Raw genomic sequence first — 559,294 nt, forward strand, 5'->3', positions numbered from 1 at the left:
GTGTCAAAGGGACCTTTTTCAAAACAGGGCCTCAAAACTAGGTCCCACCTTGAGGCCCTAATCATCATGATTTGATCCTGTGCTTCAGCTATGCAGATGATTATATTCCTTGACAAAAAATACCTCAAACTATCAGCCACTCAGTAACTTTTAAATGCAGCCTTGTGCACACTGTTGCAGACACTACACACTGATTACTGTCATTATGCTCCTCACTAAAAATATCATCCTTAGTCCTTCATGCTTAGTATATATTGGCACATTTTACGCTCATATTCCCAAAACTGTCATTTTTACAGAAGTATGCCACAAAGTGTTATGTTATTGTTTGGTTGAAATATAAGTCCAAAAAGCAGATATAAGGAAGTGTGAGCATAGCAAATTTAAACATGATTGTGCTGAAAACACTTAACAGGTTAAAATGTCACTGACCTGTGTGGCTGAGTGTCCCTTTAGAGAGCTGGTTGGTTGACCCTCATTACAGACACAAGCTCAATGATTCCCCAAGCTGCAAATCTGGGACAAATCAGATGGGTTCCTGGACAGCTAACATTAATTCTTTTGAAAATATTTTACCATTTTGTTCTCATGTCATATTTTCAGTTTATTCGCTGATCTTTTGTCTTCTTGCTGCAGTCAGAACAGATAAAACCAGACTTCATGAGGGGTATTTAAACAAATGCATGCGAACCACTAAGTTACTGGGACGCCCCAATTTAAGTGGTCTCAGTGGGCCAATTAGTTAGCAACAATCAACACTGCTCAATGCCTATGTGAGGTGACCTCGATTCGAGCTTTTGAGTGTCAGAAGGAGTTTTACACAACTGTAGACTACTGAAGCATGTTGCATCGGTTAGATATAATTTGTTATATAAAATTCCAAATACGATTATGTATCATTAACTGTATATACTATCGTATGTATGGTTACCCGACCACCACATGGCAGCGACACTAGCCACATTACTGCTTTTTTTTTCTTTTGGAGTGGGCGGAACCATTGTAAGCTGAACTTGTACCACGGGGGGCACTTAATAGACGCGCACAGGTCGCATTTGTCATTCTGTCATCGCTGTTTCGCCAGCGTTACTTAAAGTATTACAGACAAGCCGTATTGTTGTTTTTTCAGACCAAGGTGCTTTTATTGACTTGTGTATTTTTGCAGGAGAGATATCAAGGTAAAATAAAATAAAATAAATAAATAAATGAAAGACCCTTTTTTGTTAGTCAGCATGAGAATTATGAGATTTAGAGAGTTGACTCCTCAAAGCTGCAGTCCAGGTAATTCCCACGCCCCTACAGTCCTAACATCTGCTCTGTTCTTCACAATATCATGAAAATGAAAAAAATATTAAAATCTGAAAAAAGCACTTTAACACCGATTTAAACCTTTATGTTAGAGAAGTAAAAGAAGAAATTTCCAGATGTAGATGTGAAAAATCTGCCCATCCAAACTTTAAAGATTTTCCAAACACACGCTTGTGCAATGGTGGCTTAGAGGAAAAGAATAAATTGACCGTGATAAGACAGGTGTATTAACAAATATACACAACAATTTTAAGAGCATAACATATGCTACTGCATCCTAAAATATTATCCAACACTGTTGTAATGATAGTGAGACTGATTCTCCCACCAGTACAAGTGTCTTGGCTATTTATTAATTTATTAAATGTGTAATGTAACTGTGATTGCATTAATCTTGGCATTATATAAGAAATCCCAGAAACTCAGTGCTTCTTTTCTGTTTTGGCTCAAAACTGCATGTATTTGAACAAGTAGATGCATACAGAAAGACATGTCTGCAGGGTCACCCAGAGAACTGCATGTGTGACACAAAGGTGGCATGCAGACTTGTTGCTTGCTGCCCCGTAATAAATCGACTATACTATCATGTGTCTTTTATGAGTGACAAGACAGCAGTTTATTGGTTGACCGAGCTATTTGGTGACGCAAGTCGTCTCTTTGACGTTCTTCAGTCCTCAAACAGTGATTCATGCTTAAAGTACAGGATGAACCTCACTGTGAAAAGCTCTGGAAAGACGCTGCCAACAATGCAATGCTGAGTGAGAACCAAGAACAAAAATACAAAGACGACAGAGCACAAGAGTAGAAGGACGTAGTGTACTGTAATATCTCTACTACAAGCTGCTTTGCATTAGACCTCTAAAATAATGAACAAAGACATGGAACCCTTACATTCACAAATGTTCTGGTCTGAGTGGATTGTACAAAATAGCAGTAAATACTCTGAAACTGAGACAGAATGCTGGAAATGAACTGATGGCAGGATAAGCAACTTGGGTGGTTTAAGTGCGGAGTCTGGAATAGAATTGGCCCAGGACATGGTGTTATTGTGTGAATAAATTTTTGCTATCAACCATATTTACCATAGAGTACAGGTCATGTAAGACTTGCATCTGTGTACACCTCATTGTTTGTTGTGCATGACTATGAAAAGCCGCTGGCTTCTCCCCTGAATAAGATGACTGTACAATGCTGAAAAAATAAGTATGTCTGGTTCTTTGCTCACTTTAATGTTTCACTGAAGGAACAGACAGAAAAGAGACTTTCCAACACCGTTATTCTGACCTGGTGGTGGACTGGTGCTTTGATTCTTGTTTGATGTCTTGTATTGCTAGAAGAATTGGCTGTTTTATGACTAAATTAAAAAGCCATGAATGTTTTGGGCAGATCTGCTTATCTAATTTTACTGAGACTTTTGTTCTTGTAGCGTGTGGCTGTTTCCCAATGTAGGAAGAAAAGCAGAGCAGTGGAGAGACGTGATTTGTGGTTGACTCAGTGTTACAGGTGGAGCACGACATGTGACCCACTAAGAAAAAAAGCTGGAACAGTTTCAGGTAGGCTTTGTACACAGGAAGCCCTACAAAGTAGATCAACACTTTGAGCCAAACTTAATCTGTATATGATATTTTTATGTGCAGTGTAAGGTCCCAACATTTGAATCAACATATTGCTCAACCTATGGTTTGTATTCGCAGTCCAGCTGAAACCGGGACAATCACTTACAAGCAGGTGAATACATATTAATGACCACAGCTAGGCAGACTTAATTCTACTCTAACTGCACTTAGCTTAATGCAATGTAGTCCACACAGTACAGCCTCCAAAGTGACCTTAAGCTTGAATCAGTGCCACTCGAGCAGCAACAAATCTGAACATCACAACCCACATAAAGCTTTTTATTTGTTTTTAACAAGGGTTGGTGTCTGTCTATCATTTTCAGTTAGGTGTACATAAAACTAGCCGAGGAATTTCCTTTTTTTTTTTTTTAACTTTCATCTATCTAATCGTATCTATTTCTATTGGGGAAACACAGCACTTTTTGTATTTATATTTTGCGAATATATCGTTGGATTAATGGATAAAATTGTAATTGTAATAATTGCTTATCAACTCAACTCAGCTATCTATAACAGTAAAATCCTGCTTTCGCATTAGTGCATGAGCAATAACTGTCAGACTTGTCCATATCCATGTTTTATTTGTTGTTTGTTTTTTGCTCAGGAGACAATCCAGGTGTGTAGATTTCCAACATGTGCACTTTATTCTACTGCTAGTTAGTGAGCTATCAGCTTTATGCATTTTATTATTAGTTATGTCTTAAATGTTATGGTCTCTATACAATGTAAAAGTTTGCAATAAGTTCCCGTGGGGTTTAGGCCTCTCTTTAAATTGTCCATAACAAAGGGCAGGGCTTTCAACAAGGTACATTGCTCACTTTTAATGCTCAAATTGCATTTTCCGAATTACATTTGAATGGGCACTTTTGCTAAAGTCACGGTGTACCTTCGCACTGTGGCAGAAGTACTTCAGTGCAGGTGGAACACTTCCTCCACCACTGATTACAGTACTGTATATCAGAGAGACCACGTTAGCAGCATAACAGCCCCAGAACTGACTGTGCAGTTGAATTAACACCTCTCTGTCGCAATAAAAATAGAACATAATGACCTTCACAATTTACTGCAGTGCTATTTGGTTGCACGCTGCTGTGCGCATATAGCGAGTCCACTGCAGCCACTGTGCAACAAACCCAGTGCATGTGGTCATCACGACGATATAATAAGCACAGATTTTTTTTCTTCTTCTAAAAATATGTCTATATACTGCTTTCCATTAACATTAACTGACGGGACACAGCCGTGATTAAAGCGCGGTTGCATGTGGAGATAATGGACTCAACATGTCCATTCATACGCATTTGCTATTCCACAGGTTGGGGTTTAAATACTTGTGTGGCGCTTGTTTGACGTGACACTCCCCCCCTAGTCGATGGGAGGCCGACGTCACCCTGCCAGCGGAGGAGTGGATGGCCTCTGTAATAAAAATACATGAAGAGAATTGAGGAAAAGGAGAAGATTGGTCCGGGGGAAGAAGGCAGCAGCGCGCCGTCTCTCCCTATCTCCTCATCCAGGAGCCGAGCCGCGGACGTGTGCGCCCTGCGAGCCAAACCGGGATCCACGTCTCCCCCTGCCGTGTCCAGAGCCCCGTCTGAACTGTTATGTGCGGCTTTCTTGGTTTTTCGAGCAGACAGAGAGAGATAACTGTACTGTATCCCAGCCTAGCGGATTGGAGTGAAAGTCCGCCATATTCTGCCTTACCACGCCCGGGAGCCGAGCCATTGGAAAACAAACGGACAGGCTTTATTCATGAGTTGTTTTGCGGTCGCCCCCTTCGCCCGCAGACTGCAAACTTGAACGCGAGGATTTTATTTTAATTTTTTTAATTTTTTGACTGTTAGATATCAACGTTGAGGACTTTACGGAGAGGGTGGCCGGCCACGGATGACAATGCTTTAACGAGATCACACACAGGAGCAGCACGGAGGATGTGTCTTAAAAGGATCTGTTGATCATATTGAGACGCAAAAGCAGATTACGCCAATTAAGACTGCACGGATATCCAAACGAAACCGCTTTGGACGCCGTCGGGAGGCTGTCGGGAGGCGCAGAGAGCGAACCGAAACGGGGGGAGGGGGGGTCAATAATTTCTCAAATATCTCATTTTCCTTTCCACCACAATCTGTGCGCTGTACAGGCTCATTACAAGGGCGTCCACGCGTTATTTCACCCCCACGTAGGCCTGTATGAGGACGCTATTTGGCATTCACACAGGCCTCCACTTCTGCTGCCGCTGCTGTTGTTGTTGTTGTTGTTTTAAACCCCTGGCGAAAATCTGAAATCTGGATGAATCAGTGAGAGGAGTGGGGCGAAATTGCGGAAAAGTGCGCGTTTTCCTTAAAAACAGATAAATAAAAAAAGAGAAAAGGAGAGAGAGGATGACCCTGGAGTCCATAATGGCGTGTTGCCTCAGCGAGGAGGCGAAAGAAGCCAGGCGGATCAACGACGAGATCGAAAGGCAGCTCCGCCGGGATAAGAGGGACGCACGCCGGGAGCTGAAACTGTTGCTTCTCGGTAAGCTCGGCAGGGACAAAAACACGGGAAGGGAGAGGAGTGGGGAGTGAGTGAGACTGCACAGCCCAAATTCCTCTCTCACTAAAGTAAAAAGAAAAAAGAAAGAAAAAGAAAAAGCACTTTTTGGGGATATGGTGAGGGTCTGATGTGGCACCTGAGTGAAGTTGGGGAGTGGGTGGTTGAAATATGTCAGTGTTGGGAGTGCACTGCACAGATTGGCAGGTCAGCACAGGGAAGAGATGCTATCCAGCAAAGGCCAGTGTAAAGAGAGAGAGAAAAAAATCCACCTGATTTGAATAACTGTGTCTGGTTAGTGTCTAGGAAACAAATGCTTACAAGGCACCACAGCCTTTACTTTTTTTATTTTTTTTTTTTACCTCTGCACTATCCTTACAGCGACAGGCCTTTGGGCCCCTGTCCAGGTGGTGTGCATATACGAGTGTGTTAAATGCTGGTTGGGCCAAAGTCTGCACTTTATTGGGCGTAATCAAGACAGTTTTGCAGCTACACCTAATCCTGGCAATGATTATATCGCAGGTGTCAGTGTATAGGGAGCTTGCTGTTCTATAATATGTAGGAACACGTGTGATGATGCACTCATGTTTCCTTTAATATATGCATCCTTTTTAATCGTAATCAAACTAACTAATGCCTAACTCGCCAGCGATGCAGTGTGTAGAAAAAAATATTAAATTGATTTTCCTTTTGTAATTTTCCATTGTGTCAAAACCTAATCACAGTTCCCTGATGTTCAGTAATAATGTTGGAACCTGTGCATTTTAGTGTGGGGCTGTGAAGAAGGGCAGAGGGGGGGTGGGCAGTCTTGCGGAGAAGTATTAGTCACTCTGAAGAAATGTGAGGAAAACAAGTCATCTACTTACCATCCCGTTTTTAATTAGATTTTCACAGAAAAGCCCATTAGACGTGATGACTGTGGTCCCGGAGAGTGGTTGCCAGAAACCGTGATCTCCTCACTCTGGTTGAGATGTAAAGAGAGGCGAACGTTTAGATCCAAGTTTTGTCTCCTGAAAGCATGTTTTGAGAGGGGGTAGAGTGAAGAATTGCTCCCTTCTGTTAGCACCGAATGATTAAATGAATCACCCATAACAGGATTTGAAGGAGCTGAGTAGTGCCGCACACCCTTGTTAAATATGGACAAATAACTGTGTTGTTGTTGGCCCTTAATCTCGCTAAATACCCAACAATTTGCTCATTATGCGAACACAAAAGCAGCCATTGACCTATATTTCTCAGTTGACCGTATGTTCATCAGATTATTAGCCGTCATTCTCTTGTGATTCACACTGAAGGGCCATAACATTATGACCACTGACAGGTGAAGTAAATAACGTTGATTGTCCTGTGAGAATACAGTGTTCCGCTGGGAAACCTTTGGACCTGACATTAATGTTAGTTAGACATGCACCTCCTACCTAGACCAGACCAAGCTCTCCCACCCCATAGCAATGGTACTCCTTAACAGCAGCAGCCATCCCCAGCAGGACGCCTGACGCAATAACGGTGTGGCAGCAACTCAAAAAATATGAAGAACATCTCAAGGTGTTGACCTGGCCTCCAGACGTCTTAGTTCTCAAACTGGTCAAGTTTCTGTGGGATCCACTGGAAGAAGCCTGATCCACAGAGACCTTTCCCCTCAAACCATAGAACCCAAAGGCCCCCACTAACAACATCCTGTTTCCACACACCACAGGACACTCTCAGAAGGCCCATGTCCATTCCCTGATGAGTCACAACTGTAGTGGAGACGCAGTATTAGGAAGGTGGTTTTAATGTTATGTCTGATCAGTCTTGCAGTTTGATAATGACAGGATCCTAGAAAACACACGTTTGGATCCAGTAAGTACAATGTTTTCTGGGATGGTACACCATACGTGTGATTTCTCTTTAACACCAACGAGAAAAGTTACAGGGCGTGTAGACTTTGGTCGGTGGTATGAACTGTTTCCTGCTGTGTCGTGCTGTCATGCGTTGTAAGAAAGATTTAAGGCCTGGCAAAGAGAGTCTAAGTGGAGTATAAATAGGAAATGTAATATGGTCAAGGCTAAACCGGGACAATAGACCTTATTAATCCTCGTGGAAAGTTGAGGCATTCTAACATACAATAGGCTGGCACACGTCTGAGCTTCTAAAACAATTAGGCCTAAATGAACCTGAACCTGTTTGTTTTACGGCACAGATCTGTATTCACAGTGAAATCCTGTGTTTCTGTTTGGGCTTATCATTACACATGGACACCGCCAATGCTTCTCCTGCCAATGGTCGAGTTAACCAGAGGAAGTGGTGTGTGCTCCCCATGGCTCCAGTAACCCATATTCTCAGTGTATTGCGGGTTTTCAAACTTACTAATTGCTTGGCGTCCTCTGGGACTTGAACACAAAATGCTCTTGTCAAGTTTAGAAGTTCATCAAGGTTTTTTATTTCTGCAGAATGTCTTGGCTTTTATACTTCAGCGATAAGCTTTCAAAGCCACTAATTGTTTTGGAGGAATGGGGATTGTGTTCGTAGAAATATATATGTAATATAACTAATGAGAACATCCCGAGCACTTACATCCAATCCATCCATCCATGTTGCGTGTTCCACAAACACGAAGAGGTTTTAAACTAATAATGGGGAAAGATTGAAATGAACACCCGTCCGATGTTAGACGGAGGAGCAAAAATACCGCACATTGCTAGTGTAGCAGAACTGATGTAGCAGGAGAGGACATAAAGTTGAAAGCTAAAAAGTTGGCAGTACTAAAGAGTTCGTTAAGGTGCGCAAACACCTCGGGCAAAGTTGGCCTAAATATGAATTAGCTGAGGTTTCAGGTTAATTAATATGCATTTAAAATTGGTCTCTTTTTTTTTTTAGCCCAAAAAGAGGGCGTGTCAGTCTTCTTTGTTTGCTGAGCCTGACCAGACAGGATGAGCCAGATTTTAGTGATAGTTTCTGTGTCAGCTGTTCCATCTGTCCATCGCAGGGGAATATGACAATTCTATAAATGATCGGATTATGTTAAATATTAATAGCCGTTTTGAATGTTAGCCAGCGCTCCATTACCTGCACAATTACATCCGGGAAGACATAAAAAGCGGTTCCTTATTGCATTGACATATTGTAGTACTTCTTCCTCAAGTCTTAACCAGAAGTTACGAAGTTAAATTAGCTTTATTACAGTTATAACAACATAACATCAAAAGTGAATGCTTCCTCAACATTTGTGCGGAAGCTTGGTACTGGAGCTTTGAGTTTAGAGGTTATTTAAACTCTTCTCTGATGACAAGTTGGCAGTTAGTCACAGAGAGGGAACTTTGTGATAGACGTTCTTGGTTCTTTGTGTCGTATTCAGTTTTTTTTAATGTTTGTGTGGATTGAATACAACACTACTTTCGCCTCATTGAAATGTATTTACTGTAAATACAAACTCCACTAAACTGAAAATACACGTTTGCATTGTTGGAGTCTCACAGGAAGGTGGTAGGTCTTACCTACTAGCTTATTGTAATAACTATAATATCAGGTTATTCAGAGTGGACATAGTGGTCAACAAAGATTTTCACCAATTAATAAAAGTTTATTATGTAAGCTTAAACAATTAATTGATAATCAGTCCAAAGAAAGGTGATTCCTAACTATTTTCAATGAAAGTACCAAATGTTTGTTGGTTTAACTTGCTCGATTGTGACTGGTTGAAGTTGGATTATCTGGATATTTTGTTTTGGACTGCTGGTCAGGCAAAAAGTTTTGGCTAATCTGGATGTAGATTTGTCACAGTTTTCTGGCTGCATACTGCACACACCAGACCTGTTGAATTAGCACCGATGTCTGGGACACCTTCAAGCAAATGGGTTAATCATGAATAATTATCAGACTTGTCTGCGTCCCCTAAATTAAGTTAAAGTCAATCAATTACAGAAGTGGCACAGACCCACTCCAATCCTTCAGAGACCATTGGATCTAGTTTATGACGCCTGTCCCGCAGGCACAGTCACATACACAGACAAAATCACAGAGAACTGAGATGATGGGGCCAACAAAACGGGGACTCTCAAGTTGTACATGAAAACATTAGCTAAAGTGTTGATCTACCCAATCACTGTCAGCTGCTGTTATCAGCCAAATGAAAGCTGTGGGAAGATTGTCAAGGCTGCGGCTGAACAAAGTCCACCTCAGCTTTTAACAAGCCTTTAACAAACACATGGTTGTAATTGTGAGAGGAAACACTGAAGGTGTCGTCTGATTCCTGTATGAATACAGCCAAGTTAACGGTGAAGCAAAACAGAAAATGCTGAGTTTGGGAAAGAGACACAGAGCATTTTTTTGGTTATTTTCTATCGGATTCAATTTTACTACCAGGGTCCTATCAGATTGCAGCGATAGCGCGTTAATACTTAACACCTTATCAGCATATACTCCAATATAGATTGGTCCTTGGCAGCGGCGGGATCGACGGATATAGATGGCATGTGTTTCAAACATTTCTGCCATCTTATGAAATATATTAACACCATGAAGAACATAGACTATTGGATACGCTGAATACATCTGACACCCAAGGGAGTGAGTCTCTTTAAGAAAGTAAAAATGCAAAGCAACACCTCAGATTAATTCCACTTACTCCACTCAAGGAGTTTAACATTGTTAAACCTCTGGTCTGCTACTGTACTTCCACTCCCACCTCCCCTTGATCTCTAACTTCGGTAATAATTCATATTGTGCACTTTCGTTTTACTGTAGTATTCAGCATGGCAGCCGTCTTTATTTGCTTACGTAGTTAAAAACGAATACAGAAACTCGTGCAGACAAGCACAATGTGTGATTATGAACTTCAGGTTCCTCTATCGGGGTCAAATCTAAACAGAGAAACGTGGTGCAGTTTAGGAGAAGGCGTTAGTAAAAATGAAAGTGGTGCACTGCTCTGTCTTAACCCCCTACCAGAGGCTTTTCCTTAGATCTCGGTGGCGGATTCTTCAAATAGTTTTAAATTGTTCAGATGCATGTCTGCACTAGTGTATTTAAATCTGTTGAAACGCAACACGTCAGTGGACAACAGCCCTTTCAAATGACCCTTTTAATCGCCTTTGTGCTTATTGTTTGCTTTGGGTGTGAATAGTGGGGGTTTAAGTGTCAAATGTTCAGACGTGGTGTGGTTTTCTTTTTTTCTTTTCTCGTTTTCAGCCTGTCCAAGTCTGACCGTTGTTCACCGGGTCCTAGGGCTCACCTCAGATGTGACGCTGCTTCACGCACACTAACCTCAAACACAGGTTAATCCTCGGTTAATGCATTGATTTGAGAGGTGACTCAGCGGCCACTAATGGCCAGCGCACGCTCATACCTCGCGTATTCCCCGCGTCTCTATCTTTTCCTCGTAACAAAGAAAACCCATTAAGACCCAGATGTGGGCAAGCAATCCTGAATCACTTTGGAGAAATCGTTGTACGATACTGTTTGACCATCAGGGCTTTCTTTTCTTGTCGTCATGTAAGAGACTACCTCACCTTTACCTCTGTTTGAACAGCCGGGAGATCAGAATACAAGAGCTACGTGTGTCCTTTGTGCTTGTGCAAACCTAAAGCCATTGGCACATTTAAGTTTTTTTTTTTTTTTTTAGATTACTCGCTGTTCCACTTAAAAAAAAAAATAGAAAGTTTCTATTTTCAGAGCGGATGTCTTAAGGCGTTCACGCTTGTTAACGCTATTTTCAGGCTGCAACAAATCCTACTTGCTGTTGAGGTTAATGTTTAAATGTTTAATCAGCTTTATTGGCCAAGTATGCATTTTAACCCATCCATTAGTACACACCCAAAGAGCTGTGAGCACACTTGGAGCATGTGTGCCGCCCGGGCAGCGGTTTTGGGGGGGTGGGTGGAGCTGGGTGCCTTGCTCAAGGGCACTTTAAGCGTGCATGCAGAGGAGATTCGACACTGTTAATAGTATGAAATAGTTAATAATAAAACTCCCTCTCACCCACTGGCCCAAGGTGAATATGTCAAAGTGACCCAAGGGTAGTGCGAGTGTGTTTTTTGGAGCTTTAGCACGGAATAACTAAAAAGTCTACTTTCATGAAGTAGATGGTACACGACGGTAACATTGAGTTTTATTCCATCACATAAATCAGCCACATGAAAACCTCAACCAAACCATATGAGGACAACGAAAGCAATACGATGATGAATATATTCCGATGCTTCTGTGTGCGTATTAGCTTTTACTTATTGGCTCTTGTTAATAATTTGTAAGCAAGATTTTAGGGGTCAAGTGAACGGTTCAAGAGCACTTCATGGCCAGGATTCTCATTTCTATTCTGGCACGTCTGCAATAGAAAAACAGTTTGTCTTTGTATGTCAGCACTACTTTGGTTCGTATCTTCGCTTTGTAAGGTGCTCAGGCGGTGAGATTTTGGTTGAAGTTTATGTTATAAGGTGAAGTTTATTAGCGAGGCTGTTGGCACACCAGCTCTTGGCCGCCGACATGCAAAACACACACACACATTCAAGGGTTAGCAGCGGCGTGGAGTGAGACTGCTCGGCGGGTCTGCCAACATTCTCAATGAACCAAAGAGAAACTACACCCCCGGTTCTTCACACCCAAATAGTTCCTGTCACCACTGAGAGGAGAGCGATGTTGTTCTTGGTCTGTCACCAGATCAAGCAAACAGGCTGAGGGGAGAGAAGCCAGCACATAATTGAGAGTGTGAGTGACTAAGTGAGTGAGTGTGTGCAGGTTTCTAAGAAGACAGGATGTCGTTGAAGAGGAAAAAAAAAACAAAAAAAAAACAACACAATTAACCTTTTCTCCCTCGGGAAGAATCTCCATACACATTTATGTTTTTAATAAGATAAGATAATCCTTTAATTTACCCCACAATGGGATTCACTGGGTCTTCTGTTCTAGGCCTTACTTTACTGCACTGCATTGATCACTGATCATGTTCCCGTATTGGGTCAAATGACTATATACGTCAATCATCAGGCATAACATTATGACCACCTTCCTAATATTGTGGAGGTTTCACAGTTGTGACTCATCAGAGAATGGACATGGACCTACTGAGGGTGTTCAGTAGTGTCTGGCAACAAGATGTTGTTAGTTCGGGGTCCTGTGGGTTGAGGGGGGAGTCTCTGTGGATCAGGCTTGTTCCAGTGGATCCCACTGGATCAGTTTAAGATCTAGGAACTTTGGAGACCGCGACACCTTGTGCTCTTCTTCATGTTTTTTGAGTTGTTCCTGAACTGTTGGTGTGTATGTCTGATTGCATCCTGTTGGGGATGGCTTCTGCCATCAAGGAGTGTCATTGCTGTGGGGTGGGGGTACCCGATCTGGTCTTGGTGGGAGGTACATGTCTAACTAACATCCAAATTAATGCCAGCTCCAAAGGTTTCCCAGCAGAACATTGAATTGTCACAAGATGGTCAATGTTATTTACTTCTCCTGTCAGTGGTCATAATGTTATGACCAATGGATGATCCAGGCTCTGGTTGCCTTGGTAACCCTCTTATATATTTCCCGCTCCAAATGCAGAATATAAAGATATTGGCGAGAGTATGGATGGAGCTAGCTCTTCTTCTTCGTCTCTTCTTCTTCCCATCACTATTTTTAAATTAATTACAGTCGACTGCACCACCGCTCCAAGCCTGCTATCAACAAGGGAGGGAATTTAGTGTCAGGAACCAAAGTGGCAGCTCTCTTGCAGTAAACTTTAGGGGTCTTGTGTTTGGTGTCAATTAACTGTGTCGGTCGCTCCCATTGGTCGTAGCCAAGTTTAGTTCAACGTATGTCAGCAAAGGGGTTATTTTTTTTGTCTACCATCGCTGCATTTCAAGGGTCTCTTGACGCCACGTTGCCGCTAGTCTCTTCATGGCCCGCCCTTTAAGTGACTAGCGGCAGGGATACGCATAAGAATCAGCAAGTGCAGTGTCAAAAATAACTCCAGGGCCATGATGTTTATTATTAGTCATTGTCATTGTTCACTAAGTGCTTGTTGTTTTATTGTTTGTTGTACTGTTACTTAAGCTTGCGCCCATAAAGCTTAAGGTAGATTTTAAATGGCTGAATGCCCATGTCGAGAGCATATACGCTGACACGGGAGATTAAATGCTGTCTCCCTTGTCAGGCACTGGAGAAAGCGGGAAGAGCACATTCATCAAACAGATGAGGGTTATCCACGGCGCCGGCTACACCGACGAGGACAAAAGGGGCTTCACCAAACTGGTCTATCAGAACATCTTCACGTCCATGCAGGCCATGATCCGAGCCATGGAGACGCTCAAGATCCCCTACAAATACGAGCACAACAGGGTAAGTGAGGCGCCTTCGGTCGAGCGTGAGATGACAATGGCAATCAACCCTGACAAATACTTTGAGAAAAGACATGCTTTTGTATTTTTAGAGCGCAGACTATCTTATTTGGAACAGCCATCCATAATCATTTCCTGTCCTTTTTTTTTTGCACATCCTGTGTCCTCAAAGCACTCCAGCGCTCCGTCACACCCTGTTTATATACACAACCAATACACACATACAAATAGCCTACGGAGACCTGCCCTACTGCTCAATTAGATTTTACTTCACTTTCCATAGCTATCACCTCAGCTTCCCTTGTAGTCATAGCCGTTAACGTGACCTCTGACTGGTGGTTTATTCCCCGTGAGAGTGACAGACTGGATGGATGGAAGTGGAGTGTAGCCATTGTTTACTTAAAGATTTTGGTGATTTGGAGATTCTGGTTTGGAGGTTTCATAAAATATTTAGCAAAATTTTAGTCTGACATCCTCAGATAATAATTTTGATTGTGTGGATCAGCATTCTTGTTACACAACATTAACTGTCAAGGTGATATGAATGTACCAAGTATTTGGGATATTTTAGTGGTTTGTTTTTTTTGTTTGTTTTTTGGTCAGTCACGTTTTATTGACTCTGTCTTGTCCTTAAACACGGCAGAATGTAGTTTGGACAGAAGTACATAAAGTTCTGTTCTGGTTGAAGCATTGGGGTTTATATATTTCTGAATGTGACGTAACGTTTAGGGCATTAACCGTTTGTCGAGCATTGCACTGATGATTTTAAGCCATTTAAACGTGTTCTATGTTGGGACACTTTTGCACTGAGTCAAAAGTGGGAACCAAATTATTATGACTGGATCGCAGACCACAACAAAGCAGGAAGACGCACTTCAGACTTGACCTAAAAAAATAATTCTTTCAGTAAATGGGGAAAATGAAGCATGACGTGTGAAGATCAGTGTCAGTAGTGTAAAGACATGGATGGCTGTGTAAGATTGTGATAAGATTTAATGCAACATGGGTCTGAGCTGGACATGGCGCTCTACCTCTGCTGTTGTGGCGGACCATTTTGTTTGCTTGTTGCCACAATAATAAATCTAATTAATTCAATCCAGCTGAATTCATTATCTATCTGTGGCAATCTGAATTATTACTCTAAAACCATAAAACAAAATGACTGAGTTCCTTTCAAACGTTGTGGCCGACGTCCCTCTGCTCTCATGCACACACCCTAAGTGTAAAATGGGAAGTGTTTTATGTTTGACAAAGGCTTTCACTGACATCACAGGAAGTGAAAATGAAACCCGTTGACCATGCTTATACTTTCCTTCCCTGCATTTATAGTAAATGTCTCCGCGAATCTCTTCAAATTCAGAGGAAAAAACCTTTGGCGAAGCTGCGTCTCCAGACTTCATCCTAGGCCACACGATGCACAGTGAATCCACGTCTTGTCTGCTGAGGCGCTGAGTTTTAGGGTTAACAACGTTACCGGTGATTTTTCGCTCTGATTGTTCCAGCTTAGGCAACCAGCGCGCAAGGAAAGAAAGGGAAGTGGCGAGCGACGTGATCATCTGGAACGCATAAACTTTTAAACCAGCTAATAGCTTCATTACCTTAATTCAGGAGAGGCAAAGTTTACTTGTTTTATTTTGCTTTGATTGCATTTTCGACTGTCTGCCAGTGTTTGTGCAAGTATCCAGTGTAGCTGGGTGAGAAGTTGGTGGTAGAGTGCTAGATAATGACTGTGTGGATGACTTTCATGTATTATAAATGTGAATAAATCCATATGTGGATGCATTGTTATCGTAGCAGCTTCATAACAGCCTGTCAGAATCCAACGCTGCTCCATTGCAACGCATCTCCTGCTGCACATGGGAGAGTTTTTCAAGCTGAGGTGAAAATTGGATTTGGCATCAGTTCCAAATGTGTTACGTTGACGTGCTCTGAAGATTCAGTTAGCTGTAAATGGTTAGAAAACGTTCCTGCCCTGTGCCTACACAGTGCCTTTAGTATCGTAAAGCATGCGGACGCTGTAGTGTGTGTGAAATCATGTTGATCTCTCTCATGAGACTGTTAATGGGAATCTGGGGCGTTACAACTTTTTCCTTTACAGGCCCAGCGGGATTAGGCCTTCAAATATTAGGTCCATGCTGAGCCGGAGGCTGCGCGAAAAAAAAATCTAGATATGAAATATGTGAGTTAATGAGAAAATAAACCACTGTTAATTAGTGCAACCTGTACAGGGATTGTTTTTTTTGCATCATGAAGTTTTGATGAATTAAGTTGTGTTCTTGTTTTCTGGGTTTAAATAGAGACACAAGTCAGTGTAACTCATAGAGCTTTCTCTCGTTATGTTTCCTTCCAGGGTAACGCCAACATTGTGAGGGAGGTGGACGTAGAAAAGGTCTCCATGTTCGAGAATCCCTACGTAGACGCAATCAAAAGCTTATGGAATGACCCAGGCATCCAGGAGTGTTACGACCGGAGGAGGGAGTACCAGCTCTCAGACTCCACTAAATAGTGAGGAGAATGGAAAGTTCTTGTAGTGCTACTGTGTTTTAGATGCCTGCGTGATGACCAGTCCTGGACTGTTTTTATTTTCTACCCTTTCAGTTACCTGAACGCGTTGGACCGGATCGCTGAGCGGTCCTATCTTCCCACCCAGCAGGATGTGTTGAGGGTTCGAGTCCCAACCACGGGGATTATTGAGTACCCATTTGACCTGCAGAGCGTCATATTCAGGTGAGATTAGATCTGAGAGCCAGAGTTTTTGTGAATATTTATGGTTTAGAATAGTTTCTTTCTACACGGTCCCTAATATAAGCAAAAACATTCAGACATTGTTTAGCCCTATGTGGTAACATAATACTAATCTTCAGCTGTAACTACTAACTTCATGGGAAAGAGAACAGAGTCAAGACAACCACTGCATTTACATGCACTCTATAATTACATATTATTAAGACATTTAGGATTTAGGACATTCTTATTGGTCGGATTTCAGGTGAATTCATTAGACGCATCTCAATTACGGATTATACTCTAGTTTGGGACGCGCATCTGTGCACTGTACACGTGACAGCAGTTTACAGGGGTTGGCATGCATGCACAAAAAGAAAAGTTCTTAGTACACGACTGCTTTAGCTCATATTGAAAAATAATATCACAGTTACTGAATATTCACTTTCAGTTGCCATGTAAAGAGCTTAGGGAGGACGTTGACTCAGAATGAGGCCAAACAAGTTTAAACAAGTGGTTTTACTCAATTATGCGTTATTAGTATGTGACCCGGTGTCATGTCACAAATTTTACTTCCAACTCAAATACTGTTATCTGGTGGCAGTACTTACAATTTATGTAATATTTTATAATTAGGGAGCCTGATAAGTTGATGAAATAAAACATGACCCTTTGTTTATGAGGTGAACTGAACTAAATATGTTATGGAGCAGTTTTTACTTTTTTATTATTATTATTTCCTCAAATAGTGACTGTGTCCTTTCTTTACTTTAAGCAGGTTGGTCCTGGAGGCACGTCCTTATTTCTAAGTGTTTCCCAACCTGCTGATAAAACTTGTGCACTACGTTGTTCATACAACACTTCCTGTTTCAAACTTTTCAAATTAAAAGCCCACTGGCGTTTCAGTGCACGCTCAACAGGCATTTAGACTGAAAAAGCATGCAGTTATGCAATATGCAGCGAGATTTAAGATAATTGATCCAGAACATTAAACTGTAAAAAGCACAATTTAATAGTTGACATATTTATTGTACACTGTGTTTAACTGAGGTGCATATTATACACCGATGCATCCACACTTTTATCCCAGTCGTGTCTTTCTTCGTACCGACCGCGTCCCAAGCCATGATCACTTCACTTTTAACAGTGTTTCTCAACCCAAGACGCTTTATTGAGACACTGGAAGTGCACCAGCCTGAATGTAGGGTTTCACTTTTGATTCTCAAGTAGGCCCCAGCAAATTCCCCTTTATGACACATCGCTTAGCAGCAGCTCGTGATCGTAACTGTTCTGCTTTAAATCAGCTGAAGATTCGGTTCGCTTAAAGTTTTTTCGCCCACATGTTCGAACAGCATCATCAGGCGCTACGTTTTGTCTGTTATGTAACGCCCTGATCTGTGGATCAAGACGAGATCCGAACAGATACTTTCAGGGCTGTCAAACAGTGACTGTTTTCTCTCCCCTTTGATGCTCTTGCCGCAACAGGATGGTGGATGTTGGAGGCCAGAGGTCGGAGAGGAGGAAGTGGATCCACTGCTTCGAGAATGTCACGTCCATCATGTTCCTGGTAGCGCTCAGCGAGTACGACCAAGTTTTGGTGGAATCAGATAGCGAGGTGACTCATGTTCATTTGTGAGAAAATAAACGTAATACAAACACTTGACTAAGGGATTCCATCAGTTATCTTATTATTTAAACAGTGTTAAAGATGAAAAGCTTTTTTTAGTTTAAACAATGGAAATCAGATTCTCATCCTGCCGGGCAGTGCTCCACCTCTTTTTCCCTTGGAAAGCATTTGTAAATGATCAGCCAGCTGGTTTGAATACCGCCCCAGGCCACATCTACTCCTTGAGAGGATATAGCATGCGTGTCGATTCGCTAAAGTGTATTAATGAGCAGGTGTGCGTTCGTATGCGAGTCCTCCGTGTTTTCCTTCTTTTGTTGCCTGCACATTTGAAAGAGAAGACGCCGGCCAGCTGCGTGTCCTCCGTGTGCTGATAGTTTTTTTTTTTACAATACACAGAAGACATTGTGTTTAACAGAGTGCAGCAGCGATGTGTGAGGCTTGCTTTCAGTACGGTTGTTTCCTTCAGTTAAACACTGAAGTGCGAGTGCGAGGGAGAAATTAAAGACACGGCCGCTCTTCTCTCTCTCTTGTCTCCGCTGCTCTCCCTCTGGTGCGTTAAAGTCTTTATTAAAATGTGTGGTTAATAAGCATGAAAGACTGAGGTTTAATTAAGTGATTAACTGTCATCCTCTCCCCCTGTCTCTCTCTCTCTCTCTCTCTCTTCCCTTGTGTCCCTCCCTCCCTCGCTGCGCCGCGCGTTCACGCGCGCTCTCTTTGTAGAACCGGATGGAGGAGAGCAAAGCTCTGTTTAGGACAATAATCACATACCCCTGGTTCCAAAACTCCTCGGTCATTCTGTTCCTCAACAAGAAGGACCTGCTGGAGGAAAAGATCATGTACTCGCATCTGGTCGACTACTTCCCCGAGTATGATGGTGAGTGTCGACATTTGAACCAAGCACTGTGATCCCTATGAATACCGCATACAAACCGATCAGCCACAACATTAAAACCACTGACAGTAGAAGTAAACAATGCTGACCATCTTCTGGCAATGTAATTTCGCGCTGGGAAACTTTTAGACCTGGCATTTGTGTGGAGGTTAGACATGTAGTACCCACCTAGGCCAGACCAGGCACCCCCACCCCATAGCAATGACACTCCTTGATGGCACCAGCCATCCTCACTCAAAGGCCCCTGAGAAGACCCATGTCCATTCTCTGAAGAGTCACAACTGCTCTGGAGACACAAGGGAGACCTACACAATATTAGGAAGTTGGTCATAATGTGATTCCTGATCCGTGTTTCAAATCGTGTGACATCTTTTTTTTTATACCACTACTAATGGGAGTGCTTTACAGATGGCAACTCCCTCAGGTTAAATAATGGAATCAAAGGCTCTGGTAAAAGCGTCGCTCAGCATTTGTGTTTACAGACGTCAGCCCCTCAATTCTCATCCTCTTGCAGAAGTTTTATTGTCTAACGCTGACAGTTTTTTGTCCGTCGAAGACCAGAAAACACACGCTGCAAAAACACAAAATGAATTGTCGTCTACGTTTCCAACAGATCAGACTTGCGTACTGACGGAGCGTTATTTTCCCACCTCTCCAGGTCCGCAGAGGGACGCCCAAGCGGGGCGAGAGTTCATCCTCAAGATGTTTGTGGACCTGAACCCGGACAGCGACAAGATCATCTACTCCCACTTCACCTGTGCCACCGACACAGAGAACATCCGTTTCGTCTTCGCCGCCGTCAAGGACGCCATCCTGCAGCTCAACCTGAAGGAGTACAACCTGGTGTAGAGCGGCGGCAGGCGGTGGCTTCCAACCCCGGGCCCCTCGACACACACTGACTGACGCAATCTGTGAAAAGATAGATCTCTCTCTCTCTCACACACACACACACGCTTAACAAAAAAAACAAAAAAAAAAGGTTGCATAACAGTAATTTATTTGTCATTTGATCTCTTGGTCCCCGAGGGGTGTGCAAAGTCAAGGTTGTCTTGCTATTTAAGGAGGAGCTGATGAAAAATAGGGAGGATATATGGGGAATGAATGCAGTGTGCGCCATGCCTCCTGCTTTTTCTTTTTTTTCTTTTTTTACATATATAAACAAGAAAAACGGTTGTCATTTCTTTATTTCTCTCCTTCCTCGCCTACCAATACATTCTGGATCTTCTTCACAGGCGTCTACCTGTCGACCGACAGGAAACGGTGTCATGGATCTCTGATTGACAGCTTCCTCTTTTCCTTTATTAGACTGATTTGGCAGGTCTCTTCTTAAGTAGGCATAAACTGTGATTTTTAAATTATTTCCAATTGATTTCACATTGATGGACCGAAATCGTGATTATTATTTGCATTGACTTTGGTACCGGTCAGTGAGTAGAGCACGTGTGACTGTTTAAGTGCATTCCCCATATTTATTGGGGGCGGGGGAGGGGGATTAAACAGTCAGAGTCGTATGCAGAGCGAAGGTAATCAACAGGACCACAGCCTTCAGAAATGTGAGATAAATTGTCTTTAAACTCACGTTCTGAGCTTTGAGCCATGCACAGGGATCTGCTCTGATGGCGGCGTTCACTTTAACGCAGACTGAAGGGAACCTGAGGAGGTATTAATTTATGAGGTGACATTATTCAGTGATTCTGTTCAACTGTGCCACATTAACGCTTTTTACTACGGTGATACACGTATATTTATTGCCAAATGCCAAAAAACAAAACTAGCACCAGACTCCACTTTGCCACTTAAATTAAAGAGAGTGTTGAGGACAGATCAGGGCTGAAGAGACCGGCTGAGTTTTTTTTTGAAGTATTCAACAAGGCCAGCGTTACTCTTCCCTCCTGACACCGACCCAGTCAGCACGGACTGACTCGTAGCTGCAGTCAGTGAGCAGGTCGACAGAGAGGAGGCAGCCGCCCGGCGCTTTGAACTGCTTGAACTGTCCAATCACAGCCTCGCGCACGGCTACTTACCCCTCCCTGTGTGGCCTGCACACGGCCCAGTCATTTTTTAGCCGTATCTTCTTTGCATTCGTCCAATCACGGCCCAGCTGTCTTAACTGTTGTAGTTAAATAGCAGTGGAGATAAATTTGGCTAGTTCCTGCAGTATGAACCAGGGCCGAGTGTTGATGTTCAGTTTGTACCAAAGTAAAGCTCTTTGTATCTGATTGGCACCTCAGATTTGCAATTCCTAATTCCCAAGTATTTTTTCTATTATTATTTGTAATGGTTCCCAGAACATAAGCCTGTAATTTACATTTATTGAGGCATAGTGCAATTATGAATGCTATAATCATTGTACATATGATATCTCTCTCTCTCTGTCTGTCTACACATATATATATGCCATATATATATATATTTATATATGCCATATATGTATATATATACATGGCAGCATCTTTGTTGGCTTTGTAATCAATACTTTTTTGGCAGATTGAATGTGTGGTATTGATAATATGTATCTATGTAATTGTATTGTATGTCCTATGGCTAATTAATTTTTGGAAGAAAAAAAAATATTATTTACACGTTTGTTTTTGGTTCCTTGTTTTTTTAAGAGGAGAATGTATTTTTTTTTAACTTTATTTCTCAGCGGAGAAACATTGTTCAGCTTCAGAACTGCGCAAAGAGGAATATTATTAACCGGCAACTGATCTAATAGTATGCCAGTTTTGTTAAATTGACTTTTATATTTAAAAAAAAAAAAAAAAAAATGCAGACTGAATCTAATCTACAGGGCTAATTGTGATAGTTTAGTTCATAAACGGCTTCAGGAACAGAGCACTTGTCATATATGTATAATTACATCACTCATTGATTCTTATTTTATATATATATGTGTGTGTGTGTGTATGTATGTATATATATATATGTATATATACACACATTTGATCTCATAACACAGCTTCTCCATGAGTATTGATTAACTTCCTGCACTCCTTGTGATCCTGAACGCACCTCACCACGACCACCTTTATAAGGCAAGGTGTTTTATATCTCAAATACTGCTAAGCCTGTGTGGGTGGCAGGCATGTAAAGTGTTGCTTTGGCTATGATTGTGGATGATCTCAATCTTAATCTTATTAAGGAGCTGTAATTATCTTTCTGCTAACGGATGGGAATGCCGTCGCCCTTTGCACCCTCCCAAATACTGAGTGAAACTCGGTATTGTGAAGTGCGCACAAATGTGCAAAAAAGACCCAACCATTTGGTCTAATTAGGACATTTACAGGTGCTTTTTTTTTTTTTTTAACTTTTCCTTTTTTTAATTCATTGCCACCATCAGAATGTACAGTATTATTTCAGACTTTATTTATGAAACGACAGCGCAAGAGAGAAACACAGAACAGTTCACATGTATATATATTGCCTTATTGAATAAGCTGTGCCTCCGGAATCCCACGCGAGGTGTCTGTGTTTTTACGAGAAGTGGAGCTAGTGCAGCCAATAATGTCCCCGTTGTGCAGCTGGAGGATTGTTTTTGGTCTTGGCTCGGTGGTCTCTCTCGCTCTCTCCCTCCTTGTTTGTAACTCTGTGCTATAAGAAGCCCTGGGATCAGCTTCGACTTGTAGCTCATTTGGCTAAAATGGCATAATTACAGGACATTATAAGCACATCACGAGTGAAATGTAATCGTAGAGCGTACTCTCCAATGATCTCATAATGTTGTCACTTCAGATCCATGTCTTAAAACTCGTACCGCGGTGCATTATGATGCGCTGGGCTGTCTGATGTGGCTCTGGTTAGACGACGGCTCTGGACTCTGTCACAGTCTGGACTCGGAACCGCCAGCGGCCGCCTGCTGAGTGTTTTGGCGTCTACCAGATGCTCTGGCAGGTAACCAGGCCTCGCTCGGAGGCCCTGTTGTTTTCAGATATTCCAGCTGGCAGGTGAAACTGCACACAAGCATAGTTGATTTTGACAGTCAACAAGCATAGCAGCGAGTTCATTACAAGTCCGATTCGCTGTGCACTGGAAGAAAATCAAGACCTTAGAGTAACCACTCAGCAGCAGCAGCAGCAGCAGCAGGGCCTCGCCGCACATTTTTACCAAATGTTAAAGTGGTGCTAACGCGATTCTGCTCGTTCGCCAGGGAAGATGTTTTGAAGCTGGACTATAGTTTCATCTTATCTGTGCCGATGATTGCTCGTTGTAGACTTGCAGTAATCAGTAACCTGTGTCCCTGCTGTTGTGAAGTGGCTATTAACACTGTCTCTGTCACTTAAAGGGGAAATCCTGGCTGAAACGGTTCACAGAGAGCCTCACGGCCACAGGTGTGATGGCGGTAGGCTACAAAAAAAAATTAAAAAGACTTAAAATTACAATTGGATTTAATCTGAAGCAGTATTCGGTGAGTGCTTGCGGATGGATTTTCCTTTTAGGGGAGCAAAGACTCCAGCTGATGTTGGCGACCTCTGCTGCTGTTCAGGTTTCACATAGCACATCTAAGAGCGGTTCAGGTGTTGCCTACTGAAAACTGCAGGCTTGGATAATGGACTTCCTGCAAACTCGTCAGACACATCACCTGATTGCTTTCAGCCGGCTCACTTTTGGGTTTCTCTGCCTCCGAAATCCTGGAGAAGGAAATTATTTGAATCATTTTTTTTTTTTTTTCAAGTTTTCTTGAATCATTTTTGGAAAATAGTGTTGCAATGATCTCCAATCATAATTGTATAAAATGTTTCTTGTATCCATAAACTCGCACTCCTTCAACATGTTTCTGAATGAAGCAACATGTTTCTTGTCGACTCCTGATTTTCACTTTCATTTTAGTGAAGCAGATTATTAAAAAAAAAAAAAAAAAACAACTGAAAAAGCCTGAGGTGTGCAAACACAAACTGCGTAAAACACTGATAGCCAAAATCAAGTTATTTTTGTCTTACGTTTTACTTCCACACCAAAACGTCCTCAAAAAGAGGAAAAGCTGGCTAGTTTGCAGCGTAGTCGAACACTTTGAACTAAATCTGTTTAAATGTAAGACATTACTCTTAATCAAAACCAATAAAGCCCTCGAATCAAGAAGGGAAAAACAGCCTTAATGCACAAACTCTGTGTAAATGGGAGTTTTGTACTTGAATCTAGACGAGTCTGCAAATGAACACAGCTGTCAGCAGAAGTCCTTCCGCGCTGACTCAATACAACGAAGTCAAATGTTTGTGCTTAAACTGTGTTCGGGATGCAAATCAATGAGTGATGCAGAGTAGACTGGACGTCACTGGACAGATTGACAATGTTGTGGGTAAACAGAGAGGGGATTGCACAAAAACCCTGTAGGTTAATACTGGTTACCTTAAATTTTATTAATGAATAGCTGGTTAATGACTGGTGCAGGTACATGTTCACATTTATTGCATCATCCCCACATTCTCAGTGAGTTTTTTTTATGTCTAGAAACGAGCAGTTACTTAGATGCTTAAACTTCAACCTAATTGTTCCTTAAAAACACCATTAGAAGAGGCTTCCTTTTAAACTAAATAATATTAGTGTTTCATAGTATTTGTAAAACGAAGCTGCAACTGAGGCGTCTGGACTTGCCTGAATTTTCTTGAAGACATTTCAATACTCGTTGGTAACAATAGAAAAAACAAACAGGCCCTACAGGCCCATGGTATATGGTATAGCATAACATACTTTCCTCTATTGCAATCTTTCATTTGACATCTATATTTAACTATAAAATCAGCCTCTGATGGATGAGCACTGATCACCAAAACTCAAGTGAATCATCCTGTTACTTTCAGTCTCATTCAAAAATAAAAACCTCTCAACAAGACCAAAAGTGTAAAAGATACATAAAAGTTTCAGCCAGGATGTAATTCAAATATGAACATTCACTCACAGTTGGCCTTCCTGCCCCCTAGCGGTAGAAAGGAGTCAGTGTCAGAAGCTGAAGCAGGATGCTTCCCTTCCACTCTCCATTTATATTCCCAAGCTGTGAAGTGTGTTTCCTGTCCTGAACTTTGTGTAATATGACGTAGAAACTTACAACTGGTAACCAGGTACCAACCAAGCCTATTTCATATACGGACAATTATTTTTTTTTATACCATTTTAGTTCTATTTGTGATTAAAACCTGCCACTAGCACTACTTAAATTCCCAATTCCCCCTCCTGCGTGCCACAGGTTGTGGGTTGAAGTGAGAACTCCGCAGGCTGCGGAGGCTGACTTCCCATTTTATCCTCCTCTATTTGTAGCCGGCCGGTGCCACGCCCTGCGATTCACCAGGATAAAGTTCAACAAGTGTCCTCCAGGTTTAGACTAACCGCAGCACCTTGTGCAAAAAGGCTCTGGTTCCTGAAGAAGAGCTGTGGACTTTAATCCGCAAACCACTGACACTCTCTTTCTGCCTCTGAGCACTTCAGCCACCTCCTTCAGCAAATTGCTTTTCTCCTTCGGACTTGAGAAGACCTTGGGTCTGAAGATGCTCTGCGCGTTTTCCGTCTAAACTTGTGAACTGCGAGAGGAAGGAGAAGAAAGCGGCTGACTCGACAGTGTTTCATATTTCCTTAGTAAACACTGCGGCATTTTGACCTGGTCAGCGGAGGGCTTGTTGGAGAGCGAGTTGTTCGGTGGGAATTATGGCTGGATGTTGTGTGTCGGCGGAGGAGAAGGAGAACCAGAGGATCAACGAGGAGATCGAGAAGCAGCTGCGGAGAGACAAGAAGGACTCTCGCAGGGAGCTGAAGCTGCTGCTGTTAGGTGAGCATCACCGAACAGTGAACTGGAGGGAGACTCTTACCTCAGAATAATCTATTTGTAGATTCTATTGGTAAATGGTACTGTTGAATATATAAGGGTGCGTCTTTCACTCACAGCTTATCTCTTCTGTTGCTTCCCTGTGAATGTCACAAAGACAATCGTTCAGATCTCTTAACCTAATGGAATAATTCATACGTGTGATTTTGCTATTTGGGTTAATCCGGTGAGCCAAGCGTAGCTTTCAATTTGCCATTACTTCCCTGCTTCCTGACCACACCTGGGCACGCATGTATCATGGCAGGATGGACAGAACTCTGAAACCTAAGCTGCATTTGAATATAAATTAACATTTTCATAACCTGACAAGAATAAAAACTTTATGGAGGGAAAGGACCTTATCCCCGCTTTGTATCTTAGGAAGTTTGAAACGCTGAAAACGAGGCTTTTAATCAAAGGATTTAAATCTTACAGGAGTAGTGTGAGGGGGTTTTGTTCTCTCCATTTGATTTCCTTTCATTTATATTTCTTATGTCTTAAGTAATGCTTGGGGTGCAGTGCTCACTCGCTTTCCAGGAACATATCCAGGTCGTGCGCATCTGTTCGCCGCCGTTGTACCATTGATTTTTACGCACTGTGAACAGTTTGAATTCATTTGCGAGCTTGACTTATTTAGCAGCCGCCTGGCACAGAAATACCGATAAACTGGATAACTTAAAATGACATTCATCCATTCATAAACCGACACTGGTTGCTGGCGGCACATGGATTTCCTGTTAAACAATTTCAGGCCGCTGGAGGACTTGGGCGTTTTCTAGTCTGGGATAACCAGTGTCAAGTGTCAATTGGGCATAACTCGGCCATCACTAGAGACATGGATGAGAAAATATATCAACGTGTTTGTCAAGAGGCTCCTTAGTTTAATTTAACATAGCTTCGTTTTGACTACACGGATCTTTTTCCTGGTGTGTTTGAGCACTTCAGGCACGCGAGTCAACGCCTCGGTCAGTGGTGGCCATAACTAGCTGCTGCGGGCGCGCCTCATGCAAAAGTCATGCAAATCCATCACCTTGCAGAACATGAGCCACAGGTTTGCACCAGTGGTTTGCACCCAGTGTGGCAGCCTTAACGCTGGGTGCACCAGTGGTTTGTACCCAGCGTTAAGGCTGCCACACTCTTACAAAGAGCTTGGCGGCCCACAACAGCTTAATCATATTCAATATAAATCCCATTAGATTTGCTTCTTTCCTCTGACCATTGTATGGTAGATCACCAACACAGCATGGATGGGTTGCTACAGTCTATGCTGCCCCAGTTCAAAGCTCCACATTCATTCTGAGTCAAAATGAGGAGTGACAACTCACAGACACACTAATATTTTCAGAATCGTGTTTAACAATAAAACACTCCAAACTATACAGTGTCTTATCATTCAGACGTGATCATTCTGCAGGTAGCTCAGAATAATGCTAGCAATTAGACACTGAGTAATCCGGAAAGCATTTTATCAATAACATTTATTCACCCGGTCAGAGTCACTCAGTCCTCAGTGGATTTCATTAGGACGGCCACAGTCAGGTCTACAGAGAGAACGAGTGGGAGTGAGTCAGAGAAAAAGATCAACACGTCCACACTCTGCTTCTCTTCAGAGCCCTCAAACCTAAAGCCTGAGTTTATTGTGCGAGTATGTGTTACGATTTAAAGTTATCACAATCAGAATTACTCTATTGATCCCAGGGGGATATTGGTTACAATGTGACTGCAGGTTCAGGAGACACAGGGGAAAAAGAAACATGGAAGAAAAGATTTAGATGAGTGAGTGGACAGAATGTAAATCATGAAAGAAACGAGCCGCACGGGAGTACACATTTCCATAGTTGTTGTATCAGTATTAAAATTACTAGGCACAAAACACAAGAACTGAACATTTTGTAAGAACACGAGGAACAACTGGAATGACTTTTTTTTTGTTTTTTTGCATAAGACATCAATAAGCTGTTCAATATTCAGTCTTTGTGCGATGGTTCATACATTACAAACTCCGTTTTTGCTCCGTATTTGCCTACATGGTCCCACCTGACAAGTAAGTGTGACAGGTGGTAGTAGTTCTTATCTCAGCAACATCAACACCACATTCATTCATTCATACATACAGCCGCATCGCAGCACCGGGCTCCCCCATCGAGGAAGTGTGTGTAGGTGTGAAGTTGTGTCTGCAGTACAGAGAGCGCGTGCGCACGCTTGTGTGTGTGAGTGTGTGTGTGAGTGTGTGTATGAATGTCTCACGTCGTCCGCGTGTCTGTGCCAGCAGAGGCATCTGTGGTCAGTATTCATTACCCACAAGGAAACTGTGAAACACAGCACTACAACACACGACCGTGTCGATGTGCACAAAGACACACACACACACACACAGACACACATAGGCAAATAAACATGTTTTCATTCAGCGGTATCTCATTTACCGAAGCAGTGTATATTATTCTATTCATTTTTTTTTTAAAAGGAATCGATCGCTGTTCAACAGGTGTGCTAAGCTACAGCGACAAAAATGAAACCATCAGTCAGTTTTATAATTCTCAGTCTTTTTTCATAACAGGTGCAGTACGCTGAGTGATAACAGCACGCTTTATCTGATCAAGACTTATTTTATCATCAGGTTATCTGAATAATCAGTGATGATAAGACTCTTCTGGTTTTGATACCAGTGAACAACGCAGACCTAAAAAACAGATCTGAACAATATTTTTTTATACTCATTACCTTGTATCTAAACAATATGGATCCGATCAGGGCATCTAGGTCTTAGTTGGGACTGTGATTTGCAAAAGAGCCAAGGCCGACCTTCCACAGTGAGGCCCCTGAGCTCATTAGAGGTCGACTCCCATGTGATTTGCCTCCGGTCGTCGTGTTTACCTGCGCGTCTTGGCCAAACCCGCCTCGTCTCCAAGAAAACTTGACTTGTAAACAAGGTACATTCAAATGCGGACAATTTGTGTAAGGCTCGTTTGTTAAGATGTAAAGACGCCCATGCAAAACAGCCGGGGAACCAGAGAATCGCTGGCACCACCGAGGCCGGTCCGAGCACGGGGAGGAGGTGCAGTGAGTGTGGGCGCTCGCGCACGTGACGCAAGCCGCCACGCACGGCTCACGCTGCAAACTCCGACATTCATACATTCTGGCCTGTTAACAAACACATTTGTTTAACAAATATGCTCAGTATCGTTTGGTCAGGGTGAGGAAAAAATGAAACCTGTGATGTAGGAATTTGAGAGCAATGTGGCAGACAGAAAACATGAGCGTGTGTGTGTGTGTAAAGACAATTGTAGGTTTTTGTACAGGTAACAGGCATAAGAGATTTAGTGAACAAGCCTTGAAGTTAGTGGACAAACCTTTTAGGTTGAATTATTTCTATGCAGTGTCAGATCACGCAGACTTGAGCTCTGAGAGACCTATATATTGATCTGTTATTAAAGAACTAGAGATGTCTCAGTGAAAAACTCCATTCTTTGTTGGTAAATCTGTTTGTGAGATATAATAATCATGTACAAGTAAAACACCTTAAGTAAGCTAATGAATAAAAAGAAAAATAAAGATGAGTTGGTTCAATATTTTGCTCTGGAGGACAGTATTTTTTAGATTAATTTGGCTAAGGCCCTATGTTTTACTAAAAGCATCACACCAAACCATAGCTGTGAAAGACACTGGCAGTTACTTGAAATTCTCAAGTCATTCTGGCGGCCGAGTCTGGCGTAAAAGCAAAATGCAGCCCGGGTGATGTCAGTCCCTCACCTCCCTCGCCCAGATATTGACAGGTGTCCTTTTGGCAGTCAAATACTCATTCAAATAGTTCAGTTTGCCTGTGTGTCCTTGCGTGGTCAAGTTGGCAATCAAGAGTTGTCATAGCAATTGTACTTGTTTGTTGCGTATTTACCTTGCTCCCAGGAACAAGCTGTGCAGAAACAGACAGAGGAGCCTTTTAATGAAACTGTCAGCTCAAATATGTTTCGAGGTGCACTGTCGGGATCTTTTTGTTTTCTGGCACAGCCTTCTTATATGTTTGAAAGAGGCTGATCGATCGGTCAAGACTAAATCACATTGTCACAATAATTTCATGGGAAGATGTTACAAATATTTTATTCCAACTTTATGGACGTATTTAACGTATTTCACTTGCACATTTTACACGGTAGTCCACATTTGAAATGATCGATTCAAGTGCTTTTACATTACGTCGTGGAAGAGTTCAACAAGTGCGAGTGGCTGAGAAGTTAGTAATGGTTCAGACTCACTTTTGTTGCGTTTTATTTGCAAATATTCTGCACAGAAGGAGACACGCAAACAGAGTGAAACCCTGAGAGCACGTCTCACCGGTGGAAATGTACTTTTCCCCTTCTTTCATCTTACTTCTGCACAGAAAGAAGGTGAGAAGGTCAAGAGGAAGTGTAAGTGAAGTCAAGCGAGACAGTCTGCACATAGAAGACGTGACGTAATGTCGCAACTTCTACTGTACTTGTTTTGACTTGACATGAACTCATGTGGACCAAAAGGTCTCATAAGCAAACGCAGGACAGCATCAGTTTGCATGTTTAAGATTTAACATATCATTTTATGTTCTCAAATGCTTTTAACACTGTAACATACTTGCCAGTTCATTAGGTACACTAGTGAATACAAACATGTTCTAATGCAGCATGCGTTCATTAAATCTTAGCTTCATGAAGGCTGTGGTATTCAGCATTTGTTTAAAATAACCGAGAGATACTACATCCTCTGATCATCCGGCCCAATGACTTCCTTTCTGATGTCATTTCAACAGCAACTAAACATTCAACGACGGTCATGAAGGGGGATTCAGAGCTTACTGACACATTTGAATGTGCTAGTTTTCATTGTGTATGTAATAAAGTGAAGGACACCAACCTTTTTACACTCGGCTGATAATACGTGCGTATGTTCCTGATAGTCACGCGATACTGAACACTGCAATACTCTGAGATAGTGTTTTTTTTTTTTTTTAATTGTGGTGTTGATGCTTTTTATTTTGAATATTTACAGATTCACAGTGTAGCTGGATCTTATGTATGACAGCGTGTTGTCTGCTTCACAATCAAGGCAGCAGTACAGGGTCGTTAAGACAATATTTTATTAACCACCTGAAATTTATTTAGAAAAATAACTGCTACTACTCTGAATAAAACAGTGGACAGATTAGGAACAGCACAAACTTTTGCTGAGAAATAGCAGTTAAAGTCTTCTGTGTAATTTTCTGACTTTGTAAATTCATGCTGAGAACCACAATGGGACACTCTCTTGGGTTAATTCACTCAGTTACACCCCCACAACTGTTCAAAGTGACCTTGAGCTCTAATGACACTTAGGAAACATTTAAGATACAAAACATCCTCATCTTCATTACTTATTCAGAGTGAAACTTCAGCAAAAATAGAAATTATTACCGTTTCCTTTTTGAGGCTGTGGAGAGAGAGTCAGCCCTTTAACATGGAGCCACTAAACATCTGCATCACTGAACGCGTTTAAAACATTTCTACCTGCAACTTTAACGGATCTGAATCAACAAAAACAAGTCACAATGAATGCTGCAGTGGTGCTGTGAATCTGCAGCAAAAACAAATGCTGCTGGTGCTGGTTATACTCTGGAGGTACATTGTCTCCTCACACGCCTAATTTTGTTAAGATTCAACGATACTAAAAAAAATAAATAAAAAATGATTGAAATATTGAAATACTGACCTTAACCCTGACTGTTTGTCTACCAGGCACTGGAGAGAGTGGGAAGAGCACCTTTATCAAACAAATGAGGATTATCCACGGAGGAGGATACACAGATGAGGACAAGAAGAGCTACGCCAAACTGGTCTTCCAGAACATCTACACATCAATGCAGACCATGATAAGAGCCATGGAGACGCTCAATATAGCTTTCGCCAATTCAGCGAACACGGTACAGGCAAACAAACTGGCTCTGCTCCAGTTAGTACAGAGGCAAATTAAATTAAATTAAATTAAATTATTATTTCCTTTTGATTTGGATACATTTTTATGATTATCTATTATTATTTTTATTGTTTTTTTGCACTTTTCAACCCCTTCTTTCTTCACATGCAAGTTATTTTATTTAATATTTATAATTTAATTAATAATTTATTTATTTATTGAAGTTACATACTTTACATACTTTTTTTACTTTTTACATACTTTTATTTAACATAACATACTTTGTTTGATTTTGTTTCAAGTGAGACGATTAGTAAGAAATCCAACGTACAGAAAAACGACACTATCATCTGCAAAGAAAAGATTAACATTACATTATATTTAAATAGAAATGTCTTGTGTCATGTTGTGGACATGGAGGAATCAAAACGTCTGTGTTCTTAACATGGAAACCTAAACCTGTGTCCTTGTGTGCATTTCTGCCCTTGTTTTTTTTACTTTCTGCTTCCACGTCTCTGGCGCTACTTCACCACAGTTGTCTAACAGTCTCCATGTCCCTCTGTGTGTCCACAGAGCAAGGCCAACTCGGTCCTGGACGTGGAGGTGGATAAGGTGGAGGAGCTAGATTCAAGCCTCGCGACGGACATCAAGGATCTGTGGACTGATGCGGGAATGCAAGAGTGCTATGAGCGACGCAGAGAGTACCAGCTGTCTGACTCCACCAAATAGTGAGAATCACACACGCACAGACACACACACACAAACACACACAGCTTTTATGTTGCTCTCTTCACCGCTGACAGTCACCATGACCATGTAAACAAGTAGCTGGAATTAGCATCAATCAACCCTCGCTTTTGGCTACTGGGGGTCACGATAAAAAGAAAAGGTGGATATTTTTAGCTGTCTGTCTTTCTGCTATTTTGGGAAATTCAAATTTGGACTGAATTAACATATGTAGCTCTGCACTGTAGCTTCTCTAAAAGTGTCATTGACGCCACAGAATGTGAATTCGATATTTATCAGGGCTGGAATCAGACTTCTTAGAAGAAAGAAAGAAAGAAAGAAAGAAAGAAAGAAAGAAAGAAAGAAAGAAAGAAGTGACAGAGTTACATAAACCAGGCTAGTAAACAAAGTACAGGGGCTCAAGGAATGTACAAACACTGGCGAGATTCAAAAAGCAAGTAAAGACGAGACAGAAACTCCACAAAGGCAGCAGCACCGGGCTGAAAGACGGTCTAGTAGTGGAGAGCATATGTGTGGCCTCCAGTGGAGATGATTGACTGAAAGGCAACAGGTCAAATAACCAGACCACGTGAACCAAGACAATAGTGAGTTTTCTACCTCTATATAAAGTAACAAAAAAAAAAACAACAACTTAGTTTTCCTTTCTTTCTCCTCTTTCTCCTCTTCGTCTGATTCAGTGCAAAGAATTAGAACATAATACGGTCTGATTCTGACTTTCTCCTGTTTGTATGTTTGGTGTTTCCCTCTGCCTGAGCCTGTTATTCCCCATTTATTTATTTGGTGCAATTATAATGACTTCTGTTTTAACTAAAGTCACTACTTTTACTACCATTATCTATCTATCTATATATATTTTTTTTCCATTTTCATCTCTATATTCCTATCTCACATAAGTTATTCTGTTGTATTTGTTTATTATTGTTAGGACATTGTGAGGTCATTTTAAAAGCCTTTTGGTTTTCTGACGTCAAAAATATTCTCCTCATATATATTTCAGTTATCTCACAGACCTGGATCGTATTTCTCAGCCCGGTTATTTACCCGACCTTCAGGACATCCTCAGAGTCCGGGTGCCGACCACGGGCATCATCGAGTATCCCTTCGACATGGAGAACGTCATTTTCAGGTGGGATGAACTAAAGTGAAGCAGAACAAGTTGCTACTAGGCGTCACAGAGACTTAAGTGCGCGTCATTTCTTTTCTGTCGCCGGGCAGGATGGTTGATGTCGGGGGTCAGAGGTCAGAGAGGAGGAAGTGGATCCACTGCTTCGAGAACGTCACCTCCATCATCTTCTTGGTGGCGCTCAGCGAGTACGACCAGGTCCTCGCCGAATGCGACAATGAGGTGAGGACTCAGCCGAAGAGAAGCTCAGGCTTTAACGCTCCTGGAGCATGGAGGCGTGAGTTTGAGCTCTTATGATGTGCTGCAAAATTTATTTCAGAACCGTATGGAGGAGAGCAAGGCCCTGTTCAAAACCATCATCACCTACCCCTGGTTCCAGCGCTCCTCCGTCATACTGTTCCTCAACAAGACCGACATCCTGCAGGAGAAGATCACGTACTCTCACCTAGCCACCTACTTCCCTGAATTCACAGGTGAGTTAGCTGATTACTCATATCGGATCCAGATTCACGAAACTGGTTTAAACTGTCTATTAGATGAAGGTTCAAAACGTGTGTGCACACACTTAGGAACATGTCCTCCTCCTCCACACTAGGTGGCGATATGTGTCTTGTCTTGTCTTCACCTATTACGTCATATAATAAACAAGAGTCGTTCATGCGGCAGACCGGCATTTCAAACATCGTGCTACTTATGGTGCAGATAAGATGGCGCTATCCCTCAGGTGGTTCTTCTGCCGGCTCTGTTTACCTTCTTCTTCTTCTGCGACCGGCTTTCTTGGATGTTTTTGTTCCGTGGTCATACGCCAGGGAAGTGATTGTGGAGCACACGTCTTGTCTAGTTAAAAGTCAGATTAAGCATTATCTGGGTGTCTTAATCGGTTAAGGAGAACTCCATAACCTGTTTACATGCACTTAAAAGGTCCAGTTAAAGTCGGATTAAGGCAATAATTTGTTTGTTTTTTTCACATGCATGTTAACGTACTGAATGCGACTAAAATTTGGAGTTCTCCTTCTTGCCACATGAACGATTCTTGTTTATTACATGACTCCCGGAAAGGGAGCCTTATTAGCCCGTTGACATATCGCCACCTAGTGTGGAGGAGGAGAAAGTGTTCCTGTCAGTTATTCGTTTTTCTCCGTTTCTTGTAAACTGGGACACTGAGAGTTTGGGGTTTGGAGCCAGATCTGATCTTGCTCATTTGGATCTAAATATATTGTGTCTTTCAAGTTGTTCATTTAAACAATCAAGAAGCATAAACAGTAGGTGTCATGCATTGATGTTGTGGATGTTGTTATGAGATTGAAAACGTGAATGTAGACAGAAACAATCTCTAGATCAGTATATGTGGAATTAAAATCTGCAAACAACGAAGGACGCGCTGAGATAACATGAACCCTGAATTGCAGGACCTCAGAAGGATCCTGTAGCAGCTCAAGAGTTCATCCTGAAAATGTACCAAGAACAAAACCCAGACAAGGACAAGACGCTCTACCCCCACTTCACCTGCGCCACGGACACGGAAAACATCCGCTTCGTCTTCGTGGCCGTCAAAGACACCATCCTCAGGCACAACCTCAAGGAGTTCAACCTGGTGTAAGAAAGAGGGAAACGAAGGGGAAGAATGCCAAAATTGATAAGTCGTCTAATTATTAACGATAAAGCAAGTGCGAGATCTCATGAGCCTGTACAGCCGAAGAGATTATGAACATGTAACAAAATACTGTGTCGGTCGACGTTTTTAAAATGCAACTTTGTATAGGTTTTCATTCTAGTCTTCACTGTATAGAGAGAAATGTGCTGTAAATTATGACAGAAACAAGAGTGAGAGAATGTTAGTAACTGTGTGAACCGCTTATTCTGAGAATCCACATACGTATGACCTGAGTGCTTTAACTTATATAAAACTTGTTCTCATGAAATAGTTGATAAGAGTTAGTCCTGATTTCAGAATGTATAGAGCTGGTTGTTTTAATACTCACCTGCAAGTGCCTTATTTACTTGATTGGAAATTATATTTATGGTAATTTTCAATAATAAAAAGAAAAAATCTCTATATATATAGTTATTTAATGAAAAGGCAAACGGGTGTGTTAGTGATGGTTTTTTTAGCACAAGAAATAAACACAGTGAAATTTGAAACATGTATTTTATTTTATTATTTTTTTCTCAAAACAGCATGAACAAAAGAATTCAAGCTCTGAACATTTTGTTCCCCCCCAGATACTAAGTGACAAACATTAATGGCATATTTATTATTTTTAGTCATATTAAAGTGTTTTGTACCCCCAAACCAAACCTTTAAAATATACATTAACAGCAGCTCGTCATAATTATAACATTCCTCTTTTTTTTCTTAAACATTCTCTTCTTTGCACAGTCCGTCTCGACATGGTTGGCATTGCATATGTGTGGTATAAAAACCTAAAAATCACAAGGTGACAATCAAGGTGAGGATGGATATATATATGTACATACAGGATATCAGGTCACTATACAGCAGATTGATACATGTGGGTACAGTATAAAAATAGCATGCGTCTCTAAATGACACTGAACAGTCTTTATCTTGCAGAAATGTATAAAAAGGAGGAAAAATAGAGTAAAAGAAATCAGGGGATCTGAGGATGCACATTTTAATACAAAGCCATACCAATTTCAATGTGTTTCCCTTTTACATTAAGCAGTAAAATAAACAGTGTACAGTATTAAATGTGCTACAGCAGCCCTGGTTAATTTGGCCTCTGTGTTATTCAAGTGGTTTTCTACCAGTAGCTGTTGTAGTGACTTCTCTGCAGCCAAGTTGAATCATGATCAATGGAAATTAAATTAGTAATGTGTGTGTAACAAGCAGAACCATGGCAACTTAAAGGCTCGGGAAACGGAAAGTCCTCCGATTTCACCAGCATTTTGAGACTCGGATGTCACAACACGTTTGTAAACTCAAGACTTTTTTTTTTTTTCATAAAAGAAATCATTAAAACTCCAGATGTGTGCAAAAGGACGCAGAGCAGGTTCAAAGCGAAGCGGTCAGTGTCAAACGAAGTGGATTTAAGTCGGCGTCTGTTTGCATGCACGCGTACAAACTACTGGCTGGAGTCTTTCGCGCCCCCCCCTCGGCGCGCACAGTTGACATACGACATCGCTTGTGCGCTACTCACTCGTGGAGGGAAATCAGACGAACATGCACTAAGAGAACAAAGGCACTGACACACATGGACCTTGTGTGTGTTTATTTGCGTTGGAGTCAGTATTTGGGTAAACTCTCTCTGGCATCCTCCAATTTAGCAAGAACCCACTGAAAATAAATAAGAGGTTAGAGCAAGTTATTTTCTCTACTATAATGTACTGCACGTCGGCATACAAGATGCAAGGAGCCGTGAGTTTGAGTAAAACAAGGAGGCTCAATTTGACTATGTGTATTAATTCTGAATACATGAAATCCAAATAGTGAGCTTACCTTGGCTATTTCAGGAGTTTTGAAGTTTATGATCTTTCCAAACTCTTTAGCATGGAAGACTGACTTCACTCTCTCCTGCAATAGCAACAATAAAAAGGGGTCAATTCAAATCTTTAATCATCTTTAATCATTTTTAATCATTCTGGTTTATAGTAACACTGGTACAAGTCTGCACCTTGGCCTCAATGCGAAGTCGCCGGTTCTCTACAATCATTGGATCCTTGGTGAACTCTTCAAACAGATACTGCCACTCACAGGTCAACTGGCCAAATGTGCCTTTGGTCACAAAAAATATTCCCCTGGAAGAGAGAACGGAAAGAGGGTTTAAAAAACATGATGTGACACAAAGGTAGCGACATTTTGGACCGCGGTACAGCGGCATCAACATCATTCAAAAATAATTTTGTTTATTAAAACCATACGGCGCATATATTATTCAAAGTAAAAACAAGTAAAAACTATTTCAAATGTGCATTATTGAACATTTGTTTTAAGAGCACAACTAGAGGACAATAACTGGAGAAGGTCTGGAGACATGCTGATCGTTATCAGTAAGATAAAGGTTCATATCAGGCTGCGTGTCCAGAGATCTGTTGTTGTTGTTGAGTGAAACAAAACAAAACAAAACAAAAAAAAAAAAGCCTTCTCCAGCTGCAACGCAATCTTCCCTCATCTTTCTTTGTGTAAACGAGACAATTTGACGTAGGCAGAAATATTTGGGCCTCTGTGGTTTCACAGTCAGGACAAACTCAAACAAACTGAGGCTGTTTGACAGTGTCAATGGGTGCAATGTGTTTTCCTTCTGTAATTTCCTTCCATCGGTGCCCTGTCTCGTCCTCCGGGGGGAGATATCGCTCGCATATCAAAAACCCCACTCACCTCTTTGTGATCATGAGGAAGTCGGAGTCATTGACCTTGGCGTGAGCAAAGTATCTGTACTTGGCAAATCGCCCGTTCTCAATTTTCTGGAAGGAGAAAGTAAGAAAAACAGCGGTAGAACGGCGACAGTTCAAAGGAGCTCAATTTCTGAATTAAACTGAAGCTACAAAGTTGCAAAAAGTCTGAATAAGAAGGATTGCTTACTGCACGTATGCATGATGGAAAAAGAGTGACTGAATATGTGCAGAAAACATGGGAACAAATGGAAAATGCTGAGGGGCGATGAGGAAAGATGGGAAGAAACAAAGACGATGGCAGGTACAGGTTTAAAATGTAAAGATTTTATTGAGAACATAATGGCAGTGAATGCTAAATGAAAGAACTATGAAACAAACATTATTGAATAAAACAAAGCTCCTCAAGGTTATGAGTTTTTGGGGGGAAATGAATGAAATTCTTATGGAGAACATAAAAAATGGGAAATCAAAAGAAAGGAGAGTAAAAACAAACACAGAAAAAAAAAATACTTGAAAATAAACAGAATAAATTAACAACTTTAAAACACAATTCTTCAAATACTCCAACGCCTTTCTTTGGTTTGATTAAATCTTCCAAAACTCTCCAGCACGAACTACACACCAAACACCCACGCTACGCTACAGCGGCCACGTCTAGCTGCTAGCCGCGTTACTCATCACCCTCATCCTCTGAGCCAGTTCTACTCCATTCAATGTAAGCCAATCGCCTCTGTGGACATGACAAGAGAGGAGAGTCACAGTCAGAGCGGAGACAACCGGACCTGCTACCGAGACAGCGGCTGTGGTGAGAGAAGATTTTGTCAGCTACGTGGAGTGAACAAAGATTCATCTTTTACTGCATGAGCCAATGACCGTTATTTTAGTTTACATGTAGTAAACTTTAGTTTACATGTCTTACTCTAATTTTCCAAATGTGCACACAGAAGGAATATGTTGTCTGTGTATTAATAATTCATCCAAGTGAGGAGTGGGCAGGCGTGTGAGGAGCCCCCTGTTTTGAAGCGTGGACACATCCATTTATACACACAGAGTAGAAACGTGGAGCAGTGGGCGTCTGTACAAGGCACCTCAGCCCTGGATGAACTGCATCTGTCTTGAAACTGCTCCACTTAATAAAATTTATTAAACTTTTACAACCTCTCGGCACCGCTCCTAAAGTCGTGCTCGTGTAAATGGGACTGGTGGACTGGTTGAAAAGACCAGTCCAAAAGAAAAAACACAAAGCATTCACTTACAATGTGGCATCTATTGTGAATCACTAGTTGTATTTTTCTCTATTTGTCCTCAGACCTAATTCAGGGACTGGCCATCAAAACTAAAACTAGCTCTAAAGGTGGTGAAGCAGACAGGTGACAAACTGAAGGAAAACAAATCAATAAAATTAGTAAAACGTGCAAATGCTTCTTTGTTTTTCTAATGAATGAAAATGGTAACAATGTGATTTTTACTCTTGAGATGTTCTAAAATCTCTAAGTAGCCGAATAACCTTTAATTTGTCACCTGGCTACAGAAAATCTAACGCACAGGATCTTCACTATCGCCAAAGAACGAAGCTCTGACCTGAGTCTCGTGAGCAGAAACTTCCACCCACTCCGTCCAATCAGACAGCTAGATAACGTCACAGCGAAAGGAGCTTAAGTGAAACAGAACTAAAACACACAAACTGCAAATGTGCGACGCCTCGGAGACCGACACGCTGGCTCAGAGACACCTTCGGGTCAATGTGTATGAAGAAGTGCACAGCCACTCCTGCGTCAGCTAAACCCTTAGTGCAGCTCATTTGGAGCAAAATGAGGATTTATATTTTTTACTGTTCAGTGCCCAGCAGACATGCAGTTTTATCTGAACGCTTTTTATCTTCTCCTTCAATTTCCTAATCGCTTATCAGGCAGTGGGAAGTGTGAACTTGTAGAGCTTTGATATCTTTCTGTGATGATTAAGCTGAGCGGTGATTAGCTTCCTTCTCACATTATTTGTCAGTATTTAAGAGGAGGCTTATTCAGCGCTGTCACGACGCTTGACAATTGATCAAACTGTGCAAAGAAACTAAAGCCTAAGAAATTAACGTAGCAGGAGGGCGGCCCTTTTAATTATTACTTCCTTTCATGTCAAAAATCAACACCGCACAAGCCTTTTTATTCAAATGCATATTCATTTCTGCTAAAAACTCAAGCACCACACAGGTAACGATAATCAACGTGACCCTTCACAAGGCACTAAGCTACTCATCCTGTCTGAGTAAATCAGCAGTGTAGCTACACTGTGAGAAAACATGGAGAACTGAGCCGAAAAACACTAAAATAAGTAAAAGTTTTGAAGAAAAGTGGAGAAATGTAGCAGACTGAATGGATGGTTACTTGGAGTAAAGTGTTAACTAAGTGAAAAAAAAGGAACATTAACCCAAATCCGACAATGAAGCGAGGTTTCCATCCTACCTGGAGCATCTGACTGCCGAAGCCCTCCCTCTCCTTGTACGGTCGGATGACACCATCCTCGTGTATGAAGCGAGGAGGACGGAGGGACTCGACGTCCTGTGAAGTCTCCGCCGCCCTGAGAATAAGACGAGAAACAGACACGTGAGGTTGCGTGAGGACACAAACTCTCAAAACAACTTCCAGCCCCGTCAGCCCGTGAACTGGAAACACTAAAAGGAAATGCGTCCTAACTTGTGTGCGGGGACGCTACACTGCACAATACTCAGTGCTATATACTGCATTTACATACATTCACATGCTGCACACAAATATTTGTACGCACGTGAGGACACAGACAAACAAAAAAGGTAATGGTGAAGATGTCATTCCATAATGAAACCAGTCAACGGTCACATAGCGCAGACAGAAATAACCGTACCTCTTGATGCCCTGGAAAGCGCTGCTGGCCATGTCAATAATGCCTCCGGTAGGTCTGGCTACAGCACCAACCAAACCTTTACCGACACCTTTAAAGAAGCCTGCTGCACCGTCCTTCTGGGCTCCTGCCAACACACACACAAAAAAAAAAAAAACCATCACATTTATGGAAATTGATGTGAACATTTCCATAGATCGTCCACGCCTCTGTAAACCCGACAGGATTCTTTGTACAGTGAATTATGCAAAGCTTCTCTAGGGGAGTCCCAGAATAAATGTACAGAGTTGGAAAGGAGCATAATAGGTCTCCTTTAAAAGTTTTTATAATATTATTTGATTGACTCAACGTACCTTTAACAGGTTTGGTAACGATCCCTGTGATCCCACTGACAAATCCCTGAAAAAAAATATCATATTAAGAAATAAATGACTAATTAAATCAGTTTTTTCACTCAGACACTCACAGTCTGTAACAAATGTGTGAGTTTTTTTTTGTTTTTTGCTGATAAACACATAGAACAGTTATAAAAAAATGTTGGAAAGAGTAAATGTTTTACTCACGGACACTAATCCTTTCCCACCCCTGGTCAGACCCTCTCTCAGACCACTGGGTTGTCTGTTCATCGCTTCTCGTCTCTTCTGCTGATATTCCTCATCCATTGTTATTGCAGCGACGCCTTTCGCCATGGCGCCCGTTATTCTGGATGCTGCACCTGCCAGACCCCCTGCACGACAATTACAAATCTTTATGAAGCACTTAACGGCACGAAATTATTTTTTTTCTCAAGGCAAATTCATAGAATTTATATATATATTAATTTATATATATAGTATATATAAATTTATTAATATATATATATATATATATATATATATATTTATTTGTGCTAGAGAAGTGTCACATTCACATGATTTTTGGAGCTGCATTAGGTGCACTTACATCAGTAAGTGCCCTGTTAAAGGCAACTTATAATATTTAAACATTATATTCTGAAATGTCAAACATCCGTTTTAACTGGTGATCAATCACAGTATTAGCTCACAATACACTTCTGTACAGCAGCCATGCAACTCAACCATCAGATGTTACAGATGTGATCCGAGATGGAGATTTAAATTCAATTTGTTGGTCGTAGTGTTAAAAAATATATACGGTTAGTTAGCACTTCCCACCAAAATGTTGTTGTTCACAAGCTAGGGCCTCAGATTGTCCCACACTCTGAACAGTGTTTCGTCCTTACCTACTGCTCCTCCCACCAGAGCCTTCACTCCAAGAGTCACTCCCTCAACAAACTCCTCAGGACCCTGGATGGCTCCCTGTGAACCCCAGATACAAGTTTAACGCGAAGAGGATAAAAAAAAGACACCATCTAAGCAGCTATATAAACCCTAAAGTTGTTGTTAATCCTCCAAAACTGAGACAATACTTTAACGGTAATTCCTACCTTATAGGGCTCATAGAAGAAAGCCTCCACCCCCTCTGACAATCCTCTGATCAGCCCATAAGGGTTTCCAAGCACATCCAGGCCCAGCACAAGCACATACATCTGTTTAATAGCCTGAAATATACAGACACAAGAACATGAACCAGCACCTCAAGTGGTTTCACATTTAAAGCAGGAATGAAAAACATGAATCATATGAAAAAATAAATAAATAAATGAAAACTACTGGCTAGTTCTGTGGTGTGTGTGTTACTGTCACTGTGAACGTGTGCACTACCTGCTTAGAATAATGCCTGATGACTTCCCATTGTAGCTGCTGAGTGGTACAAAACTGGAAGAAAAACTCGAAGTAGGCCAGTCTGAAATAAACAACATAAACAAAAGTCAAGAGACAAGGATTCCTCTAGTGAGAAGTTAGTTACACATCCGACAATAAACACGTGCTGCTGTGTGTGTGTGTGATCTGTGTGCTGCCCAGTCGGGTCGTCCGGCGCCATCATACTTAAAGACGACGTCCTGCACATCAGTGAGAGTCGCCCCGATGCTCTTCAGTAACAGGTTGAGGGACTGGACGGGGATGAGCTCCGTGTCTCTTTTCTCCTTCAGGCCATCTTTTCCTCCCGTGCTCAGAGAGAAACTCAGGTGAAGCTGCAAACACAAACTACGGGTCAGAAATACGTGCCCTAGCTTGTGTCTTGAAAACCGATACTGATGTTTAAATCATGAGTTATTTTAATTAGACAGAAAATTCACGCAAGATCTAATTTTCGAGATCCACCTCTGCTTTATGGGTGTTGATGTAGGAGCGATGCAGCGTTCGCCTCACCTTTCTTGCTTATATTTGATCATTATTGCACTCACGCACCTTGATGGGTGAGATGTGGAAGTACTCATAGAGGCTGATGGGTGACGTGTCAGCAGCAGAGACATGGTTTAGTGCAGTCTTTATATACTCTACGTCCTTCTCGAACAGTTCCACCTGGAACAGAAAGACAAACGTAGGAACACAAAGCACCACCACTGATGGCGGTATAGATTGTGTTAACTGCTCGTGAATGTGTGTATCTGACCTCCTGCTCGGAGCTCGTGATGCTGGCTCCCTCGGGGGTGAACAGGTCCAGGATGGCGTACAGGAAGCCCAGATCCAGCTTCAGATCCATCTCTTGAATCAACACCTTGAAGTACCTGAGGTCAACAAACGTTTTAATGAGCGAAAACGTGAAAAAAAATAAATTAAGTTCAACATTAGAAAAACAAAGAGGTAGAACAATTACCTGATGCGAGAGATGTCAGAATGCCCCGCCGCTCTGGTAATGATGCTAATATCGGTTAGAGGTTTGGGCTCTGTAAGAAGATAGGAAACTAAAATGATCCTACGGAAAAAAAAAATAAGATGCAGAAAACAGAAGACAATGTAGAAGCTGGATGAAGAGACCTGAGTCCATGACGACAGACTTTGGCAGTTTTACGGGGTAAAAAACGTAGGGGAAGATGGCGCCCGGCAGCTGATTCTGGATCTGCAGAAGGTCAAGATGCATGTGTAAAACTGGCGTACAGACAGAAGACGTATCCCAGAGAGGCCCTTTGGCTGACAGGCATTCGTCAAAATAGAAGTGTCTGCTTTCAAACTGCACTTGTTTTCACCTGTATGCGGTGGATTTGGACGCGGTAGGCTCTCTGCCGTGGTGAGACGCTGTACTCCAGCTTCACCCCGGGCAGGTAGTGCCTCCGGAGAGCAGCCTCACATGGCTGCATCATCTGCATGTCCATGGCGTTGGGAGTAAAGGTCACCTGCGAGACAATTACCAACACCGCATAATTGAACAATACGGCCTGCAACTGACGAGCATTTTCATCTTGAAATAACTAAGTCGGGTGCAACACTAAAAAGTTTGTTTTAATAATGAACATAAAGCCTACGTGGCTACTATGAAACTGTCAGCTTTCATTTGTATTTGATTTGCACGTAATGGGAAATGAAATTAATTACACATAAAAAAAAATTTTTAGACTGAAACCTGGAAGTTGTGTTCCAGGTCGACAATTAAAATGTCCGTAGGCCCTGATTCAATGTATTCTTTAAACGCGTCCTCCAACATCTCAGTTTCTTTAGTTTTCAGAGTCTTCCACCGATTCTTCTTCTTGGGCTTGTATTCCCACACCACATCAGAGCTGGGACGAGAACAGACACACAACAGAGTGTCAAATGAATCGACCGATCACATGACTCATACATGGACAGTTCAGGAAACGTGTAGCCATGCACCTTTTTTGGTACAAGCGGACGAATGCTCACGTCTAATTAAATTCTGTTTTTGTTACTCCGCATATCTTTTTAAAGTCCTTAATTTTATGAGCCAGGCTGTTTTCTTACGTGACGATCTCCGCTGCAACACAGAGTTTGTTGTTTACCTTGTGATGCCGATAAAGGAGACCTCTTGGCTGCTGCTGTTGTTGACCAGAGACACGCCCACGTTCTTTAGCGACAGGACGATTTCCTGTTCGGCTAGCTGCGCCTTCTCATTCTCACAGAGCAGCCTATAGGTCTGTGGATCCTCGGTGAACAACACAACGCGCTGCAGACCTTTGGATCACGAATGAACAAAAATCACACTACAGCACTGGGCAAGAGATTAGACATACGTTTGTTACTATACAGTTCTAGAAATTGTTCTTTACGCGTGGTAATATTTATTCACTGGCTAGAAATAAAGATGATTTTAAATGAGTATAAAATAATAGAAATTAAGTGATTCGGAAAGTAAATTCTTAGTCCTTGTGCTTTACCTTCATAAAAGGAGATGACAAAAAGTTTTCCTTCATCGTTCATGTCTTTACGCTGGTCCTAAAGATGCAAAGAACAAACAGATACACAGTTTAGACAACCTCTTAACATCGTGAATATATAATACGTTTAAGTTCACAACTTAAAACATTGGTTAAACTTTAAAAACAATACAACTTTATTTCCACAAATCCACAAATTTTGCATTTAAAGAGAAGAAACTATGGCACCAAATTTCTTATAACACAGGGATAAAATGTGGCCCAGTGAATTCAGTCTTTTGGGGAAATGCAGTTACTAAAGGAGATCGATACTATTAGTTGTTTAGCTACTGTGGCCTAACAGCACAGCCTTTTTCATACATCAGGGACTGAGCATAATTACACTAATCCAATATCTTGGAGGAAAAGTCGATGTGAAAGGTAACAATTACGGCTTTAAAGTATGAAATTTAAGTGCGTTTAGAGAAAAATTACATAAGATTGTTTTTCAGGCGTAAAGAACAAAAATGCTGACGCAGACACAGTACCTCCTCATTCTTCAGCGTCCCGCTATATTCTCCACACTTCCAGCAAAGCTCCCGGGACCCCGTGGGCTCAGTCCAGGTGTAGTGCACAGCTTTCCCTGCCTCCAGCTCCTCCTGCTCCGTCTCCTTCTGAGAGCTGCATGGACATTAAAACCACCACGACACGCATGCACAATGAGTTTATCATCAACCATAGGTGCAAACTTCTATAAAAATGGAGAAAACGTCTACTGATTTGACATGAAAGTGAGCAAATAACTAAAGATGGCGGTAAAGTGTAACAGAAGACGACGAAGCAGCGCCCATCCACCAAAAATCCACCACAATGCCAACAATCCACTCCAAAGGACCTGCTTTTAGAGTTCATACAGCAATTAGTTCAACAGGAAAATAAAAGCAAATGACAGCAATATCAAACAAAAAAAAAGGTAAAACTGAGGAAAGAAAAACATCCACAGGTCTCCTGGAAAGGTTAGGTTTGGGTATGCATGTTCATTCAAGTACCACTCTCGATTCGGACGAAACAAAGCGGAGACGAGAAAAGGAAGAAGAAGTGGGGAAGCAACAATCTACGCATGGAGAGAAAAAGTCAGAGAATACTAGTCGATGCAAGAGAACTACTGGAAGAAGGAGGAGGAGCGATTCCTTTGGCAGAAACAAATACTAGTACTTCTACGGGTAGAGATGAAAAGGCTTGAGCGAAGGTCAAAGAAACATTTAGTGGCTTTAGACGTCTAACCTGCTGCTTTTTCTTTATTCCGGTTATCAATAAAAACAGGTAAGTGGGTAATTTAGTAGATCTTTTCCATAAAAAAAGACTTCATCATATATGTGTCATGGTTGATGTCACTGTCTTTGTATTTAAAGTACAGCGATTACCGCACAATAATGTTATATAATTTCCAATAAGGGAGCAGATTACACAGACAAACCAGAATCAGAGCTGAAGGAGTTTTCTTCTTCTTCGTATCTTTACCTGAACTCTTCATCTGACCACACTCTGCACTCAGAATGTGTCAACACATCAAAGCGTGTGCGTCACATTAGCTCTATAATTTTATAGAGCTTTTGTGTCTTGTACATTTTTAAATAATGCTTTATTGTCGTGTTCATGCTAAACTGGATTCTTCCACCAGGTGTCATCCACAGCCTTTCTATGACTTTGTGTGAGGGGCGCACACATTAGCGTTACTCTTTGTTGTTCTTTTCCCTGTCTGACTCCATCTTGAGTCCAGAGTGTGTCAAAAGAATCTCCTCTTTGCATATATTTCTACCTGTCCTCCTCTTCCCCTGAGAAGGAGAGGTCGAGCAGCTCGTCAGCCACCCACGAGGTCTCTTTCCGGACGCTGCATGACCCACAACAAACAGACATAAATCGCTATCAGCAAAAACAAATACTGTCAGTTATCATTCACCAAAACGTTTAGGGCATCTGCAACAGGAGGACAGCGTTATCGTTCAACATTCAAATGCAAAATACACATCAATAACGTTGATAAGTGAGAATTGCGACGGATGAAGAAATTCAACTCCGATGGTAAAATTAAAACCTGTTATTCACGAGATAAGTAATGTGAAAAGACATCATTCAGACATTGTAAAGATAGAAATGACACATGAGACATAAACAGAAGTAATACACAGAAATACTAAAAATTTAAATAATACATGGAATAATAAGAGATCAAGAGAATAATTGTTCTCTTAGTTAGGTATGAAACAGCTGAAAAAACATTAATTTTGAAGGATTTTTAGGTGAATGTGGCACATCCATGACACAACTCAATTAAAAAAAAGCACTTTAAGAACATTTACTGATAACATATTAAAAATTATTTAGTAGGAAATGTAACACAAGGACATTTTCGACCAGCAAAACACCAGATATCAGGTCTTAGTTTAACAGTTACGGACACACTAAAAGTATTTTACCCTTCACAAAGTACAAAACTGCACGTGTTGATATTGTTTACTATTTTACTTCTCTTACCTCTGTTGAAACTGAACAGTCTGGTCTTTTGTGTGGTTGATGATGAGGAAAGGGGCAGCGCCATCATGGTACTCAGAGAATCGGATGGTGGCCGAATGCTCTGACAGATTCACATCTACGATGATCCCACCCATCTGTAAAAAACAGAAAACAAAACAACATAAATGATGAAATAAATGAAAAATTGTCTTTTTAAATAAAACCCTAATGTGATTTTAGCAGGACTAGGCCTATCAATCAAACCAGCTTCCACAACAGTGGAATTAAAGCCATTATACAGCATGTAAATGTGCACAAACAAACAGTACCCCAGTGTGTGTCTGTGTGTGTGTGTGTGTGTGTGTGTGTGTGTGTGTGTGTCGACTTACAGAGTTGTCCAGATGCAGCAACAGGCAGTTTTCTGGTCGAGTAAAGTCAATAGTCTGAGGAACAGATAAACATCCTTCTACTTTGATCCTCAGCTGCTTGGCGTCGTTCTCAGGCCAGAAGGGAATGGCTGACTGTATGTAGAAGAAAAAAAAAACTGAAATAAATAATGCAAGTGCAGGAAAAAACAAGCGAAAATAACACTTGGTTTGGGTCTAACCTGAAGGGGCTTCGCCTCAGTCCAGTTTTCTTGCCCTTCCTGGCATATGAAGACACTGTGCTTTGTGCTGTTGACCAGCATGTAAAAGGGCACAAAGGTCACCATGCGGGTCAGGCTGAAACTGCTCGCCTCAATCTTCACACCAACCTGAGGTCAGACGGACAAACGATCAAATACATCCAAACACACCTGGGTCTTTACACAAAGGAGCTAATGTCTGAAAGCCGGCATCTTACCAGATAGTCCTTGAACCTGCCTTTACATTTCACATCTCCATGGCTACCAACTGTGTCCAGGGAAAACTCGTCCGACAGTTCGCTGTCTGAGATCATAAGACGTATCTGCAGGGCAACGAGAAGGAAACCACACACGAAAAATAAATTATTATTGACAGGGCCTAACACAAACCTAAATATTAAGCAAAGAAACTACACAGGCAGTTCAACAAATGAAAGAGAACCTGGGGCACCTGGAAAATGTGCAGAAAAAAATAACTTTAAACTGACTGCACAAACATTTTATTTTCCCTTACTTTATTGTTTCGCAGAAAGTAGCGAGGCTTGAAGGAGAAGAGCAGGGGCATGTCATAATTCAGGGGGTGTTTACGGTGGATGTCGTCAGCCTTGTACTGCAGCAGCCTGCCCGTTTTATTCACCATCCAGTATGGTGAGTGAATAGCAATCACCGTCTGTCCCAGATCATATTTAACATGCACGGCTATATCCAACTCAGCCCTCTTCCTCTCTGGCCCTTCTCCGTCGTCTTCTTCATCCTCTCGTTGAGACTGGAACACGATGAAGGTGATCTCTTCCTGGTCACTGCAGAGGCTGCACAACACGATTACTTGCTTATTCCAGTGAGAAGTAAGGACACAATAACTTTTTTTTCCCAAGTATCATAGTAAAATAGTCCCAAAAGGAGACTAAAGCCAAACCTGTATTCAGCAGACCAATCCTGAGCCAAGTAGTCCAGCAGGCGGAGATCGAGGCTTGACTGGTTGATGACTGCGGTGTGAAGTTGGGCCGAGTGTCCTGGGTCCAGAGTAGCCTCGGGGACAGAGACTCCACTGTTCTGTTGAGCAGCAGGTCAAAGTAACACAACAGTGAATATGAGAAAAGTATGAAATGCTAGTAGGTCTACAGCATCTGCGCACACTTTGTAAAGGAAGAGCTATAATAATTAAATAATTTAGCTGAAAACCAAACACATGACTACTGACCATTTTAAAATGTTGACATATTTTTTAACCTTTAAAGTGTTTACATTCATTCTTCTAGTTTATTCCACCTTCATTATACAACCATCTAGAGTGTAACATGACTGCCGCACAGAAATGCAGCTCTGACCAGCAATCCCATGATGAATAAACATCTATTATCTGACAGACGTCTTATGAAAAGCACTCACGAACAAGCTTAAATGCCAATAAATTTGATGGCGGAATGAATTACAAATAAAAACTAACTTTAAAGATTTTTAAGTCACCTTGTTCTGAGTCCTGTTTAGCAGATCATCTACATGCGTGTGTACCTAATGATTTGGCCAGTGACTGTAGCATAGTGTATGGACTAGTATGTTTTATTTCCATCCAGTATTGCAGACCCTGCGACTGACTACAATCCACTTCCTACCTTCAGTTTGTAGGCGATGGGGTAAGGCAGCAGGTTGCGTATCAGAACTGAAGGCCACAGGTGAAGCACAAAGGGGACATCAAAGTTCTCCCCGGCATCTCCAGTGTGTTTGAATGTCACCGCATCCTTTAATGGAACGATGTTGACCGTCATCACACCGCCCTGATCTCCACGGCGACGGCACGTCTGGTGGAGTGGTGTTTCTGGTTGCTCTTTGCTGATGTCCTCATAGCTGAAGCCCTCTGAGCACTCGAACTGGTCTCCCTGATCGTCTGCTTCGTCCCCTGTTATTGGCTGAAGGCTCAGCTCAGACCTAAAGAGGGGGGGGGCGCAAAGAGCAGATGATGGCGAAGATAGGCAATAGAGGCAAAGGGAAAAGGTTACAATTATGATCTGTACATAAATGAGCGGGACTGCGTTTGCCCTCACCTATATGAGTCCAGAGGCACACAGAACTCCTCAGTGGGGAGAGCTGTGCCCAGACATGTTGACCCTTCAAAAACTTTGAATGGTATCGAGAAATGATTGATGATCTGCATAAAAAAAAAAAGAAAATCAATTAATTTCAGCCTGGTCTGATTGCTATTCTGTTCTGCTACATAACAGGCTAATTTGACAAACCTGCCACACTGTGACATGATTGAATTCTACAAATGTACCTGGAACGGAGAGCGGATCTTGACGTACTTGCTGCCCTCCACTGAGTAAATCTGACAGACCAGGAAACGAGTGACTCCCGACTGCTTGTGCATTACGCTGTACATCCCCCTGCCCACTTTGATCAGGGGGATCACACTGGCGGAAGTGTGGCCCACCGGAGCTGGAAAGAGCAGAGGAAATTAAAAAAAAGCTCTTTTTAAGTCTTCATTTTTGTTACATTAATGAGGAAAGACGGGAGAAATAAGCAGGATGATCCGGGTGTTGTGCTTTCTTAAAACTCTCATGTAATTGGGTAATTGGCGGTAGAGCAAATCACTGAGATTTAAAAGCATTAGATGTGTGTTGAGAGGATAGAACACAAATTAATTATTAATTAAACAACGTTAACTGAAATCACACTGCAACTGTGAACATTATTTTAAATTGTAGTTGTACAGCAACAACCACCAACTGCCTGTTCTCTATGTTCATCATACTCGTTAGTGTAAAGTGCCACTTACTGGGCTCTATGTAGTAGTCCTTTCCACTCAGTGAGGTCATAGCTGAGAACTGATCAGAGTTTGTCGTGGTTAAATAGTCCATCCCGAGGGTTTCACCGTTCTCCAGCATCACACGGTGGTCGGTGCTCTGCTTTCCGATGGGACAGAACATGTCACTGTGGCGGACCGATATCGCCAGGCCCAGACGGTTTTTCACTACAAACGGAGCTTCATCCTTTTGGAAACACTCTGCCGTCTGTTTGGCAGCTTCAGCAAACGCCTGGGAAAAAGAAAAAAAAAACAACACATTTTACATGTAGCCTTTTACGATCTTTAGGTAGTTTCTGTAAAAAAATCTCGTCTCTCACCGTGCCCAGGTTACTCAGCATGGCCAGTCCACATTTGGAGAGGGTGATGTTGAGCTGGTCTTTACTGCTGATCACAATTACTGTCTTATAATCCGGGACATTACAATCCACTTCATCTGACACACCTGTGAACTTCACTGGCTTCTTCTTCATCTGGTTACAAGACAATAAAATGTAAGAAGCACACCATATGCATTCATGTGTACATGTGTAATTCCTTTATGTGTGTGTATGAGCACTTATCACTACCTTCAGTCCCAGTCTCCAGGATCTGAAACCATCTCTGGTCTCATCTTCTAAAGGCTCCAGCAGTGGCTCCCAAACACCCATCACCTCATTGTAATAGTGAACCTTAAGGCAAAGCACATGACAAAATACAGCATCTAGTTACCTCCACATCTCTAGTAACCAAGATCTAACACCAAGATCAACTTTTTGAATTACTATTGCATCCTTCCACACAACCGCGCTTCATCCTGTTGTTTACCCACAAAATAGGCGCTAATGACCCAAAATGCATTGCGGTTTTGCGAGTGTGACGTCTCCTGACAAAGGCCGATATCGATGAAACTAGTCTGATGTTGTGGCAGATTACTACTATGACAGTCTGTGCTTGTGTGTGTGTGTTACCTCCAGTTTGAGCTCACTGTGGAGGTTAATGAGCGTGGTCCAGTCTGTCACATCTCCATGGAAGGAGGACTTGGCCAGAAGCATGGGGACGGTTCGGTGTCCCACTCCAGCCTCCAGAGTCAGACAGATGGAGTTGATGTTCACCTGGAGTAACGGGGAGGCAATGAAATGACGCAATACTTTTTATTTTGTGTATGAAATAGAAGACAGATGGAGGATTTACAAGTTAAAAAGTAAAAATGGAGTAAAATGCAGCCAAATACCTTTAAGGATTCTCCCTTTGGTATCAACGGGATCAGTGACTTTATGTCTTCATCTCTGTCGTCTTCTAGGAACCAGAATTTGAATTCCTTCCAGCCCCGTTTCTCCCACAAATCCACAGCGACGGGGCTGTCCAGCACCTCTGGGGTCTCAGCCAGGGAGGGAGTCAGCGCGGACTGGATGGTTATCACTGTGTTGATGATGATTGGAGATACCTGGGCAGAGAATCAGAGAACAGGGCCATAAAGTTTTCTTAGATCTATTCCACATGTCAAAGTAAAACGTGAGGACCCGTTTCTTTGTTTAAACATATGCTTTCACTTGATGAGAGTTTTTTTTATTTAATTACCACAATGAATCCAAATGGAAATACCTTCAGTGAGAGAGAACTGATGACGACCTCCATAGCCTGAGGGGAGTTTGTGGACTGAGTGCTCTTGAAGGACACCTCACACGGCTGCAGCACTGTGGTCACATTGTTTTTCCTCTTCTCTCTTAAGAAGGGACATGCCACTACCTACAATGACCACAATTATGATTATATAATTCATTTTCTTTAATGGGTATATATCAGTAGCTTCCTACACAATTTCTACATTAGTCAGTTATTTGAAAATCTATTTTTTACTGTTAAAATGCTGGTTAAAATACAAACCTTGAGGTCCTTAATAACAGCCGTCATCTTTGATCGCTCTGCCCCGCTTTCCATGGACAGTTCACACTGTGTGGTCATGACCAGAGCCGGGGCGTCAGCACGCGTCAGGTCAGCCACAAACACAATCTCCGGGTTAAGCACCACAACATTCATCACTGTCTTTGACACCACGGGGGGAGCTGTGGCTGAGAGCGGTAGAGATTATCAGAGAAAGACATCAGTCAAATCATGCCTACGTCTCATTGTAGTAAACATAAACAGCGCTTGTACAAATCTAAATTAAACTCACACTGAAAATCTAACATAAAAATACAAAAGCAAAACAATTTGATTGTTTAACTGTAATGTATTGTTGTAATGTAGTGTTGAGAAAATGATTTAAAAATGTTGAGGCTGACTCACTGGACTCTTTGGATGTGACAGAGGAGTTAATGTTCTTTTTATCTCCTGCACCGGAGTTCTTGTGCTGTGGCACCTGATTGAATCCCTGCTGGCTGGCCTTGAGGAAGATATCTGCCACCGTGAGCAGAAACTCCATGCTGGCACACAGGTACACATCCTGCACCACAGTGTCTAAAGTGGTACCATCACGGCCCTGTCGATAGTTCACCTCCACCATCATGTTCTGCTCTGCACCGGGACGCATCGCCATCATCCTGGGAAAGCACAAAACAGCTGGGAGTGAAGAACGAGTGGTGGATATTGATATAAATACTATATATAAACACTTTGATAATAATTAGTTATATGGGATCATTATTACGTTACATGGTGGTACATATGAGCCACTTCTCTGTGGTAAGAGTCTACACGTGTATCTTGTACCTCGGAGTGACCATTTTGATTTTTGGCCTCTTGTCGTCCAGAAGGCATGTAGCGAGACAGACGGAGGCTTTCATGGAGCTGTCGGAGAACATGTGGACGGAGGTGGAGATGGTGCCCAGAGTGAACTCTGCCAGCTTCAGCTGCTCATCATGGGGGTCTAACTGCTGTGTCTATTAAACAACATAAAACAGCCCCTGTTCACTACGCACACTTCATATAATAAAGGCTGTTTTTACTTGTACTCGACTGTGTAGGTGTATTTGTATGTACTATAGTCTATGGTTATGCATTACCTCATTCTCATTTGGGCTGTAGAGGACCAGCGTCATGGAGTCAAACTTGAAGTCTAATTTGAGCTTGCTCTTTAGCTTGCCGCTTTGCTGGGTCTCCACAACAGCAGCCGTCACCACTGTGTTACCTGCAACAACATTATCAGGATCTAAATAACAGAAAGGCAAAAAGGTGTAATGGGGCTTGGTTACAATGGACTAAAACAGGGGTTTTCAATGTTTTTCAGGCCAAGGACCCCCAAACTGATGGAGAGATTAAGTAGGGACCCCCTACCTACTGTATATGGTCTATATTTAACTTGGCCTAGTGCTATTTAAAATGTACATTATTATTATAATTTTGCATTAAATATTACGTTATCCCTTAACCCTTTATTAAAATATGTTGAATTTATGTTAATGTGTATTTAAAGAAATTAGTAATAAAGAAATTTGTGGGGGGAAATAAAAAAAATGTCTAATCAACCAAAGATTTTGCGGCCCCCCTGCAGTACCTCCGCGGACCCCCTAGGGGTCGCGTACCGCCTGTTGAAGACTTACAGACTAAGACGTTTCCAGTCAAGAAGAATACTTTTAAAGATTCATGAAAAGTTTTAGATAAAATTTATGGACACACTGCACATATGTACAAAAACATGTACGACCACAGCTCTTACCGCTGCCTGGTCCAGTGGTTCCAGAGCCTTGAGACTCTTTGATGGACACAGAGTCCGAGGAGCGGTCTGTGGAGGGCAGAGCAGCTCGAGGCGGAACAGCGTCAGACGTCTCCGACAGGTTTTCACTCAGAATCCTCAGCACCACAGTCATGTCTTCCTGGCACAGGATAAGCTGTTGGTAACAGATGCAGAACACATTTAGACTCACACTACCACTGCAAGAACTGCAATTTCCTGATTTCAAATACCAAAAGGAAAATGGGGAAGAAACTTTCAGCTACTAACAGAAAAAAAAAAAAAAATGAATTGAACAAAGTTCAAATGAATCTGAAGAATGAATTCAATCTCATGCTGCCATACATCATACTTACACTTATGGGCTTTAGATGAGCAGTGATCTCTATGTCAGGTATGATGTGGTACCAGTTAGATGAAAGATTTCTCTGGATTTCCAGGTCGAGGCTGACTGGCATCAACAGTTGCGTCTCTCCCTGAAAACTTTCATTTACATACGTGGTTCTGGAAGAGACAATGCAACAGATAAAAAAAAAGTTTATGATGGAATATCAGATGACTGTAAATCCAAATTAGGTGAAAACGTATTCATGACTCATAGTGAAGGATGATCGCTGACCTGTACATCTTGAGGTCAGTGAGTCTCACGGTCATTATATCCACAACAGGAGGGATCTTGGCATCGCCTTTAAAAGGCTGCTTGGAAAAACGGTTTTTGACAGACAGCCGACCAAGGTCAGCGACGATGACGTTTGAGGAAGAGGAGGACTGAGGAAGGAAAATGACGGGTGCATTGAAGTGGACGTTAAGAGCGATCCGAGTGCTCCTCTCTGCCAGTTCCTTCACGCCCGAAGCTGCTTTTTCTGCCGCCTGGACTGTGACTTCAGCCAGCGCCTCTTTAGCCTCTTGGAAGTTATTGATAAATTCCTGGGAGGAATAGAAATGCAGTGATAACAAGGAACAAGGAAAAGTTAAATAATCTTTTTTCTGGCTGGTGATTTTATCATAACCTTATCTAAGAAGCCAAGATAGCAGGGGCAACACATGTGAACAAAAGCAGCTGGATTGCGACAGGATGTGTGATTCTTACCAGTATGGAGGAGACGAACTTGTTGAGGAAGACGAACTGAATGCATCCCACTGTCAGTGAGACACAGGTGTCAACGTTAGACATGTCCAGATAGGCGTCTCCTTCTGTTGCATCTGTGTAGTTAACCATGCGGAACGCAAACACTTCCTTATCTGCTATAGAAACAGCCTGAGAGAGGAATGAGAGACACAAACACAGGAAAAAGAGTCAAAAAAAGAACAGAGCTGTATCAACAGTGAGCTAACAACGCCACACCTGGGAGCAAATATGGATTTTGTTTTGACTAAAATGTAAATGCACAAAATTATTCATGTCAGTTATTCACGTTGTCATACAAATACTGGAAACCGCTACCAACACATTGAGTATAATTAAAAATCACCACATCTTATTTGTACCATCAATGTTACTTCCACTTTCAATTTAAATGCACATGAGCACACCAACATCAGACTAACTTCTCAGCCCATTATCTTAAGTCACTCTCAGTCGGTACCTTCTTGTAAAAAGCGTCTTTGTTGCAGTCCAGGATCACAATGTTCTTTAAATTGGCCAGAATTTCCGTCTCCTTCTTCCTCATCAGGACCTCAGAAACCAGACCTGGACAGTTGACAAAGTCACACACTGAGACCTTAACGCAAATCATCGCTGTAAATACGAGCGGCAACAAACGTGTGAGCCATACCTTCAATACTGATCTCTGAGATCCTGGCTTTCTGCCCCCGAATGAAAACTTTCAGGCAGCGGAGATCAGCTCTGATGTGCAGATTAACCACGTCTGCATACTTCGATTTTTTTGTAGCTGTGAACATAAGGTGAGGGCGGATGAGAAGGGGGACGTGCAAAGACAAATAATGAAGGTGCAGATACACCAGAGCCATGCCTTTGTAGTGTAATACTAAATGTGCTAAATTTCACAAATCCTAAAAACATTAGTTTTAAAAAGTGTGAGATAATAACAGAATTAAATGATAACATCAGTCACATTTTTTTCTGGTCACAGTGGTTTCCTCCTTCTTTTCTTCCTCCCTCTCTCCCTCATCCTCCTCGGGGATGGTGGGGAGCTCGTCCTGCCCTCCTTCCTTCTTAGTCGACGGAGGCTGGAGGTTGTTGAGGAAGTTCATGGCGTTGAGGAGGGCCTCCGTGTGGAGATGAACATCCAGGGATGAGAAGGTCACCTGATGAGTTTGTATTGTAAATTACATATGTACAAAACTATTTACACCATTCTTACGTCTATTATTAATGATTTGACGAAATAAAAGACAAAAATAAGTTCAGGTTTTTATATTTTCAAAAACTGTAAATGCAACATTTCCCTCACCTTGATGAGCTGCTCTGTATTGTTGTGTTGAGACCTGAACTCAGGACCGTTCTTATCAGCCTAGAAAGGACACCCAATACTTAATAACAAGGCCATTTCCTCAAAATGTAAAAAATAATTACTGGAATTAATATGAAATAAGCATGAGTTTGGTGGCAAGTACTTTGATGTACTCCAGAGTGAGCAGGTCAACCTCTGTGTTGTCTAGAGTGGTGATGAGCTGAACTTGCTTGTCTTCAGAATCTACGCAACGAGGAAACATGTTAAATAAAAACTGCAGCCAAGAAAAATACTGAACGTTAAAGACGATCTCATGAATCAACTGAAATAAAGGTGAGGTATCCGCTCTACTGACCCATGTATTCTGGACACTTGAGGCAGATCTCTCGCAGGTAGGTGTTGGATGTCATGTCAAAGGTGCGTATTTTAAGCTCAGTGCCCAGGCCCTCTATGTCCAAGTGGAGCACTGTGACTTCCTTCTGTCCAGAGAGACGACACAACTGAACAGAAAACTGGACGAACAAAGACAACACGGAGAGAGTCAAAAGAGAAATGTACGTTAGGATGGCAGGAAATACAAGGAGATGGAGGAATTAAAACCAGAACACAAAACTGATAAATTACAGTTTGAGATGAAGAAACGGATTTGTTAAACTGTATGTAATAAAATTTGTATCAATGAAACATTTTCCTTGTATGCATAGTTTATTATTCTGCATTTCTACACAATGATCATGGATGATATAGAGTATTAAACGTGAAGAACAAAGCGAGGCTGTGACAGTCCAGCGAACGCACCTCACTTATCTCAAACTTCATGATGAACTCAGTCATGTTCTTCTTAGCGTCTTCCTTGAAGAAACTTTTTCTTTTGCTCAAATCTGCGTAGCGCAGCAGCATGGGATTGTCTGGGAAGAACGGCTTGTCGCCAATGGGAGAGCTGGGGGCGTCGTAGAACAGATCTTCCTCTGACCCTGAGATAACGACCACAGGAATACACACATTAAGTACACTGAGCAGTAGGGAGGCAGAGTCGTACGCTGCACTTGTGCACACAACTGCGTCTCACCCAGTGAGGTGATGCTGATGGTCTCACATGACTCGAACATGAGAGAGGAGCGCTGGTCAGCTAAGTTCAGAGGTCTTCTGGGGGTGAGCTGAGGGGTGAACGACTGTTTTCCCTATGACGAAAAATCATTAACACATGACACTGGAATGACCAAAATCTGCCTGTATTGTTGATGCCCACTGGTTAATAAGTTAAGTGTGTATTTTACACACTATTTTATAACATCTTATAGGAATAAATAAAGAAACTGCAGAACAAACGTCCCTTTCTTCCTGGACTTTGCCCCAAAACATTTTATTATTCCTAGAATACTTTTTCTAGATAATTGCTCTGATCCTCACAAACTGTGAAGAGGTCGGTCTAGGCACATCCTTCTATTCTTACCTTTCCAGAGGACTGGCCTCGTGCAGCAGGTCTGCTCTCAGGCAGGGGGATACTATCTACCAGCTCCAAAACACTTCGAAGTTTATTATCGGAAATGCGAAGGGACAACAGAGGAAGCTCTCCAGACATCTTATACCTAAAACACAAACACACCAACATATGACCTTTAACTATAATCTGCTTAGCATGCTTAAAATAGGTGCTACTCTACTGGATTGTTGTGTGCTGGTATTGATTTTTTCTTTTTTTTCCAAAGGAAATGGCAAAATATAATTGCAGTAATTTCATTTAATTTATATTAAGTTACAAATTATATCCCATATGTGCAGACCGATATAACTCATGATAAACTAATATGAGAAAATGTTTCTTGAGTTGTGGCAAAAAAATAAAAAGTCTCTCTAGTCCTTCCTGATATATTGCCATTTGTCATCACCACGGAGCTATAAAGACTGTACACTCACTTTGCCATGCGGGAGTCTGAGACAACCATCGCCCTGCTGAAAACCACTTTTAGATCCACTGGTTCAAGGATGTGGAGTGGTGACAGTTTCTGTTTCCGGGCCTTCTTCCAGTCATGATCTATCAAACACAGATAATGTTTAACATTTCTAATGACTCACCAAAAAAAAAAAACACCCTTAAAGTTTTGATTGATCTTTTGAAGTCAGTTTTATTATGTTCTTGGCTGAGACACAGCAAGGTAAGATAAGATAAGATAAAACCTCATTGATCCCCATTGGGGGAAATTCTAATGCTACAGCAGCACAAGCCAAGAAAAAATACAACAGTCACCAAAGAAGAAATTAAATAGGACACAGAGAGCCGGCAAACAAAAAGACATTAAATAGGACAAACACAACAGTCAACAAAAACACTACACACGAACAATGTGACAACAGCAGCAACACATGCTAACCTCTACATTAAAGGCATTTCCTCTAAGCTGTCTGTATAATTTGTGCAAAAAAATCCTTTCATCTTCAAAAGTTTGAACTGATTTTCAAACCTGAACCAAGTCAAATAGCTGGAAGCAGCACGTTGTTGTCTTTCAGTTTCTACACAAACCCAGTAAAGAACCTTTGACATGTGACACATTTTAACTTGTGTGTGTGTTTACCTGGTTTACTGTAAAGGAACTGCAGGCTGCTAAGATGTATGTCATAGCTGTCGTAAGCTCTGGACATGATGTCTTCGATGTTGCTGGTGCACACGGACAGCTGAGGCAGATGCTTCCTGCTTTGACTGGACATCTGAAAAGACAGCAGCGTGAGGGTTTCAAGCTTTGGTTGTAAACGTGATGTCATCAAATGGTTAGAAAAGGTTTAAGTTTAAGGTTAGGTTTAAGGTTTTGCACACTTAACACTTTCTGACCTGGAAATGACCAAGATCCAGCAACATGATGTTCTGAGTGCCATTGTAGAAGCCACTCTGTGGAATGATGACGTAGGAGGCCATCAGGTCCACCTTCAGGTCGAGAACTTTCTGTGTTTCAATCACATACATTAAACCTGAAAAACATAACGTTGTACAGTTAGGTATAATAACAGATTCAAATTATAGCATATTGCATAATCTCTGCAATACTCTTGAAAATATTACCAACTATATACTAGACATTTATTACTTGTGCTTTTTTAAATTTGTAAGTCTACACATGTCATCTCAGGGGGAAGAATAACTTGCAGAACAGTTTTCTTGGTACATGTTGTGTTATTTCTACTTCTGCTCTCACCTTATTCTAACTGCACTTCCAGATGATCATAGATCTATAACAACTACCACTAATACTAGTTTAATTAAGCAATGTAGGAATGTGTGTCGTTACGTAAATTGCTTTTTTAATAGTGGGTCTAGTGAACTCTGATATGTCATTATGTTATTAACTAAAGTATAATTTAAGTATTCAGTGCACCCAAATGAGCCATTATGAAATCATGCCAGCATGAGAAGGAAGGAGCTTGAAACTGCAGCAAACAACCCATGGAAACAATCAGAGGAAACAGGAACACTGTAATCAACCTGCCTGGTTGGATAAGGAATGACAGAGGAATGTAAACATTTTCGCCAGCAGAGAGCTGAACAGATCCTGGAGCTCAACCCCCGATGGTGAACGTCTGTACAAGTTTGCGCACGTATGTAAGTGCAACTAACCAGTGGCTGTGCGGTCTCTAAACTGCTCCAGTTTCATCAGGGTCGCATTGGTGAGCTCATCCAGCTGCAGGTCGTCAGGAGGCATGAAGAATGCTGACATGCTGTTCACCGTTAGCTGCACAGACACGCAAACAGAGAACGCATGTGACACGTACGCCTTTTGCACGCGGCGCTCTCATAAATGCACGCCGGCGGCCTCACTCACAGCATCGTAGATGATCTCCAAGGGTTGCGATTCAACGTGAAGCCGCTGGTTAGCACTCTCATCCAGCGGGTTGGTCTCAAACAGGATGCAAAGCAGCGGGGTCCCCGTTCCTGTGGCTGCCTTTCTTGATGAAAGGACGGTCGGTGCTGGTCGGTTGCTGGCCTGCCCGGTGACCTCGAACAGACTGAGCTGGGCTGTGACCCTGACGAAAAGAGGAAACAGATTCACTGCCGGCATCCTAAGAAGATTATTAACTGTAGGTAAGGGAAGCCAGGAGGTTGACTCAGTGACCCAGATCAGACATGGTTTTAACGTCAATTAATCCGATAACAGGTGTCCAGCTTTAAGTATCTGTGTTCACGCCGGGCATTAAAATGTTTCCACATGCAACTTGAGCCAGGATATGAGATGCTATCTAAGCTTTGCACTCTGTATGCAAATAAACACAGACATCACTTGGAGCATTGCAGAATACTCTAATTGAAGCAGTATTTTTAATACTGGCTGTGTTTTTAACAAATGAGACAAATAGCAGTTGATTAGTGAGCCCTTAATGTGACCCAGGACTCACTGTGTCCCTCCTTCAAATGTGGTCTGAGTGGTGGAATTCCCAGCGCAACCTACATCATTTCATACCTGTACTTTAAGATGGCCATTGAAATTGAAATTTTCAGGACTGATATTAATGTAGGGTCTGAACAGGGCCTGTGTTTCTAAGGATCCAGGGTTGTCACTTGGGAGTAGACACAAGTAACACTAATATCTGCTCTAACTGGTTCCAGTGATTTTGAAACGTTTCAGCCATGTTGATGGTTCCACATGAAACTGAAAAATCTTTTATTTGTGAAACATAGAGTACAAATATTAGCAAAGACATGGGTGACAAAATATAAAGCATTAGGACAAACTTGATGGCTTGCGCTCCCGGTCTCTGCGTGAGCGTGGACTTGAGCTCTCCCACAGTCAGCTTGATGATCTCATTTTTGTCCTTGTTGTCTTTAATGGACACAGACAGCCTCTCCATGTGAAAATTCACCTTCATGTCCTCAAACTAGGAACAAATGACAACAAAGAATATTGCAGCTTTATAATATTGATTCAGCGGGATGGAGAGGAAGTATATTATTAGTTAGTTATTAGTACATGTCGAAAAAAGGTGGTGACTCACGTTCTTTGGCAGGTTGGGATTTACAGCAGTGTCGCTGTATCCAATGGCAGTGTAGAGTTTGGCTTTCTCAGCAGGGGTTAACAGCTCATCAAAACCTGACACAAAAACAAATTATGAGATTTAAGAAGGTATAAGCATGAAGTAGGTTGTTTTTTCAGATCATACTTTATTATTTTTCTACATATTATTTTGTATTCCCTACCTCCGGTCTTGGCCTCTTTTGTTTGTGCTTCTGGCTCTCCTCCCCAGTTCCACATCCAGCTCAACCAACCCTGAGACTCCTCTTCCTCCATTTTTAGCCCTGGACGGTAAATGCGTAGACCTGCCTTGCTTGCCTGGGAAAGAAAAAACAAATGTTTAAGGAACCGACGACTTCACTAATGAAAAAAAAAATTGACAAAATGCTCCTGTTCGTAGATTTCTTAAATCTGGGGCATCAATTTATTTTTTTAAGAGATTAAAGAACTATGGTGAGTTAAACAAGGTTTTATACAATTCATACCACAGAAACAAGGTGAGTGAAGACGTAAAGTGTGAAACAAAATGCTTACCTCCACCTCAGCCTGCTGTCTTGCCAGTGTGATGTTAAAAATATCCAAGGTCTTCTCAGTTTTCTGAGAGTGAACACCAGACAAATTGATTAGTGCTTCTAGTTCTTCCTACTCCCTGCAGGAGCACGGCAATTACTAAAGGTGCATTTGAGGAATGAAGAGGAACAGACACTAAAATGGCTAATGCACCTTTTAGTTTAAATGATTTCTTTGAGCCTTCATCTACGATGCACTATGTAATGTATATGCATATGTAAATATATGTAAAGAAATTAAGCTTATGGCATTTGATGTTGGGTGATTTTAGTAACTCTATGTCAAGTAAGAGCTTGCCATTGTGCAATAAAAAACGTAAAAGTATTTGCACTAGCACTGAACTGGATTTCCATTTAGAAATTAAAGATATCACATCCTATCACAGCATAAATCCAAATTTTCTTAACTCAAGATACTGAGATGGATGAATATTTAGAGTAATCAAAGACTCTTTTTCTATTATCATCTTAAGCCACCTATTGTTCATATATTTAGATCGTTTAGATATTTAGATGCATAAAAGTTGCAAAGTAAACTTTCTCCAAAACAGCAATGCAGGACTCGTGACTCCCTTTTCCCCCCTCTGCCTTTTCAGTTTGGTTCAGTCCCGTCCCACCTCTAGCTGCTTGAGAAGCTCATCGCTGGGTTTCTTGCTGGTGATCTTTGTCTTGTAGAGCTCTCTGTAGCATTTCACCATATCCCGGTGCCTGCGGATGTGCTGCCATGACCACATGTGGAGCCGTGGCTTCACATCTACCTCCAGGACGCCTGTGATCACGTACTTCCACCTGGAATTCAGAAGGATACACGCTTATGATCAACTTTGCAATCTGCGATGGGATATGCAACTGTCATGTGGCGCTTTCTGACCATAGGCGGGCATTCTTGTGAACTTGGACCATGGGTCTGTATTTCCTGTATGGCAGGTTCCTTGACATCATATCCACGGAGCCCAGCAGCTCCAAGATGCTAATGTACTAGAGGAATACAGGAAGTTCGCAATTAGTGGAGTGCAATTATCATCTCACAATGTTTATCTTTAACTTGTCTGTTTATCTTTTCCTCTCACAGCAAACACATTACAAACAGGCTCTTAGACATGCAGCATAAACACGTACCTGGGATCTGTTGAGTTCAATGGCCACCTCCCTGAGATTGACCATCAGGTCCACTTTAGGAGAGGAGAAATCGACATCTGATCTGGGATTCATCCGCAGTTTAGCATCGGCTGAGATGGGACGAAAAACTGTGGACCGGACGCAGAATATTTAAAAACTGCAAAGATGAGAAGCATTTTTTGGGGAGTACGTGGTTTTATGTTTGTATCGACGAAACACTGACATGTATTTCTGATCATATGAAAATTGTTAATATGTTTTTAATCTTTAGCAGTATTAACAATTAATAATGTATCCACAACTGAGACTCAAAACAAAACCTGCTCAGATGTACTGAAAATCTGTTCGAATGTGTTGGTGGTGGTGATTCACTGTGTGTGATTCACACTTTTGTTTTTCCTGGCACTGCAGCGTCGGTGCAATTCACAACATATCAAGCACCAATTCATTTTACTTGCAAAACGCTTCTTCGTGCATGTAAAGGAACACATGGTTTTCGGTGGGTTTCACAAGGTGGTTTGGACAAAAATGTGAATAAAGGATGAAAGTGAGACACTCACTGAAGTCGTGGCTGACAAGATGATTACGGTTTATTTCCATGCTGCTCTGGAGACATCGCTACGAAAAAAAGAATAGAAGGAGAATATTTCATTTCTTTACTCAATATTTTCGTTGTTACTGTTTTAACAACATGCCCGGAAGAAAACCATTCATTCCTTTTAAAGGCTTTACAAAAAAGGTCTTTTCATAGTGAAACTGTTCTGATGCTAGAAAGTGATTACTGTCTCTTTAAGATCTTCTGTGTGCCCACAATATTGAGGTTACTTCTTCAAATCCAAGCAGGTACTATAGAGCAATCATAGCGTGACTCACCAGGGCCTCATCTGGGCTGTGATTGGAGAAGAGCACTGAGCTGACATTCCAGTAGGCGAACAAGTTGTCTAGTTTTACCAACTGAAGAGGGAAAACAGAGCAATTATGATGTTAGCAGGAGCTAATATTGTACAATGATCTCTTACATTTGAATCAGGGCCCAAAGTTAGGCGGAAATTAACAGCTGACAAAAACATTTCGTAGAACTGAACCGACTGGTTAAACTCCAAGAAAAACTTTCACAGAATGTGGCTTACGATTCTGTTTAATTGAGGGAACAAATGCGGTACTGAAACAAAGCAGTGTTACACAGGATAACGTATATCTATAGGCTGTACGTTGCAGCCACAGCTCTCAGATTAGTCGGTCCTTACCTTGAAGAAAAGCCTGGAATTTTCATCCAAAAGACTGGGTTTCCAGTTCTCATCAGCTGTCTGAAAGGTCAAACAAGGAGTAGAGTAGGGGGCGTTTATTAAATAAACTGACACATTTTCATATATATAGATGTGTTGAAGTATTAAATAATTAATTACACGTTAAGAACAGATTACATGCTGTACAATATAATCTGACATTAGAACACATTACCTGAAGGCTGAGGTTTTTAAGTGAGACTCCAAATGACAAAGGGCAGCTTGGATTGGTGACCTGTGGAAGACAAATAAAAAAGCTATATTTATAGATATGCAAATCTAATTCATGATTTTACCCTTGTTTATCAATTACTTTAGAAAAATAACCATGAGTTTATTCTGGTAGTATACATACATCACTCAGGTAGCTCGATACTTCAATACTTACAACATCTTCATAGCGCACGTGGATGTTCGAGATCTTCACTTGCAGGTTTTTGATGACCTGAGTAACAAGCTTTTCCATAAATGTGTCCTGCTTCTCTTGCTTGGGGTTCTCTGTCGAGCACAAGCAAATGCATATATGAGACACAAACTTGTCATGGAGCCTTTTCTTTTTCAGAACAAGGATTTAATGTCTTGCTCCTTGACATCAAAGTGAGCTTCTGAAGGACGTTCCACAACCACTTACAGCAGCCATATGTTATAATTATATGTAATGTTCAGTTGATATTTGCTACAGCAGTTAGTTATGATTGGGGTAACTATTGCACCTGCAAGCAGCTGATAAGGTGTCATTGAGCTCTAACTGCCAGAACAATTTGCATCTCACAAGCTGAATGTTTTGAGCACGACTTAAACAGGTGCATTAGTCCAATATCAAGGAATATAGATTAAATGTTATTCAGAGCATTCACACTTGCCAGTTCATTATGTACACTGTTGAGAAGTAACGCATTCAAATACAAGCACTAAATTTTAGCACTAAATCTTGGCTGCATGAAGGTTACGGCATAGAGACTAAATAACATAAATACTTACTAGTATTTAATTCAAGTCCACTTTAATGACACTATTTCTTTTTTGTTTGTTTGTTTACTATTGTACTGGTGTATAGTTATAGAGACACACAATAGCTGTTCCTAAATAGTACACCACAGCACTATTTCTGACCAGACGGGGAAAAGTATACTTATATAGAGGGTGTGAAAAATGCGGGCTGCGCAGGAAATGCAACCAGACCAAACCACAACCACACGGTGTCAAATCCTTTCTGCTTGTACTCCACACTTTATGCTTTTGCAGTGTTACTACTCCACAGCATTACTGCCCATTCTCTCTTACAGCTCTTACAGAATGTCTCTGAAACCTGTTAAAGTGGTAGTTACACAGAATATTTGCTGGTTACACGTTTACACAAACACACAGTTGCCTCAAAATAAAAGCTGACCTCGCTCAGCGGCCTTCAGCTTTGTCTCCTCTATCCGCTGTAGCTCCCTCTGACGAGCCTCCTGGAGCTGCTTCTCCTCTTTTTCTGCATCATACTTTATACCTGGGAACAAATATGAAAATGAAAACAATGAACCATACACGTTTTTATATAATTTGTCTTATTTACTTATCAGTTCTCAAGGGCCATGAATAATTGAGAGACGTCCTTTGTCCAACTACAGTGCTACACTATGCTAGGTCTGCCCTTTAGAGGGGTTATTGATACTACCAGCATTTTAAATGTTTTAAGACTATAGATCACATTTTACAGTAAAAGACAATAGAATTAAAATAAAGGTTGAATGTATTTTGGAATTTAAATGCCAAACATAAAATGCCTAGTCATCTTATCACGTGACATGAAACAGGTAATTGCTGTCACTCTATGGTGGGATTCAATAGCATACACAGAAACGTCTATGAATGTAATTTTATTAAAATAGATGCTGTTCTTACTTGCTGTGGGAACTATAAGCAGATAGACACCATCCAGCGTGGCCTCCACTGACTGGTTGTAGAGGTTCTTCCATGGGATCTTTAGCTCCAGGCGTCCTATTGACAAAAAACAAACACATTATAAATGAATATAAATATTCATAAGATACCAAACAGTGTTAAATGTGGTCAACAATCTTACCTATATGACCAGCTCTCACTTTAAAGGGAATGTCTAACTGGCTCTGCAACAAATGAATAAATCATGTGATGAATGTCAGAATGTAATAATAGATCAATACCACTTACTCACACGTTTAACTACAACTTACCAAAGCATTTTCCTTTATTTCCAGATTTCTAAGAACAGCATCACCTGCAATGAAAGGAATATTTACTTACCAATCACCTTGCAATGACAATCATAAACCTCCTAAAACCAATGAAGGCTCTAATGTGCATCAACTATACTCTGCTCACGCTACCTTGAGGTACAGATTTCACTTGTACGGGGGATAGCACACATGTCATGGCCTGGGAGAACCTAGCTTTGCTGTTGATTGTTACTATTCTATATCTAGAAGCTGATAAACCAATGGATTACCATTGTGTTGAGATCATAGATCATAGCAACACAACCTAATTTAAAGCTGTAGTCTTTTGGCTTAAAGGACAACACTGTGAACACATCATCATCTGGTGATCAGATACTAGGATAATATAGGTTTAATAAAAAAAACTGTGATGTGATTTAGATACTTTTACAACTGCTTTTCTACTTAAATTATCTCCTCTCCACACACCTTTTAATAAAGGCGGCTTAACAGAGGTCATAAACTGGGTGTGACCCTGAACTGATCGCCTCTGTGGAACTCCCGTGGCTGCACAAGTCAAACAGAGTGACAGCAGCAAATAAGGGACCAAGCGATAACTGTAGCGATCTGAAACTAACTACGTGTCTTTATCGGCCTACAAACTACAGTTTCCCTGCACTGTCCTGTTCACGCTGGATAGCTATACATCGTTTCGGGGAAAGATAAACTGACACTGACAGCTGAGGAGCTCCTCTCACACGCCTGGCGACTAACGTCTATTAGCATTTAGCTAGCTGCTCCAACGAGCGAGCTTGTCAACTAAAGAGACGAACTCAAGTTCAGTTACCTCCCCATATGCCAAGCTTTAGTTGTGAGCTGTCAAGGTTGACCACGTAGTCCCCTAGAAATCGGTTGAGGACGTCTACCACCACGCTTTCGAAGACCATTTTGGCGTTTCTCTCATCTCTCTTTCACCATGTTTACATCGAACTCGTTTGACTCGACGTCAGATTAGGACGTCCTTCGATGGGCGGAGCTTGACGTCAGAACGTACACGCACTACTATTAATTACTTCCGGGAAAGGGTCCGCAAGTGTAAGTATTGTTAAGTAAAAAGAAATAAGTGCAGAGCTTAGGGCATTTCATAGATAGATATTTGTAAATTCATTATGAATAATGACGTCTATGCCTTCAATCATTCCATTGTTTCAAAACATTTTTAATTAGACAATATTGACACAGTTCACAAATTAAATATGCTTTGTTTACATTTCATGTAAGGTACTAATCCTGTTTCCAGGAGAGAATAAATATAAGACAAGAGAGATATACTCTGATAAGACCAATCTGTTTCTAAAGCATGTGATCTTGTGAATAATAGTCCATAGTCACAAATTATTGAAAACAACAAAGATTCTTTAGTAACCTCTATGACATATTCATCAGCACTACAAAAGCATTACAAGGACATGACTTCATCATACACTACAAGTACAATAATAATAAAATGACAATAAAATGTCTGTGTAATTGTAAACATTGATTTTATTTTTCTTGTTTGGCCTGTTGGATCCCAGTGATGAGTACAGTAACAGTTGACATTATCTCCAGTGTACACTATTTATTGTAGAGTCATGTTTCTGGATAACCTGCCCAATGTCCAATATTTACACATCAGAGAACAATATCAGGTCTGAGATACTGGTTGTTGACGTTATTGTCACATGTGCATATCACTTGCTGTGGTCATCCTACTTAAAACTACCACTCAAATAATAAACAAAACCCCTATTCTTCTCTTTGTTTGTTAAAAGGGAGCAATTGAGATAGGGGTTTAGTGATCATTCCAATCACAGCCCCTCTCCTCAGTGCTCCAGCAGCAGGTTTATTCACAACTTTTAATCTGAGGTGCAACTCCAACAGATCCTTGCGACTCAGCTCTGTGAAAAAGAAATCTTCATTGAACACAGGGCTGCGACAGTTCCTGATGGTGGCGCTCTCCTGTTGCTGCAGCTTCCCGGGTGTCAGACACAGATTCACGACACAGTTCAGGGTCTGCCGGTCAGTGGCGTCCCACAGGCCTTCGACAGACACCACACGCACTCTGACTGTGGAGAAGGGTGACGACGTATCGGTGGAGACTGTGGAGTGCTCAGCGGAGATGCGCACTCGGCCCCGGCCCTGCAAGGGGATGACATGCTCACGCTGAAGTCTCTCCTGGCACTGCAGGACGTCCATTGGGAAGAGGACAGGTGGGGCTAGGGTGTGTGAGTTTTCTTCTAAACTGGGAGAGGTTGTTAAACTCAAACCCCCTCGCTTCCATCGCCCTCTGTCCTCCTTGCTGTCAATTAACGAAGGGCATGACACTGCCCCTTTAAGGCGGCCACTTCTTGTTGGGACACAGAGGGATGACTTGCCACTGTAAGAAGAACTGAGGGGAGAGGAGTCACTGGAAGAAAGTGTTTCACTTTCTGTGCTTCCTGCCTCTGTCAGACTCTTGTGTGAAAACAGTGGGAGAAACCCAGAAGTGCTTTTCTTGGGCAGTTTTGTCTCCTTTGACTGCCTGGGTGCTCTGGTGGGAAGGCTTCTATCAAACACGTACACGGGGCGCTTTGAGTGGAACAAAGACTCTTTCCTTCGAGTGTTGGGGCTCTCATACATCCCCGCCAGGCCATAACTCTCCGCAGAGAACGGCATCGGTTTCTTCGTAGCCTTCCAAACCACAGATGCGTCACAGTTCTTTGTCTTCGCATCTTTTGTCTTTACATGTATAGCATTTGAAGATGGACCACTCTTAGGTATCTGGTTGTCATCTTGCGGGTGCTGTAGAGGTTTCTCATTTTCTGGCAATGGGCTTCCCTTGCAAAGCCGTGGGGGCAGGCAGAACTCCGGGATCTTTTCTGGGGTGAGGATGTTGATGTGCAGATTCTGGGTGAGGGTGGTCTTAAAAGGTGAAAAGATGTCCTCCTCACTCTTTCCCATGTAGCGACTCAGCTCCAGAGGAATGTTCTCCATGCTCTCCTTGATCTTCTCAAGCACCCACATAGTTATTGTTCGTTGTCTTTGCTGATAAAATCTATTTTTGTCCCTGTGAAAACAAGAATAAAATCTGTTATTTAGGAAAATCGACATGAATAAACCCTGGACAGAAAAACGCACATTTCACAAACCGTTTAAGTTCTTCCAAATGATGAAAGGACAAATATTTTGCTCTCACCTGTGAGGCTGGGATGTGCTCTTCTCTGAAGATGGACCGGCATGTGAGTGACGGATGAGTGAGTGACAGACTTTAAAGGTGTGCGAAGGCTCTGCGTCACGACTCTGCCGCTCGTGACTGCATCAGTAATTACACATACGCAAGAATACACACAGCCACACCACAAAGAGCAACGTAGCGTTTCTCGGAAACCGGGTAGGTAGTAAATCAGACTCGGGTGCACTGAAGTGAATGTAATTTTGCTACAGTGCTGTGCTGTGAGCTTTGCAAAAGCAATTGACGTCAGTACTTGACCTGATGTTTTGCCGTACTGTGACTGAAAAGAGCCATAATCAGTGATAAAAAAAAAAGTCATGTTTTAAATTATAAATATAAAAGTAATAATTTGACATTTCATTTACTACATTAAATGTCTCAGGTAGGATAATAATTTCGGATATCTTCATTTTTAAATTTTGTACTCTACTGTAAGGAGAAGAATGACTCTACGCCAAATCTATCAGTAGCAAATTGTTATTTAGAAAGAAGTTCAGATACATTTAAACCTCTAAAAAGTGTTGACGTGTATGATGCTGTGGTGATCTGATATCTGCTTTTGAGCTGACCTCTGATTCAAAGGAGCTCTGCAGGCCTACAGACAGCACCCACCACCTCAAAGACTCTGACCTTTAAACAACCAGACACACAACTGACCTGCTGACAGCTTTATGTCGGTATTGTAGGTCACGCTTAAATAACTGCCATATGAAAAACAAGGGAATACTGGAAATGATAATTAAAATGTGAATCGCAGATCAACACACACAAAAAAAAATAACAATCCCACATCACATTATCTTCAGCGGGACATTTTGTAATTTGCGTCAATCATTAAACTGAAAAGTTATACCCATATGAATGAGATCAGTAGATATATTTCAGCAAACGTCACATTTATGATTTCATAACATGCAGACTTGACTTCTCTGCACACGGCTGAAACGACAAAAGGTGAAATTGGGGCCCTTCATTTTATTCAATTCTCTTTTCCACAATAACATAAACTTCCTCTCCTAAGTTAATATAAAAAAAAAAACTGTTTAGATTACTATCACAACTTGTGTCCACCGACTAGCACAGCAATCATTATGCATTAACAAGCATAATCGAATCTGATTTATCCACAAGGCAATTTTGTTCTATCTGACAGTGCTGCTCCTGTAGGGATCGATACCATGTCATTAAACACCAGGATCTTATACACAGATAAGGCTTGGATGCCAAACGGGAAGGCCGGTTGTTCAGCTTTTCCACCACAAGAGGGCACACATGGGTCACATTTATTGTTGTTCCACGTTAAACTTCTGCTTGTCTGTGTTAAGATATCAGTGTGATAGTTAATATTTTAGTATTGCCTCATTAGCATCATAACGTCTATAGCAAAAAGTGATTACAGAAGAAATGCGAACCCAAAGGTTAGTCAGACAGACACACAAAATAACATGCCCACCAACACTTGGACAACATTTATCCTTTGCGCGAATAAAATGTGCCTGTCTCTGTTCATTTAGTGTGTGTGTGTGTGTGTGCGTGTGTGTGTGTGAGACAAGGAATGGAATATCAAGATGATGAATGAATCAGTCCGGTGCCTTCAGAGCATTGAGAGGTCAGGAGGCTTTTTGTGGTAGTGAAGATCAACTTTATTACACCAATAAAAACCCAGAGTGCTCTGTGTAATGGAGAGATAAATGATTGGGAGTCAGAGGAGGACCTTGCCTTTAACTGCTGTCACAGCTGCAATTAACGCTAACGAGAGAACAGTACATTGTTGCCAAAACACTCTACCATTGTCAAGTGCATTAGTGTTAAAACCTTTTTTATTCAGGAGTTACACGTTTTTTTAAAAAAAAATAATAATAATAATTCATGCATTTTTATTTTGTGGCTTTCATTTTGTTAATTCGCTGTGTGAAAAAAGTTAACTAACAGCCAAAAATGTTTTAAAGCTCTTAGTAAAATTATTTTTTTAATTTTATTCAGTACAACTTTCAGTGTGAAGGCTTTCTCCTTCCATTGAGACGTGCTCTTTTCTGTTCGCAGCTTTTGAAAACACATTAACAGTTTCTGAAGAAGAGTGAATCTGTGTGAAGTGCTCTGTAATTCAACACCCACTCGATCACTGCGTAATTTCCCATGTTCATGCTGCAAACAAACCTGTGTGTTGTTTTGGTTTAAGGCGTTGCACATACACAAGACGCCTTGGGAAAACATTTATTCAAAGATAAATGTGCAGTCTTGTCTTAACCAAAGAGCGAGTGTGACTCGTGGCTGTTGGTTAATACCAACTAACAAGAATGAACCAGTACTAGCGAGAAGAAAGCTGTCATTACATTTCCTAGTAAACTTTAACTGACTCAATGCACATCACCGTTCACTGAAACTTCATCCTCCCGACCAAAGGCCCAAGGCTGAAAGCGACCCTTTAGCCTTCCTTTTTCACAGGGAAGGAACAATGGAAACTTCAGCTCTGTTTTAATGGAAGTTGACTCTTTCAAACTTGTGCAGTAAGAAAAATGACTCTCAACTGCTCTTTGCTGATTCAGTTCAGTTGCTCAATGTGGCAGAAAAGACTTCTGGTGCTCCATGATCAAAGATCAATCAAACAAGCCTTTGTGTGCTCCGTGGTTGCTCTTTCTTCAAAGCAAGCCAGTTTCAAAGAATTAATCATTTTCATGCTTATTGTTGCTGAATTGGTTTATTATTTTTTAAATCTCATGTAAATAATAAGGTCCTGAATAGAATAGCATACAGCATATGAGTAACAGGTTAAAGACGAGTCGGTACAAGACAAATCAAACTCCAGTGCTTTTGTGGCTTTAACATACATAAGCTTATGCGACAAATCAGAAACACATTTCTTTCGAGTGTGTTAAGTCGTCCATCAGCCTCCTCTGTCTCCCTTTTATGTCTTAAAATGCAGTCATCCTTTAACAGCACGAGGCCTGTCTAGATGCAGGACAGTTTGCGTAAGTCAAACCTCTGTTATACGCTTTTCTCTCTAACGCTGCCAGTTATTATGTTTTGACATTGTGTGACAAGATTAAAAATCTCAAGTACAAACTCAGCAGGAAGCGATGACACACTCGTTCATTTCCATTTTTAATCTCTATTATTGAAGATTCAAATGAGCCTCATTCTCTCAGAAAGCACTTAACCTCGGATAAAAGTGCTGATAAAAGTTTTTTGGCCGCGGAACTTCTTTCGCCCGAACTCCTCCGAGAAATTGTGGAAGTGGGGAAGTCGGAGAGGAGAGGAGAAAGGAGTGGGAAGGAGGCCAGAACGGCTGACCCGTTGACCCGTCTTGAATTGATAATAAAGTTTAATAATGGCTAATAAGGTGTAATAATTCGGAGCAATAAAGATAGGTGGCAGATTGAATATGATATGAGCTGCGTCAGAGGACCTTACACTGAGGACGGAGCAGAGACAATACACTTCAGCCTCGGGGCTGGGCAAAGTTTGACCCCTGATCAGTGAATCATTGTGTAATTATTTGGGAGGAAGAAAGGAAGGTGGATGGGTGAATGAGAGAGAGCGGTGAGACTATTTTGGAGAGGGTGAAAGACTGGAAGAAAATAAAATTATGAGCTTGAAGAGCAGAAAAACAGACAAGTCCTATGTGACCGTAAGATATTTTTAAGAGACAAAGGAGGCTGATAGAAGAATCAGAGTGACACAGAGTGAATTATGGAGTGAATTCAAAAAAAGGAAGAGTTAGAATAATGTGCGGTGGTCCAGAGTGACCTGTCGTTAGGATTCACTCCCCTGACAGCTTCTCTCTGTCTCCAGGCCTGACGCCAGCGCGTTAATTCCCCTCAGATGGTCTTTTCATTGGTCGTTGCTGACTTCATTCGACACGTGCCAGATGACCGCCCCCTCCCCTGACCACGGCAGTGAATATGGCAGCGCGACCGTTACTTAAAGGTGAGAGCAGAGAAAGCCGTATGCCGGCCGCCTGCTCGCACTGAATCACACTTAATGTTACAATAAGTTACACTGTGGACCATTCAGGCCTTAGAGTGAATGGAATTCAGAGCATACGTTGTGTTTGTACGTATGGTGTAAGGATGGGTGTTCCGGTGACAATTTAATTATAGAGAGGAGCTTCAACGTGAGACAAAAAAAGAAAAAAAAATCCCTGTCAACAACATTAGAAATAGTGCTTTTTTTTTAATTAATACAAAAATAAAGGAAATGAGAAAATCAATATACACGATTAGATTTATGGTTAATTTTATCTGCACTGGAATCACATCTTAATACAAAAGAAAAAACACAAAGGGAGAGTTTTCTGGTTATAACTCTGTATAAACTATAACTGTTTTTTTTATGTGTTTGTTATAAGTTAGAAGCTCACAGTGATTGTGTAAGGTTTGGACATATTTTTATTTAAAATGTGTACAGACTGAATTTGGTGTTTGGCCATGAAAAAGACAAAAAAAAAGTGTGTAATTGCTGGATAAATAGCTGACTGATAACACAAAATAAATAAATAAATTAAAAAAAATCATTAATCATTTAATTTAATGACACAGAACATGTTGAACATTTACATGTAGCTGGTTAAATGTAGCATTACTCAGATGGCACACACCAACTTCATTAAGAGACACTGTAAGAATCTAGTGTGTATATTTACCTAGTCACTCTTACAGTATGCATTTCCACACTGAATGTATTTAAATTGAAAAAGAAACCCCTTTTTGAATTGGCGCAGGAAGAAACCTTTAATCACAATATCGTCATGCTCCTAGTGTCTTTTCCTCCCCTGCTTCTTTTCATGACCTTTACGTCTCCATGTGTCATCAGTGAAGTGAGAGGGTTTGAGACGCCTACCGTCCGCCGGATTTTTTCTAACGTGTTGTCCGACCCTGCAAATATGAAACAATTTGACGCCTGTTAACTTTAAATAATGAGGTCGTCGTTTTCTTCGTCTCTCCGTGGTAGAACTGCTTAACAAAGTGCTGTAATGTAGCTTTACGCCTCCATCTATAGTTGGAGTGCTGATATATTTAATGATCTGTGAAGCTGTGACTGAACAGGGAATCCTTGTATGGCAATTATAGGTTTAAAGAAATTAGAACAAATTTCTGATGTTCCCAATATACTGAATAAAAGACCACTGTCTGGAACAAAGAATAATATTTAAGGTTGGTGTGTGTGTGTGTGTGTGTGTGTGTGTGTGTGTGTGTGTGTGTGTGTGTGTGTGTGTGTGTGTGTGGTAGATCAGATCAGATGAATTAAGCTGCTCATCATGATGGCCTGCACTTGCTGATCATTAAGAGAAACGCATGTAGAATTTGCCACCCTGGCCCCTATGAAGTGTGGGTAATTACCACTAATGTATCATCATCTATTCAAGACCGCCACGTTACGTTTCAGAGGGCTGACAGTGAAACACCTCTGACCTAAATGTTTTATTCATCCATACGACTCCTATTATTCATTTTAAAGTCTCATTTCACATGATGAACTGTTTTTTACATGAATTATGAGTTCTCTCGTGTCAGTGGCAGGTGCACTCATATCGGTGCCAAAAGTATTTCGCGCATTGCAAAGTTGTATGTACATATTGCTCAAACGTTAAATAATTAAATACACATCAGCGGTCAGCAAAAACCTGTGTTGTTGTTGCAGGGGTCAACTTTGGAACAGTTCATGAGCTTTATCGTGGGGTTACTTGTTCAAATTGCCATCAGTATCCAGTGTTTGAGAAACACGGCAGCTTCTAATAAGTTGTTGCTTTTAAGCACCAAAGGGGAAATTCTCTCACATTTACGGATCTTAAATTTCTACGAGAGACGAGTCACCTTAAAATCATCCCATAAAAATGGTGGATTTTATTTTTCTCTGTTTTTTTTCTTTTTTCTGGTTAGTCCATGCCATTTTAAATTAAGTTGTCTATCACGTTGTCGTTATCAGCATAAAATCAGATGAAAGTGCAGCCGACAGACCACAGAACAGATGTTTTCTTTGGTTTTCATTTTGGAGTCAGACATTAAAATAAACCTGGTCGTTTTTCCCTTATTTACAATAATTGCTCTAAAATGCAGTTTGAAGACATTCAGCTCCTGGTTCAATATTTAATATATATTCATATATATATATAAATATATATATTTTGACTTTTTTTTTCGAAAAATTAACCGGAAAGGTTTAATTAATCCAGCAGTCATGTTTCTTATCACTTCATTTCAAACAAATACACACAACCAAGTGTAGCCTGTGATCTAAAATGAACCCCCTAAGCCAACTGTCCTACAAAAATAATAGCGTCTAAGATTTGTATCTCTACTTTACAACTTGTTTTTGAGACTGACAGTCATTTAGCATACCCTCTTAATTGCTCTGACACAATCAGCCCAGTTTCCACCCTTCGAAAATTAAACTGCACACACACCTCCTATTATCATGCACATAAACACATGTGCGCATTAGGAGACTTTGTGTGATATTATAATTCTTGAGGCATCTAACTCTGATGTTGTGAAGACAGAGGATCATGGAGGGTAGTAATGGCTGCATTATTACTCCTCTTATTGTGTCTTAATTAGTGGCATTTAATTATGCACTAATGCAGTGAGGGCTATTAAAGACATTGAGGCCTGCTGATCAGGGAATTAAAGCAACACACACACACGCGCGCGCACACACACACACACACACACACACACAGACACCTACAGGCACAGACACGGGCACAGTTTTCACACTGACACTTTTGTCGTGCGGTAGAAATCTCAGTTCCCTTTAACTAGGAATTACAGACACCCTGCAGAGAAAGCATGTGTATGTGTGCGTGTGTACAGATGAGACATAAAGTATAGACGAGGTGTTGTTGAAGAGGAAACTACAGAGAACCACCAAAAGAGGGAAAATGGATAAAGACAAAACACAGAATAAAGAGACGACAGGATGAGGAAGAAAAAGAGGTAATCACTATTATGTGTATTCTGCTCGTTTGCAATGACACCCAAATAGGTTTTAATTTTTCACTCCCACGCCTCTCCTCCACTGGTGCATCTCAATTATTTGTTCAGAGGCTGGTGTGACAATAGTGTCGGCTGTGGGAGCCTTTGGGATGCTAAACAGGGGATGGGAGGTTAAATATAAGTCATTTTCAGTGGGCTGAACCTGGCGCTTTGTGCTGCTGGAGAGGAGAAGCTTCAAAGCTTCATTTAAACAGAGCAAACAAAAGAGCAAACTTGATCCGATCTCCCTGCCCGCTTTTGAAGTTGGGAAGCTGCAGTCGCGAGCGCTGACTGCTCATATCCATCTTGCGGAGATCACACAGACCTCTCCAGGACGCAGCCTGTGCACATACAGTGCGCCATTCCAGATGTGATTCCTGTTGTAATGCCCACACTTGCATGAATGTGCGCACGCAAATAGGCCACATTTAAGGTGACAGCAAGACTCTAATCTGACTGAATAAAGTGCAGCTACAGAAGGTTTATTTTTAAAAATCCTTTTACAATTCTCATTTTTTATTCACTTGAAGAATGCGTACTCAAATTGTGAGCTTGAAAATTTTACCATCTGTATCATCATCTGCTGAGTTATTTCATTTTGAGTGTGGACTTGTGAAAAGGCAAAATTATGTATTCTAGCTGGATTTTAAATATTGTTTTGTAGAGCACGCAAAAAGCTCATATTACATTTATGTCGTTGTGTTTTTATCCTGTAAAAATGCCCCAGATACTGCACGATGAGACGTTTCACGTTGCTGCAGTTAAAATCAATGTGAAAAAAATTAAAATTAGGCATCTGTTGCATCTGCAGCGACCGTCTGTAAAAATGAAGTGAATACATAATTCATAAATGATACATTTATTAGAGCAACTGGTGGTTGCATGTAAAGTAAATTGCCCTGTTATAGTGGGTTGTATGTGTTTAGGAAAGTAATCATTCCACAGCCTAAAATCAGGACAATTTAATTTTAAAAGTGAGGATACTCAAGAACTAACTGCATGTCACAATAATTTGCACTAATGTAAAAAAAGAATGCCCAGCGTCCATCGCATAATTTATCTTATTTTTATCCTTCACCTATTGCGCACAAAGTAATCCACAGGCACATTGGGAAATGTAATTAGAATAAGTACAACACCAAAGATTAGGTTTTAAGTTCTTTATAAATATCTTAAGATAAATAGTGTTATAATACAAGCATGACATTTTCAATGCACGGATAAGTAATACAGAAAAAAGTGCAACAGGCCTAATTAAAAAAAAATATATATCATGTAGGCCTTCTTGACTTTAGCTGATAGGCCTGACGTAGATGGAAGTGAAATAAGTAGAATAACAGCAAAAGAAACATTAACAGTTTGCCTTTGTAAAGAATTTTAGACAGTCTCCTAAATCAGAGCCTTCTTTGGGTTCATCTTGTCTGATTGTATTTATCTGTGCCACATTACATTATGTGGTAAATGCCCTCACAAAGTGTGCAAATAAATTATGATTTCAATGAACATGGGTCTAATGAAAATTTCAGTAAACGGCACAATGTTAACCATAGTTTTTACAACCCTCTTATAGCTTCACTTAACTTAAACTATGATGGCTCTGATGGGCCTGTTTTGTCTTGTTTCATGTAACCACAATGTCTCTCTCTTTTGTAGAACTTTATCAAAAAAACAAAAACAAAACAAAACAAAATTACCCGGTTAGGACAGGAGGAGGGCCGGGTGTAGAGGGTTTCCTTTCCCCTCCAGCAGATCGCTTTTCTCCATCGCTGTGGACGGTGAGCAGAGCTGGGCCGGGCCGGACTGCAGCCCCGTCAATCCCGGCACTGGACCCAGGGACGGGGTGGGTTTTATTGGCACGGGGACGGCAGGCAGGGTTTGCCCGTTGGCGTTGTGGTACATGCCTTTTGCTGATACGCTGAACGGCGCGTACTCAGATGATGCTGGCATAGACACGCCACCCATGGACTCTGACAGCATGCCGACGTGCGGCCACATAGAATTGACCACGCTGCTCAGCTGTGGGGGAACCGGGTAACCCAGGTGGTGCATGACTGAGGTGAGGGGAAGCCCGCTGGCCACCACGCCCTTATAATCCCTTCCTATGATGTTCTCGATGGCGAATGGGTGTTTAAACCCGCCAGGCTGTGCGCAAGCGATGCCCCCGTAACCCTGAAAGTGAGGGAGCCGACCCACGCTTGGCGGAGCGGCTGAGTGGTCGTGGTGGCCGGATGCCGTGCCCAGCTTGCTGCCGGGGTGGTGGTGGTGATGGTGGAAGTAGTGCATCATCGGGGAGCTTTTGCAGGCCAGTTCAGCACGCAGCACCTTGAAGCGCTTCCTTCTCCTCAGGAAGCTGCCGTTCTCAAACATGTCACCGCAGTCTGGGTGCAGAGCCCAGAAGCTGCCTTTTCCAGGCTGATCAGGCCGTCGGGGGATCTTAATGAAGCAGTCGTTAAACGAGAGGTTGTGTCGTAGGGAATTCTGCCATCGCTGGGTATTCTCTCGATAGTATGGAAAGCGATCCATGATGAACTTATAAATGTCACTCAGAGGCAGCATCTTCTCGGCTGAGTTCTGGATAGCCATCGCTGTCAGTGATATGTAAGAGTATGGAGGCTTCTGGTCGCTGTAAGAGTTCTTTCCTGGACGTGGCATAGCTGGTCGCCTTTTCTCTTTAAAGTTTCAATTGTTAAATAATAAAAAATAAATAACAAAAAGTTATATTCTTAATGCTATCTTTTACGGAGTTAATGTAACAGGCTTCCCATCAGTCTCCATTTGACTGATCTGTTCCAAAGTTCTGAGCCATCAGATTTTTACCTGCCTTTTATCAGTTAATACAACCAAAGGCCCACTGCTGTCAGGTACGGTCCTTGAGAGGCTCTTGCGTCGGAATAAAGTTGCTTCGTCTGTCTCTTCGCCAGATAAAAGTCTTGAAGTTGTGCGTAAAAGTCGGTGTCCGCGCGTAAAAGTTGACAGGTCCTGTGAGTTCCCCTTGTTTCCGCGGCGGATGAAAGATGTGAGGGGGCCGGTTTGCTTCGCTGTCTGTCTGTGTGCGCTGTGCTCCTCTCCTCTTTAAGATGCTCCCACTCGCCGACCGCCGTTTTTGTAAGACCCCCGCAGGTCGTCGGCTCTATTATCTGTTATCCAGACACTTGGGGGACACGTCAGGAGACAGCAGAGTGGTGTGTGTGTGTGTGTGTGTGTGTGTGTGTGTGTGTGTGTGTGTGTGAGAGAGAGAGAGAGAGAGAGAGAGAGAGAGAGAGAGAGATGAGATGAGATGGGAGTAAAGAAATGAATAAAAATTAGGGGAGGTGCGTTAACGCGCGCATTTGCTTCTAATCGTCTGTTTGCCAATCAAAGAGTCCCGCGTAAAGTGAAGAGGTGCAGAGTGAATGATATCAACCAGTAATCTGTGTTTAAAGGGACAGTGCTGTGAAATGTTAGGAGACTGCTCCTCCGTAGATGACCCTGACCTTTGACCTCTCTCAAAAAAAAAAAAGTTTGAATTCGACATGCTGTAATGTTGGGGTGCTATGGGTCCAATTGCTTTGCAGAACCGTTTTTTTAAACATCCAAGTGCACATGACTAAAATCACCGTGACATAGAAGATGCGTCTGAATTCCAACTCATTTCACTTGAGGAAATAAACAGAAGAATGGGATGTATAAAAACAACCTCTTTGTTAAATGTGCTCGATTGCACTTTCAGACTTTGCCAACAATAAATCATGTCTTCCTTCGCGCACCATCATCAGCGCGTTACTCCTCTGCTCTCAATTACACACGTGCAGCCCGCACACAGACACACGAAAACACACAGAGGGAGCGAGCGAGAGAGCTGGCGAGAGAGAGAGGAGCTGTTGTTGATTAATTGCTGAGAGGGGAGTCCGGCGGCTGTCTGTCTGTTCAAACACTCTCTGGTGAATCCTACAAGGATGTAAACAAACTTCATCCCCTGCTCTGAATTCTGTTCAGCGGAGAACAACAAAAGCTGCTCCCCTTCCCTCCATCTTTTCTCTCTGGCCAGGTGTCATGACTGGGTCCTTGACGGCTCCTGTCTTCCTCGGTGCCCCGGTGGGCCCTCGAATACATTACAATAATTAAGCCTTCCGTGATTTAGCCTCCTAGGAGAGAAGTCCAACAATGTAATTAAGGGCAAGCTCACTGTATTAGGTATGAATATTCAAAACTGTGTCAATTAATTAGCCAGTGTATCTCTTCCGTTACGTCTAGGTCCTTCAAGCCCACTCAAAAGGTCAACCGTGTCAACGGAGAGCATATTTTAAAGGCATCGTGTAATTGCAAGGAAAATTACTTTTTTAGTGCCACTTCGCCTGACGAACGGCGAACATTTATATATTCACCACTAAATAAAGGCGATCGTCGTCGTTGTTGCTCGTGTTTTTGTTTTCCTTGCGCAACTGTTTTCCGGGCACCTGAAAAATGAGGTTTGAAACTCCGAGGCCCTCAGAGGCCAACGCGGGTAAAAAGCATCCTCTTAAAACGCCCGGGAAAGATCAATATTAAATCTGTTTTCACAAAGGGGGCCGTTAAATAGACACCGTGGCTGATCTGCATAACAAAATTAATTAGGTAGTCTACAGCAGTCTTCGCCTGCACCCAACTCCTGGACAAATAACTAGTTGTAAAGCACACCTTCTGGGCATACGGAACATATGCTGGAATTATCCTTAATTGACTAATTACATAAATTACTCATTAAGTTTACAGCACATCAATTATAAAAGATGTATCAATTAATTTTGCATAAATTACAAGCGGCACGCTGCACGAAGAGGGCGGCGGAGGGAATGAGGGTCGCCAGGAGGGGGTCTGCTCCAAGGTGGAGGCTTTACGTGTGTGTACGTGTGTGCGTGCGTGCAGGCGCGTGTGTGAGTGACGGTCGTCTGTTTGTTTCCAGTCTCTAATAATTATTTGTTCAGCTTAAGGGCAAAGATATTCTTTCTCTGTCTCCCATTCGCAAAGGGAAAGTGTGGGGGTAATGGCAATTATACTAATAATAATAATCTTAAAGACCTCTCTCCAAGTCATAAGGGGCGCATCGTCGCGGAGAGAGCCATTAAAATCAATTAGCGAGGCCTATTGTTTTCAATGGAAAATTAAACCAGCGTAGGACTGCAGTGCAGACGCTGTGAGGCTCACTTGTGTAATGGGGAATTATTCAGAGGCAAAATACGACAGATCTTTCAGTTTGCCCATAAAAGAGCGAGCAAGCGAGGACATTAGCGGATCAAAGCTGCAGTGTGTCTGCCTGTTGCCTTCAAGAGCGATCTCAGTCAACTCAGGTAAAACTATCCTCATCCCTCAACACAGTGGCAAACAAAAATAAAACTTTGGAGCGTTTTTTTCCCCCTCAGCTCAAACTTCCAAAGCAGAAGAAAAAAATTATGTTTTTAACCTGCAAATCAGTATCTGTAATTTTCAATATAATTTTAAACTATCAGATGTTATAAATGTTGCACTTGGGATGACAAAGAATATAGTTCAAATAGTTTTAGAGTTTTTATGTTTTTCTTTTTTTAGACCTTTTGTGTTCTGTTCTGTCAATCTTCACTGTATCGTAACATCATTTAGTTGAACCAGACTGAGTTTAATTTGATATTATTATTTTCATAATTACTTTCATATTGTAGTAAGGTACCAACTCACAGCATTTATGTCCATTAGTTTTGATGGGCTTAGTGTTTACCATCTTAAATTAAAAAATAAATAAATTAAAAAATTAATAAAAAATTACATAAAACACATAATGGCATCTTAAATCTCAAAATCTCTTGTTGCTTATTATAAAGGGAACCCTTAAAGAAGAAATGATGGTACATTTAATTTTCTCATCTTGATTTTGTAATAATATCTGCTGCATCGGCGACACTGTGCTTTGAACTGCAATTTTATATTTTTGCCCTGCTGTCCCTCCTCTGTCTCTGTCTTGTGCACATTCACATACACTACCAGTCCAAAATTTGGACACATCTTCTCACTGAATTTTAGCTTTTGACTAGTGTGAATACATGTATACACTAACTAGAGTATACATGCAAGTAACTTGAGGAACTAAATGTGCCGCGCTGGAAGTGACATTTACTATTAAATCTCTTGTACAGTTCATAAGTCACTCATTCATGCTTCCTTTGTGAGCACTGCTTCTATTTGATTTACATTTGTTTTAAATCGTAAAGACTTCAGTGGATGTTTTGTGCCCTCCTCAGCTGTAAATCTTTGACACTGCTTGTGCAAATACAGCCATGGCTAATTTGAAGACTCTGTAGCCTATAATGTGTTAAACTGAACTTCACTGAGCTGACCTTTGTCATAAATTCATACTGAGGCAGTCACCTCACATTCTTTCTGCGACTACCAGGGTATTTGTCACGTCCCATTAAAAGTATCCCCTGAATTCCATGGTGGTGACCGCTCTGAGGTCTACTCCTACTCATATCACTGTCAGTCAAATTTCATACGCTCTGTTCATACCCTAAAACCTAATTTCAGAACTCAAAGGAAAATCTTAAACAGCGGAGCTGCTCCATTGGCAGGGGCTCTAAAAGAGTTATTCTACCATGGACTGCAGCCAAAGTGATTTTGTACTAAAAGCCACATACACAAGGGCACACATGTTCACCCAATTATGAAAAAAAAAAACAAAAAAAAAACTATGATCCCATTTCTGTTTTCAGCAGGTAGATTAGACGTTAATCTAGCATGATTTCATTTTGGTAGTCCAGGCCTACTTGTTATCAGACAGTTTAGATCCAAAACAGAACTGTGTTTATTAGATAGATAGATAGATAGATAGATAGATAGATAGATAGATAGATAGATAGATAGATAGATAGATAGATAGATAGATAGATAGATAGATATAGGCTATTTGTCTGTGTGCCCTCCGTGCTAGACAAAAGGTTAGGGGTTAGGGTCAGGCTATCCATTATTTTATTCTGTATGTCAATGGAAGGTGCTCACAAAGATAGAAACACGACGTGTGTGTGTGTGTGTCTGAGAGAGAGATAGAGAGAGAGAGTCCGTCTCTCAGGACCATTATTCAGATTAATTAAAGTGCTTCCACACCAGATAGGTACGGCCCTGCTCCTTAATTATACTGCGGCATTTCTTTCAGTGCATCGGTGTCAAGGTGCCGGAACCAACACAAACGCCACTGGCTATGAAAAAAAAAAAAAGGTTTAGTAGCGACGTGATGCGGGCGCGCTACCGTTCATCATTCGCCACATTCAGTGTACGTTACCGCTGGTAGCCACTGCGACTGTGTACACGATGGGATATGGATGTGTAATGTGTAATGGGGGAGGGAGGGTGGAGGTGGGGAGGGTGGATGTAGTGGGGAGGGGGGCTTCCTACAGCGGCGAGCGCGGTTGAATCACGGAGCGCGCCTCCGTCGGATCTCCTCTTCCTACCGTCACACCCACTGCTCGGTGTTGTGGGTTCACCCCGTTGAGAAAGGGGAGGACCGACGGCTCGCAGCAGCAAGCAGCAGAGAGTGCTGCAGTGTACGAGCGCAGCGGGGGGACTCGGAAGGCGAAGACAGGGGAAAAAAAAAAAAAAACACCCACATATCAGCAACCTTTACTGCCGAAACTTGGTCTATGGAGAGATCTGCAGCAGCGCCGTAGCGACGCAGGCCGACATGGAAGAGTATCTGCGGAGGGTCCAGGGCAGACTCGGGGTGAGTTAAAGCGCCGTCAGCGGCGTTAACACCAGGTTGTGGGGATAATGAATGAGACCATGACGGGGAAAGCTGCTACCGCTGTGCTACAGGCTGCGTTCCTGTTGCTGAAAAAAAGCGCACGACGAAAAGCCTCTCACGTCCCTTCGGTCCCCAAAGCACCTGTAGATCGCCAATACGACAGCACAGGGGAGAGAAAGGCGTGTTTTGTCCCATACAATAAGCACGTTGTGATGACAGGAACATCAGTGTGTGGATTTGAATGGGAGCTGATTTCTAATGAGGGGGAGGCGTGACATCAACAAGTTTAGCCAGAGGCTGTCCTTCCCTGCTATCTGACTGCTCTGCAGATACTGACTCACAATTTGCATCTGATCCAGGTCTGGGTATCTGTCCACACATTCAGAAGAGCCTCATGCAAATACTCACGAGCCTAATTCATAAAGACTAGGTGAGAGGAAAGTCACAGCGGAACAGTCTCTTCACACCATATTCCTTTTGCATTTTTGTGTACTAACTGTACATTTTTCACTTGTGTATACATTTGGCAGTGCAACCCTTGCACAAACGTTCACACGAGGGAGCCTTTCATGGGCTGTGCACATGCCTCGAGGTCATGGGCCCCTGTAAGCTGCTCTTTCTACATGTGCTTCTTAAACGACACGAACACATTTGTAGTGCGTGACATTGTCCCTGGAAGGGTGTCAACATAGACCTTACCCCCAGCACACGTGTTTGTTTCCAGTTAATATGAGCTCTGCTGCATTTTTATTTTTTTTAGGCTGCATTCTGAGCTCAACAACATGTTGCGTGAGAAACCATAAACACGTACACGCGAAGAGACAATGAACATGTATTCACTTAGGCATAGTACAAGTACGCCCAGTAATCGGAGAGTCCTTTTAAACTCGTATGCGTGTGTCTGGGGTGGGCTGACATTTGATACTGTTCATCTTTGTAAATGTTTACAGCATAGGAGAAGCTAGTCGATTTAAAGAAAAGTCTAAATTGGCTTCAGTTTCAACATATTCTAAGCAGTTTTGCTTAGAAAATTAAGGTTGGCTTGAAAATTGTAGTCACCTAAAACATGACTACACATAAGTTTTATAATAATTTAGCTTTTTTTCTCTTCTTGTTGAAAGGTAACAAGCTAACTTATACTATATCGCATTTAGTAGCTGTTGATCAAATCAAACGATTTTCATTAGCATATAAAAATGTTGTATTTGTCATTTTTGTAAAAATCACACAAATATTCACATATTGTCTTCACAAGAGGTCAAACCTGCACAGTTCCCAACCATTTAGATACTTACAGTTGTTGCATTATTGATACAACCCAACGTGCAGGCTTGCATTATACTTGGCTTGCAATATTTGGCTTATTTATGGAAAATATGTCTGTCAATACAGCACAGTACAAACCTGCATTTGAACGGCCTATGAAATTTTAAAGAGATGATGAGCTTTTGTCTGGGACGTACTTCACATAAACATAGGGAAAGCTTAGAAGAAGAAGAAAAGATCTGAGGGGGAAATCTGCAGATCAGAGCACAGCGGGGTAATTAAGTGATAAGGGGGTCAACTGATGAGTGTCATGGAGGTTTCAGATAAAGTGTGACACATGTCATGATTAACAACCATTTCCCACTCATGCACACACACGCACGCACATGCACACTTTGTCTTTCTCCCAGCTTTCCAATATACACTTTGATGATTCTCTCTTTTGCTGACCACTCTCTGTCATTCTCCTTGTCTCTCTCATTCCCTCCCTACTCTCTGGATGGCTTCGATCCAGAACACCCATACCTCTAATTGGCCTGGCTCTAAGTACTTACTGAACCCATCTTTCCTTCTCACTCAGTTTCCTCTGGATAGCTCCACAGCTCTGCTCCTTCACTCTTGGGTTTTTTTTGGCATACAGCTGAAGCAATCTGCTTAGTGCGCTTCCAGTATCTGACCTTCCCAGTCCGCGCACTAACACACACATATAGAGCCTTAAAGTTGAGTTTTAAGACTACTTGGAGAGCCTTTTTAAACTCTATATGTGTGTCTAGGGTGCGCTAACATTTGTTACAGTTCGTTTTTATAAATTTATACAGCATCGCATAATTGGTGAGATGGAAAAACATTGGCTTCGATGTTTTCTGGGCACTGATTCAAAAACGGAGTTTGGCTTTGAATGTGCAATCACTTAAAACGCGTTTGTTCTTTTAAATAACCAGACTAAAATGGAAATTGAAAACTTTGCAGCTTGTTTCAGCATGTAGCATCTTTAAACATATTATGTTTCATCTCACAAAAACATTTGTACTTTTTCTTTTTCTGAATAACAAAACTCTGAGTTGGATTGTGGTCCAAGACACACTGCCACTAAAAGATCCATTCGTATGTACACATTTGTGTAAATAATAGCTTTGTGGTGCGGTCACAAGGACCACACAAGCAAGAAGACACTGCATCCCATTCCCAGCCCAGCCCTTCAATCTGTATTAGGACGGATTCCCCAGGGTTTCGGTTTCCTCCACGGACATGTATTTAAGGTGACAGCCCAGTAAAGGATCAGTTGCGCCGATCTCTGCGGAACCATAAGTACAAACCTTTGCTGTTTCAGAATACATTAAATGGCTGTGTTTAATTGTTCCACACCTTTTATGGAAGGAGCTTCTACCGGGCTTATAAATATGCTAATTTCAGGGCGATGATGAGCTAAAAGACATTTCTACATTATTTTCCAAACCATAACGGCCAAAATGAGGGGAGTCTAATATGACACGGAGACAGGGCTGAGGGAGGGGGGGCTGAGTGCACATTGAAAGATATCAGATGGCCTATATGTGCACGTGCACACACGCGCACACACACACACACACACATGCACAAACACACACCAGTGTTCTCCCGTTGCATTGGCACAGACACTGCCCTTTTCTCCTGCTAATGCATCGCTTCCTTTTCTCTGGCTATTGATTTATTCTCCCCCCCTCTTCTCTCCCTCCTATGAAGGAACTGGCTGGAGAACTCGCTGTCCTACCCTTCTTTCTCTCACAGTCCCTGTCCTCCGTTCATTCCTCGCTTCAGTTCATCTTCGTGGCGTCCCCCTTCTTCTCAGTGTCACTTTTTTTTTCCCCCCACACACCTTTTCTATATGTCTGACACGCCGAGTATATTTCAGCCCCACCTTCTTATAAGCCTCTTTAGACTCCTTGGTTTCCTTCCTCCAGTCTCACCACACTCCTCCTTTCCCATTCCCCATCTAATCAACAGCCTCTAACCTTTTTTTCCTGCCCTCCCTCTCTGCGCTTTGGTCTTTCACTTCTTCACCCCTCATTTCATTTATCCATCTGGGCCTCCATGGCGAGGCTGCACGAACAGCAACAAGACGCTGGCTCCTTTCCTTATGCATTATCACCAGTGCTTAGTTAATCTAACTGTGGCATTAAGCTCCATTAAATTGACTCCGTTATATATTTGATATGTCAACAAATTTGCTAAGTGTTGTCCAGGGTGATGTTAAAGAAAGCAGGAGCATGGAGTTACATTAAAGTGAAAAAAAAAAATCATTAAGCAATGGGTAGTGCAACACAGTGCTTTGAACGTTAAAGCCCATTAACTACACACTTACATTATGCTGATTTTCTGAGGCCCGTGCACTAATGTGCCAGTTTCAGTGCGGCCGCCGACTCTCGCTATGAAGCCGACTCAAAAATACAGCTTCTACCCAGGTTTGAGATGGAGAGGAAGCAGGTGTGAAGCTTAAAGTGCTTCGCGTTACGCGGTAGATTCAGCCGTGGAACACGAATAAACAAGTCCTCCCGCAAGTCGTTGGTGCTGCAAAGCTGCTTTTCCCTTCTTGCTCCATTCCCTCCCATCAAACAAGCCCATTAAGATGAGCTACTGATAGACGTGATATTCATTGTATCCACATATTGCCTTGTGATTAATGGAGCAGGCTGCAGGCCGGCCTTGTACTGGTGGTGATTCAGCTCATCTGTTTTAGATAAAATATTTGAGATTGGCAGAGAGAGGACACCCAGGCTGTGGATTGCTGCGAGTGTCTGCGAGTGCAGATTTAAAGGACAACCAGACCGTTACGCTATGCACGTTATATAATTTCACTAATTGCAATTATTAGACAAAAAGATCACTGTGGAAGCATTTTATAGCTTTTTTAATGATTCATTTATTGTTATTATTTTATTTTATTTTTTTTACATTACCACAAAAATAAATTGAATGTCCATGCCGGAATCAGGTTATGATTTTCAGGAAGGGTTTCATTAAATGACTATTATATTACAATTTATTACCGAGAGGTTGCAGCCAACAAATGAAGGGAGAAACACAATTTTATGCCTTTTTTCACCCGGAGATAGATGTTTAATCTCTGTAATGGAGCTGTCATTAATGTCCACTTAACCTAAATGAGCAGTGTTTGTCCTCATTGTTTACTGAAATTAATGGAAGTCATCACTCCTCCAGTAAACGGCGCTAGAAGTGAAAAAGTTTCTCCCGGATTGTTGCTTTTGTTGCTGCAACCGGTTTTGGCACGAGGAGAAGTGCGTAGTGCATTATTTTTACGAGCTAAACCTTGCAGCAACATGATTTCATTATTAATGCATACTGCCGGTTTCAAAATGCTGCAGTCATCTAACGCAGTCACGCTGGCTCAGTGGGGCTGTACTGATACATTACTTATCGCATATCAGCTACCAGATCAAACATTAAATCTTCAGTTCTATTAGATCTGTGCTCAATGCTAGAAAACAGAGGCCAAGCATCACGCGACGATGTCGCCTCCACGCACGTCTAGAAATGAAAACCTTGCCCGTTTGTGTGTGCATTTGCAGGCAGATGTATCGGAGGGTCCCGTTCATGCCGTCCTAGGTGGACCAGAGCCAGATGTTGACACTGTGGCCGCAACACTGTGCTTGGCACTTCACCTCAGCCAGGTAACGTGATTTGTGCATGTTTGTGTAAATATTGATGTCATGCATCATTCACCAATCTTCCAAATGGACTTCAAAATATCAAAATATCTTTCCTTAAAAGCATTATTTAGTCTGCAAATTGTGTGTTTTGAGTATACTTTTTATGATTGTCAGGTTAACGAGCAAAACGTAGTTATTGTAGTTTGATTTGTGTTATTGTGTCTGTGTATGGACATAATATGTGTGGATTTTGTTCTTTTCATGCTCAGACTCCACCATTGTCTAGAAGGATGTTATCAACTTTTATGGTTGTTTTAAAGAAATACTCAAAAATAAAAAGCTTAAATAAACCAAAGGGCTAAATTTGGACGAGCAATGCACACAAAGTTTCTTATATGTACAACAAAATTCAACAAAGGGGCTAAAATTGTCTAAAATGCCTTTCAATTTCATAAATTTTACATTTTTATCTGATTATTTGTATCATAAAAATGCACTTTCAATTTTCAAATGGGTTTCATGTGCTGCGTGGGCCTCTGTGTGCTCCAGAAGGAGCCGTCAGGTGGAGTGTGTGTGCCGGTGCTGTGCGGCCAACGATGTGGCACCGTGTTACCTGAGGAGACCGTGGAGTATCTGCGGAGTGTAAAAATCTGTGAGAGCCTGCTCCTTTGGATGGAAGATGTGGATCTCGTGAAGCTCCATCACGCTGGAAGGCTCTCGCTCACGCTGCTGAGAGACGGCCTGCTAGACAGGTGAACACACTCGCATTATACAAATCACGTCCAGACCACGGGACCCAGGTCAATTTGCGGAAAACTTCAGCTAATGTTTAAGTTCTTCGTAGATGAGACATCGGGGAAGTTATTAAAATGTTACCTAAAAGTGCTGTGTACAGACAACACTTAAGTGCACACACATACGCACATGCAAACCACAAATATATACAGGCGCTCTGGGTTCTGACTGGGAAGACTTATTTGTTGATGTGAAAATGAGATTGTTTGGCTGTATATCTCAGGCCTGTGTGTGTTCATCCCTTATGACCCAAAGGAGAGTTGTATTTATGCAAATGCCTCCTTCCCCAGCAGCCCTCCACATCTCCTTTACCCCATCTTCTCCCTCCCTCTCCTAGCTCTGAGTACCACACTTTGGAGTCCAGCGTACTGCAAGTGGTCCATCACGATGGGCAGCGGGACGCGGGGGATGATGGGGCATTGTCCGCCGTGACGACAGTCACCAAAGAGATTCTTCAAGAGGCAGCGGAGCACATCAGAGCAGCGCTGGGGGAGATTCTTGGAGGTGAGGGAGGCGCAGGCGCCCCCCCAGGGGGAGTAATGGGGCGATGAAGGAGGACACACACAAATCCCCTGACATGACTCGCTTAACACCCACCAGGAGAGATGGAGAAAGAGAGAGATGAGGGGTGGTGAATGTGAGTAAGGAAGAGCTCAGAAAGACACACAAAGTCCCATAATGTGACTTTTGTTTTTATTAATTTGAGTTAGTGTGTTTCTCCATTAGCCAGAGAGGTGTATTTTTCCTCTAAAGTGAAAAAAGCAAGAATTTGGAGACAAATTAGTGTTTTTTTTTTTTTAAAGTAGCACCAGGAAGGTCTAATAATAATAATATAATACAATAATACTAAAAATGATAAAAGGGTAGATGGCAAAACAAGCAAAACTGTGTAACCTATATGTGTGTGCTGTGTGTGTTAGATGTAAAACTACCTTGCCACACCACAGAATACTTTTGCGCAGGTATTGGAACAGCTCACCCCAATCAGCTTTACTTTAAAAGCTTCGACATAAAACACATGTGCTGTATGCGTGTGCATGATTCAACCATTCAGATTTGATTGCAGAAGTGTCTCAACAATCTGTTCAGCAGTGCTCTGCTGCTTTCTTCCTCTTTCGCTCTTACACTGCGATTTAAAGACTAAATAGAGAGACAGAGGGAAAGTGAATTAAGGTCAATGGAGATAAAAAGTAAAGTGAGAGGAGAAAAGCAAAGTGCAGAGACGGAAAGGAAAGGAACAGAGCAGGAGAACGATGCACTGTGCTGTGAGCAGCCCACTTCTCATATTTCTGTGTGAGAGTTCTTTGGACGGTGCGTTTTCAAGTTCATTGATTCCTGAACAGGCGACTAGATCAATTCTATTTCTAAACCGTAGCGGGTCTGGCCAAAGAGCAATGTTACAGAGGTTATAGAGAACTGTACCCATTAGCTATTTACGACTAACATGTCTAACATAATTACATTTGGCCTGTAAATACTGTATTTCCATTATTTAGGGACCAAGAAGTCACAAAATTTCTACATTTTTTTTTTAACAAAAATATCTATGTTTGGAGACCAATGGGAAGTATTTGGATCCATTTATTTGTATAAATATTGACAAAGTCATAGTCCTAGAATGTCACTATTGCCTTTCATTAGAAGTGAATGATTCACCAGCTACTTTGGTGCCTCTGTGACAGGCACACAACCATGTGTTCAATGATAAAAAATAATTTAAAGGGTGACAACAGACAGTGACCGTCTAGTTTAATTAAGTCCAGCTCATTGACTGTAATTAATGGCTTTTATTGATCAGTATTGGCAGGTTTCAGGTGTTTTCAAGGATAACTCCCTGAAAGAGCTGAGCTTGGCTTCAAGTGAACATGACTAAAAAGCTACCATTTCACGATGAAAAGGCAAAAACAAAATTGGAGATGTGGTGCTTTATCTTGAGACAATATATTAGTGCAAGTGGCTCTCCTTGGCATGAGACCACAGTGAGTTGTAGTGCTGATTATTTTCTCTATACGAGAAGGTCAGGCTTGTAAGCTGGTTTGTGAAAGGCAGAAATTCAAACCAAAAATTGCCATGTTGTGCTTTCAACTGAAACTGAATAGAGGACTGAAGAGCCACGATGTATATATTGATGGCAACTCTGTGTGTGTGTGTTTTCTTTTTTTTTTGTATGTACAGAGGCCTTGCGGTTGCAAAGGGATGCTTTCTGGGTGAAACATGGCCGCCGGTCAGCACAGCTGGAGGAGCTTGTGAGATCCATGGAGCAATGGAGTGATGTCACTGTTGGTCAACAGGGTGAATCAAAGCTACAAGGTGTGTATTAGGCAGTTGTATTAGTTTGGCGGTTGTACAGTTTTGCGTGGTGTTTTTGTAGAGTGAACCAGACTGAGAACGCACCAGCGTAGGCTACGTGCGTCTATGTCCTGCAGTACCTTGAGCCTTTACTCTCCAACTTACATGGACTAGCAAGCTGACATTAGTTTTACCAATCAGTTCATCTAACATTGTAATAAATATACCTGAGATTTAAGTGTTTACGAGCAAGTTTGTGTGTTTTTATTTCACTATATGTAAAACCTCCATTTAGTAATAGGCAAAGTGTGAAGAGACCCTATAATGGAGCCGTTATTTGTGTTATTAATTCCCTCTGGTATGACACGGCAGAAATATACCCAGCCCATAGGGGAGCATTGTTAACCCACGCTGGAAGTTATACGATGTCATGCAACTTAAAAACTAGTAACAATTAAATGTCTGTAAATAATCTTGCAACAAAGCTAACAGCAGGGGAGGGAGCTGTCAATCAACACAGTTTGTGTATGAAATATGAATAAAAAGGTCTAATTAGACCAAAAGGGACTTTAATAAGAAAAGGGGACACATTTACCACAATTGTTTAATATCTGTTTTTTTTTTTTTTTTTTTTTTTTTTGTATTTCTTGCAGTAAAAGTAAATTAGAAACCGTAAAACTCAGTCTAATCCCTTTGTACCAAAAGTAATATTCCTTTCAGTTACCGCTTTCTTCTGTAGAGGGCATTCACGCTTGTGTTTTTCTTCTGTCTGTTGTGAAATTGTTTTGTATCCCTTTGTGTGTTTCATATAACTGTCAGTCTGTTTGTGTGTGCTGACTGGATGTAGACTTGATGCAGCGGCTGACTGTGGAGCTGAAGGAGTTTTCTGATGGAGAGATGACCATAGCACTCACTTCACTGACCACAGATAAAGAGGTAGAGTTTCATCCATTTCACCATCTTCAGTGGGTCTGTTTTATGCAACCACTAAACGGAATAGAACGTATTTATTTTACCCAGCAAATAATATGCAATGGTTTGCATTTTTTTGCACGTTTGTCTCACCTAAATGTTTCAGATCATCAAACAAATTTACATATTTGTCAAAGATAGCACAAGTAAACACAAAGGTTTTCATTATTATGGGAAAACAAAATTCAAACCTACATGGCCCTGTGTTTAAAAAATGATTGTCCCCTAAACGTTTTGACCCACTCACCTTTACAGAATTGTTGTAATTCAGCCACATTAGATGGTTTTTGAGTATGCATCACCTTTTTAAGCTCACATCATCTGAATATGCCTGAGGTCAGGACTTTGACTAGGCCACTCCAAAGTCTTCATTTTGTTTTTCTTCAGCCACTCAGAGGTGGTCAGACTTGCTGGTGTGTTTTTGATCATTGTCCTGCTGCAGAACCCAAGTTCACTTTAGCTTGAGGTCACGAACAGATGGTCGGACGTTCTCCTTCAGGATTTTTCAGAATTCATGGTTCCATTTATCACAGCAAGTCTTCCAGATCCTGAAGCAGCAAAACAGCCCCAACTATTACATTACCACCACTAGGTTTTACTGTTGGTACTGTTTTTCTGAAATGCTGTATTACTTTTACACCAGATGTAATGGGATACACACCTTCCAAATCTTTCGTCTCATCAGCCTTGGGGATCATCAAGATGTTTTCTGATAAAACTTAGAGGAGGCTTGATGTTCTTTTTGCTCAGCAGTGGTTTTCGTCTTTGAACTCTGCCATGAGATCATTTTTTGGCCAGCCTCTTTCTTATGGTGGAGTCATGATCACTGACCTTAACTGAGGCAAGTGTTGGATGTTATTTGGATGTTGTTGTGGGGACTTCTGTGACCTCTTGGATCAGTCGTCGCTGTGCTCTTCACTCCTGGGAAGGGTCACCACTGTTCTATGATTTCACCATTTGGGGATAATAGCTCTCACTGTGGTTCACTGGAGTCCCAAAGCTTCAGAAATGACTTTATAACCTTCTCCAGACTGATAGATCTCGATTACTTTCTTTCTCATTGGTTCCTGAACTTCTTTGGATCTCAGCATGATGTCTAGCTTTTGAGGATCTTTAGGTCTACTTCACTCTGTCAGGCAGGTCCTAGTTCAGTGATTTGTAATTGAGAACAGGTGTGGTGGTAATCAGGTGTGGGTGTGGCTAGAGAAATCGAACTTTTAGCTGCAGTTAAGTCATAATTTAACACAAGGGGGAAACACTTTTTAGCACAGGGCCATATAGGTTTGAATTTTTTCCCCTTAATAATAAAAACCTTCATTAAAAAACTGCATTTTGTGTTTACTTGTAATATTTTTTTCTTATATTTAAATTTGTCTGATGATCTGAAACATTTAGGTGTGACAAGCATGCAAAAATCAGGAAAGGGAGCCCACACTTTTTGACACCAGTGTGTGTGTGTGTGTGTGTGTGTGTGTGTGTGTGTGTGTGTATGTGTGTGTGTGTATATATATATATATAAAAATATAAATAATAATGTGTGTATTATAATCTTCAGAATCCAAAGTTCATACTTATTTAATGGATGTGATATGTTAAGTGTAAAACCCAAGAAATATTGGTTTATTAAAGCTCTTCTTACTTCCATTAACTTGACTGCATCACGTCGCTTATACTGGGATGTAATGATGTCCACTTGTCTGTTAAAAGACAGATGGAAGAGAGGAAACACTTTTGCGAACGACATTTTTTAAAAAGTTACTTCTGACGGCTTTAATATTCCCTATACATCAAACCTGCGCTGTGTCAAGTTGCGTAGTAAGGGAACCCCTCCGATGTTCTGCATTTGGATGAGATGTAGATGGAGACACGAGAGCCTCACACACAATCATGTATCACCTGCCTTCCCCACTGATATCCAAAAACCTGACACGCACACATTTGTGTATCATGTTGGGGCTGACTTCTCTTTCCGTCTCTGTCATTCTCCTCCTCTTCTTCTTCATTGTCTTCACATTTGCACATGCACACACAAACAGGGTGCTTTAAGCCTTTAAGTATACCCCTTCCGTTCTTTCCCTGCTAAAATCTCTAATGTCTTCACCCCACCCAACCCAAAACCACCCCCTCCTCCTCCCAAAAAAATCATTCATTATTTCTTTTATATCTCCTTCTCACTCCCAAAGCCCATTTTTCTCAGCGGCTGCCTAGCGTGCGGTATTAGGCTATGTGTAAAATAAATGATGTCTGTAGCCGTAGGGGTATGGCTCTGCCTCCCCCAGAAAACTACCTAACGTCCAAGGAACATTAAACACCCAGATCCTCGTTTAGCGAATAAATAACCATTCATTTGAATGGCTTTGTCTGTGTGTGCGCACTGGACTTTCTGTGCATATTTTACCAGCGCTGTGCCTGCATGCTGTGTGTCAGGAGTGAGTGAGAGAGAGAGATTTAGAAAGAGAGAGAGAGGAAGAGAGAGAGGGCCCATTAAAGACTTAATATAGAATAAATGGCCAGGGGCCTGCATGTCGCCAGCGGACCCCAACTCCACAGCGTCATGGTGGGTTACTAATGACCTGAGATCGGGCTCCAAAATGAACTCCTTATATGCATGTCATTTGCAGTGTGTATATATTTATATATTATTTTTTAATTGTGTTTGAAAAGAGAGTAAAACGGTATGAGAGTCATTTATTGAGGGGTCTTAGGGAAGTTCTGCCTTAAATGATTCTTTCCAGAAAACTAAATAAATTAGATTCAATTAGTCTATAATGGTTTATGTGCTATGTGCTTGTCAAAGTGTGTCTCTTTGTGTATGTGTGTGTGTGTGTGTGTGCGCTTGGCAGCAGATAAAGCGTAAAGAGTTCGATTTTGGGGTAAAAAAAAAACGTCAGTGATTGCCTAGTTAGCAGAAGAAAAAGCTTGTGGGGTGTGGTGTAACGATATGGACACATTATATAGACTGACTAATGTATTTCTTTGTATACTGTACAAACATACATTAGTCAGTCTGGGTGCTCCTCTACTATGCAAGTGCAAATAAAACGAGTTTCCTTCCTCTGCAGTTGAAACCGTGTCTCGAACAGTATTCCTGTGCCAGAACAGCACAAAATAGAACTGTAACTATCACGAAGAAAGTGTCTAATTATGCACAAGAGCAAAAAAATTACATGAATATTCATGTGACGCTATGTAATGTTTTTGGTAATTCACCATATTAAAACAGATTTACTCAAAGTGTCATATTACATATAATTGGCACAGTGGAGATAAAGCTGTAAAAGCAGTGAGCGACATATTTGATGTGTAGTCGTGTCAGCTTTGCCTTATTGGTTATTGCAGATACGGCTGTGTTCAGTATATCTGTTGTTTGCACCATAAGCATGGCTGCAGCAGTAGCGTGTTTAAGATCATACTGTAATGTTTATCACTTCCTATCGGCCCTATCGGTCTGTTTTATTTAAATCCTGCTTCTGCTGCTACAGCTGCACCGAACATGTTCCTTTGCATGTGGTGTCATCGACTTTGCCGAGGTTCTGTGTGCTGTGTTTTGTTGTATGAATACTTTCACTATTACTGCAGCTTATGAACAGTGCAGAACTGTATATGCGCTCCTTACGAGCTGCAGCGGTCACATTTATTATTAAAAACATGCATGTGCTGCAGTAGCAGCATTGTGTCAGCTTGTGCAGGAGCCAACATGGGTCGAGCGCCCAGAGACCTGCAGTTCAGCGTCACCTGTAGAAGGTAAAGGCATGAGAGCTAGGTGCTAAATTGGCACAAGCGCGCTTTTCTTGCTCATAGGAAAGATTTTGTGTCGAATGCAAATTGGTAAACGACATATTCATGCCAGTGAGTGTGTGTTTCGGTTTTTCACAGCTCAGAAAATTAGCGCTGGCAGATGAAGCTTCGGTCGAATGAAGCGTTGTCATGCTGTGGAGTTGATGAACTGTGGGAAGGACAGGAGCCCACAGCCACACACACACACACAGCCCTGAATATGTGAATAATATGTTTTTAGCTTGTGTTAATATGGACATCTAAGTACTACAATATGTTTTAAGGTTCTTTGTGTGTTGTCCTCTTCAAACCATTTCCTCTGCTGTTTGTACTCGAGACAGGGGTGAGGAGCAAAGATTGTATTTTGACCTCTCCTATAAACACACACTGATCCAGTGTTCCAACAAGACGATAATAATTTTAATGATCTTTGTTTTATTGTGTTGTAAACAAGATCAGTCATCTTTTGGTCTGTGTGAGCATGGCCGACTGTGTGTGTTTTTGCATGTCTCGGTATATCCATCCATCCAGTTTCTCCCACTTACACTCAACCGGGTTCCAGTGGCGGCAGGTTAAGCAAGTTTAAGGGATCCCAAGGTGGTCCTAATCCAGAAGGGGTATATATGTGTCCCACATCCCGTTATATGTCTCATTATAGGCAAATGTGCCTGTGAAAACCTGGAAAACCTCCAAAGCATCTGACCCCTTTAGGCGCAAAGTAGATTCGGCTGCACTCTGTTGTCCCTAAAGATGCTTGACCTCCTTATCCTGTTTCAGAGGGTAAAGAGCCCCAACAGAGGGAGCGTATTTAGGCTGCTAGTGTTAACAAACTCATTCTTTCGGTCACCACCCGAAGCTCATGGCCACAGATGAGTGCCGGAAAATAACTTTATCTTTCGGCACAGTTCTACTTTCAGTGCATTACTGCTGATGCTTCAACTATCCATCTGTTAATCTCATGCTCCATTTTCACGAGGAAGACCTTCGTTTGGGGTGCAGGCTCACTCACAACACTGAAGGACGCAATCCGCCGTCTGTCAACAGACTTAGAAGTGATGTCTCTCGTCCCAGCTGCATCACACTTGGCTGTAATCCCTCTGGGTGCGTCCTGAAAGCTGCGTTCTGATGACGGTAACAGAAACACACCATCCACAAAGAGCAGAGAAGCAATGTCACCTAGAACTGGACATTCTCCTGCTCCAGCTGCACCTTGAGGTGTGGGACAACCCCAAAAATCATGCATACCAGCTAACGTTATTTTGGATATTTTCTTTTTTTTTCTGCTTTTTTCTCTTTTCTCCGATTTGAAGCTTTGTGCTGTTGAGGCAGATTCATTTTTGGTCTTTTCATTCAAAATCTTCTTGTGTCCATCACTCCATCTGAATTGTGCTTTAGGTTTCATTTTTGCGACGTTGATTGTCTCTAATGCGTTGTTTGTTCACAGTCCTCTGGCCCTTCTGTTTGTTTATGCAGGGCCAGTTTTGCCCTACGCCACTTGCACAAATAATTATGCTTGCTAATGAAGGGGCCCGCAGCCACGGCACTCAGTAAATGCCTTTCTGATGAGAGGCACTAGGAGACAGCAGGTGCAGGGTGGGCCTCCCAGGGACTAAGATTGAAGACCAGGAAGCCTGGGTGCCCCCCTCCCCTTCATCCCTCCTTTTTTATTACTCTCTGAGTTTCTGCTTCTATCTTTCCGCTTCTTTCATATAGCACATGCTGCCGTGGACACGTAAAACTGTGTATTATTATTATTAATAAATATCCCAATGCTACATTATAGTCTATTTACAGTTGCCTGGGATTCGCTGATGCTGTTTTCTAACCCCGTGTTACGTTGAGGCTTCGCACGTAGTACACTCATGGTACATTTCCAGGATTCTGATATCGTCTTTATCTGGCCCATGAAATATTTAGATTTAATTTTGTTTGGCTGCAACGCACACGATGTTGTTTGTTTCATCTACAAATGTTTATGGCATTCATTTAAACAAGTTGGAAAAACTGATGCACAAGGCAGCCATTATCTCCATCTTCAGCATCCTGCACTTTCTCATCATCTTTTCTGAAGAAAGAACCTTTTGATTCTCTCTTTTTCTCCATTTCCATCCTCCCCCTGTGGCTTCCTTGGGCTTTGAGGGCAAACAAATAAACAAAACAAAACATTTATAGACTCAGTGCTTGCATCTCGGGCCCCCAAATCCCTGCACTTAGAGCTGAGTGAATGAAGCATGTGGAGAAGGTCCAAATGAGATAGACGGAAAGAAAGACATTTGGGTTTCTTTCTCCGCAAACTTTTTATACCACCCTCCCCTTTCCCCTCTGTCTCTCTCAAAACTTTGTAAGCACTAATACTCTTGTGTACATGTGTGTGAGCAGGAGTGTGTGAACAAGAGCGAATGGCTGTTAGTATGTGAGCACATGCATGCGTGTGTGTGGTGTGTGTGTGTGTGTGAGTTCAGCAGTGCATGTGTATATGTTGCACATGTGTGCGTGCATTTGCATGTGTGTGTTTGAGCAGGGTGGTGTCAGCTCGCTCCTTGCCACCCCATTTACTGTAGCTGTACCGCTGTGATCACAGACAGATGTATAAATCAAACCTCGCTTGATGGATTCATCAGGGTGGCGAAACGATCGCCTGAGAAGAACTCGCAACTCTCTTAGCATTCTGTGTTCTGACGGAAAGGGTATGCAAAGAGCCTAAATGGATGAACGCTTGATTAATTCTTTGCCGGAGATGTTGGCGACAGCAGGAAATGTGTTTTTGCTTTGACTGTGTTTGCACGGGAATTTACGCACGCGGGGCGTGAGTTATGAGGCCTGAGTTTTATACCTAAGGCTATTGTGCATAATGACGGCAGGTTGGGAGAACTGCAAGCAGCCGCTAAAGACTTGCTACCTGTGGAGCAAAGACAACCAATGAGAGAGGGAGGGAGTGTGTGTGTGTGTGTGCGTGTGCTTGTGTGTGAGGGAGGAGTGTGGATTGGGACCTAGTGTGGGAGAAAGATGAAACTGCAAACTGTGAGAACAAGATATGAAGAGGCAAAGTGTGACCCGAAAACATGGAGGCAGGTGAGGGAGAGAACACAGAAGATTTGGATAAAGGCAGCATTAAAAAGTTTGTGTAAGAATGATGGCAGCATTATACTGAAAAGATACTGTTCACTATTAAGTTTATATCTGGTCCTCAAAGATCTTGGTCAGCAGCTGTAGCCACAATAATTAAACAAGACTTGCACTTGCCATTAAAAACAGTCCTTGCACTTGCACATAAAGAACAGCTTTGCAAAACTTAATAATAATAATAAAAAAAGTAAGTGCAACAGAGGTCTGTCATTTCTTTGCTTGGAAAATAAGTGAAAATCACATCAAACTTCTGAACAGTATCTTCAGATCATCATATTGCATCATAACGCTTCCAAGTTCGTTAATCCATTGTCCTAAGTAAGTTCAGGAATCTAATGTTAGACAATAAGGCTAGCACAGTTTTTAGAGAAGCCTAGTGTTTTAGCACTTGCGCTATCATTTTGTTTATGCCTGTTTTCCAGAGTGATTCTATGAACCTGATTTGTTGAAGCTTAAGAAAGCATGGCCCAAATACAAGCAAACTAGGAAAGCACCGACCAAATGATGCTGCAAAATAAGAAAGTGCAACCATGTACAGTAAATATATAGGAAATGACATCTAACAATGATTCATTTATTGAGCGGCACATTTCAGCTACTTTTCCAACACCGACATTTGGTAACTTCATGTTTATCACTTTTCACTGCCTGCCAGCTTTTCTTTAATTGTCTGTGTTTTCTCCATTTGCAGTGGTGCATAGGGATGCTGTGTATGCTTTGTCACACTGGTGGCGTTTTGGTTTGCATGTGTGAGCTGAGCTACCACGGCTATTATGGTCACTATAGTTACGTTAGATGCTAAAAAATATTACTTTTGTGCACACAAACTGACTGAATCTTGTGCGTTAAAAAGTGGCATCAATGCCCATAAAGAAATTGGATAATATTCAATGTATCCACAATAACAGAAAAAAAAATTATGACTGAGATTCCAAATAAAAAGCTAAAAAAGTAACTGAAGTTTGATGGCAATATCTCAGCTAGCCAGAAGTTCACTAAATGAGATACAGGTTTGTGTGTCCAGATTCTGAGGTTCATGGAGACAGTTAGCAAGTGGATTTTATGTCTAACATGTTGATAATTTATAATAAAAGGCAATCTGTGTATCTGGGGGTGGCAGAGGGAGAAAGAGGAGGGGCAGGCAATATGAGTAGTAATTTACTCAGTTAAGAGCCAAATGGCAGACAGACTGTCGCCCTGCGTGTTATCACAGAGATTTGCACTCTGCTCGTTTTCTGACTATATTTCCCTGCCCGTATGTGTGTAGTTTTGTGTGCACATGCACACAGTTGGGTAGTAGCTTTATAGTACCAGCATCATCTAAACATTGTTGTGTATATTGTACTGTAAATTATGAAGTCTTTATTACCTTCTGAGATCTCACATGTGTACATACTGGTACGTGTTTGCTCATAAAGTGGGATTATAGCAGCTGACTGCAGGTGGGTTTATGTGTGTATCTGCAGAGTTAGAGATACAAGTGCCCTTACTTGTGTGTTTGTACTCATGTGAGTGAATATGTGTGTTTTAACAAATCTTGGGAGGCTTCATTGCACTCATCAGGATATCAGTGTTGAGAAATGGCAGTGCCAGTGAAGTGACAGTTGTGTGTGTGTGTGAGGATTGATGGGCCCGAGTCTGACAGCAGCCATATTGTGGAGAGAGAGCAGAATGGAGGGATGGAGGGAAGAACAGAGGGAGGGGTAGTGTAGCCCCCTCATCCTCACAGGTTAATATTGACAGAGCCTGGGCAGATACAACGCCTGAAGTGCTCATCAATCACTTTCACTGGACCCATACAAATGTACTTACACACACACTCACATTCTAGCAGTACGAAGGACCACACACAAACAGTATAAGAACGCTACAAAGCTGCAAACACGTGCTCAAACATCCATTGGACTATTTGGGAAAGTCGGGCAACATGAATATAAATGATGTCACGAATGCCACACATAATGTCAAACCTCCTCTATTAGTTTTACTTTAAATATCTCTTTAGTTTAGAAGTTCTACTTAAATAAGCACAACAACAATTTTGAGAACTTCCAAAAACAAACAGTTGTACAACAAATCGAGATTAATCAAGCAAATATGTTTTCAAAAGTATCACTTTGCACATTTTATGTGTAACCCTGCGTAGCAAATTATGGTTGCCATAACATTGTTGTTAATCATTTCAGAGAGAAAGAAAAAGCAAGTTCCCTTGACAAACAAAACAATTAATTAATGCAACTTTCCATCCATCAATCATTGTGTGTGTCACTGAATTACCATAATCTGTGCATGGTGGCTGTTTTAAGAGCAAACAGTTAATTTCCAAACAATAAATCACAAAGTGTCTCTCTACCCCTCTGTGCGCTTTGACAGCTTCGTCTCTCATTGCTACAGATGAAGACTTACTTGAAACCACTTCAGCTTTACTAAATAAAAATAAATCAAATGTGCAATAAAAGGCAAGGTCCAACAAAGTTTCCTGTACAGCTGTAACCAAAATGTTGATTGTCAAGTTTGGGGGTAAAATTTAAATTTTTTTTGCTTTTTTCTCACTTTCAGGACTGGCATGGTTATGTGGATGGGCTGAAATCGTTCAGCCATTGCCATGGCTACGATGGTCTTGTGGTTCTCTTGTCCATCAATGATTCAGTTCATCATCCCCGCCAGCAGGTGGCTGTCTACTCAAACAATACAGATTTCCTAAACCAGGTAAAATCAGCTGAATCACCACCAGCCAACTCTGTCATGAGTGAAACATGAGTATTTCTCTCTACAGGTCTATATCAGTGATAAATTATCAATGGCAGCAGGTTTGTACTGGAACATACCTGAAGGGGTCAAAGCTCTGTAGCAATGCTCCGTAATAGGTGATGCTTAGAAACTAGACAAGGCAAACTGCTTAAAATTAACCTTTCAAAAAAAATACATGGTTAAAAAAAGATATGTTGTGAAAAGAACAATATTAAACTGAAATGTCTCTTATTGCAGATCTGCTCTGAGCTGGAGGAGTCTTCCAGCTGGTCTCTTTCTGGCGAACTGGAGACTAGAGAGAGTCTCCAAGTGTACCACATTCCTTTAAACACATCCGCATCCTCTGGTACCTCTCCGCTGCTCGAAGAAGAGATCCGGGGCCTCCTCAAGGATTTTGTCGATCAACGAAGTTCTGTATTAGCCTGCCACCCCAGCAGTAGGACATCTTCCACAGAGGGAGTAGCAGGCAGCGTGGAGTACTCCCAGGGATCATCTGGTATCAATGACATGGATGGTTCTGATATAGAGAGAACCGACGGAGGCAATGGAGATGTGGTAGCAATAGCAAGGTAAAAAAAACAAACAAAAAAACAGTTATTCACTGTCAGTGATTATTTATTTTAAACATAATGACAGTGTAATTTTATCTCTAATAGGGTGATTGCAGATGGTGAGGAGGACACAGGAGTCATCACTGGAGGGGAGCTAGTTAGCCCCGACAGTGGTATGACCACCATTCGTAGCAGCCGGTCATCCAAAGAGAGTTCAGTGTTCCTTAGTGATGACAGTCCAGTCGGTGAGGTCATTGCAGCTGGAGGTCCAGCAGTGGGACCTGGAGGGCTCCTGAGAGGCCTCTCTCCACTGGGGTTGTTATCACTCTCACCTCCTGTGCCACCTGAGAGGAGGAAGCACCGCTCCCACAGAAATAGGAGTGACAACTTTGACCTATTTAGTTTCGACCCACTACATAGCAGTGAGCACTCTGTGTCAGCAGGAGGGGAATTGGCAACTTCTGGAGAGAGAGGAGATGAAGGCAAAAGTAGGGCAGGGAGTTCTAGCTTATCCGAAATTGACGAACTCAGCTTACTGGATTTCTCTACTCCCAATTCACTGGGAGGGATTGAAAGTGGAAATTTGTCCATGGACCAGCATGGTCAAATCCATGGAAATGAGATGATTGACACTGTGGTTCCTCCAACCCCAGTCAATAGCTTGGTAGGCAGCCGCCCACCCAGCAGTTGTGGAGTCAGGTTCTTCCCAGAAGATGTCGTTGAAAGAATCAATGGCCTGCAGCACAAAGACAGCGTGTCATCATCCTTGTCAGAGACCTGGGATGAGCTCGGCTTTGAGACACACGGAGGATTCTCCTCCAGTGATATAAATAATGTCTGGAGTAGAGCCAAAGACTCTGAAAGCCCACCGAATATTGTGGAAGTAGTTAGAGGTAAAGACTCAGATGGTGACATGACAGAAAAGGAAAGCAGGGAAGAAATCTTAAAGTCAGATAATGCCCACCACAGGGCAAAGTGTATTGAACCCCAGCTCAGTCTGATTACTGAACAAACTGAATCATATGACAATTGGAATACAGAGGCTGTACTTCGCGATCAGTGGAACCCAGTTACCTTTGCTGATCTTCAGTTGACACCACCAGAGGATGAAGTAAACGTAAAATCCAAAGCTGATGTCAGTAGATCAAAAGAAAGAATGTCATCTTTGTCAAAAAAGAAAACAATCCTCAGTACTTTAACACCAGACACATCTAAAGAAGACGATGAAGGGGTCCAAGTGAAAAAAGGAGATCAACGGACAGAGGTATTGGACTTTTGGACATACTCAGCCCAGAAGGGATTTCTCAAATCTGATAGCGGAACCACCACATCTTATCCTGAATCACTAGATATGTGGAATATGACAATACGGGATGACAGTCTATCGCCTCTCACAACCCCTGACAACTTGTCTGATAACTCAGGTTCCTTCTGTGGACTAAACCCCAATATTAGGAGTGGCACGTCTGTAGAAAGTCCGGTAGGATACTCTGATGGTGGAATGGAGATGTGGAACACCACTATACGGGAAGATAGCTCTTCCACAATTGCAAGCCCAGAAGGTCCTGATAATGGAAAAGACTTAAGTCACATGGGATCACAGGATGTCAGTGATCCTCATGAGACACACGCAAGCAAAGAGGCAGGAGAAGAGGAAGTGGTTACGTGGCAGTGGGAAGTGCCAGAGAGTACTATGCAAGAAGTACTTATTGAGACATCAGAAGAAGCTGGATGGATAGGTAATGAACACAATGTGAAAATTGTCATAGAGGCGGCAGAAGGTACACAAAGTGAAGAAACAGGGGACGATGATATGCAGGGTGTTCAGAGCAAACCATCTTTCTTGCAGGACTCAGCATCAAAATGCCTAGAGGATGATGCTTCCCCTTACCAAGACACTGACAGCTGGGATTTATCTGTCCATGGCATGGTCACCTCCACCTCTGAATATGACAATGTAGGAGCTGGAGAATGGAGTTTGACATCCTCACCAGACACCCACAGCAGCCCTGTCGTAGACATGATCCAGCTAGAGGGGCAGTCTAGCCCTTTTATAGCTGTGTCCAAACCTGTTCAGGTAGTTGAGAGAAACAATCATAACCAGGGGGTAGAGAGTCTGAGTAAGACTGAACACAGAGCAGAGATTTCAGATGAAGAACAGCCAGCCAACCAGGTATTCCTGTTTGAGGAAACTGCTGAGTTGGGTCGTATGACAAGGAGTTGGGAAAGTTTGTTGGAGAGCAAGTATGAAAACAAAAGAAGAGAAGGATCAGGATCAGAGGAGGCTGAGTGGATAGAGCAGCACAGTGATCATTCCCCATTTCTTCTGGTAGACTGCTCCACTGCCATGCAACAAATTTCCAAAAGTCCAGAAGAAGCTGCCGAAACTCAAATCAAAAGTAACCAGCTATTATCACCAAGCTGTGTGAGCTGGGACGGTCAGTCAGCTTCATCATCACACGGTGTATCAATAAAAATGTCAGACAAAGAAGATGAGCCTGCTGTTGAAAGCCAAAGGGAAGTTAATAACAAGAGCAATGGAAGTATGGATCATAAAGTAACAGAAGCTACATCCCTGAGCTCCAGTCCTGGGGTGGAGAAAGAAACATTGAATAGCCCTGACAGCCTTTGCACAGGCAGTCAGGATAAATTAGGGTCTAGTTCTGATTCATTCTCAGGTCCAGAAATGGAATACATAATTGTATCTGGAACAGTAAAAGAAGCCAAAAGAGAGTGGAATGATAGGCCTAAACCGAGTGACAGGCCATCGAAAGGAACCAAACGGACCATAGAGACATTTGGTATGCTGGCCTATGCTGCTAAAGTACTGCAAACTCAGGTCCAGAGTGGGCATCAAGATCACAAGGACACGCCGCAAAGCAGGCCAACCCAAATCAGAGGAATTGAGAATGTACTTAGAGCAGATTCAGAACAAAATCAAGCTCCGTCGTCCACTCATTACCAAGCAAGCCTTGATAATGCCAATGAGTATCACATGGTGCCAGAAGTGATCAGTGACAACATATCAAAAAATAACTCTGAAGCTTTGCATCAGTCCGATTCAAAGCCAACAGGTTGCAATCAAACACAGGTTGAAGACAATGATAGTGAATCAAGTATCGTGACCCGAAGCGCATCACCATCACTGAGATATCCATCAGATCACTTCCTGAAAACCAGAGAGGAAGTGTATGTTCACTCACAGATCTCGATGGAAGATTCAGATGAGGGTGGGCAGTCACCAACTGTACCTCCGCCATGTCCTACTTCGTTGGGTGACTTTCATATTTGGGGCAACCAGTTAGTGCAACAGGAGACTTCTCAAACCACATCTGAACCACAATCCCCTGGCCTCACCAACAGTTCAGCCTCCCACACCAGCTCTCTGATTGGCACGCCAGTCAGTGAAGGGTGTATTTCTACTGACAAAGGGCTTGCATTACCATTTTCTGGAGACTTAATGGAAGAGGAGAATGGTGAGGAAGAACAAGATGAGGAAACTGATAGCTTCCCAATACAGTCAAGACCAATTGATCTGCTGAGTTTTACGGACGACCTGATTGGGGCTTCTCCATGTCAGCAAACAGATTCACAAACACTTGAGCCAAAAAGGGATGAGCATATACAGGAAAGAGTGGATTACTGTGATTTACAACAAATGGGGATTGATAGCCGTGATGGACATGATAACTGGACTAGTGAACAACTGACTGGAGACCATGAACTAAGTAGTTATTCACCTGCTCTAAGGTAAGCAACGCATACACTCTCTACACATAGAGGCATTTTGGGGACATTAACACACTCCTGCCTACACACGCATACACATGTATGTTGAACCCTACATATATTTTGGAGACATGCATAAAGCGTAAATTCCAACTTGCATACCATTTGGGGACATACACACTCACCTACTAAAGTACATTGTGGGGACAAACACATGTTCCTTTATACATATAATGGGAACATGTATGTACAGCACACAAATAAATTCTCGGTCCATATTTACAAATGTACTGTACATGGAAAAATGAATAGATGCATAAATAATCTGTAAATACAGCATATCTGTACATACATACTCAGTACATATTTATATGCTTGTGGATGGACATACACACACAAACAGTCTGTCAGAGGAATATTAGCATTGCTGAACAATCAAGCTAGAGGGCCCTCTAGAGGAACTGAGTCTGGTTCTGAGTCTGGTGATCCTGTCTATGTATACATGTTGGATGGATGAGTGACTGATGGAAAAGATGACAGAATGAATGAATATAAATGTGTGTGTGACAGGAAATGAAGATTTTGTGCAGATGTTGCTGGATGTGTAAATATGATACAAATTGTGAATGTGTTTGTGCGTGTTTTTGTGTATTCAGCAGCAAGATTTGATCTGTAACTCTCTCTGTGTGTGTATGCGGGTGTGTGTGTATGCGTGTGTGTGTGTTTATAAATCTGTTTATGCCTCATTAAATATGCATTACCTGCCTCATTACGGCTCAAGCCCCACCACAGCTAATGGAAGCAGCTCCCCTAGCTCTCTTACAAGGTGTTATGTGTGTATGTATATACAACTCTGTGTGAGAGTGTATGCATACATAATAGCCAGGGAACGTAGTATAAAAGTGATCCATGTAGTCTGTAGTTGTTTTTGGTATTTGGTTTATATATACTATATATATTGCACACAATAATTAAGCGGCCTTCAGTGTTGAGCTGTAATATAGAATTTTTATTTCATTATCTTTTTGGAATTTAAAAATCCTGTAGAGTTTTTACTTTGATAAACAAACTTATGTTTCCCAAAAAAACAAAGTGAATGGTTTGTAGTGGATGTTGCTTAACGCCCACCACTTCCCTTTTTTCTGGTGGATTTCTGTGTTTTTGGTACATTACTGCCATCTCTGAATTGGTAGAATAGTTGTAATATATATATATACATATATACTACAACTATTCTGCCAATCTATATATCGTCACTTCTCAAATATATTCTTGTTATGTCATTGGTCGTAATCTAATGAGCAAAATAAGATGAGGCGACACCCGGTCAATATAGATGCTCGGAACTCATGGTCAGTAGGTACAATTACTGACCCTCTCCACTAGGGGGCAGTATATACAGCTCTTTTACTAGCATATTTTTGATTGTTCTTACTGCTTGTTCTACTTCCCCATTACCCCCATGACTCTCCGACTTAAAGTGATGTTCTGAAATGACTATTGTTTTGCAAACTGACAAAAAAAGATCAGACGCCAGGTTCGTGAGCTGGGCGCTTAGCCCTGGCTACCAGACCAACTGTCTGACTCACTCTTGGCACTTGACTATGCCGAGATGGTATGTAGTTTCTCTAATATGTCTTCCTGCAGTACTTTAGGTAGTACAAGTCTTTTATTTCTCAGTAGCAGACCCTTTTCTACTGTGCATACTTATGGATTCTTGTATCTCTTCTAAATCTGTCAGGCCATTCACAACAGTACTTTTTCACTTCTTTTATTATCTCGCGTCTGTCCTGGTCTTTTATTTCCTGTAGTCCTTTCTCTGTGGCTCGAAAACTGGACAGAATCATGTTGACATACAGATTCAGCTGTATTTCTAAGTCAGTGTCGGGCTCTCTCTTTTGGGGAGCTCTTGCCAGGACGTCTGTAGTGGCTATGTATTTCCCAGGCACATGGGCTATTGTGTATTAGTATCGCATCAGTCTCATGCGCAGTCATTGGATTCTTGCTGGAAGTTCTTCCAGGTCTTTTGAACCTAAGAGGGGTACAAGAGGTTTGTGTTCGGTCTCTATGTCGAAGTCTATGTCCACTGGAAAGTCTGAGAAACGCTCACATGCCCATGTGATTGCTTGGGCCTCTTTCTCAATCTGGAGATATCTCCTTTCAGTGCTGAATAACTGTGGAAATTGTTCTTTTATCTTATTTTGAATGTAGGCAGCATTGATGCCCACTACTGTGTCTACAAGTCCCAGTTCAACACCCGCAGTGCGGCTAATTAGTCCTAACTTTACCCCTGATACAAGGTAAACGTTCTGCTCACTGCTGTTGTTAAAGCTGGTGCTCTTTAGTGTGGCTGTGAATTTTCCTTTAGCAGGGAGACGGTTCATTCTGGGGGACTTTGTCAGACCTCTACAACGGTGGGAAATATTTACATGCATTATACTCTGATTCAGGGAGAACTGTTGCGTCTGCACACTCTGGTGTAATGACCTCCCTCTGAAGTTTTCATCGCGAGCAGCCCATTGCTGTTTACCTTTGCACCTCTTGCAACACCTCTTGTCCAATTGATACTTCGCTGCATTTATTCTCTTCCTGGATTCCACTTGCACTTTACCTTTGTTCTCAGCGTAGCTTTTCTGCTTAAAACCAACGCTGACATTTATATTTGTGTCTGGTTTGAAATTACTTTTCATGAGTCCTCATTCACTCTTATACTCTGTTGTGCACGGGTGACAGCTCTTTCTAGAGTGAGCTCTGCATCTATTTGAAGCTGCCCCAATGGTGTTTTATCACAAAGTCCGCATGATGCGTCTATCTCTTATCATCTCATCGTGCAAGGCACCGTAGCCACAGTGCTCTGCCAAACAGTAAAGTGCAGTGATAAATCTATCAACAGTCTACCCCTTTTCCTGGTATCTCAGGTAAAATTTCGCATGTTCAAAAATCACATACCCTTTCACCACAAAGTAGCTTTCTCCCTTTCTGACACACGTGTTTTATTCTTTTAGTTGTGCTTCGGTAAGTTGGAGTGTCATCACTACATCCTCAGCATTCTGTCCCATAGTCTATATTAAGGCATTTACCTGTTTTTCACCTGGCTGCTTGTGTAGCGCAGATGCTATCCCGTCTCTTTCAAATCTTTTCTTCTATTTGGGCCATTACTCCAGTTACGACACGTCAAATTTCAGACATGGTAGAATCATCGAATGCTAGCTACTTTCCGTGCTAGTCTTACACAGGACACTTCATTGGTTGTAACCTAATGACCAAAATAAGATAAGGTGACACAGGGTCAATATAGATGCTCAGAATGTTACTGAAACGTGCACACGGCTGACCCCCTCCACTAGGGGTCAGTATATACAGTATTCCAACACCCAGGTGGCAACATGGTCTTAGCAATGAAGCCCATGCCACTGGAAAGCAAATTCCCACAGACCCCAATGTTAAAAACCCCAACTTTACAGCGATATTAGACATGTTTGCAGCCTGGTACAGAAAAAAAAGAGGTTGCATAGCTTATTTCTCTATTCATAACAACTGTAATGGGATTTGTTTTTCTAGTTCATTCATTTATCTTTTATTAAGGTTTAAAATTCTTCTTAATTAGCTGCTAGCCTTGAGCCCTGAGCTAATGACAACTTTTGGCTGAGTTTGAGGGTTTGGTCCATTTTGTATCATTTTAAATACAAATAATACCTAACTGCTTTGCTTCAACCCCCACGAGAACATCAGGTAAGTGAATTTGTAGTATTATTTATATGGTCATATATAGCTAGCCTGGTAGCTGAAGTTAACTATCTAAACTGGAGTAGGGCTCCAGTATAAAGTTAACGAGACTGTCAATCAAACACTGACTGCACTGAAGTTAAAACGTAATTAATCATTTTTTAAATAATGTTTGTCACTTTGGGAAACATTAGTCCACAACATAAAGTAGTAAACATTTATATATTGTTGATGTCAAATGTTTCATATCGTCAATGTTACAGTAACAACGTTAATGAAAGACTTGGAAGCTTCTCCCTGTGTCTGCGTGGGTTTTCCCCAGGTACCCTGGTTTCTTCCCACCCTCCAGAGACACGCTTGTTAGGTTAATTGGTGATTCTAAATTGACCGTAGGTGTCAGTGTGAATGGTTGTTTCGTTATGTGTTAGCCCTGCGATGGACTGGTGACCTGTCCAGGGTGTATCCCACCTCTCGCCCGATAGTGCTGATAGTCTCCAGCAACCCCTGCGACCTAATGAAGATAAGCAGTAGGGGAGAGATAAGATGAGATGTTATATTATCACATGGACCCTGACATAATGTTAGTCTAGATGTTGAAACAAGGTCATATGTTAGTTGCTGAAGTTAGATGGTAATGTAAATTTAGACGATCAAGGAACCAAACTTTGACTGTACACATAGACATTATGTATGTTATCATATGTACATAAAACGCATTATTTCACATGACTATGTCAATAGTTACATCTATTTGTCTGTGTTTCCAGTGGAGCAGTGATGTTCTACATGAGGTGAAGAACTGGATTAACTGGACTTCTCATCAGGGCAGAGAACACGTCATCATCACTTCATCACGATTCCTTCTTACAACTCTGATGTGTTAACCTTAGTGTTAATGTCTTGATTATTTTGACTTTAATTTGTCAAATTATTATGATTAATGATAAATGTGTATGTATTAGTATAGTATTTGCTTGTTACAGTCAGCACAAAAGTCCTAACAAGTGCAAATGCAATACAATTTATTGAAATGTGATCCATAACTTTTTAACGGAACTCTAAGATTTTTGTTAATTAAATACATTAAACACTAACTGATGACTGTGTTTAATATATTTTTATATTTTAGGGTTAGGGTTAGCCTAGCTTGCTAGTCTGAGCCAGCACTGTAGCGGAGAGTTTGGTGGGTGGGTATCAACGTCCAGGTTGCCTTAGCTCCGCCCCAACACAACCTCCATGCCTATATTTGGGATATCCAAATGTGGGCGGGGCAAAGCACATCCAACATGACAACTGCAAGCTCTGCAAACTTCGGGCTTCAGTTTCAAGTTTCCGAATCCAATGGGTGACGTCACGATGGGTTTGTCCACATTAATAATGATGTTCGATACCACGATTCCAATACTTTATGCAAATACACCTAATGTGTCTGGTAAATCTAAAGTTTTGAGGTGGTGGCCTCATTTACTATATAGACGAGTTAATACAACAACAGAAAAAACAAACAGACGACACAGTCATACAAAATATTTGAAAATTGTGTTTCAACCACTAAAAGAATAAGTAAAATAAGAAGTAAAATAGTAAGACCACCCGCCGCATCATAAATGCCTCGTATTCTGTGTGTCGCGGTCTAACCTGAGGTGTATCACAAGGTTGGTTGTGTTGCCGTGACTAGTAGTAGTAGTAGCAGTAGTGGTTTAGTTACTTTCCACTGTTCATGATACACATTACCTCAAATGACTGAAGTATCAAAAGTACTGATGAGAATCGATTTTAGATCATAAAGATCTGGAGAGGAGAATAAACGAAACGGTGGCTTGTAAAACGAGTAGTTAAAAACTCCACTAGGTGCCTTTAATGTTAGCCTGATTTAAAAATACCAGTGACGTAAACAAGCTGGTATGAAATGAAAATACTTGTCATGCATATAACTAAATGTTTTTAATGTATACCTACTGGCCTACATTTGACAGAGTTTTAATATATGTTTAATGTATAGATTAATGTGGGGCCCAGAAATGCATTTATCCATGTACATGTACTAGTATTGCTGTACTCCATGTTTATTTAATGCTTTCTACCTATTTCCATCTCTCTGTGCTGGTCACCAATCCTGCATTCCCATGAAAGAAGACACCAAGACGTGATATCACAGCTGTCACCCCAGCCAACCAACGAAAATGCTGCATACCAGTGGACAGGAAGTCAGAACACACCTCAGGGTCAAACCCAGTACGGTTACAACTACCACCACATTGACCAAAGAACTGAAAACCAGTGTGCATACCCAGCCTGCGCAGATGCCAAATCCAGTGGTCAGCAGACTCACACAGATGTCTATGCTGAATTTACAACTGATGCCACAGCTATACAGTATAGATCCGAGCAGTCAGAGGACTACTTTGAAGCCGGAGTTAATGCAAAGTACAGCTTGGATGATGCAGGCTTCAGTCGTCAGTATGTAGCTGACGGCCACTATGTAGGTGACCCCAGTTCTGTATGTACCTCTGAACTCCAGTACTCTCAGTATCAAACTGACGGTCAGAGTCCATATGAGTGCGACCGCGGTCAATCTCAGTTTGCCGGACAGCCATTCTACCAATCAGATGTCCATTCTGAGACTGAAGATCATGCACGATATGTGACCGAGGGATATGTTAACTTCCTCCTGTCAAGGTGAGCTTTCACTCATGTACACTCAATGTTGCACCTCAGTAGAGTCAGGCGCTTCATTGCTGTGTAACACTTTGATTGCAACTCTTGTATGTGATGTAATAATATGATGTATCAGCTAAAAATATATCACCTGTGTAAGCTGCCCTTTGTGCGACGTTATAATAGATAAGGGTCATTTTTCACTGTCCTTTCCAAAAAGATAAAACATGATGATAGGAGTTCTCTGTCCATGAGAAATAGTGAGATATAAAAAGTTGAAGTGAAGAGTTGCAAAACAAGGAATGCAATGTAATGATTAGTCTCTTATCTATTTCATTGCTTGAGACAGTATTCATATACCCAGATTTAATTTTATCTTGCCCCCCCCATCCCCCCGGACAAAATCCAAAGTCCTTGTTCCAGTTTGCAGGTGTGTAGCTAGAAACAAAGGCATTCATCATAATGTCAAACATCCTAAACTGATGTAATTTCCTGCAATTATTTTCTCCATGATCATGTGGCGTACGTGTGTGTGTGTGTGTGTGTGTGTGTGTGTGTGTGTGTGTGTGTGTGTGTGTGAGTACTGTAGTATAATTGTTCCTGCTAGCAGTTGCATCACGGTGCTTGTTTTGCCCTACTTTGTAATTCTGATGCCCTGCCTCCTCTTTGGGATACACGACCCTCCCCTGTATTCCCCAGTCATACACAACAGATCTTTCCATAATTAAGTGGTCATGTGACTTCATTGTGGAAAGAGCGGTTTAGTCGCTCATGCTGAGCAAAGACAGGATGAGGGAAAGGTAGGTAGGCCCTCTGACAGAGATTTTTTAAAAAAGGAAAAACATTGTGTGTCTACGAGTCTTCGTGTCTATAACCATGTGTACTAGATTCTTTGTACTGCTTCTCTCTATTGTTAGCGGGCCTTATGCTAATCAGAGTCTGTTAGAGGGGCTTTGGTTGGGGGGAGGTGGCAACACTGCTCAGTATTGTTTCCTCAGCCCACACGTGCAGCCTGGGAATGAAGCAGTGAGTGCGCTTCTTTCTGTCTGCTTTGTCACTACTGTAGACTTTTACGTCCAGAGTCAAATTGAAAACGTCTTTCTGCCTAAATGACTTGGTGCAAGTTAGATTCTTCTACCTTGTAGATGATTGTGTTTGGCTTGTTTGGCCCAGTACTATTTGTGGTTGTGCCTCTGGTGGTATTTGCTATAGCAATGATCATTTATGTAGTAGATCACTATTGTATTTCTGTGCCTTTGAGCAGACATTCCCAACAAGGAGGGATGATGCTGAAGATGGCCTCCAGTGAGGAAGCTGCTGAGGAGATGGAAGGCAGAGAAGGTAAGTAAACAGAAAGATAAACTAAAAGTGTTTGAAACTTTAGTTTGAAACTAAACTTTTGAACACTGACTGCACAAGATAATAGTAAGATGGATATCATTTTATAGTTTTGTTGTGTTTGTTGCTTAGGAAGGTAAAGAGAATTTGTCTTTGGAGGATAATTGCACTGGCCAAGATGAAGAGAAATATGGCCGTATTCCTGTTTTTCATGTAAAAACTACACAGTTTTGGGCTCTGTTTTCTTCTCTTCGTGTTTTTAATCTGAACACTAAAGGAAATTAAACTTTCTGTGGACAGACCAACTCTCCTCAGCAGATGCATCAGGCGGCTCTAATCAGAGGAGGAAGTTGGCGGCTCCACCACTGGACGTTTCACTGGACCGCAGTGAGGGGTCTCTCCTCTCAGAAGATGCCCTGGATACAGAGGACGAGGCCTTGGACACTGGGGATGACCTGGATGTCAACATAGATGACTTGGACACTCCGGATGAGGCTGATTCCCTGGATTTCAACAGACATGGTGAGACACACGGCTGCAGATACAATGCAAATATGTCCAAATGCAAAAGACAACAGACGGGTACAGAACGCGCCAGTAAATTCATATGTTTTTGCAGTAGTTGTTGCAGCATCCATGATCCATCAGCAGACTTACAGTGTACGAGAAAAAGTAAAAGGGAAAAGACGGCAGACAGATGGTGGTCTTTTTGCACCAACCTTTTTATTGTTTTGTTTTGCTGCTGTGTCATCAAACAGGGGACTCAGATGAGTCTAATTTAGGTGCAGGAGCGGCGTCGAGTGCCACAGGCCACAGAGCAGCTGAGGAGAGCAGGGACAGCAGGCTGTGGAGGAGCGTGGTGATTGGAGAGCAGGAGCATCGCATCGACATGAAGTGCATTGAGCCGTACAGAAGAGTCATTTCTCACGGAGGTGTGCAAACACGCGTTTCGAATCAGTGTCCCCTTTATGTTTTTTAGCTTCTGTTTATTTGAAATCCGCTGGTGCCCTCTTTCTTCTCCCCGCTCAGTTGTGTGTTATTTTGTTTTGTTTAGTGTAATCCTACATTTAGTTAATGAAAGCGTATTCTTTTAAGATCAAGCACTATTTTACTTTTTGTGTGGTTTAATTTAATGAATATTTCTTTATCTTCCTGAACACTGCTGAGCCATCTGTGTCTTTATACACTGATGATTTGATTGAAATTTAAATTGTGAAGCTGTTAATCATTGGGAATCACAGGATCAAAAAACTGCAGTAAAAGGGGGTGGATGTTTTATGGAGGAATGACTGGAACAGTTCTTGTCTTAATGTTTTAAAAAAAATTTAAGAAAAACACAGGCAGGTCAGATATGGACTGTTTGCAAATTTGAGACGTGCACAGGTTTTTGTGCAATGAGTGTCCCAAACTGACTGTCCTCTTTGTGTCTGTGTTTTACATTTTCAGGTTATTATGCTGAGAAGAATGCCATCATAGTGTTTGCAGCATGTTTCTTACCAGACAGCGACTGTGACAATTACAATTATGTCATGGAAAACCTTTTTCTGTGAGTAACATATCAGTGCATGCTCAAATGCATGTGGACATGCTGAACAAAATGTGTCTACTCCTGATTGTCACACTCACATCTCATTTCAATAATATAGGCATCCAGTCAACAATCTTTATTCGTTTACTATTTTAGGGAGAAATTTCTAAGATTTTGAAGCCGCTTGATTAAAACCGGTTGTATATTTTATTGCAGTCATTATGGATAAACATACACCAGTCTTAACACAGTATTTTCTGTTGTCTCTGTGTGTGTAGGTATGTAATAAGTACCTTGGAACTAATGGTAGCAGAGGATTACATGATTGTTTACCTGAATGGGGCCACACCTCGCAGGAGGATGCCAGGATTTACTTGGATGAAGAGGTGCTACCAAATGATAGACAGAAGGTAACATTTACACATATTTAATATTTAATATCCTCCTACAGTTCAATTTGTGTCCACTGATTATTTGTTTTGACTTGATATCACATGAATGTTGAATATTATTGGCATTATATCTAAAATCAATGTTGTTATTAATCACCGACATATCGACATATATAAGACTAAGACAAGACTGCAATAATCCCCCTAAGAAAACTTTTTGAAAATATTCCTTTTTTTGTTTCATTTTTTTGTTGACAGTTAATTTAAAGATTTATGTAAAAATGGTGATGGGATTTATGTTTGAGATATCACATTTTTTTAACAAAATTGTGAAAGAAGATGAATAAGACCAAAGGCAGTAATCCAGCTGTAATTGGTTCCAGTAGAATCTGGAACGTGTAACTTAGATATAACTCCTTTGAAAAAGTAAGTGAACGTGCAAATTAACCTCAGGTAACTGCAAAGGTGGAAGAATCTTTGTTGTGATTGAAAAAGGAACAGTGGTAAATGGTTTCAACAGTTTTGATTTCAACAGCAGCGTTTACCATTAATTCTACAGTATCTGGCCGTCAACTGAGCTGCCAGATCCATTTTTTAACAGGTCCAACCAGGAAGTATAGTGAAAGCTATTAGTTGAGTTACCACCTCTACCTCTCCTCTTTTATCGCAGACTGAAGAAAAACCTGAAGATGTTCATCATTGTTCACCCTTCCTGGTTCATACGGACTTTACTCGGAATCACCAGACCCTTCATAAGGTCTCGTTGTCATTTATTTTATTTATTAACAATGTACTCTAAATCTCTGATGTCATTCACACTGCTTATTATGTATGAACTTTTTTTTTTTTTATTTTATGTCTACGCTGCCATTATCTGGGTAGCAAGTGGCACTTTCCCAGTTCAAGACCTGATATCTTTATAGCTCATTCCTGGATATCTAGGAGACAATTTCCCAGTTTCTGTTATCAGCTCATTTTACACTCCTATTATCCTCATTGTTGAGGAAGTTGACCCTCCCTTTACTGTTATTTTTTTGAATGATGAATATTTATTGGGGTCAAATTGACCTCGAGGATAATAGGAGGATTAAATGAAAACGCTGAAAAAATAACGTTATGGTTTCTGTTTTCTACAGCTCCAAGTTCAGCAGTAAAATCAAGTATGTGAACAGTCTGCGAGAGCTTGGAGAAATTATCCCAATGGAGTACGTCCACATTCCACCCAGCATCATCAAGTGAGTGAGACTATATCAGAATTTAATGTCTGTAGCTGCACCTTTTTGGCCCTTTCATGGTGGAAATATAGAAATACCTGCAATGCCGCATTTTCATCTTGTGCTTTCCTTATTTGATTATAAATGAACCCTGTTACCAAATGAATTCACCGTGCCCTCCTTTACCCCACTGCAGTTCTGTTAATCATTACTCCAGCATTGCCCGTTTAAATTGAATATTAAAAACAGGTGGTTGATATGTAATCTTTAATTATATGATACAGTGTACCAACTATGTTTCTATGTGGTGTGTTTTTGTTCTGTGTTGACTTTGTCTTTGATAAAGGCCATGGTAAAATGTAAATGCTGTAATTCGTGCTGAAGACATGCACTAGAAAGAGGAAACAGGGACCAAAACCTTTAGTCCATTTGCCCTAATTAGGCATGTTTACACATCTCCCACTCTGCTCCAAGGTATGACGAGGAGAGGGGTATACACAAATTTGCATGTCTGAGGTAAACTCCCTAACCTTGGTTATGTTGTTCAGTGCTTCCTTCAACGCTGCCAGGAATGTTCACATGCTGGGACTAACCTTTGACTGACCTGTGGCTGTCTTTGTGTAAAACATAAAGCAAGACCGATATATTGATTTCCTGATTGAGTCTGTGATGCGGCCTTTTCTGTAACTTGGTTCATTTTTTTATGTGTAACATTTAAAGTTAATTTAAAGATAATCAACGTATAGTAAATGGATTGTTGTATCTTGCACTAACAACCTGATTGTAACTGCACCTGACTAACTCACTAATAGATAACAGCAATTAGCATGAGGCATTTTTGCAACATGCTCTGCCCCGTAACCATTAATACTAAAACGAAGTCATTGGCAGTCAGTGAGGTACTTTATTGACACTACGGCCACATTGTAACAAGTCTTTTTTACGCATACTGGTTTTAAAGTGCAGTATATTGTAATTACTGAATGTTGTGATAAGAAAACAACATTCACCTGAAAGTTCCACACTTTCTGGTACAGATTCACACCACTTGTTACCAGTGAAGTGGTGTCTGTTGAAAATACAGTAATATGCAAGATACACAGGATTTTATGTATGATTGGTTAAATCGGGATCTACGTTTCATTGAGGTTAAATGGTCTGCTTGCAGCTCACTTACAACTGAGCATGTATAGAGGCTGAAAACCACAGACTAACTCGTACCCAGTGCTTCTGACATCTAAAAAAGTCTAACAAGCAAATGTTAAATGGTCAAATATTGACTATTTGAGGAAAATTGTTGAACCTTATGCATTGCAGTGCACTCCTTTGAACCTGAACCCTCTTACCAATGCTTGTTGTCCTCAGCTTCTTTTTGTCTTTCAGTGACAGTGCTGGTAAAGACTATAAATCCCCCGTAAATGCATGACAAACAGTTGCCCGATCACTTCACAATGTCCCTTACTAACAGTTGCTCTCTGCCCTCTAACCCAATGCTAAACCAGACTGGATACAGACTTGCAGGACACAGCAGCTAAGTAAGTGGTAAGCCACCGTCCTCTGTAATTGACGATAACAGAGATAAACCGCTGGCATCCCCAAGTGTTCATTGGATAGGGAAGATATTGCCAACATAAAGTCTATGCTATCTTGTAGCAACTTTTTATCTGGTCAACTAATCTCAGTGACAAATTATCGATACATACAGGGATTGGAACTAGTTTAGTGTTGATACTGAAAAGTTTTTTATGTCTCCTTTTAGTCAGATGCGAACTGATCTGTTTAACGAGGGAAGTAGAATTATTATTCCAAGAATTCACCTTTGTACAGTTGAGATAGGCTTCAGCAACCACCGTAACCTTAGTGAAGATAAGTGGTAGTAGAAGATGAGATCCAATGTTCACCTTTGTGTTCTTATTTTTAACTGCTACAACTTTATCTATATAGCACCTTTCGTACAAATGAACTGCAGCCCAAGGTGCTTCACACATAGAACAAATATATAAAAACAAGCCCACAGAAGCCTCCCACTTCCACCCCCACGCACACACACACACACACACACACACACAATATTATATGACTGTAATTTGAGCTGTGCTCTGGCCACTGTTTTTGATTCTCACATTCCATTTATTTTTGTTATTATCATATTATTAATATTAATATTATATGAAGTCAAGTGCATTGCAGTAATTTCTATTCTTTCTCATCTACTTTCTCACTCAGAGTCGACAAGGGGAACTCGGCTGTTTGACAAGATCCCTGGCTGATGCCTGTCTTCTCCATGCATATTGCTGTACTCTACTACAGCATGTCTGAATATGAAAGTCAGCGTGCAGCATGGCACGTACAGCAAATAGTTGTTAGGGCAACAACTAGCAGTGGGTCAGGCAACTTCTCTTTCATGAAGGAAAATGAAAATGTGAGGGTGCTATATAGACAGTACTCTTGTTTGTATTGCAGAGACCGCCACTGTGCTGAAAGGAGGGTGCTCTTACATTAGGTTTAGTTTCTTTTGCCTTTCATTTGAGCTATTAATATTAATATGTAACAGATTTTATGGGTATCGTTGAATTTCCTCACTGACTTATTGCATTTATGTATTCATAAAATGAATGTATTAATAATTAACCCATCATATTGCTAAATATTAAGTTTGTAAAGGCAATGTAAGGTGCATCATGCATTTAACATATAACCAAATACAAGCCAACGGAAGACATATTCAACTGCGTGTTCTCGCAAGTTAACATTTGTGGACGATACTGTAATGTAGCTCTGTCAATAGACTGTAATGTTGAGTGAATCTCTATTTAGACTACAATTTAAGGTCATCAAGGTTTACAACACTTTATTCCATACACAAAATGATACAAACATCTTTGTACTTTACAAGCCTTACTGTACAGGCAGGACACAGTGGCCGAGCTATTTGTGAAGAGTTTACAAAGGTGCAGACGCCACCTGTCACAGTGAGGTTTAACATTGTGTCACAATATCGTTCAGTGCCTCGTCCAATCTTTTTAAAAGAAAAAAAAGCTGTCAGTAGTCCTTATGTGTCACTGTGAAAATAAAGCAACTTGATATAAGTTAGCAAAAAAAGCTGATATCAGCAGCTGCAGTAATATGTTGCATGCTTTCAGTTGTTGAAGTGTACTCAGATCTAATTACTCACCCTAACGCAGAATAGTGCGCTGTTATAATAATATTTAAAGATGGTTCATCTGAATTGTGTGTGAGAAAAAGAGAGGCTGTTTGGAAGTGGAGAGGAAATAAGGCGATAGTGTATGTTACAATGACAGGGCACGGGCTAGAAGGTGTCCACCTCGCAGTTTTGGGCACGTCTGTTTTTGTTTCTTTATATTTGTACATGTTTGTTCGTGGCTGGCATAGTATTTATTTGCTGTAAAATATGTAAAATGATTCACTTCATTAAAATGTGTTCCTCCCAACTAGTCTTTTCCTTCTTTTTGTAAAATAGAACGAATTTGTCAGAAATCTACAGTGGCCCTGAAGGTCAAAACACAGCGACATTTCAGAAAATGCATTAACATTTCAGAAAACGCAACAACATTGCATTATTATTATTATGTGTTTTTGTAATGTCGTTGTGTTTTCTCAAATGTCATGTTTTTGTGAAATGTTGTTGTTTTGACCTTAAGGGCCACCGTAGATTTCAATTTAGCCTTGCAACCGGCATAAACATAGCAGATATACATACACCTAACTGGTATGTATAAATAATTGACAGATTCAAGTTTTCAACTTTAAACATAACTAAATGTAGTAGGGACAGTGAATCATTTTGGCCTCAATAAATGGCTGATGGGGGCGAGTGGCACTGTTAGCTGGTTGGCTTCGCTTCCGCTAATATTCTCGTCTCATCCCATTTTCTGTACCGCTTAATCCTCACTTGGGTTGCTGGAGCCTATCCCAGCTGGCATCGGGCCAGCACCCTGGACACGTCGCCAGCCTATCGCAGGGCTAACACAGCACACGCACGCCTAGGGTCAATTTAGAGTCACCAACCACACTAGCATGTCTTTGGAGGTTGGAGGAAACCGGAGTACCCGGAGAAAACCCACGCAGACACAGGGAGAATCTGGGATTTCACCTGGGGACTGACTAAGCTCTCAGCCAATTGCAGGTGACCTGACAGAGTCAGTGTGTAATATGTGGCCCCATGATTGGCTCAGCAGCAATAGGGGCGTGGCCTAAAGTGTACAGGAGGCTTAGATTGACTGTTGAGACAGGTCCTGTATCACCTGAATGAGTGAAATACTGACTGAAAGATAAAGTCTCCTGCCTCCATTTATCCCTTTACTGAGATATGTTGGATTCACGTTAATGTGTATTTAAAGAAATTTAAATTTGTGGGAGATAACTCATCTCATCTCATCTTCCATGCCGCTTAACCTCACTAGGGTCATGGGGGTTGCTGGAGCCAATGCAGCTGTCATCAGGCGAGAGACGGGGTACACTCTGGACAGGTCGCCAGTCAACCAACAATTTCGACTCCCCATAGGTCTTCAACAGGGGAAACGTTGGGCCCGTGTTGAAGACCTATACTCTAAATTATCTGTAGGAATACATATAAAATGGCAAAATTTTGTTTTGATTCAGGAAAACCTCCACCTAATGCACCTGAGCCTGCGCCTTTTGTCTCAGATATCTCTCCAAGCAGTAGACAGCAATGGGATCTGTGTCTATGTCAAACTTATTGGCAAAGAGATGATGCTGCTGAAGCAGCCATTGCAGGTCTCCAGCACTGTTCACACATATTGACCTGACATGGTCGCCCTGACACGGTGGGTACACTGCTTCCAGTGAATCCTGTGACCCCTCGTGCCACGGCCACCTCACCAGCCGCGCAATTGAACTCATATCTGTTGTGTCGTATTTAGGGTGGGGCCTCCTTGACCCAGGAACACCAGGCATCCGCTGAATGGTTGCCCAGAGGAACTCATCAGGACTGTAGGTGTCTTTGGCCCATTCGATCAGCGCATGTATCCGTTTGTCTTCCAACACACTCTGAATGTAGCCTCGGTTAGCCACAAAGTAGGCATTTCCTGACAGAATGGGCAAGTTGAAGGGAGGCGGCTCCTTTTTCTTTCCTGTACCCTGAGACAGTTGAAAATATAAATTAATATGATGGTGATGGTCAGAACTCTTTTGAAATGGCAAAGTCACTTAATTAAATTTTGTTATGTAATAGGTTATAAAAAAAAAATGCATATATCAATATCCAAAATATGCACCTGGATTGTCCCGTTAACTATCTGGTGAGCTTGTGTTACCCTCCACCTCTTCCCCTCGACCATGGTTTCTGACTCCATACTGTTACCACCTTTCAGGAACCGCAGTATTCTTACAATCTCCAAGTTTGTTTTAAGGGGGAAGTCCTGGCCACAGAGGTTGAGGAAATATTTCCATTTTGTACTGCTGTTATAGAGGTCGGCCATGCAGTTAAGGTCAGCCTGGACGCGCGGCCAGGCAGCATAGACCACGCTCACAGGCTCGCTGACCATGAAGACATTTGGAAAACAGGACGTAATGGCTGTGATGGCAGAAATGACTGAGGCCTCAGATTTTTTGTCCACATGGACACAATAAATATTTTGGGGAGCATAAATCGCTCGTAGTAGGTGCTCAAAGTTCTGCACCTAAAAGCACACACACACAAAAAAAGAGATTTCAATTCTTGCCCTGTATGTTTCATACACTCACTGTTTTTTTATAACTACTAACTACTATGACAGTAGTGTGCCCCTGTGAGTGAGTTTTTTGTTGTTGTTGTTGTTGTTGTTTTAGACCGTGCATACCTTGTGATGTACAACAATAGAGTAAGCCAGAGGGAAGTCCTCTTCTTCTTTGCTTAACGGCGATGTTACGTATTTTCTACTTGACTTGAAGTTCCTGTTTATAAATGCACAATTGTGAACAAACAATTTATGTACATTTAAATTATGGTTTAGAGTTACACATTAACTGAAATCTGTGGGTCTGAGCAACGCACCTGCAGTTTTGGGTGGCATTTATATAATAAGCATCAGGGATCTTAGTGCTCCTGCGGAACTCTTTAGAGATGGAGAGTAGTTTGGCTTCATCCAGTGCTTCCCTCTCTCCTTTCAGTATTGCTGGACAGTTGTACGTTTGCTTTACAGCTCTATGTTCATGCCTGAGCGTGTGAGCAGGACTCTGGTCTGTTTTCGGCCGACAGAGTAGCAACAGCATCAACAGGAGTCCCAGTACACAAGTGAGCTTCAATAGCAGCCTCCTTTGTTTCAGTGAACGCATCATTTGAGAGCAGTTCAACTACAAATCAATCTACAATCCTAGCTGAGGATGACTAATCAAGGTTTGCTTTATGAATTTTATAGCTAAAATACAAGCTACGTACTGTTGTTATGTTCTGCTTCACTGTCCTAAGTTTTAAGTGCATGAAGTAATGTTTGACAATGTGTTGCAAAATTCCTCTTATTATGAAGCCAGCCAGATTAGTCCATCCCCTCCTGGAAACAAAATAAGACAAACAATATGAACACCTCACATGAGTAGCCATAACTCAGGTAAGCATATACCAAAACCTTATGCTTCCATATACAGTAGATCAGAGGTCTTCAACGTTTTTCAGGCCAAGGGCCCCCAGGAGACCCCCTACCCATTATATGTGTTCTATATTAAGCTAAATGACCAATGATATGTATATATATATATATATATATTATTGTTATCATTTTGCATTCAGTATTAAGCAATTCAAATAATACACAGCTTCAAATATTCATTTGTTTCTTTTTTTAAAATGTGTAACAGTAAAGTGACTGTAACATCTCCTGCCTTCATTTATCCCTTTACTAAAATATGTTGAATACATGTTATGTGTATTTAAAGAGGATATTAACAAAAAAAAAAGATTTTTCCATTTTTTCCATGCCACCATTGCTTTCAGATGCTGCCATCAGACAAACGTCACAAGGTTCCACTGGCCTTGTAACCATTTTTAAACAATCTTTCATGCAGTCTGCAATAGCCACCAAGAACAAACAGAAATAGACACATGCTGCTGTTAACAGCTTCCTCCTTTTTGTCAAACACTGACTTTTTTTTTGTCTGTTTTGTAATGTTGTCCTTTTTTTATGGCCGGTCAAAGATCTCTTTTGAAAGAATGAATTTCTATCACCCGTGACAGATAATAAAGTTTAGTCTAATCTAATCTCAGGTGTGGTAAAGCACACAAAAAATTCAGCTACCAAAATGAATACAAGTTAAAATTGTGCTAAATAACTAAAAAGAATAACAAAACAGATTGAATATAATTATTCAACAAATAAATGAAGTCACTCTAAATGTAAATCAAACAACAATAACCAACAATAGTCTCAGAAATACATCTTACAAATGATAAATCTATACAGTTACTTGCCAAGTACTTAGGAATTTATGTTTGTCATCCGGTTGATAAACTATGTGTGTTGGTAAGGTTGTTCAAACTGTGAGATAGATTAAAGGACTTATCTTATTACTTATCTTAACCTAAAACCTTTAACTCCTAGTTATTTTTGTGAGATGTGTAATAATGTGTCTCAGAAGGTGGAGTTTAATAAATAATAATAAAAAAAGAAAACTGGGGTGGGGGCTACCCTCCATGCATTTTAATATACAAATATAAAGTTGAAATTTCAGTGTCTAATTCAATTCAGTTCAGTTTTATTTATATAGCTTCAATAACAATACACATTGTCTCAAGACGCTTTACAAAAACCAGGCTGCAACCTGTCCTGGCAACCTTGCCAACAGTGGCAAGGAAAAACTCTCTTTTAACAGGAAGAAACCTTGAGCAGAACCCAGCTCATATCGAGGGACCCATCTGCCGAGTGCAGAAAGTGTTAACAGCTAATATGTAAGAAGAGTAACAAAAAAAGTCTGAAACAGGTAGAACTGGACTTGAAGACCATACTCATTAAAGCAGTTTCTTCTATTCTACTTAGATGAGCGGTGACGTGTTTTCAAGAAACACACTATGATCTGGATGACTGAGAACGATCACAGGCATGTAATAAGACAGTTTTTATTTTATTGTTGAAAATAAATAAGAATGAATTGAAATAAGAATTGCCATTTTGCTGAAATAACAAGCAAATAAAAATGCTTCTTACCTGAGGTTTTACAGACAGACGATCTGATGCAAGTCTCCTTTCTTAGTCTCTGTCTCTGTCCCTCCCAGCTGTCTGATAACTCAGACCTGGTGTTTGCACAGTCATCTACTCGCTCACTAACCGTTTCAGGTGCTAATGGGTGTAACTTTTTCAAAGTGAAACATTAATTATGCACCTGTGGAAAATTGCAAAATTGTGTGTAGACATAAGAACTGAACAAATCGCTAATGTTTCAACAAATTCTTTCCATATTCATACAAACTACTAAAAATTTGTGCATAATTTGCGTGATAACCCCTACCTTTATACTTGGTGTGTGGCTGCTACACAGCAAAAATTGGAGAGTTAAATTTTCAGGATTAAACATCTGGGAGTTCCCAACGTGTAAATTTAACACATTTGGATTTAAATCGTGTCCAGAGTCAGAGTTATTTCACAGAGTTGATCAGATCAGTGTTAGTTTAGCTCTGCAAAGACGTCATTAAGCTCCGCCTTTTCTCCTGCACTTCACGTCTTCAGTTTGCGCCACTTCTTCAGTCAGTACTATTTTCCTCCTCTCGCATGTCAAACACGGTAAGTGAAATTTAGTGAAAACTTACTAAAACAATTATGAATTGATGGTGTGAACTGCAGTATGTACATCAATACGTCGAATATATACTCTTCAAAGCCTTGTTTGTTGCCAGGACTGAACAGTAAATTTGTCCACGTGTGGTGAGCTAGCAAGATAACGTTAGCTTAATTAGTTAACCGCTAGTTACTAAAAATGTCTGTAATTATCAATGACATGTTAACAACAAGCTGCTGTTATCTTTTTTACTGTTTAAAGGCTTGTTTGAGGCTGGAGCGACCACGAAGGGCGCAGCTAAAAGCTAAGCGCGGCTAATGCTAAACGTTAGCTTAATTAGCTAGTTCGGCGGCTAACTCGGCTGCTAACTGGCTGACTGTAGACGGGATCATCCCTATGTAGGACATGTTTTTAGCAGCGCTTAAAACTAAGCACAACAGACAGCAGAAGTATGTGAAGTTGGCCGAGGTAGAAGGACACTTTGACTTTCTTCAATTCCACGAAAATGGTAAGTTATTTTTCTTTAGCTTAAAGACTTTGAAAAACAAGTTTAATAATACACACATACTGTTTTATAACCTCTTTCTGCCATCCTCACATATCTTGAAAATATTATTCACTTTTAAGGAGCTGAAATTTCCTTTTTTCTCAAAAATTTATGTTTATCAATATAGTTAATACATTTAATAGTCTTATCTTACATTTTTTTTTCCAGTTCTTGAGAGATTTGCCTGCCACCAGATGCACAAGTCATTTACAAGGACGCAACAGGTACAGAAGTTGATGAAGAAATATTCAGCGACCTGGTTGGACAAGGCAATGTGGTGCTGACAGTTTTCTCAAATGATGGTGAGATATAAAGGCAAATATAATCAGGCGCTCTACAGAATAAGATGACTTACTTCTTTTTAAATTCCTTTAGAGTTTTCTGATTGGTCCCTGTCTTCAGCTTCTGAGTCGGACTCAAGCTTCAGCTCAAATGCATCGACTGTAAACATGGATGAGGTCCCAAGGAAGAGACAACGATTTGCAGATGCAAATGCAGCGTCTGCTAAACAGGTTCACTTGATTCTCATGAGTTTAACATTTTTGCATTTTTCAGTCTCCAGAAAAGTTGTTAATAACCATGTTTGACATTCTTGTGGTTTTGTTTTTTTATTAGTTGATAGAAGCTGTGCTTAGAGGCAAGTCCGGTGGTGAAGAGGTACTACAGGAGTACCGAAGAACAGAAACATTAACAGATGCTGCAAGACGGCACATGGTGAACATACTGGTGGCTCACATGATTGATAACCATGGGTTTGTATGTTTTATATTCTTTTTGTTTTTGCTAAACAACTGTATGGCCATTGCATACATTTGGGTTACTAATTTATTATCCCCTCTCAGCACCTCCCCATTAAAGCGATCAGAGAAGAGTATGCTCTTGGTATCGTGATGCTGTTCCCTTCCCTCAAGGATCCATATTCCAAGAAAGGCTATGTAAGTCATTATTATTGTTTTCATGACACTTGCATGTTGTGATGCAAAGTCGTGTATTTGACACTGACATTTGAATTCTCAGATTTGTCATGAGCCAAGTATGACAATGCTTTTTTTTTCTCAGGAACACACTCAGAAAACAGTCCAAATGCAGATTCGTCGAGGGTCTGCAATGCCACCGAGTAGCTCCATTGGCTTTTCTCCAGGAGGGCCAACTTTGCAAAGGATGTTAATGTTGAAGGACAGTGTGGTGTATAAAGCTGGACTTGTTGTATGCTGTACAGTGGAAGAAGACATGCCAGTCTTTTGTGAAATAAGTGATGTTCTTTTGGTTGATAATCACATTTTTTTTTCTGACAAACAAGCTATTCAGAGAATTTTGATGGCCATCATCATGCATTCAGAGTATTGCGAAGTGAGGGAAGGTGTGTCATAAAAATGTCAAAGCTTAAATGTTATAAACTGTTTGATATTCAAAGCTCATAGTGTCTCAGATGAAACTTGTACATTATACCTTCATTTGTGATGTTTTGAATGACTGCAAGGGAGGAAAAATAAATGCAAGTTTAAAAAATGATGATATTGATTGGAATTATTTTAAAATACATATTCATTTTAATACTGTTTCAGTGTTGATAGCTTAACACTTTAGGGAGTTAAATGGACCCTACCAAATAGTAAAAATTTAACTGAGCAGTGTTACTCGTCCAATCCCTTAGTGTTAATTTAACTCTGATTTGGGAGTTAAAGAAGGAACGCTGGCAAAGTGTTAAATGTTTAACTATTTTGAAAGTGTTAATTTAACTCTGGAGAGTGTGGAGCAATATAAACCCTCAAAAAGTGTTGAAATCAACTCTGGGAGTTAATACAACACTGGACTTTTTGCTGTGTATGGTGCTGGTGTCCGGCCAGCTGGTATTTTGAACTTTTTATTATTTTATCATTATTATTGTTCAAGATCCAAGATCACTTTATTGATCCCTGCCGGGAAATTGTTTAGTCCAAGTCTCAAGCAAACAGAGAACAGAAATGTGACCAGACATAGAAAAAATAGTCCGGATCCAAAGTGTTTCAGTGTTTGTTAAATAAAGTTGTTGTTATTGTTGTCATTTGTACCAGGGATTAAATGCCTTTTATTTCTGTCTGAATTATTGTCCAAAAATATTGCTGGATAATAAAAACGAGATTACTACATTTGAAATTCATTTTTAACTTTGGTCTCAAAGGTCGGTGGTTTAGTGAACGATTAGCCTCATGCCGCCCTCTTGTGGTTTGTTTTATCACACGCCGAAATAAGTTACAAACCGGACTGACCATTAAATGTTTTTCATGAATTAAAAACTGCCGAGCTCCCTGATGGGGACAGGATTATGGATTATCAAAATTGTGATTTGTTTTTTTTGTTTTGTTTTTTTGTTGTTGTCTTTTTTTTTCCACAGAAACAGACAAGAAAAAAACATGTTAAAAAGGAAGAACAACTACAACTACAATGTATGTTATGGATTATTATGTAGTGTAGTATAATATTCCCGTTTTTGTACATGGCATGTGTAGAATATGTCCGACTCTTCGATTTTCAAAGTATCAAAAAAATAATAATAAAATAAAATTTTTTGTCTGAAAGACAGCCAGCTGTTACCGGGACACTAGTCATGAAGAGTCTTCCCTACTTCTGCCGCGGAGAGGTCATTCGAGGATTTGGAAGAGGAAGCAAAGAACTCGGTATTCCCACAGGTACAGGTGTCATTAACTTGTCTAAATGTATCAGTAGGTTCCCCTAGTACTTCATTGATCTCCATTGGGGATATAAACCAGTGTATGTAAATACCAGCAATGCCTGTCATATTAACCCATTAGATTGCATTGTAACATATAAAGATATCCTTTACACGACCTTCGACTTATCTTAGATGATGTTTTAAAATATTTGATCGCACCGTCCATACCAAATGTCCCTTTACCGCCTGGTATTGAACAGCACCGATAACGACACTTTTTTACGCAACGAGCGCTCCGTTTACGGACTGCCGTAAATGGAGTTATTATGTCACCATGGCTGCTTCTAGAAATGTGCAGTAACGTCGTATCCAAATGAATGTGAACGATAAAAGTAATTAAAAATACGTATATATCAAATGTTTACTCTTTGTTTTCTCAATTTATTCTCATTTTTACACGGTCACTTATCTGTTTATTAATTCTTAGGTGGAACTGTGAGACTTTCTAAAAAAAGTGTGATGTCTTTTCAAAGCTGGCTCACTTATGTTTTTTTTTTTTTTTTTATTCTGGCTTTAAAATTGTACTGGGGCATTGCGTGCGTTAAAAAAAATCACAAAGGCACCGTGGAAGGGAACAATTCAAAACCATATGTTTAGTTTTCAAAACACACTTCTTAAAATTATTGCATACCATACTTAAGTGTTAGTGTTGAGCATAAGCACATGCTGAACATGAGTTTATAAAACCTAAAGAACATACAAATAAGTGTATGTTGTTTTTTAATAATAAATGGAATCTATGAGCAGTGGAAAGGTGTTTCTAAAGTTATAGTCCTCAAGTTTTATAATGTCTTCCTATTTTGCAAGCCTCTATTTTCTTGGATGGCAACCTGTCTTTTCCTTTTCCTGACATTTCCCTCTGATCTGATCTCCAGCCAACTTCCCAGACTCAGTGGTGGACAACCTTCCAGCAGATATCAGCACGGGGATCTACTATGGCTGGGCCTGCGTTGGTAATGGTGATGTGTATAAAATGGTGATGAGCATTGGCTGGAACCCTTACTACAAAAACACCAAGAAACACTATCTGTGCGGTGTTCAGGTGAACCAACAAGTGGCTACATTGCAGGTCTACTCATAGGGCGGTCTTCAACAATCAAGGGGTTTCAATCTATTTACGGTCACAAGGCCACTTCTCCCTCAACAGCAAGTCTGATTTCCATGGCCTGTTGAACAGTAATTGCGCAGCTGACTTCTAACACTGCCGTGGGCCTGTGTGCCTCAATGAATGAACTGAAGTTATTTTTCTACTGTCGCTCTTCAGTCAAAGGGCCAGAAAGATATTGGAACAAATTAAATTAAAGAGAGCTGATAATAGTTGTCACTCTTGTGATAAAAGAAATAAAAAAATGCATTAATCTGATCAGAAGTGGTAGAAAAAATTCCAAGCGTTATTGTTTTCTTGTTTTATTTCGATACATTTTTTGGACCCAATGAAAACTGGTGGGCCTTAGACTGTAGTGAGTCTGGACACTAGTCCCACTTTGAATTTTGATTGGAGAGCAGGAGTATCGCATTGACATGAAGTGCATTGAGCCGTACAGAAGAGTCATTTCTCACGGAGGTGTGCAAACACGCGTTTCAAATCAGTGTCCCCTTCATGTTTTTTAGCTTCTGTTTATTTGAAATCCGCTGGTGCCCTCTTTCTTCTCCCCGCTCAGTTGTGTGTTATTTTGTTTTGTTTAGTGTAATCCTCCATTTAGTTAATGCAAGCGTATTCTTTTAAGATCAAGCACTGTTTTACTTTTTGTGTGGTTTAATTTAATGAATATTTCTTTATCTTCCTGAACACTGCTGAGCCATCTGTGTCTTTATACACTGATGATTTTATTGAAATTTAAATTGCGATGCTGTTAATCATTGGGAATCACAGGATCAAAAAACTGCAGTAAAAGGGGGTGGATGTTTTACGGAGGAATGACTGGAACAGTTCTTGTCTTAATGAGTTATAATTGATCTTGTTGTTTTTATAATGGACAAATCAATCCTAGGGGTTTTTATTTCAGAAAATAAAAAAAATAAAAAACGCAGGCAGGATATGGATATGGACTGTTTGCAAATTTGAGATGTCCACAGGTTTTTGTGCAATGAGAGTCCCAAACTGACTGTCCTCTTTGTGTCTGTGTACATTTTCAGGTTATTATGCTGAGAAGAATGCCATCATAGTGTTTGCAGCATGTTTCTTACCAGACAGCGACAGTGACAATTACAATTATGTCATGGAAAACCTTTTTCTGTGAGTAACATATCAGTGCATGCTCAAATGCATGTGGACATGCTGAACAAAATGTGTCTACTCCTGATTGTCACACTCACATCTCATTTCAATAATATAGGCATCCAGTCAACAATCTTTATTCGTTTACTATTTTAGGGAGAAATTTCTAAGATTTTGAAGCCGCTTGATTAAAACCGGTTGTATATTTTATTGCAGTCATTATGGATAAACATACACCAGTCTTAACACAGTATTTTCTGTTGTCTCTGTGTGTGTAGGTATGTAATAAGTACCTTGGAACTGATGGTAGCAGAGGATTACATGATTGTTTACCTGAATGGGGCCACACCTCGGAGGAGGATGCCGGGATTTACTTGGATGAAGAGGTGCTACCAAATGATAGACAGAAGGTAACATTTACACATATTTAATATTTAATATCCTCCTACAGTTCAATTTGTGTCCACTGATTATTTATTTTGACTTGATATCACACGAATGTTGAATATTATTGACATTATATCTATCAAAATCAATGTTGTTATTAATCACCGACATATCGAAATATATAAGACTAAGACAAGACTGCAATAATCCCCCTAAGAAAACTTTTTGAAAATATTCCTTTTTTTGTTTCATTATTTGTTTTTTGTTTTTCTGTTGACAGTTAATTTAAAGATTTATGTGAAAAATGATCCAATTCAATTTTATTTATAAAGCACATTTCATGCACAAGGCAGACTCAATGTGCTTTACAAGAGGTATACATAGTTACAATACAAACATTTACATAAAAATCAGTTTGGAATCAATTGAAAGGTATAGGTGCAAGTAAACAATCATATGTATGCCATTTTTACCACATACACACTTAAACTCACACAACCACACAAGCGCACACACACAGCTCAGCAGTATACACTAAAAGCGGCCTCCCCTTCTTTGGATCTGGTACGAGGGATGAGTAAATTGCCACTGCCTGTTGACCAAAGTGTTCTTGCTGGGGTGTAAGTGATGAGCATATCTGTGATGTACTGAGGTGCAAGACCATGTAGTGCTTTATAAACCAGGAGCAGTATTTTGAAATTGATTCTTGTTCTAACAGGTAACCAGTGCAAAGATTTAAGAACAGGTGTGATGTGTTTATATTCTTTGGTACCAGTCAGAATACGTGCAGCTGCATTTTGAATTAGTTGTAACCTCTGAATACTTGAATTCAGGAGTCCAGTGAATAAACCATTACAATAATCTAATTTACTTGTTATAAATGCATGGATTAAATTTTCCGAATCTGATTTTGACAAAAAGCCCCTCAATTTGGAGATATTTTAGAGATGATAAAAAGATGATCTTGTAATGTGATTAATATGACTTCTGAAATTTAGATTGCTGTCGATAATTACGCCCAGATTCCTTGCTTCAGTTTTGCTATGAAGAGAGAGAGAGTTGGGATGTTTTACGATTTTTAGTCTCTGAGCCTGTGCACCAAAGATGATTATTTCTGTTTTGTCTTTGTTTAGTTGTAAAAAGTTTTCTGACATCCATTGATTAATATCTTTGATACACTGAGTAAGGGATATTATGGGTGATAGGTCATCTGGGTGTAGTGAAATGTAAAGTTGCGAATCATCTGCATAATTATGGTAACTAAGATTATGTTTGCGTATGACATGAGACAGCATGTAGCGATTGAATAGCAGTGGTCCAAGAATTGACCCTTGAGGTACCCCACATGTAATGTTCATTTTGTTTGAATTGAATTCACCAATGGAGAAATAAAACTGCCGATCATAAAGGTAGGTTCTGAACCAATTTAGAACTGGGCCAGACAAGCCAACCCACCTTTCAAGCCTTTCCAATAAAATTTTGTGGTCAACGGTGTCAAACGCAGAACTAAGATCAAGTAGAACAAGAATCTATATTTTTTTGGAGTCTGTGTTTATACGTAGATCATTCTAAATTCTAATAATGGGTGGGATTTATGGGATTTATGTTTGAGATATCACATTTTTTTAACAAAATTGTGAAAGAAGATGAATAAGACCAAAGGCAGTAATCCAGCTGTAATTGGTTCCAGTAAAATCTGAAACGTGTAATTTAGATATAACTCCTTTGAAAAAGTAAGTGAACGTGCAAATTAACTTCAGTTAACTGCAAAGTTGGAAGAATAACAGATCTTTGTTGTGATTGAAAAAGGAAATGGTTCATTTCAACAGCAGCATTTACCATTAATTTTACAGTATCTGGCCGTCAACTGAGCTCCCAGATCCATTTTTTAAACAGGTCCAACCAGGAAGTATAGTGAAAGCTATTAGTTGAGTTACCACCTCTACCTCTCCTCTTTTCACGCAGACTGAAGAAAAACCTGAAGATGTTCATCATTGTTCACTCTTCCTGGTTCATACGGACTTTACTCGGAATCACCAAACCCTTCATAAGGTCTCGTTGTCATTTACGACAACATACTCTAAATCTCTGACGTCATTCAGACCGCTCATTATGTATGAACTTTTTTTTTTTTTTTTTTTTATTATGTCCACACTGCCATTATCAGGGTAGCACGTGACATTGGCACAGTTCAAGACCTGATATCTTTATAGCTCATTCCTGGATATCTAGGAGACAATTTCCCGATTTCTGTTATCAGCTCATTTTGCACTCCTATTATCCTCATTGTTGAGGAAGTTGACATTCCCTTTACTGTTATTTTTTTGAATGATGAATATTGATTGGGGTCAAATTGACCCCGAGGATAATAGGAGGATTAAATGAAAACGCTGAAAAAATAACGTTATGGTTTCTGTTTTCTACAGCTCCAAGTTCAGCAGTAAAATCAAGTATGTGAATAGTCTGCGAGAGCTTGGAGAAATTATCCCAATGGAGTACGTCCACATTCCACCCAGCATCGTCAAGTGAGTGAGACTATATCAGAATTTAATGTCTGTAGCTGCACCTTTTTGGCCCTTTCAAGGTGGAAATATAGAAATACCTGCAATGCCGCATTTTCATCTTGTGCTTTCCTTGTTGGATTATCTTGAAACATACAGTATGAAAATGAACCCTGTTACCAAATGAATTCACCCTGTCCTCCTTTACCCCACTGCAGTTCTGTTAATCATTACTCCAGCATTGCCCGTTTAAATTGAATATTAAAAACAGGTGGTTGATATGTAATCTTTAATTACATACATATACAGTGTACCAACTATGTTTCTATGTGGTGTGTTTTTGTTCTGTGTTGACTTTGTCTTTGATAAAAGCCATGGTAAAAGTTAAATGCTGTAATTCGTGCTGAAGAAATGCACTAGAAAGAGGAAACAGGGACCAAAACCTTTAGTCCATTTGCCCTAATTAGGCATGTTTACACATCTCTCACTCTGCTCCAAGGTATGACGAGGAGAGGGGTATACACAAATTTGCATGTCTGAGGTAAACTCCCTAACCTTGGTTATGTTGTTCAATGCTTCCTTCAACGCTGCCAGGAATGTTCACATGCTGGGACTAACCTTTGACTGACCTGTGGCTGTCTTTGCGTAAAACATAAAGCAAGACCGATATATTGATTTCCTGATTGAGTCTGTGATGCGGCCTTTTCTGTAACTTGGTTCATTTTTTTATGTGTAACATTTAAAGTTAATTTAAAGATAATCAACGTATAGTAAATGGATTGTTGTATCTTGCACTAACAACCTGATTGTAACTGCACCTGACTAACTCACTAATAGATAACAGCAATTAGCATGAGGCATTTTTGCAACATGCTCTGCCCCGTAACCATTAATACTAAAACGAAGTCATTGGCAGTCAGTGAGGTACTTTATTGACACTACGGCCACATTGTAACAAGTCTTTTTTACGCATACTGGTTTTAAAGTGCAGTATATTGTAGTTACTGAATGTTGTGATAAGAAAAGACATTCACCTGAAAGTTCCACACTTTTTGGTACAGATTCACACCACTTGTTACCAGTGAAGTGGTGTCCGTTGAAAATACAGTAATATGCAAGATACACAGGATTTTATGTATGATTAGTTAAATCGGGATCTACGTTTCATTGGGGTTAAATGGTCTGCTTGCAGCTCACTTACAACTGAGCATGTATAGAGGCTGAAAACCACAGACTAACTCGTACCCAGTGCTTCTGACATCTAAAAAAGTCTAACAAGCAAATGTTAAATGGTCAAATATTGACTATTTGAGGAAAATTGTTGAACCTTATGCATTGCAGTGCACTCCTTTGAACCTGAACCCTCTTACCAATGCTTGTTGTCCTCAGCTTCTTTTGTCTTTCAGTGACAGTGCTGGTAAAGACTATAAATCCCCCGTAAATGCATGACAAACAGTTGCCCGATCACTTCACAATGTCCCTTACTAACAGTTGCTCTCTGCCCTCTAACCCAATGCTAAACCAGACTGGATACAGACTTGCAGGACACAGCAGCTAAGTAAGTGGTAAGCCACCGTCCTCTGTAATTGACGATAACAGAGATAAACCGCTGGCATCCCCAAGTGTTCATTGGATAGGGAAGATATTGCCAACATAAAGTCTATGCTATCTTGTAGCAACTTTTTATCTGGTCAACTAATCTCAGTGACAAATTATCGATACATACAGGGATTGGAACTAGTTTAGTGTTGATACTGAAAAGTTTTTTATGTCTCCTTTTAGTCAGATGCGAACTGATCTGTTTAACGAGGGAAGTAGAATTATTATTCCAAGAATTCACCTTTGTACAGTTGAGATAGGCTTCAGCAACCACCGTAACCTTAGTGAAGATAAGTGGTAGTAGAAGATGAGATCCAATGTTCACCTTTGTGTTCTTATTTTTAACTGCTACAACTTTATCTATATAGCACCTTTCGTACAAATGAACTGCAGCCCAAGGTGCTTCACACATAGAACAAATATATAAAAACAAGCCCACAGAAGCCTCCCACTTCCACCCCCACGCACACACACACACACACACACACACACACACAATATTATATGACTGTAATTTGAGCTGTGCTCTGGCCACTGTTTTTGATTCTCACATTCCATTTATTTTTGTTATTATCATATTATTAATATTAATATTATATGAAGTCAAGTGCATTGCAGTAATTTCTATTCTTTTTCATCTCCTTTCTCACTCAGAGTCGACAAGGGGAACTCGGCTGTTTGACAAGATCCCTGGCTGATGCCTGTCTTCTCCATGCATATTGCTGTACTCTACTACAGCATGTCTGAATATGAAAGTCAGCGTGCAGCATGGCACGTACAGCAAATAGTTGTTAGGGCAACAACTAGCAGTGGGTCAGGCAACTTCTCTTTCATGAAGGAAAATGAAAATGTGAGGGTGCTATATAGACAGTACTCTAGTTTGTATTGCAGAGACCGCCACTGTGCTGAAAGGAGGGTGCTCTTACATTAGGTTTAGTTTCTTTTGCCTTTCATTTGAGCTATTAATATTAATATGTAACAGATTTTATGGGTATCGTTGAATTTCCTCACTGACTTATTGCATTTATGTATTCATAAAATGAATGTATTAATAATTAACCCATCATGTTGCTAAATATTAAGTTTGTAAAGGCAATGTGAGGTGCATCATGCATTTAACATATAACCAAATACAAGCCAACAGAAGACATATTCAACTGCGTGTTCTCGCAAGTTAACATTTGTGGACGATACTGTAATGTAGCTCTGTCAATAGACTGTAATGTTGAGTGAATCTCTATTTAGACTACAATTTAAGGTCATCAAGGTTTACAACACTTTATTCCATACACAAAATGATACAAACATCTTTGTACTTTACAAGCCTTACTGTACAGGCAGGACACAGTGGCCGAGCTATTTGTGAAGAGTTTACAAAGGTGCAGACGCCACCTGTCACAGTGAGGTTTAACATTGTGTCACAATATCGTTCAGTGCCTCGTCAAATCTTTTTAAAAGAAAAAAAAAAGCTGTCAGTAGCCCTTATGTGTCACTGTGAAAATAAAGCAACTTGATATAAGTAAGCAAAAAAAGCTGATATCAGCAGCTGCAGTAATATGTTGCATGCTTTCAGTTGTTGAAGTGTACTCAGATCTAATTACTCACCCTAACGCAGAATAGTGCGCTGTTATAATAATATTTAAAGATGGTTCATCTGAGTTGTGTGTGAGAAAAAGAGAGGCTGTTTGGAAGTGGAGAGGAAATAAGGCGATAGTGTATGTTACAATGACAGGGCACGGGCTAGAAGGTGTCCACCTCGCAGTTTTGGGCACGTCTGTTTTTGTTTCTTTATATTTGTACATGTTTGTTCGTGGCTGGCATAGTATTTATTTGCTGTAAAATATGTAAAATGATTCACTTCATTAAAATGTGTTCCTCCCAACTAGTCTTTTCCTTCTTTTTGTAAAATAGAACGAATTTGTCAAAAATCTACAGTGGCCCTGAAGGTCAAAACACAGCGACATTTCAGAAAATGCATTAACATTTCAGAAAACGCAACAACATTGCATTATTATTATTATGTGTTTTTGTAATGTCGTTGTGTTTTCTCAAATGTCATGTTTTTGTGAAATGTTGTTGTTTTGACCTTAAGGGCCACCGTAGATTTCAATTTAGCCTTGCAACCGGCATAAACATAGCGGATATACATACACCTAACTGGTATGTATAAATAATTGACAGATTCAAGTTTTCAACTTTAAACATAACTAAATGTAGTAGGGACAGTGAATCATTTTGGCCTCAATAAATGGCTGATGGGGGCGAGTGGCACTGTTAGCTGGTTAGCTTCTCTTCCGCTAATATTCTCGTCTCATCCCATTTTCTGTACCGCTTAATCCTCACTTGGGTTGCTGGAGCCTATCCCAGCTGGCATCGGGCCAGCACCCTGGACACGTCGCCAGTCTATCGCAGGGCTAACACAGCACACGCACGCCTAGGGTCAATTTAGAGTCACCAATCACACTAGCATGTCTTTGGAGGTTGGAGGAAACCGGAGTACCCGGAGAAAACCCACGCAGACACAGGGAGAATCTGGGATTTCACCTGGGGACCGACTAAGCTCTCAGCCAATTGCAGGTGACCTGACAGAGTCAGTGTGTAATATGTGGCCCCATGATTGGCTCAGCAGCAATAGGGGCGTGGCCTAAAGTGTACAGGAGGCTTAGATTGACTGTTGAGACAGGTCCTGTATCACCTGAATGAGTGAAATACTGACTGAAAGATAAAGTCTCCTGCCTCCATTTATCCCTTTACTGAGATATGTTGGATTCACGTTAATGTGTATTTAAAGACATTTAAATTTGTGGGGGATAACTCATCTCATCTCATCTTCCATGCCGCTTAACCTCACTAGGGTCATGGGGGTTGCTGGAGCCAATGCAGCTGTCATCAGGCGAGAGACGGGGTACACTCTGGACACGTCGCCAGTCAACCAACAATTTCGACCCCACATAGGTCTTCAACAGGGGACACGTTGGGGGTCCGCGGATCCAGTGTTGAAGACCTATACTCTAAATTATCTGTAGGAATACATATAAAATGGCAAAATTTTGTTTTGATTCAGGAAAACCTCCACCTAATGCACCTCAGCCAGCGCCTTTTGTCTCAGATATCTCTCCAAGCAGTAGACAGCAATGGGATCTGTGTCTATGTCAAACTTATTGGCAAAGAGGTGATACTGCTGAAGCAGCCATTGCAGGTCTCCAGCACTGTTCACACATATTGACCTGACATGGTCGCCCTGACATGGTGGGTACACTGCTTCCAGTGAATCCTGTGACCCCTCGTGCCACGGCCACCTCACCAGCCGCGCAATTGAACTCATATCTGTTGTGTCGTATTTAGAGTGGGGCCTCCTTGACCCAGGAACACCAGGCATCCGCTGAATGGTTGCCCAGAGGAACTCATCAGGACTGTAGGTGTCTTTGGCCCATTCGATCAGCGCATGTATCCGTTTGTCTTCCAACACACTCTGAATGTAGCCTTGGTTAGCCACAAAGTAGGCATTTCCTGAGAGAATGGGCAAGTTGAAGGGAGGCGGCTCCTTTTTCTTTCCTGTACCCTGAGACAGTTGAAAATTAATTATATGATGGTGACGGTAAGAACTCTTTTGAAATGGCAAAGTCACTTAATTAAATTTTGTTATGTAATAGGTTATAAAAAAAAAAATGCATATATCAATATCCAAAATATGCACCTGGATTGTCCCGTTAACTATCTGGTGAACTTGTGTTACCCTCCACCTCTTCCCCTCGACCATGGTTTCTGACTCCATACTGTTACCACCTTTCAGGAACCGCAGTATTCTTACAATCTCCAAGTTTGTTTTCAGGGGGAAGTCCTGGCCACAGAGGTTGAGGAAATATTTCCATTTTGTACTGCTGTTATAGAGGTCGGCCATGCAGTTAAGGTCAGCCTGGACGCGCGGCCAGGCAGCATAGACCACGCTCACAGGCTCGCTGACCATGAAGACATTTGGAAAACAGGACACAATGGCTGTGATGGCAGAAATGACTGAGGCCTCTGATTTTTTGTCCACATGGACACAATAAATATTTTGGGGAGCATAAATCGCTCGTAGTAGGTGCTCAAAGTTCTGCACCTAAAAGCACACACACACAAAAAAAGAGATTTCAATTCTTGCCCTGTATGTTTCATACACTCACTGTTTTTTTATAACTACTAACTACTATGACAGTAGTGTGCCCCTGTGAGTGAGTTTTTTGTTGTTGTTGTTGTTTTAGACCGTGCATACCTTGTGATGTACAACAATAGAGTAAGCCAGAGGGAAGTCCTCTTCTTCTTTGCTTAACGGCGATGTTACGTATTTTCTACTTGACTTGAAGTTCCTGTTTATAAATGCACAATTGTGAACAAACAATTTATGTACATTTAAATTATGGTTTAGAGTTACACATTAACTGAAATCTGTGGGTCTGAGCAACGCACCTGCAGTTTTGGGTGGCATTTATATAATAAGCATCAGGGATCTTAGTGCTCCTGCGGAACTCTTTAGAGATGGAGAGTAGTTTGGCTTCATCCAGTGCTTCCCTCTCTCCTTTCAGTATTGCTGGACAGTTGTACGTTTGCTTTACAGCTCTATGTTCATGCCTGAGCGTGTGAGCAGGACTCTGGTCTGTTTTCGGCCGACAGAGTAGCAACAGCATCAACAGGAGTCCCAGTACACAAGTGAGCTTCAATAGCAGCCTCCTTTGTTTCAGTGAACGCATCATTTGAGAGCAGTTCAACTACAAATCAATCTACAATCCTAGCTGAGGATGACTAATCAAGGTTTGCTTTATGAATTTTATAGCTAAAATACAAGCTACGTACTGTTGTTATGTTCTGCTTCACTGTCCTAAGTTTTAAGTGCATGAAGTAATGTTTGACAATGTGTTGAAAAATTCCTCTTATTATGAAGCCAGCCAGATTAGTCCATCCCCTCCTGGAAACAAAATAAGACAAACAATATGAACACCTCACATTAGTAGCCATAACTCAGGTAAGCATATACCAAAACCTTATGCTTCCATATACAGTAGATCAGAGGTCTTCAACGTTTTTCAGGCCAAGGGCCCCCAGGAGACCCCCTACCCATTATATGTGTTCTATATTAAGCTAAATGACCAATGATATATATATATATATATATATATATATTATTGTTATCATTTTGCATTCAGTATTAAGCAATTCAAATAATACACAGCTTCAAATATTCATTTGTTTCTTTTTTTTAAATGTGTAACAGTAAAGTGACTGTAACATCTCCTGCCTTCATTTATCCCTTTACTAAAATATGTTGAATACATGTTATGTGTATTTAAAGAGGATATTAACAAAAAAAAAAAGATTTTTCAATTTTTCCATGCCACCATTGCTTTCAGATGCTGCCATCAGACAAACGTCACAAGGTTCCACTGGCCTTGTAACCATTTTTAAACAATCTTTCATGCAGTCTGCAATAGCCACCAAGAACAAACAGAAATAGACACATGCTGCTGTTAACAGCTTCCTCCTTTTTGTCAAACACTGACTTTTTTTTTTGTCTGTTTTATAATGTTGTTCTTTTTTATGGCCGGTCAAAGATCTCTTTTGAAAGAATGAATTTCTATCACCCGTACAGATAATAAAGTTTAGTCTAATCTAATCTCAGGTGTGGTAAAGCACACAAAAAATTCAGCTACGAAAATGAATACAAGTTAAAATTGTGCTAAATAACTAAAAAGAATAACAAAACAGATTGAATATAATTATTCAACAAATAAATGAAGTCACTCTAAATGTAAATCAAACAACAATAACCAACAATAGTCTCAGAAATACAGCTTACAAATGATAAATCTATACAGTACTTGCCAAGTACTTAAGAATTTATGTTTGTCATCCGGTTGATAAGTTATGTGTGTTGGTAAGGTTGTTCAAACTGTGAGATAAATTAAAGGACTTATCTTATTACTTATCTTAACCTAAAATTTTAACTCGCAGTTATTTTTGTGAGATGTGTAATAATGTGTCTCAGAAGGTGGAGTTTAATAAATAATAATAAAAAAAGAAAACTGGGGTGGGGGCTACCCTCCATGCATTTTAATATACAAATATAAAGTTGAAATTTCAGTGTCTAATTCATTTCAGTTCAGTTTTATTTATATAGCGTCAATAACAATACACATTGTCTCAAGACGCTTTACAAAAACCAGGCTGCAACGTCTAGAGCAAGCCTGAGGGCGACAGTGGCAAGGAAAAACTCTCTTTTAACAGGAAGAAACCTTAAGCAGAACCCAGCTCATATCGAGGGACCCATCTGCCGAGTGCAGAAAGTGTTAACAGCTAATATGTAAGAAGAGTAAAAAAAAAAAGTCTGAAACAGGTAGAACTGGACTTGAAGACCATACTCATTAAAGCAGTTTCTTCTATTCTACTTAGATGAGTGGTGACGTGTTTTCAAGAAACACACTATGATCTGGATGACTGAGAACGATCACAGGCATGTAATAAGACAGTTTTTATTTTATTGTTGAAAATAAATAAGAATGAATTGAAATAAGAATTGCCATTTTGCTGAAATAACAAGCAAATAAAAATGCTTCTTACCTGAGGTTTTACAGACAGACGATCTGATGCAAGTCTCCTTTCTTAGTCTCTGTCTCTGTCTCTGTCCCTCCCAGCTGTCTGATAACTCAGACCTGGTGTTTGCACAATCATCTACTCGCTCACTAACCGTTTCAGGTGCTAATGGGTGTAACTTTTTCAAAGTGAAACATTAATTATGCACCTGTGGAAAATTGCAAAATTGTGTGTAGACATAAGAACTGAACAAATTGCTAATGTTTCAACAAATTCTTTCCATATTCATACAAACTGTTGACATAATCTGCTAAAAAATTGTGCATAACTTGCGTGATAACCCCTACCTTTATACTTGGTGTGTGGCTGCTGTTGTGTCAGGTCAGCAGGTATTTTGAACTTTTTATTATTTTATTATTAATATTATTATTGTTCAAGATCCAAGATCACTTTATTGATCCCTGCCGGGAAATTGTTTAGTCCAAGTCTCAAGCAAACAGAGAACATAATTGTGACCAGACATAGAAAAAATAGAATAAGATAAAAATAAATAATAGTGTAGTGTAAGAATGAGGTGGTAATTACAAGAAAATATTCTGAAAATATACAGACATATACAGACATGATATATATATATATATATATAGATAGATAGATAGATAGATAGATAGATAGATAGATAGATAGATAGATAGATATTAAAGTGTCTTAGTCCAAATCCAAAGTGTTTCAGTGTTTGTTAAATAAAGTTGTTGTTATTGTTGTCATTATTGTCCAAAAATATTGCTGGATAATAAAAATGAGATTACTACATTTGAAATTAATTTTTAATTTTGGTCTGAAAGGTCGGTGGTTTAGTGAACGATTGGCCTCATGCCGCCCTCTTGTGGTTTTCTTTATCAATGGCCGAAATAAGTTACAAACCGGACTGACCATTAAATCGGTGAGTTTTTCATGAATTAAAAACTGCCGAGCTCCCTGATGGGGACAAGATTATGGATTATCACAATTGTGATTTTTTTTTTTTTCCAGAGAAACAGACAAGAAAAAAAGACATGTTAAAAAGGAAGAACAACTACAACTACAATGTATGTTATGTATTATTATGTAGTGTAGTATAATATTCACGTTTTTGTACATGGCATGTGTAGAATATGGCCGACTCTTCGATTTTCAAAGTATCAAAATAATAATAATAAAATTAAAAAATAGCGTCATTCTCTTACATATACATAGAGTCGTGAATGTCTCATTGGTTAACCTGATATTTCTTGCATCACCTGAAGGCAACATGTGATTCCCATTATATTACGTAGTTCGTGACATCAGTCGGAGTGTTACGGACGCAGATGTTTCAGGGTTCAACACACATGTAACATCATTCAGCATCCGGTCTTCATTTTTCATCATCATACTGAAAGTGGACCTGACCGTCGTCATATTGCCGGAGCTGCACACACGGCACCTCCAGATTAAAACGCTCCAGGAACTGTGCGCCTTTAAGGAAGCTAGGTGTAGTTAGCATTGCTAGCATAGCCGGTGAACTTTCACCACCGCCGCTGACTGAGTGGGCGAAGACGCAACTTATCAAATTCGAGTGAGCAAACCGGAGCAGGCAGGTGGACCTAACGTCATAGCCTGGACGAACTTTGAACTCAACAAAGTCGAGATTCGAGCTTTCGGAAGACGACACATTAGCTGTGTGAGCAGTCAGTCCACTTCCTTGTGTCGTTCGAGGTCAATCTGTAGCGTTTGTCTGAAAGACAGCCAGCTGTTACCGGGACACTAGTCATGAAGAGTCTTCCCTACTTCTGCCGCGGAGAGGTCATTCGAGGATTTGGAAGAGGAAGCAAAGAACTCGGTATTCCCACAGGTACGGGTGTCATTAACTTTTCTAAACGTATCAGTAGGTTCCCCTATAAGATAAGATAGTACTTTATTGATCCCCATTGGGGATATAAACCAGTGTATGTAAATACCAGCAATGCCTGTTATATTAACCCATTAGATTGCATTGTAACATATAAAGATATCCTTTACACGACCTTCGACTTTTCTCAGATGATGTTTTAAAATATTTGATTGCACCGTCCATACCAAATGTCCCTTTACCGCCTGGTATTGAACAGCACCGATAACGACACTTTTTTACGCAACGAGCGCTCCGTTTACGGACTGCCGTAAATGGAGTTATTATGTCACCATGGCTGCTTCTAGAACTATGTAGTAACGTCGTATCAAAATTAATGTGAACGATAAAAATATGTATATATCAAAAGTTTACTCTTTGTTTTCTCAATTTATTCTCCTTTTTACACGGTCACTTATCTGTTTATTAATTCTTAGGTGGAACTGTGAGACTTTTTAAAAAACAGTGCTGTCTTTTCAAAGCTGGCTTACTTATTATTTTTTTTAAATTATTATTTTATTCTGGCTTTAAAATTGTACTGGGGCATTGTGTGCATTAAAAAAAATCACAAAGGCACCGTGGAAGGGAACAATTCAAAACCATATGTTTAGTTTTCAAAACACACTTCTTAAAATTATTGCATACCATACTTAGGTGTTAGTGTTGAGCATAAGCACATGCTGAACATGAGTTTATAAAACCTAAAGAACATACAAATAAATGTATGTTTTTTGTTTTTTAATAATAAATGGAATCTATGAGCAGTGGAAAGGTGTTTCTAAAGTGATAGTCCTCTAGTTTTATAATGTCTTCCTATTTTGCAAGCCTCTATTTTCTTGGATGGCAACCTGTCTTTTCCTTTTCCTGACATTTCCCTCTGATCTGATCTCCAGCCAACTTCCCAGACTCAGTGGTGGACAACCTTCCAGCAGATATCAGCACGGGGATCTACTATGGCTGGGCCTGCGTTGGTAATGGTGATGTGTATAAAATGGTGATGAGCATTGGCTGGAACCCTTACTACAAAAACACCAAGAAATCCATGGTGAGTACAGGATAAGTGGCATTCACTGCTATCTGTGCGGTGTTCAGGTGAACCAACAAGTGGCTACGTTGCAGATCTACTCATAGGGCGGTCTTCAACATTTCAATCTATTGACGGTCACAAGGCCACTTCTCCCTCCACAGCAAATCTGATTTCCATGGCCTGTTGAACAGTAATTGCGCAGCTGACTTCTAACACTGCCGTGGGCCTGTGTGCCTCAATGAATGAACTGAAGTTATTTTTGTACTGTCGCTCTTCAGTCAAAGGGCCAGAAAGATATTGGAACAAATTAAATTGAACAGAGCTGATAATAGTTGTCACTCTTGTGATAAAAGAAAAAAAAAACGGCATTAATCTAATCAGAAGTGGTAGCAAAAATTCCAAGTGTTATTGTTTTCTTGTTTTATTTCGATACATTTTTTGGACCCAATGAAAACTGGTGGGCCTTAGACTGTAGTGAGTCTGGACAGTCCCACAACATATTTGCTGCATTAAATTATTTTTGAGGTAATGTTTAAGACGCAGTGGCTCTCTTCAACAGTTGGTTAGTTTTTGCTCTTATTCCAAGTGAGACAATATTCCCACTAAGCTGTTTATTTGGCTAATTAAAGTGACTTATGATAGACCACTAATCTTCCCGTTTACCTGCAGCAGGATTTATTTGGTGGTGATTTGCTGGTCTGTGCAAATACAACCTCCTTCTTTCATTTTTCCGTAGAAAGTACAGTAACTGTATTTGCATAGGTTTTGTACACAGCTACTCAGGACGTTAATGTGCATATAAGTACACGGCACATATAACTCCTTAATTAAACGCATTTTAGATGCAGCAGTGGGCTGAATGCAGCCCATTCTAATGAAGTCTGGTCTGACGAAGCCGTGGATGTTGGCATTTGCTCACGTGATGAGTAAATGTAAATGTTTTTGTGGTTCTAGGAAACTCATGTGATTCACAAATTCAAAGAGGACTTTTATGGGGAGATTCTCAGCGTCGTCATGGTGGGCTACATCCGTCCAGAGAGAACCTTCGACTCGCTTGGTAGGCCTTCCTCCCACGCAAAAAATTTTGGGCTGCAGTGTCCGTAGCCTGGTCTAAGAGACATGTCATGGGCGAAATGTTTTCGTCGGGTCTCCATATTTTACTTCCCTCTCTACTGCTCACTTCATGTCTGCGCGTCTGCGTCTCTGTCCCAACAGAAGCCCTCATCGCGGCCATCAACAGCGACATCGAGGAGGCCAAGGTGAAGCTGGAGCTCCCGGAGCATCTCAAACTGAGAGGCGACAACTTCTTCACTAGCACGGCCGGCTCCTCTTCAGTCTCGCCCACCACAGCGTCCGCGTCACACACCATTATGAACGGTCACTGACAGCTGGCTGGGACAGCAGTTCTTTGCTCATGCACTCACATAGACCAGGATGACAGTTTGTGTATACATAGAGGTTTGTGTAAACAATGCACAATTTCTTTTCTTATGTCTCCACGGCTGAGCACGGACTGGATCCTAAATAACCCATCACTTTTATTATTTTTCTTTTACTTTGTCATTGTTTCTGTCTTATGCTTTTGTTGCAGACCACCAATCACTGAATAGATCATGTTTATTTGTATATAATCGCACCAGATTGCCTCTTTGGGCTCTTGCTGGTCAGACTGTATATTTGATATCTTGAACAAGATAAAGGGAGTCCGGGATGATGGTGACTACAAATACAAGTGGTTTTGTAATCTAGTACATAAAGAACATAAAGTCAACTCCATCCAGCTAAGGTGAATGAGATGTGGCATACCTAGTTCTTTTCTGTTGAGGTTTGTTTCTGCCTCAGATGGTTACAGAGGGAGTCTGGGCATTATCATCTGTAACGAAAACGCAGGTCACTCTTGGACGACATTATGCAACTATGGGGCAACTTGCAAGGCATCGGTGTTGAAAGAACTCGTGAAATTCTGTCCCCCACCCAGTCAGTGTAACACTAGCCTCGATAATCACTGCCCCGTTCACTGCGTGAACTTCTTACATTGTAGAGATTTGATTTGGATTCATTATGCAGAAAAAAACAGATGAATACTGAAGTGTATTTAAAAGCCTACAAAATAGTCATTTATTTAATTAACGAAAGGATAACGAGTCCTTCACCATCTGGTCTTTTTCAGTCAGGAGAAAATTGTAGAAGAACACTAACACTAAATACAAAAGCAAGGCCTTATGCAGGATTGAGCATTTGCTCTGTGAGTTTGTTACAGATATTATAACACTGATATAAAAAGTTTTTACATTAGCAGGAAGTTTAAAAGTGTGTGGACACCAATTGCCGCCATCAAACTGTGAGAAGCAGAAGTCTGAACAGGAATAAACCTACTGTACGGCCTCGTTTCCATATATCTGTATTTCTTCTTTTCCTTTATCTTTCAAAATGTTAAAAAAAAAAAACTCTTAAAACTGTTGCCAGGACCCCGAAAGAGCGGCGTCTCTTTACAGTTTTATACGCCTCTCTGTAAAACTGTCACATAACTACAAATATCGACAATTATTTGTATCCCTGTAAAAATAGTTTTAAAGGAAGAAATGTGTAAGTCTACTTATGTGATTTTTTTTTTTTTTTTATTTTAAGTCAGAATTATATTTCATAGTTTATTTCATGTTTGTTTATTCTTGTGTTACTTTGATAGTCCTATAAGATATAGGTGCATTTCATGACTGTTGTCATTTATCATGCAACAGTTGTTATGATCCCGTCACAAGAAGCACTTCTTGATGTTTTTCGCCAGCACCTTTGTTTCAATGTTCTATATTTTGTTTTGGGACTGAAGTTATTAAACGTGCTGCTTCGTCAAACCTCTCAAAGATTTTAAGAAGGAAGATTTCATTACGCCCCTTTTTGACCCGGCTGTGTTACTGCAGTAACGTTTTCCAGTCTCTTTTGTTGCAGTTTATTTATTCTAGTTTACACAGGGACCAGGGTTATTGCAGCTGAAGGTTCAACAACTCTTTTACGTTTTCATTCATGTGTTTTATATAATTTAATCGAATAAACAATCTGAGCAAAATGTATCTGGCTGTTTTGTTTTGTTTTTTTTGATAGGTTAAGTTACTAAAAACATGAAAAGTAAGATTTACGTTTGAAAATCACAAAAAAAAATCTGAATGAATCATGAACTTGTCATCACTGATGCTGAATAATAATGATAATACTGATAGTTAAATAAATTCCACTAATCTCACAGATCAGGAAACAAATTAAATTAAATTTGCTTTACTTATTTATTTTTTAATTCTCTTACATAAGCTTAACTGTCTCTGTAAGTTACTAAACTCAAGCTGGTTAAAAACAGATCAAACTCCATTATAAAATAATCATTAACAGCAGATTTTATTTCAACCAAGTGCCAGAAAACAAATTATTCACACACTTTTCAGCGACAGTGAAGCAGACGTGTTGTGAGAACCAAATCAAAACATTAAGGCTGAGCAGTAGTAGACTTTTCTTCTTTTAAGTGCATGTTTGAGTAAAAATCCCTTGTGCGGCAGTATGCTCTGAACACAAGCATAGACGCACAACATCTCGCTGTAGTCTAAACACCAGCCTGAGAAGATCGAAACTGTGCCACTTCACAGTCGCAAATCAGACTGTGGGAACTCCTTCAGTGCAACAGAGACACAACACAGCAGTACACAACTCTGATTAATACATGCTTTCAACCGCATGGCAAACAAATATAAGAAGTGTACAGAGAATATCATTCTGTCCAGCCATAGAGTCCCACGTGATTTGATAATGAATGTGTAACTTCCAAACTATGATGCATACCTGCAAACATGACTGTGTTAATATGGAAGATCTTATAATTAGACAATAGTTACTGTATCATTTGATGATGTAAAAAAAAATCAAGCTCTTCTTAAAATATAATTAGACCAATCTAAGGATAAAACTGTATAATTCATCAACTAACCAACATTCTTGATTTTCAGGCAGAAGATCAGTCGTTCACGTCCGACTCAAACCTGACAACTGGCTAAATTAGCAAAGTGAATCAAGGTGACACCAGGGGTTTAATCAGACTGAATTTACAGATGTGGCCGAATATGTCACAAGTGTGAGAGCTGTGATACCCCTTTTTTTTTTACTTTTGTTTGACTTTTGCAGCCATTCACGCACAAAGGTGCAAATAATCCTATCAACGGTCCTGGGCAGCCAAAGCTTACTATAAGACACAAAGTCAAACACAAAACAGTGAGATTAATGCCGAAATGGCCAATCTTTCATGTGCACGTGTGGTTAGAGGACAGCTGCAAGAAAAAAAAAACAAAAAATAAAAAAAATCATGAGCCCATGACAACGAGGTTTCAGATACCAAGGACAAGATGTTTGTTATACCCACAATGTATCATGAATATGAACACGTGACCCTGCTAACGTAATCTGGAGGGACTTTCCAAACAAAAGACACATCTCACAACATATTTAGACTGCAGTGACACACAGTGTATTTGTCCACCGCGCGCGTTTGTTTCTATTTGTACGAGAAGCTCTCGTCATCATACTCGAGCTCCATCTCCTCGTCGTCCACCAGCCCGTACTTGAACTTCCGATACACGGTTCCATCTTGCGCCATGTACACGATGTCGTCGTCCTCCTCTTCGTTGTCTTGGGGATCCAGCATCCGGAGGCCGCACTCCTCGGCTGAGGCGGCGGTGGACTGCGTTGCCACGGACCCATTGGTGTCCAGTTTCTCGTAGCCTCCGGCTTTGCCCGTGAGGGCCGCGACGCCGGGCGAGTTCGACCGAACGTAGAGGAAGATGAAGACCAAACCTCCCACGCAGAGGATGAGCAGGACGCAAACAGTGGTAAGGACTTTGGCCGTGCTTCCTTGAGCCTCTGCATCGTCCCCTGACCTCACCACGAAGTTGACGCTCAGGACGCACTCCACTGAGATAAAGGAAAGGGGGCAAGTGTTAAGTTCCAGCGAAATGCTGCGTTGTCTATGGAGCTAAAGGCCGGGAAAGTTTGAGGAAATTCCTTGTAATTTTGAGTCATTCTAAAACAGTGGTTCGGTGGGATTAGATAAATTATACAGAACAACCATTGCAAATGGCAGATGCCCAGAAATAAGACGTATGACTCACACGCACATAAATACAATTTTCCACAAACAAGTAAAAACACAGCATCTATTCACAAATCAAGGAGGGGAATATTCACTGACATCAGGGGGAGGATGGGTATGTTAGCATGCGTGCGTTTCGCCCCAAGTCTTGGGTTCCACGGTGTGTCATTGTTTACCATGTGACGACTTGCAGTCACAACACTCCCGGGGCATTGCTTCACCGTTGTGGAGGGTGTCGTTTCCACAGCACCTCAAGCAGCGACCATCCTCAGACAGGATACGGGCTGGGGGGCACACAGTGCACTCCCAGGTGCTGGGGCCTCGGCAGGCCAAGCAGGACGGGTGGCACGCTTTGCAGTTTACTTTGTGGCTCTCTGACCCCGAGTCCTGGAGCAAGAAAACAGTCACGTGTTTGAGCCCTCCTATAGCTTTTACATGTTGCAGATTTTTTGCATGATGCAAATGTGAAAGGTTAGTTGAATATAAACAAAAAAAAAAAGCCCTGTGTGTCACCTGTGGAGCAGCGTAGGTGCCTATGAGACACTGGGATTGACAGAGGCCGTGCATATACGTGTAGCCCTCGTAACAGGACAGACAGGAAAGACCGCTATCACCTGGAAGGAGAGACATATCACATTCATAATCACATCCGATCTGGAATTTCCAAGTGAAAAAGGTCGTACTTATTTTGTTTAATGTTTAGAATTGACATTAGTACTACCAAAAACTGAATGCCAAAACCGGCTTCCTGTACCACTGCAGGTCTTGCAGGTAGGGTGACATTTGTGACAAATTGAGGACCGCTCGTCTTTGAAGTAGCCATCCGGACACTTCTGCAGGCACTGTCCCCAATGCGTCATGTAGACATAATCCGTCCTGCAGCTCAGACAATTTAAGTTCCCACGGCCCGAACACCGGCTACAAGAGGGGTCGCAGTGATCGCAAACCATGGTGGTCTTGTTGCCAAAATGACTGGAGAAGAAGAGAGAAAGAGACCCGTTCAGACGGCGGCGTCGTTTCAGAAGAGAGCAGAGGGCGGAGGAGACGATATTCCGCTGCTGACCTCTCTGAGCACGTCTCGACGCAGCTGCCCCCCTGCTTGAAGAGTCCGGGCTTGCATTCCACGCAGTGTCCACTGTGGTGGCCACTGCAGGACTTACAGCTGAGGTGGCAGGGCACACACTCCCGCTTATCCGTGTCCTCGGGATAGTAACCCTCAGGACACTCCTGCACGCATGTGGTGTCTAACCAAACAGGGGACAACACACAATGGGAGAACTTTTCAAGGAGCGGATTCACATAATTTGCAACTCATCGACTCGAAGCTTCGAAGCGATGAGAGGCACTTGTATCTGGAACTCACTCAGTAGAAAGAGTGGCTCGTTGCAGCTGAGGCAGTTGTCCTTCCCTGGCCCCGAGCAGACGTGGCAGCGTTTGTGGCAGTGCTGGCACTCGCCATCGCCATCCAAGTATGAGTGCATGGGGCACTGGCTGTACCACACACAGTGCCCGTTGGTATCTAGACGCCAGCTCTCCTCGCAGCTGAGGCAGGATGCGGGCCCATGACCAGAGCAGGTCAGACACGAGGCGTCACAATCTGGAAAAATAAGAAGCCCGGCTTAGAAAATGAGGTTAAAGCAGATCCTGTGGTATTTCTGCAAGATCACGTTAAGTTTCCATTTTTTTTTCTCCCCGCCTTGGCATTCATTGTTAGTCGTGTCATGGAAAGTGCTGGTGGGACATTCCTCCAGACACTGTCCTTCGTAGCGAACAGCTCCGGAGTTGTGACACAGGATGCAGTCGTCGGTGCCTGGTCCGTCACATGTGGCACATTGAGCATGGCACTGCATGCACTCCTGCTGCTCCTTACTGGGGAAGTAGCCTTCAGGACAATCATCCACACACTTGTCGGCGTGGAGGAAGTAGTATTCACTACACTCTGGGTGAGAGGAGGACAAATGACGTAAGGTTAGGCAGCACATCCTCGGATTATTTCCTATTATTCTGTATTTCCTGGCTGTCCAGTTCCAACAGTGTGATTTATTAATTTAAGGATTTACATTACTGTCCCAAACAGAGTTTTCAAAAATCATTCAGAGACTAGAACAAAAACTCTTCTGTTCTGTGTCTTAGGTTCCATCACTTCAGCTATGCTGGTTGTATATTTCCCCATCTCATTTTCTCCGTAATGTCTTCTGGATTCATCTTTTATTCTTGTCATCTGTTTTTTTTTTTGTTTGTTTGTTTATTTTGTTTTGTTTTTCTGGTCCACACTTCCTTTCTCCCTGCAGCTATTGAATTTAGGCTTAATGGCTGAACAATTTGCAGTCCAGACAGCAGAAAGGGAGCACTCCGCATTTTCCTGTCCACCCCTCCTCATGCACCTTCTCCACCTCTATTTAGCTAATTCGACATCAAATTATCCACCGAGCACTCACTCTCACACAGGCCTTCCCGATTGCACTCCAGACAGTGAGTCGGACATTGACGGCATTCTTTCTCGTGAACGTAGTAGGTCTGTGGGCAAAAGGTTCTGCAGGAGTGGTCCAGCAGCAAGAACTCGCTGTCACAGCTCAGGCAGCGCGTGGGACTTTCTTCGCATGTTTCACACTCTGGAGCACACGGGTGGCAAACGCCATCTCGCGGAAACCCCCTGGGCGGGAGTCAGAGAGAGAGGAGGGAACAAGTGCGTTACGACGGCGCATGTTAACGTGTAAGTCAGGGATTGAGAAAAGACGGAGACGCACTTGTGACACTCCTTCACGCACACGCCTTCTTGAAGGTTAAGTCCGGTGTGACACAGCTCGCACTTTTCGGCGCTGTGGCATACGAAACATCCCTCGCTGCAGTTCTCACACTGGTGAGATGTGGTGTTGACGAAAGTCCCAGATGGACAGTGAGCCACGCAGGTGTTCTGAGAGGTTAAAACTTTATCTGAAGGTAAAAAGACACAAATAAACAAATAAAACAGGTGAACGACGCATCGGTCAGCGCAGGTCAACGTCTTGCTATCCAGTTGTGTGTATACAAAGCATGTCATGGCAGCCATTCTTTATCACACATAGCGCATAGACAGAACATGTTCACCTGGGGAGCAGCTCATGCACTCATCCTTCCTTGTACCAGAGCACGTCAGACAGGAGGTGTGACACAGCTTGTCTTTGTCCTGACCTGATGACAAAAAGAAAGCAGACAAATGAGATAAAGCGATAAAGAGCCGACCCACAGCACGTCATTTTAAAAGCAGCGGCGTGCGACGGCTGATTTAACACGCGTCTCTTTACTTGAGGCATGGGACAGGTCATGCTGATAACATTTAACACTGTGGTAAAATTGCCGTACTGCTCCTGATGTGTTTCTTGGGGGGGTGCGCGAGCTGTCCGGCCTCTAGACACTCTCTGCCGTTCAGCACAAACCCGTCCTCGCAGGAGTCACAGTCGCCATGTCGCGGTCCTTCACAGGTACGACAGTTGGGGTGGCACGGCTCGCACTCACTGCTCTTCTTGTCCAAAAAGAAACCGTCCCCACAGCGATCCACACACTCTCCGTCTAGACACACACACATCCCAAGTGAATACTTCTTTCCCCCTTTGTACCATAACATGTATTATTTCTTTTGTGAAATTAAACAGCTTGACCCTCATGCTTTAATGAGTGTGAACATTTTAGTGTGTATCTCTTAAAAAAAAAACATTAAAAGTCGTGCAGTGACAGTGAAACTTCTGGTGAAGTGTCCATGTAGCTTATCATCTCATATTTACACCACAACCTAGCCCCGAATTCCAAATGGTTCAAATGTTACCAAAGACATAAGCTCCCTCTTGACACAAGTAGCACTGGAACTGGTCGCAGATTTCACATCGCTTGTCTTCACACGGAGCGCACACCATGGCGTCTTCCACGCCGTACGTCCGATCCGGACAGGCCTGATGACATTCAGAACCTAACCTGGAAGGGAGAAGGACCACGGTTATGATGAGCTGGTGGGAATGTGGAGCTGTGACTCAATGAAACGTTCATCTGAAGGTACTCACTGGTAGTAACCAATTCTACATTGCAGGCAAACAGTTTCCTGCGTCTGATCTCCTGAGTCACCTGGGATTAAAGAGAAAAAATTAAATTGTTTTTGTTCTTGTATTATATAATGCACCAATCAGCTACGCGATTAAAACCAACAACAGGAGAAGGGAATAACATTGACCATGTTGTGACAATTCAATGTTCTGCTGGAAAACGTGTGGACCTGTCATTCATGTGGATGTTACTTAGTCATCTACCGCCCATCTAGACCAGAGACCCCCAAAACTACAAAAACCATCACAAGTTGTTGACCTGGCCTCCAAATTCACTAGATCCCAAAATGTTCAAGTATCTGAGGGATGATCCACTGAGGACCCTCCCCTCGACCTATAGGACCAAACATCCTGTTGCCAGACAAACCTACGCAATATTAGGATGGTAGTCATAATGTTATGCCTGATCGGTGTATAGCACTTTTAAACTGTATTGATGTGAGACATTTAACCGCTATCATCAACAGATTTCAAACATCTCTCTACAGTGAAATGGGAATACATACATATAAAGACAATACTGACGTGGGGACTGTTCTTGTAATGAACATCTGCTGGTTCCAGTTTCCTTTAGGACCAGTAGGAGGCACTCTGACAACACACATTGGACGTGTTCAGTGCACCGTAGGATAAAACGACGCAGTCAGATCATCAGCCGAGGGTTATCAGTGTCGAAGCAAGAGACAAATCTGACCCAGAAACAAACTAATGCAAAAGTCACTCTCCGACTAAAGTTGCCTAATGTTGGTTTTTAGTATCACATGCATGTTTTAGTCACATGCACAAAGCAGCACTACGCGCATACGTTTGAGCGTGCACAGCGTTCACTGCAGGTGTACTTGCAAGAGTAACGTGAGTGAGAGGTTATGTATTTAGTTTGGTTTCGCTTCTTTATTTTTGTGGCTGTGTGTCGTGAGACAAGGGAAAATGTACGGAGCGTACACTGGTAAGTGACTCGGTTGAGGGTGAGAGACTGTATTCGTGCACACACGCCAAAGGAGAGCTCAAACTAATTCCCGCCGTCAATCAAAACCCTCCGGCTGTTAACTGAGGAAGAGCCACGCTGCCATCCCTTAGTCCAAGGCAATGTCAAAACATTTCCAAGGACAGATGGGGCGAGAAGATTAGCAAACAAACAAAAAGGAAGAAAATGATCAGACAGGAGAAAAAGAACCGGACAAAGGGTAAAGGATGGCGGTGACTACTTAAAAAGACGATCCTCTAGACGTCCCCTTGGGACATTCATCCTCTCCAGGAAAGCCCACATCTACCCCCACACCCCATTCCTCTCGCTGTCTCCTTCCAGCACCCACAACTTAGTGCTGCACTGGTTTGCACTTCAATGCAGTCGACAAGCCACTACCTGTGAAAGCAATTACTCATACAGAGAGAGGCTGGGAGAAAGGGAGGGCGGGAGGGACAGAGGTATAGAATAAGAGAGAGCAAGTGAGGAGCCGGAAATCATGCCTCCAGGCTGTGTCTATGTGAGAGGGAAAATAGCGCCCGCATAAATATTAACTGTGCAAGCCAGGGAAGGGGAGGGGGGGGGGATTTCAACAGAATTTAAACTGGTGTACACATCCTGAAGTATTCACTTGTGGAATGTGCAAGCACTCACACATTTGCAGCGTGCATGCACCCACAAGCTGCATAATGTGCTGGGATCAAGCACACATATGACATGCGCGCGCGCAATCACAGATTCCGGCTAGTGAAAGATGAGGCAAAGTTAAATGGGGTCAAAAGCGGCGACGGAGAGTTTTACTCTGGCCTCGAACCCTCTGACGAGAAACCCTCGAGAAGCATAACGCCGATACGGAAAAGGAAAACAGATGTGCGAGTATCGGGGATCGGAGCATTTAAGTGGAAGGCAGCCTTTTTCCTGAAGCACAGAAATGAGCTGCAGTGCATCAAAACAGCTGAACGCTGGAGGTTGGACGGGCTTTAGCAATGCGAGCAGCCTCCGAGCAGCGAGAGCGCGGCGCAGGAAGCTACAGTATCGCTGTGTTTATCAAGGACAGTCCAACTTGACAAGATCAATAGCAGCTAGATATTTTAGACGGGCACACAAATCACGGCGCATCCCGTGGTTTGTGTAATCTTGAACCAAACAAGCCGACGCTCATGAGTTTAGTAAGGCTCCCCGGTGGCACGAAAAAAACCATCTGGAGATGCGGTGAGTGATGAACACAAAGTTCAGAGCCTTTTGTTGTTGTTGTCGGAAGAAATACTTCAAAGTGCTCCGGCTGACTAGAGAAATGTCAGCAGCGGTGCCCCGAGAAAGTCTATGTGCCGGAGAGGAGCGAGATAAAAGTATTTCGTGCAGGTATAAGTCAACATGTCTCCAGCGTGAGGGAGCTCTTATCATCGGGCCGCATGTGCGCCAGAAATTAGAACCAAAAATGTGACTAATCCAATTTAATAATGTTTTCAAATGTCTAGACAGTGACTCAATAGCGATGTATGACGGGAGGATTAAAGGCCATTAAAGTGATGATGAGTCAGGGAGAAGTGTTCGATGGGAAGATAGGCCGTAGAGGGGTGGGGGGGCCGCATCTTATCACGGACCGTCAGGTTAGCGAAGTCGGTGGTAGATCTCATAGAAGCAGCTCACCTATCACGCGCAACACAACTCCAATCTCACGGGTAAACGAAACAAAACCCAACGCCACGTGCAAAAACAGTGGCTTCAGAATATATTTCTGGTTGTTTTCTGAGCCGTTTTTAACATCAGCGCTTTCACAGATATTAACATAACGACATTATTATTTTAAAAGGCGGCTGCGTCAATCCAAACTTATTTATTCCTGAATCGGAATGACACCTAAATCCTGGACCACCTTCACAGAAAAAGTTGACAACAACCAAAAAAAACACCAAATTTTCTCCACACTGAACTGCCTTTCACGAGCTTGCAGACGGAGGATGACACCTAGCACAGGTATGCACGCACACACACACGTATCAGATGCCAGCATCAACCGCTAACGCCGTTTCATCTTCGCTGCAGCCCGTAGCCTCGCGTCGGAGGGCCAATCAACTTGAATCTCTAATCTCCTGACCGAGACTGTTTAGCTCGCAGAATTGTGATTACTTAGAGCGGCTGGGTCGCATTGGGAGGCTGCGGCGGGACCAAGAGCGAGACGAGATATTCCACCCCCGAATGCATAATGACATAATAACACTCCATCTCCACCTCAGACTAGTTTCTCTTCACAATAACAACTTCTTTCGGCGGTATGATCATCTCTGGGAGGTCTCTTTTTGTCTTTATGTGACTTGTGCTGACAGGATGAGGAGTTACGAGCACAGGCAACAGGGTTTAGGGAAGTTTCCTGTACGGTTAACTAGCATTTCACATCGCGGAAGAGACGGAAAATCAAACAGAATTTAGAAATGTGTGTTTTTTAGTGCTTTTAGCGTTTGCTGCATACAACTAAATGTTCACAAATAGCAGCAATAGGCAGAGAGAGGCTTTATTGTGCAACAAAAACCTATGAAACTATACCGCCACACACACATTTAGCACGGCAAACCTTATCTGAAAGCTAAAGTTTCCCCGTTGTGTGTCACTTCACAGGTGAAACACTGAGCAGTGCTGATTCACGGCTTTGTGGTGCAGTTACGTGACCTCTGCCCCTTCCGAGGCCGTAGCACACATTGGTTTTGCTTGTACGGTTTGCCCGATGCTTACTGCGTTCACATTGCTCGCATCCTTCACCACACAGGAGACAACCCTCTGCATCCGAATCTTCACCTGGTGAACAGAGCAGATAGAAAACAAAAGGTTTTAATTAAAAAATAAATAGACAAGGACAACCATGAAAAGCAGAAAAAAAGGGAAAATAATTGGATTTGATTTAAAACTCTTAAGTCAATGTTAATTGGTAAGCACTGACTGAGCAGAACAAAAATGTTAAATAATTACATGTGAAGGTATTTTCAGATCTGAACATGTTTATACTGTTATGTTATATTTATTGGAGTACAAAATGTGCATAAATTTGCATCGCAGTGCAGCCTTTTTATCGTCAGTCAACAAGAAAGCGCTGCTTAAACACAGCTTGTCACATCTTAGAAATGCATATTTAATAATCATTTTTATTGTCTTTCCTTCCAAGACTATTGTATTTTTTTTGTATTTATGTTAAACAACGGACTGTGACTAAGAGAAGAGAAGAGTCAAATCCATCCACACATTTCAGGTCGTCTGTGGGGCCTGTTGAACCGTTAACTCCCAGCTCGGTAAAAATGCAACTCCCCCACTCACAGACTTTAATTCCTCACATCCAAACTGCCGTCGTTCCTCTTGACCTTCGTCTCATGCTCACTGACATTGTTGTAACTCCAGCTCCGCTCCTTATCTCAAACATCCCCCCCCAAAAAAAAACAACAAAAAAACAAAAGAACTCATAACATCAACTTTCATCTCTTTCTCAATCCCGCTTTGGCTGGCATTCACGGAGGATGAGATAAAGTCTTTCCCAGTATCCTGGAGGATAAACACTTTCAGCCCAATGCTCTTGAGCTGAACAGACTTAGAGTAGAAGAGGGAGAGGCATCAGCAGCAGCGGGCAGGTGGAGGACCGCGTTTGTCTGGTGCTCGAACGGCGCTTTTGTGTTTCTGTTCTGATCTTTTATCGTTTCCACGAATCTCTAAAGCAATCACCTGAAGCACCTCGCTGACATGTCACCGTTACATAATGAACCTTAAGATCCTTTATTTGTGAAATGTATCACAGTGATCTTTGGAGGCTTGGTGTGCTAGTTCAACGAACACAGGAAATTATATTATAAAAGGTTTTGTATTGCAGCTTGAAGCCCCTGAGTTGGCGTCTTGAATAACTTTAATACTTGTTTCAAAATGAGGTTGCTGTACTACATCCATATTTAATAATATATACAAGATGTATTTGTTATTCCTGTATATTTAAAATAAATACATAATCTCTGCAGAAATCAACTGTTCACCTGTTCACAAAACGCCTCTACCAGCATCTCTCACCTGCGCTGCACTCCAGCGGGACGCAGCGGTCGTTTCTGAGCTCGTGCCCTGGGCTGCAGTGGAGGCAGCGGTCTGCTCCAGTACACGCGACGCACTTGGCAGGGCAGGGTTCACACAGGCTCCCTGAGGACTGGAAGAAGCCCCCTGGACACGCATCCACGCACTGACCCTCAAAGAAGTACCTGGGCACACCAAACCTATCTGAGAGGAGCAAGAGAAGAAACGAAGAATGAGCGCTGATGTAGGCAGGGATGGTCACACGCATTTACCACTGGATAGTTATAATATTATACAATTGATACATTGAATTATGTGCGGGGGCTCTTTTAACTTAAGAATTGAAACTTCTGTACTTTTTCTTGCACTTTATTTATTTTCTTATTATAATTTTTATCTGCGTTCTTCCTCAAACCGTCCAATAACATGTTCGAGTATTCTTTTCTTTATATTGTTCAGGGCATCCACGACACTCGAGTCCATTTTTTTACTCCCATTCCGACTCATCTTGAACATTTACATCTGCGCAAAACGATTTCGATTTTGAATTTTTGCGTCTGAAATGCTGTCTCAGTTTCACCTGAGACACGTGACTTTCAAACTTAAATATCTGGATGCCAGAAATTCAGTGGAATTTATATTTCAACATTAACACTTCATTAGTGGTTACACTTGACAGTTTGGCGCTCGGCTTCTCATGAGATTCAAACCCTGGGGCTCGTCTGTGGAATGAAACAAAAATGTCTGTATTAATGAGTGGAGTTTCGCACCAGGCCCGGGCTTGTGTGTGCATCAGCATTTTTTTTTTCTTTTTTTCCTCATATTTTTGGTTGTCATTTTCTGCTTTCCCTCTCTCATGCTCCCTTCTCCTTCTTCTCCAGCTGCTTCGTTGTCCCCTCGCTCTTGTCACCGCAGGGGTGCAAAGCATTACCATCAAAGGCCAAAGGTGTCGAGAACCGTCCACTCAGTCCGCAGCAGTGTGTGCGCGCGTGCGAAGCGGTTCTGAGAGAGAAATGACGTGAAGAGAGACAGATAGAGGGTCTGTTCATGCTATTATTGTTATGTCTCATTGAGCCTCAGACAGACCTGCAATTAAATGGAACCACATTTGCAAACACAGTCTCACAAACCTGCCGGCTAATTGAGAAAGTGTGTGCGCGCAGATGTGAAGGTGGCACAACATGTGTGTGTGTGTGTGTGTGTGTGTGTGTGAAGGGGAAATCTGGTGTTAATCTTCTCTTCCCCTGTCTGGTATCTCAAAGTGTGGCTGTAGGCATGTGTGTGGGTAACAGAATCTCCCCAGTGTAAATACATTCACTGTGGCAGCCATAATACCGTCTGTAACACGGTGATAAATACACTTGTTACTACCAGCCTCAGGTTGATATTTCTTCAGCTGTGATCCTCCAAACGATGACATTGGGTATCAGGTATAACGTCAGAAAAGAGCTCACGGACTTTGAATTAGCTGGTATACTGAGGCGAAGCTGGACACTGAGCTGAAGACCTGAGGGAGGTGAAGTGACCCCTGCATGAGGACACACACACACACACACAACGCCGCTTTGATTAGATTCATTTAGAGGATTGATTGGTGGAGCCCGGGACAGACGAGCCTTCCCTTGATCTGTGGGATGTTACGAAAAAGCACGCGCTTGCTGACATTTCAGCCACAGCTAGAGAGAGATGGGCTTTTAAGTCAACACCGGTGAACATCTGGAGAAAAAAAACCTACTCGCGTCAGTTTAAAGACCCAGAGCGTGTGTGAGCATTTTATCCACACTAAGTGGTGCAGGGTTTTTTTTTCTTCTGTCAGTTAAAGTGACGTGAAGTCTGGATTTAACTCCTATAAAAAAAAAAAAAACTTGAATGTGTGTGTGTGTTTTTTTTTTTTAATGAGTGTTGTGAAACCCTGAGATAAGTGTACCTCTGCCACAGCCGGTGCAGCTGTCAGGTCCCTCACTGGTGCACTCCTGGCAGGTGTAGTGGCAGGGGTGGCATTGTCTCCCCGCAGTGTAACGCCCCGTCTGGCAGCGGGTGTCACAGCGTCCCTCATCAAAGAACCTGGGTGTGGTTCACAGTGATGATGCAAAATGAGTCTCAGCCACTTCTTATAACGTAAAAACATATTTACAGAGAAAAAAAAAAAAAAAGCTGTTGAACTTGCACAGTAGGGTTGGGTTATTAAATACATCTTAAGCAAACATTTTTGACAACATGCAGGCTGGATTATACACCACTATAGTAGTATTACTTCACATCTTTTGGACATAGGTGGTCGTCACCTTGTCGCAGGGCAGCTGGTGCAGTCCTCCGTCTTCGGACCAGTGCAGTGCAGACAGGTAGAATGACACTGGAGACACTCTCCACGTTCACTCATGTACTCTCCTGCAGGCAGAGACCAACATTACCTCACAACTGCTGTCTAGTCCCTCACTCTGCCCCGTCTTCACTAATCGCATGGTTTCAGTTGCTCCGTGTTTCCATGTATTCACCCCGCACTACTTGCGCCTCTTGATATGATGCTGTGACGTTTCCTGGCTGCACAAATTATAACCAAGAGTCAGTTGCAGCTGTTTACCTTTCCCTGGAAGTCCAGCTCGTTATCCCGCTGCTTCTGACATCTCCCCGCGCAATAACCACTGCGGCTCTTCTTCTCCCGGTCTTGTTTTCTTTCACACCGCGCGCAAATATACATTTCAAAGATCTAAAAACATCTTAGCGAAGGTTTGCCAACGCCACTCTTGGGCGTACTTGCCGAGTGCTGTTACAGTAAACGGAGATAGGAGTTGGAGCTGGGAATTTGACTCTGGCTTGGCCCGTCGTTGGGGACGAGGAGAATTCCCTGAACAGGGATATAGGCTTTCTTTTAAACAAATACAGATTAACATTGCTTCACCAAAGGAAACAAACAACAGAAAAACATTCTAGGGTAAATACCAGTCAACTTTACGACTGTTAATAACCTCTACGCTCTGTGTTGTGTGGTTTCCTGACATCGTCCATGTTGCTCTTCAAATAGTCACGTTACACATTACAGCTTTTTTTTTTTTATTGATCACTGGAGCCTTTTCAGAGTTTGTTCAGGACAAGGCGATAATAGACGTTTTGAAAATACTTATATAAATATATATGTCTAAATGAACTTGTAAAATTGAGTGGTGACAGAATCATCTACAACTGCACATCATAAATATCCTTCCTGCAGGCCCACGGCCACATCCTCCTCTGTTGAAAATGCTGAAAATGTGCGTAGGTTTCAGAGGCCCGGAAAGTTTTTTAGTAGCAAAACAGAGCACAGACTGGAAATCGAGTCCTACGAGCCAGAAATCTCAACACCTGGCAAAATAATTGTTGGGTCACTGGCATTAATCGAGCACATTGTCATGCTCCTTGTAGATATGTTATTTAACCTTGTGTAGCGTTGAACCTCGTGCACGTCGGACTGAAGACGACTTTTAGCAAGGTACGTTTGAAAAACCAAAAAAAAAAAACTTCACCCTAAGCCGCACTGAGAAGAGCCGTAACAAAAGAGGCATAAACATCGCCTCCTATCCCGTTTTTCTTTCTTGCATCAGACAAAGGTGACAGACACTGGTTCAGGCTAAGGATGGAGGCTGTGTGTTTGTGCGAGTGTGAGAGCATCCTTCAAGGCAGCGGCGGTGAGGCTTGTCTGTGCTCTCTGGGCTGTCTGTGAAAAGCCCAATTGTTCCCTTCAAAACAAAAGGGCTTCTTTGTGTACAAACACAACAGGCGGTGGCATCCCATTCAGCGGGGCTCTGCTGAAACCTCCCCGTCTTTCTGCCCGTCTCCCCCTCACTCACGATCACAAACAAACGGGGAGCCAAGTTCTCAAGGGACGGAGAGGACGGAATTAGCCGCGCAGCTCCGCTCGGCTAAAAGCCGACACTCTGGACTCCCGCTGCACGACGGGAGAAGAATGGGGGGAGAGGAGAAAGAGAGCGCCTGTCACTCAGGGGAGTAAAACTTTTCCTCTGTGACGAACTCGGCTGACCTTGTTAGGACATTGACAGTCTACTCTGTTGGGAGAAAGAGCTCTGTTGGCAGGTATCACACTGACATCTGCCACACCTGGTCCTGAATCCCAATTCCCTCGCTCTTCCACCTCCTAATATCTGCAGATTCTTGCTCCAGGGAAGCAGAAAAATATATATTTACAAGGGGCTGGAAGGTGGCCGAGAGAATATTAACCACACTGTCAATTTGACGTTGTGTATTTATTATGACAGGATATGACAGCGCTATGTCTTCTAGACCGGAGTTAATTTATACACTTTTAATCCCTTGAGTAAATCTGTCATGAGTGTTTTACCTATCCTAACTATTTATTAAGCCAAAGCCTTGTTCAAGGTCAGGAACATTGACGAATATCAAGGTTTTTTTTTTTTTTTTTTTTGCGGTGGAGAAGGAGCTACAGAGAAAATACACACAATGAGAATCACTAAGTCATAAGGATGTTGCCAGACTCCGCTCTGACCACAGCAGGAGAAAGGACATTTGTCAAGAATAAAGCGTGAATCTGCAGGAGCTTTAATGTTGTTTTCTGATTTAAAAACAAAACAAAAAACTGTAAGATGACTGCAGACGAACATGTCACCCAGTTTATATTTATGACACTTACACAAAGTAGGTCAGAAACAAAACTGCGGTCAGGGTCACAACTGTATTCTGTACTGCTAGACGGTTGGTCACATTTGAAACCGAGCACCCTCACCGCTGTATACTTTTTGAATAACCCGTCCTAAACCGCTCCCGCCAACGGTGCAAGCGAGTTTTGAAATAAGTGGGGAGCTGGTGAAAAGAACGATTGTGGCAAAATTCGATCAGTCAGACTCCTGCTGTAACACAGCTGCCAGCGTTATGAATAATACATGAGTCCTACAACATGAACGGGAATAAAATAAATAAATAAATAAAAGTTTCATGAGGATGAGTGGGAGGTTGGCTGCAGTTACTGATAATATAACATCTATATCTCCTATAGGTTCCAAGGCTGTAAAGACAAAACGCTGGCACGGAAACTCTGATAACTGAAGGCTGAATGAACACTGCTTAAGATTATTTACACTACCGTTTCATTCAACTTGGATAATCAAGATATAGGTTGTGTGTCTCTTCAAACAGAATTAATTTAAACGCAGATCAGGCATAACATTATGACCACCCTCCTAATATTGTGTAGGTCTCCCTTGTGTCTGTTGATCAGAGAATGGACATGGGTCTTCTGAGAGTGTCCCGTGGTGTCAGGTAACAGGATGTAGTTAGTGGGGGGGGGGGGGAGGCTTTGGGTCCTACAGGTTGAGAGGAGGGGCCTCTGTGGATCAGGCTTGTTCCAGTGCACCCCACAGATTCGTTTTAGAACTAGGGAATTTGGAGGCCGTGCTGTTCTTCATGTTTTTTTGTTTTTGTTTGCTGTTCCTAAACCTGCCATTGAAGAGCGTCATTCCTATGGGGTGGGGGTGCCTGGTTTGGTCAAAGTGGGTAGTACAGGTCTACGTAACAATGAACGCCAGGTCTTTAAGTTCCCCAGGAGAACATTGTACTGTCACAAGATCAAGATGTCAATACTTCTCCTGTCTGTGGTTTTAATGTTGTGGCTGATCGGCGTATGTTCTTGTCATATAGGTTGGAGTTGTGCGGGAATAAAATAAGAGTGAATTGAAAGTACAGTTTACATTCATCATGTCTAACTTGACCTGCATCCCGGTTTGTCACACAGCACTATCTATCCGAGTCAGTGGACCTGGAAACAGTTTGAAGAGGCCCTCCCTTTAAAAACAAACACACAAAAACAAAAAAAAAAACAACAATCTGTCAATCACAAACTAAATGTTTCTTGCTAGGAGTTACCATTGTCGCACCTAAAACATGCCCACCGCTACAAAGCACCGCAGCACTCTTCAGATCAACCACAATCGCAGGGCCTCAAGTCCAGTTTGTAATCTCATGAATCTACCAGGAATCAGGCTGCCTCACAAGGTGGCATCATACCACTCTCATGAATGCAAAGCAGCTCAGACTCGATCCACAGTTGCACTTATAAAAACCTGGCAATCTTGAATTCCTGGTCCGTGTTGTACCTTCCAGCTAATTGCCATTGAGTGCACATATCTTCCTTTAAGTGCCCTGCCCGGGAGTACGAACCCCTCACTTAATCAATGCGACCGCGTGCTGAAAAATTAGAAGTTTCTGCAAACGAGGATCTGAATTTCAACTACGTTACTGCCTCGGATAAAGCTGTAAAAAACACAAACTGGATGCTTTGGAATGGATGACTGGATGAAATAATCATCAATCTGTGAAGACGAGAACTGAAAAGAAAAGAAAACGTGAACAGATTAAACATTTTAATAAGAACACTTAAGTAAAAAAAAAAAAAAAAAAAAAAAAAAAAAAAGATTTTCAAAACTAGGACTTTGAGTAACATTAATAATGCATTGTCACAGATATGTCACAGGTACACAATAAAAACAGCTTTATATGAGGGGGCGTGCGTGTGTGCATGCGTGTGTGTGTTTGCGTCTACTAGCACACACACACACAAGTCATCTTAAACAATGACCCGGATTAAGATTTTGTTAACCAAAACAGGGGATTCATCAATCTTTATTACAAATCATCATAACCAGTTGACATTACAACAATTCATCTAATACTGTAAATGCTCAAGCTGCAGGTGTGAAAACCCACACAAAATAAGAATCTTAAACATTATTATCTTTATTTTTTTGTTTTTATTTTTTATTTTTTTGCTGTTCTTTATTGGAAACCAGCACCTCCAGATTAACCTTTGAGTTCCACCAGGTAAAGTTCAGAGACAGACAGCAGGAGGAAACCAGACGTCTGAAGTCTGCTGGCCTCATCTCTCTCTCTCACACACACACACACACACACACACACACACACACACACACACACACACACACACACACACACACACACACACACTCATTCTCTCACTCTCTCACACACACATACGCACACACACACAGACACACACACACACACATTCTCTCACTCTCTCTCACACACATACGCACACACACACAGACACACACACACACATAGTTTGGGCTCAACACGACTTCTATTTCTGCCGCAAACTCCTGGTTTTGCAGTATTGTTTTTGTTCACTTTCAGTTTTAGTGATATAAATGGCAAAACAAAAAATAAAATGAAAAATGAAAAAAATAACATAATAAACTGCCTCACTGTGTTTGTTTTCCACCACAAGCACCTCTACAGAAATGTGGGGGAATTCTGGGAAAAAAAAAAAAAAAATCCCTTTTTCTGAAGGAACCGAAAGCAAAAAAAAATTGTCACAGCACTGATTTGTTCGCCGTCCCGTCTGCCTGTCAGAGACCTTTACCTGCAGAGGAAATGTGACAACGGAATATTTGTCTGCACCAAATCACCGACCTCCTGTGTTCAAAGTGTAGAGCAGTACTTCAGTTGATATGCATTGCCATTACGGTGGAATGACAGAAGAGTAGAAACTTCTAAAACTCTATTTTATTTGAGAACAGTAACATGTAGGGATGCACCGATACAGATAAAATATTGGTACTGGACAAAAATTCCCTTTAGCGTTCAGCGTTATATATGGCATGTAAAGAATAATTTCAGATCCCTGTAACAAGTATGAGTTACATTTCAATTGCTCTCGTCCAACGACGGCAAAAAAAATAATGGATGAGCTTTAAATTATTTAGTCACAGCACTGGATGGAATCGATACTCAAGTTTTGGGGCGAGGGATCTCGGAGCTTCATCACGAGTGAAAAATTGGCATCGGTACATCCCTAGTACCACAAACTCATTATGACCCACTGCAGTGTTTCCTTCCCTGCAAAAAAGCTCTGGAATGAACGGCAATCGACTCATCTTGTAGTACCTCTTGAATGAATCAATGCTGTCTGGGCTTACATCAAGAATTAATGGCATTCTCTGAGACACACCAATATAGACAAACACACAGTATTCAGAGGGCAGGTTTTCGTTTTTTAAATAAAAATGGAATGAGGTGATTTTGGTCAGTAATGTGCATCAGTCTTACGCGGTGACACTGTAGCATCTGTAACTTCAAGTGGTAGCTGATTTATGTGTCTGGCTGCGTCGGTGTTTATACGTGTGTGTGTGTGTGTGTGTGTGTGTGTGTGGTATATATGTGCATGTGTGTATATAACCGAGCGTGAATTTGTCTTCCCCCACCCTAAACAGCCAGCCCAGACACACATTATTTTCACATTACTGAGCGAGCTTCTTTTTTTTTTTCTTCTTCTTCTTTTTTTTTCTCTTTTTTCTCCTTTGACGTATATTTACAGGCAGAAAACCGCGGCCTTTCCTACTGTATGTTCACTTTCCATCTGTTTATCGTTAACACTGGAAAGAGAGGAGGAAGAGGAGCCAAAATAAAAAAAAAATGCGCACAGACGTTTTCGGAGATTCACAGGCTGAGTGGCTCCTGTTTTTAGATACACTTCCTACACTGGCGACAACAAAAAAAAAAAAGAAAAAAAGAAAAAAGAAAAAAAAAGAAGGTTCAATTATTTTGGCATCAATGCTTTGGTCACAAAATACCGACACTTTTATTCTTTTGTATGTTTTCACTTTTGTTTTCGTTTTGCTCATTTGTTCTTGAAGTAAGTCCCAGTCATTTTACACCCTGACCACGTGTGTGTGTCCCAGTACAGAAGAAAGGTAGGTTTGTTGTAGTCCTGTCATCGCACCTCCGATGCAGTCCCTTTGAGAGGCACAGATTCTCTTATAAATTATGTGACTGTGAATGAGTGGGCAGGGGGTTTGAGAAGGAGGGGGTGCCCCCACATCCCCCCTGCGCTCCCTTTACGCCCAGTGACCGTGTCCCGTCACCCCTTTTGCGAGCACGTTCTGCAGCACAGTTGCTGCAGCACTTTCCTCTGGCAAAGATTGTTCTTTTTAACAAGCACGCAGAAGCTGCCTTCCGCCCAAGATTCTTCATTTGCTTTCCACAGATCAGGAAGAAGAGATACAAGGGAAGTGTGGAAGGAGGGGAGGGACACGCGCACAAACACACACACACGCACACAAACCAGGCAGAACCATTAGAAACGGTTGAATGACAGGCAGAGCCATGTGATTGGCCAGGAGAGGGTTCAGGTAACAGGAACAGTTTGTTTGTTTGTGTTTTGTTTTTTTTTTTGATCCAATCACAGGTGGCGTTCATCGAGGTGGAAAATGATTGTAGTCCAGTGGAGTGATTGGATCCATGGCAGGAGGAAGGGAAAACAGATACAGAAAGAGAGAGAGAGAGAAAAACAAAAAACAAACGTCACACAATTAGAAAAATAAAGATTTTTTTTGAAATTCACAACTTGGCGTCATTTTGCAATGACAATAATCTTGAAGTGGACAACCAGCCTGCAAAACCTCTACGACGAGTCTTTGTGTAACTCAGTGCAATTAAACATTAACTCGCTTTTAAGCTGCCAGTCAAAATATCACCGTTATTAAAGCTTTGGTTTAGGGAGGTAGAGCAGACTGGGTGTGCACTTTAAGCAAAGTCCTCATCAACACAAAGGTCACGCGGCGAAGATCTATTTCGCCTCAGAGCTTCATCTCGTCACAAGGGAGACTTTGTGGCCGCGGTTCATTTTAATTAGGAGGCGAAGGTGAGAGCAGCTAATCACAGGCTCATAATCAGACCATCGGCGATCTGGTTAGCAAGAAACGGGCTTCTTTGGATGCAAAGATCGACAAGCGGAGCATGCACGACATGAAACCGTGAAGCAGGAAAGAGAGAATGAGAGGGAGTTCAACGAAGAAAAGCGTTTCAGAAGAGAAGATTATATGGAAAACTTGAGAAAAGAAAGTGAGTGCAAGTAGATGGTAAAGACTTCTTTCAGCCCATGTGGTGTTATTAAAAATAAAATAAAAATAAAAAAACAATAAGTGAAATCCCTGAAAGATTTATTATTAGTGATGTGCACCTAGATAAAAAGTACAAAAGCCAAAAGCAAGGGCAGACTGCCTCGCTGCTTTGAAGCCACATCAGTGAGCAGTTTGGTTCAGAGTGTTAGTACAAAGCTCGAAATACTTTAAAAAGAAAAGGCCACAAGTGAATCCGTTGCTTTGCTTAATAAAGATACCCTTTGCATTTGTTTATTTTCCGCCCTCTAGGATACATAACAGAATTTAATTCATCTGGAGATGCAAAACAGTCTGAGCATCTCGGAGGGAGACGATATGTAAATCTGCACCTCTGAGAGTTTTGATGCATTTGAATTGTTCAGGCCGCGGTTTGTTTATATTCTGAAACATGTTTTCTTCTGATGTCCAATTCGATCGTCTAAGCAGGCTAACGCTCTGGAGGAGCTTCGGCGCAGACCGCATTAGCATGCATTACTACCACACGGCGCAACAAGTAGGCAGTGCACACATCAAGACCATGTGAAGATAAGAAAGCTGACAACTCACCATCTTTGCAGATGGTGCTGACCACGCAGGCTCCTGCCTCCTGATTGTAACCACTGATGCAGCTGCTGCAGTTTCTGTCCCCCGGCCCCGAGCACTCGTAGCAGCTATTGTCACACCTGTCGAAGGTTGCATGAAGAATTATGCACAAGTCTGGGCTGCACAAAACTATGCTTCACGCAAAGCCTCCTACAAAATGAAAGTTGATCTTCACGGTAATAAGAATGGTAATCTATTCTGAAAAAGCTCCAAGATGTCTCATATTCAAGATTTCACATTTGCACTTTACTACTCCCCACCAGACATATATATATATATATATATATATATATATATATATATATATGTATTCATTCATATCTTCTTCTTTCTCTTGCATATATTCAACCCAAGAACAAAACAGAAAGTATTTGCTCTAGTTCTACAGTTTACTTATTCTTCAGTGAAATCAGAAAATTCTTCGCTACAAAAACTAAAAGAGAAAATATCTATACTTTGGAAGCAGAAAGGCCAGTATGGGACTACATGAAGCCACATTTACCATCCCGCAAGTGTGACAATGGGGCTAAACATTTTGAATTCACCCGATCAGCTTCTTAGACAAGTCACTGAGTCAAGCTCATCACAAGGAGTGATAAGAAGAGCAGACAAGAAGTCCGAGTTAAGACTGTGTGTGGGATCAAACCATCATCAAGTATATGAAAATGATCTTTCCCTTACTCGTCTCCTCTGAGGAAAAGTGTACACAACTTTAAGACTGTGACAGCACCAAAAAGCAGGTGAGACTGGCTTGTTAGAGCATCAAATCTAAACCAAACTAAACTGAGACACTCGTGCTTTGACTCCACTCTACATCCGATTGGATCGTCTAACTTTCTACAACTTAAACGATAAATGAATCCCCAACCGAATCAGAAATAAGACCCCGGCACCGGAAAAAGGGACTGGGAACTGCAGAGAGCACAAGCAGCGCTAGAAAAGCCTGAACTGCATTTAAAGTTAGAAACAGAATTTGCAGGGATTTGCACTTCACTCGCTCGAGCAAAGTAGATTTTCTTGTTTATCTCTGCAGACTGAAACCTTTTTTTTTTTTTTTTTTTTTTTTTTCCCCCGTGTGACTGTGGTGTAGAGGTGTTGGCAGGTCCGCTGACTCACTTCTTACAGGACCTCTGCGTCTGCCCGTTGTCTGAGGTCTGCTCTGACAGGTAGTAGCCGGCGCTGCATGTCGACACACACCGCCAGTCCTCGAGCAGGTAGCCGTCTGCACACTTGCTGCATGCCTCTATACCCGTGCCTGAAAAAACGAACGGACATTTTTCCAATCTGACGAGAAACAAATGGCTATTTTGTTGTTAGTGATTGTAATGCTCGCGTAGATAATGATACTCTTATGACTTCCTACCCGCGCAGGTGGCACAGGCCCGATGACAGGGCTCACAAGTCCTTCTGTGGCCGTTGTAATAAGTCCCTGGATCACAAGTCATCTGACACTTGTTGGCTTGAAGGCTGGAGAGTGAAAGAGAAATAAAATATACATTCACAACATCATAATAAATATGAGAAAAAAACATAGATACAATCCAAAGTCCATATCAGAGAAAACTGTCAGAAAACAACCGCTGCTGTAACGCAACGTCCCAACCAAGACGTGAGAAGCAAAAAAACAACAACTTCAACAACACTTATATTGTTTCCTCTTCTTCTCTTGTGTCGGTCCATCTTTAAAAACGCAGTCAACTGTATTTGTTGCTTTGACCGGCACACGATACGACTGATTTTGAGGTGCCAGATGTAGCGGCAGAGCGCAGTTAGGAAGCAGGTCTGGAGGTTATAAAATCGGTTCTGTGAAGTCACAGTGAGGACAGGTTGTTGAGCTCGCAACGCTGAGCTGAAAAACAGCTGGTCTGTGTTAGCTAAAGTTTCCCAGAAATGATCTCGTCTGGTCCCCTCTTCCTCCGCAGCTCATAACTGAACATTAATGGCGAACTTAATGGAGACGGGTGGTTTTGTGTGTGTCTGTGTGTGTGTGTGTGTGTATGCATGTGCGTACAAGTGTGTGAGATCCCACTGCCGTTTAGAGGAAATTATGGCCTACAAGTGTCCCCACCTCCACCTCTGGCTACGCCGAGGACTTACAGTTGGATTTAAGACCGCAAGTCGTTTTAAACACTTCACAAGTGTTGCCTTCATGACCCATCAGGAATTTTAGCACTTTGAATGCCCTGCTCTCTGTCACGTCGAGTGTAGTCGAGCCGTTTCGAAGAGGCGGATTTGGAAGTGGCCAAAAAATGAACTGGAATATGTGTCTATACAGTAAACTAAATGGTTGAGATCAGAGGTTTTCCAAAGTAAGAATTACAACCTAAAACAGATCCCGCTTCTTGCGGGTCCCCACATGACGCGAGTATATGTGGGTTTTTATAAGCCCGTGTCACTGGGTGAATCTCAGTTTCCTTAGTTTATGTCCCCAGAGCGAAACTGTTAGGAAACCGTGTTCTCACTGGTTCACGCTACAAACCCAAACCACAGTGTAATACGAAGTGCAGGTTCAAATTAGCGGCGCTGTCTTCTTGCAGAGAGCATGAACACCAAAGATTGTTATCCACCGACATTCAACGCAAACGGGAATGCTGCAAGGCTTTTTGAAGCACAGAGCCCAGCGGTCACATGGGCACCGTGTTTAAGAGTTAATTAAAAGGGCTAATTAGATCATATATTCTGATGAGTTGTATGCGAGTGATCTAAACTTGGTGAACATCAAGGTTGGCCGCGGCTCAGATGTAAAAGCGAGTCGTCCAATAATCACAGGGTTGGCAGTTCAAACCCCGTCTCTTTCCAAGTGACATTGGGCAACACACTGAACTGTGTGTGTGATGAGAGGCATATTGTACACATAAGTGCTCTGGAGGCACTCTTTAAACAAACGGCTCTGTGCGACTTGTTGGATCACGTGTAAAGAAAATCATAAATTTAGAGCTTCTACGCAGCAACACTTTAAAAAAGAAGGACAGAAGGACAACTACTTCATTAGAAAGTAAGCTCAGCCCCGCTGGCTTTCTCGGCTCCATGCAGATGGCCGATTGCTGCATGAATTCTCCCTAATATATTGTCGCTGTTGGAGAGGAAACATCACAACACAGCAAGGCTGAAATCGCTCGCTACCCGGACAATGAAACGCCGAATAGTTTAAATTCTGATCAGTGACTCTGGTTGGACAACGGGGCTCCCAGCTTACCTCATCCCTGGTTTACATTCTGTGCAGATATTGGAGGTTGTACACTTCTTACAGTTCTCTAGACATCTCCTGCAAATGTTGGAATCTGAAAGACACAGAGTGAGGCGGTCAAACCCGACGCCGAACGGGAACAGCAGCCTGGCCGCATCTGAGAGGAGAATGCAGCGATGTAGGGGAGGAAAACAGGTAACATGAGGGAGGAAGACACTCAAGAGTGAGTGAAGTTGAGAAAACTCAGAAAATAAGTAAAAGAAACACATTATGAGCTGAACAGGAGGACGAGATGGCGAGACCGCGGTGCTGGTGAAGGAAGATGTGGATGAATATTTCACTAGGCAGACTGACACGACGCACGTGGACACTCCTGCCCTCATCAGCAATGACGATTTCTAAAAAAGATATGTGAAGAACGTGTTTTGGCATTCCCGAGAAGCCACAGAGTCGACCGTTGCTATACAGCAAAGGTCTTATTTACACATTTCTGAAAAGCTTTGCTTATATATGACACAACCTTTGTGGTTTTGCGCGGGGTGAGTGACCGGACCAACGCTGAGAGGAGAGGAGAGGAGAGGAGAGGAAAGGAGAGGAGAGGAGAGGAGAGGAGAGGAGAGGAGAGGAAGTGAGGAGTGCTGGTTGGATTTTTAGGAATCTGAAAACCATTAAAGCGTTGATGCAGGATATAAACAAGCTGACAAAAGGGCGTCATCTTCCCCAGTTTAATCTGAGAACTGGAGGTTTAAATTAAAGTTTAATTTAACTGACACATTAATGATTTGAGAATAATATGCAGTGATCAGGCATAACATTATGACCTAATATTGTGTAGGTCTCCCTTGTGCCTCAAAAGCAGTTGTGACTGATCAGAGAATGGACATGTGTCTTCTGGGGGTGTCCTCTGGTAACAGGATGTCGTTAGCTCTATGGGTTGAGGGGCGGGGCCTCTGTGGATCAGACTTGTTCCAGTGCATCCCACAGATAATTGATCCGTTTGGGATCTGGAGAATTTGGAGGCCAGGTTCAAAGCTATGTGCAGTTCTTCATGTTTTTTGTGCATGTGTGTGCATCTGTGCTGCCATCAAGGATGCCTGGAAGGGTGCCTGGTCTGGTCTGGGTAAGTGGTACATGTCTAAGTGACGTCCACGTGAATAAATGCCAGGTCCAGAAATGTCCCAGCAGAAACACAACATTGCATTATCACACAATGGTTACTGTGTGTTCATCCTGTCAGTGGTTTTAATGTTGTGGCTCATCTGATTCAGCCCATATTCATGACTTTCGTTCGCTTTTTATCTTTGTTTATGAGGTTGGCATCTCTCAAAAATGCATTACAACCAGTAATAAAATCATGACCACACACTGACAAAGGCAGGCACCTCACTCTGCTGTCAGGATGATTTAAAGAAGAAACGCTCTGGTTTGCTCAATTAAAACAACACAATGCTCAACTGTGCTGATATTTCAAAGGGAAATAGTATCCACTACATCTTGGCCTGTTGAAATGTTATGATTGAACTTGGATCAGATCACATCAGATCCGCTGCCAAAGACTCTCAGAGGTGCCAGGGCTTACACTATCTTGGCTGCAAATATATAGACTTAATTATAAGACACACAGAATTTCAGCCTCTCATTCCATATTTTCTTTCATCCGGACTGGCTTGAACACACAGCGAGCACACACGTATAGTTAGTGTGCTATTTGTTTCATGTCGCTGCACAAGAGGGAGCTCATCAGAGAGTAAATGAGACAAATTACATTTAAAATAATCCGAAAAACGATCCTCCTGCAAGTCTGTTTTATTTCATGTTTTATTCCTATTTAAGCTGGTGAAGAGAACATGCGTACCAGCGCACATTTATAAATCCCGTTCAGTTCAGCAGGTGCACAAAGATAAACAAGTGGCTAGACGCACTGGCATCAAGTTCATTTCTTTTTTTGTGATGCATGTGGAAAACAGATGTTTTTTCTTTACGTGCAGTTTGCTTTCTATTCGTTAACCTTCTCCGCGCGGCAGTGCGTCTTAAATCCAATTTAAGGGACACCAGGCCGCGATAATCTGATCAATAGGCCGCAGTTTAACAATGGACTTCCCGGGACAATCGGGCTGATCGTTGAAATTAGCTCGGTACACAGTAGTCATTGCTGTCGTTTGTGTTAATGGGCTTCTCCGGAACCGTTCGGTTTAATTAAGAAAGTTGTTTGCCACATTTCGAACACAAGCAAATGGAGCCAAAAGGGAAACACTAAATAACCCAGAGGAAGTTTTTAGAATCCGAGTGAAACTTCGAGCATTATGCGGTGGCTGTTGTGTGTGCATTCTTTAATTAAGAGGCGGTTTGCATGTAAAAAACAAACAAAATAAAAAAAAACGTACCGTTATCGAGGTAGTGACCGTCGGCACAATTGGCAACGCACGTGTGTGTGCCCTCGTTGAGGTGGAAGCCGGCTCTGCACGTGGTGCACTGGTCGCTACGGCTACCAACGCAGGTCTCGCACAAGGAGGAGCACTTCTTGCAGCGCTTCCGATCGTCACGGAAAAAGCCACTGGGGCACTCGGACACGCACATCCTGAGGAGAGAGGTGATTGATGGGAGAAGAAAGAGAGAGGGACCAGGTGAAATATAGCATCACTAACGGGAAAAAAATGTCGGGAATATTAACGGGTTTCCGCGCTTTGCTTCAACAAATGTAAATCATATGTGTTATAGAAATAAATACCGAATATAAGCTCGTGTAAAATATAATTCAACAGAGCTAAAGCAGAGGTAGATTTAGGATAAAGATTTAAGACAAGCAGATACGGTGTGGGAGAGGGACCGAATTGCGTGTGCAGTTCCAACATCTGCTAGATAACTTCACAGCCCCTCGTCACCCCCTCATTTCACCCAGAGGCTCCCTTCCTAAAGACCTCCGAAATCCTCAAGAGTGCAAAACACACACTCAGACATGCACACCCTTTAAGCCTCATTCGCACACCACAGTTTTTCTGCCAAGAACCACATATGGCACGTGTGAAACGCATAATCCACGTGTGCACACTGCTGCGCGCTCGTCCTCCACCTTCAGCAGCGTCCCGGGCTGTGCTGAAATGATTAGCGAATCAATAAACCGCACGCATAGAAAAATACTTGCGGAGTAACACCTTCGTCAAGGACGCTGGGAGATTTCGCCGTCGACGCAAGCTTGCGGTAAAAAGGTGTTTAAATTAAATGTCTCCACGGCAGAGCTTTATTTATGTGAATGAGACGGACAGACGCACTGGAAAGGTCAGCTTCCATACATGCAAACAGCATCGAATCATAAATTAATGAAATACATCCCTCGGCACAAACATCTCCCCTTCTAAAATTAAATTAAATTGAATTAGTGAAAGTATTTCTCTCATAATAGTGTATTCCCAGTGATATAACCGTCTCTCAGTCATCCAGGTCGTGGTGTATCCCATTAAAGAAACACAACTGGACTTTCTTTAACACTTTTCGTCAAAGTTTTTTTTTTTTAAGTTTGCACACACGCACCTTTTTTGTGGGTGTAGACCATCAAACACATATGTAGGGATGTAATTATCCGAGCATTAAACGCCACCGCCACAGCTGCCACCCCTTCCCCTTCCTTCCACCACTTCCCCCCAATCTTCATTCATCAATTGCTCCCTGTGGTGGCAGCAAAGGGCAGCACACCTTTAAAGTGGGCTAATGATAAGGCAGCGCCCTAAGCTCGCACATTCTCATGCACCTGCATCGGCCTGCCTTTTATTAGTGCCGAGACAAGTCGACACAAAGGCAATTACCACAGACTTTGATCTTAATGGGATCCTATTGGCACACACGAATGTGTACACACACACAAGCGCATTTACCGCCACACGCCGACTTAACAATTAACGGGGCGATGGGACAAACGGAGCCTAATACGAAAGAGCATCTCTTTTATCAGACGGACAAGGTGAAATTGATCAGGTCGTCACCTGCATAGTTTCTCGGGCTAAACAAATCACAGAGACCTTATGAAGCAGCACAGAGCGCTGTGAAGTCAGGCCAACGCCAACCAAGGTCACCTCAGCTTTAACACTTAAAACAAATAACTCTGAAACTGTTTGCCGCGCTGATCTCGACACAATACACACCTCAGTCAGATTTGTCCTTTTTACTTTTTTAAATTGCCCCTGCAAAAAAAAAAAAAAAAGCCACAAGCTGGATTGGCTCGTTTATTACATTCATTCAGGCTTGGACAGTAAATTTCTTCACACAGGTCGATTATGAAGTTCAGTAACGTTAGTAAGCCGGTTGGAAAACAGATGTTTCTCTGACACGCGTAAACACAGTCCAAGTTTTGCCTTCAGCTGATTAAATCCACATATCGAGACATTGGTATGCAACAACATTCACTTCATTTTTGTAGCAGTGTCTCGTTGAGGCCCAGTCTGCTATTATTGATCCCTCCCTTCCTTGGATCTAAAGCAATCAAACATTTGCAGAAATAACACATGAGCCAGCCGTACACTGCGCCTGTCTGTACCTCGGACAGAATAACAACAGTTCCACAGAACGGGATTACATCTTCATACCGACATGCTCCGAGCGTCTACAACCTTAACCTTCGAGTCGATTTAACACGTAACTCCCTCATTTAGAAAATAACTCACTTTGGTTTTCTTATTTCACCTCCTCGCATTATTTGTGTGTTGTTTGTTGGCACTGAATCGTTTTTGAACAATCCCCACTTTAAAAGCACCACGGTTCAAAGGAACTATAACTGATAACAAACGTGCTCTCGCCGGCTGTCAGACTAGTAGGGATGGGCGATATGGGATAAAAAAAAAAAAAAAAAAGATAATAATTATCTTGGTGAGTTTTGCCTTTCTGACAATAGCGATAAAAGTCATGATAAAAAATTATTATAATTCAAATCCGTGTTTTTGTCTTGAGAGCCCCACAATCCCTTCAGTTCTATCTTTCCATCTCTTGCTTTGCTCACACAGAACGGACGGTTTGAACGCATTGGTGATGTTTTTTTTATTATTAATTTACTGGAGGATGTGGCTGCTTTCTTCTGACTCATTTGCTGGCTCTCCGGCTCGTCTCCGGTTGTCCTTTACTTGGTGGAATAAATTTGTTGTGTTGCTATCCTTAGCCATTATATAAATATATTTTTTTTAGCAAACCTTGCATATGGGACAAGTTTGTTCCACATCCACCTTATGACATTCAAACCAGTTCCACGTTGTTGATGAGGAGCCTCGTTTAGCCGCGGTCGAGCTACGGCTGCGAGGATGTCGCACACGGTTACGTCATCAGCTTTGTGTTTATGTTAATAATGACAATACAAGGCAGTCTGACCTGGTGTTGTTTTTGAACTTGAGGAAGAAGTGGAGGCAGTTGATGCAGTGGTGGGGTCCAGGGCCCTCGCAGCCATTCTCGTTACATTCAGCGTCACAGGGGCCTGAGGACACACGCAGAACGAAACATGTCAGTGGTGACGGCCCAAACAAGAGGCTCTGCACTCCGACAGCCTCGATAAACTGATAAACTTTTTCCCAGCACTCTTAAATATTATTTCTATCTTCCACAGTGACAGGGAGATAAAAAATAATATATAAAAAATGAAGTTGCTTTGCCAAGGTGCAACTGTGACTAACCTGTCTGGGTGAGGCTGTGGGTTTATCACTCACCGTTGTACTCCTCGGTGAACTCCTCTTCAGGGGTCGTCATTATGTGAGGCTTTTCTATGTGCAGAGATGAGTAAGGATGGACAGAGGTACCGTACAGCACCAGCGACCACTCCTTCAGCTTGCCTGAAAAAAAAAAAAAGAAAAACACCTCATAAGAATCATTTTATACAGAGAAATACTTTTCAGTCCGTCCTCATGTTGCTGGTGGGAAAAAAAAAACCTCCCTGACCTTGTGACCCAATTCCATTATGCACTACTACTGCACACCAACAACCGCAGCAGAGACTAAACTAAACTAGTGGGTAATTTCAGTGGACGAAGTCACTGCCTCCAACATGTGTTTGTGCAGCAGCAACTGCTCAGTTTCTGTTTTTCTTCAAATGCAAATTCAAGTAAATGTAAAAAAAACTAAAACAACAACAAACGGAAGAAAAAAAAATGAACATATGGAGGCTCTCGATGCCATTTTAATTACTTAAATGATCAACGGTGTCATACCAGGTACTTTCTGGCTGCGGAGCTGAGAAGGTGAGTCATAGATCTCTAGGACCCAGTCGCCTGCTGCCTTCTCGCCCCAACAGTGGGTGGTCATAAACTCCCAGTTTTTAAAACCCTCCATGGAGTGATCAAACAACCTGGGGAATCAACAACACAGACGCCATTTAGGAAAACACACACAGGCAAATCACATTAGGTGGAGATAAAACTCAAGTTCAATAGTAGAAGACACAAGCACTCAAGAAATTACAATCACAGATTCTAATAAACTGCAGATAAACAGTTTTTGTTGAGTTTATGAACTCTCTGACATCTGACTGGTTGGAAGGTGAATCACTCACTCATAGTTTCTAAATATTACCACTGCAACAGCAACGTCCAAAATTAGGCTACACAATTCAGGCAGGCATGTTCCTTCAGGTGTGATAACTAAACTAATGACTCAGCTTCGTACCTGTTGGCAAGCAGCTGAGACTTGGTCCCTGAGGGTGAGGTCAGGTTGATTGACAGGTCCCCACGGCGAGGGTGTGTAATCGTAATACGCACGACTACGTGCTCCAGGTAGATCACGTGGTGGTTGGGGTTGTCGGTGCAGCCTGTGGCCTTGTACACCGAGCGGACAGCGTGCTCTGGACGGATCGTTCTGGAGGACGGGGCGGAAGACGAGAAGGAGGTGAATGTTAGGAGACGTGACGTGTTCAAAGGCAATTTAACCACGGTTCATGGTTGGTTTTGGCAGCATGAAAACTTGACACTGATGACACTTTACAAGAGTAAATGTGGAAATTGTCGCATTAAGCTAAAGTTAATTTATTAGAGATGCTTGAGATATGAGGTCTAGGTGCAGTGACCAGTAACTTGGGTTAAGATCAGCCACTGGAAACATTACAGTTCATATGAAAATTACATTGTGTATTTGTGGTTTCAGGGGTGGGGAGCCGGCCTCGTCCACAGCTGAAAGGAATTAGCTGCTGGAGATCAGATCAGTGGGACCTCAGCCAAACTTCACCTGTACCAGTTGTGTGTTTATTCTTTCAAGGAACGGCACCGTGGACCGCGCGGCTGCCTCGCTATACACAGTGAAGCCGTGCCAAAAATGCTGCTGCATGCGCAAAAGCCTTTATTAAGATTTAAACCTCAACCTGCCAAAGGAACCAAGAGCACGATAAGAAAGACAAAGAACATTATTTGCTCTGTCTGTTATGCATGGCTCAGCAGCAGAGAGATCTTTGAACGGCCAACACAAACATCTGAAGGCCCCCTTGAATAACATCTGGGGTATGAGCTAATGTAGCAGCACTACAGACACGGACAGGTCCAGGAGAGGGGACAATGAGCGCCGTTGTTTGCCAGCGCGAGACTTTAGAGGAAAACGGTCGCGTGTCGCCCCTGCACAGCGGTCGAGCACCTGAGCCAACGCAACACGTGAACTCTCTGCAGAAACTGGATAACACGCAGGGTTTACTCACTGTAAACAAAAACAGAGCCGGTGAGTTACACTTGCTGGCAAAAACATATATATAAAACGATTACAATAGCTACTTTCTCCAGGGTGGTGGGTGGAAAGATAATTACTGCCAGCGAGTTGGGCAGTTTTATCTTGCATTGGAGAACATTTTATTAAATCCCCTGTTGTCAGGGTTACAATCACAGCAATGACATTTTTTTTTTTTAAACTTGCCAAGTGATGTGAGCACAGATGTTTATCTCTGAGCGGAAAATTACCCCCGAGCCAATTATCAGCTGGTATAGATCATCTTCAGTTTTGTGAAAGATGTTTTTTGGAACGGCACACTTGTCAAACTTGGCTCAAGGATTAATTGAGACAAAGTGCAACAGAGTGGTTTATTCGATTAGTAAAAAATGTTCCCTTTTGCCATTCAGGCTGCGTGATCCTGGTCCGTGGATCATTAATTGCTGCGATAAATATAATTTTGTTGTGTGAAAGGGGTAATTTGGCCATCAAGGTGAACCTAACAATTTTCACTGAGAACCGCAGCTCAAATTAACAACATTAGGGAATTAAATGAATCTTCCTCATATCAATTAGATCAGCGAATTAGCACGACCGGCGCGATAGTGTGTTATTTGTCAAAGCGGCACGTTTTGCTCTCGCATCTTCGCCTAGGGTCATTTCCATTTCGCAAAGCTGCTGACCAGCTAAAATATGGTCAATATAAACAATTTACATTAAAACTACAAGAAAGAAAAAAAAGCTGTATGAGCTCAAGCAGAACTGGCTGAATATGTATTGGAGAGAAAACATGTATCGTCAGCGGTAATGTCTGGAGAGCAGATATAAGAGCTCTGGCTGTTCTCTATGACACTCCACAGATAACTGGACCGTACACATGGGACCAGGCACAGCAGATGCACCGCTCATTACCACCAGCCTCACAAGCGCGCACATCACGCAGTTTTCCTGGTGCATACTTCAAGCGGAGTGCGGAGATCAGACTGCAGCCAGACATTACCAAACGTAGTCCGAGAGGCCAGCCAGAGGGTGTGTGGGAGCGCAGCGCGGAGGTGATGACTGAACTTATGTAAAAACCTACACTAGACGCACGACACATGACGCAAACGGTGAACACCCTCGGACGCGCGGACCAGCGAAGCAAAAGACGCACGCACGCAGAATACCTGCTTCCAAAACACATGTCTGCGAAAACACCGGGGGCACACGTCTTCTCCTCTGATTGGTTTACTCCCCTCGTCTTACAGTCACAAGCACATTCATCACGCATGACACTATACACAAACTCGCTCAGTATTTGGTTTGCAGAGGAGACCGTTTCAGGCTTTTTTTGGGGGGCGGTCTGAAAACTCAATTAAGAATTGTGTTGCACACGGACCTTTCGCGACTGTTTTGACTTCGTTCCCAAAGCAAAACAAATCAAAGCCTTTTGTTTCCCGACGGCTGCGTTTTGCTTTCGTTCGGCTGTAATTCTGTTTGAGGACAACGCTGTAAAGCCATTTACATATCTTTTTAAATCAGGGGGGAGACGGAGGATAAAATTATTACGTTATAGTTATTTGTGTCATGCAACAGCAGAGGTCATTTCTCCATTAGCCAACACGCACTACAAGAGCACGGAGGCCTCAGCGGGACAGCCTCCGAGACAAGCTAGACTTCAGCCTCATATGGACCGACTTGTGCGCTGGAGCAGAACAGACAGAATGACACTGATAATGCTGCAGTCGCTGGCCACTGAGCCTTCGACTGAAAGCATACCAGTTCAGGGCCCAAGTTCAGGCAGCCAGCCTAACACAGAACAGCGCTCAGGCTTCCAGCTGCATCAAGAATAACAAGCTGTGAAGCCCTGGCTCTCTCTATGTAAGTAAGTGTGTGTGTGTGTGTGTGTGTTCGTGTGTGTGTGTGTGTGTGTGTGCGCGCACATAGTAAAGGTCTTATGTGAGAACCACCCTGCCAGAACTAATGCTTGGCCCCTATCAAGGTACAGCTTGCACAACCGCACTCTCAAACACATGCCAGTGCAAAACACCAGGGACCGAAAAAAAAAAAAAAAAAAAGTAAGAAAAGAAAAGAAAAGACAGTACAACTGAAAGAAAGAGCAAAACAGACTGAGGCGGACAGAGAGGCTCTAAGGGAGGCACACAAAACCAACCTATTCTATAGTTACAATCCAGCCGCATTTTTGCCACACTTAACGGTCAAACCTTAACTGTGTGTACTTTATAGACGGATGTCATAATGTCACGTTAAAGAAAGCTACTAAATGGCCAGCGCTATAGCGACAGACTTTCAGAATTATTTCACGTGGACGTACCAGTCTGCATGCCTTTAGTTTTTCAGTTTAAATAAGGTGGAAGGCTCAACTTCGCGCAACAACGTGCGTCCAGCTTCGTAGCAGCTGTTCGGGGAGGGTCATTTCCTTGTGGACAAAGAGAGGACCGCGGAGTGATTTTTACAAATTTGGTTGGAAGCAACTTCAAGGGCCCCGCTCAGTCCCGCGTCCTGACCTCAGCTTCATCATAAAACCCTCGGGGGTGAACGAGGATAAAACAAGTCTCATCGCCCAAGAGGCAGATTTCAACGTTCGCGTTGCTCAATGGGAGCATGTTCCCATGGCCGGCGTCCAAACTCAAAGTGTTCCTCAAGACTGCTCAGCGTTTCCACATACTTTTTCATGTTTAAGTTCTACCGCAAACAGAGAAGCAGAGAGATTTACAGTTCGCATCATGTCAGAGGGACCGTTAGCATTTCTATGCTCGCGCTCTACCTGATTTGTCGGTCTGCACTCTCCACGCAGACGTGCTGGTTGGGGACTTGTTTCCACCTCTCCGCCTCCTTCACCATAGCCTCCGCGTCCATCAGGCCAAAGCCATACAAGTGGCTGACTGCAGGAAACAGTAAAAAAAAAAGTCACAGCTGATGAGAAAACTACTTGCCAGCAAAGCTTTGTCAAAAAAAAAAAAAAAGGGATTGTACGTTAAAGGAATCTAGTAACGCGGTTTATTACTCTTCTGTAGCGACATTTCTATCGCATATATTATGAAAACGCAGATGTAGTTGTCTAAAAATGACTACTAGAGTCGGGAAACCACTCAGCTTTTGGTGTCAGCTAATCAAATATGAATTCCTTTCATACTTCCCCAACCCCCACCCCTTCCCTGTTCTGTCACTTGGAAAATCTCCAGGCACACTGGGCCTGCAGCCTGGCTGACCCTTAGTTCTCACTCTCTTGGTTTCTCTCCAACACACACACACACACACACACACACACACACACACACACACACACACACACACACACACACACAACACACACACACACACACACACACACACACACACACACACACACACACACAACACACACACAGAAACACACAGGTACGCATTTAACAAACACGCAAAGTAACAAAATAGCACCCACCACATGGACCCTGACAGATGGCAGCTGGCGGCGCAGTACTTAAGCAAGCAAGAAGGAAACACTTTTGGAAAACTGCTCATCGACCCTCTTCTGATTTTAGAAACCAATCAGCAGTGAAAGCGCTGCATGTTGATGCCTCTGTAACGGTTTTGTTTTGCCAAACAGCCTAAAAATCCCACCAGGAATAGTAAATGCAACTCTCTCGCTTAATTGGTGCGTTGAGACAATGTCTGCCGAAGACATTAAAAAAAGAAAAAAAAGGAAAATCGTACACCAGATTTAAGTTTAAGTAGCTATTTTAATTGCCAACGACAATTACTGTGAGCACCGGCTGTGTGTGTGTGTGTTTGTGCGAGTACCGTTGTAACCGGCAGCATTGGTTTTCCAGTCGGGGGCGCTGAGATGTCCGGCTCTAGAGGTCTTCACAATGATGTGCTGCACATCTCTCCAAGTTAGAAGAGGACTGCGAGAGGGAACACATACACATGCATTCATTTATTTATCAAAATCAAAGTAATTGTGAAGGAATTAAGTAAATTGGTGACATTTAAGGAATGGCGAGGGGCTGAAGGTTACTGGGTAATTTATTGTAGTGACCAGAACATTGAGACCTACACGAAACGCCCAAACAGCACGGTAGATGAAAGAGGAACTTAAAAAGTTCAGAGTGAAGGGGGGTTAAATAAACACGGCACAATGAGGAGGAAAGAAGGCTGAATGTATAACGAGAGAGAAAATTACAGAGGACGCGGATGGAGATGGATGGCATGGAAGCGTGTTCGTCCGTCCTTAGTTTCTCAGATCTCACGTGAGATCCATTACAAGATGGCAGCCATGTGTCTCGACTCCTTTGATGTCCAAACGCTACATTAAAAGGAAAAACCGGGAAGAAGTGGGTCACCAAGTTTCCTGGGATTCCCTTCCATCTCATATGCCGGCCAGATGCTCAGCTCCCTCATGTCACTCCCTCAACATCTGAAACCTCCAGAATTCGCAGTACTCCAAAGCTTTTGACCCAAAACTGATATTTCAGGTTTGCAACCCAACATTTGGGCTTGAGAGCCGAAGAAGACACGCGGCTATGATATAAGAGCGAGACCGATTGCAACAGGCCTTTGGCTGGAGAGACGCTTGCATAAGAGCAGGTTCTTTCAAAGCTTTCTGCGATCTATTAAACCAAAAAAAAAAAAAAAAACGTTTAGAACATCTGGGGGAGACTCTGTGTCTCACGTGTAGCTGACGACTTTAACAGATTATGGGCAAAATCCGAGTTTAACGTTCCAGTCATCGTCTTTTGAGCTACAGGATCAAATTCAGATAAGCCAAGATTAAAAAATGTCTGACAAACTTCTGCCCACTTCTGTGTTCAGCGACGGTCCTGGTTCGTCCACACGACCGTTTCAAAAACAATTCCTCACAGAGAATCACAGTTTGTGTTTTTAAATTCCTGGTTAGATTAACGACATCTGGTATGAAAGCTAAACCCTTTAATACCGGCTGTAATAATCAAACTGTCTTAATCTGCTTTCCAGTAAACCTTTTCTCAGGATCGTGTTCTAGACGCACGATTTTCAGGATGTGACCGAGATTAAGGGAGATTTTAAAGCGACCAGAGTCGTGTCAGTAGTGTGGAGTCGCACATGTCCACAATTCCCTGACGCGACTAATTCATTTCATCAAATCAAACCGTACAATACGGAGTAAATGGCTAAAAAGTAAAGTAACAAAATAATTAAAAGGATGGCAGCACAGATAAATCCCATGAAAGTCGGAATAATTAATGGTCAGATCAATATTAATAGGCTTAGCTGCCACTTTGTAATTATGGCTCCATAAATGTTTTATGGTCATTAATTAAAAGTGACTTTGGCATCATTATCTAGGCCATGACTGCCTCTCCATAAACAAGCCAATACTAATTAATGGAGCAGCGCGCATACTGGGGAAAACCAGCAGCAAATCAGAGTCTCATATAGGTTTCATGGTGCTTCTCTCCGGTGTAATTATGGATGAAGACACACAGTCTGAGAGGAGAAAGCGAAGGCAGAAAGTCAAACATTTCAACATCTACATTTAACCTCAGTTCATTCCATAGATGGAGAGTTACCCAATAAAGTGCGACACATAAATATACATTTTCTCCGCCTCTACGGGATGAAACAGAGCAGATAAATAGAGGAACGGTTTTAATTTTCACAGATTCGCCCCTGTATTGGTTTCTGAAAACCTCATGCGTCTCGTGCGGAAGGTCGTCCATGATTGTTCCTTTATAATCCCTCACTTCCCTCTCATCTTTCGCCCTCTCTAGTTTCTCCGTCAAGACTAAAGAAAGTAACAGTCAGTTGGACGCTCTGCAAAGCTGCCGCCTGAACTTCTGAAGACAACAGCGCACGAGAGGTTTCTGAAGTGCCATGTGCACACTGGCACCAGGGGAAAATGCCTCACAACAAAGACTTCAGGGAACGTTAGCGTAATGGCATCTTGACATGTTTATCGCAGAAATTTGCACGCCCTCGTTCACCAGATAAGAGCAGATATCATCAGTTCAGGACGGAGTTTGTCTAAACTGTTTCCCTTTTAGCCCTTTCATCCTGTCCTCCATTTGAGTGCATGTGCATGCTTGCAAGAAACTCATTGAACAGACAGGGAAAAAAAAAAAAGAAACGAAAGAATAGTATTTGCCTCGGAGGGGTCCAAAAAAAGAAAAAAGAAAAAAAGACCATCATGAAATCAGTGGAGGCGCAGTGAGTACGGCGGAGAGGAAGTGAGAGCTAGAAGAAGAAGAAGAAAGCAGACAGGCAAGAAAGCGTGTGTGATAATCTTGTTGAGGAAACAGGCTTATGTGCCCGGCGCTGCCTGGAAACCGCGAATATTTTCTACAGGGAGGATTTGGATTGGATTATCCAGGTTAAACGAAGTGACCTCGGCTAACTGAGCTGCTCAACATGTGATGATGGGCCTAATTCAGAGTCTCTGCACCTGCACCGCACTGTATTCAACTCATGAATTAAACACAAATTAAGCCCCTCAACAGGTTTCAAAGAGGAGCAGAGCAGCGTCTGCTCTGACTCACGGCAGGACACTGAAACCGACTGGGGGGGAAAAATGGTTTTCGGCGTCTGATTTTTTTGACTTTTTTGATCGTCCTTTCATGTCGGCAGCGTCTTCTAACAGAAACGTACAGCGCGTTACAAAAAAAGACTCAGGAAATCCTCCCTGCTTTAAATCAAGCAAATCTGTACTAGTGCAACAATCTTCTCCTTGAATCCATATGTATGCGTTCGAAGCAGAAAAGCGGAATGTAAATGTTTGCTAGTACGGACGCAGTCATCACTCACCCACATTCTACCGATATTACCTACGGCCTAACGTCTTATTGACAAGCTGTGCTGGAACACTGTGTACCAGGGAAGAAAAGATTTTTTATTCTTAGCACCCACAGCTACACAAACACATGTGATCACCTGAACTTAAACAGCCTCAAAAAGGCCGCCACAAAGCAGAAGAGCTCAGGGTCGAGACGTCTCCAGACGGAGAAGAACCGGCCACGTTCGCCTCCAGCTCCAGGTACGGTTACGACCGTGACACGTGTTCCGATGTATTTATAATTTGGCATAAGTGAATTTCTGGTTAAAGGTGACAGTGTGCATAGACCGCGGCTTCACATGTATGCGGGTTTAATCCGGGTGAGGTTCAAGTACAGTTCACGGCCAATTAGATCACACACACACACAACGGTGCCGATTATCGAAGAAGACGTCAAGCAGAACATCTTTACGCCAAAATGTTCCCAAACCATTGGGAAATTAACCTGTTGGTTGGTAATCCACACACTGTCATTGTCAGTCAAAATAACAGGTAATTATCAGCAGTGGATAACATAGAGTTTTCCATTTAAATGTTATTTAAAATAGCTATTAACCCTCATGTAGCTATAAACCTTTGACACAAGTGGATTAAAAGGACACAAGTTATTACATGGACACCAAAATTATGCTAAATGCATCGTCACCCCGAACTTGACAATGGAAGAACGGAAACGCGTCACGTGTTGTTGAGCTCTGGCCTCAATGGTCTATAAGGAGGAGGCTTTGGAAGGTAAGCATAGGGCAAAGGTATGAGGTTAAGTGGATCTTACTTTGCCTCCAGGGCCAGAGCAATAATGGCAGCGGCCATAGGAGCGGAGGCGGATGTCCCCGTGTGACTGTCTGTACACCGATGTCTCAGGTCTGTTGTGATCTGTAGACAGAGGAGAAGGGCAGAGGGTTAGAGGGAGACGTGGAGGAGATACAGGAATTATATAAAAAAGAGAGAGGAGAGTGGAGAGACGGCAGAGGTGGAGTCAACATCCAAAATGAAAGCGGAGAGATAAGAAAGCCACGAGCAAACAGATGAGGCGGAGAGACAGGGGAGAGGAGCCAGCAGCGATGGCAGGATGACAGGGAGAAAAGAGACAAGACAGTGATTGAAGTCACAAGGACCGGGAGGATTTGGACGCACCTGAAACTGCTCAAACTCGCATTCCAGCTTTGATGCGCGGCAACGCACGGGTGACACACAAATCACCAATTTCCCCCCGTGGATTCAATTCAGCGCACGGGGAGAGGAAAAATGATGCAGTGTAACGCGCAATAAGAGGTGGTAAAACACGTTATTGAGGGGCTGTATGTGCGCTTTGATTGTATGAACTTTAATCAGCCAACTCGTCAGGCAGCTTGACAGTCAGTCGGCCAAGGAAAAGCTTGGCTGACTTCCAGTTTGAGCCCTCATCAAAGGACCTTTTCCCGGACCAAAAAGTTTGAGGGATTATCTGAAGACACACGCACACACACACAGAGAATTTGAAGTGGTTCAGTGGCAAGCGAAAGAGGACTTTGCTGCGGAGTAGAGGGGATGTGTATGTGCTGCAGATTCAGATATATGAGGCTCAACTGTTAAAGAGCCGTGGGGTAAACTATGAGTGTGTGTGTGCTCTTTGTGAGTTTTACACCATCGGAGCGAGGACGCTTTGGCCTGTGCTCACTTCTCTGTAGGGGTAATGGTCACGATTAGGTCAGGATTATGTTAAGGGACGAGGGAATTATTTCGACGAATGTCCTCGCAAAGATAGCCATGCAAGCGTGTGCGTGCGTCCATCTGTAGAGCCAGTGTGAGGAATGTAGCGGGACCCTGCCAGACAAGCTAGTTCAAAGTGGCCAACTGCCACTGTCCATCTCAGCGGGTCACGGGAGCGATTCGGTCGATTTGAGTCGGACGAGGTCACGCCAGCAGACCCGCGATCGCGCTCGCAGAAGGCCAAGCAAAAAGCCGAGCTGCACTACGTTGCGCTCTAGACTATTATTGACTTGGTCGTGCATGTTTACAGAAACGCACATTTGCAAATCTCCCCTTAAAGCTGGAAAACCTAAATCTTGTCTGGGCTTTATCTGTAGTGTCTTAAATTAAATCAGTCTGGAAGGCACAACATAGCATTCAGGCTCCGGAGTAAAACGAGGCCACATGAGAGAGAGACAGACAGAGCGTTAAGTGACCGCTCTGGAAATCCAGCACACACACACACACACACACACACTTACAATCTTTCGGTCGTAGCTCTCCCCGCTGCTGTAGGTGGTGGTCAGTGTGGACGAGCACTCCTCCAGGTACCAGGGCTTGCGTCCGCTCTCGGCCGTGCTGGAGATGGAGATGGTGTAGATGGAGTTGGTGTATCCGTCGCAGGAGCAGTGGTCTCTGCTGCGACCGCCGTTGCCCGAAGCCCAGACGAAGATGGAGCCGCGGCCCTTCCTCCCCTGACAGGAGAAGATGCACAGAGGTTAGAATAAGAGGCTTAATGTTTGTCTTTGTACTTAGAGGTAATTACAGCTCACTAGTCTTAGGGTTTGGCTTAATTTCTGAACGAGCACTTAATTCCTGTCAATGCGGAGGTTGATTCTAGGTTCTGTGAGCAGAAATAAGTCCTCAGCAGTCCTGTGAGGGTCTGGCAACACATCTGGGCTCAGTAATCATAATGTTTTAAAAATGGCATTTGGCATCGCTCGAGCCATGCTGTGCTAGTAAGTAGTTGGTTGTTTTTTTTTTTTTGTTTGTTTTTTTTTAAATGCACTGGACCGAGTGAGGTGAATTTCTGTCTCTGCGGCAAATGAGGTGAGCTCACTGACTGGCTGACAGGCTTAAAACGATCACTGGAACCAAACACATGTATTCATTTCAAATCTCAATATGTCCATTGAGAGACCTCACTTAAAAATGTGGACATGTTCAGCTCATTTTACAGCATCAAACACAATCAAATACGGCTTTATAGGGTTGAATCTAATTTTCAACTGACTTTCATCTGAAATAATATATTTTTTTGATTTAACCTTTATAATCCTTTAGCATTTATTTATACTCAAATGACAAAAAAAACATTGAAAAGAACAGAAGAACAGAGATTTGAGGTTATCTCATTGTAAAAACGGAGCAAAACTATATATTTTAAACGCACAAATATAGCAAATAAATCACTTTAGGAGTGAGCTGAGTGAGTCAGAGTGAGTCAGAGTGAGCTTCACATCAACTTCAGGTGTGACCAAACTTTACTGCAAACTATTTCCAATAGAAACCGCTGAGTTAAATATGATGTAAACCTCGGTCCTGGTGGAGAAACACAGAGGGTGTCACAGCGGCAGTGATGACGAGCTATGAAGGCAGAGTTCAGCCAGGAGTCAGCGAAAAAAAAAAAGATATCTGACAAACTGACACTGCAATCCTCACTGTCAAGACACACACACGCACACAAAAAAAAGACTGTGCGCACACACACACACAGGAATAAAAGGTACAATGGAGTTCTTCAATAGAGGGCTTCTGTCAGGCAGCGATAAGCAGTGAAGCCCCTCTGAGTGCGAGAAGGGGACCAGACAAGAGCAAACGCTGAAAAGTCGAGAGCGATGGAGAGGGCTGTGAAGAGCAGTTAATAAAATAAAGAAAAGGACAAAGAACAAACGGTCAGCTATCATCAGCGAGAGATCACAAAAAGGGCTACGGAAAAGCACCACATTCAAGTCGAGTGCCAGTTTAATTCACAACAATTTCTAAAAAGACTTTCTTTTTATGATGCAGAGCTGCAGACACAAACTAATTCATAAAAGTTTGCGTTATAAAAAAAAACAAAAAAAAAAACACAGAGGCACATATTTTCTCTTTCATCCATATGTGTAAAGCTAATTAAAAACATGTCGCACGTCGGGTAACGCCTGTCTGTCAAACACACGGCAACACAAGCCAGAGAATAAACTGCCTCCACAGCTGTCAGTGTTATCTCCAACACCTCGGCTCTCTGTGATAAACCGCCTCTTCAAGGTGTCACCCAGGTACATGTTACACTCACAAGCATGCCATCTCCACTCAGCTTCTCACACACACACACGCACGCACAACAGCGGGTGGGCATGCAAGCACATACTCAGACAGATATCTCCCTCACCTCTGTCATCTTGAAAGGGCCGCCTGTCAGGAGCTACAGCGACAACAGCCTGTCGCTTTTACTTATTTATATATTTACTTCTGCCTCTTTTCTCCTTTTTCGTAACACGGCTTCCAGTTCTCAGTCGGCACATTTACAGGCGGTTTAAGGTTCTGGATCAGCTTGGTGCCGTAGCTATGGCGACAGTCCAGACCACAAGCACACCCTAACGTCGTGGCCTGACGTGCACATCCACAGAAATTTGAAAGCTGTAATTGGTCCGTTTGGTAGTAACGTAATTCCAGCCACTACGCCATCTCCGCACCAGAGTCCTTCCACTACCTGAATTTCATCTCCATCTACCGTAAATTTCTCTCGTTTACCTCCTGAGACCCAAGCATTCGGCTGGAATGCATCTTGATTTCTTTAAAATAAGATAAAGATTGTTAGGTATTTGGGATTATGAGGACTTAAGAAGTATAAAAAATAAGCATCATCTTTGAACTGGAAGTAGTTTTTGAAATAAAATATGTGGACACATGGATTATTTCGCTGTATTATACAATTTAAGTCAACAATGCGCACCAAAATATAAAACTGTTTGCAAAAGCAGAATTGGAAATGACGAAATCCCAACGTCCTCAAGCGTGTACTTGTGTGCACTGTTAAAATTTGTACGTTATGTCAAACTGGAAAAGTTAATAAGCACAAATAAACAAGTTTATTGACCCTTCGCTACCAGTACACGGCAGACAGAAAGTGTTTCCTTGCGAGGACAGCGGGTCTGAAGCATAATGTCCCCACATGAGGACGCCGGGTCTCAGGAGGTTAAGCAAACAGCAGTGAGTCAGCTGTAGCAAGCTTTGTGAATGTGTAGATACAGTATACGCGTTTGGGAGATGCGACCAGTAAATGACTTCCTCTTAACCTCGGTTATAGCCTTCAATTCAGTTAACAACACGGCACCAGATACTTAACTCAAGCTATGAATATGTAAATTAATATACTGTATGCTAATAGACCAGAGGGGCCCCTCTCTCTGCAGGAGCGTGACAGGTACAGATAGGTGCTTATAGATAGGTATAAGTGTCTGGAATATGAGCATAAGAAGCACATCTGCTTGGAGTGTATATATTTTCTTGCCATTTGAATACTAATGTCTAATCAGTGAAGCACATGTTTATTTGTGCATGTTTCTGCTCGTAAATGTGAATGCTCGCATGCGTGCGCCCACCATGCGGATGCCGTTCTCGAAGGCCTGCCTGGCCAGAGATGCCGGCCCGTCCACAGTCTTCCCGTCGTCATCAGGCCCCCAGCTGGCACTGTAGATGTCGATGTGCTGCGGGTGGAGGCTCAGAGACCGGGCCTCCACCATGTCCGTGACGTCTCCGTCCAGCATTCGCACACCTGACGCACAAACACAAAAAGTAACGCACACACGGATTGAGAGGAATCGCTCTCTTCAGTGTTCACACAGAAACAGGCGAACAGGTGACACTATCAAGCAGATAAACCCGGTTCATCTTAAAATAAGATCAGACAAATATTTAGCAGCTCTGAGTGTTTCCAGCATGTATTCTACTCATGAACCATCAATCACGTGCAAACATATGAATGGTTATTAACAATATTGATAAACTGTTAAATACAAATATTCACCTCCTATTCTGGCATTGTAGGCAATTCCCACAATGCAGTGCGAGTTGTTTGCAGCTGCAGCAACTTCACCTGCACACCGTGTACCGTGTCTGAGGAAAGAGGGGGAATCAACAGCTTAATACACAAATCTAAACTCTCACACTCTCACACACACACACACACACACCATGTACTGGAACCGGAGAAGGCTAACACAAGGACATGTACTGTATATACACACACAGTATATACATGCACACAGCCTCCACCGTAAACACGCAGCTTTTGAAGTGGAATGAACGGACACTTACACATAAACACATTTTCCTTTCACAAATATGTACATTCCAGATGACGTCACGGTAAACAAGGTGGCTGAAGTGTAATAAGTGTTACAAATGAAGCAAACTTCATAAATATTTCTGCAATGCTTGATTTTTTTTTTTTTCTCCTTACATGCGGATGAAAAGAGGGGCATGTCAACATTTATACGGTCTGCTGCACACATATATACAAAGGTAGCACAGTTTTGGTGCTTTTTTTGAGGGCAGCGCACACAGAACAACAACAGAGGAAATGACATCTAAGTCGGGCTACTAACACTTAAAGAATTAAAAACACACACGCACAAACACACGCACAAACACACACACACACAACAGGGTAACATTCCACCAGTAACTACAGTGGTGACAATCGGCCCAGGTCAGGAAGCAGCGTAAACAAACATAGTGTGTTTGTGTCCGCCGCCGCACACTCAACAACACCCCTTTCTGGATCGGCACTAACACACTCACACGCACAAACCTCCTGCAGAGAACATCTGCATCACTACACCCCCGGAAACAGCTTTGACCGCTGCCATGGAAACCCAGCATCTAGCTATAGAAACCACAGAGGGAAGGGGGCTGTGTTTAAACGATAAATAAAAATAAAAAAAGATTTTCATATGAAATATCTAACACCAAACTCCTTGGATTGACTTGGATTTAAATACGTGCCATTTCCCGCATCCTCTCGTCTGAAATCTCACTGTGGCCACACCAAGACAGTACAGAAGCTACAACTATAACAACTGAATCTTATTGACCTTGTGAATCAGTAATAATAACCAGTCTTTATGTTAACCTGCTCAATAAGATGGTTAATGGGTTCTTTTTGCCCGATAGTAGCAAAATAAATAAAAAATACTCATAAACAGGAACTCTGCTGTGTGTTACTTAAGTAACTTTTTCCATTCCAGGGCTTTTCTCCTCCATTGTCACCTACAGAGCAACAATAAAAAGCAAAAGACCAGTAGACTGTGTCACATGCATCTCCAGTTTTTGACCATTTAGCTTCTATTTGCTTTTTTTCTTTTCTGCAAAGCATTGGATCCGTAGTTTTATTCAGTTTAGAGTGAGCTCATAATCTGACTAATGAAACCATGCGGGTTAAAGTATCACATATTAAATGACGGCAAATCAGTAATAGGTCCCTTCATCAGAGTTAATGAGCCAAACCGCTGGCTCCCCGTTTGAAAACGCTTCAACAGCCTCCAGTCAGTCCACTCCACTCCAGTAATCCATAAAATAGTCTGTCTGGCCATCTTTCCAGCCTTTGTCTGTACTTGCCTGTATTTTCCATTTTCTACACATCTGTGGCACAGTCACTCCAGGACCTCTCCGTTCAACCAGAACTATACAACCTTTGAGCAATGAATAACAGTCAGTGCAGACACAAATACTTTTGGATTTTCTTAAGGTTTCAAAGGACACTTTCAGATTTGTTTAAATAGATTTCCAGTTAGGTTTTTTTTTTTTTTGTACAGTTTTCAGTGTGTATGTCTGCTAGCTTCTTTCCCCACTCAGGTATTAACAGGGAGAGGCTCCGGGGATTATTTATGGCTGCTCAGATCTATCTGGAAGCCATCAGTAAAAAAATAAATATATATTCTCTAACATTCACTTAATGTTACATAAGAGCATGCGGTAATGAAAATCTATGTGCAAAAAATATTTCTCCTGGTTTCGTAGGACACCTACAGCATGCATATTCTAGTTTTTACGTAGCAGACGAACTGAAGTCAGTCCAACAACACAAAGCCGCCTTTTCAACTGAATCGCATCTGAGTGAAGAGAGTTCGAGCTCAAAGAGGTCCAATTACCTGTGGATACGATATTTAAAATTCAGCAACCACAGGAAAGTTGGCTTTTAAAGAAACAGATGACGGACCAGCCAGTTGAGTTACAACTATATAGTGGATGATGATAATAATATACTTGCTCTTTTCCTTCTTAAATGTAAAGCGCCGCTTATACACACAGACAACAGATTTAAATCCACAGGACTTACATTGTTTTCGTTGCTATACAACACAGAGGCAACAATCTGCAGTCTGACAGATACAACTAAAGTTAGCTTATTACTCACAAATCTCTTTGATCATTTCATAATTTGCCAGCCGCCTCATACCAACTCCTCACATGTATTCAGCTGCCACGGAGGATGACCTCCACCCTTAGAATAAACTAAAATGATCTCAAGTTTGTAAATGCCAGGAATGCTATTTTAAACAAAAAAGAAATGTGAAAAGTGGAAAAGTGCACCAGATTTCTGTCCGCACACAATAACGTCATAGTCGACCATGAATTCAACCTTAAAAGCTGCATCTGTGGCCCTCATGTCTCTTTAAGACAATGCATCAGCAGGGACCGAGCCACTGCCACGGCTCTTTGGCTGCTGCAGCCAAACACACACACACACACACACACCCAACAATCACTCGCTAAACCCGAGCCAAACTGGCACAAGACAAGTGCATAGATGAGCAACTTTTTTTTTTTTTTTTTTTTTTCTGTTCTTCCAAACAGAAAAACCGCAGCCAACCCACAAATGTCACAATCAAATACACTAATGTAACTCATCAGACCCACAACAAAGTCGGCACTCAGCAAATATAAACATACCGAAGCGCAGAGCTTCTGGTAAAAATCAATCGGAAAAACACAGAATGTGAAAAGTGTTTGTCTATTTTAGCAACAAAACACCGAAGCCGCATGCTTATTTTACATGAGCCCCAAATGAACAGTTGAATTGACATTTCTGTCTCTCAGTTGTGGGTTGTATTTTTTATTTATTTTTATTTCATTTTTTTTTTTTTTTTTCATTCTTACTTGTTCTCGTTGGTTGCGTCATATCGGGGCATGGGATCCACATCGTTGCTGTTGACATCATAGCTCGCTTGAGGGTCCTGGAGAGGAAAAACGGGAGGTCAAAACAACTACATCAAACACCAGAAGGACCCGCTGCAACGACGACCAGGGGAGAGAAAGTATCACCGTGTAAATTCATTAGAAAAGTAGATGTGTGCACGGGTCGGGGGAAAAAAAAAAAAGCTTCTCTAACCCAATCAAACAGTTCGCATTAGCGTCACTCTCAACAGTTCTGTAAATCGAAGGCAATCAGAGCTAACCCAATCTGGCGCGCCACTCGCCCTTCGGCATAAACAAATCCTGGCATTAAACGTAGCTAATGACAGCAGTGCAGGCGCTGTCAAAGAGGGCGTGAATCATTTCATCCGCACAATTGATTGATGGCCTCACCTGCCGCCTCAAACCGAGAACTTACTCTCTGACTCTATCTGGCCTCGGTCCGAGGTCGACATACCTCGGCGCGCACATCAATTACACAGCCACAAACAAATAAACACGTACACACAGCAAACCAACACGCCCTTCGATGTGTAACTTGTGACGCACAACTACGACCAGTCATCGTCATCCAGTCGATCGCGCTGCGTGAGAAAATAAACGACGGTTACCACCCAGTTCCAAAGGAAAATCTATGTCGTAACCCCGACTACAATGTATTTCCCACATAAGACATCATCACATATATTTGTAATCAGATTACGGTGACTTTCTTTGGGCCTCTAAACACACACACACTTGCAGGCACCTACATTTGACTGAAATAAATTAATCGTTTAATTTCGCCGATGACTCGACACCCAACAAGCACACACCACCACACAAGGCCCCTCATAGCCGCCCCACACACGCATACATACACACTCACGTAGTTCTGAAAGAGGTCCGGGTGGTTCCGCTCGATGCCGTCGTCCAGTATGGTCACCACCACGTCTTTGCCCGTGTAGCCCCTCTTCCACGCCCCCATGATGTTCATGTCCGACTGACAGTTGTGGACGTCGTCGTTGCAGTGCTGGGGAGGCGGAGGGCGGATGGCGGGCGAGCGGCGAGAGCACGTGGAGGAAAAAAGGAAAACATACGACGCGGGGGGTTAAGATTTCCACTTAACTTACATCAAGGCTTCTGGTAAAGAGACGTGAGCTACATAAACAAATCCAAACAAGCCCAAACAAGTTAAAGGCCTGTTTGAGAGGTTAACTGTAACACGGCCTGGTTCAAGCCATCACAAGAAGAAAAAAAAAAAAAAAAAAAAACTTGCATAACGTCATTGTGAATATGACCCATTAGTGTGAGTGATGTTGGCTGTCGTGCGTTGAGAAAGATGATGTCGGTCTTCAGGTCTCGCAAAGCGAAAGACAGTCAGGACGTCATGTACCACCTGTCACCTGTTGTTAGTTATTTTCAATCTCGTGGCGTCTGAGTCAGTGTTACTCCACTATTCACATTAAACAAATTATGCTGTTGAACGCAGCACTGATTGCAAAATGCACAACACGAACAAACAAAAAGGTTCCTAAGCACTGATCTATAAACTTAATCAGCTAGCTCTCAGAGCAGTGACTAAACCGTTTATGATGTGGGCTGCTTGAAGAGAAAGTTGAAAACCTTGTGAGGAACCTGGTAACATCTCCGATCACCAAAACCAAAACAGATCAGAGAGATTCAGCGACTAAGGATGAACTCATCAAAGCAGCATGTTTCATTAGTTTTGGGGGAGAAACTGTGCACACACTTCTTCCAGGCTTGGGCTGCAGTGCAATAATGTGCAGTGTTCTCACACGCAGCTGTGTCATTTAAGTCATTTACCTTTATTGGCAGTTCAACATGTTCCATCATTCAAATGCGCCACAAGTCTTCATAAATCTGTCAAAGTAGCACTTAGGTGCATAAATTCAATGTGAGCTGCAAGTCACGTCGTCATCAGACTCGTGTCTGACAATTTATAAGTGGATATCTGTTCTCTTCAATTAGCCTCTCTATTTTAGATTGGATACTAAAAAAAATACAACAGAACTGCTCTGTTGTTTCAATCAGAGGCTACGTCGGGTGAATTTGTTAGAAATGACCGGAGGAGACACTTCTTTTTCTAGGCAATCCTGAAAACACACGGCGAGTTGAAAGAGTCCATTCCTAAAGGTTTGAAAAATAGAAAAACTTCTGGTCAAAGTATCAGGAGTTATCTGTGGCGAGTTACCTATTGACAGAGCCGAGGACACTCAGCAGCACACACACACACAAACGTACGACTAAAAGAGCAATGATCTGAGGGTGTATGCAAACAGCTGTGATAAGCCCGCAAACGTCTGCAATGCAAATTTGAGAGCCGTGCGTGCGCCGTGTAAACAAGTTCAAGCACTTCGCTGCAGAGAAATGATTTTCAAATACAGGAAAAACACTTCTGCGGGGACATTCCTGTGACAAAATATTCACAAATAATTACAGAACATATCACCTTGACCCTGAACTGTCTCATTTCAAATTGAGGAAAGGCAAAGGTTTCATCGGGGCGGCCGCTCTAATCTTTTATTCTGCAAAACGTGGCCACATAAATCCCTCTGCTCCACTGACCCTGCAGTAATCAGGACTACGCCGTCACCTCAGCTGACCTATGACCCACAAACTGGATAAATGTGGGCGAAGCACAGCATGCGATCATCTGAGCACAAACTCAGCACATTAACTCTGGTTACGTCAGTAATTGTAACGCTCATGCTTTGACATCCACACATAAAGGAAGACGACTATACAGCGTACTCACAATGTACCACATACTGCTCCATTTGGCGTCATTATAGAACATGTTGTTTTGGGCTGGGCTGCTGTGGGCGGGGCTCGACAGGGAAAGGGGCGGGGCCGGTTTGTAATCCCTCTTGATTCTCCTCTTCACCACCTGCTGCTGTATCCACTCCACCTGAAAAGCACAAATGCAGACGGGAAATGGCACAAGATGAGTCGGCTTCCAGCTGTAACAGTGGCAGGAGTACTTACTTGTTGGTGTTGAAGGCAACGCAATATAAATGAGGTGCTTCGTCTTTAATGGAGGAAAATCTCCTCACTTCCCTAATGTGATTAAACTCACACACAAAGAACAAAGGTACCAACTATCTTCCGGAGAATGCATGTGGGTAATAAGCCGTGGCACCCAAAAGGCCGGAGACGGAATTACATTTTTGTTGAGGGTGAGCCATGGATCTAGATGACATTTATTGACTGTAGAAGGGGACGTCGTTCAAAAGCAAGGCTCCTCTCTCCTAAGGGGGACTGGGAGAGGGCTCAATCGAAAGCAGTCTCAGCCCTATGTACCGTCTGTAAATAAGTGTGGCTTTATTTTTGGTCAGGGCGAACAAAGGCACACGAGGAGCGAACGCATCGAGAAGCATCGAGGCGACCTTATCTTGCTTAGGTTATATAAACGTTACAATCCACGCACAGGTTTTTGCTCTCGACTAATCAGCTCATTTCTCCATCTGCGGAGCGGACCGACTAACACACACACACACACACACATACACGCACGCACCAAAGACTGAAAGGTCTCTCAGGTAACATCAATCTCTCAAATGTTATGGGCTCGCTTCAAGGCGCGAGGCATTCCTTGGCAGCGGTCTCGCTCCACTTTCAGGCGGAATTTTCCGATTTCAAAATCAGTATCGTTGGATCTGAACGAGGCGGCTGGACTCACGAGCTTGGCCCTGGTCAACTCTTTGCGAAACCATAAAGCCTCGTGTTTAGTCTAGCAGACCTCATCTGTCTGAAAAGACATCAGAAGTTTGCGCGCACCAGTGAGGACAATGCAGGGGGTGAAATGCGGTACGGACGCGGGGGCAGCTTACGCCGACTTTGTTGGGCCGCTTCAGGAATAACGTGCGCTCACATGAGCCGTTGCGGAGCTGCTGCTTATTTATACTGTATTTTCAAATGCTTGCCGCGCCATCTTCTGTAAAATAAAGGGCACTCTATGTATGCATGATGTGCAGCCACAGAAACTCATACTGGATAATCAATAGAATAATTTTCAAACTGCAAAAGCGCTTCTCTTATGTTGCTCGGTTTGCCAGTTTGCAGAAATCTTTAGCGAACAATGTCCGGCTGTAAAGACAAAGCATTTCTCCACATCAATACAGATGCAGCAGACAGAGAGGGGAGGAGAAGAGAGAGAGACTGAGAGAAAAAGAGGAGAAAAGCTGACATAATGACTGCGGAGTGATTATCTGGTCTCATGCACTGAAACAATCTGCCAGGCTCTCCGGAGAGAGTTTGAGAGCGAGGCAACAAGACAAGATAAGACGAGAGAAGGAGAGGCGATAAAGAGCTGAAGAGAACGAGTCCCGGGAGAGTCAATAAAAAAAAAAAAAAAAAAAAAATTAAAAAACGAGCCAGAGAGCAAAAGACAGCAAGCGAAGGGAGCAGCACAAATGATTTTATAAATAACACCGATTCAATAACTCAAGTATGAAGCTCTCGTAGGTTGCGGAGGAGGGAGGGGGACGGGGGGACAATTATGGAGGTGACGTAATGTGATGACCTCCTCCTTAAGAAAACAAGGTAAGGAAGACCAAGAAATCGTAAGCTACGACACAGAGGCGGATGAGGAATAAGAAAAAAACCAAACAAACAATGAGATATTTTATTTTAGCCGGATGCTCCACCCATCTGCTAAAGTCTCAGCTCATTTCACTGCAACTTCAGGAGGACAATCAGTAAGAAAGCAAGCGTTTACATACGCCATTAGCCTCAAAACAACACCATCATCAGGAATTGTGTGCGAGTGGGTCTGCGCTTAACCACTGGTGTGTCATTACAATTTGCATACATTAGCATAGCATCCACCACAATCTGATCAGCAAAGTAAAGCAAATGTGTTGTTGTTCACAACTTGGTTGTTCCAAGGAGAGTGGGGGCGACGAATGAATCATGTCACCACAAATAACTTTATTCAAGGGCCTTTGATCAAGACCTTACCACCTGAGACAGCTGCTGCTCTGTAGCTGACAAATACCTCCATAGATTATTAGATTTACTGTCATCTATACTGCCTGGGCGAAAAAAAAAAAAAAAAAAGTCACTGCCTGGACTTAACTAAGCAAATAGGTACGAGTCTCCTGTTGGATAATTACTGCGTGGGAGATTATCCTTCAGTTTGCATCAAGTTATTTAACCAACTGATACAATGAGTAGCTTCTCATTTCTAAACTATGTGGAAAGACACATCCCGCGGTCGTGGAAAAGATGTTAGTCTGTTTGAGAAGGCTCAAATCATGCATCAAGCAAAGAAAACGTCTGAGGAGATTGAAGCAGAAACTACCAAAATTGGGTTAAGAATTGTCCAACGCGTTATTAAAAACTGCAAGGATAGTGGGAAACTGGGGTCTTTCAGGAAAAAAATAACTGATTGATCATGATCAGTGAAATCGGTGAAATCAAACTGAAGAAAATCAACACTAGAACTCAAGGTTATGTAATAAGTATTTCCACAGCTGTGTAGCCTTAAGAAAACCACTAATCAGTGAGACTAACCGGAAAAAAAGGTTTCAATTTACTAGGGAGCATAAAGATTGGACTCTGGAGCAATGGAAGAAGGTCATGTGGTCTGATGAGACCGGATGAGTGACCATTTTGGAAAAGGTCGCCCATTTTATCATTTATATTTTCAATTGAAAACATAACTGACTGTGGCCGGAATCGTATCAGTATTTTAATCATTTGTATGATTTTGGTATGGGACATGTTTCAACCAATGCGGAGAAAGAAGACTCTCTCTGCATGCAGTTGTTTAGTCCTACAACCTATCAGAGCTGTTGTTGTAGACAAATCCACGGTACTCAGGTGACATATATGGATACATCGCAGCTACTATTCAGTCACAGCATAGAGTCAGTCCCAAACACTCAGAGCACAATCAACACCCAACGGAGCAACCCCAGACCAACATAAACCCACAAAACCTTTGTGTGTGGGGAAAGTTCAGGCTTCAGGGTTAGTAAAAAGCTTAACTCAGGCATTTTCTAAAGTGGTTATATTCAAAAATGCACTTAAAACTCCACTAATATTGTTTATATATCAAATATTAACAGCAACACTAACACCTGCTAATATGGCTAATAATTGCAGAGAGTTTAGTTGAACCTAATGACTACACAGGAAACACTGTATGTCTAGAATATATACATACTTAACATATATCTCCTTATGAGTGGATGCACTAAAACAGAATGGACAAAGGGCTATAATGTGCATGTGTTTACTGTTCCTATGTTAATATTCACATCTAAACTGGTGCCCTACTTGTCATCTTCATGCTGCTAGCGGTTACACAGTTGGCGATGAATTCATCCACCTGGATTCATTCTTTCAAGAAAAATCAAATTAATAGCGTAGAGATTTTCTAAAGCTACCGAGGAGCAGCGTCATTCTTTGTGCCTTTTGTCTGCTAAGACTCACTCCCTGATAACAGCCTGCAGTTACCCACATCAATTGTGTCCCATACGCCAGTCGCCATCCAAACAAAGTCCATATCGGCCTCTATTATTGCTTCTAAAACACGGTCATGTATCACCGCCGTTGTTGTTTCGTTGCCAATTCACTGGCCGGCTCCGAGGCATAACAATCTTCTCTATTCATTTGACTCCGACCCATCGGAGCAGAGAAATGATCGGCTAGCACCTGTACATCTGCATCACCCCACTTTTTTTTTTTTTTTTTTTTTTGCCCTCTTCATTCCAGCTCTCGCTTTCCTCCTCCCTCATCTGCTTCGGTGTCGCCGTCTCCCCTTCGCTGCATTTCTGGTCTTCTCCTTCGCAGATGCCCATTTCTCTCTCAGATGGCCTGCCTTTCTCTCTCTCATTCCCACTCAAAACCCTTCCTCCCGCCCTCTCTCCCTCGTTCCCTCTCTGTGTAAGGGTTTGCAGGTGGCTCTTGCTGGCTGGGTCAGTAACCAGGGGAAACTGGGGAAGAGTTCACTTCAATAGAACAAATGGGAACAAATTGATCCACTTTCCCTGCTGTTTGTGTGACTATGTTTGAGCTGCAGGCAAAAAAAATAAAAAAAAGTGAGCTGGGAAATAAATAAATAAAATAAATAAATAAAAAAAACAAGGCCAAAGGCTGGTAAGCAGAATACCCACAGTAACCTTTGGACTGATACAAGAAGTCAGTTCTCATTTTCTCTTCTTTCGTGCAGTTCCTAAACTCCAACACAGTCACATAGAGTTTTACAATGTAACGTGTGCTGCTGGCCAGATGTAGGCGCTCATCAGACAGAGTTCACTCTTTAATGAAAGTTCATCTGTTAAACAAATCCAATGCAAAAACAAATTGAGGACTTTTTGGTTTAATATCACACAAACATCTTTGTTTCATGGAAATCTTTACCCAGTGTCTCAAAATTCGCCCTACACGCAGTTCGTGTTGTCTCTCTGATGCTACGAGCGTCCTCCTCTCCCACATATGCATGAGTACGGTGAGCTCTACAGGCAGTTGGGTGACGAAACGTTCCTGTGAGCCATTAAGGGATAAATACCGAGCACATTTCATCCATTTAATAATTGGATCTGAACTCGTGTTACCTCGTTTAAGTGGTTTCACTGTGTGGTAATTGTCCCTATGTGGCTTTACTTCCAGAAGCCTGCTGAAATTTCATTTTGTCGTCTCAACCATTTTGCGTTTTAGTCAATCCCGGCGAGGATTCAGCTGCAAACCACACCTGGCTCTCGGTTTTCCCTGCACATGGCTGGATAAATGGCTTCAAGTAAACAAGACTCTGCTTAAATGAAACCGTCTGGAAACATCATGTCGTCGTGCAGCGAAACGCCGCGGACGGCGAAGACGGCCAAGGCAACGGGCTTGTTTCCCTCTACTAATCCTAGGATAGACTTCAGAGGGACGTCATAAAAAAAGGAGAAACAACCACTGTAGTGCCGTAATTGTTGTTTACAGTAAACTTGAAATAGATTTCAGACAAAGCTGACTAAGTATACTCGGACGCATTTCACAACAAACACTAATAACAGTGTAGAGCTACAACTGTGGCCGTCCGAGTCCTCTTGAAACTCCCTTTGAATGAGTTAAGAGCGTACGCCAGCAGAGCAAGGTGCAGACTGGGCGCTGCTTAAGACACAACAGGTACGTACGCGCAGATTTAATCGGTGGACATTTACGCACTTTCTCAAATCGATTAACAGTATCGTCTGTACGCGGTAGGAAAACAAGTCAAGAAAACATGTTTAGGTTGCAGTACAGAAACACTAAAATACCTTAGTCCTGTAATTCATGCTTGATGGAATGTAAAGGCAGCATTAAAATTGTATTTTACTGCTATAGTGCTTTAAGAAATGTTAATCACCTCCAGCAGCTTTGTAAATAAGCGTAAGCGTTTTTACACAGCCTTCTCATTTGCTGATTTTTTTTTTAGGCCGACAATGATTAGTGAGGTATTAAAACTCCGTTCGGGACCTTATGTCAACATCAACCTGGGCAATCCGATCACAAGTGGCCAGCTTTAGATAAGCGAGTCCACACCTGGCATTTAAATATATCTCCACTTCACCTCTCTGTTCTGCGCTCTGGAAATAAACAGCAACGTCATCTGGGGCACAGAAGAGTAATTAGCGCCGTTTCAGAACCATGAACAGCGGCGTTTTTTTCGTGTGTGCGTCATGACTCTGGCGCGCAGATCAAGTTATTATTTATGGATCTCCATCCTGACGTTTGACCAAACTCTGATTATAACTCAAACCCTGGAAGCTTCTACATGCTCCGTAATCTCCAGTAAAAACTGTAAACAAAGACACCGGTGATTGAGGAATCGCTTGACCACCCACTGGTCTTTATACATCAACATGACTGCATTAATAATTAACTGCATGCTGATATGTTAATTAATAACAGAGTCACAAACAGTGCACTGATATTCAATCATATAATATAATAGCGGCTGAACGAGACAAACTCTGTTGATGAAAGAGTAGCTCTGCTGAGCGGGCGCTCATTAACGTGAGTCAGGACGCATTGTGAGTTCACGCTAACCAAATAATGCAGATGAATGCAACCTGGACCACCTCCAAGTGCGATCAGATATCGAATCAAAATCAAAATGCGCCTTGGGTGTGTTCACGCATGTAGGTTAAGTTGGTCACGTGTGATTCCCCAGGATGGACGTTAGCGCCAGGTCTGAACAGGAACAAACAATTCGTCATGTGATCACAAAGTACAACGGGAGCTGAGTACAACCGCTAACATCCGAATTAAAGAAAAAAAAAAACTTTTTGGAGTGGTCTTAGCAGCTGAAAGTTGTGCATGGTGAAGGCATAGTTTGCCAAGAAATTTTAAATGCAGCTTAAAATTCGCATTGTATTGAGTCAAAAAACAATATTGACAACAATTTATTGCACTTACACGGAAAAAATGGTGGCGCAGGTTTGGAAGTCATTCATGATTGGCCCAAAACACGATATTTTCTTTTAAAATCAAAATTCAAAACACATTAAAAATCAATATATTGCCATATCGATTGTTTTCCCCACCCCTAATATGTATGCAAACACAAGAGAAAAACACTAATCCTCAGAGCCACACTATCCCTTTTTTTTTTCCCAGGAAATTCACCAAGTTACAAACAAGTTACAAAATCAGAAGGTCAAAGTGAGGAGACGTCGTCTCAGAGTCAATGCCCCCATCTCCGGTCTGGAAAATTAAACGGTGTTTGACCTGAGAGACATGCGACACTGCAGTTAGGCGGATGCCATAAAGCGGTAATCTGTGCTGTGCTGCGTCACCATGGTAACACGCGTGCCAGTGAGCGCTGTGGATGGCAGGGCGCGCCTTTCATGGCATCGCTACACCCCTCTGACTCACTCACACACAAAACACACACGGCTGTCATTATTACAAAACCTGATTGCAAAACATCATTAGCGGTACGCCAGACTGTACCGGTGCCAAACTGTCGTCATGTTGATCCAAAAAAACCCAGACAGGTCCACAGATTCCACTGGAAGGATAACAGTGACAGCTCCATTTCTCCGCGCTATTCTTGTCCCCTTTATTTAGTTGCTATGTTTCCCCTCTTCCCTACAACCTCCTTCCAGTGTAATAGCTCATTTTCCCCTTTAACCTCTTTTCTCTGATCTGATTTAGTCCTCCGAAATCTCTCAGTCTCTCGGCCAGCTGGCACCGCGACACAAACGTTCCTCCGTCATGGCACAGTGTCAGCCCCGAGAGGGCAAGGGAACCAAAGACAGAAGGAGGCGGAGGAGCACACCGAAGGCAACGGCGAGGAAAGAAGATGAGAGGAGTCAGAGTAAGTGAAATGAAAAGGGATGACGGGTAAGGCCGGCGGAGGGGTCCGGGAAAAGAGTCAAAGAAATAATTCTTCCTATTTCCCTCACTCTCCGCTTCCTTTCTCTTCCTTTTTTACGACGCATAATTATCATTCCTGCGCATGCACCGATAAACAACCGTATCGCGTTTACACTGGAATCCACAGTATAAAACATGCGCACGAGGCCATTGCTGCTGTGTGAGAATCCCACATCTCCAAAAGGTGTCTCTGTCATTTCAACATCAAGTCCCAGCCTGTTTGATGAAAATGACCTGTTACATCAAACAGGAAGACAACAACAAGTTTGAGTCAGAGTTGATGAAAAAATATATATATATATATACATACACACATACATACCCAGTATATATGTTACAGGTAAGAAGCACAGTTTTCACATTTCTAAAAGGAGTCACTGCCACTAACCAGCCTCGTCCTTAGAACCCACATGAAGCCGTCGTCTTTAGCTCTTTGAAGATACGAATCTAAACATGATGAAAACGGATACGTGAGGTTGTTCACGCCAGGTTGCACTGAGTGACTCCTTGAGTGTGTTTGACGAAACTTACAGTGTTGTGAGATTCAGGCCTCAATAACGATGCAGCCAGAGAGTTTGACGACTTGGCGAAGGATTACTGAGGCCACATCCACACGAATACGATTTTTTGGGCGAAACCACATAAGTCATGTTTAGGCCGACTGTCACGATGGATCCAGATTTTTTCTGGATTGGAACCCCACCTTTTTGACTTGAGGTCCCAGGGTGAAAAAGACAAATACGGAGCGTGTGTGGTTCCTTTTTTTTTTCCCCATTCGTGTGGACGCCTGACATGAACCCCTCGACCCTCTAGCCCCTGGCGGCTCATGACAACAACGTCAATGGCGGACGACAGGTGCTGCATCAGATACTGACCCTTGTTGGGCGGCTAGGGTAATGTATACTGTTGCTTCCCCACTACGATGAACTAAAAGATTATCGTTTATATACAGCGCGCCAGGTTGATGTGAATGCTAGATGCAGTTTTGCAATGGATTGACCTTGACGGCAAAATTGTCAAAATGACCGCAAGGAAAATCGGCGAAAAAAAACAAAAACATTGTTTTGGTACATGTGGACGTGGCCTGAGAGCACAAACGGGACAAGAGTCTGAGTTTACCTTGAGTCAAACTTTTGACTGAGAGGCCCAAATAAAAAAAAAACAAAAAAAAAAAAACAAGAAAATATATATATCCTTGTAGCTGGCTTGGATACAAACCTGGGATTTATACATAATGAATGAATGTGTGACTTTAACGTCATTAAACTAGTACAATGAAACACAGTTTGGCAACTCTCTAATCCCCAACAAAAAAATAACACAACTAGATGAAGAAAAGTAAGTAAACCCAAATAAACAAGTGAATCTGAAAAGCAGATTCAAGGAAAATGAGCCAATATTACATATAAAAGTAAGAGGATGAGATTTCAGACCAACAAAGATCCAGAAGTAAGATGCATTATCGTCAGAGAGGTCACGCCCAGGGTGACTTATAAGAAACTAAAGGCCTGTCTCACACTGTGTAAAGAATCCACCATTAGAAGAACAGTGAACAACCACAATAAAGCCACTGCTCTCCAAAAAAACAACATTTCTGCCCATCTGCTGTTTGCTAAACATCATGTGGAAAAGCTAAAAGACTTTTGGGGAAAATGTTTTGTGGACAGATGAGGCCGAAGCAGAATTGTTTGATTAAAACACTCGTGCTCGTGTTTGGGGATGAAAAATCTACTCCAGCATCATCTCGTCCGTGAAACACAGGGGTGGTGCTGTTCTTGTTTGGAGCTGTTTGAATTGTGTTCTGAATTATTGTAATAATACCGCACCAGAAAATTCTAACAGAAAATGTCAGGACATCTGTCCCGTGAGCTGAATCTTAGCAGAAACTGGGTCATGCAAGCAAGACAACAGGCCCAAGCACACAGGTCGATTTAGAGAAGAATGGTTAAAGAAGAACAGAACGAATGCTGTGGATGGACCTGAAGCGAACTGTTTGTGAGGAAACCCACCAACATCTCATTACTGAGGCGGTTCTGAGGAATGGGCTAAAATTCCTCCACGCTGCTGCGGATGATGGATGAGCAGTTACTGGAAACGTTTAGTTGCCATTATTGCTGCAAAAAGGATGTTTTATTTGTTCAATTAGGTTTCCTTTGCCTACATTCAAGACCATTAAAATCCGCCGGTGTTTTGAGTCATTTTCATGCAAAAATGTAGAAAACTCTGAAGGAAAAAAAAAAAAAAAAAAAAAAAGTAAATGACACTGTTGTGCAGTGAACGCTGTTTCTTCTGGCCGGAGGTTTGCGAGTTGCCAGTTTTGCCGACAGGTGAAAAGTTCAATTGTGTGTCACCGTCTGGTAGCTCAGGTTAAATGAACCTGTCAAAATGCTGAAAGTGAATCAGCTGTCAAGGTTATGGACACGAGCTTACTGCAAACTTTTCCTTCAGGAACTCAGCTTTACAGTGAGCCGTTTACTCAGAAAGAAGAATTTTCTGGGACATCCCTTTGTCCTCTAAGTTGGCTTATGGACTTTGGATGGGTTAAAAATAAATGTTTAACTTCTCTATACAGTGGGGGAAATAAGTATTTGATCCCCTGCTGAATTTGTAAGTTTGCCCACTTCCATAGAAATGATCAGACTCTGGTTTTTATGGTTGTTTACTGGTTATGGGTATAGACAGAATATCAGTCGAAAATGCATAAAAAAACACACAATCTAAAAGTTATAAATTGTTATGTATTTTATTAAGGGAAATAAGTATTTGATCCCCAAGCACAACACAAGTCAGTACTTTGTAGAGAAACCTTTGTTGGCAAGCACAGCGATGAGACGTTTCTTGTAGTTGGTCACCAGGTTTGCACACAGCGCAGGAGGGATTTTGGCCCATTCATCTTTACAGACAGTCTCTAAATCCTTCAAGTTTCTTGGCTGCCTCTTGGAAACTCGGAGCTTCAGCTCCCTCCACAGGTTTTCGATCGGTTAAGGTCTGGAGACTGACTAGGCCACTCCATGACCTTAATATGCTTCTTCTTGAGCCACTCCTTTGTTGTCCTGGCAGTATGTTTTGGGTCATTGTCATGTTGGAAAACCCACCCACGAGGCATCTTCAGTGTTCTTGCTGAGGAAAGAAGGTTTTTGTCCAAGATGTTACAGTACATGGCTGCATTCATTGGCCCCATAATGCGGTGAAGTTGCCCTGTACCCTTTGCTGAAAAACAGCCCCAAAACATGATGTTTCCACCTCCATGCTTAACCGTGGGTATGGTGTTCTTTGGGTCATACTCACGTTTTTTCATCCTCCAAACACGGCGGGTCGAGTTAATGCCAAATAGCTCAACTTTGGTTTCGTCAGACCACAGCACTTTCTCCCAAGCCTTCTCTGAGTCATTTAGATGTTCACTGGCAAACTTAAGGCGGGCCTGTACATGTGCCTTCTTGAGCAGGGGACCTTGCGGGCACTGCAAGAGTTCAATCCATAACGGCGCAGTGTGTTGCCAACTGTTTTCTTGGTGACGGAGGTCCCAACTGCTTCCAGATCATTAACAAGCTCCTGCCGTGTTGTTTTAGGCTGCTTCCTCACCTTTCTCATCATCATCCTCACTCCATGAGGCGAGATTTTGCGGGGAGCTCCAGACCGAGGACAGTTGATGGTCCTTTTATGGGTCTTCCACTTGCGAATAATGGCACCAATAGTTGTCACCTTCTCACCAAGCCTTTTGCTGATGGTTTTGTAACCTATACCAGCCTTGTGCAGGTCTACAATCTTGTCCCTGACATCTTTTGACAGCTCTTTGGTCTTGCCCATGGTGCTGTAGAAGTTGGAATGTAAGAAACTGATTCTTAGAGCAGGTGTGCTTTATATACATGACGAGTTAAGATCAGGAGTATTGGTAATTAGTTGACTGAGCACAGCTGTGTGCCACATGCACACAGCCAATCTGTAGGAGCCTGAATTCTAAGTGAATTGTTGGGGATCAAATACTTATTTCCCTTAATAAAATACATAACAATTTATAACTTTTAGATTGTGTGTTTTTTATGCATTTTCGATTGATATTCTGTCTATATCCATAACCAGTAAACAACCATAAAAACCAGAGTCTGATCATTTCTATGGAAGTGGGCAAACTTACAAATTCAGCAGGGGATCAAATACTTATTTCCCCCACTGTATATTTTGACTGAATTCTGTTTTCTATTACACTCAAGTCGTTCATGTGGGAGTGCGAGCGGCTCAAGCGCAGCCCACATCAAAAACTTTATATTCAACATTATGTTGTTTGTTTTGCGCAACATGTTCCTATTGTGGCATTTATAAACTACTGGGTTAGGGTTTGGGTTTGTGGATCGCAAACATAGCAGAACAAGCCTCATTTATCATTATTCAGCTATCTGGGGACGGCGCATCACGACATGACAGGAAACCTGGGACTTTTCCTGCAATGTAGCAGTTCCTGTCCTCGTGAACACTGTGTCCCTGCAATAACCCATTTGTGTGCAGGTCTCGTCTGCGAGAACAAGGGGCAGGAAAGCCGAGTCAAATGAACCGGTGCGTGAAGCATATTCCACACACTGTCCATGCCCGGTACACGCCGTTGATTCGATTACAGTAAGTAGTAATATCTTGATTAAACAATATCAGTCAGCCACGTCTCTGCACGTCGCCAGAAACAGTTTTTCTTTACATATGCAGATGTTTGTCTAGACAGTTAAACAGAGCATTTATTAAAATGCACCTTCTGGTACACAGATTGGGTCTTAACTCCGCTTGCCTTCTCAGCAGACACTTGCGATTTTCGTGAGATGTTGTTTGCTAGGAATGGAGATTTGATCACGTATTATCGTCATATTCAGGTGATGAAATCTAAGGCACCTACGACTTTTTACCAAACCATCTACCTTCTCATTTAAAAGCAAGTAAACTACTTTGACTCTTGGCCTATAATTCATTAAACAGTGCTATGGCCTTACCTTGGGCTCCATGGAGATGAAACTATGGCGACCACGACTGGACAACGTCGACCTCTTGATAGTCCGACTATGGAAGAAGTGATAGTGGTCTTTGAGATCCCCAATCTGTAAAACACATTGACAGACTTAACAGGGCAGTTGTTGACAATGTATCTGCTGCTAGGGAGGTTGTTCTAGGCAATTTTCAGAGCTTGATACAGTGGTTTTAGTATAAATCAAAGTCTTCTGTCTCCTAACAGATCCCAGAGTGAATCCATGGCATTGAGATCAGGGCTCTGTGGAGACCAAGCCATCTGCGAGTGGTACTTATCCTTCACATAACTGAAGATGCATCTTTCTTACTTTACAGTCACATGTTTGTTGTCGTGCTGCAGAGTGACTTTGGGACACGGCAGTTTTTTTCCTGATGGTATTGAGTGATATACAAGTATCTAACCATCCAAACTAAAAAAAAAAAAAATCACAGTACTGCACACACAGCATTAGAGTTTAATGGATGAATAGGGCAAACTCGAAGAGGACCTGACGTGGAAGTGCTGGTTTCAGATCCCCAAATGGCCCCTTGAGACTGGCTCCAAAAGCAAGTCAGCTCCAAGAAATCCCAAAGTTAAAGTGTCCAATGTAAACATGCTTTCTGCAGCTCATATTACCGTACATGACAAACTCTACCGTAGCGTGGGGAGGTTTAAATGTGGCAGGTGGATTGGTGGCGTCTCAGTTCATTAGACGTTTGCCTCATCGTCACCCTGACCACAAACACCTCCACTCATCACCCCTTTGCCTATTTTTAAATTAGCCACGAGTTAGTGGAAGTCAGGCAGCGGCAAGATGGAGGTGTGGGTACTAACCACATCTGTCCGTTTGTATATACTGTGTACTTTGCTTCTATTAAAGTAGTAAATAAATGTTTTTCTTAAGTCTTTATATATCACACATAAGGTTTTGTTGTGCCCTTAAACGGGGCATGGACTAAAAGATCAAGTCAAACAAAAATAGACAAAGCGGCACAAAAACAACAGAGAAGCAGACTGAAAGTCAGACAATTATACACACACAGACACACACACACACACAGACACACACAGACAAAGACTCTGAGTGACAGCGACAGGACAGAGGATCCACAGGCAGACAATGATAGACAGAAGGCAAGCTGCTGGACGGTGATTAGTTTTAATAATTAATAAAGACCACACAATCCCCTCAGATGATCAAACTGTCATGGCTGCCAAGGGTCCTGTGGTGCATCACTGATCCGTGGCCGGGATCCACAGCCACAGAGGCGCTTGGATCAGCTTTCAGCTCATGTACATGTGCAGATTCTCCAACCGACACAATAAGAAACAAGGTATGTGCCAATAAACTCCCATTCACAACATTTGGAGCTTTAAGACTTCTTCGGGTTGAAGAGAATCTCACTTCAGTCGTCTCATTCTTTCTCTCTCGACATATCTTTGGGTGTAAATTTGGGTGTGAAGTGTTACTGTAGACATGATATCATGGACACAGGGTCAAAGATTCAATATCTATACAGTGAATCACATCAGTAGAACCTCTGGTTACTGGAAATTATGATGCAGCTAAACGGAGAAGAAAAGCCACGTGATTTGTGAGATGTTGCTGCACTTTCTTCCCCCATAGGAGTAGTCACAGATGAATCAAACCTCCAAACTATTTGTTCAAACTTCTTTCCAAGTGTAGCTAAGCTAAGTGCTTTCTGTCTACATTAAACAACACAACAAAGACAGGAGTCGCATAGGACGAGAGAACACAAACACAGCGCAGGTGTGAAGGCTACAGTTTTATCACAGGCCACTGGTAGAAGTGGCATCAAAGACAATGCTAATAAAATATTTCTGATGCTTATTTGTATTTTTCATGCACGAGTGGCCTCGCGTTTCTTCGTTCTGTTCGGTGTTCGGCCATGTCACCCTGCAACAAAGTCTCATCCGCATAACTAACACACCCACAGGGAAAGAAAAATAATTTAAAATCAACCGTGACCCAAGCTAAACCAACAAAGTATGAAACTAAATTATTATTATTATTATTTTATCATCATCATTATCATCACACACCGGATGAAGGGCCCATTACTCTACTGTACTCTCTGCACAGCAAACTCTCCAGCAACAACACCCTGTTGGACTGATGCCTTCAACAAGCATCAGGTCGCACTGTAGAAATAATCTCAGGAATTGTTATTGATGCGGCCGCCTCCTGTCCACGTCTGGCTTCAGATTATGACCCTCCCTCTGTTCTCTGGAAGCTCTCGGCAGCTCCAAGTCCTCTCCCATCCCTTCAAATCGCCAGTTTGAGCAGATATCCACGTCTGGGGCCTTGTCAGCTGATTTAGACTCAATTTGGGCCAGTGTCTTAGTCTGGGAAGGGGGCTCCACGGTTAAGAGGATTACCCAGAATTCCCCAACGAGGTGCTCTCTCACTCCATGCCAACTCTTTTCATCCATCCGTCCATCTATCGTCCCTTCTTTCACTCCCTCCTTCTTCCATCTCCCAGTGTGTGGTTATCTTTGTCTGTTCTCCTCTCTCCACCCCTGTCAAGAAGACTATATTGTCCCTCTGCCACATTTTTTTTTCTACCCATCCCCCCTTTTTTTCTCCTCGCTCTTTAAACGCCTTGCTTCCCCTCGCAACTTAAAAACCTCCTCTCGTGTAGCAGTCGCACGCCGCGACCGTTAACCGTCAACGCTCCAATCGCAGCGGGCGCAATTAACTTTAAAGATGGGTGCACCTTGAGCATCATCACACGTCGCGGCAAACCGCTTCACGCTGCCTCACTCGATTCGAGCTATTTCCGTCCTCCACGCGCACACGAGCGGCGTAGGAAGGAGGGGGCCGAGATAACGGGGATGTCAGAGTTCACATTAGGCAACCAGAGTGTGCTGTTATCGCTCCCATGGGAGCGGCTTTCAGCTGACCCCAAAAACCAGGAAGTGAAGTAAAACTCTTGTCTATGAGGTGTCAAAGTCCAATGAGCGTTCCATATTGAGATGGAAATTAGGGCGAGCGGTGGGGGTTGGGGGCGACACTGCACTCCACAGGGGAATTCCTATGGGGGGGTGGTATGGAAAAGGGGGGTTGGAGGGGGGGGGGACTCCACACATTAGTTCCCGTCAAAGAGAGGGGATAAACGAGGCCATTAAGGCTTGCTCTCTGGGGAGTATAGTGGGTGGGCGGGCTGGATAAGGTGGAGAGGGAAGGGGACGGGGGGGGGGGGGGGTTCAATAGCTGTTGACTAGGCTACCCCACAACAACCTGTCAGAATGCCCCCCTCTGTTTCATGCTGTCCTCCCGTCGAGTGCTGGCAAGTGCAGGCTTGCATGTATTTCGGCCGTATTCTAGGATGTGTGGGGTCTATATTTACGCGGCGTGTTCCTTCAGTGTGCAAAGAACACACGGCGGCTCTTTAAACTTTGTCAAAACACACGTCCAAGTGACCAGACAAACTCCCCCTCCAGCTACTGTGTGTGTGTAGATTACAGGAGGCGACTGGACTGGACGTGATTTTAAGACAAGGAGCGACGGCCTCTTTGTTTTAGCCCGAGATGTCAAGTCTAATAAACATGGTAGGGCCTCGGGCTGCGGACGCACGGATGCGCTTGAAGAAACACAAGTTATAAAAAGTCTTTATTTCCTTTCATTTTCCCCCTTTTCAGCGCCGCTCAACAGATTCATTCAAACAAAGTGTCAAATACACGGTGGCACCTTCCAAATAACTCAGCCCGGGCTGAGCTCTGTGGCCCTGTTTGCTGCAGCTGGCCTGAGAAAAAAATCCTTGGAAGACAAGCAGGGAAGCGCAAAACTAAAATCCTCACTTCCTTCCAAATAAGGTTAAAAAAAACACTGCTGTGTTTTTCCGGTTAAAAAGTTAATGCAGGGGGACATCTGTTAAGGGAGGTCCTGTGAGTCAAACGTTCAGGGCAGAGATGCAATAACGAAACGAAGGACCCGCGTCCATTAAGCACACAAGAAACAGTGTGAAGTGGACACTTTCTGTTTGAAGGTGGACTTTTATAGATGTCACTTCCAAGATCATCACCCACCAAACAAAAAAACAAAAATATCACCAGCTGTGTCATTGCGTGTCAGACCCACTGTTGGCCGTGAGGCTCCACAGTGAATCTGAAGCCCCTCTGGAAACGCAGTGAGGAGGCACCTGTTGTGCCATCCTGCTCCTCTTTCTTTGTTCACTGCAGCTTCTCTCTGCTCGTCTTGAGAGTCAAAGATCTACAGGAGGGAGTTGAGAAGGGGTTCGTGGGGCAGGTTTGGGTTTTAGACCTTTGCTCGCAAAGAGGCAGAAAATCGCAAAGGTTTGTCACACTTTTCTAAGAGTTGACGAAAACACAAAGGCACACACATAAGAGTCAACTCTGACTGGAAGCAATCGGCGACCTACCTGTCCCATGTTCCTATAGCCATATTTTTCCGCTATCCGCTCGGCCACCTCGGGTCCCCCGGCTATCCTGACTGCCCAGTGGTTGGTGTAAATCCGAGCTTTGCACGGCGGGGACGCAAAGCCGAGAACGAGCGCCAGGACGCATAGCAAGCTTCTTCTCCAAGCGGCGTTGAGGACCATCTTCCCCAACTTTAAACCGGACTCTTCTTCTTCTTCTCCTCCTCCTCCTCCTCAGCCGACCAGGCAAAAACAACCAAACTTCTCTTGTCGCCGAGCAAGACTCTCATAGAAACACAAATATCCGGCCAAACACACTGAGACGGAGAGAGGGGGGGAGGAACGGAGCCCCGAAGAGGGAAAAAAAAAAATACACCTTATCTTCAAACCTCTGCTTCCCACATGGGAGAGTTGGAAGTTTGCTCTTCGTGTGTCCTCTCCCTCTTTTCGCGGCGGGTGAGGAGGAAGTGTGCTCCGTGCGTCTTTGCGCGCAAGTTCGTGTACGCGTGTGGGTGCGCGCGGAGCTCCTCAAAGCTGATTTCTCCTCTCCACGAGCAACTCGGATGTTGGTCGTTCAGCTCATCGGGCTTTCATGTGGCGAAATGGCTATAGCGCCTCCCCACAAATAACTAGCTGACACTCTGGAGAGTAGAAACAACTAAAGCCGCGGGGTTTCCCTGCCGAGCTCCGCTGGGTCTTAAAGACACTCTGCTTGGATTCAACGCTGACCGCCTGTCTGGCAGACCCAGCCAAGGGAGGGGTCACACTAGGGACCAGAGAGCATCTCGGGGGCCAGATAGATGGGATTCTTCCAAGAGGACTCCCGGGAAATTAAAAATCACTAACTTCGAGGCTGGCTGCATGTTAACCTAGATATGCGATATTTCACATAAGTTATTATTTTGTCAAAACTCTTGCTGGACCTACAAAAGTACAGAAACCCAAAACAGTGAGTATCTGTAGTTTATATACATAGTTATATCAGCCAAACATTATGACCACCGACAGGAGACGTAAATAACACGGACCATCTTGTGACAATGCAATGTTCCGCTGGGAAACTGGCATCCGTGTGGATGTTACTTTAGACTTGCACCACCCACCCAGACCAGACCAGTCACCTCCTGCCCGACAGCAATAACACTCCTTGATGACAGCAGCCATCCCCAGCAGGATGCAGCCTGACGCACACACACACACAAAAGGTTTAAGGTTGACTCAGAAGACATGGAAAAACAGCATAAGGTGTTGACCTGGCCTCCAAATTCACTAGATCCCAAACTGATCAAGTATCTGTGGGATGCACTGATCCACAGAGACCCCCTCCCCTCAACCCACAGAAAAGAGACAAACTAGATCCATCAGGAACAGCAGGCGTTTTTTTTTTTTTGTTTTTTGTTTTTGTTTCACCCCAAAACGCTCACCAGTCAACAAGTAGATGCATTACATTTTGGATACTCCTCCACCTCCCCACACCTTGAAAACTGCTGTTGAATGCAAGCTTTGTCAGTCTCCTGCCCAATATTGACACAGACATACCACCGTAAAAGTAGAGTAAACTATGACCTCCACCTCAGTCATCATCCAATGAAAAAAAAAAAAAAAAACACCTACAGACGTAAACATTCGTGGCCTATATCCAGAAAAACACAGGGAGAAAAAAAAACAGGGAAATCAGCGTGATGATTCTTTTTGTCACGGTTTATAGTTTAAAAATCAGATTGAAAACCCACAGACATGAACTGAACTCAGATCTGTTTGACGCCGTCGTGCTGCGCAGATAATTTTACTGTACGTCTGGCCCATGCGCCAACCGCTGCCAGTCAGACGTTTTGCGCTTCATCCTGGCTTTGCTGCGTATTTCCCATTAATCAGTGGGGCTCTAGATGTCATGCCCCCCATCGCAAAGCAGGTCACAGCTGACTAAACGCTGTCATTATGGAATGTGCCTGGTATTATCTGCAGTTGAGCCTTTCATTCAAGGCCTTTGTTGATTGATGGGTTTTTGTTTTGCAGCAATTTCCCGGGGATGTCTCTGCGCACAGCGAAAACTCTGTTCTGCATGGGACACAAGTGAAAATCAGCATAATTGCACTAATTGCAGCCAATTTCTTGCTGAATGGACCGCGCTGTCACATCTCACAACAAGCGGGGGGACAAGAACATCTCATGGTCCCCCAGATGGAGATGAAAGGGAGTAAAGGGGGGGAGGAAAAAAAACACCCAGTGATCGGTCTCTATTCAACTGGATGGAAGGGTTTGTAATTTAAAGAGAAAAACAGGACAGGAGATGATGCACGGCAGAAATTTTGAGCATCAAATCAAGCACACAGGTCACGAGGCCGCCTTGAGCACCGGGGGCCCCCGATTTCCATTCAGGTCTCAACTGTTGTGATATCTTGTGTGACAGCTTCACAGCTCCCAGAGTTTGTCCAGGGAGTGAACCGAGTGAACCCCAACAAAATGTCTTTGTCAACATCTGAGAGCGGAGCGGTCACGAGTGACAACAAACACTCCGAGGGGCATTCCTGTGTGCATTCCTGTGCCCCTTCAATGAAATAACGCCGTGAATTGTGTGTTTAGGCCAAACGCAACTTGGGAAAAACTCCACACAACCTCCGTGATACCTTACAATGGAGGGCCCCAGTGGGAAACTGTGGCCAAGTAGCTTCATTCACAGAGGATGCAGCTAATTTATTAATTCAGCATCGAGACGGACTCTTCCCGAGAGAATGATTTCCTTGTCCCATCAAGACAGGTGTGTTATGAAACGTGTGAGCTGCTTTTCAAATGCTTGTTTTCCTTTCCAGGTGTTCTGCTGTTTTGTCTTGATTTTGCAATCAATGTGGACCTCTTTCTTTCTTTCTGGTACCTTGCTGTACTCTTTCCATTGCTAGGACCCATCACTCTCTTTGGCCCACCATATCCATAGCTCTCTCTGGGTGGGCTTCCAGGGAGCCATGGTTGGCCTTTCAACTTCACTTTGACCTTTGACCTTGTTGCCGTAGGCTCCTGCACTTAGGCCACAATAGCACCTGCCACTCACCGACTTTCTGTCCTCCCTGCATCCCACCCTCCCATAACCATCCTTCTCCTCTCCTCTTCACCCTCTCCTTTGTCAACCACATTCCAGGGTTATATAGGCTCTTCTCGGAGGTTCACACACTCTCTACACGGAGCGGAGACAAACAGAAGAAGGAGGGACGGGGAAGGAGAGCGCTACAGCCAAATTAAACCTTGGCCATCCCTAATCCATAAGGCACAAGGCAAGGCAGACGGTTATTAGGATTAATCAAAATTCAAATATAAATATTAATTATCTTAAATTTAGGCATTCTCACACAGAGGTTAACACAAACTGGTTTGACGGGATGATTGTCCTTCACTTTAGAGTTTAACGGCCAGCGCTTTTTGTGTCCTAAATGAGAGCTATGAATGAGAAGTAGTGTCTATGTCAATGTGTCAAAAACAGGTTACACTATGGGCCTAATCAATAACTTCATGAGCCATGGTCACATACTGCCACCTGGTGGCTACTGATGACATTACAAATAGGAAACACATTCAGGTCTGTTACACTTTTGTTAGGAAATTAAACGCATCATAGGAGTTACATAATTTGTCTTTATTTTCCTACACTATGATTAGATCTTTCCACTTTTACAGACATTCAAACTCCCTTGAGATAAATTATATATTTTGGTATTGTTGGGAATGCTTGTGATGTCCTGAATCTGAGAAATGATTCCTCCATTAACCAACACCTTATGTTCAGAATTTATATATATATTATTTATATATATTTATTTAATTTATATAAAGCACCTGCAGTACTGCTTCTTTAAATGGGGCTTTTACACCCAAAATGGAGAGACATAGTTCAATCTGTCTGACCCAAATTCATATAAAAGGCTATTTCACAGAGATTCATAAACTATTATATAGTTCTATAATGCTGTAACTATAGTATTTTGTATGAGTTTTGATCAATTTCATCACAGAATGTGTATTTCATGAGAGGAGGCGGTCTTATGATGGAGCCACCTGTGTCTTATTCAAGCTGGGCCACCATATGGCCAACTGGCTTAAAGACTATTCCGGTGGACAGAGAGGGGTCTGCCAGCACGTTTACAGAAAATGTTAATTTCAGTGTTTAAAATCTCAAGAAGAGACATTCTAAATGTTTACGCAGCATGAGGTAACTGTTGTGTATGTTTACTTGATAATTATATGTCCTTTCAGCTGAGATTACTCTTAGAGTTCACGGTTGACGTTACCATCGCACATACCAAGAAAACTGTAAAGGCAATGTTTCACCGCAGACCGCTACTGCGCTTATATCCACTACATGTTGTTCATATATTGTTGGATAGATCAGTTTACATTAAACATTCAGAAAACTATTTGATACCCACGTCTGGAAATTAACTGGCACACACGGACACAACAAAAAGACTGCGACATGTCAAGACTTCCAACTGCTCAGAACTTTATTTTGAGAGAAATGAGGGTTAAAATTAAATTAAAATATAAAAATTTAGATAGGCAGGTCTGTCGTTAAAAGGGGTAAATGTTGACGGGGAGACGAGGCAGCCCTCCAGAAGATGCGATGAGAGAGGTGGGAGGGGAAAGACAGGAAGCTACAAAATGAAGATTAAGGGGGGGAATGAGCCTGGTCACTCAGGAAGTCATGTATAAAAAGAAAAGAAGAAAAAAAAAAAGAGGAGACAGATGCAGTTAGTCATTATAAACCCCACCCCCATCTTAAGTGTCCTCATATGCAATCAGTGCTTTAGCTCTCTTTTTCCTTTTTCTGATTTCTTCCAAGTTTGTGATCGTTTATCTTTTCCACTTTCTCACCATCATGTCATTCTGTCTTAATGTAACATCGTTTCCTGCAGTTTTGAAAAAAGTAAACAAAAAGTCCTTCAAAAATAAAATGCAGCAACCACATTTCATGTTCTACTATTACATATACAGTATATATATATTTATATATATAAATACATACATAAATATCTTACATGTACAACCAATTTTGAAAAGGGGGGGAAGAGAGAACCCAAAAGACTTATGAGGACTTGTGGAGGTGGGGGAGAGCAGGGCGACGGGGCCCAAGGTTGCTCATTGTGAGGGTAGTGTGTCTTTCCATTTGCTTTTTTGTTTTAGCTTTACACACACGCACACACAGCCTTTTGGGGGAGGGAGGGGGGGAGAATGGGATTCATTCCTCAGTTTGCCCAGTATGGGGAGCTGCCGTAGCTGGACTTGCTGCCTTGGGTTTTTTGCTGCATGCCGCTGGACTGACTGCGCTGACCAGGACCACCCTGCAGAGAAATAAAGTCCTCTCAGTGAACATGTTTAAAATCAAGTCTATTATTTATTCATTTTATCCTCTCCGACATATAGGACGGACACAATCTTGGTCCATGAATCCCAGAAAACAAACATTTTTCACAATGAAGCCAACCTACAATTATCATTTTATCCTATCGAAATTTGTGATATGTGGCACTATTTCTACTAATTTAATAGACCAGACTCTGATCAGCTAATTCACTAAGTGAAGGTTTGGAGGAATCCAAATATTGGGTGCCATTTGAAGGCATATATAAAATAATGTAAACATCACCACGCTGAATTTAAGAAAAAACTCATGGATAAAGAAAGGATGTGACATCCACATAGGAACTATTGCAGTTTACCTGTCCGTCCTGTGTGAGATGATGGTGCATCAGCTGGGAGTGGGGCTGTTGGTGTGGAGGCAGGATGTGCAGGAACTGAGCAGGGGCATAGCCGGGTGCACCCCCAGGGTTCAGGGGGCCCGTTCCTCCCAGAGCTGAAGGCAGACTGAAGGGAGGTGGTGTCCCCGTGTGGAAGCCCTGTTTGTCAAATGACTGAGGAGGCAAAACCCAGATTATAATTAGTGCATGCGTGTAGAGAACATTTAGTCATTTTGATTAGCTAACTCAAGACTACCACCATCATACAAGCAGAAACATTACGCCTCGATACAGCACAGGCACAAACATGTCACGCACCTGTGTTTTGCTGTAGATCGAACCTCCCATCTCAGGTACTCCACCACTCGTACCCGATCCTGACAATCCTGGCGCTGAGGGAAGAATGAAGTGAGGGGGGAAGGACAGAAGTAAAGAAAAACGTTGGAAGAGGAAAGGGAGGACATGAAATCAAGAGGTTAAATCGGTAGAAAAACTTAGTTACTGATGATGAGTGTGTCTGTTTTCACCGTTAGTAGGATGGGGGCAGCCAGTAGGAAGAAGCATATTAAATGAGGAGGTGCAGAGGCATGTGTCTCACTTTTCTACACCGCCCTTTGGTATGTACCCAACTATGTGCACATAAAAAGTGCAATCACACACACGTGCATATACACACCTTTCTCCAGAACACTCTTGACGCAGACTGCAATTGTGAGTATACTCGCTTTTTCCCACTGGGCGATGCCCTCTGACTTTGTGTGTTGTTAGAGTGTGCACATGTGGTGTGTGTACCTTTCCCTGGGCCGCTGCCTGCTGACTTGGCCTGAGATTGAGCAGAGCCTCCGTACCCTGCCTTACTGTATTCCCCACCGTGGGCTTGAGACAGGTCATCAAAGGCTGAAGGAGGAGGAGGAGGAGGAGGAGGGAGAGTAGAGAGGAGAGAACGCAGGATGAGCAAGAGAGAGGGAGAGAGTAGGAAGACAAAGCAGATGAAGAAAAAGATTTTGTGAAGGAAAGGAGTGAAACAGAAAGAAGAGAGAAGGGGGCAGGGGAGAGAGAGGCAGTAAGGTAACCTGACTAAAATGGCAGCTGTGTCTATAATGAGCTGTGTCCAACTTCAGCAGGGGGTTTGAGCTATGCATGCAGCACAAGCAAAAACACACCGACCCAACTCCACACACATGCAGAAATCGTGTACGCGTATAAAATATCGGAGGACATTTCTGTTTCGCCGTCCTTTCGTCTCACATGATTTCAACACGGTCAATGTAAAGTTCGTCTTAATGCTAAAAGTGTCGTTGAGGCATCCGACTCCAAGAAAACATGCAGTGTTAACCTTTCAAAAACACAACGAGTCAGTGCCTTGTTTTTTTTTTTGTCTTTGTTTTACCTGTGCCGTACGCATGCTGTCCATAATTGGGCTGATGCTGTTGGTGGTACTGGTTGGAGGGGTTGGCCAGGCCCATCGCTGGCTGCTTGGCTGAAGCAGGAGGGACGAACACGGGGCCGTACTGGAAGGCTGAGGGAACCCCGGGCATACCGGCGTAGTACGGCAGACCTGTGGAGCGAACGTGAAAGAAGACTGCTGAGCAACCATTTCTAAATATGGTATTAATTAATGCAATTTACAAACTCGGTGTGCATTACCAGTTATGTAAGAACATTTAAACTTCCATTTATAGGAAAAGTATTTTCTCCTGAATTACTCCTCTCTAAACAAGGGCTCAGGGCTCAACTAACTTAAATCAAACAAACAGGCCAAGAAGCATTTAAACCAAGGCAGACGGTAGCTTGCTGTACTTTGGACTAGGTGTTTAGTGGAAGTCAACATCTTCTTTGCTTTTTCTTACCAGTGTATCCATAGCCAGGAGGGAGAGGAGGGTTGAGGAAGGCCTGGTTCTGCGTCTGCTGCCCCTGGCTCTGCCCCTGCCCCTGGCCTTGTGTTCCAGTCTGAGGCGTTTGCTGGGGCTGTGACTGCACCCCAGCTGCAGACAGGCTTGTTGGGGGAGCTGGAGACGAAGAGTCGTTCCTGCCAAACTTTGTTGCCTCACCTGGACAGAAACCAAGTAAGGGTCAAAAGTTAAAAAATATTTGCAAATTACTTGTAGGAACATGAACTGAGATATCCACTTCGACTCAGCATAAAAATTGACTTGCCGGAATATGGATTATTGGCCAAGGCATCTCTTCCAGGCATAGGAGCAGTAGTACCAGGGAATGTTACACCATAGTAGTCCTGTAAGTGAAGAAGTAATAGTTAAAAGAAAAGTTGTGCATTAATTCAATCAATTCTATCAATTATATAAAGTTACTTTTAAGTTAAGGCAAGAATGTAATAAAGGGAAACAATTGTTTCTCCGTTTCATTGACAATGAACTAGAAATATTTGAATGACAACACTCACCAAAGGAAGGCGCGACTGTAGCATCTGCAAGTCCTCGTATCCATAGATTTGCTGTTGCAGTAAAGATAAATTAAGATTTATTTTCATGTTGAAGTCTCTAAAACCACAAGCCTATTCTCCTTTGACCCAAACATGTTTTACTGTAGCTTCTACTAAGCTTTAGTCAGTGTTTCAGTGCGTTCCATAGAAGTCATGTTTGATCAGAACCTACTAAAACACAGTCATCATCAACACTGAAAAAGCTCTGTAGAATAATAACACATTTTATCCCATCATTGATCAACATATCCACTCATGGAAACTGCAGGGCTCTCATATTGTACATATGTTCACTCTTACTACAGTGTACGTAAGACACCAACATCCACCTATTATTAGCAGTTCCAGCCATCTTTATCTTTAAAAAGTTATGAGACAAATAAATACACAATGATAAAGAAAGCATATTGTTACCGGGTAAGCAGGAAGCAAGCCACCAGGGCCCATAATGTACTGGTTGGCCAGGAGAGGAGGTACTCCTTGGGCCAAGTTGGGAGGAGCTTTACCTGGGGGAAAAGGGGGAACATAATCGGTATTTTAAAACAATTTAATCAATGGAAGTTGTAAAGATTGTGTGTTCAGATCAAATTTACCGGAGGTGGTGGTGAGCAGAGGCGCTGTGCGACTGCCCGCAGCTGAGAGTGTGGCATTCGTGCCATTAGGAGTTAGTCCTGGTGCTCCAGCTGGGTGCAGACCATTGGTGGCTGAGCTACTGATAACTGGAGGAACTGAAGGACTGGGATTGACAACTTGGCTGGATGACGAAGATGAAAAAGCATGAAGGTTGCCGCTGCTGCTGTCATCATTACTTAACTGTTTGGAAGAGGAATCAAACAGAGAATTTTAGAAAACAACCAGGACTTTGTCAAAAGAAAAAGTAAAACAGACTGCTCAGAGTTTTACATCTGTGTGTTTTCTCACCGTCAGGGAGGAGCTTGTGGGGAGGGCTGAACCAGATGAGTGATTACTGCTCACGTGACTACAAAGATACAGAAGTGATTGTTTAAATCTGGTGGTGGCAAAAATGCACTTTAAATAGGAAGCATGACGAGCAAATGTGAGATTCAGGGTGAAATATTTCCACAAAACAGGATTAGGATATGTGCTTGTAAGCATCATTATCTCCTGACAGACATGCAGCGCTCAAAATATCACAGTGTGTCCGAACCATCCCATACCTGTTGAGGGAGGGGACTGGTGTTGTATGAGATGGTGTAACTGCAGGGGAAGGGATGTGGTGGCCGGGGCCACTGTCACTCGTCATAACGGGAGACTCCGTTTTGACTGTTCTGGGTGATGATGTAGCTGATTTAGAAAGAAAACAAACAACAGATCAATACATATATAGTAAAGAGAGATTAATACATATATAATAAAATAATAATTCTATTAAAAATACAAGAATGAAAGTAAACTATCATAATGTAAAGACGGGTTGGCTCTGGTCTTAAACCTCATCAACTTTCACTGAGAGCCTTCTTTCCACATCCTACTAAATGCATTCAGCAATCAATACTCATTTTATTAGTCTCTGCCATTGCAGTGCAGTTCATGAGAACAGAAAATGCTCAAAGTACTTACTGTCCTGTGTGCTTGGCATCTTCATGCCACCGTAGCCATTCTATGAGAAGAGGAAGTGGTCATAGAAAAAAGTGTTATCATTCAGCTTTGGTCAGACATTGACTGTTCAGCGAATCATTACTGTCATTTCATGGAAAGCGAGAGAGAATAATCTTTATGCTCACCGTCAGTGGTCCACCAGCAGCTGATGGGATGTCTTTGCTCTGAGAGAAGCCAAGATGAGGCGGCAGGGTCCTTGAGCCACTGCTTTCCACAAGGTTGGCTGTGGTCGGGGCTGCAGAAGAAGGTGGAGCACCTGCACTGGGAAGACCAAGGGAGGGCGATTGCGTGGCACTTGGTAGACCCAAAGATGGTGAAGGGAAGTTGGAATCTGAAACGGCTGACGGTAAGGTGGGTATGCTGCTCATGTGTTCACTGTTCATGGGACGAAGAGAGGAAGACGTATAAGACACACACAATGAGAATATAATTGCATTACTCAAGTCCAAGCCTTGTGCAGAGAGACACTGACATCTAATAATAGTGTTAAAGGCCGAGCCTTTTCTCTTCTTTGTAACAGCATAGGCTTTAGACCAATGTTATGGTTAAACATTGTTGTTTATTAAATAATCACACTGACCGAGAGCAGTCATTCCTTCATCAACCACATGCACATATACAGTATTTCTAATCGAGCTATTGAAATTAAAGTTTGTTTTACTGGACAAATCTGAGACAAAATCAATCTAAACACCTGATTGGCAAGAAATAATGTTGGTGGAATCTCTGTTAGGAACTAAAAGCTCTTCTGACATTCGGCTTCAGATATTATGCAGCCAGTCTCTCACATAAACGAACCTCATACACAGATTGAAACCAGTCACTCATGCACACACACCTCACAGGTCCTGGCTTGGAGAACAGGCTGCTCTGTGGCTGCTGCGTGGGAACAGCAGTAGGAACAGACATGGTTCCCGGGGCCTGAGTCGTGGTGCGTTCTCTGGCCGACTCAGTCTGCGCCATGTCTACTGCCCCACTACCAGCCTCAGACCCGAAGTCAAGAGCTCCGAACTGAACGTTGAGACCAGGTATATCTGCTGAGCCCGGCATCTCCACTGCTGACGATGGAATCTGAGGTAGACAGTGAAGGAATTTTGTAATAATTACACAACAAACACATTTTATTTCAATACTCAAAATTGAAATTGAAAAAACTCTAACTCAGAACTCTAAACCAAGCTGTAAAAAGACATTATGTCAGTGGAACTTGAACAAACTGCTAATTGAACATGTTATAGTATAAACAGTTAGCTTGTTAGCAGCCACCGCTAGCAAGATACATTTCCAATTTCCACCTCATCCTGCAAGTACTACGGGTCTCGTCTTATCTCTGTATCAAGGTAATTAAACTCTCAGTCTCATAAAAGGCCAGAGAACAGAACAGCTTACTTTTGAAGGAGGAGGTGCTTTGCGTCGCTGTGTCTTTAGTTGCCGTTGAGGGGGCTCTGTAATCGGAGGATCCAGTCCGGGCAGCTTCACCCCCGGAGAGGCTCCATCTCTTACTGGAGGGACAGAGGACTCGTGACCTGAACGAGGACGAAGGGTGCCAATTTCACAATTTCATTAAATGTCAAAGCCCTGGGATCAAAACAACGGTATCTGGAACGGATTATGAAGACAGCGATAGCCTTACCTGGCGGTGTGGGGACCTGTGGAGCATGTGACTGAGAGAGGCCCTGAGGCTCTGTGGTGGAAAGGATGGAGGACTGCTGTTGCCTCTGGGCCAGCTGGCTGAGCACCGCTGATGGCTCTGGCTGAAGCTTTATTTCCACTGAAGGAAATGGGAATTAGAATTTAATAGTCACATATTAGATTTCAACATTGATTTTCTTTTTTTCTACTCGAGGTTAAACGTACAGTGCTGGGCAGTGACGGGGCCATTGTCCATTCTCTGAACCTTAAGTTCTGCAGAGGGAGACGGGGCAGGTGCAGGACTTTGCATTGGAGGTTGCCCAGCATCTTTGGAAACAGTGTTGTTGGTAGTGGTGGCCAACATCTGACTGGCTCTCTGACCCAGCCGAGGGCCGTTGAGTTGCTCTGATGTCCGAATGTCAGGATTAATTGTTTGCTTAGGTGCATTCAGGGACCCAAAACCAGAACCTAGGACTGAAGACTGAAGACGACACAAGCAAAAGAAGAACTTAGTACGATGACGCCATGTATGTATCATTGTGTTGGCATAAGATATGCGTTAATGTAAAAGCTGGGTCTTGTAGGTGTGTATGTACCAGTGCAGCATGCGCGTAGGTGGTACTAGCAGAGGCAGCATGGGCGTAGCTGTTGGCTGTGGCATGCGCATAGCTGTGTGTTGCAGTGCGTCCATTGTGGTGGGAATTGGTAAACACCAAGCTTGGGCCCAAATCCTCTGCTGAGGGGCCATCGACTATCGCCCCCAAGTCAGAGTCCATAGAAGCCACTCCTGTCTTCGGCAGTAGGCTTGCCAAATCCACACTGATGAAAGACAGAAGATAAGAGGAAGAAGAAAATAAGGAGTGAATAACAGGGAGGAAACGGTAGTGTAGCGACATGGATTAAATCGAGTAAATTCTCCAATACGATCCATTTGATGGGGTGTTTTAGGTTTACTGGAACTTTTGAGCACGATAGCTTACCTGTGTCCAGGTGTGACATGATTTGTTGGAGCAGAAGAGGCAGTGAATACTTTGGTCTCAGACAACTGTGTGTAAGAATAGAGGGAAAATACGGTCAACCACCAGATTAATACCAGAAATATGTTCTGTATCCCATATTAACCTCCGTTTATCACTACACTAATATTGTTAACTCACATGAAATCAGTATTTAGCAAGTTGTCATTAGTAAATATCACTAGACAATCAGGTTATCCAACACATATTTAAAGCATTGCCAACTCATCTCAGATGATTCATAAGAGCTGCCTTACATCCTCATTCCAGTCTTCTGAAGCCCAGTCTTCCATGTTGCCTCCCCAGTTTCCTAAGAAACGCATAAGAGCAGTCAAGTTAGCTTAGCAGCTAGCTTAGCTTTACTCATGTATATCAATGTTCCCATTTTGTGTAAATTTTACTTTTGTGTGTACAGAGTCAGAAATACGATATTTGTACTGCTAAAGAGAATATTGATACTAGCCGACAATCAAGTCATTTCGTAAAGAAAGAGCAGGGTAGGACATTTTCCTTACCAGTTCTCTCAGCAGGTTCGTTACCATCCCCTTCCCATGCCTCCTGGCGAGCTCCAGAGTTAGCAGTGTAGTCAGCAGGATTGAAGGTGCTGAAAGAATTAGAAGGGGGGAAGGGGGGGCACATTAAGAGTGAGAGACATGTAGGGCAGGTGAGCCAGTGTATGTAACATGGTTGCTCATAACAGAACAATGGTAAGTCTAACTTTTTCAATAAGGAGGTTCAGAAATTTTGTTTTTCCACACATTTGATTTTAAGATATGTGCTTGTAATCACCATCACCACCTCCTCATCTCAATCCAGCATTAACATTTATACATGGCACATATTCTTACCCCATTCCCTGCGAAGAGAACCTGTTACCAGCAGCTGCTCGTCCTCTGCCACGACCTCCTGCCCCTGGGGATACAAACAGCCAGATGACCACATATGACGAGTCTCATGCAGCCTCGACTCTTTTAGTGTATCAAACTGCATTGCAGCACCAAATCAGTAATAGATTTACGAAGAACGTAATGACATCACAGAAAAACATGCCTGGAATACATTCAATCCAGGGCCAAGGAGGCCACAAGCATTTATTTTAAGTCTAAATAGCTCAAAAGATATGTTGTTGACAACAGAAATACATAATATATGATTAAAGAAAACCTTGCCACCTCTTCAGTGTTGAGATAGAGTCAAGAAAAATGAAGACAGTCTTTACTCCTTTCCAACAATAACAAGCAGTTGTTAGGGCTGAGTGAATTCTAAATATGTTCAGAGTTGCGAGGATCTTAAAGTGAAAATGAAGATGTTACCGGCTCTTAAACCCTGCAATATCACAGAAATACAAATAAACCTATTTAATTAAAAAAAATAATAATAATAATTCTAATGGTTACCTCTGCCCCGTCCCCGACGTCCACGGTCTCCCCCTCTCTCTCCAGGAGCCACTTCAAATCCATTCTCTTCTGGCCGACCTACAGCAAAACAAAATTAAAACTCATACATAATCAAAGGGACCAAATCCTAAAAAATATCTTCTAAATGAGAAAACCCAGGTTCTTCATTCCTTAAACAAGACAAAGGTACATTTTTGTCTTTCCTTACCTTCACGCCCTCGGCTGATGCCTCTGCCCCTCCTGTTGGATCCCCCACGTCCACGACTGGCCTCCCTCTCTCCTCCTTTCTTCTCCCTACTCTCCTTTATCTCAGAGGGTCCTTCTTTGCCAAGGCTACGCTTCTTCCCCACAGTCTCCCAGGAGTTCTGCTAGAGATTAACAGAGGAGTAAGGAGTACAAACTGCAGTTATATGTCTGTTTTAATAAATGGCATGCTTGATTGTGCCTGAAGTCAAAACAGAATATGACCCACATGTGTAAACTCTCTTACCGTGTCAGAGGTGCTCTCCAGCAGAAAATTGATGGCTCTGTTTACATCTTCGTTGCAGTCATGGAGGGCTACCATGCACTCATCTTGGGTCTTTCCAGTTACCTCGATCAACTGCAAGCGTGGCGAACAGAAAAAGAAAGTGATAAGTCAGAACATGATGTTACACAATGAAGGAGCTCGTATTAATTTCCAGGAAACCACGCAGGTGATCGAGAGGATGGATTTTAACATGTTACCTGTTTGACCTTATCTTCAAAGTCAGCATCACTTTTGTCGTAGATCACTTGGGCTAAACGAATCTGTTCTGCTGTGGCCTGGTTTAAAAAATGTAAAAAAAAAAAATGACATAAGACACAAGGCAAAAGCAACATATGTTGCAGTACAATCTAGAAACTCTTTATAGCTGCGAAAATTTTACATTCCCTACATATTTCTTTTTCAATGTCAGTGCAACCAATGTTACATCATCAGTTAAATCAAGGCAGCCAAGAATGGAAGGCCTCCTAAACTAATCTTTTGTTGAACTAAAAATAACCATGTTTTGATTGAGGAGGGCATTTTCTTGGTAATGATGAAACCCACCTGTATCTGTTTCTGTGGCTGTGTTGTTTGTGTGGTAGTGGGCAGTGGTCTGTCCCGAGTCCCCCGGGCTTGATTGCTGACCACTGAAGTCATCATATACAGTATATACAAAACAATGTATGTACAAAATAGAAAAATCTGGAGAGCAAGAAAGAGAAAAAGAAGCAAAGTGAGATGGTATGTTAGATCATGGTAACATTCCCATCTCAAGATACACTGCTGAATTAATATGCAATGCAATAAAGAAAAGTGAATATAAGCAGACTGAGACGCACTGTTGTCAAGTATACCATGTAAGACTATAACCCCCATCTGTCGCCCCCCACATCCCCAGTTAAATATAGCTAGCCAAGAGGGGACTGTCCGGGTGTCAACTTACAACCCTCCCCTCTTTCGGTTTCCCCACATAAACACCGTCGAACACTTATTTGTAGTTTGAATACTTTTTTTTCCTACAGCGTGTGAGAACTACAGAAACTGAAATTTGATTAAAGGCAATAAGTGACGATTAAACGGCATGCGCTTAGCGGCAGATGACGTATATATAAAGTATAAAAATAGCTTAAGTTGAATTATATCCCACACCTTAAGAGGGTGTAAAATGAGTAACAATGATCAACAAACAATGTGTCAGCGTCCTATTCTTTGGGAGAAACGTTAGAAAACCGTTGACGTTAGACAACGACGCACCATTAAACTGTTAAACGCATTAAGTAAGTGCTGTTATTGGCGTGTTTTCCTTTTATTTAACGTAAGTAATATCAGAACCGTAACTTTATTTGGCCGAATGTTTTAGAAGACGCTCGACGGAAATATAAGCCACACTGGCTAACGCTCACGTTAGCCGTATCCGTTGCTAACCGCTCCTCTTTGTTCCGTGCTCACAAACCGTTCCTACGGTTAAAATGTCTAATTTCTACTTTAAAGACATTACGGGCGTTAATAAACGATCTGCCAATCCGTCCCCACAAAGCCCCGCAGAAAGATTAACAAAAAAATAAACAAATGTGACAAGTTCGATGTCGAAGCCTTTTGTGTAGACCTAAGGAAAAGCTAACGTTAAACATAAAGTGGCAAACCTAGCTAATGTTAGCTAATGTACGCTAACAACTGAAACGAAACGAAAAGCGATCCCTGTTTTATTAACGCCGTCACAACGGCGAGTGTCCCAAATTTAGCGTTTAAGAACTCGATGTGGGGGATTAAGACGTCGAAATACGTGTGGCCCATTAAGCCGCGACAGATATCAGCAGCATGCTAAGTGGCCGGCATGTGAACGGCCCGTCCGCATACAATGCACCACTAACAGTACGGTACCAAAACTGGCTAGCTGGCTAGCGGAGTTAGTTAGCTAATCACCGAAAAGGACGAAATGGGTTTCTAAATTCGCTCATCGGCTTTTTTCAAACTAAATGAAACACATACGACAAGATTATTGAACTGTTAAAAGAGTTTATAAACACCATCGACACAACAAATGTATAGTCTTCCTTTTACCTGCTAACACGCTTCGCTCAGCCAGCAGCAGCAGATGCTGTCACGTGACCCACCGCGCCGTTGTTCAACGTTGTGACGTCGATGCAGCCAATCAAAAGCAACCTGGCAGGTCACGTGGTCATAGGACGCGCCTTGACGTGCGCGTTCCCGGCAAGGAGCGCGTGTTTCCAGTCAGACAGACAACAGGTGGAAATTTCCTTTATGAAGTGTCGCCTATGCTGTGATTTCCACTTGATGTGGTACTGTGTGTCGCCATATCTACATCCTGAAAGTAGGTCTGACATAAAAATGATGGGTTACGCTTCAAATTATGTGCGTACGATGGAGACAAACTGTATTATGTTTGGGTTTGGTGCCTTAACAGGTTTGGCAAGTTTCCTTGCTGTTGGATTTTCTTTTGCAATATCCTACAACCTAATTCTTAAAATATATATTTCACAACACAGACTACATTATTTGATCATCCAGCAAGTTTAATTGATTAGAACAAAAAACGAGTTTCAATTCATCAATTACTTAGGTAGGCTAAAAATGAGCTTACAAATATAGCATAAAAAAAACTCTGATCCTAAAATCTACACAAGAAAACGGTTTACCACTTGTTAAGTAAACAGCTGAGTCACAACCTGAGTTCAGTTTTGAAGTAGGTTCACAAAATATATTACTTGGATCTTTGGTTCAGTGTGTTTTAATACCAGAATCAAGTATTTAATAAAGCCCACAGTCTGATAAAAGACTAACAGTCTGAATGGTATTTGTACAGACAGAGTCGGTGTTAATATGGATAAAGCACAAAGTAAGACAAGCTCGAGAAACCCTGGATTGACTCCAATATCAATTATGAGCAGCAAAACTAAACATGTATGAATTTAATGATAAATTATGTAAACAAAGCACACAGCACACACATAACAATTTGCAAAAATACATACAAACGTACATAATTCTTCCTTCAGGTTCCAATTCTTTAGCGTATTATTCTGATCATGTAAAAACACGTAGGCAATCATTTATATTATTTACGTTGGTGGATCATCTTCTCATTGGGGGTGCAGGTGGTTAGAGTGGGTGGGCTTCAAATATGGCTGTAGCTGAGCTCTCATATTTCGTACACTCTGAGCCTTTCTCTCCATGATCTCCTCCAGTCTGTTGATGTATTCTCCAAATGCCTATAAGACAGAGAAAAAAAATACTATCAGTGTTTTAATATGTATAATTTGTAAAGGTAAAAGGACAATGATTTTATTGACAAAAAATTGCAAGTTTTATATATTCTGACCATATCAGGTTGCTGACACAATAGCTTCCCCTCTTTATGACATAAAGTTTCCATCTCTTTTAGCTGCTCCAAGTGGGCCTCAACGATACACCACCTAAAGATAGATTGGGTTAGAAAAAAATATCAACATATTTCATTCAAAATACGACCCTCCAGTTTATGATTACTTGATAGATACTGTTATTTCTCTAATTTACTTTTAATTTACATTAACAAAACCGTGAAACATTTGGTACTTACTTGGCTTCTTCCAAGTCATCCCCTGTGAACAAATGGACTGTGGGTCTTATTTGCTGATTGCTAGTGCTTCCTTGACCATTTAACTGTGCAGGGTTGTTCCTTTGGAGTGACATGTGTGAGTTGCTGGAATGTTTTGAATGCCCTGTGTGACATTGGCTTTGCATAGTGTTGAAGTGGCCAGAGACGCTTTCTGACTGTGGTGTTGTAACGCAAGATGATTTGTGCTCATTAGGTGCATATACAATTTGTGTGGCATTTGATACTGGATTGTGTAAACTGGGTGAACTCATGTTTCCATGGTGCTGGACCGAAGGTGACATGAAAGACGTTGGCATAGCAGCACTTGTTGAGGGTTTGAGTGTAGAAGCTTTGTTGCCAAGATTTGGTGTTGTCTCAGGTTTCTGATTGTTCTCCAGTATAACCTCAGCAGTCAAGGGTTTGTTCCTCCCTGTACAAAATAAATAGTTGTTCATACATAACAGTTCTAAGTACAGACATGTACACACACAAATGTCACATTTACCTTTTCCACAGATTTTGAGTTGGACGTCTTTTCTTTGCTCAGTTTGATTGGTAGCTCTCACAGTTTCAGACGTGGTTGCGTGTTGGGTTGCTGCTTGTGGCAGCTCCAAATGAGACAGGTAAAACGTTATGTCTTCACTCTCAGTGACTTTCCCCACAATCTTCACACATGGGAGAGAATTTTTGTTCACTCTTCTTCTGTTATCTTCCCCATTCTGATCCTGAAGCAGACAGAGTGAGGTGTTGTCCCCTTGGAGGAACGAGGCGGTGGCGGCCTTTTGGTCCACTTGAAGCAGGGAGATAGTGAGAGGGTCCATGATGTGGCCAAGAGAATCTGAGTAAGTTTCACCAGGTGACATTTTGGCTTTGACGTCTGGTTGGCTTCGTACCTGACTGTAAGCTGGATTTTCTGATAGTTTAAGTGTGTCAGCGGCTGTTTTTGATCCGCTGTGCATAATGGCAGTAGTGAGAGGTGATGTAGTAGACTGAGCATGTGAAATTTGTGTTTTACTTGAATTCACCCCAAACCATGGTTGCTTTTGTCTACGGCGGTTTGACGGCCCCACCTCTGAGGTGTTTCGCAATGGTACAGGCAGGATGTTTGTGTTGTATTTAGAATACTCTGCTGGGGTCAGGAATGCATTGGCACGTTCCCAGGCTGGCGAGAGGGGTCGTTCTGCAGGAGCTCGCTGACTGGGTGACTCAAAAGGAGGGTGGCTAAAGAGGCTGTTGCTGTCATCGTTGATGTAGCTGTCAGCTGCTCCTCCCTGTTCAGCACTCCACACTCCATCAGCTCCGACATCCGAGGCATTCAGTTCTTCCACACCCAATTCCCTTCTGTCGTCTGAATCACAGCTGTAAGAAAATCGTTCTTCAGCATGTGTTGGAATTGCACCTGCCGTCTTGTCGGATGCTTCTCTCTCCGTTGTTGCCACCCAAGCGCACCTCCTCTTTGCCTCTTCCACAGCAGAGGGCTTCATATCTTCCTTCCTTATGCTTGCTTCACCTGTTGCTTCCACCGATCTCTTCTTCTCAGTTTTACATCTGTTCTGTCCAATTCCTGCCTCCACCCCTTCCCAAGATACCCTCAAGCCTTCATGAACGCCATCACGGTCGCCGTCATCATTACTGTGACTGCAGACTGTCGAGGTTTCAGTTTGTGAGTGAATCTCACCACTGGGAGAATGTCCTCTCTTAGCATCAACCCTAACCTCAACCCTTGCTGCGTATGCATCTAAAATCTCTTCCAAACCTCGATGCATATGGGAAGAAACTGAGAGATGGGAGGGGTGTTGGAGAGAAGATGGAGAATCAGGGTAAGGGAGAGATCCCTTAGCAGAGGAATCGGTAGATGGACACGTAGAAGGTGAGAAGAGATGGGACGAAGTAGATGAGGCCATAAACTGTTGGAGCTGCTCGTGATACCTCTTTAGATGCCTCTCCCTCTCCCTTTCCCTTTCATCAGCCTTTTGTGACCCTGTTTCTCTTGGACTTCCTACTTTGCTCCTCTCCACTTGTCTTCTTAGTTCTATCCATTTTTTCCCCTCCTCCACTCTTCCACCTTGTTGTTGCTCTTTCTCCTTTTCACTGTGGCAGAACCTTAATTCTCTTTCAGTTAAAGATAAATTACCCTCATCAGCTACTCCCTCCTTAAGCTGCACCCATGGAGGCGGCTGCTCGTCTATTGGCTGCCCCTGCACCATCCCTGCCCTGGAGCTTTGCGCATTAGCAGAGTGATTGCCAATACTTACATTTTTTATCCTACTGCTTTCCCTTTCGTCTGCTCCCCTACCCCCCTCATGACGTTTATCACCCATTGCCAGCCAACCTCTAACTGGTGTAATATTTTCAAGCCCAATCCCCTTTCTGGTCCCTGCGCTTGGTTCCTTTTTATGTTTGTTGTTCTTGGGTGTGGAGCAGAGAATCACATCCTCTACTCGTGACTGTCTGGTAGGTGTGGCAGGACCAAATGCCTCACTCTGTCTTCCCAACTTGGGCTTTTTAGGAGGACTTTTTCCACGGGTGCTAACACTGCTAGTGCTGCTGCTGCTGTTCTTGGACTGGTTATGTTTTGGGGAAGGTACTGTCTTGCCTCTTCTTCCTTTTAGTCCTCCTTGTCCCCTCAACTCCTTCACCCTATAAAAGTCCATACGGCTCTCAATTAATAGCTGGTGGTTATTGCCACTTATAGCAACAGATTTAATCAAATGGGAGCAAGATTGAAACAAAATTCATGTTTTTTAGAACAGACGGAAAAATATCCAGTAGTGGTGAAGACTGAATTCAGTGACTATTTAAACAAACCGACTCACACACTCACAAACACTTACCGATCTGCATATCTAAGTGTATTAAGAGTGTGTTCTGCTGCCGTGTGACCGGGTGAAATGTTGGCAATCATGCATGTCATTGAGTCACCAACAAACGAGTCTTTCAAAACCTAGAACAGAATGGATCAATTGAGTACAAAAGCGCAGACAGTTAATGATCCAAGTGGAGGAACAAGAAAATCAGCCGTAATATTTATGTATGCATGTTTCATTAGCTGCATGTGTCTCATTACTGTACCTGAGTAAGTTTGCTTTGTCTGAAAGGGGTGTGTGATTGCTCTCTATCCAGCGACCTGATGCATTCTTTAAGCTGAAAATAAAAACAAAACAGAAATGAGAAAAGAAACATACTTGAGCATATATATTTGACTTTATGTTGGATTTATATGGAGTGTGTGTCTGTATAGCGCACAGCCAAAAGACTCTGGTTGATCTCAGCTCCCTCCATTCGACTCTGCTTGTCTGGTTCTTTGGTATCTGATGCCCTCTCACTTCCTGCCAGGTCCACAAACCAAATTCTACAGGCACACACGAGAACATTTCTTAGGTCAGTCAATTTACACCAATGCTATCAGCTTTGTGTGATATAATTATCAACATAAAACTAACTAACTAACTCTCAGTCACAACCTTAACAATCTATTAAATATATCAGGCGTCACTTACCTGCCAGCTATCCGCTGGTTTGGCTCTCTGAGTTGGATCTGAAGCAAGGCATGAGAGCGAGAGGAAAGCGGATTGACGCCGCTCGTGCCCTGTGTGCGTTCTTCTGTACCCTTTGAAATCACCTTTTTGAGAGCAACAAAGAATCCATGAGAAGTGGAGTGAGAGAGACTAGAATTTCAAAAGATGTTCACATAGAAAGCAGTAGTAGCAGTCATGACAACAAACATATTAAAGTCCTGGTATTTCTTCTTGCTAGATAATATTTCATATGTTTAGAGAGTAAGGATGCAACACAAAATTAGTGGAGCAAGATAGGAGTGATGTTGGACTTTAAAGAATGTATATTTTTTTGCACTCCACCGAGTATCCTTAAAGTACCATAGTGCGTTTCTTCACAAAAAAGAAATGTCCTGCAATTTATCATTCAGTCATAGCAGTAGGAAACTTTAAGGTGAATACATCTACAGTTTAATTAAAGCTGTTCTGAAAAGATGTTTTTGTCATATGCCCTAAATTTGGCAATAGAAGGTTGACTGCTAAATGATAGATCTCAGACTTTCAAAGACAGAATTAAAGTCTTTGTGTTAACATGTTCAGGTGCTGCTCAGACCACCAGCTCAAGGCAGCACAGCATGATGCAATATTTAAAGAAAGGGACAAACCTCTAGCAGAGAGTGCACCGAGTCCACTCTGACATCACGCAGCCCTGAAATGTGAACCACTTTCTGTCTGTCCTCCCTGGCAAATAACCTCCAGAAGGAAGGGGAAACAAAGGAAAACAAATTTTAACCAAACTACATATATGAAGAAACATTAGAAAGTGTGATCAAGAAAACACGTTTTATAGACAGCTGTAATGGTGTCTGACAGTGACGCAAACATGCCGTGGATTAAGTACTGAAAAATATTTGGAGCAAGCTCCCAAACAAAATTCTTAAACACTTTACCACAGACCTTTTCCTGTGGTCCAACAGGTCATACAGCTGACCACAGTAGATCTCAAAGAAACTGACATGCACCCGCAGGGACGAGTACGCGTTTGTGGTGGACAGGTGATTAAAAATGTCCCGCGCCGCCATAGCATACAACCCTGGCCTCCCAGGAGATGAGCCCAGCATCGTGTACGTCTTCCCTGCGCCGGTCTGACCATATGCAAAGCAGGTCGCTTTGCCTCTGTTAACAAAATAAATGCAAATATAGATGGAAAGGTTCACAGACATAAATGCAAAAAAAAGGCATTATATACAGCACTATTGACACTGTTGCATTAATGCTAACCCACCCACTGAGCATGTGCTGCACCAAAGGATATGCTGTTCTCTGATACACCTCCTCATTGGAGCTTTCCTCCTCAAAAACCTGGTCAAAGTAGAACTTGTGCTGTAAGGACGAAAGAGCAAGCAAACAAAACAAAATTACAGAACAATATATTAGTCTCAATAAAAATCCACCCTCAGATAGATTTGTCTTTATCTTTTCAACCTGTAGTATGTATTGGGTGAGATCCACGGCTTCCTTGCTTTCGTGGACAATAACACACTCTCCACCTGGAGTTGTCACAACATCTGCCTCCCCTCTTCTGCTCTCTGAGCGGGTCAGGGGTCTTTTCCTCACGCACACGCTAATCCTCTGCTCCCCCATTGGCCTGACGGACACACAAATCACAATCAAAATAGGGATGATTAAGTTTAAAAGAAACAATGCTCAAAGTGTTCAAACATCATCATATGAAGAGATGGAGACAATAGAGAGACACAGTCATAAAGAGCATGTAAATAAATGCCTCCTCAAAGCAGCTGGACACTTTCTATTTATTTTCTACGTGTCCTTTGTATCCAATAAATTTAGATGACATGCTACTGTCATAACTGATGCAGATAGGAGGCTAACATTCAAGACAACAATCAACCACTGCCACTCACTTTTTGTTTGTTTTGCTTGCAGCAGGAGGGGAGCTCAGCGGTAGTCCGTAGTTGTAGCCAGCTGCTCTCTTTGCTTCATAAACAGGTGTTGGCTTAGCCATGTTTCCAAACGTCCCATCCATTTCTGTATAGAAGTGTTGTGTCCTAGAGGTTGCTCTTCTGTGTTTGTGTCCACATAGCTTGTTGGTGAATGTATTTGATGCAGGACTGGGTGTTGGTTCGTGAAATGATTCATACTTTGACGATAAATGGGTGTCAGAATTGTACATGAATATCTCTCCAGTGATGCCTGGCTTGATGTTTTCTCCCCTGTCACGATTCGATGGAAGGCTGCAGACATCCACTTTGTGGTTGTGGTTCACTTGGCAGCCACACGCTATAGTACATCCATTGTCAAGGTCGGGTTTCACAGGTATAGCAGACCCATTTCCCCGGGCTGGTTCATCAATTCTATTGCAACTTACGTGGACATGAAAGGTACCTACAGGACAAGCACATTCCTTCCGATGATAATCAGTGCTTTCATTACTGAAATCAAGGCGTCGGCGAACACCTGATGGTCTGGCATATGTGGTAACATTTTTACTTAGACCAGCTCCATTTTCATACTCGTCATCACTTACATCTTCATCAAGTTTTCCACAGTAAACATGATTAAAGCTACTATCTGCAGCGAAGTCTGCATCGCCTACATCAACATTGTAATCGGAATTATCCTCAGCGTCAACAACGTCACATCCAAGGTTCTCCAGGTCAAGAGTTTTGGCCAGTTGGACTAAGTGGAAGAGCCGAGTCCTGTCCTCCATAGTGTGGACTCCCAGGAGAGGGTAGTCCTCCATGGTAAGCACTGAAAGCTGGGCTGCATGACAAACACCCACTGAGGTAAACCTAAAAGATAGAAGACAAAGGGAAGTAAGTATTCTAGGAAAATAACATGCAAGTGTGAGTTTGGGTGTTTTCTGGGTGAGTGTGTTTACCTGGCATAGTGATGCTGTAGCCCCGCCGCTGTCATACACTCATACAGGCTAAATGCCATTTCCTCTTCATCCGTCTCTCCACCAGCCCTGGGAGAGACAGACATCTCAAATGTGTACCAAAAATTCAAATTTGACGGCTGAAGTTCTGCAGAAAACAACTTCTGCAGCCACGCCACGCTTTCTAAGGTGTCCTTCCCATTTTCCTTCCCTCAGTAATTTCTGTTAAAGAACTGTGTCCAATAGATGAACACTGTGTCATTACTACTACACTGCTCTATTGCTGGTGAGCAAAGCATGGGACACCGATACGATGCTGAAATCTGACACTGGCTAAAGATGGAGCCAGGGCGACACAGTGCCTTCGTCGCACACATTTCTGTATAGTAGCAAATATGACAAATATAGCAGACACTGGCAAGCAACTGTTTGCTTCTACAGTAGATTGGCTAGCAGCTGCAACTGTCCTGACACATGGTACATGTGAGATCCTCTTCATGTGCATACGTAAAGTGAGTGTTGTTCATTCCTGTGCTTGGGAAACAGTACACTGTTTTAAGTTGAGCCACAGTTCCTCCCTACAGTGAATCTGTGTACGGACTCCAAGCCCTGCCTCAGTTAACTCACTGGTAATCCTGCAAACATATTAAGCCATGTTCACACCAGCTATTAAGTGTCCTGGGTGATTCAGTCACAAGTGGGTATTTCAAAATGAAGGCATGAACACATCAAAAGACACATGGGTAACACACTGAGATATGATTGGTCAGACCACTGTTGGAAGTGGTCAGGATCGCATATGACCACACTTTTAACAATAATAATTAACCCTTTATTAATAACTCATGGGGAAATCCATTCTCGGCATTTGGCCCATCCATTCTTTCACACAGTAGTGTGTACACATAGAGCACTAGGCTGCCACTTGTGTCGCACCCGGGGCGCTTGCTCAGGGCACCTCAGCCATGGACAAGAGGGGGTGAAAACCTGTGACCCTTCATCCCAAGGCTTCCTCTTTAACCACTACAACCACTTCCAAATGAACTCCCACTCACGTTGTAGGACAGCCTGCTCAAAATGGTAAAGTTTTCAGTCATTCACTTTGCAGTAAGTACTGGAGTACTTGGAATGATTACAGAACAAATTATCACGAAACAAAAGAGTCGTTAGTGCCATGTGCAAAGTAATGGGGCACCTAAAGAGAAAATACACATACAATATTCTGGATGATGGACTACTAGAAAGAGATATTGTATTATTATTTATTTTTTCATATAAGTTGTCTTTGCACATGTTATTGAACTAAAGTAAATAAATAAATAAAAGCTTGTATTAATGGCTGCAGAGTATAAACTAAAGAAGTAGTATGACGTAGACACCTGTCAAAGTGTGCTGTCGTGACAAACCCACCCTCAAAAAAAGGGCATTTTCAGTGTTTTAAATTCTCCAAATTAATTGACAAAAACACTAGATAATAGTGAGCTTAGTTAGCAAATAAATTTATGTGTGTAGAAAAAACTGTAAAAGCATCGTTATAAAATGTAAACACTCACCAGACTCACTCCAGGCTTTAGTTTAACAGGTAGTTCACTCTACACGAGCAAACCGCAGCGATAATGTGCATTAATCTTTCATAAAGTTGTCGGTTTGAGGAGCATCACTATTTCCGTACACATGGTGGTCTCCATGGCGACGGAAACGGTCCACGAAGAGCGAGCGCGGGTCCTGACCAGGCCGTCCTCCAGTAAATCAAGTTTCACAAGGAAAAACACGTAATACTGTAACATACGCTCGGTTCAACGCGACAGAGAGAGATGGAGATTATCCTACAGAGGGATTAATGCCCACCAACAAACCCACTAAGACAAAAAGCCTTCTCAGACTAAACCATTAAGACATTTACCCCACTGGCTTTACAAAATAGAGGAGACAACTAGTACTAACAAACATACATAGCTATTGTTTTTGCCGTATAACACGGTATAGTTATAGATAGACAGATATATGACTCCATTCTATTTTATTTATTTATTTATTTTTATTTTATTTTAACATTTATTTATATATTTACAGTGAACCCATACAATAAATTGTGTGTAGGAGAAAATTGTTATCGTCTTTCTGTGTTTCACCGGGGACGACATTGGATGTAACACACAACATTTTCTCTTCCTCAAACCTGCCGACTTGCTTAAAAACTTCAAAGTTTACTTCACATTACGTAATTTGATACACATCCAACTTATTTTTAAGACCTGTTTGTAAAAGATAACGTACTAGCGCACTCGTGTGTGTATGTGTGTGTGTGTGTCTGTGTGTGCGTGTGTCGGCTTCGTGTGATAAGTGTCATGTCCCGCCCAGGACATGCAGCCTCATTATAGCATCTTCAGCAGCCAGGTGCCACTTGGAGACAACCACCGGTGTCCCATGAGAAGGACCGACATGACAACCAGCGGCAGGACTTAGAGGTGGCATTCAGAGTCACAACCAGACTACATAAAAGGTAGGTTAAAAAGAAAAAAAGAGGAAAAGGGAGAGGAACTTTGGGACATTATTGACTGGCGGTGTGTGTCTGGCTTTGTTGTGAGATTGAGGAGTATTATTTATTTAAAATTTGTATTCATTTTAAGTCAAGTTTTACAGGAGAAGTGACTGAGGACAGAAAATCAGGAGGTAACAGGACTAATATAATAGATAATAGTGAGACAGTGTTTTAGCAGCATGAAACTGATTATGATGGAGTTACAAAAGTTTTCATTTCATCTCTGTCACCCTATTTGTTTTTGTTTTGTTTTTTGTTTTGTTTTTGTAGGTGTAAAAAAAACATCTGGCATTTAAAGTTTAATCATTTTAAGTTGGTTACAGAGCCTGGTCCAGAAAAAGAGTTGCATTGGAAAGTTTAGCAAATATTCTACAGAGTAACTGAGTCTCCTTTTTAAGATATTTTCATCACATTATTTTCTTTCCTTTCATTCTTTCTTAGTCCATTTAATAATAGATTGAAGTCTAAAAAGAACACTCGTAATGATGGGAAAACACAGTGCTTTTCATTACTGTCACTACTGTCCATTTTGCTGTTGGTCATGTTATCAAAAAACAAAACTGCTTTTAAAATATACTGATATTCACTTCCAGGAAATCTGCTGTGAGAGGTGACCAGTATGTCATCTGGCGAAGAGACTTCTCAAACTTCCACTTCCTCCTCATCTACCTCTCACTTCATCGGAAAGAAGGAGGACATTGTCAAAGCTGGGCGTGTGACAAAACTGGTGAACGGATGCAGAGATGTGCTGGTCTTGTACCACCAGGGACAGTTTCATGCAATGGACATGAGGTGCTACCGTAAGTGTGAAGCTGTAATTGGATATTTTTTATTTATTTATTTATTTATTTTATGGCTTATCACGTGTTTCTCTCTGACAGATTCGGGCGGTGCATTACAATATGGAGATATTGAGGTGAGTTTTCTACTGAATATTGAAATAAGTGAAATAAAATATGTCAGGCACAAGCAATAATCGCTATCTACAAGTCAAATACTTAGAAGCATGTGTCTTGTTCAAGCTTTCCTTCGTATGAAATCATAAATGTTTACAGCTGTGGTTACAGCCTTTGCTGTAATACCTTATTTTTCTAACAACTTCCATGTTGTGCCACTATTAGGAGTTTAATGGACGGCTGTGCATTGTGTGTCCATGGCACAAGTACAAGATCACACTTGCAGAGGGGGAAGGGCTGTACCAAGCTGTGGAAGATCCTAAGGCCAAACCCCTGAAGACGTACTGGTCCTCCAAGGGTGTCAAACAGAGAATTCATCAGGTCACTGAGATCAATGGGGATGTATATGTAACGCTGAACGACTCCAGTGAGACCATCGAGTCAGACGCTTATCAGACTGAGAAATACAGGACTACCGCACTCAAAGCCGAGAAAAAAACTCAAGCCAAGAAATAGTTACATACTCAAGGATTCTTTGATTAAACAATAAAAACTACTTAAATGCTTCAGGGATATTTCAGGTTTTAATACTATATTTCCAAATAATACCTGAGATAAAAATGTGAATATATGAATAAATGTTTTGATTATATGAATTTGTTTTTCTGTGGACTATTTGGGTTTCTAGTTTCTTCTTAAATAATCTGACAACTACACTGATAGTAAATATTTTAAAATATCACAACTGATGGCTTTTCTCTGGTTTGTGTCACTGTAAAATTGTATCTCAGATAATTGGACAGTTTTCATGATCATATAAAAAATGTTATGTTTGCCATTCTGTAGATAAAATAATTAATTTGTGAATTGGGAAAAAAATTACTGACAGAAAACTGGATAATGAAAGTTGCAGTTAGTTGCAGCTACAATCAAAGATGTCAAACCACAACATCTTCTAAAATATGAGCCATGCTTGTTTGCTAAACTACTTTCATTACAAAGGAGTCGAATAAGTTCCTCTCATACAGCTATATCAGCCTAACTTCTTTCACATTACTACATTAGAAACTATAATGCAGCAGCATAGAGTAACTTACACAGTGTTTTTTCTGCATGAAATGCTTAATTTAAAGTATATTTTCTTGATAATGCTTACTAAGATATCAAATGCACATCGTTTATTCGTCATTGAGTATTTTACGTAGTTGTTTTGTTACTTATACTTCCGTAAAAGGTTTTAATACCGTACTTCGTTTTACGCTTGTGTTGATAAACCATGTTGTGTGGATCTGAGCTACATGAGAATAGACGCTAGGTGGCAGCAGAGCAGCAGATAGTCTGTTAGGGAAAAGGGGAAAAGCAGAAAAAGACGCAGCTTGTCGCACCCTGATGACGCAGAAGCGTTTCAGGGAGTGCGACTGATGTGGAAGAAACAGTGAGAGAGTGGTTGTGTTTCTTTATTTTGATCAGACTCTTCAGCGCCTGGATGTTTGGACCATAAAAGTCTCCCAAATTTTTGGATTTACTGTAAATACTGCAAACACATTGCAGTGATGGCGGCAGGTATGTGCGGGTTAGCTTGTCTAAACACTTCTGCAGTTTGTTTTCTTGGAGGAAGGTGGTTGGCATCCGCTGTATTTCTTCTGAAATGTTTCCAAATGTTCTGCAGAGGATGAAATCAATCTGCTCGTCGTCGTCGTGGATGTGAACCCCATATGGTGGGGCCAGCAAGCTCAGCGTGAGCCAGGGGTATGACTGATATTATTCACACTCTTTAATGGCTGTGTAATGTAGTTAAGCTATTAATTGGTTATTAATTCTAAACAACACTGTCCTCTGGCTTCCACCCAGTTCACCCTCTCCAAGTGTATGGATGCTGTCATGGTGGTGGGAAACTCCCACATGGCCATGAGCAGGACTAACAAACTGGCTGTCATCGCCAGCCACTGTCAAGACAGGTAACAGGGGTTTAAATAAAAAAACCTGGTGACAGTTATTAGTTTCAAATAAGATTTTAAATTAAAAGCATATAAAACCAGATGAGGGTCTTAGATTTTCATTTAAATGCTAGTTGGTGGCTTAAAGGTGTATAATTAAGTTAAAATAGTTTGCTTGACCGTTTAGTTGTGAGCCCCTGGACTACAGTCCTTAGCAGGTAGTTATTTAATCTACCTCCACTTTGATACACTTTAACTTTATTTGAAATCAATGTATCACTTTTTTAATGCTATAGTAGAATTTCAGGATGTGAATCATTACTCATGTGCACATCTCTTCACTTTCTTTATTTCAGTTACTTCCTCTACCCCAGTAAAAGCTGGAGAGCCGGTGACAGTGGTGGGGAAGACGCGTCGTCCAGTGGAGACGGAAAGTACGAACTCCTGGCGGTGGCCAATAACCTTATTGCTGAAGAGATCAAGAATGTTATGGCAAACGGTGAGTACATGTACACATGCTGACAGCAAAAACAGTTGCTATCTTTGCTACACGTGGATTGTATTTACTTTTTTTCAGCTGCCAAATGTTGGAGACTGATTTGTGTCATTTGTGATTCCAGCTGAAGTGAAGGGAAATTCAACAGATACTCTGTTGGCTGGGTCTCTCGCCAAAGCTCTCTGCTGTATCCTTTTATGACACGTCGTGGCTTTTTATTGAGATAATCTAACATTCATGATCGACTTCAGGTAAAGAAGTGTAAAGAGGAGCTGCACAGAGATAATATATTAGATATATTTTAAGCATTTCTGAAAGAGTACAGAGATTACGTGTACAAATTAATTTCAATCTATTTCCTGTAATGACTTACAGGGTGCAGAAACGTTTGTCTTGGGAGAGTGATCTAATTGAACAGTTCATATTTTTTCCCCGTATGGAACAGAAGGAATGAGTGTGGCTGAGATGTTTTTCAAGTTTCTCTTTAACCTTTGAAACCCAGACATTAACAGGGTCTCAAAGGATCTGGAAGGTAAGCATTTTTCACAAAGCCTTGATTTAATCCCTTTGTGAATTCAAGGTTTTAGCACTCTGTAATGCGTGTTATTTCTCTTTTAGTCGGACAGGAGATTAAATCGAGAATATTGGTAAGAGCAACCTAACTTCAAGTGCGTTCGTTTTCTTCACCTGACGTTTTTAACACAAGCTCTGTGTTCTGGATAGGTGATAAAAGCAGCTGAGGACTGCGCCCGTCAGTACATGAACTTCATGAATGTGATATTCGCTGCCCAAAAGCAGGTAAAGTCATACTTCTGTTGCCTCCTGTAAGTGCATTTGTTTATTTGTATTTGTTTTTTAAAAAACACCATATTTTATGTTTAAAACAGAGCATCCTGATAGATGCTTGTGTGTTGGACTCAGAGTCAGGTCTACTTCAGCAGGTATGTTTTTATAGCTTTGAAAGCAGTATTACAGTTTTACAGCATGACATCATCGAAGATATGATACCAAGAGCTAAACCACTGATGTGTGGATGTTAAATAGAACATTAGAATACTTTATTAATATCATTTGTGTAAGCCAGGAGTGTTATTTTTGTTTTTTAGGCTTGTGATATAACTGGAGGATTGTACCTGAAGATACCACAGAAAGCAGCCCTGGCACAGTACCTTTTGGTGAGCGCACAACACAGTGCGAAACATTCCTGAGAACACGGTTTTACTTCTTTGAACATGAAGGCGGTTGTGTTTTTGTGCTGATGATGATGACGTTTTATCAAACAGTGGGTGTTCCTGCCTGACTCCGAGCAGCGTTCACAGCTGGTGCTGCCACCGCCTGCACACGTGGACTACAGAGCTGCGTGTTTCTGCCACCGTAACCTCATTGAAATCGGTTATGTTTGCTCAGTTTGTCTCTCAAGTAAGTTCCACTTAGAAGAAGTATTTAAATGACTGTGATACCCAGGTCAGAGTTACTACTACTACTGCTATTTTTTGGTGACTCCTTTTTCTTGTCTTTTTTTGCAGTTTTCTGCAACTTCAGCCCCATTTGTACAACGTGCGAGTAAGTATTTGTTTTATTATTGAAAGATTTATACCATACCTTGAAACGAAAACTATTTTGTGTATGTAGTACATCCGACACCTGTACCATGTGACTTCATCTTTATTTCATCTCCATTAATATCAAATGTGTCTCTCTTTAGGACTGCCTTCAAAATCCAACTACCACAGATGGTCAAGCCCAAAAAGAAGAAACTCAAGCAAGCCATGTGAATTTAGTTTGTATTTAAATTAAGAATAGACTATTTTGTTGGTTTAGATTTGTAAGAATATTAAGAGAGGTCCTAGAAACCTCTCTGAGGCAGTGGAGCCTCATGAACATGTTGAGTTGACCAACATTGACTCTTGAGATATGGATGGGCGCCGGTACTTCACTCAAAGTTTTTCAAATAGTATCTTATAGTCAATTATAAAACATGCACTCAAACATGTGGCCCATGTTTACATTTCTACTCAAGTCTTAATTATTTTGTTCATATAGCTAGAAATTGACAAAGTCTGCATGTAAATAGAGGAGTTGTTGCTTTTGAAAGAAAAAAACTTTTTATAATAAAGGCAGATTTTGTTCTTGTGAATGTTTGTCACAGCTTTTTGAAACAGCCATGTGTGTGAATAACGTATGTAACAGTTCAGACTCAGACTCAGCTTTATTGGTCATTAAGATGTGGTGAAGTGGAAATATTTAACAGTGTCCAAAAATGTTTCAGCTTTCAAATAAGCGTAATGGGTATTAAACACAGAACAATAGTCAAATTCAATGAAAACAATGAATAACGTGGAAAAAAACTTTTTTTCTAAAGTGAACCAATTCTGCTCAATCATTATTATCATTGCTTTTCACTGCCTGTGCATCTCTTCCAGTTACTACAATATGCCAATTATTTTTATCATGAATGTTCTTGATTAACTCTGACAAATTAAAACAAAAATTATGAATAGAGATGAATGAAACAGGCCAATTACAATGTTAGTGCACCTATTCTCCAGAGAGGAAGAACTCTTTGAATACAAAGCTGCAACGTTTACTCAGCTCTGAAGCCACGTGACTCCCTGGAAATAAGTATTTTGACTGATTTATTTTCTTGTAACTGAAGACCGTGCGAAAGGAATGGTCCCAAATCTTTATGAAGATGTTGAAAATTTTAATCCGATTGAAGTTCTGCAGTATGTACAAAGTCAGCGGGAAACCACTCATTGGGCAACATAAGTGGAGAAAATTTAAATAAATTCTGCACAACGTCACGGCAATTATCGCTGGACAGGAACAATGTTGCATCTGGAAGAAAAAAAAAGAACAGGTTTATGTGACACGGACAACTAAATAGCTGCTACTTAAACCAACTTATGTTTTGAGTATTTTGGTATAACACTAAAAACATTTCCATGTTGTACTAGAAATTTATCAGCATTTTTTTCTTGTGGGTTTTCTATTATTAGTGTCTTTACCAGCATCTCAGACATGTAGTTACTGTGACAGTGCCTCACTCACCCCAGCAGACCTCTGCCTGACCATCGCTGTGGAGTTAAGCTCATCTGAACTTTCTGGTCAACCCGGATAACGACAACACGCAATGGTTTCTGTAGGAGGACATAGTACTGCAGTTTTAGATAAAATACTCAGCAAAACGTCACCAATAGTCACTGGCAAAGCCAAGTATGGTTGGAAAACAAAAAAAGATCTAACAGTTACGGGGAGACCTTTGTCTTAGCAAAACAAATCTATCTAGTTAGTTAGTTATAGAAATGATACTGTCAGGAAATCAAAAAAAAAAAAGTTTTCAGCTCGACATGTATTTCTACAATTATTTTATCTGTGTATTTTTTCTTTCAAAATAAAATGCATAACAAAACATTGATTGACTAAACTAAACTGATTACTGCCCATAAAGGCTTCTGCGCGTTACATCTTACCCCTTCACTGTGTTGTACCACGGAAGCAATATTCTGGAGGTTCTGAAAGTTCTGCGAGTTCACAGAGCCAAACTCGATGACCTCATCACCGACTCTGAGTCCCTTTGAAAGAAAAACACCAATCACTACATTCACAGGGACAAAAACACATTCATTTCACTGCAAGTCTCAGATCTCAGATAATCTCGGCGTGCGTCACTCACAGCCGCACAAGCAGGTGAGCCGTCAGTCACAGCGTCCACCCGGGCAAAGGGAGGGGGCAGGGAAACCTGCTGCTCCATCGCCTCCCCCTGGGCCTCTGCCTCGTCCTGTGACCGCTTGGCTTTCTCGCGGGCGTGCAGCTTGTGCAGGGCTTCTTCGATCTCTACCATGATGGCCTTGTGATCGTTCTGCAGGCCTGAAAGACACAACCAAGTCTTCATCATTACAATGACATGTTTACGTTTATAAACAGATAGACTTACAGATGCAGAAGTGAGTCTGCTATTTAATTAATCAAAGCTTCAAGCAAGTAACCTTATGTTATCATAAAACAAATTATAAGTTTTGTACCATTTGGCACGCTGGCCAAGGGTTACATCGATTGATGAAAAAAAAGGTTAATTAAAAGTTAAACTAACACCCTGCATTGATATAGTGACATGTTGACATGAAGTATCGACTCTCAGCTGGTATCCTGTGTAAAGCATCTGCTCAGCTCTGTCGTGTGTCTTTACATAAAATGTAGCAAAAAGAACCATGCATTATATGTTGGAAAAGTTATTTGACATATTTTATCACATTATAGGCATATGTATAAAACGTTGAGACAATCAACTCATCACTTTAGGTTAAACACGACTCCATTATCTGAACGACCGTATCAGACTTTTGTTCCCTGCTGTCGTAGAAAAGCCCAGAAACAAACACACAGTGGTGCTGCTGCTTACATGATATGTTGTGCCTGGCTGTCCTGATCTGGTACACATTAACATCTGCTCGGGGGTACCCCTCGTCGTCAACCAGAGGCCCCTCCACTCCGACACCTTGCTGTAAACAACAAAGTAAACAAACACATATTCAGCTAACTACATATAGCGTTGAGTTAGCTTAGTGTCTAATTTGTGACAACACACTTACGTCCTCTAAAACGTCGTAATAAGCCTTTATCTGTTCTTCAATGTTGTCTTTCTTTTTCATAAGGTTTTTTACATCTTCCATAGTTATTTCCGAGTTTCCAGAACTGTTTTCTGTTGTCATCTTCATGGCTGCTGCTGCTGCGTGAGTTAGCTTCAACTACAAAGATGCTACTTCCGGTTGACTTCTTCTTCTTCTTCTGTCTTTAGGAGCGCCGCCTCTTTACTGCCGCCACCGGTTAAAACAGAAATTGCACGAAATCTTATATAATCCGTAATTTTGTAAATCTTTCATTTAAAATGTTCTTTGACAAAACTTAATACATACTCTAAGTTTAAAGATAGATAGATAGATAGATAGATAGATAGATAGATAGATAGATAGATAGATAGATAGATAGATAGATAGATAGATAGATAGATAGACAGATATTTTTTTTCTGTCCAACCAAATGTTTCTTTTACACCTTAATCAGTTATTTGCATCTAACATTAGAAACACATTTACTTGGGGAACATCCTCACAGCTATAAACAAGCATGTTCTCAAAATGTATACGAAATATTCACAGAAGGAAAATACAATGTATTTAATCACACCTTTAATATTAATATGTATACAATCACTGATCATAATATAAACTACTCAATTTCCTTCAGAAACTTTTCAACAGTTGTAAACAATGAGTCTGCACTCATTAACACAGATGGAACATTAAATCTTAGAAATGTTTTTGCGCCAGACTGTGGAGGCAACATGTTGAAAACAGTTACACAGCACATAAATACAACCCCAGACTTGTAGTGGTTGACAAGTGGCATCAAACATTTTTTTTTCCTGGATCACATTTAGGAATTTCACAGCAGCCTACAACGTGGATAGGCACAGTTGTATTCACTATCAGAAAAAAAACACAGGCACCTTTAAAGTGTTATGTAATAAGAGATGTGCAACCTGAGTGATCAATGTCCATCCAAGGCTATAAACCGGTTTTATACTTCAAACAGAATGCAAGTGCAATTAGTTTTTTTTAATCAAGTCATTCAACAACCTCCGTGTACTCTGTGATACCATACGTAAAAAGGTTCCTTCACTGTTGTTCATCTTCAGCTAGCATACAAACCCCCTCTTTGTGCAAATGTGACATTGGAATATAAATCTTATTGGTCCTACATTTGTTAGTGCTGGTGATTAAAAAGAGTCAAGTACCAGATTAAGAGTTTCTGTTTCAAAAACTAACAGTCTGTAACTTTTAACAGCTCCGTGTCATCTCTTTGCAGTGATGCATCCAGAGTTGATAAAGAAATGGCCGGTGGGAGCTCGGCCTGAGCGGTTATCTCCTTCTGTACCAGAGCAAACTGGGTTGTTGCCTCATCCAGTTGTGAATGAACTGCTTGGACCCACTTCTGTAGTTGAACATTGAGAGTACCCACTCCTTGGTCCAGCTTCTCCTGCCTGCCTTTAAGCTCTTCTAACAGGTGCTGTGTGTTACTGGCAACCTGCTGCCTCTTCTTTAACGCAGTAGGAGCCCGGTGACCCAGCATGTAGCCCTCAAACTCTTCTGGGCTGAGGCTGAGTGCAGGTCCATCCAGCTTTTCAATGAAGGCCACCGCACAAGACTAAATAAGAACAGAAGGACACAGGGCCTGTCAGAAACCTGACCTGTAGAGTGTGATGCATGAGCAACTTCGCAATAAACTTACCAAATTAGTGAAATAGTAGCCGCTCTCTCCTGCCATGATACTGTGAGGGAGACCGAAACGTATCACATACTGCATGTTGGAGTGCAGGCGAGGCGGATTGGCCTTTAGCACCACATAAACAAGGCCTGACAAGAAGTCATCAGCATTAGCAGGTTCACTGTTCCAGGCGGAGAGGGCTTCGAAGACGTGCTGGCTGCACTTGGACACACATGCAAGTTTGTCTTGAGGCGCTCGTTTGGCGTCCATTTCTATTATGGCTGTTGGAAAGAAATCCAGGACAGGAACCGTTTAGAAATTTCATTTGTGGCATGTGTGAAATATATGTGTGAAATATACTGCTTCCTCAAAATTTTAATTAATCATTTTGGAGAAATCGACATATGGATTTCTCTCTGTCAAATACACGTATACAGTTAGCTTGTCTTATAGTAAAGCTTGAAAATTTCTATGAAGTCACTAATGGTATTCACAAGAAAGAAAACGAGCATTTCCCAAAAAACATCAAACTACTCCATTAAGTAACAAGGTTTTAAGTCACCTGTTATTGCAGGCAGAAAGGGGTCCCCTGTGACTGAGGTCTTTTTATCCGGGTAAGGTACGTTCAACATCTGTGGTGTAACCCAGTTTAAGGACCTGCAAAATAAAGACATCAGTGACAGACAGGATTTTAGGATCCAAATCCTGACCAAGGCTTTATCTGAGGCTTTAACCAAGACATAGGTGACTAATACTGTGAACAAAAGTTACCGTATCCTTTTCTGGAGAGCCAGGTCCTTCTGTTCATCATCACAGCTATCGTGGCAGAAAACCCACTTATGCAAACGTGTCATTATTAACTTCTCTACATGCTCCATTATCTGAGTAACCTGGGCCTCGGGTAAACCTGAGAACGAAAGAGACAGCGCTAAAGTCATGAAGCTTTCTCATGTCCTCAGAGATGTGCTCAACCCATTTGTACTCACTGCTAAAATATTCAGCAAAAGACTGGTAGAAATCTTGCACGAGGTCTGACTGCTTCTGTATCGGCAGATCCTTGTAAAGAATGCGAATCTGTGATCAGCGCTGACATGTAAAAGAGGAGTTATGCAAAGTTGAATGTTCAGATCATCTTACATGATAAGCCTCCACTGTGTTGAGGAAAGCTGTACAGCGGGACTGCAGACGCTGGGAAGAAGGACTCCGGAGAATCTTCAGGAAACCTGTGAAGTCCCCGGGCTCAAGGCTTTGGTAGGCCTTTAACAAAGCTGCTTGTCTTTCAGAGGGCTCTAGAAAAAACAAAAAAACAGTTTAAGTTGCATCAGATGAACTAAACACAGAGAAAAGATGAAATGATGAAAAACGGTATGTCCTTCCCTAATTTCCTAATTCGATGTGCCTGTGTCACGTGACCTTTTCCCAGAAGAAAACAAGTCAGAAATCAACAGTCTACGCTAAGAGTGGTTGTTTATGATGTGACGTTGGCCAACATGTGCAGGAGGAAAGCTATTTATTAATTTATGGAGTATGGGAATGCACATACTCATGCCAAGATGCTCTTAGAGACAGAACAAACTTTTGGGAGAAATAACCTCTGGCCTGATTTAACAAATATGTAAGTGTTTGTCCATAACGACCACTGTTATATCTGAAAGAGGAAGAGGGAGGCTTGCAGGCTGAAGTGCACAGTCCCCAGCTGTGAAGCACTGGGGTGGCAGCATTAGGCTGTGGGGGGGCGCTTTGCTGCAGGAGGAAGAACTGGTGCACTTCAGAAAATAGGTGGCAGATTATGTTGACATAATAAAGCAACGTCTCAAGACACCAGCCAGACGACCAGCTCCGACCTCAGTTTAATGGGAAATTTCTGAACTGAAGAAGTGTGAGCGAGCAAGGAGGCTTACATATCTTAGTCCACCAGTTACATCAGCACCATCACGTGGAACGGCTTAAATTTCCTGCACATTATTGTTAGATGCTTGTGAAAGGCTGAAACTTTTATATATGATTAACTGGGAATTAATAAAGAAATAAAGGCTAAAATAAATATTTCTCTCTTCTATTGTTTTGGAATTTTGCATTATTAAAATAAAGTAGATATCCACATTGTTTTAAGCCTGCAAATGTTTACTACGATGTCACGAATTGTGGAAAAAGTGAGTTCAAAAGTGTCTGGCTAAGCTTTGTGAAAACTTTGGACTTCCACTATGGCAGCTATTTAAGCTTTATGGCCTCAGGACAGTCTTAAAGTTTTTATGCAAATGGAAAAAAACGCAGACTCTCTGGAAGGTCAGCCAGTCAGAGTTTACCCTTTGACCTCGACACATTTTATATAATCATGAGACAGAGTTGGGCGCAGCTGAACATCTCTATGCTGACTTTGCTTTTTATGCAGTTACCAGTTATCTTCGTTGCGTTGCAGATTGTAAGACTTTTTATCACATTGGGGCTTTTGTTGGCTTCCCTCAAACAAGATTTTGGCAACACATGATAGAGATGATAAGAGCAAGGATGTAAAAAAACAGACACAGCTAAAAGAATTACCTTGAGGTTTTGGGGGAGATGGGCTGCCCCAGAAGAGTCTCCTCATGGTGTTAATCCGACGAGCTTTCTCAATGTTTTTCTTCTCCTCAAACTTGGAGAATGTGGGGGGTGTGCCATCATTGCTCGGCCTGCAAGGAATGACAGTATTAGACATCCTAACAGTAGCTGACAGAAAACATATATATATATGGACAGGTTAGAAGATAGATCTGTCAGCATTAAGGTTAATGTGCCACCCTTACATGTTCAGACGTGATGATATTAAGGACATTATATTATCAATACTTCTCTAGTCAGGTAATGATCAATGGTGCAAGTGTCTTTCATGCTTTTTAAGATGTGGGATAAATCCATTGACACCCTTATTGTCCAGTACCATACAGTGAAATTAAAGCTGACCGTGTGTCCTGTCTGGGAGCTGCAGCCGGACGCGCTCTTTCTCTCCAGCACTTGGAGCAGAAGCCTTGCCACGCCGGGTTTCCATAGTATCCGCAGGCGTTCTTGCAGAGCAGTTTCTCCTGAGAAACTCTGATTCCTCTTTGCTTGTCAGTCCACATTGTAGATTCGCTCTCTCTCATATATCCCTACCTGTTGCACATCAACACATTAACATATCAATAAGTTCCATCAGACATTGTAGGAAAAAGCTAATCCGTCTGAAAACATACAGTTTGTGTTCAATGTCTGAGACTGGGTCTAAATCTCACAGCGTCAGTGTTCACAATTAACTTATTGTGCAAAGCTTGACACATAACCTCAAGCAGTTTAATCTTTATTTGCCTGGTTTGTAGGTCACATGGAGACACAGGACACAGCACGGGAAATCAAAACCCAGTCGCTCCAAAGAATTCCTAGATGTGTTGCCGAGTTATGCACCACATAAAGTAAAACTCAAAGTCTATTCGCTAAATACCCCGATAGGAGTACAATCAAACATCGTTTATGAGAGTTGGGCGCTAGCTGTTAGCTAATAGTCTAAAAGCTGGAGCGGCTGACTGTCAGCTGAGATAACGCCGGCTAAGGCTAAAGTTAAAGCTAGCTGAGCCTTAAGTGACCATTCAAACTGCTCACCTGTCCGCTGCTGAAATCATAACAAGCCTTTAGTCGCCTTCTTATCGGTACGTCTCTTCACTTTCTGGCGTCCTGACACTCCTAAACTCAGCCTGTAGAGTGAGAACAACAATGGCTCTAACCTCGGCCAGTCACGCGTATAAACTAAAAATGTGAAGGAGAATTAACGGAAACGTACGGCGAGGAAGAAAAAAAAAAAAAAGGGAAAAAAAAAGATTTATTGCACAAGAACGCAACCAAAAATAGAATCTACGTCCAACAAGTCAGGAAGTGTAGGAGGAAACAGAAAAGTTTTAATAACATCTACTTTGACATCGTGTCGAGATTTCAAAATAAGAGGAGTATCCTCAGGTAAATGTACCAATCCCCAGCTTCAAAACGCCCCAATCGCCTTATAAATCACATTTAATAAACAAACGAGATACAGTCACGACAGATTGGCTTATATTCTCCAAAATTTGGGTATCAACTAGTATTCAGATTGTCCCTAATATTTTATTCTGAAATAACCGGAGATTGTGCAATGTTTTTCAATCTAAGCGTAGTCTTTCGAATTAACAGATAAAATAAAAGTCATGGGTACATTTATCTTGGCTTCACTTGATACATCAATAGTAAAAGTAAAAAGCTAAAATGAATGATTTACCATATACGGGCGGTTTTTGTGTTTTTTAAGACTCACACGTTCACAAACAGGGGGTTTACTTCCCCTTAGTGGTCATGTTTAAGAACTGCAAAACAATATTAGAGAATAGATTTCATTGCCGTTTGCACAGGTACAAGACAGTTCATAAACATTGTTTGAGCAAGCAAAAACAAAGACAAAATAAGAGTATAAAAAGGAAAGAATATAATATATATAATAATAATATATAATATAATATAGAATATAACTATAAAAGTACACATTAGGGTTATTGCAATTATGGTGAGAGAAAAGTTTTTAAATTTCATGTGCACCTCCACTTCATGATGTAAATGAGGTGGGGTATGTGGTAATCCTTCAGTCTTCATGCCCTTGGTTATCATCCTGATAGCGGCTGGAAAGAAACTGTTATAGAAGCGAAACCTGTGAGCATTGATGTTCTCTTGTCTGTGGTGTCTCAGACCAGGTCCACATGTACCAAAGCAATCTTTTTATCTTTGGTGGTGGTTCCAAACCACAACATGATGATAGTGAGAATGCTTTCAGCGAGAGAGTCTTTCTTTAGAAAGTACTGCCACTACTTTGCCTCCTTCACTATAGCCCTGGATATGTGTAGCGGCAAATAAGTTTCATCATTATTAAGTTACATTACAATATTAGTATTACATTCAAAACACTCAAGTACTACAGTAATCAAATTATCTACTACACCAAACTTTAAGTAGTACAGTTATCAAATTGTTCTGAAAAAAGAACAAAATGAGTAATAATTGTCCTTCACCGTTAACATTTTTGAGAGTACAGTTCAACATTTCTCAGTGTGAATAACACAACTTTCATTATTTTTTTATAAAAGCACTAAGTCATGTTTGTAGCCAACCATATCTATATCAGCAATTAATTATAATAAGACGTTAACATTATTAGCCAAGGTCTTAGAATGACTTTAATGATCCACAAGGGAAATTACTTGGTCACTGTAGCTGCACATAAAAGAAATACTCTTAAGAACCACAGTTTAAAGAAAAAGATAAACTAAAATAAGATTAAAATAAAATATAAGTAATATCTAGTAAACTACAATAAAAAATAGTGTAAGCAAAAAAAAAAAAAAAAAAAATTACAGAATTACCATATGAACAAATGTACAACAAATAAGATATAACCAATATAACAAAATTAAATGAAACATATCACATAATAAGAATAATAATCCTGGTGTTTAGAGTTAGAAAGAAACATTATTCATGAAGTTGTTTTGAATCTATGCGCTTTTAATTTTAAAGTCTCGACCGGAAAACCTGTGTTTTGGTTTTGGTAACTAGGCAACGAGACGCTTCATACCGGAGGAATCGTGTTTTTTTCCCCAGAGTTTTTCGTATGTTTATAAACTAAATAAATATTTAGCTTTAGGATCTGGTCCTAAACCCGTTATTAAAGGAGCTGACATTGTGGTAATGTGTGTTGGTTAATCGAGTTGCATTTTTTTTTTTTTTTTCATTCCTCACTCGTTTGCTAATTCAGCTATAAACTAAGTTTCCCGTTGGCGGTAATTTAGCGTCTGGCTAAACCGGCGAGAAAGCTTTCTGAACAAGTCAAAACCAGGATTAAACATCATGTCAGATGCTGGAGGTAAGGAGCAAGGGCCTTCCACAAGCGACCAATTTAAAAGTCATCATGGCGGTCGACCTGCAGGTCAAGATGAAGAAGAGAAGCAGAGAAAAAGATGCGACGAATCACCGGCGAGGGCAAGTGAAGGGAAAGGTGAAACGAAGCCTGGCATACTTAAGATGACTGGACAGTCTCAAGTCTACACTGCAACCAAAGACACGCTTTTCCAGAAGAAGGACACTCAGGCTGCAAGACATGCATTGGTAAGAATGTTGTTTAATGTTTATACTTATGCAACAACAACACTGTGAACTTTGACAGGTTAATGACATTTCTTAAAATTTACCCCCTGTCCAGTCACTTGAATGGGTCTACGGGATGAATCCTGTTCTTCCTGTCATCACGCTGCAAGACCATGACCAGTTGGTGGTCCTCTACGCTGGAGCTCACACCGGGATCATATACAATCACACCACAAACTCACAGCACTTACTTGAGGTAGAAATAAAAAGAAAACAAAAACAATTCTTCAACTTTATCACTGTTTGTTAAATCCACTGAGGAGATTAAGTCAGCGCTATGAGTAACCCGTCTACAGCTGTATATACAGTTCACTCACCACAATCAGTCATGTGAATCTGGGAATAATTAGAAAATATAAGGATTTGGAAGTTCAATACCCCAAGCTATGTTCACTGAAAAAAAAAAAAACGTAATCACAGATTCTGAATTTTGGAAATATAACCAATCAGCCAGCAAAACTGTAAAGATGACTGTGCAGTCGTATAGTCGTGTCTCAGAGGATGAGTATAATCAGTTCTCTCTCTCTCAGTTCTCAGCAGGAGAAACATGAGGTCAAACACATGGGGTGGGCTAATGAAACATTACAGAATCTGCAGGTTACAGATTGAGTCTTTTTCTCCAGGGTCACGCCAACCCCATCTCATGTATGTGTGTGAGTGAAGACAGACGCTGGATTGCGACAGCAGATCAGGGGTCAAACAGCCTGGTGATGATATGGGACTCCTACTCTGGGTATATCTTCATTCTACGCATGTTGCCTCATGTCTACGCGTTAGCTTTGCTCTTGATACTAATCCTGCGTGTGATAAATGTTCCAGTATTCCTGTACTCACATTATTTGATTGCCACACTGACTGGGGCGTTGCTGCAATGGCATTTTCAAGCGACACAAAACATCTGGTGACTCTCGGGGCTGAACAAGTTCAAGTGAGTATAATGAAAGTGACATATTCAGCAAAACAAAATTGTCTTTCTAAAATCAAATTCACCATATGATGATCTTTTCAGTGTGTGCGTATTTGGGATTGGACCAATGAAACACAAATGCCTCTGTGGTTTACTGAACTCAACCCTGCACATGGTTTTATGGTAAGTGAGCTTTGTTTCCTGTTAATATTTAAATATCCCATAACTTCATGGAAACTGAGGAGCTCACATTTTAAAATGTTCCATTGCATTTCAGGATAACATCAAGTTTAGACCAGACGAAAGCTCACAGCTGCTCAGCAGCAGCAAAACACATGTGTTATTCCTCAACACCGTAGGTCCAGCTGTTCTTTCTTATTGAAAAGTGAAATACAGCTGTTTTGTGTTTGTGAATTGCAGTAATTGGTGTGTCGTTTTCAGGCACAGGGGAGTCTGCAGTACACTGTCCTACAGCTCAAGAAAGTAAAAACCAACACCATCAAAATTTAGTAGAAAATGTTTGCAATTTGTCAGAGATGTTTCATTTCACCACAGCACTGAGTATTTGTTTTTGTGTTTGATCTGACCACCATTACAGTTCATTGAAGCTGCCCGTAGAAGGGATGCTGCTGAATTATTTGACTCTCGTCCTGATCCTGATCCCGCTGAAACTCAAAACCTGGCAAAGGTGTCTCTGAATCGGTCTGTGTTTCACCCAAGAAACCCTCAGATCCTGACAGGCGCTGGAAGCAGCCTTGTGGTGTGGGATGTAACGAGAAATCTAGCTACAGATAAGTGCGCACTAATTCCTCTCCAGCGACACTCGATCACTGCCATCACCGTAACTGACAGGTAACCACAGACAGAAATATCTGTTGTTGTTGTTGTCTGTTGAAAGATACACATATATTTACTGCATAAACGCTCTTTGTCTGTGTCATTTGATGTTGCAGCTTTATCATTACTGGTGATATTCGAGGCCAAATCCACTTTTATGACGAAGACTTCAAGTTTCTCACTTTGTACAATACATTCAACCTGGATGCTATTGTTTCCATTTCCTTTTCCAAAGAGCATACAGAAGGGTTCCTGAAAGACTGTGTTTTGAAGGACAAACCCTCAATTATCAGGTATAAAAAATGCTATTGATTTTATTGCAAGTCTAAACTGTAGTGTGCAGCAAAATTAAAATCCCAGGATAGTTTAAAAACCGACCTTTCTTTTTCCACAGGAACTTCGTTGTGTCCACAGCCAGCTCCTTAGTCGTACATGTGAATATAGAGACCCTCCGTTCTCACATCCTGCTGCATGAGTATCACGAGTCTCTAGATGCAGTCGCTTGCCATCCCAGTCAACCGGCTGTGGCCATGGGCAACCGCAGGGGCATTTTAAAAGTGTGGGACTATAACAACAAAGTTATCATTGGCAGGAGGGTCTTTGAGACTGAGAAGCAGATTCAGTGTGTCACTTTTGACCCCCAAGGTGAGCCAGTCCGTTTGCTAAAGGTCTTGAATGTGGAAAAACAAGAGCTATTAGACGTGAGAGTTTGCCTTTCGTCTCCAAACAGGATTGTACCTCGCAGTTGGCTTCGGCAGTGGAGCAGTTCACATACTGAATCCTACCTCTTTAAAGAGTGATCCCGAGGAATGCTTCCATCACACTAAAGACAGCATCCAGCACATCACCTTTTCCTCAGATACAAAGTATCTTGCCACTGCTGTGAGTTTTTTCCTTTCGGTTAAATCCAGTATTTTGGCTGTGATTAAGGACGGCAAATGAATAACTTCATGAAGGTTTTATGTCTATGTTCACTGTTAGGATGCCGGAGAAGCGGTGACCGTGTTCCGCTTACGTACTAGTAAAGGCTCTTTGCCTCGTTGGACGTATCTGGGCAGATACTTCTCTCACTACAAGCCCATCAAAGACCTTCTTTTTGGGGTTCACCTGGACAGCACCCAACCCAGACTGCTCTCTTTGGGAAAGGATCGCAGACTGGTTAGTCCATATTATCAGCTAATGTCTAATTAGTTAGTTGATACTGTTTTAATTGCATTTTTTAGTGCATTCAATCTCTCTCTGCAACTGTGGAACTAAAAAAAACAGGTGGAGTACGACCTGGAAAACAGCGATGTGAACCAGCTCATCATCTCGAGCTTGGACCGCATTGAACAAAGTGCTGTGCCAACGTGCATGACGTGGTATCCTCCCCTCACACCAGAGCAGTTTCTTCTCACTGCATCAGACCAATACAAGATGAAGCTCTTCAACAGCACCACAAAGATGTGCAGGTCTGTGAAAGAACGGGAAAAAAAATCAACAATTTTCTGTCGCCACAAATTACTGGAGAACATCATCGCATGTGTGTGTTACATGTTCTACCTAAACAGTAAGACTCTTCGTGGCCCGACATATGGCTCTCCCATCAAGCGAATGGTGGTTCTTCCCAAGTCTAAAGAACATGAGAAGAACTCTTACTACATGGTTTACATCACAGAGGACAAGGTCAGGGCTGGAACGTGTTTACAGGGTTTTATTAAGTTATTGCTTTTAATTCATTTGCGGTGTTTTATCAAATAACCTGCTTTACAATATGAAAACAAGCCCAGTGTCTAAACATTTTAAAGAAACCTATTGTGCCTTTTTTAATTGCATCATCTTGCAGATCCCAGCCTTGGAGTAGTTTATCTGTATAGTATTATTAACTCTTTTTCTTTATTAGCCTGCTGTGAGCTGAAAGTAAAGTCCTCCTCACGGTTCATATTACCACTGAGAATGTATTCCTTGTCCTCTAGGTGGGTCTCCAGATGCTGCCTCTGGATGGGAACCCCTTCAGGTCCAGTGCTCGGATCTGCCACCCAACAGGAGTGTCCACTTTTGCGTGTTCCTACGATGGCAAATTTGTTTTTACTGCAGGGGGTCCTGACTGCACCGTCCTTTCATGGGAAATAAACACCAAGTAAGGTTTAGAAATACCAAGCTGGGAGCTACAGAAAACGCTCTTTAACTATCTGTCTGCAATTGGTCCTCTCTCTTCTTGTGAACACAGTGTGTTGGAAGGTGCTGCTGCATTGGGTGGAAAGGACATGGAGCCTTTTTACAGTCTTTTAAGCGGAGGAAGAGACGGCAAGTTCTACAGAGTGAGTTAAAACGTGCTTCGCAATTGCCGAGCGTTAATTATGAATTACATCTATTATTTAAAGGATAAATCATGTGATCCCATTCAGTCGCCAGTATACTGGGAGAATGTGGGTTTTCTACAGAGTTTAATCTTAATGGTTGTCATGTGGATCTTGTGAGCACTCACGTGTAGATGGACGTCCAAGACTGACCTCTATACACGTTCCTCACTGTTCCATACAGTCAAGAGTCAAGTTTCTATTTCAATATTTAACAAAGAAGTTTGTGTTTACTTAAGTCATCCTACAGTTTTCCTTAAGGCTTCTCTAACAGAGAGAGCAAACACGAGAACTCTCTTATCTTTGCTGCCTTCACGGATGCCGATGAGGAACCACTTCTTACTTATAAACAACTTGTGTGTGGCCCTAGGAAGCATTACCCAAATAAGAAAATGACCTTCACGTGTTTATAACAACACCAGGTTTAAACTGTCATTTTTTTGTTTCTTTTCATAGTGACTATGACATATTGACACCATTTTTATTACTGTGACCACGCTAATTTTTTTTTTTATTAAAGTTTCACTTTCCTGTGTCCTTGAATAACATTAACCCTCAAAAGAATATAAAACCCTATAGACAATTGGAAAGGTGGTTCACGCTATTATTTTTGATGCTGGTTGCTTTTGAGAAGAAATGCAACCTCAAAGAGAGGCACACTATTATATAATAATACAACATATTAGCTTTTATTTAAAGTTGCATTGTCCTTTTGCAGTACATAATTTAAGCGAGACATTTAGGATGCTATTTGTCAGTGATCCAAGACTTTGTGTCTTTAGGTAATGGAGGACTTCTTTTACTTTTGCCAAATCTGTCATCATGGCACTGACTTGATGAAGAAAAATGTGTCCAACAAAATCCCCTTGTCAGAGGTTCCCTTTCTAGTGCGGGCTTTGGGCTACTTCCCTTCTGAACAAGAGGTACAGCACATCAAACACAGAAGCACTTTAACTCACAAAAACTTTAATGGCTGTTCGCTGTGTTATTTTCACCAGATAGAAAACATGCAAAATGAGGTCAAGTTCAGCAAGTATGCCACAAGTGGAAAATATGTGACCGAGATTAACTTGGAGGAGTTTATCAGGCTGTATGTAAACCACCGGCCAGCCTTCGGCATGTCCTGCACTGAGCTTGTTCAGGCTTTTCGTATCCTTGGTGAAGATGACGGCACAGGACATCCTGTTCTGCAGAGACATAAGCTCCTGGAGCTTCTGCAGGTTCGAGGTATGCTGCCTGCTTTGAACTGTGTCACTGTTGTCATGTTGCAGAGAGAAATCTTGATCCTGCTTCTTTATCAGAGAATCCTATTTAATATGTGCATAATTCGATTTCATTGACAGGAGAACAAATGACGGAGGAAGAGGTGGCAGAGTGTTTCACAACGCTTTTGGGTCTCAGTGAAGAAGAGGAAGAGGGAGACAAATCTGACAGTATGTTAAAAAAATAAAACATATGTACAAATTACAAACTCTTGTTTTTCACATAATCGCTGAGGATAAATTGTCCGTTTTTGATATGAGTGTGTACAGGTGGAGATCCAGAATGTTTACTGGAGTGTGCCATCCCGAATGAGATATCTCTGGAGACATTTACACACGACATCCTGGGCCTCCCGTCCACAGTCGAGCAAAGTGACAGGTCTTCCCCTCCAGAGTGATGGGAGCAGTAACCTGTCTGCTATGAAATGCAGTGTTGACTACAAGGCTTTAACCCTCTGCATGAGATCCTATTTAGTGTTAAAATGTGAATATGTATCTATGTTAACATGGAACATGTTTTGTTTGGGGGAAAAAACAGGTAAACACATTAATCAATAAGTGCTTTAACTTTTAATGCTCATTGACGTTAAGTAAGGTACTTTTTATTTAGATATTTCTGTTCAGTTATGTCATTTTCAAATGTATTTTCCAAATAAAGGCATTTCAAATCAGTGGTCATTTCCTCAGGAGACACAAACAATAGATAGATAGATAGATAGATAGATAGATAGATAGATAGATAGATAGATAGATAGATAGATAGATAGATAGATAGATAGATAGATAGATAGATAGATAGATAGATATTTGTCCTTCCTCACCTAGAAACAGATATGAAAGATATTTTAGTTATAGTATAATATATGTACATACAATACTGTGTAAGCAGTTTACATTAGTATGGTGGAAGTTGGGTGGAAATGTCTCATAGGTGCTTAATACATTGGTTCTGCATTGGTTACTTCAGGTTCCTCCAGCTGTTGAGGTTTATGCTGTTCCCAGGAAGCCAGTCATTACCACTTGTTTTGGGCCTGTCTAAAAATAACTTTTTTTGCTGGCAGAAGATCGAGAAGAACTAGTGACTATATTTGGAACAGACATTAAGTTTAACTGGGATGAACTTCTTTTTCGGGTTGTGTACTCAACTGTAAGTATTAAAACTAAATATTTATTTGGAATGCTAAGTTTATCTGCAAGGGTCAAAATGAGTAGTGAAGATGTTTGTATACAACATTGTTGACACGTGACTCCTAATAAAAATAAAATGGAAAAAAAAAATTACATGTTGATCATTTTGACTAACGTCCACTTGACAAAATATTAGACTAGTGAAAACGAATTGACTGTAATATAACAATCCCGCATGATGAACTGTTCAAATGTATGATTACTTTGGATGTAGTTTAATAAACTGAACTAAATGAACTCTAAAGTGTTTCTGCTGTTTAAAGAAACGTTGTCGATATAATAGAAACATGTACCGATATAATATCAGTACAGCTCAATAACTCTACAGAGGACAGCGTCCGTATTGAAGCCTTATATGACAAATAAACTGGTAATTGAGCGTACATCGAGTTCAATTTGTAGTCTGCTACATAAACATGCGTGGCCTGGGGGCGACCTTGAGTGGTCGGGTGGGCGGGGCTCTGACTCGGACCAATCAGAGACGCCTCTACACAGGAACTTCCGGCTCCGGACACAGAGGAGTGTTTCTTCTTGTCAGCTGGCCGCTGCGACTCGTAGCTACGTCAACTGTCTAGCGAGACAACAAGTTTACTTGGACCATTAAACAGCGTCCGTGGGCTTCAAAATGAGTCAAGCCAGAGCTGCGACTCCACGGCAGGAAGTTTGCACACTTTAACAGTCAAGCCCACGTTTTCCAGCGGCGTTCACGAGCCTAATGAGATGACAGTCGTATTGTCCTAGCTTGTTGGCTAACGTTAGCTATTTGTCTGGTGGTGAGTTTACCGACATGTCTGCTATTGAGATGTCTCTGAGGCAGAAATACCGTCGCCCACCGGCGACTATAAAGCAGGAGCAGGACGACGACTCGGACGCGGAGGAGACTCACCTGGGGCTGAGGAGGGTGGACGGGCTGGAGTCCCAAATCATCCACAGCGGACACTTCATGGTGTCCTCGCCCCACATCGAGCACCCCCCGAAGAAAGGCTACGACTTCGACACTGTAAACAAACAGACCTGTCAGACGTATCACTTCGGCAAGGCGAGCACGTCGCACCTCTCCATAGACGCGTCACTGACTAAACTGTTCGAGTGTATGACCCTTGCCTATAGGTGAGTTATCACACACCTCACCTGTGCACTCACTTACACTTTCACCCAGCTCACTGGGCTCTGTCAACGTGTAGTCACGAGTCCCCTCTTTGTGTAACTTCCTGCTTGACCACTCTTGATCTGTGGGGGGTTTAGTGCAGCAGTGAAAGTAGCACTGGTAAAAAAAATAATAAGTTCCTTATAAGGTAAGGTAAGGTAAGGGATATATTATGGTATGTGTCATTATCAGATAGTGCTTTGGCACTCTTTTATCTGTGTAGCTGATCAAGGTGGAACCCATTTAAACATACACTCATTTGCCAGTTCATTAGGTAAACTAGTGAACATCTAATATAGCTTCACGGAGGTTACGGTACTCGGCACTTGTTTAAAATAACCAAAGAGCTGTTAATTTACGTGTTTGTCACAGAGGATGTGGTCTGTCGTATTGAACTGGTGGTGAACTGTGTTGTTTTGTGCTGTTTCCATTGCTTTGACAAATCCATTTTAGTCAGTGGGCTAAGCTGAAAAACAGAAACACTTTTGTGTTTTAATTCACAAATGAGTTCGTTAAATTACCACTTTTCTTGCACATTTTCGACATAAAGTCACGAAGGAGGTTTTTAGAGCAGATGATCTACTTGTTTTCACTAGCGTTTTGGTGAGGGAGTATATTTTGCAATGGTGCATTCACGAAAAAGAAAAAAAGTCCCTTTTGATAATTGTGTAAATCAAACCGTTCAAAACAACAGTCAGAGAAATTTTGGTTTTGGTCCAAGATAAGCTGCCTGGAGAACTGAGCAAGGAGTGACATAATCTTTCTTTTATGAGAGGAGAAGAAATAATTGATAGATGTTAGCAAACACTGGCAGGTACAGTTCCTCCCTTGTGGGATCAAGGGTGGAAATGCACCAAGAGAGTCATCACGGCTTATAAATTGCGCAATGTTCCTGCCGAGCTGCTGATATGCAGTTAAATACTTCTTTTGATGCCTCAGGGAAAGTTTTCTGCAACGTTATCCTGGGGTCTAAGGTCTTATAATGATAATATGATATAATAATAAACTTAATTTGACATGTACCATGCAGCTCAAACCACTTCACAATAATATGCATTAAAAGAGTTGCATTCACAAATATATACCATCAGCCATAACATTATGGCCACCTGAATGCTGCCCGGTTATCATGGCCTGTCAGTGGATATATTAGACAGTAAGTGAACATTATTTCCTTAAGGAGGGAAAGAACCAGGAAAAATGTGCAGATTTGGACGACTTTAACCAGGACTAGACTGGGTCCTTGCTGCCGATAGTGGGCATGTGAACTTCAAAAGTGGACCATGGGGAGCAGTGAAAGAGTAGAGCCTGGTCTGATGCATCACATTGTTGTTTAAAATCATGTAAATGGCCAAATGCAACACTAATCTGGGGAACTCAAGGCACCAGGATGGGGAGAAGACACGCGAGTGGAGGCAGAGTGATGCTGTGGGCAATATGTGCTCCGAGACCTCCTGCTGTTCTATGTGGATGTTACTTATTCCTTATTCCTATATTTCTGCATGATTATAAAATTATTCAATCTGCAAATTATGTGAAACATGGAAAAGCAAGCACCAATTTACACCCATTAAAACTGTACACACAAACACACTGTGTTTGGTGGACTTGGTTCCTCGAGGCTGATGTTTTAGGATTACACGTGTCCTTAAAATTGACAGAACCGTTATAGGCGCCTCAGCTCTCATCTAATGTCACAAACTGTAATTTTTAATGGATTATTTGTTAATCCTAAATCAGGAGAGTTTTTTTCCACATCACTTTAGAACTAGATAGTCTGATTATTTAATGCCATTGATACGATTGTCCTATCACTGATAGTTTAATAGATGTGATCAAAATGCAGCACATGATTCTAAAAAGACAAACTAAAACCAGGATTGTTTACATGGCAGTTTTAAAGCAGGTCCACATGAAAGTCAAATTTTAATGTACCTGAGTAGAACCGCGTTACTTGTTTTTTTTTGTTTTTTCTGTCGATTGTTTGTAGCGTTGCTGCCAGCTGCTCCTCTGACTTTGCGAATGGCCCTAAATTGGAAGACTATTTATAGAGCTCCTAGTGTTCTGTTGTTGTCATTCATTCTATAAAGAGACGTAAGGGATATGTTACGCAAAAGAGCCTCGGCAGCGGCGGGGGTGGGGGGGTGTTTTTCAGGAATCACTATCTCATAAAATATAAAAGAGTTACTGCCGTCACAAATTTAAGATGATTAACAGTTAACAGTTTAAGATGATTAACAACTTAATGCTCATGCATTTAAAAGTAAATCACTGTTTTCTCCATTTATTAACTTAAAATGAACACCTCTATGGCAATGAGACACAGGCTACTACAGGAATGAGGTTGAATATATATTTTAAATTTTTATTATATATTATATTTACCTTTTTTTTTAAATTCAGAACGAGAACAATGGTGGATCTGAAGTTTTGCCTCTGTTCAATGCTCTCACTTACAGTGACGTACTCATTGTGACACTCAAGACTCATACAGTAAGCACTCAATGTAATGATGACAGGACAAAAAAAAAAAGGCCTGACGGAAAGACGGGCTGTAAAAGAAGCAAGACAGGAAGGATGGAACGAAGGAAACTGTCAGCTAATCCGTTTGGGTTTTGAAAAACATTGTTTGACAGTGGATCTCCAGCAGCCTGCTTTGAGTCGGCTCTGCTATTTATTATTGCCTGTTTGACTCTCCAGGGTATAAAAATATTTGGTGATGCTCACTGATACTGAACAGACTCTTTCTCCAACGTCTTGTAGTTGTAACACAGTTGTGTGATGTTCCTTCTTGGTTCCTGTGAGTCCTCGTGTCCATATTAGAGTGGTAACTGCTGATACGTCTACTGTTTGCTTTGCTTGTTTTGTTTCTTGATGTGCTCGTCAAGGTGACTTGTACCTTTTTAAATGTTGGACTGTAGTTTGTCTGCTGGTTATGTTACAGGTAAAGTGTGTGTATACTTTGTTTTAATGCTTTCACATGTTTAATTGACACCTTCATGCTCTGCTTTCTGACATTTTATTGAATGATGGACACTGACTCAGTGGCACAGGCATCACTGTTTGGTATTTTGAGGCTTGGGGACATGATCAAATCTCAGTATTTAGTCCAAAACTGTTTATAAAGTGACATTTCTTCCTGCTGGTGTCAAAGGTTTAAAGCTGCGCGGAACAGATTTACGATCAAACAAAAGTCCGTTGTGAGAGTAACACAAACTATAGCCAAGGGATCGTTTGATTGTTGCTGAGACGACGGGGATTTGCTTATACAAGTTAAACTTGTATTTGTTAAGCAGAACTTGATAAATGTCTCATCTTTGCAGCGGTAAGTTGGTGTCTCCCAAATGGAAGAACTTCAAAGGTCTAAAGCTGCTTTGGAGAGACAAGATCCGACTCAACAACGCCATATGGAGAGCCTGGTATATGCAATGTAAGAGCGCTGCGTTGTCTTTCCTTTGGTTTCCATTATTTGGTATTTAGTAAAGTGAGTTGAATTTAATGAAGGCGTGTCCTTGAAACTTTATCTGTAAAATCATAAACTATTGCAAACGGGGTCAAGCTTTGTACGAGGAGTGACCATTGAGTTCAGTCTGTGTTTCGTGTTTTCAGGACCTGGTGAAGCTACAGTTTGCATAATGTTCAGTTTTATAAATTACTGTAAATGTAATTTGATGGGGGAAAAAATAGGATTTGTGTAACTTCAGTTGTGTGTTGTTGTTTTTTTACACACAGATGTGGAAAGAAGGGAGAATCCTGTTTGTCATTTTGTGACACCCCTGGATGGAAGCATGGAGCTGGATGTCCATCGTCCTGCAGAGGTGACGATCATTGTGAGAAGTAACCGACAGTAACAGGGACTTTGTTGTTGTTTTGTCCCGTTGTCTCTCTAACACTTGTCCTTTAGTTTCGTGTTTCCTTTGCCATTTCCTTCCTTTGTGCGGTGTACTTTTAGTTCAGTTCCCGTCTCACTCTTTCTTCTGCAGGCCGTTGCCACAGAGGGGAAATGCTGGAAAAGAAGAATTGAAATTGTCATACGAGAATATCACAAGTGGAGGACATATTTTAAGAAAAGGGTACAGTTTTTCCAATTGTTATAGACACAATCCTGTTCCCTACGTAGCTCACACTATTTTTTTTTTTTTTTTTATAGCTACAAAAGCACAAGGATGACGACCTTTCAAGCTTACTTACGGTATGCAAGTATAAGCTTAAGTTTGAACATGATTATTACTGTGAACATCTGATTGAGCAGAAGTTAATACTCATGAAAATAACACATGCTAACCCTGTCACATTCAGAATAAGTCTTTGCTTTTTAATTAATTATTTTCACTGTGCACACTAAGTACTTCTGTCCACTTACATCTAATCTTGTAAGTGGACAAAAGTCGGGATGACTCTTAAGTGCCAGCTTGTAATTGTACATTATATACACACAGTACTGTGCAAACGTTTCCTGCACTATGGACAAAGCCAGAAGAATAAGAATAGAATTTGTCAAACCCTGCATGAGCAAACTTATGAAACTGCACCAGTTTTTCTTTGTACCACTGCACAGTTTTATTTTTTTTCTCCAAGCATCTCAAAGGACGTACTACAGTTTCTCTGTGGATGTCCTCTGTCTCTTTATATAACCCCAGGCTGAGTGGGTGATGTTGAGATCAGGGCTCTGTCTGTTGCAGGACAGTAGCTGTGTGTCTTGAGTCGTTGCTCAATGCTGCAGAGTTCTCAAAACGTTTGTGCAGTACTGTGCACGTAAATAAAGAATCATTTCAAGACCTAGTGCATGACTTACATTAGAGTCATCCTTTGTGGGCTGTACACAGCACTGCATGCGTTTGTCATTAACTGGCTTGCTGGTTACATTTTGGATACTCAAAGGGGCCAGCGGAGCAGTTTTCGCTGTTTGGGGAAGTCTCTCCAGACATGCTCCGTGTCTCCTTTTATCAGGATGAAGAGAGTGCGGCGCGCCGCGGGCCTCGTAGGCATTATGAAGCGCCCGCCCCCATGGAGATGGACCCGCTCTTCGACATGGACGTTCTGATGTCTGAGTTTTCAGACACATTGTTCTCTACGTTGGCCTCGCACCAGCCCATAGCCTGGCCCAATCCAAGGGAAATTGGTGAGAAAAGAGATATTTTATGAAGACAGCAGGGTCTTCCCAATCTTCCCACCGTTATATTTTTATTTAATAGTTCATTTTAGCTAAACTGTTTACTATTTGTTCACAAACTACTTTAAATTATGCAGCATCCCTGTGTAATGTCTGCTTGAGACTATAAGCAATTATGCAATTAATACTGTCACGTCGTCCCCTCTGCTCCCTCTACACGTGTTTCCATCTTCAACAGCTCATGCAGGGAATGCAGACATGATCCAACCAGGACTCATCCCCTTACAGCCCAACCTAGACTTCATGGACTCCTTTGATCCACTACAAGGTAGCAGCAAGGCATCACCCATAGCGGCAGAAGCGTTATACACAAACTAATAGTTCACACTGTGCAGGAAATCAAGCGCACATGTTCTAGTAACTCTACTACAGCAGTTGGCTTAGCTTAAAACGTAGTGTGGTTTTACTAACCTCCAGCTAACATAGAGACTCTTGTTCCAGACTTATTTCACAGCCTCCGTCAGCCCGTCTTCCCCTCTGTTTCTCCCACTCCATCATCTGTCACCCCACTACCCAGCAGCAGTACTCAGTCACAGGTAAACACCGACTCAAGGCTCAGTCCCTAACACACACCACTATCAAGAGAGGGTTTTTTTTTTTTTTTTTGTGACAGTTTTCACCACATCCTCTGCCACCTTTCTTTCCTGATGTAGTTCCACAAAATATGTAACCTAATAATATTACTAAACTTGATTTATGGAGAATTTTTCGTTCACGACTCGCACAAAGTGATTAACATTAAATGTATATTCCTGTGGCGGACGCCAGTGGCGGAGGACACAGAAACTTGGCGGCGGAAACTTTCTCCGAACACAAGTTATACGACTGTATCTACGAACCTCCTCGGTTAACCTTTCCTGTCTCGATGTGTTTTATCTTTATTGATCCAAAACAATCAACTTGTCTCTTGCGGCGCATAGTTAGATTTCTGGGGAGGTGCACTTCAGCTACAGCAAAGTCTTAATAATGATCAATGACCAACAATAATTATTTGAATTTTGGGTCATCACCCAATTTAATTACAAGAAGTAGTAAATTGCACACACCTCTGTAAACCACTGGATAAATGAGGCAATTTACAGAAATGAGACATTAAATGTTTATGTGCCTCTGAAGGCAGTAACACTTAAAATATATTAATATTGTGTCAGGTGAATTAAAAAGTATAAATAGAGCTGTTCTGAGACAGATTTGTTTTAGTCATCTGTGTTGCACTTTCGTTTAATAATGAGAAACATGCTGACGTGTAAAGAAAACATTAAAAGCTGTAGAACATTGGTCTTCAACAGGTGGTCTGCAACCTCTAGGGGGTCTGCAGAGGTACTGCAAGGGGGTCCATAATCTTTAGTTGATTAGACTCTTTTATATTTATTGTATTTTTGTAATTTCTTTAAATACCTATTAATACTGAATGCAAAATTATAATAATGTATATTTATAAATAGCAGTAGGCCGAGTTTAATATAGAACACATATAGTAGCCTTGTGAATCTCTCCATCGGTTTGGGGTCCTTGACCTGAAAAACGTTGAAGGCCCCTGATGTAAAATATCTAGTATGACAGCTCGTTTTGTCAGATTGAAAAGTTCCTGCTGTCATGTGTCTGTTCTTTATCATACTGCATTATAAGACATAACTAAGTGTATTTGTTTCCAACCTTTTGTCGTCCCTTGCCAGGCTCAGTTAATGCCCTCCATGCAGCTCTCAAGCAACCACATCACTCCCTCTGGCCCCCTTCCCATCCCCTCTCAAATGGCCAGTCAGACCAGTCCAACAGGTGGCGGCGGTGATGCTTCCTATGTACAGAACTATATGCCCCTGTTTCCCGGACAGGTGGCGACCGGCGATCAAGCAGCAGTAGTTTCCTCTCAGCCGCTATCGCACGACCCTCTGGTGCAGTGCCTTCCAGGTCAGGACATGGTCTCTGCAGGATCCATGGTTCCCTCTCCCTTAGACAACAGCTCAGCTCTGGATGAGGCTGTTTCACCGTCCGTGATCACACACACGGCCTCCTCCACCGTCAACGACACGGTCACCACCTTCAGCCACAGCTCAGACTATAGCTCCATATCCCCCCAACCGCCACCGCCTCTTCCTTCCCAACTTCAACCCCTGGCTCCGTTACCCTCCATGCCTGTCCAGCACCCTCAGACCTTTGCCCTGCCTCGCCCTTTTCCGTCATCCGGTCCCAACAAATCCCGGCCCATGCAAAGGATTGCTCCTGCGAACCCCCTTCCCTCCTCCCACCTCATCCTCACAGGTCGGTGATTTTTTTGATTTTTTTTTAAACTCAACATCTCGGTTTATTTATTATAGAAGAAAATGTTGAGAGTGTCATTTGATTACCACACGATAGCGCTCAAGTCTTACTAGTTCAGTCATGCTGACTGACGATCATAATGATCTGAACCACTGTAGCCTCAACACCACTCGTAATGAAGTCATTTGCAGTAGTGCTATACCCTGCTAAATCTTTTTGAATAAATGACCAGATGTCAAAAATGATGAACTTATTTCTGAGCGTACGTGCGCATAAATCTTCGCAGCCCCTTTCCCAGGTCATGCCAATGCTGTGATAGTCACACCGACACCCCTGAAAGCAGACGTCTCTAACACTAGTATGGTCATCGCACCTTCTCATCTTGCAGCGGTATGTTTTCAGCGTCCTCCTCACTAATGTTTTGTTTTGTTAAGTGTGCAGGGAAATACGTTTCATTTCATTTTACATGTCGTCTTCACTGTCTTTCCTCAGGCTTCTGGATTTCACGTTTTGCCTCAGACGCAGAAATCTCCCCAGTCGATCAAAGAAAAGTCGTACTCTTCCAGCCGCAAAAATCAGAAAGCTTCCTCTACAGTTGGTGAGAATTCACCCTAATCAGAAAGCATGTCAAACTACAAAGCCCGTCATGTCTTAAAAAAAAAAATAACATAAAATAAAATGTGTCTTTTCAGTTCACAGTCAACCAGGATCTGGACAAGGATCCCCATGTGGGTTAGATCAAGTTCCTAGTCCCCAGTCAATAATCAGCAGCACAGCTCTTATAAAGAATGAGCACAATCAGGTTAGTGTGTGATAATGTTTTGTTTTTTTTAACACTCATTAAAGGATTATCTTCTATATGTCACTATTGAAGTAGAGCTTTCTCTCTCTCTCTCTTTTTTTTTTATTAATATACATCTGTGTCATATTTTCACTCATTGCAGGGCCGAAGGACAACTCACATATCTGCTGAGCAGAAGAGACGCTCAAACATCAACATTGGCTTTAAGACGCTCTGTAACCTGGTTCCCACCCTAAAGGCACAATCAAATGTAAGTGTGTGTATCCATAATTAGACCTGGGTATGTTTGTGCAAAGTGTGATTGTGAATCTGATTACATGTACTGTATTTTGTGCGTTTAGATCAGTAATGCAGTCACATTACAGAAGACAGTGGAGCACATTGGAAAGCTCCAGCAGGAGAGGCAGCAGATTCAGGAAGAGGTCAAGAGACTACGGGAGGAGATAGAGGACCTCAACACTTCCATCAAGTATGATAAAACGCACACACACACACACACACACACACACACATATATTATTATTGCTTTTATAAATGAAATCACGTTGTTTAGTGTTTTTTTTTTTTTTTTATTAACAAAAAACAAAAAACAACTATTTCATGTCCAAGTGAAAACTGATTTTTACAAAGTGATATCAGTTAATTAAAACTTATAATGAAGAAAATATGATTGCATAAATATTCACCCCCTTTAAAGTGATAGACCTAATTCAGCTGACGCCCGGTTCACGAATGCTGGTAGTCTGCTGGAGATCACCCAAGTGCAGTGAGTGTGTCTTAAGTGGCTGTAGTAGCAACTCAGGGAGAAGATTATTGAAAAGTGGAAGTCGGGGGATGGCTACAAAAAAATTAGCAACTCACTGAACATTCCCTGTTCAGTTCAGTTAAATCCATCATAAAGAAATGGAAAGAGTACGGCACCTGTGTAAATCTGCCTAGAGCTGGACGTCCTCCCAAACTGAGTGACCGGGCAAAAAGGAGACCGGTGAGGGAGGCCACCAAGACACCTGCGACCACTCTGAAGGAGTTAAAAGCTTCAGTGGTTGAGGTGCCACAACTGTTGCCCAAGTTCTTCACCAGTCAAAGCTGTATGGGAGAGTGGCAAAAAAAACAAAAAAAACAACTGTTGAAAAAGGCTCATATCAAAGCCCGACTCAAGTTCAGCCAAAAGCACGTGAGAGGCTCCACGGTCAACTAGAGGAATGTTCTTTGGTACAAAAATGAGACAAAAATTGAGCTTTTTGGCTGTCAGACTAGGCAACCGACCAGCCCCTCCACACCACCATAAACACACCATCCCCACTGTAAAGCATGGTGGTGGCAGCATCACGCTGCAGGGATGCGTCTCAGCAGCAGGTCCTGGAAGGCTTGTTAAGGTAGAGGGGAAAATGAATGCAGCATCATATTAGCCAAATCCTGGAAGACAATCTGATTCTGTCTACAACAGAGCTCCATCTTGGGAGAAGATATGTTTTCCAACAAGACAACGACCCAAAGCATACGGCAAAAACTACACAAAAACTGTTTGAAGATCACCATGTGGATGTTCTGGAGTGGCCGAGTCAAAGCCCACACCTCAGTCCGATAGAGAATTTGTGGCAGGACTTGAAAAGATCTGTTCACGCCTGATCTCAGAGCAACCTGACTCGCTTGCTTGAGCAGTTTTGCAAGAAAAAATACAAACCTGATTGACAAGTATCCACACAGACTCAATGCTGCGGTTGCAGCCTAAGGCGCATCTACTAAATATTAACTTGAAGAGGGTGAATATTTATGCAATCATGTATTTTGCACTATTAGTTTTAATTAATGGACGTTACTTTATAAAAATCAGTTTTCAGTTTCGACATTAAGGAGTTTTTATTTATTTATTTATTGTCTAAAAAGTCAAATTGTGTTGGGTCATGATTTTATTTGTAAAAGCAATAAAAGGAGAAAACATCAGGTGAATACTTTTTATAGGCCGTGTATGTACATATACACATATGTATTTGTGACTCCTCTCATTATATACACACAATTTGTGTTCTCTCTCTCCTCATCCAAAGCTTTTGTCAGGAGCAGCTGCCTGCGACAGGAGTGCCCGTGAGGCGGCATCGCGTCGACCACATGCAAGAGAAGTTCAGTGAATACGTGAAGAACCGCACTCTTCAGGACTGGAAGTTCTGGATTGTATCCTTCAATGTGTTCGCGCTAACACCATTAGCTGCTTATAGAGCGTATGAACGTGACATCACAGCGAGCGGAAGTTTCCGTGGTTACAACCGCTGAGTGGCATAAAGTGACAGTTGAACATGGAGATTAGCAGCATTATTTTGAATCAAAGGCTTTAATAGCTTCTAAATTGTAAAGTTAATTTAAAAAAATGGGGAAGAGCTGTTGTGCGATGGACTGTACCAACAGATTTGAAAAGCAGTCAGAGATACCAGCCAAAGAAAAGAGATGTAAGTGGATCGCTGGCACCCAGGCACTGAAATCTGGTGTTGTGGTTCACATTTAGTGTCAGGTGATGTTAATTTATACCGTATTTTTTTGATGAAGTCTTACCTTAAGTTACTTCTGAAGTCACGTTCTGGAGAGCTGCCAGATACGTTTGTCGATGTTGTTGTTTTAGCTTAGTTAAGGTCGACGGTAACTATTTCAGTTTTAAGAATAAGCAAAAATAAAACAATAAATGGAATATTTGTGATCACTCCTCATCATCCTTTTCATGTCCGTTCAGACGCTACAGTCTTATACGGCTAACGTTAAGCTAACGTAAAGCTCTTAGAGGTAGCATCTTTTATTTAGCTTCATTTATCATATTGAAATGTCATGAAACCAACTGAAACCGAGGCTAATCCGCTCGTTGTCGAGTCCAGTTTTCCCTTCATTTGATCGATAATCCACATTTTCCAAGTCTCGCTGTTACATGTCACTGTGTTTTTTGCCACTCAGGGGGACGTGGTCCCAGGCGGCTGTGATGTCAGCGCATACCCTCAGTTACAAAACACATGTATGGTCGACAAAGTGTGGTTTGTCCAGACCTGCACTACAGCAAATGTGGACATAATATAGAAAAGCTCACACAACTGAATCATAGCGAACTGAGACCCAAACAGGCGGGGCCGTCTGTTCCTCTACGGGCCACTGGTGATGGAGAGATCAAGTGGGAATGCAGAATGTACATTTATTGTTTAAACACAAGTATTTTGGCGGTTAAATTCAGAGGAGCAACGGTATCATGGGGGCGAAGGAAAGTGGAGACAGGGGTCCAGGAATACAGATGCTGTTGGTGGTGGAGGAAGAAGGACTACCAGTGGAGACGGGGAGGAGGAGGGTTGCATGATAAATAGCCTCAAAGCAGAGAGACGGATTTACAATGAATTTAAAGCAACTTATGGTGAAAATGTGGGAAAGTGAAAGAGATGAGGAAATGAGAAGGGTTCCTTTGTGAACTTCTTGTCTTACGCCTCTTACGCCAAAACAATGCAGGGATTCATTTAGTTCTCATACTTTTACATAAGTTTTAATGCGTTTGTCTCACTTTGTATCGACTTTGTATCGATCCTTGACCGTGCTGCATTGTAGTTCAGCATCATCATCAAACCGCTCTTCGAGTCATTCAACGGGATGGTGTCGACGGCGAGCAGAGCAGAGCTGTGTCAAACCACTCTTCAATGGCTTGATCGTCATTGCTCCCTTCCGGCGCTCAGACCGAGTAAGCAAAACGCTGCTTTTCTTGCAAACACACACGCGGGGGTTCACGCGCAAATCAAAAGGGATTGTACATGAACACTCCACTTACTCTGCAGTTTTGGATTTTTTTGCAGTCCCCATTGGGCTTCCTTCCAACTGCAGGCAGTTATCAGTATTTCATTTACTCATCATTTTCTGCTTTTTATCTGTCACTATCTGTGTTTTTTTGCCTTTTTCCTGTTTCAGCCTTGCCACCACAGGAAATTCAACAATGCTTCTAATGTTTTTAATAATACACACTCTCACTCCAGCAGTAATGATCACACTTTCCGCTAATAATATTTTTTCACCTCCCACTGGGTCGGAGCAGTAGGTCTTCCCTCCAAAGTCTGAATTAAGCGATTTGTGGATCTGATAGTGTAAAGTGACGTCAAAAGATTGCTATCATTCAGTCACAGTTTAAGCTTGATGGAGGGCGGGCCCGTGCCTCTGTAGAAAACCGTGAAAAATAAAGGTTATCACTCCAGTTTTTTATTCCATGTGTAGTGGGACTCTCCCCTCAAATTCACTGAGTCAAATCTGTGTCCGGCAGGGAAATCTTTTGCATACATTGGCATATTTACAAAAAAAATTTTTTTAAAAATCCCCAATCGTCAACATAACATACAGAGTCCTTGCAGTTTGTGGTAAATGCAGCAGATATGGAAAAGTTAAATAGAAAACTAGCTTCTTTTTACACAATAGCACTGAAATCATCCAAAACTTTCTTTTGCGATGCCAAGGGACAAACTCACTAAGGACGAGACTGAAGACTGCGCAGAGTCCATCACACGTCCCACAGCTTTGGTTCTTTAATCCTTGTAATCAACCCCACGTTTAGATAAATAAAGATAAAATACTACAAAACAGCCACCACCAGGAAAATGACTCCACACGCTTAGAAAAACATACGTTCATATAGAAAAAAAAAACATTAAGCAACAAAACTGATATCAACAAACGCTGAAAAAAAATGTTTTCACCAGAGTTCTCTTTATTTATTTATTTATTTTGTCGGTGGTCAGCAGACCAGTCGGAACGCCACCATACAAAGGGTCACCTCCCTGTTGTGCAGGTTTGACGCAGGTTTAAAGCAATGCAAATCAAGCAGTTAATATATGATCCTTGGCGAGACCGTGGGCTTTAGTGTACCGTGTTGTGTTACAGTCTGGTTATGCTCATTCACGTGTTTTTTTTGTTTTTTGTTTTTTCCAGTGGTGCTTAGTACCCTTCGCCAGCTGAGCACAACCACGTCCATTCTCAGTGATCCATCCCTGCTTCCTGAAGAAGCCATCCAGTCCGTCACACACACAGATCTTTAGCCTCGCCCTCATCAGCGGCTGAGGTCACCCAACGAACCCAATGAACTTTTTTATCAGGGGCAAAAAAAAAACAACAACAACATATCACTAGTTTTCCTTAAAGCCTCTCAGAGAGATCACCAAGTCTTCCACGGGTGCACAAATTGAAGATCGATGCAGACTAGGGCACGTGTGCGTTTGCTCTTTTGTACATTGATTCTTCGCAGGGAGCGCTCGCCGAGCCCAGCGGTGGTGCAAAAACGGCTTTCATCGTTGGATTAACTACTGCTACTACCCTCATCTCCTTCAGGTGACAATCTTCTAATACCTTTCGGAAGCCGGTACTTGTGGTTTATCTCTTGAACAACAATATATATTTAGATGTAAATGATGTAAATGATGCAAAGTCACAACATTGTGTCAAAAAGGGAAATATTGAGTGAATGTTAATTGTGTGTCCTCTCCTGGATGTGTAAAGTGCGTGGATATGACTTTTTTGTTTTGTTTTGTTTGTTTTTCGACCGGGGGGTTGGGGGGCAGAAAGGTCTCCTACCAGGGTGCAAGGGATCGCCTGAAACATGTTGAACACTCGTGTCTAATCAATGCCAGAAGGATGTGAGCTATTTTCTTCATTTACTCAGGTGAATGTTTTTTTTTTTCTGTTTTTGCCAGTTAACTATAGTTGTTTCCTGGTGTTTTTTTGTTTTTATCCGTCCATGTTGATCCTCTGCCTAACTGCAAATCACACTCATCTTAGATCTGTTACACAAAATGAGTTTCTACGGAGCAGATCACAGCGCGGTGGAGCGATATTACTTCATAGCCCTCATAGGGAGCATACCTGAAATATTAGTACAGATTATACATATTATATATACGATATTCACATGTACAGTGTTAAAAGATCAACAGGGGTCTGTTCTGTTCTGTTCTGTGTTAGTCGCTCAGGGCTAATTATCTTAAACTCATTTGTGAACAAATCAAGCCGGGTTCCTTCTCAGCAGTAAAGACGTGTTCGTAAGGGTACAGGTTACACTAATTCAGGAGGAAGACACAGAAACACACGAAAAGCCATGGCGTAGACTAGTTCATCCAGCTGTACACCTTATTAGTTGTGTTACTGACATAATGTTGGACGGACCACTCCGATCTGTTGGCAACTTGAGAATGAGATACCATGCAGGTGGTGGTTGGCTTGTTTGGCACACGTCAGCCTTAAGGTCAAAGTGTCCTTACCTGTGATCATGGCAGGCTGATTTGTCTTTTGTTATATTGTTATTGTTGTTGTTGTTGTTGTTATTATTATTTGAGGTTCAGCACTCCTCAGGCAGAATTTTGCTTCCTTTTTTTTGTAGAACGGCTGAGTTTACGTAACAATGCACAATTTTTATTTGACAAATGTGCATCCTTTTTTGGGGAGGGAGGGGCGGGTGCGCAGTTTTTATTGTGAATTGCAAGTTTCTTTAATGGGAGACTTTCCTTTTCTACATTGTGATTTACCTGTCAGTGTATAGGCTGCTCAAAATACCATGAGACAGAAAAAACTGTCATTAAAAAAAAAAACAAAAACAACAAAATAACTCTTTTACAATTCCACAACCTTATGTTGTGTTGCAAATCAAAGTTCAGTGCACCTCTGAGTGCAGCTGTGGCTTTAACCGCTTCAAAGCTTGACAGCATGACAAAAGCAACAGTGTTCTGCTGCAGTTTAGCATCTGACGTTTCATAATTTCATTGTTTTTTCCCCCCACTCTCATCCATTGATTTCACCGTGTTTGTCACACCAGAGCTGAGAGATTTATACCGTTTCTGTGAGTGTGGTTTTAGCCAGATGATGTCTGACAGCAGCAAGTCTATATCAGATCTGCCTTTGTTGATTCTCCCCGCGTTAAGGATTTTGTTTGTTTTAAGAAGAAAATATATTTTCATATGCTGCATATGAGTTTTTTTTGTGTTTATTTTTTTTTTGTGTTCTCTTCATAAGTTCCCAAATGTCTACATGAAACATGTAGGCTAATATTTTAAAAAATGCCTTAACTGATTCTGAATCACAATAAACGCAACAAAGACGAACTTTTCAGTGTCTTTTCACTTTTATTTAATATTAAATAAATAACAGGTTCTCAACCATATAAAATATATAAATAAATAACTTAAGTGTGCTTTAAATAAATAAGTATGTTAAACAGGAGTTTCCTTGAGTCGTATTTGCACACGCTGGAGCAGGCACTTGGCGGCCAGGGCGCGCTCGGACATTTTTTTAAACTCAGGTAGACTACAGTTCGTTTCTGGAGTGTATGTTCCTGGAAGTTCACCGGCTAAGTCTTCAGCGTACTGGCTGGCCTCCATCAGGTCTTCGCTCAGCGCAGGGATCCAGCGGGAGATTTGCTTCATAACGCAGACGTAGGAGGAGAGGTCCTTGCCGGCGGGCTGGTGTGGCCAGAGCGCCTCCGTCGCATTCAGGTACGCACAGGAAATGTTGACAGGTAGAATGGGTGAATCCTGCAGGATAAAGAAAAATACGATTAGTAGCTGTCAGTAGGTAAGTGAAAGCCTACTATTTCGGTGTTACACAAGTTATAACCAGCTTTGCAAGACTGAACTAAACAACTTTTTTTTTTTTTGCGCTTGAAATGACAAAAAGTTTTATTAAATTCTTAATCCTGCTTCGCTGCATGACCTGTGGATGTAACATCCCTAATGCCAGTGAAAGCACTCTTAAAAGCCGACAAAAAAAAAACGTAACCTAGTCATAAAAAGCTGTGTTTCTTATGAGTGTCGGGCTACTTACGAAATATTTCAGTGCATCCACGATGATCTCGTCTATGTCCTGCAGCACCCTCTGTTTTGGTCCCTCTGCAGGTCGGCAGTCTGATCGGGCAGTGAGCAGGCACAGGTAGACGACGATAGAAACTGGAAATTGAAAATGGATTAGACTGAAGCACAAGCACAAGCGCAGAGGACTGAGCTGCAATCTTTACTAGCGGGTTTCAGTGTTGCGCAACTTCTGAGTATCTGATATCTGACATGTGGTGGGACCGGTTGTTTGAATAACAGAAGCGGGATCGTGAGCCGTACCCTACCACAGCCCCTATCAAAAATAACATGCACCCATTAATAGCCTGCATTACTGTAATGCCACAATAATAATTAATTACGTTTGGTAATTTGAGCCTTTGTAAAACGTGATTGATAATCGACTATCACCCTGCATCCTCTCTCTGGTTTGGCTATCTTCCTCTCGATCTTCCTGCCACAAACTTTGTGTTCTGTCAGCTTTGGTTTGTTTTCTCGGATGTACCAAATACTGGTTGACTGAGAAGCTCAGCGACGTAAGAACCAAAACACACAGAGTCTACCTCCCAGTAAGAGGCATGCACTGATCCATTTAACAGTTTAAACTGAATATTGGACCAGTGCGGACCCCTGACATAAGAGGTTTCATATAAAGTATTTTTTTTTTTTAAAAAAACTCTCGCAACGACCCAGCGCATCTTTCTGCATTGCTGCTGGCCTGCACCGGGAAAGAGATTGGTTTTTAAATAGGGACGGCCACACCGTCCTCTCTACTGAAAGCAACGAGACTAATTGACAAGACCCACGTGTGCGCACCATGCGTCAGGTAACGCGTTTAAACTTGCAAAGTTTTAAATGGTTTAAATAAAACGCACTAAGATCATGTCCGAAAATCGTAATAAATGCACTGTTATTAGTAGTAGTAGCATAGTTCTTAATAATAATTAATGTTAGTGTACATTAAATGTTTGGGGTGCTCGAGGATCTCTAAAAAAAAAAAAAAAAAGCATCTAAAATCGCTTCTACTTACCAGCGCGGAGATCCATTACTGTGGCAGACTTTAGTCACAAGCAGACTGTGGTGTGATACTATTCTGATCCATAGTAGCTGGGTCACTTTTATTCGGATATTTCTTAGATAAAGATCAACTTGTCAATATTTTCCTCAGAGCGTGGTAGTCACAGAAAAGAGGTTTCTGGGGGTTCCCTCTTAGGAATATCTGGTCTAGAAAAACCTACACGTACCGTAACATGCCTACAGCAGACTAGATTAGATCTGAATTAAGTGACTAGTTTTACTCAAGTAGATGCAAAAGGCTGATTGAAGGCAGATTGTAAACTCTCCCTCTTTTTATTGCTCTGTATGGTATATGTTTCAATTATCAACAAAATGCAAACGCTAACACAGACATGAAGATGATCACGTGAAATAATGGAAATAGTGACATATTAATTAAAAGTGCCACTACTCCTTCATTAAATAATCTTTAATGTTGTCAGACATTGCTACTTCAAGGCAAACACATTGCATAATTGTATAATTTTATACTGGATTGGATGTGAAATGTCATGTTTGACCTGCTATTGGTGTACCTTTCAAAATAAATAAAGAAATGAATAAAAATTAAACCACTTTCTTTCTGGTGTGAGTTTATATACAGAACACACGTGTGGGGTTTGCTTCACTCTCAGTGGATCCTCATAATTTCATATCCCTGTTAAAAGGCCAGCATTTGGTCTTAAATCCAGGATTAAGGTTTTGGGATTAGGTAGCAGTGTGAAGGACTTAACGGGCCCCTAACATTTAACTGATGCTTCACCTGACATATTACATGTAAAATAAATTATGACTGAATAAAGAGGCCATGTTAAGCTTAAAACACACCACTGTACATCAAACTTTCCAGATACTTTGTTCTTAAACATCAGGTAAAATGAGAGAGAATGAGTCCTGTAGCTCCAACAGCAGGTGGTGAACTGTCTCCGGCCTCCACACAAGATTGACCTCCAGGTCACAGCAGAATTCCTGCTTATAGAAACACAGTATGTCTACACTCAACAGAGTTTCTCCTACATAAGCAGCGTTTTGCCTCATTCATTCACTAACATCAGGGGTGGAGATCAATAAATATTAAGTTGTGAGTGCGTGGCCAAGTCATGACGCACACACATAAAACAGAGCTGTTCTTGGTTCTGGAGCAGCAGTAGAGATCAGGTAGAGACAACAGATGTTAAAATATTCTACTGGACCCCAGATGATGTCTGGTGTCAGGGCACGAAACTGAGATGAAATCAGGGGGAGCATTTGGAGACGCATGTTAATATCAGGTCTGACCACACCTAAAGATGGTCACATGTGATCCAATAGAACTGATCAAATCTTAATGCAAGAAGAAGATGTAAAGTCTGAAGAGGCCCTAGGGAGCGCATGATATTATGGAGGTCATGACCAAGTGGGGCTGGAAAACCCAGACAGACACAGACAGAACGTGTCTATTATTATAGTATAAAAGTACTATAAGGGCCAATAATGGCCTTCCACTGGATTGGCTGGGGGCTTCACCGTAAGCATGAGACACCAAGCTCATGCTTACGGTGAAGCCCCCAGCCAGTCCAGGTCTCTACTCTACGTCATGACCTTCATAATATCATGCAGAGTTTGCATTCAAATCTAATCTGGACTATGGGGTCACATGTGACACATGCGTCATGCGTCTTCAAATGCTTCCCCTGATTTTATCTCAGTTTCGTGCCCAGACACCTGACATCATCTGGGGTCCAGTAGAATATTTTAACATCTGTTGTCTCTAACTGATCTCTACTGCTGCTCCAGAACCGAGAACAGCTCTGTTTTATGTGTGTGCGTCATGACTTGGCCACACACGCACAACTTAATATTTATTGATCTTCACCCTGATGTTAGTGAATGAATGAGGCAAAACGCTGCTTATGTAGAGTGTGGACGGTCTTTAATGCAAATCAGGATTCATTCAGTACGTTTACATGCACATCTTAATCGAGCTATGCTCTAAATTCATCATCAGCTGTAACAACTGTAAAAGCCTACTTATGACTTAGCATTTACTGACTTTAGTATGGCTGAAGAAATCAAATGTTAGCGTTAGCATTGGTGTTCTGATACAGGACTGTACGAGACATGAGAACAGTCAATATCAACATCAAACATAATATAATTAACTCTACTCTTGCTAAAATTTTGTCACCACCAGAATGCATGTATGGACTATATTTACAAATAGAAATCTATGTCATATATACAGGTGAGTGAGCAAAATATGCACAATGATGGATTGAGTTACTATGAACATGTTATACAGATGGATTTGTGCTTTAAATGTATAAATGGGGACTATATCATAATTTATAATAAAGGAAATGGGCAGATGATAAATGAGGGATCACAAAGGGATATTTACTCTAAAAAACAGTTTTGTAAAGAAATTAACTTTAAGTTTATTTCATTTATATAGCACCTGAAAAGCAAAGAGCATTTGCAAGTGCTTCAACATGTCATATAAACATATAAATTACAGATCAACATCACCTTGTCAACAAATGAAAAGCTATTAACACCAAAGATCAACAGATCAAATGCCATTGAAAGCCAAGGAACAGAGATGGGTTCTTCTTAATAGCCTCAGCAGAGTCAGAGCTCCTAATAGCTTTCCTGCAGGCTGCTCCAGAGCCGAGGGGCTGCAACTGAAAAGGCCCGGTCTCCAGCCGGTCTCAAGGCTTTTTTTCCCCCCCAAATGTGGCATAGCCAGGGACGGACTGGGACTAAAGAATGGCCACAGACTTTGACTAGGCCCAGCCCAAAGCAATCGGTGCGTGGAAACTCATGAGTGTCACAATGCTTTAACTGTGGCTCATGATACTACCATCCAAATTATAGCAATAGCACTGATTTTGACTGGATGTTGTGTTAAGAGCATAGTATTCTAGTTTAACTTGAATACTCACATAGACATGAAGGTAACATCACACTGCAGTCCCTCTGGCTGACCCAATACAAAACAGGTATCTAAACACACAACACATAGTACTGTATGAGTAATGATTAATCACAATGTAAAGAGGCCGTAAATATACTGTTTAACCTCAACCTGAATAAACAAATAATGGAACGGATTTAAAAAATAATCTATTATATAATCTATTCCATGCAATCTTAAAATGAATTTATTACTTAATAATCGTAATTAGGGTATGCAGTAATTAATCTTACCGCACAAATAATAATACCACATTTTAATGAAAATACACCATTACAAAAATGGTGTCTTCTGTCTTCAAAGTTTTATAAGCATCAACTGTAACATTACCAAATTTTTAAAAAGTGAAAGCACAACATATTTTCTAATATTAGCTACTACTGCATATGGCATTTAACAGCTAAAATGTTTAAGTTTAGCTGACCATATTGTTTCAATGGTCATTGGTCAATATGCTTGAACGTCTTTGCTGCTCTTCTCCTTAATTGGCGGGCACAGCCGGGCCGCTGGCATCCAACTTAAAGGTGCACTGCTGCCACCTACAGTACTGGAGTGTGAAACAGCAGATTAGCAGGTGAAAAAAACAACAACAACAAAAAAAACTGTGTAGTGTGCGGTTAGCCGCCGGCCGTCCTGGAGTTCTGATTGTCCAGATCACACAGATGGCCAGTCCGCCCCTGGGCATAGCCAACACACCACAGTCTGAGGATCTGGGGGTTCTGGTGATGGTGCAAGGGCTGAGAAGCTCAGAGATACATGAAGGGGCGAGACCATGGAGGGATTTTTAAGCAAGCAGAGGAACTTTGAAGTGTGTCCTAAAATTAATGGGGAGCCAGTGTAATGATGATGTAAGAATGGGAGTGATGTGGTCTCGCTTCTTTGACCTCGACGGGAGATGGTGGTCTGGGTAATACCGGAGCAGAGGGAGTTGCAGTAGTCCAGCCTGGATGATATGAATGCATGAATAACTGTTTCTAGGTTGGAGGGCGATAAAAAGTGTCTGATTTTTGAGATGGTTCTGAGCTGAAGGAAACTGGACCTGACAACAGAATTTACATGCCTGTTGAAACTTGAGTTATTGTCCAATAAGACAAAGAGTTTCTTCACACGTGTGTGATATAGAGGTGGTACAGGTGGTCAAGGTTTTGGGCACTAGCAGTAGTATGATGTGTCCTCATGTATCTGAAGGAAGTTTTGAGCCAAACAGCACTTGATGTCAACAGAACAGATTTTTATTATTTATTATTTATAGACTTTGAGAAGTGAGGGGGAGGTAGATCTGTGTGTCATCAGCGTAGCAATCAAAGCAGATGTTGTGTCTTTGGATAGTGGGATCCTAGTGGGAGCATGTATAGACAGAAGAGAAGTTTTCCTAAAACTGAGCCCTGAGGAACCCCACATGTAATATTTGCAGGTGTGGAGGAGGAGGAGCTACCAATGGAAATAGTGAATTGTCTGTTTGAGATGTAGGACCAGAACCAATCAAAGGCAGGACCAGTGATGCCAACCCAGTGTGACAGGCGATGGAGAGGAGGAGGAGGAGAATTTTGTGATCCACAGCATCGATCTTACATTTCATTTCCTCTGACCCACTCACATATACAGTATATTAAAAACAATGTGTTGTGAAGATCAGACCAGATTTGGAGCACTGAACGACACTTGAGTCCAATAACATTGATTGGAAACAGTTCCAAATTCAAGTTCCTATTTTGGCCTGGAAATGACCTTGTAATCCTAGTGGTGTACATGCTTCTGTGCCTCACAGATGTGTTGTCTTGGGTCATTTTCTTGAATGAACAAATGCAAAAACACAGTATTTCAGTTTATTTTCTTTAATTGGGTTCTTGGTGTGTAAATTGTCTGGTGTTTTGAGTCACTTTTAATGGGAAGCTAATACTTATAAGCAGCACTGCACAGTGATTGTTACATCTCTGCAGTAAACGTAGACGTGTTACCTTTACTAAAGCAAACGATTATAAAAACAAACTCCATAGTTACTGATATATGTCCCATTTCTTTTAGGCACAGGCTTTGATTTTTAAGCCATGATGGATGTTCTTGTGTCCCCATAAGGACGAGACACCTTAAATTGTCTTCTTGTGATATCAAAGATGACACAAATTTATTACAAAAGATATATCATTTGAGATGAACATTTCATTATTGCAGATACACATTTCTGTAGTTAGTCCACAGTGTCCACTCAGAACAGAGCAACACAAAGGTGACATGAAAAAAATCCCTGGGACATCATTCAGTAGGAATAAATAAAATACACACTGTCTGTTGAACATTAATAAATATGGAATACCTAAATACCTGTGATATAAATATATAAATAAACAAATAAATAAACAAATAAATACACTGTTGTCCAAAGTGTTACCTTCCACAGGCATATGCGGCATTCTTTGTGAAGTTTTCCACCCAGATCCGGGAAAAGTAAATGATCCTGAGGCCAATTTCTTTGAGTTCGTAAGTGTCTGAAGTCAAGTTTGTCAAATTTGTGGGGCATGAGGTGACATTACTTGTAAATCTCTCAGTGACTAGGGTGAATTGAGTAAGAAAATATGTAGTCTGGTTCTTGAGGTACTCCTGGTGTTTCACCGGGACCACTGTCTCGATGATATTCGGCAGACGCTTTTCGAGGTAATCAGTGATGGCGCACATGGAGCACTTCATCTCTTCTGTGGTGTTTCCTACTGGAATTGTAATTCCCCCAAGGTGCTCCAACGTCCTTAAATTGTATTTTCGGTGAAATAAACGATAGACCTAGAGAAGAAGTCAAACATAGTCAATGTCACATGATTTAAAATTTTTCTCCTTGTACACAGAGGCGGTCACATGATTTCATGTTGTGGTACATGAATTAGCTTTTTCTGTTAAATACAAGTAAAGTATATTGTCTGATTCACTTTCCATGTACTTTATATTTCATACACTTTAAGTATATACTCACATAGTCATTTTCTACATTCTTCAGATGACCTAAAGGTAAACGTAGGCACTTTAAGCTGCTCCGAATCGCCGTTAATTGAACTTGTTCTTGATTGCCAGCCATGAAGGAGATGTGTATCACCACGATGAACGACAGGAGGAGCTCTGCAAGTAGTAATGTACAAACCAACATGATGATGTCGTCTGCATAGCAGGTCAACAGGAAGCTTACTCAGGTCTAACTGGAATCAGCATCACAGAGACAAAACTCAAGACTACACAGAGACATTGTTGCAGAAAGGCTCATTTCAGCCTCTAAGCAGCCGGGCCTCAGACTTGTCAGTCCTCAGTAATCACATTTGTGTTGTTTTCCTCAACAGAGTCATTAAAATATAGTTGTTCTCCTGAAGTCACCAAGCAATTACCAATAGTAACTCTAAATCATTGCTACACAGAGATCCTGAAGAAACTTTAACCAGTTTAATTTTCTTCAAATCTGCAGAAAAAAAAAATACTCCTAAATAAACTGAACCATAATTTAAAACAGCTTACCTTTACCCAGACACATGGTGTAATTTGTTTCGCTGTTGAGCTGTTGCCTCTAAACTGACACACGCATTGCTTATATATCAGAGCGTGGGATTTTTTTTTTTTTTTTTTTTTTTTTTTTTTTGGTATGCCAGTCATGGCATGACGCCTTTTTTGTATTATCGTCCAGAATAATCTTTTAAATGTTTCTAGTTTGCAGTTGTAGGGCACCATTTGCCACCGTTCTTTATTGTGGTCAGGCAGTGCAAACTGCCACCATGTTATCTGATTCCTACTGATTGAACGGTTAGCTGACTGTAAAGGCTTAACTCTTGTTTACCATAGAATTGTAATATAAGAACATCAGTAGAGATTTCGGCTAAAATTCCATAAAGATGTATAGTGTAATGCAGTATGTGTCTTATCTTCGGGGTTTCTGCATCATTTTTGCAGCATTGCTTCCCTTGTTCCTTTATCAAATATTCTGTGAATCTGTGAATTAATAGTAATCTTCATGTTTAGATGGTGGACCGGGAGCCTGGAGTCAGAACAACTTGATATTTTCTACCAGGCCCAAGTAAGACCCATGAAGGCGCGCACGCACACACACACACAAACACACACACACACACGCACACACACACACACACACACACACACACACACACACACACACACACACACACACACACACACACACAGGAAGCTGGTTTTTAAAGAGGTAAACCAAAACCAAGCCAAATGACAAAATGCTTGGGAAGATGTGTAGTTTTTAATTCCATATAGAGTAAGATAATGACACCTCATCATCCCCGGGATGACATATTATGTATGTCTAAAAATTTCCCCCAACTGCTATTTAGTCATCATCAGCGTTGTGATGCAACGTGCGGACACATGTCTGCAACAGAAACTTAAAGTTCATTCAGAGTTGAAGTCTTTGAATACTCGAGTATATGTGAAATACACTGAACAAAATACGATACATGATACAAGATACATTTTCAAGGAAAGAAATAAATAATATACTAAAACGCTAAAATATATTATGGACCACTATTCTTAATGTATCATATCCAGGAATATCACTAAATATAAATATACATATAGATATTAGACATATAGAACTTACCATGACCATTGTATCTATTACTATGAACTTAATAAGCATTAATCTCACAATCCACAACAATAATTCCTCTTTGGTTTCCTCTCCTCTTCTGGAAGTTGCAGTCTTGTGAAGTCAGGAGCTTTTTTAGGATATATGCCAAAAGTCATGACCGTGCACTCAAGGAAATGATCGGGAGTGACAAACACGTTGCTATTATTTTGGCAACCCCATTTTAGTCAGTGGCCAAAGCTAATAGGTGGTTTAGGCTTCTGAGTTAATTTGACGCCAACAGCGCAGACAATAACGTCGTAGCTGATGTGCACCTCCCCAGACGTGTAACTATAGGCACTACAGAGACACAGACCACAAGAGCTGTGATTGGTCCGCTAGGCTGTATCCTATTTCCGCTTTAGGCTGCTACTCCATCTCCACAGTTTTTGAATTGCATCCAGGTTAACTGAGGAGTTACTTCTTTTTTGGTGAAATCATGGCGAAAGTTTCTGTCGCCATTGTTGAAACTGAAGCAGGAAGTAGAAACAAAAATGTACCCTTCTGGCAAAAAAAGACACATAAAGCGACCCAGACTGACAAGCACACACTTATAACTGGCTCGAATCAGCATGGGCCATGTGTGTAGGTTACTTGTCCCACAGTACTCTAAAAGATCATCACATGACAGAAATCATTTTGTGTTTAGTTCAGTCCAGTTTAACAGCACCACAAACTACATCCTCCAAAAGTATTATCCAGACAAGGTTTCAAGCAAAGCCGTAGTGCTGGGCTGTTATAACTGAATGCATTTGGTTTGTAGACATTCATTTTCATCTCTGGGAAGTAAAGATAAAAAACAAACAAAAAAAAACTGCAGTTACTGCATATCGCCATAGGTGTCGCTAAAGATCACTAAACGCAGATCTCTGAGACCTCCATAAAAAAAAAAAGAATTTCTACAAATCTCATATCTCCTCAATTTTTATTTGATGTTTACCAAATACCATTGCTAAACGCTATCAATAAACCGTGTAAAACAAGCCCCTGAAGTTTTATCTGCTTCACCGACACAGAAATCCTGACTAGTCTGAGACTCGGCCGTTGCCAGGCAACCAACAAACACCAGAGGCCTTTTCCTTGACAGAGCAAAGACAGGATGACAGAGGATTCACTGACTCACACACAATGGCCATTTTTTGCTCTGTTTTAATAGAGCTACAGTATGTGCTAAACTCATAGAGCAACTGTTGCTTTCAGCCATGAGCTCAAATACACTTTCTGCTGTGTTAGAGAGGCAGATTCAACGCTTGTGTCTGAACGATTTTCCCTGTGGAAATGGCCAGTGGGTGAGTTTTATTTCAGCTGCAAATAGACTGAAATGTTCATCTAGAGTCGCAGTTGTTGCGGAGTAGTTTACAGAAGATTTGTCAGTATTGCAGCAGCTTGCTTTTTTGAATGAAATACTAACAAACGATGAACTTCTCGCTCAGAGGCAGATGGAGTCGACTGATGTGCTCCTGGACCTGCTGAACTGCCCACAGTCTCCATGGTGGAAAGACGAATCATGGAGCGCTCAGACATCGTCCCTAAGACAGCTGGCTGTGCTCACACCTGAACGGCTCAACCCAGACTTCATTCACAGTTACTTTACTTCTCTTCGTATTGTGGACAAGGATGTGAGTACAGGGATTTTCTGTCAGAAAACACGTAGTTTAACAGGATTTGATGCCAGTTATGTTCTAATTCTTCCATTTAAAAGGTGAAAACTGGTGTAATTCTTACTGCCTAAGTGTAATTCTGGCGCAGCCCAGCCGTAAATAATAAAATGTTAGACAATAATAGAGCACTCATGACTGAAACATGCAGAACGTGCAACATAAACCTGTTGGTTTCCATGATACCTGCCCTGGACACTACAGTTCGCTAATTTGTTACAATACAATGAAACAGTAAAAGTTAAGCTTCAACTTGTCACAGCACTTGAAATGTGTGCACAGTGGTACAACTTGTGCGTGTATTTCTTGGTGTCGTGTTCAGGTGTCATCTATTGACGACGGGCTGTTGAAGTTCTCAAAGTTGAAGGAACTCGTGCTGAGTGGCAACGTCATCTCGGAAATCCACACAGAGCACCTCCCCAAGACGCTAAAGGCAAGCCCCGCACCAGCTTGAAGTCACTCATCAAATTTCCATTGCAGATAAGTTCAACAACTTTCAAAGAAAGTAAAAAAGGAATGAGTCAGTAAAGGATGGTTTATGTTATCTGTGTCAAAATCTGTTGTGCTTTTCCATCCTGTCGAAAGTGAAACACTTGCAACACATCTGAAAGTTCGAACTCAGACAGCCAAGAGGCGAGTATGTCGCAGTGATTACTAAGCCCTCTTGCAAATGTGTTTTTTCAAAGAATTTGGATCTACGTGCGAACCGGCTTTCTTCTCTAAACACTCTCACCAACCGTCCGCCCCATGACCTACAGTACCTCGCCCTCAGTTCTAACAGCCTGGGCTCCCACCAAGACATTTCTCATCTGACAGGAAAACACTGGTTAGTCTAACACACACACGCACACACACACACACACACACACACACACACACACACATGCGCATACATGTGAAGTTTGGTAAACCAAAACCAGGTCAAATGAAAATGCAAAGATGATAACTGAATGGACTTCAACGTTTTTCAGGCCAAGGACCCACAAACTGTTGAAGAGATAACTTCACCCTACCTACTGTATCTGTACTATATTGAACTCAGCCTAGTGCTATTTATAAATATACATTATTATCATGTTTCATTCAGTATTACGCTATTTAGAGTAGGTTTCAAATATTCATATATATATATATACAGTGGGGGAAATAAGTATTTGATCCCCTGCTGAATTTGTAAGTTTGCCCACTTCCATAGAAATGATCAGACTCTGGTTTTTATGGTTGTTTACTGGTTATGGGTATAGACAGAATATCAGTCGAAAATGCATAAAAAACACACAATCTAAAAGTTATAAATTGTTATGTATTTTATTAAGGGAAATAAGTATTTGATCCCCAACAATTCACTTAGAATTCAGGCTCCTACAGATTGGCTGATGTGCATGTGGCACACAGCTGTGCTCAGTCAACTAATTACCAATACTCCTGATCTTAACTCGTCATGTATATAAAGCACACCTGCTCTAAGAATCAGTTTCTTACATTCCAACTTCTACAGCACCATGGGCAAGACCAAAGAGCTGTGAAAAGATGTCAGGGACAAGATTGTAGACCTGCACAAGGCTGGTATAGGTTACAAAACCATCAGCAAAAGGCTTGGTGAGAAGGTGACAACTATTGGTGCCATTATTCGCAAGTGGAAGACCCATAAAAGGACCATCAACTGTCCTCGGTCTGGAGCTCCCCGCAAAATCTCGCCTCATGGAGTGAGGATGATGATGAGAAAGGTGAGGGAGCAGCCTAAAACAACACGGCAGGAGCTTGTTAATGATCTGGAAGCAGTTGGGACCTCCGTCACCAAGAAAACAGTTGGCAACACACTGCGCCGTTATGGATTGAACTCTTGCAGTGCCCGCAAGGTCCCCCTGCTCAAGAAGGCACATGTACAGGCTCGCCTTAAGTTTGCCAGTGACAATCTAAATGACTCAGAGAAGGCTTGGGAGAAAGTGCTGTGGTATGACGAAACCAAAGTTGAGCTATTTGGCATTAACTCGACCCGCCGTGTTTGGAGGATGAAAAAACGTGAGTGTGACCCAAAGAACACCATACCCACGGTTAAGCATGGAGGTGGAAACATCATGTTTTGGGGCTGTTTTTCAGCAAAGGGTACAGGGCAACTTCACCGCATTATGGGGCCAATGAATGCAGCCATGTACTGTAACATCTTGGACAAAAACCTTCTTTCCTCAGCAAGAACACTGAAGATGCCTCGTGGGTGGGTTTTCCAACATGACAATGACCCAAAACATACTGCCAGGACAACAAAGGAGTGGCTCAAGAAGAAGCATATTAAGGTCATGGAGTGGCCTAGTCAGTCTCCAGACCTTAACCCGATCGAAAACCTGTGGAGGGAGCTGAAGCTCCGAGTTTCCAAGAGGCAGCCAAGAAACTTGAAGGATTTAGAGACTGTCTGTAAAGATGAATGGGCCAAAATCCCTCCTGCGCTGTGTGCAAACCTGGTGACCAACTACAAGAAACGTCTCATCGCTGTGCTTGCCAACAAAGGTTTCTCTACAAAGTACTGACTTGTGTTGTGCTTGGGGATCAAATACTTATTTCCCTTAATAAAATACATAACAATTTATAACTTTTAGATTGTGTGTTTTTTATGCATTTTTGACTGATATTCTGTCTATACCCATAACCAGTAAACAACCATAAAAACCAGAGTCTGATCATTTCTATGGAAGTGGGCAAACTTACAAATTCAGCAGGGGATCAAATACTTATTTCCCCCACTGTATATATACACATATAAAATGTCTAATCACCCCCCACCAAAAAAAAAGAAAAATAAATAAAAAGCACTTTCAAGGTGATAAATAAATATAATATTTTATTAATTATCCTGTGCATGAACATGTAGCCACACACCACACATGCCATCTAACCCCTGTCATTGTAATATTACACTAAAACACTAAAATTGTATTATTGAACACTTCCATATGATACAGGTATGTAATTTTACTGTTTTTAATTGCTCTTAAAGTTATTTTTTTTTTGTTTGTTTTTTAATATCATGTGTTGTTTTTATGCTTGATCATCCCTTTTAGTATTATTCATATTTTACTCCAGTGTTTTTCTCTGCTTGGGGAGTGGGCATGTGTGTAGAGGCACTTTCTTTTGCATTTTTTTCACGTATAAAAAGTGTTGCGTAAATCAAGTTTGATTTGATTCGTTTACCAAATCTACATATTTGTTTTATAGGAATCACTATTATCACTGTATAAAAGTCCTGGTTAGCATTAATAGCATTAATATTACAATCCACAATATAACAACTCCTTTTTCTTTTTCTCATTCCCATACACACACACCACCTACAACTCCTAGTAACTACTTGACGCCTCATCTGTCTCACGATCTGTGTTTCCCCATGCGTCATGTAAAACTAATGATAACTGTCTGACCTGAGGCCACAGCTGGTGTCCCTGGACCTCGGTGACTGTGAGTTTCACGACCAGAAGACCCTGCTGAAGGCCTTGAGCTCCCTCCCCTGCCTTAAAACGTTGGTGCTAGAGGGAAACCCTTTCACGCTTTCGCCCTCCTATCCGGGCTTCACCGTGGACAGCCTCCCACAACTCATTTGCCTGGATGCCTCATGGGTTTCCACTGAGAAAAGAAAAAGTTTCAGGGGGATGGCGAAAATGAAAGGTGAGGCTGCGAACGTGGGCTCCTGTTTCCCCTCTTAATCTTCTAAGAAATCAACAGTCATAATTGGTCATAATATCAAGAATGTCAAGAATGTAATCACAGGTTATAATATCAGGATTCTTCTTCTTGTTTTCCCAGGACTGATTGTAGATATGGCAACAGCCACAGTGAGTGTGGGCAGGATCAGGGGAATCCCAGACCCGATGACGATGGATGAAAATGCCTATTTTGTCATATACGAGTTCCCCAGTCATCAAAAACCTGTTAACCTGGTGTTGTATCCTCCCTACTACTCTTGTTACATCATCCATTCAAAAAAAATTTATGTTGAACGACTTGATTTTTACCATAATAATTCACATTTTTATTCGGAGAAAAATACTCTCTCACGTGTAAAATACGAAAAAAAAAAAGTATATATACTTTTCAATACTTTCCAATGTACAAACACACGTATAGGCATTTTTACAGTTACTGTCCCTGCTGCCACTGGCCACCAAGAGATCTATTTCCTTATTAACATTTCAATATGAAACTTGAACCACACTTTCAACGAAAGAAAGGAAATAAAAAATGACATATTAGGGACTCAGATATCTGATGCGTCATAACAGCTGTGGCTGAATGTCGACACTTTTTAGTGACATCTAAAGAAAGGATGTCTTTACAGATAGCGCGCAGAGGAATTAAAAATGTCAGTGAACGTTAAATTGTACATTAATACATGTGCCATACACCTCTATCAAAAATAACTGTCACACAATCTACACCTAAAAAATATGAAAGTATGAAGTATTTTGCCAGATACACTAAATGTATGTAATTAGATCAATCTTTGTCCCTGGAACAAAATCCACTGTTGTTACTTGTTGTATGTGCACATTTGCGTTGAAACCTTCTTTTACAAAGACATAAAAAAAATAAAAAAAACGTCACATGGTGTATAATGTGAAAAATGTTGAGTTTAATACGATATGAATATGAATTAATATGTCGGAGAAATAGCACAAGTGCACAGAAACAGGCGTGTCTTCTCCACGTTTAAAACTTTTGTCGTTCGCAGGTACTCGACAGTGAGTCTGAATCTGATGCAGCGCCTGCAGCACACGTGGCCGAACACAGCTCAAGTGATGCCGACCTACAGTCGAGCGAGGCCCGTGAGAGCGAGGCGACAAAACCCAAAGCTGAAGTATCAACTGCAGTTGATACTGAGGAACCATTTCGTGATGTTGCGCGAGGTAACGAATCTCATTTAATCTGCACGAGGGCCGTGGCAACGAGCACCAACGCTGGTACAGCTGATGAAGCAGTGGTTTATACAGGGAAATCAAAAACCATCTTTGGCTTTCATTGAGTCAGTGAGCGTGGAAATAATGGTAGTATGATGTTGGGACAAATGGTGATGTATCATGGATCATTTTCTGTAGAATTTGTGTTCAGATAATCTCACAGTCAGAACAGCCAGTGGGGACTAGCTCACTGAAACCGGATGACGGCTGATCCCTTATCAGGCCATTATCAGTGTCTAACACTTTCCTTAACATGACGCTTTATCTGTTTGTGTATGTTCATTCAGCTCATTGTGAGCACACAAACAGTGGACGTCTAAAAACAGGTTTTTGTATGTGCAGTTGCACGTCTTGTTTTTGTTTGTTTTTACAGTGTCCAAACACAGCACGGCAAAAGTGACGTGGTCGGAGTGCATGGACATCAGTGACACACAGACTCACACTGTCAGTTCCCTGGGATGCTTCAAGAAATTCCTCAACCAAGGACTTTGTCTTTGGCTGGAGGAGGAACAGGTGCAGAAATCAGGGTCTGAGGGAGGGTGCACGGTTAGATGCGAAATGTCTGTCCCAATTCAAATTGTGCCGTTGGGCATTACAGGTCGTCCCGGGGGCTGCAGCCTCTGAAGACGTGTCGGGGGCCAAACCCGGCCGGACTGTGAAAGAGAAGAAAGGCGGGAAGAAGAGTGAAGTGAGTTCATCGTTTAATTCTCACTGACACTTTGAGGACCAGTGGTGTTCACAGTAAGCAGGTCTGTTACTACGGCAACTGTTTTACCAATTACCAGATTACGTTCTGGTTCCACGCCAGTTTCAATTAAAGCATCTTGGCAACGATCCGGCAACGTAAGGAAAAATGAAACAAACTTATTTGTCTTTCAAAAGTAACTGAAAATATGCTGTAAAAATACTGAGGGGGAGGATGAACAGGAACAATTTAACTAAACAAGGCCGTGCTAATTAAGAGTTGAGTTGAGAGTTGTGCACACCAGTCAATATAACAGTACACGCTCCATTAAGATATTAAAGCAGGGTACAAAGTTATGTGAACGTTGTAGGGAAAGTTGTGTTGTCTTTTGTGTTTTTTTTTTTTTTTTTAGAGAAAGGTGACATATTATTGGTATCTTTTTCAGGCTGCAGCCAAATCTGGTACCACCAAAGACAAGACTAAGGACAAAAAGACTAAATCTGCACCAACGCCGGTCCAAGACGCTCCCATCAGAAGAATCCTCGGCTCCATACACGTCCCCCTGCAGAGTCTGGTCAGAGGAGGCCGGAGGGTCGACATCGTCTGCGACTTTGGTGTCCTGCACACAGACTCTGAGGTGGATGCTACGCTTCAAGTTTACGTGATACATAGGAGTTTACACACCCAGATATTAGGATCATTGTCTAGTCTACTTACCTACGTACCAACGGGAACAGGCAGCGCGTTAATACAAAGTGACATGTGCGCTTATTTGACATATTTAGGATCTTGGAAAGAAAATCAAGGAGGACAAAAAGGAGGAGTCAAAAGAGACAAGAGGCAGCAGTCGAGGACAGAAGAACACAGCACCTTCAAAAGGTTCTCCAGAAAATCATCTATCATAGGTCTTCAACAGGGGGTACTTCAGTTGATGAGAAATTTTTAAAGAATTCATTTCTTTAAATACACATTAATTTGAATCCAACATATTTCAGCTAAGGCAGATGTTATCCTCCATTCATCGATACAGGACCTGTCTAAACAGCGCACCACTTCACACAGAGTGCCACACTAGCCAAGACCTGTCAATCTAAGATTCCTGTAGACAGGAGGCCCCGCCCCCTATTGCTGCTGAGCCAATCACGAGTCTGCATGTTACATGCAGACTCTGTCATGTTCCCTGCAATCAGAGCCTCTTCAGTCCCCAGGTGAAATATTAGCAGAAGAGAAGCTAACAGCTAACTCACTCTCATCAGCTAAACTACTGAGGCCAAAGTGACTGGTGTCCCAAATACATTTAGCCATAAATTAGCTATGTTTAGCTGTGTTTTGTACGTATGTTCATGTTTCCAGCAGTTGCACGGCCACCCTACTGGTGCACATGTTTGAAATACAAAGAATGAATATTTTAACCTGTACATTACTCTAAATAGCTTAATATTGATGATATATTACTTAATCTCTTCATCAGTTTGTGGATCATTGGCCTTAAAAACACTGAAGCTGAAACACTGTGATTTACTTTATAAATCGTTTATTCATGACTGAGTGAACTCTTCGTTTCTGTCCCAAATCCTGACTGATGCTGTGCTCTGCAGGCAAAGGAAAGGGAAAGAAGGAGCCCGAGGTTGATGCCCACGCAGACAAGTCGCCGTCTGTCCACCTGGAACCAGTGACTGTGGAGTTGAGCGTGGAGCTGGAGAAATGGCAGTCTGCGTCCGAAGCTCACGAGCTGCAGCTACCGCACCGAACCCCTTAAAGCAAACCCAAGCCCGGGTCTGGTTAACATCCAGACTGAACCAGTGACACAACACACGCAATAAACAATGAAGCATGACACTGGCCTGCATTTTCTCTCCACCTGCTGGCTATGGACTTGACTACAGTTTGACCTCGTTTTCAGTTATTGCCTCTTTAAGTGGGGATCATTATCAAGCTGGAACGTTTGCACCATATTAGCATATGAACTTCACTTCACATATGATGCAAATACAAATTTTTAAAAAAAAAGGGGACATGTGAAGTCTGGCTACGAGGGCGTTGTTAGCATTGTTAAGTAAAACCCAATCAGCCAGAACATTAAAACCACTGACACGTTGTTCTCCTGTTACAACGCAATAGCGATTGCGCGATACTCACAGTATTCTGTGCACATTACAGTGTGGTTATAGTGCAGTACAAATTCAGAGAGGCTTAAAATGATTCGAAGCGATTTGTGCGCGAGTTGAAAATGTTAATGTCAAACGTGATGAATGGACAAATGTTGCAGTACCACAAATGCTACAAACTCAACTGTTGCAGGCTCAATCTTTAGATAAAAGCCAAACAGCAGTAAAGGACGAGCAAATATCTCATACACACGTCCTTGAATATGTAAACAGTATTTAAAGGCATAGAAACTATGAAAGTAATTACCTCAGAATGACACATAAAACCTAAAGGAGGCTGAGGAAGTACTGGAGAACCTCATTGTTCATGTTGATGAAGATGCCATATTCTGCATATTGTAGTCATTGTATTCAAAGCAGGACAAACACAGACTGTTGTGAGAACATCAGCAACACAACTCAATTTTACTTAATCCATAAATTTAATTTATTTTTTATACAGATAATCAAAACATGTTTGAAGAAAGGCGTCTTTAATGGTTCCAAAGAGAAATTACCTTTAAATTGCTAAGAAACTTTCTGGAAAGGCCATTTGACTGGAACTGAGGGTAAACAGTCAGTGTGAAGTGCTTTAACTGCTTCTGTCTTACCCCATCGTCCAGCTGTCCCTTCATGTAGACCATAAAAAAGTTCCTATTAAAGCCAAACAACACCAGGTTTCATTGCTCCACTCCAGACGAGACACAATTACACACATACTATCAAACCTTTAAAGAGTACTTAGTATTTCCAGGCATAAAAAAATAAACTATAGCTCACCAATTTTTGCGCAAACTGATATTTTTTTTTTTTTGTAATTTACAGTTGCAAATAAACACCTTTTTTGTTTGTTTTTTTAAATCACACTATATAATCTTTGTAACCCCTTGACAAGCTGTGCAAACATCGTTGGGATATTGATAAATTAAAGGATCCGAAGAAGATCACCGATACATCCACCTATAGTACCCTCTCACTCTCACAAACCCCATTAACATTTTTCCAGCAAACTCGTTCACAATTACAAATAAAATCAGTTTTCTCCTGTATGGACGTTTTCTGGATGTCTGAATTTTTTTTTTTTGTTGCGAGGAGACTCCCGAGGATGCCGTTCTCCGATAAGAGCGCTTAAGGGATGGCGTGAGCGAAAGAGATGCTTGGCAAAAACAAGCACACAAAATGCACACACACATACTAAGGACCCCAAAAAGCACAGAACAATCTAACGTAATGTGCAAATATAGTGATTGTGCGAACGAGGGTTGAAAAAGGCTTTAAAAGGTCTGGTCGTCATTGCAGGAGTCAGTCCAGTGGCCAAAGACCTCACAGATGTCACAGTAGGGCCGCTCTTCGCCCTTATTGCCGTGGTAGGTGGAGTGCGGGGGGGAGTCGGGCATCTGCATCTGTGTGGGACAGTCCTCGGTGTCATGGAGGTCGAAGCAGTCACAGATGTCACAGAACAGCCTCGGGGGAGGCTTCTTCTTCGCGGGCTGCTTGTCATCGCTGTAGAGGAAAAATAAAGCAGCTCCTGTCATTGTCCGGCGACGTCAAACCTGAGCTGCACAAACTTATGCCGGAGCTCTAAGAGGGTCGGCCATTCAGGGGACTTACCCGTCATAATTATCCAGCTCGCTGGGATTGTTCCCATTGAGAGCAGAATCGGCCATCTTCTCCAGTTTGTCCTTGAGGTCCTCGTTTTTCCTTTGTAGGTCGACAATGACTGAATTCAGGAACTCAATCTGTAAAGGAAATGAGTCATATCAGCCTCAGTGCTATCCATCCACAGATTTCCTTAGTAGTAGTTATTTAAATATTACAATGTGGTCACCCAGATGTGAATTCGTATAAAATGATTATGCAATTTTGATTAATGACGGTGAACTGACACTGATATTTGTTGTCAGCCAAAGATAAACCAAAACTTGGAATGAGTCAGTAAAATACCAAATAACTAGTAAGACAAACAAATCTGATGTATAAAAAGTGTAATTTTCCCTGGGAGTTTTGGTAGCGGCCCACTTAATGCTAAAAAGTATTGATACGTCCAGCTTGATTCATCTTTGGAGGAAAGTTTGTAGTTATCACACCGACTTCAATGTGATTCAAACCCAATGAAACAAAAGAGTCACGGTGACGAACATGCACAAGTGAAGCTGATGAAAAACATTCACAAACCGCTGCCTGATGGTGGTGGAGCATTGCCAACATCAGAGACAGGGCAGAGGAGTTGGAATTTAAGAAAGAGAAGGGGAAGGGAAAAAAAAATATGAAATTTAAATTAGGCCCCATCTATCGGCAGACAGCACAATCAAGTCATCACAGACACAGATAATACAGTATAACATTTTAGAACAAACAGAGGATGGACGTAAGAGTCGTGACGCTGATGACACCTTATCTTTCCACTACTGTGGTTGAGGCGCTCACAGCGGTGGAATGATAAAACTGTGATACCAACGGGTACCACGGGTACTTATCAATCGTCCCTGTGGAGTTCAGATGACGCCAGATGCTCCATGTGCTCCGAAAATAAATAAATCAATTTAAACCTCTGTAAAACATTATACTGTAACACGCCTCAAGATTCAGAATCGACTGCTATTAAGAAGTAACACTGTTATCAACAGGTAGGCAGCAGAGTTTCACATTCAGGAAGACTGTTTCCATGCACCTGCCCCGAGCGATAGTGAAATGTAAATGAAGTGAGTCAAATCAGAAGACTCTATGGGCAGGGCAGGAAAGCATCATTACACTGAATGTGTAAATGGTAAAAAAAAAAAAAAAGAAAAGAAAAAAAAAAAACCAGAAACATAACCTGGAACTATCCATGCCTAAGATTAGTTTCACTCCTTATGAGTGCATGAATACACACCTGACTCTCTGCAGTATCCTTATCCTCTCTTATTTGGTCCAAAACTGCATCACCTGGAAAACAGGAAGGAACGCATTGATCTTTATTGATCCATCACAAACGTTATCTGTGGTCTCATGTTAAGTCCAGTGTTACCTGAGGACACGTTAATGGCGTCGGGGCCTGTGGCCAGGTCCTTCTCCAGTCTATGAACACGCTCCTGTAGTTTAGCTTTGTCCTGCTTCAAGGCTTCAACTGTAGCCTGCAGTGTCTTAACAGAGGCACTTTCCCCACGCAGCACAGTCAGCTAATAAACACAACAAAAATGTGTCTTTTATTCTTTTTATAATATGTCACTCACTTTAAATGGTTAAAACACGAATAGATAAATTGTGAACCCGTTTAAACATAATGAGATCATAACATGTTTGATATCCTGACAGAGAAATGGATCCCCTACACCTGCCACAATAGGTTTCTTCATCACACAACTTCAAAGTTGCACTTCGCGGTCAGGCCAATTCTGAGCTCATTTGTACGCACATTCACATTTGAACGCACATTTTGACCTAGAAGTGACATCCTGTCACAAATGCGACGTGAGTAATGTGTCTGGATGTTTCATCTTAAGTCTTGGTTTGTTTAGCAATTTTAAAAAGGATATGACGCTAAAAGTTGTGAGCACCAAGGCAACGAGCAACCCCATGATAAAGTCATCGCTCAACACTGCAGAGTCAGCTCTTCAGGTTGCGACTCAGCAGTCTGCATACACCTACACTCCTTCCCAAAAAGATTTATACCCGTTGACACCTTGAGTCATGAGTCTGTAGCCATTAATGGATCATACGACTAACGGAAAAAAAAATCAGGACGTCATCAAGGTTCCTATTAACTTCCAATAATATAATTTCAGTCATTAAATATCCTAGTAACGTTTAATTCTCAAGTGCACACCACCCACAGACGTTCTTAATAAGCACCTTAATTAAGATAATAATATTAGTGTCTTACCTCACTCTTCAGGTTTTCCAGCTGCTGGTCCTTTTCTGAGATTAAGGCACTGTTTTTATGGACTGATTGCTGAAGGGTCGCCTTCTCCTTGTCCAGCTTCTCCTTCAAAGCGCCCTCACTATTAAACAAACAATACCAACTAAATCTCAGAGGTACAGTTTTTCATTACTCTAGGGAAAATCTTTTTTTTTTTGTTGTTAAAATAACAATGCATTTAATGATACAATGACATCAGAGATACAAAATGACAAAAAAGCAAAGCACAAAACTCAAAATTACATAATGGCACTGTGTCTCTAAATATTTGTCTGCATACTGTACATCAGTGTCTCTTTTAATGTAACATGATGATGACTGACAGGATGTAATATTAAAAGGCGTGAAGTACCTGAGGGCATTATTTGGCAGGCTTTGAAGAAAAAGAACAGCATGATGTGGCATACATTTAATCATAAATGCACTGCATGTAAACTAGTGTCAAGCAGGTGAAACCACGTGTGCCAGTTCTTTAAAACCACTTGCACGATACTGGTGATTATCCAGATTTCAGAGAAAGTGCCTGAATCACACATTGTCTTACCTTTGCTTTAATTCTTCCAACCGTTTCTTGAGCTTTGAGTGCTCATCCTTGAGCTGAGAAAATAAAAACGGTTGAAATTCAAACATGGTCAATGGGTAAAAACAGCAAACAATATTTAATTTGTTCCGATTCTTGCAGGTTTATGTTGGACTGCACCTTCGACAGGTCGCCCTGGCCTTTGTGTTTGTTATCAAGCTCCTGAGTCAGCCTGTTGTTCTCTTCTTGCAGCGTCGTCAGCGACTGCGACTTTGCAGAAACGGCTTCTTTGAGCTCCTCACTGAATAAACATAAATGTTATTAATCTGACAAGAAATTCTGACAGCTCATATGAACCACACATTGGCTGGAAGATATGTCCTTGTCCAATACCTGTTGATTTATTAAACATACTGACTGAATGTATCTATTGGGCTGATGATGTCATAGTGAGGGTTGAGGAAGTACTCACATTTCCTGGCTCAGACTCTTGGTCCTTTGAGTTTCTGTGCAAAGCTGCTCTTTGGATACATTCAGATCTTCTTGATACTTGGAGTTCTCTGTCTTCAGTGTTTCCAGCTAAAACATTAATGGCATGTGAATTGAAAACTAGTCATTTTATCACTTTATTTCTTCATTGCTGGATGACAAAAATGGTTTCTTCTACCTTGGTTTCCATTTCCTTCTTGGAGCTCTGGAGCTCTTCCAGCAAAGACTGGGCCTTGTTCTTCTCCTGCATCAAAGCAGCTTTCTCTTTCGTCAGCTGTTCGAGAGCCTCCGCAGACTTGCCAGAAGCCTCGGCATCCTAAACGGTGCGTGATAAGTTTGGAATGAAGAGCAGCGAGTGGTTGGGCAACATCAACGTCTACTGACCTCAACCAACCAGAATTTGACATTTAGATTTGCAGGCCATTTGATGACTCTAAACACATACGCACAAATTGACGACCAATTACCAAAGTTTAATATTGTTTCATTAATTAACCACATGCTTGATGAGTTATCTATTTTAATTTGTTTAAGAAACAATGCAAATCTCTGTTCATTTTGATTGTGGAGTGCATTCTGGTTGACTTGACAACATGAATATTACACTAAGAGGAAAATAATTAGTATATACTCTAAAATATTGGCTCTAAAACCTGTGGCCTCAGAACGGACAGCGACAACCAATTAGATTGTGTAATATATCAGAGGATTTAGTTTTGTTTTACAGTAGTTCAACTTGAACTCAGTAGGACTTTAGAAACTTTAGAAGCAAAACCAAATGGTTGAGTGAAGAAGATTAACTCACACCTAAATAATCATGTAACCCAGAAGAATTTTGCCTAACACGAGAGCACGTTATAAGCCCACAGGCAAAGGCTGGAAGCTAAGGGTCATAAACAGCGGTTAGTAAACGGAAGATGAAAATTAGACAAAAACGAAGGGAGAGGGAGACAAACCAGCAAGCATGCAGTGAGAAGGTGACATAGCTCCAGCCGTTCTAAGGTTTGTGAATCAGTGCTTAACTACCGGAGGAGAAATACCTCAAGCTGCTTAGATATGGCATTTTTTAGTTGCGACTTGAGCTCCCTGATTTGCTCAGTGGCTTCGTCTCTCTCCGTCTGCAGGGCATCCTTCTGAGCCGTTAGATGCGTGATGCTCGAGGAAATTTCTTCTTTCACGACGGCAGACGCAGACACCTCTGAAACAGCATCCTTGTACTGCTTTTCCAAAGACTCTTTATCGGCCTGCAGGGCCTTGATGTCAACCTCTAGTTGTTTCTGACTAGTCTGCAAACGCTCCAACTCTTCAAGTAGCTTTGAACGTTCTGCGAGCCAATTTTCTTTGTTTGTGTGAAGGGAAGAAATCTCTTGCTCAAATTTAGACTGGCTAGCTGTAAGGTCTTCCTTCTCAGTGGTCAGAAGGGTCATCTGTTTGCTCATCTCCTCAAGCTTCGATAAAAGTTGTCCTTTGTCTTCTGTCAGCTGACTATTTTCTTGCTCTTGCTGCCTTAATTGTGTTTTCACAGATTCCAAATCAACCATGAAGGACTTCTTCTCCTCATCACTATTCTTAAGGTTAGAGGAAATCTCATTATTTTCTTGCGTGACTTTGGACAATGTTTCCTGCAGTTCTTCGATTCGTTTGGAAAGACCATCCTTCTCAGATGTTGTTTTATTCCGTTCACTGGACTCAATCTGTAGCTGGGTCTCAAGAAGTTGCTTGGCCTCTGACAAAGATTTAAACTGTGCTTTTAACTCCTGGATCTCCTGAATCAACCCCTGATTCTCTTTCTGCAGTGATTGTGTATTTTTGTCTGTATCCGTTTGCAGCGACTGGACCTGCTGATAGTCTTTCGTAAGGTTATCCACTTTTTGGGAAAGCTCTAAATTAGCCTTCTCAAAATCCATTTTTAGCTTACCATGCTTTTCAACAAGTTCAATTTTGTCCTTTTCAAGAATTTCTATAGCAGAGGAGTTTTTCTGCAGTTCATTTTGAAGGTCGGCCTTTTCCCGTTTCAAAGAGTTCACCTCCGCTTCAACCTCCTCTTTTTGGCGTTTGGTTTCCTCCAGCATTGCTGTTAGCTGAGTCTTCTCTTGAACGAGGTCAACATTAGCTCTGGAATAACTATCCAGTTGGTCCTTATTTGTACGGATATCACTAGCTAACTTATCACGTTCGAGAGAAAGAGCATTTTTCTCAGATATGGCCTTCGTGTGCTTCTCCTCCAATTCTCCCTTCTCACCTGCCAAACGCTCATAATCCATTTTCTGTTGCTCCACTGCTGAATCAAGGCTCATCTTTTCTTTTCGTAAAGCGTGCAGAGCCATCTCGGTTTCAGAATTCTGAAGGAGAAAAGTTTGCTTCTCTTGCTCAAAAGACGATAATGCGTCTTTTAGTTTGTCACTGGACTGAGACAGCTGCTCCGTTGAGGCCTGAAGCTTCTCCTTTAATTCTTTTATCTCTCTGAGGAGCTCTTCCTTCTCATTAGACACTTTTCTTTGGACTGCAAGTAAATCTTCTTTCTCTTGCAGAAGGTGAAGCCTCTCAGAATCGGTCACCTGACTGCTCGTCTTGAACTCTTCCAGCATCTGGGACAAGCTCAGTTTTGAGGCTTTAAGTTCTTCACATTCACGGATGTAGCTCTCCAAGTCTTTCTTCGTAACACTGAGCTTATCCTGCAGCTCCTCCTTCACAGTCTCAAGGCTCTTGTTGTCTGACACAGCAGCACTGATTTCAGAAGAGAGGTCCACTTTCTCTTTCGTCAGTGTTTCTGCTAAGGCCTGGAGCTGGGTGTTCTTCATCGTAATATCTTCTTTTTCTAAGTTCAGGGATTTAAGTTTTGCCTGCAACTCTGCATTCTTAGCATCAAGGGATTTTCTGGCATTTCTAGCAGCATCTCTCTCTAATACTAGATTGTCCATCTCAAAGGTAAGCTTGGACTTACTGTCCTTGAGGTCCTCCTCAAGTCGGTCCCTCTCTTTGCAGACATTTTCATAATCCTGAAGTAGTTGCTTATTTTTAACCTCAATTTGCTGGATGTCCTGCTGATGCTTCAGGATCAAGTCACTCGACTCTGCATTTGTACGTTTAAGCTCTTCAATTTGGGCCAAACATTCATCTTTGCCACGCTTCAGTTCTTTGTTTTCATCCTGTGCTTCATGAATAAGGTGTTTGAGCTTCTCCAGTTCCACGTTCATTGAAATCTTCTCTTCATCAGAACGCTTGTTGATGGCAAGGAGCTCCTCTTGATGTTTGGAAAGTTTTTCTCTGGCTATTTGGAGTTCTTCATGCTGGGCTGAAAGTTCCTGGTGACTCATCTCAAGAGCAGAAAGCTTAGTCACCACGTCTGAAAGCTGTTCCTCCAGTTTTCCCTTTTCAACTCTAAAGTCCTCACTTTCCTTACACTTTTTTTCCAGATCTACACTCTGATTTTCCAGTTTTTTGGACAAATGTTCAACATCATGCTTGTAGGTGTCAAGCTGAGAGGAAAGGCACTGGGAAAACAAAGATGAAAGAAAAAAAAGGAGGGGAATATATATACAGGGAAACGTATGAATGAATCCAAAATAAACCCAGCAGATATGCACATAAGTAATAAATGCAAATGGAAATGTTAAGCTGCAAAAGCATAAAAAAAGGGCAAAAGATCACACCAGAGGTTCAACTGCAATGATAAAAAAAAATACAAGCTGGAACATTTTCACTTCAGTCCTTATTATTTTTAAATAAATGTAGAAGTTATATTATGATTGATAAATTAGCCTGGCCTATAAGTGAAGAGTGGGTGCTGGTCTTCATCACGGGGAGCATCAGTAAAGAGGATCATCTTATGTACAAGAATTATTCCAGGCCTCCCTGTTGCACAATTTTTTATATTTGATTTGAATTTTGCCTTTTCTTGTAAATTAAGTAAATTCTTGTTTAAGCCAGTGTTGACAGTGAATTCCTAGGATAACACATAACAAAAACACAACAAATTCAAACTTCAAAAGGGCTGAAAGTGAAAATGCTCCACTGAAAAAGCAGGTTGATGAAAAATGATAGGGGAGGTACAGTACACTGTTAAGGAAGTTATCACTTTATGTAATTTAAAGAAAAACTTAATAGCTTTTTGTCTGGTGGATTCAGAATACATCCAGACTACGTTAACTTTTCCAGGACATTTTGTTGTAGGTTTAATTCCAAGTTGATAAAAAAATGTCCCTATTATAAAGTCGATTAATTAATCACTGTTGATGTCGTAGTTCTCAACGCAGGCTGCCAATCTCCTAACATATCTTAATGGCCCCCTTCAAACATAGAAAGCTTTAGAAATGGTTTTGTCCTTTCTATGGCTTGCCACATTTTTAATCAGAGAGCTCAACAAATTCCCTGGACTTCATGGTTTGTCCTTTGTCTTAGCATTCAGTGCACATCAATACCTTCAATACCTTCAATACCTGTAAAAGTACAAACAAGTGTGTAGACTGTTCATATTTAGAAACATCTTCAAATGCGGTTGTGAATAAAATACTGATGTTCCCAATGTCCTCATCTTTTTGTTGCACCTTGCACACATAAAGTTACCCAGTCTTGTTCTTCTAACAACTTATGGCCAATGCTACTATTTGATTTGATTGCCAAGAATTTTGAGTAGATGTCTTTTCATGTTGTAACCACAAGTTTATGAGTTCAGCTTGAAGGTAAAATATGTCCAAGCAAATACATGAGCCGCACAATTTCCATCCATGTAGAATCCAGATGTCCACAGTCTAGAATTTTTGAGTATAGTTTGCTTAAAACCTAAATTTTATCTTTCATTTATGAAATGTGCAAAACGGAGAGGCGGTCTGAATTTTCTGAATCCATGTCAAAGTTTAATTCAGCAGAAAGTGAATCTCACTGCCACCTAGTGAATGATTATCGTTACAGCAGCCAGAATAATTTTTTTTTTTTTTAAACCGTCAGTGATTTCTTTGGTGTTACCAGGTGTGACCCTACAAGCATATACAATTGTATCATCCAATGCAGTGCTAGTTATTAGCCATAGTGTGAAGGGAAAATAGCAACTTATCACAAATAAGCTAAATGATAGTAATTAAGAGTAAATATATTGATAATAAATTAAATATGTGCGCAAACTAAGTATAATAAGCTGATTCAGCCGGCAGGATTGTGAGATGGTTCTTACCTGAGCCTGGTCCTTGTATGGCTGCAGCTCTGACACCGTCTGCTCCAGCTCTTGGATTTTGTCCTTGGAGGTGGAGAGCTCTTGCTTCATAGTCTCAGTCTGACTCTTCAGTGCCTCAAGTTCCTTCGCATGAAGCTCCGAGGCCTGAGAGAGGGACTTCTCTTGCGAGACCTTTAGCTCCTCAACCAGGGTCTCCTTCTCTTTAACAGTCTTCTCCTGGAAAATGAGGGGACAAAAGCAATCAATGACTTTTCTAACGAGCAGTAAACAGTATATTACACTTTTTAATGCATATAAAACTAAGTTTACATATATAATAGCTGTGACTACCCTGTAGTACTAACCAAGGTGGAAATCTTCTCCTGAAGGCAGCTTATTTCAGTCTGATGTGTGTCTCTGCTCTCTTTCAGCTCCTGCTCCTTGTGGGACTGTTCCTGCTGCATTTGTTCATTCAAGTGTGCCACCTTTTCCTTCTCCTCCGCTAGTTGATTCTGCAATTCCTCAAGTCTCCTGTGTGATGACAAAAACGAAGGATGTGCCGCAATAGGTTAGATAACAGAAAAATAAATTTGCAACTATGTATGGGATCAAACGAAACCCAGAGTTCTGCACACAACTTGTATAATAAAGTGTGGTACCTTTCTTTCTGCATGAGATCCTCATTCATTTTAGTCAGCTGCACTGAACTATCACCAGATGCCTTCATCATGTCTGAAATGTCATTTTCCAGCTTGCTTTTGTCCTTCGAAAGCTGCTCGAGCTTTTCATCAGCAGTCTTCAGCTTCCTCTCGACGCCTGATTAAAAACAAGGTGTTTATTCATCAAGTCTAGAGATTTTTATTCAACAAGAAAGGAAAGAATATGGTGTCATGCGTCTAAAGCATTAATGGATGTTTCTAACAAAATATTAAACACACAACAAAACAGCTGTAATGTGCTCACCGGCAAGTTGACTTCTTAGAGACTCCGATTCTGTGGCCAAGGATGTGCACTGTTCCTCTTTCTTACTGAGCTTCTCAAGTGTTTCTGCAAAAAAATTAATGGAAAAAAGGTAAGAAATGCCAAATGGTAGTGGATGATAGGAAAAGGTGTGAGAAAATACATTTGATTAACTGAAGAGACTGATTACTAGATTTACCTTGCATAGTTTTTGTCGATTTAGTCTGCTCCTCTGTGCCTTCAGACAACTTTTGTTTCTGTAGGTAGACAATAGACAGGAGTATTTTAACCAGCTGATAGCTGTACCCAGTATTAAGAATGAACGCAAATGCAGCTGAGAAATAAGATTAAAGAAGTTAAAAGATCACTGGACAGCAGCTTAAACAGTGAGAGGGGAATATATCGAATATATCGACATCCAAAAAGCCATAAGCCTCACCAGGCCTACAAGCTCTTGCTCCAGATTGTCTTTCTCCTGCTGTACAGTAGTCAGACTCTGCTGTAAAGAGAGGACTTCCTGCTTCAGACCCTCCAACTGAGAGCTCATATCACTAACCTGCAGCACAGGGCAGTGAGACAAAATAACAAGTGGTGAATAAATAATGCAAAACAAAATAAATATAGATAAAGAAATGTGAGACAAGAGCAAACTAGTCTAATAAATAATGACAACTCTTGGCTAAAACATGGCACACACTGAAAAGGGAGTATTAAAGTGGTAATGAGAAGAACAAACCTTGGCACCCTGGTTGCTTTCTTGGCTCTGCGCCTCCTCTAATTGCCTCTTCAGGGCCTCGAGCTCCTGGTTACCTTGTGCTACCTGGCTGCGCAGAGCAACCACTTCGGCCATCTGCTCTTTGGTTTCTCTATCCTTGTCTTGGGCCTGCTGTTCGTGCGCTGCTTCTTTCTCCTCAAGCTCCTTTACCCTAACTTCGGCGGCATGCAGCTTTCCAAGGACATCCTCCATCTCCACAAGGTGCTGCTCCTCTGCTTTTTCGACACTGCATCGTAGCGAATCCTCCAGCCGCTCCTTGTCCTCAGTCAAAGACGACAGCTGTTTCTTCAGCGCCTGCATCTCCTGACTCCAAGCTGAGGCGTCAGCTTCATGCTTGGCTCCAGCCTCCTCTAGAGCCAGTGTGTGCTCCAACTTCAGCCTCTCTAGTGCACTTTTGGTTTCTATAAGCTCTTCTGTCTGGGCTCCTGCACCTTTGCTGAAGGAGACCTTTAGCTCCTCCATGGCTTGCTGGTGAGAGGCCATGGCAGACTGCAGCTTGGACTGCCACTGTTCAACAGTGTCGGCATTCTCCTTCTCAGCCTGGCTCAAACGCATCTGCAACTCTTCTTTGTCACCAGAGAGCCTTACAGATGTAGCCTGAAGCTGGGCAACTGCTTCAGTGTGGGTTTTTTCTTGAGCTTCTAGCTTCTCCTTGTACTTCTTAAGCTCTTCTTGCTGATTAGATTCTTGGGTAGCCAACTGGTCCCTCAGAGAATTGATCTCTTCCATAAGAGGAGAAATAGTAGCGTCAGAATCCTCAGAGCCCGGCTGGTTCCCGAGACGCAGCCGCAGGTCAGCCACCTCTCTAGTCCTCAGTGAAAGGTCCCGCTCGAGCTCCATAATACGGGATCTTTCTGACACAGTAGCAACCTTTAAAAGCAGACATCTTGCATTTTATAGTTTGTCCTGATCAAACATGCTCAGGAACTGACAAAGGCACGTTAATATGAAATGTTATCATATTTTAGTTAACTGAACTGAACTGACTCGCTAAGTCAAATAATACACAAAGCAGACACATAATACTAAAACTAGAAAAGAATATCACAGGATCACAAGAATAAGGCGTTATACTGACCTCTTGTGGTTATAAAAGGTATGGTCCAAATAATGGAAGTGAACACTGAAAGCATGTATGGAGCTACCACAGTGTGCATGTCATTTTCTACCATTCCTTTATTTACAACAAATTGTGATGATTTTTATATTAATCCAGCTACATTACAAACTTATTGTACATTTAATCTCTCGAGATGAATCTCTTCTTACTGTTGCAACATAATACTGGTTAAGACCGTTAAATTTTCTTAAAATCTGAAAATGTGGTCGTCATCCTAATAAAACTACATGGACTGAAGTTACACTTCTATTCCTTATGACTATAATACTTAAGGGGGGCACCAGGATGCATAGTCTGGGAGGTGGAGCAGGTTTTAGACTAGCAAAACGCAGGGACACCAAATAAGCAGGACAAATGGATGCCGGGAAGGACTGGGGAAGTAGAACATAGGATAACTGAGAGAATGATTAGCCGGGGACAAAGGGGGGAGTTGTCTGTCTGGTTAAGCAGTGATACAAATCAAGAAAGAGAGTTCAGGTTTGGGTTGGGTAACTTATTGGAAAATGGTAGCGGTAAAAAGGCTTTTCACTTTAGACAGCTGAAAGAATATTCAAATCTAAATAAGGACTAAATAAATTAAGCATAAGAAAACATTTGTATTAGTTTATTATTTGATTCTATTTATTTGTTTCAAGAGCAGTAGTGTTATTTTTCTAACGTGAAAGCTGAAATAAATGCATTTGTAAGCAGCGTTTGTAAGGTACGTTCACCACAAGCCCATACAAAGCAAAACTGTGGTAACTGCTTAGAAATCTCTCTGTAAACCCTTGCAAATATTACTTTGGCCACTGTCCTTGGCCCATGCCCTCTTTCCCAACGCAGCACATTGCAGAGCAGAATTCATTACCCTAGTGTCTTCTAACTCTCTTTGGAGTTTCTCAGCTTTGGTCTTTTCAAAGAGCAGGCTCTGTTCAAGCTCCTTAATGTGGGCATGCTCCAGTCTGGTCTGCGTCTGTTAGTAAACAAGGGGGAGAGGAAGAAAACACACCAGTGCCACCATCACATGCCAGCCCAACGCAGACAGAGAAGGGAGGGAGACAGGAGAGAGGATGGAGGGGGTTTGGACGATGACAGTTGTGCGTGTCTTTGAACGTTTGAGGGGTTGTGTTCGGGGAACTGGGCAGGAGTGGAGAGAGGTGGATGACTGGAAATGAGAAGACGCCCCCATGCAAATAGGGATTTGGGTGAAGGAATGGTGGGAAATACAAGACAAGCAGCAACGTGTATTATGGGTGTGCAGGATGAGTACGTTGATGGAGGCAGTTTAGAAGTAACCATGCATCATTGACACCTGGTGAACAAAGCACACCAACTGTTACGATTCACAGAAAGTTTGATAATATGTGTCAGTAATGACTTCACCACAACACAGAGAGAGAACGAAATGGAAGTAGTTTCCTGAACAATAAGGTCAATGCAATAGATTCTATATCAAACAAAGACGTCTGAAGAAGTGGAACATTGATTCAATAACAGAAAGTTTTTTTTTTTTTCAGGTGTTGCCTTGGTTTTATTCAGGTAAAATGATAAGGTTATAGTATTTTCTCTCTCATGCTCTCTCTGTGGTGACAAAGTCATTGTCCACACTATATATAGTAAGTATTGCATAAGAGACCACCTGTGCAAGACTTGAGATCAACTTTGACAGAAATAAATCGGTAACAGAGAAAGGAAAGGTCCTGATTTGACTTTTGGTTGTTCTGTTTTATGATTGAGAACATTATGGCAGCTTAATGAAGCCTTGCCACAATTTTGTACCTCTAGTCTCACATTATACCCAGTGTTAAACTCCAGGATTCACTTTGAAAAGGGGAATAGCACCAGTTTAAAAGAAGCTATCGTGGTTGTCTGTTCCAGGCCTTCCATACTACCTAACTGATCAATGGTAAGGAAGCAGGAGGGATGCGATTGTGCATCTATCTCAGCATCCTCTGCTCATTGTTTTACATTTAAATTCCTAAGGTGGGTGTTATTCCCCTTTGGCTGCAGTGGGCAGACTGAATACAGGTCTGTGACCGGGCAGTGGAATGACAAGGGAGCATCTCCAGTGGTACCATGCTGAGCACTGGACCAACACGAAAGACGAGGACGAGAAGGAAGAAGAAGCAATAAGATCACATCATTGAACAGGGAGGCACTGCAAGTTACAGCTCAACATTAGTACACCTTCAACAGCTTAAAGTTAAAGCTTTTTTTTTGTTTTAGTTTGACCTGTTGAAAGAGTTTTTTTGTCGGAGTGTTTCAAGCCGCATGCAGTTTTAAAAATTATTTATGCAGCGGTGAGTGAGTAATAAACTGTTAGTACACACACTTTAAATAGAAGATAAAGGGGTTTTCTAACCCTGTAGGCCTCATTTTAAAACATCTATTCTGAGCCTGGATGCCTTCAGGGTAACTGAGGTGGTGCCCTGTGCAGCACTGTGGAATAAATAACAAATGCTTTGATCAGATATGAATACAAATACCTCTCTGGGCACCAGCTCGCTGGATATCAAAACTTGGGATGACAAAATGACTTATTTAAGGAACGGACAATGAGCTATGAGAGTCTGTTAAACAAAATATGGAGGAAAAAACTAAATGTCAGGTGTCTTACAGTTCCATTAGCTTTGGTAATTAAGTCTCAGACTTAATGCTTATCAAGTCCAGTCAAGTTTTTATATATATTCGTGGTTTGGGCATAGACTGGCATTGTCACTGAAGTCAGAGACTTGCTGCACCACCAGGTGCATTTGACAGCGTATCATCTAATGCAGCTGATGTCACTATCTAACTGTTCATGCAAATACTGTTACTGAGACTGAACAGTGGGTAGTTCCTACCGCTAACCCAAACAAGAAGTAATGCAAATGGACCTGACTGCAGCTCTGTGGCCGACGATAGTAGCTAATCTTGAGGAATCTTAAAGTGCATTGGACCTGAACTACAAGGAGACATTTGATATTAAAAATAAATATATATTTAGACAAGTTTATTATCATGGGTGACTGCTTCTGAATTCACTTCACAAAATGTAGTTTTTAAAGTGTTTTCATTCTATAAAAATACCACATATATACACTTAGAAAGTCGGTTTTGAAACATGAACTCAATTAAATATGTCATTTGCAGTGATGTGGATCTGCCTTGTGTATTTACCTCCAGATCCCCTTTGGTAATGCAAGCTTCTTCTACCCGAAACTGAAGGTCTTCCACCTTCCTATTTAACAGAAGAAAAAAAAAGGCCAAAAAAACATAAGAGCACTGACAAGCTAAACTAGTGATTAACAGCGAGGCTAAGCCATGTCAGGCACACCACTTTCCTCATGACTTCATAAGATTATAAAAGTACAAGAGCATTTAGAGCTTAGCTGTAACGTTATCTAAAAAAGTACCAGATGATATTAACACAGCAGATCCTGACCCGTGGTCACATATTACTGTGTCTTTGTCTGTCTTCTTACCTACGCTCCTCCTCCAGCTGATTGAGCAGCTCCACCTTGTCTTTGTCTGCAGCTTCCACCAAGGCACGCAACTGATCCATCTTTGACTCCATCTTTTTTTTAAAAACCAAAAGAAAAAGTTGGATACTGTTGACACAACATTTAAAAGATACTCTGATCACAACCATAATTTAGGGACCAGCGAGTGGGCTGACCTGCTCGTGATCATCCCTAAGCAGACTAATTTCTTGCTCCATTTCTCCAACATGGCTAGTGGCCTTGGCAACTTCAGCTCTTTCCATGTCCCTCTCAGCCATCAACTGTTCAATGTGTTGTTGCTTTTCCTTCAGTGCCTCCTGCAAGGCTGTGGTGCCTGAAATCTTCCGATTATACCTCGAAGAAGTCTCAGTTAGCTGTAGAAACACAAAAAAACATAGAATCATAATACTGTTAATTAAGGCAAATATTAAGTGTGACCCCTTAATATTGTTGTTACTGAGTGTGGCCATGTCTCACCAGGCCGGTGCGGCTGGGCTTTGCGCTAACAGAGGAGGCCACAGAGCTCATGGTGCTGATGGATGAGGCACTAGGGCTTCTCTTCAGGCCAGACGGTGTGGCCACTACTTTCCTCACTGTCGTTTTTGCTTTGGCTGGCGTCGTTGAAGGGAAACCGATGCGTGTGACTTTGTGAACTGGAGCGAACAAGCCATACTTGGGTTGGCACTGAAAGTATCTGTGGACAGATCGTCGGAGTCAATAAATATGTGTGGTTGGTGCATGTAATAACACGTCTTTCAGGATTTACAGATGCTATGGCAATAGTACCTCGTGCCCGCCACTGCTCCGTCATTTTTTCCAAGGGGCTCATCTAATTCCACACCACACCACTCGCCTTTGGCAAAATCTGTTTCTCCGAGGAAACGTACCACTCCTGCCTTTGTGCCACCGACCTGAGGAGAAAGCACCAAACATTAGCCAACAATGAATCCTCTCAACAGATAAGGGAGGGCTGAAACATAATCAGCTTAGCTTAGTAATAAACCCTGAGTGAGATAATTCCATGAAAGCCACAGAAACAAAACATGGGAGAGCTTTGAACTTAACAAAGCCAAATTATCAGCATGAGATTTTTTCCTCTTTCACTTATCTACAACTGCACAGCTGCAAGATTGACGCTTAATTTGGTAATGGTGAGCTAATTTCCTCTGGAGCCCAAAGGAAACTTCCTCTTTACATAATGCGCCACATTGCCTCCTGGCTGAGGAAATGGACAAAAAAAAGGGAATTTGTAAGGAGGAAGGAAGGTGCTCATCAACAAATACTGAGACCAAGAGGACTGTACACAGATGGTGACTGCACCCAACAGTGCCAGCAGTAGTACTTCCTCTGACTCAGAGCTGAGGATCTGGTGACATGAAGTGGACGAGGCCACATTTAGTGTGTTAATTTCTCTGACACTAAAGCAGAGGAGAGTTCATTAGTCTTGTGACTGCTGATGTGGCTGAGATACAAAGATAGCGCCTTAACGTTGTGTCACTTTGCTAAAATATTCAGGGGAAAATACTGCTGTATGCTTTGGAAGAAACTTTACCAACACACGATCACCCATCTTCAGTTCTCTCTCTCCTTTCTTGACTGATCCGGTCTCGGAGAGGTTGGAAACAGATTCGCTGTTTGTGCGCGTGAGGTTGGAGGCTGGGGTAGAGGGTACAGCTGGTGTAGCTGGCGTAGCTGGCGTAGCTGGGGTGGCGGCAGACGCCTTCTTTGCTGCAGTAGTAGATTTCGTGGCGGGTGTCTGCGAGGCAACACTTCCAACCGAAGGGGTGGGTGACGAAGCGCGGGAGGGCGGCGCCGTCTGAGTTCCATTAGCCTCCCCCTCGGTGCGAGACAGCTTGGACGGGCGGGTAAATATCCCTCGCAAGGCCTCACACTGGAAGTAGCGCACCCCTGCCACTGATCCATCGTTCTTCCCGATTGCCTCGTCTAGAACAATCCCCGCCCACTGTCCTGGGGCGAACTGCGCCTCTCCCAAAAACTGAATGTAACCTGGTTTATTGCCATTCACCCACACTCGCTCCCCGACCTGGAAGCTCTCCTCGGCGTTCTTGGAATCTCCTCCGCTGGATTTTGGAGCGGATTTGTCAGCCACGCCAGCTTTGGCTGCGTTTAGAAAGAAGTTTTAAAATGAATAAATTGTGCAATTGACTTGTGTCAGGAAAATGAACGTCACAAAACACACAATATCATCTGGTGTTGATACAATGCTATAATTATGTTTTAAGAACTTCTTACCAAAACATTGTAAGTAAAAACTTATACCATTATTATATATGTATAATTATTATAACTATAGCTTTAAACAAAACAGCTGGTTAGTGTCAGTGCTAGTCTATCCATTAAAATGACCACCTCATTTTGCTGTTCTTCTAACTGAATGTTGAAGCCAAAAGCCACACTGTTAATCTACACGGTACTATAAGCTCAGCCGTATCAATTTGGACCAAGCGTGGAGAAATGTGTGGCATGATGTAAAATTTAAAAGCCCTGCTGGCATGAGACAAGCGGAAAAGCATCAAACTGATTCCAGGACTACATTCATCAACCACACAACTCTCAGCTATGGAGCATTCGAAGGCAAACACTGTCCCTGTGTCCGAAATCGTTCACTCCCTCCCTAACCCCTACTCCCTGTGTAGGGTTGCACTATATAGTGAGCTCAATCCCAACAGCTTTCGGACACTACACATATCATCGTTTGACAAGCGCCACTATAAAATGGCGTAACCCCTATACAGGGCCCTACATAGGAGTTAGGGGGCGATTTCGGACACGACCTGTATGTTCACCAGAAGCTGAAGAAGCTGGAGATTCTTACCTGTGCTGGGGGTGGTCTTGGGGGCTCCAGTTGCAGGAGGCCTAGCTATTTTGCTAGGTACTTTGATCCCGCTCGGCTTGGCTGCGCTCATATTTCCTCCTGTGGTCTGACTCACGAGGCTTACGTCCGTCAGCGGGTGCAGACTGACCCCAGACCATCAAAACAACCGGCTGCAGCTCTGTGATGGCGATGAAGTTGTCTCTCAGCCACCAAAATTAATTAAGCCCCCAAAAAATAAAAAGTACAAACAAAAAGAAAAAAACAGGAAAAGGGAGAAGGGAGAAAACCCGCGGCTTGCTAAAGGACCCTGTTTAGAAAGAGACAGAAAAGAACGAGACATGTTACTTGATTTAGTTTAGATTTATTCAGAAATTATTACTTGATCAAACTGATTAATAACATGGGAAAATGTACTATTTGCTAACTTTTCCTGACTTTAATTCTGCCGTGGCTGGTGTTGCAATAACATACTTGGTTAAACACATAAAAGGCAAGTACAGATATACCTTGGTGACGTGCTCACTGGGTTTGTCGAGCAGTATTAATGGAGGCCTTTCGTTACTGTTGTGACAACAAGCTTCTCAGCATACACAACGTCACAGTTAGACCTAAAAATACCCTGTCAAAGGCCAGGCGATAGACAGCGTATAGTGCTGCCTTCACGAACTTCTGAATACCTCATCTCTGACCTTGACGACGGTACACACAGTGCTGCAGATTGTCTCTCTCTCCTTCAATCTATCATTCTGGCATCTAAAATCATGTAAGGATTGCTGGCAGCTTTTTCTAAAACAGGATTACTGGAGAAACACGACCACCACCACCACCACCAGCAGCAGCAGCAGCAGATTATCCTGTTTGTCAGATTACCTCAACACAGAAACAGACCGGCTGAAAGTTGGATTTAAACAAGAGTGTCTGTCTGTTGTTTAGTTGACAATACGACTGGGTCCTGCGATCATGACACATTTCACAAATGCGCTGCCTTCAATAATTAAATCAAACAAGATGTGCAACTATGCAAAGGCTTCGAGTTTCAGGTCAAGCTTCTGACTGAGCTGAAGCATCCTGACCTGTTTCTGTACAGGACTGAATCACTCCAACATATCTTGTGCACAGGTGCACAAAAAGAACGTGTTCATGATGAAACCGTAGTCAGGACAAGTTATATGCACACAAACAACCAAAGGACAAGCTGCTTTATCAACAACTCACTTTGTTATCAACGTATCATATTAAATGGTCTGAACAGATGTAGCTATCATGACAATTAATGATGGTTACACACTATAAATTGTGTGTCTACAATATGCATATTACTAAAAGAGTTTTCACTATTTTGGCAGCAGAGAGGGAGCTTACTTTAAAGTATATTGGAGAATGATGATTATTAAAATTGCTTGAGTAATACCCTAAATATGCACACTGAGGAAAACGTACACAATGGTTTTGAATGTTTTCAGAAGGTGCTGATGGAAAGCTATTCTGCTCGAAAATTCTTTAAAAGGCCAGTTCCTTCACCACAAAATAAACTGTGGGGTCGAATTGTTATGAGTCAGCCAGGACGCTCGACTTGACACGGCAGAAATTTAATACAAGACTCGTTCAACGGGGTCTCGCAAACATACCTTTCATTCCCCGAAAGGGCCTGAGAGCTAGCGCGAATCACACTGCCAAAACAACCGAGAAGATATGTCCGTGAGCTCACACACCCACCGAGACAGTTCTCAGTGGAGGATGAAGGGCAGATACGACCTAGTTTGAACACAGTGTTCCAGTTTTCTTCCACTGTGACTTTGAATGATACGGACTGGTGCCCCGAGGTCAGAAGAAGACCAGAGAAAGAAAGTGTTTCAGTGCCTCAGGACATCACAGTACACATTCAGTCTCACTAAATACCATTTCATCTGTAAGGAAACCTTAAATACGAATGTCGCAAATTTCATCAATGTTGACTGGCCGCAAGAACCTGTGGTACAGGAACACAAGTTAAAAACTACCAAGATTTAATATTTACCGTCTTATGAGCATTAACAGAGAATCTTTCAAGTCTGACTGGTGAGCTGATGCAGTCGGCTGGACATGATCCACTTACACTGAAGACTTTCCCACTGCAGTTATTTTAATCTTTTGCCACTGACTCTCAATCTAATCCGTATCTTGAGAGAAATACAAATACCAAGGCTTTGGAAAAGTCAAAGGGGATTAATATAGTGGTTTATTAACTATACTTTAAGTCTTTCATTTTTTTCCTGATGTAAATAAACACAGTGAAACATGTACATTGCAGCTCGTAAAACAGAAGTGAGACTTCTCAAATGACCGCATTAGCATAACTAACTTCTATTTTCATAATGTCATGGGATGACATGCTCATAAACTCTCAAAACAACGGATACGTATATGTGTGAATAGTGTGGTCACACTTTCATTGTCCTCCACAAACCTGATTCAGTTTCAGCACGTAATAAAACTAGATAAATACACAGACATATTCTCCACTTTACATCTCCATGTTTAACAAGCTAACAGATGGGAGGCTGAGAGCAGTTACACAAAGCAGGCTTTTATTCCACACTATCTTTCAGTAAGTTAATACTAGCCAGTGACTTTATAAATACCAAACCAATTACAGCAAGTTCAGCAGTCCTGGCTGTTGAGGCATCGCTTTCAACTTGTGCTTTACACCAGTAACAAGCAGAGTAAGTTTTATGACATTCATAACACTGACACAAGAAACTCACAAACGACTGCCATCAGAAAACACCTATCCATGGCCAGAAGTGTGTTTTATCGGATGTAACACACTGTCTCAGTCTTCTCTCCCTTACTTTATTCATTACAAAGCCCACTCAAGCTCTAGTCTTTCCTTTTTGAGGAAACATCTGCTGGGATGATTACGGAGCCTCCTGCTGGTACTGACATTCGAAGGTGCAGAAAAACACCAAAGCATCCTGTGTCCTCAAGTGTTTGTAAATTCACATTCACCAGTTTTGAAGACAACAATCCACGCTGACTACAAATAGACATAAAGATCTTCCTCACATCTACAGTAAATGTCACTACCTCTGTCTTCTAGACAGATTCTGACTTTTAAAAACAGTAACACACGCTCAGTTACCAGTTCATTAGGTACACTAGAAAAAAACATCTTACCTTTGTGAAGGTTATGGTATTTAGCGTGTGTTTAAAACACCTGGGAGATCTGTTTATACCTCCGGGGTTTTCATTTTGGAGGCTGTAGTTTGTAGTACTATTGACTTATGTTGTGTTGCAAAGACACATGATCCTATTACTTTGACAACTCCATTTTAGCCATTGGGCTAAAGAACAGAAACACGTTTAATTCAACACAGTTTAACAGCATCACAAACTCCAACCTCCAAAAAGATCGTGCAGTTGAATTAACACATTTCTGAAACTGATCATTACAACAGTCTTGAAGCTGAGCTTTACTGCAGGGCTGTCAGATCACTAGTGTACCTAATCTTTTGGCAAGCGAGTGCATATGTGGAAGGATAGTCATGGTTTCCACTGCAGCCCTGTTTTGAAATCCAGATTTCCCACCACTAACAGAGAGCACTAGAATATCCTCACCAAAAAAACCCACAAATGCATCAAATAGTGGATACTGCTACATGTACTGTATATAGACATATACTTATTTATCCCACTCACGCCTACACACAAACCTTCATTTTGTATGGAACACGTCTGTCCACATCATCTGCATTTGTTCCACTTGTTCTTACTGCAAATCAACCTGTATATTTGTACATGTTACAACTAATAACTGTAAGCAAGCAGACTGAGAACAGTCTTTGTACGTGTGCACACAGGTAAGTGATGCCGATTCAATGTTTGACATCATGTGCAGCAGTTTTAACCAGTGAAATAAACCACTGCAATGCACGTGTGTGCAAAATGTAGTATTGACTGCATCAGTTACACACAGGCAGGTTCAAAGACTGATAGAAATATCGACAGAGGAGTGTCACCACTGGACAAGTGCTCGACTGCAACACGCTGAAGCTTCAGTCCTGCCACCACCACCACCACCAAACAAGCTAAGCTGCTTTAGTCTGCTACAAAATGGCTCAACCGTTGCCTGAGTCAGTCACACCTTTCAGCCGCAAAGCTTTTCTACTACACAGGATCCACCGAGTCAGCTGGGCCACTGTCAAAACAGCAGATGCCTCCAGGGTCTAGTCAGCGTCTTGGCCTGTGAATGTAACCCGCCTCGTTTCTCTAGCGGACTGAGAGCTGTCGATGAGGTGGCACATCTGGTTAGAGTGGAGTCTGTAGTAATAACACACACACACAAAAAAATGAGCTAACTTACCTTTTTCCTTCGCTAGCTCAACCAAAGGTCTCAATCGGAGGCAATGTATAGGGTATAGCCATACCGTGTACACCTAAATAACACACTAACCCGAGAAATGCGGTGAGCTCGGCGACTGGAGAGCGAATTCCTTTAGTCCAAAAAGTCTCCGCAATGTCACGGGAGCTCCAGCAGGGCACACTACTGCTACTACTGCTACTGCTGCTGCTATAAGTTGAGAGCCAACAAATTGTTCCAGCAGATCAGTTGTGCGCAGATAGTTTAACGAGGCCGTGGTAACAGTACTTTGACTCGGTCAACTGTACGGCTAACGCGAATCACGGTGTGTTATCATGTTAGGAACAAGCGTGATTAGATGCTAATTAACGTTAGCAACGAGGCCCGAGCAGAGCCGGCAGAGGGGGGTCAGGACCAGGGGAAGGTCTGGTTAGTTAGCTGGTTTGGATAAACGGACACCTGCTTAGTTGGGTAGTTTAGCTAAACTACTCAACGTCTACCTGAACTTTAACCCCCTCGTTGTTTGTCAGCCGTTTGGACGATTAAACGGAAATAGACGATCTCGGTGCGGGGCTAATACTGACCTGATAGGTTCGACCCTCCGTCGTCTCCCGATAAGAAAAAAGAAATGACACAGCTAGCAGCGAAGTGGGGAACCGCGACGACTGCTGCTCGGTGCTCACACACGGACAAGTGTCGAGTAGAGAGCTGGTATAGACAGTCAATGGTAGAGACACATCCCGGTGTAGGAGCGACGGTGTGTGTCCAACGGCCGACCAAAGATATGGACACACATGTTCAGGAAGATGAGGCACTCCGTCACTTCTCGGCGACACGAAATTCTTAAGAAAAAAAAACTACAACGCCTCCTTGTGAGGAACCACTGTGATTTTTTATATATATGTGTGTGTGTGTGTTTACTGGGAACATTTCATAATATGAAATATGAAATGTTCAAATTGCTTAACACAAATAGCTAATCAGCCAATCACATGGCAATTCAATGCATTTAGGCATCTAGAGGTGATCAAGACAACTTGCTGAAGTTCAAACCACCATCATAATGGGGAAGAAAGGGGATTTAAGTGACTTTGAAGTGGTATGGTTGTTAGTGCCAGATGGTCTGGTCTGAGTATTTCAGAAACTGCTGATCTACTGGGATATTCATGCACCACCATCTCTAGTGTTTACAGAGAAGGGTCCGAAAAAGAGGAAATATCCTGTGAGCGGCAATTGTGCGGACGCCTTGTTGATGTGAGAGGTCAGAGGAGAATGGGCAGACTGGTTGGAGATGATAGAAAGGCAACAGTAACTCAAATAACCACCCGTTACAACAAAGGAATCCAGAATACCATCTCCTAACGCACAACACGTCCAACCTTGAAGAAGATGGGCTACAGCAGCAGAGGACCACACCAAGTGCCACGCCTGTCAGCTAAGAACAGGAAACTGGGACTACAGTTCACACAGGCTCAACAAAATTGAACACTAGAAGATTGGAAAAATGTTGCCTGGTCTGACGAGTCTCGATTCCAGTTCCGACATTTGGATGTCAGGGTCAGAATTTGTCGTAAACAACATAAAAGCATGGATCCATCTTGCCTTGTATCAATGGTTCAGGCTGGTGGTGGTGGTGTGATGGTGTGGGGGATATTTTCTTTGCACACTTTGGGCCCCTTAGTACAAATTGAGCACGGTTTAAATGCCACAGCCTACCTGAGTATTGTTGCTGACCATCTCCATACCTTTATGACCACAGTGTAACCATCTTCTGACGGCTACTTCCAGCAGGATAATGCACCATGTCACAAAGCCTATATCATATAAAAGTAAGTTCACTGTACTCCAATGGCCTGCACAGTCACCAGATCTCAAACCAATAGAGCACCTTTGGGATGTGGTGGAACGGGAGGTTCGCATCATAGATGTGCAGTCAACAAATCTGCACCAAATGCATGATGTTATCATTTCAATATGGACCAAAATCTCTGAGGAATGGTTCTAACACCTTGTTGAAAGTGTGGCATGGAGTATTAAGGCAGCTCTGAAGCCAAAAGGGGTCCAACCTTTTACTAGCAAGGTGTACTTAATAAGGTGGCCAGTGGATCTATATATATACATATCATTATATGTGATGAAGCTTTGATAATGAATCCAAAAGGCATTTAAAAAGGTAACTGGACTTGTAGAGTTTTGGGAAGATGCTTCGTCACTCATCCAAGTAGCTTCTTCAGTTCTTCTTCAGAGACTGGTGTGAAGATGAGGTACTGTATAAATAGGAAACCCTGGGGGTAAAAACCTATCAGAATATTGCCAAACTTATTTCTGTAAGAATCAGAAAATGGTGCAATTTCCATGAATGTCTGGATACTTACCAATGTGTAGGAAAATTAATTTAACTATGAAACCGCGTTATCAATAAGAATATATATTCCAGCCTTTTATGATGTATTGTTTTATGTATTTTGCTGGCAGGGCAGTTCCACAGAGAAATCAGGTTTGTTTCAGCTCTGATATTAGTAGTAGAATAGAAAATAATGCAAAATGAACTTTGCAATATCATAGGAAACAAACTGTGCCTCGTATTGCAGAGTTTAAACGAATTGCAAATCAAGTTGAGCATTTTTTACCCAATGAGACCATGAGGGTGGGTCCGGTATTGAATAGTTCTGTCCACTATATGCCATTGGCTCATACATTTAAGTGTCTGTGCAAAATTAAATAAAATCCACATCTCCCAACTGCTGCCCCAAAAATATCAAAATAAAGTCTTCTTGGAACAAGAACATGTTTATACAATTTTGCAGGAATTTAAGAGGGGACAAAAATAGAAAAATCCATGAAAATGAATACAGGTCTGGAAATTACCATCTCACACATTTCATAAAATAAGTGACACTACTGCTACAATCATTTTAGACTACATTAATCAGAATCCCCTGCTGTGGCAGCATTCCCCAAAGTCCTTCCCCTCACTTTTTACAGATCCACTGTATTTACAACATGGACATTCAATTTGGTATAAAATAAAAACAGCTTTAAAAAAACATGCTGACAAGATGAAAACAGAAGTTTTTGCTTAAAAAAAAAAAAAAAAAAAAAAAAAGCAAATATCATTGTATTTGAAGTCCATAAGATAATCCTTTTTTAATTTTTCTTTGCCAAACTTCGAGGGGAGCATTTCAGTAAGTCTCTGATCCTAAGGTAAGTTCCTGTGGCTTCAGCTACTTCTGTGAATTCGGGGGTATCTTCAAATGGAACGATGCCAGCTGCAAACTTGCTCCGATGTGGAACAGCTGAAACCTTCTCGACATTCTTAGGAGAAGCACAATCTCCAGTGCCCTGATTAGAGAAATCTGGATCAGGGCTCTGCGGGTTGTCTTCCTGGGATTTGATTGGATCAGGGCTCTGTGGGCTGTCATTGCTGGATTTGATTGGATCAGGACTCTGTGGGCTGTCATCACTGGATTTCATTGGATCAGGACTCTGTGGGATGTCTTCACTGGATTTGACCTGAACAGGAGCCTGTGGGCGGTCCTCACTGGATTTGACTTGAACAGGACTCTTGGGCCGATCGTTTTGAGCTTTGAGTGGTCCAGGGCTCTCTGAGCTATTATCTTCAGCTTTGATAGGTCCAGAGATATGAGGGGAAATCTCTTGAACATCTGGTTCCCTTTCATTTTCACTGCTATGACAAGGTCCTGCAGGCGTCGTGTCCATTACTTCTTCAACCTCCTCCGCTTCTGTGTCGACATGCGCTGGCGTCGATACGCTTGATGAACTGGGAGCGGGTGTTCCCAATGCAGGCGTCTCACAGTCACTATTAGTGGCAGTGTCAGCATTTTCTAGAGCTGCCCAGAGCAGCCTCTGCTGCTCCTCCAACTCCTCTAGTGTCAATTCGTCCTCCGTTCCCTCCTCGGTCTCATCAACTACCACCCAGTTACGCTCTCGCAGAGCTGGAGAGCCGTTGGTGGGTGTGGGTGGAGGTGTGCCTTTAGGGAGAGGTGGGGGAGTGGGTGTAGCAGGAGGAGTGCCTTGTGGTAAAGGAGGGGGCGAACTGAAGCTAGGAGAAGAACCAGGAGGAAGCGGTTGCTGGAACTGGAAGTCACCATGGCCATGATGACGATGATGATGATGGTGATGATGGTGATATGGTGTTCCCGGATCTGAGAATGAAATTAAATGAAATTACACGACGATTTAACAATTATCAGACAAAAAGGAGTTGACTTTGTCTTGTAAATGAGCTTTATTCTGTAATGTAAGAGATCTGTGGATATAGAAACTGAGATGCTAGCCAACTTTAAGACATAACTTTTATAGTAACTTAGGAAAACATTTAAAACATGTAAAAATGTGAAATCTGGATAAAGCGAAATTAAGATAATAATTTACCTGATTCGATATCCATATCGGAGCTCCTGTCTGAGCGGCGATCAGGACTTGTCCTAGTCTTCTTCTTTAGCAGGGGAGATGAGTCCCCTTCATGTCTTCTCTTGTTGCAGGTGGCGCCAGGCTGTTGGCAAAGAAGAATGGCATGCAGTGAGACTATTAAAGGAACAGTCATCACTCGTCTTTCACTTCTGTCAGAGCCAGTAAAATGATTTTTACTGATTTGAGAGAAGAGGAGAAATGTAAAATGTTTGTTGAAGCTGTGCCCTATTAAGAGACTTGTGATAAATACCATAGGGAAGTTGTTTGACAGGTAGGCTGCGTAGTTTTGCTTCATGTGGCTGTTCTGCATTGGAATTGAGCCATGAATCATGAACTCCTGGAGGCAAGGAAAAAAGAAAGCGAAATAAAATAAAATGTCAGTACAACTGTTACAAATAATGTGATGCCACCAAAACTCACTGAAATGTCTGACATGAAAGACAATGTACTCAATTTGTGAGGACAGCTCATGACAAACAAAGGCATTAGCCTGAAGTGACTCCATACTTCAGTATTTTCATATATGTGTGAACCAAACAGATAAATTACAACATAACATTTGGAAAGAAAAAAACTGTCGGACTCACATCTTTCATTTTGTTTGGTGCAGGCACATTGAATCCTGGAAAATCTACCAGTTTGGAAACGTCATAAGAAATGTTTTGTGAATTACTGGCGTCTGTTAGACTGCCATTACCTGGTCCTGCAAAAACCAAAAGAATAAACAGACTCAATACAATTTCAATGCATTATGAAAAACATTCTTGTGTTTTTGTTTCTAGGAAAAACCTTCTCTGCCTCTTAAGTTTTCAGTTCAATTTCAAAACATACCATTTCCATCGTAGAGCATTAAGCCAGAGTTTTCCATCTCTGCCTCTTTGAGCCAACCTGGTGGGTAGCCCAGCTGCCTCATGCGATAAATCAGTGGAGGGAGGGTGTTGCCATCAACTCCAAGCGCTGTCAACAGTTCCTCACTGTAAAAAAACATTAATTATTCAAGATGGACTTATTAAATTAAATACTGCATGCAATCCAATCACAATTTGTTTAAAATAATATTCCTGCCTCATAACTCCAGGCTTATATTTAGAAAAGCGCTCCTCCACTTCATCTGCATGGTATCGCTGGTTACTCTGCATGGACTGGTTGTTGTTCTGATTAAACTCCTTTCTTCTCTCATTGATTGCAGCCATGTCTTTAGGCTACAAAGGCGACAAAGTATCAATGTAGACAGCAAAGTTCAGGCTCTATTTATTTGTTTAACTTGGGTTTATGCCATATCAATAATCATTCAATTTACCTTGGGACAGTCCCGGAGCTGATGAGTGGCTGACCCACAGTTGAAACACATAGACTTGGGCCTACAATCAACAGAGCAGTGTATATTAATATTCCACATGGCATACAAAGCATGTTAAAAACTGATGACAGAAATTAAACAATGCTTCCATAATAATTTCAGGTGTACCTTTTGTCTTTCATTTCTATGTCCTGTCCGTCCGTTCCAACGACTTGGTTGAAAACCTGATGATACCTTTGCCACAATTCAGGAAGTTTTATTCCATTTGTCCATGCAAAAATAAAATTGTATCTACGTCACTGCTTTAACCTTAAGTTCTGCTTATGTGTTGCCCATTTTAAAACCAATGTATCTTTGCTACAGAAATCCTCTTCCTTCACAAGTCAGTGATATGACAAACTACATTTTTCTACAGGCAGTAAATATTCAACAAAAGGCGAATTTATCCATTTAAAGATACGTTGGAACATCCCATCCGTCTGTCAGCTGGGGATTTTCATTCACCAGGGGTTGTCCAAGTTTATCTACACTGAATGTAGTGAAATATAAGACACTTCCAATCACCTAGGACAGAAAAATAATACATCATGGTACATTCGTTAATGAGGCTGTAGACTGTTTTAAGACACGCACATAAAAATATGTAAATAGTAACAAACACTCACTTTAAAGGGTTCTGTTGTTGTGTGCACACTACTGGAGGACAGGTCTTCATGCATGTCAAAAGCTGCAATCTTTATAAAGGGTAGAATACATATTACTATAATATATACACTACTATAAGTCACATATTGGCATCAATCACAATAACATCAAATCTGTGCAAATACCTGGGGTTTCATGTGAAAGGAGGATTTCTTTTTTTGATCGTCTGTTTTCTGGTGCTTCAATATCACACTGCAGATGCAGTCTTCAATCTCCTGGCGACAGAGCCTAGCAAGGAGACACGTATTAACAGGCAGATAGGCAAATAGTGTGTTCACACCCTGAGAAAAGTGTGCTTACTTTGATATGATGTTGTTTGTGTAAAGGATCTGAAGAAGTGGCCCGTCGATGTTGACATCTTCAACTGTGATGCCGCTGTGAAATCAAGGGGAAGGCATTAGCATCGGATGCTACGTGATCAGTTTCGTTTCATTTGAAACGCTTTTAAACGTCTCCACTGATTACCTTGGTCGCGTCAGGACGTTCAGTTTCCTTTGTAATAGTTTATGTGATCTAAAAGTTAAGAAAACTGACAGTTGCAATAAAAAAAAAGGCCATAAATAGACATTGTCAGGATGTTACTTTTCTGTTTTGGTTTCAGAGGGGGATGCTAGCAGACGACAGTTAGTGCTACAACTACAGTGCTAGCATACACCGAGCGCCACTTGCACAAGGATATTCTCCTCCGTGAGTCTCTGGATGTTTTCATCACACTCCTCCAGCCGGCTCCGCAGCTGGCCGACCTCCCCCTGGTCTTCTCCATCATCTGAGAAGCGAATGTGCGTCGGGACCAGCGGTGTAGAGTCATCGAGCTGCTCAAAGAGCTCACTATCCCCAAAGTCTACCTCAGCCATCTTTACACAGCTTTGCCCGCGGTGCATGACGGGAGATGAGAGGTCACGGTGACTTCTCTTCGCTTTCATTGGCCCAGCCTGTGTCACGTGGTCGGTGAGCGAAACTGTGTCCTTTGTAGCCCGCAGCGCGGCACTACAGGTTACAGAAAGCACAGTCAGAGGTACTACAAATACACAAGACAAAACAGCTTTTAATTTTTTGCACATGTGTAACTTTATTGGTTGCTCAAGTGAGACGTGCCTGTTTTTAAAGTAGTCGTGTGTCTGTTGTTGTGTTCCTGAAAGACAAAGATCAGGGCTTAAACCACAACAACAGTTCGTGTTGTCGTAGCAGTAGACATCTTCACTTACGTTTACAGGCACCCAGTTAAAAAACATTCAGTATTTCTACCAGACAACAACCTCGTTTGCTTCCAGTGATGTCAAGTTGCTCAACTATCCATTTAACCTTGCCGCAGTGGGACGGAGGCTCACGGAAAATTCGCTTTATTTACTTGGTGAATCTGACATCGTTCAGGTTGACGGGGTGTTCCGACAAGGTGAGTCCCTTTACGGCTCCGAGGTTGCTTCAATTCTCATGATAACTAGCCTCAAACTAAATAATTTGCTTATATTTATCTTTAAGAGATGTCTGCAAGACGTTTCAATTGTCATTAAACAGATATGCAAACAATCCTGTTATTGTAAGACTCAATAACGAGGTGGTTCCATCTCTGTCATTTTTGTTTCAGGGTCCATTGACTCCTCTTTATTTGGGGGCTGACCTCCTCTCCCACACTGACATCCGCTCAGAGAACCATCCCAGATACCATGCCAAGTTTGCAAAGAAAGGACTTGCCACGAAAATAATTTTTTCTTCAGGTGACATGATGAATTAGAATGACCTGGTAAACCCTGATAAAATGTGTTATTTCACACTGTTCCTCACGCCTTCCTCCTGATTTGTTGCAGCCTTCAGGTTCAGTGGGTTGAAGGTCCCTACGTCAAATAACAGCCTGTGGTTCTACAGCGTTCAGGGACTTTTTCGAGTAGCCTTTGAAATGTACAGCAGGCAAGAGCAGCTTGCAGTACTGGAGAACTTCCAGGTAAACACACTGTCTGCACAATTTTATTGCATTGTGATATATATTTATATCCGCCTACATATTTTTAATATTATATTTTCCTCCATAGGACGTTTGGAAATCACAGATAAATGACAGTCCTCTGAAAATGAGTTACAACCTCAGCACGCAGTTTGACTGTTTGGAATCAGGGAATGAAATGCCACAGCCTTATTATCACCAGGTTGACAGGGAACTGGTAGATGCGTGTGTTGGCGGCACAGCTGATAAATCTGCGGACCATGATTATTGTTCCTTTCCCAAGCAGAGACTGCAAACTGAACACAGTCAACTTACCGTATCGACGGTGAGACAAAAATTACACAGCATGGATGACCAGCTCTCCCGTGAACCTCAGAGCTGCACAGAACAGCTGGAGACCGCCTTGCTGCTTTTGGAGAACACTGATCGGTACTTAAATGGGAAACTAGAAGAAAAGGACGTGACTGAAATTGTGTCAGCGCTGCTGAAGGCAAGAGATTGGGCTAAAGACTCCGTGTATTCAAGTCCACTGCTTAGCTGTATAGGACGTTGGCTTGGTCAACAGTTTCATGCAGCCAACAGCAGCATCAGCCAGAAAGTGGAGGGCTTTAAAGTTCAGCACATTGAGCGAATTAGTGATTTGCCACCTGCTGAGGAACTAGCCACAGAACTGTTCCCTGAAGCCATGCAGACGCTGATGCTTCACTGGATGGGCTTGAGCGAGGAGTCCAGCCTGGAGAAGAGACATAGCGAATACCCAATCCTGCTTCTTATCCTGGAGTTTGCCAACCACAACCTCATCACTGGCGTAGCTCATGTGCTGTACTCGAGCCTCATATGCAAGTAACAGTGGAATCAGTCGTAAGAAGCCACTGCCATGACGTAATACTGTTTTCATGAAAGGGTGCACAAGGGTCTGCAACAATGCTTCGGTAGGTGGTGCATCCACAGCATCTGAGATCGCACAGCAGAACGTCCTGGTGCTACTTTTCCTTCCCTTGGACCAGTTTTGAGGGTTAGTGACCACGAGAAATGAAGAGCTGCAGTTCTGGAGATACACTGACCATTTGTTCCTTGTCAGAGTTGCTCAAATCCTTCCACTTTCCCTGCTTCTAACAGACTTTTAGGATAAAATATTCACTTGCTTCCCAATACATTCCTCCTTCTACCATGATAATGAGTCAATCAATGTTACTGACTTCACCTGACAGTGGTCATGTTGTGACCGATTAGTGTATTTTTCTATACAAATACCGACAGAAATGCAATCCAACTTTTCCAGTGTTCTAATAAACGTGGATTCTAGTGATTTATCAACTGGGACGGTTTATTTTTTTGAAACAGTTTGAGATTCGGTAACAACTACGACTAGGTGACAATTTAATGCCATCAACTTTCAGGAAAAACATTTAAATTGTTTAATTTTGTGTGTCATACAATATTAATAATGGTACCATATGAATTTGTCATTTGATGTTATATAAATTGGTGTGGGTGAACTGTTATTTAGATTCGAGTGTCTGACATCAGTTACTACCCACATGTATAAAATGAAAAATTAGGTGAAGTTTGAAAAATCTTATCCCACACAAAACTAATTTATTTCAATAACACTGGACACGTTACTCCTTTCAAGCCAAGAAGACATTATGTATTACAACCCATGTTTTGTTTTTTCCCCAATTCGGAAAAGTGTAATTAATGGATTCTGATAATGCTACACTGACCTGATGCCTTCAGCTAAATGGATTTAAACAGTGTTCACCCAAACCACATTGTTTTCAGTCTATGATCAAACAATCACATATCAATATATATATATATATTTGGGTTTAAAAAAAGCTACCATAATATTCAAAACAAAAATCTAATTTTACCCAGCATTCTCCAGTCCAAACGATGCTTCCTTTTCCAATGATGTATAGATTAATAAACACTGAGAGAAACTCAGCATCTGGCTATTTACATTACAATTTTCCAATATGCGAGATCTTCGTCCATAAATAAATTACAGATTCAAAGCAACATCCATGCAAGCTTGAGGGCTAGCGATGAATTGGTAAGTCAGATGAGTTGCAGTGACAGTCAGAGTTTGGCACTAGACAGAATCCATTCCACGTGAGAATGAGGAGGAAAAGCCGAGCCCCATTCCCCTCTGGGTGTGCGTCTGAGATCGAGCCATCTCATACTGAACATCGAGGTTCCTGAACATCTCCTCCTGCTTCTGAAGAGTTTTCAAGCCTTCGTCGTTAATCGGTTTAGAAACTTCTGCTTCATCTTCTCCCTAAAAAGGAAAAAAAAAATCAAAAAATCAATTGAATTCATAGTCTGGGAAGCTCAGAGAGCTCCACTGAACTCAGCTTTGATTCAATAACATAACATACTTACTTTAATACCCATCAGTTTGCGGAATTTTACATTTTGGTCCTTGTTTCCAAAGTTCAGCTTCTCCCACAACTCAGCTGTCTGGGATTTGTCCTTGGAAAATAAAAACTATTATTGTTATTGCAAAGTGTAATGTGACGATATACAAACAAATGATGTATATTTGACATATTAGCCTACTTAGACAATTAAAAAATCCAAAGCTGTGCATGGAGAGCATTTTTGAATAAGTTTCAGAGCAAAATAAACACTTACCCCTTCCTTCTTTCCTTGCCATAGCATTTTTCTCTTTTTCTCTTGCTCTGCAAACTTCATGGGGTTTACAGCGGATGGGTTATAGTAGCTGGGCACAGCAATACCCGTCTCTGCCAGGGTTTTTGCCTGAAGGGCTGCCATCTGTGCTGCCATGGCAATCTGAGGCGTGACCTGCGTCCCAGAGGCCAGGAGGGCCGCCACATTGAGGGCAGGGTTTGAGGCCGCTGCTGCAGCAGCTGCAACGGCTGCTATTGGGGCAGCCACTGAAAGGAAAAACAAACATGAGTAAGAGCATCTTGAGTAGGTGAATCTCGTCTTGATGAGCAAGGTTTAAAAACTTTGCACAACAAGCGTGTCTCACCTGCAGCTATCTCCTGCTGCTGTTGCTGCTGTTTCTCAAACATTTCTTTTTCCTTCTGCTCCTGTAGCTTCTTGGCTCTCTCCAGCCTGGAAGAAAAAAAAACAATAAGAGCAAACTGAGTAAAGAACTGCTTATAAACACAAACCTTCCTGTGGTGAAATTACGTGAGGAATTCAATATTTTTTCCTGTATTTAACAATGGACAGTAAAGAATTGAAAGGACATTAGACGAGAGGCAAGAGAGGGAATATGCGTCAAAGATCCCTAGACATGAATGTTGAAAAGATGCTGAGGACACGAGTACACCCCAACTACAACTCATTGTTCATGGTTTTTGCCCTTGGTTGCCTGCCAAAGAACTTGCCTTTTATGAACATCATTGCCAAGTCTGATCACAGCCACAAAGACTGGTCTGAAACTTCCATTTGAATTTCAAGAATTTACATCTCTAATGTTGGGGTGACCTTTCGATTTATGTTTTTGTTTGGCTTCATTAATACTTCCTAATCTACGCTTGCCTATTACTCTCACTGTCATTGTAATAATACAGCAGTATAATTTGACAATGTCTGTTTGAACCACTAACAAATAATCTACACTGCACATGCCCTGTAAACTGCTGCCCAACCTTCTAGCCAGGGCCTCTTGTGCATCCATAGCTGTGTTTCGGCCCCGGAAGGCAGGTGGATTAACAGACCTGCTTCGACTCTTTCTGCGCACTTTTTCACTCCGTTTCTTTCGCTCCCTAGAATCAGAACAACCACAACAACAGTGATTCAATAAACACGCCGTTAACGCCATGTAAAACAGAGGACAGAAATTGTGAAAATGTTGCATCGCTCTAATTTCACTTATACCCACCTGCTCTTACTGCGACTTCTACTGTGATGACGGTGTTTGGTCCTTGAACCCGAGCGAGACCTGGCCTTCTTCTTCCTGTCTCGGCTGCGTGATCGCGATCGACGCTTGTCCCTACTTCTGCTGTGGTGTCGCCTGAGAGTTATAAGACCCATCAACATGAATCAATCAAAAAAAAAAAGAAAAAAAAAGACCTTGTCAACACATTACTTAAATGACCAGACTAACCTCTCTCTCGAATGTGACCTGGACATGCTCCGGCCCTTTGAAGATTTCCTGTCCTTGCGCCTGGATCGCTCCTCTCCGTTCTCTGCTGATAGTCTGTCTTGGTCTAACCGCTCATCTGTTTTTCTGTGTGATTTTGATGCCTTCTCAGAGTCCCTCTTTCGTGCCTGTTTTAAGAAGAAGTTGTCTCTTTCAGGAAATAGTGCAACAAAAAGAGTTAGTACCATGGCTTAGAGCAGGGAGATTTTATATATTTGACAAAAACCCTTGTCATTTAAAAGCCATTTTCATAACATTTACAAAATGTCATTCTCATAGCTTGATTGGAGGGGCATTTCTGTGCATGGACTACTTTGGCTGCAGTCATTTCACTGTTGTCACAGGAATAAATCAAACCAGCGTGTTTGGAACCTCTCACCAATGGCAATAGTGTTCATGCAAACTTTAATATGCAGTTCTCAGGAGACAAGTCTTCAATGAGTTTAGCAGCAATAAGTCAGTGCAACCCCAATGCAGTGACATTGTTCCCACTGAGAGACTGAAGTAGGGATGGGCATCCAACTTAGTTTTCATAGGTTCTCATGAGATTCTGTTTGGATTATATTTAAAATTAATCAGATTAATTATGCCCATCCCTAGCTGCAAGAGATGCAAGAGTTAATTCCAAATGTCTACTAATGATATGAGACAAATAGGAGTTTGAATGGCAGATAGTTACCTGTCCCAGAAGTAGGCATATTATTTTGCTATGTCAGCAGGGTCTTCTGTTCAGTCTCTTCGTGCATTAGCACGCTGAGTATGATTTATTGTAGAAATGTTATCATGTGATCTACACACAAGATTTAACAAAAAAAATAAAAGGAAAAACTACTCTTCTCAATCTAATATGCTTACAAATAATCACAGATATCCAAGGACACAAGTTTCCTTTGAGACATGTGAGCACAAGGAGGGCAAAAAAAATGACCCTTTCCATGTGTGTAAGCCCATTGCCATCTACTTCTTTCCTTTTTAACTTCGGTTTTTATAACATGATTAACTAAATAAAACATACTCACCTCGACCTACAACTAACAAGGTCTAAAATCTTCAAAATCACATGAAATGTGTTTCTAATCATAGAAATAAACATATTAATTACCTCTTTGCTCCTGCTTCGACTCCTTCTGTATTTTCTGTCACCTGGATGCAGAGGAAAGAAGAGAGTTGACAAAGATGCATTTGAGAATGAGCATTTCGTCACAATTCTCTGAAGAAATGAGGTTAGGAAGATCACATTCGAAAGCTGATACCCTTTTATGCAGTCAGTGGACAAGGTACTGGAGCAGTGGGGAACTAATTCCTTGTAGTGCACACGTTAAATGTGCACTTTTAGAAGACCATAAGCGGTCAGACTTTGCTCAGCAATTGCATTTGTGGGTGTGCATTCAGTACCGCGTTAATATAACTACATCTCATAGAAATAATCTCCGTACTGTGTAGGATTAGGAAAGGCTAAATCCACAAGTACCCCTTTTCTTCTTGCATATTCAAACAACACATACTGAGAATGAATTTCACTCCATGGCCCCTATACTTATTTTCAGTATTGTGTCGATACTGATACTAACGTTTCTTGTCCCTGGAGCGTGACCGTGACCGTGAATGGTGGTGTTTGGAGCTTCTCGGAGATCGGGACGACTCCATACTGTGCTTTTTTCTGTGATGAACTGGGGAGCTTGTTCCAGTCAGGTCGACAGAGTCATCGTCACTTGCCTGAAACACATCAATGAAAGTGCATCAGAGGCAACTTAAAGTCTAAATACACTAGTAACACTGCGGATTAGCCATGAACAATTTGTTTATCAAAAAATACAATCACAAATATGTTCCATAAACTTCACACAAGCATAAAGGTATTATAAGGATTATAACGTAACCTTGTTTTCTCAAGTCACTTTTAAGGCCGTGGATTGTGATGCATTCGGTTGTTGTGAATTTTCATTCATGACAATAACATCAAGACTCAGAGCAATAGCTGACAGCTTTAACAATACTGATTATATCCGTTTGTTTCAGCAATTACAAATACTCTTCTGGGATATGAGTTTACAACAAGGGAAGCCACATACCGAGGTACCGTGCTCATTTCAATGCACATTTTTTGAGCACGTTTATGTCCACAATTGAAAACCCCTTCCCGTCTAAAGGTGTTACATACCAATTAATAGCCGAGTTGGTTTAAAGACACGTTATATAACAGTTTATTAAAAGGAGCTTAGTCAGATCACAACACAAAACGTCGGTTTCAAATGTGCCATAAACGGTACTACCTCGGTTCAGGCACATCACATAGGTCACTGCAATGTTAACAGGTGCCGGTTGTTGTTAATGCATGGTCATTATCGTTGCTAATCCAATACACGACCTCCTGTTAATTTTACAAAATAAACAAACAATAAACTAGCATCCCATCTAGCTTAGCCAAATCCTTCCGTGTGGGTCGTTCACGTTAACTAGGTGGCTAAGCTAACTAAGGCTAGCCGCCATCTTTGAGATATTTTTATCTGGATTTTACCGTAGATTTCGATTATCATTATTTAAACATTGCTGCATCCATGCATGCAATGGACGTGGTTGCAAAACAGTACTCACCGACATTATCTTGAAACACACTATTTGTAAGCGGCACGGCTTTTTGTTGTCTGTGTGAACCAAAGCGGAGCGGTCGCTAACTGCTGCTGCTGCTACGACCGTTGTCTCGCTCAGCTAATTTGATCCGGGTTGCCAGATTGTACCGGAATCAAGCAAATCCCAAGCAGTTGTTTTAAATCCAGACGGACCCAACCAGAGGAACGAGAGTAGCCCCAAATTATAACAGCTAATTCGAGACAATAATACTTAATTGTTAATGTAAAATATGAATTAACGTGAGATATTCAATTGTTGAGAGCTTTGCAACTTTGACAAGATGGATTGAGAAGCGTTATATTTTTTGTTTACTATCCACGCTGCTTCCAGTGCTGTTTGTTAAATAATCAACAGAATAAATATTTGAAACATTTGAAATAAATGTGTTAGGTTTGCTGAATTAAGAAAACAAAACCCTCTTTGAATCAGTGCTGAGAATGTGGCAGCGTACGTCAAATCTGGCAACGCCACAAGACCGTCCCAACATTCCTGCTAACGCTCCGCCCCTAGACGCTAAGTGCACCCTGTGTTTAGTCTGTCAGGCAGCAGTAGTCTACAGGATATCTACAGGCCAAATGAGATTAATCAATTAAACTGTTGGGTATACATAAAAAACTTTAATATACATATTTCTGTATATGTTAGTTTTGCTTTTCCTTTTAAATAATGCTGGATTTGTGAGTAACCCGAGAAGGAAGTTGTATCTGTAAGTCAAAACTAAGGGAACAAAAAGCCACCAAGACTCCCGAATTACCCACAGCAAACCGCCAAATTTCTAAAGCTATAGTTGGGGAGTCATGTCGGTGTCAGATCATTTTAACAAAGCGGTGAGTTATTACGTGCTGTGTCTTCATAGTAGTAGTCAACCACTTAGCCATTGGTTATATGAACATCAGCAGTTCTTTAGTATTTAGTTAATTTTATAATTCTCAGGTAGCACGCTGGTATCGTTAAACCGTATCATAACATTGTGGTGAAGTTACGATACCGACTGATGGCTTAGTTCATGTGTACTAGCAATCCGCCGAATAACCCACATGCACGAAACATTTTGACATGAAACCAAGCAAATTATTACTTTTCCACAGTCTTAACTCGGGTACACGAAATGGCGACTTGGAGCGAGGTTGAACTTCTGACCAACGAGGACACAAACACTGTCCGCTTTGACAGTGTGTCCAGGGAGGAGAATGGGAGCGGCCTGTACCAGGTGGACACTCTGGTCAAAATCTCTACAGCCAACGAGGTAATACATCTGTTTATTCGCTATTTTTTTTTAAGTACACACACATCTAGTGAGAGCACTCACCGATGATCCCACTGATGATACTTTTCATTGCAGGTGCATGCAGATCCCAGTCTTTCATCGGCCAGTGGCTCAAACTGGAGCATTGTTGTTGCTGACAAGACAGTGATCCTGTTTGATCAGAGCTACCAGACCATCCTGCTGCTTCTTGACTTTGGTGAATCACTGAATTACTGCAGATATTGTAAAGATTAAGGCTGATTTAATTATGTCTTTTCAATACGTGACCCGTTACAGAAGCTGCTGGACATTAACAGCAAGGTTTGTTTTTTCAGAAACTGACGTCGATGCCATTGACGTGTGCCTAAAAGGAGAGTTTTTGTTGGTCTGTGAAAGAAATGGAAACCTTCATTTGATCTATGTGCCACACAAGAGAATCCTCATGACCAGGGTATGGGTGTCATCTTTTTTGTATGATTTACTTAGATTATATGATCAATCTGACTGAACAAGGACGAAATGAGGGTGAAATGACATAATCTTAGTAATCTTAGGTATACAGTTTACATGCTTGCATATATATATATATATATATATATATATATATGCAAGTGTACAGTATGTTTGGTGCATCCTGCCTTATTTGCATCCCTAGTAGATTTTATATCAGGCACATGTGGTATGCAGTGACTGGTGACAAATTATTCCACTAATGTTGGCTGCTCTTTAGCTGGTTGGCACAGTCTTGTGCATCACTGAGCCCACTTTGAAATATGCGAAGCCAAGGGGAGGCCAAGGCCGTAGAAGCAAAAAAATAAATAAAAATGTTTTACTAAAGTGTATAAATGTTGACAGCACCAATAAGGTGACTCTGTGCTGTGCAGTGTTTAACATTATGCGTCATTTGTTTTTATTTGTAGGCTTTGGTTGAGAAACCATCCAATGGAGATAAGAAAACGTATCGTTATCTCGTCATGGACGAGGACAAAGCATCTCCAGGTGAAGTCTTATATAGACTTAAGAAGAATCTGTTATGAGAAATAATGTGCACTAAAAACATATGTATGACTCTAAAATGTGAGTTGTGTTTCTATATTTGACAGGGGTGTATCATGTGTTCCTTCTTGTAAAGGATGGTTTTTTCCACATTACAAACCTTGATTTGGCAAAGATCGAGACAGGTAGTAAGATATTTTGTGTAAAAGCTTTTTTTTGTTTGTTTTTGTTTTTTTTGAACTGCTGTAATCAAATTAAAAACTGCATTTTTGTTCCCATCTCAGCCATTGAAAAAATGGATGTGGGAGCTTTAAAAGAAGTGAGTTAATGCAATCCTCTTTTTCATTTGTCTGTTTTGTTTGAAGAGCAGTAAAATAACCTCTCTCTTCTTTAATTCAGCTCCAGTCTTTCATCAAGATAGACTTTTACTCCACCACGGATTATCACGATGAGGGCTGCAGTACAGCTGTGATGTTCAACCTGGGCCATGAAATCCACTTAATGATTGGGGTCAGTGACTTTTATTAATTCATTTACCAGCAAAATAATAAAGAATCAAGCTGCAAATCATGATACTTTATAAATATTTACTGTTATTTTTTTCAGCTGCCACTGAATTTCTTTAACACTAAAATTAAGACAAGTAAAGTTTAATTATTTACTGATGGGAAAACTTATAACTAGTTTGTCACTGTTCCATAAAACATGCCCACTGCTATGCAACGGCGCACATAACCAAACTAAATATGCTTTCAACAAAAATGAGACCAATCTTTAAAGTGAGACAGTATTCAGCTTGACATTCAAACACATCAGGGGACTTTATATAAATTTTCCTTGTTGACAGGGGGATAAAGAAAATGTTGTGACTCATTGGGAGATGGACCCTCGTCAGGGAAAGATGTGCCTTGCTCACTCCATCGACAGCAGCCTAATTCCAGGTGAACTTTTTAGGAAGATAATGATTTAAAGCGTATGTTGTGCTTCTTCCTTTACTGTACGTGTCTACTTTATTGCAGGTGTGAGGAAGATGGTGGTGTTGGAAAATCTCTTGTACATTCTTGACACTGAGGTGAGTTCACAAACGTCGCCGTGAGCTGTTGGATGTACCAGAGGAGACCTGTAGATCACGAAGTAGCCCCACTTCTTTTTTTGTTGTTTCAGGATGTTCTGAGTCTCTGGGACCTGCATTTCCTCGTCATGATTCGCTGTTGGCCGGATCTTGCCATTAATGATTTTGAACTCACCACCGAATGCGGCTCTGCCTCCATGGTGGCGTACGTATCAGTGTTGCGTAACGTGCTGTAACTGTGAAATATACATGGAGAATGTGTCGATGCTATAAATGGAAACGTACTTCCCTTTGTGTACTGCAGCCAAGACAAGGACAGCATGAAGATGATAACCGTGACAAAGCAAGACAAGAGTCAGGTAGCAGCGCCGCTCCTTGTCAAGCAACTTGAACAGACGAGTACTTCACATGTTGTTCTGAACTCCATGCGCTGGGTTTAATTGTTTCAGACGAGCTCGCTGCAAATCCGGTTTCTGCCCTCTATGACTGTTTGCTACTCTCTCAACATCTCCTCGGTCTCGTGCCTCGTTCAGACAAAAATAAACATGGTAAAACACTTATAAAAGTGATAATGCATTAAACCTCTGCTGTTTCTAGATGCTAACTGTTTCTCTGCCATTTCAGGATACAATTTACTTAGTTGAGGGGATTTGTGAGAACCCAGACAGGTACGATGAACGTTACTATGATTTCAGACAGTATTTGGCTTATGAAAAGGTATTTGTTTTATTGTTTAATCATTAATTAATTGTTCTTTTTGTTGTTTTTTGGGTAGTCGAGGAGACCCGATAGCTTCTGTTGTTGTGAGATGCTTCACTGAGGCTTTACCTGAGAACAGGTACTTAACTTTAAATGGAAACACCGCAACATACTGTATATGTATGTGACACATATGCATGTATGTGAATCTATTTGGCTGTATAATTTGATTTACTTGGCTTTTCTCTCTTTCTAGACTTAGCAGACTTCTTCACAAACACATGTTTGAAGAGGCCGAGAAGTTTGCCATCACGTTTGAGCTGGATTTAGAGGTAAATGTGTCCGTCTGACTTGTAAAAGAAACTAACATCTGACCTTTGGAGATAGGGGAAAAAAAAGACGTAGAAGTGTTACTATAGAGAGGAGGTGTGTGCGCCTTTAATTCACGGCCTTAACCGAAGTGAATCACCAATTGCAATCCTGTTTTCAGCTTGTCTACAAGGTGAAGCTCAACTTTGTGCTGGAGCAGCTGGCCTCTGCGTCGGTGGGTGGCTATGGACAGGATGTCTGGTCTGAACTTGTGACTGAGGCCAAAACCAACCTGATGAAGATCACAGTGAGTTCACACATCAGAGCTTATTTTACTTGCTTGAGTCATATGTTATTGAGTCATATCCTTTTTTCTTTTTCTTTTTTAACATTACTCAGGACGAGCAGTATGTGGTTGAATACTGCCTCAAGGCCCCGTGGCCGACGTTTGAGACGGCAGAGAAGATGCTGAACCACGCTGCCACGCGCTACTCCTCCTTACAGATCCAAGAGGCCTTAGCCAGGCTGGCAACATTTTGCAACCTGCACGGCTTGGAAAATTTCAAGTAATGACAACTTCTTAGTGGCAGATGCTGTCATATTGTCGTATTGTGTTGTAACACAGTAACACCTCTGTGTTTTGGTTTGTTCTTCATTAATTAATGAAATTTCTTACTTCTCACATCATCCTCAGTGGAATAGCTTGGACTGAGTTTCTGAACAGCACTGACAATCTAGGAGACGTCCTGACCCACCTGAGAGATGGAGACATGAAGGGTGCACAGCTCCTTTGGCTCAGATACGAGGTAAAACGAACACTTGTCACGTACTCATCAGAATAGCTGCCAAATATTTGTCATATGTTGATAAATTCGTTAATTAAAATTGATTTTAGCGAGATTTTTGTGGAAATTGTCTTGTACTCAGATGTTCACTGGTGTGTCTGTGACAGGGGTGGATTGCAGCGGAGTTTGATGAGAGCAGCCTTGAAGCCCTGCTCAGCGCCATCCCAGACGACCTGCCATCCCAAGACCTCTGTCCTTGGTTTAGGACGGTCTTTGTTCCTTTCGTGAGGAGAGTTCTCCCAGCAGGACAGGTGTGACACGTAATCTCATGCATAAAATATTATCTTGTCCACCGTATGGCGCTGTCTTCATTTAAGTCTCTATGTCCCCGTAGAGAATCTTGGCAAAATGGCTTGAGCAGAGGGCAAGGAACTTGGAGCTAACAGAAAAGGTAAAGAATGAGTGATGTAGACCTGAGAAAGGTCAATGTGTTAGATGTGATATCCACTGATGAGCAGCCAGTTTGTAGAGGTTACGTAAAATCTCAGTAACACTTCTCCTCTTCACTTTATTAAGATGTATCTTGGTACAAGTCATGTCAGTTTGTTCAGGATTAAACCTCTGGAGTAAACTGGAAGTGTTACCTATATATATATATATATGTATATATATATATATGTGTGTGTGTGTGTGTGTTTACAAATAGACCAAGGGTTTATGAGTCAAAGTTTTATTTTTTCTCAGGGAGCTTGGCCCCAGAACGGCCTGGACGTAGCAGTTCTTGGACTTCCGTCTTTATGGACGTGGATGAAATCTGTAAGTTAAACCTCTGCTGGTAATAATCTACTGGTTGGAATAAAATTCAACTCAATTATCATCACCTTATATGGCTCACAATTAATTGATGTCTTTTAATCTATTTAAAGGATGATAGTAATGGTGCAGGGGAGGTGGAGAATCTCAAGTCCCTGGTGTCCAGCCTCCGTCAGCTGCTGGATCTCCACCAGAAGTACAACTGCAAACTTTCACTTTCAGTCTTTGAAAAGGTTTGTCTTTTATTAGTGGTCACTGCAGTGTCTCTTCAAACTGTCTGTTTAGAGCGGACAGAAATAAATGAAGTGTTAATGTCCCCCGATGACATTAATTGATAATATAGTGATGAACAAGCGTGACAGAAAACAACATGTAGCCAATTACACCTGAGCCTCAAGGGCCTTACTATGTATGTTATGTCAGTTAAATGTATGAGTGTCTACGATATTACACTTCCAGTCCAATCCAACTGTATTTATCAACCACTCTAAAACAACCACATAGTAAGTCCTTTACAGAAGAGTAAATAAAAGCCAATGAATAAAAGATATAACAACTCGCACAAGGCATAAATACAAGTAAAACAAAATTAAAAGACATAAAACATCTGTAATTAAAAATAACAGCTACATACATGGAAACATGCAGAAGCTTATTTGTGTCTCTAGATGTCAGTAAATCATTGAAGAAACTAATTTTGGTTTCTGTCTTACTAAATACGAGAATTGTTTCTTTTTTAGGCACACATAACTCACATGATATCTTTATTTTTGCCTACTAAATATATATATATATACACACACATATATATTTATGTACACACACATATATATACACACACACACATATATATTTATATATGTGTGTGTATATATATATATTTAGTAGGCAAAAATAAAGATATCATGTCATATATATGTGTTTGTGTGTGTGTGTGTGTGTGTGTGTGTAGACATTATCTATGTGTATGGTGCTTATCCTTGGCATGTTGTGCATTGTTTTGTCGTTTTTGTCCCATTCTCAATCGTTTCTTCTTCGATTTGAAAGAGGAGCGTATGGAGCGTAGCTTTCTTCATGCTGGACAAAGTGCTGGCTCCGGAGCTGATCGCTGCCACCGTGGAGAACAGCATCCTGCCATATGCTGAACAGCACAAGATTCCTTTTGATGAACTTCTCCTGCAGTATATAAAGGTGCAACTCCACCACCGTTCAAACGTAATGAGGACCCTTGTTTAGATTGTGCAATACTTAGTGATGCATGTGTTTCTCCCTCCAATCTGGACTTCACTAGGACCTGCTGGAGCGCTGCAGTTCTCAGACCACAACCCTTTTTACAGAGTGGGAAGCCAAGGCAGTGGCTGTGCTAGACTGCATGACAGATACCGATGTAAGTTTTTTTTTTTTTTTACAGTTTTTAGTCTGCTCAAAGTTTATGACTGAGTGAGAATGGGTCAGTAATCTGATCTAATCAAAATTTTAACATGTTTGAACCGACCAGCTGATGGTGGACGCCGTGCTGGAGATCATGCAGAAAGCAGTGGTGCCCTGGAGCAATCTGGTGGAAAAACTCGTTCAGCAGTATCTAGAGATGGACGGACCAAAGTATGTTTATGTTGTCCTCGTCTAGATGTGATGATCATTAACGTAGCAACACCAGATAAAATCAGTGTGATTTTATTCTAATTCATTCTCTAGACAAGAGCTTCTAAAGGAGAGCTACCGTCTGATGGAGATCAGGAAACTTCTCAGAGGCTACGGCATCCGCAACTTCAACCTCTCAAACAGCACTCAAATTATGGTGAGTTTGATTTGATCATTAATTTAAAATTTTGCTGACTTTCTTTTATGCCTTCCTTCAAAATAACATTCAAACACACGTGTTCCCCAGACGCTGATCAGATACATCCTGAAGCAAGACCTCCCGATGTCTCTGGAAGACTCCCTCACGTTGGCTGAGGCCTACAAACTGCCGACATCACAGATAAATTACCTGTATCTCATCCAGCTGATAGGCCAAGGCAAGGTGTGTTAATCCTGACATGATCGTTGAACCGCAAATCACTGATAATGTGTAGTTTTGCTGCGTTCCTGGCATGTTGGTAGGAAGTCCTTTGTGCTGTTTTCAGACTGAAGAAATCTTGACCGTCCTGAAGAAGCTGTCGTCCTCAGAGGCAGAGTGTGTGATCGAGCGCCTCACGTTGTGGGCTAGGCTGCAGCTGGAGGACAAAGACCACATATCTGATGAGGTGAGGGCAAAAGGTTTATTTATATGTCAAGCGCACATAATTGTTAAGATGTTCGTGGGAGTTAGAGGTAGTTCGTGTTAAGCTCATGTTAGTCAGTATCCGATCTGTCTCTGGGCACCTTTTGTTGTCTATTAAGATGAAGCAGAGTAAACATCACAAACAGTGGATGTGCTTGTCATTCAGTTACTTTCAATATCCTGACCAGAAAAGGTTTCTCTTTTCCTGGCATTTCTTTAATAGCACAAGAAACACCAAATGGTCATAGCTCAGGCGATGGTGGAGGCTCTGAAATATCTGCATGTCATTCAAAAACGTAAGTATTCATTCAAAACTGGCTCAGTACAGAAGCTGCTGTTTCTTCTTTGGCTCTGACTCTGACGCTTTTTATGTTCTTGTCCATTAAACCTGTATAAAACCAGCTGACATCAGTCACATAAACAAAGGTTAGGATAGTAAATACTGGGAATGTAAGAGCGGTAACAAGACTCATGTCCTCTGCAGATGATTCTCTTAAAAGCATGGAGTGTGAGAACAACCTCAACATGTTCAAAGCCATCGCCCACCTACAGGTGAGCTTCATTCAAGGAATATTTTCAAATATTATTTAAAACTATTGCAGCAACAGGCTTTCTCTTTCGTTCTTCAGGAGGACTTTGACATTTTCTTCACCCCCTCCGACTACGAGGATCCAAACATCCGAAAACAGATCCAGGAGGATCACATCAGAGCCTACGAAAACACTCGTGGCCGCCATTCATCTAAGCGCAAGGCGACGACAACTCCAGTTGTGGCTAATGATCCGGACGGGAAGACCAAGACCATCTCCACAGAGGCTGGCTTGCGTCGTTTAGGGCGACAGCTGCACCGCACCGAGCAGGAGCTCTGGTCCGACTTGGCCCTGCGAGCTCTGAAAGTGGGCAAGGTGGACAAGGCGCTCAAGATCCTCAGGTTTGCACGTGTGAACGCCGTGTTGTGTGTATGAATTCAGGGATGGGAAAACTTTTTCCACTTGTGAGTTCTTATGGAAGCAATTAGGGTGTTGGTTAAATCGTTAAGTGTTTGTTCTGCTCTGTTGTGTCTTCAGTGAGCTGTATGAGCACCACTATAACAGCAGCACAGGGAAGGTTTTGTTCACCGCCGCCAAGATGTTATGCCAGATGCTGGAGGCAGATGTGCCCATGGTGCTTCCTGATGACATGGACTTGCCAGCAGTCATTCACAGCCTGGCCTGTCAGGCCATCACCGTGTGTCACTCAGGTGAAGAAAAACAACTCCTGACATTTTATTTTTGTAAACATTCCCGTTACGTAAATCTGTTTCGAATTTATAACTAACTACTTCAATGTGTTTGTTGTATATACAAAAAGGGAAACTAGACTTGAGAGTAGTCTGAATTCCTCTTAATCGGGATAAAAAGCATTTGTTTCCAATTGTGCAAATATCAAAAAGAAGAAGAAGAAGAAACAGAAAGGGAAAGAAATCCTCTTAACAAACTGTATCTGCAGTAAATTTATGTGGAGGATGCTGACTGTCCTCGGGTCGGCAGACAATGAAAACACTTATTGCAAATCTGCCAGAGCATCTAATCAGATATTTAAGCTCACTTTGCAAATCATTTATAAGTGAATCCATAGGTTCAGATTTAAGGCACATGTGAGCAGCATGATGTGCAAATACAAAACACTTTTAAGGAACAAAAAAATAGAACAATCCACACTGTCTTTCCAAACTGTCTAAGGAGGATGTGAGAATGTTAAGAGTATAGTGAATGCATTGTGTATTGTCACTATCACTTTTACAGATCTCCTTCTGGACTGCCTGGAGCTTTGCAAGTGCACGCGGATAGCGATGGACGTCTATCACCAGTGTCAGTTATCAGACAACTACGGCTTCATAGCCAAGGTCTGTATCTAATCTAATAAAACTTCATTCTTAGCAAAATAGATAAACATCGGTTCTAACTCCAAAAAATTTTAAACCATAATGTGAACAGAATAAATCAAATTCACTACATTCACTAAACTTTATAATCACGAATATTAAATTTTATTGGTGTAATGTCCCAGGATTCGACTCCGGAGGCAGAAAAAGATCCATGTTCCCAGTGGAGTTTTCAAGATGTTTTTAATGAAGACTGCATTGTTCTGGACCCAGTGTCTGTGCTGCCTGTACAGTATGAAATTACCAACTGCCTGCTGCCTATTTCTCAGGGTAAGAAGATGCTCTAATGTTTCCGGATTTTGTTACCTCATGCAGACAGGCCTGATTAGCCTCTTTGCTCATATATTTTAATTATTGCAGACACCAAACTGCACCCACTGGACTGTTCCTGTCTGTCACACTGCTCATTTGAAGATGGTAGGTGCACTGGCTATTTAACGAGCTACACCCAGTTTTCTTCTTTACATTGTAATTTGGAAACTTTCCCCTTGTTTGCAGGTTCAAACTACCTGCAGCCCCTCCTCGATCCGCTGGCCAAAATGTTGCAGATGTTACAGGAATGCAGTCAGCTGGAGTTGGCCCTCAGAGTGCTGGTCAACTCGTACGGCAGCTGCCTGCAGCACGTCACCTCTAATGTTATGGATATAAAGCTCAGCGTGCAGGTATGATGGTTACATTTACAGCGGCGCTTTATGCGTGTGCAAAACATATTGTAATGTCTGCGTTACCTCCTCGCAGCTTTATGATGCGCAAGAGCTTAAGAAATACAATATCTGCATAAACGATCTCCGTAAGACGACGACGTCCTCGCTGAACGCTGTGGCCGTGGCCCTTTTGAACAAGGTGAGACGACTGAATCCAGCGTCGTGAGAGGGCGGCTGCACATTCATAGCATTTAAATCACATTGAATCATTTCTAACTTTGTCTTCCGTGGGTTTCAGGTGTTCAACTGGAGGGTGGTCGATTGCGATTTGGCCATAGGACTGTGTACACTCCTCTCCAAGGCAGACGTCTTCAAAATCCTGTGGAAAGTTATTGACAACACTTGGCAAAATTATGACAAAATTATGGTAGGAAATATAATCTCTGTTCTTCTTGATTTGCTTTAATAGTGGAAAACAAAGACATAGATGTTGAGAGAAAACAGTAAAGTAACTAGTGATGAGAAGCTCTATTTTACTTGATTAGTGCGGTGAATAATCTCATATTTTGCGAATATTGTCATTCCCAAAACTGTCTATATAAGGAATTGTTTATGCAGCTTGAGTATGTTACCTGCAAGAAATCAGTCACAGTGTCTCATTTTTTTTTTTTTTTCAGGCTGTGGCGAGGATCGGGGCCAGTCTCTGCAGCTTGTACGGTGAGACAGAGGAGCAACAGAAGTTCCTCTCCGTCATCACTGATGCTGAGTGGGGCATCAAGCTTGGAAAGTTGGAGGTAATACAGCACTTTAGATCAGATTACCGGGGGTATTCAGGTCTGAATCCACAGGCTTTTATAGACTTACTGTAGTTACACCTTATATTTCTGTCCTTTCTTATAATGTGTCGTGTTCACCCTGCTCTGTCCCAGATATCGATCCAGCCTGTGTTCCGTCAGCGACCTGAGATGAAGAGCAGCCTGATCCCTGTTTTGGTGAAGAACAGGAAGATCACTCCAGAGATTATCCTTGAGTACTGCAGGTCGGGGACTTAATTCCTACTTTCTACCATAAACGAGGAAATTAAACGTTTGTTTTGAACTGTGCTTTAATTAACACCATGGTCTGCATGTATGGTGCATGCATTTTAAAAGTTGCCCTTTGCATCTATCTGCAGCACCTTTGGTCTCGACCGCGACCGTGTTATCAACCAGTACATTACCACTTCGCTGCTGCTCCAAGAGGACGAGGAAGACGCGATGGGCCCGGCCTCAGGCCAGGATCCGGTGCAGCCTCTGTGTCACGCCGACGCGCTGGAACGAGTCCTGCAGATTATCCCGATGTTGCACAGCACCAGCGATCTCACCGACAGTCTCTGTGCTGCCGTGTTCAAGGTCTGAGAAACATTTTCTGTTTAAATTATTTTTTGATCTTTAGCACACATCCATCATGTTTCATTCCGTGTGTTAAAAACTCGTACAGCTGAGCCCTTACAACTACGAGAGGATTGAAGTGGTGCTGAAGATCATCCAGGCTGCAGACGAGAATGTCACCAGTTTCTGTGTCAGTCAGGTAATAAAAACACACATGCATGTTTAATTTACTCATTTGTTTTCATAGTAAACCGCACAGATTAAGAGCCCCTGTCTTTTAATCCACAGGCAACGGGCCTCCTTCAGCTTCTGACGTCTTACAAGCGAGTCTCTCCTCCCTCAGACGTGGAGAACACATATCTGCTTGAAAACGGTCTCCTGCCAAATCCCTTGTCCAACACCAGGCTTCCTTTCCACCTGCTTATGCAGACCAAAAACTACTGGAAGATTATCTGTAAGTTACCTGCTGTTGTTGTCTTAGTCTGATGTTTTTGGATCTTCACCATCTAAGCACAAACTAAAACATTTTCCTGTGTTTAGCTCCGGAGCTCAGTGAGGAGACCTTCCCCACACTTCTTCTGATCAGCAAGCTGATGAAGGTGAAGCACAGTTACGATGTTGTGTTATCACATGGATTCGAGATTCATTCATAAAATGCGACGCAGGCGGTTTAAACTTCCCCGCTCCTCCCCAGGTGAGCCTGGACAAGCTGTACATGTCAGCAGCGAGCCACGTCTTTGAGAAGAAGCTGAAGCCTTTGCTCTTGGAGCAAAGGAAAAAGGGTCAGGGTCACGGCTATCAGAAGGAGACTTTCAAGGTGGCCAAGACCATGATGAAGTACATCCACTGCATCCAGAGCCCAGAGTGGGCGGCTGCCACAGCCCACAAGATAACCCAGGAGCTGCCACCAGGTCTGAGCTGCACATTGGCCACTAGATTTCACTACTTTGTGTATTTTTTATTTGTGCACTGAGATGTTTCCTGCCTCCCACAGGCTATGAGAAGACTCAGTCTCTTAGGTTTTGTTTGGCTCTGGGAGAAGCGTGGCTAAAGGATCCAAACCTTGAGGTCGGTGTTTGCGTTTTTGTGTCGCACGCGATCAAATCTGTGTCACACCTGAGTCCGTTTTCCTCACTCCCTCTCCCCTCTGATCCCAAGCAGGAGGCAGCGCGAGCCAGAGGGGAGACCTTTTTGTCCAAGCTGAAGCTACAGTTTCAGCGCTCCACGACTGAGAACACGCTGATCGCCAGTCAGCTAAACAGCCCAGAGCACCTGAAGCTGACTGGTCTTCCTGCCAGGCTCATAGTGGCTCTGTACGAGCACAGCAGTGTGGAACAGCGTTGCAGGGAGTCAGGGGGACAGAATTATCCTGGTGAGAACGAACGATGCTACCGCATACTGTACACGATTTAAAATCCATTTAGGTCTGTGCTGTTTATTTATGATTAACACAACTTTGAGATGCTGTGACTGGATGCGGTGACAGTGTTATTTTGTCCCTTCCTCAGACATACAGGCTGCAGTTAAGGAAATAGCCACAATCAACAACGTGGATCTTCTGAAAATCCGTAACATGATGTTAGAAAAATGGATCTGCAAAACAGGCCCAGCTGTGGCAAAGGTCTCTCAGTCTGAGCTTCATTTTTGTTTGATCAGAATTGTTTAAATTAATTTAGGTGTGAAGTCCTGACAAGTCTGTTTTTTTTTTCTCCTCCAATATAGGATATCGGTAATTACAACTGTGTCAGCAACATTGAGGACGACCCAGACTTAATGAGGTTGGCAGCTTGTAATTATGTTTTCATAATCAAGAAGAAGAAGAAGACGACGTATTTTTGACACCTGCAATGATTCAGTGACAGGATGTAACACCTGAGTTCTTCTGTTTATTTTTGTCTTTGTGTGGTTGTGTGTGTGTGTGTGTGTGTGGTTGTGTGTGGTTGTGTGTGGTTGTGTGTGTGTGTGTGTTTTTGATGCCCCCCAGGGTGGTGTACATGCTGCAGTCCTGCCCCATGGAGGATGCTTTCCGTCTTCTGAGCCCCATCTTGTCTGCCGAAACCTGGGTGCGTTTTAAAGAAAAAGAAAAAGAGTTTAAGCTCCATGGAAAGCAGCTCGTGTTTGTCTTTAAACTTAAATCCTCCTTTAGCCCCTCAGCACATCTGGGCCTCGCCTGACTTTCTGCCACCGGACTCGAGCGCTGCTCTGCCTTGTCCGCCTCGCCGATGCAGCCACTCTGGAGACTCAGTTGCAGATACCCAGAGACAAAATCCTGTAAGAGTCCACGAGACCAGTTAAATAGTAAAGTATAGACCAAAGTTATTATAGAAAAAAATGTGTAATCTTCAGTGTTTCTGTGTTTTAAATTCACCTGCAGATATTACCTGAAGTGCTACATCTTTGTGTCTCAACTGGAGGCGTTAAACATCCCTTACACAGTGCAGTCTTTCCTCAATAGTCCCAAGGAGGGTTTGGTTAAAGGGCTGTGGAAGAATCACAGTCACGAGCCTCAGGTACTTCTAACGGAAAGCATTCAAACTCTTCCATGTAGTTTGTTCATTTTAGTTCAGACTTGATGCAGACAAACTGAAGCGCCATTCGTCATTTCAGGCTGTGCAGTTGGTGGCAGACTTGTGCTTGGAGTACCAGGTGTACGACCCTCAGCTGTGGAACAGTCTCCTTCAGAAGCTGCTGGGTTTCAACCTGGTGAGGAGACACACTTGGGAAAATTCATTGTAAATGCGTTTAAATAAAGCCTGACCGTATGACACGGCGTGTGTTTCCCCCTCCACAGATCAGCCACCTCCAGAAGGTGTTAGAGGCATCAATGGCCGTGCCAGCGTTGTGGGAGGTAATGTCATGGTTCATCACTTTAAATTCACAGAAATAAATTCGTGTTGCCTTTGGATCGGTTTTATTTCAAAGTAATATATAGCTCCGACGTACAGTGATGTGAAAAAGTGTTGCCCCCCCTTCCTGATTTCAAATTTTTTTACGTGATTGTCGCACTTACTGTAAATGTTTCAGATCATCAAACGAGTTTAAATATTAGTCAAAGATAACACAAGTTTTTTCTGTATAATTAAGGGAGAAAAAAATCCAAACCTACGTGGTCTGGTGTGAAAAAGTAAACCTAATAACTGAATGAGTCTTTTACAGCCATGTAGGGGAGTTTTGGCCCACTCATATTTACAGAATCGTTCTAATTCTGCCACATAGGTTGGTTTTCCAACATGAACCATCTTTTTAAGGTTTCAGGTTTCAGATTCAGGTCCGGACTTTGACTAGGCCCCTCCACAGTCTTCATTTAGTTATTCTTCAGCCGTTCAGAGATGGATTTACTGCTGCCTCTTAGATGAGTCTTGACTGCAGTCTTTTGTAAATTTGGTCGACCAGCCACTCCTTGGATGGTTCCCCACTGCTCCGTGTTTTCACCATTTGTGGCTCTCACTGTGGTTCACTGGAGCCCCCAAGGCTTCATAACCCTTTCCAGACGGACAGATCTCAATTACTTTCTTTGTTGTTCCTGAGTTTCTTCAGATCTCCACATGATGTCTGGCTTTTGAGGATCTTTTGGTCAACTTCACTTTGTCATGCAGGTCCCATTTAAGTGATTTTTTTTGATCGAAGCCACAGTTAAGTTATGTTTTAACCGGAAGGACAAACACTTCACACAGGAACATGTGTAAGTTTGGAATTTCATTGGCTGCGTGCGTAGGTTACGGCGTCTCGTACGACGTCACATATACGTTACTCATATCCGGACAGCACATCTTTAGCTAGCAGCCTACCGGACGTCCTGCTGGAGCATGTGTGTCTAAAATAAACTTAAAAAAAAAAAAAACTTTACTGCTGCGATGTGACTAATATCAATATGTGAAAATGGACAATGTTTTTCTTTCATTCTAGATTTCAAGTTTCTCCAGAACCTGGAGGAGTATGATACTCGCACCTTTTGTTTCCGGTACTACATTTATGACAGAGATTAACTTACATGCATATTAATACTGAACAGTGTTTGTTATACTGTGTCATAAGGCGGCCGCATGTGATCACATCACTTCAGCATCTCCTTCATATCAACATTTCAGTTGAAAGCTGCTTTAAGCCTTGCAGACTAAAGAAAACTATTCCTCTGCAAATATGATTTACTTCCCAGACTCAAATGTGTTCTTATTCTTGTGCGGCCAAAGTATGAAAACCGCTGTACACTTGTTAAGTTATGCACTTTAAGGTTTTGAGGCGATATGTTGTCAGACATTCAGTCATCTGTTTTCTTTAGCTTCTGTTCCTCTGAGTCCGGATCAACAGGCGACGCTCTACAGGACCTTTGTCCTCCTCCTCAAGTACGTTTTTACCCGCATTCATCCATTATCACCAGCTGTTCTGCATGTTAACACTGCGCAGCGCTCTCACGTTCAAACATAACGACGTACTGTATGAAAGTGTTGATTGGCTCATTTTGTTTGTGCTGATTTTGTTACATCCAGATTCGTTTGGGTGTTTTAACCTCAGTTTATTATTATTATTTTATCCAGTCTTTGTTTAAATTACATGTGAAGCAATAACCTTTGAACATTATAGAAATGTGAAAGTGTACCTAATAAACTGGCAGGAGATTGCTATCTCTACAGCTTCTGTTAGAGTGATAAACAAAAACACACAATGCCACTTACTGTTTCTATTTCAAGGGTCAGGTCGGAGTAAGTGACTTTCCTCGTGTTTGTCTCAACTGTCGCTCCTCTTTCGTCCCAAGGTGCCCTTTCCTGTTGAATCTTGACCTGATAGGCATCGCCAATCGTTTCGCACAGTTCAGTCTCCCAGCCTTCGCCCTGGGAACTCTCCTTCTGATTCCCTGCGCCAGTAAAAAGGCACAGCAGGTCCAGGTGAGTTCATCCACCAGATTTTTTTTATATATTATTTAGCATATTTTAGATTATAACTGTAATCACTTTTTTTTTTTGCTGTCTGCAGGGCTTTCTGTCCGTCTGTAACCCGGTCACGGTCCTCGAGCAGGTGGATGAACTTATGAACACCGGGGAGTTGGCTGGAATCCCTTCACAGGTCAGACCTCGTTTTAGATCTTTAGACGTAAAATCTTTCCGACGCAAGAGCTGAACTTTAGCTCTAATTCTTGAAACTAACTTTTGGTTCAGCTCTCTTTTAATACTTTACATTAACTGCTATTTTAACGTCCTAAATATTTCTGTATCATGCCTCAACATCTCGTTTTTTTTTTTTTCTCTATCCTGTTGTTGCAACAGAAGCCTTTCTTGAAACACACAGTATAGTGCTATTTTTGTATCATGTGCCCATCGGTGGTTTCAGGCTATCAGTATAGATCTGTGCACCTGTCAAACAGGAAAACATGTCAGTCTGATGGTGGAGAGTTATCAAAATCGTCATCGTAATTGCAGCATGTGAACCATATTAATGTTTTACCGTAAACACGAATGTACACGAAGCAGATGTTCAGATACATCTACATTATTGGAACTTTTATTGTCATTTGTTTTCATTTTTATCTTCCTTTGTTACATTACAACCGTCTCAGATCAGAGAGACTGTGTTGACTTTCGTCAACCAGAACGGACAGCACCAGAAGCTGCTGAAGACCAAACACTTCGACCATCTGAAGCAGCTCATAGTGCTGCACGGCCAACCCAACCAGGTCAAAGACCTCGTGGACTACCTGATCAGCCAGAACTGGTGAGACGCGAAATATCATGACACATCAACGCTTCTCTGAGCGCAATCAGCCCAAACAGGAGGACTAAAATAAATTAAATACCTTCGTCAATCTTAATTTATTTGCAAAAATTAAAAACCAACCAATGTGTGCTCTACAAACACATGACTGTTTACATGTATGGGGTATATTTGGAAAACCCAGCTGTGTAAGCACAGTATTTTATTATATGTCGGTGTAAATCTTTTCTAAATGTGTGTGACTCTGTTCTTCAGTCAGGAGGACGCTGACTCTCTCGCTCATGAATACATGAAACACAGAGAGCACCAAGGAGGGAAAACGCTGACAAAGGACTCGGCTTCGTCGAGCTGCCTGAAGGTAACTCAAGTTTATATCCTGGACCCGGTTTAGTGAAGAATAAATCACACATTAATATAATCTGTCAGCCTATATATTGGTATATATTTGATTACTGATAATTTAATAGAAACTTTACAGACTTAAATAATAATTCTACTTTTATTTGTTTTGCAGGAGTTTCTCAACGCGCAAAACGGGGTGTTGGGATGAAGCACCGCTTTATCTTCAGTTGTATTTTTACAGTCTTTCTTTGTCCGTCCTGGACCGAGATGCAGTTTTTGCACTTAACATTTATCTTTCTATCCCGCATGTTTGAATAATATTTGAATAAACTGTTGTCATTACTGAAAACTGTGCAGATGAATTCTTGTTTGATGCGGCGGCTCCGTCCGTTGATGTGTTTTAGCGTGCTGTTGAAAGAAGAAGAATTGTAAAAACATTTCAGCCGTGAGATTTTTAAGTTTATTGTTAGAAGCAGATGAATATATTTAGCCGTAGGGTTTGAGTTCTTTAGAGCGGACCCGTCCACTCTGGCCACTGAACGTTACAGATTTGATCTCTGAGTGACCGGGTTGTTGAACACAGTACATGGTATTGGCACAAACCTTTCAAGGAAATTTATCTGTTTCGTTTCGTCTTCTCAGGTAAAACTAAAACGTTTTCGCTTAGAAAGACACTAAGGAAGTAGACGAGTCTGTTGAGTAATTCAGCCAGTTCGAGAAGACTTTCCTTTTAAACCCACGTCTATTTAACAAATGACATTGTCTCTTGTTTCTGTTTTAGTGTTTTGTTCAAATCTTTTGCAACGTAACTCTGAGTCAGACCCAACTTCCCCTTGTGTTAAGCATTAACAGAGAACTTGAATCGAAACATAATGCACGCTGTCGTGTGATAGATGCGCTGGATGGGACGTCTGATAGTATTTACATCCTGCACACACATATTTTTTTTTTTTTTTTCCTCTTTCTGAGGGGAAGATCGGTGTGTGATTGTCCCTGTGTGAAGATAAAGACTCGCTGTCTGTACTGATAGGGTTAGGGTCTCTTTGTAGCCTCCTTTCACACTAGTGTTCTATGAGTGAGTGGACTTTGATATTTAAAGCTCTGAGGTTTTATTTGTGGTTTCGACAAACACTCATTTCCTGAATACGCTTTTATATGTTATATGTCACGACAGGTGCATATGGTGAGAAAATACATATGTGTGATGCTTCCATTTTAATTTGACATTTATTTAAATGAATTGTAGCGCTGCGCAAAATTAATTGTGTCGATTAAATGGGTCGTGTGACTCATATGAAACTGCATACTTTAAGGGCAGTTGTGTGAACAAGAGGAAATGTCTGTGGCTTAAAGTGTTAAATGGTCATATCTAAAGGAAACAAAAGTGTTTCTCAGATACATTTTTATAGTTGCTAAAACAGCGACCCAATTTTGTTTTGTTTCCGAGAGAATGTCTTTTGTTTTCATCCTCGAATTTAATAATTTACTTTTTGCCATGAGGCAAGTTGATCTGTAACATAAATACTCTGTACTCTATAAATGTTTCTTTATCCAGATTTATTTATTTATTTTATTTTTTTCCAAAGAACTTACATGCATTTCATCTTCTGGGCAATCAGATTTCACAAGTGCAAAAAAGTACAACATTTTCATGATGAAAATAATACGTTGTTTATTATTATTATTATTATTATTAATTTGAACAAATTAACCACCCTAAACATGTAACATATAAGCTCAATATCCATTTAGGTAATTAAGAACTGATACTCTGTGACACAGCTCATTATGTTGTCTTCTTACGACAATATTTTATTTAGATTATATTCAGATAACATCAGTTACAAAGTAGCAAAAGAGTGGAAATGACAGAACATGGCAATAGCGGATGTTTTGAAAAAAACGATACGGAGCAATTACTATACATGGCATGTGTATATAGAGAATAACAAAAACATATACTCAAGAAACCCTGTGCAGCTGAGTTTGTTTTTTACGCTTTGGTTCGGGAAGTAGCTTATGTTTACTGAATGTGAGTTCAAGTTAACCAGATATTGCGCTGCACCCGAAGGTATCTGCTGCTGCTGCTGCTGTCACGCGCTGCTGCAGCATTTAGTCTTATCACATAATCGCCACAATTTGCAAAGGCGGTTTCTATAAAGTGCAGTTAATGTACACCCGATTACAATAAGAGATGCAAATATAGCATCAGAGGCAATATTTTTAAAAGCTTTTAATCTGACGCTGGGTGTGAAGCTGCGTGCCAAATTGGTTTTTGTGATCACAGCTGGCTGATCGACTGGGATCCCGTCTCCCGAGTTTTCTTCTCTGTACTTTCAACGGTCTCGACTTGGGGCAGGTGCAGAGCTTTCCTGCAGATGTTCTTAAAGGCCGGGCTGGAGAAGTAGTAGACCACAGGATCCAGGACGCTGTTGAGATAGGTCATGCAGATGGTGGCGTAAAACGCCGAGGTCAAGTCCTCCAGGTCAGCGCAGACTTCGGATTCGTGCGCCTTGTGGCTCTTGATCCAAATCAGTACCTGCGTTAGGTTGCTTGGGAGGAAGCAGACCACGAAGAGCACCACGACCGCTATGATGAAGTAGAGCGCCTTCTTAATCTTGGCCTGCTGAGCCAGCTGTCTCTTCCTCAGGTGGTCAATGATTTGGAACGTGCAGTAGAGGATCACGAACAGTGGCACGTAGAAGGAAAAGATGAACTCGAACCTGTGCCAGGTGAAATTGCTTTGGGGTTTGACCTCAACCATGAAGCTCTCGCAGTAGGTTGTGTTGTGCTCTAAAGTGAAGATGTGACTCGTCATCAGAGCGGTGACAAACCACATGCCAATCGCACCTAGTGCGGCTTTGGAGACGCTCAAAGAGTTGATGGGGTGATGGGGATGCACCACCCGCAGGTACCTGTCCAACGCGATCGCCATCAAGAAGAAGGTGCTCCCGCTGCGGTTCAGCGCCAGCATGAAGAGGCAGATGTTGCACAGGGCGGGTCCAAACTTCCAGTTGATCCCGGAGTTGTAGTAGCTGGCACGGAGAGGCAGGGCAATGCTGAGCAGGAAATCGGCCATCGCCAGGTTGAAGAGCAACACCGTGCTGCTCTTCCACGGCCTCATGTGGAAGCAGAAGATCCACAGGGCGAAGCCATTCCCGACGATTCCCAAAATAAACTCTGTCGCCAGCAGCGGAGGGAGCACGCTGATCAGCGCGGTTCCGTTGAAGTGGCATTTCATGTTGAGTGGCAAGCCTGCAGATGAAAGAAATGAACCTCTGGAAGCCTGGCTGCATGCTTTAAAGGGAAATGTTGAGAAAAAAAAAAAAAAAAAAAAAAAGTGTTGCAGGTTTGGTTTTCACAGGAAGGAGGGAGGGTTCTGCTATTTTTAAGATATTAACATGCACAAATTAGATAGGACCGGTGCTTTCATGATAAAATGAATGAATTTAATGAATTTACAAAACCTTTACTGGTGGAAATATAATAGTATAATATAGATATAATATAACAGTAGTTCACTAGAAACCAACACCTCTTTTGCCTCTTTACATTTGGCCGAGTGCACTTCTTGTTTCAAATGGAACTTTTCTTCGAGCCGCTTTCGTGAAGTGTAAAGTGTGTAGGAGCCAATCTGTGGTGACCTTTAGTCTCTTCTTCTTTTTCACACACATTTTGCTGCAGATCGGCCAGCTGTCACACTGGTTTAATTCACCACGTTCAGCACTTCATGTGTGAGTGAGTAAAGAGTTCCTGTGTCATACTCCAATTGAACCTCAACCCATCACTTAGAATGTGACTTGCAACTACTGTTAACCACCCTTCAAAGAAGCTGATGAAAGAAAACTGAGCAAAAAGTTTGCATGGTGTCAGACTGAGGTGAAGAAGACACATCCACTTTCTTATAGATAAGTTTTTTTTTGTTTGTTTGTTTTTTGGTTGTTTGTTTTTTGTGTGTGTGTGTGTATTTATGTGTTTGTTGTAACAGTGTCTGTAGTCTGGAAATTTCAGACCATTTTTGAGTCATGAGTAATCAAGTAACAGGAACCATCCATCTAGAGATGTAGCTGGCATCCAGGCCTTATGAGTCCGCCTAATAAGTTTTTCTCAGAACTTCACATGACATTAAATTAGGTGAAACAGAAACGAAACTTCTTTGTTCTAAAGATGGGTTAAAATGTGTGAAAAATGCGTTCACAAATGAGTCTTTTTATAGACAAAGAGCGTTTTGCATGTGGTATGATGTGGTATGATCTAATTTTTAATTTAATTTCTTCCACTTTTCAGTAAGAAGATGGGTGTGGGGTTAACCCCCCCCCATAGTGACATGGCACTGATGAGGCAGATAAAGATGTAAAATGACACTGGAAATTAAGTGAAACAGAAAGTGCCTTTCACACAACTGTTTCACAACAAAAATTTCCTAAGGGAGACTAAGATAATTTTTTTTGATATACTATATTGATCCCCACAATTATGTCCTGCTGTTTGACCCATCCATTTGTTCACACACAGTAATGTGTACAGTGGGAGCTTATTGGGGGTTAGGTGCTTGCTCAGGGCACCACAGCCAAGGACAACGCGGGAGGCGAACCTGTGACCCTTCAAACCACAAGTTGTGTCTCTCACCACTGCGCCACAGCCGACTATTGTTGCTACCGCCCTCTTCTGTGCCGTGGTGAGTTTGTTGTGGTGGGGGCAGAGGCAGAGGACCTTGGACAAACTCTGGTCCATCGCGAACAATGTCTTCCATCCTTGAGTTGAGGAGATAGTTTGTCCCTAAGGCCATAAGACTCTACAACACCTCTGGACTGTGGTAATTGCTGATGCTACTGTCTATTTTTACATATCATTACAAACACACAGGTTAAGTACCTATCCATTAATCTATACACACATGAGTAATACTTCTATTTTTTATTTGTTTTCTATGAAAAAGAAATCGTGCGTTTTATTGGTGGTTTGTGTTGTACAATCTGTAGATCTGTGAATCCTTCCTTTTTCTTTGTTAACAGCGTCACTGGTGTCGTGTCTCTTTCTTTTGCAGTGTTAAGCAACCATAAGCCAGGAAAAAAAAAAAAAAGCCAACAGTCAGGCGGTCAACACGTTAACCTCTGCTGCTGTCTAGTGGATGACATTTGAAAATGTTGGCTTTAGTACAGGCTGGCTGAAGGATGGCTCCATGAGTCAGTGGAGGTATTAATGGGACGACTGCGCTACGTATGAAGTTGCCTGCGACCAAAAGCAAACGTGACTGTGTAGTTCGGGTGTCACAAGCGATTGCGTAGCCACAAATCTATTTTTGTCTCTGATGACTTGTGAAATGATGTGATTAACAAAAGCTTCATGTGTTAAAGGAATTTGGGAGGGGCAAATCATTAAATAAATGAGCCGTACAGGATGTTCAATTAGAACTCCCCAGTGTGCTTTGCTGTGTGACATAAGAATGAGAAAAATGCAAGGAAGGCTTGTGGAGAATGAACTTTCAATCTGTCCATCAGAAATCTGTGCAAGCGTTCACTTAACTATTCTCTTAATCTTTATTCCGGTCTCATCAGATCTGTTTTTGTTTTCTTCTTCCACGGATAAGACTTGTAATTCAGATCCTATGACTTGTTCAGAGTGGGTAGAAAAAAAAATGTGAGAGAGCCTGTTCAGCATGCAGGGCGGACGCTTCCTTTTGTTCCCTTTCTCCTGTTGTCCCATCAGTGTTTCCTCCACCTGCATACCTGGGAACAAAACATCATGGTCGCCGCTCCACCCAGCACAACCAGCGTGTAATTCTAGTCCTACAACCTTGAAGAGCACATAGGTGACGACAATGAAGAAAGAGTTTCTCTGGGTGGTGGGTTTTGAGAACCCAACCCCTGAGAACGATCAACGATGACCTGAAGCTCATCACAAAATGAAGACACGCACCTGAATATACTGTAAAAGCACTGCAGCTTTCTGTGTGTGTGGGACTGGATTGTTTCTGATTAGAGATGGAGGAGTTGGTGACAAACGGATCAGGTTTTTCCACATGCTGCAGGTCATGTTGTTTGTCAGCAGAGTTGGGTGAAGTTGGGCCAAGCATTCAAGAAGTAAAATCACAGACAGGTTGCTTAATAATGGAGAGAATGAGCAAATCCAAACCACAAACGACAGAGAACTTGACACTGTGCACTCATAGCGAAGACAGAAAATGAATCAACTCACCTTCTCCTGCACCCAGAGGAGAAGTAATCCTCAAAGGCTACACCAAATGAATGCTGATGTCTGTTTGCAGTAATAATAAATGCTGATGTGATCAACACAAGCCCTAGTGGGGCCGTTTATTTCTGGTGCAAGTTCGCCCACATCAAGGCACATCCTCTGATCTTGATCTCAGTTTAATTTCCTGGTTTATGTCACCCAAATCAGATGCACTGTGTCTGGATAAAAAGTGAATTTCATTGTAATGGCTGCCCACGGCTGACAGAGAGGCACCGAAGAAAGAAACGAAACGCGGCATTTCAAGGGAAAGCCGATTTGAAACGAAGGTTGACTAAATGTAGAAAGGAAAAAACGCGTGGGAGGATGTCGGTCGGCGGCAGTAGAAGTCATGGTGATGATGATGATGATGATGATGACGGTTGGGGGGAGGATCCATCCACGTAATGCAAAGGCAAATACACGTTCGCTTTTCCTCCTTCAGCCGCGGCGCATCAGCAGTAATGAAGCCGCAGCTCCGGAGATGTCCCTGGCACATTCGCGCACAGCCCGGAGAATAGACAGAAGACGAAGAAGGAGAGCGCGCACACTTCCCCTCTCTTCCGGACGTTTTGCCTCTTTTATTTTGTTGCTGCGGCGGGGAAAGGTGGAGGAGTGACTCTTCGTACAGCCGACGCCGTCATCGCGAAGACTAGAGGATGAACAGCATAAGACAGGTGCCCACTCGGGTGAAATCCAGGCGGACTGAGGCCAACCTCGGAGCGGAGAGGGATCATTTTGACAAGCAGCAGGTAAATGTGAAACGCGGGTTAATGCTCGCTTTAGCACGGGGATCCTGCCTTTTTTTATTTCGGGCCTTCCCGTGCCTTCTTTACCGCATAGGCCACAGTCCCAGCTACCAGTTTAAAATGTTTAGTGATTGAATGAGCTGACTTTGAGGAATTTGGATGAGCATTAATTTCTCGGAAGGGAGGTCCCAAAGTGATGCCTCATGTGGCTTAATTTGACCAACTTACTTTTGCTGGAGGGATTTCAGAAGAGCTGGAAATGGTGACAAGGCTGGCAAATTGTGTGATAGAGTCAAATGCAGATATGTTTTTTTTTTTTTTTTTTGCCTTAAAGAGAAAGTCAGCCAAGTTCATACACATATCTGTTTAGTCCCACCATTCATTCCTCCTGTGTTTGTGTCATGCTGATCTGGTCCTTCCTGTTTGGTCACCTTTCCTCCATTACAGGCATATCTCTAACCGGCCCCCCCTTTATTTTTTAGATGCAACCCTCAGGAAACGTTAAAAAAATAATCACATTTGCCTCCTTTTAAACACAATCAATGTTTAACACACTGTCCTTCCCCAATACCTCACTTGCTTTCTGACTTGTTGCCTCTGAGGAATGTAGCTACAACAGGTGCCTCCTTTTTTTTTTTTTTTTCTTTTTTTTGTTTTGTGGTTCCTGGCTGCTAATACGCCAAGATAAACACGCCTCACACGAGAAGGAAGTAAGGAAGAGTCTGGCAGAGTCAAAGTATTGTTGACTGAATTCTTGAAGACAAACACTTTTGCGAGGCACACGCCCCGGTCCGACAGTCGTACGTGAGATTAAAATGAGCTGCGTTGAGCAACTAAACAAACTGCCTGTCTGCTCAGACCTACAGCACCTCTGGTATTTAATTATCTGACGCGGCCTGAGCTTTTCCCACGTCAGTGTTTTATTTGCTTTCTGAGCACGTGTGGAGAGGTGGAGCCGAGGTGTTTGCACCCCTGGGTGTGTGTCCTCTGTTCCGCTTCATCGATATCAAAAGTAAAAATGTATGTGCAGTGCTGCAACGTTATGTTATAGCTGAAAGGAAATGTCTTTTGGCCGCCCCCCCATCTGCGAGTTCGCATTGCTTCGTAGTGGAGCATATTCTTTGAACACAACACCAAATGGCATCACAGTTTGGCTTTCAAGACGAGGCATTGTTGCCTCGGTGGTTCCCGTGCTGTGAAACAAACGTTGCACAAGGCGTGCTGTTGTGTGGAAAACTACTCTCGGTGCATTCCTGAAGAAGTAAGATGACCTGCTCGGAGCTGGTTTTCTTGTTGAAGTGAAGTGAGGCCTTCAGGGAAGCGAGCAGCCACTGCTCGGCTTAATGGATTCGCTTGGCAACATGCAAATGAAGTGTAAGGGAGAATCTGAGCCTAGACCGGCAGGTCGGTGGACTCCCTATTGTTACATAAAACACGCTGCTGTACAGATGTTGCTCAGGTTCTTTGCATTGTGGCCCGGTGGTATGTAGGAGGGAGACTGCGTGTCCCCCCCCCCCCCCCTCCACACCACCTCCCCGTCACAGAGTTCATCAGTACTGCTGATTCATGCGACACAGCGACTGAAACTCCTCTCCCTCTCCGGCCTTCTCTGCTCTTCCTGCCGACCTCGGCACCAAGGTGAAACGTCTCACACAGCGCCCTGTGTGTTTGTGTGCGGTGTTTGCTTTCCCCCCCTCGCTGCTGTTGCCTGAGTGAGCGCCCATGGGGGAGAGAGAGAGATAGGTAGGTAGGTAGGTAGGTAGGTAGGTAGGTAGGTAGGAAGGAAGGAAGGAGAGAGAAGTGGGGAGGAGGGGGGATGGGAGTAGCACAGGATACACAGCTAAGCTGAGTAGGAGTAGAGAGCATTAAAAGCATTTTGACTCGTAGTGTGTGTGTGCGTTTGTGCGTTATTAAATGTTTTTGCAGTGAGATTTTCGAATCAGCTGTGACCTTTAGCATTTCCTGCTAAATGCGAGGCGTCAAATTCTGAAGGGATGTACCTCATACGATTCTCATACGCTATTTACACAACACATGCTCATGATGCATGTGAGTTGTCACTGACAACAGACCAACGATAACTAGACACAGTGTAATCATAATCATACTCATGCCTGTTAACAACTTGTGAATGAGTATATCAGTGTGTGTAGTGTTTATGTGTGTGCGAGTGTATTTATATGTTTTATTTGTTTTTTATTTGTGTGAAGGACTCTGGGTTGCATTTTTTTTTTGGTAGGAAAAGTGCTATATAAATAAAGTTTGATTTGACGGTATACATTTCCTCGGCTTCCATACATCATGTGAATCACATCCCTCAGAAAACGGGTCAAGAAGCAATCTAGATTCAGCCTGTTGCTCGTTTTAATATAATACACATAATTTAATAAGACATAAAAGCTGGTTATAATCTAATAAGTCCCTCCATCTGTGCAGCCATTCAGCGGTTCGGTCGATCAGTTCACTCTTCCTTAAGTTCGTCCGTCCAAACTGGCCGTGTTGACATTTAAGTTAAACCCAGACATGTCTTGTCTTGTGCGTAGCTGTCACCAGTGTTCCTAACTTGGATCATGCTGCTTCCATGGGTTTCTCAACTGCGTCGAGATCGAATCGGACTCCGAATTTTTTGCAGAGCATCTGACAAACCTGACAAACCCACACAATCTACATGCATGTAGATTGTGTGGGCCGGTGGAGAGCTTTTGTTATCTTTGTACACAATATGCATTGCAGTGGCGTGTGCAGTGTACTTTCTCTTTGGGAGGCCGAGCTTTGAGGAGGAAAACAAGACGTGCAGTGCGGGTTTGGTTTGATGCCTGTGTTCATGTGGGAGAGGAAGGGATGAGGACTCAGTCTCCCATAGGAAGACGGAAGCAACACAATGAGAATAAAATGTGTTGCAAAACCAACTGGTCTGGAAGAGAAAATCACGTGAACTCTTTGTGTTATATAATAGTCCACACTTAATAAATGCATTTCCTCTGTTGGTTTTGAATGAATTGTTAGCGTTGTTAATAGTCCTACTTGAAGCTAACCTCGCCTAGTAGGTGTGGGACGGCGTGTTGAGGTCTGAGTGTGACCTTGTTCGCCAGATCCCCAGCAGCAGTCTGTTGAATTAAGCTGATAAAGACCTGGAATAAGTGCTCTCGTCTGGTGGCAGCATGAACAGTGAGGAGCAGCTCTGGTGTAGCGTTGATGCCTTTGATTTCCTTAGCTTCGAGCACTGCGTCAGGCCGGGATGTCCAAGCACATGGACACGCTGCTCAAAAGCAGAGATGACACGGTAAGAGGAGACGCCTGGTATTAAAGCAGCGCGCGGGTGTTTGTCGCGAGCTAGCGTGCTACTACTACTACACTAATGCTAGCTGGACCTTATGGCAGCCCTTTGGGATTAGTGGAGGCTTTCCCTCTCTCTCTCTCACTTCTCCTCTCTGCTGGTCGGAGGATTCACTGACCCTGGAACGTGATGCAGAGACACGGAGGATCTCTCAGACAGGCGGGCTTTGTTAATAGAGAGTGGATTTCTCCTGACTTACATTTAACCGTGACTTTGGGAAACCGTCTGCGTGCGTCCGTGTTGCGCTGATGCGAGGCTCGATAGTGAGCTTTTGAGTGCACTGTGCAAACAATGAGTAACCTCAAAGTCTTAAAATAACTACAACAATTTGTAACAGTCCCAGCAGTTTGAGAAGCTGAATGTAAACGGTTACATGAAGAGTGTATTGACCCTTTTCTATCATAATGTATTAAGAGTCATATTCTAAGGTTTTGTTAGTCGCAGCCCTGCTAGTGACTGGAGGGCCATTGGTTTGATCTCCTGTCTTCATTACTTCAATTGTGGCCTTGAGCAAATACATGTAATTCGACAAGTGGCCCTGAAACTCCCTATGGTAGACAAAAATGCTTCAGTTGACGGCGGCTGGCCATCGTGCACTTCTTTAGGCGGTAAACTGTGCGTAGTACTTGGTCACTGTGCCCCCTCCATCTCTGACTGACAGCCATTCTGAATGTACTATGAGAGTCTCCCTGCAGCCTCGCTGCTCAGCAGCCATCTGTTGAGGCCTCTGTGCCAGGCTCTGTGTGCCAGAGCGCGGCCCCCATCCAACCCAATCTTCTGCCCCAGCTGGCGGCCTTCCTCCCCCAACAAACCCCTCATTGTCACACGGACCTCCATGCTAGCCCCCCGCACTCGCCCAGTGTAAACGAGGCCCTCGCAGCTCATTTGCGTCAGAAGGGGGCGGGGACGGCCTCCCATTAACCAGCACACCCGTGTCTCGCTCCGGACCTCAGTTTTCGCCCACAGTAGCCCCTCTGTGCTCTCTTGTGCGGCCCCATGTGTGTTTTTGGTGGTTGTGTGTGGATCGGAGTGGGCGACTCCCGGGTTTCTAATGCATTAAAGCAGCTTTTGTGGTGTTTTGTCGGGTTAAGGGCCTCTGACGCCAATATGTGATCATGGTTTAAACAAATATGCGGCGTGGATTTCTAAACCAGTGTTTCAGGTTAAGACTGAAGAACTGGAGTCCTATGCTTAGATGTTTAAAAAACCACTTTACCAAGTAAGACGAGTCATACTGTGGTAAAAGAGAGGCTGACACCGGGCAGTTTGCCCCCATTAATGTCTAAACTCTGCAGTGGATTATTCTCTTATATAATACTGACATGTTGACGCTGGGCTGCAAGCGGATATGACGGCCTTCAACACACCTGTTTTAAAGGACACAAGGCAAACAAGTGGATACAAATTGCCCAGGGTTTGACACGTGCTCCCATGCGTCACTCACATATGAGGATTTTTTTGAATAATCGTTACAGGTTATTTCAAATTGCACCCGGTCAGTTCAGCAATTACTGAGGGGAGTTGTTTTGTCTCGTTGCAGCTTTGACTGGTTCGTGTCTGTGAGCGAGTGATTGTGATCCAAAAAAAAAAAAAAAAAACATGGCGGTTAACCCTGTTCGATTTTTATCAATGGGTAGCTGCTCCGCATTCCTCTGCTGTGTCCAGTTGGTTTCAGATAACAACATGAATTTTACAAGAGCGCTCAAAAAAAGCCATTTAAAACACTCCAGCAGCCCACCCTCTAAAAATGTTTTAGTTTTTGTGTGTGAACGGGAGAAATTTAAAGTGTTTCTTTAAACATGTACTCGCACTGTGTTACAAATGACATACAAATTAAACAAAGGGTCATAGGCAAAAACAAGACGGTTGTTGTGGTGCTGGATTCTTGTTCTTTATATGCTAAAGAGGGTTTTAACAGCTGAGGACTCTCCCTCCCCAGACTCCTCCTAACCATAATGTAATGGGCACAGGCTGGGGTATGAACACTGTTACGCAACACGACCATACTATAAAAGCGTGTCATGTTATTGTACCTGTGGCTGCATGAAACAGGGTTTAGCATGTGTGACACATAGACCCAGCATATGTGTGTCTGTCTCTCCGCTCCAGCTCCTTCTCGCCGACACTTGTTCTACCTGCTGGACAGGTTACAGAGCTTCGTGTCTTGTGGCGACATATCCAGCAGGACGATTAGAGATGTTATCGTCGAGTTTGCCTCCATTGAACCGAGCCTCCTCTTCACGCTAACAACAGAAGGCTGATGCCTATCTTACCTTCCTTTCTGTCGATATTTAAGTTTAGTTCATTCAAATAAGTGAGAAATAAAACTGCAGCACATAAAGTCAGTCTAACCGTGAAGCAAGAGCCCCGTCTGTGCACGGCAACCGTGTGTACACAACAGGTTGTTATGCGTTTTGACTGCTGGTCTTCATTCAACTTGTCACGACCTACGTGTTTGTCGTTTGCCATGTGGGTGGAGAATCCAGGCGTGTGACATCTAACGTTAAATCCTCTCCTCTTCTCACAGCTCAACAGCATCAGCAAAGCCATCACCTCCACCGAGACGCCTGTGAAGGAGAAGCATGCCCGACGTATCCTTAAAAAAATGTTTCCAAAAACAGAATCAGTAGGGGGTTTCCGCATACACAAAGACTTAGAGTTAAAAGCTAAACAAGACTCAAGCAAAATCTGTTCAGTACGTTTGAGGCTTGAGCACTGACTGCCTGACTGCCTTACCTGACAAAACCTCTGAAAACCAGAGGGTTGGCTGTGGTTGATAAAGTGAAAGTGGACGTGAAGAAAGCTAAGCTGTTAAAGAACTAATAAAGAACTAAGAACTAATATATATACATATATAAGACTATAAGACTTAAGGATGTGGTGTAGGAACAGGCATCAGTTTGAGAGGTAAAGCAACAGATTATTTACTTTGATTTCTCAGATTATGGAGCGATATTTTCGTGGCACTTCAAATATGTGAATTAAAATATTTAGCTTAGCAGGAGACAGAACAGACACACACCGTGATTTGCAGAAATATTTTTAAGCGAAAGTAATCATGAAGCCAGCCGTGATATTTCCTTCTTCTGGAAAGGCTAAATCAACAGTGAACCGCATTCTTCCATTTTGAAGTCAGCATGAAACGGCAGTTTGGAAACCACCTTTATCTTGTAATGGGATAGACTTCCTTACTGGACGGGGTGGAACAACCTGTAGCATATCAAAGCACATCAGCTAGAGTTTGATTTAAAGGTCAGATTTGTTAATGTTATCAGGCGGCTCATGTTTTTAAAGTGTACATGTGTAGTGAGGTGGGGATAAGCAGAATAAACAGATTTGTGTGTGTTAAAAACACAGACTGAAAGGATATTTGTGCGCCTTTTAATACCTGCCAGCAAATACGGTGGTTCACCCTTAACGGTGATAACAACAGGAATCATTCTGGGGACTCACAGGGAGAAGGGAGCCTACACCTTCTGGTCCTATGCTCTGGGCTTCCCCCTGGCCAGCAGCTCCATCCTCAGCTGGAAGTTCTGCCACGTACTGCACAAAGTCCTGCGAGACGGGCACCGCAATGTAAGGCACCAAGTACCCACAAAGTCTGACTTCCTGTTTGTAATTGTTGAAAAAAAATAATTTTCGGTGCTAACTCAAGCACTCCCCTTCTCAGGTCCTACAGGACTGCATGAGACATCACAGTTCTCTTGTAGAAGTCGGGAAAATGTGGGTAAGTCTTGTCCGTGTTTTTTTGTTACACTTCTAAGAACAGTTTCAATAACGGCAAATGTTAATTCTTGCTCTTCGGCTCCTGCTGTTTCCAGGCCCACCTCCATGACAGATACGGACAGCTAGTGGCTCTCTATACCAAGCTGCTCTGCACAAAACTGGAGTTTCATGCTAAGGTGAGCGCATCCTCCGCATCCGCATCCCTCCGAATTTGGTGATGCTGTAAAACCTAAGGAGAGGAAACTAAACCTTCTATACTGTACCTCAATGCAGCATACGGATATCCCACCGAACCTGGAGGTCACAGATGAAGTCCTGGAGCGCACCGCAGGAACAGACATTAATAATGTGTGAGTTTCAAAATACAGTGAAGTGATCATCGTGTATTAAATATGCTATATGATTTTTATCATCATCTTTGTTCATAAAATACGATGACGAACCTTGCCAGCCTTTCATTTCACAGGGTCACATCATCATTGTTTCTAGGTTGGGGGTGGGGAGGGGGCTCTTTTCTGTGTAACCGAGGTATCATCTTCTCTCATGCAGGTTCCAGCTCACAGTGGAGGTGTTTGATTACCTGGACACGGAGCTGCGGCTGGCAGAGACAGGTGAAAACAAAAACTCCTCCCACCTTTTCGCCGTCCTTCTCTTAGAGGCAAGAGAAACGTGATCTGCAGTCGAGGGCTGCTGCCTGCAGACATTATCTATTTATGCGCGAGAACCTAAGAGCCTATTCACATGGACTGTGATCCATTTTGTTAGATGCGAGAGTCTCAGCTCGTCTCCTGTTTTTTTTTTTTTTTTAACTGATGAGGAAATGCCTGTAATTAGAGTGCATTAAGTTGATTTCCTCTCATTTAGGCGTAATGGTATGCTACTCCCAAGCTTGCAGGGTGGAGGCCCGGGATCCTGTCTCGATCCCGTAAACAAATCTTGCAGCTGTATTCTGAATGGCGTGCGGTTGTACTCGCGAGTGTTGCCACAGCCTGAGCCCCGACCCCCCTTCAGAGTCCACCCTCTCCATATCCGGCACAGACATTTCTAAAAATAACAGTGCGAAACGAAATATTTCTAACGACTGCCTTTGATTTTCTCTCCCAGTGATTCGACAGCTCAACACATCCATTGCCATCTCCACTCTCACATCGGGCCAGTGTCGCCTGGCTCCACTCATCCAAGTTATCCAGGACTGCAGCCACCTCTACCACTTCACCGTCAAGCTGCTGTTCAAGCTGCATGCCTGTAAGCACAGATACCACCCCAGAAAATCAATATTCAGCTTAAGCCTTCGTCTATAAAAAGTTCTCTAGCTGATGCGTCCAAGATATTTCTGTTCTTTTGTGTGTATCTGATGAATATGAACCATACTGACAAATTTGAATCATGTCGCGTATTTCAGGTCTCCCTGCTGATACCTTGCAAGGACACCGGGAACGATTCCACGACCAGTTCCACAGGTAAGCTGCCCAAGGCCCAAAGCTATGAACGAACAAGAGAGACTGCATCAAAGGTTTTTCCGTTTTGTTTTGTTTTTTTTTTTGACAAAGGAAGTCTGCAACATTATCTTGCCTCACCCAGTCACCACAGCACTTTGAACTAATGCAAATGTAACCACCGTGTCCCTTCCCCCACCCTTTATCCGTTTGTCAGTTGGCGTCATTATCACATTTATATTTGCTGGTGAGTTCAGGGGCCTCTGAAGTTCAGAGAATGTGTCACAGATTATACAGAAAAGTTTAGGGGCGTCCTAACAGTCGGTTTGTTACATGCACGTGAAAAAACGAATTATTGCCATAATCAGACTATAACAGGAGAACTTAAGTGCATGTAAACACGTTACTCCGATTAAAATCGGAGTTCTCATTATTCCGATTGAGACACCCAGATAGTGCGATTGGAATTCGGTTTTCTGCCGCCATGTATACGGATTAATCGCAGTATTGATCAGATAATGCGTGTGCGCATACTCCACAACAGCTGCACTGGCATGAGACCCTGGAACAAAAACATCCAAGTAAGCCAGTCGTAGAAGAAGAAGAAGAAGATAAACAGAGCCGTTAAAGGAACCGTCTGACAGATAGCGTGGATCTTACCTGCACCAGATGTAGCGCGAACATTACATACGAGATTTAAAAATGTACAATTATCCCTATGGTTGTTGTTTGAAATACTGGTTTGGCGCATGAACGACTCGGGCCGTATTAATATGGTATTAACCTACTGAAAAGACATGTATCGCCACCTAGTGTGGAGGAGGAGAATAGTTATTCGGTTTTCTTGCGCTGCATGTAAACTGGGACGAGGACTGTAGTCAGAAAGTCGAATTTTGAGCATAGCTCGATTAAGCTCTGCATGTAAACGCACTGTGTGATATAACAAAGGAAAACCACTGTGCTTTAACATGAGGTTCTTTCTCCCACAGCCTTAAGACCTTCTTCAATAGAGCCAGGGACATGCTCTACTTCAAGAGACTCATCCAGATCCCCAAGCTGCCTGATGTAAGTGCTCCATCTTGGAAGCCTCCCCCATAAACCAGATGCAGCTACTGTAACCTACAGGGAAACTGGCTTATTATTTTTGTGAACAGCAAAAGCAGTCTGTTGCAGTTCAGCACAGAAAGCATGAGAGAATACTGTTATGTTTTTAACCAACTTTTTGTCACTCTCCTCCAGTCCCCACCCAACTTCCTGCACGCCGCCTCACTGGCCAAACACGTGAAGCCAGTGGTGGTCATCCCCGATGAGGACGAGCCGGAGCAACAAGACGACGATGACGACGACCCCGAGCCGCTCATTGAGGTCAGCGAAGTCTCAACACCCAGCTTACAGCCACAGCAGCAGGTACGGGGCGACAGACGCGTGTGCGTATAAGTTAAAGCTGTTGGTTTAAGTTTCTGTCATATTTATTCATTTCTTTTTGTCAGCAGCTGGACATATTTGATCAGGCATTTGGACCTCCGAATGGAGGCTTTGATGACAGGTGAGTTTTTCCCCACCACAGCCTCTCGGTTTCTGATTGATTATTCGGTTTCGGTAGTTTGTCTGTGCCTGCACATTGTGACAGTGGGTTTCCTGCCTGGCAGGGATCTTCAGATCGAGAGCCTGAAACGGGACCTGGAGCTGCTGAGAGCAGAACTGGAAAGAGTGAAAGCAGAGGTAGGGGCAGTTCGCTCCGAATAACCTGTTGCTTGGTTTTAGGAGAACTTTCTGTGTGTGTGTGTGTGGGACAGCAGAGGGCACGATTATCTATGTGCAAAGGAATCTGGGTCATTTGTTGGGCGGATGCAGATCCTACTCCTGACATGTAGAATGTGGCAAGTAGCCTCTGAAGCAGAGGTGTGACAGAAGTCAACTGTTCACGTCACAGATGCGATCTCCTTTGACTTCTCTGTTCCTCTTAAAGCAGATGTAAAAAGATTTAAATGCGAGGCTACCTAAGGAGAGACCAGGAGATATGAAATGAATGCGTCTTGTGGAATAATAATGTTCGTCATACAATAAGAATAATAAACTTAAGAATAATAAACTGCGTTTACATCGTTTTTTCCTGAACTCCGTCCCATTTCGCCCTCCTAAAGGCTCAGCGCTACATCACGCAGCTCAAGTCCCAGATCAACAGTTTGGAGGCAGAGCTGGAGGAGCAGCGTGCGCAGAAACAACGCGCCCTCGTGGAAAATGAGCAGCTGCGCATGGAGCTGGAGGCAACACGCCGCCGAAACGCAGACCACGAGAGCTTGCAGACCACCTTCATTGAGGCCGAAAGTAAGACCTCCAGTGATCTCTCCGTCCTACAGGGCTAGAGGGCTGCTATCGTGAACGAGATAAAACTCTCATCTCTCTTTCTCCTCTGAGCAGAAAGGGCACAGGCCACTGAGCAGCGGTACAACAAGCTGAAAGAGAAGCACACGGAGCTGGTGGCCAGTCACGCTGAATTACTTCGGAAGGTACAGACGGGCTGCAGAGCAGTCCCGAGACGTTTAATTAGATGTCGGCGCCTGGCCGCGTGTGGGTTAATGTGTTAATGTGTTGACAGAGTGCAGACACGGTGAAGATGCTGTCGGTAACCCAGCAGACACAGGAGGAAGTGGAGAGGACCAAACAGCAGTTGTCCTTTGAGGTGGATCGGATAAAACAAGAAGCAGACATGAAGGTGAGTGTTGAGTTGCCGTTGGAGCGTGCGCATGTCGTGTAGGTGTGGACGTTTGCCTTGCTCAGCCTGGTTTCTGTTGCCCCTGCAGTTGGAGGAGCAGAAGTTCGAGATGGAGAAGCTGAAGAGGGAGCTGGAGGAGAAGATGGCAGAAATGGTGCGGATCCGGGCGACTTTGCAGAGCAGCGAGAAGGTGAGCCCGCCCGCGGCGCGTTGACGCAGCGGCAGCCTTGGCCTGGTGTCCAGCTTTTATTCGCCTTCATTTAGTATTCAGAGTTACCGTCGGCTCTGAGGCTCGAGGCACGCCACACATTTCCGGATGGACTTTCCCGCCGACACTCACCGCCATCTGTCTCTCCTGGCTCCCCTCTTTTGCTCTCTGTCTTTGCCAGACGTCGGAGCAAGTGAACAGCTCAATGACAGCTCTGCAGGCAGAGAAGGAGCGCTTGATGCGATCCGTGAGCGAGAAGGAGGCGGAGCTGTCGTCTCTGCGGCAGTCCGCGCAGCTGCAGCAGTCGTCGCTTCAGCAGGAGCGAGAGAAGAGCAGCAGGGAGCTCGGGGAGCTGCAGGGCAAACTGCAGGAGAAGGTCAGTCAGGACGGTAGAGCCCAGCTCAGTGCTGTGAGATACAGACTGGCCTCCATTTACTTGCATTTTTATGTCTTTATGAAAAAGCTGGAACGAGAACAAAAGGGCAACATATCTTTGTAAGGAGCCTTTTATTTGTGAACTCATTTGAGCTCAAGACAAATTATTTTCATTTTAGCGAAAAAGTGATGTGTAGTTTAGATGTATATGCACCAAAATAATGATTGTTATGTCTTATTTCCAAAGCAGATTTCTGAAATTTTATTGAATTTACCAGGTTAATATGAATTAATAAAAGCATAAGAGAATTATTAGCACCTCATGAAAACCTCTCAGCTTAAATAAAGTATTTTTAAGGAAACGGTCCATAACTGGAACGTGGCCATAGCTCATATAAATGTTGTCAAAACGAAGCAAAAACGCATCCAACTAATAATAAACTCTGCTTTGGCAAATAGTTAATCATGCACTTATATGTGTGTTTTGTATATAAACATTAAGTCGTGTGTGTGTTTATTCGCCGAATGTAGACGAGTCAAGAGCAGCAGATGAAGGCGAAGCTTCTGGAGGAGCAGTTTTCTCTTCTGCAAGGCACCATAACAGAAGCCGAGAACATCATCCAAGATGCTGTTGCCAAGCTGGACGATCCCCTTCATATACGCTGCACCAGCTCTCCAGGTCCGACTCCTACGCTGTTATTTCAGGCTGAAAATAAATCAAATTAACATCAGACAAACTAATCACAGAGAGCAGAAATCTACCTGACACTTAAACAGAGCTTGTGTGTTTTTTTTTTGTTTGTTTTACAGATTACCTCATAAGCAGGGCGGAGGCCACACTGGGCTCCATTGACAAAGTGAAAAAGGGCCACGCAGATTATCTGAAGAACATGGGGGGTGAGCTTCCTCTGCTTCTGATTTGACTCATCCTGTTGACCCCATGACACTCTGTGCTTGGTTTATTAGGTTTGTTTGTGTGGTCTTCTGCTCTCTTACTGTATGTTGTTGTGACCAGATGCTGGAGGGCTGCTGAGGGCACTGACCCAGTTCTCCCACTTGACTGCGGACACAATTATTAACGGCAGCGCCACTGCGCACATGGCACCCACTGACCATGCAGACCGTAAGGAATAGTCTATGTTCTTTCACTGGAATTAAGAAAATTAGAGGAGATTCAACTTTATTGTCATTACACTTGTACAGATACAAGGCAACACAATGTAGTTTAACATCTAACCAGAAGTTCAATGAGCAGTAAATGCATGGAGCATAAATAATTATTAATATTACTAAACTAGTACAATATTTGGCACATAGTACTGTGCAAACAGATTATTTAAAGTGTGCGTGTGCAGTCCAGTAGTGCAGTGGTGATGGTGTAACATAGTTAGCGAGGGGTGTGAGTGGATTGGTGTGTAAGGGTCGTAGAGATCAGTTCACGCCACGTCTGAATTTTATTTAACAAACGTCTGCTCTTTTACCCCCTGCAGGACTGACGGAGAACTGCAGAGGCTGTGCCACCGAGAGTCTGCAGTACTTGAAGGAGCTGAAGTCCAAGACCACCCTCCAGAGGGCCGACCCAGCCTCTATTCGCGTAATCATTCAGAAGATCCTGCACTTGGGCCAGGTGAGAGAAAGCACAATTTCTTCTGCACGTTAAAATTATTTAGTTATCTTGTCCCATTAGAGAGAATAAGGAGCCCTTAGGCCACAGTTGGAGATATGCACCAAACTAGTTTTTCAGACGTGCTTTGAAACATCAACTTAATCTACCTCACCATGTTATTATTAAGCATTACTACCACCTGTCTTGCCTTTAGTAACCTGATGTAGATCTGCACACCAGTAACCCAGCATCTACAAGTGACATGTAGGATCCCAAATTAAATTTAAGAATTATGAATTGAACACATTTATTTAGTGGCTTCTAAGGAGACCATAAATAAATACTTGAACTATAAAGGCAATTTAGTTTGGACTTATTAAGGACTTGGTTTGAATAAATGAGGTTTCTGGTAATTCTTACAATTTTTATTTGACCTTTTGTGGAAACCTGAGCCTGCTGCTTCAGATATATTTACGACCGAAAGCCGTACAATAATTAAATTGCGTTATTTTAGAGTAATACAATCACCCCGACCCGTTAACCAGTGGTGTTTTCCCCCCAAACAAACGTGACTAATTTATTTTATTTTTTTTTTAATCTAGGAGCTGCGGCCGAAAGGCATGGACATTCGTCAGGATGAGCTGGGAGATCTGGTCGATAAGGAGATGGCAGCGACATCAGCAGCTATTGAGGAGGCAGTTCGCAGGATTGATGTAAGTGGAGTACACCTTTGCTTTAAGATATTTTCTCTGTAGTGAACACGCGATAATATCATACACTGTATTCATTGTAACTCATAAGCGTCTCATATGCTTTTGCATTTAGGAAATGATGAATCAGGCACGAAAGGACACGACAGGAATTAAACTGGAGGTCAATGAAAGGTCCGTTTGTTTCTTTTTAAGTCAGTTAAATACCAGCTTATAAGAAGATGCTTCACGTTCCCTGAAGAAAAATGCCGTATCTTGTTAATTAGGTTTTTCTCTTTTGCAGAATCCTCTTCAGCTGCACTGACCTCATGAAGGTACAGTATGTCTTTCACGCTACGGCACACGATGTCCTATTTTTAAATTACATTCCCAATGAACATATGTGCCTGATTTTATTTATTTATTTTTTTATCGTTTCAATCCTCTTATCTCTCCTTGTCCTCTAGGCCATCCGCATGCTGATCATATCATCCACAGACTTGCAGAAAGAGATTGTCGAGGGTGGGAGGGTGAGTCAGACTTTTCTATTTCTGAATCCAAATGCGGCAGGTTGTTTTTTTTTTTTTTGTTTGTTTTTTTTTCCAAGAGTGGGACGTTCTGTTCCATTCAGAAATATCCTCTAACAGCGCTAATGTTTTTGCTTGTTCAGGGCGCGGCCACCATTAAAGAGTTCTACGCCAGAAACTCTCGCTGGACTGAGGGACTCATCTCGGCTGCCAAGGCAGTAGGATGGGGAGCCACGGAGATGGTGTAAGTTCTCAGCTTGCGGATGTTTAAATCACTTTATTGTACCTAACCACCTTCAATACCGTGCCAAACTAATTGTGCCACTGCAAACACGACCTGCGGTAATCAAGCCGCTTCCTCTGAAATCATGCAGGGAAATGAAGTCATTCATGAAATTATGCTCTTGTCTTGCAGAGAGTCTGCTGATAAGGTGGTGCTGCACACAGGCAAATATGAGGAGCTGATCGTCTGCTCTCATGAGATCGCTGCGAGCACTGCACAGCTGGTCGCTGCCTCAAAGGTAATCTTCTCATTTCTAACTGTTAGTGCTATGTAATACTGAGTGGGCCTTAATGCCGTGTTACGCCTCTCAAACGCGGGGGTTTTCCCTCTTGTGACAAACTTTCTTTTAGCACATTGACTGAGGCTGATTTCGTAGATTTTATCCTGCGTTATCTGGTCTAATTCAACTTCTTTCCTCTGCACTCAGGTGAAGGCAGATCGCAACAGCAAGAAGCTGTCGGTTCTCCAGCAGGCTTCCCGCCATGTGAACGAAATGGCGGCTAACGTGGTGGCCTCTACAAGGACGGGCCAGGAGCACCTGGAGGACAAAGGTGAGTGCGGTCACATTGGATACTAGATCTGTATCGCAGAATTTGAGCATCTTGTCTAATGTTTCATATGTGTTTTATGTGCAGACACGATGGACTTCTCTGGCATGTCCCTCATCAAGTTGAGAAAGGAAGAAATGGAGTCACAGGTAGGTCATGGGCATTTGTTTTGACCTTTGACATATATGATGATATATATATTGAAAACTTCAATACCTCACATTTCTTCAATTAAATTTAATGTGGTGGCTATTCTTATATTATCCAAACTATGGTTTGTTTGTTAACTGGTTAAACGTGATGAACGTTATGAAATAAACTTAAATAAATGCAACAGAAAGCATTGTGGCTGCAGCCAACCACTGGTTTATTTTGCTCCTTAGGTGAAGGTGCTCGAACTAGAAAGTCAGTTGGAGAACGAGCGCCTGCGTCTGGGCGAGCTGAGGAAGAAGCACTACGACCTGGCCGGAGTTCCCCCAGAGCTTCCTGAGGGCAACGGTGAAACCTCCTCACTGGTCCAACCTGTCTCTATGTCACCGAAACCCACCAAGCCCGCCCTCTCGAAGAAACCTGCGCTGGCCCAGAAACCCCACATCCCACCCAAATCTATGGTAATGTACTGACATTAAAGCAAAAAAAAAAAAAGAAAAAAAAAAAGATGAAGATGCAACTTTTTGGAAAGTCTAATTTATTCCTCTTTATGTTTCAGTTTAAGTAAGTGTTTGAGCAGAAGATGGGAGTTCTTCACTACACGGTGGCTGGATTGAGAAACAGAAAGATGGCCTTTTTTTGAGCATACAGTTCCTTTAAGTGGCATGCTGACAATCTTCTGTCTCATCCTGCTTCTTGTTTCTTTTATTTCATTTTTTTTGTTGTTGTTGTTGTTTGCCAAAATGGATCAGAAGTCAGATATTGGACACTTGATGCCTGTAAGGATAACGCTGTCTTCACATCTTGTCTTTTAAAAAGATAACACATCCAAGGCATATAACATTTTTTTTTATTATTATTTCAATATTTGGCGTCAGGAACAAAAAGGCTAAATTATATATACTTTTAGGTTGCTATTTTTTTTCTGCATTACTAACTGTTTTAAATGATCAAGCACTACTGCTCCTTTTTTAGAATGTAAACGCCGATGAAGACCATGAATGGACAGCGTATCTTGTGCTTGTAGGTCACTAGATCTGATCATGCCCTGGACAGCCTTCTTTTTTTTTGCACACCGTTTGGGACATTCATCACAGAGCACATCACATTTTTCTTAACGTACACTTTCATACTATTTAAGTTGTGGTGGGGGAGAAAAAGGTGAATCACGTCATGCGTGTCCACGTTGCTGCAAGTTTTACATACCTCCCGCTTTGCCTTCACAATGTCCCTCTTTTGTGCAAAACATCTTTCATTGTCAACAGTAGAAGATTGTCTCAGTTGCCTTGAAATGTGCTGTACCGATGCATTAAATAATACCTGTAAAGGCACACAGTCTGTATAGGCGTGTACAACTCACACCAAGTATAATTTATATCTACACTCATCTCTTGAATGTCCCTTTACTAGAGAAGAACCTGGATATCTTATAGGTAGATGTAAAGCTTGCACACAAATATTGGATGTAGGTGTCCTTAATTATCAAATTACACCTTTAGGCTGAAGGTGAAGATTTAGGGTTTAGTTTATTATCAATATCAAGGTGTTTCAAGTCTTCTCTGCCTCTGGGATCTTTTTTCTTACAGGGTCTTAAAATGCATCTTTTTATGTTCTGTCCTTTCCTCTGTACGAAATGTCTTTATACACTCAGATCTATTAATATATATTTTAGTAAAGATATACTGGTGGTTTCTCCTTGTAAGAAGTGTAAATGTAAGACAAATGAACAATAAATGTTTGATTTTAAGTGGCTTTTGTGTTTCTTCGTCATATGAAGCTTTTTTTAGGTACATGTTCAGTGTTTTTCTCAATCTCATACAAACATCTGGATAAAGAGAATTGTTTTTTTATGTGTGTATTTTTTTGAGGCCAGCTGAATTTAACTGCAGCGGACTGATAACTCATTCTATATTTGAATAGTTTTTGTTAAGTGAAATTTCCTGCTCTTGATATTCCTGCAAGTATCTTAATACATTGGTAATATTTAAGTAAATTATTTTACGACATAGTATGCATAGCTTATTATAGCCTGTCTCTAACGTGCCATGTAGGGTTGGGATATTTTAAAAGCTAAATGATGGGCACAGACGGTAAATATCATGACATGCGCAGTAGGACTTGGATGGAAGTCTGCTGCCGCCTTCAGGAGGAGTTGTAAACATTTTTAAACCAGGTGTCGAACATCAACTGCTTTGCCATTTTTATGATATGCAGTGTGTCGCAACATTACAGACACTTTTATCAAGTATATACTGTCCACTATAGCACAAAGTAGCACATTGTTAACCTGGTAGGTATCGGTGGTGTTTTATATGGAGGCGTTTACCGGTATCGGTATGGTCGAATTGAACATTTACGAGTTTACGCGGTGACTGTGAACGCAGCACCAGAGGCAACAGTTTAGTTTGTACTGTCAACAAACACTTTGGCGCCGTGGTCTCTCACACCCTTCACGCAAAGTTGTATAAACAAGTTTTTCTACCGCCAATGTGAGTCTACTCCAAGCGCCAGAGGAAGCAGAGATATGCTGAATATTAGAGGTGTCAATAAAGCAGAGGACAGACATGGAAACCCGCGTTGTCCCAGCGCTGGACAGACCCGCCGCGGAGCTGACTGTCGTGGACGTGTACGACATAGCGGCGGTGCTGGGGCAGGAGTTTGAGCGGATCATAGACCGGTTCGGCTGCGAGTCCCTGGTCGGGTTGGTGCCCCGCGTGGTGCGGGTCCTGGAGTTGCTGGAGGCGCTGGTGAGCCGCGGAGCCGCGGGACAGGAGGCCGAGGAGCTGCGCAGGGAGCTGGACAGGTTGCGTCAGGAGCGCAGCGACAGATATGAGCAGGAGAGGAAGCACCAGAGGGTGAGAGGAGGCCAGTTCATTAGGTACACTGGTGAAATCTAATACAGTCTGATATTACTGTCCTGCACTAGGTTAGTTATGACTCGTATAATGTTCACTTTATACTAAAACGGGGTAAGAAAGGTGGCACTTCAATTGTAGGATCATATGATCTTGTTTATTTTTTTATTTAATGGGATCCTCATTAGTCATCACTCTATTATTGGAGCAATGACTATTCCTCCTTTGGTCCAACACAGAACCCAGTAACATACAGTACAACTGTACAAAGTAAACACAACAATCCAGAATATGTAAGGTAATCACATACAAAGATAAATTATAACATTCAATGAATTTGCCACAGCATAGACTGCACTAAACAATAAAATGAAAATAGTTACAAAAACAGTTTTCCAACACGTAAAAGCCACATCTTTACAGAAAGAAGAACAGAGAAGACACACAACAAAACAAAAACAGAAAGAAGTCAGACATTATATCACCTTTCTAAAAACAGCTTTCTTAGTTTATTTTTAAAACTTTGGTTTACCAGGGTTAAGAGATGAGGTGGAAGCTCTTTCTACTCGGCCACAGCCCTGTACATCACTGTTCTCCTCGTGGCATTGGTTTGCATTGGCAAAGGTAATGTGAGTCCGTTGTTTACTGCTCGTCTTGTTTTGCGGATGCGTCTGTTATTGGCTTGGGACTGGTTGTGCGTAAAGGCAAATAGGTTGGAGGATGTAGTTTATTAGTAGTCATTTAAAGTAGTTATTTAGCCAAACCACCAGCCTCCAATATAGAAACACAGTGGAATCCACAGCTCTTTTGATTATTTTGAACCGAATTTACTGCAGGGTTGTTATATTGCAATGCATTTCTTTTCACTAGTGTACTTAAGGGACTGGCAAGTGTGTGTATTTTCCTGACTGTCTTTGTGATTGTGTGTCCTTTATCTGGGTCTTTGCCACTACTCCATGTGTATTGTAAACTTTCAAGGTGAGTCAATAAGTAGCGACGGCTCTACAGAAATATTGTCATTCATGTATTTGCGGGCAGGCACCAGTAACAAATGGATAATTATTCTATTATGCACTATTTTTCATATCTACATCACATCTTTAACTAGTTTACTTTAGATTATAAATGTAAAGTTTTCAATCTTTTTTCTCATCTCCTCTGCGTACAGGAGTTGGAGATGGTGGACGACGTATGGCGATTAGAAGTCCAGGACCTGCTCTCTCAAATCAGCCAGCTTCAGGCAGAGAACAAGCGTCTGTCCGTGAGCCTCTCTCTCAAAGAGTCCCCCATCGCAGAGGAAGAGCCGCAGAAACACGAGGGTGAGCAGTCGACAGCTCTCAGCCGGGGTTTGACGGATGGAACTGTTTCAAGATTGTCCGCGAGATAATAAAACATTTATTAGATTATCTCCTCGATAGAATAATGAATTAATACTGTCTGCAGATGATATGCGCGATTAGGCTTAGACTTGTGATTTATGATTATACAATGAGAGATGCTCATGTTTAAGCAGGCTGATTAGATAACATTTTTTTAAAGAACTTACAATAATTCAGTCTCCATGGCCAGATGTTTTTCAGTACCACATCGTCTGGCTTCACTATTTTTTATTTCTTTTTGAATTATACAGATTTTAGGTTTGGAAATAAAAGTGCATTGCAATAGAATTTGTACCCATTATCTGCAGATTGGTGCCTCCTTGTGTGGGTATTATAGTAGTTAGTGATGAGAAAACAAAGAACAATCTATTAAGGCAACATAAAATACACAAGTATGAATAGCATATGCATTGTATATAGTTTATTAGATATAAATTTTTATTATTATTACAATAAAGAGCACACATTGGTCTGTTGCCTTTTAAAGTCTTGTACAGTATCTGATTGACTCCAGATACTAAAATAGTTTGAGTCTTATATGTGTTCTGCTTAGTACAGATTTATTTTGTGCTGATTACAGATTTGACTGTGCTCTGCCTCTTACATATTTACCCAGTGCAGTCACGCTGGGCTGTATATTATATGCTACATGCTTGCAAGGTGAAAAAAAAAAAAAAGTAGGCCGTGAAGAGAGGCATTAGTCAGGAGCTTGTAAAGGAGACTATTTTTGAAGCAGACCAAAATACAGCTCTTGTTTAAAGCTCATGGTGACTGCAGCTATACTTACTGTCAGGGCTTCAACACACACACGCGCGCACACACACACACATGCTGCTTATGAACATAAATGACTGGGTAATGCACTGTGTGATTGGTGTTCTCACTGACACATCATTTGTCTTGTGTCACGCTTCAATAATCCTCAGAAAGTTTTCAGGAGCGTCGCATGCCTTAACTTTTTACACTATCAACGCCTATGTTGTCGTCAGCCAGTTTCTGTTGATTTTGGTGCAGTATCAACTTTGAACACATTAAAGGAAAAATATTCTGAACTCTTTTAGGTGGGGTTTTTAATATTTTAGAGGTTAGATTCAAACAAACTACCTTGGTAATTAAAAAGTTTTATAGCTAATGTGAAAGGAGGTTTAAATGAAAGGATACATGCAACGTGCAAAATATTAATCAGACAAAAAAAACAGCAGATTGTTGATCTTTGCTGGTGTATTGGTCAGTGCTTGTGTGAACATTTCCTCTGTGATCCTGTGGTACTTGCAGGAATGTCAGAGAAAGAAAAACAAGCAATGAAGAAGCTGAAAGATTTAGTGGATAAACAGAGGGATGAAATCCGGGCTAAGGACCGTGAGCTGGCGCTAAGAAACGAGGATGTTGAAGCGGTGAGGACTTAGGCTACGTACGTCATACATGCTGCATACAAAATACTGTCTTCTATCAGAATTAGTGAAATTATAAAACACATTCTCTGTACTACAGCTCCAGATGCAGCAGCATCGGCTGATAAGGATCAACCAGGACCTCCTCCACAGGATAGGTGTGATGGAGGCTCAGGGCAAGACACTGATTCAGCGGAGGGCTGAGCTCGAGGCTGCAGCCCAGGCACAGCACCAGGAGCTCGGGGCTCTGCGGCTGGAGGTCACGAGGCTGAAAAGGGAGCTCCAGGAATGGGAACTAGAGAAAGAACTCTCTGATATAGAAGAGGTCCGGTTTTCAAGATCTGGGATGTTGCCACCGACAACACCACTGATCAGGGTAAGACACAAAGAGCTCATCTTTAACAAACTGGAAACTATAAATACGGTGGCTTAAGTTGTTATTTTGTGTCACAAATCCAGTCTGCAGAAGCAGAGCTTTCTAACTCCTCCGCGCCTAATTCAGTGTGGGCCGAGTGCGGAGGAGACCCGGGCTTCCTGGCAAACTGCTTTGAGCAAGAAAAGAGCATTTCTGTTGTCCCAAGATTAGCAAAGAGAGAGCATAATGTGAAAGAGGGGGACGAAGATGAGGACACGTCGGCATTGTCACTGGTAAAATCTGCTCCATATTACTGCCAATGATAGCAGAGGCTGCTTTAATATAAGACTGTTTACATTAAAAAAAAAACATGGCTATTAAATATTAGATATTGCCTTTGTGTCTATGCTGTGATGAACAAAGGCTCAACGTGTGTTTTTGACTGCAGGGGGGATCAACTGATGCAGAGCCAGAAGAGGAGACAGATAATCTGGAACAGGAGTCGGATAAACCTCGCTTCACCCTTCAGGAGCTGAGGGACGTCCTGCAGGAGAAAAATGAACTCAAAGCCCAAGTTTTTCTTTTACAGGAAGAGCTGGCATATTACAAAAGGTACGATTAGGGTAGATTAGACTCGGTGTTACAACACTTGGATGCAGAAAACAAATGAAATTTACTTCTCCCATGTCTTTCAGTGAAGAGAATGAGGAAGACTTCAGTCCAGTTGCTTGTATTTCGCCACCTCCACCTCATCCTCCAACTTCTACTGATCAGCCTGAATCAGGAATTAGACGCTTGTGAGTTTTTTTTTGCGTAGTATTAATAGCTATTGTTAGAGTGGTTCGATTAAAGTGTGTTTTCTGTCTGACTTTGAGTCTCCATTCTCCTCTCTGGACAGGATCTTCACGGCCATAATGCCAATGGTGGCGGCAGGTTTGATCGGGGACGATCCGACGTTGTTGCCGATACGAAGACTAGTTTCTTTCGTATGACCGTAAATTCAACTTGTTCTTACACTAAAAGTTTTATTTTTTTTTAACCGCAGCATCTCAACAAAAGTTATTTTAAACATGAAACTGTGACGAATCTACTTTACATGATATATTTTGGTTTTTAGTTTCTCATTAGCTGAGTAAGAGCTTTAAATGGACATAAACAGTTCAGAAACGAGACAACTGAGTACACCTCACGCTCGCAGATGCTTTAATGACCTGTCAGAGTTTTGGCTGCATAATGTCATCAAATGCTTCACTCTGTGTGATCTGCCGTAACATTATGACTTGTATGAAGTCACGAACACTGATGATGTTGCTATGATGTAAAATTCTTTGGGAAGCCTGGATAGTGACACCTGGACATCGTTGCAGACCAAGCGCAGCCCCATGGTAAGAGCAAAGAGGGTTGTCTTTGCATCCTGTTACCTGTTATGTTCAGCAGTTAGGTGATGGAACATATACTTCTGACAACTTTCTGTCAGAACCAGCATCGACTCTTTCAGAAGTTTGAGCTGCAGTAGCTCATCCCTTGGATCAGACCACACTAGCCAACAAGCCTTGGCTGTTCATGACTCTGTTGCCAGCTCACCACTGCAGGACCACAAACACTTCAAAAGAGCTGCAGTATTAGATATCACAAAGTTTTTCAAAGTCGCTCAAATCCTTCATCTTACCCGTTTTGTCCTGCTTCTAAAACTTGGAGGTAAAATTTGCTGCGTGATGTCCGACAGTCTGACAGTTGACATTTTGACAAGATAACCAGCGTAATTCACTTCACCTCTGAATGGTCATAATATTATAGTTTGTGCTTCATTTGTTGTAATACTGCACACAATAATGACAGATAGACTAGCAACCGGGTTCCTTATGTTAGAACCACACTACAGACTGTACAGTATCTACCTGGAGACAGTTTCCCAGAGTATAAATTGAGTTTTTGCTCTTCGCCACCTGTTTAACACTCTAAAAAATGATGCATTAGGCCCAGCTGCCGCAAGACCTATAAAATAGACATGTGGCGTGATTTATATCTGTCATGATGTATCTGATGGTAAATTATTGCCCATGTGTTTGCCTTTGGTTTCAGTGTACACTGAATGTGCTACATGACCATGTGCCCCTGTTTTCCATTGAGAGACTGTGTGAGATCCTCGCCTATACAGCTGAAACAGCGTGTTACTGCCAATCAGATGAATACAGGCTGGCACCCACACAAATTCGGCTCTAGTAGGCTCTAGTAGAACATCCCAGACAAGTTTGAAATTGTTTCAAAGTTTGAGTTTGACACTTTTTTAGGTCTCAAAAAGAGGACATGTCTGGGAAAAAGAGGTCATCTGGTATATATACCTATATATATCTATCAGTAATCAGTAAATGTCATAACTATGATTTGTGCCAGACTGATATTGCAAAGTAATGTTTTTTTTTCAGAATATGGAAATAAAGTTTTATTTTAAATTTTTTACATCTTTGGTGTGATTTGATCCAATGCGTGGCTAAGATAATGCTAGAAGTGTCGTATTTATCTTCGATTTTATTTTAATTACATATTATTTTGTGAGGTGTTGTACACTTCAATCAATTAAAAACATGAAATCACGTGCTTTCTCACCTGATTCTGACATGTCCTCCTGATTGAGAGATGTACAGAGAGTGGAAAAGTAAGAAGTTTCACTCATACGCTACTGCGCTCGCTATCTTTTCCATGGCAACGCCACAGCGCCGAGTGAGTTCTCGCGAGTAATACACGATCTTTGTGCTTACCTGTCGCTAGGATACTTTGCCCTCCTCTTCTGTACAGCGAGTCACGGCATTGGCGGCTGAGTGAGTGATGGGGGAAGTGCAAGAGCCTTTGTGGAAGTTAGTTACCTTCGTTCAGTGAAAGTATAGCCGAAGTCAAAAACAGAAAGAAAGCGTCATTTTGAGACGTCATTCGCAGTCGCTGGTGGAGAAAAGTTCACTTTATTCTGGTGCTTTAAGGAGTCGCACGGTTCCGCCATGGACTTTGGTGAAGAGTCGTCGCCCGCTCTGGCTTTCGAGAAGGACGCGTTCGAGCTCACGGTAGAAGATGTGTATGACATTTCTTACGTGATCGGACGAGATTTGTTGAAGATCAGCAGCACGGGCGAAGAAGTGTCAGATCTGCAGTTCAAAATAGTTCGCGTTTTAGAGATGTTTGAGACTTTGGTCAACAAGTACAACTTGTCTCTGGAGGAGCTGAAAATGGAGCGGGACAACCTAAAGGGTGAACTGGACAGGATCATCAAGGAGGGGGCTTCTTCATCCGGACAGGGCACGGTGAGTCCGGCCGTCTGTGTTTCGGGGTCTTCCTCCAGACAGAAACGACTTGTAGATGTACCTTTTCGTGTTTGCCATCACAGCAAACGGCGGGACCCAACCAGCTGGTGGTGGACCTGACGGACCCCAACAGACCACGCTTCACCATGCAGGAGCTGAAGGAGGTCCTGCAGGAGAGGAACCAGCTCAAGTCTCAGCTCATGGTGGCTCAAGAGGAGCTGCAGTTGTATAAGAGGTATAACCAGTCTAAAATCTAAAGTCCACACTTAGATAGGACTCATACCTCACACTGTAAAAGTGTATTATGAGGAAATGCGTTGATAGTGTATTGTAGACTTCTATCTAATATAAGAAATATCAGGGACATACTAGTAGACTAACTGTAACCCTACACCTAATCCAACACTCCTGACATCCCAGTCAACAAACCTGAACTTTACAAGATTTGTAAAAGAAGGATTTATTGGTGCGCTACACTAGATTGTCTGGGTGAGGTAAAGAAGTTTGTTGTTGGGACATTTTAGTAAAGTGGGACAGCGCACAGGTTGTATTTAGGTGCTTAAAAGTGCAAGTCAAGTGTAGGTCAAAGTACACGGCTAAAATCACATGGTGTAACTGTTGTCTACTCTGCATAGAGACTGTGGTTAGAATCAAACAAGAGGTGTATCCACAAAACACAAAAGATAAGAGAAATGACACATGCTCCGAATCAATTTCTTTATAAAGGTGTAACATTTGAATGAATTGTTGTTGATATTGTTGATAGAAATTATTTACACACACACACACACACACACACACACACACACACACACACACACACACACAGTGTACCAACATAAACATATTTCTATTTTCTAATATGGGACACCCTTTAACGGCTGTTGATTAAAGTACAACCTGCTGAAAAAGAGACCTCACATTTGCACTCACTTGCTAAAACATGAGGTACATGAGTGAAAATGAATGCATTCTTTACACCCCTGCACTAAATCTTAGCTTTGTGATTGTTATAATGTTCAGTTTGTGTTGAAACATCGTACGAAAGAAGGTAACTCAACTGTATTATAATTTTGGAGGATGTAGTTTGTGGAGCTGTTAAACTGTGTTGAGTTAAATACAGAATCGTTTCTTTTTTTTTTAAGCCTAGCCCATAAAAAAGGGGTCATCCAAATAATAGAAACATGACATTCATGAAGCTAAGATTTAGTGCAGGGCTGTTACATTAGAATGCTTTTGTTTTCATTAGTGTGCCTAATTATCTGGCAAGTGGCCGTATATCAACAAAGAACCCACAGCCAACTATTAAATCAACAGTGCGGCCCTTTTCAATGATTTCTTTAAACAGACTTCAAGTGCTAATCCTCCACATTCACAGTCATGGTCTTAAGCATCTGTTTGCCGTTGCTGTAGAATTGCGTTGTGTTGTACTGACACATGCTTCTATTATTTTGCCAACCCTATTTCAGTCAGCGGGCCAGACACGTAACAGAGACACTTTAGTGTTTAATTCAATTCAGTTTAACAGCACAAACTACATCCTGCAAAATGATGAACATAGAGTTGAATTACCAGCTTTGTTTCAACATTATAATAGAACATTATAATAGTCACGAAGCTAAGATTTGGCGTAGGACTGTTATATTTGATTGTATTCGTTTTCAGCAGTGTACCTAATGTTTTGGCGACTGAGCGTATATAGAGATAATGATATTTTTTATACCTTTTTCTTATTCTCTGACTCATATCTGCCCTTATTCATAGAATAATACTGTAGTTTTGGATGAAGACAAACGTGACTAATTCGATCTTTTGAAATGTTGCTAAATTGGAAAATGAAATGCTTCCACTCTCGTGAATGTTTTTATTGCTCTACCATTTATATTTAAGTCCTTGCACAAGATGCTGCCAGTGACCATAAACGTGTACTTTTCTCCTGCAGTGGGATTCTGCCACAGGCTGAACCAACCATGGTGGAGGTGGATCTGGAGGCGCCCTCGGCCACAAACATCAGTCCAGCCACGATAAATGACACGAAAGAGGAGAAGACGACCATAGGCAAACTGTGAGTACGAAGCTGATTCACTGGCAAACGTGCGCTCACACAACAGCGTAGTGAAATAAGGGAAATAAAGTGTATTTCTCTGTGGTTATGAACCATATTTAGCTCTACACCTCAAACGGGGAGGATTCAAACATTTTTTTTTCAGCAGCAACCACGTGATTGTGTTTTTGTAAGCAGGCAGAGAGATAGTTCTCACAGCCCGTCTCCTGTCTCCTAATGATATACTTGTGACCGAATGAATTCATGCTCATGCTGAGGATGTTTGTGCGAGCAGTGAATGGGAGACTTTGGAAATTCAGAGTGTGTCTGCTAAACCGCTGCTGTCTGTATTTGCATTGTGCTGCAATTCAGCATTACTCATATTTTCCACGTTCACCCTCCCTACTTGGGAACAAACTGCATGAACTAACTCTGGACCTTTTTTTTTGTGTGTTTTTAGGTTTTCATTCAGACGGAAATGAGACAAAAAAAAAGAGAATATTTCGCAAGAATTGAGGTAGAAGACAAACAGGATTTGTCAGCACAAGTTAACCACTTTTATAATGTTTTTTTTTTTTTATATATATATATAATGTTTATTTGTCAGTCTAACAAGCACCATATTTTGTACTGGTTATCTAAACCTTACATGGTTTGTAGTCATGTGTAGAAGTATGTATGTATTAATATAAGAGAAGAAAACTGTATTATCTAACCAGTGTTGCTCATGTTAAATTCATACTGTCACAGCTGACTGTATGAATGAGTTTGAAATTAGAATTTTTACTTTAAATGAAAACTTAATAATGTTGACCACTCAGATGATAAAGAAAAAGACTCACCTACTTCATAAATGTATGAATAAACTGCTTTTACATTTTGATTTCCGTTTGTATTATCAAAAGGCGTCTGTTATTAAACAGAAGCAAACTGATCACAACTAATGCACACTGACAAAGATTCAGTTATGAGGATTCATGTCCTGTAGCAGGACCGATTTTATGAATGGGCCGGAGTAGAGCGCAAATACTGTATAAGAATTTAATTCACTTCTGGTAAGTTTTTTTTTTTTTTTTGCAAAGTTACAAGTAAGTAAAATTGACAGTCAGCTCAAAAGTGTTGCACATCTTCTAACTAATGTCTAATGTAATGTAGTGCAGGGCCGGAGTGGAGAAATGGTAACAATTCACAGTTGAATTGAAAAGAACATCTGTGTTTTATTCTTCAATTTACAGCATGGGTAATAATTTACAATAGCCAGAATTCATTACAAGAGGAAACCTCCATAGACAATGAAAACTCTCCTTCAACAATGAAAAATCATCTTCAAGTTTACATCCATCTATTGTTTAAGAAAAATATAAAAGCATGATAAAAACTAATTTTCTGCAAAACACCTTCCATAGCTTTAGCCAGCATTTAAAACAAACAAAAAAAGCTCAATAAAAAAAAAAAAAAAAAAAGGCATTTTGAAGACTGTTCAGATACGCCATCTTTCAAATAAGGAGCATCAATTCATCTGAATGTGAACATTTGTAGTTGAGGTTTCAGGATTTGAGCCAGGGGTGTGCCAAGATTGAATCTTTGCTCCGGTCGCCGTAGTCGTACAGCAGCTCTTCCTCTGCTTCGATATCTCTGGAAGCCACCAGGATCAGATGAGGGGTTCCATCGATGGGGTGAAGTCTGGTCTGGCAGTTTCCGTTCTTACTGTGGTTGATCAGTCTCCCAAGACGCTTTGTTTCCTGTGTTGCGTCTACACTGTAACACATTGAAGATAACACGTCAAGATCTTTTACTTTTAAGGCTACTACAAACTTAAGGAAACCTTTAAAATGCGTTAAAAGTAATTTCCTATGAAAGAAATGCAAAATAGGTTCATCTGCTTTTATACAGTACTAATGTTAATCATTTGCATAAAGCAAGTTTGCACATCAGATATATAATGTTTGCCTACTTTCATTGCTTACATATCATTTATTCAAATGACCTTAAGTGTGAGTGGTGTTTCTGAACTTACCAGTAGGTTTTAGATTGATACTGGAAGTAGTACATGTAACAGCCAGTTTCGGGATTCTGAGCGTATTTGGCCTCTCTTGTTTTAGCTTCGGCCAGATCCAGCAGGTCTCCGTGGTACTCCACAACAAAGTCTCCCTTCTTGAAACTCTTCACAGCAAACACTCCTCTCCCTTTTGCTTCCATGTGTTTGACCTGTCAACATGCAAAAATGTCAGTCGATGTAGATGAGACAGCTGGTGACTGCGTACATGCTCATTAAAATCATTAAATGTTACCTGCATTCCTTCCTCGGTGCCATTCTTGATCAGGTCATCGATGTGACTGTGCTCTTCATTCTGGTGACAGGAGGTGGTACAGAGTCAAAGTGTACTCGAGTTGGCATGTCCCTGTAAACAACTTCCTTCCCTCCCTCCCTTTACAAACCTTTAATTCTGATTTTGTTTTTCTATTACTCCGTCTGATGGGATAATAGTCTGTGACCTTTCTGTTTTGGGAAGGTTTGTTCTCCGTCCTGAAAAGAAAGACATGATCAAAGTAATGAGATATTGTGTTTGTGCAACTGGCTGTGAAAGAGCATCTTTCTTCACACGATGGCGACACGCTGGCGACGTGGACTCACTTCTTCGCTCCAGCTTTGCGACCAGTTCTATTCCGAGACTTAGGTGCTGAAGCTTTGCTGCCTGTTGGCCTGGTGGACTCACTTTGCTCCAGTTTGTCATTAGTTTGCTCGCTTTTCCCTTGACTAAGACTAGGCATGTCAGGTTGCTGTTCTTTGGATTCACAGCTGTCAGATTTAGTTTCAGTGGGTACGTCTAAAACAAGGAAGAAACAAAGAATGAAACTGACAGCTGCTCTAAACATTTAGCGTTAATCAAGAGGGTGAGGTTCCTTCAGAAACGCAGTTAAATTGTGTCATAAGACAGGTCAGTGAACACTGTTGCCATTCAAACGTATTGTGGTACACATGGATCTCCTGACCATAGAATAACAAAACATTTAATAGAAATGACAATGGCATTGCAGATTAGACACCCTGTCGTTGTCATTGGTACTCACCTTTTTTTAGCCGTGATGTGTTTGTATTAGTTACATCAGAATCATTTCCTTCCTGGATCAACATACTTGAACCGTCACTCAAAGGGGATCTAGGTTTGCTTGGACTGCACAGACCTCTGATTTTCTGCAATAATAAAAACTATTTCAATTAATTTAACATCACATTGTTTAAGACGGTGTTCAGCATCACATAGCTGTTTAAATATAGAGGCCAGTAGCACATGTGAAGAGACTGCTTAGACTAAACATGTTTTGGACGATTTTAAGCCTTCGGTGGAGAGCCGAATAGTTTCTATGTATAGTTGCATCATCATTTATAAGATCTAAGATTTATGTTATATAAGATGCATGTTTTGGGAACTAAACAGACTCTTACTGGGAAAATACACAACAATGTAGTGATATATTGGCAAACAAATGCAATGATGTTTCTTCATCAGGTTCACAGAAAGATAAATAAATAAATAAATGAATATCATTGCCACAAACTACAAATCCTAGGTAATGGATTATATATGGTTGGTGACAATACTTTTATCTTATCTTTTTGTTCTGGGTTCAACAAGAGGACAAAAATAATTTTCCATATGTGCGGCCATTCAAAGAAAAATTAAAAATAGTGGTTAATTGAGGCATTTAAATGTTGTCACATCTTTTGCAATAGAAAGTAATTACAGCGCCAATTATTTTTGGGTGACAGGGACAGTATGTACATGACCTAAAAATGGAATAGACTTTCTTTCTGCACTAATTAAACCCTTTAAATAGTCTATAGGGGGCGGTGCACAGCTTGGGTCAGATTCAAGAAGCAGATTCAAGAAGCATCCTGCAGAAATATGGCTATAAATTCACTGTGTGACTATGAAATTACTCATAGTCAAGTGAAATTACTACTTGACACAGAATGTGAGGAAGGACGTCCTGCTTAGCAAAAGCTAGTACATTTATAAAGCCAGCCAGTATTCATGTAAAACCAAGAAGCAAAAACATACCTCGTTAGTTGCTGGCTTGTTTTCTTTTGTGTCAGTCTGTGAAGTGAACAGATGTGCAACAGTGTCCTCAGGCTTTTTGTTGGTTCTCAGCACATTTTTCTTCCCTTTATCAACACGGGAATAAATAACGTAAGCACTGTTTTCAATTCCACACAGTGGTGTACATAAACTGCCCATTACCAGCGAGTAAACTGCTTCATGCGTTTAGAGCAAGTCCTTCATTTGCGGTAAACAGCGCTAAAGGTCCGCTATATAACTACTGCTACAGCTTGTGCGACGCAAATTTATGACTCAAACGACAACGCATTAAAATATTTTACCTTTTGCCATTTCAATTTGCAGAATAAAAATCCAAAGACGACGGGGTGTCTCTTAGAAATGCCCTCAGTGTCCTCGGGCTGCTCACTGTACATTTAACATACGGTGGATTTAAAAACGCTACGGCGCCTCTCATTGGCTAGTTCATGCAGGCGGGAGGAGCGCGAGCATGAAAGTACCTCTCCTATTGGTTAGCGCTCTGACGTCACACCAATCCCTCAGGCAAACGCTGGACTCAATAAAAAAACTGCTGTATGCTCCTCGAGTCTGTCATGTAAATTGTCAGCGATATTAAACGGATTAAATGAATCCTAAAACAACCCACAGAAATAAATAATAACTGTAAACAGTGGTAAAGAAAACAATATCTGAGCACAGCTATATGTAGTTGTGACAAGGGGCCATGGTGTAAAGTAATTAGGTACGGTCACTTAGTAACATTTGAGTATTTTCACTTCGTAAAATTATATATTTACTCTACATTTTGGGAGGAAGCATAGTACTTTCTGCTTAGTTACCTTCATTTGGCAATTTAAGTTACTAGTTGCTTCTAAAATCTAGATTTCACACTGTGGATAGCATAAAAATCTCATAAAATGCAACACATTGTTGACGATAAAATCAGTGGTTTCCAGCCTTTTTGGCTTGTGACAAAAATCAGCACGTAGCCGCGGTCAGTCACTTATAAATACCTCCCTCAGACTGTAAATAATTGCACATGGCTCAATTTTAAAATGTTCAAATGATTCAATATGTCACCAAAAAGATGTTTTTAGAGTAGAGTAAAAAAAAAAATTAAATTTGCTCTACAATTAATCACCTCACAGCTCTTTATCTGCGATGTAATGGTAAAAATATCAAATATATAAAGTGGTCCAAAGTAGCCCCACCTTCTGTTACAGACGTAACATGCTGCTTACACATCGATACCAATATTAATAATATAAAGTCATAATCTCTCAGATGGAGCAAATCATGATGGGGAGATTTACAGTGAATACATTGGCTGCTACTTCTTTTTTAGTAAAATAGAAAATATGCAAGACTTCTTTTTTTCCTGAAAATATTTTTTTATATTGCTATATTGGTGCTTTTATATGTGAAGAGGATTTGAATACTTCTTCCCCTGCACAGGAGTGTACCAATTAAACACAACAGACTGTGGCATAGTCTGGAGAGCAGTTAGACAGGTCTTCGTGTACAACGAGGTTTAGGATTGAAGGCTTTTGCTGACATCTAGTGATAAAAAATTATGTTAAACAACAATCCAGTTAAGATTATGCATGCTGCAACTTTAATAATGGTTGTTTTTGTTGTTTGTTTGTTTTTTCCCCCATTTTTATACTCATTTGGGAGAACTGTATTATTATGTAGAAAAACTGAGAATTTAACATAAATGCATGAAAAGAAGAAATTTCCTCAAATGCTTAAAATATGCATACGAGCCAAATTACAACTACACCAACAGCGATGTTCTCAACTTTTTCCCACATTCCCACATTGTGGATCACTTCTGGAGACCAGCATTCAAGCACTAAAAGACGCACAACACATTATCATCATTGTTGGTAGACCACATTTTATTCTCCTCTTTGATCTACTTCACATTGCAACACGTGAATGACAGATTTGTTAATAAAAAGGCTGATAGAGGATGACAGTGATGCTTTCCAGGTTCTGTTATGTAGTCTATGCCGGTAGTTATGTCTTCCATCCATCTTCAACACCAACTTCTTAAATAATGTCATTTCCAGGTTTGGATTCTGAAGTCAAAGCTTCTTTAAATTGCCTTTTCCTCTCCAGATTCTCGTTTGCTTTTTTCCTCTTTTCTTGCTTTCTCACCACAGATTCTTTCTTCTTCACAAGAACTTCACTGAGCTCCCCTTTAGTGGCAACATCAAGCTTCTCTCTCAAGATTTCCCGGGCTCGTTTTCGATTTATATCCACAGATCGCGTCTGGTGGCACTGGAGGAGAAATGGTTAGAAAATCACATTACTGTGGTTGGAAACAAAGAAAAAGTTATCTTGCTGTAGTCTAACTATTTGTGTGAATGCAAAACTCAACTTTTAAATAAGCAAGAAGCCTTAAAAGTGTTCAGGAGAAAAGGAAATGTCATCATAACAGTGCCTAGGCTGTTGATATGATTTACCCAGAGACCTGGCCTCACAAAACCTGATTTTGGTCATTGTTTCACAATTAAAATTCATACTAACAGACCACAACAAATACAAAGACTTCAAGATTCACCTTAACTACAATCCCAGTAGGGATGTGCTTCAACACCACGCAGTTGCTGGTTTTGTTGGTGGCCTGTCCTCCAGGTCCAGATCCTCTTACAAACTGCTCTTCAAGCTCATCCTCAATCAGGACAGGAAGATCTATCAGATCCTTTTTACCGACTGCCAAAACACTTGACAGACCAGCAGGAACCCGCCTTAACAGCGGAGAGATACTTGAAGGACCTCTCCATATGAGCCGACTGGACACACCGTAGATACAGCTGACGAGTGGAACAAGGCCGGACATTACATCACATTTTACTCAGGGTCTCCAGACACAGAAATATACATCCCCTAAAACACATGAAACACTCCCTCACGGTCACGTCGAGCCCTTGTTTGTGCTCAGTCTCGTCTTCCTCGTTTTGCTCAACAATCATCCAATCAGCAGGCGCTATATTCTTCTTCGTGGCCAGAATTGTGGGTGTGTCAAGGCTACACCGCCACTATTAGTCTCTTAGCGGAAAAACAACTAATAAGCTGCAAACATTCTAATTAAATTAGTCTTTTACAAATTTTAAAAAATAAAATTAAGTTCATCTAAAGTATAAAGTGCCCTTTGCTCAGTTTACTGGGTATTTGATACTTTGCGTTCACTTAATATATTTATTTATTCATATACATATACTTATCATGCTATCACATAGAAAAGATGACCCCAAACCAAGATATATATTTTTTAACAGTTTTATAGTAATCATTGTTGTAAATATTGTATGACTATGACTAAGCTCGGTGGATGACTGTGGACAGGTTTAATACATGGCCGTGTATCCTTCTCTACTCTCTCTCTCTCTCTCTCTGTAGGTATAAAAATAACCACATGCACAGACTTTCACCCACAATGAAATTACGTGGTTATCAGTGAGTGCTAAAATATAACAGAATAAATGTCAAACAGTAATGCATTATTTTGACTTTATGAAGCCCGGAATATTAGTCCATTCTGGGAATGTGTAATTGATACTAATGCTAACAATAAATAATAGTGTTAGTATAATGTTCAGTAAAGTATGATGTCCTCTAACCCTTTGTCTTTCAGAGTGTGGTTCGTTATAGCAGTAGAATGAATTGTAAGGAGTGGACTGATTGGCTGTTTCAACCTCAATTTAAATTTCAATCAGCTGTAACAAATGTAAACTATAGATATGTATCCATGGTGCTCACACTGTTTCTGCAACAACATAGTGAAATGCAAACATTCCAGCTTTGACGAGAGTATGAATGGAGTCGCTTAATAACTGCCCCTTCACTATGTCATCTTTCTTTATTAATTTGTCATTACCTTCACACAGTACATAACACATGTTATTCTGCATTGATTTGTTTTACACAGCACGTTGCTGTTGAATATGAAATGTTTTCATATTTGTTGTGGAAGGAATTCACTCTGTGGTACGGTCTTTTTTTAGTTCAATAATTGGTGGCTGCTGAAAATTATAAATATATTTATTGCAAAAATGTTCATGTGGAGAAAAAAAAAACAATAATTGTGATGTAATACTTCCTCATTTCCCCATAGAGAATGTTACAATTAGTGAATCAGGAAACAATGTAGGCCACATGGAAAATAATAATCTCTCCAATGACCTGATGACATTTCTGTGATATAGCTGGTGAGAGAGGTACATTACCAATTACTTGAACTTTATTACTAGTGCGTGCATTTAAAGTCTATCTATCTATCTATCTATCTATCTATCTATCTATCTATCTATCTATCTATCTATCTATCTATCTATCTATCTATCTATCTATCTATCTATCTGTCTGTCTGTCTGTCTGTCTGTCTGGCTGCCTGTCTGTCTATTTATCTATCTTTCTACACTTTTAGGGAGTGCTAGGGCTCACTGTTGTGTGAAGCTGTAAGGCAGTCAGCATTTCAGCCATTATTTCCTTGAACCATGTAGGAAATGAAACTTGTCAACTGCTGTACTGAGGCAGCGGCCTTGTGGTCACACTGATTTTGCAAGTTTCTGCCTTTTTTGGTTAAAAAAAAAAAAAAAAAAAAAAAAAAAAAAAGAGCACCACAAGATTTCCGTGTTTTTAGGCCATGCATAATTTACAGTAACTACTGATGCAGAGATAGCTAAAGAAAGAGGCTAAGCTATTAAATTTAATTTGTGACACGTCTGATGTCCCTATCGATTCCTCCTTTCACTTCACTTCACTAATTAAGCCACGTTATCACAGAGAATTAAGAACAGCAAACATGTCTGTCTATTTACTTTTCCGCCTTTTCATTGTGCGAGAACCGGTTTGAACTTTCGTAATTTCACATCCAATGTGCTTATGCCTGCGGAAATAGCCACTGGTTACACTAGTTTCCACTCCGTGTGTTTCTTTGCCTGCAGGGGTCGCCCTACTATCGACTGTGTGCTTTTAATTAAGCGTACAGAAGAAAAGACATATACCGGAAGTTGTGACACTCATCCTTTAGAAGCAAAGGCGGAGTGGTGTTTATGCTCCCGTAGTATGTGTTTTCGCACTGTGTTTGTAGTTTATGTCAAATATTTGAATATACTAGTATATGAATTTGTGCACACGGGGCTGCGAGAGCTTTCATACATTTCTACAAACCAGGTGAGTCCGACTTTTATTTAGAAAGGTGCAGCGGAAACGCCCTTGTGCAAGGGTTAACGTGTGGGTCTTTCGTGTCGCGCTTGAAAGGACTGAAGTCTTGCAGCGGCTCGGGCTTGAGGAGTGACAAGTTACGATGGCTAGAGCTCTTCATCTGTTTGCTCTTCTCTCTTCCCGGTTCTGTGGACGGAGGCAGCAGCTACGTACCTGAGCTCACAGCCCGCTACTCTTTCCCCCTCACCTCGACACGAGCCCAGCCGCCATCTGAAGAGACGGGAAGCTTGGATATTCAAGGACATTTCAACGTTACCACATCTACTCTGGCCTTTTCTGCGACTCGCGGAAAACCCAGCGTGTGTTTCTCCGGCTCAGTGATGTGGCCAGATTTTGTAAACACGCGCAGAAACGGCGGCTGATGTCACGTAACACCGTGCCCGGCGGATGATGTTTCTCTGCGTGTCATCTTTGCGTGTCGTACCCGAAGTCCTTCCTCTGTCGGAGGGCCAAGCACACGGCGACGGAAAGGAAACCAGTCGCTGACTTTCGATGCTTTCCTGTCAGTTATGGCATCGCCTGCAGACCCCATCGAGCCGGAGGCTGCTTCGTGCTGAAGGAAACCCGTGTTACTGGAGAGATCAGTGACCCCCACAAAAAAAAAACCCTCCGGGGGGAAAGCCGATGAACTTTGAATTACCGAGTGCTGGATTGTGGTGAAACCAGAGGTGCATCACTATTGTGCATCAGGTATGTGACGAGCACTGCAAGCCATCAATTTGTCATTACCGTGCTGCCATGTTGCTAGGTAACTGACTGACGGTGGGTTTACTCCAGTTCAAAATCTGATCATCCCTCCCCGAGATGCAACGTCGTCACGTTAGGTGCATCTTATCCTCCAAGGCTGTGGTGTGTCCTAACCCGCCACCAAATGTGTTTAGAATAACTTTGCATTCCTTCTTTGAGCTGCAGCGTGTTTGTCTGCTCTCGTACGGCGGCCCTGTTGCTCTGCTGCACATGCACAGGGCTTGTTCAAAGCCCGGCGAGGTGTCCTCGTCAGGCATCTGTGCCGACGGAAACAGGCATCTATTTTAATAAACCTATGCAATCAGTGGTGCATTTGTTGATGCTTGACGATCTTCCTCTTTTTTGAGCAGGCTTTCCTCTCTGAGACACTTTCCTTTGACAGTCTTTGATGTGTGAGTGTTTATGTAAGGTCCTGCTGCAAATGACTGCATATTTGACTTGACATGTTCACTAGGAGAGGGAGGAGTGTCCACATATGACATCTGATCTCTGTTTTTTTGTTTTTGTTTATGTCTTATCTAATATCCTGCATGACACAAGCTGTTTTTTCCTACACCGGAGGCCCATTTCTATTTCAATATGACTCGGTGAAACCAAGCATCAAGAGTCACTTCACTTGACTCAGCGGGGCCAGGGTGAGTCATGGAGGCAGTGCTGACTCTCTGGCTGTGGCGTCTGTTGTCCAGATGATGGCTCTGCGACGAGGGCAGGAGCTGCTGCCCCGCGCTGCCGCTCCACAGTCGCCTCCTGCTTCATTTCCAGTAGGTCTTTGAATTGGGTTCAGATTTGAGCTACCCGTGTTGCTAATTTGAGATCCGTGCTCAGCCGTGTGAGAACAAGAACTAGCCTGCACTTGGAGAAAGGTGTTAGAGAAAAACAAATACAGCACACACGGAGATGTGGATATGGGCCTGTGCTACTGTGAATACTGGCTCGCTGGTTGAAACGTGTTCAAACTTGAGTCCCGTTTCTCTTGAGCGGTGGCGGATTTGTGAAACACGCTCCGCGTGAGCCGCTCTGTGATCTTCAACGTTTCATTGGCTTTGTCGTTTTCACACTACGGTGAAAGCTGCAGCTGGAGTTGCGTTCAGCGAAAGTGAACTTTTCAAAGATGCCTGCATTCTTTTGTCAACGCTCGCTTTAAAGGCAATGCTCTCTTCTGACTCCCTTGTGGTTTTAAATTTTCGAGAGACGTGACTCATGTGACTCATTCTCAGTCTGAAGCACGCATGGCTGTTTATCAGGCTAAATGTAGCCATTTAAACCACGAAAGCCGTTGGTGAGTGGCGGAATATGTTTTCATTACTTTCAGCGGCGTCGTGAGTACGTGTAACATAAACAGGTTTCGCTGATGCTACTGACGGTTCTTCAACCGCTGAAGTGCCACTCCGATGACTGAAGTGCCTGAAGCGAAGGCCGCCGCTCGCAGCATCAGCATCACTCATGACCTAGAATTCATGTGACTGTCTGCACCTTCCTTACCGTTTACTACAAACATGACCTTTAAGAGGCCGTGGGCGTTTCAAGATATTTTCTTAACCATTTGTTGTGTTTTTTTTTTTCCTTTTACTGGAGGATTTCCTTCCCTTTCCCCAACAAGCACACACAAATGTGCATATGTCATACATGGGCGGGGCTGCTCAAATTTGCAAATCTCTATGGTAACTTTCATGTTCAGCTTGTCTTGTCTTTATCTGCTGTGTGCCACTGACACAAAGCAGCATTTGATGTAGTAACTGAGTTCTGTTAAATGTCCGCTGAGTAGTAGCAGTATTTAGCACTGCAGCTAGTTTGCACGTTGACAGTTCAAGTTGTTCAGCTTAATTAACCAAGCTCTCCAATGAGGTCAGGCAAAAATGTGCAAGTGTAAGACTAGAAAAGTGTTAAAAATAAGGAAATAGACGATCCAAAAAACGTTTTACGTAGCCAGTAAGTTGCACTTCTTTTCATAATTTCCTCTTAATATTGTTTGGTGCTTACAGTGTGAATCCACGAAGCAAAGATCTGTATCAGCTTCTTGCTGCTTTTTTTTTCTTTTTTTAACATGTGTCTTAATGATTCCTCTTTTTGTTAACAGTGTTGCCATTGAAACACTAAGCATTGTGGGTAGCTCCTATGAGCTGGTTCTGCAGCATTGCAGAGATGCAGACAGGACTTACGTCTTGTCTTTGAGACCTCTCAACAGTCGACTGATTTCACGTTACTTCTAACGCTTAGATAAATATACACTGGGAGCATATTTGTACGTGTGTGTGTAGGGGCGACTTGTCGAACCTGTGAGTATTGAGCTCGTTTTAGTTCTTCCCTGTGTGATTGCATTTCTGTTGGCACTTTGCCTTGCTGTTTAAGTTTAAGGAGCTTATTTTTTTAATGTGTTTTTATGCAGCCGACCGTAAAACATAGAACATCTTGTTCATACTACAGTTATTTTAATATTGGTTTAATCTAGGATAAAATCTGTCACATCTGTCCCCTAGACAAGGACTCACTAGAATCTCATTTCATAAAGACTTTCATCGTCATTTGAACAGATATTCATTCAGTATAAATATTGTATGAAGTATTTTTCTAAAAATTAGTTTAATTTGTAATTAATTTGCAGCTCAGATTCAGGACTGTAAATTTAGATGCATCTACCGTCCTGTTGTCAAGATCTGACATAGTTTGAGTTTAGTGCGACTAATTCTATACATTGATTTGAATGTATTTCTGGATTAAATGATGTTATAGTTCCCTGTCACAGTATTTCTTTGTGGGTCTTTAATCCATGTACAAGGAAGAAATATTGGAGGGTAGTCGTCGAGAGGCTGAGACCTGATAGCTCTCCAACTCTCAGGTGTCTCTCTTGAATATTACAAGCACAACCTCAGACCCCTGAAGGAGGAAGGGTGGAGGTGAATCGTCTGTGCAGCTGATTTTTGTCATGTGCAGCCGTCGTTTGTTCCGCTTTTGTTTGCGAGTTGTTAAATTGAAGCTTTTTTTTTTTTTTTGTGTGTTATTTTTTTAAACGACGAGACAGTTTTGATGGATGAGGATAATAATTGCTAACTGTGTTCAGACCCTGTGCCAATGTTTGCTCATTCATGTCACACAGGTCTCTTTTCCAAGACTAAAAATTACCCGCCCCGCTGTTGATGTTACACAGCTATGGGAGTGCCCGACAACCTCCTGATGGTCAGGAGGAAAACGCTGTAAATAAACGCTGTATGACTGAGTGACGGTGGAGTGGAAAATTCCTGACAGAAGAGCCCGTAGCTTTTAGACAGCGATGTGCCCCGGCCTTGTTTGAGTATTCATAGCTCTGTGCGGTTTCTATCGTTTTTTTTTTTTTTTTGTATCCCTACACATGACAAATCATCTGTGCTCCTGCAGTTTAACCCCCGGTTTACTTGTGACTCCCCAAATAATCCTCCCTTTAATAAGGCTACACATGACAAACAAGCCACAGAGCAACAGCGCGTTAGTCGAGGGAGCGAGACGAGATGAAACGAGATGAGACGCACTTCCTGCCAGTTAAAGTTTGAATGACGTATGCAGCTGCTCACCACATCTTTTGGTTCCATGTGTGTATAATTTGAGCTGATTATCAGATGAGATGACTGGCACAGGAAGAATGAAGAAACACCAGAAACACAGACTAAAAAGAGTTACATGACCATGAGTGGCTGCCCTAACGTCTTCCCCTGAAGGTGGATGTGTCTAAATGTACTTGTTTGTCTTGTAATCTGAAATTTTCTCAATCACGTTGCTCCACTTCGACTCATTTTGTAAAAACCTGTTGCGCAGCACTGTAATTTCTTCAAGACATTTAGCAGGGTTTGGTTAGGGATATTCTTGACTCTTTACGTGGGCCAGACTGTGGGCTATTCTGGACGTCTATTGCATGCTGATATTGTGCGTATTTTCGTATCCCACCCACCATATAGCACAATCTCTGTCACTCATACCCAAGACAAGGTAGCAGTTGATATCTCAAAGTTGATAAGATGCAGTGGATAGTGGCAGAGATGGAGCAGCTCTGTAGGTGTTAAGACAGTGAGGATATCACTGATATGCTCATTTACTTCTTCCTGTCTTAAAAATGGACAAACGTTGTTGAGTTGTTGAATTCTTCACATTGCTTTTGTCCCATTTCAGTTGCGCAATTTTTTTCAGAAAAGTCTATTTATAGCACAGCTCGGCGTGTAATCTGGGAATTCAATTGGTTAACGGTGTTCAAAGAGGGACACTTAAGGTCGTAAACAAGACACCCAACAAGCCAACAGATGATAACGTCCACATACAAAGAGTCGTGTCACATCAGCTTCATATCTCTGAAATTGATTTTTATTGGCTCTGACAGCACCGGGAGGGATTTTACTGGTTCTGACTGCATTCTCTGTTAAAGTGTAAAATCACCCACAAAGCAGCTTTAGAAAATATCATATGGGCTGTATTTATTCTCCGTTAGAGGACGCGAGTGTCAGGTTGTTCGGTTACTGAAGCAGGAAGTGGCTCTAGCTAACTAGGTCTCAACGGTTGTTCTGGGTTGTTTTGTCAGATAACAGGATAGAGTGCTTTTTAAGATGAGGCTTGATGTTGGTTTGTGTGTGTGTTTTTTTTTTTTTTTTTTTATTTATTCAGAAAGATGGTGATTTCAACATGTAGGGTGACGATACAAGTGATCAATCATAAGCAGCGTTAACGTCTCATTTAGGATTGGGTAACAACGATTCAGACAAAGAGAATGACGTCCTGTTTGCATTGCACACACCTATATAGTTAACATTCATAAAAAGGCAGATTCTTTAAAGTCCAGCCTTTTTACATTCAGTTAATCAGTTAATTCTTTTTCCCCTCCAGTGCTTGCAGGTTAGGGTTAGGGTTAAGGTTAGCTGCCACTCAACTGTGGACATTTTAACTGAATCAGTTCACTAATATCCACGGACACGTACAGATCATAAGTAGTAAACTTGTTTTTATGGTTTCTAAAGCCCCTTGAGGTAAATGTGTCATTTGTTATTTTCAACTTTCAGTGAAACTGATGTAAGAAGTTTGTGTGATCGAGTGATGACTTGATTCACAGTGAAATCTTAAATTAATCGCGCCATTGTTCCATTATACAGTATATTTAGATGATCAACGATCATCGTGAACAGTTTGCTCTGTACGGGCCTGTTTTAAGAGCACACCAGAGAAGGTTAACCATGATGAAGAACATCCAGTAATGTATTTGTGGAAACCGTTCAGGCACCTGCAAGGATTTGAAGCAATCCTGTAAAACCATTTATGATGTCCTCTTATTGGAGTTTAGGGACCTGTTGCCAGCTGGCTCGCTGAATCCGAAGGTCTAATTTTTCTTTTAATTCATCTTGAGCGGACAATCAGGCTTCATGACAGCGCTTCGGATGAGCCTCCATCTTGCACCTGGGTTCCAGCCAAACACCGAAGGGAACATTGTGTTTCCTCCGCATCTCGAGCTCCTCGGACTCCATCTTCCTCCCCCAAGCCTCCCTCGCTCCCTCGCTCCCTCCCTCCCTCCCTCCCTCGCTCCCTCCCTCCCTCGCTCCCTCCCTCGCTCCCTCCTCAGCCTCCTCGAACAAAGCAGGTGATGCTAATGCTGGTGTCGAGCTGTTGACAGGGACAACGGGGGCACAACCTGTCCCCACGCATCCGTGATGAGCCAGCTGATGAATGGCACATCATTGCTAATGCTCCTACAGCGGTGTTGTCTGGGAAATGAGACGAAGGCGAGCGCTTTGTGCTCGTCTTCTCCATACCCCCCTTCTCTTTGGACGCTAGATTTCTCTGCCTATGTGGGTGGACTCCGGAGAAGAGCCGAGGTCTTTTTATAGCACTCGTACACCGTCTTGTGTCCTTACTTGAGTTTCATTTTATGGAAGAGGAGTCAAGTCTGTTGTGCGCATCATGTCAGGGAGGGAGGGGGGGGTAGATGTATTTTTGTTTTCTGTGATTTTCGTCAGGCTTGCAGCCCTCGCCCTCTCCGTGGAGAAACTTCTTAACTCTGCCGCAGAAAGATCTTTGAGGCAAAGTTGATGTGTTCGCTAATCTAATCTGCGGGGAGCTGATTGCCCCACCCAGTCCGTGCAGAAATTGCCTCCTTTTCCCATCATGTCCACTTTAATCGTGAGGCCGTCGCTCATCTTCAGCGCGTGGAAATAACATTTTTTTTTTATTTGAGGTGTTTTACTGTTCCTCTTTACAGCTCATAAATCAATGTAGTCAGGTGTCATTTAATATCGGTTTGTGTTTTGTTCTATCCCTGTTCTGCCCCCCGGCCCTCGCAGCGCTCTGAGTCACATGGATCATGTAAAATGAAAGCGACAGCACTGCTTCATGTCACTTTACCCACGCTCTCCTTTCTTTTCCACTGGCCACAGACACCTGATTTCTCTGAACCTAAAAATAGACTCCTTCAGACCTTAACCCCCCTCCTCCTCCTCCTCCCCTCGCTTCCCTTCGTCTTTCCTTTTTTCACTCCCACTGCATAGGCTTTTATTGGGAGGCCTGTCTGCGTTAACCACCCTTCTATGCGCCAGACAAAGACTCCCGTCTCCATTCAGAGCCATGTCTGAGAGAGAAGAGATGTCAGAACCCTTTTATTGCATAAAACCATGAGTTCCTCCGGGTTTTTATAGGCTCGAGCTCTGATAAGAAAACCCCCAAAGCATGGGTTTTCCACGAGGCTGGATATCTGACCTCAATTAGAACCCACTGAAATGTTCGCCAAAGTCATAGGATCAAGAGCATCTTTGAAAATGGCCTTTTATGGTCAGCACGAGAGGCCGCTCCACTGGTTTGGTCTGTGGGTAGGACAGTTTTAGGAGGGCTGCTTGTTTGCGCCGCACAAGAGGGTTTGAGGTATTTCAGCAAAGGGCAGAAGACGGCGAGGAGCTTCTTCTGTCGCTATCTCTGTTAATTTGCATCGGCGTCACTAAATAAACACGCTTCCTTGCTAAACAGAGCATTTGAATTCAAGACGGATAGAACACAGTATGTAAGCAAAAGCTGAAACAAATTCAGATTACTGTTAGGTCAGAGCTGTGTCTCCCTTTAAAAAAAAAAAAAATTCAACTTGAATTTGGTTTTATATTTTTGCACCTTAACATTTAAATGAATGCATAGATTGAACACTGTTTCAGGTCTGTTGCTCCTTGCACTGTACTTCTTGTTTCGTGTCCTCTGTCCTCGGTTCACACGCTGTTTTCGCTTGAAGTTGTCAAAGTACACATTGTTGTAAACTCACTGCTCAATATATGAAACAAGAGCCGTTAAGAGTTCTTACGAGGTTAATCTTAAACTACACAAAGAAAACTTGCATCATAATTTCACAGGGCATAGGGCATTTCTAACCCTCCATATGAGGTGGGAAGAAGCAGGCTTGTCCTCGCACTCATTTTAAGTTTTTGACCAGCAGAGTTTGTCCTGCAAAGGCCAGATTGCTGCACTTAGCCCCTTTTAGTTTTTTGTTTTTTCTTAAATGCTGCATTCTGTTACATAAAGAGCGTCTCCTGCATGTAAAGCCGAGTGCAGCGTGAGGCGTCGGGGACAGCGGAGACGGACCGAAGTGAAAGTGGAGACAGGTGAAACGGGAGGAAGAAGTATGAGCCCTGGCAGCGTCTGCTCTGTACTTCCCTCGTCACTCTGACTTCATCTTGGCAACCAATGAGGAAAGGGCCCTCTGTGTCTCCATGGTAACCGCCCCGTTTGAAGCATGATGGCAAGAATAAAGGGGCTGAAAAGGAAATACGCTTTTGCCTGAGGCGAAACATTTTTCTTCACGAGTTTTCTCGAGTATAACTCATTTTTCTTCCTTCACGTGGTTGTTCCAAAAATCTTGTTTTGCCCGAGCTACAGCAAGTAAGAGCAGTTAATTTGAATGTGAGAAAATACATCAAGCTGATATATTACGGTGTAAACTCTTTACATGAAATACAAGCCGGTCGATCTTTAGTAAATTACCTGGTTGGATACGTGTGAACCTGCCACGACTTATAATGTAGATGTCGCCTCACAATGATGAATCACATCACTGTAGTATGTCATGTGATCAAAACTACTTTGCACTATTGCGAGAGATTGCCAGTGGCGGTGATACTGGAAATCCATTTGTTGTTGTTGTTCATCCTTTGTGTCGTGCTTCTGCGCTGCCAGTGGTGAGAAAGTACCCAGCAGTAGGCGCCACATCAGCAACAAGGCCTTAATTTGCATCGGGATCTCGTTGCTGTCCAACACTCTCAGAGGCACCGGCGGGGATGATTGCCTAAATGTGTTAGAGCGTTCTGTGTCCTGTGGTCTACATGGATTACTTAATGGAATGGACAAAACGTTAGTGTGGCGATGCTTTCCTTTTCCCGCGTCTGCCCGAGTTACATAAGACCCCTCTCTTGCCCGCTTGATTTGGGCCGTCTGAGCGCGCCTGGAGAGCACGACAGCGAGGGGAGATCCTCGCTTAACCTTGGGACGTAGCCGATTAATCCGAGCGTAATTTGCATATAAGGTCATCTAATTTTGGATTTTCGGAGTGAAGCGTGGTGTTGATTAGAGTTGGTATGTAACTGTCCCATTTTGGATAAAGGGTGGGCTGGTTCGAGCATCACTGAGGCGTGAAAGAAAACAATGGCTGCTCCCGTCATTAAAGCAGCTTAAAGTTCTCGGCATTCACTGGGCGCAAGATTTGTTTGGATTGAATTTTAATTACATGCCGCGGGGTTATAAAATGTAAAACTTTGCTTATGCCCGTCTGATCCAGACTTAGTGAGACTTACTGGGATTCATGTTTGTGCTTTTATTTTATATAAATCCGACCATCCAAATGCATTTGCAGCTGCATGTGGCTTCCTTTTACATTTCCAATCAGCAAATGAGCACTTGTGACACCCTCTGACATCTTCCATCCATTGTAACTGGAGAATATCTTTTTAAGTCTGTGCACAGACTTGTAGTTTTAGTTTGTTAAATGAATCTCTATTGCAGTAATCGGGGTTCATCAGGTCTCACGACGCCTCGTTCCACTGTGCTCTGTAGTTTTTCTTCCTCCTTCCCTTCCCGTGCATTCATCATTTTTAGAAGCTCCAACTTGCAGGGCCACTGTAGGAGGACGAGGACGAGGAGGAGGAGGAGGTGGAGGAAGAACACAACGGAGGAGATGCTCACAGGGTGTCAAGTATTTTTAGCTTTCCCCTTGTACCGCGATGATGAGTTAGGAACAAGGACAGGTTGCGCATCCCAACTGTGTAGCCTGCAGTATAGCATGAGGGATGGCCACCACGACAGCTCGCTGCATTTATTGCACAGGAACAAGATGACACCCCATTATTTCACGCGGTCTTATTGCTTTGCCGGTTTGTGCCGTTGCAATGTTGTTGTAGGTTTTGCGTTGTTCACCTCTAGTGTCAGGGGATCCTATTGTGTCGCATCCGTCTGTTTTATTAGCTCAGCTCAAAAACAAGTCTAAATAATGGTTCTCTCTAAACGTTTTCCTGCCTTTCTTCTTGGCATACAAAGAATCCTGACCACTTTTGAAATATGTAGAAAAGGTAAATGTTTGCTGACCCCTCCTTTGCTTTATTGAAGTAAAGCAAAGTGAAACGTGCTCTTTGTCTTCCCTGTCTGCACCTGTGTGCTCCAAAGAAATATTCAAGTAAGATAATTAACACATCTAGACGAGGATAAAAGTAGCCGGTCTGGAGTTAAAATTGCATAAAACTGTTTATTAAGTTTAACCTCCTGAGACCTGAGCTTTAGTTTCATATGCATTTTTAATTTCTCCAAGGTATTTGGGATTAGTAGGACCAAAGAACTACAAAAACTAAGCATCGTCTTTGAACAGGAAGTAGTTTTTGGAAAGAATTCTGTCCTCATATGTGTATATGGGGATTATTTCACTGTATATTATAATAAATACGTAACAAAATATAAAACTGAACATGGCTGGGCGAAGACAGAATTGCAAATAATGAATCCCCGATGTCTTCAAACGATATTTGCTAAGTTATAGCTCGTTACCATTGATAGAATTTGTTACGTCTGCATTGAACTAGAAAAGTTAATAAACATAAATAAACAAGTTTCAAAAGTAAAATTTGATAGGTTTTGTACATTTGTGCATTTGTACATTTATTATTGGCAGCGGACTGCATCCACTGAAATGTGTTTTTACTACTTTCTAACAATGAGGATAAAAGTCGAAATGAAGCAGAATAAGCTGCACAATAACACTTAACGCCCCCGGTACGAGGACGCAGGGTCTCACAAGGTTAAGGCGTGAATCAAATTTTACTCTGTCAGATGTGTTTATCTGACTTATGCCGCGGTTAATAACTTTTATCTTTTGCCTCTCACGAGACACTGCACTGGACAGAAGAGTCTAACCGCAGTAAAGCATGGTCTCAGATAAGAACTTTGTTAAACCGTGTTTGCTTCATGGTCTCTTTGGTGGCTGCAGGTGTACGGTGCACTCCCTCGCTCATGCCATGTGGCTTAAGCCTTTTGACATTTTAACTGGATTGAGGGGTAAGCCCATCAACTCAATCAAGGGTTCTTGTCACAGGCCGCGTCCGTGTTTGTAGTGGTTGCCATAGCTGAAGTCGTCTCTGCAATATCAAAGCAACACTGTGAAACTGATCTATGGTATTTCGGGCAGTTCAGGGGCTAACATTTTCCGCTTGTATTTTAAAGGGGTCCTGACTCCGGTCAGTCATGAGGGAAATCCTGCCTCCCTCCCCCAGCTCCTCTGGGATTCACCACCTTCTCTGGTTCTCCGCCTCGGCGTGGTGTTCAGTAAAACGTGGCTAAATTTAAAGGAGTGCTTCCATAGTGGCCTTTCGGAAAAGCCTCCTGTGAGTCAACACCGAGCTCTCGGTGCTCTGCTCCGCATTAGACATCGGCCCAGCTGCTGCTCTCCGTCCTAATCTGTACCTAAACCGTAGCTTTCAGTCGTGAGCTTTTTTTTTTCGTTGTTGTTGTAAAGCCGAACCTGTGGAAGCATCGGAGTAGGAAGGTTACGTTTCAGCATTGATGGACAGAGGTGAACAGATGTGCGCATTTCAGAGCGGCCGTTTGTTTGTGGCGACTCCCGTAGTCACACAGATGTAGCAGTGATTACGGGCATCATCCTCACGACTCCTCTGGTATCATGCATCGTGTTGTCGGGAAGGTTTCGGGCACATTAAAGCAGATGACGTCCAACTGGTGCCTCTGAAAGAGCTTGTGTGTCAGTGTCTTAATTCAGCCCTGATACAGATGTAAAAGTAAATTGTGTGATTTTAAACAGACGTCCTCGTTTCTTCACAGGGTGCGCGGCCATGCCGCAGCTGACCACATTTTTTTTTTATTTAAAAGGCACCAGAAACGACGAAAGGAAGTGGTCCAAAATCGCCACTGGCTTAATTTTTGTCAGAAACAGGAGCAGGGAGATGGGAGGCTTGCTCTGCGATGAGCGCCGTGCATTGGCGTGTGCTGCCGTTGCGTCACTGCCTACAGGGGGGGCAGAGACTGTATTTTTAGAAGGGAATGAGCATATTCTCTGAGCAAACAACGTCAAGCACTCTGCTTGCGTATGCTTGGATTATTGTGACCGGGCTATTTTTAAGCTCTGTGTGTGTGAGAGTGCTTTTTTTTCTTTTTTTTTCTGGGTCAAGCACGGTTCCGGTGCTCTCTGGAGGCTGCCGGGGGATCGAGCATTACAGGTTCTGTGCGCAGCATCTGCATCAGTCGCACAGGAAAGAGTCAGAGAGACACCCTTCAGCTCTCAGCGGTGACTTTTTCAGGATGGGTTTGCGTCTTGAGCACAGCTGTAAAGGAAAACATAATGACTGTAATTGCGAAGCAGATATTCTGGCTGAGCCTTATTAATCTGTTGCATATCATTAAAGGCGAAGGCTTTGCAAATAAATCCAAGCCGCCGCCGCCCGCACTGCATAATTACACGATGTATGTGCTGTGTTATATAAAAAGTATCCACCATTTTGGGTGTATCCATCTTTGTTCTCGTTGCATTCGCCAGCTGAGAAACCTGCTGGCACACAGCGAGAGGGAGGATACTGGAACAAACAGTATGCCACATGATTTTCATGATTTACTTAAACCAGCGCCGAAAGAAAACACTGCAAACGGCTCATTTGAGCAGGATCAACAGGTGGCACGACGTCCCGCGTTTGACACAGCCTATAGCGCGGCCCGTTCACGTGCACGAGGTGCGGCTGTCAAACAACATGACTGGACAGAAATAAGTCAAGACAGTATTAGTCTCGTTATTTAATAGCCTCGCCTCATGTACTATTTTTTTATTACTTGTCCCGAAGCGAAGTAAAGCAAAATCGACATGAATCACAAATTAACGAACCGCCGCCTTTTTTTTATTTTCTTGACCAAGTGTCGGATTAGATCTGACAAAAATATTCCTGGGGCTTGTGTAAACAGTAGTTTCGGAAACAGTTATTCCGTCAGCTGACTGAGAGGAAGTCGGTCTGCTTTGCGTGAGTTGTGAACATCACACACTTTGATCGGCAGATTAATCAGTAATGGAAATATCAGTTGCAGCTTTAACCAGTAGCAAAGCCTGCGTGGTGTCATAACGTACGTGCATTAGTACTGATACAAATCCCTGCACAGCATCGCGGCCAAAGGCTCCTCGTGTCCAGAGGAAGCCTAGGACTGTACGGCCTCCCTCTGTTAATCTGCATGTTGCTTTTCCTGTCTTCCTGCCCGTTTGTTCTCCCCCCCCTCCCCTCCTCCACTTTGCATACCAGATGTCACTTCCTTGTGTGCGGGTCGCCCGTCACTGGCTGGACTTTGATTCGCACAGGAGCCATTCTCTGGCAGATACTCAAACATCGAAAGAATTTGTCTTTCCGTGTCACATCGAATCACTTCCAAATCTTTACAGCTGTCACTTCCAGAATCCCCGGCCAAGAGGAAACACTCAGAAGTTTGTTGCGGCATCAGTTGCAACCCACATTCAAGCTGTTGCCACATTGTTGAACCGTGTTTCAAGTAAATAGTGAAGTTGTTCATCAATACTGTCAGCAAGGATAAGCATGGGACCCTCCCCGCAGCCCCCCCCCACCCTCCTCTTTGAAGCCTGGCTCTGACTTCTAGAGGCTTCTGTTTGTGGACTTCTCAGCCTCAGGCTTTTCTCCAGGCCTCTCACACTAGCCTAGTTTTAGCCCGGCCGGCGTTTCCCGAGAGTGCAGTTATTTTCAGCCAAATGCGGTGTTCTGCTCTGATTTCGTTGATGCATTGTTCCTCGGTGTAAAGCCGAGATATTAGATCAAACATGTATAGAAAGCAGCGTTGCCCTCTTTAAACGAGAACGCCTCCCAGACCGTTAAATAAGCGGCTTCTCTGGTTTGAGACGTCAAACGAGAAATGTCTCCGGTGACGAGTTGCAGGGTAAAGCTCCCGATAGGTGGATGAGTAGGACCATGTGCTAAACACCGGGAGCCTCACCAATGCAGGCCTTTGTTTCCCGGATAAGTGACGCAGTGGGAATATTAGCGTGATTAGTCTGATTAGTCACGATGGCTGGGATCCAGCGGAAGGTCCAGTTGCAGGCATAGGTCAGAAATGAGTGAATATTGGGGTTACGCAATGCGGCGTAGTCACATTTAGACAGCCAAATGGAGGCTGTGCCAGGTGGCGGTGGCGGTGTTATCTTCCCTCACACATACTGTACAGTAGAGTACAGTACAATCTCCTCAACAAGTGTGACTAACATCCTGTCCGCTGTGTTTTTTTACCGGACCTGTCTAAATACAAACCGTCTTCTCTTCCTATTATCTCGAGGTTTGAATCTATTACTGTTGACAGAATTGGTGCTTATCCAAGTTGGAATTAAAAGATATATTAAAAAAAAAAGATACTCTCCTGTGATTCAGCTGGTAATTGTGTTAATTCATCACTCATCATTTTGACAGAAGCGTTCTTTCGAGTAGTGGAAGTCTCTCTTTCCTACTTGGCTCCTCTTCAGTTAATGTGTCACCTTAGCTGACACCAGCGATATTTAATTTAGATAAACTCCCACTACAGCACAGCACCGCGCTGCGCAGTCATGATCTTGTTTTGTACTTGCTCGGCTTTTTCGGAGGGCCGTCCCTCCCTCGGCGGCCGAGGCAGACTCCTGCAACTCACGCCACCCACACGTTGCGCATGTATAGCCCACACGTACCCCTATCTGCCCAGTGGTTTGAAAACAATGCTTTGTGTAATTCTAAGGCTGCTATTTGTGAAACCTCGATCATGCACAGTTATGTAATGCTCCCCACTCAGCTGTAATCCCTCTTACGCTGAGTGAGCCCCCCCATGTGACGGCGCTGGAAGGTCGGGAGAGACAGGGTGGCCGCTTGGACCGGTCGCAAGGCACGGGCGCTCTCTCCGTAGACTGCCAGCCACCCCCCCCCCCCCTTTTCACGTGCTTCAGGAGAAGTGACCTGTGTATAAGAAGGGAAATTAATCCTGGGACGTGCCTGACTTGGACGCGCGATGCTGGACGGAGGCTGAGCGCTGACTCGCGGAGCCGAGGCTCGGACCAGATGTACAGTAGCTACGCCGAGCACATGTCCTGAATGACACTCCGGCTCTTCTCGCCTCGTCATCTGCGTGTGAGAGGATGGGTCTTTGTCCTCGGTTGTCTGTGGGGGAATTTCACAGGTTTAGAGTTTTTAGTCTGTGCCGTTGTCACGCTGTTCTTTTAATCAGTGGTTTTTCCCACTTCCGAGTGACGGACGTCGACAGAGACGTGCTTTCAGTGTGCGGCGACTGACAGCTTGTTTGCATTTATTTTTAAATACCTTCGCCATTAACACACCTCATTTCCTGTTTTTGCTTTTCCCCGCAGGAATCATCAATGTGGACGTCCACGGGCGACTTGACGAATCGCACACAGGATCACCCGTAGTTTCTCCTTTCCCCTCTCCCCTTCCCTCCCCCTCTGTCCCTCCCTCCCCCTTTTCCCCTTGTCAATCTTCTCCCTGATCTCCCCGTCAACCCCCCCCCCCACCACCACCCCCCTCCGAGATTCATCATGCTTATCAAGGAGTACCGCATCCCCATGCCCATGAGTGTGGAGGAGTACCGCATCGCCCAGCTCTATATGATCCAGGTGAGCGCCACGTTCGCCCGCCAAATTCTCACCCACACACATCTGGCCAAACGTGACGGAGAAGCCGGGGACAAAAATACGCAGCCAGAGAATAGACACGTTAACAACAGGAACTTTCCAAGAGCGTGATTACATCATGACCAATTATGAAATGATTGGTCACACGGCGCGTGACACCGATTAAGTAACGGAATAAAGAGAGCCTGTGTGCTGATAGATTACCCAATTGAAACTCTGAGGAACCAGTTGCACGTTTCTCCACAGCGAGGATGGGGTCAACCTGATCTCTCTGCGTAAACTCTGTCCACACACACCGCTGCGACAGAGATGGACACACTGCCTCGTATGTGTTGGACAGTTTTATTCGCCAAAGCAGACTCTTTGCTGCAGGTCGAGGGTCTGCGTAAGAGCTTTACGGGTTTGAGAAGGAAAATCCTATTTGTACAGCTTTAGTTGTGCAGTGAGTCAAAATATTTTCTCTTTATATGGTGTGTGCACAAGGATTTATTTAATCCAGTGGTACTGATAGATGCAGGGAGAGCAATCACTCCGTGACTCAATTGTCAATATTTATTTGTACTTGTTATTATTTCAACATTCTGTTACACCACTTCGGGTAAATTGTTTGAGATAAAATACCAATCTAAAACTCTACAACTAAAACTTTAGAAGTGTCACACGTATTTGAGCTGCACGGTTATGTAACGTGTATTATAAGTGGCAGCTTTACTGTTTACTGTCGTTGAAGGTTCGCATAGTTGGCTGTGTTCATTGTTTATTTGGTGATCTAAGTTGTAGTGGAAACGCCGGCAGAAGAGTTTATTTTTCTTATCAGGCAATCAGACCCGGGAAAAAGGAGATTTGTGGGGCATTTCAAGTGAAATAAGCAGCAAATTGTGGTAAATGTGCCGTGACTGAAGTTGCAGTTAGACGGTCATACAGGGGAAACACAAGAACATGTTAGCGGAGCTGTTTTCCCGCATTCCTCACGAGGAACGGCTGCCTTGGATAAGATGGATAACATAAACATTTATGTATGTTGATTGGAAAAAGAACTGAATGGTTATGTAGTGAAGCATCAAACACAGAAGTGTTTCTCTTATTTAGTCCGGATCAGTGACTAAAATGGGCGTGCCAAAATAATAGAAACACTTTACAAAACAGGAGCTTGTAGTGACATTATATAGTTGCAAATTAAACTTTTTGTCCCAGCGGCAGAAACTGATAAACTATCAGTCTCAGAGAATATCAGACTTGCCCTTTGCCAGACTTGTTCGTTGATCTTTTACTGTTCTTCACACCCTCCCTAATGTGTACCAAACACACAGGTAATCCAGCTGAGCTGCAGAAGTTTGAGAATGTGACTCAGCGGACGTGCCCCAGAGCAAGCACATGTTTCGAAGCGGCCCAGACTAGTCACTGCGCCACACTTCTCCACACTCGATCATTTCTTTTGGCACCTTTGTTGAATCGGACACTGTGCCGTGCAGAGTTCTGTGACAAGCTTAACTAGATTATAACACGTGTGCAAATAGGTTTACCAGAAGCCTTGGCCTTACGACGGGGGGTTGGTGGTTCATGTGTGCTCCCTGAAGCAGGTAAAACAGGAAAAGAAATTCATACATCACTGACCCATAGTTACCTTTCTCCTGACCTCACCCTCTCTACACGGCCTCATCGCCGTCACTGTGGCAACCGTGACATCAGCAGAATGCCAGTGGTCAGGTTTTGTTCACGAGAGTGGATGAAAAAAGAGAGAAAATGGTGGATTAAAAAGAGAGGCTGCGAAGGAGGGACGGGAAGAAATGAGAGAGGGGGTGGAAGGAAAGAGTGTGGCTACCCTTCGCTTCATTGCTGTATGTTACCAGGGCAACTGCTGCACGTAGGCCTGCTTGCCTGCGATCTATCCCCGGTGTAAGCCAGGGCCTTAGCAGAGCGTGGCCATATCTGCACCTCAACAGCCACTGCCCCACCCCATCTCTCCTCTCAATTACCCTGCCTTTGCCTTTATGCCGCTCTCTTATTATCTAATATCTAATTGTAAACTCATTATCCCGAGTGCAGGGTTTGCAGAAATGCACGAAGAAAATGCAAAATACGTGAAATTAAATACGTGTCGCATTCATTCATGCAGATCCGTCACGTCGGACAAAGCGACCGGTTTGTTGAATTAACTTGAAAGCAGCATCTACAGGAAACATGGTTTGCTAAATTAGCCACCAGAGGGGGAAAAAAAAACAACCAGGATGTGACTCTCATCCTGTCAGAGCATTCGGATCTAAATACAGCGGGCTTTCAAAAAGATGGCTTTTATTTCGCAGTGCCAGTTTAAAAAAATACATCGGCGATTGAGAGAGAGAGGGAAAGAAAGTGAGAGTACAATGTGGCGCAAGTTTTATGGCAGGACTTAAACTAAACAGGAACTTTGTTTTGTGTGCTCATCTTCGCTTTTAAAGGCGGTCGACACACCTCGCACCTTATGTTCACTCCCAGGCACGGCCTCCTCACTTTCACCTTACGCGAGTGAGCTAAACACGCTTCTTCGAGGATGTTATCTAGTCCCTCACTTCCCACTAAAGAAACAGCTAAGCCTTTTTCCTGGTGAACTGGAGAGACTCACCCAACGCAGAGACACTGCTTTTGACAGGCCGCAGTCAGCTGTCTGGAACAAAATTAAAGTGATAGTCCAAACATAATAAAAAAAAATATAATAACTCTTCCTTCCTTGACTGCTGTCTTAGCATCCAGATTTACAAGATGCTGCCAAAGGCACACGAATGGAAAAGCCGTTCGTCTGCGTCCGTGTACTCTAAATCTGCGTATTTGCATAGCTGCGTAAATTTTTACAAGGGTTGTGTGCTCATAGGACACAGTAAACCTGACATTTACCTCGACTACAACATGTTCCATTGCTGATTTCCTGTCTCGTGTACTGGCTGTGTGTACAGCCAGTTCTGACGGCGCTGCAGTGTCTGTGCTGTGTCTTCGGAGCCGTGTCTGGGCTGTTGAGAGCAGGGCGGGTGGCTAATGAATGACCTGTCAGAGGTAATGAGGTCCGGAGTGCTGGATGCCTCATGGCTTCCTCCTTCCTGCTCCACTGATTCACTGGCTTGTTTGCATCACCTCTCCTCTCTGGACTGGCAGGAGAAGTATGTATGTCTTATCTTTTAGCAAACTTTGAGCTGTATGTGGAAAGACCGGACCAATGCTGATAAAAAGACACAGAAAATGTGAAACATGGGTAATCTCTGGTGGCTATCGTCCTTGCTTCTTGTGTGTTTTTGAGATTGTCAGCACTTGGACTATGCTCTGCTGGTTAGGTTTCCTGTTTTCCTCACATCAACAATTACAGATCTTCCTCTGTGCGCGCCCGACTTTCCTGTCTTTGGGACCTTGAAACACCTAGCTGTGTCTCAGTGCAGCTGCATGCTAAGGTCCCACTCAACCTTTTGTCCTGTGTGGATCAGGAATGTAAATATTGGAAGGCGTGGCTCCATGGGCTGGTTTTTTGGACTTTCCGATTTGCAATTCAGAGTTGACAAAGCTCCGGGAAGCTGTTGTTTTTGGCGTGTGCGTCGTCTCGTGTTGTCTGTGTACTCACTGTAACAACTCACTTGTATGTGTAGAAACCGCCCATCAATTCATCTGTTTCAGACTGAAACTAAAATAGTTTAGTTTCAAACTTGCCGCCCTCCCTCACGCTGCTCTGCGAAGATGCAAACACGTGATCCCAACGCCTTCATTCATTCTTCTCCTTACAGAAAAAGAGCAGAGAAGAGAGCTGCGGTGAAGGTAGTGGGGTGGAGATTCTGGAGAATAAGCCCTACACAGATGGACCAGGTGGGGCAGGCCAGTACACCCACAAGGTCTACCACATCGGCATGCACATTCCCAGCTGGTTCCGCTCCATCTTGCCCAAAGCGGCACTGAGGGTTGAGGAGGAGTCCTGGAACGCCTACCCTTACACCCGCACCAGGTGAGGTTTGGTTCTGCAAGACAGAACCAGTGCAGAACCGGATGGGGAGTTTGTTATGTCGTTACAATATAGTAATGCGCGGCGTGCATGTGTGCCGAACCGCTTCAGCTTTTTAATTAGTTTAAGATGACAATTGAAACCATGTTTACGTAAGTGTAACACTTAAAATGCCCCGAATGGTTATTCTGATGATTATAAGTCTGAAGCTGTCTGTCAATAAAAGCTTGGACTGAATAAAGGCCTCACAGCAAGTTGTCAGAACAGTGGACCATCAGGTTGGCGCGTGGCCAGCAGCGCTTTCAGCCTGCGAGACGTTGATGGCCCTTCATTGTCGGGGTGTCAGTCTGTTTGTCTGTGACGGGCCCTGACGATCACAGAGATGTGAAGGTGCTGAAAAGAGATGTGACCTTGACTGTACCGTCAGGTTAATGATAGACTCCAAGGGGCGTGACACGTCTTATTCAACCAGTGACAGCAACAGATACCTCGCATGTCTCCTGTCCTCAGCCGTGAGAAGGATGTCGTCGCCCCATAATAAAACTGCTAATTCACTCTTCTGTTCCGTTAATTGTCGTTGCCTCGTCTCCCTCAGATACACCTGCCCCTTTGTTGAGAAGTTCTCCATTGACATTGAGACCTACTACAAACCTGACACCGGCAACCAAGCAGATGTCTTCAACATGTCTGCAGTAGAGAAGAGACAGAGGACTATTGGTGAGTCCTGAACCATTATGAGACCTAAACTCACACAATAAAACGTGTGTATAGGTCCAAGCATCGGTTTGCTAATTAGCGAGCTCCGTGTGCGCACTCTGCCATAAACCTACACTCTGCAAGTGTATATTTAACGTGACAGGTTTAGTCTAGAGGATATGCTTCCCTGTTATTTAAACAAAAGCAGTGGACGAGGCCCACTTGTGGCAGTTTCATGGTACAGCGTCTGTTTTTTCTTTTTTTTTATGTGCTTGAGAGCATGTTTGCCCATTGAATGTGACACTGCTCAGACAATAATGGTTTCGGGGTATACAGTGACCCAGTTACAACATTGTTTTTAATGACTGTAATCAATCACTCAGTCCTGTGTACCTGATTGAGTCAGGCAGCCTGAAGTTCAGTTACAAAAGGAATTTCAAGCTGTTGAACACAAGCCCATGCAAGTTCCACTACTCCACCCCCTTAAGCACACACAACGACATGTTAATAAAAGCATAGTCACGTCATTCTCGTAACTCCTGCCTATGTGAGTCTTTCTGAATGTGAACTGTCTGTTGCAGACCCAATCGACATAGTGACAGATCCCATCCCGCCTCATGAGTACAAGGCAGAGGAAGACCCCAGGCTTTACCAGTCGGCCAAGACCCAGAGGGGTCCCTTGCAGGATGACTGGATAGAGGACTATAACAATAACCCAGGGAAGACCCCCATCATGTGTGCCTACAAACTCTGCAAGGTGGAGTTTCGCTACTGGGGCATGCAGTCTAAGATCGAACGCTTCATTCATGACGTGGGTGAGTAAACAGTCACAGAAGTGTCTCATTTAATATGGTAGTTTTAGGGTTATTGCCTCTGCCGACCACATATTTAGATTTTATAAGTGTTATCTAGTTTGCATTTAAGTTTACAATCCCTTTTTACTCACCAGGACTCCGAAAGGTGATGGTGCGCGCCCACAGGCAGGCCTGGTGCTGGCAGGATGAGTGGTACGGTTTGACCATGGAGGACATCAGGCAGCTGGAGCTGGAAACCCAGCTGGCCCTGGCCAGAAAGATGGCCCAGTTCAGTCAGGCGGAGGAGGCCACCGAGGTCAACGGTGGCGCCCCGTCTCCAGACAAAGACCAAGAAGCTAAAGAGGCAATCCACTCCATTGAAGCCGAGGAGGTGGTAGCCAGCTCAGGAGGGGAGACCCTCCAGCCACGTGGTGTGCTCACCAAGCAGTGGTCCACCTCCTCCCGCTCTTCCCGCTCTTCCAAGAGAGGAGGTGAGAAGCACGCCTTCTCCACCTGTTCACCTGTGTCGCCTCTGTGCATGACAGTGTGTGAAACTGCCGCTGATGTGAAAGGTACCACGGGGAAACTGCTGTACAGTATATTTGTCGTGTATTCACATAGCACAGCACATACTTATTCCCTCACACGTTATCACATCTATATTTGCGCCTCATTTATTCCGTCTGTTGCCCGACTCTTTCCTGCCTTAAAGATAAAGATATACTATCATCAAAGTCAAACTGACCCGTAAGTAAACACAGCCAGTTGTGATACTTGAGACCTGCTCACACTGGAATCTAGTATGTGAAGAATTCAACAAGGTCAAGCTTCAAGCTGGTGCAAAGCCAAAGAAACACTTTGCCTTTTCATTAGTATATAGATAGATATAAAGTCTGAAAGGGAGTCCTTGGCCGTCTGTTTTTACTTTTCTATAAGAATGGAAGCTGCGGTTGAATTCATTTGGTTGTAGCTGCACAATAAGTGAAGTAATTTAGTTTCAGCTGTACACAGAGAACTAGAGCTGTGTATTTCTGCTGGTTTCCTTGATTGATTTGATTCTGAGATCCCCATTTGACTGTAAATGATCTTTTTTACAAAATATTTAAACTCTAGTTGACATATCTGGCTTTTTTGTGCAGCTCGTCTCTGTCGTCTTACTTTCAAAATCCGAGTCTTTCAGGCCTGACTCCGCTCTCAGCGTCTCCCTCACACGTGGACGGATATCGAGCCTTTTCGTGCAGAAACCAGTCTCAGAAGACCTCAGCTACATTTCTAACAAGAAAATGCAAGAAATGGATTTCATGAATCGATATCCAGGCCTTTGAAATCAACATTTATGTGAATCAGAAAATCAATTTTTTAAAACCCGCTGAACATTACCCGCAAGGTGAATTAATCAGAGTCTGCAGAAAGGCTGTGATCTCGAGTTGTTGAACTGGTGTTAATAAAGTCAAACGCACCGGGGGCAGCTTTTTTTAGTGTGCAGACTCTTTAGCTCACGTTCAAACCGCACGTTAAAACGTAGCCGTGGGAAGCTGCACCTCTTCTTTAAGGCTTGTTGCTTGTTGTAGCCTCCACATGGACCCTGAATCTCGTCCGACATACCTTGTCTCACCCTTGTAACTCCCCCCCCTGCGGTTCTCTCCTGGGTTATTTTTAGCAGCAGAACTGACATCACAGTCAAGAGGAGGCCGACACTCCTCACAATGACCCTCCTCTACACCGCGGCTGTTTCCTTCTGTGCGCTGACAGCTACAGCTGTGCCCCTCTCTCACCAGCCTCCCCCTCGCAGCGATGCCCCCCACACCCTCCACCCCCACACTCCTCCTCTTCTGCGCTAATGATATATGAGGCATGGAGTGAAGACATGTGATAGACAACGCCTGTTTTTAGTATTGACATTTTCCCCCGCCTTTAGCTCTTCTGTGTTGTGCCGGGCCTCACTTTTCGCACACCACCCCTGACCACCAAGCAGTCCATCTGTGATGAAGCAATGCACCACTGAGACTGTTGCATGTTTATGTAACACTGTGTTTTTGTGTGTGTTGTGCAATATTTCTTTGTTGTAGTGTGTGTGAAAGAGGCGCAGAGAGAGGCTAAGACACATGTCCCAGAATAACAGTGAATTTTTTGCCCTTTTTTCTTTTCTTTTCTATTTTTTTTTTTTTCAGTGAGCCCGTCACGTCACAGCATCTCGGAGTGGAGGATGCAGAGCATAGCGCGAGACTCGGACGACAGCTCAGATGAGGAGTTCTTCGACGCTCATGGTAACCGCCGCTTTGATTTTGAGTTAAAGGCCGAGGTCGGACCGGATGTTTGTCGTTTGTGCTCATTTTTCCCCGACAGCCTGCTTGCCCCCTTTTGTTCAACTGCTCTGCGTGCATCTCTTTAACTACAGATCAGTTCTTAAGCTTCCCAGATACCCAGCATGCTTTGGGGCTGCAGTTGAAATAAGTGTCGCGCGACACCCGCGCTCCCCTGCAGGATGAGTTTGGCCGAGGACGCGGGCCAGGTGTCTCATCAAGGCGTCAAGTTCAGAAATCACATGCCCATCACGTCCTCACTCGCCGTGTTCCAGCATAATCATTAAAAAACAAACACACAAAATCCTTTACAACTCATGATACGTCTGTGCAATAAATGGACGTTGGCCCGTAGTTGTGTGGTAAACTTGTACTTGATGATGCATCAAGAATAAACCTGTGTACCAATGCTGTATGAGACTGGTACTGAAGTGCACCGACATAAGTTGCGCTGCAGTTTTCACCTTTGCATGTATAAATTATTTCATTTTATTGAATCACTGCACTGTCATAAATGAGTGTATATAACCTCCTGCGTCTGCAACAGCTGATGCTGTGATAACTGTTGTTCTGCTCCAGCGCCGACCTCAGTTTCGTGCAGTTTACAAATATTTCTACACGGCTGAGACGACATCTTGACGTGATCAGTCAGACGTGATCAGATCTATCACGTGAACCTAAACACGCGAACGCAAGTGTGATGCCTGAATAAATCACATGACGGAGGCACTCAAATTAAATATGGAGACAGACGGGCTTGGCTCGGATTGCCTCCGATATTAGATTTCTCTCCTTAAGTTTGTGTGTGATCATGTTCCTCTTGGGGTAATCATCAAAAAAAACCCAATAAGCATATCCCAAGTTTATTTTTAACTGCCATGTTCCCTCTCCACTATTTTGTGTGTGCATATTAATAAAGGAAAGTTTTAAGAGGCGATCTCCCCATAAATATGACATTCAGTGTGTCTGATGTAGCGTTACTCATTAGTTATAGAAAGATGATAAACTACTTAACTTATCTTACATGGCTGTCATGGATTTCTAGCTCACGACTTTCACATTAAGCTGGAATAAAATGTTATTTTAACGATGTCGAGGCAACTGATGAAATTACTATGAAGTTTAAAAAGTCGCCTGACGCCGAGCTACTTACAGGACGTATTCTATCTTAGAAATTAAATTAATGACAGAAGGCTGTTTGATTGTTAAAAACAGCCTGCGGTGAATCAGGCCGCCACCTGTCAGATTTCGAAGCACGTCTTTATAAAATAAAACCATTTCCACTCGGTCTCCAACGTTTGTGTTGTTTCTTTGCAGCAGTGTAAACAGTGTGGGTGTGAATGGAGTGGCAAGATTTATAAATTACATTTTAAATTGTCCATTTGCAAGCACAGACTAAAGTGAGCAGAAGGTAACGCTGGCAGTAAAAACAAAACTGTCTCAGGAAAGAAATGATGAGATAAAAATATTTAGCTTTGGGTTTTCTTTTTAGATATGCATATTTATATGAATCAAAATATGCGTAATTGTTTTTAATCACGGTGAAAGCACACGGCCTCCAGTACACAAAAAAAAATACACTTGATGGCCACAATGTTTAATAAGGCTTTACATGAAGTAGTAATAAATGACCTATCTTGGCAATATCTCGTGGTAACCCTAACAAGCTTTTCTTATGATTACCTCAATGTTTCTTTCTACAAATGCCGATTTTTTTTAACCGCTGAATGGCAAATGTGCTGTAACTGATGAGGACGTGTCGCGTGTTTCCCTTGCAGAGGACCTGTCAGATGGTGAGGAGGTGTTCCCGAAGGAAATCACCAAGTGGAATTCAAACGACCTCATGGACAAGATTGAAGCTGGCGACACGGAGGAAACCCCTGGTATGACGTGGTGACTTTGTCCTGGCACTACGATATAGACGGCATGTGTGTTAAGTATATGTGTGTGTGTGTGTGTGTGTGTGTGTGTGTGTGTGTGTGTGTGTGTGTGTGTGTGTGTGTGTGTGTGTTTTCAGGTGAGCTGTTCAAGGAAATGACTGTGGATTATGACAGCGCAGCCATAGAGGAAAGACTAGATGAGGTATGTGTGTCCAACACTGAGCGTGTACGTACCAAACACGGTTCTGACATCCTGTTCTCATGCAGCTCCATGTCTGAATTGATTATTCCATCATAACAGCCATGTGCAAAGCATTAAAACATTTCCCTTCAGCATCCAAAGCGTGAAACTTGATATAATTTAAGTCTCGTTATGAACGACCGGATGACAGGCTTTAATGTTTGGAGGATAAGAGACGGGCTGTTTGTCCCTGAGCCTCTCTGTCCTCTTGTGTTCAGATGCGTGGCTCTCTTAGCGGCCAACCCGATAGCTCTCCCATTCCCACCATCATGGTAACAAGGCACCAGTCAGTAAGTAAACATTTTGGCCCCAGTGCACTGTGGGGTACCGTAGTTACCCAAAGACCCCAGATCTGCCCGGACAAACCCAGTACTTACCGCCCCCTGCCCCATTTCCTTGCCCAAATCCGTGTGTACTCCTCACCCTCTGTTCGACTCCCTTGTACTTAGCAGCCGACGTTGAGTGTACATGTATTGCGTCTGAGGAAATGTGAAGTTTTGGATCAGACCAAACTACACATTGTACTGTGCTATTTAATGTGACTTGTCCTCCAGAAGCATGGTTGTTGTTTGCTGTTAGCCCAACGGTTGTCCAGGTGGAGGCTGGCTCTGCTCTGTTTCCCTTCATGGTCCCTCTTCCCTCTGTGGTTGTGAAAAGAAGTTTGCTGTGTGGTCCGTGTTTGACAAGATGGACACAAATAATCATAAACCATAAAGTACAAATCTGATAACAGCGGTTTCATGCCCAGTCCCAGAGGAATTATTCTTTTATCTGTGATTTTCCTTTGTCACATTTCCATTCTGTGGCCATGCTCATCAAGTAAACAAGTAATTAACTGCACACTCTCCGAGGGCAACGTTCCCACCCGTCACCTTTCTTTCAATTTGCTGTTCTCAGGAGAACGCCACCCAGCAGTGTCTGCAGCCTTCCAAGATCCATGTGCTGATATTGGTCCTGCATGGAGGGAACATCCTGGACACAGGTGGAGGAGACCAGAACAGCAAGCAGGCTGACGTCAACACCATTAGCACGGCTTTCGACACAGTCATGCGCGTTCACTACCCCGCTGCGCTAGGACGCATCGCCATCCGCCTGGTGCCCTGCCCTGCCATCTGTGCTGAGGCATTCTCTCTAGTGTCCAAGTAAGAGGACACACACACACACACACACACACACACACACACACACACACAGATTTCTTTGTGCAGGCTCCAGGAAACATGTAACGACGGTTTATGTTTGGCGGTCTGTGGTTGCCTTGAACTTAATACTCTAAACCATAGATCTTTAACAGGGGGTACTGCAGGGTGGCTGCAAAATCTTTGGTTGATTAGACATTTTCATGTATTTTTAAATTTTTCCCCCACAGTTTTTCTTTCAATTTCTTTAAATACACATTAACACGAATCCAGAAGACATTATCTTACAGTCAACACTGAACTCAGGAGCAATACAGGGGCTAATATTAGCAGAAGCTAGCAGTGCAGCTCGCTCCCATTGTCCAGCTACTGAATAAAACATGAATATTTGAACCTGTATTTTATTTGAATAGCTTAATGTTGAATGCAAAATGATGATAATAATAATGTATATTTATAAATGGCACTAGGCTGAGTCCCTCCATCAGTTTGGGGGGTCCTTGGCCTGAAAAACATTAAAGACCCCTGCTCCATACATCATTTAATCCAGTTATTTGTTGTGTTCTGTGTCAGCCTGAACCCTTACAGCTATGACGAGGGTTGTCTGTCCAGTAGCCAGGACCACATCCCGCTGGCGGCTCTCCCCCTCCTGGCCACCTCTGCTCCACAGTACCAGGACGCTGTGGCCACAGTCATTGTCCGAGCCAACCAGGTGTACACCGACTTTCTGAAGTCTCTGGATGGGTCTGCTTTCTCTGGCCAGGTCAGTTACTGCTGTCTAAAATATCTTCACCGTTGAATACTCACAAGTTGAGGTTTTGGTGGATTTTTTTTTTTGTTTTGTTTTCTTATGTTAAAATCCAGCTTTGATTATTGAACTTGGTGAGATGCGGTGAGATGAGTTTTTTTTTTTTTATCTTCTAGGTATGTCTCATTGGGGACTGTGTGGGAGGAATCTTGGGGTTCGATGCTCTGTGCAGCACCAATCAGACAGTAAATGAAAGCCAGAACAGCAGTCGCAGGGGCAGCGTCATCAGTGTACAGGTGAGAGTTGTGAATGTTTTAGCATGTTGTAAAAGATCCTTTTTTTAATCGTAGATTTTTTTGTAACAATTTTTTTTATGAATGACTCTCACAGGACCAGGACCTCCTCTCTCCCGGCATCATAATCAACAGCGGACATGGATCGACATCTCCAAACTTGGAAGGCAGCCGCCACCTCAGCCGCAGCAACATTGACATCCCTCGTGCCAGCGCAGGCGACGACACCAAGAGACAACTGCCACGCAAGAGGAGTGACTCGTCCACCTACGAGCTGGACACAATCAAACAGCACCAGGCGTTCCTGACCAGGTGTGTTGTCGTAAAAATCAGCCCTACTTTCCACGTACTTTCACAATGTGATTTAATTTTAGCTCCACACAAGGGAATGACTTTGTGCCGTCCTTCCAGCTTGCACTCCAGTGTCTTGCGAAACGACACAGCTTCACGCAGGTCGAGCAGCAGCACTATGCTGGATGGAGGCTCCCTGGGGAAGTTTGACTTTGAGGTGTCGGACTTCTTCCTCTTTGGCTCTCCGCTGGGCTTAGTGCTCGCCCTCAGAAAGACTGTCATTCCGATGCTGGATGGTAAGCTCCTTCAAACAGCGGATTGCATAACATAAAATATGTCCAGTAACTGTATCTGATGATCGCTTGCGTACCTCATATGTTTTTCAGATAAATTAACCTCACAGCAATCTTCTCAGGTTGAGCTTCTCTCATGTCTTTGGTTTGATGTCCCCCTCTAGTGGCCCAGCTGCGGCCTGCCTGCCAGCAAGTTTATAACCTGTTCCATCCAGCTGATCCGTCAGCGTCGCGCCTTGAGCCTCTGCTGGAGAGGAAATTTCACCTCCTCCCTCCCTTCAACGTTCCCCGTTACCAACGCTTTCCCCTGGGAGACGGAAACTCTGCCCTGCTGGGTGAGTTCTTTGCACTGATGATGTATAAAAGCTTAATTAGTATAATTTTTAGTTAAAAAAAAAAAAAGTTTTTGATTCAGCTTTGCATTCTTGTGGTTGGATTCACAAGCACAGACACAAATGCAAAACTCCCTGTATCGAAGACCACATCAGCCGACCCTTCAGACACTGGCTGTAACCCGCTGTCCTGTTTCCTGTGGACGCATGCCATAGATAGCACGTGCCTTAGTGAGACATTATGAGTTCATCCACAGAGTAAACACTGTCGCAAAGAAAAATGGAACATTTTTCTACTGTTTGTGCTTCAGCGTCTTCTGGGAAGCAGTTTATTTCATCTAAATGTGGTCATAGTCCCGCTGGTGGTTTCTGTTTGGACTGCTCGTTATAACAGAGTAACCCTTAGAGCCCCACCCTGCCCTACCCATGCAAACATCCCTCTACGGTCCTCAAAGAAAAAGCAGAGCAAATTTGCTTTATTTAGTCAAAATACAGCACGTATCTTCCCGTACTTCTTCAGGATGCGGGGTTTTATTAAAGTGTGCTTCAGGTTGATAGGCTGCAGAAGAATTAAGACCTTACACATGTTGATCTCATCATCAGGAAAACTATCACTAGGCCTTTTTTTCTGTTACTAATTCATGTTTTCAGTAGTAGCAGAGTTTTAAAAAGCAATTCAAGTCCATTATTAAAACAAGAAAGTATGAGAGATTTTAATATTTGCAGATGACAGCCCATTTCCAGTCTTAGAGCAGGGTGGTAGAATATAACCAGTGGAACAGTCGTGGTCCAAAAGAAGTGGGCTCCACTAAGGGCTTGACTCTTTCTTGTCTCATGTTCAGTTGTTCTTGCTTCATATGTTTTTGTGTCTTCCTTGTCTTCTTTCCTCTCTCCTCTCCTGGCCTCCTTTCCCCATATCTGCGCGCCCGGTGCTCTTCTTCTTCTTCTAAAACCACCCCTGACTTCTGCCCCATCTGTCCCTCCACCCCCCTCCCCTCTGTAGTGGAGACAGTCCAGAGCAACACTCAGCTGCTACTTGACAGCGGGCCCCCCCTGTCCCTTCGCTGTCAGGAGACCATCAGTGAGACCTGCATCCCTGTGCCTGTGCTAAACTGGCAGGAGGGCTTCCTCAAAGCCACACCCGCCACTATGGAGTGTGTGTAGCCTCTCCCATTCACCTACATCCGTCCTGACCCTCGTTCTGTCTGTCTGTCTTTTGTCCGTTTGTCCTTCTCGCTGTCGTGTCGGAGATGCTCAGATTTTTAATCTTTCTCACAGTACTTCAGTCGCAGTTGTTTCAAAAGTGAAAGTCAAAAACCGAAATCATTTTTTCTGCAGACAAAGACTTTCAAAGCGTCTTATGGTCGCCCTAAATTGCTTCATTTAGATAATTTGTACTGGGAATACTTAAAGATCTGCTCAGCATCGCTTGTGTCCCAGATTTTCGTGTGCTGTTGCGTACTCGTGTTTCGTGTTTGAAGGATGCACACATGCATTTGTGTTTGTGCTGTGGTTTTGAAGCAGATTAGCGATGTCACCAGTGAGTGAATTTGAGATAAAGGTTTTTGTGAACATTGTGCTTCTTGTGATGTTGTGTCTGTGCAGTGGACATGGAGTGCTTTCTTTACATCCTGAATACACTGTGATCTATGTTTCTCCTTGGTGATCAGGAGTCATGTAATTTATAAAGAGCTCCAGCACTATTTCATTATCAAGCCAAATGACTTTTACATGATATTTCTCTGCTATTTGATAAAAAATCACCTCAGTGTGAGATACTGACTCACGGGAAATACCGTAACAGGTGTGGACATTTGTGATTTTTACCTTCACTAAGTGTTTTATGTGTTCATATGTTGGTCGGTTAAAGAAATCTGACCTTGGCCACCATGTGGCTGGCTTGTCCTCTGACACCATGGTGCCTGCTGTCACATTTCTCTCCTGCCGCCTCTAACCCACATACCCCCCTCCCCCTCCCCATCACTGTGAGTACCCCTTACCTGTGTCTCTGTCTAATGGGATCTCCTTGTTTGGGCTCAATAGCGGATGTTGTTCAGTCTCATGGTGGTGTCTTCATGGACAGTTCGTACCCCTCATCCCCCGTAACGGGGCCCCTCTCCCGGGGCCAGCGGAGGGCCAGTGAGGTCAGCATTGCGAGCCAGGTCTCAGGAATGGCAGACAGTTACACTGCCACCAACATAGCCAACAGTAAGTGCTCTCAGTATCAACCAGTCTCTCTTTCTCCACTCACACAAACAATGCTCCGGTCGTTCTCCCACTTTTCTCTTGCTTTCAGGCCAACTTTTCTCTTATTTACCCACCTAGTTTCTCTATTAAACGACTCCGACATCCTCTTCTCTTTCTCTCAAACCCCGTCACTCAGACTCTACACACAGCCTCCACTCCAGATGAAGCATTCTAGTCAGCCAGGTACACAAGAAAACCCTGCTCCTTTTGCTACTTCTGCTTTGTCAGACCTAACACCTCTACTGTAGGGACACTCGAGAAAGGTCCATTTCCTGTCGAAACTCTTATGAGATCAGAGTCCCGAGGAAGAGCAAGCTTAGTGCCACTATCCACTGTCTGTCTTACTCTTACCCACTGTCTAAATGTAAATGCAATGAGTGCTGCATTTATCTAATGTTGAGATGCATGTAGACACCTGCCTCCCTCAGACTGCATTCCTGCATTGTCCTCTCCCTATTAACAGTGTTTGCAGAGATTAAAGGAATCTTCTTCCCTCTTTGTTTGATTGTCCTCCAACGTCCCTTCTCCCCTTCACTCTTTCACTTCGGTTTGCAGAGAACATTTTTTGTCACCATGCTTTTCTTAACGCTGCTGTTTTTCCACTTTCAGTGCCACCCCGACGAAACGCACATAATCTAATTAATATATATGTATATTTCTGCTCCCGCAGAGCATCAGAAGATCTTCAGCGGCATCGCACTGACCAATTGCATTACTAACATTTGTTTTTCAGCTCAGACATTCACCGCTCCATGTAAACTGTCATAACCTTGTCTCGTATGCATATTCATCCATTTTATCATGTGCTTTCTTTCTCTTTGTTTTCCCCCTTAGCCAAATCTTGCCAGGGTAACCAGTCCAGAAAGTTCAGTCTTTTGTCCCAACTTGCCCTATCGTCACAAAACAAATTCTTCCCGAAAAATCCTCCTAAGTACGCTAAGAAAGCAGAGGCTGGCCAGGGCCCAGGATTTCCTGATGGAGATCTAGTGGAAGACCTGGATCTGGAGACAGACTCCAGTGAAGGTTACAGTCCCACTGGCCAGTACGAGAACTGCCCGTCAGCGGGGCTGGACTTTGCTATATGTGATCTGGTCTCACTGGACTCCCAGGCTGAAGTGGACCAAGGTATTTTTCTGAGGGAGGGGAACTACTAAAATGACAATGAGGTCTCTATGCTGCTCTATACTGTGTCAAAATCCAGACACTCAACTCTTCAAGAAAGCCTCTTTTTCATTCCCTCTTCTTGAATTTCAAATTTGATCACTTGCACTGATGAGGAGTGGTGTATAAATCTAGATCTTTCCCCCGGGTTTCCAAATCCATGACCTCTTCACGCACACACTAACGCAAATAACCATCTTCAGCTCAAATGATCAAATATCAGCTCTAACTACCTTCTTTTCCTGCCTGAATTCAGCGCTTGATTTTCCTGACAATAACAAATGCAAGCTCCCTCCCTTTCCCTCCTTTAGCTGAAGAACTGCTGGGATTGGTGAAGATTGTTGTTGAAGACTTGAATCAACTTTTTGCTTTAGCTTCAGGGGTCTAACGCCTTTGAGTGGCATCACATGACTCACAGTGACTCTTACAGCTTCATATTACTCCTCTGCACCCTATTCACTCCATTCCCATCGCAGTTGCAGCGCGTTGGTGGGGCACAAAGCGCCTGGACTTTGCCCTGTACTGCCCCGATGCTCTGACTGCTTTCCCGACGGTGGCTTTGCCACACCTCTTCCACGCGTCGTACTGGGAGTCCACCGATGTTGTGTCTTTTCTCCTGAGGCAGGTGAGCAAACAGCACCTGCCGTTCATTGTGTGTGGCCTGTTAATATGTAACCTGCAGACTTGAAGGCTCTTCAAATATTCTGAATGAATCACTGGAGTGTCCTCCGTAGGTCATGAGGCACGAAAACTCGAGTATTCTGGAGCTTGATGGGAAAGAAGTGTCTGAGTTCACCCCCTCTAAGCCTCGAGAAAAGTGGCTGCGCAAGAGGACTCACGTCAAGATCAGGGTGGGTATCAGACCTGTGAAATAAATTTCATCTAATTCCAATGGTCTGGCTCGAGTTTCGACAAAAAAAAAAGAAAAGGCCGAGCACCACTAACTCAAAAACAATTCTTTCTTTCTCTCATTTGACAGAATGTGACGGCGAACCACCGGGTGAACGATGCCGTGTTCACCGAAGACAGCCAGCAGGTTGTGACAGGTCGCTTCATGTACGGCCCTCTCGACATGGTCACTTTGGCCGGGGAGAAGGTAAACACACTTAACATCAGCTTATTATCTCACTTAACTCATGATGTTAGCGCTCCTTGTACCATTTGTGTTTGTGCTCATTTTGAATTATTTTTTTTTCTTTTAATCCTGCACAGGTGGACCTCCACATCATGACCCAGCCTCCATCGGGAGAATGGGTGTACTACAACACAGAGGTGACTAACAGCAGCGGCCGCGTCTCTTTTGTCATCCCAGACGACAGGCGTCTGGGCATTGGAGTCTACCCGGTTAAAATGGTTGTAAGGTGAGATCATCTTGGGACAACACCAAAAACTACCATTGAGCCTGACTTTGTGTGATTAATTATTCGACTTCTTTTTTCTCTGTTTGATTCCTCAGGGGTGACCACACGTTTGCAGACAGCTACCTGACAGTGATCCCACGCGGCACAGAGTTTGTGGTGTTCAGCATAGATGGTTCATTCGCTGCCAGTGTGTCAATCATGGGCAGCGATCCAAAGGTTCGGGCAGGAGCTGTGGACGTTGTCAGGTGCTTAAATGCTCTCCCTCTCCCTCTTTTCTAGGATTTCTTTCTTTCAGAAATGACTAATACTCATGTGTTATTCATGTCTTGCCTACTCTGTTGCAGACACTGGCAGGATTTAGGCTATCTGATCATCTACGTGACTGGACGTCCAGATATGCAGAAGCAGCGGGTGGTGGCCTGGTTGTCTCAGCACAACTTCCCTCATGGCATCGTGTCCTTCTGCGATGGTCTGGTCCACGACCCGCTCAGACACAAGGCCAACTTCCTCAAGACCCTGGCAGAGGTGAGGCTGAGCTGTAGGGGACGAAAACAACAACGAATGTGAAACATATTTATCTTTTTAAAGGCCGGTGCACAACATGTCTCTCATTGATTTGACTTATTCCAGGCTCACATGAAGATTTTCGCCGGCTATGGGTCAACTAAAGACATCTCAGTCTACACCGCCATAGGCCTCCCTCCTTCACAGATATACATCGTTGGCAGACCCTCTAAGAAGATGCAGCACCAGTGCCAGGTATCATTTGGTTATTTTTTTGGCACAACTTGGAAAAATATGGTGCTTTTTATGTGAATAATTCATAACACTGCAAAAATTTCAAGAAAGCAAGAAGAATATTTTGTTTAGAGACAAGAACTTTATGCTTATTTTAAGAATTTTTGTGAAGCAAAAAAAGCTTAACTCATTATATATTTCTTAATACAAGATGATTTGATTGAATATAAGAATATTATGCTTCCTTCTAGTAATGCTGTTTTTTGCAGTGTACTACACGTCAGATACACTGACACTTATTTATACCTGCCAACAGTTCATCACAGAAGGATACGCGGCTCACTTGTCCCAGCTGGAGTACAACCATCGCTCTCGGCCGGCCAAGTCCAGCAGCGCACGCATGGTGCTGCGCAAAGGCAGCTTCGGCCTGGGCGCGAACAGCGACTTCCTGAGAAAGAGGAACCACCTGTTGCGCACCATCTCCTCGCAGCCGGCCCCCAGCTCCCCGACGGGCAACATTCACAACAGGCCGGAGCGCACGCAGAGCCAGTCGGACAGCGAGCGCCTGGAGCGAGAGCGGCTGGAGCGCACTCAGAGCCACACCCAGGGAGCGACCCAGCGCAGCATGAGCATCACGGCCAGCTGCTGGGGCCGCAGCAGCAGCACCAAGCTGGAACCGGGGGTTTTCAGCCCAAAGTGAGATCAGAGACGATGTGAGCGTACGCTTTAGGACACTGGACTTATTTGTACTGACACAAAGAGGAACAGTTGGCTTGCACCAGATGAGTAAATACCACAGTGAAAATCAGGTGCTACAAACCACTCTTTATGAAATGAACACCAGACACATCCAACACACACACACACACATATATATATTTATGAACAGAGGCTATATTCATTATTACTCAAAACAGGCATTTCAAGAAGCATCCTCCTGAAACAGGGACATGCCAGATATAGCTAATATTGTAGGGATCCGGAGGGTTTCTACTGTTAAATAAATATTTATCAGTCTTGTATACAAGGTCACTTTTTCTCCAGGCTTTTAAAAATGGAGGTAGTTACATGCGAAGGCGCGACCACGGCTGTATTCTGTAGTAAACGACACAAAGTAGTGAACAGGCAACTCGTATCGGCTCCGCGCTGATAACGCACTGTCACTGACTGACGTGGCCAACGCAAGCACAACAATTACTGCAGAGCCCAACTTTGTGTATAGTAGTTTTAAATCAGTTTCATGTGATAATCAGGTGACTTCTGGTCTGAGAGCAGAGTTGAATAGTCAAGTCTTTTTACAATAATTTACCATTTTAACTTGTGACGATCTGATCAAGAGCCACTAGTCGTTGCGTCAACCTCACAGACGCCATGGACTGAACGTGGTTAAATCAAACAGTCCAGTTGTTTTCTCGTCGGCCCCGACACACAAATGAGTCATCCAAGTATCACAAGAAGCAAACTGCGAAGTTACCCTTTAACTACAGTTGCAGCTGAAACTGTTTCCTAGCATTTTTCTAGTATTTCACCACATCACACCGTACTGATGCTGCTGTACCCTCCTGAATAAATAGCGAATCGCTCGGCTAGAGGGAAAGGTCCTACTCCTGTATGATTAATGTGCCAAAGTAAGCATTTTAGGATTAAATATGCTGAACGACCCGTGTCGCCTGTGTAAAAACGGAATAGAAAGTGTAAGTATGTAGTTGAACGCCTGAACAAGGCTTGTACATAATTGTGAACATTACAATGCAGATCTGGTATCTGGTCCACGGAAGACCAGTTTCAAGTGTCTTCTTTACTCTGGGGGTAAACACCAACTCATTCAGGATATACTTTATTGGTTGTTGACGATGATGATGATTATAATTATTGTTATTTAAGATTCTAGACATTTTAAAATGTATTGATTTTGTGAACAAACTGTGTTTTAAGATTACTTTAGCTCTGTTTTTCTGTATTTTCTTCAAACTTCAGTTTCTGCAGCCAAACCTCAGAGGTCTTTGCCTGGCACAGTATTGTATTTTTATTATTTTATCTCACAGATCACCAGAGTCGCACCAACAGAACTGATATCTCGTGTCATTTATTGTATGTTTGTGATTAACTCTTTTGGAAATTCGGGACACGGAAATTCTCTCTGGCGATCCCAAAGCTGTACATGAGGCGTTGAATGTGCTCATAGATAATCCTACTTAGGTTAAGTCGTCTTTCTCAGTTCTGCTTTCGAGGAAGAAAAATTGTGCAAATTGTAAATTTCTGTACAATATGCTGTCAAGAGTAGGAACACGGAGCTAAGACGTACTTTATGCTGTCGGCCATTCATTTCTGAAAGCGGTAAAAAAAAAAATTTTTTTGTGATGTACTGATTCAAATTAAGTTTCTTTGACCCTCTAGTAGGCGTGCACAGAACTGACTGCGATGGACCAATATGGGCTCAAATGTAAAGGGAAATGTGCAATATTACGTAAGTGCACCACCTGATCAAACGGACTGTTGGGGAAACGTCACAGTGCATTGACAATCAGTCGAACACTTTCTGCGGACGTCAAATTGGAGGGGGGGGGGGGGGGGGTGGGTGGAGGGGGGGTGGCGCAATCCAAGTGCACAGGTTCCTTTTTTTTTTTTTTACAAAGCAGAGATTTCTCAAAATAAAGTGCCACTGACCTGACGTGGGATGCTACAGTCAGTCTCCTCCTGAGGAAAGACACCCTCAGACTTTTTGTTGTGATGTTTCCAGACGAACCTACTTAACATTTAACTAAAGCTGCCAGATTTCTAGGTACCTTCAGCTAAAATTAAAGCTGTTCAATGCAACATCTCTGCAGTAAAACTGACCTTCATTAAGAATATAACTTCCTGCCGGGACTCGGTGGTCCCTTTTGGAGGCTCCAGATCGTGGTGCTGTTGTGTCGTGTTGAGATGTGGTTCTTATATTTTGTCCACTGCACATTTCATTGTGGGTAGACCGCATAATTCGACGTCCTAGTTCAAAGGTACCCGTGGCCTCTCAGTCATGACTGTTCCTCCTGGTGAAATGTGGTGTAAATAATAATACTGTTTGAGCGTCCCTCTGCATTTTGATCTTGTCAAGATTCGGCTTGAAGCCATAACTCTTAAAAAAAAAAAAAAGCTGCTGGTTAAAGAACGGCTGTTTGTGCACGGGGAGTGATTAGAAAAGAGAAGGACAAGCAACGCTGGACCTACTGAACCACGTTCCCTGATCTGAACAGCCTAGACATTAAAAATCTAGAGAATGTAAAGTTTGGATACCTCTGGGCAGACAATCGCTTCGATTCTGCTTCTGACACACACATTACCAGAGGCCTTACAGTTCCCTTTTCTGCCTTACACGGACCGTTGCGTTTCAAGTCCTAGAGCGAACTCTGCTCACAGCCCGGACTGACTACACGAGGAAGGATGGACCGCTTGTGTCGACTTCACTTTGAGGAAACGGGAAAAGGCCATATTTTCCTTAAAGGCTTTGGTTTGTTTTACCTTCAAAGGAAACATACAAGGGAGAATCCTGTTTGATGTAATTAACCAACATTAGGCATCTGTTAATCCGGCGCCACAGCTGTTTCATCAACAGTTAACATACATAGGCTGTATATATATACATATATACATATATATATATATATAAATCATTAATGGAAAAATCTTACTTGGAAAATATTTTAACTGTACAGGGTGTGTATCTTGTAGGTTTTGGATAACTTTATCCAGTCCCTTGTGTTTTTATGTACAGTGTATAAAGAACATATAAAGAACAACTTAGTAATTTGGCCTTTTTTTCCTCACGCATCGTCCTTGAGAAGATTAATTGTTGTTGATTGTTTTTACGCGAGAAAATAAAGTATTCAGTAATACGAAGCTGGCACAAGCTTTACTCCACAAAAAAAAAAAAAAAAAGGTTTATTTAAAGAACAGAAATGAAACAACATGAGTCGTAAAGGTACTGAACACATGAACGGCTTTGTGTTTCTTTTTGGCATAGCCGTTATGCAACATGGCCGTTATCGAATGAAGAAACCAGCCGAATGTTTGCAGGCATGACTCCTAAATATCACATTTATCAACGACCAGTGTAAACACTGTACGGTGGAGGTTCAAGCCTCAACACATTGAATTCCTTCAGCATATCAGCATAGAAGGTTTTTACCTGTCGCAGATAAGAGAGGACACGTCCCTGTTATTTTATACCTTCACTGTCACACAGTTCAATCAAAGGCAGATCTTTGATAGAAAATAGAGTCTGTTCAATTCAGCTTCAGACAAACTCTTCTCCAAGAAGGTTGTGTCAGTGTGGTGAAGCTTTGCTCAGATTGTGAGCATTGAGGGAGATTTCTTCTACTTGTTCAGCCCCAGTTTTCTCTGAAAGGCGTTGCCGTCTCCCTTGGTAGATTGCTGTGGGATGAAACCAAGTGTTAACTACGCAGTAACAGTGTGCACGTCACACAGAGTCACCGACGCCTCTCTTTATACCTTGTTGATCTCCTTGTGTTTCTCTCGGCTGACTATCTCCTCTATGATCTCGCCCTCTCCTCTCACCAATCTACAAAAGAAGCAGAAAAGCAAACACAAATCTTGTAGGTGACTCGTATCTTTAAATTCACATCTTGTGATTTTTAAATGATAGGATGTTGTCTTACCTGGTCCGTCCCGTTTCAGGGTCCACCACCCTGCGGATCACACTCTGCCTCGCCTCGTACTCCTCTTTGGTGAGAGGCCTCTTAGTGGAGAGCCGGGCCTTCTGCTCATCGGTCATGACTGCAAAGGAAGGCAGAGCATATTCAATTAGAAATTAAATTGTTTCTACTGAGCACCAGGCAGAGTGAAAAAGTGTTCGTAGGATTAATATCAGGGTTGCGTGAGCAGTTTTTGAATCCCATGGGCAACGACTGGTTCACGGCTAAAATAACTCTTTCAATCATTTTAGCAACAAGTAGTTTGATAGTTATTTAATCTGCTCTGTGTCAGTTGGTAATACTGAAATTATAGCCCGTCATATCATATTTTGATCATCATATTGTTGTTTCTGATGATAGAGCCAGGAACTGGAATAAACAACATTAACATATGGATGAGGACTAAGTGTCCTTTCTTGTTTCGCGTTCATCGTGGGATGAGTTTAGATTTTATTTTCATATTGACTTGTGTGATGTCTCACCTGGCCCCAGCTCCACCGCCCCCTCATCGCTCTGCCACACCTCCAGGTAAGATGGAGCAGGTTTCTCTATGAGTCCCTGACTAGGGGGCAGCTGCATCTCTGCTTTCTTCTTCTTCTTCTCCTCTCTTTTCTTCTTCTTCTTCAGCTTCTTCTTCTCCTCCTTCTTCTTCTGTTTCTTCAGCTTCGCCTTTTCCTTCTTTCGCTTCTTTTTCTTGGCTTTGCTCTTCTTCCTCTTTGACTTCTCGCCGCTGGATGAAGACGAAGACGACGAGGATGAAGAGGTGGATGATGAGGAAGAGGAGCGACTTCTTCGCTTCTTCTTGTGTGTTTTCTCGTCTGAATGAGGATCAGATCAGATGATTAACAGACTTTTTTGAAAACAGCAGTTTCTGTTATGTTTGCTTTCAATAAAATAAAACAACCTTGGCTCTTGCGTGGGGCTTTCTTAGACGATCTGCTGCGACTCCTGCTGCTGGATGAGGAGGAAGACGACGATGATGAGGAGGAGGAGGTAGAGGAGGAAGATCGTCTCCGTTTCTTCTTCTTTTCAGTTTTTTTGTCCCCTCCATTATCTCTGTGTGGTGATCTGCTGCGGCCCATATCTACAGAACAACTCGTTTAAAGAACAGACAACGTAATGACTGTACACATCAGGGCTTAGATACAGATGGTTACCTGGTTTCGTTTACGGAACTGTGTGCGTTCTTAATTTTCTTCCGCCGGCATCGTGACACGACGAAGGTTCCTATTTCCCACTTTGGTTTGCCCAACACATAAACGCGGTTTGAATATGCTCAGTGATGGGAAACTAGTTTATCAACGTGATTGAATAATGACGAACGACTAAATACGAGCATTAATATACGCAATTATAATTATTAAATTTATTTTACTTGAAATGTGAACATAAATGTAGCCATTATGCTGACTGGCCTCTTCAGGGTGTTCTTTTAAATTTTATTTTCTAATATATTTTATTTATTTTTATTTATATTTTATTATAATAGTTTATTACTATTATTATTATCATTGTTGTTGTTGTTACAGAGAATGAAACACATAAGCAACTGTTGGGTTTTGATGGACTAAAATGTGGATTTTCCACATGTGTTGTTTCATCCAGTGTCAATGTTATCTAATTATCTAATGCTTCCTGCATTAGATAATTAGTCATTAAATCAGTATCAATCTAATTATCGATTAAGATTTATTTGTCACTTATAAACATCCACGTAGGGAAAACTGGAGCTGCTTGATCTGCTTCAGTCAATAGAGGCTCTCCACTTCGGTATAAGTGGATTGTGATGCTGCATTTCTTGACCTTGTGGTCATTTTGTGGTTTTTGCACATGTGTAACATGTTTGTTTTCTCTCTGGCTATCCCTTAAAGCACAGATTGTTCCGTCGTGCTGTAAACCCAGCGTCTCTTTAGGTTGCATGTGTTGCAGACTCTCAGTAGGATCTTGTAGAGGTGAGCTGACCTTTTTCCTATTTAGCTGCAGCTCCCGGGAAAGCAGCTGTAGGTTTATTGCTTGTAATTTGAATATTTTCTGTATAGAGTGGGGTGGTTTTGTTTTGTTCCAGATACCTTCTTATGCTTTATTCATGTTCAGCGACTGGCAATGTCTTAAAATGGTTCACCAAATCTCATCCGATTTGTCATCCAGTAAATAGCTACAGTCCTTCTCCCCAGCTCATCTCGACGACGTAACAAAAGACTCGCACTTAATATAAATCATGTTATTATCATCCCAGTTGTGTTTTGATATGATTCCAAACATTTAGTGAGCACAGAAAGCATTGATGTGAGAACATAGTTGTAGTATTTATTTCAAAGTTTTTACAAAGGCAATTGTGAATCTTTAAAGCTTATATATTGAAAAGCATACCGGTTCCCGACGATGTTAGCCCTTAATAGTCGAGGCTAAACCTACTGCAAGAAACACAAGAGGCGGGCCTCAGCCACCCTGCTTCAACCTCTCAGCTGTAAGTTAAATACTGTCACTTGTCTTCACCCGCTGTGTTTAAATATTGTGTCAGAATAGCAATAAATAAAACAATCTCTCAAGCTTCCTTAAAACTTCCAAATCCCCCAGAAGAAACATTGCTATTGACAAATACTGAGATCCCCGTTACATAAGACAAGCAGCTGCATGAATGAGTGTAACAGTCTGAAACATGGCAACGCTTCAAGTTAGGAAAGGTTAAAGATGACAGCGAATTGATAGCCTTACAGCTGTCGTCTTTCCACTCCCGTGTGCGGACAGGAGGGGAGTTTGTCAAGTTGCTCCAAGGATAAAATTGGGGGAGGGTGGTAGTGTTGAGGAATGGAATGTGTCACTGTAACTGGGATATGCTCGGGCGTATTAGGACGCGGCAGCCATGCGGATCCTCTCTGGCGGAAACAGCAGGACGTTCTTGGCCGCTTTGATAGTGTTCTTCATGAGCATCGCCACAGTCATGGGTCCAACACCTCCAGGAACCGGGGTGATGAATCCTGCCTTCTGTCTCACACCTGAATATAGACAGGATAAAAAAAAAAAAAAAAAGGGTGAAATTACAAACACCCGTGTGCATACCAGCATAAATATGATCACCTAAACCCTCCCGGGCTTACCTTCGAAATCCACATCTCCAACCAGTCTGTTCTTTCCGGTGACAGGGTCCTGCACTCTGTTTATTCCGACGTCAATCACCGCGGCTCCCTCTTTGATCATGTCCGCTGTGATCAGGTTTGGAATTCCTGGTCGTTCAGTAACACGCAGAGTGGAGTTAGACAAAAAAAAAAAAAGATAACGCAATCTCCTCGTATTTAAAGGTTACATTTAAACACTTCAGTCACAGCTGAAACGAACCTGCAGCGGCCACAATGATATCAGCAATCTGAGTGTGTTGACGAAGCTGATCCTTTGGAGTGTAACGATGAGAAATGGTGACCGTGGCATCACCTGAAACACAACAGGAGAGTTTGTATGCATGCCTGTAGTGTCTCACACATACAGTCGTCTACACATGAGCACGTACAAACGCCACAGCCTACCTCCGGGCCTCTCGTGACGTCCGTCTGTGTGCAGAAGCATTGCAATAGGCATGCCCACATTCTTGGAGCGTCCTGCAACCACAACATTCTTCCCAAGAGTAGGAATACCTGTACGGGTAAAACGTGGAACGTTAACTCAGTTATTTCCACAGTATTTCAATCCTGAGAGGAGGCGACTGGACACTTTCGTTACCTGTGCGTTTAATAATTTCCCAGACTCCCCAGGGAGTGGCAGGAAGCATGGTGGACTGATCCAGGCACATGCGGCCCACATTGACTACGTGGAAGCCATCCACATCCTTGGTGGGGGAAACGGCGTTGCAGACGGCGCGCTCGTCAATGTGCTCTGTCGCAAAGCAAAGACAAGTTACAGTCAGGATAATTAGGCTCAAACAGGAGTAAGAAAAAGATAATATTTATCTGCAACAGAAAAGAAAACAGAGACATCATGCAGGTGGGCAGTCTGCGCGCCAACGTGCGTGCTGCCAACACTAACACTTAAGTTTTTATTTTTTTTCCCCAAACTTAGCCGACAATGCCAAAAGCACAGATGCACGATTCTTTACACTCATTAAACCGACTTCAGCTTCTCCGTACCTGGCAGAGGCAGCTGGACCAGCAGGCCGTCCACACGATCATCTGTGTTGAGTTTGTAGATCAAGTCCAGTAACTCCTCCTCGCTGATGGTCGAATGCTTGAGGATCGTCTCACTCGAGATTCCTGTGGGAGGTCGAAGTGAGAAAACGACTCAACGCGCAAGCAAATATTTGCCCCCTTCGTTGTTGCGCCGCAGAGCGCGGTCGCATGTGTGAGAAACGTGTTCTGTTTTGCTTTTTTTTTTTCTCTCTCTCTTCCACATACCGACATCGGCTGCAGCTCGTGTCTTGTTCAGGACGTAGGAGTGACTGGCCGGGTTGTCTCCTACGAGGATCACGCTCAGATGCGGTCTCCTGTGGCCGGCTGAAACCCATTTCTCCACATCGGCCCGGGACTCCTCCCGAATCTGCCGGGCTAGTTTCCTTCCTGAGATGACCACCGCCTCTTGCCTGAGAAACAATGAGGACAAAATTAAACCAATATCAATAAACGTCTAAATATAACCACTACAAGCCACTGTGTAAACTAATCTAAAATTAGCCCACACCTTCATTTCAACTTCCCCGTTTTGAATTACCTTTATAGTGCCAAGCTAATTCTCTGCTGACCGTGGTCAATTTGAATACATTTGACACCAGAAACCTGTGATCACAACAACTATGCGACCTGGACAGACACCAATCCTAGCCTCTAAAATTAGACGCAGCACGTCTCCACCTGTCAGAGCCAGACTGTATGAGCACCTTTACCGCTCAGAAGTGGCTATAAAAAAACTGGTAGAAACTGGGAAAAGAAGCATTTTTACACACATCCACTCCTTCGGTCAGCTGTACCCAATTGTGTGTATTACTGTACACATTGCTGCCCTACTGCTCTGTCCGAAGATGGCTCTTAGTTATATAACAACAAACAGAAAGAAATGTCTAATAACTGAAGGGCAATGAGCCGTCAACAGTGATGTAACCGTCACTATTCTTCTGCCAAACCTAATTAAACCTCACAGGAAAGTTTCAAGAATGGGGTTAGACGCTGGGGCCAGTATCCTGAAGACAATGTGTCAAAAATGTAAATACAAACCCCCCCGAAACTGAGCACGAAACCTCTGTTACCAAATTTAAATTACTCTAATTATTTTGCACATATTCGGCGCGCAGGTCAGTTTTCACAGTGGTTCCCCAGGTACATAAATAAATCTGTCTCGCTGTTGCCTCTTAATGGTAATGCTGTAAGCTTATAACAGGTATAAATCATGTGTCCTCGTGGATCACGCATATCATGTGCAAGAGTCACGAGTAGATTGGATTTAAGGCGTGTGTGTAACATTAGTTCATTACATTACATTACAGTCATGCTGCTGTCAGCAAGTTCCCAATAAATACCTGCACGGGACGCAACTTCTCTGTGATGGCACGGACGGGTGACACTTTGCCCACAGCGTGAATCTGAGTATTTTAACTATTCTGAATATACTCAACAGTAAATGGCCGTAATTCATGTGCACGTCTGCTCCTTATGTGCAGACCCGCACCTCGATCTCCAGCTGAAACCTGGCTCCTGAAGCCAAAGGGGTGCAAACACCAACACGGATTTCATCATCCAGCCTCCTGCTGCAATGTTACCGGCGTACCACCAGGGGCGCAACACAATGTGACCAACTGTGAACATTTAGTACTGTTAAAAGAGAAAACATCTACCAATCCCGCAGTTTAAAACAATCCACACATCCAAGCAGAAACGACGACAAATAGCCCGGTGAAGTGTGCAAACAAAAAAAGAGACGAGACGGGTACATCTTTTCCTTGGGTTTGGATCCTCGCGGATCTTGCCGTGAAATCGCGGTCAAATTGACTTTAGTGCAGCAGATAAATGGACTCACCTCGAGGCGGACGTGTGCAGCCTACAGACTTGGTGCTGGGTGTGTTGGCACAGTTTCCTGAGAGTCCTGACTGCTGCCATTGCGACCAGCTGAGAAGAAGAGGAGGTTGAGGAGAAGAGAGGAGAGACACCACCGCTGGTTACGAAACACACACCACAGCCCGGGCTGACACCAGGAAGCGTCTGCGAAGCAGGAAGAGGAGCACGGAAGCTTTAAAGCCCCCCTCCCCTCCCCTCACATATGGCGCGTGCGTCACTCTTATCTGCCCTGCCACTCCTCCTCCTCTGGCGCTAATGCAGTAATTATCTCTGTAATTTTCCGAAGAAACGGCCTAGTCAATCAGTATATCTCCGAAACAACAAGTGAAAATTTGCATTAAAAAAATCTCCACTAAATCCGCGGATATCGCAAACTAATAAACAATTCACCAAAGTGAAACATGTTTCAAAATGTCATGACCCATGTTTTAATATTCAATAAGCGAAGTAACTGCAAAAATAAACTAGTAATAGTGAAAGTGAAGTATTTCATAATAAATAAAATGGCAAAACGTGCCACGAAAGGATTAGGGGCACTGTATAGTAAATGTTTTAGAGTTTGATCTCAACAGTTTGAAGAAAAAGTCGGACAAAATCTATAATTCTGACTTTAATCTATTTATTTATTTATTTTTTACAAACTTGACAGCATTGTTAGAAATCACAAAGACATTTTAGTAACTTTTTTGTTCTTACAGTGACCATAGTTCTTTACCACACTGTAATCTATTTAACATATAAATAACAGTCAGAATCAGTTTTGTTGGCCAGGTATGTTAACACATACAAGGAATTTGACTCTGGTCACTTTGCTCAGTGGTACAACAAAATAAAAACAACAACACTCGAATAAGTATAACAATAAAAATGTATGCAAAATAGAAATACTGTACACCATTTTAATCAGTGGGCTAGGATGAATAATTTAATTATTTGATGTTTAACTCAGTCTGGTTTAACAGCGATACAAACTACATGGTTCACAATAATACAGCTGAATTAATTAAAATTAAGAGCGTCCTCCTATTGGAGTGTGTGTCTTCGCTCATGATATTCATGAATATGACTATGAATATTTAGCCTCCACCACTTGTAGTATTAGTAGTTAGTTACTTACTTAAAACCTGACACAGCCTGTAAATGTTTTGAGAACCATTAATATATTTATTAATATATATACATTATACATTATTTATATATAGTATACACTTGAAGATTTCTGAAGGAATTAGTACTGATTTGCAGGGTTACATTCTAATTTAAGACCTTCTAAGAAGTTTTTTTAAAAAAAGATACTAAAAACAGAAACAAAAAGGGAGAGAAAAAGAAAATTACACCCACCATGAAATGGCAACCAAAAGGGAACACTGAAAGTCCACAAGACTATAAGTGTGCAGCTCACATTATAAAACTGAACTCATCGATACAATGGCCGCTCTTTCAGCCGACTCAGGCTACGTTTAGGTCCAAGGATCTGCAGCACTTTTTTTAAAAAAAATTATAATGATCATAATGATGATATAGTCACACCTGATTACATCATCACACTGTAAGCAACCTGAGCTGAAGTCAGCCACTTGTATTTTTGTTGTTGTTTATTTTATTTGAATGCCATGCATATTATTGTGTATTATTATCTTACATAGGCTTACAAGACACTATAGAGAATATATTTCAACAATTCAAAGATGGCAAGAAAACAACAACAAAAACAAAAACCATTAATCACTCACAGAAACAGGACACATATAGGTTTCATATGGAAAAAAATATGAAAGATATATTGTGAGCAAGGCAGAATATCAATAAGATTTTTTAAAAAATGGAGCACACTTATAAATAGGCCTATACACATCTACCAGTTAAAGATGCAGACAGTGCAAAATTGCAAAACAGTGATCTGATTTTATTACCACATTTCTTACCCTGTTTCGACATAAACTGGATATTAAAGCAGTCACGAAAGGGGATTTAATAGATTGCTGTCGTATTAGCTGGTGAGTCAGAGAATGGTAATACCCAGAGCGGCCTGCAGGGGGCTCCAGCTCTGGGAGGACGACACTAGAGGAAGCGCCGTCGCCGCTGTATGTGTGTGTGTGTGTATGTGTGTGGGTGCAGCACTTCATGTTAGCCGACAAGTGGGTCGCAGTGTGTACGTCTTAAAAACCCATTTCTGCTCTTCAAACCGGGACCAGGGGCTGTTATCGAGGCTTCTCCGACGACTCCTTCGCCAAGATGAGCTTCCTGTTGTAAGTAAAGTTAGTAAGAGCCGGGAGGGAGGAAGGAGGAGGAGGTGGAGGGGAGGTTATGGTTGCGGCGAGCTGCTCTTCTACGAAGTTGCACCAAGGGAAGTAAAATAAGACACCGTTACAGAAAACTAGTCAGCTTTCGTCGCATTTATTTAAGTGCAGAGTTAGCCTACACCTCCTCTTTTCTCATACCGAATCACAATTAGTCGACGACATTTTCTTTAAACTGTGTTTATAGTTTTCTTAGCACTCGCAGGCTGTAACTTTTTTTTTCTAAACTAGTGAGTTTGTTGCTAACTTGGCTAGCCGCATGATTAGCTTCGACTGGGTTAGCCAGCCTCGCTTTTGTTATCCCTTTCGCTTTTATTCTGATATAACTAGACGTGTTAATATAAATCACCACACACACACACACACAGACACACACACACATCTTTGCTCTTTGCAAATGTCGAGCCAGTCAATCCTTCCGTTGTTTACAGTAGCACCGAGATACTGTCACATTTCCTGTCAGATGCACCAACTTTAAACTGAAACGCACTGCTATGACCACTGTGGTAGTGTTGTCACATCACTGGTGTCGGTCTGACAGCACGTAGATGTTCACTGTGAGGCCTTCAGGGGATGATTGATCAGAAGATCCTCATTAAAATCTAGGCCAAGAAGTATCTGCCTCCACTTTTTTTTTTTTTTGTAAATGCCACTGTCACGTCCAGTCAGCTTTATTTATATCACGAATAGTCTCTTCAGTTTGCACGGCTTCCAGCATGACATGCAACACTTCATCCAAATGAGGATAAACCAAAATAAAATAACCCTTTTATGGAAATTAAGATATGAATAAATAAGTGTACAGCAGAGCAACATAGCAGATAGCAGATTGAGATAGCAAATGTTATATGAAGCCTGTGATCCAGGAGGACGTCAAAAAAATTTAAGGTGTCGCCAAACTGAATCCTGTGACGCGTGAGCACACAAGAGACAGTCTACAAATTGGTTTTTAACCCTCCGTTTATTTCTCCGCAGTGGCAGTCGCTCATCCAAGACCTTCAAGCCGAAGAAGAACATCCCAGAGGGATCCCACCAGTATGAGCTGCTGAAACATGCCGAGGCAACGCTGGGAAGCGGCAACCTGAGACAGGCTGTCATGCTGCCAGAGGGAGAGGATCTCAATGAATGGATTGCCGTCAACAGTGAGTGAACAAATACAATAAACGCACAAACGTGGCATACAAATAACCTTTCAACCCTTTAAAGTGTTTGTGTTTGTTTGATGTTAGTAAGACACATAAATAACGCTTTGAGCTGGGCCTGACCGTCTGCACCGCCCTGTGGTGAGACGAGAGTAATGCAGTCCCTCAAACATGCCCGACTGAGACGCTTTTTAAATTATTGGTTACAGCAAGAGAGGATTTCTTCTTTTCTATTTTTACTTCTTTTACTCGAAGCGGAGCAGTTATGGCGGCAACAATGTTAAAGGTCAATAGACGCCACAAATCTGAATGGTTTGAGTTAACATCTTGTACAATGCAGCGTTTATAAAGTGTGATGCTATGAACACACATGACGGTGTTGTTGGAAAATAAATTGGTATTAATGAGTCTTTTGAAATAAACTAAAAATGGTGGTTTACCTTTTCCTTCAGCGGTGGATTTCTTCAACCAGATCAACATGCTCTACGGCACCATCACCGAGTTCTGCACCGAGACGAGCTGCTCCGTGATGTCTGCAGGACCAAGGTAACGGCAGACTTCGTATGCACGTGTCTTCTTTCTAACTGCACAGCTAATAACGGGCCGTTTTCCTCTGAAGACATCTCGACATCGTGGAAGAAGAGCATGTGTAAATATAACAATGGGCAACTCGGTGTAGCTGCTTTAATTATTTATTTATGTGTTTCCTGGTGTTGTGCATGTCACGCTGTCACGGCTGACAGGAAGAGTTTAATAGAGCGGAGCCGTCAGTTATGTTATTAGTTTGCCCTAGCGAGCATGCAGTGGTGTTAAAAATATAGTTTCACAAGATTAACCAAATGTTTCTCATTGTTTTATTTATTTATTTTTATTTGATCAAACTAATCGCACAAACACATCCATGAAATTATAACATGTGACTTCCTGTTTAAATCTCAACGTCCCACCAGTCCCTTAGAACTGAACTCGGATGAGCGGAGAAACGTCTTCTCAAATAACTTTACAAATCCCAAGTTTCTTAACACTTTGTGGATATGCGCAACTTGCAGTGTGATAGCGTATTGGTCGAAAGAGCTGAAGTAAATAAACGATGTCATCTGAATGTCACATGAGGAAAAAGGGAATTAAACTTTGCTCGTGGTCGTGAAGAAGAAGTTTATTTAGAATCTAGATTTGGCACTTCCTCTGTCCGTTCTCCTGCCAAGACTGCCTGCGTTGGGTCACTAATCAGGAGGAAGAGACGGGGGTTCACTTCCTGTTGACATGGCCGCCATCGAGAATATGACTAGATACTTCCCCCTTCTGTCCTTCTTAGTTATTTATTTATTTATTTAGATTTATCTGCTTCCAAATGTTGTTTTCATGCCCTGACAGAAAGGCATGATGAGCATTTACTTGATGTAGAGCTTTTTGTTCATGTCCCCTATGTCCAGTCTACTGTTTGTAATGAATCCTCTCAAAAATATGACTCGATTTAATTTGGTTCTTTCTCTCTGTAGATATGAGTATCACTGGGCTGATGGCACCAATATTAAAAAGCCTATCAAATGCTCTGCGCCCAAGTACATCGACTACTTGATGACCTGGGTGCAGGATCAGCTGGACGATGAGACGCTCTTCCCCTCCAAGATTGGTGAGTTCATTAATAAGGAATTTTATTTTGTAGGAGCCTGTTACTCAAAGGGATAAAACAACCAACACCAAACAGACTGTATTCAGATTGTTCTCCAGCAGACCAAGGAACAGTGTACACGTCTTTTATTTGCTTCTGATCTCTTCACATGAAAAACAGACACTTCTTTTCTTTGCACTTACTTTTAAACCCTTAAAATTGATCGAGAATTACATTGAAAAGGACCAAAGTTTAGTTATTTAATTGTTTGATTTATATTGTGAAAGTCCCTGAACTTTCAGTTTATGTGAACTTCTCCAATTTCATTTGGTGTTTTAAAATTAGACTCTCCCTTCCTGTAGGTGAATATGACTCTGTATCTGAAAGTCAGCCATTTAATTTTCATGCTTATCGGTTCACATCAAAACCCTAATGTGGCAGATAACAGAGGAAACGCAACGCAAATGTGTTGCTGTTCTGATGTCATCTGCCTGTGCTGAACCTCCGCTCTACGTATGTAGTGTTTGTGTGGTTGAGATTTCTCAAAAGCTGTCCGCACTTGCACTGGAATTTTATTCAGACTAATGAGCTGAAAGAAGAAGTGCTGTAAGTCACACTATGACGTACGCCGAAAGGCACTGAAACAGCACATGGTCTTCATCAGCATTTTCCACATCTTCTGTCCCACAGGAGTTCCCTTTCCCAAGAATTTCATGTCCGTGGCCAAAACCATCCTGAAGCGCCTGTTCAGGGTTTATGCTCACATCTACCACCAGCATTTTGACTCGGTGATGCAGCTGCAGGAGGAGGCCCACCTCAACACCTCCTTCAAGCACTTCATTTTCTTCGTTCAGGTGAGATTATCCCACTGCAGGACCGGATTTGTTAGACGGTTTTCCGTTATTGTCGTGTCTGAAAGGGAATCCTGAGAGACGTCTTTATGTAAGTCGGTTGTTTTGGGACATAGTAACGTTCGTGTATCGTTTTCTACAGCTGTGTGAGAGTGTGCGTGTGCATTGGGACGTTGTGCGGATGCAGAGGAGACAGAAATGACACTGGTCGCGTAAATAGGAGAAATGACATGAGGCTAGTTAGTTTGGTTGATATAAGTGCCTGTTCTAGAAATGTAACCTTAGATGACTTCTCTTGAGATTTGGCACTATATTGAAAATAAAATTAACGTTGCCTAATATATATATGGTAGTAGAAACACTGACTTGGAACTGTGGACCTACTTTTGTGGAGCCTGGGGGAGTTTGGGGTCTTGGGGAAGTTTTGTTATGGATGCACTAGTCCTCAAATGCCCCTGTATTTTCTCTGTGTGGTGTGGGTGAATCTGGCTAAAAAAAAACACCAATAATCTATCAACTATAGAAATAATAGACGTGACATAATACGGGTCACGTTAAAATTGACATATCTTGACTTTGTCTTGTTTTGTCTCGTAGGAGTTCAACCTTATCGACAGACGAGAGCTTGCTCCCCTGCAGGATTTGATCGAGAAGCTCGGATCCAAGGACAGATAGACTTTTCATTGCTCTTCTTCCTTTTTTAGCAGTTTGTTTTTCCTTTTCCCCCCTCCCCTCCCTCCTTCTCTGGTGATCTCTTCTACCTCTCTAACTTCTAGCCTCAACTTGACTTAAAATCTGTGCCTTCCTCTCTGCATTTCCCTCATGTTTTGTACTGTACTTTTCTTTTTATTCCTCTCTGTGGTTATCCTAGGCTTTCTTTGAGCCCTTTTTTTCCATTTTTAGCCTTTATAGATCATATAAAAAAAAAATGTAGTGGAGTAAAAATATTTTTTTCACAGGACTGTGGTTAGCGGCTCTGTAAGAGCAACCTGCTGAATTTTTATATTGGACCAAGGACATTTCGAACTTAAAGTTGACTGTTAAAGACTTGCCTGCTATCAGTTGTTTGATGTTAATTTTTGAATGATTATAATTACATTGCCTGACCAACTATTGCAAATTTCAATTTTACATGTCATTGGCGGTGGTGATGGCAAGAAAACTAGAGACAGGAAATGCACCTCAGATGAGCTTTTATATCCATGACAACACGATACACAAAAGCAGCAATGATGCGCAACGTACAGCAGCAAGCTGGTTTGTGTACCACATTACGCATACGTGGTTTCTGTTGACACGCTCACTGATTCAATTATGTGAAGAAATGCTGCAACTGTGAGATGCCTTTGTTCTTGCCCCTCAAGAAAATAACATCGACTACAAATAGCTTTCAGTTTCAGTTTGGTCACGAGATACTGTGCACTTTTTTAAATGTCTATATTCTTTTGAGATATAGTGCTTACAGTTTTAGGTTTCGCCTTCTTTTTATCTGCTATTTAGTTCTCATTAGTCACCACTTAAAGCTTAATCACCTTAAAGTTAAGTATAAATCATCCTCTCAGTGGCTTAAAAATCTAATGTGAACTTTTAGTTTTACTGTCATTTTAGTTCGTTTCTGTGGTGCAGATCAATTGTGAGCTTTTTTTTTTTTCCTCAATGCTGGTACTAATCTTTTTTTTTTCCTCACCAAATATTTTCCCCTTGGATTAGGAAATCAAGTTATAGCTATTGCACCATTACACCCAAGATGTATGTAGTTTTTTTTTTATGTAAGTCTATTTTTTTTATGTTTTTAGTCAGGTGCATGTGTAATTATCATGATCATCTCCTGTTATTATTGTGGCTACAGCAGCAGGGCTGTTTGTACTACCACACTTAAAAAAAAAACAAAGAAAGAAAAAAAAATAAATGCAGCTAATATTCCTGATGAGTGTTTCATCCGGCAAAGTTCTATCAAGGGATTTGGTTCATAACCTGCTTCATTTTGGACCTAGATTTGTATTAGACAATCGTGTAACCAGTTATGATGAGTAGGCTAACTGAAATGCACCACCAGGAGCTAAACGGGGCAGCACAGTGTTCATTTTATAGTTGAGGAACGGACAAATGCTTTCCAGCAATATTAAAACAAGGTGTTGTTAACTGCGATTTATCCACTTTTAGGCCCACAAGTTGCTTGGCAGAAAAGATCAGGCCGGTTAATAGGCTTGACTGGTTCTGATTGTCAGTTTATATTCACATTATTTGTCGACCTTGGTTTTTTGTTTTTTTTCCACAGTTTTGTTTTTGAACTTTTGGTGTGGAGTTACATTTCATATTACATTTAAAGTATTGACTTTGCCTTTTAAATCATATGAGGAACAAGGTCTTTGATGTGATTTAAATGTTTTTTTTTATGCATTTGGTCCAATCATTGGGTTAGTCTGGCAGGAGTTTAAAGAATGTATGTACCATGTCCAAATATTTGCTGTAAATAACATCAGTGTTTTTTTTTCTGAACAAAACTGTGCCTTACAATAATAAAAAATATCCGATATGACAATAGTGATAAATCAAAAGCTCAATAAACACTGAAAGGACAATGTTGTTTTTGTGTTAATTACAGATGTCTGGGATCAACAGTGAGCTATTTTTTATTCCTTATCCTTTTTCTTCTTTTTGAATAAATACGTATCTTTACCGTACATTTTGTGTCAATGTTGGATGTCGGATCGAAAGAAAAATGCTGCGGTGTCACCCGAGACGTTTTTTATGAGACGCACCAACATAAAGGGGTAATTTCGCCCGGAGTTTGGACTGACAGGCACAGTTTTAACCTCTACCCTCCATTAAACGTGTGCCGGAGCGTCTATATAAACTCCGACTAACATCTTGTGCATGTGTATATGGACTTGCTGCGGTGTCATATCTAGTTTTAGCATAATTTTATTCGGCCATCCTCCCGATGCAATGAGCTACGCAGAGAACCTGAGAGGCTGCACTCGGGGCATAAATAAAATCTGTGTCTGAGGACGGAGCAAGGAGGAAATAAATAAGGACCTGTTTTTCAGGCTAGTTATCATCAAGTAGTCAGCTGTGCTGTGTCGTTAGTGAGTCTGGATAAATATAATTCATTGACTAACTGAATTAAATTGAGTGTTAACCTAGTTACGCTTTGTTTGGAGAATCAAACCCCCGCCGCTACGTTAGCTTTCTGGCTCGGTAGCTACTTGTCGAAGAGCATTTTAAAGTTAGTTAACTTTAAAATAACTTAACGCTACGCGGTGATTTATAGTCGTGTATTTAAAGCTTCGCTACACTGCAAGTTTAAGACTGTGTACACTGTGCATTATTTAGAGAGGATTCAAAATGCTCGTTGATTAAGATTGAAGAGGAATTTCATTGCTAATCCAGGCCGTTGTTAGCTACTGGAAAACATCGGGTGAGCAAAGCGAAAGTGTTGACAATCACTGCTAATGACAGCTGTAGCTTTATGTCTTCTACACACTAGCCCTGCTAATTAATTAAGGTATATAAATATGTATATAAATATTTAAAGAGTAAGGTAAACACACGATGGTGCCCGTACAATTGATTTTAACGCCCCGAAGCTCAAACGCCACTTGTTGAAGTCATCAATCACACAGAGATGGGTTCATTGTCACCTCCAGCCTCATTTGTGTTGTTGATAACTATCATTTTGTTTACAGGCTTTGGTGGAGTCATGGCCGATGAAAACACACAGTTCTGCGGTAACTGGTGAGTACAACCACTTGCCAGTTCATTAGGTACACGAGTGAACGTCTAATGCAACAAACCCTGATCTAAATCTCAGCTTCGTGAAGGTTATTGTCTAATATGAGCTGTTTATTTAACTTTGGAGGCTGTGGTTCAGAGCAATACCGAATTTTATTGTCTTGAGAAACACAGACGTGTCCATTACGATTTTGACAACCCCATTTTCGTCAGTGGCCTAGGCTAAATTACACAAACATTTTTTTGTGTTTAATTCAATCCAGTCTAAGAGCACCACATACCACAGCCTCCGACATGACCATTGCCACCTCTTTCTAACCCTGTTTCAACACAAACTGAACATCAAAACAATCACAGTCACTATTATAATACATTCATAGTGAGAACAAACAGATTACAATACGTGGTCAGCACATTTTGTAATTTGTGGTGTACTTAAGGTTTCATGCGCTTCTTTGCTTTTTTATTTTTTTTCTTATAAAGCAAACATGACATACCAGAGGCAAACTTTACAACACATGAGATCCACTGTCGGAGAAACATCGCGCTTTGTGATGTGTGCCAGGAGCCGGTGCCCCGCTCAGATCTTCAGGAGCACAAGCAACAGGAGCATACGCAGGTAAAAGAAAAATAAATAAATAAATAAATCAATCAGCATCATCTCATTAGCAATAGATGTTGTGCTGCTTATCGGCTGGAGATACTCATTGTGCGGCACAATAAAATGGATCGGTTTCTAATAATAATAAAAAACAAAAAAAAAGGCCAAAAACAGCACAAAAACCAGATGGACAGACACACAGCGTTATAATGAATAGTGAGTGAAAAGAGGATCACTTTCTTAGGCTTATTGCTAAAAAAAACAAACAGAAAATATTTTTTTTAATACCTCAAATAACCTATGAACATTTGTGAATATTGGTTAATTTCTCCTAATATTAGTGTTGTTTATTCTTGAGTCTGCCTTATGTTACTTTACTGAATCAGTCACGTTTCGTGTTGAGCATGTTTTCTGTGTGTTAACAAACTTTCATAACTTGCTCAAGCTCAGTCACCAGTGACCTCAAGTCTTTGTTCATAATGAAATAAATGACAAAGCAGCATCAGACAGAGAGTGGTGACGACATTTTCATTTTCATTTTAGATCACGTGCAAGTGTGGTTTAAAGTTTGAGAAGAATCACATCGAGGCTCATCAGGTATTGAACAAGAACCTTTGTCCTTCCATATTTCTAATTCTGACATTTAACGGTGTCGATTATAATCCTCTAAACGTGCTTCATCTCCGCGTCTCCTTTCAGAGCTCTGAATGCTCCCAGCGCCTGGTCCCATGTCAGTACTGTGAACTGGAGCTCGTTTTCAGCCAGTCCAAAGAGCATGAGGATTACTGTGGTACGCGCACCGAGCCTTGCCCGCTCTGCAAGTGCAACGTGATGCTGAGAGAACAAGCTCAGCATCCGGCCGTATGCGGGAGCCTCACGCCGCCTCAAGAGAGGAACAACAGTAGATTGAGTCGCAGTCCAGTAGAACAACAGTCTCCAGGTGCGTGGTTTGAAGCCCACTCCATCCGAAATCTCCTCAGAGCCGAAGAAAGAGGCCCCAAGAATAACAACGTCAGTGCAGCAGAACAACAATCCTTCCCTCGGCCGTTTGATCCCAGAGTTTATAACACTTCAAGAGGAAGTCAGGCCTCAGAGGACTGGAAGAATACTGCAACACAGACTACAGCATTTAGCCACTGTGAGTGTTTCAGTTATTAGGTTATCCGGGTTTTATGCATCAGTGTAGCTTTAATTGACTGTTACAGCAGTTTAAATTTCACCTGCAGTGTTGTTTTCCCTAATGTAAGACATTGTTTGGGAATTTGCAGGAGATGCCCCTGGAAAAGAATATAAATGTAGAGAGATATTACTGTCTCAACGTGGGTCCCTTGATTCGGGCCAAAGAACATGTTTCCACGTTTGACGTTTGACAGAAAGGATTATTATTGGTTCAGCCTTTAAAAATTAGACAGAACGAAAAAATTTCTATGTATTTCTCCTCGTTTATTGTTCTTATATGTTGTTTCGCTGATGTTGTAAATATTCTCTGAAATGAATGTGTCTTTTAGTGATGGGGCCAAGTGATTTCCTGCATGGCGGCGGCGGCAGCAGCAGCAGCACGTGGCCCTACAGCGAGCGCACGCTGGATGAGGACTCGTCAGGGCTCGACTACATGTTGGCTCTCAGCCTGCAGAGCGATGGAGAGTCGGTGGCCGGCGGCGTGGAGGGCAACATGTGGAGTGACATCTGGGACCACAACATTGGGAAGTCTAACACCTCTGTAATCTCTCCGTTCTCGCCGCCCAACAACAACTACCCAGACTACACTGTAGGGACAAGCACAAGTGCCGTTCAGGACCACGACCAAACAGGTCAACTACTACATCACTGGAATGATTCGTTCTCAGTAATTAATCCTCCTGTTGTCAGTTTGTTAATCGTTTTAAATGTTTCTTTCATAGATGCCATGTTGCCTTGTGAGTTTTGCGAAGAGTTGTTTCCAGAAGAGGATCTCATTCTGCATCAGGTTTGAGAAATGCTTTTGGGTTTTGCTCAACTCTGTCCTTTTCAAGGTTCATTTTCGGCCACAATCTCAAATATTGATGAAATTGTGTTTGAGAAAGCTGATATGAATAATCCCCTTGAATATGTACAATACAGAGATACTAAGCATGATATCAAGGTTGTTGTGATTCCTATACATACATCTCAATTTAAAGAAAACAGGAGGAAGAAGTTAAGGCAATAAAAAATACTAACAGAATTAAAGTAAAAGTTTGTATATATACTATATATAGTACAAAAGTAAACCTTTTTAACTAGAGCCTGAAGCGGTGCTGATTCAGTAATGCTGATAATTTATTATCTGTCCGTCATCTAGACACGTGTCACAGCCAGGTTACACACCTACACTAAAGGACCTAAAACCAATAAACCGCACCCATTATAAGTCCGCTCTATGTCGACGAGTAACCCCCGCATTTGAATGAAATGGACATTTAACGTAAGAGAAAACCCTTTTTACAAAGCATCACGTGAAAATAGGAGGAACCGTGACAGCTTGTAATCTTTGTCTGCATCTTTACGCATGAGAAGGCATCTCCAACAAAGACTGAACTGGATTGACGGTTAAGACGTTAAGCCTGACGCACGTGGTGTGACTTCACGCAGTTATTTTTATACTTGCTTTTCCATGACAGTTTTTCGAAAGAAATCCAAAAAAAAAATTCTGAAATCTCAGTACAGTTGCGCTTCGCACATGTTTCCATTGAAAAATGTTTTGCGAATGAGCTGTGACTCTCGTGAAGTCTCTCGTCGGGGTATCCCATAATTCTCTTAAATTCGCATTAGACTTCACTTTGAAGAAGATGGACGGGTCACATGACCCCCTGCGTCGTCTCCAGTGACGCCGGTGATGGAGAAATGTGATAAACTTTTATATCGATACGTCTGAAAAAACACCTCATGACAGCGTATAAGTGTTTTAGTGACATTCAAGAGGTTTTTCAAAATGTTGCCATTTCACTTACCAGTTTTTATTGTGTTTTGCACATTTCTAGGGGTAATGGAAAAGCAGCAACTGGTGTCCTTCGTCTCTGGTCTACAGATTAAAATAAGCTTTTAAATAAACCTTTCTTTGTGCCTGCCAGCTAACTTTAGTAAACAAGTTTTTTTTTTTTTCAATTTCGGTTGCTGCTGCCTCTTTTAGCTGCGATTCTACATGCTCAAATGTTTGGGAAATAAACCAGTAAAAATATATTTATTCACCTCATGGTGCGAGATGCGTAGATCCAGACTGATATCACATGGCGTGCCAACATTCCCGTACTTGTCTTTATCTTCGTCTCAGTCAGTTCACAGTCCAGTTAAAACCATTGTGTGTGAAAATGCTTTGCCCTCATCTCTGTCTAGAAGGTTCGATCACGATGTCTTGACTCAAGCAGGTTCAAAGTTTCAGATAATCTGATTATTATTTTTTTTACTTTTTTTTTGTTTCAGACTGGGTGCAGTCCTGCGTCTGCCTTCGCATCTTACAGCAAGCAGCCTTCATCTCCACCTAAAGAGGACAGGATGAGCAGGATGCGCAGTCTTCCCAACACGCTCGCCTCTAACATCCCCACTTTCCCTCGGTCCATGTCCCCGGCCTCCTACAGTCCTCCAGCCAGTCCACTAGAGGGCGATGTGGTAATTCCCTGTGAATTCTGTGGCGTGGCTCTAGAGGAGGCGGTCGTGTTTCACCATCAGGTATGAAGTGACTATGATGTGTGGGACACAACAATGAAATACTCACCGATGAAATAATCTGAATATAGAGATGTTTCTGTTCTCACGTTTTGGTTATTGTTTGTCTAGGACAAATGTGACATGCGCCCTCAGAATGCACACCCGCTGAATAATATAACAAAAACATCAGTTAAAAAACCTTTAAGCCCTGGGAAAGACGCCTTTGGACAGATGCCTTCAGATATTCAGAGAAGAACAAGGCACCAAGGTAAAATATGACATTAGTCAGAATCCTCTGATTAAAGTTGGCTTGTTCTCTTTCAGATCATACAAATGCAGATATTATTATTATTATGAGAAAAGGGAGGGATACCAAGGATAGAAATGCTGCCATCTTTTGTATAGGTCTGATACATTCTGGTTGTGTGGTCAACCTTGTGTAATGTAAACTGCAATGAAGTGTGTATTTGTTAATATCCCTTCTGCTCTCATTCATACAGCTGAGTTCTTGGATGAGGACTTTGGATTTGACGGGGACACAACACCGGGACAAAACGTGAGTGGGTGGCAGAGAGACTACAGTGGACTATCGAGTCAAAGGAAGACGTCCAACTGTGACGCCTTTGTGAGAAACAGATCTCATCAGGGAAAGGAAGCAGAGGGGCCTCATTTATCTTTCTGTGACACTGAGAACCACGGTTCTGCGTCTCTGAAGGGGTAAATGCAGCGTTCAGTCGGTTTTGCTCCATGTGATTGTTTGTGATTTACTGTAAATACGTGTTTTTAATAGGTTATTAATAATGTGATTACACTTGTCCCTCCAGACTGCATCACCCAGAAAATAACGATGGTCGAGGGAACAGAAGGAATCCAATATCAAAGGTACGTTGCAGTGTTTTTCTTTACAGCGAAGAAGAACATTGATGCTTTATTGTATGTGGTCCAAGCGTGAACGTGTCACAGACTTCAATTCGGGACAATATCGTCATTTGCTGCCAATTTTGTGTCTTATTTACATCCTTTCAATCCGAGGCAGCATAAAGAAGGAGATAAATGAAGAAGCATTCAGATCATTTATTCCTGGTTTTATCTTTAAAGAAGTTTGAAACCAGACAAAGTTCTGCTTTTCTGAAACTTCAGGAACTTCTGTCTTCACTTCTGTCTGCCCCGTTCAAAAGAGAAAATTAAAGACCAACACAAACAAAAGCAAAGACATGTCTTCATCGGTATATATCGCATATTGATTGTAGTGTAATAGTGTACATTCTGCTGTGTGGAGCAGCACTTGACATGTTTTTGTGTCTGTAACAAGATTATCTATTGTATTTTTTTCTACACTGGCAGCTACCCAAGAAGCAGAATGAGGAGCAGCAGGAAGAGTGAGAACTGAAACCTCCGGAGTAAATGAAAAAAACCAAATCTCCTACTCTGCTTATCACGTATCTTTTTTGCACACTTTGAAAATGAAACATAATACTATCTGATAAGTGCCTGTGGGTGTGTTTGCATCTTGCAGTTTATATTTAGATGAGTTTTACTATAAAAGTATAAGTAAGTAATTAGGTTTGTTCACGTATATTCTGCTTGTTTCAGATGTTTGTATGTCTAACATCCAGCCTAAACAGATAAATTATAAGGTGGAATTTATTTACACGGCATCATTTTTTTTTTTTTTTTGCGCGTACTTGGCACATTAAGAACAGCAGCAGACAGACTCATGACTTTGTCTGTTTGCATTCGTCAAACTTAATCTTTATCTCGATACATCAGCCAAGGACATTTTGTTTCCAGCCCTGTTTTCCGATTCCTTCAGGGTTTGTCCTCAGTGTTCGTGCTACTTTTTTGCATCTTTATTTAACCCAAAGCACTTTGATAGATCATTTTGTTTAAAAAAACAAAACAAAAAAAAAAGGGCTCGAGGAACAGATTTGATAAGTTTATGCATCTTCGACCAAGAAAAGATAGTCGGTATTATTGAACCTTTGTCTTTTTATACTGTTGAACAACTGTCTTTAATAATGTGTCTGTAACTACACAGTAATATTTAGAGGTTTTTTTTTTTAAATCCTACTTATAGGACTATATATATATGTGATGTTATGTTCAGTTGGCTTTTGAAGGAAATGTCTCACGTCTAATGTTGTTTTAAGTATGATGAATAATTGTGTCGCTCTTCTGATTAAGATCTAAGACTGATTTCGAGTGTAACAAAGGGTCCATTTTTAGAAAACCATGTAAACAAGGCAATCACAGACCGCCGAGTCTGCAAATTTTCCTTTTCTGATCTACAACCCCAAGTTGAAATCGGCCGCAGCTAGTGTAAGAAATTATCTAGTGTGGTGTTTAGCTGGACTTGAGACACTAATGATACACTGCTGATTATTCTCGTTGAAGAACGGCCTTGACGCTCTTTGTACCATGTGATTATTAAATGTTTTAATAAAGACATTGATGGTTTCATGGCAGCAACTTCTATCGTGTCAGTGCTGTTTCATTTTTGAACTTTTATGAATCTATAGTTTATACTCACTTATGTGTGGATGTTATAAATGACCCAGACACAGCTATATTTTTAACACATTTCTAAGTAACCTTTTTATAAAAACAACAACAAAAAAACATGCTTAGTGTAAATGTAGTATTTTTCCAGGAAGAGTTTACACCTGCCTGTGCGGACAAGGATTCGGAGAAGCAATCTGATAGTTTACCTTAATGAAGCAAGTAGTTTATTTTCAGAAGTTTGCTATTTGATTCACATCTCCTTGGAGGTTCGCAGGAAAAGCAGTTGTATACAAAAGTCTGGACATCTAGCGCCACGTATTCTTCTTTATTTATAATGTGAAGAGGTCATTAGACATTAGGGGGGAGAATACACCTTCCTCTCCCAGCCACTACAGCAGGAGCCATTGTTTATCTAACTTTCATTTTACTGATTTAAAAACTTAATTTCTTTAAATTAACTTTTAGTGAAAGTAAAAGCTTAACAGTTAGTGATTGCTGCGTTCCTTGCTTCAAAAGACACTCGCATTTTCTCCATTCATACTTGTGATGACAGAAGCAAATGTCTGAACTCAGTTACCTCATATTACGTGTTTCCAAACCAAGCCTGACTCATGAATTAGCCTGCTGTGGATTCTTCAGACATAAAGTTTTGTAATATGGTTGCAGGCAAGGATGACTCAGGGTTGTGCAGCGGAGACATGCACCTTCACTTCCTCGGCTAAACCTGGCTGGAGTCAAATGTTTTGTTTTGCCTTTCTGCACAGAGTATGTGCAGCTTTGTCTCAAAGTTATCTAGCTCTTCTTGTTGACATTTTGGACGGTTGAAACTAAATAGTCATCAGCTGATAATCCCCGGTGACAAAGTGAGTCAACTGAGGCAGAATAAGTTTTGTTAGCTCTTTTATTTTACAATCAGTTGTACGTATAATAAGAAAATATGAAAAAATCACTTATAAATGTAACTGTAAGTGCGGCTGACATAATCCTAAAAGCAGAAAAACAAACTGTTATCATTTTGGGCCTTTCTTCATCATTCTGTGAGCTGCTTTGAAAGAAAAAACTGTGTTTACTTGGCAGAGGAAGTGTGCAGCTCTTCATCTAACAGCTCACTGTGGCACCTCCTTCTCGCTCCATTAGTCCCTTTAAGACTGCAAAATGAATGTGAATCAATCAGTGACGGAGAGTACATTTATATTTCATAAGTGCGGAAGTTAATTCAGTGTTCTCTTGAGTTATTTATCCCATTATCTTGTGAAAACATGCTCCGTTTTCTCAAGATAACAAGTTATTTATCTTGTTATCTCGAGATCTCGACATATTTAATTTGTTAGAGTTACGTTATACATGACTTGCCATGCCATGTCATGGATGCCCTTAACAATATAATGGAGTAAAAAATAATAGCTGACTGTAAGTCTACTGTAAGGTGAGCCGTTTGTTTTGCAGTTTAATGTTTGCTAGATAACTATTAAGTTTTTGGAGGTCTCGAGAAGACAAAGCTTTGTTTTCCCAAGATTGCTCATTATCTCGAGAGAACGGAACTAATTTTCCGAGATAACAAGATAATTAACCCGAGATCTCAAGAAAACAGCTCCTTTTCCAAGATAATGAGATGATTAACTTGTGATTATTGAGAAAACTAAGGAAATTAACTCATTATCACTGAAAATGGAGGAAATAATATGTATGAATGGTCGCTTAGGGCTTCCGTACTTACCATTAAGACCTGAACATCCGCCTGCTCATAAAAAAAGCATTTTTTTAAATTACCATAACTCACTAATGGAGAAAAATTCAAAGTGTGCATGAACTCTGGGAAGTTGCGGAAAGGACTTGAGGACTTATGAAAGTTGCGGAAAGTTGCAGAAAGAGAGAGTTGTTTGGATAAATTGAATTAAATAAAATTTGGATAAACAATTTGTTGGTAAAAATAAAGTTAGTTATACCCTTGAGATGTCATGAAGGCCCTCCAGACAAAACTTCCCAGTGTCCACAAATTATGTCAACAACTCATCGCTGGAGATCCGTTCAGGCTTTAAATGGTTAAGAGACAAATTTTTGCCTCTTATAATAATAATAATTATTATTATTATTATTATTGTTAATTTAATTGTCGTTTGGAGTGAAATTCTCACACGCGTTGAGCTTTAAACATTGGCACTGTTCGCCTCACATACCTGGAGGCAGTTTTACGTCCGCCCACACAGCGGCGCGCTTTGAATGAGCGCCGGTGGAGGCCGGAGTCAGAGGGAGAGAGGCGGGGTTACACCTTTGAGTCAGTGGGAATCCTACATTCAAAAAGCAGCCAACGTCCCGCTGCAGGAGAGTGTGGCGTGGGACCGTTTCTGCTTCCACTGAGACTTTACGAGACCACGGACCGAAAAGCACCGAAATATGCTCCGGACAAACGGGACACCGGCTTAGTTTTGTTGACTCAAAGAAAAGTTACCGAGAGAGGCTGCGGTGGGATAAACGAAAAGACGACGAGAAGAGTTTGCCGTTCGAGCAGGTGAATCACGTTTTTGTTGTTGTTGTTGTTGACCGGAGAGGATCACACCGCATCACAAGACCCAGTCTCACCTGAGCCCGAGAAGAAAGGTGAAAATGTCCCTGGAGAGTTACTCAGCGCTGGACGAGTCCTCTCTCCGAGCCTTGGTGAGTAGATGAATGGATGAATGGAGATTTTCTGTGTGAGGCGAAGTCAGTGAAAGTGTGTTTCTCTCAGTTCATTATCTTTAACTGTAGTTTGTCTTACACCTACAACATTGACTTTGAATCAGACTAGTTCATTACTTTGTGTGGTCTTAAAACAAATGTATATGCCTCCTTTAATACTGCCCAGATCACAAAATATCTATCTATCTATCTATCTATCTATCTATCTATCTATCTATCTATCTATCTATCTATCTATCTATCTGTGTATCTGTGTGTGTGTTATTTTGTATTTACCACTTCAAATGAATCTAAATTAAGCCATCAACCTTTATTTGCTCTTACAGATGAGGTTATAAAGTAATTCAGACAAAAATAATTACCATCGATTTTAAAACTGGTTAATCGTTAAATCGTGATACTTCCTCTTTACATGTTGTTGTAAACTGAACAGTTTAAAGGTGTGGGCCGCCGAGCCATAAAAAAGAGAAAGTGCATGGGTCATTTTTCCTGTCAACAATTGGTTGATTTAAATGAAGAGCTGCCAAAGAAATGTTTGCTGATGTATAAAGGAAGAAGCAACGACTGCCTGCCTGTTGCAAAACGGCCGAAGAAAGTGAAGTCATTTGCACTTAGCTTAGTGTTAGTACATTACTGCAAATACGAGACATGATATCACAAGTGTGAACAGTAAATCTACACTGATAAGGACAAGGCATCACATGATGCGAAGTGTAGCAACTGTAACTCCTACATAGTCACCTTAGTCATGTCCTAATTATTTCCTGAGGCGGAGGAAGCCGCAGCGTTAAGTCTAAGTCAAACACACATCATGACAAACAACACAGACACATGTACAGGGAGCACATGAGTCACACCCGTCCTTGTTTAGACACAGCTACCATTAGTTTGTCTGAATCAGGGAGACACATACGACCCAACATGAAACATCTGGGGTGGAATTATTCAGTTTTTAGCTGGAGAATAAGTTTGATGTTGTGCAGAATGCAGCTTTTTATGATTATTTTTTTTTTTATCTTAAGCATGAGGTTTGTTGTTGAGCTGTCAGATTAAACCAGCTGTATGTAGCTTCACTTAATTTTTATTTATTTTTTTATTGTGAGTGGTTTTCTGAAGGAAAAGCATTTTAATCACCATACTTAAAGATCAATAGAAACAGGCTGTTTATTTTGGAGCCAGACGGAGGCATGAATGGATGTAATATTTAGCTGACCTGTGTGACGCTATTTAAACTGCTTCCATTATTTCCCCAAAGTCTGGGACAGTCTGGCCAACATCTACAGCCGCTGTCTTCTCATCAATCACTTAAAGGACAAACTTTTACCACAAGTGACATTATTCTGTTGGGAGTGAGCCAACGCTTTTCTTCCATCAGATTTAATGCTTTATTTTTATCTAGAGTATGTATCAGTGGCTTTGATCAGTTTATTTTCAGAGGGTCAGGGAAGAGGAAAGCGTCTTCTGGCTCAAACCAGAAATCATTGTTAACATTGCTTTAGCTAATCTGTCTTGCAGGGACTGTTTCTGGGTCGTCCTGTGTGGCCTCTGTGCTGCAAGAACTTGCAGTAAAAGAAAAAAAAAAAATGCTGTCGTCGTCCTCAGAGAGTCCTCAGCAGCAGAATGAAACGCGCAGACGCTGGAATTTATGGGGTTTTATCTCCATGAGACAGCCATTATTCAAACCATCACCGAGCTGGAGGACATTCTCCGCTTCCCTCCCTCAGTTGTGACCACCGGGTATAAGGTCACAGAAATCCCACATTTTCACTGATGATGTTTGTGGTGACTCGAGTGTCGGGGTTTTCCACAGTGGACTCGGATCGAAAGGAAATAAACTCTGGATAAAGTTGCTGCTCCGACAGAGGAGAAGTTCATTTGGGGGTTTAGATGAAATCTTAAGTGAGCCTGACACACTTGTATGTGTCGTTTCGTTTTCACGAAATAACATGTTTGTATTCGAAAAAAAAACACCAAACAAGACGACGGACATTTGGAGATGTCTAATCTTAATTAAACTGGTGGTAAAGCCGAGGTGAAGGAGATGCCGTTAAGCAACAGTTGGACGACGAACACACACCCCGGGCCTGCGCTGCTCTTAATGAACTAAACTGTCAGGAAGGTCGTATGGCGGCCTCTCTAACGCCACTAATCCCGTCTCTACACTTCTATTCAAAGCCCAGTCTGCCTTTTATATTGCTCATTTAATCCCCTCCATGGCAACCGGTACAAGCATTTTTTTTTCTCCCCCCTTTCTCTTGGCTACCACAATTATTTAAATAACCACAAAAATAATCAGTCGGCGTCCCCGATTCCTCGTGGGGGGGGGGCAGAGCTGAGAGGACGTTTGCCGCCGGTCATCTGTCTGAATGCTGCTCTTCTGTGGCTACAAAAACACAAAAGCTCTTCTCGCAGACAAAGCCCTTTCTGACCAAACCACTCCAACCACTGTCACTTAATAGTAGACTCTATCATGTGATTGCAGGTTTGGAGGGTGATGATTATCGCCCGTAACACATCTGAATCAGCCCTGGGGAATGGCACCTCACGTATCAGAGTGTCAAACCTGCAGGACAAGTTAGTTTCTACAGGTGTGTGTTGTTGAAGCACTTATTTATCTGCCCTCTTGGTTAGTTAGGCTTGGGCGTCTGTCAGCCACACCAGGATTCCTCCTTGTAATTATCTCTAAAACAGGAGTCGATGCACTGCAGCAGCAGCTGCTTTTAAAAAAAAAAGAAAATCTGGCATCCATATTTCCATAAAATCATTGCAGGAAGTTCTTATTATTATTATTTCTAAATTGACTTGACCGCTTGGAGACTTTTCCGTCCGTGGTGCCTGCTGGGCTCATTTCACATGCTGAAAGGCTCACATAATGATTTGCTACTACCCCTGCCAGGCCTGTGACTGTCCTTTCTCCCTGGTGAGCAAAAGGCATTCACACATGTTTAAAATAGACCAATTTCACTTCGCGGTCCAGTCTCTCGTGACATGTGGGACCCCTGGGCTTTTTTGTTTTATGGCTCCCCGGGCCCTTTGTGCGTTGACAGGAGCTCGACAGTTACAGTCGGTAGGAAGGACGGGTTTGTTTTGCAGGGTCCCGATGCAGTCTCCTAGATCTTTCCCTGTCCCCTAGAGACGGGGCCCAAAATGTCAGCCTCATGGATCCACTGGAAAAAACGATGCTATATTACATTACTAGTGTCTGGGACATTTTCAGATTTATTGAAATTTGTCTTAACCTCAAAGCCAAAGGTACCAGGGATTTCACTTTGCTTCTTCAGTTTTCAGAGCATTTCACGGCAGATTATATTGTAAGACTTCCCCTGGGCCTGAAAACCATTTGTCTTTCTTCAAAGATGTTCCAAAGTAGACCGGAGTGTTCTCTGAGAAGCTGCGGGTACAAGCTGTTGCACGTAATCTATCTTCCTTTGAATATCACCACACCCCCACCACCATATACATGTAAAACGTGTCTGGAGTGTTTACGCTCCTGGCCACAGGTAACACCTTCTGCTCTGGGGTTTATGAGCATAATTACCTTCAACGTTTTTGTTGAGGCGAAAAAAAAAAAAAAATGTTCACTCACACCTGATTTTCCTCCTCTGTCATCATTCTCACAGGTATTTACTCGCTCCTCACAAAGAATTTCCTGTTTGATTAAGTTTAAAAGGTGTGCTTGAGGAGGTAATGAAGACGGTCTGCAGACGGTTTGACATTCAGGGCAGATCTCCTTCTGTAAACTGTGTGATTATCTACACTGTACCAGCAACACGGCCTGAGTCCATCACAGCCTACGGGTGAGGGGGGGTTTAGTTAAAAGCCTGCAGGCTTCAGCCTCTGACAACAGATATATCCAAATATGTATGGCCCGGAGGAGCAGAGAGATAAGTCCGCTTGTTTGATAAAACTGGAAACTTTTGTGGTTGGGCACTGTTATAAATAGCCGTTCGCTGTTGGCTTCTGAAGGGACGAGGGGAAGAAGAGCCGTGAACTCTGCGATGATCCGGTCTTTGGCCTTTAAGTAGTTTGTTGGAGCAGCAACTCGGGGTGAATGTGTGTCAGCTTAACGCGGCGTCAGATGTATTTTTATTAAACATCTCCTCCGGCGTTTGAATGGGGAAAGTTGAAACGGAGTTCAGTGTGTCATATTTCCACATTAATGCGGATGACTTGGTGTTGTTTTGTCGTTTTTAAAAGTTTGGACGCTTTAGCTAAATGAATACGAGCGGCCGTATTTTACCGTTGGCCGGCTCTGTTTTGTCATTTTAAAATGCCATAAAAGAACAATGTGGCCGTATGTTCAACAAGAGGAGCACTCAGAAAAGGTCGGAGCGTCTTGTGCCAGCAATGTGAGTTGAATGTTTGCGCGTTAGCTTGTGTTTCAGAGTGTAAACATTTGAAATTACTGCTCATTCTGCGAATACAAAAAAAAAAAAAAAGTCTCTCTTAGGCCAAAGGCATCCTTCAGTCCCACAGCTTTTATGGAAATTGACCTTAGATCAAACATGCAGAGTGCCTTTCCTTCACCATAAACCCTTGGCACTTATTTTTTAATATAAATCAGGCACTGTTTAGCTTGAAACGACCTTTCTGTTTCTTGGCGCTTTACCACTTATGACCGTTGAGAAGGATTGGATGAGTTGCATCACTCTCCAGGTTGTGTCCTGGGGGTATATGATGGAAAAAAAAAAAAGAAGTGATATGCCCCCTAACCCAGATTTCCAATAAAATCACATTCACATTCAAAACATTCTGGGGCTGCCGACAGCAGGTAAAACCATATTTCTGTAAACATCGCTGGACGTGAAGCAGATTGTGCTGTTGCAGCTGCTGTGGTCGTTGGTCTGTGCGTTAAGTCATCCGGCAGAGAGGGTTCCTGCTACGGACCTCTCCGTCTGTCTGCATCCTCATTCTGCCAAAGAGAAAAGGTCTGGATAAAGGATTGAGCGTGTGCTTTCTCTCTCTGTCTCCTTTGCAGCCACCAGGCGTCTCTGAGATGGACATGCAGTAAAAAAAAAAAAAAAAAAAAAAACTTCCTTTGATTTCACACTCCCAAATGTTCAAAGGTTATTTTGGTGTGAAACTGCTGTCAAGACAGTTTTCACGTGTTTTTACACGGCAATCAAACGGTCTCATGTTTATGAGTAAACTCCACGTCGACGCCCTCGTCTTGTGATGTTCACGCTCTTCGATATGATCACATCCGTCAGCGTCAAGCTCTCAAGAGATACTCCCCGTCTCTGGCTGTTGTGTCATTTGTATCGATGCCTAATCTTCTATGTCTCAGTACAAGCAGAAGATTTGTTTACACACAGAATCGTGTGTCTTTCATTGTGACACTTTAAACTCGTTTAATGCTCGCTAGATGCAATGAGGTGGCAGCGCTTTTGTCGCAGGAGAAAAGGAAATTTACTCATCATCGCCAGCATCAAGTTGCCGTTAATAATCGGCATACATTTGCTTTAAGGTAGCATGACGGGGCGTAGCTTTTTGGCTTTATTTTGGAATACATAGGCGTGGCTCTGTTTATAGAGAAAAATAGCACACAGGAAACATCATGCAGCAGTCTGCTTCGTCAGAAATGTTTGTTTTCTGCCAAGTCACGTACTGAGTACATGGTGTAAGTGATAAATATATCACATTTTTGCCAGTTTACTGAAGGATGGCAACTTTAGGATGGAGAAATAAAACAGATAAAGTCGTGCAGTCCGTTAGAAATGTAAAAATGCTGCGGTTGGGCTTTTTTTTTTTTTTTTTTCTAATATCGAGTCCCTCAGGAAAGAGCCATTTCCTGAAGTCTTCAGGCGGATGTTGATGTTTTGCTTTCCAGCCCAGCCTTGTTAATGTCGTGGTATTTTTGAGATATACACTGCTGATCTGTTAAATTTTGTTTGGCTCTGCCAGTTTGTGACTCTGTCCCATTGTTATAGTTACTGTGGATTCTCGGAGTCGGCATGGCTGCTCCGCATGGATCCGTTAAAACAAACTCTTTAGCCGCGCCCTCCTTTTTCCTCCTGGGGGAACATCCATCTCACCTTCATGCTCTTCCCTCATTAAACTAAAAGACTTGGTCACGCACAACTTCACTTTAACCAGTGGTGTCCCGTATTTGGTGGGGATTCATCATGCTGCAGCTCCCGTAGTGTCGCGGGTCTGCTCACAGGATGAGGCCGGCTGAGGTGTAAGATTAAGTGCATTTTTGTTTTTATTTATGAAGGCTGTTTTCCGGGTGATATGAAACTCTGTCAAGAGGCCAGGTCCCAAATGGCAGCCGCAGTCCACCAAGCTGACCTGGACACCTGCAGGTCTGAAAAGCAAAACATTTAGGAAGAACAAACTGAAAAGCAGGGCAACTGAAAGAGGCCAAAGTCTTCACGCAGGCGGTTCGAAGGAAGCCCGGTACAGTTGTAGTATACTGCAGACAAATCAAGGTTGTTTTTATCGCACTGATAAGTTACAGTGCAGGAAAGATTAGAATTAACTTTGAAGCCCTGCACATGGCTGAAAGGTAAATATTTCTTCAGTTTGGATCAGAGCATTGACCGTGTGTGCACAAATCAAGCGTGTGCGGACGGGTTAATGTGAGATGTGCTATGAGCGCAAATCTGTGAAATGCACATGTCAGTAGAGATCTTTCTTCGGGGCGTCATTACTGCGATATGGGACATTTCTGATGTCGTTCTTTATGCCTGCTACTTCAAGTGTAAAGGGGAACACGGTTTTCCCAGGTCTGCTTGGGAGCCTGCGTCCCACCTTCCCGAGATTAAGCTTTCCCACGCGTGCACTGCCTCATGCACCGCGATCTCATTCCTTCACTTGTGTATTTTTTCAGTACTCCCTATTTTTCTCCTCCTCAGACAATGATAGCTCAGCGTTTCTTGTAACACAAACAGTTTTGGTTTGATTCTTTGTTCGTTTATCAGCCTGAGAGGTTACTGAAACTCTGTCCTCTGAGAAGCCAGGAGTCCCATGCCTTGGAGCGCTCTTGCGTGGCCTGATAATATTTCCATTTGTCAGGGTGTGGTGTGGTGTGTGTCTGTGTGAGAGAGAGTGTTTACTGACCTACTGTACACATTCATCTTTTTTCCTGAGGCAATGAGAAATGATTTACAGTCGTCCACCTGATTCGGGCTGGAGTTTTTTTCCCAAAAAAAGCAATGAAGTGATTTAAGGATGTTAAAAATATTTCTGAACTTTCTCACCCTTCCTCTATTGTTTACTTGTGTCTGTCTCAGTGTCTACCAGTCCGGCTTCCACAGTGGCTGCTGTTAATCCATTTCAGCTCTGCTGTGAGGAGTGTCCTGTGTGTCCTTATAAGGGCAAATTCACTTGTGGGCTTGACACAAGTGAGTTTAACGCGCTGATCCGATCTGCAGCCCGGCTGCACTCTAACCTCAGTCTGCTCTGGAAATTATTACTGAAGTCCTCAGATCATACTCAAAAAAAAAAAACACAGTGCCCCCTTACCCCTACTCGTGCCTATGCACGTGGATGCACACGCGCTTGCACGCATTTCTTGCGGAACGCACACATACTCCTTTGTGTCGGGCTCGGCATGAAGTTCACACAGCAGAGAGCTTTAAGCATGCAGACGGCCAACGAGGCGAGCACATGTACACCCGCTGGGAGTCAGGAGGTCGGGACTTGGCCTGAGGGGTCGTTGTGCTCCCAGACACGGCCGGGTGGGGACGGTAGGAGGGTGAAGGTGCATGTCCTCCGCGCGGAAGGCTTAAACGATCGACCCGACCTCTGTGAGGCGCGGCACAAGAACCTGGCTGTTTGAAAGGATTTTTAAAATGATTTTTTATAACTTTTGAAAGCCAGACTTTTTAAATGTAAATACTCTAAAATGAAAATACAGAAAAAAAATTACTATTTAAATAAAAAAGCATTTCATTAAATAACAGTTAAGCAGGACTGCAAAGCTGACTGAGCAGCTTTCATCAATGTTTAATTTTACTTGTTACTGGGAGAACATCAATTATAGTATAACCAGCACTAAGAACATATAAATTCAGGTATAGTCTCTTTAACCCAATGAACAGAGTTTTACTATGTAGACTGAGAGACAGCGCTTTGACAGATTGCTGATATCTCAAGTTTAATGACGCTTTAGTCAAATAAAATGCTCAGACATTCGCTTGTTCCATGAAGTGCCTTGTATTCATGGGGTAATTAAGACAAATCTGAACTTGTACTTTCAGTAATTTAATTGACTTAGTCCTGTTCCAGCGCTGCTCCCACAGGTAGTTGTTCCACTGTGAACGTTTAGCTCAGCTGTGACCCAGCGCTCGGCAGCACAGTCCGTTTTAACTACCTGAGGAACCTTGGAGTCCCGCCACGCTTTAACCACTTCTGATGCAGTTTCCGTGCCCGACGAGCCAATAAATTAAACCAGCCTCCCAAATTTAAAAAAATCATATTTAGAGCCGTTCCTCTCATGTGCAGCGCGTGAGTCCACAGGGTGTTTCTGACCTCAGGAGTGTGTCACCAGCTGGTCGGGATTACTGCTAAACCGTGAGCGCTCTCTAATTGGCCGTGATTGATTGAGCTGCTTCAGTCGGATATCTTTTGAGGTTTGAGGTTTGTGCTCCATCGAAGAGCTGCCGCTCGGCAGGAAGTGACTCCAGAGTGAGCGGCGGTACAAGCCTTAGCAAGCCTGCTTGTGAAACATGGGAAAAAATGCATTTGCGTATTTGTCTCATCCTCCGTATAAGCCCAGACAAATCACTTTCTGGTTTATCGTGGTGCAATAGTCATCTACCTTGAAGCACTTGGCCCAGTTTCTACAGAATAGTCTTTTTTCTCTTCGCCCTCTCTGCCATGTGCAGATCCTCCATCCTGCTGTCAGGTGACTGCTGAGGGTAACGGGTGTGGTGGCAGCCTACCATGCATGAGTACAACAGACCAGACTGTGACACGACTGTTGCTCTGCTGTCATTACAGGTGTTGACAGCTTGGTGACGTCTTCATGAGTGGGTGGGACATATTTGTTTGTGTGTGATTTCTTACTCACGTCTCTGTGAACAGTGCAGCCAACGCTGCGTGAAAAGCTCTTTGTCCGGGTGCAACGTCTGCTCCCTGGGTCACAGCGCCGTTGTTGTGTGGAGCCAGTGGCAGTTGGTTGCCCAGAGGTCTGTGGTCTGGTTTGAAAAATGCTTTTCGGGGATAGTGAGCGGTGTGAGGTGCTGTGACTCTATTGACTCTCTTTCCCCTCCCTTCCTGTCAAGGCCACCTTCATGCGTCGAATGGACTCTGTGTCTACACGAGTGTGCGCTTCCGCCTCTGGTTCTTAACGGTTATTGTGTTGTGTTTGGCAGGCGCCCAAGTTTTTAAGGTGTGTTTTATTTGCTCGGGTCACGCCCACTCATTACTCTCCTGCGCAGCGAAGTTATTGGTTGACTTTTTGTTTGCCTCTTTTAAGACGGGTAAAGGAAAAAGGCCGTTACGGACGCTGGTCTTGCGCCACCTGTGCCGGCCGCGACCAATCCAGACAGACCTGCAGCCGCCTGTCCGCTGATTGGCTCGTTCGAAAACTGAAAGGTTGTGTTGACGGAGCGGGTCAAGTCCGAGGGCTGACGCAAACACGTGGGATTGTTTTCATCTCTAATCACCACATCCTGACTTTGATTCCCTCCTCTGTACTTATATTTGAAAAGATTACTGTAAATCATAGGGTCTGTTCTGCGGTCTGTCACCTGCTCTCAGTTTGGGAGCTGTCCCTGGTTTTCCTCTTTGAGCATTTTCTTGTGATGTTGCTTTGTGTTTAAAACTGATACCCAAACCAAAAAATGCAGCCCGATACTAAACGCCAAGTGGTACGTCTTTTGAGCGCAGACTGAGGCCTGATGCTGCTCTGTTATGTCTCAGTAATGAACAAATAAATCCGTCAGTCCTAATTCTTGGCAGCAGCCGTTCTGGCTACAATTAAATCATGACATTCACTCAAGCATTCACGGAGCTTGACAGTGTGGAAACAGGCGGCTCCCTCGAGTGTTTGGCTGGCGTGCATGTGGGAATGTGAACGAGACACTGGTCAGTGATATGTGATACGAATGTGTCTCATTTCCTCTCATTATATTCCTGCTCCACAATCAAAATCCTGCCACTGTTGCTCCCACTCATCGTATCATCTCACGGCTGGACCAGATCCAAACCCGGTTTCCAAACGCCGGATTTCACTAGCATCTTTTTTTCCCTGTGAGTCAGCAGGAATGTGAGGAATGACCTGTGCGAGGCCTGGCTCTTTCCCACCCGGCTCTCATCTGCCCATTTTTAGGCATACCCAAGCCTGGCAAACCTTTCATTTTTCTCTTTCTCACTTTTGTCATTCTATCCCTCTGTTAAACGTTTTACTCGAATCCCTTCTTCGTCCCCGCCTCCTTTCTCATATCCCTTCTCTCTGTCGTGTCTTTTCAGTCAGCTCAGCACTTTAAATTTCCACAAATTACAGCATATAGGAGAGCCCCTCTGAGCTAGTGCAGCTCTGGCTGCATATTTTGTCGAACCACAGCAAGACCTCAAAACCACTGGCCCCTCTTCATCACATGTGAGACGACCCTCCTCCTCCTCCTCTTCCTCCTCCGCCGCCTCCTTTTTCCTTGGGCCCAGAAGTGGGGCACATCAGCCCCCTTTTCAGCCCTTCAGCTTGCAGGGCTTAGCCTAACAACCACATCCAGCCCTCTTTAGCACAAAGCACTTGGCGTACAAAGGTTTGTATCTCGGCTCTGCAGGTTTTAACTGGCGCAGCAGAAAACCTTCAAGTGAGTATGAGGTTCATGAGAAAAGGCCCACCAGAAGAGCTGCTCATCTCTGCATGTGTTGACAGGTTTCGCGCTGTCCACGAAAACAGAGAGACGGAGAACTAACTCCCCCCCTCAAATCACGGGGGGAGGGCTCCTTCTTTGCTCTCCCACTCGCTAACATGAAAGCACCCGGCTTGTTCAGGTGGTGTGTCTGTCTGCAGGTGTGCTGTATACACACACACACACACACACACACAAAAACACGCCAACATGCTCTAATTACTCCTCTTTTGCGTGACCAAAATAGACCTTTTAACTAATGGCCTCTGAGGGGCGATGAAACGGCTCGGTGAGTGTTTAAAGTGGGCCACTTCAACATCTGAGTCTGTTGAGGAAAGAGGACACATGGATGATAGGTTGACCCGGAGAGCTGAGCACACGTCTGTCTTAAAGCTGAGCACCAGCTGCCGCCGCCACGCGTGTTTTCCCGTCCTCTGCTCCTTGCTCAGGTGGTCCTGTCTTTTCGCGTTAGCGAACTCGCATCACTTGTCATCACCAATCTATCTAAGCTCTCACGTTTAAATGTAGGCCACGGATACTTAATACGACGCCGTCTGGATGCCACATACCTGAACATTAATTACATCTGTTATCCACCAGCTGGGCCTGTGAGGCTGACGTGATTAAAAATCAGAAACTGAGTTCTCGTGCAGGTTGTTCCCTGAACTTTTTAGGATATTGTTTGTCTGCTGAGATGGTGTGTGTGTGTGTGTGTGTGTGTGGTTGTGTGTGTGTGTGTGTGTGTGTGTGTGTGTGTGTGTGTGTGTGTGTGTGTGTGTGTGTGTGTGTGTGTGTGTGTGTGTGTTTGTCGGGACAAGTCTCTACTTGTAAACAAGGGTTAATTGCAGAGGTCAAGAGATGGCAATTGGCAGAAATCAAACGCTACGGCTTGCTCTCAGCGGCGTTTACCCCATTTATACTTCTTTCCCCTATACTTAAACCGAGAACAGGCTTGTGATCCTTTAGCTGCAGTTTCTTATATAACCTCGTGGTCATTTCTTGTAAAGTGATCGTTCCTTTGTTGTGTGATGCAAATAAAGGAGTGACCAGTGACTAACCTTTGCAAGCCAAATGTTTGCCATCCTGCGTGGAAAACGCAGCGCAATCCTAACGCTTACCTGTTTGCCTTCGTGTTGTCCGTGCAGCTGGACGGAACCGTTGATCTGGACGAGAGGCGCCTCATCCGCTCGGCCATCCGGGAGCTGAGGAGGAGGGAGATCGAGGACATGGAGGCCGCTCTGGCCAGCAAGAGGTTTCGACCCACGCGGTTCAATCAGCAGGAAGACAAAGAGAACCAGCACAGGTGAGGTGCAACACACAAACGGCGAGCTGCCTCATAAGAACAAACCAGAGAGTTAGCAATTCAATGCTTCTGCTGTATGTGGCTATCTTTATGAGGACATATACTGAAGTAATGCTTTCCCCTAAGCATAACCTAATTGTAACCTTTAAACCGAGTCTTAAACCCCACGTCACACAAATGTCCTCACTCCGATGGTGTAAAACTCGGGTCCTCAGAAAGATAGCTGAGGACACACACACACACACATAGACACACACAAAGACACAGACTCTCACACACAGACAGACACAGACACAGACACAGACAGACCTCTCTTAATGACAAACTGCCTCAGATCAGGTGAACTGGAGATGATGAGAAGACAAACCCGTTTGCAGCATTCCTCAAACTCCAGTGGGAAAAGCCTGGAAATGTCAAGTCGGTAAAACGGAGGTGACAGACAGACAGACACACAGACAGACTGCTGCTTTCCGTTTCCATCCAGTGTGCTCATTTTGCAGTAAATAATTGAATTTTCCTAAACTAAGGTTTCCAGTCAGAATTTCACAAGAGCCTTTTGTCTGTTTTTTTTGTGCCATTCGGAGCCGTCTGTGTGTTTTTCCACGTCACCTATCATTTGACTGAATAATGCGGGTGAGCTGATAACCTGGTGTAACGCTACACTACCTCTGCCATTTTGACCATTAACGTGTTTCTGCTGACGAGCCAAATGAGAAACAGGACAAATAGCCTTCTCGGTATCAAAGAGCGCCGCTTTTGTAATATTGTAACAGATCATTAACATGTTGGGTACATTTTTATTACTGATTTATGTCATTTGGGAGATTTGAGAGTTTTCTGATAGACTAGAGCAAACATGTCAGATGTGAATTATTTGGCCTGACTTGCTCAGCACAGTAAAGTAAAGAATTTGAAACTGTAAAGCCAAAAATGATCTTTTTTCATCTGCTGCTCAGTCAGCCAATTTGTATCATAGCAAATCTCATTCAAAGATGTTTAACTCTACGAAGGTAAAAATTACAAAGAAGGCAAAGACAAAAATCAAGTTGGAGCTTAAAAGTGTTGACAGTTTAATCTTTCTTCACTGTGTTGAATCTCTGCAGAACAGGTTGGCCCGGGCCTCTTTTCCAGGCATTAATTCAAAGTCAAGCCTGCATCACAATTGCAGCATCTGATCCGCTGCAAAGCAAAGACTTTCTTCCGCCGCACTCTCTTTCTCTGTCACTGGATCCCAATAAGAACAGTGGCCGGGCCTAATCATTTCCATTCGCCGTTGCTCTCAGAAGACTTGGGTTACAAAAACAGAGGAGGCGCCTCGCTGAAGCCGCTAAAGAAAGCATACCTGCCGTCGCACACGCAAAGACAAACACGCGCGCAGACGCACGCGACCCATCTGAAAGTTGCATTATCCCGTGCCTCTCGGTGGTGGAATGTGAAATATTCCACATTTTTTAATACCAATGACTGGAGGAAAGCGAGAATAATGAGAGTGCTGGAGGAGCGTATGAGTAATAGAAATATGAGGCTGAGAAGAGGGAGGTTGAGAGCAGCCTTTTTTAGACAGTTTGTGTCACTGAGTATCACTTCTTCCACGCCGGATTTGGGAGGGTTTCCTCTTTTTTTCCCTTCTGGGTTGAGCAAACGGTGTGCTATCTTAGAATTGTCTTTGGCCGCCTTTCACCTGCACCTGATCCTCAGGTTATGGTTTCATATACATTTTAAAATATTAACATCATTGTCTTCTCACTGTCTCTCTCAGGTCAGAATCCAATGAGAACCTGGACGTCTTGTCAAAGAAACTGCAGTCAATCCGAGACATCGATGAACTCATGAAAATGGTAAATATCACTGGACAAAAATCATCAGATGCGAATGAGACAGATTTCTGTCATGTCGTGATGTCTGTGCTTATGTTTGCTCGTAGCTCCGTGCGGCCGGCGAGTACGAGGAGAGGAAGTTGATCCGAGCGACCATTCGACAAATCCGAGAAGAGCAGGAAAGTGAGTCTGTCCGTTTTGTCGGATTCTTTACAACATGTCTCAGAAAACCTTTTTAAACATGTGACCGCTCTTTCTGTCATCCTGTAATTCTTCTGTAATGCATTTTTTTCTGTTAAGTCACATCTTAAGCGAATAAATGGGCCAGTCTGTGTTCCAGATGACACAGTGATGTTGTTTTTAAATATCTCTGAAAGTTATTTAAATTGGTTACATGGGCACACTTAAAAAAAAAAAAAAATCTGATGTAGACTTGGTGCAGTTTGGCAGCATGCACTGACACTAGTTGGCCTGATGGGGGCGCAAAACTAAAGGTAAAAAAAAATAAAACTACCTGTTCACTGTGTATTAAACTCGAAAGGAAAAGTACGTTCATATCATCGGTGTGTAGAACAGGAAGTGTACACACACACACATCAGTCTCCGTCTGGTGCCATAGTTACTACAGAGGACCTACCTATGCTGTTGGATCAGATAATGGATTCCTCTCATTCCTTTCATGCTGTCTGGTCTGCGTGAGGCTCCTGTCATTCTCAAACCCTGTGACGCGTACAGACTCAAACAAAAAAATGGCCGACTTCTACCCAGGCCACGTCGGGACACCTCCGATAATCTTGTCCTCTGGCAGTTTTGATTACATCTCCTCTTCCTTGAATTTTACTAATGGCAAGAAGGTTATTGTGAGAGTCTAAGTGTCTAAGTGCAGTCTATGTGTGTTTGCAGGGTGTGTGGAGAGCGGGAGAGCATCTGGTCGCTGCCAAGAACCCGAGAGTGTGGAGTCCCGAAGCGGCATGGGAACTGGAGTGAGTAAAGTCGAGTTAATGGAGTTAAAAGTGTTTACACTTATATAGTCTGGACGTCTCCATTAGGACTGATGGGTGAACTGTCTCAGATCTAATATGAGCCCGTGTCGCCTTCCATTTAGAAAAGTGAACCGAGCACGGACAAATTTGTGGGTGTTCAGTTAGTTTGCATGGCAACAGTGACCACTGAGGTTTCTTTGCTGCCACAATGAAGAATGCAGCAAACAACAACAACAAGCATTGTGGCTCGAGTCGCACACTGGATCATGAATGTGACCACACCTCACGCAAAGACACACACACACACAAAACACAAAACACATGCCTCCACTGCCATGGACTGAGGAATGTGTTTTGTTTCTTGCATCCTCATTCAGGTTTGGCCAAGACTGAGGAGAAATATAGAATTTACTTTGACTCTGGTGATGAGTGAAGACAGTAAATATTTTCCTGCCACTGCAGCTTTTTTTTTACAGTTTCAGAAAAATTAGGTGTATTTTGCAAGCTTTAATTATATGTGTACACGCCGATCAGCCACAACATTAAAACCGCTGACAGGAGAAGTAAATAACATTGACCATGTTGCGACAATACAATGTTCTGCTGGGAAACTTTTTGGACCTGGTATTGGTGTGGATGTTACTTAGACATGTAGCACCCACCAAGACCAGACCAGGTACCCCCCCGCACCCCATAGTAATGACACTCCACACACATGCACACAAATGGTTGAGGAATAAAAAAAAAAAAAAAAATGAAAACAGCACAATGTGCTGACCTGGCCTCCAAATTTGCTAGATCTCAAACCGATCAACTATCTGTGGGATGATCCACAGAGGCCCCTCCCCTCAACCCACAGGCCCCCACTAACAACATTCTGTCAGACACCGCAGGACGCCCTCATAGGGCCCATTTCTACTCTCTGATGAATCACAACTGTTTTGGTGCGTCAGTATTATGCCACGTGGTTTTGATGTTATGACCGATCGGGGTATGTGTGTTGATTATGATTAACTCGTCTCTCTCCTATCTGTCTTTTTTCTGTCTTCATCTGGCCGGCCTCTAACAGATAAGGCCATCCCCCACATGACCCGTATTCTGCTCCAGGTTTCATTCTCTTACGCTCAGAGGGCCTTAGGCCGGGATTTATAAATCGCTACGAAAATAAAACTGAATTGAATTATTATTGTTAAAATGTTACCTCTGTGTAATTCCTTTTTAAAACACGAGCCCTCTCATATATTTTTCCCAGATGTCTTTCACGGTTGACCTGCCCTCTAGTGGCTGAGTGTTTCATCCGTGTGATGTGGAGATATGAGGCTTAACGTTTTAGAGAGTGCTTTCTAGGGGCCAGATGTTATCTGCTGCTTTTGATCGTAGGCTTTTCGTGAATGCCCTGTTTCTAGCGGATGGGCTTTCTGTGGAGGAAAAGCAGAGTTGATTTTCATTGTATGCGGTCACCGCTCTCCAGCCTAAGCCTATGGGAACGGCTCTTATATATTTATATGCGTTAAAGGATAATGCAGTCAGTCACGTTGTCTGGTGGTTCAAATGAAAGCGTTTCATTGTTTTTCCCACCCCAGTGACAGAAAGGGGGAATAAATCAAAAGGTTCTTAGTATCACTCCCATTGTCTGTCGAAGCCTGTGCTCTGTTTGCGTGCTATCCTTTGTGTGTGCATGTGTATATTCTCCTCAGATAGGAAGCAATGATAGCATGCTGACGAAACAGGATGCTCCCGCATTCAAGCCTCTTTACCTCACTTCCTGTAAGACAGCTGAGCGGCTTGTGAGTCATGAAGGCGGCGTGCTGGACGGTGGTGGTGGTGGTACGGATGACGGAGGGGTGGGTGGGTTTGGACCGAGGGACTTGCGGCCCACCAGCTGTGCCCCAGCAGTCTGGTCTGCTCTGGAATGGGGACGTGGCCAAAAACAACATCAGCCAGCAGCAGCAGGGCTCCTTCCACTCACATCACAGCGGCGGATCTCTTTGAGCTGCTTGCAATTGTCCCGTGGAAGATGGTGGTCTTTGATTAGGTCTCCGCAGCAGACAAACACGCGGCACCGTGCAGCATGTGGGCCCGGGCGGCGGCTTGTGTTCAATTAGTACATGGCTGTTCATCTGTAATTTTTACCATTTAGAAGCCGAGGGTTTTATTGGTTGACATTCAGGGAACGCTGAGGTACACTTAAAGTTTCCTTCTGCTCATTTGGAAATAATGGTGCCGTAACAGCTTATAAAAAGCTTTAATTATATGTACGTAGGAGAAACAAATGCCAGTATAAAAATGTTGCTCTTTTTTTATCATTGTGACATACAAAAAAAAAAAAAAAGCACAAAATATGACGATGTCCTGTTGGAAAAGAATACCTTCTTGTTTCAGATATGAGCACAATACACCAAAAAAAAAAAAAGAAATGAGGTCAAAACAAAGGCAAGAGTGTGTCAGAAGGTAATGTGTCAACCAGGCAACCCATTAACCTGCAAGGAAATGTGTGTGTGTGCGACAGAAAGTGTGGTGGGGGTCACATCCCTCTGGAGACAGAATGGGAGGGAGGGGAAGTCAAAGGAGTGGCTTGTTGGTATTGTGTGTGTGTGTGTGTGTGTGTGTGTGTGTGTGTGTGTGTGTGTGTGTGTGTGTGTGTGTGTGTGTGTGTGTGTGTGTGTGTGGTGTAAATGTTTGTGTGTCTGTGTGTGATGTGGCTGAGGGAGTAGAGCGGCAGAATAGCGGACGTCCTGACTCCAAGAGGGTTACTGCTGAGAGACGGGGAGGGAAAGAGAGAGGGAGAAGAAGGGAGGGAGGTATTCAGTCTTCAGTCTGGTAAAGAGAAGGTAAATGTCACTCTGATTTTCTGTTGCCGTCGTGTGTCACACACCAAGTGTTCCTCTGACCTTCTTGACTTTAATTGGAGATTTATTTACCAATCTTCCCTCATCAGTGTTTCTTTTTTCTGTCTGATTGGAGAATGGGATGTGCCTGCCTCTCTGTTTACATTTCAGGTTTGTGTACACGTGCTTTACTGATCACTTTGATGGATTACTATTCATTTTAGGCGACAGGTTGAATAATTAGCGGTTTTATATTGATGATATTTGTGATGCGTGGCATGAAATTCGTATGTACGTAATCCAATGAAATCACTTGATGCGTATTTTTTATTTTTTTTAACACATTTTAAAATAGATCTGTTATTTTAGCGCTTCGTTAATCTAACCCTGCAATTTTGGGGGTTTGCATGCCGTCAAGGTGAGCTGGGAGAGCTCAGGTATGTCTGGTGACTGGGTGGTTGGGTTTCAGCTCCAGACAATAGTTTTGTTTGTTCCCTGAGCTCTTCATAAACATCTTGCAAGAAGAGACCTGATGAAAGAGAAGCTCTTTGCCGTGGAGAGGGTTTAGCGGGACTTTGGAGATAAGTTGAGATTGCTCGCTGTAGGACAAAAAGTACAGTGGGAGCATTTATAAAAAAAAAAAAAGACCAGAAAGTAAGCTTAGATTGGCATGTGACGATTTGCAGTAAGTAGATGAGGAGCGAGACTTTCAGCCTGACGACTTCTGTGGGTTTCCTCACTCAAGCCGGTGTGTGTGTGTGTGTGTGCGCGTGCGTGCGTGCGTGCGTGCGTGCGTGTGCGTGAGATGATTGCTACTTCATTCCAGCTACTGTATTTCAGTTTTTGGAGGTGAGCCGAGTGTGCGGTTCCTCACGCTGCAGTAATGGAAAGTGAGCCACCGGGTCTCTTCTCTCGCTTCTCTTCCACGTGGATGCGAGGAAGACCCTCAAACGGTCTGACCTCACCGATCGTGTGATGGATTTAACTTGCATGGAAAAACTGGAGCGGTGGAGCTCAGCGCACTAATCCACAGTAGATCTCAGTTGTCTGAACTGGTTGGTGAAGGAGGTGTCAGCCTCATTGTTGTTGTTGTTGTTTTTTTTTTTTTGTGAAGTTGAGATGGTCCACGCCTCACTGTGGTCACACGAGGGGATAGTTGTTTTTTTGTGTTTGCGAGTTTGAGATTTTGCAATTATAGTCTGACACAAACGGGCTCCTGAAGCCAGATGGGGATGAGTGCTTGGTGGGTGCGCTGGAGCGGGTTGGTGTCAGTGTTGGTTCCACTCTGTCAGGTTCTGACTGTCGGGGCCAGAGGTAAGCCGCTAATGACAGCATGGTAGCTGGCAGCAGGTCCCGCGCTCTGGTCTCCTTCTCCAGTTCCACTTTATCTTCCCTTTTTTCGTTCTGCCTCTCCGTCTGTGAGAAATATGTTCCCTGTGGTTTAGTGGGAGCTTTGAAATGATGGCTGTCTGTCTCCTGGTAGAAGTAGGAGAGGGTGAGGAAAGACTCGTTCTCTTTAATTGTGTTTATGGCTCTAACAAAATCATCCCACCCCCCAAGACTCTTTGAGTGACTCCACTTAGGAGGCCCTTTGTGTCCTCTCATATTGTAGTACCTTTACCCTTTTGTGTTGTTGCAGGAGGCTGTTTCGGTCCTCTGAACTCATCAGACTCTTTAATGAGTCATTAAAAGAGTATTCTGCTAAATTTCCACTTTCCACTGTGGCATGCCTGACTGCATCAGCAGCATTTACCGTTACCGTCCTGAAAAGCTGAGAGGACATTCTCGTGCCCCAGAATCTGTTCTGCATTTTTGCTCCATATGGAAAAGTGGAAGATGGAAAAAGTGGCACCTGTTATGTAGATTTGCATTTCTAAGATTTCACATTCGGCTTTTGTTTTAACTTCATTTTGCAGAAAGGGATTGATCTCACCTGGAAGACTTAAGCTTAAAAAAACCTCTTCTTCTATTTTTTTTTTCTTTTGTAAATTGTGTGACACATTTAATTGTGTGTCCTCGTCCGACTAGCGCCTTTGCAGATTTACCTTTTCCCGCTTATGCCTCCATCTACTGCAGCAGTGTCTGATTACGTTTTCTTTTCAGAGCTGCTCTGCCCTGTAATCTGCTCAAGGTGGGGAAGGTCACAGTCAATAGAGCAGAGAGCCTTGAGTCTTTTCTCACCTCTGTCTCTGACTTGTGTTTAAATTCAAACAGGCTTTGTGGTTGATCGCAACGTTAACTTGCAGCCTCGCCTTGACAGCCTTGATCACACATTGTGTTGATTAAAATCCTTTCACAACACAGTGGTGTGACTTATGACATATTCACACTGCTCCTGCTCACAGCCGTGCCAGCCTCTTGGTCTCTTGGTCTAGGATAACATTGTTTGCACATGCCAAACTCATTGTGGTTGGGTTTGTGTGCTTTCTTTCCTCGCTTTAGAGATTGTGAATGTGTTTTCAGAAGCATTTTTAAGTAATAGCAGGCTGTAAATCTGGCTAAAGTAGTATATTTTCAGGATGTAAGGTCATGTCCTGTATGTTTTTTCAGGATCCACCCAAACTTTTGTTGGCCTATTCTTAACCCAGGTGTCTTTTAAAACAGAGATTATGTGCTGTGATGTAGTTCATCATTGCAAATGAGCCGCTGAAGGATTCAAAACACCTGGAGTTTCACACGAGAGCGTTTTTTTCCCTTTGATACATTTTTTATTTATTCAGCCCTTCAGAGTTTTTAAAAAAAAGTTTTTTTTTTTAAAAAAAGTTTTGGGATGATTTAAAGAGGGAGTGTGTGATGTGTGTGATGTGTGTATGTGCGCGTGTGTGTTTACACAAGCTCAGAGGACCCTTATTTGTGCAGCTGATTCTCCTGTGGAGTAGCTCAAGGTCAGACACCAGAGGCCCAACAGTAGTCCCTGCATCTGCATCCTCCCCTCTGCACACCTCTCCCGTTTCCTCCATATGCTGAAGTGCTGCTGCCTCTCCCTGGAGATTGTGCTCAGCTCTAATAACTCACTGCACATTAGGGTCAGAGCTCTGCACACAGACCTGCGTTTTGTTGTGATCAGGCTGCAGGTAATGTGGAGGTGCAGGTGCTACGTAAATCAGTCAAAGCAGAGCCTATAACACTGTCCTGAAGCCTGTGCTGAATGCATTTGTTGTCTCATGCACGCGCACACACACATGCACACAATGGAAAATAAAATAGATCTTTGCTTTTCCGGGTGGCCAAGTGTGTCGTCCTAAGCGATGGCTTATGGCACGTTTTCTGACATTTAATTTAACAAGACTGTGCTTTTTGTTTTTCCTCTGTCTTGAAGGGCACTGAGCATTCTTCTCTGTTCTTTACAGGAGACAGAGCGCGAGAGCCACAGTGAGCGGGAGCACATCAGATCTCAGATCCAGCAGACGCAACAAAGAAAAGGTAAAAAAAAAAAAACAACTCCCTCATCTCTGGACTAAATGTGACTGCTCTTCAAACTAGTGTTGGAATGGCTGCAGTACAAAATTTTGTGTATATACTATAAACATTCAGCTAAAGGTCGAGTTTGCGTTGCCACTAATAACCCGAAACCAACACAACCCACCTCTGTTACATGAACCTGTGACTGCGCACATCTCTTGAGCTGAGTTTTTTCTTTTTTCAGTGCCTGTTAAAATATTCAACCAAAGGAGCCATTCTCCTGAGGTGGCGGTCAGGAGGTCATATTAGTTCAGGCTCTTTAAGCTCCTTCATCTAACTTTATTAACTGTTTGGCGTCACTCACATCCATAGGCTTAATGACTGTGGCTTCTTAAGTGTGAAGTAATTTCATTAACCACTCTGTTATGTTAGTCCAGCCATCAATAAAGTCGTATGAATGCACGCCTTCAGGGGCCAATGAATGTGTTTCGTTCACTTGAATCCTTATAACTTTAACAGAACTTACAAAAGTGCATTGTTGGCAAGTAATTATTGCTACAAACTACAGAACCTGTATATTCTTAAACCTCTTGAACATATGGCTATTTAAGGTCCATGTTTGGCTAACTGGACCTCAGCCTGAGGCTAGCTGTCATAATAATGTCATTCTGTGTGGCCTGGTCAGTTTTGGGTTTGGCTCTTGGTGTCCTTCACATGGACCATGGGTTGGTGGTGGGTTTATGGGAAGCAGCAGAAGGAAACCCAACGGCCACACCTCTGCTAAATAAGGATGATACCAGAACAGAGCTAAGGTTTTTCTCAACGTGGCGTACAAACTCCCCACGCTTCTGGATTTATCACGGTCTTACATTTAAAGCCAGGGTGAAACGAGGATAAACAACAACAAAAAAAAAGAGACCACCATACAAAAGCAAAGAAGAAAGGGATCATTTAAAGTGGATATCAATCAACAAAGACAGTGCAGTTTAGTGGTTGTGACGGGTCGTCTTTACAGAAGAACATAAGAATTTAACTCAGATGATCTTTTTTTCATTTTTTCCCCTGGTTGTTGAACGCAGCACAAAACTCATACCTTTACCTTTCCGACAAAGAAGCGTATATTTACATGCTTTACCTCAACGACCATGTGTACAGCCTTACTGCATTCTAGTGCAAACTGCAGGAAGCAAAGCTATGATTTAGGAAATGAAATGTTTTCAGAGACTCGCTGTGGAATGCACTTTGCGCTTTGAGCTCCCGAAAGAGAGAAACTGGTTCACCAATTATAATTTCACACGGTAACCCAGTGACTGGACTGCAGACTGTCGCGTCTTGTGCGTTCACAAATATGCAAATATCAGGGCACTGTTCAGAAAAGTATCACTTGTAAACCACAAGTGTAAATTGTAAAAACTGGTGGTGATTGGTGATGTCGTTTAATGGTTTAATGGTTGCCTCAGTACTGACCAACATGCAGTTTAAGCCTTTCAATCCAATCCAATACTTTGATCCCCACTTCTCAAATGTTTAACAACTGGATGGATTGCCATGACATCCCACAGATACATCCCCAATCATAGCTATTTATGCTATGGATGGGCTTATGACCACAAAGACCAGAAAATGAATCCTATCAGCTTCACTTCTACTGTACAGTAACCTAAACATGTTTAGCATTATACCTGTTTAGCGTCGGCATATTAGCATTGTCACTGCGAACACATATTAGCATGTTGGCACTGCCATTTTTTCTTTATTTGAAAGAAAAGCTAAAGTGCCAGCTTCTAGGAAAATACTTTCTGACAAAAAATCTTCCATAAAACTGTGTTTGACACCAAAGCCGAGAGCGTACGAAGCGATGTTTATCCATCGGGCCACAAGCTGCTGAGAAATCGCTGAAAAACTTGTGTTGACCTGTTCTCAGCGGGGACAAATATGGGCTTTTCTCGGACCATTGCTTCACTGTGAAAGCCATATAAAGAAAACTCTTGCTTGTTCTTTGTTTGTCCTCCATGTACATTGACAGGCACCAGTCAGCACAAGCTATGCAGCTTTTGTAGCTATTTTGAAGAAAAAAGGCAAGCCTTTCATTATCCGGTAGAAGTGGGGATTTTCCCAGAAATCGTTACACAATACATACGGCCGCATCGCAACGGACAAGACGTGAACAATAACGTGAGAGCTTGTTGAAGTAGCCATGTGTTTTGGCTCTCACTACAGTGGACCAGTAATTGAGTTTGGGTTCATTGGATATAGTATGTCTAGTGGAGCATTCATAGTGTCACATGTGAGAATAGCATCAAATTATTTTCCTAATTGTGCATGATAGTCACGTTTTCTCTCCAGACCGTGTTGTGCAATCATCTGTTCTGTCTAATTAACTGCATGTTGCGTAAAACTTGTTTTCGAGATGTGTTAAGTGAATAAACGTAATTGTGTCTGGACTGTGTGTAATTTTAGCCTCTTCTTTTTTTGGGAGGTGATACACTGTAATGAATAAATAAAGATCAGCTGCGTCAAATGAGGCTGAGAATGTTCAACCTCGATTCTGTCTGCTTGAAAGTTGAAAGGGGCCGAGTCGGCTGACTCTGGTTAGGCGGGAGCTCCTCTTTGATTTGGTTTGTAAATGACAGGCGTGCATACTTGGTGAACCCCGTTTGGTTGCAAAGTTGGTGCAAGCTACGGTCATGTACAAGTGCTTTGAATGGCTTGGTTTTGGACATGTGATGGGGAAACTGGATACACTTTCTGTTTTCTGAATTTGCTTTATCTGTGGTGCAAACACAACCTCGCATATTTCATCACTCAGCAGTCCCGTGTGGTGGTGGTGGTGGAGGTATAAACGGTCACAGGGGGGCACCACTGTGTTGTTTGGAGTGTGGTTTCCTGAGGAGGGAGGTGACGTGAAGAAGCTTGGGCTGAGGCTTGCGCTGGTCTCTATTTCACCCGCACTTGCTCCCTGACTTCTTGCAGTTGCTGTGATTGTGCTACATGATCCCTTTCTCCACTCCTGAGCCCTCCTCCCATTTTACGCACATCCACCAACACAATCTCACAAATCTCGCTCAGGAACTGTGGCCAGTCTGGAGGAAATGTCCACATCCCCTCACGTCTCCACATGCCTCCTCTGTGATCCTGAGTGATATTTTCTAGCCAGGCCTCTCTTGGGGCCCCAGTGCTGCGGAAGTATTTCATATACATAATTTCGACCTCTAACTTCACCGCCTACTGCTTTGCTCACAATCACCAACAGCCACTTCACTTTAGTTTACTTCTCATCTCAAGAATTAAAGTTTAAAAAAGAAATGTTGTACAAAATATGTAAGCCACAAGTTACAGAAAGTTATTTATTGCATATTTTTCCTTTGTGTTTTTATTTTTAAACAGGTTCCAACTCAGGCATGGTGTTGGTTCTTGATCACCTGGTAAAGGATGACAGCTCTGAACCTCTGTTGATCCAGCCTCAGCGAGAAGCTGTGGCCACAGAGTCTGACCTGGTCATGTCTCACCGTGAAAGGTCAGACTCCACGGCTTCTGACCGCAGCGGGACCTCCGTGCTCTCCAAATCCAATCTGGATTCCGTGGCCTCAGAGAAGAGCCTGGGCTCAGCCTACAGAGCCCGACTCGACTCGGGAGCCTCAGATAAGAGCCAGAGTTCCTCCCAGCGTGGCCGGCTAGACTCTGCAGCATCCGAGCGAAGCGTCGGCTCCCAGTCTCACATCCGACAGAGGCTGGGCTCAGATGTCTCCGATACATGTGTCAGACCCCGTCTGGGCTCTGGGGCTTCGGACAGCTTCGGTCTCCTGTCGAGGAAGCGCGCGGACTCGGGGACATCTGATCGGAGCGTGAGTATGACCTCTGAGGAGAGGGGCCCGACAGAGGAGGTGGAGGTAGCCACAAGTGGGTCGACCTGCAGCACAGATTCAGAAACCGAGAGCAGAAGCCAAACACCAGGCGGCAACCAAGCTCCGACCAAGCAGGACGGCACAGCTGACCAGGATCAGCCTGATGGAGCCGTTTTATCTCGGGGACATCCTGCGGATGGTCTGCTCAACGGCAGTGCCAAGGGAAAAACTGACTTCCAGAAGCAAAAGGTGAAGTATGCAGTCCTTGTGTCAGATGAATGCCTGATGTCTTTTTGTGTGGGATGCACAGTTGGTGACAAATTAATATTGGAACATAAAAGAGTAGGGAAGCATAACTAATGCAGCCTCCGCACAGTTCAGGACGGGTCACTGACTGGTTTAATGAGTGAAAAATGATCAAGGCTTCAGAGTCGCCATCTGAGCCACACAAAAGACCTTTAACGTCCAACTTGTTTACCAGTGCATTTGTGTTTTAGAGAGTAGCGTAGACCCTTAAAACGGTTAATTGTTTTTTTTTCTTTGTTACCCACTCTCAGAATAGATATAACCAGATGAATATCAGCCTTTATCATAACTGCGCCACTAGAGTGGGGTGCTGAGCCGCATAGCAACACCAAGACGCACCAACAGTCTCTGTTTCGTTCCTCGCCATTTCATCATTACAGACTCTGACACTCCATTATTCAGCGACACCCGGGTCCAAACGGCATCCATAAACACAACTCTCTGTGCTCCTGTGTGATGCTGTTTAACTTTTGTTACTTGGTTACACAAACAAACTGCGCACCTGACTGTCTCTGCTTCACCTCAGTGTCATGTCAGCCTCACCTGGTGTCACAGGGGGCTAGGCAGCATGACCAGAAATCTGTCTCTCTTCATCTTACGGCCCCGAGAACACACAAACACACACACAGGGCTTCTGTTCCTGTGTTGGCTGTTATCTGAAAAGCAATATTTCCCATCTTGGGCGCTCAGGTTGCCATGACGCCGTCGTGTCTCTCCTCTAAATGTGTTTACCCAAGCCTGGACTCGGTCTTCTTTTTTTATTGTTCCCTGCTATATATGCTGATGCTCAGTCTGCTGAGAGTAATGTAAACACTCCGGGGTCCATCGTGGCCCCGCCGCCAGAAAAAGAACAGAGGCCCACAGTTCCACTCCATACACAAACGTTACATAATGAAAACACCACCCATGGATTCTCTACTTAGGATCGTGTGTCTGTAGCTGTCAGCGCAGCCGTAAATGCGCACTCTCTTGAATGCGCGTTGCTGCCGTGTTAAGCGTGCTCCGTGGTTGTTGAAGCAGACACAGTTCATGTTAACCTTTTGTTTTTTTGTGTTTCCCTCTTTAGATAACACTTATCAATGATCTGCCCCTCACTCATGGAAAACCAAAGGATCCTGGTAAGAAACTGTTTTAGATCTCTTACTTAAGAGACCAGTGCATCAAATGCGATAATCTTGTAAGATATTTCTCAATACAAAATTTAGGGCAATCATCACTTCCTGCTTCTCAGATATAAACATTTGCAGGACTTTTCTATTATTGTCAATTGAGAACTTCTTTTCTTTTATTATTAATTATATCCCAAGATATCGTTCGTTACCCTGCAGCACTCCACTTTGTGGAAACAGTCTTAAGCCATTATCGTGACTGGATACAACCACTCACAGGATAGAGAGCATGCTATGATATACAACATTTTCTCTGCTTCTATCGGACAGCGCTCTTCCTTGTGTCCACTGTAATATAAACACTGGTTTCCCCCCAGGGGAAGCACTTCTTTTCTCATTGTTACGTTGTCATTTGTCTGCACGTGATCACGTGCTTTGTACACATCACCGCACAGTCTCATGATCATTGAATAACAACAAAAAATAAATAAAAGACTAGCATGAATATGTCCTGAAAAGTCCACCAAAAGAAATGGTGTAGTGGGGGAGGTTAAACCATAGATAATCAAAGGCTTTGGAACAAGAGGTTCTGTGTCACTGCTGCACTTAACGGTCCTCTTCTGCATTTTGTATTGACAGCACCTGAGAGGAAAGACGTCATATTGGAACAATTCAGCCGCACCAACTCTGTCCGTGACCGCATGCGCAAGTTCACAGAAGCCAGCCAGAGCTCAAACACCCCCCCTTTGAAGAAGGCTCCTCTGAGGAACGGGATCACCTTCGGCAGCAGCGGCCGGACAAATCTTTCCAGAGCCGCTGAACTGTTTACACACCCGACAGCATCCCTCAGCACATCTGGAGACAGGCCAGCGAGGCCACGTGTGGACCCCGCATCTGACACAAGCGCAGCATCCCAGAGTCAGGCCACACCTCAGCCAAGAGGCGTGGCTAGCAAACCTCTGTCTGCAGCGAGCCAATCGCACAACGCCATGGGTGGGATGAGGCATCCAGCTGAAAAAGATGTGCACTCCTCCAGTGACTCAAAGGAAGACAGTACCCAAGGGAGAGCAGCAGGAAAAAAAGTCACCCAGGGAGAGGCAGACCCGGACATGAAGACTTTTCTCACCATAGAGATCAAGGATGGACGCGCCACCACCACATCCACATCGGCCCCTAGAACCACCATTGTGCCCATCACCACCACCATGACCCCACGCATCACTACTACTGCCCTGGGGCAAAGGCCAGGTAGGAGCGTCAACCTTACAGCAATAAGAAGCACTCGCTCTGCAGCTCACCGTGTCCTCTAGTAACTAATTAACCACCGTGTGATTACTTTGTAGTGTTTTGATCCGAGTCAGAATGACAGCTGTTCTTCTATCAGTCTAATAAACCACGCTTTGTAGTTGACGCTTAATTATATTGACTTTCTGCAAAGTCTGCAAAGCCGCAGCTGTTGTATTTCTCGTAGTATACATCATCTCAACTGAATTTTATTGCTCATATCAACCCTTGGAACGATCCAAGCCACTGTGGGCGTTGGGTCATGATGTGGGAGGATGACAGTGGTTTTTGTGAGGCTAAAGAAATAGATGTTGGGGCTGAATATTAAATGGCGTGGTCGCACTGAAGGGCATTTGTTACGGAGTGGGCATGCTGCTCAGAGTGGAGGGGGTTGAGGTCACTAGTCAAGAGCAGAGAGCATATTGGGACAAAGGAAGGAATAACTGGCTGTCCCAGGCCAAACTGAATAGTAATACTGTTATGGAGCGGGTCAGTCAGCCCACACACTACAGAGCTTTGTTTGTTATATGCCGTAGATATTGTCTGCCCCCTCTTAATCTAAAACAATGCACACTTACTTGCATCATTCCTTTGGCTGTGATTTCAACCAGCCCATTGGTCACTTTACACAGCAGTAGTAGCCACTGGAACATCCTCACTTAGAAAATGGATGGACACCGTTTGCCGCTGGCTAACAAGAAAAGGCCTACACATTTTAATGAAGGATTGTGCCCAAAGTGAGGAAACGCATGTTTAAAATGAACAAGGTTAAAATGCACTGCAGATTAAAATTATTTTTATTTTATTGTGAGAGGGCTTTTATGCCTTTCAACCATAAATGGTGCATTCACCATCAGCAAGCAAACACCCTCTTCCAAAAAAGGTTTTAAGAGGGAAAAATCGCCTGAAAGCGTTTCCTGTTTTTGAAGAAATTAACTTTGTGGCCAATAAAGGAGAAACCGTAAAAATGTCTTTGTGCAGACGACGAAAATGTCGTTTCTCGACCAAAGCGGTGTAATCGTTCGCGCTCGTGCTAAAGGACCGCATGAAGCATTCAACTGGCGCGGACTGGGTGGATGGTTGAGCGATGTTCTCATAAAGTAACATACAGTGATTCATTAATGGCAGGAAACGATAACATGGATGGCGTAAACCTGCGTCCGTTTCAGAAGCATGACGGCCACAGCTGCTCTTGCAGTCTGTCCAAACAACATGTCTTAAGTTTCAGCTCTTCTCGGCAACCGGGAGTTACAACCCAAACAGTTTATTTAAAACCAAAGCTGGACCTGTACAATTCCAGCCTCTTCACGTCCCACAGACAGCAAAGCCCCCTCCCATCCCCGGACACATTCTGGGAGACCCTACCGGGCTCCTTTATGAGGGTCACATGCAGCTCAATTTGCTTTAATGGTTCTGAGTTCCTTTTTTGGGAACCTGCCTGTCTCATTTTGAGTCAAGGCAGCCCGTGATTGTCTCTCCGGTTTCCATCAGATTTACTACCAACGCTCTTAAATGTAGTCTGTGCCGCACTGGTGTGCATCAATCCTGCATTTTATGATATGGCTTTCGTGTGTGTGTGTGTGTGTGTGTGTTTGGGTAGGAAACGGGTCTCGTGGAAATATGTGTGTGCTCTCAGAGGCCAGTGAAGAAAGGTGTTTATGTTAAAGGCGGCGTCATCTACATTTTCTCACTTATCTTTCGTCAGACACGAGTCTGTGTTGTTTATGACACAGTGGCAGCTTACGTAATTGACTAATGGCTGGCACCTACACAGTACCATGGATACCGGACATTTCAACCGTTCTCATGTGAACTCCGTGACCTTTCTTTTCTTTCTACTCTTGTTTATCCCCATTTAAGGTTTTATGAGTAATTCACTGTTTAAAACCCAAGTGTCTTTTCTGTTTCAGAGTTGACCCTCGGCCTAAGAGCAACACCGTTCAAGATCACCTCGTCCAGCTTCTCCTCTGGACCCTCCATCACGGTACGGTCGGCTTTACACAACATTTTTCAAGAAGTTACTCCACATAAACACATGCAACAAATTTGTTTGGACTTCCTCCCAGTTTAAGATAAGTGTTTTGTTTTTTTTCTTATATTTCGCTTCCAACTGAGTCCGCTGCTCCTTGCAGCAGTGTCCCTGTCACAGCAATCACCTATAAAGGCCTGAAAAGCAAAGGAGCTGGGACAGTGAAGGGCAGATAGTGTGAGAAAAGGAGGGAGAGGAGGGAAGACTAATGTTTATCAAACACAGAGTTGGTAGCCAGTCACATCTGTCCTTGTAGGGTATGTAAAGAAGAGTGGGAGAGTCGAGGAGGGAGGGAGGGAGGTGTGGCATTCCTGGTCTTCTCTCTGCAGGCCCGCTGAGATTCATATGCGAAATGTTTCCTAAATCACACCTGTCTGTCTTCATCTGCACCAATTACCGTGCAGCTGCCTCAATTCGGGCGCTGACACAGGTTCCTCATCGCTCGGTCTTTTTTGCCGACTCTGATTGGCTGAACGTACTCTTCTGGTGATGGTGCAAAGTGGCGTCTGTCAGAATGAGCAGAAATTACAAACACTCCCATCTCACTGTGACCTCCGAGGGTCATGGAGAGCAGCTGAACTCCCCTCGTTTCCCTCATTCCTCAAACTCTTCACTCCTCCATGAAAGGAAGTTCTCCCTGGGAGAGGCTGCGCGATTCCCCCTTTGTGTCAAGCGCAGTGGTAATCTGGTTATGGGATCAGGGAACTGGTTAATTAGGGGTGGGAGGAGGTTCCACGAGGCTGCAGGGTGGATTTAAGATGGTCGAAATGAGGCTGTCTCCATCAGTTCTCGAGACTCCCAAACACGAGGACGGGTATAAACAAGTTAAAGAAGATAACGATTCTGCAGGAGATGAGGCTTAATGTTGACTGATTGCAGTGGCATTACAGCATACAGGTAACGTGTGTGTGTATAATTATTTAAAAAAAAAAAAAGGTAGTTCTATTTTTAATTTTGAAAGACACGGACACTCAATTGGTTACCATTATTATCCACCTGTTTCACGTATTGGTCACCAGACTTCATTACTAACTGCGTTATTCACGACCGGGGATCGTGCAATACATCACAGGCTGTGGCTCACATACATGGCCATGCAAACAACTGCATCGTAATCTTTTAAGCTCAACTTGGACGCCTTTTATTGATGAATGACGACGCTGTGACAGTAAGTCTTTCTCTCTTTTCACCACTTGGATAAGCCACAGCTCCTGCCAGATTTGCAGAGGTTTTACCATACAAAGACTGAGCTTGAGTGACTGGCCTAATGAGATTGTAAAAACACCAGCAGGCACTGTTGGTTGGCATCAATGGTGGGGAGCAGTTTAGGTACTTCCAGACAGAGGTCACCTGTTGTCTGACTTTCCCTGCTTTAGTCAAGGTTTAGGGTGACGCCACGGGAGAGGATTCATCTTGAAAAAAGTCCAACACTTTTCACATTATACAAAAGGCGTTTTTAAAAAAAAAAAAAAACTCCCTTTAAACGCCTTTTGGATTACCATGACCTGGATGACTGAGAACCTTCACAGACATATTTTCACATTATGTTCTTTACAACAAAAATACTGCGTGGATATAAAGGTAACTTACGGTGCAACATGAGTTTGAGCGCTCTCCTCCTGTTAAGTGTTTTAATTGACCGAAGCCGGTTCCTGTCTGAGGCTTTGATCTGTTTGGGTGGTCCAGGATTTTCCTTGGTGGTCTACCCTCAGCGATCACAACCGCCATGATTCCCTTGTTTTATTCCAATAAAACATGTATCTTCAGATTAGCATCAGCTTTTGTAGTGGAGTGCCTTTAAATGAGTGTCCGTGCCAGTGTTGACTAAGGGAAGGTTCGGCTTGTATAAACAATGGAAAGAATTCCAAACAACAAAGTTGCTCCTTATTTTTTATAATAATAAAAGCAAAACTAAGATTAAATTTCTTGCGAGGCCGCGCCGCTTGCAATATATCAGAGCGGCACTGAAAGTTCAATTCAGACAGGTGAGATTCCTCCTGCTTCAAGTGATCACAGCTGCTCCTGCCCGTCTTAGCTGTCTTACCATGCCGACCACTGCACTCAGCCTTGAAAACAAACATAAATAAAGCCGTAGCGCTGTAACCAGGGTGATGCCGGCGCAGGGACTCTTTCCTGAAGTCACGTAGATTACTGCCAAGCTCTGGGTCACGCTGGTTAAGAGCTGCTGGGTGACCACGGACACGCAGGCCCAGAGTCAATGACAGATTGTCTCACACAGATAGATAAAGGCCCCATTGTTGACATGCTGCTGATCAGTGACGCATGCTGATTACACAACTAGTTGCAGATCCCGAGATAATTAAATATCTGGATAAACGTACTCTGGGTCTTTAGTCAAAAATATATTTGCATGGCAAGTTTGAACTCTGCTGTGTGCTGGTCGCACTAATTTTGGAAACTTGATAATCACCGTAGACATTGTCATTTCTAGGGGTGAGAATCTCATAGTTGAAATGCATTTGTTTCTGCGTCAATGATCAGAACCAATATTGTACAGTATGTATTTTTATAGTTTATAATATTTCATATTTCTCTGTCCTCTTCATTTGTTTATTGTTGGCCAAGTGCTTTCAGTGCCTTTCTGTCTAAGACTAGATTCATGTCTTCCTTGCTTTTGACCCAAATTCTGTGCCAGTTGACTTTTCTCTCAAGCCCAGATTCTTCCAGATCTATGTTGCTTTACTGTAAACAGACAACTTTTGGCCCTTTCTTTTCCATTTAATGCCGGTCCCGGTTACTTTGATAACAGATGAATGACAATGACACTGTTTATGTGTTCAGGTAAAATTCTATTTAAAGAGTCACAGTATTACATTTATAAGACACAGGTGTTTACTATGTAGCATTCTGGTACATGGTAAAGGATCTTCTTTTTATGTGGTGCTTTTCTATCTACTTAAAGCACTTAACAGTCACAGTGACATATCTACCCCTTTGCTCACACATTCACACACCAGTGCCAAGGACTGGAAGCAACTGGAGGGTTCAGTGTCTTGCTCAAGGACACTTGGGCATGTGTCATGTTCCAGGGATCTCTACCTACTGGCCCGGTTAACACTATTAATGCTGGTCACTTATTGGCATGCCATCAAGAATTACCAGTACGATCTCAAATCTGCAGCAGGCATTTAAAAGACATACTCGTTGAAGCGTCCACGTTAGCAGCACCTGGTTTCTTACACATTTTTTTCAGGCAGAAACAAAATCTTTGAAATTCTGTGATGTCCTGTCCAGTGCCTTGCCTAGAACTTCAGAGAACTGGGTCTCGGTTTATCCTCACTGGGTATCCAACCTACTCAGTTGTAACCACAAACACTTCTTGCCTTTTCTTGAGTGGATCTTCCCTCTTAAGATCTGTCTTGATGTAAAATAGTTGCCCTGATTGGTCAAGACTGGGCTACATTTTATTTGAAAGCAGTCAGCCCAGGCCTAAAGCCACATCTAAACCCTTGTAGCATACCAGATGAGGTGTGAAGGACGCAGGCTGACTGAAAGGAAAGTTGTAGCGGGAGGGGTGAGTTTTCTGAATTGTTATCACCAACGCTTCGCCTCTTGCTTCCACCCATGCCTCAGTACTGACTGAGTCAGTGGAGTAATGTCAGTGCAGGAGATAAATATACACGCTCAGGGCACCTGGAAATAAGTAGGTGGGGCTGGCTGGGGTACAACATTCCCAGCATGCTCATTGGCTGTCAGGACTTTGGTGTCTAAAGAGGGAGGATATCTGGGGGGGTATATAGAACATACATCGTTTTGAAAGGTCTCTGGTGATCAGACAGCGAGGAAAGCTTCACTTGCATAAGAGAGGCACAGCACTCCTCTGATGATTTTTGATTCCTCTGATCTTACAACACAGCCATTGGCTTTGAGCTAAAGAGACGTTGGTCAGTGAAACATTTTGCCTGGTCATGCCTGGAGTGAACCTGGACTTCCTCCCAGCCTCCCAGCCTCCAGAGGCTTTGGGAAGCCCAGATAGTGCTTGTGCTGAGTCTGGCTTAGAGGAGGTAATCGGTGAACTGCTCGCTCTGGAGGAAGCTGAGGAAGCTGATGATGAAGTGGAGCCGTTTGGTGAGGGCAAATTTGAGTTGACACTGAGGTGTGCAGTGGGGGAGATGCACAGTGACCTGCAAGCCTTTGGGAAACGAGTGGATGCCCGTTTGGAGAAGGCATCAGCCCAGGTGGCTCCTCTTGCGGAGGCCGTTGCTATGCTACAGGAGGAGAACATGAGGCTGAGAATTCAGCAAGAAAGGATGGTGAGGCAAGTGGAGGCCCTGTGTCAAGCTCTGGGGCTTCCTGATCACTTGCTGCAAGAACTTCGCAGTAATGGAAGCTCAAGTTCAACTCCATGTGGAGCCAACGCTTCATCCAGTGAACCTTCAGCCTGCACACACCTGGAGACTGCAACTGAAGCATCTCATGATGCTTCAACCAGCGCTCCTCCAGATTCTTCATCTTGTGGACCCCAGGACACGCCAGCCCGCACTCTTCTGCCCAATAAATCAGGTGTACCCCAGGAACCTACACCATGCCCTAAGGACTCACTCTTTTTGTCCACCGGGGGAGAAACGCCTCAGAAGTCACCCTCACTGGTCCCACATTCACCAACCTTCGCAACCCGCCGCTCTCTCTCTGCTCCCTCTCTCATGGAAAAGATTTCTCCCAGTGACAGCACGGTACTGCTCTCTGTTAACTGTCCTAATCATGACCCCTTTTTAATTCAGACGAGCCGCATGACGTACAGGAATGTCTCTCGTTCCACTGTTGCCAGAAGCTGCCGATCGACTGGATTTTATATGTGCCAGTGATACTTCTACACGTGCTTGTTGACAACCTCTCTTAGCTTTCCATTGGTTTTTAATCCTCCATTATGTCGTCACTTCAGCAAAAAAAAAAAAAAAAAAAAAAAAAGCTTGGCCTCCTCAGCTGTCACTCAGTTTTGACAGAAAGTGTTTATGTGAAGGACTTTACTGCAATCTGTCACAGAGGTATTCCAACTCTGTAGCACCATGTGTTTCTGATAGTGTCCTGGCTCACATTTGTGTGTGTCTGCATGCAAATGGATACACGTCCTAGGGGAGGAAAAATAGTGTAGATGACATTTTAATAATACGAATCGCCCTGGCCTGCAATATGACATTTTAAAATCATTTAACCTGAATGTGTAGCCAAACTTTTTTTTTTTTTTTTTTTGCTTTATTGTGATATAGGAAATTACTATATTTGACTATATTCTGAAAGTCTTCTCATTCAAGAGTTCGATGCACAGATTTGTGTGTGACAGAACAACCGTCAGGGTTAGGGCCACATATCAGGGCTTGTATGCTCTACTCTTGAATACACTTAACAAACCATGTTTGTGCACTGTCCTGACAGACAGCTGGGTCAGTCGAACAAACGCTTCAGTAAAGGCGACTAACTTCAGTGTTAATCTCTGCTATAGGCAGATGTGATAATAAGAATAAGAGGTGACCTTATCTGACCATGTTGTCCTATGTCCTTGTGCAGTATGAACACTTTCTCCCATTTCTGAATCAATCAGAAAGACTTGCTGTTGCTGTTCTCCTATCACAGAAACGAAGCAATTTGTGCTTTTTATGGTACATGCGTAACGTTATATTAAAGATAGTTAAACATGACTAACCCTGAGGTTATCTGGGAGTTTCTCGCCCCACACGCATTCCCTCATTGCTTGACTCTGCGCCCTTGTTTGGCCGTGTTGTGTCCCAAAACATTCTTCATCGGTCAAGTGCCTCTCAGTCCAGCTTGTCCCATGGGTCAGAACTCTGTGTCCAGAAAAGTCTTAAAACCAGGGGCCACCTTGGATCACACAGCTTCGTGACTGCACTGGGCATTGTCCCTCCCCGGTGAGACCTGGTCCGGCCGGGGCCCTCGGAGAGGAGGGCTGGGCGTCTGTGGAAAAGGATGGGGCCAGCTGTCAGAGCTATATCTGGAACTGGACTCAGTTGCAACTAAACCATTACAGCCACCGACGGTCTGTAGCCTTCCACAGGCTTTCACCACCATATGAACATTTAAGAGGATGTTTTGGAGGATTTATAGTCACTCAGAATATACATAGCCGGGATTTCTCAACAACCTGTAATGGGGTGTTTGTTCTTGTGGTGCTCTGCGTCTCCTACAGTAAGCTCCTCAACTCTTTACTTCTGCTCTCAATCCTCCAGTGGTGTACATACCAGAATGGATGGTTTTGGGTGTTTTCCCCCATTGTCCCCACCTCACAGCGATAGTGGTGTACCGTACCTGTCACATAAACTCTTGGCTGGCAGCAGCTTAGTATCATTAAGACACTCCATGTGTCAGTCACACGTCATAAAGTCTGTGAACAGTAACTTGGCAAGTTTCTCTTACTCTCATATGCTTACTTGTCACTCTCTGTCTGGCCCAGCTGGAAAATAGAGCACATGAGTGAAGTTTTGAGATATGGAGAGTGGGCAGTCTTGGTACAAAAAGAGACTATTAGAGGGCGTAAATCTTCACACTCAGACCTATTATGGCTGCAGTGCGTTTAGCAAAAATCTGCGTGTGCTTATTACGTCCTAAACGTCTAAATATATTTTTAAACCCTGATTCTCGTTTAGTAAGTGCTCAGCTGAGAGTGTCAGATTCTGCATGCAGGAGATCTTTCGAAGGCAATGCACTTTTCCAACTTCTTTGTTTTCTTTTTTTAAATATAGACTATGCCTGAAAAATCTGCCTGAAATTTGAGATTAATAATTTCCACGGTGTCTTTTTTTTTTTGAGCGTGTGCGTGCCTCTGCTCATGCTGTGCTGTGTTGTGTGTCTTGTGCAGATGGAGACGGAGCCGGTCGTTGCCTCCGAGCCAGTGTTTAACGTTGGATCGTCTGTCCAGGTGGCGTGTCACGTCCCAGCCATCCCAAACGGCTCCAGCACCACTCAGGCCAAACCCGTCGAATTCGAAATAAAACCCGTCGAATTCCAAATAAAGCCTGTCGACTGCTCCGAAGTAAAACCTGTCGAATGCTCCGAATTTAAACCTGTGGAGTGCTCCATAAAGAAACCTGTCGAGTGCTCCGAATTTCAACCTGTCGAATGCTCCATAAAGAAACCTGTCGAATGCTCCGAATTTAAACCCGTCGAATGCTCCATAAAGAAACCTATCGAATGCTCCGGAAAAATGACGGCTGAACAGCTGGCTGCAATCGAGGATGAAGAGCTCCTCGACAAAATGGTATGACACACAAGTTATCATTCTGGATGGTTTAAACTTAAAAGCATCACTGTGATTGCAGTAACTTAAGCCGTGCTGAAAGTTTTAGGTGTCAATGCTGAATCTTGCCAACTATTTGAAAAGTGCTATTTGGAAAATGTGCAGCCCTGTGTTATGTGTACGCACAACGCTTCAGTCAGAACTGTATGCATAAATAGAGACGCTGGCTTTGTGCAAGGAATGACCTCGCATTGTTTCCGTTTGTGTTTTTTTTTTTCTCTTCCATAGCTCGACGAGTCGAAAGACTTTGAAGAAAGGAAGATGATCCGTGCAGCCATGAGAGACCTTCGCAAGAAAAAGAGAGGTAACTGCATACCGGGTGGGGAAAGTGCTGTGTTCTTTCAGAACCGTTGAGGCAGACGCTGCTTCTCTTAAAAGTCAATCTGAATTTTTTTTTTTCCGTCCTTAATTTGTTTTCAACAAACCTTCATTCCCACTGAATTCCTATCCATTCATTTATCCATCAGAGGCCAAGTTGGGATGTACTCAAGAGGAAATAGGTAGGACAGGTGGCGTGCAGTGTGCATTCAAAGTTGATACTTGCCTGCGTTTGTATTTTTGTGTGTACCATCCTGTCATCGTCAGACCACTGTAGTTTTTAATCTCTCAGATGTGGTGGATGATGAAGGATATGTCGACGTGTTTAATGTGCATGGTTTTTAATATGGAGTGATAAACACTCACCTTAATGTGCTCCAACTTTTAAAATTTTTTTATTGAAACCTCAGCCACATTTAGTGTATTCTGTTTTTCGCTGAGCACCTTGGTGAGTGATGTGATTTGTCTTTACACCTGGTTTGAGTTGAGCCACTTGATTGGATTCCTAGATTTAAAGAAAAACTAAATGCATCAGATTTACTCTGCACACTATATTCAAAAACATGTTTGTGTTCAGTTTAAAAACTGTAGGTTGCAGTGTTTCTGTGAATTTGGTACAGATTTAAATAAGGGGACAATCAGTGTGTTTGCTGTGTTTTACACTATTTGAGGGTTTTAACTTTTCTTGGCTGCTAAGCCTCCCACCTGTGTGGATGTGTGAGTTTGGATTTTACAGTACTATGGAAAGAATTCTTAAATGTATCGCCCCGTTTTAATCCATCTTTTGTAGCAGTCCGATGAGGTGCTGTCAGTTTGTTTAGGACCTTGTGTCCTCCTCCTCCTCCTCCTCCTCATCCTCCTCCTCCTCTTTTTCCACTGACATAATTCCTCCACCTCCCTCTCTCTCTCTCCCCCCAGATCAGAGAGAAAAGGAGCGTGAGACCCGTCTGCAGGAGCTCCGGCAGCAGAGAGAAGAGCGAACGCAGAAAGGTCGTCCCGGAGCAGGAGAGGTGGTGATGAGGAAGGTGGAGAAGTCAGCTGATGGCTCAACCCTCAGCCAAGTCACCAAGACAAATCGCTTCGCCCAGTCTGGTACTTTTTGTCCTTTTGAAACTTTTGTACAATCTTTTTTTTTTTTTTTAATCGCTCAAGTCACCACAAAAACAAATTTAATTTGCAATCTCGACCTCCTGAGACCCGAGCTTTTATTTGGTATTTTAATTTCTCAAGGGTATTTGGGATTAGCAGGACCAAAGTCGTATGAAAACTAAGCATCGTATTTGAACAGGAAGTAGTAGTTTTTGAAAAAAAACAATGTCCTCATATGTGGACACTGGCATTATTTCATTATTTATATTATAAAGAAGTCACCAGTGTTTGACAAAATATAAAACTGTTTATTTTAACACCTGAATGTGGCTGCGCAAGGACAGAGTCCCACCGGCCTCAAACGAGTACTTGCAAATTAGCAAAAATTGTAAAATTTGTTAAATTTGCACCTCATATGAAACTAGAAACGTTAATAAACATAAATAAGTTTTAACCTTTGATACCATTGGTTGACGGTGTCCAATAATGAGGACAGTGGTTTTAAATGAAGCAGAATAAGCTTCAATAAAACCTAAAACTTAAAGTCCCCGAATGAGGACACAGGGTCTCAGGAGGTTAAAACACAAAAGGTGTATTGCTGCAAACCCTACGAATATTTGAATTGTGCTTGTGTGTGTTTAGATGATGGGAGCAGATCAACGCGCAGCACCGTTGTCGAGTCCAGTTACACGCAGAAAACAGACAGTGAGTCCTTATGATGGTTTCTGGATTTCCTATATCATCACCTAAAGTAACCATTACAGGTCTATCCACAGATATATTCATGTGTTTGTGTGTTTGTGTATTTTTTCAGGAGGCACAGTCCAGTCAAAATCATACAGCTTCTCCTCCTCCTCCTCTTCCTCCTCCTCTAATACAAGCAAAAAAGTGGGCAGGTGGGTCCACAAACTTGTGATGAGACAAAATTAAAAGCCCAAATCCACTTTTGCATATTAACTTTCTGCACATGTCACCTCCTCAGTGTGTTCGACCGCGAGGATGACTCATCGTCTCGAACTAACAGCGCCGCTCTGGAGCGAAGGCAGGCGGAGAAGCGCAAGGAGCTGATGAGGGCTCAGACGATGCCGAAATCATCCGGTGCGCAGACCCGCAAAGCCATGATAGAGAAGCTGGAGAAGGAGGGAGGCGGGTAAGCGTAAACACAGAGGTAGCACTACCAAAAAAAGGAAAGCGTGACTTAAAGCATGTAAATATTAAACCGTCAAACTGTCTTTTTCTTTTTTCTTTTCTTTTCTTTTCTTTTTTTTTTTTTTTAGCCCTGGAAATCAGGCAGTGGCCAAGGTAAACAAGGTTCAGCGCTCCACCAGCTTTGGTGTACCCAACGCAAACACCATCAAACAAATGCTGCTCGACTGGTGTCGTGCCAAGACCCGCTCATATGAGGTGAGCCAGAGCAATCCACTGTGTGCTTAGCGCTCACCTTCAGTGTCATTAAAGCCGCTGCTGAACCTGAGCTGAGATGATATTTTAGACTGAGATAATATTTTCCTACTATGAGAATGTTTCCATCGCTTATCTGTCACCGCCCCTCATTCTCTCGTACTCGTCTTCTCCCTTCAAGCACGTGGATATTCAGAACTTCTCCTCCAGTTGGAGCAATGGCATGGCGTTCTGCGCCCTGGTGCACAATTTCTTCCCCGACGCTTTTGACTACAGCGCCCTGAGCCCCAGCAATCGCAGGCAAAACTTTGAGGTGGCCTTCAGCGCGGCAGAGTGAGTACACGCTTTAATGTGCTTTAATGTGCTTTAATGTGAAAGATCACCTCAAATACAGGTAACCTCCAAGTTTGTAAGCCCGCACAGGAAAATGTATGAAGTACAACCAGTGGAAGAAGCTACTGCTGCCTTAGTTGCCCCCTGATTTAAAGATATAAATATTATCCGACCTCAGTAGGCACGGAGGTAAATACATTTAATGCACCACCCCAGTTGAAACAAACACATCTTCCTTCTCCTTGCGTTGTACAGAAATCTCTTCTCTCTGCAAAATTTAACTTTTATTCAGTGTCGCTCTCTTGCCAACATCTGCTTGAGTCCAGAGACGGGACGATAACAATGTGGAAGCTCCTCGACTGATGTCCCAGTGTTAACTTTCCCTGTCTCTCTCAGGTGTTTCAAGCCCCCTCGAGGCAGAGTGAGCCCATTACCACTCAAATAACTCATCCTCTAAGCCTCCACTCTCTCTACTCCGCTCTACTATGAGTAACCGCTGTGACTCCCTCCGTCTCCTCTAAACCATGAGACCCATGGGCAAACCCCTCCCAAAAAGCCAACAGGTTAAAAGCGGACGAGCTCTCGGTCTCGGATACATTTCCCTCGCTTTGTTTCCACATCTCCTCTTCTTTTCTTTTCTTTTTCTCATCCCTTTTGCATCACACCGTTCTCACTTGTGATAAACCACCCACCTGTGTGTGCGTGTTCACGCCCTCCCACTAGGATAGCGTCCATACTGATGTTTCTAGTAATGATTTATTCCCAGCACTGGTCTGTCACACAGTCCCCCCTTCTCCCCCCTTCTTTCCACCTTTGTGTTGCATCATCACTCACTTCCTCGGGCACTCCAGACCCCTCATCACGAGTTTGCTGTGATCTGGAATCCCAACACACTCACTCAGACACACATTTATTTTTTCTTAGCGTCACCATATGGTTGTATTCTTGTGTTTATTCAGTTTTATTTTAGTTTTTTTTTTCGCAGAGTCCTTGTTGTTTTTTTCATCGTGTCTCATCTTTGTGACAGAGCGTAGTGATTGATATGTTTCGAAAGTTCCTCTCATGCACAGAAAAAAACAACAACAAACAAAAAGGCTGAATGAGCATCGCCTGACGCTCATTTGACGTTTTGTTTTGTTTTGTCTCATGTACGTTTGTATTGCTATGTTCATGAAGCATGACAACTCATGGATATATTTGTGAACACACAATGTAATGTTATTGTTTCTTTTTGTGTTCTTTCTCTCTCTCCTACGTGTATTTTTTTTTCCCACCCTGAATCTTTTTCACTGGCTGCTCACTGCTTTATCTGTTCTCTTCCCCTCCTTCTTCTCTTTCCCACACTTTGTCCACTGTCTCCGTTGTGTCCCCCTCTTTTTTTTTTTTATCTGTACTTCCTTCCCATCCTCTACTGTTCCTCTCTCTCTCTGTTTGGATCTTCCCTTTTCTTCCTCTCCTCTCCATCCTCCCCCCTCTCTCACCCTCCCCTCCCCTCCCCTGCCGGGCGTGGGCACAGGAAACTAGTGGACTGTCCCCAGCTGTTGGATGTGGACGACATGGTGAAGATGCGTGAGCCGGATTGGAAGTGTGTGTACACGTACCTGCAGGAGTTCTACAGGGGTCTGGTGACGAAGGGCCTCGTTAAAACCAAAAATTCCTCCTAGAGTCGCGCCTAAAACTAAAGCTATGGTGAGAGAGGGAACGAGTTCACGTGGGAACCTCACTCTGGTTCTGACAGATTTAATGGGATAAAGAGCGTGTGTGTGTGTGTGTGTGTGAGCGACTGTATGTTGTTACATTTAGCTATATCAAATATAGTGGCTCAGGTTGTTGCATACCTTTGGATATTTGATCCTTTGTGTTAATCTTGAAGATCTTAGGATCCAAAGTACCAAACATGGTTTGTGTGTATGTGTGTGTCTGTGTGTGAGTGTGTGTGTGTGTGTGTGCATTTCTGCATAGCCAGACTATGGCCCAGGCAGAGAGCCAAGACCATCTGCAGCTCAACACTTTAAAAGGAACTGCTGGACCACAATGTTTCAAACAGACGAGCTCAGAAACAAAGCAGAGAACAGAGAGCCTGTGTTGTTCGCTGACTTTTGTTTTTTTATCAAGTGTGAGCTTACAGGTGTTTATGCACTTGGCTTGTAAAGCCTTTTCAAAGGCACTGTAATGGTAATTCGCAGAATGACCAAGTGTCTGCATAGTAACAAAACAGACCTTAGTTTGTTGACACTGATCCTCCCATGCAACCAATCTGCTCCCGGCGCTGTTTCTCTGTAAGACGTCTCAGTGTTTACAGTGTGTGGGGATGACGCCACCATGTGGTCACTCCCTGCACGGCTCTCGAGGTTTTCGCTCTTAGAACTGTTTATGGAAAACATTACTTTACAGACCCTTTATTTACACAGAGCTTTTAAAGAAGCCTGTGGATCTTTTTGGGCTAATCTCTGGTCATCTCCTGTCCTGTCTGTTATCTGTCCTCTTTCCCATACACATTATCTCATATGTCTGTTCCTCAGGACCTACGCCAACTGCATGCCTTTGCTGGAGGTGGAGGACATGATGATCATGGGTAACAAACCAGACTCCAAATGTGTCTTCACCTACGTACAGTCCCTCGTCAACCACCTGCGCAGATACGAGATGTCCATGGGTCGACCCTGTGACCTCTGACCTGTGTTCAGTGCGCACCGGGGCTCGGCATGGCATCACCCCCATCATGCCCCCCTCCCTCCTCACCGGCCCTCACCCATCCCCACCCACTCCTCCCCCTCCATTCATCTGATGAGCGCCTCCACTCTGACAGGCCAGATGGACAAGTTTTGGATTGTGTGTGTGTGTGTGTGCGTGTGTTTGTGTCAGTTTGCTTCGTGTCTCTGTTGGCAGTGGTATTCATTATTATATTTCTCTTCCGGACACACACTGTTAACACAAAATCTACCTTTCCGCAGCAAGAGGGCGCCAAAGTTTCTAATATGCTTTATTTTAAGCTTTAAAATTTAACATTTTTGTTTTTTCTACTCAAACTTGACTTTGTGCCAGTTTGCTAGTATAATGAAACACACCATACAAGAGAAATATATTTTATCTTATACCCTATTTAAATTATTTTTAACTACTTTTTCCTGCCTCACATTTGACATTATTCACACTTTTGTCTCTTAATTCCTCTAAAGGGAAAACTATATGCTCAGTTATTCTGGTACTTTTCAAACCAAGCTTGTTGATGTCTTGAATTAAGTGCTTATGATTCTTATGTAATCAAACACAGTGGCGCTTTTTAAAACGCGTGCACAGGGAAATTCTGTCACTACTCATGCGGTTTCAGCGTTGCTGCAGAACAAGCGTTGAGTAACTTTTTAATGAACATTTTAACTCAGATTTTTTTTTTTTAACAGCAAACATTATTGCAGTTAAACCTGTTTTTATTTAGGTACATGCATAGAAAAGGGGATGGGGTTGGAGTCTGAGGATGTACAGCTGTATTTTCTCATTACTTGATGTACAAAGGACCTCACTGCACTGTCGTCCAGCATCACTGCGCAGCCCTGCCAAACACACTCACACACAGCTCTATTCAAGGACTCCATGTTTATGCTTGAGTACTTCTTTTTTTTTTTTTTTGGATTATTATTATTTTGTTAGTGTGTACATTTTCAAAAAGCTTTGTTTAAAGTTAGTGAATAAGCTCAAGCTACCAGACTAGTGGCTCCTGAAACAAATCGGGGTGACTTTCTGTTTGAAAGCCGGCTTTCAGGAAAGACATGATTAATCATGACTGATATCTGCCAGTTGTATATTTAACAAAATGAAGTTAAGAGAAAAAGATAAACATTTAGATGAAGATTTTTATTTGTAAAGTTGTAGAAATGTCTACAATTTGCTTTCAAAGTTGATTTTTTTTGGGGGGGGTGGGGTAGATCTGAGAAATTATTTGAGAATGACTTTACTGCTGCCGACTGAAAATCGAAAAAACCTTCCACTAAGCAGTGAGTGTTGTGTATATAAGAGCTTAAACACTTTATTATTTCATGTTTCTGTGCACCACGGCGAAATGTGAAATAACGATTAAACCAATTTGAGAAACGAATGCGTTTGCGGTGAATCATTGATCCTACGTACGAAGGGTTGAACGTGTTTTACGGTCTCCTACTTTTACAACCCTACATTTTGTAGTGTCCAAGGGAACAGGCGGGACCAGGGGTGAGTTTTTTATTATTATTTTATTTTCCTGTTTTACAACCCTTCCACTTGAATCTTCTTGTGTGTATCGGTCCAACCCACCAGAACAGGTAGCATCAACCTCAGGCCAGTCGAACGATTTCAGCCTGAGGCATCATTCAGTTTCACAGTAGGTAGGAAGAAATCCAAGACACACAAGAGAACACAAATGAGGCAAAGACACTGGAGACCGCTGACAAATAATGGGGAAAAAAAAAAAAAAAACTAAATGAAACGCACACGAACTTCCAGTCTTTGGGTGGGAAAGCACTCACAGAGCAGCTTTTTGGATTCTAATGCTGCAAAAAAAAAAAAAAAAATGAACGAGTGTCGTGAAAAATGTGTGCAAATTCAGACTGCGGACCTTTTAATGGGAATTCTGCTGATGATAAGAATTTGTCCTTCCCAAAAGGCTGATCCATGATCTGCTGCTTTTATTCTGAAACTCGTCTACAATCAGCTGCAAGTATCAGCTGGTCATGGAGCAGCTGTGGGGAAACTTGCGTCCACTCTTACAGGTCGGTGTGCTCCGCTTCTGCGCCGGGCTCTGAGGAGGCGTTTTCTGTGGCTGGAGAAGCTGGAGAGGCAGTGGAGGATTTGTGAGCGGGCTCATCTGGAAACGGGCTGTCTTTGGCGGGGGAGTGGCGGAACTCCTCTGGCACCTCGTCTTCCGGTTGAGCTTTCTTGTAGAACCCCAGTTTCCCCAGCAGCTCGTTGATCTCAGAGCGGGTCATGTCAGAGAGAGCAATCCTCTGTGAAGGAAACAAATGTTGAAGAAAAATTGTAATACTTCATGACACACTGCGTTATCTGTCATACAGTACAGTGTAAGTATAGTGTATTTTATGAAAAATGAGAAGAGGGCTGATGGAATACTAAAATTGGAGGCATTAATTGTGAAGAAAAATTATGAACAATTTAATAATTTATGTTAATGCATCAAATAATTATGTGTAATTTAGATCCAGTTAGCTCTACGGAACATTTTACATGTCTTTGGGGTCACTTTGTTTTTTTGTAAATATTTTACAAGAGGTGTTGTCAGATGTGAGGAGGTTTTAGTGCCCAGGTGGTTCTGGAGTGTGACAAAGCAAAAGCTTAAATTATCCCCAAAACCTCCGCATGCAAGGCACAAAAACCCGACAGGTCTGATTCTATGACTTGGGGTAGAAACAGTTTCTGTATACAGCGCAAAACAACCAATAAATACAACAAAGACTTACATCCAGCTCTTCATAATAGTGGTTGAGGAGAACGAGCTCAGGGTCGGCCCCAGGAATGTGCTTCATCACCAGGTTATGGCTGAGGTAGCGACAGTCAAGGATTGTTCGGAAATGTGACGGTGCAACGTATCAACAGACAATATTTAAGATTAGGGGTCTTCAGCGTTTTTCAGGCCAAGGACCCCAAACTGATGAGAAATTAAGTAGGGACCCACTGCCTACTGTATGTGTTGTTCTATAAATATACATTATTAACAAATTGCATTCAATATTAAGTCATTCAAATAATACACAGGTTCAAATAATCTTTTTTTATTATTTAAAATGTGCAACAGTAGAGTGGCTGTGCAACTGCAATAAACATAAACATATCTGACATGAACATACCCATATATATATACATATATATATATATATATATATCATGCACTGTTAGCTTCTCTTATGCTAACAATGCAGCATGTGTCTGGGATGTGACTTTACTAAAATATGTTGGATTCATGTGTATTGAAGTTGAAGTTAAAGACCTGTGTTTAAGATGCAGCAGTGTTAAAGGATACTAAAGAGGAATATCCTGGACCACAAAGGCTTTGACCTGCAGACACAGAGGTAAGTATTACTATCACGAGCCGACTCTGGTTTCATTAGCTGATCTGTCAGGGGGATTATGTGTAACCGGAGGCGTAAAAATGTTTGTCAGGGAGTAAACAGATTTGGCTTCACCCTGCCGCTGACACTGGCTCCCAGTGTGTTTTGTTCCTGTCGACTAACTCACCTCCCTGAGCCTGTTCAGCTGTCATCCTCCACAAGTCTGGAAAGAGGCAGAACAAAAGACACAGGTAATGGTTACAAGCAGCTCTCACGTCTAGGAGAAAGACGTTACTTGGACTGCGAATCAGATTCCTTAACAGTTATTATATGTACAACTAAAATGTGTCGTCAGCTTCTGTGCTCTCAAACACCTCTCAGTTGCACTCTGCCATCGCTGAAACTTTGCACCTTTTCCACAAAGCACATCCTTAGCTAAGCCTGAGGGAAGGATGTCTAACCTATTTTTCCAGATATCTGAGCCTCAGGTGTTAACACCGACACAACAGGAGCAGCATCAGATAATGCTGTTCCTCAGCAATGCTGGCAGGTTGGTGATTAGGTGACACCCTGGGGACAAATTGCACAGTGTCACACAAAAACAGTGGTAGATTTTCTGGGGCTTTTGTGCCAGAGTGCGACCTCCTGTTACACCGCCGGAGTGGCCTGTCCAACTCCAAATAATCACCGGGTCGCCGTGTAGTATTGGAACCTGCGGTTGTTACAGGAGTACAAATGTGTTGAATGGGTGAATGCGCATGCACGTCCGTTTAGTAAACTCACGCATGCGCCCAATGCGGAGATTTTTGTAAAAAGAAGCGTACCCTGTCGCGCGTTTTAAACAAATCTGAATGAGGAAACGTTATTTGGTGCCTCGGCCCTAAATCACAATGAACATACTGTAATCCAGCACTGATCTATGACAGAAAGAGAAGCGGACTCGAGGAATCCTACCTCCACCTTCGCTTTTGCCAGCCCGTCCAGTTTCTTCAGGTCCACATCATAGGCCGAGGCGCAGTGAAGTAAACTCGCCAACACGACGAGCCACATCTTTTTTTTTCTTTTTCTATCCCTCCTCCTGGTTCAGATTGCGGACCAGGACTCGCACCACTGCGGGTCCAGTATCTACCTTCAGACGACTGAAGGTAGTTGAGCTAAGGGGAGGAGGAGGAGGAGGAGAGATGATGAGCAGTTATGTCACGTCCGGATCTCCTGCCACGTCAAATTTCTCCCAAAGGAGAGAAAGAGGCGTGGAGATGACTTTCGTTGTTTATCTGCAGCATCCCCATCCAGATAATCCCATAGATTTTATTTGTAGCTCAGTGTAAATGAATTGAAAATTTAAGAGACCACTACCACTTCATAAAACCTTTAGGCTGGCGGATGATACAGTGGTTTGAAAAAGTGTTTGTGCCCTTCCTGATTTCTTCTTCCTCTTTTTTTTTTTTTTGCATGTTTGTCACAACTACATGTTTTAGATCGTCAAACAAATTTAAATGTGAGACAAAGATAACACGAGTAAACACAGAATGCAGTTTTTAAAAGAAGGATTTTATTATGAAGAGTCAAAAAAAAAAAAAAAAATCCAAACCTACTTCGCGCTGTGTGAAAAAGTGTTTGCTCTGGTTAAAACAACTGTTATGTTTATCACGCATGAGTTCAAGTTCTCTCAATTTCTCTAACCACACCCGGACCCATAACGTCCGGGTGTGGGGCTGAACGGGGCTGTTTCAGGACCTGGTAGACTTGCTGTGATAAATGAAATGATGAATTCTGCTGTCTACCAAAAAATCTTGCACTGTGTTTACCCTGTGGATGATGGGGTTTGTTCTATTGTGTTGTACCAGCGCGTATTTCTGTTATTCTGACAGCTAAACAACAAATGCTTGTATTTGATTTAATCCAGTTTAACACCACAACAAACTGCATCCTCCAGAATTCAACATAAAAACACAGCATAAATCTGACACATTCTCTAAGTACGTTACTAGTCTTTTATTTAATGAGTGTTTGTAAAAAACAAAACAAAAAAACACGGCTAAACCACTGGAAAAGAGATTCTCTCTTATCTTTAAGTAGTAAAGAAAGGTCCCTCAAATAAGGCGCAGATGCAACCAGTCTACAGTTCCTTTGTTGTGACTAGTTGAATTCCTTCAAGGTTGTCTCTCTGCAACATGTCTAGGGCAGGACCTGCAGTACAAAAATTAATGTAACCCTACACTCAACAAGGTTTCTCAAGCAGCGTTATTCATTCACTAACATCAAGGTGAAGATCAATAAATAATAAGTGGTATGTATGTGCCAAGTCATGACGCAAACACATAAAACAGAGCTGGTCTGGAGCAGCGGTAGAGATCAGTTAGAGACAATAGCATTTGAAGACTGGTGAGGTCTGACCACACCTAAAGATGGTCACATGTGATCCAATAGTCCAGATCAGGTCTTAATGCAAAGTCTGAAGAGGCCCTAGGAGCACGTGATATTATGGAGGTCATGACCGAGTGAGACAGAAAACCCAGACAGGCACAGAGAGAACGTGCCTATTATTATAGTATAAAAATACTATAAGGGCCACTAATGGCCTTCCACTGGATTGGCTGGGGGCTAAACCGTAAGCATGAGCTTGGTGTCTTGAGGAGGCTGAGACCTCCACCTGCAGCTACAGTGGGCTGATCATCTGGCTGTTGGGTTGGACAGACCAGAGTCAGCGGAGGAGGTTGTACCTTTCAGCCCAACCTCTAAACTATTAGTGAGAATGAGAAACAGGTCCTATATAAAAGCTCCTGCTGGCAATTCGATGACGTCATGGTGACATCATCAGGAAGAAGAACGAATGTGGCCAATAGCCACGCCCCTTATGGGCGTGTTCAGGTGTTTTGATATTAGAGGTTTATTTGAAACCAGCCAATGTTATCATTATGAGGTCATGACCATAGACTGTTTAAGGAAGCGGGACAAAAAGAATCCAGGAAGACATTACCCCAAAGCTCTTGACGACTTCAGTCGTTTTGCTGTTTAGTTGAAGAACTGAAACTCTAAACGTCACAGAGTATGCTCTTGATCCCATGCACATAGGGGACTGGAGGATGCCACAGTCACCTTGTTTATCAAACATTTGGTCTACTGACCTGATGTCCTGTGTCCAGCCAAGTCTTGTCCCAGTTGTCCATTTCTTATCAGGTTGGTCCCTTCGTCCCCGGCCCCATTCTCCCGAGTGGTAGTAACTAACCACTGTACTATGGTCATGACACCGGAACACGCCCATAAAGGGTGTGGCCATAGGCCACATTCGTTCTTCTTCCTGATGATGTCACAATGATGTCATCAACTTGCCAGCGGGAGTTTTTAAATAAGACCTGTTTCTCATTCTCACTAATAATTTAGAGGTTGGGCTGAAAGGTCCAACCTCCTCCGCTGACTGGTCTGTCCAACCCAACAGCCAGATGATCAGCCCACTGTGGCTGCAGGTGGAGGTCTCAGCCTCCTCAAGATAAGCCCCCAGTCAATCCAGTGGAAGGCCATTATTTTCCCTTATAGTATTTTAATACTATAATAATAGGCACGTTCTCTCTGTGCTTGTCTGGGTTTTCTGTCTCACTCGGTCATGACCTCCATAATATCACGTGCTTCCTAGGGCCTCTTCAGACTTTGCATTAAGACCTGAACTGGACTATTGGATCACATGTGACCATCTTTAGGTGTGGTCAGACTTGACATCAACATGTGTCTCCAAATGCTTCCCCTGATTTCATCTCAGTTTCGTGCCCTGACACCTGACATCATCTGGGGTCCAGTAGAATATTTTAACATCTGTTGTCTCTAACTGATCTCTACTGCTGCTCCAGAACCAAGAACAGCTCTGTTTTATGTGTGTGCGTCATGACTTGGCCACACACGCACAACTTAATATTTATTGATCTCCACCCTGATGTTAGTGAATGAATGAGGCATAACGCTGCTTATGTAGGAGAAACCCTGTTGAGTGTGACATATTGTGTTTCTATAAGCAGGAATTCTGCTGTGACCTGGAGGTCAATCTTGTGTGGAGGCCGGAGACATTTCACCACCTGCTGTTGGAGCTACAGGACTCATTCTCTCTCATTTTACCTGATGTTTAGGAACAAAGTATCTGGAAAGTTTTATGTAAAGTGGTGTGTTTTGAGCTTTATTTCATCATAATTTATTTTACATGTGATATGTCACCGGGGGAAAAAAATTACACCACACTGTGCAAACATGGAGTAAACACCTGTAGTAGTTCACAACTGACACTATGAGGAAGTTCACACTATACGCTAGTGTTGAGTGAAACTAACTGATCAGTGTTGAGAATTGTTGCATTTTAACTATAGGAAGAGTCAGTAACACTTTGGGAGTGTAAACATACACTTGATGTGGATCATATAGACACTTATATTGATTTTGCTGTGTATCGACTCCAGTGACTCTGTCATTCTTGATGAATGATTTTCAGTCAATTATATATATGCAGATCTGTTATCCTGCACAGAAGTTCAGTTTCCTATCAGAAAGTAAATGAAGTAAAGTTTTTAATGTTGGTGAAATGCATTGTTACTCTCTGTATGTCTTGCCTGTTACTCTCTACATTTATATTACCCCCCTTCAAGAGAGGTGACATGTGGTTTATATGTGTGACATGTTTATATACTGTACAATATGTCATAATATTTAGTACTGCAATAAAGATTTACAGAAAATGCTGCAGGATTAGAGCTCCCTATGTGCAGAATGTGCGAAACGGATCCAGATGCTAATGTGACTCCTAGTTTCAGGCAATCTCTATTAATTACAAATGGAATGGGGACATTGTAGTTTGCGACAACATACATAGAGGCGGAAAAATAACAAGAATAAAGAGCAAACTGTATAAAAGATAAATAATAAGATAAAAATAGAATAAAATAAACAATATATAAGTATTGGTATATAAACGAAAAGTACCGAATTGCACAGATAATGTCTGTCGGCTATTGCACAGAGTTGTACACAGTACAGAGTAAGTAGTGAATGGTGAGAGTGTTGAAACCTTGAGGTGTGATAATATTGCGCATATTAAGAATGTTTGCTGTGGCGCCTAACAGCAGCAGGAAGGAAAGACCTTCTGGATCTGTCCTTCACACAGCGAGGATGAAGCAGTGTGAAGGTTAAGTTAATCAAAGTTAATCGTGATTTAATACATTTCATATACTGTCAAGAAAGGTGAAGATGAAGAGAGAGCCCTGAACTATTTACCTTACTTGGGGTCTGTACTGCCTGAGCAATGTTTGTATTTCTAATTGTTGACAATTTACAAAGTCAATATGTATTGCAGCTAGATGCTATCACATTGTACTGTGTGTACACGTGTCCCTAATATTTGTTCCCCGGCATGTGTGTAAGAGACTTAAGTTTCTGTTTCTGTTTGCCAACTATATATTTCACATATTAAAGTTCAGTTCATGAAGCAGTAGAACTGAAAAAAAAAAAAAAAAAATGTATTAGCTGCAAAAGAGCAGAACATAGAACAACGACAAAGGGATATGTTGAGGAAAGTGGGAAAGAATGAAGCACCACGTTGTTAAGTTATGATACAAACACTGACCTATATACTGCACAAAAAACTGTCAGTGTGATTCACAGCAGGGCAGAAGAGAAAGGCATAGAGCACTGCTGATCACGGCAGAAAAATAAATCTACTGAATAATGCACAGGTCTGTAATTAGGCCAAATGATGGTGTTTTTAATTAACATTTGCATTTAATAAATCACAGTTGTGTATATTCCCTATATTCCACACACAAATAATATAAGCAGCGTGCACTTTTTTATTATATGGCTGGAAATGCTGTCTGTGTCTTTTTGATTAAATTATCATAAAACAGTCTCAAAAGAGTCCACACATCCTGCAGGAGTTTAATTACTTCTCCATACCACCAGTAGCTTCAGGCAACCATGTAGTTCACCACATTAACTGCAGAGCGCGGATTTTTCCGGCTAGCTGTGGTCTGAAAGGGCACATGTACATGTACACACACATGCACAGGTTCAGTTTTGACTCATTAATTTTGGAAAGGCCACAGACATTTAAGGCTTCACGGAGGCTGATTAGGTACCCTCAGGTGTTTCCACAGCAACATGCTCTGAATAAGGGTAGATGCATGTTGGGTTCCTTTAAATAAACACTTGTCCTGATTGTTACATGCACCATGTAAATATAACAGCAAAGTGAGGTGTTACTTTATTACAGACGTTTATCCCAACAACTGTCAGGCTCTGTAACATCAACATATAGTAGCACTCCTGTCATTGTTATGATATATTACACTCCCTGTATAATTTGCTCCACAACAAATCCAAGGGTCCAGTTTTCCTATGTTCTATAACACTTATTTTTCTCAAAGTGCAATACTCATAATTCATAATATTCAGTGGTATGTTCATATTGTATATTTAACCTGCACCACTTCTACCTTGCTTGTTTTTTCACTTATCTTTATTTGGGTAGAACCATCATAAATGCTTTGTATCTTTGAACATATTCTTTATTCCCTGTTTTATTTTATTTCTATTTTTGGGTATCACTAAAGTCTCTTCTACTAACACACAGAAATACACTGCTGTGAATGTTGTATCTAACCAATCTTACCTGTTGCCCCTCCATTTTTCAAACACGTGAAATCTAAGACTCGTTTCAATTTTTGAGCTTGTTTTTTGAGCCTTTTTCTTTGTGCCACTTAAAAGGTCCCGTTTAATCGATTGAAATGGTAAGGCCATACCTACAGTGTTGTTCTGCACCTATGCCATGCGCTTCACCACACCGACCACTGGGCGGCAGCAGCGGCTCATCATAGAGTTGGAGTACATAGAAGCACTGCTGATACTGAACTGAATGAATTGTTAACGCTCTTAACAATTAATGGGGAAATTAACCCCGACATATGCGACAGTGACACTTATATATGTTCTCATGGGAGTCAGCGTAGATCAGACGCACGACAGGTGGATGTCGGGAGGCCTGCCGACGCCATGTTAGTTGTGTAATTGCTCTGACGCGTCTTTTCTGCTCGCTGTGGATCTGTGCGCTCCGGAGTCAGTACAGTAATCATCGCCAACATCGCTGGCAGACTGTGTCCGCTCGTTTACGGAAGCTGTCTCTCCCGTGTTGTCCCCGGACGTCTTCTGTTATTTGAAGGGCACGTCGGCACAGGCGGGCTTCTGCAGCCAGTTTCTTTAAACGCAGGAGGAGACGCGTGCGTTTCTGAGAGATGTAGTCTGCCCGTCCTGCAAATCCCTCGCCTGCATAGCTCCAAACCCACCTGCTCCTCCTCACTGCCATCTCCACCGCCGTGGAACGAAGGTAGGAAAGGAAGGAAGGAAGGAAAGAAGGCAAGCGCTGAGATGCCGATGGTTTCTTCATACTGGGGGCGGCAGGAAGGGAAAGTTCAGTGTGTTTCTGGTTAACCTTTAACAGAGAGAGATTCTTGTACATCTGCCACAGACACCGAGCAACCCCTACATCTCCAGAAACGGTGCACTCGGCGTAGCAGTTGCAACACTTGGCAGAGAAGAACCTAAACAGGTAAAGGTGATAAATAATCGGTTACACGCATGCGTTATGTGCCAGCTCGAAACCTGTCAGGGACATTTATAGTGTTACAGGATGTGCTTCTGTCAACCAAGGCAAGGAAACATCACTGTTTACTTTTGTTTCAGGCTGACAGCAGCTGTGGAGGAATTCTTGAAACCTGATTTTTGAAGTAGCGGATGTGTTTACATGAGAGGTGCCACGGATACAGTGTGTTTGTGTTAGGGCATTTGTTCGTAATTTAAAACTAAATCGTAATTAAGAACAACCCTGTTCAGTTCGCACTTGTCCCACCATCTGCAATGACAGGAAACAAGCTGATGAACACACACTGGCTGTGTCTAGAGTTTTCTTCCCTCATTACCAGCATTTATACACAAACACATGCGGGCACCCATGTGTCTGGGATAATATCTGAGGCGAAACACAATTAACATGACCTTCTTTTTCAGCCATAAAAATTGTCCTTGAGTGTAATTAGGCCAAATACTCTCCCGCTGGTTTCCTTTTTCAGCTGAGCTATCACTGATTTATGTCCCACCTAGCGTGAAAGTGTATACCTTGTGGTGTGGTATAGTGTTTGCATAGGTAAACCAGTTATAAAGTGCCTTTCATGTTCTTCACATTTCCATATTGTTGTGTATCAGAAGCTTTTCCAGATAATCATTACCATCAGCTGACGCAAATGTGACATCAGCTGCTTGCTTTACTCTTACACTAACGTACAGGAATGCACAGGGAAGCTGTTGTGCATTCCTAAACAGTGCATTTAATTTATGTCCAAATATAGTGGTTATTGCTGTATTAACAGGTTTTCTCTTCAGTGAAACAATAATTGTTGTGCTGTGAAGCTGCAGTTGCAGCATTTTGTCGCAAGCCTGTTTGTGTGTTTAATCACGTTTACTTAAAAACCAGGAAGTAGGCAACAAGAATATGTGGGTGATGAGCCAAACTCTCTGCAAGGGGGTTTTAATGTCATGCATATGAAGACATTAGTACAAATGCATTGGGGCTGTTTCACATGTCAGTGGAAGCATGGAGGATTTATTTATCATCCTTAATGAGCTCTGGATATCAAACTTGGTACAGCTACATCAGATGCACAGTGTCAGTTATTTCATAAAGGAGATGTTACTTTTGCCACACAATGAGCTTTATTTCTCAGTAGAGAGCGTTTAAAGCCAAATGCATACAAAAAATTATTCCACTTGACTGATTTCTGTAATCGTTAGTTGGCAGAATCTGAAATTGCAACTTACGTCAGTTTTGCATTTCAGACGTTACGCTGCACCTCATCAGCACTTGCCTCAAGTGTCAGAATATAAGTAAAATCATTTTGACATCCTGCAGTCTTTACTATGACTTCATCAGGATGATTAAGGGCCTCGGATGCAGGGGAGAGATGCTCAGCGGCACTAGGACCTGGAGGAGCCATTTACAGCTGTGGCAGCAGCTGCCAGTGTCATTTCTGTCGGGGTCATCATTAGTATCCCTGTCACAGGGGCATATGGCTCTGGAGGCCCTCAACATAAACACACTGCTTTCCCGTAATTCCCACAATAAACACAAAATTGATTCGAAACGTCATCAGCAACAAATTGGAAATCTGTGTCAGAGCAAGGTAGCCGCGCGTTCCTTTGTGTTTACCACCAAATAAGAAAGCAGTATGGCCGTTTGCCCAAATCTGTCATCCAGAATTATTCGTTGTTATCACTTAATCCCACCGAAGGAGCCGAGCAGACTGGCTGTAGCCTGCTGTTTGGGTTAGACTACATCCTTCCTGGCTCCCTCAGCCCTCACCCCCTCTGGAGGGTGCATGTAAACACTATGACACATTTGTTATAATCAAATCATTCCACTCTCCCCTCCGTGAACGTGAGCGGAATAGGAAGCGGTAGTCTGTCATAACTGTTCCCAAGAAAGGCAAAATATTTGCCTCTTGCTCTTTCATACACAAATGTAAACATTATTTCAGTGTTAGAAATAGGAATTGCGAACGTCGAACGGAGGAACCCCTGCAGGTGCTACTTCCACATTTCAGTTTGATTAATGTCTCACATTATGACGTTTCCTTCTTTCATTATCGCCTTCGCACAGCGTTCACTCCTCTCCCATTAACAGCTGACACAGCGTCAGAGCGTGCTCTCATTCCCATGTTCCTGAGCACACAAAGATACATTATCATTGGCTGCGATCTATATCCGGCTGTTATGACTGTGGCCGTTGGGGACTGTGGCACGTCGACGTCATCGATAGTGACTGCGAGATGGTTGGCTGAGGGAAACAATACAGAGCACGTCGCAGGGGGAGCGTCAGTGTCACCTCGGAGCGCAAAGAGGAAAGGACCGAATAGATTTTAGGTCAGGAATAGTATCGTCGCTCAGCTGGATGTGAAAGGAAAAATGTAGGGTGGCAAAAACTAAAACTGGTGCTGGAGCTGAGGCGATTCAGTGCCCGTACAGTGAAGGTGGTTAAGATGGAAGACTGGTCTGGTGGGAGATGGAGAGAGAGTGAGAAAGAGAGAGAAAGGATTATAGAAATGAGATGATAAGAAAGAGAGAGAGAAGGGGGATTAGAGCTTGGAAAAATAGACAGTGCCACAGGGAAGTGTGAGAGGATCAATTTAGAGACATTCTGCGAAGAGACATGATGTTGCCACTGAAGGGGCTGTCTCGCCTGGCCTCTCCCTCCCTTGAGCTCGTTTTGCACCCACCCACTCCCACGTGTGCCCACTCGCCCTGCGACCCTCCTCCACACTGCCCTCTCCTCTAAACGCCATACATGGGCCATAGGAATACACCATGCCCCGCCAGGCACCAGGTTATTGGTGGACGGAGAGATTGGAGGGGGTTTCTAGGCACACGTGGAACACAAAGGAATGAAAGTCATGGCCTCCCGAGTGTTCAAGGTCATGTGAATAATTCTGAGGGAGCTCTGTTGTTTCTGTGCCCCCAGGCGAATAGCCCGCTCTCCCTGCTGACCAGAAATATGTCCTCAGCGTGCAGGATGTGATTTCAGCTGTTTGGAGTTTGAAGTAATGGGTTAATGTTTGCCACGACTGGCACTAAAGGATTTGACGTCTCCTCACCCACGGTCAAAACACTCACTTTTCTGGACGCCGCATATTTGTCTTGAGCCATCGCTGACTGGAACTTCAGAATCAGAGTCAGAATCGTCTTTATTGTCACGTACGAGGAATTTGTTGTTGTGTTTGACACAATAACATAAGCCTGGACAATCGAACAAATCGAAATATATAAATATAGGATAAGCTGTGCAGATGTGCATTAATAGGCAGAATGTAAACAAAAAAGGTGATGTAACACGTGAGGCTTCAAAGTGTCTGATTGCCATCATTGGCCCAAACATGGCTCTTTTAAGACTCAGTCATGTTCAGCTTGTCCACGACATTGTGGCTATTCTTTTGCTTTAGGAATTTAACATCTGAGGAACCTCTTATTGATGATCAATATATGAACTCCACTGCTCTTGATCCAATTCTAATTGGTTACATCTTTCTAGTAATGTTCCGTGTACCTGATTTGTCTTCAGTCATTGCTTCTATCAACACAAATTCTCATTTATTTAGCAAATGTTCAACAAAATGCGGCACGTGCTCTGCGTTTAAATCGTGCAGCTGGTTAGCTTGAATGGCCATTGTGTTATATCAAACAGCACCAGAGAAATGAGACGGAGACATTTATTCACATGATAATTGAATGGATTGTTACTTGAATCAGCCGGCTTAAATTCCTCCTTTATTTCCGTCCTCCTCCTGTCCTCGTGTGTCCGTCTGATCTCTCCGCAGCCCCCTCCCTGCGTCTGCGTTGTTGTTGTTTATTCCACGCTGTCGATTTTTGCTGTTCTGGACCGTGCAGCAGTTCTTCATGTGTGGCAGGTGCTCTGAGCTGATACGAACTGACTGAGCATCTCCCTGGTTAGTAGAGGGCCGCCAGGCAGCTTTGGTAAAACTAGAGAGGATGCAAGGCTTTTTTTCCCCTTCAAATCTCTTTTCTAGCAGAGTTAAACATGTCTCCTCTGGTCTCTTTCTAGCTGTTGTTTTTAGGAGTTTTATTCAATGCATATCACTGTTGCCAAGGCTGTGAGAAGGAAGGTAATTGAACAGTCACGATGGTGGGAGCCTGAATGACTCACTCGGTTGTCTTCCTGAGTTAATAGAATCTCATGACAGTCTTCCACTCATCAACTAAGTGACTGGTCATTTGCAAAAGAGCCTGCATGTTCTGCTGCCGAGTTTTTTCAGTATAAGAAACCTTCCTTGTAGCCCCTCTTACTTTCCTTTTGACATAATGACATCACCATATAAACACATTAGGTCTTCTAGGGCCTTAGAACAGAAATTTTCAAGGTTAGTCGTGTTAAATTCTCACAGTGCAAACATGATGTGTTTCATTCAACAGAGACATCATCTTTGTTGTCACAGAAATCCCAAGCAATGGACGCTGATAATCAGAGCCAAAGCCAGACACAGGAAGACAACAAAAACAGAGGAGCGGAAGATTTAACGGAATCTTCGGCTCCAGCTTCAGACACAGCGACTCCACCCTCTGATCCCAGCGCAGGTCAGTCTGCGCTCCCTGCCCGGCCTCGGCGGCCCCAGAGAAGCGCGAGAGTCGAGGGCTCTGTAGACATCTCCGAACCCAAAGCTGAGCCCAAAGCTGAGCCCAAAGCTGAACCCACCCCACCGGCTAGCCAGGGCGAGTGCGCTGCTGACGGCAATGTGGCAAGTCATTCCAAACCCGGCGTTAAGGGTGGTGCTAAAGGTCATGGCCACCAGCCGGTTAGGGCCGCCTCAGTCCCACACCCGTATGCCAGCAGGCCTGCGCCTCATCATCTGAACACTCACGCACAGAGAGCCCTCTCTGTGGCAGGTACCGCCGACACCCAGGCCCAGCCTGTGGAAGACTTCAGGCAAGTTCTCTAATCTCTTGTCATCATTATTGCTTAACACAGTCATATGTTTCTGTGTCACAAATGTACTAATTTTTTGTTACAGATTGCACAAGTGACACATCAGTGTCATCTGTTTTAACAGGAATCATGGTGTATATGTATTGCATTTCCAAATGACATAACCAAGCCATTTAGGGCTATTTATCTACTTAAATAGCACATGTACATTGGGTGCTGAACCACTTGACACTAGCTGGATTTCTGGAGTTGCGCAGTCTAAATGTCCTATATCCTAAAACACAACCTCCGTGTGGAACCACACCAGGAATTAAGACGCAAAACAAACCACTTCTTGATCTGCAAGTCTTGCCACACACTGCTTTCTCTTACGCAGCATATGTACTGAAGGGATGAAGGAGACTTTCACTCCATGCGTTTTTTAAAGGTCACCAGTCCACGAGCTAAAGAGCTAAACACAGCCCAACATTTACGTATTTGTTTTTCTTGCATGTTTTTGTGTAGGCTGAGCTCTTAATAGTAAAATATCCGGTGACATAATATGTCTCTGTGGTAATGTCTGAAAGACAAATAAAGAAGAAGTTGTGGTGGTGAGAAATTAATCGAAGAGACTATACAATGTTAGCGGGGCAAATATGATGCATTGTCTCATTCAGTCTGTAGGTTGTGACACAGGTGTGTAGGAGTTGATTGTTTGTTGTAAGAGGTGTTATATAAGACCCCCTTTTTTTTCAATAGGGTCCACATCATCACTTGGAACGTGGGTTCAGCGACGCCCCCCGATGACATCAGTTCTTTGCTTGGTCTGCATGTGGGAGATGGAAACACAGACATGTACATCATCGGGTGAGTGCGTTGTCGTCCTTTTTTCGTCGACATAAAGCTCAATTGCCCATTAACGGTCTCCTGTCGTTGCGCACGTCAGCACTGCCCACAACGTCACTAATGAGCTGTTTAAATGACTCCCTCCTAAATCTCTTCCATTTATTAATCCACTATTACTTTATTAAAGCCCCCTCTCATTATTTACTCATACGTCTGTCTGCTGTTGACCTTTTACCTTGTTGCGTGTCACTTTTCTTCAAGGCTGCAGGAAGTGAACTCCATGATTAACAAAAGGCTGAAAGATGTCCTCTTCACAGACCAGTGGAGCGAGGTCTGCATGGAGAGACTCAGCCCCTTTGGTTACGTGCTGGTCAGTAATGGCTTTTCTTGTAAACACATATGCACGCTCTCGCAGTCAACTGCTTGACGGCTTCGATTCACGCGGCGTACGGGGTCGCTGATGAGATCTCTGCTGCTTGCTGCTGTTTCGGCTCCTTTTGTTCCCCGAGCAACGGATGGGGTGATAATTTATAACTCGCGTGTAATGTCAGCGTATCTGCTATCTTCCACCGTCTGCCAAGCTGATAAGGCAAAGTCGAGCTCTCGCTGACTCTTGGTCTCCCTCTCTCCACTTTATATACATGGCCTCTTTACCTCTTTCTTTCCAACTCCTAATTGCTATATATACCCAGCGTGAACATCATATACTACAAAATCCTGTGGGTTTTATGTAGTGCAATTACTTGCTAATATACTGTATGTTCCACATCAAGTAAACATGTATGGTATGTTTTATTTTTTAAAGAATACAAGCCACAGCTGTGGTTGGTGTTCGTCTGCTTCTGCAACGATGCTTGACTCAGTTGGCATGGTGAGCCAGGGAGCGTGAATCAGCTGTCGAGCTGAAAGAGCTAGACAAATGTCTCCCTGGGTGCTGTTTTATTTTTGGATCACGTTGTTGTCAGTGTTGATAGGCCTCTGACAGTGAGACTGACGCCGTCCTCCGGCTGTCTCATGGTCGACTACGTTAGTTTGAACCTCGTTAAAACGATCTGGATGTGACCTTTTTGCGCGGCCCTCGTGGAAATTAATGCTCTGAGCAGGTGCGGGAGTGTGTCACCCTCTAATGTAGAGAGAGATTCTGTCTAGTCATGACTGACACCCCATCTGTTGTTTATGTCTTCTCATCAGGATACATTGTCAGGTTCAAACTGTAACTGCTTCAGGCGCGAGTGAGTCTGCTGCAATCAGCCCTTCACTGCAGAACCACACAATTTTTATGATTGTTCGCCGCACAGTTGCTGCTGATTGTCACAATAACCTATATTTAGGTCTGCAACGATTTAGGTGTATATTAGTACCGCGGCGTTTCCAGTTTCAGGCATCGTTTGCGACATGGCACAATATTTTTGAATGTTTCACAGCTCTTTTCTTTGGTCATGTGAGCGCTTTACAAGGTCAAACATATATCCAGTTGCACACATTATCTCCCTCTCTTTTTCTCTCTCCCTCTCTTCGGGCTTAAATGTCCTTTCTGTTCTTAATCGAGACGTAGCCTGGCAGCCTTCAGGAGCTTCCAACGAGCACTAATGTTGATAAGAAATGCTGTTCGCCCACTGCATATGCAGGAGTAGGTGCATTCTTTCAGACTTTACACAAGTACAAGCACACACAGACACACACACCGACTGTCCGTGTCTGCACACATACCGCAGAATTGCGTCCGACCACTTTACGGTTCAGTAAAGTCCATTACGCAACAAAGTTGCTTCAACAGCCACTTAGTATACAAGCAAGGGGGTCTTCTGTCACGTGGAGATGTACGCCTCCATTACTGCCCACAGGGCATTTCAGGCTGGGTGTGATTGTGCTTCTTCAGACTGTGGTTGGGGGTTGGGATTTGTAGACAACTGGGAAAAAGGGGGGAGGGAGGCATGGATGGACATATCTGGGAAGGGGGGCGGGGGGGCTGACGTGGCGTGCAACTAGATTGTCTTGTTCCACTTTGCAAATGCACGTGTCGCGTTCTTGCCCACTGTTCTTTCTACAGTGCAAAAATATCTGCCCCATTTTTCGCAAAAGAGGTGCATACCTGGGAGGACAGTGCAGGACTTTACTGGACAAGTAAGTCCTCCGCTAAAATCATTTGCAACCACAGCGAGGTTAGACCACACACTGTAAGTCGTTAATGTGCAGTGGTTCATGTGCAGCAGTGGGAGAGCTTGACCACAGGCTCCTGCAGGGCAAAACGCAAATGCACAGGGGTAGAAAGAGGATGAGTGCAAATAAAGGTCAAGATAGTTCATATTTATACAGTTAGCCGGTCATGCAAGTGAACTTTACGTCCGTTATCTTCAGAAAATAATGCAAAATGCTTCCTCATAACTCTCCTGGTTATTCATGTTATCTTGTCCTCCTGCTTTCAGGTGACATCCCAGCGGATGCAGGGGTTGTTACTGCTGGTCTTCGCCAAATACTATCATCTTCCCTTCCTCCGCGGAGTCCAGACTGAGACCACCCGCACGGGCCTGGGGGGTTACTGGGTGAGACGGCTACTGACACCTTTCTGTTATCTTTAGTGTTATGGAAACTTCACACATGGACACAGAGCGACACAAAGAATGTGAACCACATCTCTGTTTTGAATGCTGGAACTCATAACCCACAGAACATTTATAAGAACATTTGCATGGGAACGCTGCATCATATCTTGAAATTTGTTAGTCAAATGCAGCTTTATCCAGTTTTATGAAAATAAAGAGACAGATGTAGGTAGCTCTCAGCCAGCTGCTCAGTAGTGTTTGGAATGCACATTTCTTTTATGGATTTAACTCGTGGGAAAAGTGGATAAAACTTCAACAATAAGCAACTATTCCATATTAATTTTGCCATCAAGTACAAGCTTGTTTTTTCAGAACAGTTTGTTGCCATGTTACTACAAGACTGTAAAGATAGAACTAAGATCCCAGTGGATGACTGTCTGTAGGAACTCAAATATCACGACTTTGTGCCAGTTTTATGCTGAAACATCTTTTTAGTGGGTCAGAGTAGTTAAAAGATAGTGGAATAAAGCTTGCACCCCCCATTGTGCACTTAACTGCTAACATTAAATATTAATATTGTTTCTCTGTGGTCCTTAATTAGTAAACTTCCTGTTTCTCATGGCAGGGGCAGACATTTAGTGTAGATAATATACTTACTAATTACAGCCCTCAGACACTCTCGTCATGACTGACAGTATTAATTTAATCCATTAATTTAGTTTGGCCTACAGGGAAACGTCCGATAGCAGCACACAAACAGGTTATTCCTCTTTCCCTCTTTCCACCAGTGACTGCCATCTTCTTGTCAATGTTGTTCAACTTCTACTTGTCCATGTTACAGGGTAACAAAGGTGGAGTGAGCGCCCGCATGTCGGTGTTCGGTCACACCGTCTGCTTTCTTAACTGCCACCTGCCGGCTCACATGGAAAACTCGGATCAGCGCATGGAGGACTTTGAGAGCATCCTGCAGCAGCAGCAGTTCGAGGGCCAGGCTGCCACTGGGGTTCTTGACCATGAGTAAGTCAGCGTGAAAGAACACATGGTCGACACACACACACACACACAAACACACATTTGGACTCTTTACATCTGCTCATGGTTTCTGAGGGAAATTATATCACAATCTCAATGAAAAACGTATTTGGAAGTATGAAATTCCTGCTTTTTTTCAGTGTTGTGTTCTGGTTTGGGGATCTGAATTTCCGCATCGATGACCTGGACATGCAGGTTGTAAAAACAGCCATTGATAACAGCAAGTTTTCCATGTTGCTGGAAAAAGATCAGGTAAAGAAATAAACATTCATTTAACAAGACTCTTCATAAATCTATTTGCAAATGTTCGCAAAGGTTTTAGATACACTGTGTACGTTACATCATCCGTGTTCATGGCAACTAACTGATAGAGTAATATTTTTAGACAAGTAGCACACTTGACAGTAGTGCACTCTGCATACTGAAATCCACTCCAAACTTATTTCCCAAAACATCTTTATATTAGAAGTTTAATTTTACACCAGAATGCTCATGAAGACTTGCTATTTAATGAGCTGAAGTTATGTTATAAAGTCAGGCAATAGAGGTCTGGTGAAGTATGCACTGTGTAGTTAATGCCACTAGAGGGCAGTAAAGAAACGCATATTAAAAGAGCTGTCAGTAATTGTATATTATTTCTCATTTTTGTAGCTGAACATGGCCAAAGACAGTGAGACGGTGTTGGAAGGATTCCAAGAGGGGCCTCTGAAGTTCCCTCCAACATACAAGTTTGACGTGGGAACAGATACATACGACACAAGGTCGGTGATGCCGGGGGTGCTATTATGAATTCTAGGCCACTGACCAGATAGTTCATCCTCTGAAAGGTTCTCACTCGCCTGAAGGGGCCATGTTTTTTCCTACATTTATTGGCTTTAAAAAAGATGATATAATTTTTTTTTTTGTCTTCCATTTCCCCGTTTTCTGGCAACATTTTAGTGGAAAGAAACGGAAACCAGCTTGGACCGACCGGATCCTGTGGCGTCTCAGAGCCACCGCACCTGCCGCTCTGAACGCAGGGAAGCGTGGCTCCATTTCAGGGCTGACCAGCGGAACCAAGGTGACGCAGCACTCCTACCGAAGTCACATGGAGTACACCGTCAGTGACCACAAACCAGTGTCTTCAATCTTCACCCTGCAGGTAGGACACAACAGGAGATTAGTAAATACCAAACTTCTACACACAATTTTTAAATAAAATACATTCTACACTTGACAAAGTCAGTATTTGTATCAGCAAATAACTTTTGATACCCCAACTGTTTTTGACAATACTGTATCCTCATCATCTTTTCAGGTCATCTTGCAAAACCTTACAAAACCTTGGTACTAAACAAATGTCTGTGCTAAATGTTTCTGTAGTTCCCATACAAGGTGGATATACCTATGGTCACACTCATAGTGGAGGATGAGTGGAACAGTGTTTCTGATGCCACTGCAACATTCAAAGTTGCGCCCAGTTACCCCCGCAGCTCCTGGGACTGGATTGGACTGTACAAGGTAACTAGTCTTACCTCTGCTTCAACAAGTGACCTGTAACATTTCAAGGAGCCACGTTAGCAGATCATCAGATATGTGTAGCTTAACAATATGTTTCTGTTCACGATGCTTCTGCTGTTCCCATAGGTGGGTTTCAAACACCACAAGGACTATGTGGGATACGTGTGGGCCAAGCAGGAGGAAGCTGACTTTCATAGACAAGAACATGAGGTAATCCGGGTGCATGTTGAACTGTCTTCAGAGATAATTTCCTTTCTCATTTAATAAACGTCTGAGGAACTGTTTTCCAGGTAACCTTTACTGAGGAGGAATTGCCCAAAGGCTCAGGGGACTTTATCTTGGGTTACTATAGCAACAACATGAGCACCATTGTGGGCGTAACAGAGCCATTTCAGGTAACCATAACTCACTGCTTTCCTGAGGTTGAAACAGTCTAATGTTTGAGATTCAAAGAGTTTATTGTCATGTGCACATAAGGAAACATGTTTCACTGTACAATGGAATTCGTCTTTGCCATCCACACGAATGACTAACAAGATAAATTCTTAAAAGTGGAATATAAAATAGATATAATGCAAAATATAAAATAAGCAGTGGAAATGTACATTGAAAATGTGAACGATGACCTAAATTAACCTATTTTTCTGTTTATCCCCAGATCCAGCTGCCCACAGGCCTTGACGCCAGTTCTTCTGACAGCTCCGACTTCAGTTCAGAAGATGACAGCACTGTCGTCCACATGAAGATGAGGTCTCGCAGTCCCAGCCCACGCAAAGGCAAACACCGTGGCCATCGCAGCGGCAGTAAGAGCGGCAGCCGCTCCGGCAGTCCCGCGCAGGCCAAAAAGAAAGAGCCCGACGCCACGAAAGAGCGTGAGTCCACAGGACGGCCAGCAGAGGGCAGCAGCAGCCAGCAGTCAGGTGCTGGGGAGAAAGACAAAAACACAGAGGATTCGGGAGTGTGATCCATCCCAAAGTCCCTCTGTTGTCATCAGTCACAAAACCAACTGTTGTGTCTTTTACTCCATACATCCACTTCACTGTATATTTTCTGCCATGAAAATGTACAGTTTCTTATGCCATGTTTTTCAGGAAAAGCCATCTGGTTTGTCCAGACGGTTTTCTTTGCCTTGTGTTGTTTTATTAAGATGTGCACATTTTTATTTATTTTTACGTTATTTGATTTTTTTTTGTAAACCTTTCACTTTGTCTAGTGTTACTTCTATCTTTGTCCGTTCTCAGGTGTGGACAGTACAGGGAGCTGACACCTTGCATTAGAAAACACTCAAGGATTTATGGTCAGGTAGAGTAAAAGAGTGGTTATTCAATGCTTTTTAGAAACCATATTCCTCATTTATTTTATTTTTTTTACAGTGCTTTGAAATTCTGCACTGATGTACCTAGCAGTCATGTCAGCAGACTGCAGTTAAGCAACAGAAAAAGATTATGGGACGAGGCGTGGGACATACTTGACACAGACATTGCTCACAAATCACTCACCGTTTCCTTTTAGTTGTGGAACATGTATCTGCTTGCAAACAAATCGGCTCGTGCCAATTGGATTTCGTTCGAAAACATCTATGAATCAACAGCAGCTCTGTCAACAATCACGCACATTATTCTTTTCTGTGAATGCAGAAAGCCTTTGACTTATATGGATACAACCCAGTGGACATTCCCTGCATTAGAAAGTCATATATATACAGGGAGCATTTCCTTCCAGGGTGCATAAAATATGACCAGAATCAAAGTAGGTGGAGATTGGGATTCAGGTGGCTCGGCCCCTGACCGTGGCTGCAGCACAACACATGTCAGTGTAGAGAGTGAATGTGAGCGTAAAGGCCTTTAAATAGACCGCCATATCAGTGTAGTGGGGTGTGATGGGTATAGGAAGCTAGCTGTCAGCTGACACAGCATAGCTGTCTTGCCAGAGCTGATTAATTGTCGGCCACTGCCGTTAACGCTGGGCCAGCTACAGCGTTAACCACTACAGCAATACCTGACCCAATGTGAATTTGCTCTCACACACATACTTTTAACGTGACTATTCACTTTTAAACAATTTTCCCCATGACAAAAAAAAATGCTTTTTTCAAATAATGTTATTAATATTTCAAAAGATTAAACCCAGAACGAGACAGTATTTAATCTGGATACGTCACACAAATGCGAGTAGGAGCTCTACTATGTAGAGCTACGACAGGGATTTGTATTGTGCTGTAGGTAGTGTCACACACAAAGCTGACATGTTCCACCATCATGAAACATCACAATGCTAATGTGATGTTTCATGTAAACGAAATAGTCCTATTCCTCTTCAAATGATTTCCACCTTTCAGTTTTGCTTTTTCTTTTCATTGCACTATGTTTGTTTTGCTCACATCCTCCCTCAGTGATCCTGGTGATTAGCTGACAGTGACAATAATCACAATAGTCGTGTTGCAGTGTTACTGTGTAATCTCTGATGCACCGTCTTACACTCTTTGTACTTTTGGGCTGTTAGCGTAGGGCAGTGTATACTGTTGTAGCTGTGACCTCAGTGTGTAAGTCAGTAGTTCGTTTTTCTGTGTATGTGTATTTCTGAAAGTGTGTGTGTGTGTGTTTTGAATGGTGGAGGTGTGTCTGTGTGTGTGTGTCTGTGTGTGTGTGTGTGTGTGTGTGTGTGTAGCAAGCCGTGGCAGTAAAAGGGGTGTGACTGTGTTTGCATGGTTTGCTGCTGGACATACTGTACATTCCGGTACTGTGGTTTTTGTGCCGTAAAGTGCTGTTTTTTGACTCCTCTTTGTCATAATCGTGGCTGTGAAAATTAAAAAAAAAAAAAAAAAAAGGAGAAAACATGGTAAGGACAGTATAAAAATGTATCTTCAGTGTAAACGTCATAGGTGAAGAATTGCAGGGGTTACACTTGCATCAATCTGAAATCATTTCATAGTACATTCATGTATTTTCTTGAGTTTGGAACAAACTCTTATGGACCTTTGTTTAAAATTACATATTTAAAAAAAAGATTGTCATACTTTAGATAATCTAGATAACTATGCTGTCTACTGCAGTCATGAATAGTGGCTATGTATTGTGAGATGTTAATGAAAAAAATGATATGCAGAATGTCATCGTTTTGTAATTATGTGGCTGAATATTGAAGAAAAAAGTATGTAAATGACAAATATGAAGTATGGTAGAAAATATCAAATAGAAGACAATCTATGCCGCAAAGATTATTTTACTTAAATTATGTATTTATTTTCTTATTTAAATGCTAAATAAGATTGAATTCTGCTGGCCAGTTGGGGAGAATCATCTCAGTGGGAAAATCAAAATAATATCAGAGAATATTGATAGTTATTTTCTTTTTCTATCGGGAACTTTTATGGCAGATGGTGATTTCTCCGGTTTCCATCTTAGTGAACTCAGACCATGTATTACTTTTATTGTCACGAGTGTAGATTGTTTAGTCTACAGGTGTTTGTATAAATGTGAATGAAACTACTCAAAAAAAACAACTGAATACTCCGGCAAGCTTGTGAGATATAGATTTTTTGGTCTCTGAAGATTTATATTTAACTCAGTGAAATCATCTGATCAGAGAGGCAAGATGGTTGTTCAACGGTTGCTTGCGTTGTTCTCCAATCCAAAAACTCGTGCAACACTGTCCAAAGAAATATACTCCCTTTCAAATTGTGGTTTGTCTTTTTTCTTCTATGTCTCTGTGATTTATGACAAGTGGAGGATTAATTGCTTTTAAATGAAATGTGTGGGAGAGAATGACTTGGCAAAACGAACGGAAACAATAACGGGGCTGATTGTACACAAAGTAAATAAGGGCGATGGCCTTACAAATTAAAATGCAATTTGCTGAGACGACACAATCTGGGTTGGTGAAACACGTGCACCAATAAGTGCAAACTTTCCCCCATTTGCAAGTCACTATTATAATCCTAAGTGTTGCTCCTGAACTCTACATTCATTTATTTTGCTGCTAAGGGCAGTATTTCTTTATAAACGTTTGGGGGAAACAAACACTAACCCACATCCTGCCGAAGTCAATAGTAGGTGCTTCTTGCATCATGCTTTTGCCCTTTGAAAAGAAAGTGTCCACCTGGCAAATTGTATGTACGGACTACACTGATGCAACACTGGTCAGGGATTGAGTTGCTTAGCTGCGAGACTATAAATGCCAAGTCATCATGAAAATGAGAAAATTAATATGTTGCGCCTTGATAAGAAAACTAGGTATAGTGGGATGAGTCATGTTGTTACTAGCCGCCACCTGGCAGGACTGAAAACTTGTGTGTGTGTGCTTAATTCTCATTGGTACATACAATTGTCATCCGATGCTATCTTGATGATTTATCTAGAGTAAAATTACTAAGTAATAACAGAGTTATCTAACCTCCACAGTGGCTGACCCATTTACAGTAAGGTGACGTTGTTAGATCTCTTAAGAACACGTCACACGTATCCGTGATTTATGATGTAAATCTCGGCTTTGATTAACACAACTGTTGTGTCGTGTTGTGTTGTGTACGCCGGCATAAATGCTGAGTCACTGAGGCAAGCAATGAATTTGTATCCAATTAAATCTTAAAAACAGGATATATAGCCATAAAAGTCCTCATATTCACACTGACAATCAGACAACATTAGCTGTCATTGTAAAGCAGCAGTAAGAGTCGCTGACGTTTTAACTTTTTCTCAGCTACAAAGTGTGGAAAAGATTGAGTATAAATCCATCCTTTTTGATGAAAAACACAGACCTGAATGCTGTAACATCCTGAAATGAAAGTAGAAATACTTTCACTTCTCTTCACTTCAGACTTTCTCCTCCTATTAATAAAATCACCTTGTTTTGAAGCTAAAAAACCTGGTAAACTTGCCCCTTTAAAGACAAATTAAACCCACACGAAGCCTGCAAAGGTACAACATATTCACAATTGTTGCTTTTGATTGTATTATATAGCAGGGCCTGAAGCACAACAGGGACATGAGCTTTGTGAGTACAATATAATCAAGTTATGTTGACAAACAATATCAAAAGCATCTGCTCTTCTTTCCACTGTCTTGTGTTTAGTTTGCCGCAAATGTATTTCCAGGTTAATTTGGCTGTGTCACCAGGCCAGTTTTTAAAACACATGTTCCGATATACTCAAGATAGACGGGATCAAGCAAGTTATCATATAAATTATATCAGCCCTGGTTTCTACCAAACTTTAATACTGGCTTCTGGGAAACAATTATTGCACGTCTGGTACGCTTAAGCCTGTGATAAAACACAAAGACAGGAGTTTATAAAATACACAACAAGAGAAACTTCATCTTCTACAAATCCAATAATGATTCAGTTAACGCCTTTTATTAGGTTATTATTTGTTTATTATTAAAAACCCACATGAGAATTTAAACTGTGTTTGCGTATTTGTGTTGGGAGCAAGAGATTAAGAGAAAACTATGAAGAAGCAGAAGCAGGATGTGTGTGAACGTGTGGCCACTGGGTGGCAGACATGTGAGAAGTTAACGCTTCAAAATCAACTGTTTCATAATGTGCAACAAACTTAAAAGTGGTATTGTTTCTAAAATGAACCCTCAATGTAACATAACATGACAACACAACTCATATTAAAACTCGACTCATTTTAAATCTCAAATCTCCCTTAAAACTGAAGAAGCTACTTAGATGAGCGGCGAAACCTGTATTCTCAAAATTCTTAAAGTCCAGTTGCTTTTGAAATGTTTTTTTTTTTGGATATACCATGACATGGATGACTGACAACACAACTATTTCGACTGACTTTTAATTATGAGCATTCCGTTCACACCATCTTCCAACACACCTGACTAGTAACCAGGCGCTCCTATCACTAATATCGCGTCAGCACGTGGCCTCTGTCAAATTGGATAAGGCATTCTTGGTTGCAGTGAAGCTTGTCCCCCGGATATGCTGAATGGTACGGTCCACCTCATTGTTACGTCATCACGTCAGCCTCCAGAAATAAATAGTGGAGCTCTGCGCCATGAGGCTCACTTACAACAGAGGGTCCGTCCTCCCAGAGACAGAGCGAAGGCAGGGAAACACGCCGAGGCACTGCTTCAACTAAAAGAAAAACAAGAAACGCCGCCACAACACTTTAAATTGTCGTACCAGCAGCAGAAGCAGTCGTGAACGATGATGAACGGACAGATGAATGGTTTCCATAACTCCCTCATTGACGAGGACTGCTTCTTGTTCACGTCAGAGTCGGTCGGAGAAGGACATCCCGGTAAGATCCAACATGCCGGCCCCCTTGTCTTTATCCTGCAGCCGCTTGTCTGATGAAGTGTATCGCATTTAGAAATTTACGCCATTCTCTAACATCTCTGTTAATTCTGCGTTTAATTTGTGTGGGGGGGGAATTGGTATAAATGTAATTAAAACGTTAACGGCCTTTAACGAGGCCGGTATCAAGAGCACGCGCTGCAAGCTAATGTTAGCTAGCTAACGTTAATCTTTAGTGAATAGACCGAGATCTCGTTTGTCTCAACGAGCGACAACTAACATGTCGTAGTCCGTGTCACTCGTTAACTGTTGATGTTAAATTATATATTATTGTCCCGCTCTGATTAAAAATTTCCCGTTTTTGTGTAAATGCTTTATCATCCAGTGCTATTCTTGAAGCACGCGGTGGACAGTGGTAACGCGATCCTCCGTACAGAACGTGTAAGGCCGTTTTAATAGCATCCCTTAGATCTTTGTTTAGCGTTTATACAGTATATCGCGCACTCTTTCCGGTGCCCGTGTACTTGGCGCGCTCTCTTCTCCACCACATGTGTCCGTTACCAGCTGAAATGGCGTCTGCTGAGCCACTCCCACTGAATATGAACCGGGCCGGGGGCGCTAACCTGCCTCAGCTGATGCTCAGACCCGGTGTTCTGGTTTGCGTCCGTTCGTGGCTCACGGTGTCATTTTGTTTTTTTTTTTTTTTTTTTTTTTGTTTTTTTTGCAGACAAGATCTGCGATCAGATTAGCGATGCAGTCCTAGACGCCCATCTGAAGCAGGATCCCGATGCCAAAGTTGCTTGTGGTAAGGACACTTCTTGTTTCTGCTTGCTCATATTACCCCAAATCATATGGTGACGTGGACATGTAAAATGTTATTTATTTTTCTTATTTTCTTGCCTCGTGCAGAGACTGTTGCCAAGACTGGGATGATCCTGTTGGCAGGCGAGGTGACATCTCGCGCCACTGTCGACTACCAGAAAGTTGTCCGTGACACCATCCGCCAAATTGGATACGACGACTCCTCCAAAGGTGTGGTCACCACGTTCTGGTTTGTGCTTAAATACTGAATTGCTTGGGAGTTCTCTTTGGTGTTAATCAGCTGTGCTCTGTCTTCTGCACAGGCTTCGACTATAAGACCTGCAATGTCCTTGTGGCCTTGGAGCAGCAGTCTCCTGATATTGCCCAGGGCGTTCATGTCGACCGCAATGAGGAGGACATTGGAGCAGGTGACCAGGTCAGTAGCGGTGCGCCTGGAGTGAAATTACAAATGGCTGACCTTTTCTTTTTTTCACGTTTTTAATCTCTGCCTTAATATATCTTGCTCTGCAGGGTTTGATGTTTGGATATGCCACCGATGAGACTGAGGAATGCATGCCTCTCACAATTGTCCTTGCCCACAAGCTGAATGCTAAGATGGCTGAACTGCGGCGCAATGGCACCCTCCCATGGCTCCGGCCAGACTCAAAGACGCAGGTAAAGCCGTTACATCATTTCCCACGCTACACACACACACATTTTGCTTTTATCAAGAGATGCCGGAGACGTAGAAAATTAACCGCCTTACCTCCTCACAGGTTACTGTGCAGTACCGCCAGGACCGTGGTGCTATGCTCCCAGTGCGCGTGCACACGATTGTCGTCTCCGTTCAGCACGATGAGGATATTTGCCTAGAGGAGATGAGAGATGCTCTGAAGGACAAAGTCATCAAGGCAGTTGTTCCCTGCATCTACTTGGACGATGACACCATCTACCACCTGCAGCCCAGTGGGCGTTTTGTCATCGGGGGCCCACAGGTAAATGTCTCACGGTGTGGCTTTCAGGAACTGCATACCATGTGAGTAACTTAACCCGCTTAACCTCTGTAATTCTATTACAGGGTGATGCCGGCCTCACTGGACGTAAAATCATTGTGGACACTTACGGAGGCTGGGGAGCCCATGGTGGTGGAGCCTTCTCTGGGAAGGACTACACAAAGGTGGACCGCTCTGCTGCTTACGCTGCACGCTGGGTGGCAAAGTCTCTGGTGAAGGCTGAGCTCTGCAAGAGAGTCTTGGTCCAGGTGAGTGGTAGCATCAAATTCACTAGTCTTCATTTTAGACAGAGGGGCTACAAGAGGTTCCTGCCTTAAGTTTTCTGTGTTAGATACTGGATATAATACATCTATGTGTGCTGTATTAGGTGTCCTATGCCATTGGAGTTGCCCACCCCCTCTCCATTTCTATCTTCCACTATGGGACCTCCCACAAGAGTGAGAGGGAGCTGCTTGACATTGTGAAGAAGAACTTTGATCTCCGTCCAGGAGTCATTGTCAGGTAATGTATGACTCCTGAAGCCACCTGCTACTCAATGAATCGGCAGCTCCTGGCTCCTTCGTCTTTCCCGTCCCATATTTTTTTTTTCTTATTCAGTTGCCAGTATTGTTTTTGTTTTTTTGTATGTGTTTGATTTTTTTTTTCAATGTGTTAACTGTATACTACAGGGTAATAGCTAGCACCATCTTTACCTTTGTGAGTCAATGCTACAGTTTGTGACATCAATTCTTTATACGTGTACATATACAAACAGTGGTGGCAAAGGTTGTTTTTATTAGGGCAGACATTACTATAATCTGGCTAATGAAATCACATCATAGCCTAGTTAGATAAGCGCTGCTCTGTAAATTGGATAAGTGCGGTTTCCATCTGCAAGCTGCAGTGTCCTGTTTGGTTGGCATGGTAAGTGTCAGAGCATCACGTTTCCCACTCCACCAGCCAGTATCAATATTCATTTATTTACGGGGGATGGCCTTTGACACTCCCACTGGCTAATGTGAGCGCTAACACTTGTGTGAATATGAATGCGTGCATCTGAGTTCACTGGGTTTGACTGCTGCTAAATGTGTTGATTATGTATTCCAGGGAGCTGGATCTGAAGAAACCCTTGTATCAGAGGACAGCAGCCTATGGCCACTTTGGCCGAGACTCCTTCCCATGGGAGGTGCCCAAAAAACTCAAATACTAAACCTGTTAAGCTTTTCCCCCCAGGCCTGTTGGTGTATACTACAGAGAAGCCTCCAGGGTTCAGGGGGTGAAATGCCCTTGTCTCTCTAATATTGCTATCATTTACCATGACTCCCTTCCTCACTCCTCCTCCTCCCTCCTTTGTCTTGTTACTGTTTTCTGCTGGTTGCAGTATCATGCTGGGTCCTTAGAGGCATGCCTCGGAAACTTGATGTTTGAAAGAACAGGATCGGTTCAATGAACTTAAGCCCCATAGTGCTTCATGTTGTCCTATATTTGAGGTTCCCCTGCTTCTTGTTAGACACAGAGTAGCTGCGTTCAGTTGTTTTCCCTTGGGCATTCCACACTCGCTGATGTTGTCTGTCTTCTATTCAGTATCATGGCAGTAGCATATTAGGCATTGTACGATAGTCCTCTTTAATTTACTGGTGCTACTGGTGTTAGTCTCAATGTAGAAGCATAATTTGATAGTTTGAGGGTCCTCTGATCCAGCATTGTCCTCCAGAAAATTTTAGCTTTTTTTTTTTTAAACATTCCTCCCGTGTCAGTGTGGTACAGTAATTCCTCCACCAGGTGTTACTTTTTTTTTTTCTTTGAGTTAGCTGCTGTGTCCCCTCGTCTTTGTGGAGGATGCTAGAATGGCACAATTAAAATTCAAGGGTTGTTGCTGTTTTCACTAAAAATGCTATGCATTGCAGGCTATGGGGCTAGCCAAATCATAATTCAAGCTCTCAAATGAGCGTAACGCCTCAGATGCCTCTGCAGACCGTTGCTGTATTCTGACGTAATACAGAAAAGTCAGAAGCTGCTATGTCACTGCTCTGGTCTGCAGAGGTATTGGTTCTACTTGACGGCCGTGGAAATTTAAATTGTTATGCATTGAAAATCAATTTTTAAATTAATCCTTTTTAAATGTAGTTTCACTTTTTTATGGTTTTGAGTGACTAAAGGCCCTATTACTCCTTAAGTTTATCGACTGCAGGTGTAGCTACAGAGAAACCTGTCTGTCTTTATTCTTAAAGGGGGTGTGTTCTTTACCGCAGAGTCTTACTGGCTAGGAATCAGACTTCAACACTATTTATTTGTTCTCTGAATCTCGGCGTGGATACAGAGAAGCCGAGTTTTCAGAAGGCAGCTTTAAATCTTGAATTCCTTTTGACTTGATCTTTCAGTGTTTTGCTTGAGGCCCCAGAGTGTTGTACAGAAAAGCTTTGGTTGGCCTCAACAAGAAGTTGTCACTGGCTACTGTTAATGGCTATTTTACAACCTTTTTTTTTTACTTTTGGACTGCAGATCTTATTTTTCAGGTGGATTAGTTTTAAGATCCCTATTTAAAAAAAAGTCTGGTGCAATTCTAAGGCTTTGGCCTATCCCCAAAAATGTGATGGCAACATTTGGTTGGTGTGGTACAGAGAAACCAGCCTTGTTTACATAACCATCACATGTGTGGGATACAGTTGATACAGTTTTGTTCCCCTTTACCTCCCAGAGTTCATCCTGTTGGCTACAGTTAAGTGTAAGAGTGCCTTTTCTATTTCCTCTACTCCCTTTTTGCTTTTCTCCCCTCCCACATACATGCGTTCAACTTCCAGAGGAACAAGTAGCTTATACTGTAATATGCTTCATGTCTAGGCTGGGTAGTGTCCTAAATGCTCTGTAATAAACTACTCCTTTCAAAATCCTTTGTCTCATTGCTTTTCTTGTATTTTCACTGATAAGAAAAAAAAATAAATAAATAACTTGATGCGCTCAAGTTAAACCCCACAGTAAAAGCAATCATTTGCAATAATGGAAGTGTCGATTTTCATCTTATAAGACTCAAACCTGCACGACTGCTATGAGGCTATGAGGGGTATTACCCCACGTTATGGGCTGCCTACTCAAGCAGGTTGACTCCACCCAATGGTAACGAATTACAACAATGTCTTAAAGAAAAACAACATTGCAAAGCATTTTGTGTTTCAATGCCTTTGAGGCAGTGTGCAGCTATGCTAGGCAGTTGTGTGCATTGCTCATGCTTCCATGGAGATAAGATAAAAGGATAAAAGCAGCCACTTTAACCACCAACTGTCCCCGACCTGTCCTGAACAATTTGCTTCATACCTGTGTGGTCCGACATTCAACTCAACAAGTTTTGTTAGTTCACAGTGTTTTTCCATCACTATTATGGTGTCATTGGAATGAATGGGTGAATTCTCTTTTGCCCTGACAGGTTGTCTTAATCCTCATATCTGTTACATGTAACTAAAAACGGCTCATTCTTGCAGGCGACGTGTATAACATGTCAGCAGCATACGCTTACTTGCGGTTCATTAGGTAAACTAGTGAAAACTAATGTTGTATTTTAGAGACTGTAGTTTGTATTGCCGTTGTGTTGTATTCACACATGATCCTATTTTGACAAGTTATTTTAGTTGGATAAACAACAGAGTCACTTTTGTACTTAATTTAATCCAGTTTATCGGCACCACAGTTTACATCCATCAGTCGTGGAGGGGGATTTAGTGCAGGACTGTCACATTATAATGCATTTGTTTTCACTAGTGTAACTAATGAACTGGCCAATGAGAATATATTGTTTGAAAACTCACTGCATTTAACAGTGTGACATAAAGTATCTGGTGGAAGCAGGAGGTTTCATAATTATTGGTAAATTGGCAGTCTTACATGTTGCTCCTGGACCTGGTCCATCTCTGAGCAGATTGACACCAGTGAGCCCCTTTCATAAAAAGACCAGTATACTATTAGTGGGGACAAGAGAGATTAAACGGCTCAGCCAGCTGTCGCAGTGTTCAATGCAAGCACATGTATGTTAGTAGTTTTGTGTTGTGAAACCAGAAGTTGCCAGAGAGGATGGGACTAGGTATTTTAAAAGCACGAGACCAAGATTCACCTTTCACCATGATTCAGACTGTAAACATTCCAAGATGCATAAAGGGAGAGGCTTATTTCTTTGTGCAACAGGTTTTACAATTTACAGTTTAATGAAACTAATTTATATTCTCCTTTGGTTTGGTCACAGTGCTTACAGCTTTTACCTTTATTCCACATTATACAATAAATTGCTTTAAATTACATTATGTGCAAAATAGACACTTTTTCACAGAACGGGTTAGTAAAGGATTGTTTGTGTAATAGACAATGTGTAACGCCAGAAGGAGCGACAAATCCTGTGAGATACACATGTACTTTTCCCGAACAATGGCCAGTGGTACAGACAAATTCTGCAATAATAATAATTAAAAAAAGAAGGAAAAATTGTATTCTTTGTTAAACAATAGAGCACTAATGTTTTCATCATTTTTAAAAGGTTAATGATAAGTCTTCATGAAGTGTAACATTCAGGGGCATTTGCAGCGTTGCACTCGGACCACTTTATCAAGGTTTACTCACACGTGTCAAAGTGACCCTTGAATTGGTTGCAGAGGTGAGACAAAACATCAGGAATGTGTCAGTGTGACCGGTTAGTACTTTGGCACACATACATACATAGGTTGTGACCCGACCATAAAAAGCTGTTTTTCACCACAGAATAGTGAAGCACAGAACAATCACCTCACGGCAGAAGTTGACCTAGCAGTATGGAGCAACAAGGAGAAGAGATGCAAATCAGCTGCACCCAACCACATTATTCACTGACTACGCTAAAGCTTGTATGGTTTCATTCCTTTTTACCTAATTTCCCTTCGGGGATGAATTAAGTAATCCTAAAAAAGTCTTCCAAATAAAACAAATGACAAATTCCACCATGTGTCCTTTAATACATAGAAATACTGATAAATCACTTTGGTCTATCTTGTAATTTAAGTGTTGTTTGAAGTCAAATTCAAAGACAACACAAAGACTCAGGCTAGAACATTAAAAACAGTGGGCAACAAAAGGTGAAAGGCAAACATAATAATAATTTTATTTATAAAGCACTTTTGATTAAAAAGTACAGTAAAAACCCAGAATACACAATAAAAACTCCAGGACCTATAAAATAAAAACGGCTTCTAAGAAAAATAAATAAAACGGGTCCAGTGACTGGAAGTTAAGAACAAATTGCAAAGGCCTGTCTGAACAGGAAAGTCTTAAGGCCTCTTTAAAAAAAACATCCAGAGGTTAAAGATTCCTCACGACACGACGAGCAGTGGAGCAAAAGGCCTGGTCTCCCGTGGTCCGCAGTTTGGCACGGAGAACATTATTCTGCATCTGTGTGTGCAATTTGTGCGAAGATAAGACTGTTATAAATATATTTGGTAAGTTCAGGGACAACGTAAACTAAGATTGGCCAAGTCTGTGAAGGAAGGCTGTGTAAAGCATGTGACAGCTCGTCCACAAAGGCTACATAGTCAGAACTGGACCTTGGGATCATCTGTGTGAGCAAGTCTAAATATTTCTCAGACCCATAATAAGTACAAGTTTATATTGTCGTTATTATAAGCTGTGTTTGATACTCAATGCTCTGAATCTACTCTTCTCCACTTCACTCTACCTTTTAGAGAAATTAAGGTACATTCACTGGGTCTCTGGGTTTTCACCAGTTGATAAATAAAATGTCCATTACCAAGGAATTTAAAAAGAACTTAGGTATCTTACTCTGACTGAAAGCTATATGCAGAGCGCCTCAGCGGTTAGTGACATGAACAGACATGCCAGTATTAGTAAGACATACTATTACATATTGTAATTTTTTATTTATTTTTTTTTTTGCACGTTATTTAACTTTCAGGTGCACGGCTTGTGTTGGGTAATGAGGGAAGGGGGTGGGAGAACAAGAATGCTGTGAGAATGTGACATGTTTGTCAGCTCATTCACACTTTATGACAGGGACAGCTGGACGATCTGCTGAAACAGGTTCAGTCACAGAACACTTCAGCCTTGAAGGGTTAATGAAGGTAATTGCTATGTTTAACTTTGCCTAGAGGAGAAGATTGAATGGAAAACGACACGGGACATTTTGCAGATGACTGATCACTCTTTGTCAGCCATTAATGGGCTGCAGTGTATTTTTCCACAAAAGGAAAGAAACTAAATGAATTAGGGAACATTTTTAATATCTGCCCACTTCTCAGATTGTATTTATTTGTTTTTTGTTTTTTTAATTTACCTGTGATCCCACAGCCTGCCCACCAGGTGTGTGATTACCTGATTTGTCGCTACGTGTGGGTTGTGTCCCAGTGTCCCTCTTTTTTTTCTACTCATGTTTTAAACCATTTCATTATGAAATAGCCAATGTGGCTTAATGTTTTTTTTTTTTTTTTTTCTTTTTTTTTTCGAGCTAGAGGAGTGCCTTGGTGCCTTGCTTTGTATGTCCCTTCCCAAAGAGCACCCGAGTTGTATGCACAAAAAAAACTTCCTGAGCACCTGTAATTTGCCTAAGCACATCTAAATATGTGGATGTAACTTTTAGATCAAAGAAAAGGAAACGTTAAAATGAACTGAACATTCCTACCAGCAGTGGGTTTATTCAAATTTGAGTTTCTCATATTTACTTTGAGGTACAAAAACCTGCCTGACTAAAGCTCATTTGGAAATTTTAACATTAATCATCGTCTTATTTTGGAGTATTCACATGTGGTTTAGAGTTACTAAAAAAGTCTTCAACATATGTCCTAAAAATGAAGCTGAAACTAAGGCGACTGGACCTATCCGAACAGTTTATGGGTTTATTAGGAACATCTGTGTTCATAGGGCCCGTCTAAAACAAGACAACTACTAACCATACTCTGCATTTAGGAAGCTCTCCCTTGTGAATGGTATTTTATGACCCCTACTTGATATCTAGATGTACTTCTTGTACTTCTTGAAATCCGGCCAAGCACATCACTACAGTTACAGTATATCAAGTAGTAGCATTAATACTCGGGTGACACCATCGAACACCAGTAGCCGTTTAATTACAGCAGCTGTACGCGGCCCCACTGGCTCAGCCAAACGTCTATATTTAACTGAATGCTGGTGGGGGGGTTGACACCTCCACGGCCTTGAATGGGCAAGATCCACTCAACACTGCAACAGGATCGCGGCAGTAGCAGAAGCTTTTGGATGATGAAGTGAACAGGTCTGGAGGAGGCTTGATACCTCACACAGACTTTTTTTGGTCAATCTGATGATTTGCTTTCCCATAACAACGGGAAGAGAATCTTTCCACAACAAAGGTCTCGGCTGGGCACCGCCTGTCCTCAGCTCGCACGCCAGCCCAAACAAACCAGGAGAGAAACCAAACACAACACAGCGTAGAAACAATGACAGATAACTTTAACCTTCAACGTCTTTAATTGTTTCACGGCCTGTGCGATAGTCGGCAGGTCAGCTGTTCGGTCGAGGTCAGTGGGATTTCTTGTAAGGGTTAGCGGGCGATAGCTGATGCAACATTTGTAAGAGCTTGCTGTTCTGCTGTTGTGCAGGAAAGCGAAATCAAATCCACTTCTTTCTTCTTTTTGTTCTAAGTAAAGATGTGTGTCAAATCGAAAGGAACTTTTTTGGAACGTAATGGACAGACAGGGAAGGGGAAAACGCACATTTTGTTAAGTATTCTCAGCCAGTGGTTCTGAATTTCTCGACAGAGAAAGCGTCACGTGCACTAGCTGTGCTGAAAAATAACACCTCATCATGAAGTGGCTGATTTCTAATGCACCTTTAAATCGAGCTGTGTCATAGTTACCTGTGTCCATAGTTGCACAATTGTGTCTACGGGAGTTCATTCATTCTGCCTAAAACGTATTTCAGCTGAACTCTACCATTGTGCCCAACCCAGCCTTAATTCTATTGTTTTGAGTTACATAATTTGCTACTGAGGGGGTTGCACCGATGGAGGGGAAGGTGCAAAGGTGAGATGTGTGATTGGGTCATTTTTCAGCCAATTGAGGATCTGTGAAATCTGAGATAATCTGGGGGGAACAGGAGGGTGGGAGACATGTGAATGGGTCCCCTCTCTCACAAATTCAGTCACATGCTGAACGAAGGAAGGAAAAGGGAGCTGGCGTGCAGGGCGTTGACATTCTGGAGGGGAGTGACCACGTTCCACCAATAGCTGCGCAGAGCGCACTCCTCTTTGACAAGTCTTTACGTAACACTGCATACTTGGCCCGCCATGTGCGCGAAGGATGAAGTTAGCATATTTTCATGCATTAATGAAAACAGTGTCTTAATCTCTTATTATGGTGCGGATCAGCAGAATGTCTGCGCAAATGCCAAATCAACTTATTCTTTTCTGGAAATCTGTTTCCACTTTTCATGCACATGGGTTGAAGGAAAGAAAAAAAAATCAGCCATTCAATCTCTTTGAAAGGGCACAAACTGTAGAAGCCTTTTGCTTGCGGTGTTTTTGAAGCAGGAATGAGGACTGGGTTCAGAGGTCTCAAGAATTTGACTGGAGGGAGTTTGATCACTACTGACTGGTTCCAACTTTACCAGTGTTTCAGGTTCAATGGTTGAGCTACAGCAGCAAAACATGTTACGCAAGACCGTAATTACCTTTTGAGTTTTTAAGTAAAATTGAAACCTGGGTTGTATTTTAACTTGTTAGCTGCATAAGCATGACTCAGTCGTCAAACTGAACTTGGCCTGTATGTAAGATGTCGCCCTGGTTTCTGACAATGCACAGCAACTTCTTTGAGCCCCCTGCATTTTGTCAGACGAGCAGCTCTCAGTATCATTTGTCATATACACGAGTGTAGACTTTATATAGTTCTTTGGGGATTATGTGTCTATTGCTGTGAGGAAATAAACGAGAAAGAACTGGCGGAAGAACCGTCATATTCAAATTTAAAACCAAATTAAAATGTCGTTGGTATGGAAACGACACTCTATGGTCTGCATGTTATACACAAGAAGAATTGATAGAAAATGGCTGTTGAGGCACGTGGAAAGTGAAACAGCCTGAAAGGCCGTAAGACAGACGAACACTGCCATCTGCTGAAGACATTGCGTGAAACACCTTGGTTTTTCCTGTGTGTTTGGCTGTTCTTGTGCTTCACGGGCGCTTACAAAATGTACACAACACCAATATTGTAAAAATAATAGAAAACACACACATTTTATGACTGTTCAGTTTCACATCCAGACACAATTCTGCAGCAATGAATGGCTTTTTATGTTAATGTCTCTTTATATGTAAAACGTTCTCAAAAAATATTACATCATAAAAAAGAAATGTCTCAAGGACCCCAAATAAATTAGCACATTGAAAACAATGATACACTGTCGCCAACATTAGCATTGCTGCCACATCTACAAGACTCTCCGAATCAATATCAAACTAAATTTTTTTTTTTTTTTTTTTTACATTTCTAAACACGATACATCACAGACAGGCTAATTAATGTTCACTAAAATGTTTACATGTTGTCCAGAAAAGTGAGATCTTTGTAAACACAAGACCAATGTCCCGTTGAGGAGAAAGGTTTTAAAAATAACCTTTCTGCATGTTGTAATCCAAGGTGTCTCAGAGGTCTTTTCAGAGGGTGGGCACCCCTGTTGGCTCGAATACAGAGTTGATGTACAAAAGTAGATATGCATGCATCACTCGGGTGGTGGAAAACCTGGCTCGAAAAATGTCTCATCCAGCACTGGCTACAACTGCCAACACTGTAGAGCAACCAAAAAAAAAAACAGAAAAGAAAATGGAGACGGACTTTAAAGAGTTTCACAATACATGCAATGAAACTCATTTCGAGATCTGTAAAGCTACATCAGCCTTACGTTGGATTTCGAGCTAACCATTCCTCTTCTGGAGAAAGATAAGCTGCCATCCTACTTTCGCCTAATCCTCACATCTAAATGCGTTGTAGTGGTTGTTTCAGTCGTTTACGCTAAAAGCAGATTATGAGTGTCTACGCTAAACACAGGCAGTGACTTTACATTGATAGCTCTGTCAGGTTTGGTTTGCAGTTACAGGTTTTCTGCCTACCCTGGTTTTAAAACTGTAGTTAAGGAACATTTGTCACTGTGCCCCATCTGTCAGTGAGAGTAGCACAACCACTGCCGGCGTGCACTCTCCCAATGGTATACCCTGCTCTGGTTGTCGAATTTCTTTTTGATTTGGGGCATCAGAAACTTTTCTTGGACGGCTCCTGGGTTCTATATCTTCCTGATGGCCAGGGATGGTGAATCTAGAGAACCTTGGTTACATTAGTAACGCTGTGTTCCACGGTGACGCCCCTCCTCATCAAACAACCACTGCTGGTTCACGTAAAATGCCTCACTACTGGTGCACCCGCACAGGAATGTCACTACAGACACTAGGTTTTTAAGTTCCAGTATGAGGTGTACCGACATTAAACTGCTGTTGCGTTTCTTAATCAGCACCGTGAACGCGCTGTGAAGGCTTGAATGTTCATTGACATGTAAAAGTCTTACACTGTAGCTCTCACTGTTAAGAGACCTACAACACATTTCCCCAGGTCCAGTCAAGTTGAATGTGTACACTACAAGTCCCCAGTAATGTGAAGTGAGGTATGATGTAACATTTCACAAAAAAAAAAGAATAAACAAAAATCTCACAGTTGCCACCCAGCGATACTGTCTGTGATCAGTGCAGTTCTCTTCCCCTTTAGATGACTCTGTGTCATCACATTAGGTCTCTGCTGACAGTAACTATACGTGTTCCCAGAGTCCTCATTATGCCGAACACATAACAATATCAATGCTATGAAGGAGCACAGAAGTGTAAATCAATCAGTGCTCCTCTGTGTCTGTAGCAACCTGTCATATCATAATCACAGTTTTTTCATTCAGCGCTTGTCTCGTCTTTTATCAATTTCCTTTCGAATTCGAGCTTCCAGAGCTGCCCTCATGGCTGAATCCAGGATGTTCTTCTCTGAAACACATTCTACAACCTTTTCAGGCTTATCCCCCTGTAGAAACAGAAACAAAAATGCAACAAAATTAAAACCAAAGCAAACATTAAAGACCTACCAACGTTATACAAAAGAATGTGCGTGAACCTTGTGCACAAGGAAGGACGTAACGGTGCCACAGTCTGCCTGATAGTCAAGCCAGAACAGTTTAGTCCCATGCGTCTCCGTCTCTGTGCTTGACCCGCTCTCATTCCACTCTTCAGCGTCAGCACCAGCCCCCGGCTCTGATCCATCTGAGAAAACGGACACGCGCATTTATTTACTCCAGGGTACATCCAGTCATCAGCAGAAACCTAGAAAATCACCCCAGCACATCAATCTTACGTCTCCGTCGAGGATGGTACACTTGGATGTCGGGTCGACGGGGTTTCCGGGGGGTTGTGGTGTGCCTCCGTCGCTGGAGCTCTTTTGCTTGCTTCACTTCTTTATCATAGTCGTCACTTGAAAAGACAGGACACAAAGCTTTTGTTATTGAGTGGAAAATATATGGCACATGCTTGTCAAATTCACCAAAATAAACTATTTCCTGTGCTAAGTCACACCAACTCTGCTATTCTCTGGGGATTGTGGTGTAAAACAAATTGACTTATTTATATTCCTTCAAGTTTGATTCACTGAAATGCATTTCAAAAACAGAAATACTATTTGGTTATACTTCATATAGCTATGTTGTGGTGCCAGTGGTGAGAAAGAAAGGTCTTCAGGTCGTACACTAAACACCCCTGAGACCTGATACAGCCCAACAACCAGGGGAGGAAACATAAACACAGCACATACATTTCTTGGCTAAATTTAGACGTGTATGTTTTCCCTGGTTCTTGTCATGTCAAGCGACATATCTTCGATTGTTTCTTCGTTGTCGCTCTGATTCGATTTAAACATTAAAATCAACCTGTGATTATTTTCTTTCCTCAATAAACAGTTGTGTTCTGTCAACCAAAACCAGAGGCCTGCGAGACATTTTCGTTTTAAAAAGTGTCTTAATCATTCATTATTCTACAGCCCCTTTCGTTACTGCTAAATATTTACTTGTATGTACAAAATATGTAGCAACTACTTCTGTCGTGTCTGAATGTTTTGAACTAGCTCGTATACGTCTTACTAGCATCAGCTATCGGTAGCTGAAAAACTCACCGAGCAATCTGGTTTCTCCGGATATGGTGCAGGAAGCCGTGGCTCATATCCAGGCGGCCCGCACGTTTGTATTTCAACGGATGCTCTCCATCGTCCCTTAAAATATCCATCTCAACAAGAGATTCCAATACAACAGCTATGTGTACAAGCCGACCGATGATAGCAACAAGTCTCAATCAGAGTACCGTGTACTGACAAAAAGCTACATAGCTATAGCTGGCTAACGGTAAGTTGTTGTCCAATTATAACACTCGCGGAGTTTTAAAAAAACACAAAATCGTAAAAACAACAACAGAGTTTAATTATTCAACCTTATATAACCCACCTAAACAGAAATACTCATACAATGCAAATCTTTCCATATATTCACTTGTAGTTTAGTAGTGATAACCCGCTAAACATATGCAGGTTTGTTCTCAAACTCCGGGATATGTCTAAGTGGGCCACTCGCGATCTCCGGCGTCCAACCGCCGCGAGTTTCGATGTGTACGGTGTTTGACCCATTCATCTCTTCCAATTGACTCAAAGCCGTGTCTTCTATGTTGTGTGGACATTAAGACGGCAAGCTAAGCATTGCGATGGTTTCTCTTAAGCGAGAAAGAGAGGTCGATGTGGACGATGACGACAATGAAGACGAAGGTAGGTGTAATTTCTTATAACGTTTGTCTTGCGTTTGATTAGCTTGTAGCTATGTAGCAATAGCCGCTGGTGCGTTTGAATTTGTTACCGGGTTGCTCCAGTTAACACACAGGCGGGGACAGGCTGTTCCATGACTGTGTCGTTAAAACATATGCACCGCTCGTCCAAAACACTCCGTGTATGAAAATCAGCACCCTTCTACAACCTTTAGGCTAGGTTAGCTAGCATGTTTAGCTAGTTTGCGTTTAAACAATTGTCCACAATTTGTTTTGACCGTGTTTGTTATGACTCACTTTTTGTTGCAGTGGCAACCAAAATAGGACGGGGACGTGTAGTAGAAGACAGAAGAAGCCGGCACTGTCCTTATCTTGACACCATTAACAGGCAAGAGTTACATGTCCATGGCTAATAACAGTGCTAAATGCTAGTTAGCCGCATCAAACACAACTAATTTCCAGTTTTGTTGATTTTTCAGGAGCGTGCTGGACTTTGACTTTGAGAAACTCTGCTCCATCTCTCTCTCCCACATCAATGTCTACGCCTGCCTTATATGTGGAAAATACTTTCAAGGTAGGCAGATGACCTCACGTGTTAACCAGGCATCAAACTCCTTGTTGTACTTTGACTAATTTGGCGTTTCCTTGTTTCTTGCAGGTAGAGGTCTGAAGTCTCACGCGTACACTCACAGTGTTCAGTTTACACATCATGTGTTCCTCAATCTGCACACACTCAAGTTTTACTGTCTGCCAGACAACTATGAGATCATTGACTCATCACTAGAAGACATAACAGTAAGTAAAGCAATGCAATACAGAATTCATATTATTATATTAAATTAAACTGAGTTTACTGCCAGACTGACCTTAATATGTAGTGATATCTGTGCTTATAAAATATTACATCACCACTTATAACACAGTACACTAATTTGTTGCAACTTCTATTTCTGCAGTACGTGTTGAAGCCAACTTTCACCAAGCAGCACATTTCAGGACTGGACAAGCAGGGTAAACTGTACCGAGCCTACGATGGTACAACCTACTTGCCGGGGATCGTAGGGCTCAACAACATCAAAGCCAATGACTATGCCAATGTTGTGTTACAGGTATGGCTGAGTAATTATATGTCTTATCTGGGCTTTAGGACAATTATTTCAGACAATATCAACCATTCCACATTTACCTCCTCCTCTCAGGCGTTTTCCAATGTGCCACCTTTGCGAAACTACTTCCTGGAGGAGGAGAACTACAGAGGGATCCGCAGGCCACCTGGGGACATCATGTTTCTCTTGGTGCAGAGGTTCGGCGAACTGATGCGCAAGCTTTGGAATCCGCGAAACTTCAAGGCTCACGTGTCCCCGCATGAGATGCTGCAGGCTGTGGTGCTGTGCAGCAAGAAGAACTTCCAAATCACCAAGCAAGGTGATCCCCTGGATTATCTAAATTATACGTAACTGTTGCTAAGCAGGCTTTTAAAACATGCTGCCTTTTGGAGCCTAATTCTGTTCCTGTTCTGCAGGAGATGCTGTGGACTTCATGACATGGTTCTTGAACGCTCTGCATGGTGCACTTGGAGGCACAAAGAAAAAGCCATGTGAGTGGAAGAATAATCAGAGGGAGTTTGACTCCTAATTGTTAAGTTATAACATATGCAAATAAAGCTTTTAACTGTGATACCAAAGCAGAATCTCTGTTACTTTCCTGAATTTAAAATGTGTTGGTTTTTTGGAAAAATGCATGTTAAACTCTGTCCTTAATGCTGTTTCTGCCCTCAGCGATCATCACAAAAGCATTTCAAGGCTCTATGCGGATATTCTCCAAGAAACTTCCTCACCCAGATTTAGTAAGTTTCCTGCTTATGTTTTAAAATCATTCATGAAGAATATTTAATGTATCTTGGCTTTACAAATTAATAATTGTTAAATAATTGGACCAAGGTTTTTGTGATAAACAGTTATAAAATGCTTCTTTTTATTTGGAAGGATTTATTTTGTCACATATTTGAACTAAAGCTGACGCACCCTCCTCTCTAACGTTTATGTTTTTCAAATATTTCTAGCCACCAGAGGAAAAAGAGGCTTTGCTTGTGACAGAGGAGTACCAGGAGCAGATGTCCGAGTCCACTTTCCTGTTTCTGACCCTCGACCTCCCAACTGCTCCACTGTACAAGGATGAGAAGGAGCAGCTTATCATCCCGCAGGTCCCTCTCTTCAACATTCTGGGCAAGTTCAATGGCAGCACAGAGAAGGTACTGATTCGTCCACACCGCGCCGACTTTGATGAACAAAAGCAAAACAGATACCAGTGTTGCAATTGTTAATATCTAAATGCTGTTATTATTACTACGGACAAAGACTTTACTGTATCATTTTCAGATACAAACAATCTTAGAACAAAGTGTCCAATTTCTATATACATCCTCTCTATTTAAATTTAGTTTTATATAGAATTATAAAATAGATTTAGTCTATTAACTGTAAATAACAATTCAACAGTGACAATATACTACTGCGCTTTCCGGTCTCGTTCATATTCAGGAATACAAAACCTACAAAGAGAATTTTCTCAAAAGGTTCCAGTTGACCAAACTGCCTCCGTACCTCATCTTTTGCATCAAAAGATTCACCAAGAACAACTTCTTTGTGGAAAAGAACCCCACCATTGTCAACTTCCCTATCACGTAAGTGCTGTTCCTGTTCTATAGGACAAGGGGTGTAGCCTCAACATAAGTTGATGGGAGTAATTAATAACGTTATTTATTGTTTTATTATGCTCACTTGTGTGTATGTGCATTTTGTTCTTGATATAAGAATCGACTTGTCAGTTATGTCACTTTGTATTCACTTCAACAGGAATGTAGATCTTCGTGAGTACTTGACAGAAGAAGCTCAAGCTACGGAGAAGAACACGACTTATGATCTTGTTGCAAACGTAGTGCATGATGGGAAACCTACTGAAGGAGCGTACAGGATACATGTTCTGCATCATGTAAGTAGCAGATAGAAATTTATAGTGGGATTAACAAAAGAAAAGAAGTAAACTTAAGCCAGTGTCGCATGAATGTACGTTGTCTTAAACTGTAACGTGGCTCTTGGTTTGATCAGGGTACTGGGAAGTGGTACGAGATGCAGGACCTGCAGGTGATCGACATTCTCCCACAGATGATCACGCTGTCAGAGGCTTACATCCAGGCAAGTCTACCTACTGACTCATTCTGTGTCGTACTTTTCTGTGCAACATTCACAAGGCGTTGTTTTTTAAAGACTAATCGTCTGTACAGACGTTACATCCTCTACTATCGGTATTTAAGGGTTGTTTAATTTAAATTCTTGCAGTTGTAGTAACGTAGTGAGGTTCTGAATAATGATGCATTAACTAACTTCACTTTTAATTAATTGTGAAGCAAATATGGTCTTTGAACATGAGAAGGAGTCCTAGATTTACTAATTATGTCTTTCTCAAATAGATCTGGAAGAGACAACAGAGTGACGATGACACAAACAACCACATGGGGGAGTAAGTTCCTCAGAAGTTTTGTTTGAAAACAGCTGGGTTTTTAACGGATTGAAAAAAATAGAATCAAGGATGACATTGTCGGGAGAACTGCAGGACATTATTAACAACCTCAATAAGTAAATAAATATAAAGGTCTTTTTCGTGTTTTTTTTTTTTTCACACTTTTATCTTTTTACTGTTTGGAAATTTCTAAATAAACCTTCTCCAGGACACGCGTCTCCGTTTGTATGTTAAATTTAAGTAACACACATCCGATTAATTTAAATTTGGGACTTTTATTTGTACAGTCATTTGCGACAGGAATCATCAAAAAAGTAATACAATGTAACAAGCAGATCTGCATTTACTATATGTTGACCTGCCACTTGTACAAATTGTCTTATAACTCTGTGACTTATTTCATTACAACGGTATTATTGCCAGTCATTCATAATCACATATAGGAATACATAAAATAACACTGTTCACAAAACTTGCCAGCCTCAGTCATGCGAAACGGAGTATTTCATTCATGACCGAAATAACGTACCCCCACACCCACACCCACTCCCCCATCCATCCACCACCACCACCACCTTTAGATAAAAAAAAAATCAGTGCATTACATTTATTAATAACAATAATCGGTTTACCAGTGTAATACAATCAAGTCACCAAGTGCACACGGTTACAGAGCTGGAGTCTGGCAGGGTTCCTCACTCATGCTTCTTCCACATGTATTTCTCACAGAAGGCTTGATTCTGCAAATTAAGAGCGAAACAGAAACTGGGATGAGTCTCTGTGCTAGAATGGTACGGAATAAGTAGTTTTTATACTCAACTGATTTCAATCTAATGTACCTGCAGCAAGACATAATAAGTGACTATACTCATATTTTCAGTACAGACCGTGAGAGGTGAATTCTTGTTTCCATAAATTTGGTATTCACTGAAGTGCTTAATATTAGTAGTTAGGTGGTAGGTAGTTTTTATTATGAAACTAACATCAGGGGTAACTGAAGCCCTCAGTAGATAAAGTGATTTACTTTGGATAGGCACTGGTAATTTCATTTTGTTTAAAAACAGGATGCACATTTTGTGTTGTAATTTTCAGTGACCTATTGATTGATATTATCAGCCAACAACTCAGAAAGAATGAATTTGACCTACCCCGCATTTCTGAGCAGTTTCAACGTCTTTGCACCAGAAGCTTGGTCCCCAAGTACAAGGATTCTGTCCCAGCGGCTCCACCTGCTGCTTCTTCACAGCTGCGCACAGGCTGGTTCTCTGTAGGACGGATGTTACAAAAATATCCCGAACATATGAACCATTGCTCATGATTGGTGCTGCAGGGAATAGGGTTCTTTATATGAAGCAGTACATTCAGTTCTCAGATGTTGTTTTCCTTTTCCTTAAGTTGATAATGCTTTAGCGTATTTTTACCTCGCAGGCATGCGGAACATCCATCTGGTTTCCCAAAACCTTCTGCAGCTGAGAGCCGTAGATTGTGGTGAAAGATTCACACTGAAAAGAGAGTTAACAGTTTGTTTGTTTTTTGTTTTCGTGGAAAATGTCCCTGATTGTCACTTTTCTGAAAACTATGAGTAACAAACTGGACGGCTATTATATAAATGTACGTACAGTAATAGAAAGTGATTACATTATAATCTGCCAAGTAACTACAACCCCAAGACAGTTGGGTAATGACAAATTATGTTGACTGAGTTAAAGTATTTAATGTTGTGAAGGATGTTCGGTAAAACATTCTTAGGAGCACATGCAGGAACTTAGAGTCAGACCTTGGGGATGGCCTTCGGGTGATCCACGCACACAGATTGCAGGAAAGCAGAAGTCTGAGGCTGAGTGGCGTTGAGACCCAGGTGCAGTCGGCTCAGCATAGCCAGCGTACGGCAGGACTCGCAGTCTGAGGGCACGACTAGCTCTGGGAACTCTGGTGACACTAAGGAAGAGCTGAGGGTCAGGTCTAGCACCGTAAACAAATTATAACCAAATTTACTGATGCCAAACGTGGCTAACCTGGTCCAAGCTGCTCCTTGAACAAACAGAGGTGCAAAAGGGCGCAAATCGTGTGAGGGGCAGCCGAAGATAAAAGGAAGTCGATGATGGCCACGCCATATTTGTCCACAAAATCATCACATTGTTCCTTGTAATGCTTAGGTATCAGATCGCAGACCTCTCCCATGATCTTCCTTAAAGCCTCCTGTGGGACGAAAAGGACAAGATGGCGGTATTGACATAATAGGCCTGACTCTATGCATCTGTATCGGGGTAAAGTGGGGATAAAAAGATATACCTCAGTCATGTTTGTGGGCAACAGAGTCTCCAGCTTCTTGATAAAAAGCACACACAGGGTGCAAATAGGGTTGAGTTGCTCCTGGAGACAAGATTAATATTTTAAGAGACATTTTCACAAGCAGCACATAAATTAAGTTAACTTTCACTTCAGCTTTCATTTACAGTTCACTTCTGCTTTCTTACACTGACATGGGGTTTGGTTCCCGATTCAAGTGCAGAGTTGGGTGTCTCTTTAACTGCGACACGGGGAGGTATTTTCTGGGGTTCTTCCTCCTTGTGGGAAACGCAAAGTCCAAATGCCACACAGACCTCTGCTGGTTTCTGCAAAAACACAAGATTCTTAAATTAAACAGTAATCTCCCCATGGTTTCTGAAAAGGTTAAACATAGGTTTAACTCACCAGGTGAGCAGGTGTCTGTTGCAGGACCTTTGGGAGATAAGACTTTATCTGTGACTCGCACTCTGTTGCCTTTTCTTCTGGGAGGCGTTGGCACAAATCGTGCAGGACTTCATATACAGTCTCCTGTTAAAGAAAGTGACGAAAATTGCTTAATGACTGGTGTGGACAACATTTGTTTTTCCGCACAAACAGAAACCCATTTTACCAATGGGAGTTGCATTTAGGAGCCCTGACATTTAGATAAAGGAATATCTATTTACATTTACGGTTGTACTCCGCCCACACCCACCAAATGAGTTCCACAAAATAGTGAAGTGAAAGTTGCAATGAGTCTTAATACCTTAGCCTGGCTGCTGGAAATCATGTTGGCCGACACCTGGATGATCTGGCGGCATGGCAGGCATGTAAGCGTGTGATCTATACCTGGGACACTGGTCTGAACAGGAGGGGCCACAGTGAGAGCAATGGTCAGTTTTAGGAAAACAAACAAAAAAAAAAAAATAAAATAAGGCACTACTTCACAGATTATCTAATGAATTATCTAATACTGAAATAATTTAGATGATATTTTTTATGAGATGTCATGTAAATACAGTAATCTTACACATGTGTTTATTTATAAATGCTTACCACAGGTCTCTGATCGAGGGACAAAGGTTCAACAACCGCCCTGGCGTCTCCTTCATTGAAAATACCCATGCAGAAATAGATTATGAGTTACGAGGCAGACAAAGGCAAATATTTATAAACACAAGCACAACAGCAACCTGATTTATGGCTGCAGGATTAATGGCGACTAGTCAGGGGGCTCTAATGCAGACAATAAAATTTGACCTTACCGGACCACAGAGACACCGCGAAGACCACCAACATGAAGCCCGATGCAGACATGGTTTGAGGGAGCAGGGGAGGAAATGAAGAGCAGCTGATTTGCGTTATCAGAAACAGCAGCG

The 559,294-nt window shown here is 42.3% G+C and overlaps 44 protein-coding genes, 1 long non-coding RNA gene and 1 other non-coding gene across 104 annotated transcripts in view; 23 read left to right on the top strand and 23 right to left on the bottom strand.

Annotated features, from left to right (window-relative positions):
• The first annotated feature begins 4,283 nt into the window (after positions 1-4,283).
• LOC125011983 (guanine nucleotide-binding protein G(q) subunit alpha) lies at positions 4,284-23,770 on the top strand. The gene is made up of 7 exons (XM_047591555.1): positions 4,284-5,438; positions 13,555-13,739; positions 16,089-16,243; positions 16,337-16,465; positions 17,948-18,077; positions 18,810-18,963; positions 19,640-23,770. The coding sequence occupies exons 1-7, from the start codon at positions 5,303-5,305 to the stop codon at positions 19,828-19,830; spliced, it is 1,080 nt and encodes a 359-aa protein (XP_047447511.1). The 5' UTR covers positions 4,284-5,302; the 3' UTR covers positions 19,831-23,770.
• A 1,466-nt stretch (positions 23,771-25,236) lies between these two features.
• Positions 25,237-36,534, top strand: gna14a (guanine nucleotide binding protein (G protein), alpha 14a). The gene is made up of 7 exons (XM_047591167.1): positions 25,237-25,735; positions 31,513-31,697; positions 32,264-32,418; positions 33,435-33,563; positions 33,653-33,782; positions 33,880-34,033; positions 34,970-36,534. The coding sequence occupies exons 1-7, from the start codon at positions 25,615-25,617 to the stop codon at positions 35,158-35,160; spliced, it is 1,065 nt and encodes a 354-aa protein (XP_047447123.1). The 5' UTR covers positions 25,237-25,614; the 3' UTR covers positions 35,161-36,534.
• Positions 35,691-68,173, bottom strand: vps13a (vacuolar protein sorting 13 homolog A). Of its 7 annotated transcripts, none has more exons than XM_047591160.1 (76): positions 68,004-68,173; positions 67,175-67,218; positions 67,045-67,087; positions 66,864-66,959; positions 66,367-66,468; positions 65,365-65,474; positions 65,152-65,211; positions 64,938-64,997; positions 64,564-64,644; positions 64,251-64,308; positions 63,691-63,818; positions 63,443-63,549; positions 63,189-63,360; positions 62,537-62,599; positions 62,188-62,320; positions 61,986-62,080; positions 61,726-61,868; positions 60,818-61,019; positions 60,613-60,727; positions 59,833-59,969; positions 59,579-59,711; positions 58,923-59,040; positions 58,459-58,594; positions 58,075-58,186; positions 57,804-57,979; positions 57,361-57,517; positions 57,169-57,248; positions 57,006-57,065; positions 56,667-56,859; positions 56,367-56,483; positions 56,178-56,281; positions 55,682-55,849; positions 55,211-55,518; positions 54,948-55,095; positions 54,577-54,748; positions 53,924-54,048; positions 53,631-53,800; positions 53,208-53,461; positions 52,806-52,990; positions 52,524-52,667; positions 52,153-52,365; positions 51,890-52,033; positions 51,509-51,610; positions 51,260-51,412; positions 50,913-51,171; positions 50,412-50,572; positions 50,182-50,285; positions 49,753-50,065; positions 49,056-49,192; positions 48,654-48,948; positions 48,358-48,462; positions 48,122-48,268; positions 47,904-48,035; positions 47,536-47,669; positions 46,820-46,891; positions 45,549-45,681; positions 45,022-45,079; positions 44,647-44,818; positions 44,253-44,406; positions 43,879-44,025; positions 43,670-43,751; positions 43,509-43,578; positions 43,305-43,419; positions 43,100-43,213; positions 42,737-42,882; positions 42,512-42,593; positions 42,235-42,348; positions 42,031-42,106; positions 41,351-41,514; positions 41,141-41,186; positions 40,791-40,914; positions 40,373-40,487; positions 37,900-37,985; positions 37,196-37,319; positions 37,021-37,095; positions 35,691-36,858 (listed from the first exon to the last, which is right to left on the bottom strand). In XM_047591160.1, exons 1-76 carry the CDS (start codon positions 68,101-68,103, stop codon positions 36,808-36,810), a joined length of 9,828 nt encoding a protein of 3,275 aa, XP_047447116.1. In that variant the 5' UTR covers positions 68,104-68,173; the 3' UTR covers positions 35,691-36,807. The 7 variants fall into 7 exon arrangements, with proteins under 7 accessions (XP_047447116.1, XP_047447115.1, XP_047447121.1 ...); XM_047591159.1 differs by having other exon boundaries at positions 53,924-54,069; XM_047591165.1 differs by lacking the exon at positions 46,820-46,891.
• A 139-nt stretch (positions 68,174-68,312) lies between these two features.
• Positions 68,313-70,402, bottom strand: LOC125012461 (C2 calcium-dependent domain-containing protein 4C). Its single transcript, XM_047592431.1, has 2 exons — positions 70,374-70,402; positions 68,313-70,244 (listed from the first exon to the last, which is right to left on the bottom strand). The coding sequence occupies exon 2, from the start codon at positions 70,199-70,201 to the stop codon at positions 68,945-68,947; it is 1,257 nt and encodes a 418-aa protein (XP_047448387.1). The 5' UTR covers positions 70,202-70,244; positions 70,374-70,402; the 3' UTR covers positions 68,313-68,944.
• An 8,126-nt stretch (positions 70,403-78,528) lies between these two features.
• Positions 78,529-80,551, bottom strand: foxb2 (forkhead box B2). The gene has a single exon (XM_047592399.1). It carries the CDS (start codon positions 80,033-80,035, stop codon positions 79,082-79,084), a length of 954 nt encoding a protein of 317 aa, XP_047448355.1. The 5' UTR covers positions 80,036-80,551; the 3' UTR covers positions 78,529-79,081.
• Positions 80,552-84,786: 4,235 nt separating this feature from the next.
• Positions 84,787-122,317, top strand: LOC125012220. 6 transcript variants are annotated; one of them, XM_047592047.1, is made up of 20 exons: positions 84,787-85,085; positions 89,939-90,040; positions 90,569-90,771; positions 91,152-91,318; positions 92,990-93,124; positions 93,951-94,039; positions 103,538-103,687; positions 103,967-104,298; positions 104,386-108,030; positions 113,869-114,414; positions 115,658-115,734; positions 116,032-116,253; positions 116,490-116,663; positions 117,178-117,277; positions 117,538-117,669; positions 118,322-118,408; positions 118,788-118,886; positions 119,340-119,381; positions 120,368-120,407; positions 121,092-122,317. In XM_047592047.1, the coding sequence occupies exons 1-19, from the start codon at positions 85,047-85,049 to the stop codon at positions 120,402-120,404; spliced, it is 6,378 nt and encodes a 2,125-aa protein (XP_047448003.1). In that variant the 5' UTR covers positions 84,787-85,046; the 3' UTR covers positions 120,405-120,407; positions 121,092-122,317. The 6 variants fall into 6 exon arrangements, with proteins under 6 accessions (XP_047448003.1, XP_047448001.1, XP_047448002.1 ...); XM_047592045.1 differs by having other exon boundaries at positions 120,368-120,400; XM_047592046.1 differs by having other exon boundaries at positions 113,872-114,414; positions 120,368-120,400.
• Positions 122,318-122,973: 656 nt separating this feature from the next.
• LOC125012221 (beta-1,3-galactosyl-O-glycosyl-glycoprotein beta-1,6-N-acetylglucosaminyltransferase-like) lies at positions 122,974-127,454 on the bottom strand. Its single transcript, XM_047592052.1, has 6 exons — positions 127,326-127,454; positions 127,025-127,199; positions 124,882-125,377; positions 124,688-124,781; positions 124,124-124,528; positions 122,974-123,986 (listed from the first exon to the last, which is right to left on the bottom strand). The coding sequence occupies exons 3-6, from the start codon at positions 125,163-125,165 to the stop codon at positions 123,501-123,503; spliced, it is 1,269 nt and encodes a 422-aa protein (XP_047448008.1). The 5' UTR covers positions 125,166-125,377; positions 127,025-127,199; positions 127,326-127,454; the 3' UTR covers positions 122,974-123,500.
• Positions 127,455-127,488: 34 nt separating this feature from the next.
• Positions 127,489-131,948, top strand: LOC125012222 (riboflavin kinase-like). Of its 2 annotated transcripts, XR_007113249.1 has the most exons (8): positions 127,489-127,597; positions 127,854-128,100; positions 128,308-128,441; positions 128,515-128,651; positions 128,755-128,891; positions 128,982-129,074; positions 129,199-130,808; positions 131,728-131,874. XR_007113249.1 is itself a non-coding variant. In XM_047592053.1 (2 exons), exons 1-2 carry the CDS (start codon positions 130,727-130,729, stop codon positions 131,931-131,933), a joined length of 288 nt encoding a protein of 95 aa, XP_047448009.1. In that variant the 5' UTR covers positions 130,664-130,726; the 3' UTR covers positions 131,934-131,948. The 2 variants fall into 2 exon arrangements, 1 of the variants encoding a protein (XP_047448009.1); XM_047592053.1 differs by lacking the exons at positions 127,489-127,597; positions 127,854-128,100; positions 128,308-128,441; ... (1 more) ...; positions 128,755-128,891; positions 128,982-129,074 and having other exon boundaries at positions 130,664-130,808; positions 131,728-131,948.
• Positions 131,949-132,346: 398 nt separating this feature from the next.
• On the top strand, positions 132,347-139,439 carry LOC125012037 (protein prune homolog 2-like; the record flags this gene model as incomplete). Its single annotated transcript, XM_047591632.1, has 8 exons — positions 132,347-132,416; positions 132,989-133,088; positions 133,349-133,480; positions 135,423-135,509; positions 135,884-135,982; positions 136,458-136,499; positions 137,484-137,516; positions 138,212-139,439. Coding segments are annotated over 8 exons (591 nt in total), but the record flags the coding sequence as incomplete, so codon positions are not given.
• Positions 139,440-140,112: 673 nt separating this feature from the next.
• Positions 140,113-144,218, bottom strand: LOC125011747 (beta-1,3-galactosyl-O-glycosyl-glycoprotein beta-1,6-N-acetylglucosaminyltransferase-like). 2 transcript variants are annotated; one of them, XM_047591022.1, is made up of 5 exons: positions 144,152-144,218; positions 142,007-142,502; positions 141,813-141,906; positions 141,255-141,659; positions 140,113-141,119 (listed from the first exon to the last, which is right to left on the bottom strand). In XM_047591022.1, the coding sequence occupies exons 2-5, from the start codon at positions 142,288-142,290 to the stop codon at positions 140,634-140,636; spliced, it is 1,269 nt and encodes a 422-aa protein (XP_047446978.1). In that variant the 5' UTR covers positions 142,291-142,502; positions 144,152-144,218; the 3' UTR covers positions 140,113-140,633. The 2 variants fall into 2 exon arrangements, with proteins under 2 accessions (XP_047446978.1, XP_047446979.1); XM_047591023.1 differs by lacking the exon at positions 144,152-144,218 and having other exon boundaries at positions 142,007-142,665.
• A 1,206-nt stretch (positions 144,219-145,424) lies between these two features.
• On the top strand, positions 145,425-150,128 carry rfk (riboflavin kinase). The gene is made up of 4 exons (XM_047592579.1): positions 145,425-145,997; positions 146,927-147,078; positions 148,015-148,117; positions 148,276-150,128. The coding sequence occupies exons 1-4, from the start codon at positions 145,916-145,918 to the stop codon at positions 148,443-148,445; spliced, it is 507 nt and encodes a 168-aa protein (XP_047448535.1). The 5' UTR covers positions 145,425-145,915; the 3' UTR covers positions 148,446-150,128.
• Positions 150,129-150,420: 292 nt separating this feature from the next.
• On the bottom strand, positions 150,421-218,681 carry pcsk5b (proprotein convertase subtilisin/kexin type 5b). 2 transcript variants are annotated; one of them, XM_047592578.1, is made up of 37 exons: positions 218,058-218,681; positions 213,641-213,745; positions 201,070-201,222; positions 199,180-199,323; positions 198,276-198,352; positions 195,142-195,230; positions 194,717-194,889; positions 191,612-191,824; positions 190,174-190,274; positions 186,395-186,498; positions 185,379-185,496; positions 181,592-181,780; positions 181,138-181,274; positions 180,640-180,762; positions 180,308-180,410; positions 177,343-177,536; positions 174,968-175,052; positions 173,135-173,238; positions 172,888-173,026; positions 171,736-171,851; positions 163,546-163,648; positions 163,188-163,324; positions 161,264-161,464; positions 159,953-160,015; positions 156,220-156,280; positions 155,988-156,133; positions 155,528-155,734; positions 155,273-155,356; positions 154,933-155,119; positions 154,624-154,838; positions 153,882-154,124; positions 153,549-153,782; positions 153,249-153,429; positions 152,940-153,157; positions 152,699-152,799; positions 152,362-152,572; positions 150,421-152,007 (listed from the first exon to the last, which is right to left on the bottom strand). In XM_047592578.1, the coding sequence occupies exons 1-37, from the start codon at positions 218,235-218,237 to the stop codon at positions 151,592-151,594; spliced, it is 5,655 nt and encodes a 1,884-aa protein (XP_047448534.1). In that variant the 5' UTR covers positions 218,238-218,681; the 3' UTR covers positions 150,421-151,591. The 2 variants fall into 2 exon arrangements, with proteins under 2 accessions (XP_047448534.1, XP_047448533.1); XM_047592577.1 differs by having other exon boundaries at positions 152,907-153,157.
• Positions 218,682-222,526: 3,845 nt separating this feature from the next.
• Positions 222,527-234,548, bottom strand: LOC125011993 (ubiquitin-associated protein 2-like). Of its 3 annotated transcripts, none has more exons than XM_047591576.1 (29): positions 234,455-234,548; positions 232,958-233,095; positions 232,612-232,689; positions 232,376-232,486; positions 232,094-232,250; positions 231,886-231,963; positions 231,337-231,400; positions 231,004-231,092; positions 230,746-230,798; positions 230,453-230,517; positions 230,069-230,291; positions 229,698-229,953; positions 229,474-229,611; positions 229,230-229,366; positions 228,679-228,911; positions 227,966-228,215; positions 227,802-227,841; positions 227,399-227,525; positions 227,142-227,199; positions 226,814-227,033; positions 226,635-226,726; positions 226,182-226,232; positions 225,935-226,013; positions 225,628-225,828; positions 225,168-225,335; positions 224,570-224,674; positions 224,096-224,169; positions 223,760-223,951; positions 222,527-223,381 (listed from the first exon to the last, which is right to left on the bottom strand). In XM_047591576.1, exons 2-29 carry the CDS (start codon positions 233,051-233,053, stop codon positions 223,286-223,288), a joined length of 3,531 nt encoding a protein of 1,176 aa, XP_047447532.1. In that variant the 5' UTR covers positions 233,054-233,095; positions 234,455-234,548; the 3' UTR covers positions 222,527-223,285. The 3 variants fall into 3 exon arrangements, with proteins under 3 accessions (XP_047447532.1, XP_047447530.1, XP_047447533.1); XM_047591574.1 differs by having other exon boundaries at positions 232,094-232,253; XM_047591577.1 differs by lacking the exon at positions 224,570-224,674 and having other exon boundaries at positions 232,094-232,253.
• On the bottom strand, positions 231,213-231,295 carry LOC125012940. Its single transcript, XR_007113340.1, has one exon. It is a non-coding gene; the product is annotated as a small nucleolar RNA SNORD121A (small nucleolar RNA).
• Positions 234,549-234,737: 189 nt separating the features above from the next.
• LOC125012723 lies at positions 234,738-244,127 on the bottom strand. Of its 3 annotated transcripts, none has more exons than XM_047592836.1 (14): positions 243,941-244,127; positions 242,391-242,477; positions 241,414-242,301; positions 240,774-241,136; positions 240,446-240,664; positions 240,154-240,241; positions 239,492-239,613; positions 239,238-239,343; positions 239,064-239,135; positions 238,826-238,935; positions 236,497-238,631; positions 235,974-236,421; positions 235,734-235,827; positions 234,738-235,623 (listed from the first exon to the last, which is right to left on the bottom strand). In XM_047592836.1, exons 2-14 carry the CDS (start codon positions 242,447-242,449, stop codon positions 235,495-235,497), a joined length of 4,833 nt encoding a protein of 1,610 aa, XP_047448792.1. In that variant the 5' UTR covers positions 242,450-242,477; positions 243,941-244,127; the 3' UTR covers positions 234,738-235,494. The 3 variants fall into 3 exon arrangements, with proteins under 3 accessions (XP_047448792.1, XP_047448793.1, XP_047448791.1); XM_047592837.1 differs by having other exon boundaries at positions 240,774-240,871; positions 240,974-241,136; positions 242,391-244,127; XM_047592835.1 differs by having other exon boundaries at positions 242,391-244,127.
• A 569-nt stretch (positions 244,128-244,696) lies between these two features.
• Positions 244,697-246,477, top strand: LOC125012724 (Rieske domain-containing protein). Its single transcript, XM_047592838.1, has 4 exons — positions 244,697-244,890; positions 245,523-245,729; positions 245,811-245,845; positions 246,051-246,477. Exons 2-4 carry the CDS (start codon positions 245,549-245,551, stop codon positions 246,339-246,341), a joined length of 507 nt encoding a protein of 168 aa, XP_047448794.1. The 5' UTR covers positions 244,697-244,890; positions 245,523-245,548; the 3' UTR covers positions 246,342-246,477.
• A 724-nt stretch (positions 246,478-247,201) lies between these two features.
• On the top strand, positions 247,202-250,389 carry gtf2h3 (general transcription factor IIH, polypeptide 3). The gene is made up of 13 exons (XM_047590799.1): positions 247,202-247,388; positions 247,495-247,574; positions 247,677-247,783; positions 248,119-248,261; positions 248,383-248,445; positions 248,761-248,790; positions 248,877-248,905; positions 248,982-249,056; positions 249,146-249,199; positions 249,365-249,433; positions 249,542-249,677; positions 249,785-249,821; positions 249,964-250,389. Exons 1-13 carry the CDS (start codon positions 247,379-247,381, stop codon positions 250,031-250,033), a joined length of 903 nt encoding a protein of 300 aa, XP_047446755.1. The 5' UTR covers positions 247,202-247,378; the 3' UTR covers positions 250,034-250,389.
• Positions 250,390-250,941: 552 nt separating this feature from the next.
• On the bottom strand, positions 250,942-253,030 carry psmd9 (proteasome 26S subunit, non-ATPase 9). Its single transcript, XM_047590800.1, has 6 exons — positions 252,851-253,030; positions 252,661-252,760; positions 251,935-252,128; positions 251,732-251,833; positions 251,310-251,398; positions 250,942-251,096 (listed from the first exon to the last, which is right to left on the bottom strand). Exons 1-6 carry the CDS (start codon positions 252,974-252,976, stop codon positions 251,069-251,071), a joined length of 639 nt encoding a protein of 212 aa, XP_047446756.1. The 5' UTR covers positions 252,977-253,030; the 3' UTR covers positions 250,942-251,068.
• Positions 253,031-253,430: 400 nt separating this feature from the next.
• Positions 253,431-258,409, bottom strand: LOC125011593 (rab5 GDP/GTP exchange factor-like). The gene is made up of 9 exons (XM_047590798.1): positions 258,138-258,409; positions 257,466-257,654; positions 257,067-257,194; positions 255,663-255,814; positions 255,512-255,581; positions 255,297-255,432; positions 255,088-255,182; positions 254,550-254,806; positions 253,431-254,465 (listed from the first exon to the last, which is right to left on the bottom strand). Exons 2-9 carry the CDS (start codon positions 257,642-257,644, stop codon positions 254,082-254,084), a joined length of 1,401 nt encoding a protein of 466 aa, XP_047446754.1. The 5' UTR covers positions 257,645-257,654; positions 258,138-258,409; the 3' UTR covers positions 253,431-254,081.
• A 1,593-nt stretch (positions 258,410-260,002) lies between these two features.
• cfap251 (cilia and flagella associated protein 251) lies at positions 260,003-266,712 on the top strand. Of its 3 annotated transcripts, XM_047590792.1 has the most exons (20): positions 260,005-260,657; positions 260,752-260,892; positions 261,320-261,429; positions 261,516-261,624; positions 261,706-261,786; positions 261,881-261,958; positions 262,045-262,086; positions 262,202-262,455; positions 262,557-262,733; positions 262,835-263,085; positions 263,171-263,322; positions 263,422-263,598; positions 263,707-263,891; positions 263,991-264,105; positions 264,396-264,559; positions 264,650-264,740; positions 265,562-265,702; positions 265,778-266,006; positions 266,123-266,212; positions 266,303-266,712. In XM_047590792.1, the coding sequence occupies exons 1-20, from the start codon at positions 260,400-260,402 to the stop codon at positions 266,437-266,439; spliced, it is 2,982 nt and encodes a 993-aa protein (XP_047446748.1). In that variant the 5' UTR covers positions 260,005-260,399; the 3' UTR covers positions 266,440-266,712. The 3 variants fall into 3 exon arrangements, with proteins under 3 accessions (XP_047446750.1, XP_047446747.1, XP_047446748.1); XM_047590794.1 differs by lacking the exon at positions 265,562-265,702 and having other exon boundaries at positions 260,003-260,657; XM_047590791.1 differs by having other exon boundaries at positions 260,004-260,657; positions 265,562-266,006.
• A 157-nt stretch (positions 266,713-266,869) lies between these two features.
• Positions 266,870-283,701, top strand: LOC125011592 (MLX interacting protein). Of its 3 annotated transcripts, none has more exons than XM_047590795.1 (17): positions 266,870-268,339; positions 271,700-271,806; positions 272,109-272,194; positions 272,360-272,449; positions 272,527-272,568; positions 273,258-273,498; positions 273,728-273,817; positions 273,991-274,085; positions 275,226-275,808; positions 276,095-276,198; positions 276,301-276,406; positions 276,501-276,610; positions 276,753-276,860; positions 276,952-277,079; positions 278,659-278,782; positions 280,181-280,310; positions 281,543-283,701. In XM_047590795.1, the coding sequence occupies exons 1-17, from the start codon at positions 268,017-268,019 to the stop codon at positions 281,647-281,649; spliced, it is 2,574 nt and encodes an 857-aa protein (XP_047446751.1). In that variant the 5' UTR covers positions 266,870-268,016; the 3' UTR covers positions 281,650-283,701. The 3 variants fall into 3 exon arrangements, with proteins under 3 accessions (XP_047446751.1, XP_047446752.1, XP_047446753.1); XM_047590796.1 differs by having other exon boundaries at positions 276,107-276,198; XM_047590797.1 differs by having other exon boundaries at positions 273,327-273,498.
• On the bottom strand, positions 283,373-285,914 carry LOC125011596. Its single transcript, XR_007113208.1, has 2 exons — positions 284,420-285,914; positions 283,373-284,130 (listed from the first exon to the last, which is right to left on the bottom strand). It is a non-coding gene; the product is annotated as an uncharacterized LOC125011596 (long non-coding RNA).
• Positions 285,915-293,973: 8,059 nt separating this feature from the next.
• LOC125012147 (leucine-rich repeat-containing protein 43-like) lies at positions 293,974-303,552 on the top strand. Of its 2 annotated transcripts, XR_007113246.1 has the most exons (13): positions 293,974-294,352; positions 294,497-294,682; positions 295,044-295,154; positions 295,408-295,547; positions 298,140-298,378; positions 298,517-298,650; positions 299,442-299,616; positions 300,041-300,180; positions 300,266-300,355; positions 300,798-300,989; positions 301,138-301,271; positions 301,383-301,560; positions 301,951-302,036. XR_007113246.1 is itself a non-coding variant. In XM_047591912.1 (12 exons), the coding sequence occupies exons 1-12, from the start codon at positions 294,266-294,268 to the stop codon at positions 302,109-302,111; spliced, it is 1,749 nt and encodes a 582-aa protein (XP_047447868.1). In that variant the 5' UTR covers positions 293,975-294,265; the 3' UTR covers positions 302,112-303,552. The 2 variants fall into 2 exon arrangements, 1 of the variants encoding a protein (XP_047447868.1); XM_047591912.1 differs by lacking the exon at positions 301,383-301,560 and having other exon boundaries at positions 293,975-294,352; positions 301,138-301,231; positions 301,951-303,552.
• Positions 302,924-326,861, bottom strand: clip1a (CAP-GLY domain containing linker protein 1a). 8 transcript variants are annotated; one of them, XM_047591804.1, is made up of 28 exons: positions 326,631-326,861; positions 321,708-322,014; positions 320,424-320,992; positions 319,658-319,782; positions 319,349-319,565; positions 319,048-319,245; positions 318,854-318,945; positions 318,549-318,609; positions 316,258-316,362; positions 314,252-315,160; positions 313,955-314,071; positions 313,715-313,772; positions 313,519-313,602; positions 313,215-313,371; positions 312,921-313,086; positions 312,577-312,792; positions 308,447-310,900; positions 307,585-307,722; positions 307,390-307,496; positions 307,098-307,218; positions 306,942-306,994; positions 306,750-306,770; positions 306,362-306,479; positions 305,507-305,657; positions 305,372-305,424; positions 304,675-304,680; positions 304,111-304,238; positions 302,924-304,002 (listed from the first exon to the last, which is right to left on the bottom strand). In XM_047591804.1, exons 2-28 carry the CDS (start codon positions 321,796-321,798, stop codon positions 303,774-303,776), a joined length of 6,744 nt encoding a protein of 2,247 aa, XP_047447760.1. In that variant the 5' UTR covers positions 321,799-322,014; positions 326,631-326,861; the 3' UTR covers positions 302,924-303,773. The 8 variants fall into 8 exon arrangements, with proteins under 8 accessions (XP_047447760.1, XP_047447762.1, XP_047447761.1 ...); XM_047591806.1 differs by lacking the exon at positions 326,631-326,861 and adding an exon at positions 326,050-326,171; XM_047591805.1 differs by lacking the exon at positions 326,631-326,861 and adding an exon at positions 325,831-325,967.
• A 1,959-nt stretch (positions 326,862-328,820) lies between these two features.
• zcchc8 (zinc finger, CCHC domain containing 8) lies at positions 328,821-333,369 on the bottom strand. Its single transcript, XM_047591870.1, has 14 exons — positions 333,165-333,369; positions 332,951-332,993; positions 332,786-332,860; positions 332,611-332,713; positions 332,446-332,514; positions 332,241-332,344; positions 331,949-332,014; positions 331,781-331,841; positions 331,546-331,682; positions 331,312-331,454; positions 331,068-331,183; positions 330,731-330,817; positions 330,442-330,562; positions 328,821-330,212 (listed from the first exon to the last, which is right to left on the bottom strand). The coding sequence occupies exons 1-14, from the start codon at positions 333,364-333,366 to the stop codon at positions 329,194-329,196; spliced, it is 2,346 nt and encodes a 781-aa protein (XP_047447826.1). The 5' UTR covers positions 333,367-333,369; the 3' UTR covers positions 328,821-329,193.
• A 94-nt stretch (positions 333,370-333,463) lies between these two features.
• si:ch211-110p13.9 (uncharacterized protein LOC562347 homolog) lies at positions 333,464-335,737 on the top strand. The gene is made up of 4 exons (XM_047591945.1): positions 333,464-333,878; positions 334,071-334,200; positions 334,291-334,424; positions 334,513-335,737. Exons 1-4 carry the CDS (start codon positions 333,759-333,761, stop codon positions 335,269-335,271), a joined length of 1,143 nt encoding a protein of 380 aa, XP_047447901.1. The 5' UTR covers positions 333,464-333,758; the 3' UTR covers positions 335,272-335,737.
• Positions 335,738-336,001: 264 nt separating this feature from the next.
• On the bottom strand, positions 336,002-341,251 carry rsrc2 (arginine/serine-rich coiled-coil 2). Of its 2 annotated transcripts, none has more exons than XM_047591940.1 (10): positions 341,143-341,251; positions 340,119-340,263; positions 339,650-339,690; positions 338,512-338,675; positions 338,287-338,418; positions 338,054-338,170; positions 337,426-337,511; positions 337,065-337,327; positions 336,813-336,902; positions 336,002-336,708 (listed from the first exon to the last, which is right to left on the bottom strand). In XM_047591940.1, exons 1-10 carry the CDS (start codon positions 341,146-341,148, stop codon positions 336,523-336,525), a joined length of 1,230 nt encoding a protein of 409 aa, XP_047447896.1. In that variant the 5' UTR covers positions 341,149-341,251; the 3' UTR covers positions 336,002-336,522. The 2 variants fall into 2 exon arrangements, with proteins under 2 accessions (XP_047447896.1, XP_047447897.1); XM_047591941.1 differs by having other exon boundaries at positions 338,123-338,170; positions 341,143-341,227.
• Positions 341,252-341,757: 506 nt separating this feature from the next.
• Positions 341,758-360,907, top strand: kntc1 (kinetochore associated 1). Its single transcript, XM_047591812.1, has 62 exons — positions 341,758-342,005; positions 342,267-342,424; positions 342,521-342,641; positions 342,760-342,875; positions 343,345-343,423; positions 343,528-343,605; positions 343,705-343,739; positions 343,820-343,930; positions 344,268-344,361; positions 344,440-344,492; positions 344,585-344,697; positions 344,797-344,851; positions 344,942-345,040; positions 345,117-345,160; positions 345,268-345,330; positions 345,448-345,523; positions 345,682-345,807; positions 345,900-346,066; positions 346,195-346,306; positions 346,453-346,596; positions 346,680-346,736; positions 347,030-347,101; positions 347,212-347,331; positions 348,146-348,289; positions 348,390-348,485; positions 348,597-348,700; positions 348,794-348,896; positions 348,987-349,121; positions 349,225-349,344; positions 349,585-349,657; positions 349,846-349,913; positions 349,991-350,292; positions 350,429-350,601; positions 351,146-351,246; positions 351,411-351,555; positions 351,646-351,702; positions 351,784-351,947; positions 352,024-352,128; positions 352,228-352,356; positions 352,607-352,723; positions 352,859-352,968; positions 353,104-353,320; positions 353,409-353,498; positions 353,588-353,753; positions 353,840-353,898; positions 353,994-354,210; positions 354,294-354,367; positions 354,461-354,671; positions 354,808-354,920; positions 355,022-355,077; positions 355,284-355,362; positions 355,446-355,570; positions 355,674-355,809; positions 355,907-356,002; positions 356,091-356,147; positions 357,206-357,260; positions 357,579-357,642; positions 358,053-358,182; positions 358,271-358,360; positions 358,851-359,005; positions 359,261-359,363; positions 359,520-360,907. Exons 2-62 carry the CDS (start codon positions 342,287-342,289, stop codon positions 359,553-359,555), a joined length of 6,648 nt encoding a protein of 2,215 aa, XP_047447768.1. The 5' UTR covers positions 341,758-342,005; positions 342,267-342,286; the 3' UTR covers positions 359,556-360,907.
• A 13-nt stretch (positions 360,908-360,920) lies between these two features.
• On the bottom strand, positions 360,921-363,521 carry LOC125012178 (hydroxycarboxylic acid receptor 2-like). Its single transcript, XM_047591964.1, has one exon. It carries the CDS (start codon positions 362,586-362,588, stop codon positions 361,629-361,631), a length of 960 nt encoding a protein of 319 aa, XP_047447920.1. The 5' UTR covers positions 362,589-363,521; the 3' UTR covers positions 360,921-361,628.
• A 2,436-nt stretch (positions 363,522-365,957) lies between these two features.
• hip1rb (huntingtin interacting protein 1 related b) lies at positions 365,958-383,675 on the top strand. 2 transcript variants are annotated; one of them, XM_047591862.1, is made up of 32 exons: positions 365,958-366,330; positions 372,192-372,255; positions 373,098-373,240; positions 373,335-373,391; positions 373,486-373,566; positions 373,664-373,740; positions 373,940-374,001; positions 374,495-374,635; positions 374,793-374,850; positions 375,816-375,891; positions 376,066-376,233; positions 376,317-376,372; positions 376,476-376,548; positions 376,971-377,154; positions 377,248-377,336; positions 377,426-377,542; positions 377,631-377,732; positions 377,932-378,126; positions 378,657-378,804; positions 378,936-379,022; positions 379,141-379,248; positions 379,616-379,752; positions 380,334-380,444; positions 380,557-380,615; positions 380,725-380,755; positions 380,888-380,950; positions 381,091-381,191; positions 381,363-381,468; positions 381,658-381,781; positions 381,866-381,927; positions 382,162-382,389; positions 382,488-383,675. In XM_047591862.1, the coding sequence occupies exons 1-32, from the start codon at positions 366,238-366,240 to the stop codon at positions 382,494-382,496; spliced, it is 3,210 nt and encodes a 1,069-aa protein (XP_047447818.1). In that variant the 5' UTR covers positions 365,958-366,237; the 3' UTR covers positions 382,497-383,675. The 2 variants fall into 2 exon arrangements, with proteins under 2 accessions (XP_047447818.1, XP_047447819.1); XM_047591863.1 differs by having other exon boundaries at positions 365,961-366,330; positions 376,320-376,372.
• Positions 383,676-384,215: 540 nt separating this feature from the next.
• On the top strand, positions 384,216-390,368 carry LOC125012160 (RILP-like protein 1). The gene is made up of 8 exons (XM_047591935.1): positions 384,216-384,783; positions 385,952-386,102; positions 387,438-387,556; positions 387,654-387,929; positions 388,013-388,201; positions 388,357-388,520; positions 388,604-388,705; positions 388,807-390,368. The coding sequence occupies exons 1-8, from the start codon at positions 384,493-384,495 to the stop codon at positions 388,898-388,900; spliced, it is 1,386 nt and encodes a 461-aa protein (XP_047447891.1). The 5' UTR covers positions 384,216-384,492; the 3' UTR covers positions 388,901-390,368.
• Positions 390,369-390,695: 327 nt separating this feature from the next.
• Positions 390,696-394,128, top strand: rilpl2 (Rab interacting lysosomal protein-like 2). The gene is made up of 4 exons (XM_047591988.1): positions 390,696-391,201; positions 391,285-391,436; positions 393,144-393,266; positions 393,706-394,128. Exons 1-4 carry the CDS (start codon positions 390,902-390,904, stop codon positions 393,725-393,727), a joined length of 597 nt encoding a protein of 198 aa, XP_047447944.1. The 5' UTR covers positions 390,696-390,901; the 3' UTR covers positions 393,728-394,128.
• A 309-nt stretch (positions 394,129-394,437) lies between these two features.
• Positions 394,438-397,775, bottom strand: kmt5ab (lysine methyltransferase 5Ab). 3 transcript variants are annotated; one of them, XM_047591958.1, is made up of 8 exons: positions 397,630-397,775; positions 397,310-397,413; positions 396,318-396,441; positions 395,881-396,073; positions 395,685-395,772; positions 395,537-395,596; positions 395,263-395,453; positions 394,438-395,003 (listed from the first exon to the last, which is right to left on the bottom strand). In XM_047591958.1, the coding sequence occupies exons 1-8, from the start codon at positions 397,637-397,639 to the stop codon at positions 394,793-394,795; spliced, it is 981 nt and encodes a 326-aa protein (XP_047447914.1). In that variant the 5' UTR covers positions 397,640-397,775; the 3' UTR covers positions 394,438-394,792. The 3 variants fall into 3 exon arrangements, with proteins under 3 accessions (XP_047447914.1, XP_047447913.1, XP_047447915.1); XM_047591957.1 differs by having other exon boundaries at positions 397,310-397,345; positions 397,630-397,739; XM_047591959.1 differs by lacking the exon at positions 397,310-397,413 and having other exon boundaries at positions 397,630-397,737.
• Positions 397,776-399,186: 1,411 nt separating this feature from the next.
• Positions 399,187-400,278, bottom strand: mtrfr (mitochondrial translation release factor in rescue). The gene is made up of 2 exons (XM_047591992.1): positions 399,876-400,278; positions 399,187-399,592 (listed from the first exon to the last, which is right to left on the bottom strand). Exons 1-2 carry the CDS (start codon positions 400,152-400,154, stop codon positions 399,362-399,364), a joined length of 510 nt encoding a protein of 169 aa, XP_047447948.1. The 5' UTR covers positions 400,155-400,278; the 3' UTR covers positions 399,187-399,361.
• Positions 400,279-402,551: 2,273 nt separating this feature from the next.
• On the top strand, positions 402,552-439,246 carry LOC125012121 (membrane-associated phosphatidylinositol transfer protein 2-like). Of its 11 annotated transcripts, none has more exons than XM_047591837.1 (26): positions 402,552-403,231; positions 418,128-418,391; positions 422,153-422,367; positions 422,960-423,081; positions 423,642-423,875; positions 424,010-424,426; positions 426,026-426,121; positions 427,936-428,040; positions 428,175-428,239; positions 429,176-429,420; positions 429,991-430,180; positions 430,342-430,461; positions 430,556-430,770; positions 430,870-431,045; positions 431,207-431,377; positions 432,378-432,530; positions 433,418-433,582; positions 434,456-434,746; positions 435,259-435,407; positions 435,517-435,633; positions 435,762-435,878; positions 435,995-436,143; positions 436,239-436,388; positions 436,488-436,668; positions 436,774-436,902; positions 437,198-439,246. In XM_047591837.1, the coding sequence occupies exons 2-26, from the start codon at positions 418,314-418,316 to the stop codon at positions 437,579-437,581; spliced, it is 4,434 nt and encodes a 1,477-aa protein (XP_047447793.1). In that variant the 5' UTR covers positions 402,552-403,231; positions 418,128-418,313; the 3' UTR covers positions 437,582-439,246. The 11 variants fall into 11 exon arrangements, with proteins under 11 accessions (XP_047447793.1, XP_047447797.1, XP_047447800.1 ...); XM_047591841.1 differs by having other exon boundaries at positions 402,553-403,231; positions 424,010-424,345; XM_047591840.1 differs by lacking the exon at positions 402,552-403,231 and adding an exon at positions 405,339-405,564.
• A 1,523-nt stretch (positions 439,247-440,769) lies between these two features.
• On the bottom strand, positions 440,770-442,776 carry arl6ip4 (ADP-ribosylation factor-like 6 interacting protein 4). 2 transcript variants are annotated; one of them, XM_047591977.1, is made up of 6 exons: positions 442,730-442,776; positions 442,477-442,656; positions 442,055-442,390; positions 441,537-441,654; positions 441,370-441,439; positions 440,770-441,291 (listed from the first exon to the last, which is right to left on the bottom strand). In XM_047591977.1, the coding sequence occupies exons 2-6, from the start codon at positions 442,652-442,654 to the stop codon at positions 441,235-441,237; spliced, it is 759 nt and encodes a 252-aa protein (XP_047447933.1). In that variant the 5' UTR covers positions 442,655-442,656; positions 442,730-442,776; the 3' UTR covers positions 440,770-441,234. The 2 variants fall into 2 exon arrangements, with proteins under 2 accessions (XP_047447933.1, XP_047447932.1); XM_047591976.1 differs by having other exon boundaries at positions 442,477-442,775.
• Positions 442,777-443,853: 1,077 nt separating this feature from the next.
• mthfd2 (methylenetetrahydrofolate dehydrogenase (NADP+ dependent) 2, methenyltetrahydrofolate cyclohydrolase) lies at positions 443,854-447,764 on the bottom strand. The gene is made up of 8 exons (XM_047591956.1): positions 447,567-447,764; positions 445,955-446,139; positions 445,691-445,813; positions 445,287-445,439; positions 445,094-445,201; positions 444,909-445,001; positions 444,671-444,796; positions 443,854-444,568 (listed from the first exon to the last, which is right to left on the bottom strand). The coding sequence occupies exons 1-8, from the start codon at positions 447,644-447,646 to the stop codon at positions 444,420-444,422; spliced, it is 1,017 nt and encodes a 338-aa protein (XP_047447912.1). The 5' UTR covers positions 447,647-447,764; the 3' UTR covers positions 443,854-444,419.
• Positions 447,765-449,668: 1,904 nt separating this feature from the next.
• On the top strand, positions 449,669-456,091 carry mob1a (MOB kinase activator 1A). The gene is made up of 6 exons (XM_047591984.1): positions 449,669-449,853; positions 450,880-451,046; positions 451,499-451,592; positions 452,546-452,679; positions 453,349-453,512; positions 454,107-456,091. Exons 1-6 carry the CDS (start codon positions 449,840-449,842, stop codon positions 454,182-454,184), a joined length of 651 nt encoding a protein of 216 aa, XP_047447940.1. The 5' UTR covers positions 449,669-449,839; the 3' UTR covers positions 454,185-456,091.
• Positions 456,092-456,294: 203 nt separating this feature from the next.
• Positions 456,295-463,981, top strand: trafd1 (TRAF-type zinc finger domain containing 1). Of its 5 annotated transcripts, XM_047591913.1 has the most exons (13): positions 456,296-456,738; positions 456,846-456,930; positions 457,199-457,247; positions 457,728-457,863; positions 458,389-458,442; positions 458,545-458,983; positions 459,354-459,656; positions 459,747-459,811; positions 461,284-461,529; positions 461,638-461,776; positions 462,009-462,225; positions 462,333-462,390; positions 462,853-463,981. In XM_047591913.1, the coding sequence occupies exons 3-13, from the start codon at positions 457,213-457,215 to the stop codon at positions 462,889-462,891; spliced, it is 1,731 nt and encodes a 576-aa protein (XP_047447869.1). In that variant the 5' UTR covers positions 456,296-456,738; positions 456,846-456,930; positions 457,199-457,212; the 3' UTR covers positions 462,892-463,981. The 5 variants fall into 5 exon arrangements, with proteins under 5 accessions (XP_047447873.1, XP_047447869.1, XP_047447871.1 ...); XM_047591917.1 differs by having other exon boundaries at positions 456,295-456,930; positions 458,545-458,785; XM_047591915.1 differs by lacking the exon at positions 456,846-456,930.
• Positions 463,982-466,299: 2,318 nt separating this feature from the next.
• smtnb (smoothelin b) lies at positions 466,300-510,901 on the top strand. 5 transcript variants are annotated; one of them, XR_007113245.1, is made up of 21 exons: positions 466,300-466,665; positions 478,637-478,794; positions 480,554-480,632; positions 480,719-480,794; positions 481,515-481,594; positions 487,773-487,845; positions 491,212-491,918; positions 493,042-493,093; positions 493,724-494,332; positions 496,279-496,352; positions 503,230-503,628; positions 503,896-503,971; positions 504,135-504,167; positions 504,904-505,077; positions 505,717-505,779; positions 505,889-505,970; positions 506,057-506,224; positions 506,352-506,478; positions 506,657-506,808; positions 507,205-507,371; positions 508,325-508,459. XR_007113245.1 is itself a non-coding variant. In XM_047591854.1 (21 exons), exons 1-20 carry the CDS (start codon positions 466,615-466,617, stop codon positions 508,470-508,472), a joined length of 3,381 nt encoding a protein of 1,126 aa, XP_047447810.1. In that variant the 5' UTR covers positions 466,301-466,614; the 3' UTR covers positions 508,473-508,497; positions 509,331-509,476. The 5 variants fall into 5 exon arrangements, 4 of the variants coding, with proteins under 4 accessions (XP_047447809.1, XP_047447811.1, XP_047447810.1 ...); XM_047591854.1 differs by lacking the exon at positions 507,205-507,371 and adding an exon at positions 509,331-509,476 and having other exon boundaries at positions 466,301-466,665; positions 508,325-508,497; XM_047591853.1 differs by lacking the exons at positions 507,205-507,371; positions 508,325-508,459 and adding an exon at positions 509,331-510,901.
• Positions 510,902-511,015: 114 nt separating this feature from the next.
• Positions 511,016-514,041, bottom strand: selenom (selenoprotein M). Its single transcript, XM_047591999.1, has 5 exons — positions 513,798-514,041; positions 513,031-513,066; positions 512,816-512,850; positions 512,256-512,334; positions 511,016-511,784 (listed from the first exon to the last, which is right to left on the bottom strand). Exons 1-5 carry the CDS (start codon positions 513,891-513,893, stop codon positions 511,545-511,547), a joined length of 486 nt encoding a protein of 161 aa, XP_047447955.1. The 5' UTR covers positions 513,894-514,041; the 3' UTR covers positions 511,016-511,544.
• Positions 514,042-519,796: 5,755 nt separating this feature from the next.
• inpp5jb (inositol polyphosphate-5-phosphatase Jb) lies at positions 519,797-534,942 on the top strand. Of its 5 annotated transcripts, none has more exons than XM_047591902.1 (14): positions 519,797-520,200; positions 520,342-520,422; positions 524,873-525,360; positions 526,099-526,206; positions 526,447-526,555; positions 528,612-528,728; positions 529,570-529,745; positions 529,901-530,012; positions 530,412-530,521; positions 530,700-530,901; positions 531,123-531,260; positions 531,387-531,470; positions 531,551-531,655; positions 531,919-534,942. In XM_047591902.1, exons 3-14 carry the CDS (start codon positions 524,885-524,887, stop codon positions 532,222-532,224), a joined length of 2,043 nt encoding a protein of 680 aa, XP_047447858.1. In that variant the 5' UTR covers positions 519,797-520,200; positions 520,342-520,422; positions 524,873-524,884; the 3' UTR covers positions 532,225-534,942. The 5 variants fall into 5 exon arrangements, with proteins under 5 accessions (XP_047447858.1, XP_047447855.1, XP_047447857.1 ...); XM_047591901.1 differs by having other exon boundaries at positions 519,798-520,200; positions 520,315-520,422; positions 524,850-525,360; XM_047591900.1 differs by having other exon boundaries at positions 519,798-520,200; positions 524,850-525,360.
• Positions 534,943-537,267: 2,325 nt separating this feature from the next.
• On the top strand, positions 537,268-542,193 carry mat2ab (methionine adenosyltransferase II, alpha b). Its single transcript, XM_047591944.1, has 9 exons — positions 537,268-537,516; positions 538,240-538,317; positions 538,422-538,544; positions 538,637-538,749; positions 538,845-538,988; positions 539,090-539,308; positions 539,392-539,574; positions 539,694-539,827; positions 540,413-542,193. The coding sequence occupies exons 1-9, from the start codon at positions 537,423-537,425 to the stop codon at positions 540,513-540,515; spliced, it is 1,191 nt and encodes a 396-aa protein (XP_047447900.1). The 5' UTR covers positions 537,268-537,422; the 3' UTR covers positions 540,516-542,193.
• A 6,316-nt stretch (positions 542,194-548,509) lies between these two features.
• c8h2orf68 (chromosome 8 C2orf68 homolog) lies at positions 548,510-551,743 on the bottom strand. Its single transcript, XM_047591993.1, has 4 exons — positions 551,494-551,743; positions 550,684-550,799; positions 550,447-550,592; positions 548,510-550,356 (listed from the first exon to the last, which is right to left on the bottom strand). Exons 1-4 carry the CDS (start codon positions 551,601-551,603, stop codon positions 550,234-550,236), a joined length of 495 nt encoding a protein of 164 aa, XP_047447949.1. The 5' UTR covers positions 551,604-551,743; the 3' UTR covers positions 548,510-550,233.
• A 180-nt stretch (positions 551,744-551,923) lies between these two features.
• Positions 551,924-555,857, top strand: usp39 (ubiquitin specific peptidase 39). The gene is made up of 13 exons (XM_047591932.1): positions 551,924-552,132; positions 552,438-552,516; positions 552,608-552,702; positions 552,787-552,923; positions 553,085-553,237; positions 553,328-553,553; positions 553,651-553,725; positions 553,907-553,974; positions 554,191-554,379; positions 554,669-554,811; positions 554,984-555,119; positions 555,236-555,322; positions 555,598-555,857. Exons 1-13 carry the CDS (start codon positions 552,072-552,074, stop codon positions 555,649-555,651), a joined length of 1,503 nt encoding a protein of 500 aa, XP_047447888.1. The 5' UTR covers positions 551,924-552,071; the 3' UTR covers positions 555,652-555,857.
• Positions 555,858-555,904: 47 nt separating this feature from the next.
• The window catches only part of sftpbb (surfactant protein Bb), a 3,444-nt gene continuing 54 nt past the window's right edge, over positions 555,905-559,294 (bottom strand). The window contains exons 1-11 of one of the 2 annotated variants that reach the window (XM_047591947.1): positions 559,181-559,294; positions 558,972-559,021; positions 558,682-558,777; positions 558,342-558,464; positions 558,131-558,262; positions 557,940-558,020; positions 557,663-557,846; positions 557,425-557,585; positions 557,069-557,149; positions 556,796-556,912; positions 555,905-556,387 (exon numbers count right to left, since the gene is read on the bottom strand). The exon at positions 559,181-559,294 is cut by the window's right edge and continues 54 nt beyond it. In XM_047591947.1, coding sequence (XP_047447903.1) covers positions 556,343-556,387; positions 556,796-556,912; positions 557,069-557,149; positions 557,425-557,585; positions 557,663-557,846; positions 557,940-558,020; positions 558,131-558,262; positions 558,342-558,464; positions 558,682-558,777; positions 558,972-559,021; positions 559,181-559,232 — 1,122 coding nt within the window. In that variant the 5' untranslated portion in view covers positions 559,233-559,294 and the 3' untranslated portion in view covers positions 555,905-556,342. Of the gene's footprint in view, positions 556,388-556,795; positions 556,913-557,068; positions 557,150-557,424; positions 557,586-557,662; positions 557,847-557,939; positions 558,021-558,124; positions 558,263-558,341; positions 558,465-558,681; positions 558,778-558,971; positions 559,022-559,180 lie in introns of both variants that reach the window. The other variant, XM_047591946.1, reaches the window with a different exon arrangement.

This window comes from Mugil cephalus, chromosome 8 (genome assembly GCF_022458985.1).
Source record: "Mugil cephalus isolate CIBA_MC_2020 chromosome 8, CIBA_Mcephalus_1.1, whole genome shotgun sequence".
In the NCBI taxonomy this organism is placed as follows: domain Eukaryota; kingdom Metazoa; phylum Chordata; class Actinopteri; order Mugiliformes; family Mugilidae; genus Mugil; species Mugil cephalus.

Excerpts from the sequence above, each read along its gene's own strand:
- rfk (XM_047592579.1), top strand. The coding sequence starts at position 145,916 with ATGAAGAGTCTTCCCTACTTCTGCCGCGGAGAGGTCATTCGAGGATTT. Across the intron at positions 145,998-146,926 it reads AGAACTCGGTATTCCCACAG|CCAACTTCCCAGACTCAGTG; the intron begins GTACGGGTGTCA and ends TCTGATCTCCAG. Across the intron at positions 147,079-148,014 it reads AAAACACCAAGAAATCCATG|GAAACTCATGTGATTCACAA; the intron begins GTGAGTACAGGA and ends TTGTGGTTCTAG.
- si:ch211-110p13.9 (XM_047591945.1), top strand. The coding sequence starts at position 333,759 with ATGTCAAGTTGCTCAACTATCCATTTAACCTTGCCGCAGTGGGACGGA. Across the intron at positions 334,201-334,290 it reads GAAAATAATTTTTTCTTCAG|CCTTCAGGTTCAGTGGGTTG; the intron begins GTGACATGATGA and ends GATTTGTTGCAG. Across the intron at positions 334,425-334,512 it reads CAGTACTGGAGAACTTCCAG|GACGTTTGGAAATCACAGAT; the intron begins GTAAACACACTG and ends TTTCCTCCATAG.
- kntc1 (XM_047591812.1), top strand. The coding sequence starts at position 342,287 with ATGGCGACTTGGAGCGAGGTTGAACTTCTGACCAACGAGGACACAAAC. Across the intron at positions 348,701-348,793 it reads CTAGAGATGGACGGACCAAA|ACAAGAGCTTCTAAAGGAGA; the intron begins GTATGTTTATGT and ends TTCATTCTCTAG. Across the intron at positions 353,899-353,993 it reads TGATCAGCAAGCTGATGAAG|GTGAGCCTGGACAAGCTGTA; the intron begins GTGAAGCACAGT and ends GCTCCTCCCCAG.
- mthfd2 (XM_047591956.1), bottom strand. The coding sequence starts at position 447,646 with ATGGCAGCAGTCAGGACTCTCAGGAAACTGTGCCAACACACCCAGCAC. Across the intron at positions 445,202-445,286 it reads GGAAATTATTAAACGCACAG|GTATTCCTACTCTTGGGAAG; the intron begins GTAACGAAAGTG and ends TTACCCGTACAG. Across the intron at positions 445,002-445,093 it reads ACGTCACGAGAGGCCCGGAG|GTGATGCCACGGTCACCATT; the intron begins GTAGGCTGTGGC and ends GTTGTGTTTCAG.
- inpp5jb (XM_047591899.1), top strand. The coding sequence starts at position 524,885 with ATGGACGCTGATAATCAGAGCCAAAGCCAGACACAGGAAGACAACAAA. Across the intron at positions 529,746-529,900 it reads ACTGGGGTTCTTGACCATGA|TGTTGTGTTCTGGTTTGGGG; the intron begins GTAAGTCAGCGT and ends GCTTTTTTTCAG. Across the intron at positions 531,471-531,550 it reads TTCATAGACAAGAACATGAG|GTAACCTTTACTGAGGAGGA; the intron begins GTAATCCGGGTG and ends ACTGTTTTCCAG.
- LOC125011593 (XM_047590798.1), bottom strand. The coding sequence starts at position 257,644 with ATGAGAGAGAGCGAATCTACAATGTGGACTGACAAGCAAAGAGGAATC. Across the intron at positions 255,815-257,066 it reads ATCTCCCCCAAAACCTCAAG|AGCCCTCTGAAAGACAAGCA; the intron begins GTAATTCTTTTA and ends TGTTTTTTCTAG. Across the intron at positions 255,582-255,662 it reads ACACAGTGGAGGCTTATCAT|GATCTGCCGATACAGAAGCA; the intron begins GTAAGATGATCT and ends ATTCTTTACAAG.
- kmt5ab (XM_047591957.1), bottom strand. The coding sequence starts at position 397,722 with ATGTACAGTGAGCAGCCCGAGGACACTGAGGGCATTTCTAAGAGACAC. Across the intron at positions 397,346-397,629 it reads GCAAATTGAAATGGCAAAAG|ACTGACACAAAAGAAAACAA; the intron begins GTAAAATATTTT and ends TTCACTTCACAG. Across the intron at positions 395,004-395,262 it reads TATCAATCTAAAACCTACTG|TGTAGACGCAACACAGGAAA; the intron begins GTAAGTTCAGAA and ends AATGTGTTACAG.
- LOC125012221 (XM_047592052.1), bottom strand. The coding sequence starts at position 125,165 with ATGATGCGTTCACTGAAACAAAGGAGGCTGCTATTGAAGCTCACTTGT. Across the intron at positions 124,782-124,881 it reads AATGCCACCCAAAACTGCAG|GAACTTCAAGTCAAGTAGAA; the intron begins GTGCGTTGCTCA and ends ATTTATAAACAG. Across the intron at positions 124,529-124,687 it reads CTATTGTTGTACATCACAAG|GTGCAGAACTTTGAGCACCT; the intron begins GTATGCACGGTC and ends GTGTGCTTTTAG.
- LOC125012121 (XM_047591837.1), top strand. The coding sequence starts at position 418,314 with ATGCTTATCAAGGAGTACCGCATCCCCATGCCCATGAGTGTGGAGGAG. Across the intron at positions 430,771-430,869 it reads CACCAGGCGTTCCTGACCAG|CTTGCACTCCAGTGTCTTGC; the intron begins GTGTGTTGTCGT and ends CCGTCCTTCCAG. Across the intron at positions 436,669-436,773 it reads TCCTCAAGACCCTGGCAGAG|GCTCACATGAAGATTTTCGC; the intron begins GTGAGGCTGAGC and ends GACTTATTCCAG.
- rsrc2 (XM_047591940.1), bottom strand. Across the intron at positions 338,419-338,511 it reads AGGTCACATTCGAGAGAGAG|GCGACACCACAGCAGAAGTA; the intron begins GTTAGTCTGGTC and ends TATAACTCTCAG. Across the intron at positions 337,512-338,053 it reads CAAGAGGCCCTGGCTAGAAG|GCTGGAGAGAGCCAAGAAGC; the intron begins GTTGGGCAGCAG and ends TTTTTCTTCCAG.
- pcsk5b (XM_047592577.1), bottom strand. The coding sequence starts at position 218,237 with ATGGTCCTCAACGCCGCTTGGAGAAGAAGCTTGCTATGCGTCCTGGCG. Across the intron at positions 156,281-159,952 it reads ATGCGAGCAATGTGAACGCA|GTGACTCAGGAGATCAGACG; the intron begins GTAAGCATCGGG and ends CTTTAATCCCAG. Across the intron at positions 155,357-155,527 it reads CAAGAAACACATCAGGAGCA|GTCAGGACAAAGACAAGCTG; the intron begins GTACGGCAATTT and ends TTTTGTCATCAG.
- mtrfr (XM_047591992.1), bottom strand. The coding sequence starts at position 400,154 with ATGTCCGGCCTTGTTCCACTCGTCAGCTGTATCTACGGTGTGTCCAGT. Across the intron at positions 399,593-399,875 it reads CTACTGGGATTGTAGTTAAG|TGCCACCAGACGCGATCTGT; the intron begins GTGAATCTTGAA and ends TTTCTCCTCCAG.
- LOC125012724 (XM_047592838.1), top strand. The coding sequence starts at position 245,549 with ATGTCATCTGGCGAAGAGACTTCTCAAACTTCCACTTCCTCCTCATCT. Across the intron at positions 245,730-245,810 it reads AATGGACATGAGGTGCTACC|ATTCGGGCGGTGCATTACAA; the intron begins GTAAGTGTGAAG and ends TCTCTCTGACAG. Across the intron at positions 245,846-246,050 it reads TACAATATGGAGATATTGAG|GAGTTTAATGGACGGCTGTG; the intron begins GTGAGTTTTCTA and ends TGCCACTATTAG.
- mob1a (XM_047591984.1), top strand. Across the intron at positions 451,047-451,498 it reads TGAATGGATTGCCGTCAACA|CGGTGGATTTCTTCAACCAG; the intron begins GTGAGTGAACAA and ends CTTTTCCTTCAG. Across the intron at positions 451,593-452,545 it reads GTGATGTCTGCAGGACCAAG|ATATGAGTATCACTGGGCTG; the intron begins GTAACGGCAGAC and ends TTCTCTCTGTAG.
- zcchc8 (XM_047591870.1), bottom strand. The coding sequence starts at position 333,366 with ATGCACCGCGGGCAAAGCTGTGTAAAGATGGCTGAGGTAGACTTTGGG. Across the intron at positions 331,842-331,948 it reads ATAGAAATGAAAGACAAAAG|GCCCAAGTCTATGTGTTTCA; the intron begins GTACACCTGAAA and ends TGTTGATTGTAG. Across the intron at positions 331,184-331,311 it reads AATGCTCTACGATGGAAATG|GACCAGGTAATGGCAGTCTA; the intron begins GTATGTTTTGAA and ends TGGTTTTTGCAG.
- hip1rb (XM_047591862.1), top strand. The coding sequence starts at position 366,238 with ATGAACAGCATAAGACAGGTGCCCACTCGGGTGAAATCCAGGCGGACT. Across the intron at positions 374,002-374,494 it reads GCTGCGGCTGGCAGAGACAG|TGATTCGACAGCTCAACACA; the intron begins GTGAAAACAAAA and ends TTTCTCTCCCAG. Across the intron at positions 381,928-382,161 it reads AGGAAGAAATGGAGTCACAG|GTGAAGGTGCTCGAACTAGA; the intron begins GTAGGTCATGGG and ends TTTGCTCCTTAG.
- c8h2orf68 (XM_047591993.1), bottom strand. The coding sequence starts at position 551,603 with ATGGATATTTTAAGGGACGATGGAGAGCATCCGTTGAAATACAAACGT. Across the intron at positions 550,800-551,493 it reads CGGAGAAACCAGATTGCTCG|TGACGACTATGATAAAGAAG; the intron begins GTGAGTTTTTCA and ends TGTCTTTTCAAG. Across the intron at positions 550,593-550,683 it reads GTACCATCCTCGACGGAGAC|ATGGATCAGAGCCGGGGGCT; the intron begins GTAAGATTGATG and ends CCGTTTTCTCAG.
- LOC125011983 (XM_047591555.1), top strand. The coding sequence starts at position 5,303 with ATGACCCTGGAGTCCATAATGGCGTGTTGCCTCAGCGAGGAGGCGAAA. Across the intron at positions 5,439-13,554 it reads GCTGAAACTGTTGCTTCTCG|GCACTGGAGAAAGCGGGAAG; the intron begins GTAAGCTCGGCA and ends CTCCCTTGTCAG. Across the intron at positions 18,078-18,809 it reads TGGTGGAATCAGATAGCGAG|AACCGGATGGAGGAGAGCAA; the intron begins GTGACTCATGTT and ends CTCTCTTTGTAG.
- mat2ab (XM_047591944.1), top strand. The coding sequence starts at position 537,423 with ATGATGAACGGACAGATGAATGGTTTCCATAACTCCCTCATTGACGAG. Across the intron at positions 538,750-538,844 it reads ACATTGGAGCAGGTGACCAG|GGTTTGATGTTTGGATATGC; the intron begins GTCAGTAGCGGT and ends CTTGCTCTGCAG. Across the intron at positions 539,828-540,412 it reads CGTCCAGGAGTCATTGTCAG|GGAGCTGGATCTGAAGAAAC; the intron begins GTAATGTATGAC and ends TATGTATTCCAG.
- LOC125012160 (XM_047591935.1), top strand. The coding sequence starts at position 384,493 with ATGGAAACCCGCGTTGTCCCAGCGCTGGACAGACCCGCCGCGGAGCTG. Across the intron at positions 384,784-385,951 it reads AGGAGAGGAAGCACCAGAGG|GAGTTGGAGATGGTGGACGA; the intron begins GTGAGAGGAGGC and ends CTCTGCGTACAG. Across the intron at positions 388,706-388,806 it reads GAATCAGGAATTAGACGCTT|GATCTTCACGGCCATAATGC; the intron begins GTGAGTTTTTTT and ends CTCTCTGGACAG.
- trafd1 (XM_047591913.1), top strand. The coding sequence starts at position 457,213 with ATGGCCGATGAAAACACACAGTTCTGCGGTAACTG. Across the intron at positions 457,864-458,388 it reads AGCAACAGGAGCATACGCAG|ATCACGTGCAAGTGTGGTTT; the intron begins GTAAAAGAAAAA and ends TTTTCATTTTAG. Across the intron at positions 461,530-461,637 it reads CGGTCGTGTTTCACCATCAG|GACAAATGTGACATGCGCCC; the intron begins GTATGAAGTGAC and ends TTGTTTGTCTAG.
- LOC125011993 (XM_047591574.1), bottom strand. The coding sequence starts at position 233,053 with ATGATGACTTCAGTGGTCAGCAATCAAGCCCGGGGGACTCGGGACAGA. Across the intron at positions 227,526-227,801 it reads GATGCCAAGCACACAGGACA|CTACATCATCACCCAGAACA; the intron begins GTAAGTACTTTG and ends TTTCTAAATCAG. Across the intron at positions 227,034-227,141 it reads CCACAAGCTCCTCCCTGACG|TTAAGTAATGATGACAGCAG; the intron begins GTGAGAAAACAC and ends TCTTCCAAACAG.
- usp39 (XM_047591932.1), top strand. The coding sequence starts at position 552,072 with ATGGTTTCTCTTAAGCGAGAAAGAGAGGTCGATGTGGACGATGACGAC. Across the intron at positions 552,703-552,786 it reads ATGTGGAAAATACTTTCAAG|GTAGAGGTCTGAAGTCTCAC; the intron begins GTAGGCAGATGA and ends TGTTTCTTGCAG. Across the intron at positions 552,924-553,084 it reads CATCACTAGAAGACATAACA|TACGTGTTGAAGCCAACTTT; the intron begins GTAAGTAAAGCA and ends CTATTTCTGCAG.
- LOC125012147 (XM_047591912.1), top strand. The coding sequence starts at position 294,266 with ATGAGCTCAAATACACTTTCTGCTGTGTTAGAGAGGCAGATTCAACGC. Across the intron at positions 299,617-300,040 it reads ATTTCGTGATGTTGCGCGAG|TGTCCAAACACAGCACGGCA; the intron begins GTAACGAATCTC and ends TTGTTTTTACAG. Across the intron at positions 301,232-301,950 it reads GAACACAGCACCTTCAAAAG|GCAAAGGAAAGGGAAAGAAG; the intron begins GTTCTCCAGAAA and ends TGTGCTCTGCAG.
- LOC125012178 (XM_047591964.1), bottom strand. The coding sequence starts at position 362,588 with ATGAAATGCCACTTCAACGGAACCGCGCTGATCAGCGTGCTCCCTCCG.
- LOC125011747 (XM_047591022.1), bottom strand. The coding sequence starts at position 142,290 with ATGATGCGTTCACTGAAACAAAGGAGGCTGCTATTGAAGCTCACTTGT. Across the intron at positions 141,907-142,006 it reads AATGCCACCCAAAACTGCAG|GAACTTCAAGTCAAGTAGAA; the intron begins GTGCGTTGCTCA and ends ATTTATAAACAG. Across the intron at positions 141,120-141,254 it reads TAGTTAACGGGACAATCCAG|GGTACAGGAAAGAAAAAGGA; the intron begins GTGCATATTTTG and ends CAACTGTCTCAG.
- vps13a (XM_047591159.1), bottom strand. The coding sequence starts at position 68,103 with ATGGTCTTCGAAAGCGTGGTGGTAGACGTCCTCAACCGATTTCTAGGG. Across the intron at positions 67,219-68,003 it reads AAAGCTTGGCATATGGGGAG|GTGATGCTGTTCTTAGAAAT; the intron begins GTAACTGAACTT and ends CTTTCATTGCAG. Across the intron at positions 55,096-55,210 it reads ACTGACCTCAAGATGTACAG|AACCACGTATGTAAATGAAA; the intron begins GTCAGCGATCAT and ends TGTCTCTTCCAG.
- psmd9 (XM_047590800.1), bottom strand. The coding sequence starts at position 252,976 with ATGAAGATGACAACAGAAAACAGTTCTGGAAACTCGGAAATAACTATG. Across the intron at positions 251,834-251,934 it reads GCTCACCTGCTTGTGCGGCT|GGACTCAGAGTCGGTGATGA; the intron begins GTGAGTGACGCA and ends TTTCTTTCAAAG. Across the intron at positions 251,399-251,731 it reads TGGTACAACACAGTGAAGGG|AAACCATTGCGTGTTGTCGT; the intron begins GTAAGATGTAAC and ends GTCCTCCTACAG.
- LOC125012461 (XM_047592431.1), bottom strand. The coding sequence starts at position 70,201 with ATGTGGGTGCTTGAGAAGATCAAGGAGAGCATGGAGAACATTCCTCTG.
- gna14a (XM_047591167.1), top strand. The coding sequence starts at position 25,615 with ATGGCTGGATGTTGTGTGTCGGCGGAGGAGAAGGAGAACCAGAGGATC. Across the intron at positions 32,419-33,434 it reads CTGTCTGACTCCACCAAATA|TTATCTCACAGACCTGGATC; the intron begins GTGAGAATCACA and ends TATATATTTCAG. Across the intron at positions 34,034-34,969 it reads CTACTTCCCTGAATTCACAG|GACCTCAGAAGGATCCTGTA; the intron begins GTGAGTTAGCTG and ends CCTGAATTGCAG.
- LOC125012220 (XM_047592045.1), top strand. The coding sequence starts at position 85,047 with ATGGAAGAGTATCTGCGGAGGGTCCAGGGCAGACTCGGG. Across the intron at positions 103,688-103,966 it reads ATACAGATTTCCTAAACCAG|ATCTGCTCTGAGCTGGAGGA; the intron begins GTAAAATCAGCT and ends CTCTTATTGCAG. Across the intron at positions 117,670-118,321 it reads TACCAAATGATAGACAGAAG|ACTGAAGAAAAACCTGAAGA; the intron begins GTAACATTTACA and ends CTTTTATCGCAG.
- LOC125012723 (XM_047592835.1), bottom strand. The coding sequence starts at position 242,494 with ATGTCTGTCTCTCCCAGGGCTGGTGGAGAGACGGATGAAGAGGAAATG. Across the intron at positions 240,242-240,445 it reads CTGTTGGACCACAGGAAAAG|GTTATTTGCCAGGGAGGACA; the intron begins GTCTGTGGTAAA and ends TTCCTTCTGGAG. Across the intron at positions 239,136-239,237 it reads TCAACCAGAGTCTTTTGGCT|CTTAAAGAATGCATCAGGTC; the intron begins GTGCGCTATACA and ends TTTTATTTTCAG.
- cfap251 (XM_047590791.1), top strand. The coding sequence starts at position 260,400 with ATGTCAGATGCTGGAGGTAAGGAGCAAGGGCCTTCCACAAGCGACCAA. Across the intron at positions 261,625-261,705 it reads TCGGGGCTGAACAAGTTCAA|TGTGTGCGTATTTGGGATTG; the intron begins GTGAGTATAATG and ends TGATCTTTTCAG. Across the intron at positions 262,087-262,201 it reads CTGTCCTACAGCTCAAGAAA|TTCATTGAAGCTGCCCGTAG; the intron begins GTAAAAACCAAC and ends CCACCATTACAG.
- foxb2 (XM_047592399.1), bottom strand. The coding sequence starts at position 80,035 with ATGCCACGTCCAGGAAAGAACTCTTACAGCGACCAGAAGCCTCCATAC.
- clip1a (XM_047591804.1), bottom strand. The coding sequence starts at position 321,798 with ATGAGCGCAGCCAAGCCGAGCGGGATCAAAGTACCTAGCAAAATAGCT. Across the intron at positions 313,773-313,954 it reads AGCAAGAGCTTGTAGGCCTG|AAACAAAAGTTGTCTGAAGG; the intron begins GTGAGGCTTATG and ends GTCTACCTACAG. Across the intron at positions 306,480-306,749 it reads CTGCCAAATAATGCCCTCAG|TGAGGGCGCTTTGAAGGAGA; the intron begins GTACTTCACGCC and ends TTTGTTTAATAG.
- LOC125011592 (XM_047590795.1), top strand. The coding sequence starts at position 268,017 with ATGTCTGCTATTGAGATGTCTCTGAGGCAGAAATACCGTCGCCCACCG. Across the intron at positions 272,450-272,526 it reads GGACATATTTTAAGAAAAGG|CTACAAAAGCACAAGGATGA; the intron begins GTACAGTTTTTC and ends TTTTTTTTATAG. Across the intron at positions 272,569-273,257 it reads ACCTTTCAAGCTTACTTACG|GGGCCAGCGGAGCAGTTTTC; the intron begins GTATGCAAGTAT and ends GGATACTCAAAG.
- gtf2h3 (XM_047590799.1), top strand. Across the intron at positions 248,262-248,382 it reads CAAGAATGTTATGGCAAACG|CTGAAGTGAAGGGAAATTCA; the intron begins GTGAGTACATGT and ends TTGTGATTCCAG. Across the intron at positions 248,446-248,760 it reads TCTCGCCAAAGCTCTCTGCT|ACATTAACAGGGTCTCAAAG; the intron begins GTATCCTTTTAT and ends TTTGAAACCCAG.
- rilpl2 (XM_047591988.1), top strand. The coding sequence starts at position 390,902 with ATGGACTTTGGTGAAGAGTCGTCGCCCGCTCTGGCTTTCGAGAAGGAC. Across the intron at positions 391,202-391,284 it reads CTTCATCCGGACAGGGCACG|CAAACGGCGGGACCCAACCA; the intron begins GTGAGTCCGGCC and ends TTGCCATCACAG. Across the intron at positions 391,437-393,143 it reads GAGCTGCAGTTGTATAAGAG|TGGGATTCTGCCACAGGCTG; the intron begins GTATAACCAGTC and ends TTTCTCCTGCAG.
- smtnb (XM_047591853.1), top strand. The coding sequence starts at position 466,615 with ATGTCCCTGGAGAGTTACTCAGCGCTGGACGAGTCCTCTCTCCGAGCC. Across the intron at positions 491,919-493,041 it reads CTGACTTCCAGAAGCAAAAG|ATAACACTTATCAATGATCT; the intron begins GTGAAGTATGCA and ends TTCCCTCTTTAG. Across the intron at positions 506,809-509,330 it reads GTGGCCTTCAGCGCGGCAGA|GACCTACGCCAACTGCATGC; the intron begins GTGAGTACACGC and ends TCTGTTCCTCAG.
- arl6ip4 (XM_047591977.1), bottom strand. The coding sequence starts at position 442,654 with ATGGGCCGCAGCAGATCACCACACAGAGATAATGGAGGGGACAAAAAA. Across the intron at positions 442,391-442,476 it reads AGCCCCACGCAAGAGCCAAG|ACGAGAAAACACACAAGAAG; the intron begins GTTGTTTTATTT and ends ATCCTCATTCAG. Across the intron at positions 441,292-441,369 it reads AACACAAGGAGATCAACAAG|CAATCTACCAAGGGAGACGG; the intron begins GTATAAAGAGAG and ends TTCATCCCACAG.
- LOC125012222 (XM_047592053.1), top strand. The coding sequence starts at position 130,727 with ATGAAGAGTCTTCCCTACTTCTGCCGCGGAGAGGTCATTCGAGGATTT. Across the intron at positions 130,809-131,727 it reads AGAACTCGGTATTCCCACAG|CCAACTTCCCAGACTCAGTG; the intron begins GTACAGGTGTCA and ends TCTGATCTCCAG.